Source organism: Sceloporus occidentalis, unplaced genomic scaffold (genome assembly GCF_023333645.1).
Source record: "Sceloporus occidentalis isolate IW3139 unplaced genomic scaffold, rSceOcc1.0.p SCAF_1, whole genome shotgun sequence".
Taxonomy (NCBI): Eukaryota; Metazoa; Chordata; class Lepidosauria; order Squamata; family Phrynosomatidae; genus Sceloporus; species Sceloporus occidentalis.
The window spans coordinates 103085587-103662302 of record NW_028316981.1 but is presented as its reverse complement, the minus strand read 5'-3'; the positions used below and the strand labels follow the sequence as shown (position 1 = coordinate 103662302).

At 40.7% G+C, this 576716-nt stretch overlaps 2 protein-coding genes and 1 non-coding gene across 6 annotated transcripts; 1 reads left to right on the top strand and 2 right to left on the bottom strand.

Annotated features, from left to right (window-relative positions):
• Positions 1 to 238144: 238144 nt before the first annotated feature.
• Positions 238145 to 496831, bottom strand: KCTD16 (potassium channel tetramerization domain containing 16). Its single transcript, XM_089531208.1, has 3 exons — positions 496243 to 496831; positions 494872 to 496027; positions 238145 to 241992 (listed from the first exon to the last, which is right to left on the bottom strand). Exons 2-3 carry the CDS (start codon positions 495701 to 495703, stop codon positions 241541 to 241543), a joined length of 1284 nt encoding a protein of 427 aa, XP_089387334.1. The 5' UTR covers positions 495704 to 496027; positions 496243 to 496831; the 3' UTR covers positions 238145 to 241540.
• Positions 496832 to 498332: 1501 nt separating this feature from the next.
• LOC149321908 (U1 spliceosomal RNA) lies at positions 498333 to 498492 on the bottom strand. Its single transcript, XR_016279617.1, has one exon. It is a non-coding gene; the product is annotated as a U1 spliceosomal RNA (small nuclear RNA).
• Positions 498493 to 521581: 23089 nt separating this feature from the next.
• On the top strand, positions 521582 to 536055 carry YIPF5 (Yip1 domain family member 5). 4 transcript variants are annotated; one of them, XM_089531181.1, is made up of 6 exons: positions 521582 to 521638; positions 525865 to 525981; positions 527991 to 528163; positions 528494 to 528639; positions 531622 to 531803; positions 532442 to 536055. In XM_089531181.1, the coding sequence occupies exons 2-6, from the start codon at positions 525875 to 525877 to the stop codon at positions 532602 to 532604; spliced, it is 771 nt and encodes a 256-aa protein (XP_089387307.1). In that variant the 5' UTR covers positions 521582 to 521638; positions 525865 to 525874; the 3' UTR covers positions 532605 to 536055. The 4 variants fall into 4 exon arrangements, with proteins under 4 accessions (XP_089387307.1, XP_089387300.1, XP_089387316.1 ...); XM_089531174.1 differs by having other exon boundaries at positions 521617 to 521700; XM_089531190.1 differs by lacking the exon at positions 521582 to 521638 and adding an exon at positions 524159 to 524429.
• The last annotated feature ends 40661 nt before the right edge of the window (positions 536056 to 576716 follow it).

The following is a 576716-nucleotide window of genomic DNA, read 5'->3' as shown; positions in this document are numbered from 1 at the left end:
TAGTAGTAGACTTAATCTGGAAGAAAAAAGATCGGTTTGAATAAAAAAATTAACAAGACAATGTCGGCATTGTCTCTGTATACAAGGAGGTGTTTAGTGTACTGTAATGGGTAGGGATCTTCTCTTACATTGCGACGTAGTCCTATACTAGACTGATATTATTGGACAATAATCCCTGGAATGTATAACACTGTGGGTTCAATTAAAATGTTGTTAGTAATTCTCATTTTAAAGTCATTTCAAATGGCAGTTTTTCTGCTTTGTATATTTGCATATGTGATCATGATTCATTTATTCATTTATCTACAGTTGCTTTTATTGTGTGGGTAATGAGCTTTTTTTAAAAAAAAGGCTGTACAGTTTATATTCCTACACAACCTTTGACAATTTTTGTTTGCTGAGGTGCTAAAGAATTTGCAGGTGTAATTAAATGACTGAATGCAACAAAAAGAGAAAAAGATGATTAAAAATATAATAAGAGTAAAATAAGCAAGTCAAGCAGAGGGTGCAGAAGTTTGATGTCTATTATTCAGCAGAAGAAAAAAACAAAACAAAAGTTTATTGTGCTTTTTGCAAAATATATTTTTTCCTGCTGCATAAGCAAAGGGAGTGAAAGAGACAGTAGAGGACTTCAGCAAAGCAAAAGAAAAACACCTGACAAACTGCATTAAGGCACCAAACTACTGAATTGTGTAACTTCAGTGAGCTAGCAATGGCAGCATTTGATGTAAATAATAGAAACTGGAGCCAGGGAAAGGCTTTTAGGCCTGTCAGAGCACAAGCTCACTGATGCAATAAAGATTCAGAGAGATACAGCAGCACAGTTGGCATGTTAAAATTTTTAGCACTATGCTGGTGTTCTGGAACATTTGATAAAAATAGCATCACTGATGCAGCTTGTAAAGACTACTCAGCAAGGCTGGGTATTAAAATAACACAACTCTTCCTTTTGGTAGAATATTCTCTAGAATAAAAATGGGAGGGAATGGAGATAGAAAATACATTCCCCCAAACACTGTTTTTATGCAAATTCAACCAGTATATATGGAGTATGCATGCATCAGGTGAAAGAATTCAACAAAGTGCACTCCCCCCCCCTCAAAAAAAAAAGGATGACTGCATACCAGTACGTTTCTCTGGAAGGGACATACTTCTTTCAGTTGCCAACGAAAATCTGAAGCACACTGTTAAAAAAAATCACTGAATTCCACCCTTTTATTATTGTCTTTCTGTTTTGCTTTGTAGAGGCCCAAATCCTATTATCAATTCAAACCAGAGTAGCTCCATTGAGTCAATGAGACTTGCCACCAAGTTGACTCATCATTCAACAATTGATTCAATTGCTGATTGGGACTAACTAATAAGATTCAGGGCACAGTTGTTAAGACTTAATTTGTGAAGAAATTTTAAAATTTCCTTCCAGATGCAATTGTTATGCCTGATTAATGGATCTTTATGGGGTGGATGAAAAGACAGGGGATAATTTCTTTCCCTTGTACCCCTCCTTTGTTTCCCCACTCTTTTTTTTAATCCCTGGTCAAAGGCAGCTGCACCAAGTGAAGTTAACTATCCTAAGCATCCTTTCAAGGAAGTAAGCTCCATTTAACTGGATAGCATATGATGCGAAATAAATGTCCATGGGACATTATTATAAGGCTGCAAACATTTGCCAGCAATGCCCAGTTTCCCTTTGGTGACAGGGAAGACAGGCTGAGATATAGCATCATGCTGCTAAAGTGGAGTTTTCCACCTCTATATTTATGGGCAGTAGTGGAAAATGTTTTCTCTGCTCAACTGCTTCCTACATTTCAGTACAATCATCGAGAGAAGGATCAGCAGCTGGGTATAGATCCATCTCTCTGGCCACTGAGCAGCCATAGGAGTTTGTTGTTGTTAAATGCCCTCGAGCTGATCCCGACTCATGGCGACCCTGTGGATGAAATATTTCCAAGAGTCTCTATTTTCTATTGTTCTGCTTAGGTCCTGTAAATTCATGCCTGTGAGCTCCTTAATATATCTAGCATGTTCTCTAGGCTTATTCTGTCTGCTTAGGCATGGAAAGAAGGAGCTGCCTCTACCTTCAGTGTAAATTTTTCCTTCCTTCCTCCCTCCACACCCAAGAAGCCAGTTTGAGTCCAGGTGCACTCCTATGGTTGATCTATGAATTGGTGAACAGAGCTGTACCTATTAATCCCAAACTGGAAGGAAGTACTGGATTAGTCCTTCAGTAAGGTCTAAAAAAGTACATATACAAGTGTAACCCTAATCTGCTCCCCTCCATTATGCCATATCACTAACCGGATGCCAGCTACTGTGTGGTTTTAGCTACTATATGGAACCATAGCAGTGTAGTTGGTTTCATGCCAGTAAAATTACACAAAGGAGAGCAGAAGTGAGCCAGCAAACTTCACCTATACTAGCACGATTTCTGTCACTATGTGTATAACTCCAACTGCTCCAAAAGCTCTTCTGAAGTGATGAAGCTGCTCTCGTTAGGGAGGCTCTTCATGTTACCTGGAAGCATTTGGAGAACCATGACGTGAAATCAGTTAAGAAACCTCCACAAGCTTCCCTATTCCTTCTCACTGATGGAAGGAAATTTTCACATCCACAAGTGGTAAAATATGAGGGACCTGGCATGCCAGTCAGGAATTGGTTTTCTTATGCAGCCTTGCCTCTCCCAGTCAAATAAAAGCAGCCAAATAGAAGTAATATATTCAACATGTAACTGAATAGAAAAAGTGAGGCCTTAGAATGCAAAAACAATAGTGTGGAAATGCCCTTGCAGTGCTGTCATTATGCATTATAGTGGGAGATATGTGTTCTCATATGTGTTTGCTGAAAAAAAATTAATGCAGACAAAAAATTAATGCAACAGAAAGTGGGCAGGTCATACATAAAGCAGCACAGTCCTTCCCCTTTTGCCCCTGCCTTACCACATTCTTCTTATTCAGCAAACATATACTGGATACATTAATCAAAAAAGTTGATGTATCATTTCCCCCAAACTTGACCCTTGGGAAGTGCTCTTTGGATAGGCAAGCTATCTATCCTTGGTAATTCACACTTGAAGTATAACCAGCTTTCTGCTCTGGCTATGATCCGCTATGTGAAGTGCTTCCAAAAGATCCCTCATTCTCACTACAAAAAGGGATCCTTTGTGGAATTGCTTTTTTGGTTTGGCATGCTTGTTGTTCCCATGAGTGGTCGCTCCCTGGGAACCCCTTCGGAAGTCTGTGGCCCTGACCTGACCCTTTACCTCCACCAACCCCAGGTGCCTTGTGTCCTCCAAAGTCCCAGTCCTTTTGCCTGCCTTTGGAGGGAGGCAAAAAACACCCCCATGAGCTGCCAAAGCCTGGCTGGGGACTTGGGAGCTCCTGATCTGCAGCGCCCGGTGTCTGCAGCTGGGCGTTCTCAGGACTGCAGCCGCTACGAGATGCTCCACCGGTACCTATAGGCTCACGGTGCTTTCTCCCTTGCACAGAGTAGGAACTCTGGGGAATTCCCTCCCTGCCTGCCTCAAGCCCTCCTCCCTCCCTTCCTGCCTCTCACCTGTGGGTGCCCTGGTCTACCCAGGAGTTCGTGGGAAGTGATGGCAGTTAGTGCCTTTATGAGTGTGAGTGGCCCAGTATACCAGGGCCTCAGAGGTGGGGGTGGTGGCAGAGCAAGCGGGAAGGAGGAAGGAGCGCGGAGGCTAGTGAAGGGAGCGGAAAGATGGAGGAGGAGGTGGACGAGACAGAGGACAAGACGAAGGAGGAGATGGTGGCAAAGTCAAGGGATCCAGAAGGAGGAGAAGGTGAATGGAAGCCCCCCTTTTTATTTTAAAAAAATAAACATAATCAAAAAACACTATACTGCTAAAGCAACTACTTGTCTTTGTAAATGGCTGCTTTAGCAATATAGCAATCTTTCAATAAAGTTTTAAAAAAACACAAAAAACCAGCACTGGGGGTGTATGTGGAGAGGGATGTGACAGCCCTTTGCCATTTGTCCCTCCCTCAGAAAAAGAATTGGTTCTTATCTGGCATTCCCACTTATTGGAATCTCATTAGAACCGATTCTTCTCAAAAGAACCACAAACAAACTCCTCTCAAGAAAACCTGGGTTTTTAGTGTTTGCTCTGCTTTATTTCCCCTGGAATCGATCCAGTGAGGATCAGAATTGATTTCCAGTGGGAACGAGGGACATATACCCCAAATCACAATTCGGAGCTAATGGTAGTGGAAATGAAAACAGAGTTTTTCTTTTTTTTCCCCCTCTGACCAAATGTTCCATCCCTGAACTTGAAAGGAGACATTGAAGAGAGATTTGAGTTGTAGAGATAGTTCTTAGGTCAGTGTTTTATTGACTGCAGCAGATGATTTGTGGGCAGACACTATTTAATCATGGCTTTTGAAAGCCATCAGCTCATTGATTATTAAATAGCACTGAGAATTTGAAGTATAATCCAAAATCAGACAGAACAGCTCTCTTTCAATGAACTTCTATTTTTTTTATTTTTTTCATTTCAGGATAAGAAAAAACACTAGATCCATGCATGTGTTGCACAGCAAAGGCAAACACTAATTGGTAGTGGCCTCATGACATTGCCAAGGTAACAAGTGGCACATCTGATGGTAGTCTCCTTTTCTCCAGTGCTTATCAGTGAAGACTCAACTCCTCTTGAATTAGTTTCTGACAGTTTGCAGCATAGTAATTTCAAAGCTCTGCCTACTCATGCCATAGATAAAGGATTCAGAGCAGTCTACTAATGGAGCTCAGATACGGGGTTCACTGTGCAACTCTTCATGCCATCCTAGTTTCCTGACATGCTTTGGAACTTACACCATTTTTGGAACTTACACTAGGGATGCGCATAGGTATGAAGTCTGCATCAGTGTAAGTCCATGTTCCACGGCCAGATCCATCTTTTGTTTTTTGTTTTTGTTTTTTTTGACAGAATAAGATTTGCCTATTTCATTCCTTCCCCTCCCAAAATGTATTTACACATGATTATAGTTTTATACATTGTGTGATGGCACCAATCCATTGACTAAAGGGTGTTTAAGCATTTTTTGTAAATGTTCAAAATGTATGGTTTTTAAATCATGTAAGTACTTAGGAGCTCACCAGACCACCCAAAGGGACATGCTGGAGTTGTCCAGTTTCCCTCTGGAGGTATGCCACAGCAGCCAAACTGTATGGCGCCCCTCTGGACCAGAACCCGGAAAAAACATATTCTTTTTGGCATGCAGGGATGTCATCAGTGCACCATTGCCACACTGTGATGAATGCACAATGCAAGCGCAGCACCCAAAGGTGTGGACACAGCACTGCGCTTGCATCATGCACGTGTGTCATGTAAGGACAGTGCCATGTAAAGATGGCACTGTCCATACGTGTTAGGGTTCTGGAGCGTGCAGATGCTGCGCGCTCCAGAACCCTAAAATTGGCCTAAGGATGGTGTTTCCTGCCCATGTGTCTCGGGCCGTACTTAGCCATCTTTCAGACAGTCAAAAGTTAAGCTACTGATTTACTTCTACTGATGACCACTGTTGGTGTGTTTGTGTGTTTTTAGTAGGTTATAAAAATTAGCTTACATCAGCAGCAACTATGGAGTTTTCCTACATAAAGTATAGAAACCTGGCGTTTTAATTACACCCTAGAGAGTACACATCATTTTATGTCTGTGTTAAGAGCTAGAACAGATTTTGATATGATTGTGAGTTCAAAGATTAATAGTAATAATACTTTTAAAAAGAGAATAGTTATTAGCATTATCTTTATTGGGCCAACCAAAATGCACAAAATTAATGGTGCAAGCTTTCAAAACTCCACTGGCTTCATCAGGCAAAAGTGACATATATTTTATGCAATTTGGTTGGTCCAATAAAGGTATCACTGTCTTGTGGGTATTGGATGTTGTTGTACTTTGCTATATGACCAACATGACTACCCCAGATATGTTTTCTAGTCATGAGTATTGTCTGTTTTCCAACTATCATTTGTGGTAGAAGGCAGATTCTGACTCTTTTTCTCCAATGCCAATTTCCCCACTGAAATTAACCCCTTAGTTGCAATATGTCCCAAATATAACATTTACTGTAATAGCATCATCAGCAAGATGAAAAACTTGGGGGTACCCCTAGTCACAGTGGAAAGGAAGAGTCAAATCCCGTTCTTAATGTAATATAGGCAGGGTACAGGCTGCCAGAAAGAGGTGCCTCTCTTTGCTCCGCAGGAGCGCCGCAGCAACCAAATTGTGAGGTGCTGCTGCGGAGCAAAAAAGGAGCACCCGGCAGCGGCTCCTTTTTGCGGTGCCGCTGTGATGTTGCAAAGCACCAGAGCCGGCGTGGTGATGTCACAACTGCGCTTCCCCGTCTGCGACATCACCATTACACGCCCCGTTCGGTGGGCATGCTGCAGCTGCAGCACCCTCATCACATGTGAGGGTTGCTGGGTGTGTGGGCGCTTTGTCCACCAGGCAACCCTCACATGTGACGAGGGTGCCGCAAAGGCCCGTCTATTCTGGGCCACAGTCCTGATTTAGATTCCTCACCCCCTCAATATATTGGACTTGTTACAAACACTATGAGTATGATGCTTAAATACTTCTTCTGTATATGTATATGTGTGTGTGCATACACACACACACACACACACACACACACATACAACCATCGTATTTGTGACTTGCACAGGCCTAAATCCAACTTGCATTTCCATATTTCTGTGGGTCACGCAGAGGATGGAACTCTTTATTGACTTTGCATATTTCCTTATTTATCTGAACTTCTTTCTCCTCACATTCCCACTCGTACCCTTCATTCTGGTAGTCAAGGTCTGCTGTACCAGTCTAGGATTTCCACTGCCCTGTCCGGATTCGTCCCTTTTCACTTTCTGCCCCTCACTCCTGGAACCTCCTTCCCCCGCAAGCAAGGGTCATCACTTCTTTAACCAGTTTCAAAACTGAGTTGAAGACTATATTGTTCAGGAAAGCATTCACAGGCATTGTGTGAATGTTTATCCGATTGTTATCTGAGATCTGATATTTGATTTGATATTTGATCTTTTTAATTTGTTGTCTGCTTTTTTATCTAATTCTATTTTGTATTATTATCTATTGTTTTATATGTATGTTGTAGAATGTACGCCATTGGCAGGTTTCATTTTTATCGATTTTATTGTTTGTATGTACAGCGCTGTGTAAACCTCTTTCTGGCAGTCTGTACCCTGCCTATATTACATTAAGTAGATGTGACGGTCAGAAGTGCTTGCTATCAACTTCGGTTGGTACGCCAACTGCGACCCTACCTGGGCCAAAGGGACCTTGAAACAGTGGTACATGCTCTGGTAACCTCTCACTTAGATTTCTGTAATGCGCTCTACATGGGGCTATCCTTGTACCAAGCCCGGAAGCTTCAGTTATTACAAAACATGGCAGCCAGACTGGTCACTGGTGCATCCAGGTTTGACCACATAACACCTATTCTGAAAAATCTTCACTGGCTGCCCATTCGCTTCCGAGCGCAATACAAGGTGTTGGTTATTACCTATAAATCCCTACATGGCTTGGGCCCGAGTTACTTGAGGGACCGCATCTCCCCACACAATCCGTCCCGCACACTCAGAACATCCGGGAAGAATCTGTTGGAGGTTCCATCTTCCAAATATAATAATAATAATAATTAATAATAATTTAATTTATTTCTATACCACTATTCCAGGGATCACAGCGGTGTACAACAGCAAGTAAAACATACATCATATCATAAAAATACAACAATTAACAATTAAAAACAATTAAAACCCTACAAAACAACCCTATACAAATGGCTGGATAGATGGAATCTGCCAATTACATATGTCTCCACATTCCAGATGGCTTTTTCAGTGGCGGCCCCGCGGATTTGGAACAGTCTCCCCGAGGAGCTCCGTCTCATGACCCCCCTAGAAACATTTAAAAAGAGGCTTAAAACCTTTATTTTTTGCCAAGCCTTCCCCTCCGAGGAATGAAGTTGAGCGCCCTTGATGCCATCGATTCTCTGCCTTACCCTATGAATGATTGTATTTGTATAATTGTTTTACTTGTTTTTATCTATTTTTATGAGATGTTTTTAATAGTCTATAGTCTGTAAACCGTTTTGATCTAGGGAAAAACGGTATACAGATAAAATTTATTATTATTATTATTATTATTATATAAATAATGTATAGTAATAATAGCCAAACTCCATCCCTTAAAATTCAATTTTTATTTTTTTATTTTATTATTTTATTATTAAAACAGTACATGAAAACACTATATACAAAATAACCATACATCTACTAGAACTAAAGAAAAACACAAAAAACAAAAATAAAACATCACCCATATATATATATATATATATATATATATATATATGACAAATGAAAAATACATTCATCCTAATCATACAGCACGTGTTAGTCGCATTATTTACAACAAGAGGAAGAGTAGTCTCATACTTACCCTATATCAAACCTTTAACCTAAATAAAATAAAATAAAATAAAATAAAAATTCAATTTTTAGATGCTACAGCCTTCCAAATGTAAATTTACTGGCTGGTAAAAAGCAGGGAAACAGTATAGAACCATCCAGGTATGTTGCTATAGCTGATGCAAAGCACTAAGTTCATCCTCCAGGACCTATGGAGGATTTTTGGAAGGTCCAAGAGGAGGATTTTTTTGCTTTATGGGTTTGGAAGGGGGAATGAAAAGGGAAGGATTTTTTATTTTATTTTTTGTAGTTCCATTTCTGCAAAAACTTTAGGATACATCTTCTGATCCAGGATGTTGGCCTATATCTATATCAGTGTTTCTTAAGCTTTGAGGTAGAGTTGGATTACCACTAGGCCCTTGCTCTGTTGGTGTAATGAACACAGGAGGATTGGGTGTATTATATTACACATGTATGGTTCAGTTTTCTAAGATAAGCAGAAATATACACCCTGTAACTCTGAGTGGAATTGTGCCCATGGTATAGTAACAGATGAGTGGCTGCTGAGAGAAAGAGGTATACTGTTTCCATTATACTGACTGAAAAAGCAGAAACTCTTCATTGTCTGTAAGCCAAATTTCTGGTTGTAATTATTCAAGTCAGTTGCTCAGAAAATATCTTTATATTGATGCAAAATAAAGACATTTAACAAAGCTGTATAACTTTTTATTTAACTTCTAGGTTGACAAATGTGGAAATTGCAGTGTATGAACAGCAACCTAGTCATGTTTCCTCTCCAACACACAGCACATGATTCTATGTGATTTTATGACTTCTAGATGAGATTGGGCTACCTGCATCAACCTTCACTACTCATCATACTAGCTAGGCCATTTGAGCATTCAGACCAACAGCATCTTGAGGAACAGACATTGCCTTGCTATAGTCCTACTCCTAGGTTATTGTCTCATTCCAGCTAGAGGGCCATTGGCATTGTTAGTGTGTGCCTTGAGTTAATTTCTGAATTACTGTGACACTAAGGTGAAGCTATTGTGGGATTTTCTTGGCAAAATTTGTTTTCAGGGAGCTTGTCATTGCCTTACTCTGAGAAAGTATGACTTGTCCAAGGTCATCCAGTGAGATTCCTTGTCTGAGTGGTGATCTGAATCTTGGTTTCCCAAAGTCCAAGTCCAGCATTCAAACCATTATACCTAGCTAGATGACAAAAAATCTGCATGTGTATGGATGTAGTTCCCAATGGCACCACATAACATACAGAGCTAAAGTATTCAACCCAGACCTCTTTATTACCATTTTGAAGGGGAATAAAACATCCCTCATAGACTGGACTGATCTTTGTGTGGGAAAATTCCATTGAATGAAGCAACTGAGGACCTCTCTTTCTTTTCTATTTTTTTTTCTCAACAAACAGCAAAAATACTTTATTGCCACTTGAGGCATCGGTCTGCCAGATCTTACAGAGTTCCTTTAAAGAAAGCACCTGTGCTATGCCATGATTACTGATTACTGATTCCTAATTTTTAATTTTATTTTAGCTATTTAAGGATCTTCATGAACCATAGATTCAAACCAATCTATACCAACCAATGAAAGAATATCTGGACTGTAAGAGATATTCAAGAGTGGAATGGACTGTCCTAGAGGGTGATGGCCTCTCCTCCTTTGGAGGTCTTTAAATAGATTACCAGAGTGGTGTAATCATTTGGACATTGGACTAGGATACTGGGAGACCTGGTGAGCGCAGACATGAAAACCCACTGGGTAACCATTGCCAAGTCACACTCTCTCAGCCTCAGAGGTTGGCAATGGCAGTCACCCTCTGAAGAAACTTGCCAAGAAAACCTTATGATAGGTTCACCTTAGGGTCACCATAAGTCAAAAATGGCTTGAAGATACACAACAAACAGCAACAAAATAGGTCATCATCTTTCAGGAGGGCTTCAGATTTATATTCTTGGGTGGCAGGGGGTTGGACTGGATGGCCCTTGTGATCCTTTCCAGCTCTATAATTAGAGTAGACATGTGCACCCTTACCTGGAGTGGTACAGTCTAGACAGAGGTTTACCATCCCAGTACAAGTCAAGTTTATACCTTATTTATTTATATGAATCCCATTTGGGGGGAAAGCCGGGGTATAAATGAAGAGGCTGATGATTGATGATGATGATGATCTACAATCTATTAAAACACTTCAGAATACCCATTCAAAATACTATGTTAATAAAATAGATTAAAACACATATAGTCATGATTTTCAGTTGAGTACTATGTCCTTAAATTTCACTGGATTCCATAGTCCCTTCTGCTACTAGAAATTGTGTTTTTCATTCCACCATCTGCTGAAACTGCTTGCAGTTTTGGCTTCAGATATCCAACGCAGATACAGCAATGTTTTAAAATCTAAGTGATACTTACTGTTAACTATCCTTTAGTCTCGCATTTACATGGCTATAGTGTCTTTTCTGATGTCAATCAATGGAGAATAAATCTAATCAAATATGTCATATTTATTTTAAATGTGTTGTAAAACATAGCAAACCAAGAGCTCTCTAAAGTTTTTCTTTAGATGGGGTTCTTATATGAACATAGAAATAATGATGTACTGAGAAAATAACACTGATATATATTAATTTAGCACATATTGGTTGACATCCTGTTCAGTTGGGGGTGGGGGTGAGGGCTTTTGGGCAGCCTCGTGGCTAGAATACTCCAGGTTGTTCTCAGAGTATTCCAGCCTATCCAGACCCAGCCTGTGTTTCCCAAGTGCCAGGAAACCCCTTTTGCAGCCAGTACTTTTCCTAATATATATATAGTTTTATGTCACCCCCATGATATTTCCATTTTTCAACAGCATTGTCCCCATTGACTAATGTATACTGTGTACATTTTGGGCATATCTCTTTGCATAATGTCCTTATGGACCAGTCATTATGGATTTGTTTTTGTGCCCCCCCCCCCCGTTTTTCTTTTCTTTTCTTTTCTCTTGTTTCCTGCCCCTCCCTTTTTCTTTTCTTTCTTTTCTTTCTTTCTTTTTTTAATCTCAAAACAAAAATAAACAAAAAACACCACAAAAATAAAGGGGAAAACAGCCATTGGCTGCTTACATACCTAAAATCTTGGGTATGAATATAATACCAAACTAGTGTAAATATGAATGAATAATTACAAAAACAAACTTAATTTCTATCAATTATGTTATGGTGACCCTTTGGATATATGCTCAAAATCTGATCTTGGCTTTTATGAAGTGGGTTCTGTATATTTCCTTAATAATTTGCATTTTTCTTTTCTTTTCTTTTCTGTGATCTGTGAAACTAGTAGAGGAATATGTGATGCATTTAGGATCAAATGTATTCATTCCTCAGTTGTCTTGGTCTTTTGAAGCAGACTAAGGGGCTGTACAGATGAGGAGAAAGGGGTGGACAAAGGCCGCCCCTTTCTCCCATGGATTGTGCCTGCGGCAACCAAATGTGGCTCCTTTCTCTGCTGCTGCCAAGGTGCCATAAGTGTCCTGGAGCAGCGCTGTGATGTCCTTTGTGCATCGCACCATTTGGATACAGCACATGAAGCGTGCATGTTGTAAATGGGGGCCTGCCAAGATGGTACCCACAGCACATGGTAGGGCTCAGGAGCATGTGGATGCTTTGCACTCCCAAGCTCTACTTTCGGCCCCAGTTCTGTGCATAACACCAGTCTGTACCTGGCCTAATTCATAACACCAAGCCATACAGATATATATATATATATATATATATATATATATATATATATATATGGTTAAGAGAGAGGAAGCAGTGGTACTGTTATCAGTTGACTAGTGTATTCTGAACTCTGCATATTCTGTGATGGTTCTAGAAAGCACAGAGAAAGAAGATAGTTTCTCAAAGTGAAAATGTTTTAAAATACTGAAGTTGCTGATTGTTTTTTTTAAATGGATCTCAGTGGGAATGCAAGAGGACAAACTATGCTTCTTTAAAAATTTCAGTTGAGGTGAAAGATAAAAAAGACGGAATAGCTCTGTAAGCTAATCAATACAGTTTTATTATTCATCTGAACTGATATTCCACTAGAAGACAGTAAATGTTGAAGAAGTGTAGTACTAACATAGAAAAGCCAAACTATTTCAGAAATGTTGTTAACATATGTCTTAATATCCTGGGGCTAATTGTAAGCCTGAGGGCAGGGAATTGTCTCATTAAAAAAAAAAAATGTAAGCCAGTCTGAGAGCCTTTGTGGCTGAAGAGTGGGACATAAAAACACCAAATAAATAAATAAAATAATAGAAGTAACAGTTCTAGTCATGTAGCTGGAATATAGCCATGCAAGTACAATCTGGAGAGATCTTGCACCACCTTTGAGACTAACTGAAATAAAGAACTTGGCAGCATGCACTTCCATAGACATCAGGCACAAGAAGCATTGGACATGATGGAAACAGGAAAGATCTAATTCAACAATAGGAAGGTGGGAAACCTCTGCAAAGACTGTCAGTCTCTTCTGCAACTGGTAGACTTTAACAGATTATGGACAGCCTTGTCATCACCCATATCCATATCAAAATATAAGAAGACATTTTTATTTCTTACCCTTTCGGAGAAAAGAGATCACTTAGAATCGAAAAGGTATAAAAAAAAAAACCTGCAATGAAAGGATAGGGTTAATTTTGTCTCCTAGAGACCCACTGTGGGATACAACTCCCCTTCCTTCAGGAAATGGATCACATTTTTATTTTCAGAACTGGCAGTGACCATACATTCATTTCCAGGTTTTTAAAGCAAACAGGCAAACAATCAATCAGTGTTTATTTATGGTCAATGGACCCAAGATGTCACTCAAAAACTTAAAACAGTATAAGGAATATAAAATTTGCCAAGAAGGTATAATAATAATAATAATAATAATAATAACAACAACAACAATAATTTATTTATATCCCGCCTCTTCTGCTTTGAGGATTGAGGTGGGTAACAGCAAAGTTAATACAAAATACAACAATAAAAACAAGCCCCACAAGACCCCGACCCAACCATCCCTCCCAACTATAAAATTAAACAGTAAAAGATGGTTTAAAAAGTACATAACAGTACATCAAAATTAAAAAACAAACCACAAATAAGGAAAATAATAAAAGAAGGGGGATTCAATTGGTTCTGGACATTATCAATCAGGGAAGGCCTGCCGGAAGTGAAAGTTTTTTGTCGCCTTTTTAAAAGCCTCGAGTGAGGATAATTGGCGAATCTCTTCCAGCAGGTCATTCCAAGTTTTTGGAGCGGTGACAGAAAAGGACCTCTAGGAAGTCACCGCCAGTCTGGTCTTTCTAGATTGTAAAAGATTTTTCCCGAAGGATCGGAGTGTATGGGAAGGATTATATGGGAGGAGGCGTTCTTTGAAGTAGCCTGGACCCAGGCCATGTAGGGCTTTAAATAGCTTACATAAAATTAGATTAAAAGAATGTATTAAAACAAATTATTTTGGTCAGGCGAATGTTATTCCAGTCTGCCCTGGAGCATGCCCAAATAGAATAGTAGCACTCTATTCTGCTTTGGTTAGGCCTTATCTGGAATACTGTGTCCAGTTCTGGGTGTCATAATTCAATAAGAATATAGACAAACTGGACAGAGAAAGGTGACCAAGATGATCAAAGGTTTGGAAACGAAGCCTTTTGACAAGTCACATAGGCAGTTGGGTATGTTTAGTATGGCGCAGAGAAGAGTGAGAGATAATATATCTGTCTTTAAATATCTGAAGGGACTGCACACCATGGCCCCAATCTGGCATTTCCGTGATGCAAAAAGAAAAGAAAAGAAAAGAAAAGAAAAGAAAAGAAAAGAAAAGAAAAAAAGAGCTTCAAAAAGCAGCTCATTTTTGTGTCCTGAACAGGGCACCATAGCTGCCAGCACCATGGCTTTACAGCACTCCTTTGGTGCTGCGTCATCCAGATGCAATGCGCCATGCCAGCCTGGGGGCAGAGTGAGGACATGTGTCATGTAGATGTCATGCCATAACTTCGCCCCAGGCTGGCCAAAGATGCTAGTCTGCACTGCCTCTTAGTTGTGTATTCCTTCATGGTAGAATGGGGTTGGGCTGGATGACCGTGTGGTCTTTTCAGTTCTTAGGATTGTATGATTCAGCCCCAGCTTATACTTTAACATTAGCATTCAGGTCTCTGGATAAGCTCATTTCATCCTGAGCTTGCAGATGATGAATAGGGAAAATAATAAATCTTTCTGTATGTACCTCCAAGTCACTTGTCCACTTATGGCCACCCCATGAATTTCATAAGATTTTCACAGACAAGGGATAGTCAAAAGTTGTTTGCAATTGTCTTCCTCTGATATTTAGCCTACAGTGCTGGTATTCTGTGGTGGTCCCCCATTCAAGTACTAACAAAACCTGACCCTGATTAGCTCTGAAAAAAAGAATGAAAACCTGCTTAGAAAAGGAGATGCAATTATTAAAAGCAAGACATGCCATATGGGACTAGCTGTTGTTAATAAAACAGCAGAGAATCAATGTATACTTTCATCACACTTCTCTTTTTAACAGCAACTCTGTCAGGACAGGATAAAAAGGATACTAGTAATTTTCCTTCCCCCCCCCCCCACCTCATTTTTGTTTTGTTAGTTTCTATACCACCTCCCTTTTCATTACTGCTTTTCTACTAAGCAGAGCAACTAAAATGCATTTTAGCCCCCACCCCACCCGCTTCAACCTCATGTTTTCACATAGATAAATCTTGTATAATTAGCTTTAGCTTTGGGGAAATTGTTGTTGCTAGAGGCAATGAAATGGTGCATTACCTTTGAGTGAGAGGAACTTAAATAGCGACATCCAATCACAAACTCCTTGCATAGTAACCCATAGAAAAGAATAAATTCCTCAGTTTCTACAGCCACTACCTTCATAACAGTTGGGAAAAGGTAGATAAAACATGGAGTAGGCCAGAGAGATGAAAACACAAGGCTAATCTGGTGACACAGTGGTTCATAGAATCATAGAGTTGGAAGAGACCACAAGGGCCATACAGTCCAACCCCCTGCCATGCAAGAACCCTCAGTCAAAGCATCCCCGACAGATGGCCATCCAGCCTCTGCTTAAAGACCTCCAAGGAGGGAGACTCCGAGGGAGTGTGTTCCACTGTCGAATGCTAGTACTGCAGCTTGAACCCACAGGGCTGCAAATTAACTCAGCCTTCCATATTTCCATAGGTTGGTAAATGAGTACCTAGCTTGTTGGGGGAAAATTGGCTTACAGATTATAAACTGCTTAGAGAGTGCTGAGTTCACTATTAAGTGGTATTAGAAATGTAAATGCTATAAATGCTATCTAGGCAGAAGATAACCTACACCATAGTTCCAGTGAATCTTTACTGGATTCTTCTCTATGGATAACATGGTAATGTAATGACATCAGCATTGTTCCATAGTGGTTAGTTACTACATACGCTGCCGCTCGCCCCCCTCCCGACGCTGCCGCTCGCCCCCCTCCCACCTGGGCAGCGGCCCAAAGAGGACTTCTCTCCGCCGCCGGAGCGGCGTTTTTGGAGGGGCGGGGCCGGTGAGAGCGGCCCCATAAAGCCGGCTCCCGGCCTCCTTCCTGAGACGCTGCCGCTTGCCCCTTTCCCACCTGGGCAGCGGCCCAAAGAGGACTTCTCTCCGCCGCCGGAGCGGCGTTCTTGGAGGGGCGGGGCCGGTGAGAGCGGCCCCATAAAGCCGGCTCCCGGCCTCCTTCCTGAGACGCTGCCGCTTGCCCCTTTCCCACCTGGGCAGCGGCCCAAAGAGGACTTCTCTCCACCACCGGAGCGGCGTTCTTGGAGGGGCGGGGCCGGTGAGAGCGGCCCCATAAAGCCGGCTCCCGGCCTCCTTCCTGAGACGCTGCCGCTTGCCCCTTTCCCACCTGGGCAGCGGCCCAAAGAGGACTTCTCTCCACCGCCGGAGCGGCGTTCTTGGAGGGGCGGGGCCGGTGAGAGCGGCCCCATAAAGCCGGCTCCCGGCCTCCTTCCTGAGACGCTGCCGCTCGCCCCCCTCCCACCTGGGCAGCGGCCCAAAGAGGACTTCTCTCCGCCGCCGGAGCGGCGTTTTTTGGAGGGGCGGGGCCGGTGAGAGCTGCCCCTAAAGCCGGCTCCCGGCCTCCTTCCTGAGACGCTGCCGCTCGCCCCCCTCCCACCTGGGCAGCGGCCCAAAGAGGACTTCTCTCCGCCGCCGGAGCGGCGTTTTTGGAGGGGCGGGGCTGGTGAGAGCGGCCCCATAAAGCCGGCTCCCGGCCTCCTTCCTGAGACGCTGCCGCTTGCCCCTTTCCCACCTGGGCAGCGGCCCAAAGAGGACTTCTCTCCGCCGCCGGAGCGGCGTTCTTGGAGGGGCGGGGCCGGTGAGAGCGGCTCCATAAAGCCGGCTCCCGGCCTCCTTCCTGAGACGCTGCCGCTCGCCCCCCTCCCACCTGGGCAGCGGCCCAAAGAGGACTTCTCTCCGCCGCCGGAGCGGCGTTTTTGGAGGGGCGGGGCCGGTGAGAGCGGCCCCATAAAGCCGGCTCCCGGCCTCCTTCCTGAGACGCTGCCGCTCGCCGCCCTCCCACCTGGGCAGCGGCCCAAAGAGGACTTCTCTCCGCCACCGGAGCGGCGTTTTTGGAGGGGCGGGGCCGGTGAGAGCGGCCCCATAAAGCCGGCTCCCGGCCTCCTTCCTGAGACGCTGCCGCTTGCCCCTTTCCCACCTGGGCAGCGGCCCAAAGAGGACTTCTCTTCGCCGCCGGAGCGGCTCCTGGCCTTCCCGCCAGAGACGCTGCCGCTCGCCCCCCCTTCCATCTGGGCAGCGGCCCAGGAGGACCTCTCTTCTTCTGCCTCCTCGCGCAAGGGTCCATCGACGCCGTCGACGTTACTGTCGCTGGGACTGTGCCTTTTGCCGGGCGGCCTCCTTCTGGGGGTTTTCCGAGCTGCGCAGCTACGGGTGTAGGAGGCTAGAATAGCCTTAGGAGCTGGGAATGCCTATAGCGGCTAGTCCCTGCTCCATTAACAGCCATAGGTGGGTGGGGGAGGGATGGAGATGCGGGGGATGCCTGGGCCGGGGACAACATCTTGGTGGGCGGAGCCCCAATTGAGGTTGTGTGGGGCAGGGGGAGGTATGGCGGTGGGAGAAAGGACTTTCGTTCCAGGGGAAGACGGGATAGATGCGTCATATCTATCTCGCCTTCCTGTCCCTCTCCCAACCTGAAGGACCTGAGGGTCATTCCAACCGTGCCACAAACCCTGTCGCTGCTCCTGTGCAATGCCAGGTCTATTAATAACAAGACCCACATCCTCCAGGATCTCCTGGAGGACTCAAAGTGTGACCTGGCTTGCATTACCGAGACCTGGCTGGGGCCTGAAGGGGATGCTGTGTGGGCTCAGGCCCTCCCTGCCGGGTACTCGGTGAAGGATCAGCGCAGGTTAGGTGGGCGGGGGGGTGTGTGGCCTTGGTACATAGGAACACCGTGTCCCTCACCAGGAACCTCCTCCGACAGACCACCTATATCGAGTGTATTTACCTGACCCTAAAGGCTAGGGACAGTCTAGGGATTCTGTTAGTGTATCGGCCACCCCGTGCATTAGCGGACTCCCTTAACGAGCTGACACAGCTGGTTGCTGAGCTGATGTTGGAGACGCCCAGGCTCCTTGTCCTGGGTGACTTCAACATCTCCCTCACGGCAAGCTCTGTTCCATCTGGTGCGGCTCGGGAATTCATGGAGACCATGGCGGCCATGGGCCTGTCCCAGCTGATACAGGGTCCCACGCATTGCGCGGGTAACACTCTCGATTTGGTCTTCTGCTCGGAGGCGGAAAATCCGTGGGTGGAAATAGCTGATATTTCCCCCTTGTCATGGACGGATCATTTCCTGGTAGAGGTGATAATCAAGGCTTCTACCCAGATCCCCCCCGGGGGTGGTGGACCGATTAGGATGGTCCACCCTCGAAGGCTGATGGAACCTGAGAGGTTCCAAGAAGCCTTAGAGGGGCTCACGGTTGGAATTGACGGCGACTCTGTTGATGCCCTTACCGGTATCTGGAATACCGGTCTCTCTGGGGCTATACACAGAATCGCTCCCAAGCGCCCTCTCAGGCCCGCTTCCAAGCGCAAGCCCTGGTACACGGAAGATCTCCGGGCGAGGAAGCGGGCTCTGCGACGGCTAGAGTACCGTTGGCGGAAACACCTTCGCTTAAGCGACAAGACTCTCCTAGACCGACTGTTAGAGGACTACGGAGAGGCAATACGAGCAACAAAGAATTCGTTCTATGGTGCTCGTATTGCGTCCGCGGAGTCGCGTCCAGCAGAGTTGTTCAGGGTGGTCAGGGAGCTAACTCAGCTCCCTCCCGCCCTGAACCAGATCCTTGAACCCTCTAAGGCCTGCTGCGACTTGTTTAACGACTTTTTCGTGGATAAAACTTCTCGTATAAGCGAAGGTCTGAACGCCGACATTATGGCAGAACCTAGGGTAGAAGCGTCCAGAGCCTCCGTGGACTATATTATACTGGATCAGTTTGAGTCGGTGAGTACCGAGGATGTGGACAAGATCCTCGGAAGTGTTCGGAAAACAACCTGCTCTCTTGATCCCTGTCCCTCATGGTTAGCGGCCCAGGGGGGACCGGCGGTGACACTCTTGTTACGCCGGATAATTAATACATCCTTCAGGGATGGGCGATTTCCATCGGATCTTAAATTGGCCATAGTGAGACCGATCCTAAAAAAGCCCTCCCTTGACCCCCTGGTTCATAATAATTATCGGCCGGTGTCGCTGCTACCATTTTTGGGGAAGGTGATTGAGAGGGCGGTTGCGATCCAGCTTCAGGCGGTCTTGGATGAAACGGATTATCTGGACCCATTTCAAACTGGCTTCCGGGCGGGTCACGGGGTTGAGACGGCCATGGTCGCCTTGGTCGATGATCTTCGTCTGGGCATTGACAGGGGGAGCGTGTCCCTGTTGGTGCTCTTGGACATCTCAGCGGCTTTCGATACCATAGACCATGGTATCCTTCTGGGGCGCCTGGCAGAGGTGGGAATCGGGGGCACTGTGCTCCAGTGGTTCCGCTCCTACCTCTCTGGGAGGTCCCAGATGGTGCAGCTGGGGGACGTGTGCTCCAGCGAGCGGGCCCTTAAAACTGGGGTCCCTCAAGGAGCCATTTTGTCCCCCATGCTATTTAACATTTACATGAAACCGCTGGGAGAGATCATCCGGAGATATGGGGCGCGGGGTTATCAGTACGCTGATGACACCCAAATCATTTTCTCTATGTCTCCGACTGATGCAGTGACCAGGGATGGCGTCTCTCCTCTCGTGGCCTGTCTGGAGTCAGTAATGGGCTGGATGAGGGAAAACCGACTCAAGCTTAATCCAGAAAAAACGGAGGTACTAGTGATAGGTTCCCCTGGACCAGGAATGACGGTGGTTCCACCTGTCCTGAATGGGGTCACGCTCCCCGTGAAGGACTCCGTGCGCAGTCTGGGGGTGCTTCTTGACTCTTCCCTTCACCTGACTGCTCAGGTGAATGCGACGGTCAAGAGTACCTGTTATCAGCTTCGGCTGATTCGCCAGCTGCGCCCATACCTGGCTCAGAGGGACCTTGAAACTGTTGTACATGCTCTGGTAACTTCGAGACTGGATTTCTGTAACGTACTCTACATGGGGCAACCCTTATACCAAACTCGGAAGCTGCAACTGGTGCAGAACATGGCAGCACGACTGGTCACTGGTGCTCCCAGGACCAGCCATATAACACCCGTGCTTAAAGATCTCCATTGGCTGCCCATTCGCTTCCGAGCGCAATATAAGGCGTTGGTTATTACCTATAAAGCCCTAAATGGCTTGGGCCCAGGATTCCTGGAGGACCGCCTCTCCCCGTACATTCCGCCTCGCACCCTCAGAACATCTGGGCAGCAACTCCTGAAGGTGCCTGGGGCTAGGTTGGCTGCTACTGCCAGAAGATCCTTTTCCACAGCTGTCCCAGCCCTCTGGAATATGTTGCCCATGGAGCTCCGCTCATCTACCACCCTGGCCCAATTTAGGAAGGGCTTAAAAACCTTCCTATTTAATCAGGCATTCCCCGACTAAACATCCTGTGGGCCTCCCTCCTCTCTCGTGGCCGTGAGGTTGGGCTTAGGGGTTTTTAATTGTTTTTAAGGATTGTTGTTGTTAATGTATGTTTTTAACTTTGTATCTTGTTTGCACTTTGGTGCATTTTGTTAGCCGCCCTGATCACCCGGAAGGGCGGGGTACAAATAAAAATTTTATTATTATTATTATACAGGGACATCATAATGAATCTGAACTTCCCACATTGGCTCAGCCCACCTCCTTTCCTCTCTCCAGTATCATCTATCAGTGTGTACTTCAGCATACTGCCTCTTTTGCTTTGCTATGCAGAGAACCTAGAGTTTTTCCTAGAGGGAAAAATCTAATAATTTTAACATTATTATTTTTTGTTCTCATTTTACAGTACTTGCATGTGTGCATTCTAGAGCTACACAGAGATATCCTCTCAAAATTCTACAGTATTTGTGTGTGTAGAGAAATGGGGTGGGCAAGACATTTCAACAGATTTCTCCTGGAGGAGGGGAACATCGATAGCTTCTTAATATTTTATATTAATGTTGCATTATTTTCTTCCTTTTTCATTTGCTGTGCCATTTTACATTTTCTTGCAGTGTCCTAGTGTTATAGGCTGGGCTGATTTGGTTGCCAGCTGTGAAGTGTGGAAATACAGTGGGTCCTTGGTTTCTGCTGGAGTTTGGTTCCAAAACTCCACATGGATATCCAAATCCATAGATGCTTAAGTCACATTAAATACAATGACATAGTAAAGTGGTATGCAGAGAGATCTTATGTCACCTTTGAGACTGAAAGAAAGAAGTGTGCAGTAGGACTTTTCGTAGACTTAAGTCTCAAATGCATTTGGACTAAAAGGGCTATCTGTATACTATATATATAGTAAAATGGTATCCCTTATACAAAATAGCAAAATCAAGTTTTTCTTTTCCTTTCCTTTCCTTTCCTTTTTTTAAATATTTTCAAGCCATGGACAGTTGAGTCCACAGATCAAGAACCTGTGGATATGGACAGTTGATTATATATAAAGTGCAGAGTATAAACTATAGATTACAACATACAGAGTATAAGATACAATGCAGAAAGCTGTCCTGATGCCAGTGAGATCATCTACATGGTAGAAACAATACAGTTTGAGACTATTTTAATTTCTATGGCTCCATCCTACAGCACCCTGGGATTTGTAGCTTTGTGAGGCACCAGCACTCTTTGGCAGAGAAGGTTGACTACCTATTAAAGCTACAAATCCCAGGATTCCATAGGATGGAATTACAGCATTTAAAGTAGTGTCAAAGTTCATAATTTCCACAACATAGGGGCTATACAGATGGGCAGCATGCAACCACCCCTTTTTGCCCCAGACAGGTGCCACAGCAACCACACGCAGTAGCACCAATTCATTCCCTGGATGGAGCAAAAAGAAGCCGCCCCAAGCAGTTCCCTGGAAAGGGTGTCATAAGCACTGTGCCATGCCATTATGATGCCCCTTCCACACTGCGCCATTTGTACACTGTGGTGGAGGTACGTCATCATGGCATGGACCATCTAGAAGGGTGTACACCAAAATGGCACTCAGGAGATGGCGTGAGTGCTTGGATCATGCGGATGCTCAGCCCTCACCCCACGCACAGGCCAGCACTAAGAGCCAGTCTGTATAGCTCCACAGACGCACCCTGTAACTAGTTGTCATGGTAATATATACATTTTTTATATTTTTTATATTTTTTTTCTTCACACAAATAGTAAGAGCAGCATGGTGCATTTTGTTGTTCAGTAAAAATCTGATGAAACAGAATATTATCATTTTAATGTGTATCCAGAAGCAGTTGATATTGTTAAATTATGTAGTTATTCTTAGGTGTGGCATATGCATTTGGTTGTAAGCCTCCTTGAATGCTTTCCTGAGAAAAAGAATGGATGGATGGATGGATGGATGGATGGATGGATGGATGGATGGATGGATGGATAGCACATTTCCACTCTGTCCTGAAGTGGCTCTAGGTATGTGATGGTTTTAACACCTGGACAGGACTTATCCTGATCTCAGAACCAGATGCTCTGAAGGTACATGCACAAAAAACAATTCTTGACTAGCAGCTCCATGTGATTCAAAATGGAAAAGGAATGCTTTGGCTAATGGTCATGTTGGCTGGAGATTTGTGGGATCATAGTGTAAAAACAATAACAGCCTGGTTTCCCAAGCTCTGCTGTTTTCAAGATATAACTCCTTTTTTCCTTCCCAGATGCAATTTGATAGAGGAAGTTGAATTTAAAATGGGTTGCTGCCATGGTTGGGCTAGGCCAATGGCAGATAAAATAAAGTTGCAGTTATAAGTGTGCACTATAACAATGTGTCTGGTACCATCTGAGTTTATTTGTTATTTATTTGCCATTTATTTATTATGAGCTGGGAAAGAATTCTTGGGGGGAAACAGGTGATCACAAAAGCTCACATATAGTATATATTTCCAAAGCTGAACTAATGTAAGTCACCCATCACTAGCAGCTATGATTTTATACAACAAAAATTCAAAGAAAGCTTTGAGAGAGCAATCTTACAGAACTCCATGGGAAATGTAGTCTTTCCCTTATTTATTGAGATATGTGGAGTTGTACTCTAAGGGAGAATATCCAACATTTGCCTTAGCACCTTGATAGTTCTGCTACCATTTTTTAAAACAGATATCACTTTGCTTTGGAAGAGTAATGGGGAAAAAAACTACAGAAAGCTTTAAAATGTAGCTTCTGCACAAATAAAATAAAATAAAATAAAAGCATCCCTGTAATAATTGGTTTCTGTATACTGAAATAAGCTGTCAGGAAAACACAACTATGATTCAGAAAGCTGGGTAACTTCCTGCTAGAGACTGAGGCGCTGTACAGCTGGGCCCTATGGGGCACTGTCGTCATGTGCGAGGGGTGGAGCTTTCAGATGCCCGTTGCCCCTCGCATGTGACGAGGGTGTTAAAATGGTGATGCCCTGTACACCGCCATTTTGACGTGATGGACGGCGAGCGTCCGCACATCTTGGCGCCTTTATGATGCCGCAAGTGCGGGTTCTTTTTGCTGTGCAAGGGAGCCATGGGGTTTGTCTGCTGTGGCTCCCTTGCGCAGCTAACTAGGGTGGTGGCAGACTGCCCTTTTGGGCGGTCTGTATCCTGCCTGAGAGACAGATCTTGAGATCTGGTGTTCAGACATCTTTATGTTCCTCTCATTCACTTACTGGTAGCTAGGTTAGTTAACATCTGTTAAGGGTTTGGCCTTGTCTTTAAATAAAGTGACATTAGGGAAATTTACTACTGACATTTATGAAGGAGGGTAAGAGGCGTGGAGGGCAACACAATCTGCTGGGTGTTGGTGTGGAATTTTCTAAAAACTCTGTGGCAAACAGCTGGTCTTTTTGACTTGAACTAAGGCTTCTTTGTGCTGAGACCAGACCAGGACCGGTGGATCAGCATCCAATATGCCCAATCCCACCCTGGGGTATTGGCCTGCATCATAAGCAAATTAGATACTGAAATATGAGAAACTGGGATATGGCAATCCTAAATACAGGAAACATACTTGCCCTTTATTTTCTGATTAAGGTTAAACACAATATACTGAAACCTACTCATTTCTCACCTGCATGATCTTCTACTGCTACAGATCCCAGCATGGTCTTCAAGAGCTCCCATGTTACCCTAATCCAATAGGTCACATGTTGGGCTTGAAAGGTCTTGGGAGCTCCATTCATGAGACATGAAGACACTGTTTTCAGTTGATCTGAATATTAAAAGGACCAGATGGTAAATCATTTGCAAACCACTATCTCAATTTATTCTTCTTCATCATTTTTTACAATATGAATTGGTAGACAAATAACAGAATTAAATTCACATTGGATTAAATTAATGATGTTGGAATCTGTTTTATGACAGTGAATAATGGAAAGTGCTGAGATTTATCAAAGGGTGATGAGTTGAGTTAGGAAGCCTATGATTGGTTCCATATTGGGCACTGCTGAGGCATTTGTTTGCTACAACTAGCTGGAAGCAGAATTAAAATGGAAATTCTTTATAATAGAACCCTGTTTTCTAGCAATACCCTTTGTCATATCCTAGTTACTTCTCTTATGTTCATTTACAAGTGAGCCCTGTTCAGCAGTGATTTTGTGAAATGTTAATTAATAGCTTCTTCCTTTCAGGTTCTGTTCTGTTTGTCTCTTCCTGTTCAACACAGTAGGAAGTGATTATGCATTTCTCCTTGATTATCATCAAAGTCCTACTCATTCTTTCTCTTCTCTACAAGAGAAAAAGTCACATCCTCCAGCCCTGCCTTTTTTCACTGTGTCACCATCTAAGGTCTAAAAAGAGATGTAGACATGGTAGGAAGCCCCATGTGATTCTGCCTTATCAGGGCTTCTGATCATTTGGAAATCTGTAATTATGTTCAGACAAATGAAGTTGCATACCCATTTCAGATTCAGATAGCCTGTCATCATCCAGGTATCAGTAGCAGGTGATACAGAGCTCTAGTGTGCATCCCTTGCTTCCTGTACTAGGTATGGCTGACTCAACCCACACTGTAGAGTAAAAAAGGACTGAATACTGCTATAGTTAGCATGTTTTCCCATAGAGGATGAGACCTTTAATTACTGTTTTCCCCCCTGTTATTAACTTGTAAGATAAAATAGTATTATCTCAGGAATGAAACCATCTACAGCACCAGGAGACAGAAAGGATTCACCTGGTTGTTCATGATCTTTCCTATCTTCCACCACCGTGTTCTATGCCTGGTAAAGTATCCTCATGTTGTCTTGGCAACTTAGAGACTATTCCTAGTGTTCCAGTACTACAGATAAAAATGGCTGCTATCTTTGGGCTAATCTTTGCAGGGCAATGAAATAAGCTTATAGCATAGGACTGAACCACATATGGCAGATGGGTAGAAACCCTTAATAGGTGTTTCAACAGAATATGGGGCTGTATTGGGGTACAAAAAGCAACAAGATAATTCAAATAGAAGGAGATGGTTTCTACTGAGCATCCATAAAGCATACAGTTCCACTATATGTGCTTATTGTCCTGCACAGGTTCCATGCTTTCAGGCCCAATTAAGACTTTTAGAGGCCCTAAGCACTTAACATATTTTGGTGTCCCCATGTATATCTTGTGATCGTGTGAGCCTTGGTGGACCACATGGTCGTTTATCAGTTACCAGATTCTAATGTTGTATTCCCAGGCTTAATGTATGGCTGCATCCATACTGAAGAAATAATCCAGTTTGACATCACTTTAACTGCCATGGCTGAGTGTTACAGAATTCTGTTAACTGTAGTTTGTTCTGGCACTGGAGCTCTCTGACAGACAAGACTAAATATCTCACAAAACTACAGTTTGATATTTGCTGCAAGTTAAACCCTGCCAAAAGTAAAGGTTAAAATGTAACGGTTTTCCCCTGACAAGATTAGCTAGTCATGTTCAACTGTAAGAGGCAGTGCTCATCTCCATTACTAAGTCAAAAAACCAGCATTGTCAAAGGTGACAATGGACTTTATTGCGCAGGCCCTGGAATGGGCCTGTCGTGTTCTAAAAGGGGACGTGATGAGAACGGGAGGTGGCATAGAACGCTGTTTACCTTACAGGGAGAATGCTGCCGCCGCCAGACATTCCTATCATGTTCTGGATGTGTCCCAGAGGGGGCGATGGGAACACATCCAGAACATGATGGGAATGTCCGGCGGTAGCAGCAGCGTTCTCCCTGTGTGGTAAACAGTGTTCCATCACATCCCCTTTTAGAACATTACAGGCCCATTCCAGGGCCTGTGCGATAAAGTTCTATGTGATCATGTGGCCAGCATGACTGCACAAAACCTGTTACTTTCCCACTGAAGTGGTGCCTATTTATCTGTCTGCATTTTTAGATGCTTTTGAATTGCTGGTTGCAGAAGCTGGGAGTAGTGATGGGAGCTGACTCTGTCCTATGACACTTGCAGCACAGAATAGGTAAATAATTGGTACATCTCTCGGACCAGACGAATTACACCCAAGGTATTAAAAGAATTGGCAGATGTAATCTCAGAACCACTAGCAATGATCTTGGAGAATTCCTGGAGAACAGGAGAAATCCCAGAAGACTGGAGGAGGGCAAATGCATCTCCATATTCCATAGAATCATAGAGTTGGAAGAGACCGCAAGGGCCATCCAGTCCAACCCCCTGCCATGCAGGAAATCCAGATCAAAGCATCGCCGACAGATGGCCATCCAGCCTCCGTTTGAAGACCTCCAAGGAGGGAGACTCCACTACACTCCGAGGAAGTGTGTTCCACTGTCAAACAGCCCTTACTGTCAGGAAATTCCTCCTAATGTTGAGGTGGAGTCTCTTTTCCTGCAGCTTGCCTCCATTGCTCCGGGTCCTAGTCTCTGGAGCAGCAGAAAACAAGCCCGCTCCCTCATCAATATGACATCCCTTCAAATATTTAAATAGGGCTATCATATCACCTCTTAACCTTCTTTTCTCCAGGCTAAACATCCCCAGCTCCCTAAGGCGTTCCTCATAGGGCATGGTTTCCAGACCTTTCACCATTTTAGTTGCCCTCCTTTGGACACGCTCCAGTTTCTCAATGTCCTTTTTGAATTGTGGCGCTCAGAACTGGACACAATATTCCAGGTGGGGCCTGGCCAGGGCAGAATATAGTGGCACTATTACTTCCCTTGATCTAGACACTATACTTCTATTGATGCAGCCTAAAATCACATTGGCCTTGTTAGCTGCCGCATCACACTGTTCACTCATCTTCAACTTGTGGTCTACTTGGACTCCTAGATCCCTTTCACATGTTGTCTCCTTAAGCCAGGTGTCCCCCATCCTATATCTGTGCATTTCATTTTTTCGTCCTAAGTGCAGTACCTTACATTTCTCCCTGTTGACGTTCATTCTGTTAGCTGTGGCCCAGCTTTCTAGTCTATTCAGGTCATTTTGAATTTTGATCCTGTCCTCTGGAGTATTAGCTATTCCTCCTAATTTGGTGTCATCTGCAAATTTGATAAGTATTCCCCCAATTTTTTCCTCCAAGTCATTGATAAAGATGTTGAACAGTACTGGGCCCAGGACAGAGCCCTGTGGGACCCCACTGGTCACTTCTCTCCAGGATGAAAAGGTGCCATTGTTGAGCACCCTTTGGGTTCGTCCAGTCAACCAGTTACAAATCCACGTAACAGTTGCCTTGTCTAGCCCACATTTTACAAGCTTGTTTGCAAGAATGTCATGGGGAACTTTGTCAAAGGCCTTACTGAAATCAAGATATACTATATCCACAGCATTCCCTTCATCTACCAAGCTGGTAATTTTATCAAAGAAAGAGATTAGATTTGTCTGGCATGATTTGTTTCTCTGAAACCCATGTTGACTTTTTGTAATTATGGAATTGCTTTCTAGATGTTCACAGATTCTCTGTTTAATGATCTGCTCTAGAATCTTTCCTGGTATTGATGTCAGACTAACTGGACAATAATTGTTGGGATCCTCTTTCTTCCTCTTTTTGAAGATGGGGACGTTTGCCCTCCTCCAGTCTGCTGGGATTTCTCCTGTTTTCCAGGAGTTTTCAAAGATTATTGCCAATGGCTCCGATATTACATTTGCCAGTTCTTTTAATACCCTTGGATGTAGTTCATCTGGTCCTGGAGACTTAAATTCATTTAGATTGACAAGAAATTTCTGTACTATCTCTTTACTTATTTTGTGCTGAAATTCCCCTATTCTGTCCTCTGCTCCATTATCCTCAGGTTGAGCACCCTTTGCCTTTTCTGAGAAGACTGAGGCAAAGAAAGTGTTGAGTAATTCTGCCTTTTCTCTGTCCCCTGTTAACATTTTGCCATCTTCTCCATGCAGTGGCCCTACCATTTCCTTCTTCTTCCTTTTGCTGCGGACATATCCAAAAAAGCCCTTTTTGTTGTTCTTAACCTCTCTAGCAAGCCTGAGTTCATTCTGCGCTTTAGCTTTTCTGACCTTATCTCTACACATGCTAGCTATTTCTTTGAATTCCTCTTTGGTGATTTCCCCATTTTTCCATTTCTTATACATGTTCCTTTTAAAATTTAGCTGAGCTGAAAGTTCTTTTGTCATCCATCCTGGGTTCTTGCGACACCTCCCATTTTTCTTTCTCACTGGAACTATTTTAATTTGTGCCTTCAGTATCTCCCTTTTGAGAAACTCCCATCCATCGTGAACTCCCTTCTCTTTTAGTATTCCTGACCATGGGATCGCCCCCAGTATTTCTCTAAGTTTACTGAAATCCGCTCTCCTGAAGTCTAGAATGCGTGTCTGACTATGCCTGGCTTCTCCTTTCCACTGTATAACAAACTCCAGAACATGGTCACTTCCACCTAAGGATCCCACCACTTGCACTTCATTAACCAAGTCATCCTTGTTGGTTAGGATCAGATCTAAAATAGCTGATCCCCTTGTTGCCTCTTCCACCTTTTGGACCATGAAATTGTCTCCAAGGCAAGTGAGGAATTTACTAGACCTTGAGGATCTGGCTGAGTTTGACTTCCAACAAATATCAGGGTAGTTGAAGTCACCCATCACTACTACATCTCTCCTTTCTGAGTGTGTGGTCATCTGTTCTAGAAAGGCATCATCCAATTCCTCCGTCTGACTTGGGGGTCTGTAGTAGACTCCCACAATAACATCCTTGTTGTTTCCCTGCCCTTTAATTTTTATCCAGATGCTCTCCACCTGGCTTCCAGGATTGATGTCCTGGATCTCTTCACTGGTGTAAATATCTCTGACATATAGGGCTATTCCTCCTCCTTTCCTGTTTGGCCTGTTTCTCTTGAAAAGGTTATACCCCTCTATTTCCACGTTCCAATCATGAGACTCATCCCACCAGGTTTCAGTGATGCCTATTATATCATAATTGCTTTGTTGTACTAGGAGTTGAAGTTCATCTTACTTATTTCCCATGCTCTGTGCATTAGTGTAGAGGCATCTAAGACCATGTGTTCCCTTTACTTGCTGCCTGTGCAAGTTCTTTTGCCTCCCACTATTGGGTCCTTGCACTGTTTGTCTTGTTCCCTCTCTGTCAGTTTGACTATCTTCTCCAGCCTTTTTGCCTTCCAGAATACTGTCTCCCTCCCCCACATAACTAAGTTTAAAGCCCACCTGATCAAATTCTTGAGGCTATTGGCAAAAATGTTTTTGCCAACTGGCGTGAGATGCAACCCATCCCTTGCCAGAAGTCCCTCCTCAGGGAACCGCAGCTCATGGTCCAAGAATCCAAATCGTTCTTGGCGGCACCGTCTACGGAGCCAGTTATTTACATCCGCTATTTTCTTTTCCCTTCCTGGACCATGCCCTTCGACTGGGAGAAGAGAGGAGATGACAACCTGTGTATCCACCTCTTTCAACTTCCTACCCAAAGCCTCATAATCCCTTATGATATTCTGAAGGCTATGCCTTGCAGTATCATTGGTTCCCACATGAACCAAAAGAAAGGGGTAATGGTCAGTAGGCTTGACCAGTCTTGTCAGCCTCTCTGTCACATCACAGATCTTTGCCCCAGGGAGACAGTACACCTCCCGAGACATCTTGTCAAGCCCACAAACCACTGGTTCAGTGCCTCTCAGCAAAGAGTCCCCGATGACCACCACACGCCTCCTCTGAGGCTTAGCAGCGGCCGTTCCCTTTGGTGGAGCTCTCTGGGTCCCCTGCTCTGTCCCTGAGGTCTGTCCTTGCTGTTGTTCCAAAAGAGCGAGAGAGAGAGAGAGAGAGAAAGAAAAGAAAAGAAAAAGAAAAGAAAAAGGTGGTGGGGTGGGGAAAGGACCCAAACAATTACTGCCTAATCAGCCTCATATCAATACCAGGAAAGAGTCTAAAGCAGAACATGAAACACGGTCTATAAGCACTTAGAAAGGCATGGAATGATCATTAAAAGTCACTATGGGTTTCTCAAAAACATGTCATGCCACAATAAGCTTATCTCTCTCTTTTTTAAAATAGATTAGTACACTGTCTTTTATTCCTGCACTAGGAGTGGGATGTAAATGCACAGGGACGGAGTCTATCACATAGCTCCGTCCCCACGCAGTACTCATTCCATACCTGACCTAGTCGTCTTCCGGACCTTTTAAAGAACAGGATTTTCCCATTCTTTAGAAATTGTGGGAGAAGATTGGGTCAGGTACGGGATGAATACTGCCTGGGGACAGAGCTGTGTGATAGATTCCAGCCCTGTGTGTTTACATCCTGCACAGGAATAAAGGCCAGTGAGCTAATCTCCATTGAGTTACAAGCTTGGTAGATGAAGGGAATAATGTCGATGTAGTATATCTTGATTTCAGTAAGGCCTCTGACAAGGTCCCTCATGATATCCTTACAAAAAAAAAAAAAAAACTCGTAAAATATAAGCTAGACAATAGTACAGTTAGGTGGATTTGTAATCGGTTGACCAGCTAAGCCCAAAGGGTGCTCACCAATGTCTTTCTTCATTCTAGCTCATACAATATACTTTTGATGTGAGCTAATCTTCCCCATCTGAAGAAGCTAACTTGCCCACCTTGTTGAAGAACAGTACATACTTGGCCTTATGTGCCTCATACCACTGAGAGAAAAAAGATACATGTTTGTTGTAATATGTGTCCACATGTGAGATCATGGGCTCATGTAAATGAGTGTATGTTGTAGCAAAGCCCTTGAATTCATGCATTACTTTATTCACCACTAATTTTAATATAAGCATGTTTAAAGGATACTAAAAACAAAACCCCACCTATTGAAATAATGCTATTAATTCTGTGGCAGCACCTTTTTAGCAATCTGATTTACATGTCATTTCTCTACCAGAGAGAGCTGAGTGCACTTTCAGCCTTATGCCCTCCTCGCTAGCAGTTACACTTTTATGCAAAGCAGACATGACTAATAAATGACTGGAGAAATTAAATAGCTCTTTGATTATTTTTCAAAGTGGATACTTACTTTATGGAAACTGTCATGTCAATCAAATATGCTATTATTTCATCAACAGTGAACTAAAGCTGTTTTCTGACTTTTAATAATAATTTATCCAAATATAAAGGGCAAATATTGAATGCTAGTTTAGATACACATCAGTGGATTTAACCTGCCAAAATCCTTCCTGGGAGTGGTGTGTATTTACAGAAAATTTATTTCTACAGATTTAGCACAAGATATTTTCATTTTGGCTAAAAGATAGAAACTAGGGGAGAACATAATGTTTACAAATTCCTGGCTTCTTCTTCCATCTGATCAGCTTGCTATAGTAAGGAAATTATTAAGGATTATGGAGTCTTTCTTACAATAACACCACATGGCCCACTCCTTCCTGATCACCCAAGACAAGAGCTTCCAAGCCCTCCCTAACAAATTGGCTCTTGCATCACAGAAAACCGGGAGATGGGTAGAAAGTAATTCAGCTTGCATTTTGATGTGAACTCATCTAATTCTGTACCAACACAATGCAATTATCCTTCAAAACTGACATTTCTCTTAATGTTTGTGATGAACATCTCCAGTCCACAAATGTATACAAAACGCATATTTTATGGGAAAATGCACATGGCAAGAAAATATATGTGCTAAAGGAATGTTTAAAGAGGCATGATAGTAGGAAAAACAGCTTGTGGAAAGTGTATATATTAAGCAAAATGTCATTGAAATGTGTAGATTAGATGAAGGCTATGTGAAAGTGTGCACACGTTTGGTGCCTAAACTTTTAAACTCTCAAACTGATGCAGAAGTGGGATGAGCTGAAGGTAAGATGGGTGGTGGTTGAAATACCAAAATTAAGTGACCCAAGCATTCCTGTAGAGCCAGTGGTGACTACACCAGAGGAAGCAAACAGGGAATCAGTAAAAATCAGAACAGGGGGAAGGGCATCTCTCTATGAAGATCAACTCTTTCAGATGATTTTTGGTGCATTTGTGTTCATCTTCATTCATTTCATCTGACATCATCTGCTTTTGACATCTCTGGTTAATTTGATTTGATTTGATAAGGATTCTATTTTTATCATTTCTGCGTATTGGATTCTGAAATGAAATAGAGACATTAGAGATGTAATAATGAATGTACACCTATTTTCCCATCCTTGCCATTAAAATAAAAAGTTCAACCACCATAAAAGTCCCCACCACTACCACATTTTGGGATTTTTAAAGAAAAAATATTATATTATATAAATATATAATTATTATTATATTATATTTATAGTCTACCTTCTCCTGATAGGGGCCCAAGGCAGCTTATGCCAAAGTTAAACACTAGATAAAGTTAAAACTCTGATGATACAAAAGTTTTTAAAAAATCCAATTATATTAGCCAGCATGTTAAAATGTCCATAATTTAAAACAGCAAAAAAGCATTTAAAAGACAATGCAATAAAGATAAAAATAGAGTATGTGCACCCCATTAAAAAAAATCTGCACATTTAGTGTTTGCACAATAAACATTGGTTTTGTGTGCTTTGCTCAAAAAACGGAAAGGGGTTGCACAAAATACTTCCATTTTGCACTGTTTTTTCCAGTGGAAAAATGTTTTGGGTGAGGGAAATGTAATAAAAAATGTCCCGAAATGCAAAAAGAAGGAGGAGGAGGAGGAGGAGGAGGAGGAGGAGGAGGAGGAGGAGGAGGAGGAGGTATTCTAATCTGCACAGTGAGGTGGGAAGGTCTGAATTTCTGTGTTCTTGCATGTGAGAATAAAATAAGTCAAGACTTCCATCTGTAAGAGACATGCAAGAGTAGAGTTTATTTTCTTGAAGCATTCATGAGTTCACTGTAATAGGTTTTAATCCAAGCCTGTGATAATTTCAGACAGGCTGATCTGTTATGTAACAAGATCTGTCACATACAAGTCATCCCTTTGTAAATGAGATATGAATAGACAAGTCACATTATTTGCAATGTGGCAGGTGGGTACTGCTATTTATCTAGAAAAGTCATGAGGTGAAAGGGATGCCCCATTTCATGTGGCTTTCACACTTCACATTAATGTCATTAAGTACAATTTGTCAATGCAGTCAGTATGACCTCTCCCACACTGACATACTTCACTGGACAAGACAGTAGAGGTTGATTTTTATTCCCATGTGTTCAAATAAGCAGGAACCGAGTTTCTTGTTTGCAGAGGCTATTTGCAAATTGTCGCTTTTTTCCTCTATAGAAGTGGGAGGGATGTTAAGTCCTGGGATTCATCCCAAGTTTGCTTAACATTGTTCAATATTAATTTATCTGCTTTTGGGTGCATCTGTACTATAGAAATAATATAGTTTGACAGCACTTTAACTGCTATGGCTCCATACGACAGAATCCAAAGAAATGTAGTTATGTGAGGTACCAGCACTCTTTGGCAGAGAAGGCTAAATACCTTGTAAAACTACAAATCTCAAGATTTCATAGGGTAGAGTTAACAGCATTTAAAGTGGTGTCAAACTGTATTCTTTCTACAGTGTAGATGCACTGTTTGAAGGTAGAATCACATGTAATGGGAAATATGAAAACAGCAGCTTGGCATCAAACCTGACCTCACCATTGGTCATGGCACAACCCATTCTGTGTTCTGTGATCATAACTCTTCAAAGATAGAGGATTCAAGACTTGTGCATCCATTTCTTTGCCCTGAAACTAGTCTATCCTTGAAACAGATGTTCCCAGTATTCCTCACCTCAGCTAGAGCACATGGGAGCTACAGTCAAATCTTATCTGGGTAGCTGTAGGGTGCACATCCTTGTATTAGATACACAACCAATCAGATTTTTTAAAAACAAAAGGTTTTCTTCACAACAGAGAGAAGAAGGTAATCAAAATGGCAACTGAGATATAAAATGAACAAAGGTAAACTAATACACATGGAGAGTGCAGCCCTATAGACTGAGAGGTTGGCAATGGCTAACTAAGAAAGCCATCTTGGGGCTGATGTGAATAGCTCTATGAAAATGTTAATCCAGTGTGCAGCAACTGATTTTTTGTTTAAGGCAACTTAATTCTAAACAAATAAGTATGAGTTGATCACTGGAACCTAAGCAGTTGACACTTTAGGGGGAAGTGACCATGTAATGCTAGAATTCATGATTGTAGGACAGATAGACTAAAGAAAGGTGTGGTCAAATGACCCTGGATTTCAGAAAAGCTGATTTTATCAATCTCAGGGAAACTCTGAGTAGAATCTTATGGCTAGAGATGTTAAAGGAAGAAGACACCAAGCAATGATGGGAATTCATGAAGAAGGAGTTGTTAAAAGCACAATCACAAACAATTACACGGAAAAAGAAAAATGACAAACATCTGAAAAAGCCAATGTGGCAACACAGGAAACTAAAGGAAAGAGTAAAAAAGAAGAAGAAACAGCAAGTAGAAAACTGGAAGGAAGGACAAGTCACCAAGGAAGAGTGCAGATGTGTACCTCAGGTTTGCAGAACTAGTATAAGGAAAGCTAAAGCTCTGAGACTGACTAAGCAAGAAAGGAGCAACACCCCCCCCCCCCCCACACACACACCCTAAAACAAAATGCTTAAAGCATCACCAAGGAAAGAAGTGGGTCTGCTGCTCAGCAAGGATGGTAAAATGATGAAATTGTAATAGATCACCACAAAAAGTCATAACTAGTAGGATCCAGCATGGGTTTTGCAATAATAATAATAATAATAATAATAATAATAATAATAATACCAACAACCTTTTTGGGGACCCTGATCGAGACTAGGACATGGAGCATTAGAATGAATTGGGCCCATGCATGTGGCAGTGCATGTGGCGGTCCATGTGGCAGTGTGGCGTGCTCGTGCAATACGTGTGCGCCATAGAGAATATTACAGTGTGGCTTCTGCATAAACCGGAAGCCACGTACGGTGTACCCTTGTTTGGAGCAGGCACGCTGTAGGGCTTTACCCCCCCCCCCAAAAAAAAAAAAACATAGAAGTTTTTTTTTAATGGTTCTTAAACTGATATATTTCAGGACATCATCAAAGATAGAATAGAAAACCAATCCCTAGGTTTGCTTACAGGGTGTCACCTTTGGTGAAAGTTGGAACTGGACAGGTTGGGTGTGTACCTTTTGTTCTTCTAGATCTGTCAGCAGATTTAAATACCATTGACCTTGGTATCCTCTGGGCTACCTCAATGACTGGAACTTGGATGCACTTCTTTATAATGGTTCATTTTTTTTCTTGAGGAAATTAGCCCAGAAAATGATGTTGGAAAATTCTTGTTTGATGCTTTGTCTGTTGGCCTGTAGAGACCTTTCAGGGTACTTTTATGTCTCTTATTCTATTTAAACTCTACATGAAACCACTGGAAGAGATTGCCTTGATGTCTAGAATCTGGTGCCCAAAATATGTTGATGATACTCAACTGTACTACATCCAGGGATATTGTTTAAGTTCTAAAATAGTGTCTGGCATCAGTATTGTAATGGATGAGCACAAACAATTAATCAGTCTAAAAGCATTATGGGACAGGGAGTACAGTTTTGGAGGGGTTATACTCCCCCTAGAGATTTTGTTTCAAAATTGGGTATACCCCCTGATTTCAGCCCTGAGCCTGAATGCCCAGGCTTCAACAGTGACCAGGAGACCTTTTGCACAATTACATTTCATAAACCAACTGTACCCATTTCTGGAGACATCTATCTGGCCAAGGTGACACATGCCTTCGTTATATCCCATTTGGATTATTGTAACATGTGTCATATGAGTTGGCTTTTGAAAACATCTTCAGAAACTTCAATAGGCCCATAGAGTTATAGGCAGATTGTTGACTGAGTACCTATGACCATCTCACAGATGAAAAATGAAACACCTGTGTGTCCAGGCTATAAATTCTCACATGTCTTACTCCTCAGACTCTGAATTTTTTTAGGAGAGGTCCTTTACTCCATCCTTCCACCCTGACAGGGCCATATAAATTTGCAAAAACTGAGAGTTGAAAAGGACCAGAACGACCACCTAATCCAAGCTCCTGCCATGCAGGAAAACACAAATAAAATATTTCTGAAAGATACTGTGAGGTGGTGAGAGCTGCCATTACCAGAGATTGCTCTGGAACTCCTTTCTTAGGTAGGCTAGACTGATTCCCACCTCATTATCTTTTCAGAGGCAAGTGAAGACTTTTTTGGCAGGCTTTCAGGAACTGAGCATTTTGAAAGCAAAGATTCCTGAGTTATAGAGTACTATCTTTTAAATGTTTATCTTTCTTTATTTTTTGAAATAGATGTTCTAAAGTGTGTTAAAATATAGGTAGGTTTCTGGAGGTCAGGGTTCGATTCCCTCCTTGGTGATGAAACCCACTGGGTGACCTGGCCTCAGAGGAAGACAATGGCAAATCTCTGAACAAATTTTGCCAAGAAACCCCCATGATATGTTTGCCTTAAGGTTGCCATAAGTCAGAAATGACTTGAAGGCAGACAGCAACAACAAGTCTTTGTTTATATTTAATTTATAATGTTTTGTATGTTTTAGCATAATTTGTTTTAATGTTATATACTACCTTGCATCCTGGTTCTGAAAAGAAAGGGCAATGAAAAATTGAAAAGAAAGGAAGGATGGATGGAAGGAGGGAAGGAAGGAAGGAAGAGAAAAGGAAGAAGAAAGAGAAGAACTCCCATGATGATTTCAGACTGCAGGGCATGGTTCATTCCCTTTTCACCACAAGGTTTTAGGGCTTGAAAAGTGATTATCCTTACAGTCTTATCAAGTAGTTGCACACCACATACTATCAAAAGGTAGGCAAGCACTTCAGAGACTTGCCAAACATATCTATGCTTTTTAAAATATAAGTCTATCTTTCAAAAGCATTGAAGGACCTCCAAACCCCTCCAGTGGTCTCTTTCAGGTGGCTCTGTGGTCAGGATTCAGTTGGCTCTGTGGTCAGGATATCATCCAGAAATATAGCACTATGACTTAGTCTGACCAAAAGGAAATAACATAGGCCAATAAACTGTGAAGAGCTGTTCCCACCTCATACCCCGCCCCCTCATGTGAAGATGAATATAGTTGAGGTAGAAAGTTGGAACAGCCAGGTATTTTCAAATGTCTGAGGTACACACACACACACACACACACACACACACACACACACGAGAACAATACATCATTCACACTTTCATAAAGCTCTGTGTTAATTTGCAAGTGTTCTCACATTCTGTAAATAGTTGTTTTGGACTGAAAATAAAACTGAATAGTTTTTTTGGACTGAAATAAAATAAAAACCCAGCTGCATTGATTCAAAAGGCTGAACTTTGAAACTAAACAATGCACAATGTACATCAACATTTGAGCATCTATGGAAAAGAAAAGAAAAAGAAACTTTGTAAATAATTATATATTCTTTCTCAAAACTGAAAAGGCCTTTCTGGTTTGAAATAGAACCTTCGCAGGCACTCATTAAAGGGAGGGAGAGACGAGAAATGTGGGGAATTATTACCTTTTTTTCTCTTTTTAAGTGTTCATCTAATTTCTTCTGAAGAAGGGCTTGAAGCAGTAGCCAGCCTACTTGAAGTAGTGTCGTCGATTACATTCACAATTGTGTCCAATCCATAAAAGCTGGTGCTTAAAGCTGAGTATTTATTGGAGGATGGAGAACGCCAAATGACTTTTTGCAAGCAGGCAATAAACACAGAAATTATACTTCGACTGGAAACATCTCAAAAGAATAAAGATCCCACACAATACAGCAAGAAAAAAGCTGCTACAGGGAGAAATGCAGCAAGGTCATCTCCCCTACTGAGTTATTCATGCCTGGCCCTATTTTCCCATCCTTCTTCCTGCCTTCCTTTAAATTTTTTGGCCTATGGCTTTCAATATCTCTACTTTGGGAGAAAAGAATAAAAACAGAAGAAAATTATCTTGTTTGTATGCAATAAGGGACATAAAGCCAGAGGGATAAAGTCAAAGTATATTGTTTTGATGACATGGAAATTAGATTAGTTGGGCATTCTGATGTAATTTCACTATGAAATAAAGTGTCCTCTCTCTCTGATGGCCCCCTTTCAAATGCCATTTGCTTTCCTACTTGTGCTATTTATGAGTGCTAGTAGCTAATGGTGCCTCCATGAAAAAGTCTCTGAGGAGTCTTTCATGTCAAGCCATCCTTGAGATTATGGGTCATGTACATATTCTTTCCAAGTGGTTAGTGCCTCTTTCAATCAGACACAAAGCTCAAACCAACCCAGGTCTTTAGCTATCAGGTAGACAGGCAGATTGTTCATTCAAGATGACATTTTCTTCCTTTTATCCCAGAGGTTTCTGGTGGCTATAGCAAAAAGCCTTAAGAGGGGTGAGGGGAGAGAAGGGGAAATGGCATTTCTTAATGTTTCACTGTACTGAAATCTAACCAAGTTAGATACTTTGTTGTTTTACTTCGACATTATTGTAGTATCATGAGATCTGAGATTTCTTAAACTTAAGACAAAGAGGACTCTAGGGGTGCCAGATCTCAGGGCCTAGCACTGAGGTTACATCTGCACTGCAGAAATAAAGCAATTTGACACTGCTTTAAGTGACATGGCTCAATGCAATGGAATTTTGAAATTTGTAGTTTGATGGGGCACCAGAGCACTCAGATAAAGAAGGGTAAATATCTCACAAAACTACAAAAAGTCCCCAAATTCCATAGCACTGACCCATGGCAATTGAAGTGATGTCAAACCACTTTATTTCTGCAATGCACACAAGGCCTAAATCTCCATTTTTCAAAAGTCATCTCCATGCAAGAGACAAGAGCACAAATTTTCCATGTTTAGTGGACTCAGCTCCAGGGAAGAGAGAATGGCTGTATGCAAAACTCCAATTCAACTAGCAAAGCTGCAGCTTGCTGTACAATTTGCAAGGCTGATTTGTTGCTGCAACTTGCAAAGATTCTCCAGGAGGGGTCTACTTATCATCAGTTAGCTTCCTCCTTTTCCAGTTGGTGTAGTGCCAGAGGTGACCCTCAGCTCTGCTAATTGAACTGTATTGTGCTTTAATAATATGGACACAAGTTGGTAGGACTCGACTACCTGTGAAAATTGGTCCAAATCAAAACTGACTAGGGCCTGAATCCTATTAGAGGTTATTCTGAAGGTGGAAATAATCCCAGGAGAATGTGGAATGCATCTCTGTTGTTCACATGAATTTCATGTGAGTTCACATGAGCCGCTTTGAGTCCCTATGATGGGAGAAAGGTGAGATATAAGAAAATCATCATCATCATCATCATCCAACTAAATTGGAGGGGGCTGACAAAAATCCACAAAACCCAGGACAATTGATATCGTTTTTCTTTTTTCCCCTGAGTTTTCTTGAAACATTTGCATTGTCAGTCTGTGAATAACCAATGCAAATAGATCCAGGAGAAACTGGGGAAAACCTCTGCATGTCTTGAACATGTTTCGAATACATCGGCATCATCAACTCCATTTTTATTCACAGTGCTGACACATGCAGAGAACAGAACTCAGAGGGATGTGCATAGATGTGGTTCCAGTAAAAAAAAATATGTGTGAACAACAAATTGGGAATGTATGAGTGAGATTATTCACATATTTGTATTGCAAAGCAAAATGTATACATAATCCCCTAGTAAGCCCTTACTAGAGTAAATATGTCCCAGTAGATAAGTCAACATATAAGGAAATTATATTGATTTAACTATTACAACTAAACAATAGGGTTAATGCTTGTCTTATTCTCATGTGTGAGAACGAGAAACCGCAACATTTTTCTCCTTACCTGCAAGGTGGCAATACATTTGCTACTAGTGTTTTTGAGAGTTTTCACTTCTGTGAGAGTGAATGTTCTACAAATTATGCAAAACTTTAGAATTGCTGCAGCCACATTCCCTGGATTTGTAAAAGTTAAAAGCTCTTGGATGATTTCTTGCATCCTCTTCATCAACCAGGCCTTCTGTGTTTGTGTGTGTTTTGTTTCACAAACTGAAGGGACACTAGATGTCCACAGAGATGTCTACACCAGTTCATGGAACCTCAAGGATAAGAAAGATATTCTTTGTACTTTTATTGCTCTGGAGGTGAACTATTTTCTTGGGATCAGTGATCTCTCCACAGGCTATCTCAGTATATTAAAACACTCTCTCTAGTTGAGAACAAGCCATTTTACAAGAATTGTTCATATTCCTAGTGTGTGAAGGAGGTGCTTTGTCCTGTCAATTATTTCTCAGCTGGGATTTCTTGCAGATGCCAGACAGCACCTTCAAAACTCCACTGTCTCAAATGGGGAGGTTGGCCAGGGGAGGAAAGTCAACTCCTTTGCTGAGAAATGGCTTCATTAAGGATATGGATAGGAACAGAAGGAAGGACAAGTCTTTGTCCAGGAAAAAGGAGGAATAATTTCTGTTTCCATGGGTCTGTATAAAGACTAAAGAGGGGGTTAATTGTACAAATCAGGGATGAGAAACTTGACAGTCCAACTCTCATCAGCTCCAGGCACCAGATCAATGGTCAGCGATTGTGAAAGTTTACTCCAATCACATTTGGAGGCCCAAACACATCTGGAGGCCCAGATGTCCCTCCAAATCTAGATATATATATATTGTTTCCTTGTGGTTGTTGCGTTCATGTTCCTGGCAAAGGCATGAGAGTTGATCACTGGAAAATTTGAGATGTGCAAACCCTTCCCACCACTCGAGCAGCAACACACTTTGTAATAAAGCAGACATTAGTTCTTATTACATTTCCAAAGAGAAGAATTAAAGGCTCACCCATACATATGCACAAATATACCTGCATACCTGCATTTACAGGCAGATGTGTGTCATATATTGTAACATAACATGCACTAGAACATTGTGGCATAAATGTACATTAGCTTGAGATAACAGAGTAGAATCTATCCATGAGCCCTGCTAGTTCTTCCAGGCTACCCTACTGGCATAGTTGTGGAAAGAAATGATAACTATCTTAAGCAAATGATTGAAAAATGTGATTGTTTCCCACATGGCATGGAGGTTGGCTAAGCATTGTTTCTATAATCTTCCCTTGTTGTCACAACATTTCGGTTACAAAGAGCAACGTAATTATGTTAATATGAAGTTAATGAGCAGGGAGGAGATAAGAAGCATAATTACTAAAATGTAGGTGATATCAAAAACAAGAATCAGAATCCCCCACTGAGTTAAAACAACTGTGGTTTTGCCCTGTCTCACTTAAAATGGAGCCTAAAAGTGCCATTATTTAAACAAGTTGCCATTGTTAATGTCATTATGTCCTTTCCAGCAAAGCTGTTGTCCTAATTTGAAACAAGTGCTTCCTTTAGGGCTAATTAAGCTGACGAATAACACTTTCAAAGAAGGAGCCATTTAAATGCAGGAGACATGGTGAAGCTGGAAGCTCTGGGGAGAACTGCTTCATAACTTCCCACAGCTAGGATTACTTGTGCCTTGTTTGCATGTACTCATTGAATGAGAGAGAGGGAGAGAGAGGAAGGGAGAGCATCTCATTAATTTTCCCAATGAATCCTTTCTAAACAAGGTAATATATAATTTTATGGTACATGTGTACACATGGTTATGTCACAGAGATTTGCTAAGCTTTCACAAATCTTGGTACACTGGAAACTTTGTTGTGAGACATGATACTCAAATTTCCATTCATTTGCACCTTGATGTTACGTTCGAATATATGATGGAATGGGGAAACTGAAATAGTTCACAGATATGGATGCTTTAGTCCCAAGTAAAGGAGGCCATTGAATCAATGGGAGCTTGGGAAATCAACACTTAGGGGAATTAATTGGATTCAGATCTGTGACTAGCAATGTATCTAATAGTCCCATGTCTCTTTCATGTTTAGTCACCAGATCCAGTTCATCCAGTTCCTGCATCATTCTGCACAAGACATTCATATTTCCTTTTGAGTGCAGCTTTACCTTTTTGTTTGTATTTTCTTCACTGTTAGCTTATTTGCTTATTCACTGAATTATTTATATCCCACCTTATATCGTGGGATGTTATGGTGGCATACGATAAAATCAGTTTTACCAGTTAAAACAGAAAAAAATAAAGCCGACTTAAAATATTATTTAACACTTTGACTAGATAACCACACACACATAAATGTTTGTATGAAATCAATCAAGCCCCAAAACTTTTTTAAAAAAGCATGTTTGTACAAGTATACTTCGGTAAACAAATTAGAGCATTATGTCTTTAACAGAAACTTTGGTATGAGAGGCAGAAATAACATGGAAGCAATAGGACTACGTTACTACCTCACAAAAACAAAACAAAACAAAAAACCAAGAGTGAGTTGAATGTTTTTAGCAGACTTTTATTCATAACAAAGATATAGACATATGAAATGAAACAACCAAGTCAGCAAAGCACTGTATGAGTAAACAAATATCTTTGGTGACCTGCTGAGGCCACTTCAGAGCGTTTTCCAGAACACAACCAGAGATGATTTTTTTTCTTTCATAGGCCTCCACTTTTCAAATAATTTCTATTTTGGTGGCCAAACATTACAGGTCGATCTATAGAGCTAGCGGGGCTTGTCTGTACTCTCCTTGTTTTTGTTTGCTCTTCACATATGCTCAGTAAAGAATTCCAAAGGCTGTTGCTGTTAACCTTGTCTGTTGTAAGGAGACACACATGGCTACAATTGGATCAATTAGAGCAGAGTCCTTTTCTTTCCCCGTGCATTTTTGCATTGTTTAATACAGATGTACCTCTGCAACCGAACCCCAAAAGACTGTGCTTCTCCAGCCCTCCTTCACCATCCTCCCAGTGCCGACGCTGCTAAAAAACTACTAGAGGACAAAGAGGAAAGCGGGGCTGGGCAAGCATAAAAAGATTTTGTAAAAAAGTAGAAGAGTGCATTCCCATGCACATTCACAGCTCATTGCACCTACTGGACTTCTATCTTCAGGCAGCTGTATATGGACATGTGTTACTATGTGCATTTTTGTACAGAGCTTTTCTAAAAATATGCACTTTTTATACAGCTTTTGAATACAATCAAGTGCAGAATCTGAAAGATAATGTTGTCCCAATGAGTAAAGTAGGTATATTCATTTAATTATGCAGAATAAAGACAATGTTGCCATATCAGTATCGAGGGCAGGGATGCTCTATGGAGAAAAGAAGAACATTTTACAGGAGCAAGAATAAATGAAAAGACACTGGAGGGAATACACAAAAGAGGTATACAAAAGGGATGAGAGAATGAATGATATTTGGAATGAGGCACCATATAGAGATGAACCCCAAATTCTAAGAAGTAAAGTGGAATCTGCAATGAAACAAATGGGAAAAATTAAATCATCGGGAACAGATGATATCCCAATTGAACTGCTACAGTACCTACAGACAGATGCAGCTTTAGTGCTAAGTGAAATATGCCAGCAAATATGGGAAACAAAGCAGTGGCCAACAGACTGGAAACACTTGATATACATACCAATCCACAAGAAAGGAGATACAAAAGACTGCAGCAACTACAGGACAATAGCACTAATTTCACATTCAAGCAAAATAATGCACAAAATTCTGCAGGATAGAATCCAACCTCACATGGAGAAAGAAATCTCATAGGTGCAAGCAGGAGTCAGAAAAGGAAGGGGCACTAGGGACCACATTGCAAACATACGATGGCTAAGAATTCCAAAAAAGAAAAAGTATGTTTTTATAGACTACAGCACTGCCTTGAGTCCCTATATTGTGAGAAAGATGGGATATAAGAAAATAATAATAATAATAATAATAATAATAATAATAATAATAATACATCAAAGCATTTGATTGTATAGATCATGAAAAACTCAAAGACATCAGGGTGCCACTACATCTGATAGTCCTGATGAGGAACCTGTACCCAGGATAAGAGGCCACCATCAGAACAGACTGCATCCTGTTACCCTACTTGTTTAATTTATATGCTGAAAACATCACAAGAAAAGCAGAATTAGAATCAAAAAAAGGAGGAGTGATGATAGGAGGAAGCAACGTTAACAACCTATGACATGCAGATGACACCATTATATTAGCAGAAGATATTCATGAATTGGAACAGTTAATAAGGAAGGTCAAAGATGAAAGTGCAAAGACAGGTCTGATGCTGAACATAAAGAAAACAAATATAACAACCATAGAAGGAATACACAAATGCAATCTATACAATGAAGAAATTGAAATAGTTAAAGAAATTCTCATATCTAGGATCAAACATTGACCAGACTGGAGACTGCAGTCAGGAAATAAGTAGAAGACTACGAATGGAAAAGGCAGCTATGAAAGAACTGGAAAAGACACTGAAGAACAAAGACATACAACTGAGCACTGAAGTCAGAATTGTTCAGGCCATTGTATTACTTATTATAATGTATAAATAGGAGAGCTGGATAGTGAAGGAAGCAGACAGAAAGAAAATCAACTCATTTGAAATGTGGTGCTGGAGAAGAGTACTTAGGATACCATGGACAGCCAAGAAGACAAACAAATGGGTTCTTGAACAGATCACACCAGGGCTCTCCTAGGAAGCAAAGATGATCAAGTGGAGACTATAATACTTTGGCCACATATGACAAGGCATGGATAACTAGAAAAAACAATAATGCTAAGAAAGGGAGAGGGTAGAAGAAAGAGAGGAAGACCACAAATCAGATGGATAGAATCAATCGGGGGGTTGTGGACAAGAGTTTGCAGGATCTGGGCAAGGCAATGGAAGATGGGGATTCTTGGAAATGTCACATCTATAGCAAGAAAGATGAATTTGTCAACAGGTGTGGTGATACTTTTCAGTGGCAGAGTGGAGGGATATTGTGTGACCACAGCTATGGAGTAGTGATTGTGTCAAGCCCCCCCCCCCCCACCTTGCTTAGGCATTGCGTGGTGGTAGCAAACACAGAAAGAGAGCTTTCTCTTTAGACCACACCATTAGGCTACACCATTCCTGGAGAGCAGACAATGGTGTCCATCTATTAATGATGTCATTGCCTCCATTACCCCTGATGTGTGCTAATAATCAGATCCAGGGACTGTATGTCTACTAGATAGATGTCTGCAAAACTTTTTACTTGTACATTTCTCAGTTTTAGAAGAGCTATCCAAGATCCCAAAGCTATCTTTGGGGACAGAGTTCACAACCTTGGATTGCCTCCTTTAAAGTCCTTAAACTATCAATTCATGCTTTTGGCCTGCAGAAGTTAAATCTCTTCAGGGTGGGATTAGATATAACTTGACCTTCGGTGTTCACAGTGAAGACATGGAAGCTTTTGGCTTCCATGGATGGTGAGGTCACTTCTACCTCTGGCTTGGTTCCATCTCAGTGAAATGCCCAAGTATTGTTTTTAGCTTCTGCCCACAATTGTTGCCTTTGGGTGCATCTTCTTAGGCAAAATGTAATGATCTCACTTTGTTTCCACAGTGAGCTGTCCAAATGATGTACAGGATTATTGGGTCTGAATCGGGGTCTTTTTTATCACCTCAGGACTTTAATCTGAAGAAAACAAGTGGGGATTTATCATGGTATTCAGTGGAAAATCAGGATATTTACGTGTGCATATGGACTGATGCTCCATACATCAGTGTGCTCAGTCAGGAAGGAAGACTTCAAAAATACATACTTTCACAGGCATGGGGGGGCATACTTTATTGGACTGGATGAGTTCAAAATGGAGAACTGTGTATCAACAGTTCTCCCGAACATGCTTTGGTGTGTGTAGACAACTCCATAATTGCTGTGGATTGGTGTAATCCAAAAGTAAACTAGATTTTCCTGTCAGTGCAGATGTGCCCTTCATCACCTTTAGAGCAAAACATTTCTATCTATCCTGAATAAATGCCTGGCCACAGAATGACTGCCCCCCGCATCATGTATCAGCCCACCGCTCTGTCCTCGCTGTATTTTATTGTGTTTTTAATAGATGTTTTAGTTGTAATTTGTTTAATCCTGTTTTAAGGGGGGGAATTTGGGACATAAATTTGTAAATGTGGATTTTAACATGTTGTAGCCTCTTTGATTGTTCTGTCACAGAAAAGTGGGATAAAAATAAAAAAAAGGTTTTATTTTATTGTCTTTTTGTTCAAAAACTTATCTTTAAGAGAATATGCACACTAAATCTAACAGTTGAACTTTGCAACAACGGAGATTATTGCATTAGCTTCGTTGCCAGGATATACCTCGATTGTAACTCTCTTAAGGTGTATCTTATCACATTCACCCATCGCTGGGCAGTATGCAGCTCATATGCAACCTGGGCTTCTCCGGGCTTGTCCTGCATTTTTTCAAGAATGAAAAATCCCACTGAGCAAATTTTAACAAGAAAATACCATGATAGGTTTACTTTAGGGTCTCCATAAATCAGATTTAAAGACATATATTAACAAGTATTAACTCAGGATGCATTACACTCCAGCCTTAGAGATCTAACTGCTACAAACCCAGAGGACTGGACCCATGTGCATTCACAATGTCTCCCCAGAACATGGAACAGAAACAAAACAAGATGATTATTTTAAAAGAACTCTCCAAATAGCAACCATTCCTACCAAATACAGGTGATTGGAACATGGGTGCGTTACAGACCGCCCTCAAGCGGGCAGTCTGCCGCCGCCGCCATTCGCGGCGGAGGGAAGCCCCAGTGGCCAGACCGCGAGGCTTCCTGGTGCAGCGAAAAAGGAGCACCGAAATGGCGCTCCTTTTCAAAACACGGAAGTGGCACCGTGAGGGGCGAAGCACGCCCTCGCGGCATCACTTCCGCTGCGACATGTCTGGATGCTATGCGTCCAAGCCGTCAAAATGGCAGTGCTCATGTGGATGGGTGCCACCATTTACGACGCGCTCCGCACGTGTTGGGGCCAGGGCCAGTTAGGAAGGGGCAACTCTTCCTAACCCTACCACGCCCCTTCCTAACCCTAGCATGCACGAAACGCGTTGTAAGTGGCGGTCTGTAACCCGCCATGGATTTTCTATTTTTAGTTTTGTATGCAAGTTTTGGTCAGTATTCTGTGTCTTAAATTTGTGTTGGAGTCATAATCTTTTCAGTTCTATTCTGCTCGTATAGGCAGAAGCTCTGAGCAGTCACAGCTGGAGCACTAGCATGTTCATAAGACCCCTGAGGATTTCTCATGCTCCATTACACCTTTTAATCACTACATTTAAATCTGCATATCAATGTCTTTGACAGCTTCCATGGCCTCATAGGAACAGGCAATGCATAAAGTGTCATATCCCATTTTTTACATCTCTTTCAAGCTGGAAATGGAGACTTATTAGATCAACTAGGCAACAAGTGTTACTATTTCAGATGAAGGACAACCTGTGCATCTGATACACCAAATCCCTACTTAAATCTCCCAGTCTGATCCCTCTGTTTCCTTGAAATTCAGTGGCTGTGCTTTTTAAAATCTAAATCCTAATGTCTCAACTGGACTAAACTTACCAGATGTTTTTCAAGTAACTTCAGAACAAATATTGCCCACCTCTTTGATTTACTGTAGCCTGTTAACCATTTTGATTAATTTATGTGCATATTGAATAGGTTCATCATAGCACAGGGAAAACTCCATCTGGTGAACAGCTCTTTTGTAAGAAAGTGCATCAAGGTCAAGCGGATAAAACCTGCTGTCACTCCTTCAAATTTACCACTTTTGGTTTTGCATCAACACTGTAGTACACCAAGCTATTGCTGTCTGAATGAAACAGAATCATCCTTAACTTTAATGCTCAGCAATCTCATCTCAAGGGCTTTGATACTGAACTTGAGGCTTGGTGGAATTAAACTGAGCCTCATGCCAAACACCCTGGCCTGCTCACATGGTGGAACATTAGTTCTTTGAGTTTGACTCTAGCAAATATAGAAAGCTGTCTGGACAGTCTGACTTAGCTATTTGGTCTGAGTAGCCAGTTACTTCTATATATCTAAATAGTAGCAAATCTTAAATCGGAGGTTGTGGAAGTGTGACCCATGTGCTGCATGCATCCCCATGGCTCCTCAGCACAAACACTCAGTGTTTTGGCAGAGGAGTTTATTTTTCCTACTAAAACTACCACCTGTGTCCCCTTAAGTATAGGGGGTGCAATGTTGCCATATCTAACCCTCCCAAACAATTTAAGCTTAGAGGGGCTTTTTAAAAATCTGGAACTGAACTGGAAGACAGGTTTAAGGAGTATAGGAAACAATTTCTCAAAACTAAAAAAAAAGTTTTAAAAATTCTATTTTTTTTAAAAAAAAAATTGGAGCAATTGTGTGGTGAGGTCCATCAGTGTGCCACCTTGAGTTCCTATATTGGGAGAACAGCGGGGTATAATAAAATAAATAAATAAATAAATAAATAAATAAATAACCCAAATGTTAATTCCCCATCCCTGCTTTATACAATTGGCATATGGTTCTCTTCTTTATGGCCAAGATCCAGTTACCAGGCTAGTGGCATGTAAATTTCTGCTAGTGTATTTACAGGTATATCTAGTGGCAACATGGGTGGGGGCCTTCTCAGTGGCTGCCCCCAGGCTCTGGAACTCCTTTCCCAATCAGATGTGACTGGCATCCTCTCTACTGTCTTTCCACACAAAGCATTAAATGACAGGCTAGCTCCACCAGGCCTGCCTGGAAGAAGACAAGCCTTCCCTTCATCCTCCATCTTGAGGGAGAGAGAGGCAGGCTAGCTCCAACAGGCCTGCCTGGAAGAAGAAGATCCCTCCCTCCGATCCATCTGCCATGGTCCAGGCCTCAGAGGGAGAGAAGAATGCTGGATCTGATCCCCTCCCCCCACCATTCCCTTCTCCTTTTGCGTCGTGCCTTTTTAGATTGTTAGCCTGCGGTCAGGGAACCGTCTATTATCCCCTCTGTTGTAAACTGCTCGGATTCCCAGTGATTGGGCGGTATATAAATAAATACTATTATTATTATTATTATTATTATTATTAAAAAAATCTGTTGTTAAGCTGCCTTGAGTCCTGAACTGGGTAAAAGATGAGATATAAATACATAAATATAAATATAATATTTCAGTCATCTGGCAGCTGGGGGCAAAGCTACTCATTCTTTCCCACTTGAAATATTGATCTGCTTCAAGGATGCACCTAGCTGTGGTCTGTTCCCCTTGGGAAGAAAGAGCAGCCTCCACTCCCATTGGTAAGCCCAGTCTAGGTTCCTGTTGTGCTAGGATAGTTGCTAGTTCTCTTAGAAAAAACTTTCCAACACAGGATTTTCTCCCTCCTATTCTTCTATATTATTTATGTAGCTATCCTGCTATATTGTTTAAAAAGTTCTACTTAACATATCTTGTTTTTTTTAAAAAAATATTTCATTATTTTATTTTGTTTGCTGATTACTCATCCCCACAATTATTTTAGATCCATACTATAGTACATTGTTTGTAAAGGTAAAGGAAACCCTTTGACAAGGTTGTCAAGTCGTGTCTGACTGTAGGGGGCAGTGCTCATCTCCATTACTAAGCTGAAGAGCTAGTATTGTCAGAGACTACTTTGTGATCATGTGCCCAGCATAACTGTACATAACACTGTTTACCTTCCCACCGAAGTGGTATCTATTTATCTACTTGCATTTGCATGCTTTCAAACTGCTAGGTTGGCAGAAACTGGGACTAGTGACGGGAGCTCACCCCATCATGGGCCTCGAACTGCCAACCTGCTGATCTTGTAATTAACAGAGTCAGCATCTTAACCACTTGAGGCACCTTTACATTGTTTGTAGATAGACTTAATTACTGTGTTTAAAAGATATAACCTGAAAGACTAATGGATAAATTAAGCCTTTCATTTCCAATATCAGTTCTCCTTCTCTGTACTTCCTCCTGTCTTTAACAATCTCCAGCCTGCACAAAAGAACAGAAGGTAAAATTTATCCCCCTCCAACTAATTATACAGTGGCCACATCTATTGAAACAGAGGCAGAAAGAAAGTCTCCCACAGTCTGGTTACAATGGGGCTTAATTAACTCACAGCTGCTCTCTTGCTCGAGTAACCATGAGTTTAGACTTCATGGGAAACAGAGTTGCTCTCACGGATGAACCTAGACTTGTAAAGACAGTAAAATCAGTATTGTTATAAACTAGAACTCTTTTGTGCACAAAGCAGCACAATGGGGCATGAGCAATGCAATTTCCTCCTTTGTCAGTTCACATCACTGCCTCTCAGTCTTGATACAGTCTATGACTGCAATAACTGAGGTTGATAAATGCATGTGCAGACATTGGTTCCCCCTTGCAGGCTTCTTATGGAAAAGAAACAGAAATCTCTCTCCTGTAGAAACTCTGGAGTAGATTTTAATATGGAGGAGTTGAAAAAATTAATTTGAGAGGTGTTTGGGAAAGCAACCTGTGGGATACACAGGTCCCTAGATTTACCCAGGGATCCCTGTTGATGCCCTGCAAAAAGGGGAAAAAAGATGCAATATGCTTCTTGGCAGTGCCCCCCCCCCCACTTCCCAGCAGTCTGTGTAGCTTCATGTGTGATTGGTTGTAGAAACTTGGTGGTTCCATAACCCCTGGGGGCAGTGGGAAGATTCATGGGATGGCAAGGGAAAAGGAGGCAGCAGAAAAGCCTTCAGTCAAAATATTGGCATGCAAGAAAGACAAGGGAACCAGCAGCTTTTAGGACCATGACTGGAATGAGAAATAAGAGTACATGGTGGCAAGGGATGAGCAGCAGCAAAAATGAGCTTTCACATTTGTGACCTTGCTTAAGCTCTGTGAGCTTTGCTGTGACTTGTCTGACAAGTAGGATCTGCATGGCTACTTTTTCTCTTTTTCATTGGACAGGCCAAAAGAGGAGGTAGAAGAAATAACAGTGTGTGTGTGTGTGTGTAGGTGACAACTTGAAGTTGTGTGAGGGAGACACACCCCCAGAGAAGAAGGGGGAAGAGTATCCAGAGTCGATTCTTTGAAAAGAGTCTTTCACCTCTCGTACATTGAGAGCCCTTCCTCACCAAGGAGAAAAGTAGGAAGACGGTTGCACCTTTTTCCACTCTGGTGAATTCCTTGCCAGGGAGAAACTTCTGCTTTTGTACTCAGTCACTTTGGGAGCAACAACTGAACAGTCAGGTGAGCAGCAACAGGGAAACATCTCCTCTGCACCAGTCTTTGCTGCAAGGTCAGCACATGCAAGAGGTCTCTCAATCACTGTTCAGCCATCTGTTCAGATACTGCTCCCAGGGTGACTAGGTGCAAAGGGAGAAGTTATTGAGAAGCTGGTTGAGCAGTGCCCAAGAAACCTGTTGCCCATGCTGGTCTTTGCCACAAGGACAGATTCTCCGTTGCTGCTCCCAGGGTGACCAGGTCATCTTTACTTTAATTGCTTAACTCTGTGTTGTGTGATGAGGTTGTTCCTTCTAGCCATCGTGAATCTCCCACCATTCATCTTTAGTGGATGATCCTGGGCTTTAGTATTATGAGAGAGGCAGAAGAAGCTTCTCACTATCCCCCAGAGCGCTACTGTTACATCACTACATAGCAAAGCCAGCAAAATGGCCAATTTGAATTGGTGTGATGTTCAACAGGACCTATACACAATGGGACCAATGTGCATTACATCTGTCTTGATACCCATCACATTGGTCCGGATGCACATTGGGCACCAACACACATTGGGCACTCTTGCTGATGTTCCATTTTTGCTATGCAGTAAAAGGATTGCCTCTGCTGTGTAGACAGGAATGGATAAAGTTACCTAACACAACAGGTCATATAGGATTCCAGCAATTGGTATTATAGTTTTTGAGAAAGCCTATCAAGTATATATCAAGCCTATCAAGCACTATATAGATTTCTGCATTTAGCATGAGGAAGGGGCTGGGGAGGAGAGACTGTACATATACAAGTACACTGATGTCAGGAGCAGTTATAGATGTTGTGGGTTTATGTATATGTTTCTATTTAGTGAAAAGGATAAGGAATATGTTCTTGTTCAGGTGAGAACAATAGGAATATAAAGCTTTTGTGCTTTCTGTTGTGATCCTGTTGAGATACATACACATTCAGAGAGGAAGGAAAGCAAGTTCTTGATAAGCTTAGTTGTTTTTCTCTTTACCAAGAGTCAGAAGAAATTCATGTTCTTTAAAAAAAACAGTTGTTTCTTCTTTCTTCATACTCAAGGGATCTGTTTCAGTGACTAATGGGACAGAAGGGATGTTGTTATGGACTTGCCTTGATGTAGCTTGAGGGCTGACAGAACATTACTGTCACTGAAGGCTGGGATTGCAAAGGTATGGACAATTTCCCAGGATGGCGCTTGTACATTTATTCCATCTCTGCTGCCTTCAGTTATCTGAAACTTTGTAAGTGTCTATAATTTCCTCATGCAGCAGTCTTAAATTTAACATTAATGGGCCTACATTTTAGCATTAGCAGTTAATGATCTTACTACAGGAAGCAAATAACCAAGACAAATAGGAAATAACAAACTAACCACTACTTTTTACATTTAACTGACCATGTTGATAACCATATGAGCCTGTCAAAATTACTTTGGGATGTGAGTTTTTGTAGATTACTGCTCTTGGCTGGTAGCGCACCTAACTATTCTAAACTAGTAACCACTTCACTGGATTAGTTTACTGGTCTAGTGACATTTGAAGACACAAGTCCATCACAAATTTAATTTGCATAACAGTTTTTTCTGTTTCTCTTAACCACTCCCCAACTCTGCTGCCCAGAGAGGGTAGACTAGAGTTCCCTTTTCTGTCTTTTTATCATACTCACATACCTATTTTTCTTTGATTAAGTACAGATAAAGGGTAGAAAAATCTAACTGCCTCTCACCCGGGTAGGGCTGAGGTTCCATAGCATAAACCTGCCTCCTGACGTCACATACATGACCACATTCTCTTCCTAGTATCCACACAAACAATGCGAACATACAGAGGGAAGAAGTCTACATAGATACTCCTGTAAGGGCAAACAAGTCAGAATCCCAATAGTACTGCAGGTGCTGCATGAACTCAAGTGGAGGTTTATGGAGTTATACGTATACAATCTTTCTCCCAGTTGTTCCTGTCTTATGGTAGGAAGTGGTTGTGCTTTATGTATACAGTGACAGACATGGGGCTATGTAGCATGGCCTTGCTTTCTGCTAAATGTATAGGTAAGTAGATTTTTGTGTTCTCAAATGGGTCCAGCATTACTGCTCTGGGTCAGTGAGTAATACTATTGTTTTGTTATCATTAGCAGTTAAATGGTCTGGTGGTTGAGCTCTGCTTCTCTCTCTCTCATTATGCTTTGTCATTACTGCTTAAATTTAATTGTTTACAGTTGATAGGCTGTGTATGTTCTCTCTATTTTGATTTTAACATCAGGGTGCCACATCACTCATTGCATCATTAGACCTCTTTCTCTTCATTCTCCAGCAACTATCCAGTCCAGATAGTGTGGGAGTCAGCTGCCCACAACTTCCTGGAGTGCCAAAAGCTTCCCATCAAGAGAGCATAGGATAGAGTATGAAGTGTAGGAAGCAATATTGATGGTGTAATGACTTATATAACATAATACAATGAGATACTTCTGGAAACAAGATAATAGTACTGGTAATAAATTCAATTTACTAATGCAAAAGTTGCTTTTGAAAAGTAACATTACAAGCTGTAGGTGTAAGCTCCTGAGCTGAATTTGCATACATTCGTGATGATCCTGCGCATATCTATTCAGAAATGAGTACCATTGGGTTGAATGGAATTGATTCCTAGACATCTGGCCTCAGTGGTACATGCCTTGGTTACATCTCATTTGGACTACTGTAAGGGGTTATATGTGGGGCTGCCTTTAAAGAGTGTTCATAAATTTCAGCTGGTCCAAAAAGCTGCAACCAGGCTGTTAACTGGGGCAGGTTACAGAGATCACACAGCACCCCTGTTGAAACAGCTCCATTGGCTGCCAGTTTGTTTCCAGGCACAATCCAAAGTGCTGGTTATGATCTATAAAGCCCTATATGGATCAGGTCAATGCTATTTGGCAGACTGTATCTCCCAGCATGGCCCGACCCAGGCTCTGAGATCCCCTGGAAAGGTCCTTCTCTTCATCCCACCACAATCACAAGTACGGTTGGTGAGGAGGCAAGAGAGGGGCTTCTCGGTGGCTGCCCCTAGATTCTGGAACTCCCTTCCAAGGAAGACCAGAATGACTCTCCTCCTTGTTGGCCTTCTGCCAGCAGGCTAAGACCTACCTGTTCATACAGACTTTTAAAATGGAATGTTTGTAAAGGACTGGCTTGGGGCGTTGTTTCATTTTAAAATGTATTATACAGTTTTATCTTTTTAAAATATATTGTATTCATTTAATAGCTATCTATTTTAACATTGTAATAATTTACAATCATCCCTCCTAATTTGCAAACTTGGAGTTTGTGAATTTGGTTATTTGCAGGCTCTTTCCTGGCCCCTCCCATACCTGGAACAATTGATCCAAGAGAGTTGTTGTGGCCCCTTCTACCTCTCCTAAGATGCCCGGATTGGGTGATCCAGGCATGGCAGGGGTGGAGAAAGACTCCCTTTCTCCACCCCTGCCATGCCTGGATCACCCAATCCAAGCATGACGGGGTCCGGAAGGGATGAGCATGGACCCTCTCATAGAGGGAGGGGTTGTTCGTGATTCTTCCATATTTGTGGGGCTCCACGATTCCAATATCAAGTATCCACAGCTTGCAAGTATTTTTAAAATATATACATTCCAAAAAGCAAACCTTGATTTTGCCATTTTATATAAGGGACACCACATTACTATGTCATTGTATTTAATGGGATTTGAGCATCCATGAATTTTGGTATCCATGGGGGGTCCTGGAACCAAACCCCAGCAGATACCAAGGGCTCACTGTAATATGCATCTACTTCATAGGCATTATGGTACAAACATGTGGAAAAAACCTATTTTTTTTCCTAAAATGTAATCTTGATAAATTTGATTAGCAGCATCGTTTTGCTTAAATAAAGCCTTCTTGAACTTGCCTATGATTTTTTTTTACTTAACTTTGTACATGTCTTTTTCACCTTCTAGTTATTGAATCAATCTCTCTCTCTCTCTCTCACACACACACACACACACACTCACACACACCACCACCACCACCTTATTATTATTATTATTATTATTATTATTATTATTATTATTATTTACTGTTCAACTTGGCTCCCGGACTTGAGACTCAACATGAAAATATCTTGCAACGACTTTAGATTCAGCTTGAGACTTGACTTGAAGTCAAGGACTTGAGACTTGAAGGTAAAAATGTGAGCCTTGACTTTAAACTTGGAATAAAAGACTTGAATATGTCAATGCATATTATAATAAGGCTTCCTTTCACTCTGGAGCAAGATGTCTGTGTCAGAGCCATTGAAGAGAGAGAGATGAAAATAATGACCATGAAGGAGGTCCCAGACCAAAAGAAATACAGATGAATGATACTTGTTTTTGGTATCTCCAGTGTTCTATTATATATCTCATGTTCTATTATGGTAACATGATCAAAGATCACTCAGGGGGGAAAAAAACAGAAAAAGGCAAGCATTAAATTTCCAGCCAACAATGTCCTGTATCCATGGTGGTGAACCTATGGCATGCGTGTCAGAGACGGCATGCAAAGCCAGTTTTTGTGGCATGTAGAGGGTGGGGAAGAAGAGGAACAGGCACGTGCCTGTTCCTCCTCCTCCTCCCTGGCCATCTCCAGAGAGGCAGCTGAAGGCCCAGGAGGATGGGGAAAGAGGAGGAACAGGTGTGCCTCTGTTCCTCTTCTCCCCACTTGCCCTTCCAGGCCTTCAGCTATCTCTGGAGAGGAAGCTGACAACCCGGGAGGGCAGGGGAAGAGGTCCCATCCCTGAAGTCCTGTTCCCCCCTGGAAGTCCTGCCCCCAGCATCAAGTAACACCCAGTACCAGAAGACATTTTAGTTTGGGCACTCAGTCCCTAAAAGATTCACCATCACTGTCTTATTTTCTCTACTTGTGAATATTACAGATGCAGAAAGCATTTTGAGTTTTAATATTCTACAGTGGGTCCTTGTTATCCACTGGGGTTTGGGTTCAAGATCCCCCATGGATAACAAAATCTGTGGATGCTCAAGTCGCATTAAATATAATGGCATAGCAAAATGATGCCACTGCTATAAAGTGGCAAAATCTAGATTTGGTATTTGGAGTTTATACTTTAAAAAAATATATTTTCAAGCTGTGGGTGCTTGAATCCATGGATAAAAAATCCACGGATAAGTAGGGCCAACTGTATTATGTTATATTATGAATAGTAATCTTACATAGAGAAAATCAATGCATATTATGTGTTTTCAAGTATTGCCCAAAAATTCCCATTTCCCAAATGTCCAATGTTACAGATTTCTGTTTGGAAAAAATGTATCCTTGGGAGAAATAGGAAAAATACCCCAACCAAATCATCCCCCTCCCTAGGATCTTCACATCCCTGCAACTATCAGATAACTCTGTGTTTGTATATGTGTTTATACAGTTATGCAGGACTGGAACCTAAATTTCTTGTATTGAAACACATTTGTTTTTCTATTGTATGTATGTGTGTGTTTCAAAGTCATCTGTTTCTTCCTATGCTTCCATCATGGTAATTATTACATTTTCTTTGGTGGTGTTTTAAATGATGTATAAATCTCACTGCATATGTTCATTAGCTTACTGGAAAAGGCAATAACTCACTATTTCTGTTGGCAAATATGTCTCTCATGTATCACCCTGGAAAAGATATAGTCCCCCAGGTATTTTGACAATCTATCACCTTTCGTGAATGCAAAAAGTGTTAATGAAATTAGTATATCCACTCTAAGCTGCCTTGTGTCCCATGCTGGGAACAAAGTGGGATATAATCTCTAGATCAGTGGTTCTCAACCTTTAGGCCTCCAGATGAAATCCAAAACATTCCAAAACCGAAGTCCCAGTCAGTATGCTCATTGTTCAGGAATTCTGGGAGTTGAAGTCTCAAAAATCTAAAGGATCAAAGGTTGAGAATCACTGCTCTAGATAGTAACTAGTAGCTCATTTTAGGTGGTAGATATTAGATGGCAACTTCAGGACAGTAGATTAGTCTAGATGGTACATTGAGAAACCTATAAAATACCAAACATCTAGAAGTCTCATTCATGGTACAAATGCATAACCTACAGTTACACATTCGTTACTGATTAATATTCACAATCCCTACATATTCAGTACAGTGGGGAATACATAAAGATTGAGAGAGTCCTCCAATCCAGACAAACCAGGTAGCAGCTGCTGTAAATAACAGGGGCCTTTTCTCCTGTCAGTCAGGACACAGCTGACTGATGTTTTTATCCCAATCCAATGAGCGATCTCTGGTGTGAAAATCAGAAGGAGCATCCCTGTCATAATTACCCCTTCTCAAAGAGGAGTGGAAACATCAGTCAGCTGTGTCCCAATTGACAGCTGCTCACAGGGGCTGCTGCCTGGTAAGCCTGAATGGTGGGAGGTGCTGAGCTAGGAGACACTACATAATTAGGGCCCATTCTAGACGGGCCTTTAGTACACCCCTGTCATGTACTAGGGGTTGGCCGAGGACCTAGCGTCCATACTAGCCTCACCCCTAGCACGTGATGGGGGCGTAAAAATGGCGGTGCCCTATACACACGGGCGCTGCCATTTTTACATGCCAGATGCTTAGCGTCCGCATGTCCCCCTGTGCTTGTGACGTCATGAGAACACCATTTGTGCTCTTGTGCATTGCAAGCACGACGCAAAAAGAAGCCACTTTTTGTGGCTTCTTTTTCCGCTGCCGGGAAGCCTCCCCGTTTGGAGTTTGAGGCTTCCCAGCGGCAGAAATGGAGGTGGCGGCAGACCGCCCTTTTTCGGTGGTCTGTAAACTGCCTAAGATATCTTGTAGTTAAGTAGTTGATTTGGATCACAGACAAGCCTTTGCACATCTCTCTCTGTCTCCTTTCCATCTGTCCATCTGAAATTATTTTTCTGCTGAATAATATTTCTGTTTCTATTAATTATTTGGTCAGCCAGTTTTGAATTGTCTCAGCAAAATACGAGGATTTCAGAGTACATCTTAATGCTTCAATAATAAAGTCCTTTTTAATGTTCTAGTGGTGCAGAATAAAATAGTTATGATACTTATAGAGAAAGTTAGCAAAGGCAATGCTTTCACACTGGAACAGTTTTGTGAGGTACTTATAAAATATCTTGAGAAAAGAATGACTGACCATTAAATCAGTGTACCTCTAAGTATAGACAGACATGTAGGGTATCTTGAGAATTGCACTTCATGGAAACGACAGTGGCAGCTGTTCTATCCAATGTCTGCACTACACAGGTGTATAGAAGAGAATGTGCCTAGACTGAAAATGTCTGTGTTGATATGATGATTCTCCCCAAGGAGCATTTAACTGCATAAAGTATTTTACTTAATAAATATTGAAAAGATTATAGTAATGCATCATTGTACTCCTGTCATATAAATTACTTGAAATTCTAAAACGTAAGATTTCTTACAGGGAATGTTGATGCTGACCTGATTTTATATAATATTGTTATTTGCAATCTTGGAAGCTGGTGACCAAAATGGTAAATTGTAAGAAACTCTAACTAGAAATAGATTGACAAGTATGAGAAAAAGAACCTTCAGTCCCTCAAGAAAGAGACAGGAGTATTTCGCATCCTATCCCCACAAAAAAGCTTTAGAAATAACTGTACTGCCTGGACATATGACTTACAGATTACACAGATTGTGATCAATGGAGAATTAACAAAACTATGCCAAACTCAAAAGCCACATGACAAGGATGTCCTCTCTCATCACTGTTTTGATTTGTTTGGCCTTTTAAACCTAGAGGTTTTAAACAGGGCAATGAAGCAAGAAGACCAAATTAAAGAGTTGGAGATTTAAAAAACAAAAACCTTATAAAGCAATATTTTTGGCCTGTTTTTTTTTAAAAGATGTGGCCTCAGTGTGGTTTCTGGCCATGCTCAGGGCATGCATCATTTAAATGCTATGTCCCAAACACCACAGGAAACCAGTTTATTTGGCCCATCTGTTTTGGGCCACAGTGATTGTGCTGGAAAAATCTTTAGAAAGTATGGATGTGCTGTTAGAAAAGTTAAAATTACTGTATTATTATTATTATTATTATTATTATTATTATTATTATGGTTTATTTATAAAGTGCTGTTAGTTTGCATAGTGATGTACATGTTGAATATACAAAACACTATTAATAAAAACCTGCCTAAGGCATACAATGTAAGTAAAACAAAATAATATTAAAACATAGTTTAAAATACATCAAAACACAGACACATAATAACCTTCTGATCAAGTTGTGAGGTGGAATGCTTCTCTAAACAAAAACATCTTTAGTTCACCCTTGAAGTTGGCTAAAGAAGTGTTAGTCCACAGTTGTAAGGGGAGGAGGTTTCAGGAGTGGGGAGAAGCATGGGAAAGGGGGTGAATCTGGGCAGAGGAAGAGGAGATCATAGGTTGCGTAACTCCTGTCCTTTGTGAAGGATGGGATTAAAGGATGAATCTGGCTGAGATCGGGATGCAATTCCTTCAGTCTGAGGATGAAGGTGTGCGATAACACCTGATTTGAAAAAAAAATCCCAATTTTTCAGTCCGCTCTGGGGCCAGGCGGAAGCCTGTGAGAGAAGCTCCTAAGACTGCTGAATTTGAATTTGTATTTTTCAACAACTTGTTTGATTTTGCTGTTTTGGTTTTGTTGAAAAACAAGAGACTGTTGGAAATTTAAAGACATGACCTGAGGTTTGGATGGCATGGTTTCAATGGAGAAGGCAAACTGCAATTTTAAGCATTATTTGTGCTAAGGATTTGTGCTAAGGATTTGTGCATAGATACAAACCAAGGTTATGTGCTGACATACCTTTAAGGGTTTCAACACAATAAACTTTTTTATCAAAAAGAAACAATTGCAAAAGACCTTTTATGTCCAAAACACACTGCAGCAATAATTCAGATTGAGACCACTTTAATTGCCTTGGCTCAGTGCTAGGGAATCATGGGAATTGTAATCTATTGTGGCACCAGAGCTCTTTGACAGAGAAGGCTAAATATCTCACAAAACTACAGTTCCCAGGATTCCCTAACACTGAGCCAGCGCAGTTAAAGCAGTCTGAAACTGGATTATTGCTGCAGTGTGGATTGGACCTTAATCATTATAAGCATGATAGAATTTAGACAGTTAAAGAATTAGTGTCAGAAGGTTATAGCTTTCAATGGTAACCTCGTAGACAAATATTTCAGGAGTTTAAAATGGGGCAAAAACTTATTTCATTTTGAACAGAAAAAAAATTAAGTCATTGTTGTGCATGGAGGATGAGCATCTGATTGATCAGATGTATAAATTATTGTTGAAGCTGGAAATGAAGAAAAAAAAGTCAAAGATAGTATGATAAAAGGGGCTCAAAATATACAGATGGAATAATGGGAATATATGTTATGATCTTAAAGAGAACTTTTATGAAATGATGTATTTCGGGTATTTGACTCATGAAAAGTTGGTTAAAATACATAAAGAAGTATCAAATGTATGTTGCAAATGTGAGCACCAAATGGGGACTTTTTATCATGTGATGGGGCAAGAAAATATTTGCAAACATATAGCTTGATTCAATTTTGAAAATGAAATGACATTTAAAAACAGAACTGCTTTTGTTGGGACTGTTTGACAGTCAGATGAAGCAGTTTGTTGCACAGCCAGAAATGGATGAACATAACAATCCCATCACAGGAAAAGTGACTAGTAAAAAAAAAATCTTGGACTTAGATTAAATGGGTAAGCTATCTACTTTAATAAGGGAAAGCTATCTATTTTAATAAGGGAAAAATATTTGGCAATTTTCATGAAAGACAGGGAGCCTTTTGTTTTGTTTTGTTTTATTCAGAAAGATAAAATACTAAGAGTAGATTTTGGAAATTCATAGGTATAAATAAGTGGTAGAAGTATGAGATATGGTTATGTAGAAGGAGTAAGACTTATATACAACCATCAATACGGAGATTGGAAGTAAATATTTCATTATTTGTTCTTATGTTGTACTCTGCCATTTTTTATTTCTGTTATTCTTTATCCTATCTTTTCTTTTCATATATATATATATATATATATATATATATATAGTTTTAATGTAGTTAAAAATTCTTAATAAAAATGAATTAAACACACACACACATGAATAGGCAAAGGTGGGTGAACCATGCCTGTTGAAAGATATGTTCAAAGAGAACTGAAATCATAGTTTTTTGTGGGTTTTTTGGGCTATGAGGCCATGTTCTAGAAGAATTTATTCCTGACATTTTGCCAGCAGCTGTGGCTGGTATCTTTCTCTGAAAAACCCACAAAAAACTATGAAGGTTGGTCGTGAAAACCTTGAACTTCACATTAGACTTAAATAAATTGGGACCAGCATTGGTTGGATCAACAGCTACATACTGTAGCATTAGGATAACATGATGACTGTTTAGCAATGTCCTTAGCCACTAAGCATAAGATAAACCTGAGCAAAATCTGAAATACTGCTACTCTCTTATAAGACCAGGTTATCCTTTGAAAAATGCACCCAATTTACTCTGCACAGTGCTTAACAGTTTAGAATATCAATGTTTAAGGTGAAATACTAACCTTAAAAGTTGATGACCCATTTCTACTCATATTTCAGATAGAAAATGCCCTCATCACTGGCCTTGAAATATATCTGAATATCTGGCAGTGTATGATGAATGTTAAATAAATTCATCCCAATTCTGTCTGGAGCTTATTATGGGTGACACATAGAGCAGACAGGGGAGGACATCACATAGGCAGCAAAAGTCTACATAAATTCCATGAACCACAAATTAAGAACTAGCACAATGTTTTAATATATCTGCTGTAACATTCTTCATTTCCCTATTTAGAACCTAGATCTGATTGTTACATTTGTTACATAATACAAATGTGAACTAGAAATAGGGACTGTTTGCTTAGCTGGAGTGCCCTTCTCCCCAATAGAACTATAGAATTAATACAAGTTTATAGGGGCTTAATTTCTTTTTAATTAAATAGTTGTGTATCATTTACAGACGGAAACCTGGTCGTTTTCCTAGTGTGTCTTTGACATTTGCTAAATCTGAAATGTTCATTATGGCATTTTCCTTTAGGCTTTTTTAAAAAAATGTATCATCTGTAAACTAGGCTGTTTCCATGGAGAATTAGGGCTTAAATTTACAATAACATATTTGACTCTTCGGCAGGCATAATTGTAAAGAAATGATTTTTGTTTCTATGGTAAATGAGTTGATGGCCTAAAACCAGAGCAAGGTATTTATATCTTAAAAATAAACATTTATGGCCAAAGCTGGATGGTAGTGTGAACTGAACGTTCTGCTGTGGTATGAAAACAAATTGTCTAAAATCAGCTTTCCAAGGGTTTAACTTGAAGCATTCCAGCCAAATATTGGAAATGTAAATGCAACAGCATGGTGCTAAATTGCCTGAGAATGCAGTCTAAAATGGCATAGGAAACAAGTGGAAGACTAAATCAGCTCTGTGCTGTTTCAGTGTCCAATCTGTTTTGAGGTCAAAAAGTGAAGAAAAAGCATTAACCATGAAAGGCAAATAAGATTATTTTATTGTATCTATGTGTGGTTGTTTCCCCAGTGCTGTAAACATCACTGTAAAATAAGTATGAATACTAACACAAATGGAGATTCCTCCCATTGCTAAATTTGTTTAACCTTGATTATCGAGAACTTCAGTTAACCTGTTTTCCTTGTGCATGCCACTTATATAGTAATCACCCAATACTATATGGTGAGGCAAGTATACTCTTTTGCCAAACTTTTGTAGAACAATTAAATGTTTCCAATTAAAGTTTTTGATACTCAGCATACCACAGAAAACAATTAACTTGTATGCAAAGTAAATTTTATGGGCCTAGTTGTAACCTGAGATATCTAACTTTGACAGGAAAAGCTAAAGAATTGGAAAATTGGTGGATCAAATACATTCTGCCACTGCAGCCCTGTCTATGTCCCCCTTGAAGAGCTGAAGTCAGCAAACTTGGAAGGACTGTTCTCAAAGTTGGAGATTACGCTGGGAAAGGGAGCCACATTTTTGTGGGTTTTTCGGGCAGTGAGGCTGTGTTCTAGAAGAGTTTATTTCTGACATTGGCCAGAGCTGTGTCTGGCATCTTCAGATAATGCTGGAATGGAAGAAAGTGGAGTTTATATACTGTTGGTTGAGAGGAGGTGATTTTCATGTTAATCTGTGTATTGTTCTGCTGTTGAATGACAAGGCATACAGGGTGTCCATTGCCATTCAACAACAGAACAACACATAGATTAATATGTAAATCACCTCCTCTCCACCAACTATATATATATATATATATATATATATATATATATATATATCCCCACTCTCTTCCATGCCTGCATTCTCTGAAGATGCCAACTATAACTGTTGGTGAAATGTCAGGAATAAACACTTCTAGAACACAGTCCCATAGCCTGAAAAGACTCACAAAAAACTATGGATGCCAGCTGTGAAAACCTTCAGTTTCACAGTAGCCACATTTGCTGTTGACATTAAATTATTCAGAGCAGGTAGAACAAAAATGGATTGCACTGACCTCCTGAAGGATGTCTCTGAGCTGTGAAATAGGCATTAAAATTCCAAAAGAGACTGAATGTAAGCAAGATGATATACACTTGTGTAAAATGATATACACTTGTGTAAAAAAAAAAGAAAAAAGAAGACAATAACAATAAAAAATGACTTCACATATATATTGGTGTGACCTGAATGGGATCTTCAGGCTTTTATAAGTATAGTTTGATTACATTTTTGTCTTTGTGTGTGAATCTGGTTACTTAATTAGGCCAGCAAAGCAATTAAAAATTAGAAATAAATCTATCAATATAATACTGCTGAAGTAGCCTCAAAGAGCAAACTCAGGGTGGGATTGCAGGGGAAGGAGTGAAGTGAAAACATATGTTACATAAACAGATATGTGCTCACACAACATTGGTTTTATGCCATAGAAAAGATAAATGGAAATATTTCAGAATAAAGCAAAAAAAAAAAAAAAGTACTGTTGACATATAACATGTCCAAAATGCATGGCAGGGCACATGTAGGATCAAACATTTTTTTAAAAAAAAATAGTAAGAACAGTTTGAAGGTTTTTTTTTTTAATTAATTTTATTATTTCAGTTAATTGTGAATCCCAAAATACTAGAAAACCTCTGGGCAGTCTTCAGTATGGCATACTTGGGCAAGGTTCTAGAGGAAGTATCTGCATAAGGTAGATTGTCTAGATCACTTTCAGTCTGACTTCAGGTCTCAATATGGAATAGAGGCTACTTTGGCTATCTCACTGTGCATGCCAATTGGGAACTGGATATGAAAAGTGTGTCCATAATGATACTGCTACATATTGGAGGTGTTTTTGAGATCTACCATGTGTTATAAAGGAATTCTACAACTCTGGAAGGTAGGATGAAATTATTCAAGTTGTACAACAAGTGGAGACCAGGTATCTCTTTAAAACACAGCACAGCATGCTTTTTTTTTCTTCCCACGCTACCTCTAGAAGTCAGATGTTTCTTCTATATTTTAACTGTTTACTTCCTCAAAGTCACTTTGCCACACATAATATCCTCTAGTTTTAAGGATTTAGTGCCATTACTATACTGATGATACCCAACTTTTTCTTTCCTTTTAGTCTTATTCCAAGAAAGGTGTTCTAGTTCTAAAATCTTTGTCTGATACCACTAATGGACTGGATGAAGTACAGCAGACATGATCCTGATTATTTGAAAGCGAGGTCAGAGAAGAAGGATTCAGCTAGTGTTGGATGGTGTTTATATTCTCCTTGATGATTCAGTTGTGCAGTTTGGATGTACTCCTGGATACATTCTGCAATTTATTTCTAATTCAGCCCAGGTTTTGTAGTTATGACTATATCAACATAATTGATTCTTAGAGATATTGGCCCTGTACACATGCCTTAATTACATCCTGTTTGGACTAATATAATCCACCAGTGGAAGCTTCCTTGTTAGAGTGGTAATCAGCCCATTCTGGGCTTTAGTCCAGACTTTAAAGGAGTGCCCACCCCCCAAACAAATACAACCCCAACTCCCAAACAGATACAACACTTTAGATAGCACCTTTTAAGTTAAGACTAAAACTCAGAGCAGATTCACCATTTTGCTAACATGGGACCCACCAGCTGGCCCTGCAATGTGCTGTACATAGCTCTGTCTCTGGAAAGCTTCTGTAATATTCCATTGGCTGAGAATGCTGTGGACAGACTGTTAATGTTTGTTTGGTTGGTTGGTTTAGAACATTTATACCCCACTCTTTAGCCACAAAGGATATCCAAGCTCCTTAAAAGGTAAAGGTTTTCCCTTGACATAACCTAGTCTAGTCATACCTGACTGTAGGGGGCGGTGCTCATCTCCATTACTAAGCCGAAGAGCCAGCATTGTTTGAAGATGACTCCATGGTCATGTGGCCAGCATGACTGCACAGAACGCTGTTATTTTCCCACCAAAGTGGTACCTATGTATTTACTTGCATTTGCATGCTTTTGAACTGCTGGGTTGGTAGAAATTGGGACAAATGATGGGAACTCATCTCGTCATGTGGCACCCGGGCCTTGAGCTACCAAACTTCTGACCTTACAATAATCAGAATTGTCATCTTAACCACAAAACTACCTCATCAGAGCTCCTTACAGATACTAATTTGAACGTTCCCTGTCCACAGGCTTACAGTCTAAAAAGACATGACACTAAAGGAGAAGGAAATGGCAGAGGGGAAGGCGATCAAGTCCAGAAGATACTGCCAGTTCTTTTCTCTCTCCAAGGCTAGGATGGCAGCAGTTGGAATGAAGGGAGGATCTTCATCTGCCTCTGAGAATAGGCACGGTGGAGCTGTGCCTGGCTCTTCTTCTCTCCCTCCAAGGCCATGATGGTAGCAGTTAAGATGGAGGGAGGGTTCTTCATCTGTCTCTGGGCCTAAGCATGGGGAGCTGTGCCTGCCTGATAACCTGATATGATCCCTCTTGTTACAAAGTTTCAATAATTATTCATCTTTATGGATACAATTCAAATTCCTGGTTACAATCTATAAAGTCTTAGTTTGGGATTGTGCTATTCTGTATTCTCTCATGCAAACATATTGTACTGTATTCTGTCATATAAACCAGGGGTGGGGATGTTTCCTGAGGAGGCACTTTTCTTAGTCCAACCACCATGAGAGAAATATTTGATGAAGACACAAGATAAGGTCTTCTTGATGGATACTCCCATGCTTTGGAACTCCCTACCAAAACTCCCTCTCTGTTGTCCTGCTGCCAATAGGAAAATATACTTTAGATCAGATAGGTCATTGGCACTTATTCTGGATTGCTATTGAAGATGCTCTTAATTGGTTGGTGGGGTTATTTCTTACAGAAATATTTAAATATGTTTTAAAAAATATTTTGCTCCTATTTCTGCTTTTATTTTGATTTTAATATTGCTATCTACTCTGAATGCCAGGGTATTTGGTAGAAAGGTAGAATGGATGAATGAATGAATGAAGACAAAGCAGCAGCTTCTCGGGAAAAGTGTGCAATTTGGTATGTTTACCTTGGCATATGTTAATCAGGATATATTTGGCAAGCTGATGGTCCTGTTAAATGTTGGCTAGGTTCTCTCATAATTCATCCTGCACTTTTATTTCATAATATAGCCTTTCTTCAGACAATATATCTTTATCTTCCCACAACCAAAAATGCAAGTGAAAATGATCCTGAGCCAACCCCCTCTGCTTTTCCTTCCATAACTCAAGCACCCCATTGGTCCAAGAGTTTTACCTTGACAGCCCTTCATTATATTCACACAGAGTGATGTGAAATTGTCCTCGGCAACATGCATTATTGAACATACTCTGCAATTATCATTTAGAGTGTGAGGAAAAGGTCAGTTCAAGTGTGAAGGTTGCTGGAGAAAAAGAGTTCAAGGCACTGTATTTCACTCTAATTTCTGAGGGTGTCAACATTTTCAAAGAGTCCCCAAAACCTGGATGATTTCCCTTGATTCCCTCTAGTAGGTTTTGTCATCTAGGAAAGATATGCACTTGATGTATGTCATACAGAATCTGGGGGGAAAGTAGCAAAGCCAAGAGACCTGAAATCCAGTAGCAAAGGAATGGGCCAATTTTATTGTAATTCATCATTAAAAATCAGCTGGTTCTCACCAAGGGTGAGAAAGCTATAGAGTTCTTGATTCCGAATGAAACCAGGACCTCAGTAAAATATATTTTCTTTCTGACATGAGAATCTCTGCTATTTTTATGCCAAATCTGTTTTTGTTTTGTTCTTTTTCTTTGCTAGCATTTCTAGCAGGGGCTACCAGCACCCCCCCCCCCCAAACAACAACAGCAACTGAGGACTGGCACACCAATTCCCCCAGTTTAAAATTACTTTACTTCCTTTAGCACTAGAGCCAATTGCTAGCATTTTAAATAATGATTGATTGGTTGATTGATTTTTAAATTTTATGTTTTGTCTTTCCAATAATAACAGAGGTCAAGGAAGCTCAAAACAGATAAGCAAAACATTAAAACAGATCAATAAAAAGCACAATTAAAACCACATTGTTTTGGAAAGAAATGGAAAAGAATGACAGAACCCCTTTATGCAAAGGGATTTTGACACACCATTGAGGTTAACTATGGGCCTAAACAGCAGCCCTAAAGGAGCGGTGCTCCTTTGAGTGCTGGATCTGGGCTGTGGGAACCACACACCACAGCCCCAATCCAGCATTTTTCCAGGCCAAAAAGAAGCGGCAAAATGCCACTTCTTTTTGGCCCAGAAAAAAGGCACCCTTGCCACTGTGGTGGCATTTTCCAGTGCTGCTTTTGGCGTATGATGTGTAGCTCCAGCACCACTAGAGCACTGCAACTCTGCCCACTATCTGGGTGGGCAGGAGGAATGCCAGCAGCTTTGGGGCAGAGTTGAGGCATGTGGCATGTGGCGTGTGGCCGCCACTACCCCAACGCCCACCCTTTTGGCCGATCTGTTTAGCCTCTTTATGAAAGAAGTTGTAGCATGAGCTTTTGTACACTTGGTCTCCATCCTTGAATGCAGGGAGTGGATGGTGCCCAGGAGGGACCTTTATGATAAGTCTATATGAATAGCCATAGAAATGCAAAAATTGTGGGTATGGTATTGAAGTGACAAGTTCCATTTTAACTATGGTCATTGAGGAACAAAGGCAGGAAAAAAGATGTTGCCTAAGGCCAGGGTGGGTGAATGGCCATATGAATGGTGGAGGGAGTTTTGGAATATGATGTGTGTGGGTTGTAAACTAGAAAGAAGATATGCTAACTGGCTAGAGCGTCTAGTGGTATAATATGTATAGTGTGCCGGGAAGCTATTGTTTTTGTTCAACCCTCTGTTAATGGACTTGTGAATATATCCTAATCTAGTTGTTTTTCTTTCCAATCTTCCTTTATAGTTTTTTCCCCCAAGAACCACTACTGGTGGAGAAGCTATGCACTAGAGACTCCAGGATACAGAATTATGCATGCCACTTCCACCATTTTATTCGGTTTAGTGTTCACCTTTTCTACCACAGAAAAGACTTTTCTTTTGGTCCAGTTTAAAAGGCTAGCTTTAGCAGTTGTGACAATGTTTTCAACCTTCTACTAATTCAGAACCACTTGGAATGCCCGGGGGGGGGGGCAGTGGTGGCAGAGAAGGAGGAGGCAGGAAGAGGACAACTAGGAGGAAGAAGAACAAGAAGGATGAGCAGTGGTGATGGAGAGGGGTAAAAGGAGGATGAGAAAGGAGGAGGAGACAGGGAAGAGGAGGAGGAGACAGGGACGAGGAGGAGGAGGAGGAGGAAGGAAGGAAAAGGAGGAGGAAAAGGAGGAACAGCTGTGGCAGTGGCAATGGGAGAAGAGGAGGAGAAGGAAAATAAATCAAGCTGATTTGCAGAAAACTCTCCTCCTCCTCCTCCTCCTCCTCATGTTTGTTTTCAGAACAAATAAAGGAGGACATTGTGATTTAATACCTGGTTTGGGCGGCTGTGTTTTAGATATTGGTGGGTGGTAATTTCCATATCTGTGGTGTGGTAAATCAACATTGGCATTCAATCTAAATTTAAGGGATCTGTCCAAGGCTTTGAACACATCTTGGAAATAGGATTCAGCAACCTAGATAGCTCCATTAAAATTCAAATTAAAGACAGAGTAGATTCACTGATCCACTGACATGATCTTATATCATTGTTCCTTCTTTTTTGTAATGCTTGATCTGTTATAGAATTCAACAGTAGCAAGAAATTAGTCCCTACTACTCAATCCTCTCAAAACCAGCAATTCAGTATATCAAATACAGTCATACACATACACCATTGAATTACCTGTAGATATTCCATTTGCCCATCTGTTTTCCTAAAATGTTTTCATATCTCATCTGCAAATAATCCAATAGTTTAGTTGAAGTTCCATACTCAACATCATTGCATCTTCTCTTGACCAGATAAGGATTCTAGAGGAAGACAGCCGATGACTGAACCCATTCGCAAGGTTACAGATTCTGACACAGCGGTAACACTGGAGAGAAGCCAGAGGCAAGTGGTTCATGTACTATCATGGGTCTCTTAAACACCCAGTGGTATGGAATCTTTATACAGATTACCTCTTTATGTAGCTGGCATGCTCTTCTGTGTCTAGACTAATCTCTGTCTTCGTCTAATAGTCTTCTTTGCTGGAGGGATTTCATCTTGCTACTTCTGGTTGCCAAGATGCCACTCGTTGCTTACTTTTCCTTGCACACAGACACTAAAAATGAGCTTCAACATGTCTGCCTGTTTAATGGGCTAAAACTAAGTGATGAAAGTTGGGTAATGTAATGCAGCAACTAATTTTTCCAGGTCATTACTCTGTTGCTATAAAGTTTAGTGCTGAGTTGTTTGACAAGTGACAGTACCTCAAGTCTGCTTTCCTGCCTCCTTGTTCTCAGGATGTTGTACTTTGTCTGTGTGAATAAGGTGGTGGTAGTTGGGGGAGGAGGAAGGAACATGCTGACATTGTTTGACTCAGAGATGATTTTCCTGGATTTTTAATTAGCAGAATAATGGCCCAGTGCAATAGGTTTACAAGAACACACTCTAATTAACATATTGATGTATCATGAGATAGGCATTTAAAGATTTCATGCCCTGAACTGAAAGCAATGAATGACTGTGCTTATAACTTAGAAAACCTTGACACATATTAAGTCCTACCCTCTATCTGGAAGGTTATTTAATGTTTGAAGGACCTGGATAGTTCTTACATCAAAATTAAAGGAAGTATTGGGCATGGACCTTAAAACCAAGGAATGAATTTATTTATTCAAATAGACCAAAGAGCTAAAATATATCAAAATTAAATTTGGATCCATGAGATTTTCTTTACCCAAAGTTATGAACAGATCCAAAATTTCTTGGAGGCAAAAACAAATGCCAATATTCATTGTCTGTTTAGTTATATTTGCATAACTAAGTAATGTCTCCTGTTCAGACCCCCAAACCCACCCCACTATCCATTTTAAGAGCTATCTGCCAGACTGGGCAAAAAGCTTCCAGCCAGGGTTCAAGGAGAAAGATGTTTCCACACTCCTTCTGCCCTCTCATCTTCTGTCACAGCTCCTCTCATTAGCAAGAGGGAGCTGGCTATCATAAGTTAATGTTAATAAAATAGATATATGGTACATAACATTCAGCAAAAAAGTAGAAATGTAGTTACCACCAGTTATAGACTCAGATGCATTGATAAGTCAGTGAAATGTTTTGTTGAATGACTCACTTCTGGATTAGCTAGAACTATACCAAATTAATTATCGATCTTTAATAAGTTTTTTGTGGGTTTTTTCTGGCTATGTGGTTATGTTCTAGCAGAGTTTCTTCCTGACGTTTTGCCAGCATCTGTGGCTGGCATCTTCTAGACATTTTTGTCTTGTATGGGATGCTTTCTGTGGAATGGGCAAAATTTCTGTTATTAAAATGAATATTATTCTAAAAATCCTCTATGTTATGATCTCTCTACAATGAATAAATGTAATACATAGTGGTCAGGCACATCCACACAGTGCTCTGTGTACTTTGAGGTACACAGCTCTGTATACTTAAGGTGTTACTTCATGTACAACAGTTCCACATGTGGAACTCTACTAATGTTGTTGTTAGCTGGATATGACTATGAAACATTGTCCCAAAATCCCACCCCACATGTTCAGCCCAACCTATACCTGTTTCTGTCACAAACAAGATGCTATTCCAAGAAGTGCTGTGAAAAAAAATTAGAAAATCCCTGTGAGAAAGGTGGACATAATTTGATAGCATATTACTGTGTAACACATTTTAATGTAATTGAGCAATGGCTTGACAGAGGTCCAAGTACAACATTATGTGTAATTGGGCAAAAATGTGTTAAGACCCCACTTACATTAGTGTCTTAGTATAGTAGGAAAAAAATGTCAAGGATCTACAAATGTTACTAAAATATAATTGATATGTTGTAATATCAGTTTGTGATAGTTTTAAGAATTTTTATTTTTCCTATATTTTTTTTTTGTTTCTTCAGTCATCTGTAATGATAACTCCACATTAAATGATGGCCATAATATCTTGAGGTATACACAAATAGCACCTAATATGGCATTTCCCTTTTCAAGTATTTCCCTATGCAAGTACAGTATTTCTCTATTCATGCATTTCTCTGTTACATACAAATTAGAACTGCCCCCTAATTTAGCTAGAGAATAATCATTTAAACTCTTTCATAATATCTAAAAACAGTTATAATAGTGTAATAGCTGCTTTTGAACAATTAATTTATGAATAACAAATGGAATGTTTTGCTAACACAGACTAAATGATTATGTCATGTATGAAAAGAGATGTAAATGAAGGCAGTATTTTCAAATTAGAAATTGTTGCTCTTAACTGCCATAGGAGTGAGAGACCTCCACATTTCTTGGCAACATTTATTCAAAGGATGTTTGGCATTACCTTCTTCTGAGACTGAGGGAGTGTGATTTGTGAAAGGCCATCAGTGGGTTTCCCTGACTGGTTGGTGATTCAGACTCTGGTATCCTGAAATCCTTGTCCAACACTCAAAGCTGCTACACCAGTGGCTCTCAAACTGAGAGGTGGGGCTACTGGAAGGGGAGTGAGAGTTGCTCAAGAGGGGGGCAGATGTGGAGGCCTTGATCCTCCTCCTCCACTTCAGTCACACTCTTCATCTTTTTTTTACATAATCTCCCAAGACAAGAGAATGAATAGTTTTTTAATGGGTTTTTCGGGCTATGTGGCCATGTTTTTTAGAAGAGCTTTTTTAAGGATGTGAATACGGAAACTGGTAAGAAAACAAAACCTCCAAAAAATCTATAAACTATTCAAGAAAATTCAGCAAATGCTGTGCTCAGTGAAGGACAGGAGAGACCCTCTCATGGCCGCAGGAGTTTACTGCACACCATGCAGCTGCGGACAGGTCTACATAGGGGCCACCAAACACAGTGTTCAAACATGAATCAAGGAACATGAGAGACATTGCAGACTGGGTAAGCCATAAAAATTAGCAGTAGCAGAGCATGTTGTAATCCATCCTGGGCATAAAATGCTATTTGAAAATTCTAGACCATGTCAAACATTATCGAGTCAGGATGTGCAGGAAAGCCATTGAAATCTACAAACACCTAGACCAGTTCAACACGAAAGAAGAAACCCTTAAAGTAAACAGCCTTTGACTACCAATCCTCAAAAACACCAAAGTCAAAACTCAAAACATGCAAATGAAAACCACTGAGGGTCAGAGGACTTCCCAGGAGACAATGGATCACTAATTAAATAGAAACCCTGAGATCTTGCCATTCAACACAGACCAACACACAGATTGACATGTAAAGTACTTCCTTCCAACCCAAGGTCACACAGTGTATATGTACCCCACTGACTTCCATGCCAGCATTCTCTGAAGATGCCAGCCACAGATGCTGGCAAAATGTCAGGAAAAAAACTCTTCTAGAACACAGCCACATAGCCAGAAAAACCCACAAAAATATGGATGCCAGCCATGAAAGCCTTTGACTTCACACAAGAAAATGAATGTTTCTGTGTGACTGTTTGTGAGAGAGTCAATGAGTATATGTTTGAGTGAAAGAATGGAAGAGCCTGACTAAATGTGTATACATCTGTGACCATTGGTGTATGTGAGTGTTGTTGTGTTAGAGACAGTACATGCAAAATTTACACATTTTGAGTTAGGTATTTGAATTTATTAAAATAATTTTTTATAATTTGAATGATGTTATTTCCTTATAAAATGTTAAAATATGAAAATACATGAATGTGCAGACAAAAATACACACACTAAATAAACAAAATATTTTTGTTCATATGCTATATTGAGCCAGGTGGGGGGCAGCAAAGTCTGCATGTAGATGTAAAGGGGGTCTCAAGGATAAAAAGTTGGAGAACCATTGTGCTCACCACACTGGCTCTCACTATCATGTATGACACCCCTTGAGTTCAAAGAATTTTCCTTTACTTCAGACATCATCAGAGTCAGCAGAGAGAGCAGAGCATTTTCTAATACCTCATCCTCAACCACCTTTAAAAAACAGACCTTTCACATCTGCAGTTTGTGTCCTTTATTTAGCAATGTTGATTTCTTAGTGAGTAGCCCTCATCTATGCTACAAATAACTGAGTTCATCTGCTTGCCATGATTTCATGTATAGATTTTGTTTTCAATTAAAGGAGACTGAGGCATCCAAAGAAAAGCTGGATAGAAAACTCCTCTCTGACAGCTTATCAATAATTCACATGTTTAGTAGCTGCTGTTCCTTGAGAAGCTGAATCAGAAAGGGAAGACCGAACTAGATAAACAATCTCTGTGTTTCAAGTTTTATTTAGCTTCTTTATGACTGGGGGGCGGGGGTGGAGATGCTTCAGCAGCGGCTAAAATAATAAAAGAAGAAAATAGCCCACTCTTGTTTCCTCTCTTTCAGGAGTCACACATTTCACTGTCAAAAGACTTAACCCAATGCCCTGCCTGAAATGCTCTTGCATGATAATCAACATTGCTCTCACAATCTACATTCCTATGATAATAAGCTGTTACATGTGGCCCTCAATTATTCCTGACTTTTTAAGTATAATTTAAAAGTTTTACATTCTTGCCACTGCTAACTGGGAGAAGAAAGTATCCAGAGGGGATAACAAAGACCAACGGACATAAAGGGTTATTGGAAATGTAAGCTAAAATAGCCTTTTATGAACTCAGGTACATCAATTAAACCCTTTTGACTGTCCTCAGTGCCATAGCTCTTGCCTCTGGAATACATTGCATATTCTGCAAGAAAAAAATGAATGTGATGGCAGCACATTTGAACATTTAGAGAAATGGCTTTGCAAAGTGGTCTCTCTTTCATGTTTTGAAAGACCTGAGCAGTTATGATGAATGCTTTTCCTACAAACTCTGACATTTTATCATCTAAATGGATGAATCTGCCATCACTTTCTGATAGGAAATGAACTGTTCTCTCCCTCTAACCTCTGAAATTTGAAATGAAGGGGGAGATTTGTTAAAAAGTGCCAAATTGTCATGAGTTTACATTTTGGAGAGGTTAAAATGTATATGTACTGTGAGAGGGATTTTTTTAAAAAAACGAAATGTCTGTGCACTGAAAGTGTTCATCTTCTTTTCCTCCATATCCTGGATGGTAACTGAAATTTAGAAAAAGTTTGTAAAATTGCTTTTAAAGACTCGGAGGAACTTAATAATCCTTGTGCAAGCCTACCAGGCTCTGGTTGGTGAAAATCCTCAACTTTGCAGGAAACCAAGTTGTGCTATATCTGAACTGGTTTGACTAAGCTCAATATAACATGTCCAATCAGTAAAATTTAAGAAGAGACCCATTCTATATTCTCTATAATTCCTAGTCTCAGATTATGTAACTGTGAGCAGGTTAAGGACGGGAGGGGGGGGAAAGCTTGGGCAAAGATACTGTATTATCAGAGTAGATCAAAACCTTCTTAGAATACATTCTTCTGAGAATTTCTGATACTCTAGCTTTGGGGTGTTGCTGATGAAGAGTGTAAAATGAGACGAAGGCAGAAGTATTGGGGGGAGGGGGAGGGAGAAGAAAGATAAAAATAAAAGAATGAAAAAAAAAAAACAGTGCTATTTTTTCTGCTTACAGTGCACCCCTCCATTAAGAAACTGTTGGAAAATTGGGATAACCTTGGAGACGTACTGTGAAATAGCCCCCACTACCTCTATCTGCCTTACAAATACAATGGAAAATTTAGAGATTCCCTTTCTGAACAGCTCTGGTTTTTTACAATCATTTTTTAATAGGCGGAACATTTCTAGGAGGTATGTAGAGAGGCTGTGAATTGTTTTGATGGTTACTTTTCATGCATGATAATCATGCTATGGAAGAACATATGCATAAGAATTAGTAGTTACAATAGGGTACATGGCCTTCTCTATCTCCTTGAAGACTGTGCTATTGAGCTCTCTGTTTCACAGAAATAGACTGAGATGTTTCACATATGCTGTCAAGTCACCTTCAACTCATGGCAAACCTTTGAAAGACACTTTCAATAGCCTGGCTCAGCTTTTGCAGATTCAGGGCTGTGGCTTCCTTAATTGGATCTGTCCATTTGGAATGTGGTCTTCCTCTTTTCCTACTGCTTTCATCCTTTCCAAGCATGATTGCTTTTTCTAGTGAGTCATGTCTTCTCATTACGTGTCCAAAGGACAACAGTCTCAGTTCAGTTACCTTGGCTTCTAAGGAGCGATTAAAGGAGAGTTCAGGCTTGATTTGCACTAGGATTCATCCATTGGTCTTTTTAGCACTCTGCAGTATCTGCAGAACTCTTTTCCAGCACAATATCTCAAATGAGTTGATTTTCTTCCTATTAGCTTTCTTCACTGTCCAGCTTTCACAATTATACATAACTGGTAATATGATAGCTAGGACAATCCTAACTTTAGTATTCAATGATATATCTTGACACTTCATGATCTTGTTTGGTTCCTTCATAGCTTCAAAGCCCTACCATTCTTCTGATTTCTTGACTGCAGCCTCCATTCTGATTAATGACTGAGCCAAGGTATGGAAACTCTTGAACTATTTCACTGTCTTCATCATCTATGTTAACATTATGTGAAATGTTTATTTCCTTTGTTGTTAAGTGCCTTCATATCATTTCTGATTTATGATGACTCTGAGGTAAATCTACCACAGGGTTTTCTTGTCAAGTTTCTTCAGAGAGAGTTTGCCATTGCTATCCACTGAGGCTGCAAGAGTGTGACTTGCATAAGTGGGCTTACATAGCCAAACTGGGATTCAAACCCTGGTCTCCAGAGTCCTAGTCCAACGCTCAAACCATTACACTATGCTGGCTCTTATTTATTCCCTAGGGTTAACCATTTCCTCTTGTCCAAAGGTAGCTTGAATGTAGAGTATCTACCTAAGGCCTGTTACAGACTGCCAAAATAAAGCTGCTTCGGGTCTCTTTGGAGGTATGCTATTTAAATGATGCATGGGTCCTAAGAGTCCGGAGGTCGCGCCAAAGCCACACTCCATTCCTAAGCACTGGAGTGCAGCTTTGGTGCAGCTTCCGGATTCTTATGGTGCATGCATAATTTAAACAGCATACCTCCAAAGAGACCCGAAGCAGCTTTATTTTGGCAGTCTGTAACAGGCCCTTGTTTCCCTCTGCCCTCACTTATAGGACAAACAAAAGTACAAACCCCAGGATTCCATACAAAGAACATATGTGCAGACATAAATGAATAATTTTTCACTGGTATTGTTTTCCTGGAAAAATAGGAAAATTGCCTGCATGAATGAAAATGTCTTTGCCTGCTGGCGAAATGAAAGCCTAGCTCCTGTGGAAGGGTGTTCCAGGGGTTGAGAGCAGCCACTGAGAAGGCTTTCTCTTGTTTCATCACCAAGCAAGCCTGTGATGGTGGTAGGACTGGGAAGAAAGCCTTTCCCTGAAGACCTTTGCAAGTTTGTATGGGGAGATATGGTCTTCAAAGAAAAACATGTTAGTTTACAAATGGCAAAGGATCCTCAAGCCCTCAGTCTAAAGAGACAGAGGTGGGGAACCATGCCTGTTTTACTGCCATAGTGCCTTTGACCAGACAAGAAACCCCAGGATTCCATAGGAAGCAGCCATGGCAGTTAAAGTAGGATCATAATGCTATAACCATGTGGTGTGAAAAGGCCCCTAAAGCCAGTTTTGCTTAGGCGACATAGCCTCCATTCCTGCCATCTCTCCCATTCCATTGCCATATCCATACTGCTTTCTATATCATTCTAAAGAGTCCTTGTACCCTTCAAGAATGAGAATGGGTATAGTGGATGAAAGCAGGAAAGAAAAGGAAGGGAAACCCTGTTGCATGAGCAGCATTCTATTTGTTGTTCTAGAACCCGTGTCTGGAAGAAATGCAGCTGATGTTCTCTCATTTTTAAATATTAAGTGACACTAATTGCAAAATTAGATGAATGGTATCAAGTGCACTGTGCTGTAACCAGAAATCTATTATGTTGGAAATTCATCATTAATTAAACTGACATGATCATTTGTTGTGAGTCCACAGTGAATTTATAAAGCTAATGGATGTTCTTTTACTTTTTGGTTAGCTTTGTAGCATTTTTCAATATTAAGAAACATAAATCATGCAAAATATACCAAGAATTGCAAACTGCAATGGATACTCCTCCTAGCCACTCCTCCTGCGAAAGAAATGGCATAGTTTCCCAACATACTTTTAAAAGCATTGAGCACAAGGCCAGTACTGGAGGAAGCCATGGAGATGTTAATGATTAATCTGATTCCATTGGTTTAGCAGTGAAACTAAGTATTCTCCAGGGAGGAGCAATGATGCATGATCATCCAGAATCAATAATGTGGACATGCATTGTTACCTTAATTGATTTGTTGGTGAAATCCAGAGTCCTATTAAACAAGACAGTGGATTTTACAGACAGGTCACCATACAGAGACAGATTATGTCCTGAGGGTTGAAAACATGATCATGTCAAATGGCTAGGTTTACACCCATGCCAAGAACAAATGTTTTTTACAAGATTCCTCTAAAAATATGAAATAACATTCTATGCACAGTCCAAAATTAGCATTGAAATTATTATTTTCAAAATGCAAAAAAAAGTCTAATAGTCTCCCTGAATAGCATTTTTCAAGGAGAGGGGATGATAGTATAGAGTCTTCTCAAGAACAGTTTTAAGCAGTTTTATTAGATGACTAAAATAAATCACAAAGGTTTATTTTCCACCTGCATCATCTTTGCTCTTACAAATCTAAAAACATGTTACTCTACCCTATCATTCTGCCAGACCCAGGAGCATTGTCTTGCTTTACAGCCTGCACTATTTTTAGCTGTGGCAGATTGAGGGTTGATGGCTCTCTTTTATTTGCATATATAATATTTTCCTCTCTAATATGCATCCTCCATCACAAGACCTGACCTGATTTTTTACAATTGTTCTACCAGCTGGCATTCATGTTTGGAATAATAATTGATAGTCTTTCAAAAAGAAAATGATCAATAGGGCTTTATGCAAATTGATTTAATAGTTTACACAAAGCATCCTTATTTGGAATTTGGTCCAATTGGCTGGAATTTTGCTGGGTAGTTCCAACTAGAGTAGACCCATTAAATCAATTTGTGTAGGGTAAGTCCTTGTATAGGTAAATCCCATTGATTCAAGCCTCTGTCTACTGTATTTGGGACTAACAGTAGTATTTCTGTCCAGAGTCTGGTAAACTTCCTTTTTGGATTAAAGTTTCCAGAATTGCACAACCAGCATGACATAAGGCATCTGAGTTACTGTCCAAAAAAGGAACTTTCCCAAGCTTGGATAGTGTTTAATGGATCATATTTCCTGGTAAGCAATGGGTAGGGTTATTGATAAAATACACATACACAAATGCATAGCGTGTGTGTGTGTGTGTGGGGGGGGTGTAATAAATTTGTGGTGTTTTTTTTTAAAAAAAGTAGAAATTATCAAAAGAGAATTTCTCCAGCTTTCTTGCGCCAAGATTCCAAAACTGACTTCTAAGATGGTTTTCAATAACTCCAATATTTTGCAATGAGAGTGAAAAGTTGCTCTGTCCATGAATTAATTAATTAGCTAATTAATTAATCAATGATCAATATTACTCAGGATTTAATCCTCCAATGAGGCACCACTAGTCTTCAGGCTGAATATGGAATAGATGTGTTCTCCTTCTATCCTGTGAGCTTTTTCAGCAAGCCCTGCTCCTCTCCTTGAGTATTTTTAATTGTTGATCAGAACTAAGAGCTAAGATTTCCTTGCTCAGAGCTGAAAAAAGGCAAGCTTCATTCACCACTCTTTAGCGAAACCCTGCTGTTCTCTCCAATCAGTGATCAGGCATAGGAAGATAAAGCCATTTAAACTCGTTTCTCAAATGCCTTTACATTTTAATGAGCCAGACATGAATAAAACCGAGTCTAATATATTTTTCATCTGCTGCTTACAAGTTCTTGCTTACATGTTCTCTATAGAAGCTAATATTATAGTACTCTATTCTCTCTCCTAGAAATTCTGTGTATAATCAAATCTCATGTATCCCAACATAAATGATATAGAATACATTAACACATACATGGGTACCAGAAACTGAGGCCAAGAGTATTAGTGAGCTTACATATTTCCGTGCTTTGTTTTGTAGTTTCCCAATGGAATCTGATTTTCCATTGCAGAATACAGAATGCTGGAACCAGGGTGGCATAGTGGTTTGAGTGTTGGACTATGACTCTGGAGACCAGGGTTCAATTCCCTACTTGGTCATGAAATCTAGTGGGTGACCATGGGCAAGTCACACACTCTCAGCCTCAGTGGAAGGCAACTGCCTATGAACCAATTTTGCCAAAAACAAAACAAAACAAAAAACAGAATAGGTTTGCTTTAGAGTCGCCATAAGTCAGAAATGACTTGAAGGCACACACCAACTGCAAGGGTGCCCTTGGGCCACAGAATGGCTGTCCACCCTCTCTAGCTTGCTGAATGTTGCACATGAAATCTGAGTTTCTGGAAAATGAATAGGGATAAGCAACCTGTTATCTTTCAAATATTTTGTGCTAAAATTATCATAACCTTTTGGCATGGTTGTCTAGTCATGTCTGACTATGGGCCCGAACAGACAAGCCAAAATAAAGCTGCTTTGGGTCACTTTGGAGGTATGCTATTTAAATGACACACACATCTTAAGAGGCCAAAAGCTGCGCCAAAGCTGCTTAGGACTGGAGCGGGGCTTTGGCGTGGCATCCAGCCTCTTAGGATACATGCATAATTTAAACGGCATACCTCCAAAGTGAGCCGAAGCAGCTTTATTTTGGTCTCTCTGTTCGGGACCCCAGTCTGCAGTGTCTCTCATGTTCCTTGATTTGTGTTTGAACACTGTGTTTGGTGGTCCCTATGTGGACTTGTCTGCAGCTGCATGGTATGAATTAAACTCTTGAGGCTGTGAGAGGGTCTCTCCTGTCCTTCACTGAACACAGCATTTGCTGGATATTCTTGATCAGTTTGTAGGCCATTTAGAGGTTGTGTTTCCTCATCGGTTTTCCTATTCTGTCTGTGACTCCTCTGATGTATGGTAAACATGTCTTTCCTTTGGGTGGTTGTTTATTTTCACTCCTATGGGTTTTTCTGGGTCTGGCATCTCTTCTGATGTCTGAGCTGGAGTAACTATTAGCCTGTAGAGCCCAGTCTAGGTGCTTCAATACATCTTTCAGGAAGTGGGGTTCACAGATCCTTTTTGCCCGGTCTACCAGTGTTTTTATTGTGCGTCTTTTTTGCCCTAGGTGGTAGCTGAAGTTCTGGTTTAAGTATCTGTCCATGTGTAGGTTTTCTGTATACTGTGTGGCCCAACTGTTAGTTCAGTTTGCGGATCACCAGGATATCCAAGAATGGTAATGTTCCTTCCTTTTCTTTTTCCATTGTGAATTGGATGTTTGGGTAGTAGTAAGATGTATTCAGCCGTTGACCAATATACAAAATAACTTGATAAAATAATAATTACAAAATACAATTATTAATAATTATTAAAAACAATTTCAGATACAAATTCAAGGTCATGTTATACATATATCAGTTTTTACCAACCAATTGTGAGTGTATTTTACATACGATGTAACAAAATTTTGCTACATTGTGAGCATCACTTGCTTTCTGATTGTCCAGAAGATAACATAAATAGAAAGTATCAGTATGTCTAGGGTGTTTGTTTCTCTGTGGCTTCAAATGGTGAAAGTGTCATCCACATATCAGAACCATGTTGTGGGCTTTTTTTGGTGCTGTTTCCAGGGCTTGCTTTTCAAAGTGCTCCATGTAAAAGTTTGCTATCACGATATACGTCTGTCTTCCAGAAAAAATTGTCAGACGAGTGCCATGGTGTTGATTATGGGGACTTGGTGAATGAGGAGATCACATCAAAGCTAATTAGTATGTCTCCAGGTTTGAATTTGAGGTTCTTTATTTTTTCTTTGAAGTGAGCTGAGTCCTTGATGTAGTGGGGGGTTTGCCCTATATGTGTTTGTAATTGGATATCCAGAAACTTGGCCAAGTCATATGTGGGGGATCCCATGGCACTCACTAGGGGCGGAGTGGAATCTTGTGGATCTTGGGAGAGACTCAGATTTGCATAAACTTTGGTGTGTGGATGGCTGAATTGAGGAATTTTTGGTGTTTTTTCTGGTGATTTTGTTGGTTGGGTCTTGCTTCAGTTTTCTTGTATATTGCAAGATCTAGGAGTTCCTTGATTTTTTGTTTGTATTGTTCTGTTTCCATGATTATTGTGGCATTGCCTTTGTCTGCTGGGAGAATGATGATTTCTGGGTCCAAACTGAGGTCCTTGATGGCTTTTCTTTCTCTTTTGGGTTATGTTGCTGGGTAGTGGTCTTACCTTGCACAGGATCTTTGCTATTTCTCCTCTTATCATTTCTGCTTCCTCCTCTGGGGGATGGTGGAGGGCAGATTCAACCTAGACAATCATGTCTTCAACTGGGATTTTAGTGGTTGGACCACAAAGTTGCCTTCTTTGGCCAGGATGGATGTTTCTTCTTTTGAAAGTTGCCGGTCTGACAGATTGATGATGGTACTTGATGTGTCCAGTGAGGGTTTCAGTTGGTGCTTGTGGCATTTGTTGAATTTTTGTTTCTGTATTTTTGTGTGGTCTGCCATATCTTTTTCTATTTTTCTGTAGGTGAGAACGTCAGTTTTGTCCCAGACTTGGGTGTTCATCTGTTCACTGATGCTGAGGTGGAGTGAAAGCAGCTCCTTGTCTGTGTTAGCTAGTTCTTTGCACGTGGTGTGTAATCTTTCCCATAACAGTGCATGTTCCATTAGGTTGTAGATATGGTTGGCCTGTGGGGATTTTAAAGTCATTTTTGTTGTGAGAAAGTGTGATATGGTATCTGTGTCTCTACAGAGTAGCAGGAAGGTTAGTGAGCAGTGTAGATGTGCTCTCCTGGTCTGGAGTTTTTTCAGTCTTTAGGTGTCTTGGAACGGTTTCTCCCCGTAGACATGTCCATCTATGAATCCATAGAAACTAAGAATTCATAGATTTTTTACTGTGCATTTTAGGATCAGTAGCTAGGCTGAAACTGTGGCATAATGACTGATGTTGTGTGCTTCTGGGAAACCAACAAAACTATACAGTGTTTGTATTCTGTGCTTTCTTTCTTTCATTTCCCCTTGAGATCTCGCTGTAGGCTGTTTTATTATTTTTGTGAGAAGGCAGCATGGTTTATAGGACTTTGTATGGTTCACATAGAAACAAGTATATTTATTTATATTGTGGTATGTGTTTGTTTATATTGTTTGTTTATATTGTAATGTATTGCCTGTAACAGGTCTATGGTACTCTGTAGTAAACTGAACAGTAGCTCATTCCAGAGCCTGACTTATCCTTACACATGAAGGCACTTTAGAGGTGAACCTCACACTAGGCAGATGCCAACCCTTAACAGCTCAGTGAATTGAACAGCCGTAGGGTGCTCCCACACTGGGCATTTTGTGTACAACTAGCATGCTGTATTCGCTTACTTTTTATGGGGCATCTGCACATGAGTGGCCCAAGACATTTTATTGCCTGCGGGGAACAAAAGATGGAGCTCCCTCCCACTTCTCATACAGAACCTTTCTGAATTTGTAGAGGAAATCTATTTCACCTGAGATAGAAGGCTGGTTTAGTGGGCTTAGCAGAGCCTACACACCTCTGTCCTTCAACACCAGAAAATAGGAATAAAGAAGGGACAGCTGAGAATTACTGCTGCTGTTTTTAGCCCGAGCATCTGCTACTGGACACTTGTTGATATTTGTTGATGAATCTTGCCGATGATTCTGGTCTGATGTTGAATGGATGAAGACGGACGTCGGTTATCTCTCCACCACAGGATCAGAGCGAAGCTTCAAACACAAGCCTCAGCTTTCTTGGAAGAATGCCTGGAGAAACAGCTGCTAGATCAAAGAAACACTCTCCAGCTTTCACTCCTCAAAGGGCTTTATTTGTTCTTAGTTTCAAACAACACGAGCTAAACACCACTGTACAAAATCTCTCAGCAATCGACACACCACACTATCCCACACAGAAAAAAAAGCAGTGTTTGGGCTTATATACACAATTGCCATGAGGCAACCACTTAGCCCAGCCTCTTCCCATACAAGTTGCTATGCACCATAGACACCAATCCCTCTTCAGACTGAAGACGTAGCATATTTACATTTAGTCCAGCACATTTGACCTTGAGCATCCAGCTGCTGCTCTGAATTCCAGCTGTAGCCAATCTAGGCTTCTGCAGCCACTGCCACATCTGAACATTTTCACCTTTAATACCTTAACAACACTGTCATTCCACTGATAGGACCAGTCCTGCACATAGACAATGCTATCATTAAAATTTGGTCTTTTTGTTTGCATCTATTTTTTTTCTCTGACTATAGGGAAAAAAGACTTTTGTGTGTGTGGAAAAATACTACCACAACCTCAAAGAATCATAGAATCATAGAGTTGGAAGAGAGGCCAAAGGCCATCCAATCCAACTCCCTACCATGCAGAAACTCAAAGCACCCCTGACAGATGGCCATCCAGTCTCGGTTTAAAGACATCCAAGGAAAGCGACTCCACCACTCTCTGACGGAGTGTGTTCCACTGCCGAAGAGCTCTCACTGTCAGAAAGTTCTTCCTAATGTTGAGGTGGAATCTCTTCCTGTAGCTTTTATCCATTGTTCTGGGTCCTATTCTCTGGAAGAGCAAAAAACAAGCTTGCTCCCTCCTCAATGACGTCCCTTCAAATATTTAAACAAGGCTATCATATTACCCCGTAACTTTCTGTTCTCCAGGTTAAACATACCCAACTCCTTAAGTCTCTCCTCATAGTGCATGCTTTCCAGACCCTTAACCATTTTGGTGGCCCTCCTCTGGACACGTTCCAGCTTCTCAATATTCTTTTTGAATTGTGGTGCCCAGAACTGGACACAGTAGTCTAGGCAAGGCCTGACCAGAGCAGAATAGAGTGGCACTATTACTTCTCTTGATCTAGACACTATACTTCTATTGATGCAGCCTAGAATCGCATTGGCCTTTTTAGCTGCCGCATCACACTGTTGACTCATGTTCAATTTGTGGTCTACCAGGACTGCTAGATCCTTTTCACATGTAGTCTCATTCAGCCAAGATTTTCCAAAAGTAAAAAAGAGTGGCTTTTGTCTACTTTCCATCTACTTTCTGTTCAGGTTAACACGACTTTAACAATGACGTTGTGTGAAAATCAACCCACTTTTGCGGGGTTTTCTGATTTAAACCCCTATTTCTCCATGGGATTTCCTCTGTGTGATAATGTCAACAGACATAGACAAAGAAAAATACACTGTTCGTCTGCTTACATTTCTCATATACATCCAACTACCTCAATTAAAAAGACATCAAAACCAAACATTTACAGTAAGCACTGAGAATTCAATCTGTTGGCAGATTAATGAAGTTAAATATTTAAGATTTTATTTCCTTTTCTTTTTTTTGTAAGGAGAATAATTGCAATAAATCTTGGGGGGGGGGTTACCAAAATTACAACCCACAAATCTATTTTTGGTTAGTGTTTCTGATGTTTTTTGCCCAATTCTAAGCTTGTATGGATATTTTAGAGACAGGGACTCATTTGAAGCATAACTCCATTCCAGGTATATCTAAGTCAGACTTTACTTGATTTAATTTTGTGATAATGGGGAATTTGGGTGTGTGACAGATTCAAGAGATTTTGTGGGATGTTACAAAAACACAAGGAACAACATACATTCAAGGTGCATTACTATCTTTATGAATACAAGTAAGTAGTACATGGATTCTTTTTTTAAAATAATAAAGTATTTCAGAATATCATTGAAAGAGATAGTTTCTAGATAATAGAAAAAGCAATGTGCATCTATGACAATCCTTTATGATTATTTCAGTGGACCTGAGATGTTATTCCTCAACCACATCTGTTCTTATTGCAGCATCAGGAACTTTCTGGTCAACTAGAGACCAACTATTTATCAGGGAAGATATTTTGAAATTAGTAAAAAGATTCTACCAAACTGATGATGTGGAATAGTCATTATCTTAAAAGGCAGGGTTGTGAAGAGACAACTAGGGAACCACTTATTCAGGAAGAGTAATTGATGCTAAGGGTAAAGTTAGTGCTGAACAGCTGGATCCAGGAAGGATGCAACTCCTGCTCAGATGTTATTCATTTCATTTTCCTAAATAGTTACCCACTCTTCCTGGAGACAAAGTCCTGGCAAATCACTTCTGTAGCCCTATTCAGTGTTACTTGACATGTCCTCCTGAACATGAGAGCAGTGGCGTGCTCCCCCCTGCCTATTTATAGACAAATAAGAGAAAGATATAAGATCAATTTGAAACTAGAAGGCTTTAATTTAAAGAAATCAGATTGGGACAGAATAATCGAAGCAGGTAACAAAAACATGATTTTGAAATGTTATAAATTATTATTAAAATAGAATACTGAGGATGAGACAATTAAAGACTGCATGAGCAAATGGGCACAAAATATAGGCCACAATATAGCAATAGAAGGGAGACAGACACATTAACTGGAACTGTGGTGTGGAGGAAGGAATTAAAAGAACTCACACACATGCCTTTCCATTGTCCCAATTCTAACTGGAAACACCATTTGGCTTCTATTTAAAATTTAAAAAGAAACTCATCATTCCAAATGAAACACTGAATATCACATAGCTTAATGTGTAGCTTAGTCCTAAACATCATTCCTTACTATTTCTTTTATGTTATCTTTCCATCCGACACCTACCTTTTTGTATAAAGGGACATTCTCAGATCCTTACAAGTCATTTTAAATTTGTACTCTGTCAATAATTTCTGTCATAACGTCACTCAGTGAATAGCTCTTTGGCAGCCGCTTCCAAAACAGAATAGATTATTATTTAATTCTTCAGTTCAATCCTCATTAAAATATTGCTCTTAACATGGATGTTTTTAATTGTGAAAATGGTCATTACATAAGTTGTAATCAGGTCCTAATGCCCAGCAGCAAGCAGAGTGAGGCTGGCATGGGTCTAAAGAGGGATACACTGGGAAATATACTTCAAGCTAGGACTTGGACTTCAGCCTAATACATCTTAGTGACAACAACTGGTTTCCCTAAATAGTTTTGGTTGCTGTATATTAGAAGAGGAAAAAGAACTGGGCACTTTCTGCACTTATTTTGTAAATGGCTGTGCAATGTTTCTGATGGTGCTTTGAGGAAAGATGGATGGATAGCATGTTAATAATAAATTGATTCCAGGGGATATTAATTCTGTACACAAATTGGGCCTGTTTTTAAAGCACCGGATGCTCAGGGTTGGTGTTGAGTACCCAGCTGTTCTTATCCACAAACTTTAAAGCAGGGGTAGGTGAGAACCATCCAGTCCCACAGATGTTGTTGACTGTAAGTCCCAGCAGCCTAGCCAGCATAACCAATGGTAAGGAATGTGAGAGATTTTGCACAGCATCATGTAGAGGGCTGTGTAATTCTCACCCCTGCATCACTAGAGGTCCACATAAACAGTAGACTTCTCACTTCCCACTGAAAATATTGAGAGATTAGACATCAGTGCTAAAAATCAAAGAAAGGATGCCACAATATTACTGATCTGATTTCCAGGTCATAAGTGAACTCAGTACACAGGAGGGCATGTGGCCGTGCCATCTCATAGACAGGCCTTTGTCCTGATGAGATGGCAGAATTGAAGGCGTATGCTCTGAGCAAAGCTGATCAACTGTAACATGATGCGATCTGGCACACAGAGTCTAATGAAAGAGCCTGTCCAATCTCTCAGCCTAGGCAAAATGCCACCAAGCCAGATGGGTGAGGGTGTAGCAATGTCAATGTGACGAGCATCAGCTGGCGGTTGTGAGGGGACCAGGTTGGGGAATGAATAATCAGTTCAGGATATCCAAATAGCTTTCCAAACATGAGCTGATATCTCTGGGAGTGTAAAGGAGGATAGCTCCCTAATGTAAAATCCATCTTTTCAGTAAAACTTAACATGGAATGCAAAATTCCTTTATCACTGGGCTTTATCATTAGCCACCCTAAACAATATAGGTTGGTACTAGGGAATGTAGCCTCTTCAGAGGCTTTCTGTAAAAAAGGCCCTATATAGTTACTTGGCCCTTCTGCCCTAACAAAAATGTAACCCTTCAACAGGGGTGAGGTTATTTCCCCTCCCTTAAGAATGGGGACATTTTGTGTAATATCTCCAGCCATGAGACTCTGGCACAATTTGAGAGGTTTTATATGGAACCTTGTATGGTCTGGCCTTCCTTCAGGTTAGCCACAGTGGAACCAGGTTGCTACCTGCTACCAGGTAGGTCTTTAGATTGATCCAGGAGGAATCTTCTTACGCCCATGTAAACTATTTTGAGGTTTCTATAGGGTACATGGGAGAGTAGTACTACTGCCATTGCTGCTCTTACCACTAATGTCACTACTATAACAACATTTACAATGTGATGGTTATACCTGTGCAAACGAGAAGCATCCCAGCTACATCTTCAGTATTTGTTGTTCTGAAGGCTGGTATGCATGCCATTATACAATGGCATCTTCATCCTCACATTCAGCAGTTTCCTGTTTGTTGTTGTTATCCACCCTTGAGTCGATCTTGACCCATGGCAACCCTGTAGATGAGACATCTCCAAGACTCCCTATGCTCCACTGCTCTGCTCATACCCTTGGCCTCCTTAATAGAGTCCATCCATCTAGCACGTGGCCTTCCTCTCTTTCTGCTTCCCTCCACCTTTTCTAGCATTATTGTTTTTTTCCAGTGAGTTGTGCCTCCTCATGATGTGGCCAAAGTACAACAGCCTCAGTCTAGTCATCTTGACTTCCATTTATTTGACTTCTTGGCTGTCCATGGTAACTTCAGCACTCTTTTTCAGCACCACATCTCAAATGAATTAATTCTCTTCCTATCTGCTTTCTTAACTGCCCAGCTCTCACATCCATACATGGTAATAGGGAATACAATGGCTTGTATGATTCTAACTTTCATGCTCAGTTGTATGTCGTTACATTTTAGGATATTTTCTAGTTCTCTCATAGCTGCCCTCCCTATTCTTAGTCTTCTTATGATTTCTTGACTGTAGTCCCCACTCTGATCAATATTTGATCCCAGGTATAAAAATTCTTCTACCATTTCTGTTTCCTCATTGTCTAGTTTGAATCTGTGTAAATTCTCTGTGGTCATTGTTTTTGTTTTCTTTATGTTCAACAATAAGCCTGCCTTTGCACTTTCCCCCTTGGTCTTCCTTAGTAGTTGTTCCAAGCCTGTGATGTTTTCAGCTAATAGTATGGTGTCATCTGTGTATCTTAGATTGTTAATATTCCTTCCTCCTATTTTCACTCCTTCTGTGTACAATCCTACTTTTCGTATAATATGTTCTGCATACAAGTTGTATTGATGGGGTGAGAGAATGCAGCCTTGTCTGAGCTCTTTGCCAATTGAGAACCATTCTGTTTCTCCATGTTCTGTCCTGACAGTGACCTCCTATCCTGCATAAAAATTCCCCACTGGAACTATCAGATGTGTAGGTGCTCCCAGGTCTTTAAGGGTGTTCCATAGTGTTTCATGCTCTATGCAGTCAAAGGCCTTGCTATAGTATATAAAGCACGTGCTGATCTTCTTTTGGAAGAAGATCAGGATGTGTTTTTTTTCCATTCTGTCATTTACATCTCACCTACAGTGCTCTGTGGCTTATTTGCTTATACAAATACAATATTTGATACTGTAGTAAGGGAATAAACACCAAGATCAGAAAAGCCCTAATTCAGCAGAAGAATACCTGCAGAAGGTCCTAGAACCAATTCTTGGTATCTCCAAATAGTGCCAGGAAAGACACTGCTGTCAGACAGTGTCAGCTAAAGGGATCTAAGTGGAAAAATGATGACCTGAATATAAGACAGGTTCCTATGTATTCATGAACCCTTCCAGGAACCAGAGGAAAAAGAGCATGGAATATTACTTTGAAGAAGAATGGATATAGTGATATTTTGAAGCTGTCCATAACTAAGCAATAGTAGAATGATGAAACTGTTATCCTACCACTATGGATGGCTTTAGCATGTCATTATATCTGTTATTCTTCAAAGTCACTCTTGAAGTTCTTTTAAAAACTATACCCAACATCCTATTTGCTGGCTTATTGTTCTATAAACACATTTTGTTTCACTATACCATGTGTCACTCAGATTTGACATTTCTACTTATTGTATCTTTTGTTGATTCCTTTTGGCTTTCTCAGCAGTTACTGGTGAACAGCATTTTTTTTTAGTGGTCCATGCAGTTTGCAAGAGGTTTGTATCATTTGTGAAGCTAAGCTGTGTTGCTCTTCAAATATAAAAATTGTGCTTAAATGGAAACAAAGCTATTTTGATGAATAACTGAAATGGACAGAACACTTCCACCCATGTATGCATCCAGAAACTGAAAAAGCTTTTAACATCACACCTCAGTAATAGACCGCACGGCTTATAGCAACATTTTTGTTTTAAAAATGGTACCAGCAGTACTAGAAGAAAGGAAAACAAATTGCTTGCACAAAGGAAAAGAAATATCAAAGAAAGTTGCTCCAAAATGTTTCACTACTAGAATCTTTACCACCCCCAGCAGAGGCAATCAAGGCAAATGGTCACATTAACAGACCAAGAGATTACATAGCAAAAGAACCCCTAGAGCGAATCACACCCAGATACTGCAGAACCAAAAGAGAGTAGCACTCCACAAAACCCATCTACCTTTTTGCAGCAGAAATAAGCAGAAAAGGTCATAAACAGTGCAGGCAAAATTTTCACCAGGCGACTGCAAATGAGCACCCAACAGAGCTGTTAAAAGTTACTTTCTGAACAAGAAATATGGCTGTTCAGCTTTTATGGGCCTTGTTCGAATGCTCTTACTCTATCCCTATAAATCCAGTTTTCACATAGATTAAAAGAAAAGCCATCTTGGCCCCTGCTGAATAATACACTCCATGATGTGATTTCGCTGCAGGGTGTACACTAAATCAGTCTTCTCTCACTCTAATGTATAGTTAAAAACTCACTTATCTGGACTTCTCCAATCAGGATCATTTAAGTTAGATATGCCTTATAGCCTGAGATGGCAGATAGTTGAACTTTATTCCACTCTAGTTAGACCTCATCTGGAGTACTGTATCCAGTCCTGGATTCCACACTTTAAGACAGTAGAGAAACGGAAATGACTTAAAAGGAAAGGAATGGGCCAGGATGGTCAAGGATATGGGAAACTGGTCCTATGTGGAAAGATGGGAGAAATTGGAAAAGAGAAGACTTTGATACTACAGTATCAAATATTGTATTTGTATAAGCAAATACAGTAAGCCACAGTTCTAGCACTTTAGGTGAAATGTAAATGAGCGTATGTTCGGGGGTGGGGGAGCACATGCTTATCTTCTTCCAAAAGAAGATCAGCACATGCTTTATAGACTATAGCAAGGCCTTTGACTGCATAGATCATGAAACACTATGGAACAGATTTTATGTTTGCAGGACCTACTTTGCTGGAGTACTTAGAGTCATCTTCTGGAACTAGGTTCAAAATGATGGCTCAGAAAATAGAATTAATTATCTTGTTTTCTGATGCTCCAGAGCCTAGGACAAGGGACAATGGATTAAAACTATAGGAAAAAAGATTCTGTCTAATCATTAGGAAGAATTTCCTAACTGTTAGAGCTGCTTAACAGTGGAATAAACTGGCTCAGAGTATGATAGAGTCTATAATTTTTTGTGGGTATGGGGGGCTATGTCAGTGTGTTCTGGAAGAATTTATTCCTGATGTTTTGCCTGTATCTGTGGCTGGCATCTTCAGAGAGATTAGATTCCCCTTCTTTCCCCTTCTTTGGAGGTTTTTAAACAGAGGATGGATGACCATCTGTCTGGAGTGCATTAATGGTTTATCCCTGCATGGTAGGGGGTTGGACTGGATGGCACTGGTGGTCTCTTCCATCTCTATGATTCTATGACCTGCTGAACCCCATGAGGTGTATTTTGGAAGAGACTGCACAACACAAAACAAAATCTTCCTCTAAGTTACCATAGATCTGGAATGCTGCCTAATTTAAACGTAAATATTTCCATTGCTTAAGAGTTGAGAGCTGAAGATCTGTGGTGATTTACTGCAAATCACGCAGAGTTCCAAAAAATGGATCCCAATCTACCTTCTGCCTACCTTTGATAACAAATGCATATTCTCTTCCACTCCCGATGGCAGGACTAGCCTTAATTGAGAGGGATGGTGGCTTTTTATTGAACACATACAAAAATCTCTTAATGTTAAGAGACAGAGCAATTTGACAACATAACCAATTACCTAGAGGTACGACTGGCTTTCACTGGAGGTCTTCAAACAATAACTATCAGTTGAGAATACTGTGGCTTTTATTTTCCTGCATGGATCAGAGGAAATGATTACAAATTAGACTGCAAAGCTTTCTCCATCTTGCTGATTCTGTATCTACTATGTCTCATAAGCACGTTACAGATATCTGCCTTTTCCATTTGCTCTAGGTTTTTGAAAATCTATAAAATATGAATTCTGCATATTTTAAAAATTATTATACTTTAATGGCCAGAATGGGTAGAACCAACATAGTCAGAACCACATCAGCCATCAAGAAGTCAGCCAGAAAGTAGATTTCCCATCCAGATTTATCTGTAAGATAAAACAAAAAAGCAGTAATAATGACTAAGTCAGAGGTCCCAAAACTTTGCTCCTCCAGGTGTTTTGGACTTCAGCTCCCAGAAACCCTGGGCATTTTGTCCAGCAGTCAGGAATTCTGGGAGGTGAAGTCCAAAACCCTGGAGGGCCAAAATTTGGAAACCACTGGAGTAAGCACTGAGTCATGGTAATTAAAACAGTGTCAAGCTGGATTATTTCTGCATTGCAGAAATAATCCAGTTTGACACTGTTTTAATTGCCATTTCTCATTGCTATGGAATCCTGGGAATTGTAGTTTATTGTGGCACGAGAGCTCTCTGATAGAGAAGGATAAATATCTCACAAAACTACTGATCCAAAATTCTATAGCATTGAGTCATGATAGTTAAAGTGGTATCAAACTGGGCAATTTCTGCACTGTAGATGCAGTAATGGACTCTGGACGACCACATTTTGAATTCTCTCAGACATGGAAAACTACTGGGTGGCCCTTGGGAAGTCACACTCTCAAAGTCAGATAAGGAAATGGCAAACTCCTTGTGAATAAATTTGCCAAGATAGGTTAGCTCTCAGATTGTCAAATATACAACTTGTAGGCACACAACAACAAACCATAGCCACTGAATCAACAGGATATGTTGATTCACCATTCAACAATTTAGTCAAGTCGTTTTGCTCCAGTTTGGACAGCCAAGTGGATTCAGTGCAAGTGAAATAAACTTCTCTCCAGAAGCTAATATTATAGTACTCCATCATCTCTCCTAGAATCTCTTTGTGTGTAATCAAATTTCATTTATCCCAAGATAAGTGGATATGGAACACCTTACCACATACATGGGTACCAGAAGCTGGGACCAAGAGTATTGGAAAACTCATTCCCATGCTTTATTTTGTAGGTTTCTCAAAGGAATCTGATTTTCCATTGGAGAATACAGAATGCTGGAAACACAGTGCTGTAGTAGACCTGGTGGCGCAGTGGTTAAATGCCTGTACTGCAGCCATTCACTCAAAACCACAAGGTTGCGAGTTCAAGACCAGCAAAAGGGCCCAAGCTCGACTCAGGCTTGCATCCTTCTGAGGTCGCTAAAATGAGTACCCAGACTGTTGGGGGCAAATTAGCTTACTTGCTAATTAGCTTACTTGCTGTTCACCGCTATGATCTTTGGAATAGCAGTATATCCTTTCCTAACCAAAAAGGCCTGAGGGTCAGCCCAGTCGTACCACAAACCCTGTCTCTGCTCCTGTGCAACGCCAGGTCCATAAAACACAAGACCCACATCATATACGATCTTATTCAGGATAACAACTGTGACCTGGCGTGCATTACTGAGACCTGGCTTGGGCCTGAGAGTGATGCAGTGTGGGCCCAGGCCCTCCCAGCCGGGTTCTCAGTTAAGGACCAGATCAGGTTAGGTGGGTGGGGGGGCGGTGTTGCCTTGGTCCATAAAAACACCCTTTCCTTAACCAGGATCCCTGTCCGGAAAACAGATTACATAGAGTGTATTTACCTGTCCCTGAGGGCCAAAGACAGTCTGGGGATTCTGTTGGTCTACCGGCCACCCCGTGCGCTAACAGACTCCCTGGCCGAGCTCACACAGCTGGTCTCAGAACTGGTGTTGGAGTCCCCTAGGCTTCTTGTCCTGGGGGACCTCAACATCCCTTTCGAGGCCAGTGATGTTCTAACAGGTGCAGCTCGGGAGTTCATAACTACCATGACAGCCATGGGCCTGTCTCAATTGGTCTCAGGGCCTTCACATTGTGCAGGTAATACCCTTGATGTGATGATCTTCAGTACGGACATGGAGGCTCCGTGGGTAGAGATTTCTAATGTCTCTCCCTTGTCATGGACGGATCATTTCTTGGTTGAGGCTTGAATCAAGGCTTCTACCTTAAGCCCCCCCGGGGGTGGCGGACCAATTAGGATGGTCCACCCTCGAAGGCTGATTGAACCCAAAAGGTTCCAAGAAGCCCTAGAGTGGTATACGACTGGCACTGACGGCGATTCTGTTGATGCCCTGACCGACATCTGGGATACTAACCTTTCCAGGGCTATACACAGTATCGCTCCCAAGCGTCCTTTCCGGCCTGCTTCCAATAAACAACCCTGGTATACGGAAGATCTCAGGGGAAGGAAGCGGGCTGTGCAACGACTAGAGCGTAACTGGCGAAGACATCAGCGCTTATCCGACAGGACACTCCTTCGCTCTCATTTGAAAGCTTACGGAGTGGCAATAGATGCAGCGAAGAATTCGTTCTATGCTGCACATATTGCGTCCGCAGAGTCGCGTCCAGCAGAGCTGTTCAGGGTTGTGAGGGAGCTAACTCAGCTCCCTCCCTCCCTGAGCCCTATCTTGGAACCATCTAAAGCCTGCTGCGACGATTTTAACAACTTCTTTGCGGATAAAATCTCTCGGATAAGGGCTGATCTTGACGCCAGTATTTGTGCAGATCCTGCAGGAGAGGTGTCCGAAGCGTCCGTGGCCCCTGTTATACTGGATCACGTTGAGTTTGTTAGTACTGAGGAAGTGGACAAGATCCTTCGAAGTGTTAGGAGGATGACTTGCTCCCTTGATCCCTGTCCCTCATGGCTGACAGCTCAGGGGGGAGATGTGGTGCGACTTATGTTGCATCGCATAATTAACACATCTCTAAGTGAGGGTCAGTTTCCATCTAAATTAAAATTAGCCGTGGTCAAACCCCTGCTAAAGAAGCCCTCCTTAGACCCCCTGATTCATAATAACTATCGGCCCATCTCGCTGCTGCCTTTTTTGGGGAAGGTGATCGAGAGAGCAGTCACTTTCCAGCTTCAATCGATCTTGGATGACACCGATTTTCTGGACCCATTTCAAACCGGCTTCTGGGCGGGCTATGGAGTTGAGACTGCCATGGTGGCCTTAGTTGATGACCTCCGTCTGGGCATGGACAGGGGGAGCATGTCCCTGTTAGTGCTCTTGGACATCTCAGCGGCCTTCGATACCATCGATCATGGTATCCTTCTGGGACGCCTGAGGGAGTTGGGAATTGGGGGCACTGCTTTACAGTGGTTCCGTTCCTACCTCTCGGGCAGATCCCAGATGGTGGAGCTGGGGGACTGTCGCTCCGATAGCAGGGCCCTGACATCTGGTGTCCCTCAGGGAGCGATTTTGTCCCCTATGCTATTTAACATTTACATGAAGCCGCTGGGAGAGATCATCCGGAGACACGGGGCGCAGTGTTATCAGTACGCTGATGACACCCAGATAATTTTCTCTATGTCTCTGACTGATGCAGTAACTAAGGATGGCATCTCTCCTCTAGATGCCTGCTTGGCGTCGGTAATGGGCTGGATGAGGGAGAACAAACTCAGTGTGAATCCAGGGAAAACAGAAGTACTGGTGATAGGTTCCCCGGCTTCGGGTGGTGAGATCTGTCACCCGGTCCTGAATGGGGTCACGCTCCCCCTGAAGGACTCGGTGCGCAGCTTGGGAGTGCTCCTTGATTCGTCGCTCCAGCTGACTTCTCAGGTGGATGCGACGGTCAGGAGTGCTTGTTATCAGCTTCGGCTGATACGCCAGCTGCGTCCCTACCTGGACCGTAAGGACCTTGAATCTGTCGTACATGCTTTGGTAACCTCTCGATTGGATTTCTGCAATGCGCTCTACATGGGGCAACCCTTGTACCAAACCCGGAAGCTGCAATTGGTGCAGAACATGGCAGCTAGATTGGTCGCTGGTAGCTCCAGGTCGGACCATATAACACCTATTTTAAAAGACCTTCACTGGCTGCCTATCCGCTTCCGAGCTCAATACAAGGTGTTGGTTTTGACCTATAAAGCCCTAAATGGCTTGGGCCCAGGGTACTTGGAGGACCGCCTCTCCGCATATAATCCGCCCCGCACACTCAGAACTTCTGGGACTAAATTGTTGGAGGTCCCTAGGTCTAACCTTGTACGGACTTCACAGAGGGCTTTCGCCATCGCTGCCCCTTCATTCTGGAACAAGCTCCCTGTAGAGCTTCGCTCCGCCGCCTCACTAGTTACTTTCAAGAAAAACTTGAAAACGTATCTATTTCGGCTGGCCTTCCCACCTTAGTTAGATTGTTTGTTTATTTCCCTGCCCTCTTTTTTCCCTTTCGACCTCGGATCGATGTCAAGTATTCTCTCCTTCTCTTTGCCCTTGACATGTGTATTTTATTGATTTACTGTTCCTGTTTTTGTTTTTTGCAGTAGTGTTCTTAACTTTTTATATTGAATTTTTATCCTGTTTGTAATGTTTTTAAATTTTGTAAGCCGCCTTGATCATACTTTGGAAAGGCAGGGTAAAAATAAAATTTATTATTATTATTATTATTATTATTATTATTATTATTATATAAATAAAACAAATTATTATTATTATTACTAGTAGTAGTTTGAGTATTGGATTATGACTCTGGAGACCAGGGTTCAATTCTCTGCTTGGTCATGAAAGCCACTGGGTGGCCTTGGGAAGTCACGTGCTCTCAGCCTCAGGAGGGGCAATGGAAAACCTCCTCTGAACAAATCATGCCAAGAAAACACCGTGATGGGTTTATGTTAGGATTGCCATAAATCTGAAATAACTTGAAGGCACACAACACACATACACATCAGGGTGCACTTGTAGAATAAGTCATCTTATGCTCTCATATATGGGACACTTGAAATATTGTTAGATAAACCTCTTTACTCTTAAAATATATTAAATATCATCCTGGCTGGTATATGTTTATGCATTTATATTTCAGTGGGAGGGAATAGATTTTGTCTGAAGAAAAAAAACTTTTACTGTGCATTATTGGTATCAGATCCAAAACATCCTAAACCCAGTCCTTCTCCCTGAAATACATACATACATACGCTTCCAGCAGGCCTACCCAGTCAATTTTAAACTAAGAATTTTAAATCAATATATTTTAATCTGGATGATTTTAATGTGTAATGGTCATTTTAATCCTAGTTTATGTGTTTAATGATCAGTTATATTATTTATTTTAATTTATCTTGTACCTCACTTAAAGCATTGGGGAGAGGTGGATAAGAAATGAATACACACACACACATTATTATTCTCCCTGAAATAACAGTCACCCTCAATAGTACATCAACCAAAACTATAGCTGAGGAATGGAAATCACATGACCATTCAGATGCTATTGGACTGCAGCTCCCATCGTACTACACCATTGACATTGCTGGCTAAGGTTACTAGCAGCTACAGTCCAACAACACCTGGACCACACAATTCTTCTGTTGATTAATCTACTAGTTGGGCTTATTAAAGCTTTCAGTCCCATTAAAACAATTTAGCATTCACTTCATTTTGAATTTATTTGTTGCATATTAAGTAGAAGCCAAATTGATCCTGTTTTTCAGCTGTACTCAACATACTGCTAAGTTCTCAGGAGCAGCTTGAGTTAGCTTATGATCTCTGTGGGATCTCAATCTATTTTCGCACCAGCTAAGCAAAGTTTCCATTTGTGCAGAGAAATGTATCATTGTTTTAATGCTCTTGCTTATCTTGCAAACATTTATATTTAAGCTGAGATTCCATATGGTGTGTAATTGTGTGTTGATTGTCAACAGCAACAGATATTTTTTCTTTCAAAAACTGCTAGATTCTGATGTCATTCAGGGAAATAGGTTTCCAAGATTTTAAACGTCAATAATATTGGGACTAATAAAGATACCATCTCAATTATTTGTTCTTTCTTGCTCTGTAGAGCTTCAAAAGCATGTCTATTCAGAAACAAGTCCCATTGAATTCAGTGGCATACGTTCCCATGTAAGTGTTAGAAGACATGTAAACTTATAAAGTACCAAGGTAGCCTGGAAAAAGAAAGACTGAAGAATATAGTTTACACCTGTTGTGTTCATAGGCACTGAGAGCAGCCTAGAAGTGTAAAAGGACCAGCAGTCCATAGAACACAATTCCAACAACCTCATCAAAGAACAAATCCCGGATTCCTTGAGATGGAGCCATTACCGTTAAAGTGCTATGAAGCTAATACAACTGTGTACCATGATAGTCTGATCTGCTTCTAATAATATTCTACAATAGCCATCCAAAATGAAAATTGCAGAAAGACAAGATCAGAAATGTTGGTCATTTTATCCACACAACTTTAAGAGATTACAATTTGTTCTAAGGGGAGACACCAGGTTGCAGGGTGGGAAAGAATCATAGCTTAGTGGCAGAAGAGCACATTCATTAGATGTACATGGACTCTGACATCTCAGTTGAAAGGCACATGGCGCTGCCCTGGTAAATATCACTCTGCCCATCATAGGCCCGTTACACATGGGCTCTTGAGGTGCCCCCATCACGTGATAGGGGTTGGCCGGGGACCTAGCGTCCACACCGGCCTCACCCCTATCATGTGACGAGGGCGTAATAATGGCGGCACCCTATACACACAGGCGCCGCCATTATTACGTGTCGGACGCATAGCGTCCGCACGTCACGCGACGCTTATGACATTGCGAGTGCGCCATTGCGCCTCGCAGCATCATAACCGCGCCGTGGGAAGAAGCGCCATTTTGGGGCTTCTTATTTGCTCCGCGCGGCAGCCGCGCGGTTTGGCTGCTGCGGCTCCCTTGCGGAGCAACCAGCAGCGCTGGCAGACCGCCGCTTTTAGGCGGTCTGTAACGGGCCATAGAAAACAATACTGAGAGTCATGGAGCCATTACAGTTAAATGGCCCCATGACTCTCAGAATTGCTACGTGTGCTGAGCAATATTGCTCAGTAGTGCTATGAAGGTAATACAGTTGTGCATCTTAATGGTCTGATCTGCTATCAGTCTGATTGGCATGACCTCAGGTGGCTTCTATATGTTCCTGAGTGCAGTACAACCAACAATCCTCATTAAAAGTGTGGAGAGCTGGCAGAGATGGGCCAGTCTAACAACAATCAATGGCAGCCAATCACAGTGAAGGCTGGAGAAGATAAATAGGGCTGTTGCTGAGATGTAGAGTTAGGGTTTCAGTTAAGTACAGAAAGGGACAGTGACAGTGAGGATTCCAATGTGAGACAGGGATGGTAAGGGTTAGAGTCCAAAAGTGAGGGACTCCCTCGGTACACATTCAGAACTCTGAGAGAGAGAGAGTTGCTGGAGTGGGATATCCTGTGAAATTTGCTCAGCCTGGTTGGCCAGTGTAGAGATATGTTTCAGAAGAACATATAATGTAAAGACTGTGAGTTTTAAGTGAAAGTAAACAGTAAAGTGACAGTCACAAAGAGGTGGCAAGATCACAAATTAATAAGAAAAATAGTGTTAAAAGTACAGATGCTGATGACAATTTGGTAGCAGTGGTGGGATGACAAAACCCATGGGGCTGCCACAATAGGAAAATAGTTGGGTGAGGGGACTCTTCCTGACAAAAAGTATTTTCTGAACTGATATGATCTGAAACCTCTGTCTGTGAGATGTGATCTGGGAGGTCTCTTTCCCATATACAAGTCACCACTTAGTATCAGGCAATGTAGATGGATGTTTTAGTTTCTGATTCATGCTACAGAAAAACAGTATTCATACTTTGCATGCTTGCACTGCCATCCAGAGGGATAAAGAAGCAGGCTTGGATGCCCAGGTACATCAGAACCTCCCCTCCTCCCCCGAGACCAAAAAGGTGACAAACAAAGGGAAGCTTCAACACCACAGCCCAAGAATATCAGGGCTCTCCCCAACAAAAAGACCAGAAGGCCACTGATGCCACTAGTAGGGACAAAGCAGGAGGCACGGATGAGGAGGGGAGAGTGGGAAAAACATCTAGGAGTGAAAAAAAGGAAAGGGAAAAGAGAATTGAGGGAGGGAAGAAGGGAATAGCAGGCATAAAATATAGGAACAGCTACTGGGCTGCAGCAGTAGTTGAGGGTGACACTGAAGTCAGTTCTCACAGAGAGAACAGTAGTGTCACCATAGCTGACACTTGTCAGCACTGTGCGAAAGGAGGCAAAAGGTGTCCGTCCTTGCGAGACCATTTCACCAAGAAAACCCTTTAGATGAGACAGCTCAAAAACTGCCACCGGTGTTAAGATACTAATATTATCAGTGTAGAGATTCAGTGTGCCCTAATCATGCAATGTTATTTTTCACACTGAGAGTTTATTTGCTAGAAAACACCAAATGCTGACTAAGCACTTCTGTTCATCCAGGCAGTTTATGATCAGCATTCCGTTAGCAAAACTGACTTTCAATAAACAAAGCGAAAGGATAATTTGCACCCTGGCAAAAAATAGAATAAAGCTAAAGAAGAACACTAAACCTACCATCATGACAAAAATGCAACCTGAAGAACATCCCCATAGAATTTAATGATAATTTGAAAGACAGGAGAGGAAAAAGTGACATATTCCTTCTGGGAAGAATTATATGAAGATGAACCTTGAATTTTAGAAAGTAAAATGGAAGCCACACCAGAAATCACCAGGAATAGATGAGACAGCCATAGAGCTGGTTCAGTGTGCAAGGACAGGTTTTATTTTAATTCTAACTAAAATCTGTCAACAAGTATAGAGAACAAAACAATTGCCCACGGATTGGAAACACTCAATATACTATATATATTTTTCTATAAGTCTAAAAAACTATGCCCCAAAATTGACCCCAAAATCCCATGTTAACTTATTTACGAGTCACTATGGAAATGTGATAGCAGCTCTTTCAGATTTTCCCATGCTGTGTGGAGAGGAGTTTAGCAAGAAAGAGCCAAGCAGAAAGAGTCCTGGATGTGATTGATTGATTGATATTGCTGTTTGTTTAAAAGTCCCCCTCCCACCGGCGTGTCTGGCTGAAATGAAAGCTGAAATGATGAAGAAAAGTCTCAATGTGAGTCGCTCTTTTCATATGCACACGTACACATGCTGAAGGAGCCTCCAAGTTTTACCCTTGACCTATCCAAGGTTCATGGCAAAATCCATAATTCTGGTCCCAAAACCTGACCTTGACTTATACATGAGGTCATTTATAGTTGAGTATATACAGTACATTCCAATCTACAAGAAAGGGGACACCGGGGATTGCAATAACCACAGGTCTATTGCATTCATTTTCCATACAAGTAAAGTGATGCTCAAAATTCTACAACAAAGACTTTAACCATACATGGAGTGAGAAATGCCAGCTATCCAAGTTGCGTTCAGGAAAGGAAGAGGCACTGGAGATCCCCTGCGTAAAGAAAGGGCACAGTGTAATATATTTGTCAACCTACATATTCATTTTCCAGCCTGTACCAAAAAAGTAGGTTTGCCTGTTACATACAGATTCTAGGAAGGAAAGATTGTCCTTTTCACAATGTGATAGCTAAACACCCTCTGGATATCCAGTGAAGTGGGATATAAAATAATATTAATCCAGAAAACTGCCTTTTAACCAAACGTTTAAGCCACCTCTCCACCCAAAGACATTCATTCTGTTACAGTGAAATTCATTTTGTTGTCAGTTGCTCTGTTGTTACCTGGACAAAAATCTCACCTTGATAAATACAAAAAAATCTTCCTTTTTGTTGTAAGTCATGTTTATTATCATTTTGTCAATTTTAGAGCCTACTAAGACTGTACATGTAGTGATCTGGGGATGATCCCTGGAGCAACCAGCCCTGTGCGTGGCTCTTACTCCCAGGGCGTCCCCTTCACACTTTCCCCTCTAGGATCTCCTAGGTCTCCATTCCCACTCCCTGCTAAGCTGAATGAGACCCCTTGAGATCCTGTTCTTCTTCGCTGCCACCACCCAGTGAATCTCAATGAACTACGTTTCCCTAAGCACATACTGGGACTTGCTAGGGAGAGATCTAGTTTCCTTTCCTTGCTAACTTGAGCAATTCGCAACCGAGCTAAGACGCGTGTACAGGAGCAGAGAGAGAGACAGCAGATACTTTTAAAGAAAGATATTTATTTTAAAGAAGTAGAACAGAATAGGAGGATATCATTCATGCAAAGCCTCCTTGCCTTGCAGGTCAGAAAACACAGTTACAAAGATGTTCATTTCAGGCAAGCCATTAGATAAACATAACAAAACCTAGACGCACTAGCTAACACAGTTCCTAGCTACTCACACAGTGATGGGATTTGCAGTTCGTGTTGAGTTTCTGGATGCTGGGAGCTGGCTCCTTGCCAACTCCACCTGCATTCCTCACAGCCAGCTGCCCAGAGAACAAAGAAAACATCTGGTTTCCCCCAAGAGGAGGGAGGGAGAGACAAAACACCACATGGCCGCAAAGGGTTTTTAAAGGCTACTCAAGGAATGATCTTGAATCTCCCAGTCCTACTCTCTGATTGGTCAGTTAGACCTTACATCAGCTATGATGTAGCTGCTCATTAGCATGTGATGTCAGCTCTCATTAGCATGTACCACCCCCCAGATTAACCCTTTGTGGTTCAGGAGAAGTCCCCAAATGACTGGAGGGCCCAGTCATTACACGTGTAATTGTCACTTGCTTTTTGTTGTTTTTTGTTGTCTGTTTTATTGAATCATTTCCTGTATTGCTATGTATTTTATATGTATTATGTGACTAGAGAGGTCCCTTCCTCACCACCTTTCCCTTCTCCTTTTGTGTCGTGTCTTTTTAGATTGTAAGCCTGAGGGCAGGGAACCGTCCAATTAAAAAGATAGTATGTACAGTGCTGTGTAAATTTACAGCGCTTTATAAATAAAGGATAATAATAATAATAATAATAATAATAATAATAATAATAATAATAATAATTACACATAGCTTCAGAGAAGATGTGAATCATCCAAATTACTCCACTTTGGGCCTCAGAATGGAAGCCCTGAAACAGCTACAGGCACATACCAACCAGAAACACTGCTGAAGGAAGATGCCTTGTTTCTTCTTTGTGGCTGTTGTGCAATCCCATAAATCAACTCCAAATGGATGAATTAAATCTGCAGACTCTTATAAACCCACATAGATAGTCTTTCCTCTTTATCTGTTCTTGTGAGGTGTAGAAATGTTCTTTGCCCCCTTGTATGGTCGCTGTTGTAAGCTCAGTCTTAGATTCTTCTTTGTTCTTGATACTGTACATGGCTACTTTACCCTTCACACACTGAAAAAATTATTAGTTCTGCCAACAGTGACCACCTGGGATTTGGTCATCACCATGCCTCAAAGTAGGAAAGTATATTGTAACATCTGCTGTAGGCAACAGCTTGGTTGTAGGTCTGATGCAGGATCAGCATGTGCATGCCCTGACGTGTTACCCACATTGATATAGACAATCCTCAGTCTAAAAGAACAATGATGCACATAACTAAATGCTTGAATAAATTTGCTTCAGTCTTGTTGGATTGGATAGCAATCCAATGTGAGAGACATTCCATGGCTCACTTTTGGTCAATGAAGTGAAGGAAAGGAAAGGTTGAGACCAGATTCTTTAATCTCCCCCACCCCATCTTTTGATTTCTCCTTCTGTTCACACAAGTCCACTTGTCTTAGTAGATGTAAAAAGAAAGGTAAAGAAAGAAGTGGAACTTCATTACATTTCCTTGTCTGGTCATTTTGACATCTAGCTCATTTTGTTCCTAATAACCAAGGAAGAAAGGTTGTTTTCTCATCACTAGGAATACAAAAATATGTCAGTCTTTTTGCTGTTGAGCCCATATGATACAAAACATCCATTATAAGGCCGGCCTTATCGTTAGGCATTTTGAAACAAAATAGCTGATTTTGAAGTGTATGAAATGGTTGAGAGATACTCCTTGTCAATTACTTCCACCCTATTTCCAACTGGAAAACAGCTTTCAAGAGCATACTGTAATATGGATGTACTTAGATGGAGATTGTGGTTGTGATTCTGAAAACATTTATTAGGGAATAAACCCCAATGAGGGCAGTAAATATATATCAAATTGTACTGTCTGCAAGAGGGCAAGAAAAAATATCAGCAACAATACTAAGCTATTTATTGAGTAAGGGAAAAGAAATGATCACAGACAACACTGAGTAGAGCCAGAAAGGAAAGGCTAAATCTACATGTGGTGAAGCCTCAGTGCTACTTTGCATAGCATACATTATACTTCGAATGACAATGTGATTCTCTGATCAAATTAATTCACAGCCTGTATGTGTAACTGCATGATAACTGCTTCATTTTGCAAGTACTTAAAAAGGTATGAAAAATCAAAACTAAAATGGGTGTAGGGAATCAATATGCCTTAGATTCTGCCTTTCATTTTGGATATTGGGGTGCAGTTTAGTTGGATTGAACCCTGTCTTTTCCTGTTTTCCTGTTTTCTTGTGTTTCTGAGTGAATTCATTCCAGTCACATTTATGTTCCATTTAATCCTAAATAAGCATAAATTGTCTTAAGTGACAGACCTTCAGCCCTCTGGTGTGTTCTGTCCAGTCAGTAGAATACTTTAATATAATACAAGTCATTATTTATTTAGGATTCTTAGGGATAGAATTTATACATATCTATATCTACACTTCATTCACATATGGGCTTCTGAGAATTGGCTGGATATTATACTGATCATTTAACAGGAAATTACAAGTGATATGAAGTTGCTGCTGTCCATTTATGTTTATCTGTTACTCACATTATTTGGGCAAACATAACATACAATGTTCCATCCTTGTAATGAAAGAGCGATGATATCAGGAAACTCAAAATTAATCATTCACATTCACACTGAGTACATTCAAATAAACTATGAAAACATCCTAATAGCATAGTCCTTATTAAGATATTAGTCTAAAGTCCAAAACATGCTATAGAAATAATTCAGTCTGAGATGACTTTCACTGCCATGGCTCAGTGTTAGGGAATTCTGGGAATTGTAGTTTGTTGTGGCGTCAGAGGTCTCTGACAAAGAAGGCTAAATGTCTCACAAAACTACCGTTCCCAGAATTCCCTAGCATTGAGCCAGGGCAGTTAAAATGGTCTCAAACAGGAATAATCCTGTTTCTATAGTGCTTTATGGACCTATGATATGTAGATTAGAGAGGAGGTCTATGCTCCATATACTAGATGCAAATCCATGATATGTCTGTTGTTAATTGCTGTTAAGTTGACTTCAACTTTTACTTATGGCAATCCTATGAATGAGAGACCTCCAAGTCATTGTTCCCTATGGGACGCGCCACCCCTTCTCCCCGTGTGGTTTTCAGCGTATGCTGAAAGCTACGTAAAGCACGCGTATGACGCGGGAGCACTGTATCTCTATCCCCTTATGTAAATCCAGGGAATTAGGGATTAAAATATTATTTAAAAATACTTTTTAAATGGCTGAAAAATGTGTTTTCTCAAGTATTAGAAAATCCTAATGAGGAGAGTCCTGGACTGATTAGAATCTTTGCAGTTTAGGGCTTATTCTGTGCAAATATCACATGGGTTTTGGTTTGCACAGAAAAGAGCATTTTCTGTGCACATGTATACAGAACATACAATAATAAATCCTGAACAGCAAATAGTCTTCAAAAACTCTACAGATTTGGGTGACTTTCTAACAGCAAGAAGAAATGGCTAAAACTACTTGTTACTTCCTTCAAGAAAGAAATTAGTGAAGAATTACAGCCATAGAATTTAAGGCTTCCTTTCCTGGATTTACGGTTCACAGTTAGTACTTGCCAAATATTTTCCAACAGGACCCACCTGTAAATTATTTATTATTGTGGGATTGAATTGTGAACTAATGCCATCTTCAAAGCTTTATGTACAACATAAGATGAGAAGGTAAATAATATTTTGTGTGTGTATATTGTGTGCACGCTGTATATGTGTGTGTGCGCATGCACTCACTTGCCCATGCAAACATGAAGCACACACACACATGGCCTGGGACAGCTGTTTGAAGGCTCATCTTCTCCAATATAATATTGTCCATTTTTAAAAGATAAGCAGCTATACACCTTTTGCCTATGTGCAACAGAATCACTGGGATGGAGACATGAACAAAGGTGAGTCTCTCTTTAAACTGGTGTGAGTGTGTATATGTGTGTGTAGCCAAGGGTCCGTAGGGGAATTTTATTATGTTGTTATTAGTCCAAATATTGCAAGAGGGGGCTGGCTACGAGAGCCCACCAAGATCGTCTCCTGATATGTATACGGAGTAGACCAGGGCCTCCCAATAACTGAAGCTGAGACAGATTGCAATAACTAAATGTCTACTTTATTGAAAACAGGGGGAACACACACAATGCACACACTCACACACACATTCAAGGCTCAGGAAGGTAGGTTGGAAATGTGGAAAAGATGTTTAGGCTTTGCTAATGGTATACTCACCAAGATGTAGTCTTCCTCCGGGAAGCGAATAGGATGTGGGACAGTGAGACAAGTCTGCTCCACAACCTGGGTTTGAGCAGAACTGCCGGCTACCAGAACAGAGGTCTGACTGACGTGGAGTAAGTAGACCTTGTAAATGGCGCGCTGAGCAGCCAAAGTTGGGACCTTTTAAGGGCGAAATCTCGCATGAGGGCAAAGAGTTTTGGTGATTGGAACAAAGGCATTTAATTGCTTTCTTTCACCTGGATGTCTGGATCTGATAATATCTAGGACTTAAGTTGTTCGCACAACAGACTTGAGGAGGGGGTGATAGCTTCAGGGAAGGCAAATATTTTACTCTTCCTGACTTAAGATAATCCCTTCATGCGACTTCCCAGACCTTCTAAGATGCTAATGTGGCTGCTCCCCTAGGGGAGGTGTACATGTCCTCTCGCTTTGCCAGTAATGGCGGACAGCCTAGGAGTCTGGCCAGGGGTCATCCAAGGGTTATCATTGATTCCAAAATTTATATAAACCAGCATGGGTAACATGTGTGGTCCCTATTTCTCCAGATAATACTAGAAGAAACTCTCAGACCTGAAAGGTTTCATACCCTGCAACAGGTGATAGCAAGATCTGGAGGGCCTTCTGAGTGGTAGCACTCCCAAGCATCGTCACTGTGGTTTGTTCCACAATGTTGCTGTATAAACATATCATAAGTCAGAATGCATAGAAGAACATTAGATTTATTTTTTAGATTATTTACATCTTGCTCTTTCAGCCACAAAGGCTCTCAAGAGCATCTTACAAACCACCACTCACTTCCTCCAAAGTTTAGCAGTGGCTATTCCCTGTGGTGGTACTCCCAGGGTCCCCTGCACTTTCCCTGAGGACTGTCCCTGCTGCTCTGCCTTGTCATCCCTGATAAAGGAGAGAGCTTCAAATTGATTCTGTAGTTTTAAGATCACAGAACAATCCCTTAGTTCCCTACTTCAACTTGTCACATTCCTCCAACTGCTCCTCCCCAGACACTTACTCTGTGAGTTCCCCATCCAGGAACATCCATTCCATTATATTCAGGAAAACCCCTTGCTCCCTAACATGCCATCTTCTTTCCTCTCAACCCCACCTGACCACTTTCTTCATTCCTCCCTCCCAGAGCCTTCTAAACCTCCTGAAAACCTCCAGAAGTTTTCCCAACTCTGTTGAAACGGTTTTGGGATTTCACCAGAGGGATGGGAAGTTATATAGGTGGGAAACTATCTGTCTCCAAGTTTCAACGAAACCTATTATGCCACCAATGGAGATCCACCATGGGATTCTTCACTGTATTTTTTTAAAGAGGATCTGTACCTTTGCCCCTCTACATTCTAACACAGATCCCTATCATCCTGTGCTGTTTACGTCACTTTGTTAATTTATGCATTTGTTCTTACCTTAGTTCAGTTAGTAGTACTCAATTCTGATTCCATTTCCTATGATCTAAGAACTTACTATTTTATTTGTTTACTTATTTCAAGGATTTATATGCCACCTTTCTCCCACAATAGGATTCAAGGCATGCTACAATAATTTTAAAAAGATAGAGCTAAAACATGGATTACAAAGGTTAAAAATAATTAAATTTTACTAATATTAAAATACTAGCACACTAACATATCTGCAGAGTGATGATGTCAGGAAACTATGGGACAATTATAAATTGTTGTTGTTTCTTACCTTTCTCTCCCTATGGATCAAGTCGGGGAACAACAACATAACAACAAATACACAATATCAATTAAAAACACAAATCAATTAGAAAAATAGACATAATACATCTGTATTGAAACAATCCACATTTAAAATTCATCATTTAAAATTTACAATTTAAAATCATCTGGATAGGCCTGCAGGAAGAGACTGGTCTTTAATGTTGTCTTAAATTTGGAAAATCTACATCAAAAGTGCTTGGGAACTAAGCAAAATACTTAGAACTGTACTGTCTGGAATGCAACTTCCAGGTATACCTAATGTATTCCTGACTTCCTTCTTTACAGATGGCAGAAGAATGGGATAAGCACGTGGGGGTGTGATAATCTTCGTCCCCCACTTAGACAGTTTTAGGGAAGAAGCAAGTCGCTTTGCTCTCTTCTGATAATCTCCATTGCTTCTCCCAAAAAAACTTCCAGACATCAGCACTTCCAGCCTTTTCCAGACTTTCTGTGTACAAAGCAAGCACACCTCACTGTTCTGAGTTGCATACTTTCTCATATGCTGTTTTGCAAACTAATCTAGAAATTTCAGGAATTTGAATATGATGACTTCAGGACAACATTATTATTCTGAGGTATGATTGATTGATTGATTGATTGATTGGGATTTGAGGTTTGTTTGTTTGTTTTTTAAAAAACAAACCTTGCTGTCCAATTTGAAATAAGAGACCAGACACATATATGGGTTGTAAAATGGGCCACTTTATTGAATTAACCTATTTAACTGTCTTCTTGAAAACCTGTAAAAATTTAAGGGAGCAACCTGGTGCGGGAGCAGCTGTGGTAGGTAGTCTATTCTTCAGACTGCCTGCTCAGCTTCCCCTGGGTGAAACACCTGAGTTTCGTGGAAAAACCCATGACTGGGTTGCTCCCTGGCCAGCTCGCATCTGGAATGCCAACCTGAGATTTCCTCATTCAACTCACAGGACTTGATTGAGGGTTATATCCCAGGTCAGCCCTAAGGAAGGTCTCTTTCCCTCTCTCCTTAGTCACAAGACCTAAAGAGAAAGTTTAAGAGGCCTAACCTTCACCCCAAGCAGGTGCCATAGGTGTTCACCTGACAACTAATTCTCCCCCCATCAACAGCCAGTGACTGCCTGTTTAAGTCCCTACCTAAGCCATTTTTCCAAGCTCCCGAACAACAGTGTGAGGTAGGCGAAAAACTGTTGGAAAAGGGAGAAAATTCCTACCCAGCCCTTAACGCGAGCAACACAGCCACATAGAAGTTGAGGCGGGAGGGTGGGACAATAGTTGCAAAGAGGGATAAGGAAGGGTGGTGCTAGTTTAAATAGCCGCAGCTCTACTCCCAACCCTTCCCTGATGTGCTGTAGAAACACCCCATCTAATTGGCTCCTGGCCTCATTCAAGAGGGCAGCTAACGCACGTCTCCAGCCATGGTGGCCCAGGGGATGTGGATTATCTCAAACAATAATGGAAATGTACTTTTTAAAGACCAGAGTTTTCCCAGACAGTATGTCTATGTGGTGGTGGTAGTGGTGGTGAGGGGTTGCTGTTTGTTTGTTCAATTTATACCTTTCTTTTCTCCCAGCATGGGGGAATTGTAATCCCCAAAATAACTTTTCCAAACTTAAATGTTCCGTTCCATGAAGAAAAAAAGGCAGGAAATAAATAGCATCCTAAAAGAGAGGTGCTAAGCAATGCCTCTTTTAAAAAAACTGATTGGTATTATCAAAGCACCTATAACCATTGCTGCAATTTTAATTTAAAGCATGCCTTGGGTGTTTTTTCAGCAGTTTCCACTTTGGATTTTCCCCCCAAAGTTCATTCTTTTAATAATTTTTTTTCCCACACAGATGAAGGAAAGTTGATATTTCCCCTTTCATATTAATAAAATATTATAGTTACTCTTTCTGCCAAATTTAACTTGTTGCAATGTTCCTGATCCCACCTGTACAATTACTCTGAGTTTGAACAGATGGAGAAACTAGATGTTTGCAAATTAAATATCACTTAAGACAGATGTAAGTTACTGTTAACAATTGCAAATCAAGGCTGATTTCACTACATTCACAGCATTGCAGAATAATTGTCTTAGTGTGATCAGAGAATTCAAAGTTTAGATTCCAGTCGTTGTCATTTCACATATATGAAAAGGAGTGGAAAGACTTGTTATAAGAATGATTATTTAAATAATTTATCATCATTATTTATTTATTTACAGTATTTCTACCCTGCCCTTCAGCCCTAAAGGCTCTCAGAGCGGCTTACAATTATTATTATTATTAATTAGACGGTTCCCTGCCCTCAGGCTTGCAATCTAAAAAGACACGACACAAAAGGAGAAGGTGGTGGGGAAGGGGATCAAGTACAGCAGTTCTTCTCTCCCTCTGAGGCCTGTACCAGGGCAGATGGACTGGAGGGAGGGCTCTTCTTCGTAGGCCAGGCCAGGCCCGATGGACCTGGACCTGTATCTTTCCCTCCATGGCCGGATGGCACCAGATGAACTGGAGGGAGGGCTCTGCTTCTTAGAAGGCACTTGGAAGGCAGAGGTCCACGTAGCAGTAGAACCAGCAGCTTTTTCATTCCTCTGGCCCCAGATAGTCATTGTGGTACTCCCATTCTTTCTGCTGGGGTGTTTTACGCTCTTCTCTCCCTCAGAGTCCAAACCAGTGGCAGTTGGAATGGAGGGAGGGTTCCTCACCAGCTGCTGGGATGAGGCAACAATGGCTTTTCTCTCCCTCAGAGAAATATAAAGAAAGAAAACTTGGTTTTATTCTTTTACTATGTCATTGGGACTTGAGCATCCACAGATTTTGGTATCCACATGGTGGAGGCCTGAACTAAACACCTGCAGATAACAAGGGCTCACTGTATTTTTTAAATCAAAGATATAGCTGTGTTAGTCTGTAGAATTAGTATGTAGAAAGATCTTGTAGCACCTTTGAGACTAAGGCCCAAAATAGACAGGTAGGCGGGAGAGGCATCCAGCCACTCTGGGGGTATGACATTTAGATGACTCATGCCCTTGGAGTGTCTGGAAGCCACACTAATCCCATATCTGTCTAACAGCTCAGAGTACCTATGTCTTGTTTGAATTAAGCTTCAATTTGTTCACCCTTACCCCCATGCATTACAGATGTCAGGCACTGGTTCAGCATAGAAACGTCTTCCTTGGAATTAGGTGTAAAGAAATAGTAGAATGGAGTGTACTGGTGATTCCTGCATACTGATGTTTCTTGACCCCAAAACTCCAGGCAGCCTCTCTCATCTTTCATATGGATTTCAGATATGTTATAAATAGCATAGGGAAAAGACAGAACTCTGAGGAATACCTCAGGCAAATAGCTAAGAAGTTGAAGAGAATTCCCCAGCACCACCCTCTGAGATCACCTCACCAGGAAGTAACAGAACCTTTGTAAAACTGTGTCTAAAAGCTTCATCCCATAGAGTTGACTCAGAAAGATACCATGATCAATGGTACTGAAGGTCACTGAGGGGTCTGTCAGAACCAACTGGGATAACTCCTCCTGTACAGTGCCTGACATGGATCACCCGCCAACGTGACCAAAGCTGCCTCCATCTCATAACCAGACTGAAACAGACTGAAATGGATTTAGATAATTTGCCTCATTCAGGAACTCCTGGAGCTGAGAAGCCACTGTGAACTCTAGTACTTTGCCCCAAGATAGCATGTTAGGAGATTGTCTTATATTTATCCAATATATTAAGATCCAAGGAAGTTGTTTTTTCCAGCAAAGGTCTTACAACAGCCTTCTTCACATATGTTGGGATCCCACCTTGTTGTAAAGAGGCATTTATCATTTCCCTTACCCATTCAGGCAACCCTACTCTGGCCTGTTTAATAAGCCAGGAGTCACCCTATTTGGCATCCTGCCCCCAAAATACAAAGTGTTGGTTATTACCTTTAAAGCCATACATGGTTGGGGTTCAGGTTACCTATGGGATAACCTCCTCCCATATAATCCAACCCATACATTCCAGCCCTCTCGGGAACATTTACTTCACCCAGCCTAGAACTAGACTGGCTATGGTCCCCCAGAGGACTTTTTCTTCAGCCACCCCTAGATTGTGGAATTACCTGTCAGGAGAGATTTGGCAGCTAAATATGCTGCCTGAATTTAAAAGAGTATTAAAAACCAGTCTTTTCTGGCAGTTAATTTTCTCCAGTCAATTTTAAATTATGAATTTAAAATTAAGATATTTTAATTTATGTTAGATTATTTCAGTGTGACTTATGTTCATGTGTTTTAACAGCATTTTAACAGTTTTAAATGATTTTATGTGTTTTAAATCTATGTTGTACCCTGCCTTGAGCCTTGGGGAGATGGGTAAGAAATAAAATTGTTGTTGTTGTTACTGGTGACTACCTTTGATGTCACTGGAGGACCTGACCACACAGTAGTCCCACATAATAATCCAATCTATCTAGGGAACCTGCTGGATACTGCTGGCTGGACCTTAATCCTGCAAAGAGGCACTCTGTTGTGGTAAAGGAATCCTAGAATAAAGACATAGCAGATGATGTAAGCAGCATCTGGAGAGCTCTATCTTCTTCACTTACAGATGGTCTTCAGGTCTTTCTCTATGGCTGCAGGGATGCTATACAAAGAGAATCTTGCAGTAGTTGACCTTATATCTCCAGCCCAGTTGCTAACCCCATCCATCTGTGTCAGTTTATGATTGGTGAAAGCAGTAAGGTACCATCCTGTGACCCTAGAGGGCCATATCTTGACCTTGAAAACATAATGATCTTAATGACTACAGCATCCATGCTTCCTGAATTAAGATTTATGAACTACATACTTCTAATAGCATTTGGTACAGGAATTTGGTGTTCCCAATTAGGAAAATTAGGAAAATTATTAATTGCCAGTGTAAGAAGGAACAATTACATAGTCAACTGATTTTACATAGTCAACTGATTTTACTAAGACAATGATTAGACACCCACTTCTGCATGAGCATTCATATTCCTTCATTGGTTGGGAATTATTCCACTATGACAATGGCGCAGTACACACCGCCAGAAAACAACATCCTGGCAGTGATAGTAGGGCTTGGAAGCATGCACCAACCACACGCTCCCAAGCCCTATGACGTGTGGGCTTGTAGATGACATGTGGGCATCTGAGTGCCCACACGCCTCTTAGAGGAAGCGACATCATAGGGTTGCTTTGCAGCACTTACGTCGCCACAAATAAGAAGCTGATCTAGGCGCCTTCTTCTTTGCGGTGCCTCATTGCCCAGTGCTTTACTTGCTGCAACAACACTGCACAGCAAAGAGGGGCATGTACCAGTGTGTGAGGGAGAGAGGAAGGAAGGGGGGAGGGAGAAAAAGAGGAAAAACAAGAGTCATTTGGAGAAAGACATATTTAGGTACTTTACCATGAGGCATCTTTTGGGGCACTGGGTGATCCCCTAGAAAGCATCATGAATTTTAGGTGTTGGTTGGACCTATTCCAAACCCTATCTTACATAATTGATGTGTGAGGCTAAAATGGAGGTAAGTAAGTAGAGAACCATATACAGCAAGCTCTTTGGGGGGAAAGATGGGATATGAAGGGAAACCAAACAAACACAGCTATTTTTAAAATGCCAGCAAGCCTCCAGTGGCTTCATTCCAAAGGGAATCAAAACTAGAATAAATATTGTATCCCTGGAAATTTTCCATGCTTGGGAAATTCGCAGGATCATGGAACAGTATATATACTGAGGAAATTTATATAAGAAGAAGAGTGTCTGTACTTATGATTCTTATTAGGAATTGGGTAGATTCAGAAAGTGTTTGTGCTGAATCTGAATAAATACCCTTGTGTTGTCTTCTGTATATATGATATTATCTGTATTCTAATTTCACTTGGCTTGGGCCTCATTAAATGTGCATGAATTTGTATCTTCTTCAGTGGCTTGTAGATAGGATGCCAGGAACTAATCCTATGTAGACTGGATTATAAAGGTTTGTTGTTGTTTTTACTGGTGTTTTGAATACTCATCTGATGGCAAGGAAACACAAAGAGTCAACTTGGACAGGGTGAATGAAATGGTGTATAAATACAACTTAAATAATGTTTATATATCTACCAAGTTTATCACATGTATTATTAAACTGGCTTACCTCTATCCGGTTTAAGGGTTAATTTGGGCAGCACCCTGATCTTATCACACACTTTTTACTGCTGAAATTGCCACCCGAATACATCCCAGGGCCATCCCCGCTTGCAGAGCTGCTCCTCCCGGCTCTTTTTGAATCCTGGAGTTTTCCAATTTTAGAAAATGGCTGCTGGAGCAGCTCTGCAAGCGGGATGGATCTGGGCTGTATTCAGGCAGCAATTTTGGTGTTAAGATCAGGTTGCTACCCAAATTAACCCTTAAACCAGATAGAGGTAAGCCAGTTTAATAATACATGTGATAAACACCTAGGTAAAGTGATATTAGATCTTCCTCCTGCTTTTTCTTGACCAAAGTGAACAGACAAAAGGTTTAGGGGGGATAAAAATGGGAAACACAGCAAATTTATTAAAACAATATGTAGCAATGGAATGCTGAGAAGAGATTAAAAGAAATTACAAAGCATAGAGTATATGCTATCCTAAACACAAAAAGAGGCTTACTCTGGCCTGTGAGCCACGCCCTAAAATGCACAAGGCTAGTTTTACCAGTCAGTACTGGGCTAGGGAACTGCAAATCCGATACGGAGGTATCAAGAACACAAAATACCAAATCCTCTGTGTGTCTCAACATGGAATTAAAAAAGATAGCACAATATGTCCATACAGTTGGGGAGTACACAACAGAGGCAAAATTAAAAGGGATAACACAGTATGCCCATTACAGTTAGGAAGTACAAAACAGAGACCAAACGCGTTTTGACTAGAACGTCTTCGTCAGTGGTCATAGAAAATTGTGAAAATAAAATAGGTATGAGTTACATACATCAGCATATGAGTAATGAAGAAAGACCATATAGATAAACAACATAATACATAAATACCTAATAGAGCAGCCTTGTAAGGTATATCATATGGTATGTGGGAACATCCCGTCACTGTAGGTAAGTTGTTGGTCCTCATAGACCTTATATCATGCCTGAAAAAGTATGTATGCAGGCAACTTATGAGATATATATTGTAATAATCAAAAAATTTTTTATATAAATGCACTCCAAATTGTATCCATACATGGCCACTCGAAAAATAAAAATGAGGATATCAGAACATAGAAATAGAAGAATTCCTGCACCTATGGTCCAACATTTTATTCAACGCAAGCACTCGGATATGGATATCAGATTTTGGACGATAGAAAGAATTTCTGGAACTGGAACATATTTGGAGAGAAAATTCCGGCAAAGAGAACTGTTTTGGATTTTCACTCTACAAACACAGAAACCACATGGATTGAATGAGAACTGCAATTGGTCTGAAATTCTGTAATTATCTGGTTATTCCTTTTCACTTATGTTAGTGTTTGTCATCATAAACATTATTTATTTGGCTGATTGTACTGGTACATTTAGATCAACATAATGGAAGGGGTTATTATTACCTACAGGATCTTACTTGTTACAGAATGGTCTCATGTGGGGTTCAACAGGTGTATCAGTTTTTGTGATTGGGAAGGGATACAGAGTTCCCACTTGCTAATCTCCATTAGGGCTTTCAATTACATGTGGGGCATCCTAGTCCTAGGTAAGTATGGATACAATTTGGAGTGCATTTATATAAAAATTTTTTATTATTATTATTACAATATATATCTCATAAGTTGCCTGCATACATACTTTTTCAGGCATGATATAAGGTCTATGAGGACCAACAACTTACCTATATACCTTACAAGGCTGCTCTATTAGGTATTTATGTATTATGTTTTTTATCTATATGGTCTTTCTTCATTACTCATATACTGATTTTTTGTCTATAACATATGTGGCTGTTATTCATTACTTACAGAACTACAATATTAAAACAGATCGTTTGTTTAAAAACAGAATACAATTTAAAAAGATAAAAACACATCAAAACCACACACTTTAAAATAATACAACACACCTAGAACATTCTTTAAAAACTTTCTGTTTTGAATGTCTGTCTGAACAGAAAGATCTCAGCCTGCTGGCAGAAGGACAACATTTTGGGGACAGCCAGCAAGAATGCCCTCTCTTGCATCCCCACAGTCCTGAAGGTGCCCTCTGCTGTGGCCCAAATAGGAGTGGAAGAGATCCGCTCCTTTCTGGGCCTGTTTTGAGCTGTCTGATCAGCTATTTCACCCTAGGGTGGCTTCCAGATATCTTGGGGTGTGTATCCTCAAAATGTTATGCCACCAAACCACCCAGAAGCCAACTTTTCTGGCCAATCTGTTAGGGCCCACAGTCTGCCAAATAGTCTAGGCCTGAGCTATATAGGGCTTTATAGGTCATGACCAGCACTTTGAATTGTTACTCCCTACAGTGGACCTTTGTTATCCACTGAGGTTTGGTTCCAGGACCCCCATAGGTAGCAAAATGTGTGGATACTCAAGTCACATTAAATACAATGACATAGTAAAATGGTGTTCCTTATATAAAATGGCAACATCAAGGTTTGCTATATGAAATTTATACTTATTTTGGATCTTTCCAAGTAATAAGTGGATAAATTGATTTTAATACTCTTAATTGTAATATATTTAATTCTTTTATGGGGGGATATTGTAATTTTATGTATAATATTGTATGTGGATGTTTTAGTGTGAGCCACTCTGATTGTCTTGCTACAGAAGAGCGGGATATCAATAAAAGTTTTATTATTTTATTACAGTGAACCAACTGTACTAGGTGTGTGTGATGGCCCAGTCTGAGCAATGAGAAGGAGGAAGGGTCACATGAGTGGTTGCCTCATGCTGCAGCCAGTAATTAAAGATGAGAGAGAGAGAATAGTAGGTGGGAGAGTGGAGGAAGAGAGACAACAAGGGCTGCAGTAGAGACTATAGTTAATTGGAAATATTTTAAAAGTGGCCAGATTCATGTATGTGTGACACTTATGCATAAACACCACAGTTAAGAGAGCCACTAGAGTGTAGGGCTTTGAATGTCGAACTGCAACTCCAGAGATCAAGATTAAATTTCCCACTCAGTCATGAAACTCATGAGGTGACCTTGGGCAAGTAACATACTCTCAGCCTCATGGGAAGGCAATGGCAAAGCTCCTCTGAACAAATCTTGCAAAGAAATCCCCACAATAGGTTTTGCCTTAGCATCACCATAAGTAGGAAACGACTTGAAGGCATGCAGCATCAAACAACAAAAAAGTACCAATGTTACAGTGGTGCACAGTGAATCCCAGCCTGACCCCACCCATCCCCACTTACTGAGAAGTACCCATTGTGCTTGACAGGGGTCTGTTATCCTTCACTTGGGAAGCAACTGACTGACATTCCCACCCCCTATCATAAGCAATCTCCTGTATGACAGGCAGAAGCTGGACCTCTGTTACAATTGCCACTTATGCTGGAAACTGTTTGCCTGGCTGAGGACTGGGAACATCAGCCAGCTGCTTCCTGAGTGACAGGGAAGAGATCCTGATGAATCACAATGATTGCTGCCCAGTAAGTAAGGACTGAAGGGCTTTCATGGTCCCCATGAAATCACTAAACTAGGGGTTATGTAGAGATCATAGATATGTAACAGTCATGAGTGTGTGAGAACCAGTGTGATGTATTTTGAGTGTTGGACTATGATCCTGGAGAGCAAGGCTTGAATCCCTACTCAGCCATAAAAACAAATTGGGTGACCTTTGCAAGTCAGACTATCTCAGTCTCAAAGGGTGGCAATAGCAACCCCTTCTGAAAAAAGATTCCAAGAAAAACCTGTAATATGTTTGCCTTAGGCTTGTCATAAGTTGGAAATGTGAGTGTGTAACTTTAGGTTATGTATTTGTAACTGCAATAAAGGATTTTAGCCTATATCTATATCTATATCTATATCTATATCTATCTCTCTCTCTCTCTCTCTCTCTCTCTATCTATCTATGTTGTCCTGCCTTTTCTGTCTGCCTCCATCCTACCTAGCCCAAATCAAAAGAGAGAAACTTTGAAAGAGAGGACAAAGGAAGGCTGCTGTTGACCCTACCAGAAGGAGAGAAGATGGGGAGATTGAAAGAGAGAGTATGTCAGTTCATAGTGGTGGTTTTCCAATATTTGCCAATGGCTTTCCTGTATTTTCAGTTGTCTTAACAGTAACAGCAGAGTGAGTAACAAGTAACTGAGTTGCCTTGCACATAGCAGTAACAGTATGTAGCAGTCAGTATCTGAGTAATTATGCCATTAAAACAACCAGTTTCTTTCCAAAAGCAAGTGCTCTTTCTACACTCTAAAAAAATACATTTATAGCATGTTTCCTAGCTTAAAAAGCATTTTACTTTCAGGACACCCCAAATGAATTCCCTGATAGTACCGGTCCCACCTGGTATCAGTGTTCACCCTATTTTGTGCACCCAGTCCCTGAGATGGAACTCTGATCATTCTCATGGTTATTTCCTTCCCAGTTGACACATTCACTTTGACAAATTTGATCTTCCCTGTTGTCTTGAATAATCAGATGATTAGTACAATGATGGAATACCATAGCAGAAGCATGGCAGATGGTTAATGATAATGGGAGTGCAAGTCAAATCAAACTCACCATGTTCAATCAAATTTACTTCCTGCACCCTTAAAATCAAGCGATGGCATAAGTTGCCTAGGGCATATGGCTCAGCATTACAACACCATGTTTATGATATAAATGCACAGCAGGTACAGAGGGAATACAGTCATTTTACTAGGCCTTGAGCAGAACGTAATTGTATTCTGCTGCAGGCAGAGGCAAATAACAGTAAGATGTAATGAGCTATGATGCAGGTAAGAGAAAAATGTTATATGTACTTCATTCTGTATACTTAGTTGTTTATTGCCTTTATAGTCATACACAGCTCTACTTCCATCAAGAGCAGGAGTAGGAAAGTGCAGAGGGGGAAGAACCCATTTTTGACTTATTTTGCCCCAACATGATCTGCAAAATAAATTATGTCACATCACTGTTTTGGGGTGGTGGTGAAGGTGAATGATGCTGGTGGGTACAAAGCTGTCATGTTCCATGAGGGTTTCAGAGATGCAAAATTGCAGTTATTTAAAACTGCTGTTTTTAAAAAATGGAGGAGAGGTCTAGGCTTTTAGAGGTTTTAGTGTGGCTTTAGGAGCTGGAAAATTAGCATTGTTGGTCATATGTATCCTGGAGGCTACACTTCCTGATCTAAAGAATGCATGTCTCAGATTGTTCTGGTGAAAATGCTGCTCCATTTATGGGCCTAATCGGCACTGCAGAAACTGAAGAAATAATGCAGTTAAACATCACTCTAACTGCCATGATTCAATGCTATGGAATCCTGGGTTTTACAGTCTGTTGTGGTACCAGGGCTCTCCCAACAGAGAAGGTTAAATATCTCATAAAACTACAATTGCCAGAATTCCACAGCATGAGCGATGGCAGTTAAAGTGGTGTCAAACTGTATTATTTCTGCAGGGCAGATTAGACCGGGGTAGGATGCCTTTTGGAAATAGATTGTGACTTTATTAAACTTCTTTTAATAGAAGTCATCAATACTTCTTGATAGATACCATTTGAATTCAAATGATATTAGATACTGAAATGCTCTTCTAATGGGACCATTTTACTCATGATGGAGGACAACACATCCACTTCACCAGAGCTGAGATTCAAGCTCACGGATCCATCCTTTTTTGCATTTAACAGAATGAAAGTAGTACTTGGTCACCAAACAGCAGTAACATCTTCAGAAAAGTAATGTCAGACTCATAATGAGATGTGTATTATTTCTATGTAAATTTGTTTGTTGGTTGGTTTGATGGCTTTTTTTTAACCAATGTATCCCATTTCCTAATTCTACAGAGTAAAAAAATTCTGCCTTCAATCTGATACTGATAAAGTTGAGTTCTACAGTTAGTTGTATAATTCAAGGAGGAAAACACATAGTGGAAGAAAAAAGACCAGAAACCTAAAAACTACATCAGGGTGAGAAAAACATGGGCTGTTTCTTCTCACAATGCCATTTTTGGGACCCTCATGTGTCCTACTCACCCCATTCATAGATTCTCTTCCTTGTCCAACTCTGATGGGTCCATAGGAAAATGAGGGCTAAACATTCACTCTCTCTTACTTCCTTTCCTGCAAAGCATGGAGAAAGGATAGATGTGATTTATTCCATAAACCTTTGTTTACAAATCTGTCTGTTATGCCAATATCCTCTTTCTTCAAAAAAGACCATGCTGGGATGTTTGGTTCTCCTTTATTTTCTCCTCACAACAACCCTGTGAAGTAGATTAGTCTGAGTGACTGGTCTAATACAACTCACAAACATCAATATGTTTGTTTCTCACCCTTCCTCAAAGGAGCATATAACTATTTTTTTGTTCATGCTTATTGATACTCTGTTATGATCATGCATCTCTTGAATGAACAGGCAATTTTGTTCATTTCAGCAGAGGGAGCGGATTTGCATTAGGGCAAATGTCCCATGTTGTAATTTGAAAAATGGCTATACATCCTGCCTTCCAGGATGTTAACTGCAATCCTATATTCATAAAGTACCCTTGGAATCAGTGGTATTTACTTCTTAATCAGAGTTTGGAAAGCTCTGTTCCCAATAGATGGGGGAATAATTGGGCACATCATATATTTACATACGCACTTATACTCTTTTAGGAGTAAGGGGAAGGAACTAGCGAACTGAAAATAGCAACAGACTATACATAATCTGTCTGAACAAAGTCTGGAAATTGGCAGAGAGGAGAAATATACTATGCAATTTGGAGATACAATAAACTATGAATGGGCTTGAACCATGTCAATCTCCAGAAGTTGTTAACTTGGGGTGGTAAGAATATTCAAAAATATTTGGAAAAAATGGTAGAAAAAACATTTGTTTTTGAGTATTGATAAGAATTGAAGCCACAAAGAAGTGAAGCCAGGAGGACCGAGCTCACTCCTCTTGACCTCTGCATAGCTCCCTCCTCATGAGGAAGTTGCACCCAAGAGAGCAGGGTTCACTCCTCCTTCACCTCTGCAAGGCTTCCTTGTGAGGAGGGAGCCACATGTAGGTGAAGCCAGGAATGCTGGGCTGAACCATGGGCATCCCCCTGGACTTGGCTTTGGAACTGACCTCTCATCTCCACCACTGCTGCGGGACTAAGTTTTTCTCCCTGTCAGGAGACCCAGGTATAAGCACCCCCCCCCCCAAAGCTTTAGTCAGTGGCCGAATGGTGAGCTGGGTTCTGGTGCCCCCCTCAGATTGTCCTCTACCCAGAGCCACGTGGCTTGGGGCTACCTATATAGTGGCCCCCATTTTGACTGTTGGGCTGGAGGCAAGACTGAGGAGGGGGTGCCAAGTGAAGCTGCAGCCTGTGGGAAGCCCTGGTGAGGGGATCACTCTACATCCTTCCCCATGGGGATATTCCCAATGTGTACACAAAAGTGAAAGCATGCGCACCCCTGGCATGGCCCCTGAGAAAGTCCCATCCATGCAGGAAGAGGCTGGAAAAGGCGAAGGCAGTTGGAAGCCCCACGACAGAGCCACATATTTTTCTGAGGCAAGCCGGGCTCACCCCTCCTTTACCTCTGTGTGGCTCACTCCTCATGAGGAAACCACATGTAGGCAAAGCCAGATGGGGTGCTTTCACCCCTCCTTCTCTTTCACTGCCTTGTCTTCTTCCTCTGGGAAGGAGCCACAGCAGACAAGGAGATCCTGTGAGTGTTGGCAGCAGCACTGCACCACTAACAGTGGGAGGAGAGTCCCACTAGGTGTTCCCCCTCTTCTGAGATGTCACCCAGTGCAATCCACACACCCCGCACCTCCTAGTGACAGCACTGTTTTCTATGCAAATCAACCATGTGAACATTTTACCACAATAAATTCCTAATTACAGTAATTTCTGCACAAGAAAAGGCACTTTCTGCATGAGAATTAATGTTTCTGCACTGAAGTATTATTTTCCATACAGAAAAGTCTGTTTCCCACACAGAAAATGATGATTTCTGCACAAAACAACAATATGGGAATTTTTTTGGCAGAATAAGTCCCGAATTGCAATTAGCCTTCAAAAACTGTGTGGTTTTCAAGGAACTTGTCACAGCAGGTAGATAATCACTGAAATTACTCGTTACTTCCTTAAAGAAGAAACTTAAAAGAATGCCATCTCTAGTTGAACTGCAGCTCTCAGCATTCCTTACCAATATTTCAACTAGCTGAGGCTGCTGGGAGTTGCAGTTCAACAATATCTGGAGGGGCATATAACTCCCAACTCTCTATTAAGAGCAGAAACTGACAAAAACTCCCAGGAACTTTTCGTTTGCCTAGTGATAGTGTCCTCCTACACTTCTATCAAACTAGTTAAATGACACATACTTGAGCAGCATTTGACAATTGCCACATCTTGAAACAGCATCAGAAAAGAATCATGAAAAGAATCATGAATTGAAACCTTTAAGATTTTAAATAACAATAAAATAAAAAATAGGCCACTGAGAACAAACAATTTCTCCTTTTATCTTTGGTTCATTTAACAGTCCACCCACACTTTAAAAAAAGCTAACAATGCACAACTATTCTCAATGCTAGCTGTACAAAGATAGGATTGAAACAAATCTGGGGGGGGGGGGGGGACCCAGTTTCTGCCAGTGCAGTCACTGCAATTGTAAGTTACTGTTAAGTGTTACACCATGAAGAGAACGAAATGTCAGTGACTCCAAATTTCTGCCCCTGAGTCCCTCCAGGGGATACTCAGAATGCAAAACTGGCTGGAAATGCATTTTTTTGTTTGCTTGCTTGTTTTTAAACAATTGGAATTTTTGATATTAAATTGTGCAGAGGGTTGCAATTTCAAGGAATGGCAGTTCACTTGTTTTGTCAGGAATAAAATGTTCTATGAATGCACACATTACACAGTTACATCACTTTGATTCTACTTTAACCACTATCATCCTGTCCAACTGAATCATGGGAGTTGTAGTATTAGATTACATCCACACTGCATAAATAAACTAATTTGATGCCACTTTAATTGCTATTGCTCAGAACTATGGAATTTTGAGGACTATAGTTCTGTGAGACATTTAGCCTTGTTTGTCAGAGAGCTCAGATGCCACAGCAAAATGCGGTTCCCAGAATTCAATAGTATTGAGCCATGGCAATTAAAGCAGTGTCAAATTGGATTATTTCTATAGTGCAGATGCCGTCTTGGAAATGTATTTAGAGTTCTCTACCCAAGAGCTCTGATGCAGTGGTTCACAAACTTTGGTTCTCTAGGTTTTTAGCTTTTTTTAGCTCCCAAAAACCCTACTCAAAGAAGCTGTGTCCTGTTGGTAATGAACTGGATTGAGCAAGAAAATTGAAGGTCAGTCCAAATAAGACAGAGGTGATCCTGGCTATTCAGAAGAAAGATCAGGGAATAGGGATCCAGTCTATGTTGGACTATGCTATTCACTGCAAATACCTGCTCTGTGCAGCTGGAAAGGAGACCATACATACGGACATCACCAGTTGTCAGTACAAAATTTCAGATAGACTATACAATTGGAAGCAGAAGATGGAGCAACTCTATTCTTGCAGCCAAAACTACAACAGTACGTGTGGACTGTGGTACAGATCATGAACTACTTATATCAAAAATTAGAGTAAAGCTGAAGAAAAAAACCAAAAACATTCATCATACCAAAATGTGATCTGAACAATATCTGAACAAAATTTACAGACAACATAAGAAACAGATTTGTGCTATAAAGCATAAATGACTGGGAATCAGAAGAACTATGGAGAAGCCAGGGACATAATCAAGTTAGAATGCAAGAGGACACTTTTCATGACCAAAAAGAAAGAGAAGACACAATGGAAAACAGAGGAAATGCTTCAAGCAGTAAAAGAAATCATAGAAACAAAACAAATGGAAGATAGGGCCAGAATAGATTGGGTCCACAGCAGCCACACACCATGGCCCCAATCAGCCTTGAAGCTGGGCAAAAAAGGAGTGGAAATTATCTGCTCATGTTTGGGTAAGAAAATAGCTGGCTTTTGCAGTTCCACTGAGGCCCAAAGCCAGCTTCAAGACATTCTGGCAGCATGCAACATGTAAACACCGCATCGCTGGAGCATCTTGAAACCACCCACATCTAGGCTGCTGCCTGATGCTTCTGAGCATGCAGCATATTATTATTATTATTATTATTATTATTATTATTATTATTATTTATATAGTGCTGTAGATTTGCACAGCGCTGTACATAAAACAATAAATATATAAGAGTAAACCTGCCTATGGCGTACAATCTAAGAAATAATAGGATAATACATATAAAATACATAGCAATACAGGAAATGGTTCAATAAAACAGGCAACAAAAAGAGCATCAAATAGAAAATAATAATCACGCAATGCCTGGGAATGCTTCTCTGAACAGGATGGTCTTCAACTCCATTTTGAAGCTGGTTAATGAAGTGATGACACTTGCTTATGGGGGAAGAAGGTTCCAGGAGTGAGGGGCAGCAAGTGAAAGGGGGCGAATCCTGGATGGGGCAGAGAGAATTCTGGGCTGAGACAGCCAAACTTGACTACCAGAACGGAGGGCCCGAGTGAGAAGGTGAGGAGAAAGAAGGTCTGATAAATAAGCAGGGGCCAACCCATGGAGGGCTTTAAACGTCAACAGCAGAAGCTTATACTGAATACGGAAAGGGAGGGGGAGCCAGTGAAGGGATGCCAACAAAGGAGAGATATGGTCAGATGTGATAATGCGTGCAGGTACATGCTGGACAGAAATTAAAGGATGGAGGTGAGAAAGAGGAAGCCCAGCCAGGAGGATGTAACAGACATCAAGTCATGAGACCACTAGGGCATGGACCAGAATCTTGGCAGTGGAGGTGGAGAGTTATGGTTGGATTTTGGCAATATTGTATAAAAAGAATCTACAAGCCTTGGCTGTGGTCTGGATCTGAGGGATACATGACAGAGAAGAATCAAAGATAAAACCAAGACTACGGGCTTGCTGGACTGGTTGAATAGAAATGTTGTCCACAGAGACAGAAAAGGAGTGTTGAAGGGTGGACTTGAGAGGAAAGACAAGAAGCTCCGTCTTGGACATGTTGGGCTTCAAACGCCAATGGCGCATCCACTGCAAGACAGCTGTGAGACAAGACGAAACTTGCTGTTCAAGCCTTGGAGAAAGGTCAGGGGTGGAAAGACACACCTGGGTGTCTTCAGCATACATATGGTAGGAAAAACCCAAAGAGCTAATGAGTTTACCTAAGGACAGTGTGTAGAGAGAAAACAGAAGGGGACCCAGAACAGAGCCCTGGGGAACTCCAACAGATAAGGGAACAGAGGATGAAGTCTGACCGCCTGTGACCACTGCAAAAGATCTGCCTGACAAATAAGATCTAAACCAGTCAAGAACAGAGTCAGAGAACCCAAGGTCAGAAAGTATATCAACTAGAAGACAGTTATCAACGGTGTCAAAGGCTGCAGACAAATCAAGAAGGATGAGAAAGGAGTAAAGGCCATATGCCTTGGTCTGTGAAAGGTCATTCAAGATCTTAGTGAGAGCTGTCTCTGTAGAATGCCATGGGCAGAAACCAGACTGAAAGGGATCGAGAATGGAGTTCGCTTCAAGAGACTCAAGACACCAAGAATAAACGGCCCGTTCCAAAACCTTAGAAAGAAAGGGAAGAAGAGAAATCGGACAATAGCTAGACAAAGAGGAGGGGTCAAGAGAAGGTTTTTTCAGAATTGGGGAAATGCGAGCATGTTTGAAATCCGAAGGGAAGGAGCTTGTAGAGAGAGAGAGATTGAAAATATGGGGAAACGAGGGCAAAAAAGAGGGAGCTATAGAAATTAGAAGACGAGTAAGAATTGGATCAAGAGAATAAGTTGCAGGTTTGGAAGAGTTCAGAAGTGTAGTGAGTTCATCCAAAGATGCAAGAGGAAACACAGAAAAGAAATTTTGGCGAGGACGATAGAAGATTATGAGCAGAAGAAGAATCGGGGGGACTATCTCAGAGTGAATAGTGGTAATCTTTGAAATGAAATAATTAGCAAAGTCATTAGGAGAGAATGATGAAGAGACAGGAGGAGAGGGAGGTTTAAGCAAAGTGTTGAAGGTGGAGAACAAACACTGTGGGTGCCTCTCATTGACGGAGATCAATGATTTGTAATAATTTTGTTTTGTCATAGACAGGGCGTGTGAGAAGGAAGAAAGAACAAATTTGTAATAGATAAAATCAGGCCACTGTTTGGAATGCCATGCTTCCAGGCTGACCTAATGACAGTTTTAAAAAGCCATCTGTTATAGTTCTTAGCAACAGAGTCAGAACCATGAATGCAAATATTCATAGAATCGTAGAGTTGGAAGAGACCGCATGGGCCATCCAGTCCAACCCCCTGCCATGCAGGAAATTACAATCAAAGCATCCCCAACAGATGGCCATCCAACCTCTGTTTGAAGACCTCTAAGGAAGGAGACTCCACTACACTCCGAGGGAGTTTGTTCCACTGTCAAACAGCCCTTACTGTCAGGAAGTTCCTCCTAATGTTGAGGTGGAATCTCTTTTCCTGTAGTTTGTATCCATTGTTCTGCGTTCTAGTCTCTGGAGCAGCAGAAAACAAGCTTGCTCCCTCCTCAACATGACATCCCTTCAAATATTTAAACAGGGCTATCATATCACCTCTTAACCTTCTCTTCTCCAGGCTGAACATCCCCAGCTCCCTGAGTCGTTTCTCATAGGGCATGGATTCCAGACCCCTCACCATTTTAGTCATCCTCCTTTGGACACGCTCCAGTTTCTCAATGTCCTTTTTGAATTGTGGTGCCCAGAACTGGACACAGTATTAGTACTCAAGGATAAAGGACTACTATAATAATGAATGCAGAATAATAGAAGACAATAACTAAAAATGATGAATGAGAGATCTCTTCCACAAGATAAGAGTACTCAAAGGGATGTTCAAACCAAAGGCCAGGATGCCCTATGAGAGGAAGAGAAACATACTACAAGACCAAGATGAAATAAAAAGACATTGCTGCAATACGCAGAAGAGCTATAAAAAAAGATTTTTTAAAAAAGAATGACAAAATGAATAAAGAAGCATACAAAAATGAACCACAAATTATAGAAAGTTAAGTGGAAGTTGCAATAAGAGAAATTGGGAAGAATAAGTCACCAGGAACAGACAATATTCTAACTGAACTGATACAATCCACATAAGACAGTATCAACTCCAGTGTTAACTAAAATATGCCAACAAATATGGAAAACAAAGCTGTGTCCAACAGACTAGAAATGTTCAATATTCATGCCCATGCATAAAAAGAGACACAAAAGGCAGCAGCAACTGTAGGATCATAGCATTAATTTCCCAGGCAAGCAAAATTTGCTTATAATTCTGCAACATAGACTCCAATCAAACATGGAGAGAAAAATCCCAGAAGAGCAAGCAGAGGTCAGGAAAGGCAGTGGCCATGTAGCAAAGATACAATGGCTAATGGAGTGCACCAAGGAATTAAAAAAAAAATCAGCATGTGCTTTATAGACTATAGCAAAGCTTTTGACAGCATAGATCATGAAAATGGAATGCTCTTAAAGACATAAGAGTGTCCCTATATTTGATATTTCTGATGAGTAATCTGTACTTAGGACAAGAGGCAACTGTTGAAAAATAGGTTTCCAGTTGGCAAGGGAGTCAGGCAAAGTAGCATATTATCAACCTACTTCTTCCACTTGTATGCAGAAAACATTATTACAAAAAGCACATTTAGACTCAGCAGAACAAGGAGAAAAGATAGGAGGAAGGAACATCAACAATCTAAGATTATTATGGATGTTCCACTAGTAGTATGACAACATGCTATTAATGGAAAACATAATGGAATTGGAACAATTACTAAGGAAGGTCAAGGAAGAAAGTGGAAAGTCAGGCTTGTGGCTGATCATAAAACAAAGAAAAACAATGACTATAGAGGCTCTACATAAATATAATCTAGACAATGGGGAAATCAGAATAGTTAAAGGTTTCCCATACCTTGGACCAAATATTGATCAGAAAGCAGATTGCAGTCAAGAAATATGAAGAAGACTAAGAATGGGAAGGGGAGTGATAAAAGAACTAGACAAGAACCTAAAGAGTAAAGATATACTGAACACTGAAGTTAGAATTGTCCAACTCATTGTATTCCCCATCACCATGTACAGATGTGAGAGCCGGACAGTGAAGAGAGCGGATAAAAAGAAAATCAACCTGTTTGAGATGTGTTACTAGCATTGAAATCTTCTGAATTTGTGTGTGTGTGTATATTCTCCCTATGGCCCCAAATGGATTCTGCACTGTGGGCAGCCATGATCTCTGAGGCAAGTGGTCACATCCACACTACCCCATAAGCACATCAAACAGGATAGTTTGGGAATTGCAAATAAGAAACTTTAACACCTCCAGAATAGGGAAGATAAGTGATTACAAGCAGGATATTCTGCCAGACAAGCCAGATAAGGCTAATTTATAACTCCATAATCACCCCTGACACTGCCAGTTACTGCCAGACAGAATGACCCTCTACAATGAAAATTTGGCTATTTTGATGTAGAACAAACACCTTTGCCTGCAGGCCAGTTTTGGCTTATAAAAGATCCTAATTTTTTCTTTGTTAGAATGAATGAGCTAGCATGGAGTTTCAGGGGGACCTCATGTCTCCCTGGTTCATGGCTCATGTTGTCTTCCAAGAGCTCTCAGCAGCTGCATATTATCTTCATCATGAGACTGCATCCCAAGGAGCAACCAAGTTTTGGGAATTATCCCTTAATGAAGGTTGTTCTATCATTTCCATAGTTCTTGTATGTGTGAGTGAATGAGTGTTTGTTTGCTGTATGATTTCCCCTTTTAATAAAATGCAGTTCATTGGAAAACTTTTGTCTTTGCGTCACTCTATCCCAGCAACCTCTTTATAAATTTGAGAAAGATCTCAATGGACTATTGTGGGTGGCCCATTAATTAACTGAGCTAATTAAAATTCCCCTAGCGAGACACTTAGCTACAGTGTTGAAGAAGAGGGCTGAGAATACCATGAATGGCCAAAAAGACAAACAAATGGATCCTTGAATACATCAAGTTTGAACTTTCCCTAGAAGCCAAGGGGCTCTCCAGACCACCCCAAAGAGTGGAGGTGCCCAGTTTCCCTCTGGAGGGACGCCACAGTAGCCAAACTCCAGACCAAAAAGAACCTAGAAAACCAGGTTCTTTTTGGTGTGCAGGGAAGATGTCATCAGTGCACCATTGGAGCACTGTGATGCATCCATGATGCAAGCACGGCACCGGAGGTGCGGACACAGTGGCATGCTTGCGTCATGCATGCGGTGCCACATATGGATGGCACCATCCATACATGTTAGGGTATTGGCCCCTGGCCGCTGCAAACCAGCGGTCTGTTCTAGACCCAAGATGATTAAATTGAGGCTGTTGTACTTTGGGCACATAATGAAAAGGCATGAAACACTTGAAAAAAGAATAATGCTAGGAAAGGTATAAGGCAGCAGAAAGAGAGGAAGACTGCATGCCAAATAGACAGACTCCATCAAGGAGATCACGACCCTGAATCTTCAAGACCTAAGCAGAGCAGTAGAGGATAGGGGGGCTTGGATATAGCTGATACACAGGGTCACCATGAATCAGGGTCAACTTAAGGGCAGCTAACAACAACAATTATGCTGGACAGGGTTACACTCCCCCTGAAATCTTGGGTTCACAGCTTGGTGTCCTCTTATAATTATTATTATTATTAACCTTTATTTATAAAGCGCTGTAAATTTGCACAGCGCTGTACATACAATCTTTTAATTAGGCGGTTCCCTGCCCTCAGGCTTACAATTTAAAAAGACACGACACAAAAGGAGAAGGGAGTGGTGGAGGGGAAGGGGATGAGGGCCAGCAGTTCTTCTCTACCTCCAAGGTCTGGACCAAGGCAGATGGACTGGAGGGAGGGCTTGGCTTCTTAATAATAATAATAATAATAATAATAATAATAATAATAATAAGTTTTACTTATATTGTCCTGCCTCTCCCGATGGATCGAGGCAGGATTACAACAGAATTATACAAACACAATGATACTAACAACAGTTATTTAAAATCACAATATAAAACATATCTCATCTAAAAACAATTGGTACAGTATAAAAATTTATCACAGCCTGAGGTAGACTCCTGATCGGGAGGTAGCGAACTTGTTGAATCTATAATAATAATAATAATAATAATAATAATAAATCTTTATTTCTATACCGCTTTTCCTGGGATCAAAGCAGTTTACAAATTCAAAGCAACTATACTGCATAGGATTTACAATATAAAATACAATCAGAAGTACATTAGGTTAAAACATCATATAAAAGCAGTTAAAATCATATAAAAGCAGTTAAAATATAAAAGATCAGGAGGGTAGGCTTGCCGGAAGAGGTATGTTTTCAGCGAATTTTTGAAGGCGTCTAAGGTGGGAATGAGTTTAATCTCTTCCGGAAGGTTGTTCCAAATCATTGGGGCCCTAGCCAAGAATGCTCTCTGGTGAGTAGATGTTAATCTCACCTTGGGTGTTCAAGTAGGTTCTTCACAGATTTTCTGAGAGGGCGGGGCGGATTATGTCGGGAGAGGCGTTCCCTTAAGTAACTCAGGCCCAAGCCATATAGGGCTTTAAAGATGATCACCAACACTTTGTATTGCGCCTGGAAGCTAATTGGCAGCCAGTGTAAGGATTTTAGTACAGATATTATGTGGTCTGACCTTGAGGTACCAGTGACCAATCTGGCTGCGGCATTTTGGACTAGCTGAAGCTTCCGAACTTGGTACAAAGGTAGCCCCATGTAGAGCACTTTACAGTAATCTAAACGAGAGGTTACCAGTGCATGTACTACAGTTTCAAGGTCCTTTCGGTCCAGACAGGGGCGCAATTGGCGTATCAGCTGAAGCTGGTACCAAGCACTCCTGGCCATCGCATCTACTTGAGATGATAACTGTAGGGATGACTCCAGGAGTACTCCCAAACTGCGAACTTTGTCCTTTAGGGGAAGTGTGACCCCGTCCAGGACTAGGTGGCAAATTTCCCTGTCTGGACTTGGGGTGCCTATCATGAGTACCTCTGTTTTCTCTGGATGGATAGGTAAACTTCTTCCAAGGAGGCCTGTTGGAGTTAGCCTGTCTCTCTAGTAGGATAATACATATAAAATACATAGCAATACAGGAAATGATTAAATAAAACAGGCAACAAAAGAATATCAAATAGCAAGTGACAGTTATGCAATGCCTGGGAACGCTTCTCTGAAGAAGATGATCTTCAACTCCATTTTGAAGCTGGTTAAAGAAGTGATGGCTCTTGCTTGCTGGGGAAGAAGGTTCCAGGAGTGAGGGGCAGCGAGTGAGAAGGACTCTTGGACTCAGACTTGAGCCTGGAAGACCAGCTTTCGCCATGACCAGGAGTAAATTTTCACAGCTAAAACTAGTATGTCAGCTTTACCCATTTCTTGAGATCTGACCACACATGCCTTCATTACATCCCAGTTAGATAATTATAGGCCCGGTACAGATGGGCACTTTGCGGCACGCCCATGATGTGCTAGGGTTGCTTAGGGGTGGGGCGTGCACATGCCCTGCAACCCTAGCACGTCATGGGCGCGCTGCAACTGCACGGCATCATCCAGATAGTGTGTGCAGTGATGACTTGCCAGCAGTGCAGCGTCCAAATGATGCTGCGCAGCTGGCACATCATTGCACCGTCTCTACTTTCTTGCTGCAAGGCAGCGCTGCACAATTTGGTTGCTACGGCACTGCTGTGGAGCAATGAGAGCTGCCTCCTTGGTGCCTCTTCTTGGTGCTCTGTACCATGCCATATATGAGGCTGTGTTTAGAAAGCAGGTGTAAAATGCTGCAGGTTGCTGTTCAGTAGTGATTAATGGGAACACATAACTCCCTTGTTAAAACAGCTTCACTGGCTTTTTCCAGAACAATTCAAAGTGCTGGTTATGCTCTTTAAGGCACTTCCCCACCATATGACTTGAGGCCATGCTATCTTGAAGACCATGGCGCGTTACAGACCGCCCAAAATGGGTGGTCTGCCGCCGCCGCCGGTTGCTGCATCCGGGAACCGCAGCGGCCAAACTGCGCGGTTCCCGGGCACAGCCAGAAGGAAGTGCCAAAATGGGGCTTCTTCCTGGGCCCTGGAAGTGGTGCCGCAAGGCGTGAGGTGCGCACTCACGGCGCCACTTCCGGTGTGTGCGACGTCAAAATGGTGGCACCACAATTTTGACGTAGTTGTTACACGCGAGGGGCAAGGCACGTCAGGAAGTGCCGCCCCTCACGCGTAACGACGGCGTCCCATAGGGCCCGTCCGGAACTCGCCCCTGTCTCCCTAAATGGGCCTTCCTAACTTTTAAGATCTTTAGGATAAGGCTTTATTCCAACACCTTCACAGGCAACTTTTCTGATGTCTGTAGGCTGGTGGATATTGATATTGGTGTCTACTCCGAGGGTGCGGAGTTTGACTGGTCCCTTCTTTCTTGTCTTATTGTAAGCAGATCTTTTTCTTTAGGCAGTCTTTCGGCTCATAATTCAGATGACAGAAAGGAATTTTAATGGAGTTGCCCTTTTAATTTTTAATTAAGTTTTAAATATGTTTTTAATTGATAGAACTCTGTGTTTTTAACAAATGTGCTAATAGTTTTTTTTAACTTTTGTACTTGTAGGATTTGTTTAGCTGTACCTTGTTTTCATTGAATGTAAGATGGCTTAGGTCTTGTACAAGGAGAAAAATGATATGAATAAAATAATAAAAATAAAATAAAATAATTCCTGAAGGAAGCATGTAGTAATTTCCTTCCCACTGTAAGAAATTTTATTTGCAGTCTGAATATTGTTCTGCACAAAATTTTCATGTGCTTGCAATGCACACTCCCCTTATAACTACTGCTATACTCTTCTGGATGACAGCACCCTGAGTCTTCTTTTCCCCACTGCTATCCCCAGTCTAAAACAGACCCTTGTTAAAAAAAAATCTGTTAAAAAGGGCTTTGTAATGGTAACATTCTTTTCCCCAAAATAAGATCAAAACTTTATTGTACAGATGTTTCTAACAAAAATTACTTGAATGAATATAAATAAATAATTGCTGTTACAGGCATTTGTGTTTCTTATTTCACATGGTAAAATTTCCTTTTTAGTTATGACTGTTATAATAATGGTTTCCTTATACAAATCTCCACAGAATCTCAATGTTACAGTCTCTAAGGACACTCACACCGTCCTTAGAAAGAATAGTTTCATAAACCAAATTAATATTTCTGCCACTCTGGCTAACTATGGCCTGGTACAGACAGGTGGAAAGCACCGTCCTTGGGCCAAAATTAGGGTTCAGGAGCACGCTCCTGAAACCTAATACAGAACAGCAGGGCGGCCTCCTGTCCACACAGAAGCCACCATGATGACGTAAGCACCGTGCAGCATCCAGACATTGCTGGCAGGAAGTGGCGTTATGGTGGTGCCTTTTCCCGTTTGTGGTGCCGCAAAAAAGAAGTTGCTCTAGGCAGCTTCTTATTGGCAGTGTGTTGGTGCTGCAGCATACGGCTGCTGCAGCATCAACTCGGGGCAAAGACGAGGGACACGGAGCTGCCCATATGTCGAGCCCCTGTATCCCTCATGATATCATCTTTTCTAAAACTCCTTCACTTAGAGTTGTACACAGGAACAAAGTTCTTCTTCTATGGATGTTAGACCTAACAGTCCCTCCCTGGAATCCTCAATATCTCTCCCAATCTGGACATAGCAAGACTCTAACACTCTGAAAACCAGACCCTATCTAACCGTCCAACTGTCACTGATGGGTTTTTTATCTCCTCCTAGCCAGTATTCCATTGGCTAATGTCAGCTGGCTCGTGATTGGCTGTTGCTAGCCTAACCCACATCAATATTTCTATGCAGAAATATTATGTTCTGTGAAGAAAATGCTGCTTTCCACACAGAAACTGTTGTAGCTGGGGTATTACTGTAAGCAAAAATTATGCAAGAAACAACATCATTGTCTACAGAGAACAATGTTTTTTTCCTTTGCAGAAAATGCTGTTCTCCATGCAAAAATCCCACATGTGAGTGTTGTGCAGAATATGTCTCAAACTGTGAAGATGCTCCAGAATTCCCCTCCTTCTTTCCACTCCAGGATTCTCCTCCTCCTTTCCCAAAATTCAAGAAACATGTTTTGAACATTTTTAAAAATATTATTTTCATCCATTTTAAAAAAAAAACTTTGACTTGCTGTAAGAATGCCATAAAGCTTTAAAACGTTTCAGTTAAATTTCTCAAAGAATCCTTTTAAATATAACTTTAAAAACAAATACCATTACTTGTTTTATCAGCAAGGCAGTTCCATTCCCCCTTCTTACATTACCTTTGAAATGTGATCTTATACATTCTTTAAAAAAAAAACAACCAGTGCAGATAACTTGTAATACATTATTTACAACCTCTGGTTTTTATACATAAGTTTCTCTTGCATAGTGAAAGACTGGAACCAATTTTCTCAGAATATCCCTGAAGTCCTAACATCATAGGGAATGGGAAAACAATAGAGAAGGAAGCATTTCTATGAAAAGCTCAGCATTTCAACAGTCAGGGATGGAGGAAGTGAAAGGAATTTTTTTTTATATTCCCTCTTAATGCAGGGACCTACTAGCACATATGCACAACAGACCTACAAATCATATTCCCAATATTAAGCTTCCTAGAGTAATGGGGAAACACATTAATTCATTTCAGAACTCATTCACTGCTGTATTTTCATAATATTGCCATAATGTATTGTAACCACAAAATTCACCCTGAAACACTAGTATTTCCATGGGGAACAGAAGCATATGGCAATGTATAAATGCAAACAGATGGTAAGAAATGGGAAGTTCATTTGGGAATTCTACAATATTGGCTTGGGTAGACCAGTGTATCTTTTAAGGCAGTTGTTGGGAACAGGTTGAAGTTCTCAGGAGTTAATAAAATATTCCCTGTTAGCTCTTTTCTTGACACCCAGGATATTGATGAAACTAATTTAGCCATTCCTTTATCCCACCTTGGGAGAGCTTAGTCATTTCAATACCAAACTCCATCCATTCTGAAAATTTCAGATTGGTTTTGAAAGAGCTGAGGACGATAATATTAACCAAGTTAACATATATATTTTAAAAAGCAAATTCAGAATGGCTTAAGATGAAATCACCCCAAAGCCTACCTTCTCCCATATATATCAATAAATACTTGAAGATGTTTACTCAGAAGGTCTTCTTTGAGTACCTTTGCTGAACAAAGAGTCCTGCTGATTGTCAAAACATGAGATGTTCACCAGGCACTTATTCCTGTATTCTTTTCAGCACTGGGCAAAAACCTTTGTGTACACCCAGACCTTTTAAATAACTAATATTATCTCACTTTCCAGTACTGGAAAATCTACAGCTGCGATTTTAAAGATGCTGTTTTAGGAATTTTGACAGAATTGATAATTCTAGTGGGTTGGGAGTGTTGTATGTTTAGATTAATTGTCATATTCTATATTGCTCTTGATTTCACTGTTTTATGTTATGTCACCCCAAAATCTCATGCCTCTTTATGTAGCAAGCATTAAAACGTTTTGACGCCTTCTTCTCCTTCTCCTTCTTTTCTTTCTTTATTTTTCCTTGAGAATTTTCCACACAATTAGTTTTTATGCTGTCACTGGCTGTGTATACATATAATGTTTATCAGAAATGAAAAAGAGCAACCATATTTGTAAAAGTAACTATCAGGGAGTTCGCGGATATGAATCTACAATACTGAAACAGATCTATGGAGGATACGGGTGGCTTGGAGATGTCTCATTCACAGGGTTGCCGCAGGTCGCAGATGCCTAGGCACAAGGAGGCAGCAGAGGTAGAAATTACTTCCATGGATATCCTGGAGTATTCTCTTTTTTTGTTTGTTTTTTCTGTTGTTTGTTTATGGGTGCATCTATGTGAGCCAAATAAAATGGTCTCACAGTGAGCTGTCCAAACAATGTATAGACAATCAGAGCTGAATCCAGGCCTTTGCATCACTTCATGCTTTAATCCAGAGGAGGGAAAGTGGGGATCTATCCCAGCTGAGAGTGGAAGATTCAAATATTTGTGTGTGTGTATGTAGACTGCACTTCATAGTGGCATTGGTGTGATGCTGGGGAAGGAGTTCAGGGATATGAACGTTGGCATGCATGGGTGGGGGCGTGCGTGGGGGAAGCCTGGAGTAGCCACGACTGTGTGGCTGCAAATACTGATTTATCAGACTTGGCTGCTTTCAAAAGGGAAAGCTATGTGGACAGTTTGCCTTGGTGTGTCTAGACAAGCTTATGGTTATTGTGGACTGTGATAACCCCAAAATTAGCTGGATTTTCTTGTCACTGTAGATGCACCCTTAGTGATAGACTGAGAGTGAACTGATAACTACTATCAGTTTGTTACCATTTTGTTATGGTTCCAGTCCATGGAATTCTGATATTTGTATTTTAGTGAAATACTTAGACTTCTCTGTTGGAGAGGCTCAGTGGTGTTCATGAGAGTGAGGCAGAGTTCTCTAGCAAAGGAGAATTCCAAGTACCTGACCAAACTACAAATTCAATGACTCCATTATATTGAGCCATGACAGTTTTAGTGATAGTAATCTGCTATAACTATGCTTACAACCATTTCTGGTTAGAATGACCAACTGGGATCCAATTGTTAAATTATCCTATTTTCATTCTGGGGAGAATTTACACATAGTACGTTGTACTACAAAAATTTATTACAAAAGCTGCTCACCTGAGAGATCTATTTATCACACAAAACAGGGTCCACTGTCGTGGTGATGAGATTATTTAAATATTCCAATTGAATTTTTGTTATACTTGTTACCTCATTCGCCCTGTTTTGTCCTGTAATTTATTTTTATCAGATTGATTATTTATTTAACTTTAATGTGTTTTAATTTATCTGGGCGCGTTACAGACTGCCCGTTTGGGGCGGCCTGTAACTGGCCCTTTCCCCGCCGGATCGGGGCCTCAGCTGCCACAACGGCAGCCTCCGAGGCCCCGATCTGCTGCTTTCCAGTCCGCAGGGAAGCTGCAAAAGGCCGCTTCCCCACGGCCTGGAAAGGGGTGTCCTTGGGGCTTCAAGCCCCAAGGACACCCGATGGCGGTAGGGAGGAGGAGAAAGGGGCCACTTACATGGCTGACGCAGCCATGTAAAGGCTGCGCCCAGCGATGCAAACCCCAGAAGGAGCTCTGTTTCGGAGCTCCTTCTCACGCCGCGGAAAAGGCGCCCTCGTGCGGCGCGATGACGTCACAACCGCACCGCCTCATTTGGAGGCGGCGTGGTGGTGACATTGTAATGGCAGCCCCCGTGTGGAACGGGCACCACCATTTTGTATGGACTGGGTCCGTACTAGGGTTAGGGGCGTCAAGAAGTGACGCCCCTTTCTAACCCTAGTACAGACCCAGTTCGTACTTTTATGCCCGTTTGTAACGGGCCTTAGTTACTTTTACATGAGTTTTAGGATAGTGATTATGTTTACCTGTGTATGTATCTTGGTATTTTGTATTTTATTGTTGATATGGTCAGCTGATTAATAATTAACCTTGTTGTTGTTGCTGCTGCTGCTGCTCTAACTATGCCATATTGCATACAGTACATTGACAATTGCACTTGACTTCACTTTTCCAGCCTTTCTTCTTTCATGTAACCACAGGTAGGAGACCCCAGGTTTTCTCTTCCCTAAGTATGTGCTTCAGTTTAATATAATGCCCCCTCCACTGTGGACAGATTGCAGTTGATGACTTGGAGCATCAGTTTCAGATATATAAAAAACTGAAAGCAATGTTGTAGTCTTATGGGATGACCCACAGGAAGCCTCAGGATGATATGCTAGCCTTCACATCTCCTCTTGTGAGCAGCCAAGAGGACCCTGGATGCTTGTGCTTCTGAACTGCTCTCCTGTGGGTTGCTGTGGCTTCTAATTGAACATTATGCCACAATGTAGCATTACATGTGAATGCAGTCACTGACTCAAGTACTCTAGCTGTAGCAGAGTCCCACTGTTGTCAGTAAGCTTTGTGTGAATTCCAGCATCAGCACCATATCCATACATTCTAACCTCCCTATGTATCTCCCATTATGAATCTAGAAATGCTGAGGCACTATTATCAAATGCAATATGCAATTACATTGTGTACATAAACATGAGCTAGTTTTGTGAATGGAAACCAGACACCTGTTTTCTCTCCATAAATCTCCTGCCTGCATGATCATGATGGGGAAATGGCCATTTAAATTGAGGTGTTCAGATTTATAACATGCGATATCTATTACATAATTTCCACAGTTGTGATCATGGCCACAGCAGCTCTCTGTTTACATAAAGAGCAATCCATATGTTGGTTTCATTCCTCTTTTCTTTATGAATGATGAGGAAAATGGGTAAAAAAAAGGTACCATCAAGAAACAACAGAATGGTATCAACATATGTAGTGGAACCCCATACCCTCTATGTGTCTTAGGCACAGTACATACCACCAACAAGTGGCGTACCAGCACCGATTCTAGGGTTAGGGATCGTGCAGCAACCGTACGGTCCCTAACCCTAGAATATGCAGGCAGTGTAACAATGGCAGCACCCTGTGTACACGGTGCCACAATTGTTACATGAGTGCCATGCGGCATCCACATGTTGCTGCGCGGCGCTTAAATAACTAGTGCACCAGTGGCACACTTGTTATGCCACCCCTGTGGCTTAAAAAGAACCCGCTTTTCCAAGGTTCTTTTTCCTCCGGAGGAAAGCTGTGCGGTTTGGTGGCTGCGGCTTCCCTCTGGAGGAAACTAGGGCACTGGCAGGCAGCCCTTTTCAGGTGCTCTGTCCCAGGCTGGACACCCTCGGTTAATTCTCTGCCAACTCTGTTCTCCTTCCATTTTTCTTTTTCTCCTTCCACTTTTGCCCTTCATCCTTAGCTTACTTCAGCTGCTGTAAACTGAGTTAAAAGTGCAGAACTGCATTGCATGAACTCATCAGCAAGAACAGGAGGTGACGGGGTGGAGTCCTAAAAATTCCATACCTGCATTCTGAGGTTGGTCTGCTTAAAATTACTCTTTTACGTGTTCTTCATTGTCTTTTTGCCTTTTAACCACACTCTGAGGAGGCTCAGCCATACATATCCTGATTTGAGTCTGTCAGATATGGGAAATTATGGAATGCTGTATCCTGATTGTATGATTTCAATACAATGTTCCACTTAACATTGTAACTCCCCCCCCCCCCAAAAAAAAAACCCTCAGGAATGCTTTTGTTTTGTTTTGTGTTCTATTTTTTTATATTGCTTGCCCCCAGAAGATCCCATGATGGAAAATCAACCCTAGGCCCAACCAAGTTGCCCACGTCTGTTACAAAAGGAGGGCATGGCAGGTTGGTGGAACCATAAAGAGAAGCATCACTACTAGAGGTGATAATACAGATCCTTCTTTTTAGCTAATAGAAAAAAAAGTATTAAATGATAAAGTAGTGTGATTTAGGTGATGTAAGAAAAATATTCCCACATATCCTGATTGTTGTGTAACCCAATGGCTGACAGGCATGAAAAGCTAGGAGGCTTATCCTACTCATCATTATTAAAAGTACATGGCTGATTTATTCTCCATGATTGTAAAAGAAGCCCAATTCTGCCTAGGGTGGCCAGGGCAGACCTCTGTTTGAAGGGCTTTCCAGTGTAGGACCATTTAAGACAGGGTGTGAGACTCATGCAATCCTTCAAATTGTTCTTGGACTGCAACTTCCAACATTCCTCACCATTGGCTGTGTTGGTTTGGGGGGGAGGGACTGGAAGCTGAGCAATTCCCATATTAAGAACCATAGAAAGAGGGAATCAAACCCAGGAAGTCCACCACTACTTTGCAACCAGACAGCAGGCTGAAGAAACAAGTACTTAGATCAAGGGTTCATAGTCTTCTTGTGTATGGTAAGATTTATTGAATTCCAATTGAAGTTTTAATGCTTATTGCTAGATATGAATCCCCTTCCATAAATCTGCATTTGTAAATTTTATGCAAATTTGTGTTTTCTCTCACCCCCCCCCCCCCATCCCTTTTATTGATTCCTTCTTGTTGGTGATATGTAAGTGACCATCATAGCTACTGGGAAGCTAGAGATGTGAATAATGTAGTTTGAGGGATTATGGGGTTGCCGGGATGACACTCATTGACAAACTGAAATGATTTTAATAGCAAAGTGGAACATTTGAGGTATTAAAGTTATAGGTGTTAAATTCAGCAAGAGAAAAACAATCTCTCGGATATTATTTGGGAACTGCTTATGGTCAGGTAGCTACTTATATGTGTTTCTTGTTGGTTTTATGGCCTGGCTGATAAATTTCCTGGGCTCTCTCCTACTACATTTGAATTTCTACAATTCCTGGATGTTTCCATGCAATCTCCCTTTGCATAGGCAAAAAAACCCACCAATAACTTTTTTAATCACCCAAGACTGGAACCACTATTTATTCCCAAGACACTTCTAAGAATTTCCAAGCATTTAATAACTCTCTTTATAAATAAATTCTTAATCCTTTCAACTCTGTTTTAGAGATATTCCTCATGCTTTTTGCATCTGAGGAGATGCTTCTAATAGCCAAAGGGTTATTTTATTTTATTTTATTTTATTTTGTGCATGGCTTAAGTCTGGGAATTTTCATTCCAGTAAATACTGTGCCTAATGTAGGCAAAGAGTCAGTAACTTCATGTGTGAAGAGTACAGATGTGAGAGAATGGTTGAACACCCCTCCAATTCATAGTTCTTCGTCTCTAATGCTCTGACCCAAGGGAAGAGGGGGCAGGAATTTGCTACATCAAGAGAGTATTAAGTCATCTGTTTCTTGCCAGCAACATTTCTGATCATTCTGATTTGCATCCATCTGAAACTCTTTTTCTATCACTTTTAATGGCATTAACATTTAATAATTCAACTCAAACATCAAACCATTTTGAATCTAGATCCTCAGCCCCAGGGCCCATTCTTTTGGTAGTACAGATGCTACATGAAACGCTGGTCTTTAAGATGTCTCAAAGCCGCAGTAGCATAATCTCTTTGATTTAGCAGCATGAAGGGGTCTGTGCCACCCACTCAAACTTTTACATATAATCCCAGAGACCATAATAAGATATTGCAATTCATTTTAAGTGCAGGTATACTTGCCAGCCATTTTACATTGTATTCTACCATGTTGGAGTATGATATTTTTAAAACCATATTTATATATTTATTAGATTATTTTTATTAATTTTTAACACAAACAATTTAATTTACAACCAAATGATATACAATTCAAGATAAAGAAACTATCACAGATGGAAGAAGAAGAAGAAGAAGAAGAAGAAGAAGGGGAAAAGTGCAAAATTAATACTCATAGGGCTCTGGCACCCCAATCCTGACTCTAATGAAAAGAAAAAAAAACTATTCCACTATTATATAGCCAACTAAATACTCCTACTAAAATGGCTAATAACCGTAGCCACAAATTATTACATTATTAGATTTCTTTTTGCTCAAAAAATCCATAAATGGTTTCCAAATTTTCAGAAGCCTTCAGTTGCTTTATCCTTGAGAATCCACATCAGTTTGATCATTTCGGCAAACTCAGCAACATTAATAATCCATTATTCCATAGCTGATTATTCAATCCATTTCGAGTTTTGAGCCAACAATATTCTTGTCATGGTTGTTATATATCAAAAACATAATCCGTAGTTCCCCTGCAGTTCTTTATCCATAATGCCCAATAAAAAAAATTCTGGTAACATGACATAATCTATCTTTACATTTTTTTGGATTAACATATAAATCTTAGACCTATAACTTTTTGCCTTCTTACAAGTCCATCACAAATGGGAAAAAAAGTTGTCCTTATCGTGACATCCCCAACATTGATCTGAAACATTCTGCACCGTTTTTGATAGTTTATTTGGGATTAGTTACCATCTATACATTCTCTTACACAGGATTTCTTTTAAATGACTGCACAAAATAAATTGTATATATTTGGAACACATTTTTCCCATCACAGCCATATGGGCATTATGCTCAAATACTGGGCCAACCCTATCATGTACTCTTTTACAGACTCATCTTCCGCCTCTAGCTTCAAAAGACATTTATAAACTTTTAAAATTATATGGTCATCGTCTTTTTGTCATCAACTGTCATCATGTTGACTTCAACTTATGGTGACCCTATGAATGAGATACCTCCAAGTCACTCTATCATCAACAGCCCTGCACAGGTCTTGCAGATGCACGGCTGTGGCTTCCTTTATTGAGTCTATCCAACTGGCATGTCGTATTTTTCTTTTCCTACTGCCATCTACCTTGCCAAGCATTTTTGTCTTTACTAGTGTTATGTCTTCTCATGATATCATCAACGTACAACAGTCTCAATTCAGTCATCTTGGCTTCTAAGGCAAGTTCAGGCTTGATCTGCTCCAGGGCCTATTTGGTTGTCTTTTCAGAGTTCACAATAGCTGCAAAACTCTTCTCCAGTACCACTTCTCAAATGAGTTGATTCTCTTTCTATCTGCTTTCTTCACTGTCCAGCTTTCACAACCATTCACAGAAATTGGAAATACGATGACATAGATAATCCTAACTTGAGTATTCAATAATTTGCAACAAACAGGCAGGCAGCTTGGAGTGGCCTCTGGCCATCCCTGATTGAGCCCTGAGAAGCACAGGACAGCAACATCCTGAGGCTGGCTGCTGCTGAGGTCCAGAATGGACCAGCAGCAAGGAGTGGTTTGTTTCCACTCCTTTTGCAGCTGGGTTTGGGCTGTCTAAGGTGGCCCCAGCACAGCTTCCAGCTGATATGCACACCATGTCCCTGGGTCAGCATGAAGCCGGCACTTTTTGCCCATGTATTTCAGGCCCTGGTCCTTCTAAAGAGTTTATTGTATATTTTTTGACCTGCATAAGTGATTATCAAACTCTCTACTACAATCCAACAAAAAGTGCTATCTTTTTTTCCTCAGTACCACCTAGAATTTATACTCTCTATGCTTTTTAGCATTGTTTGGGGAATTTCTTTGAATATAATTATTTAACCTCTCCTAACGTGTGTTTCCCCATTAATATCCTTTGTCAACTTGACTAGGCTTTCATGTTACTTTGCCATATGTGTTCTAGTTTCCATCTGTGAAATCCTGAAGGGTATGGACTGAGCTCAGTGGACATTGATCTGAATCTGCATTAGGCTGTATCCTTTATTCCCCCTGAAGGCATTGGCTCCCTGCCAGGAATAAAACATAAAAAGAATGGCAACAGAAATGTTGATATGTGGTAAGTATAAGGGATCCACTAGAATATTAATTCCTTTAAGTATTATACGATTTCTGCAAAACAGAGATCTTTCATGGGAACGAGAGAGAGAGAGAGAGAGAGAAGCAGATCAATTGCTTTAGTTTTAAGGGGAAAGCATCTTTCTTGGTGTGGTCTTTATTTTTTTGAACTGAACTCATATGTCAGGTAGTATACAAAAGACAAGATCTGTCTTGTGACAAGAAAGGTAGACCTTAAGAGATAAATATGGAATGTCTGGCTTTTCCGAGAGGCCCAGAAGATGGTGTAATCATAGGTGGATTTATACCCAGAGCTAAAATTCAATCTTAGCACTTATGAGGGCTTTCATTCTGTAAGAATGTTTCACAAGCAAGTGACACAGGGCAATGGTCTTTCAGAAACTGTAAATTTCTGGCATTGGCAGAAATGAGGTTGTGAATAAATTGCCCTTTACCCTGGAATATATTTTCCCTCTTACAGGAGGGTAACATTAATAATGGCCTTTCATCTGTTTAATGTTCAAGCCTTACAGTGGCCCAATACTTACTTTTTACAGACAAAGGTCTAAAAGGAGCTGTTTGCTATCTTGTGCAAAAGGGATGATGGATAATAAGCTACACTTAAGTGCATTTGGTTACTGTGCAAAAGATGCAGTTTCTATTACCGCATTCTGTCAGTGCAGAAGGATTTAGTAGCAATCCTTTTATCCCACTGAGCATAACTCAGGGGTGGAATCACTCTATTACTTTCTCATCAGTATTTTTTCACTGCACATGTTTTGGTCGTTTGTATCCTCCCCTTCCTCACAAAGAGCCCAAGGTGGCCAATATCTTACATAAAACACAACACAACATAAAAGCCCCATTAAAATAATACTGTAATTCTAACTTCATGTATATATAACAAAGGACAACAAAACTATCAGCACAGACCAGCAAGTAATGCAATAGTTGCCTACTTTCTGAGACCTTGCATAAATAAATGCTCAAATGCCAACAGCAAGGGAGACAACTGGATCTCCCACCAAAAGTAATCCCACAAAATCTCACAGCCATGAATGGCCTGCCATCTCAGTGGCAAGAGTGTTCAGCATGCATCTATACTGTATTCTGTACTTCACAGTTGTATTTACCTTATGCTAATTTGTACAGTGGGCCTTGGTATCCACTGGGGGTTGGTTCCAGGACTCCCCCATGGATACCAAAATCTGTGGGTGCTCAAGTCTCATATATACAGCAGAGTAGAGAAATTGTGTCTCTTATATAAAATGGCAAAAACAAGGTTTCCTTTTTAGAATAGTATGTGTGTGTGAATATTTTTAAACCATGGTTGGATGAATCTGTAGATTGAATCCATGGATACGAAAGACTGGCTATATAATGAATTACAATTTATATAATTGTACAGTTTTATAATTCTGTATCATTATATAATCACCCAGTACAATAAAATCCTTTCTTAATTAACAAGGAAGGATAAACATTATGCCCTTGCTTTGCTCCTTCCTTCACAGAAATGATGAAACAAGTCAGAAATCCACCATTAACCATAGTTTCCCATTAGGCCCAAATCAGTCAGAAGCCAAATCCAAGGTTCTTTGGAAGCTCTTCATCTAGACAAAACATGAACTATTTCTTTTTAATGTGGTTTGCTATCCATGTGACAAGAGAAGTGACACAGCCTGAAAGGGCCACAGAAGGTAGCACACCAAGCTCATACAAATCTCAGTTTATTAATTCAAGACTCAATGAGTCATATTGATATAGTGTGTGAGAGCCATTCTGACATAGTGGTTTGAGTGTTCATAGAATCATAGAATCATAGAGTTGAAAGAGACTGCAAGGGCCATCCAGTCCAACCCTCTGCCATGCAGGAACTCTCAGTCAAAGCATCCCCGACAGATGGCCATCCAGCCTCTGCTTAAAGACCTCCAAGGAGGAAGACTCCACTACACTCTGAGGGAGTGTGTTCCACTGTCGAACAGCCCTTACTGTCAGGAAGTTCTTCCTAATGTTGAGGTGGAATCTCTTTTCCTGTAGCTTGCATCCATTGCTCCAGGTCCTAGTCTCTGGTGCAGCAGAAAACAAGTGAGTTCCCTCCTCAATGTGACATCCCTTCAAGTATTTAAATAGGGCTGTCATATCACCACTTGACCTTCTCTTCTCCAAGCTAAATATCCCCAGCTCCTTAAGTCGTTCCTCATAGGACATGATTTCCAGACCCTTCACCATTTTAGTCGCCCTCCTTTGGACATGTTCCAGTTTTTCAACATCCTTTTTAAATTGTGGTGCCCAGAACTTGGACACAATATTCCAGGTGGGGCCTGACCAGAGCAGAATAGAGTGGCACTATTACTTCCCTTGATCTACACACTGTACTTCTATTGATGCTGCCTATAATCACATTGGCCTTGTTAGCTGCCGCATTGCACTGTTGACTCATGTTCAACTTGTGGTCTACTTAGACTCCCAGATCCCTTTCACACATAGTCTCAGTGCAGTATCTTACATTTCTCCCTGTTGAAGTTCATTTTGTTAGCTGTGGCACAATTTTCTAGTTTATTCAGGTCATTTTGAATTTTGATCCTGTCCTCTGGGGTGTTACCTACTCCTCCTAATTTGGTGTCATCTGCAAATTTGATAAGTATGCTCCCAATTCTGTCATCCAAGTCATTGATAAAGATGTTGAATATCACTGGGCCCAGGATGGACCCCTGTGAGACTCCACTGGTCACTTCTCTCCAGGATGAAAAAGAGCCATTGTTGAACACCCTTTGGGTTCGGCCAGTCAACCAATTACAAATCCATGTAACAGTTACATTGTCTAGCCCACATTTCACTAGCTTGTTTGCAAGAATGTCATGGGGAACCCTGTCAAAAGCCTTTACTGGACAAAAGCCTCTGGAGACCAGCTGAGCCAATTCCCAGCTCAGCCATGTAACCCAATGGGTGATCTGGGTCACGTCACATTCTCTCAGCATCACAGGATGGCAAACCCCCTCTGAACAAATCATGCCAAGAAAACCCTATGATATGTTCACTTTAGAGTCGCCATAAGTCAGAAACAACTTGAAGGTGCACAAGACACACACAAACAGTTGCAAATATTAGCCAAAAAAAAAAAAAAAAGCCTTTCATTATCAAAATATATTCAGGACCAGGTGAGCTGAAGTGTTCTCTCACATTAGAAGGTGGGAAAAGAAGTGAATTTATATGGGGTGTAATTCCAGCATTCAAGAAAGATACATTTTTTACTATAGCCAGAGGCTGTGCAGTTGTGGTCCAAAAAGCTACCTTTTCAAGCTCTGGTTGATCCAGGCTATTTGAGAAAGAGATATGAGATAGTGTGCCTCTGAAGTTATACTCTCTTTAGTCCAGGGTATACTCTCCTGAGTCCAGCCATTTTTAATTTAATATCACCCCTAACTGAGAGTGCCAATTAAAAGAGAGAGCACCTCCTGCAAAAGCATGAAAGTAAACTTTGAAGACACACTGAGAGCTGCTTCATCTGTGTGACTCAGTATGCACCGGACACTGCCTGCTTCTCTTAGCTAAAAGTAATTTGAAACAGGTGCTAGATTAATATTTATAATTTCTCTTTCCAGCTTTGATCCATTTCTATCAAATACCACAGCAGAAAAAGGGACCTTACTGTGAGCTGCTTCTCAAGTGTTTACCTCATTGCTTCCAGATTCATGCATGATTTCTCTTTTATATGGAATATCATGACTTTTTTTGATCTGTGGGTTTATTATTTTCAAAAATATACTGACAAAGAAAGAAAAGGTTAAATACTGCAAGTAAATTAAGGGAAGTCACAGTATATGCAATTTTTCCTCATAGATTTTACATAAATCCAAAGGAGGAGCCAGCTTTAACATCACTAGAAAACCAAATTCTCCAGGCTTAGTCAGAGTACAACATGTATTCTGTAAACCAGGGGTACTTAAATTAGGCATGGGTAATGCTGCAGAAATAATGCAGTTTGACACCACCTTAACTGTCATGGCTCAGTACTTTGGAATTCTGGGATTTGTAGTTTTGTGAAATATTTAATCTTCTCTGCTAGAGTGAGCTGGTGCCACAACAAACTAGAAATCCCATGATTCCATAGGATGGAGCCATGACAACTAAAGTGGTGTCAAACTGCATTATTTCTGCAGTGCAGATGTAGCCTAGATTGTCCCATTGATTGGGTCTAGCATAAACTTGAAAGATGCCATTTTACATCTCGTTGACATCCTAGCCATACTCAATTTAATCTAATTTTGTTTCTTTTTCATTAATAACAGTAATATCCCATATTTTATTCAATACATTTTAAACACTGGACACTTAAGGAGTCTTCCAGATCCATGTAATTTCCCCCCTCCTGCTGTGACTATTAAATGTTTGATCATGCTGATTTCCTGTAATACACTTCTTCATTTTTCAACAGGAAAGCTTAAAGTGATCAGTGACAAATAAAACATCATAATTTAAAGAGCTTATACAGTCTGTCCCTCATTCCCTTCACTGATACAATATCATCAATAGCAGCAATAACATCAAAGGCCACAAACTTTCATGTATTTTCTGTCACTGCCATGTCAAAAATCCTGAGTAGAAAACTGGCCCCTTTCTTGTCTGTTTACCCCAAAAATCTTGTTGATAGGGGGTGGTGGAGAGCCTATGCTGAAAATGTCTAACTATGAAATATCTTAGAAAGTTAATTTTAAGAAGAATAAATTTAATAACATACTAAAGCTATCAGTATTTGAGTAATGGTAAGATGCTGATATAGCACTTACATAATCATCTTGCTATTCTTCAGCTATGGATGGCTGCAACACATCATTATATTCACTCTTCTTAGGAATAGAAACCCCAACTTTGTTCATCCTCATGCAGTAAATGAGACAACACATGCATGCACATGCACACACACTCACTCACACAGACATTCTCCTTGCTGCAAGATGGCAAAGGTGTTTGTATTTTGTGCTGAAGAGATTTACACATGGAGGGTGAGTGATTATTGGATATTTTTGTAAAATGATAAAAAAAATTAAAAGGTGTGATACTTGTTTCCTTGTTGCATGAATTAGGAAAAGTAGTAGCACTGGATGTATTGTTGATTTTTCTGTGATCAATACCCTGGCCTTTTCTGCTTGGTGTGTGTGTGTGTGTGTGTGTGTGCGTGTGCGTGTGCACATCTACACTTGTCTGCTAAGCTTCACAAATTGAAAAGAGACTGATTTTGCCCAGATGTTTTACACAAAATGTAGAAAACTTTAGCTGTCTTGACACAGTTGCATACTACATATTTATAGTGTGGAATACACTAAAGTATAGTATCGTGTGGAATACACTATAGTATAGATAGACATTCCACTTTAACTGCCATGGCTTCATCTTTTGGAATCCTGGGATTTGTAGTTTCAGAAGAAGAGCATTTAGAGCCAATCTGAGCCAGGGAACTCCTCTGCTGCCTCTGATCAAACTACAAACCCCAGTATCTCACTGGATGCAGGCATGACATTAAAGTGGAATCATAGAATTGTGATTATGTAGTGTGATAGGGCATTTACAAAATAATGCATTTTGACACAACTTTAACTGTCATGGTTCCAGCCTACAGAATCCTTAGATTTGTAGTTTTGTGAGGCACCAGCATTCTTGTAAAAGTATAAATCCCAGGATTCCAGAGGACAGAACTACAGCACTTAAAATAACGTCAAACTGGATCTCTACTCTGACTTTTATTCTGACTCAGGAATGGGCAGATCCTCAACAGACTGCCTCATTATGCTGAGATGGTCAGTCTAAGCCAAAATCTTGGCAAATGCAATATTGTTTTCTCATTCCCAATTCTTCCTCATAGTAGCTCTACTTAAAATATAAAAATTTACAGAGCCATAGATAATGTTCGCAACCACTTTAAGGCTGAGGAGTGTTCAGCGAGAGGAGGGAGTTGTTTGAGGACAAAGCCATTACTTATGCTACATGTTCTGTGCATTTATTAAGGGTCCCCTGAGATATCACTGTTTTTCTGAAGCACCTTACTTGCAAAGTGACAAAAAAAATCACCACTCATTCCACATTTTTCTTAAATTTTATCCAGTATGACAGCCACAGGATTATATTCTGATAGGCTAGATGCTGAGACAGCAAGACCTGGTGTAAGGACCATATTTTTTTTTTAAAAAAAGTGCAGATTTTTTAAATTATTTTTAAAAATTTGATAGCCAGAAGAGCTATTTTGACAGTTTCATCCTGACCTACTAAAGATGAATTAATTAGATGTGGACATTTGCATGTATGCTCACCGAGTGTCATGCTATTCAGATATTCATGACTAAATTCTGATTTAATGCCTGCTATCCCTTTGCTGGTTTTAAAGCTGCTATTCATTCAGACAATTTTTTTCTCTTCCCATAAATCTCATGCAATGGAAGGTCTTAGAGGCATTTCTGGATGCCCTGTGTTCATTTTCCTTGTAACAATGGCATCCGTTTGAAGGTAAATGAAGGCCAACATAAATCTAGAGTTATATTGAAGAAATAATTATCCGCATAAGCTGCCTGTAATCTTCTGGATTCCACCATCACCACCACCATCACCACCTTCACCGCTACCACATGTTAAATAATAAATATACAAATGACAGCATGATACCATATAATTTAATATGATAATTTGAATATTTACAATTTTCACAATCTGCTGGAATGCTTTCAGAGCAGTCTTCAACAAAACAATAAAATCCAATTTAAAAGCAATAAATGACAAAAATCTTAATAAAGTGAGGCACACTGGAGCAGCAATAAAATAAAAGAGAATTCCAGTCATAAAACCTTATAGTATGAAGGTACATCTACATTGTAGAAATAATGCTGTTTGACATTAAGTGTTGTAGCTCCATCCTATGGAATCTTGAGATTTGTAGTTTTATAAGTTTCTTAGCCTTCTCTGTCAAAGAGTGCCGGTGCCTCACAAAACTACAAACCGAGGATTCCATAGGATGGAGCCATGACAGCCAAAGTGATGTCAAATTACATTATTTCTAGAGTAAATGCACTCTAAAATTCCAGCACCCAAAAGACATGAGCAAAGGAAATTTTCACTTGCTGCATATATGAAAACAAGGATGATACCAGGCTCACCTTTCAGTAGAGGAAATTCTAAATACAGGGTGCCACAACAGAAAAGACCCCTTCTTTTTTCATACCTCATAAGACAAGATCTACAGTAAGTATTCAGAGACTGATCTTAATTTCTGGGAAATATCAAAGGGGAACATAGGCAATATGTCATGTTCAGAGACCTGGAATCTACAGCTGAGATGATCTAATGATACTGAAGAATTCTATAACACATAGAATGTAAAAAAAAATTTTAACATGAGGTAGACTAAAAAAATTATTCCAACATATTTGTATCATGCCCATTCTGCAGGAAATTCCTGCATTTCTTTTCTTTGATTTTTATTGTATCTGTGCAATATTATATTCTCACATACATATAAAAACAATACACTACCTACTATCAACACAAAACATAACATAAGAAAATACATCCATCTGGTTAACTTAGGGCCGAAACAGACTGCCCAAAAAGGGCAGATTGGGGCTTCCCTGGAGCTGGTCGCTCTGGAGCCACAACAACCACACACCATGGCCCCAATCCACCCCAGAGCCAATCCAAATAGAAGCAGAAAAGATTCACTATTATTTGGGCAGGTAAAAAGCTGCCATAAGAGGCCCAGCTGTAACCCCAAGGCAGCTTCTGGGCACTCTGGTGGTATGTGGCATGTAAATTCCACACCCCTGGAGTGTCCTGAACCACCACCACCCCACTGCATCTGATTAGCTGGGTGACTTCCCCATGTAAATGTCATGCTCCCAAGCTGCCCAGAATGTGGCTTAACTTGCTGGTCTAAAATTACTGTAGAACACAAACTGCCTTCCTGAACTTGGTCCTTGCATGATTTTTCACAGCCTATCCCAATTTTCCCAATTAAGAAAATCTAGATAAAATTTCCCTCCACAATATCTACCTTGAAAAGCAGAATTTTAATTCTCTGAAGATGCTAGCCACAGACGCTGGCGAAACATCAGGAAGAAACTCTTCTAGAACATGGCCACATAGCTCGAAAAACCCACAAAAAACAAAGAATTTTAATAGTTAGAATAATTTTAAATACTCATCCTTATAATAGTTGTAATACATGTATAATAGTGTACATTTACAGTGCTATAAAATAAACAACAACAACAACAATAATAATAATACTGTCTGGACATTGATTTTTCTTCCTTCTGCTAGCATACAAAATGTATGCTGCAGTAGTCATATAAAGCAGAAGCTTACCATATTTATTTTCTTTTTTTAAACATAATTTTTATTAGATATTTTAAAAACATATATAAAAGACATATATTTATACCAGTCGTACAAAACATACAAGCTTGGAATGTGATCCATGAAACAAAAGAAATATATTTGGAAAATGTGCATTGAAAAATGTGTGAGTTCAAAGAATTCACACAGAAAATGCATGCATTTTGATAAATGGATGAGGTCTATCTCACTGTCTAATGTAGTCTCAAACTGGCATTAGCTTAGAAAATTGAGAACTTCAGTAAGATGAAAGTTGACAGATTCACACATCCCTAAGGTTAGCCTTATGCTAATATATTGACTCATGTAAATAAATTAAATAAAGGAAGCTGACTTAAACAAGTAAAGTCAATGGAAGTACAAATAAAATGGGGGGGAGGTTATGAGGCATTACAAAACTAACTTGAAATAAGTATTTACGTTGTTAAGATTACCATTTAAAAATAATGAGTTTGTTTCATCTCTTACAGTTTTAATAGTATCTCACAATCTACAGAGTTTCTGTGATCTCACGGATGTTTGTTTCCAGCACAGAAACAAAGGGTAAGATAGTTCATCTCATCATTATTTTTTGGTGATAATTACATTTTATCACATGAATAAAACTGTATGAAATGTAACTGTCATGGGAAGAGCTTGCTGCCACCAACCAATGATTAACCTGTTACACTTCAGCAATGCATTGGGGCATTGCTGGCCTTTTACTAGTAACCAACAATCAGAACAAACAGTAGCCAAGCTAAGGCTGTTAAAATGAATGAAGAAAGAAGCAGAGTACTAAAGAAAAAGGTTTATTATTAAGTAAAGAACATTACAGGAAAGAAGCATGGAAGACTTGTGGTCCTCCAGGCACAAAACTTAAAGTATCAGTTTCAAAACACAATCATGTCAGCCAAACCTTAACATACCGCACACCTGACTTCCCTGACTAGTAGTGAGGCAGGACCACAGGCCGAGCCCTTGCTCTTCTTCAGACCTTCTCCCCTTCAACCACCTTAACTGTCTTTTTTCCAACAACCATCCAGAAGGTTCTTTTCTTGCTGTCCTCTGATTGCTGGTTGCCCTCACACCACCAGCAATGTCATCACTCCTCATATTACAGTACCCCCTCCCCAGGGAAGAAGGTCCTGATAAATATCACAAATGGCATCTGTCAAAGTCTTGGCGCCTGATAGTGATCTCCTCAGTCCACCAAGCCAATTGATTTTAAGTGGCTTTGGACTAAAGCCAATGGTTCTGCTCAACTAAAAGAGACTCACTGAATCAACAGGAACTTGTCCAGGCAGCACTTATTTTAATTCAATTATTCTTCTGTAGTTGGAAAATAACAGCTGGATTTAGGCCTTGGTTTCTTCATATTTGCATCCTGACCCTCTCTTCTGGCATAGATGGGGTTTCCTTGGCGGGTTATAAACCGCCGCTTTGAGGCGGTCTGCCGCCGCCGCCATTTGCTCCGTGCGGGAGCCGCAGCAGCCACATCGCGCGGCTCCCGCACAGACCAAAAAAGAAGCTCCAAAATGGAGCTTCTTTAAGCGGCACCTCTATGACATCGCGAGGCGCCAGGGGTGGACGCCACGACATAGACGCCACGACATGTGCGGACGCACAGCGTCCGATACGTAAACATGGCGGCCCCCATGTGGAAGGGGCGCCGCCATGTTGTACGTATGGAATACGTACTAGGGTTAGGGGGGTGCGGAAGCACCGCCCCTTCCTAACCCTAATACATATTCCATACGTATTTTTTGGCGGTTTGTAACCCGCCCTTGACTTCCTCAAGGACATGAACCCTACTCTTAATCATAATGAAACACTTAAGATTATCACACATGCCCCTGGGACGGGCCTGGCGTGGAATAAAAGGGAGTGGGATGGTAACAGAATGGAGCAAAAGACACATTTTACCGCACGCCAGAATGCCAATGCCGGAAGTTCCCATTCCATTCCTGATCCGTCCCACAGGAGACGATAATCAGGAACACTTCTAAAAAGTTCCTGAAAATTGCCTCCTGTGGGATGGTTCAGGAACAGAATGGGAACTTCCAGTGGTGGCGTTCTGGTGTGCGGTAAAATGCGTCCTTTGCCCCATTCTGTTCCCATCCCACTCCCTTTTGTTCTGTGCCAGGCCCGTTTCAGGGGCTTGTGTGATAAGCTCAACTGTTCACTGTCAATATTTTTATCTGACCTGTAAGTCTTAGCCGCACAGTACAAGAAACCAGATGATAACCTACCAACTATTCCTTAGCCTGGTCAACCTTTAGTGATTGTCAAACGTAGTCATAGTTGGAAAAACCTAAGGACTTGCTCTAACTCTGACTTCCTGATGAGAACTGAGGCTGAGTTGATTGACTTTACTGTTGAAAAAAAAACAGCATTCTCTTTTACCCACCTCTTTGCTATTTACAGCAAGTGGAATGCTTAGATTGGCATTCCATTCTAAATGTTCACAGATTCTCTGCTTAATTATCTACTTTAGTATCTTTCTGGGTATTGATATCAGATTAACTGGGTGATAATTGTTGGGATCCTCTTTTTCACTTTTTTGAAGACAGGGACAACATTTGCCCCCCTCCAGTCTGCCGGGACTTCTCCTGTTCTCCAGGTGTTCTCAAAGATTATTTCCAGTTTCTCTGAGATTACTTCTGTAAGTTATTTTAATATTCTTGTATGTAGTTTTTCTGGTCATGGAGCCTATGGCCAGAAACAGATGTGGCCTCTGGCCACTTTGGTGGCATGGCCTGCAGATGACACCTAAGGCGACCCAAAGTTGTCAGCCAAAGAAGTAGTGGCTCATTTGGGATTGTGGCAGCAGCCCGTTTTGAGAGCGCTCTGATCGGCACAGTACCCAGCCAATCACGGGCCAATCACATCTGGGGTGGCCAGACTCCTTTCCTAGTCACCGGTCTGCTTCGGTCCTGAAATTCGTTTAGAATAACCAGGTATTCCTGTACTACCTCTGTACTTATTCTGTCCTGCATTTCCCCTATTGTGTTCTCTGATCCATTTTCCTCAGGTTGAGCACCCTTTTTGTGCCGCAAAGAAGGTGTTGAGTAGTTCTGCTTTTTCTCTGTCCTCTGTTAGCATTTCAGCATCTTCTACATAACCAAAAAGCCCTTTTATTGTTCTTAACCTCTCGAGTAAACCTGAGCTCATTCTGCACTTTAGCTTGCCTGACTTTACCCCTACATTATATCTACATTATATCTGACTGGGACTGATGCCATCCCTCAGTGTGAAGATTTCAGAGCACAAATTGTGTCTTGTCTGCATACAGTCCAGACAGTGTGGACTAGGCCAAGTCCACAGAAAAAGTCAGGCAAATGGGGGTTCCATGCACATCTGTAGAATCTGGAGCCTTGCCTTAAAATTCCCTTGCTTTGGAGTCACTGAAACCAGAGTGCAAGCCTGAAATGTACCCTCTTGTTTATGATTGTTATTCTTTCTGGCATCAGATTCATGTCCATTCATTCTTTTTCAAAGAACCTTGACCTTTTTTGTCCTCTGAAGAGCAGTATTTCTTGCAGATGACAGGACACACTACAGTCGAAAATGAGCAAGTGAATGAACCTTTTATGCTGGGGAAGATTTTTCTTGGTTCTGTAAATAGTTTTTCCTGAATGGGCATGGAAGCAGATTTAGCACCTGGCTTTGTTGCAGGGTCTGTCTTTATATTTTTGACTCTGTTATGAGTTTTGTTATTGCTGTTGTGCACCTGTTTTCTATTAGGGCCTGCCCTATTATCTTCATTAGCCTTAAAGATGGAAAGAAACTATTTGTTGTTTGGGGACATTAAAGTAACATGCCCACATCTCTCAATAATTTTAAAAAATAGACAGCCCAAAAGTAGGAACCCATCTTGTCTCTAACATGTTCAAAAAATCCTTGTACAAAGTAAGAGGTTATCAGCAGCATAAAAAGGGAAATATCAGAATAGTGATTGTAGGCTTTATTTTCTTTAAATTTATTTAAGGGGAAAGAAGCTGCTGCTCTACACAGGGCAATGGCTGTTGGCATGAGATCTCAGAGGAGAACAAAGCAAATGAATCAATAGCTAAACTCCATTTTCAAGTCTGGGAAGGTCTTATTCTGATAATGCCTGAAGGTCTCTCTACTGCCTTCATTATTGTAATGGCTCATCTTTTTGTAACATCCAACCAGGGACAACTCACAAACATTTCAGAATCATTATTGCATGACATCTATTCTATAAATCAGCTGCCATTTTAGAATAATAAAAGCTAAAAGGGAAATATCTCCCTGCCCTATCAATCCTGTTTCTTCGCCTCCATCTACTGGCACTGCTGCCCTGAAAAATCAGATATTGACAGAACAAGAAACAAAATTGGGGGAATGTTGATGATTCACAGTTGATTCATAAATTACTACCAGAAACCTATGATCTGCTGCATCATGAGAGCTACTGTGGAATAGCCATTTCCATGTTGGATATATAATAGTTGAAGAAAACAGTGTGATAGAGGGTGTGACAGAGGGTGGAGTTATACCCAGATCTTGGATGTAACTAAAGCACCGTCGTGATGTGCGAGGGGCGGCACTTTCAGACACCCCTTGTCCCTCGCATGTGACAAGGGCATCAAAATGGCGGCTCCCTGTATATACTGGTGCCGCCATTTTGATGTGATGGATGCCTAGCGTCCGCACATCTCAGCGTCCTTGTGATGCCGCAAGTGCAGAATTGGCGCCTTGCAGCATCACAACCGCACCACAGAAAGAACCCACTTTTTGCGGGTTCTTTTTGCTGCGCGAGGGAGCCGCACAGTTTGTCCACTGCGGCTCCCTCGCGCAGCAAACCAGGGCAGCGGGAGACCGCCCTTTTGGGTGGTCTGTATCCCACCTAAGTCACTTGTAGATAATTTCTTTCACCAATATCTAAGGTATAACTCATACTACATTATGATTTTAACTTAATGTAGGATAACTTCACTTCCTTTGTGGCATAACTGTACTTTTTAAAGTTACTTTTATAATTAATGTGGAGATTACTAGGGTGTGGAGGATGTCAATCACATGGTTCAAGTGTTGTCATGTGGTGTGACTTATACTCTGTTAAGGTTATTGTGGCAATGAGGAGTTCAAAAAAGGAAAGTGCATTCTATTCTACAGGCCAGCAACTTGTACCATTCAGTTCTTTTAAGGCCTCAGAAAGGAACCAGCAGGTCTAACTAATCTGGTTCAGGTGCCTAGTAATGATATTAAACTGCTCCTTGGACCCAAAATGTTGGTCCTTACTGTCAGCTCCCTAGGCCCTTCTTTGTTTGAACTTCCAAAAAGGAGGACCACTAGACTGGAGCACTCGTACTCCAATTTGAATGTATGTTTCCACAGTGAACCACAACACTGACCAACTGGATAATACAAAAGTTCTGTTATAATTCATGTGAGCTTCTTGGTCTGCCCTCCCAGTCTGCCCTCCCACTGTCCTACATTTTGGGCTAAATTTTATCCTACAATTGTCCTGCATTTTGGTCTAAATTTTGTCCTACATTTTGTCCCTGTTTGTGGTAGAGAATTATGGCAACCCTAGTCAGGACACATAATTGGGCTTGCAGCATATTCTGGCATGAGGGTAGGGGGTGGGGGTTAATTACAGACTTATACAAGATAAGGCATGGTAAGGTCCATAACACTACCCCATTTAATCAAAACATGACACTATCAAGGAGAAAATCTATACTAGAAAATGGGCAGGTTGGGAGTGGCAGCTATAGAGCCAAATTATAGCCTACCATGCCTGCATTTTGAAAGGCCTGAAGCAAGCTACTTTCACAACTAGAATATGGTATTTGCAAACTGTTTCCATTCTGTTACCAAGCAAGCTATATACTGTGTCATCTCTGCTGGCTATGGAGCTGTAGCTGACTCAACATGGGGAAACCATTACTGGTTTCTTTCTCTCAAACAGTATCCACCTATCAAGAACCTATAAGCATGACAAAAATATTTTATTAAAAGAATCCTTGTCCCCTTTCTCACTTGACTGACCACTGTCTTACTGTGCCTCTGTACTGATGCCTCTCAGATTCAGATTTAGCCTTTTGTTGTCAGAATAACTCAGAGATACCAGTTGTGGGTGCTTGGGGGGGGGGGGGCTTCCCCTTGGAATTCCCTGAATCCTTGCTAGAAACACCACACCACACTAATACAGTTGGCCCTCCATATCCATAGATTTCTTATTCATGGATTCAAGCATCCACGGCTTTAATAATATAAAAATTCCAATCAGCAAATATTGATTTGGGCATTTTATATAAGGGACACCATTTGACTATGCCATTGTATTTAATGGGACTTGAGCATCCATGGATTTTGGTATCCACAGAGGGTCCTGGAACCAAACCCCAGCAGATACCAAGGGGCCATTGTACTACACTTTGCGTGAAACTCAAACTGCAACTCAAAAAACAAGTTGATGCCACTAGCGCCACTAGAATGACATGGATGGAACATGGACACTGACCTGACATGCAAATAATATTATGAAAGTATGCATATTCATAACAGCCTAATTCCTATAATTATGCATACTTTTAATAACTCAATTATTATTGTGTATCACATTCTTGATATTACCCTTAATATTATTAGTCTGCTATCTACTATAGTGTTAGCCCTTCTCAATGAAGAAATGCCAATGCATTAGTATGAAACATTCTAGTATCATCAATTATTACATATAATCCTTAGTATCCCTAACCTCTTCCTCTTCTACCTCCTCCCTGGTATTACCATAGTATAGTATTAACAACAAAGAGACTTAAGAAAGAGAGGATGGAGAGGTTAATAAAACCCCATAGGCCCATGAGATTTGTATATCTATATAAGTAATATCTTGTCAATATTCACTATAAACCATCTCATCAACTAAAAACTGACAGGAAAAACAAAGTGACACTTGATAGCAAACTGCCCATATATTCACCACTCAAATGGTGCCACCACATGCACTTAGAGGCTTGAACAGATAATTCCAAGAAAGGTCTTGCAACACAACATGAATTGGTGTCAAATGCCTCAACTATCCAGGCTCCCACCTGAGTAAAGGCATCAGTTAGATCACCCTTGCCCAAGAACAAACAAGAAGAATGCTTGAGGGGGATGCCAGCTCTTAAATGTACTCATGATAATACTTGATCTCATGGGCCAAGCACAAAGATCCTGGTCTCAAATCATGGAGTCCAACAAAAAGCTCCCCTGCCCACAGCAGCCACTGCCAGGCAGCTTGAGGATGACTTTCGTTTGTAAAGCACCATTTCTAGTGGAATGGTGATTTGCTTGTTCGTTTATATCCTGCTGTTCCCCTTGAAAGGTGCTTGGAGCATCTCACACACTAAATAAATAAATAACTAGTGTCGTTTTGGTAGTAGTGATTAGGGCTGGGTTAATGTTAACAGCTGCATACACAGAATTCCTGACCTTATTCAATAGCAATATTAAAAATGTTCTATGTTTATGTTTGTGTTCTTGCCTTATATATGTTCAGTTTCTAAGCCTCTGTAGTGAAAGGGTAGCCCTGACACATGCAGAGATCTGTGTACTTAGTCTTGCTCTGTGATTTCCACTGCAGAAAGTAATAGGTTCATGTGGTGCCAAAGTGCTAGGATCTATGCAGAAAACAAACAGGCAATAGAAAAATGAGACCAATTTGGAAGACGGATGTTTGTTTTTTTGTATTCGCTTTCTTTATACATCTGCTACGTGAATGGTGTACCTTTAGATGGTTTGGAGAATGACTTCCAACTGTCCCTCATGGATATGAAGATAATCCTTCATTCCTTTTCATCTTAATTTCATGCAAACTACCACCATCTGAATAATTATGATTGTGCAGCACCAAGGAACTGTGTGTAGGATCCAAGGTTATTGTCTGAACTAACAATGACTATGGCATCACTTTAAGCCTTCTGTGCTAATGTTTTGTCTTGGATTTTAGCAACCTGTAGTATGTTTCAGGCCATAGAGACTAAGATACAATAGAGAATGTGAAATGTACAGGTGCCAAATGCAACAGTTAATTACTGGAAGAGTGGGGTGGGAAGCCTCCCTAAGCTTCTGTATCAGGCCAAATGTACATAGAAGATAGGACTCTAAGGACAATCCAGCCCCTAAATTTGAGATGTGATTGGTTGTCACATGAATGGATTCAGATAAGTAAAAGGATGGTAGCAAACAGCATCTTAGGTGGAAAATAAAGTTCCAAAAGGGAAATCTATAGACTGAGGAAAGTGGCATGGGGGTAAGGCTGAACTTATCTCTCCATCAAACACATTTCTAATGTCCTATATATGTACATTGTCATTATTTAATTTTGTTTTTTAAACAGGCAAGGCCAGGAAAGATTATAGTCAACATATTGTCTGTTTTGGTTCAAATAATATATTTGAAATGTCTGCATAGTCTTCCCAGAAAGGAGCCAAAGGGTTTACTTTTTTGCTATCCATCAAGCAAAGTTCTTCTGGGTTGCTTTGTTCACCATCAAGCAAATCTTTAGTTGTTTTCCTGTAAGGAATTCAGGCAGAGAAGCAGCACAGATAGATAGTTATTTGAAATATACTGTATATACTTGTCTGTAAGTTGACCTCATGTATAAGTCAAGGGTGGGTTTTGGGGCAAAAATTATGGATTTTGATATGACCCATGTATAAATTGAGGGTCTAAAGGATGAAGCAAGAAAAACAATGCCAAAAAACTTACAAAATTCCAGCAGGCATAACTGTTTGTGCTCATCCTAAGGCTGAATGGATGAGACAATAGAGAGGGTGGGGTCAGATTAGGCTCTTGCTTTTCACTAGGGCATGGTTCCATTTTTTAATTAGGAGTTAAAGTATAGTACTTACAGTACATTGACCTATGCATAAGTCGACTTAGTTGACTTAGCTGAAAATTGTGGTCAAATTTTTGCTTAAATTTCTAGACTTATGCAAGAGTATGTACAGGTATTAATTTTGCAAAATGATTTTATGGTAAGTTTCTTACCCTACCACGTACGTAAACACAACTTGTTACAGGCAATGTCATTGCTTTGACCTTAGGTTGGAAACCTTGCACCTTATAGCCCACATGTAACCTAGGAAGCTTTTGTGTTGCTGCTGTCTGTATATCCTAAAAGCCTTGTCACTACCCCATTTAAAATGAGAGGGATGGGAAATTGTGCCTCCAGAGGCTTCCTGGAAGTATGATTTTTCATTTGAAATACAGTTTTCAAGGGCCTATGCCCAAAAAGATCCTGAACAGCTAAAAATATAAACCACAAGTGACCACACACTTTTTTCCAGTTTAACAAGATAGTTTTAGTGGAGTTCATACATGTCTGGAGAGTGCAAAAATGGGATGGCCTCCTCCTTACCTATAACAACACAGAGATTAGTCCAGTATAAAGAAAGAATCACCCCCTGATTGAATACTATGAGAGGTAACTGGTAAAATCTGGAGCAAGTAAAGATTAGCACTTTGCCATTAAATGGGTGACATATGTTTAGCCTTATTTCAATTGCTGGCTGATATGAGCAACTTAGAAGAGACTGAATATGAATAAACCATTTGGTGCCTGGTATTAGGAGATATGTATCAAAATTATATACCAACTAAAGCTTCTAACTCATCTTCAGGAGCAACCACACACAGAGCATATACACTGCTGCAATTGATTGGCATAGCAAAGTCTCACCTGTCTATTATTATTATTATTATTATTATTATTATTATTATTATTAGCCATTCCTCAAAGGGCATAGTTTCCAGACCCTTCACCTTTTGGTCACCCTCCTTTGAAACACTCCAGTTTCTCCACATCCTTTTGGAATTGTGGTGCCCAGAAGTGGAAACACTATTCCAGGTGAGGCCTGACAAAAGCAGAATAGAATGGCACTATTACTTCCCTTCTAGACACTATACTTTTATTGATGCAGCCTAAATTCACATTGGCCTTTTTAGGTGCCACAATTGCACTGCTGACTTATGTTCAACTTGTGGCATACCTGGATTCCTAGATCTCTTTCGCACATAGTCTCATTCAGCCAGGTATTCCCCCATCCTATATCTGTGTATTTCATTTTTCTGCCCTAAGTGCAGTACCTTACATTTCTCCATGTTGAATTTCATTTTGTTAGCTTTGGCCCAGCTTTCTAGACTATTCAGGTCATTATTTTGAATTTTGATCCTTTCCTCTGGGGTATTAGCTACTAATCCAAATTTGGTGTCATCTGTAAATTTGATAAGTATGCTCCCAATTCTGTCATCCAAATCATTGATAAAGATGTTGAATAGCCCTGGGCCCAGGACAGAACCCTGTGGGACCCCATTGGTCATTTCTCTCCATTATGAAATGGAGCCATTGTTGATCACCCTTTGGGTTCAGCCAGTCAACCAATTACAAATCCATATGGATTCAGATAAGTAAAAGAGAAAAAGGATGGTAGCAAACAGCATCTTAGGTGGAAAATAAAGTTCCAAAAGTGAAATCTTTAGACTGAGGGAAAGTGGCATGGGAGTAAGGCTGAACTTATCTCTCCATCTAAAACATTTCTAATGTCCTATATAAGTACGTTGTCATTATTTAATTTTGTTTTTTACGGTATATAACATATAAAAGTTACCTTGTCTAGTCCACATTTTACCAGCTTGTTTGAAAGAATGTCATGGGGAACCTTGTCACTGAAATCAAGATATACTATATCCACAGCATTCCCTTAATCTACCAAGCTGATAATTTTATCCACAGGCCCTGGAACAGCGCTGGAGCATTATGAAAGGGAGCAGGATGGGAATGGGAGGTGGCATAGAACACCACCGCCGCCACTGGAAGCTCCCATTCCATTCCGGATGTGTTCCCCAGGGACCGATTTTCTAGAACTGTTCTCCTGTGTGGTAAACTGTGTTCTATGCAGCCTCCCGCTCCCATCCCACTTCCTATCGTAATGCACCAGGACCATTTCAGGGGCCTGTGCGATAAACTTAAGAGAGAGAGAGAGAGAGAGAGATCAAATTTGTCTGATATGACTTGTTTCTCTGAAACCCATGTTGACTTTTTGTGATTATGGAATTGCCTTCTAGATGTTCACAGACTCTCTGGCGCATTACAGACGGCCCCTTTGGGGCGGCCTGTAGGCGCTCCTCTCCCCGCCGGATCGGGGCCTCAGCTGCCAGAATGGCAGCCTCTGGGGCCCTGATCCGCCACTTTCCAGGCTGCGGGGAAGCGGCAAAAGGCCGCTTCCCTGCAGCCTGGAAAGGGGTGTCCCAAGGACACCCAGTGGCAGCGAGGAGGAGGAGAAAGGGGCTTTTCGGCCCCTTTCTCCCTTGCATCACTGGCGCAGCTGTCTAAAGGCTGCGCCAGCGACGCAAATCACAGAAGGAGCTCTGTTTCAGAGCTCCTTCGTGTGCTGCAAAAAGGGCGCTCTAGGCACCCTCGCGCGGTGCAAAGATGTCACGTCCACGCCACCTCGTTTGGATGCGGCACGTTCGTGACGTCGTAATAGCGGCCCCTGTGTGGAACGGGCGCCACCATTTTGTACAGACTTGATCCGTACTAGGGTTAGGGCTTTCTAACCGTAGTACGGACCCAGTCCGTACTATTATGCCCGTGCGGAACGGGCCTCTGTTTAATTATCTGCTTTAGAATCTTTCCTGGTATTGATGTCAGACTAACTGGACGCTAATTGTTGAGATCTTCTTTTTTTTCTCTTTTTGGAGACAACACTGGCCCTCTTCCAGTCTGCTGGGACTTCACTTGCTCACCATGAATTCTCAAAGATTATTGCCAATGGCTCCAATATTACATTTGCCAGTTCTTTCAGTATCCTTGGATGTGGTTCATCTGGTCCTGGAGACTTATATTCATTTAGATTAGATTTATGACCCTTGGACTGTTTAATTAACTTTCTATAAGACTACTTGGACTCTATTCTGATTTATGGCTTTTCTGGACCTTGAACTGTCTGAAATCTGATTCAGTCAGCCCTCTGTGGACCTTATCACACATATTATTTTCCCCATTAGGGTTACGGGAAGCGGACTCTCGGGGCCACATGCGACCAGGGAAAAAACTGATTTTACTGCACAGAAAATCATTGGCAAAATGGCCCCATTCCGTTCCGTGGCGCCAAGCTGTCCCCATTCAGTGCTGAGGGGCACCATTTTGCTTGGTCAGAAAACTTCTGACCCAAACATTTAATGCTCCTCAGCACTGAATGGGGACGGCTTGGTGCCACCGAATGGAATGGGGCCATTTTGTCTATGATTTGCTGTGCGGTAAAATCTGATTTTTCCCAGTTGTGTGCAGCCCTGAGAGTCCCCTTCCCATTCCCATAATGAGGAAAATAATTTGTGCGATAAGGTTTCTCATCAGCGGGGGTTCAGTTCTGGAAAAACGTGGAACCTTAAGTTCGTTTACTATCAGTAGACACTAATGAGAATGTTATTACATTGGCATGGCTGCATCCACACTCCACCATTGGGGTGGGGCCATCAATGGATACAACTATCCATGGAGGACTAGCCTGTCAATATGGAAGGTAGACTTTACTTCCTGTTGTCTCACCTTCTAAGCTTTGGCATCTTGAATTCTTGTTAGTATTGAGAGTGGGACACAGCTACTCTTTAGAACAGAAGAAGGAAGAGATCCCTCTTCCTCCATTGGTGCTCAAGGGCAGCTAGAATTAGCAGAGGCTAAATCTAATAGCCCACTCATGGACAGGGATGCAGGCTTTTGTGTAGCAGTCTCCCTCACTATTGTTGCTTGGTGGGATGGGTCTGAAAAATACATATGCAGACCATACTCTCCAACATTTTATACATGGTAGCTAGAACATGTATAGTCAAGCAACATCGGAGCATTGTCAAGATGCAAAAAAAAGTTAGTAAAAGGGAGCACTGGTGGTGCAGTGGTTAAATGCCTGTACTGCAAGCCACAAGGTTGTGAGTTTGATCTCAGGGGCTCCAAGATCCATTTAGCCTTGCATCCTTCCATAGGTTACTAAGCAAGTTATTGAGAGCAATTAGCTTACATCATAAACCACTTTGGGACCGATTAGCTCATTGATAAGTGGTATAGAAATCTACTTGTTATTACTATTGCTATTAAGGAGGACCAAACTAGCATGGAGAGGCTGCAGCAGTTTCTTTTGTCTGAGCCTACTTGGAAAGGAAAGATTCTGCCCTCTCTCTACCCCTCTCCTCTACACTAAATTAGTGGAGTGCAACTATTTTTGCATTTTGAACTCAGCTTGCAGCAACTGAAATATGCTGAGAACTAATTTTAGGTGGGCAATTCCAGATTTTCATATTCATGGGAAATGCAGAGAAAAACTGGGGAAAAAATCTTGCAGTGTTCAGATGCTGAGAAACTTTTTTTTCTTGCAATGATTGGAAATTATCCAGTGTCATTTTTCCTCCCACAGATGTTCCTGAGAGGTTGGGAACCCCAAATTTTGACCCCGATTGGTAAATTGCTGAATATCTATTCCATCCTACTGAGGACAAACAGAGAAAGGCTGAAAGAAAAACTAGGACACTTTAAAAGCAGCTGAAAAAGTGGGATACTAGAAGATTTATCAAGATTGTCCCCACCAAATCAGGACAGCTGGAGGATATAACAGACATAAACCCAAGTTATGCTTGAGTATATCACCAACAGGATTCTATGCATTGTTGTATATTACTTTTCTGTTATATTATAGACTTAGCATTTCATAAGCTAAGGCTTCTTTGAAGAATTTTTGATGTATGTCATTTTATCTGTGGTTTATTTTAGACCATTTGTGCTCTCTGCAGGAATTTATGTCACCCTATGAAATCAGAAAGATTGGAGCTTGTGTAGCCACTGTGAAAGATAAATGCATGCATGCTGGCAGTAATGAGAGTGGCAGACATGATAAGCTGGCATCAACAGCTCTACTTTATGTGCCACACCTGACTTTCCAGCTCTCGTGAAAATCCTTCACACTGGGAAAGAAAAGTAGCAAGGAAACATACTAGCACAGCTAGTTTGTTTCCATTCTTAGACAGTTTTCCTCAGTATTGACAAGCATGCTAACTGGCACACAAATGTAAACAGTATGACTTGCAGTCATTTATGTTTTTAAGAGTTTTAAAGCATTTTAATATCAAATAATATAAAACTAGCAACTATCAAGCAGACATTGAATGTGGCACATTCATCAGTCCGGTTTGTTATATATGTGGAGACTAGGTAGTTCTCTATTTAGTGAGTAAATGTCTCACAAGAACCAAACAGATTTATTGAGACTTTTATCAAAATATCATTCACCAACAACATTGAACTGGAGTTCACATCTCTAGGGCCATAGATGGCCTTTGACCTGTTTTTATAAACCCCTCAGCCTAATTGCAAAATGTGAACTGTAAATGTACTATTCAGAATTATATTATTATCATTATTATTATCATTATTATTATCCTTTATTTAGTAAGAGCAGTCCTACTATGGCATTGCAGTTGATAGGGGGAGAAGGCTATGGCCACCACCCCACTCCATGACGGAGGAGTTGGAGTGGGGATGGGCTTTTTGCTGCCCTCCGCTGGGAAGAGACAAGCTATTGGCTTATTAATATCATGCCATGCAGTCATGCTATGGTATGAGACTCTAGGGGCGGAGCCTGAGACAACTTATCACCTGCCGCCCCCAAGTGCTTCATCAGCACTTCAAATCGAGGAGAAAGGATGCCTTTTTGATATTGTGATACATTCAGAGTCACATCTTGCAGGCTCTTTGGCCTTTTTTTTCTGTCCTGATCAGGTTTTTGGTTAGGCCTGGCCCAGGTCCAATCATTCTTCTCTCCCCTTCCTTGTTCCTTGCAGGTTGTTGGGAGTGTGGGGCCTGCCCAGGGCGTGAAGGGTGCCCTCTGGCATCCTGTGGACCCCACTCGGTTTCCTATGTGGCACCTTATTGTGGGAATAAGCCTAGGCTGCCCCTCCTGTTGGGCTGCAGCTCCTTCCTGGACCTTTCCTGCTCTGCCTCCCTTTGGTCTCTGCCCTTGTTCTGGTTCCAGAGGGTGATCAGGAGCATGAGGCCTGCCCAGGGGCTTGAAGGGAACCATCTGGCTTTCCGTGGTGATACGCAGTGCTTTACTTGCCCACTTGGCCTCCTGTGTGGCACCTTATCCTGGGGATTGGCCTCAGCTGACCCTCAGCTGCTGCTCCTCCCTGGCCCTTGCCTGCTTGCCTGATATTTGTGGCATGCACAGGGATATTGACATGGGGAGGTGTATGGCGCTTTTTCCTGAGGACCAGCATTGGGGACCAGCCTTGGGGACCTGGGGATCTGCTATGATCCTTCTGGGCCTTGCCTCCCCATTTATTGGGCCTGCTTTTGCTGCAGGCTGAGTGGGAAGATTTCATTTGGTGCTCTTGGAGCGATGGCTTTGCCTTGATCCTCCAACCCCACCTTTTCAGCCTAAGCTGAGAAGAACCTGCTACAACCTAAGAAGACCATACTTTCAGTGGTGACCCAGCGGATCTTCTCATCAGCTGCTCCTAGGCCAGGGGTAGGCAACCTTTTTCAGCCGGGGGCCGGGTTGGTGTCCCTCAGGCGACTGGGGGGCCGAAGCCGGGGCTGGAGCTTCAACCCTCCGGGGCGGGGCCACGTGCGAGGGGTGGAGCTTCCACCCTCCGGGGCGGGGCCGTGTGCCGGGGGTGGAGCTTCCACCCTCCAGGGCGGGGCTGCGTGCCGGGGGCGGAGCTCCCACCCTCCAGGGGCCACACTTCCCCATCTTTGCTGGCCCCTGACGGGGCCCCAGGCCCCATCAGAGACCGGCAAAAAAGCTGGTGGGGGCCACCAGCACTGGAGGGCCCCCTGGAGGGCCCCAGCGACGGCACCGGGCCTCCCAGAGGCCCCCTGCCGCCGTCGGAGCCCTCCTGGAGGGCCCCAGGGACTGCAAAGGGTCCCCCAGAGACCCCCTGCCGCCCTCGGAGCCCTCCTGGAGGGCCCCAGGGACTGCAAAGGGTCCCCCAGAGACCCCCTGCCGCCCTCAGAGCCCTCCTGGAGGGCCCCAGGGACTCCAAAGGGTCCCCCAGAGACCCCCTGCCGCCCTCGGAGCCCTCCTGGAGGGCCCCAGGGACTGCAAAGGGTCCCCCAGAGACCCCCTGCCGCCCTCGGAGCCCTCCTGGAGGGCCCCAGGGACGGTAGCAGGCCCCCCAGAGACCCACTGCTGCCCTCGGAGCCCTCCTGGAGGGCCCCAGGGACGGCAGCAGGCCCCCCAGAGACCCCCTGCCGCCCTCGGAGCCCTCCTGGAGGGCCCCAGGGACGGCAAAGGGCCCCCCAGAGGCCCCCTGCCGCTGTTGGAGCCCTCCTGGAGGGCCCCAGGGGCGGAAAAGGGCCCCCCAGAGGCCCCCTGCCGTCGTCGGAGCCCTCCTGGAGGGCCCCAGGGACTGCAAAGGGTCCCCCAGAGACCCCCTGCCGCCCTCGGAGCCCTCCTGGAGGGCCCCAGGGACTGCAAAGGGTCCCCCAGAGACCCCCTGCCGCCCTCGGAGCCCTCCTGGAGGGCCACAGGGACGGCAGCAGGCCCCCCAGAGACCCCCTGCTACCCTCGGAGCCCTCCTGGAGGGCCCCAGGGATGGCAAAGGGCCCCCCAGAGGCCCCCTGCCGCCGTCGGAGCCCTCCTGGAGGGCCCCAGGGACAGCAAAGGGCCCCCCAGAGGCCCCCTGCCGTCGTCGGAGCCCTCCTGGAGGGCCCCAGGGACTGCAAAGGGTCCCCCAGAGACCCCCTGCCAACCTCGGATCCCTCCTGGAGGGCCCCAGGGACTGCAAAGGGTCCCCCAGAGGCCCCCTGCCGCCCTCGGAGCCCTCCTGGAGGGCCCCAGGGACGGCAGTGGGCCCCCCAGAGGCCCCTTGCCACCCCGGAGCCCTCCTGGAGGGCCCCAGGGACGGCATAGGGTCCCCCAGAGGCCCCCTGCCGCCCTCGGAGCCCTCCTGGAGGGCCCCAGGGACAGCATAGGGTCCCCCAGAGGCCCCCTGCTGCCCCCGGAGCCCTGCTGGAGGGCCCCAGGGATGGCAGCGGGCCTCCCAGAGGCCCCCTGCCGCCCCCAGAGCCCTGCTGGAGGGCCCCAGAGACGGCAGCGGGCCTCTTAAAGGCCCGCCGCCGCTCCCGCTGCGGCCGCCCATCGCGGCTTTTTGCCGCTCTGGGCGCCGCCATTTTGGGCGGCAAAATGGCGGCGAAGTCTCGCGCAACCTCCCCCAAGGTCGCGCGAGATTTCACCGCCATTTTAGGCGAAAAAATGGCGGCGCCCATAGCCCCAGAGGCCGCTCTGGGCGCTGCCATTTTTTCACCCAAAATGGCGGCGCCCAGAGCGGCGAAAAGCCGCGACGGGCGGCTGCAGCGGCGGCTGCAACAGGAGGCAGGGGCCGGCCGCCAGGCCTCCGCGGGCCGCATGCAGCCCGCAGGCCGGAGGTTGCCGACCCCTGTCCTAGGCTCTGGAATGACCTGCCGGATGAAATCCGCCATATCACCATCTTGGAAGTCTTTAAAAAGGCTATTAAGATGGATCTCTTCTGGCAGGCCTTACCAGACTAGGCCAGACTTATTAGACTCCCCCCTCCACCAATACTAACATCAAAACCAAGCAATACCACTCCCTCCACCACCACCCCCCTACCAGAGGAAGACACATCTCTAGTCCCGAACTGCCCACTATTTCATTGTATTCACATTGGAATGTTTTAAATTTCTTGTTGTTTAATTTCTTTTTAAGGGTTGATTAAGTTTTATGATTAGGGGGAGGATTGGGGACAGGGTTGGGGGAAGGATTAGAATTTAGGGTTGTTGTTTTTTGTTTTTTGTTTTTTAAAAAACTGTAATTTTTAATTGTATGATGTTCTAATTTTATACTGTTGTAATCCACTTTGATTTTTTTGCAAAAAAGCGGAATATAAATAAATACTACTACTACTACTATTATTATCAATATCATTATCATTATCATTATTAAGTGTCTAGATCAAGAGAAGTAATAGTGCCACTGTATTCTGCTTTGGTCAGGCCCCACCTAGAATATTGTGTCCAGTTCTGGGCGCCACAATTCAAAAAGGACATTGAGAAACTGGAGCGTGTCCAAAGGAGGGCGACAAAAATCGTGAAGGGTCTGGAGACCATGCCCTATGAGGAACGACTTAGGGAGCTGGGGATGTTTAGCCTGGAGAAAAGAAGGTTAAGAGGTGATATGATAGCCCTGTTTAAATATTTGAAAGGATGTCATATTGAGGAGGGAGCAAGCTTGTTTTCTGCTGCTCCAGAGAACAGGACCCGGAACAATGGATGCAAGCTACAGGAAAAGAGATTCCACCTCAACATTAGGAGGAACTTCCTGACAGTAAGGGCTGTTCGGCAGTGGAATGCACTTCCTCGGAAGGTGATAGAGTCTCCTTCCTTGGAGGTCTTTAAACAGAGGCTGGATGGCCATCTGTCAGGGATGCTTTGATTTGGATTTCCTGCATGGCAGGGGGTTGGACTGGATGGCCCTAGTGGTCTCTTCCAACTCTACGATTCTATGATTCTATGATTCTATGATTCTAAGTATCTGCCTTCTACCTGATCTTGATTCTCAGCCTCCCCTCCTTGGGTAGGTGTATCTCAACCAGGTTTCCCCCTCTTTTTTTGTTGAAAAAACCTAGAGTGATTTGTTTAAAGCACTTACCAGGCTGGGTGGTTGAGGGAGGGGCTTAGTTGGTTTTGATTCATCCTTTTGGGGATACTGTACTTTATATCACAGCTATAGGCTATATTTCAGAGGATTAACATTGGTGTCAATTGATTATTATTGCTATTTCTATTGTTGTTGTTACTATTGTTCTCATTGTTACCATTCTACTTTGTCTGGGTCTCCTCTGTATACCAAATAATGGAAAAGGGGGATCAAAAGGAAAGGGTCCTGCAAAGCCCATCAAGTGTCCAGTATTTTAGCTTTCCTCATCTAGTGATGATAATGATGAGTTTATGATATGAGAGATGTTTGCTAGAATTAGGGTTTTAGAAGAGGCTCATGGCAGGTCAGCACACCCCCTTTCTTCACTTTCTCAGGCTGACAGGCCTGCTGGTAAGGTTTCTAAACACACAAGACATGCTAGAATTTATGAAGAGATGAACACCCGTATTCTTGCTTTGGAACAGGATCAATTGAGTCAGGGGGTGCTGTCTGCTCAGGAGATTCATCACCCTGCCAACCAGGAAGTCCCTACCCATGCTGATCCTGAGAAGGCTGTCCAGTCATCGATGGGGTGAGTCATTGCATCAATATAGTGACCCTTCTCTGAGTTATTCTTGGTCTTGGGGGTTCCTAGGCTATTCTCAGCCTTCTACCTCTTGGGGGGGGGGGTGCTGATCAAGGGGGTTCTGCTAAGTCAGGGCCTATGATACAGTTCAGTTGGTCCATGACTCAATCTGCTTGGAGTCAGTGGCCTGGACTTTAGTTTTCTTCCACCATGTTTAAGCATACCTTAGTGTTAATCTGGTTACAGTATGTAGGTGTGCCCCCTTCAGCCATTTCGTATGGTGAAATTTTTCTCCCTCTGGGTGATCATTTGTTACAATCAAGATATTGAGGGGAGAATACATAGATGTGTTCATTTTGTTTTATCATGAACTGGAAAGGAAGGGAAAGGATAACCTGGATGACAAGGAAAAGGAAAACTGCATCGGAGGAAGGTAGAATATAATTTTTCTAATTGGCTCAATGGTTTCCACGTCTATGCTGATGTTATAGTGGAAGCCCAGCCTACTTGTGCGGCTGCTCTGATCCAGCATATGGACATTTTTCACAGGGCATATTTTGATTATCCCAGCCCTGCTTGGTTCCTATACAATGAGGCTTTTTGCATGCAGGCTGCCTTATATTCCACTATGTGTTGGGATATGTTGCCTTCTCAATTGTGGATGCAACTTATGACACCTGACTGCCTGATTCAAGGGGAATGCAACCACAGTGGTTAGCTGGTGCAGAAAGCTAGTGGCTCTTCTCTTTCTCAGCTTCAAAATTCTTCAGGTCAATCACAGAAGCTCCTCTATTGGGAATTTAGTTTTGGGGGTGTTTGTAACCATAAGGCATGCAAATATAATCATGAGTGCTCAGTATGTAAAAGGCTCTCATTCCTTTCAGAATTGCACCAAGGGCTGAGCTCAGCCAGGGTCCAACAAGGACAGACAAATTAATAGGAATTCAGGTGGAACTCCTATGCTTCCAAAAGGGCTCCGGCCCAATCAAGCTTGATGTTCTTCAGTGGCTGCTGTCCTCCTACCCAGATTCACGGGTGGCATTTTATTTGCTTAGCAGTTTCCATAAAAGTTTTCATATTCCTTTCCAGGACACCCAAGGTCCAATGTTGTCTAACAACTTGAAGTCCATAAGGGGGATGGAGTATATTGAAAAAGGAAGAGATAAAGAAAACGAAGTCCCATGTGCTGCTGATGGTCCACAAACTTTATTATCTTTAAAAGCTCAATGCGTTTTGGCCTTGACATAAATTGGCCTCCTCCAGGGCCTGTTGTAAAATGAATAAAAGTACATTTATTATAGTTGTGGTTTTGGGACAACACATAAATCATTTCTAAAAACATAATTTCTTAAAAACCAAATATCATCTATTATCCATATTATCATATACATACTAATTACCAGAGATTTCAGCAGTTGCAGTCTACATTCTCAACAAAGTGAACACTCTGAATAGTAGAAGGATGAGACTAGGACAGTGATGGTGAACCTTTTGGGGTCCATGTGCTGGGGTAGGGCATCTCTCCCCTGGAGGGGGGCTGTGTGCTGCACAGCCATCCAGGGGCGGGACTTCTAGGGTAGGACTTCTCCCCTGCCCTTTCTTCTAGCTATCTCTGAGTGACAGCTAGAAACTGGGGAAGGTCCAGGAGGGGGGCAACAGGTGTGCACCCATTGTTCCTCCTCCTTCTGCCCTTCCCTCACCCTCCAGTGGGCACGTGCCCCGTTCTCCTGCCCCTGGACATGTCCTGACTCCCATCTGTCCCTGGGGAGGCAGCTGGGGGGTCAGGCAGGTCCCATGGGGAGGAAAAGGAGTGGGCATACACCCCTCCTCCTCCCCCCAGATCTGTCCTGACCCCCACTTGTCCTTGGGGAGGCATCTGGGGGTCAGACAGGGCCCATGAGGGGGGAGGAGGAGTGGGCATGCACCCCATCCTTTTCCCCCTGGACCTTTCCCTGCCCCCAACTATTCCTCCAGAGACAGTTGGAGGCCATGAAAGGTCTCTGGTGCGTGCTGGTCACTTCTCCTCCTCCTTCCCCCCCCCCCACCACTATCTTTGTAGCCTCCAGCTGTCTCAGAGAGGCATTTGAAGGCCAGGAGGAGGAGCTAGAGGCACACGCCTGTGGCTCCTTCTCCCCAGAGAGACAGCTGGAGGCCGGGAAAAGGCAGGGAAAAGGAAGAACGGGCACACACATGCCTGTTCCTCCTTCTCCCTGGCCCGTGCCTGGTGAAATGACATTGCATGCCACTTGTGGCACATGTGCCATAGGTTCATCATCATGGGACTAGGAGTACCAATGAGTTCATATTTATGGATTATTTTTAAAGTAACATCACCAAAGAGAACCAATGAGAAGATACATGATGCAAACTGTCCATACAATTACTCAGCTCTGTTCTATCTAGCTGATGCAATACTGAAATTTTTTCTAGCCATTTATTCCAAATTTTTATATAAGACTTTATATTTTCAAATCTTCATTCAAACCCTCTGGTGCTAAAGTATTAAGCTTCAAAATCCATTCTACCTCTTTCTTTTTTTAAACAATTCTCATTTTTATTATTTATCACCTCCAGTACCCAAGAGCTCATGTCAGTTGCTGCATGTTTCATTTGTTCAAAGTGATTAACCAGAGGTACCCCTATTCTTTTATTTCTCAAGTTGGACAGATGTTCTGTTATTCTGTCCAACTTGAGATTGACAGATCCAACTTGAGATTGAGAGATCTCAATGTTCTTCCCACATATATTTTCTTGCATTTACATTGGATTGCATAGATTACAAAAGTGCCTTTATAAGTACTGAAATGGAACAACTTTTGGTCTACAACATTGTTTTTGGTCTACAACATTGTTAATTCCTTTCATTTTGTTGTGTATTTACAATATACACAGTGGCCGCATGGGTAATGTCCTGTGGGCATATTTCCCCCAAACATATTGCTATTGGATTTTCTGTTGGGAATCCTAAAGTCTGCTGTAATCACCATGTCTTTAATATAAGACCACAACTATAATAAATGTACTTTTATTCACTTTACAATTGCTCCTGAAGAAGGCCAATTTTAACAAGGCCGAAAAGCATTAGACTTTTTAATATAATAAAGTTTGTGGATCATCAACAGCACGTGGGACTTCCCTTTATCTTTTCCACACAAATTCAGTGGGCAAAAGAGACACCAGTAGGTTAGAAAATAAAACAAACCTTAATACATCTAAAATTCAGCACAATCCCTTACCCCATCTCCCTCCCTGCCCTAAAAAACAAGTCAGAATAAGACAACATAATATAAGATACAAATTAAAATTAATTAAAAATTAAGTACTAGATTCCGTGGGGTTGACAGGAGCTATCAGTAATCAGTGGAAAGGAGGGTAATGTGGAAAGGCCTGCTGGAAGAGATCTGTCTTAACAGCCTTTTTGAAGATGTCAAGAGTAGAAATCTGATGGATCTCTTGTGGCAGATGATAAGGCCCTCTGAAAGACTGCAGCCAGCCTGGTCTTCCTAGGCTGCAGTAAATTCTTACCAAGCCATGTAGGGCTTTAAAGGTTATAACCAGCACCTTGTACCGTACCCAGAAACTAACTGGCAGCCAATGGAGAAATTTTAAGACAGTGTTATACAGCCAGCTCTGGATGTACCAGCAACCAATCTGGCAGCCATATTTTGTACCAATTGGAGTTTCCAAACTTGGCACAATGGTAGCCCCATGTAGAGCGTGTGTTCCACTGTTTCAAGGTCACCCAGCTCCAGGAAGTGTTGCAGCTGGCGTATCAGCTGGAGCTGATAACACACACTCCTGACCATCACATCTATCTGTGCTGTCAACTGGAGAGATGGGTCTAGGAGCACCCCCAGTAGTGAACACAGTCCTTCAGGGGAAGTGTGACCCCATCCAAAACTGGTTGGCATAACTCCATTCCTGGGTTAGGGGTCCCCATAGCAAGTACCTCTGTCTTATCCGGATTCAGTTTGAGTCTGTTTTCCCTCATCCAGTCCATTACTGCCTTAGGACATTTATTCAGAGGAGATATGCCATCTTTAGTCACTGCAGCAGTCCGAGACATGGAGAAACATATTTGGGTGTCATCAGCATACTGATAACACCCTGCCCCATGTCTGGGAATGAGGAAAACAGTAATCTGAAAAGTAACCCATGTTGTTTCACCATCAGCTCAGATGGCAGCTCCCATGTCAGCAGAGCAGTGAATCTACTCTGGGTTATTTTAATTAAAGTTTAACGTGTGAACTTATTTTAAGGGACCATCACCTTGGATAGTTTTCATTAAAGTAGAAATTAAAAACCCATAGGAGATTTACCATACCTATTAACACTGGAGCTACAAGCCTCCACTCTACCAGCTGAATCCAGTGTAACAACCAGTCACTTGGAAATGAGTAATTTTGAGCCAAGTTCTTTGTTATTTCAGTGCCAAAACTGAACAGAACTCTTTCATTTAAAAAATCTGCCGCCAGTCACATTAAGCTTTCTTCATTTCAGTACCATAATCAGGAAGTAAGGGAGCCATTTGATTGCTACTATTGTTAAACAATTAGATGTCACAAATCGTTGCTGATATTTTATTCCACCTTTCCAGTAAACAAATAAACAGCACCCAAGATGGCTGGCAAACATCATTACAAACCAATTACATACAGATTGAAAACAAATTTCACAATAAAACTGTTAAAACTATCACAATAAACAGAGCCATTAAAGCAATCACAACAGTTAGTGACAAAACAATTTTAAAAACCAGTTTAAAGAAATCACTCAAAAATTCACCAGCAGATTCTAATTGATCATCTGTCCACAGCTCCTATACATAATTATGTGTCACCCCTTATATGTATTATATTTTTCATGAATATAATACAGTTTATATTACTCATATTGACCCAGCAACAATTGTCTTCATTTTTTCCACCTTTCTGTCTCGATCTTGCATTCAAAAATTCATGAAAGCTGTTGTGTGGGTGTGTCTGTCTGCTACTGTAAATTTTGAAAAACGTAAAATCAGAAGACTCCTCTCAGGACTGCAAGAATGTCACAATTATCCAACATGTCTTTCTAATACTTGTACTTCAAATATAGCTTTCATGATGGGAAGAAATTGTTTAATAATGCTTCAGTCTTCCACTCAAGTTGAATGGTGAGACATGGGGGAAACAAACAGAAATACTTCTTACACAACACATAGTTGAATTGGAGAATTTGCTATCACACACTATACTGATAGTAACAAAACTGGATGACTTTGGAAGGAATTAAATAAATTAATTGAACACAAGATTCTTGCTAGCTACCAGTCACAATGGCTATATAATTATCAGAATCAGTACACTTTTTAAATATTAGTTGGTGGGGAACATAGGCAAGAGATTGCTATTGCAATTATGTCCTGCTTGTGGACTTCTTGTGGGCATTTAGCTGGGCATTGTGGATTACCATGCCATAGTTATGCTATATTGGAGTAGGCAGTGCCTCTGGGCTGCAGTCAAGGTGGGCTGCCTGTCACTGGGCACTCCACCTCCAGTAGGATTAAGTTGATTTCTTAGAAGAGCTTATATCCCACTCTATCCTCCCTAGATTGTCAAGCATGAAAGGAATCTGATGTGCAGGTATTCTCGTTTTATTTATTTGTTGAAAGGTATTTAATTCATTATTTCGCTTCCAAATCTATTGTGAACATTTCTGCTTTTTCACTCTTAGAGGCCTAGATAAAGGAGGAAAGAGAATAAATGGCTTAAGAACTTAAGAGGGAAAAAGGCATATCAAGCAGTTGGTTGGTCTCTGGGAATACTGGCACTTCTCTGGATTGGGAATTGCTGCTGTTGCCTCCACATCTGTTGTTGCTCTTTTTTTTCCTCCTCTTTCCTCTTGCTTCCTTTCTCCTCCAACTCCAGTATGGGGATCTCAGCTAAAGGAAAGGGTGCTATCACCTCTGCATGCCTGCTGGTCCCAGAGTTACATCCTGATGTGCAAAGTCATGGACTCTCTTGAGGCTAGGCATCTAAGGGCTAAAGTGGATCATAGCACATCAAAATCTTACAAAGACATGAACTGCAGGCTTCTTGATCTAAAGATTGCTTGAATTGGGGGGTGGGAGGGGGGCATCCTTTGAACAATGATGCTGATCACTGTTAGCATCTTTGAAGAGAGTCCTGCAGTAGAACTCCATCACACCATCAGCTGAAAATAAAGGAATTATTTGTAGTTCAAATAACGCCAGCTAAGATCCTGACTGTGTGGTTCTGAGTGGAGCAAGAGATGTGCATGATGTTGAAGCTTTTCATTGACTTCCCAGAGTGGTTGTGGTCCTCCATCCTTTATGGCATTTGGTCCCTGAGTATAAATAATCACTACTGGTATGAAAATAAATCGTTAATAAGAAAAGCCCTCCAGGAGGCTCCCCTAGTTATGAGTGCATGATGGGAACAGAGCGGGAGCTGCGATCCCACTTTCGTAGCGCCATGGAGGATCACACCCATGGCACTTGTGTGACGTTTGGGCGGCACTTGCGTGATGTTTACCACACGGAAGAGCCTCCATGTGATAAACTCCTTAGTGATATGTGCAAAAGAAAGTTTAGAACTGAGTTTGAGCAATAGTTTCAGGAAAGTGAAATGGTGAAGTGGTGAAGTACATTTTAAATTGTATGAAGTATGACAACCTGCATGCAAGAAAAAAGAAAATAAGGAAGGTATAGTGTCATAAAAAAGAGAAATTCTGTAACATGGTTCAAAAAGCACCTATTCTTCCATCATTTTAGGAATACCAAAAGGGGAAAGGGAGGTCATATATGCACTCATGTTTAGATCCCTGGAACTATTCAGCAGGCCTATCTCCATCTGAATTAGATCCTTGCAAAAGTTATACAGTGAAATGCACTTTGGTGGGTATACATGTGGAAAGGAAATGTGGTCTGTATACTTGCTATAGTTATTTTAAACAATCACAACCAATGTTGTCAAAATACGCAAGGTTTATTTTAGGTATCATCCTCCTGTCTAAGACTGAAGATATCAAAGAAAATGCTTTTCAGCCTTGCTGAGCTTATTTAGTACTCCCCTCTTCTACCCCCACACATCAATCTAAAAAAAGTACCACCTGTCATTTTCCTGTGAAGAAGAGCATGTCCACCCAAAATAAAGGCAGGTTGTGTACTATTCACCTTTTAGCGAGCAAAACTTCATGTGCTGATCCAACACAATTCTCTGTACCAAAAATAACTGGAAAACTGATCTCTTGCCAAGACTGGCTTGAAGGGGAGCAAAAGAAAGGGCAATACAGTTTTCTTGGACATATGAGCTTGGGTAATTGTTCCCTCGGAAAATCTGGGGCTAACATCCCTTTGTAAGTGATATAAACTGCTGGCCTGATCCATTTTGATAATATTTATGTACCAGGAGACAGCTTTCCTAAAGAATAAACCAGCAAAAGATTACAGTAAATTAATTTAAATGTCAATCATGGGTTGTTGTTTTGAATATTCCTGTTTCCCAGAGTGGATTCTGAAGGACTTGAAGGCATGGAATAAGGAGATGTAAATCATTTAGTGACCTCACATTCTTCAGCAATATTTGATATTACCATGGACACTAAGCAGAACTGCAGTGTTGTAATGCTGAAAATGTCTCCTCAAAATAGAGTTGCATTCTTTTCCCCCCAATATTCTTTATTGCTTTTAGATTCTCATGATACATAAACATTAATTCTATTAAGCATTCAAAAATATTGAGTACATTAATCACATATTTCCCCCATATCCCCTCTATACCTGAATCCTCTTCAATTTCATTTCATTAGTAGATACAAATTACTTCCTGTTCCCCCCAAAGAAACCGGAACAATCTCGACATGCTTACTAACACGAGTACTTGTGACACTGACATAAGTAGCAGAAATCTCTCTTGCTTATCTCCCATGCTATAACCTTGAAAACAAACCATCTTAATATTTTATAGTTTAATTTAAATAAAACAATGCCAACTAAAACCAAACAATACATGTCACACAGTTCGTGAGCTACCAGTTTTAGTTAGATGATGTAGTTTTCTCAGCATAATCCTAAGAAGGGGTCACCCCTTTACACAACATACTTATGTTTCTGTGTTTTAATTTCCAACCTATCCTGGATTGTTAGTACCTGTTATCTAGAATTTATATCTAGAAACTCTCCATACCGACTGTCTTTTATTTTGTTGTTTGCTTACCAATTCTAATTGCTCAGAGAGTTTCAAATGATTCCGTCCATATTTGCAACCCAATTAGCTATTTCCCCATTTTTTCCCCATATATCGTATGACTGTTTCCCAAATTCTCCTCCATTTGGAGCTATCCTGACATTCCACTTTATGTGATAGTAAATCTAATTCCATCATATGAAATATTTTGTGAGGGCACTTATTTTCAGTTGGTTCTGTTTGAAGGCTTCTAGTGGCACCAAAAGGTGAAGGAATTTTCCTATCATTGCCTATTATTGTCTTGAGAGGAGATATGAGGTAGGTTCTTGTACCAAAATGACATTCTCAGGAAAGAGTGCTAACCAGTACCACCTGAGAGAATCCCTTGGGTATCCTCCAATCCATTCATGGATTCAGACTAGGATGAACTACAGGTCTATACTCTGAGTTTTAAGCCCCAAAATCGCTGGTTTGCAGAACTAACTTAAGTAAATTCCCATGTACAACTTCATGCCACATGTCCCATTGGCTTCCATGTTGCAGATTCCCAAAATTAATAAAGTTATGGATTTATTCTACCAATTCTTGTATTTGCCATCGTCATCTAGATGGGAGCTCAACTTAATAATTATTTCTTAAATTGTACACCATGGGCAGGTTTACTTTATTTTATTGTTTGTATGTACAGCACTATGTAAATCTGCAGCACTATATAAATAAAGCGTAATAATAATAATAATAATAATAATAATAATAAACACAACATGAGGTTTGCCTTGATGTGCATTTTGCTGCTGTTTATCATTTCACTGTGTCTGTCTCTGTGTCTGTGGGACTATTTGGGAGTAACTGTCTTTTGTCAGAACAGAATATAGCTTCATGGTTTGTACATGCAGAAATAATAACTTATCTATTTGTTTTTCTCCGACCCCCTTTTTTCTGCAGTGAATCCATTGGTCAAATAAAACTAAGTACTGAATTTTTAATAATTTTTAGAAAGAAATCGCAACAAGAAACATGCAACCTATTCCAAAGATTCTAAGTAAAACATCAACTTTAAAATAGTCAACTTGTATTACTTGCTATAAAAACAGAAGATGTCATGATATCTTATTTTATCTCATATCTATATTTTAGTGTTTGGTCTTTTCAGGTTTTCCATGTAGCTTGCACTCATGGGGTGTTTTGACAACTCAAAGACTAATATCCTAACTAGATGAAGCTAGAAATAAGTCCTATTAAAATCAGTATAGTACTTTTCATCATATTTTTCTTTTCTTATATTCAGCATCCAAGACCACAGTCTGCTTTGTATGATATTTTTAAGAAAATGAAGCATGTCATTTTTTGCAGTTTATATAAGACATTTGTACTCACTGCTGGATGCCACCCTCTGATAAAAAAAAGACATTGCATAAGCACAGAGATGTGATGAATAGATGTATGCTGCCACTTGTGAGAGTGATAGATATGATAAGACAGGAACAGCTTTGGTTTGCTTGCCACATTTAGACCTACTGATTTCAAAGCAGCTTGTGTTGCACCAAAGGCTGGAATGATTATTTCTTAGGAAAGAGGAACAACAACAATATGGACATCAGTTTAGAAAATATAATTCCAAAAGGGGAGACACCAGTTTTGACCCATTCAGGAAATTGGTGAATTCCCATTCATCCCTAGTTTAGGATGTATCAAAATACATTTACATCAGGTCTTTTTAAGCCTCAAATTTACTCTCTAAAAATACAACCACTGTTTGTGAACTATTTGATACAATATATGTTCTGTCCATTTCACAGAGAATATTAAAAGAACCATGACTAGAAAAACAGTAGGAGACATAGGGGAAATACAAACCAGCGGAGTCACAGCGTAGCATCTGCTGTGACTCCACCCCATCAGGCCATGATGCCACGCACCCATTTATAAGGCACGCTTCATCATGGCACGACTTATGCACAGCGTCCAATTGGCACAGCACAAAAGGGGTGTCATCATGCCGGCCCATCATAACTATGACGCCCCTTCCAGGGAGCAAAAAAGAATCCCCTTGTTGGGGCTTCTTTTTGCTCCCTGTGGAGGCTGCAGCATGTGGTTGCTGCATGCTGTGGCCTCTGCAAGGCATCCGGTTGTCTCAGGCTCAATCCGCGGCAAGCGATTCAGACTGTGCATGCGGTTGCCATGGCCTCAATCAGGGGCAAAAAGGGCCGGCATCTTACTGCCCATCTGTACAGCCCCTCTAGCTACTATTTTAACATACCATCCTGTCAGCATCAAGCAGTGGACATTCAACAACAAAATTGCAGATATACCTTTTATGCCACAGAACAAATATGTCCTCATATTAAGTCCCTGGGCTCATCTCATCTCTGATAACAGCAGGTGCAGCTCTTCATGATTTGTGTTAAGCTCCACTCACTTACACCTGTTTATCTAACCATTTCCTTAAGAAACAATATTGCTCTCTCTTGTCTTTTCTAGCCACAGTTTGCAGCTCCTGTGACAGATGCTTGGCAGCAGTTTTAGTGCCCGCTGCAGCATTTATTTGTTGACAAACTCTTAAAGAGAGATTTACTATTATTGGCTTCTGATTACCCTGCCAGTTCTTTTGCCATGGGGAATAATTTTGCTCCCTGACACAGCAGAGAACACATGGGAATAGATTTCAGGGGATATAAACAGAAGCTGTGCTTCTATGGGTGGGGTGGTGGAAGATGTCTTAGGGAAACTCAGCCAAGGCAAACATTTTTTGACCAAACATCATAATTTATCATCTATGACAGGAATCTTGCTGCTTGTTCAAATGACTAACAAATCTGGTAGTGTCCCCCCACACACACACACACCTGCAGCAGGATCCTATGTAAATCCATACCCACCAGCATTTCACAGATGACAACTGGGACATGTGTGGCCAAGAGACTGGTCAAGATGGGAAAGGTTAGCAACAGGGGAAACACAATAGCCAGGAAAGGCTGATTTTGTCTGAGTCTATGGACATTATCACATGGGAGGGAAGTGCCCATATCCCATGGAGAAACGCAATTTAAATCTGGAAATATCCTGCAAAAGCGGGATTCTTTTCAGATGACATGAGACTAGTTGAGCTTTAAGGTGACATTAACCTGTGCAGAAAGTTACAAAATCGTACTGCTTTCTACTTTTGGGAAAATCCCGAAAGTAAAAAAGCGACATGATTTTGCCCACTTTCTGCACAGGTTAATGTTGCGTTAATGCTCAATTAGCCTGATGTGTCTGAAAATAATCCTGCTTTTGCAAGATATTCCTAGGATTTAAACCGTGTTTATCCATGTGATTTGGACACTTTACCTCCCATGTGATAAGGTCTTGTGAGAAGGACAAGATTCTGCCTGTACTCTCTTCCCTGCCTAGTTAATTGAATAACAACTACTTTTGCACTTTGAACTCAATATGAAGACAGAAGGGGGAAGTGGGAAGAGGATAGATAATCTGGAACATTTTAAAAGCAGCTGAAAAGGTGGGATGACAGAAGATTAGCTAGGACTGTTTCTGACAGAAGGGGACAGTTGTAAGGTATGTAGGTAGAGTTGTCCTCCTATAGACTCTTTATCCCTGGATTCAACCACCCACATCATGAAAATATGTTTAAAAATATATAAATTTCAAAAAGCAAACCTTGATTTTGCCATTTTACATAAGAGATAACATTTTACTATGCCATTATATTTAATAGCACTTGAGCATCCACGGGGGTCCTGGAACCAAGTTCCAGCAGATGCCAAGGGCCCACTGTATAAAGGAAATTCTTCTCCCTACAGTATTGAAAAGATTTCATATGTAATTGTTGTTCACTGCAGTCCTACACAGAACTCCTCAGAAGTAAGCCCCACTGAATTCAATAGGATTTACTTCCAGGTAAGTGGGTATAGGAGTGAAGAGCAAGTCAGGACAAGTGGTGGGATGGAAAGCACAACATGCTATCTGTGATGCTCTACCAGCAGAAGCAGGCACCTCACTGTGTTTAAGAGGTGGAAAGACCCAAGAAAAAGTCTGATCCTGCTCTAACCTGTGAGTCCTCAGTATTACATCCATTCCCATAGAGTTTCAGTTCAGACCACTATCCCTACTGAGGGAATGTATCCAGGCTGCACTGTGAGAGATGACTGTTAGAAGTGAGATGGAATTCAAGCTTTGTTGGGGTTGCCTGAACAATGCACTGTGTTGGTACTGAATAAGAACTGAAACTGTTGTTTCAAAGAAGCCTGATATTTGGCAAATGTAACCCATGTTACAATCCTTTTACCCAGGATCTTCAAAACAAACCAGGGGCAGTACTTGGTTAGTATTTGAATGGGAAACTGTCAACAAATACTGGTCACTGTAGGTTACATTTCAAAGGAAGAAACTGGCAAGACCACCTCTGAGTATTCCTTGCCTAAGCAAACCCTATAAAATTCATGTGGTCACCATACATCAACAGGCCACTTGATGTACATGTGTACATACACAGTCTTGTTTCTCAGGACATCTGGTCACAAGAGTGGCATGAGGGCTAGAAGAAGTGAGACAAATAAATCACAAGAAATCCTGAATCACCACTTATGGGAGGAGGGTAAAGTTTGGAAATGTTTATTTTTCAGTTACGGTCTCCTGAAGATCCCATCCCCAGTGTGGCCAATGGTAAGCTGACTGTGTAATTTTGAGATCCATAGTCCTAAAAAGTAACCTTCCTTTCCAATGTCTTGAGGGGGTGTCCTTGTGCCTATAATATGAAATGAGGAGGACATAAGATGAAGAAACTCTTTAACAGTGTCTTGGACCCAACACTTTTCACAAGTAGTCCATTTCTATTGCCCTTTGCACACCAATGCTAGAGGCAGGGAGAACAAAACCTATTAGCAATTAGTAGAAAGGCATTATTCATTACTTGCTATCTGAACAAAAGCTTTCCAGTTAATTTCCAGTAAGTTGAAGGATAAGGCAGAAAACTCAGAAGGAATTGACGAAACAGACAGGCAGGAAGGAGCAGCCAGAAGCCGCTCCCAGCCAGATCACTCCAGACCCACAGTGACCACATGCCATGGCCCCAAGGGTGCCCACTGCGGTGGTCCCAAATGGACTATAGTAAGATGTGGGAAAGATCAACTTCTTTTGGGGTTGCCTTAGGCAACCCTGGCACAGCTTCGGCATGGCTGCTACATGGGTTAAGTGCATTTTTTTTCCATGTAATTGCCACAGCCCCAAGCCATGCGGAAGCCAGCTTTTTAAGCCTGTGTGTTTCAGGCCATAATTTTGCAACTAGAAATCCTTATATAACCTTTCTGTGTCCTAGGAAGTTAGGTAGGTGGTTTCTTTTCATGGGCAAAAAATCTTTCAAAGAGTGCTAGCATAATATAGTTGTGCTCACTCCCTCTAATTCTGCTTACACCCAATGCTTTAGGGTGCATCTACACAGCAGAAATAATGCCATTATGAGACTGCTTTAAGTGCTACAGCTCCATCCTGGGATTTTTTAGTGTTACCAAGTCTTTAACTTTCTCTGTCCAAAAGTGTTGGTGCTTCACAAAATTACTAGCCACAGGATTTTGTAGGTTGGAGCCATGGTAGTTAAAGTGGTGTCAAACTACATTATTTCTATAGTGTAGATGCATGTTTAGTTCTCTTATGAAATGTACATTTAAGTTTGTGTACTGTCTTGAAAATTAACCTCAAATACAAATCCATATGAAACTATCTAGAATAAAATATATAGCACTGCTGTCATCAGTCTCTTCTTGTACTATTCTTTCTCATAGCTTCTGTGGACAATCAGCATTTCAAAACCTATAAGTCAAAACATAGAATCAGTAAAGTCATAGAATATGCCAATTTCTGGTATGTGCAATTTCAAGATGGAAGTAGGTTATCACATGTGTATTTTCCCATTTTTTTTCAAAAAAACCTTCACAGAACATACATATGCTAGAATGTTGAGAACAAAAAAGAGTTTTGTCAAGCCTGAAATGTCCACCCTCACCCCCCTGTGCTTTGAAAGGAATGTCTGGCCTAGATGAATAGATGGCCAACATGCTTACTTTAGGGTGGCAGCTTCAGATTTTATTTTAAATAACAATCTTTTTCAACAATTGGTTCTCTAAAATACATCTTTTAGGAAGCAAATAATCAATTGAACCACTTATAGCAATTTATCAATCAGAATGACCTTGAAAGTAGTTATATTCCGACAACTCATCATGGCATCCTGGAGAGCAATTTCTCAGCAAGATAAACAGCAGAAATTGGATTTGCTGGTGATTAACAAATAATGGCTTTTTCTGTGGGCATGTTCCTTGACCCAGAATTTGCTGTAAAGACTTACCTGAAGTCCAATACCTGAAGAATTACAAACAATATTACTTCAGGTTTCAGAAAATAGAAAGCAACAGGGCTTTACCTTTTTTTTTAACAAAAAATCTTCACACAAATCTCTGGACATCATACTGTACATAAAGTACAGAATTTTCCCCATAGGATGTGGTGTTGGCCACCTACTTAGATAGCTGTAAAGGGATATTGGTTTACTCCATATACAAGGCTATGAATAATTACTGGCCCAGAAGTCTATGTGTTAGCTCCCAGATCCAATTTCAAGTTGGTTGACCTTAAAACTCTACCATAGTATTTCTGAAGATTCAGGAAGTTGTCAGTTGGCACCCAGGTGACAGTATGACAGACCTCTCCTTGTATACACATACATGACAAAGCAATGACTACTTTATGGTAAAGATGCCCTTAGCATCCTCTGACTGCCATTGCACAGTGTGGCCATGAAATACATCCTTGTGCAAGATCTGTAAAAGTATTTATATTGGCACAACCCAATTACACTTGCACAAGTAATCAAGGAGCTTTTGGCCTTCCTGTCTACTTCCCAAAGGCATTTGTTTAGCCACATTGGTAAACAGGGTGTTGGACTTTATAGGCCTTGAGTCTGTTCCAGCCAGCATTGTGTGTTCTTAGGATCGCTAATTTAGATATCAGTAGTGTAATTCTTGTAAACTGAATAATAAATTGATGCTGTTATTTGCTATCAATTTGACTTTGACCTACGGTGACCCTGGGAAAGTTTTGCAAATTCAGAACTGTGGCTTGCTTGATTGAATCAATCCACCTGTAATTTGATTGCCTTCTTTTCTTACTGCCTTCCATTTTGCTGAGCATTATTGTTTTTTCCAGTAAGTTGCATCATCTTGTGATATGACCTAAATACAAAAGCTTCAGTTTAGCCATCTTCACATCTACTAAGAGTTCAGACTTGGTTTGCAATCTGACTCTTTTATTTGTGTTTTGGTTGGCAGTCCATGTTTCCCATAAAACATTTCTCTAGCACCACAATTCAGATATGTGGATTTTCTTTCTATCAAATTTCTTGACTTTCACAATCAGAAATACTATGGCATGGATGCTCATGACTTTACACTAGTTTTCTAGATTGTAAGCCTGAGGGCAGGGAACCGTCCAATTAAAAAGATTGCATGTACAGCGCTGCGTAAATTTACAGCGCTTTATAAATAAAGTTTAATAATAATAATAATAGAGTATCTTATCTAATTCCTTCATGGCTGCTCTTACAACTCTAAGTCTTCTGGTGAGTTGACTATGGCCTCCATTGTGACTTATGACTGAGCCTATGTAATGGTATGTTAGGCAGGTTACAGACGGCCAAAAAGTGGCGGCCTGCACCAGCCCCTTTCCCAGCCGGGTCCTCAGTGGCCAGAGCGGCAGCCACTGAGGCCCCAATCTGCCACTTTCCAGGCTGCGGGGAAGCGGCAAAAGGCCCTTCCCCACAGCCTGGAAAGGGGTGTCCTTGGGGCTTCAAGCCCCAAGGACACCCCGCGGCAGTGGGGAGGAGGAGAAAGGGGCTGCTTGGCCCCTTTCTCCTCTGCGTCGCTGGGCACAGCCATCTGAAGGCTGCGCCCAGTGATGCAAACGGCAAAAGGAGCTCCATTTTGGAGCTCCTTTTGCGGCTGAGGAAGGGGCGCACTATGCGCCCTGGTGCGGCGTGACGATGTCATGTCCGCGCCACCCTGTATAGAGGCGTCATGGTCGTGACGTCGTAATGGCGGTGGCCATGTGGAACGGCCGCCACCATTTTGTGCGTGCTAGGGTTGGGGGCATCCGGAAAGGACACCCCTTTCTAACCCTAGCACGTGCAGAGCATGCACTTTTAGGCCCGTTTGTAACGGGCCTAAGTTAAATAGGAAGCAGCAGTAGTGATGACAGATTCTCTACAGTATAGTAAAGTGTTCATTGGCCTCCAAGGAGTGCATAGAGAGACTGCCCTGGAGACCACACCTCCCACTCCATCTTCCATACAAATATTCTCATTCCCAAATATTCTTCCTCTAGGGAATGGTGGCAATTTTTGGGCCATATTTTCCCCTCAGAGCCATTTTAGGCCTAGGAGTAGCCTTTTCCACAACAAGGAATGACTTAAAATTTCAATTTTACTTTCTTCTTTTTTTTTTAAAAAAAAAAAAGGTCTCTCCTGAGCTTAAAATGGCTTGTACCCCCCAAGAAGTGCCAAAATTGTGCTCTTGTCGCAGCTGCACTTTGCCCAACCATTTGTACAGAAAGAAAGCCCTCTCGTGAAAGATTATGGCTTTATTAACAGGATAACATTTCAGATTACTTTCACTTCATTCATTTTTGTTTCTATGAACAGCTTTATCTAGGAAGCATGGACAGCATCAATGATTTCAATGGGAGAAAGATTCCCAAGTAGGAAAGATGGGAAGCAGGGCTACGCTAAGGCATTTTCTGCCTGAGGCAGAGCTGCAAATGGTACCTGCCACCCAATTAAGTCACTGATGGGTAAGCCATCAGAGGAGACTTCCATGCTTAACTGAAGATAGTGAATTGCCCAAAACATTTTGAATGCACTGATGCTTCCTCAGGACCAACCAATTTAGTTCTTTCAGAAGATTATCCAAACTCTTTCCCTCAAAGTAAAAGCATAAAATAAATTAGTTTTGCTGTTTTATTTTTTGGTACAATGTTTTGACCTCATTAAGGAGAATCTAAGGGCACATGTTCCTTGGTTCACCCTCCATGTGCCTGCTTATCCTTCCTTAATATATTAAAAGAACTCTGCAATGTGAGATGTAGCTTCCAGCTGTAAGAGAATTTATCTTTCATGTCCCTTTAAAGTAAAGGCAATTTAGGACATTTAGAAACTGAAAAAACAGGAACCTCTTTCTGAGTCTAGTCCCAAAGAGGTGCTTGTTTTTATTCACTATTGGAAGATATCAAAGGTAGCATTGTAAAGTACATAATGATTGCCTTTTCATGTCAGTTTTTAGTTGCCAGTGTAGAGTATTTATTATTCATATCAATCTGTCTTTTAGATCATCTTACACAGACACTCCAGATTAAATTTTCTTCATTATCATTATAGAACTAGATGAATAAGTGGCACATCTGTTCATGAAGTGGTATATTATGTGTCCTGATGAGATTTTGGATGAATAGTGAGAAGGACTTCAGTATGAAGCAGACAAATACACACAGGTGTAAGCACAATCTCAAATTCACAACTCATCTGTGCTGACTTGTGACATCTAACATTACAGAATGATTGTAGTGTAGAATAATTATGAACTAAAATCCTGGGCCAGTTTACACAAAGAAAACTATGATCTACAACATTCAGGAAAGCAAAGAAGAGCATGCAAAACAAGTGAGAAAATTCACTAATTGCTTCTCTCTTATTAATACAAAATAATTTCAAGTTCGGTAAATGCTTTATAAGTATGTGAATCTTCCCCCATACCCTTACAGACTACATATATCTAAACTGGATCCATAAATCTATTTAAACAAGGAACTGCACACATTATCTGCTTTAGCTAACTCTTTTACACATGAGAATCCTGCCAATTCATTTATTAGGCTATCATTTATCAAGTTAACAATACAGAGGTGACTCTCCATTAAGGAGGCTGAAGAATTATCTGCAGCCGTTTTGTGGGCCTGGGGCAGGAGCCAAGCTCTGGTGGCTGACCCTGGCAGGCATCTTCTTCCCAGAAGTCTGTGTGGGTCCTAGGAGCATGATAGGAGCATGCAACCAATGGAGTTCAAATGGCCACTCAAGCCCCATTGGCTGCTCCACTGGCCATTTCCAGCCAATGGGGGATTGGGTTGTTGCTCAAACTCCATTGGCTGTTCTGCCCAACTGGAGTACACTGCCACAGTTTTCACTCTGGTTGGGCAGAGCTGTGTTTATTGTCGCCACCCACACTGGCCAGTTCAGTTCTTTTTAAGCTCTAGCCTGTGCACAAGATCACTTTTCCTCCCAACCAGTCAGCCAAAAACTACAAAGGAAAAAGAATTACAGATTTTTAAAAAAAGGTGGGGAATCTACACATAGATATGAAGAAATTGCCAGAGGATATTGTGACTTCAGTATGGCTAAATTTCAAAATGCATTGAATTGCAGTGATGTATTCAAGCACTTTGCTCCAAGTCTCAAATAAAGTCTCAAGTCGAGTCTCATGTCCTTGCAAGATACTTTCAAGTCAACACTTAAGTCAAGTCTCAAGTCTGGGAGGCAACTTTAACAGAAAAAAAAGGAGGACATGGTGAAATGTTGGGCATGTGGAGTTTCAATAACTAGAAGATCAAGAAGATGTACACAAAGTTGGGTAAAAAAAAAAAATTAAAGGTATAGCCAGAAAATTATAGCCAAGTTATATTCAACTTGTGATCCATTCTCTTGATCACACATCAAATCAATAGGTTCCACTTATAATTTAAAATGCTCAGAAGAGTGGATGAGTTTTATATCTGTACTGTATGAGGTGAGTTGGTTGCACAAGCACTCAAAGGGATGGGTTTATTTCCTGAGAGCTGTTGTCCCAGGAAGCTGCCAAAACTGCTGATAATGGCTCAAAACAGTCTACAGCAGAATACAGCAGAGCTTTATAACAAAAAAGTAAGGGTCTTTACAAATGCAAGAAATAAAGCACAGTATCCAAGTGCCAGTTCAATGTCCAATAGAGAAGGGTCAAACAATCCAAGGGTCCAGGGTTCCAGAAAGGCAGGTTTAGCAAGGCAATCCCAAAGTCCAGGTCAGTCAGTAGTCCAAGAGGCAAGATTTTAGGCCACAATGTACAAGGGAGTCAGAGAAACATGCTTTCATCAGTAAAATCAGATAATCTGACAGAAGAGCTCAGTGACCTGCACCTGTTTATATTACCCAGTTCCTAATCACATGTGCTTCCTGACTGCTGTTTCTCATAAAGCCTCCTGGACTGGCAGAAGCACACCCTTTCAGACCTTTGCTTACTAAAGGTAGGTACCTCATTGTCCTACTTGTCCATATCTTCTGCATCTGACATTTCTGCTGGTGGAAGGCTGAACTGCTGAGTTTCTTGACACAGAACAGGCTCTACTTGAGCTGGTAGAGCAGAGCTAGTACCTGGCTCAGCTTCAAGTTCCCCCTCCACCTGGGGCTCAAACTCAGCCTCCTCATCTTCAGAGTCCTCAGCCTGGCTGAGTATGACAACTGTGGCTTGGAGGAGCAACACATTAGTGCAGAAAGCTACAGCTGAAAACAAAATCCATTGTGTCATTAACTTCAAGCAGCAGGCAAGACTTGCTCTGAAAAGCACAGGGTGTGTTTGTCAGAGTGGACAGCAAATGCTTTAGGCATGAGCCCTGCATTCTGGGGGGTTTGTCTCATCTGCTGCTCCTAAGAAAAGCTTTAGAAGGATCCTTCTGCCTCAAGCCCATTGCCTAGACATTTGTTTATTGTTGCCCTCTGAGAAATATATCCTGTACTCTGAGGGAGATTCTTGCCTGCTGCTCCTAGGAAAAGCTTTAGAAGTATCCTCTAATGTGCATTGGGGTCAGATTGCTGAGTACACCTCAGCCCCACCTCAAGCTTGCTGCTTAACAAGTTTGCTGTTTCCATCTGAGAAATGTGTCCTGTACTCTGGGCTTGAGGCAGGGATTTAGGCCTACTCAATAACCCGTCCCATTGTACATTGGAGGATCTTTCTAAAGCTTTTCCAAGAGCAGTAGGCAAAAACTCATAACATGGGGCATGTTTCTCAGAAGGGAAAGCCCATGAGCCAGTAGTCTTCAAGAGGGGATTGAGGTTTGCTTGGCAGTTTGTCCACACAACACATTGAAAGAGTTTCCTAAAACTTTTGAAAAGTTTTATAAGGATCCTTTCACCTCCAGCCCATTGCCTAACATATTTGCTCTTCTCTTTTGAGAAATGTGCTCTGAGCACTGGACTTGAAGAAAGGGTTAATGGTGGGATACAAACGGGCAGGGGAAGACGTCTTGGAGGTGTATTCTGCTGAATACGGAGTCTCCAGACTGCCCGCCCCAGGGGCGTGCTTCAGGTGTCGGGGCTTCCACACGGGGGGCAGTGAAGACGCCTCACCTGGGTCCGTTTCGGACCCGTAGCTTCTATACCGCCACCTCGGAGGATGCCGCAAAGAAAGGGGCAGCTTCCACACGGGCGGCCCAAACCACGGCTTTTTTTTTTTCCTTTTGCCGCATGAGAAGTGCGCAGCTGCGGCAGTCTAGCACCAGCCGGCAATTTCCCTTTTGCCGGCTGCGGAATGCGCATGTGCACATTTAAAGCGCCCAGGCCCCTTTTAACTTTTTTCTCCGCCCTACCCAAGAACAAAGGTGGCCTCCTGCCAGCTGGTGATCAGCTGGTGTTGGCATCCTTGCCCGCTTGCGCATTGCGAGTGCCACCACTGGCATCATGGATGCCTCCTCTCCTTTGTTCCCTGTGGTCTTCCTGAAGCTGCAATCCACAGCCACAGCTGTCGCCGCTGCCACCGCCGTCTTCTCCGCCTCCTCCGCCCCCTCTGCCCCCTCCGGCCCCTCCGCCTCCATTGCCACTGCGGAGCAGCAATTTGCTTTTAAATGGGATGCAGTGTTTAACAGTTAAAATGATATACAATCATAAGTACTTTTCTCCAAATCATATTTTCAGTGAAAGGTCATTCAAGATGCTGCAAGTCTGAAGTCAGTTGTGAGCAAAGAGAATGTGATAAAACCGGAAGTAGATTTCTTGCAACTTCTAGGATGGTGGTGGTTGCTTTGATAATTTTGGTAGTCTGTGATGTCCCCAGAGGGCCCAAGAGGAGACCTTTGGTCCTCAGACCTGCCCCAATTGCCTATCCCTGGTTTAAACAAAAGACTGAGGCCTTGCCTGTATGAGCCAAAGGGCCTGTTCCCCTGCCCATCCACCTCCATTCTGGCAGCATCTTATTTGGAAGATGCATGGCCAAAATCCTGTTTTTCATGTAAACAGTCTGAGCAATGTCCAGCATGTTCAGCACCAGAACCTGGGTTTGTTGTGTTCCTTCAAGTCATTTCTGACTTACGGTAATCATAAGGTGAACCTTATGGGTTTGCCATGGCCATTCTCTGAAGCTAAGAGAGTGTGGCTGACCCAGGGTCACCCAGTGGATTTCCATGGCTGAGCCAGGATTCAAACCCTGGCCTCCAAGTTATAGTCCAACACTCACCCCACAACACCATGCTGGCTATGACAACCTTAATAACACAGGCATAACACTCTTAACCCAAATTTTAAAAACTTACTTCTTACCCCTGATCTCTCAGGAAGATCTGGAGTCTCCTGTTCCTACCGCATGGTGGCTGTGTAAATGCCCATCCCGCTAATCCTCCCTGTGTATCCACCATTAGCACCAGTCACTTACCCTGATCATCTCTGGGCACCCTGTTCTGGCCTCACTATGTTAACAGATATGGGAAAAAAAAAAAAAAAAAAACAATGGCCAGCAAATGGGAAACGATCAATATACACAAAAAAGGAGACATGAAAGACTGCAGCAACTATAGGATCATAGCACTAATCTGTCACACAAGTAAAATTATACTCAAAATTCTGCAACATGGGCTTGAACCAGACATGGAGAGAGAAATCCCAGAGGTCCAAGCAGGGTTCAGGAAAGGAAGAAGCACCAGGGACCACACTGCAAACATGTTGTTGTTGTTGTTTTCTTATATCCTGCCTTTCTCCCAATATAAGGACTCAAAGAGGCTAACAGCAAATTTAAAAAACAATACAATTTAAAAATAATACAAAATTTAAAAAATATAAATATAAAATTTGAACGTATAAATATAAAATTTGAAAAGCAATTAAACACTTTCAAAAGTTTAAAAAGTTATGAATATTACATGTTAAAAATACAAACCTTAAAATTTAAAATGCACAACATTTAAATCCCAGTCCTTAGCAGCTTCAAAAAGTCTGACTGCATAAGAATGTCTTTACCTGCCAGCGAAAGGATAGCAGGGATAGAGCCATCCTGGCCTCTCAAGGGAGGAAGTTCTAAAGACTGGGAGCAGCCATTGAGAAGGCCCTCTCTCTTGTTCCCACCAAATGAGCCTGAAGGGTTAGTGAGACACAGAGAAGGGACTCTCCAGATGAACTCAGCACCCTAATGGCCTCGTAAAAGGAGATACAAACCTTCAAATAACCTGTATCCAAATCCGCATAGGGTTTTATAGATCAAAACCAACACTTTGAATTGTGTTCGGAAATGGATTGGAAGCCAATGCAGCTGTTACAACAAGGGAGTTGTATGCTCCATGTAACCAGCTGCTGCTCTTTGGGCCAACTGAAGTTTCTGAGCATTTTTCAAAGACAACCCCACATAGAGCACATTACAATAATTTAAGTGGGATGTAACCAAGGCATGTACCACCATGGCCAGATCTGACTTCTCCAAGAATAGGCACAGTTGGCGTAATAGTTTTAACTCCTGGTTATCACCGTAACATGGACTTCCAGGCTCAGTGCTGAATCCAGAAGTACCTCAAACTATGGACCTTAGTTTTCAGGGAGGGTGTAATCTCATTTAAAACAGGCTGAATCCATATTCCTAGATCTGTTTTTCACCAGACCAGGAGCACCTTCTGTCTTGCCTGGATTAATCTTCAATTTGTTTGTCCTTATCCAGTCCGTTACTGAGGCCAGACACCAGTTTAGGACAGGAATAGCTTCCTTGGAATTGGGTGGAAAAGAGTGATAGAGCTGGGTATCATCAACATACAGGTGACACCTTCATCCAAAACTCTGGACAACCTCTCCCAGTGATTTCATGTAGATATTAAAAACATAGGGGACAAGATTGAACCCTGAGGGACCCCACAAGCCAATGAAGGATTCAAACAGGAATCTCCCAACACCACCTTCTGAAAAAGAAAACAGCCACTGGAAAACAGTATCTCCAAGCCCCATCCCAGAGAGGCAACTCAGGATACTAAGGTCTATGATATCAAAAGCCACTGAGAGGTCCAGTAGAACCATAGGGACACCCTCCCCCTGTCCAGCTCCCTGAGTAGGTCATCCACCAAGGTGACCACAGTGGTCTCTGTCCCATAACCAGGCCTGAAACCAGACTGACATGGATCTAGACAATCTGTCTCATCCAAGAATCCCTGGAATTGAGAAGCCAACATATGATAGCTAATGGAGCACACCAAGGAATTCCAAAAGAAAATTAGCATGTGATTTAGAGACTATAGGAAAGCCTTTTGATTGCATAGATCATAAAAGACTATGGAATGCCATTAAAGACATGGGAGTGCCGACACATCTGATAGTCCTGATGAGGAATCTGTACTCAGGGCAAGAGGCTACATTCAAAACAGAATACAGAGAAACAGAATGGTTTCCAACTGGCAAAAGGGTCAGATAAAGCTGCATCTTATCACCCCACGTATTCAATTTATATGCATAACATATTGTAAGAAATGTAGGCTTGGACATAGAAGAAGAAGGAGTGAAAATAGGAAGAAGGAATAGCAACACTCTAAGATACACAGACAACACCTTAACACTAGCAGAAAACCTCAAAGACCTGGAATAGCTGCTAAGGGAGATCAAGGAAGAAAGTGCAAAGCAAGCTTACAGTTGAGCATGAAGAAAACAAAAATAATGGCTATGGAGAATCTACATAAATTCAACCCAAACAATGAAGAAATAAAAATAGTAAAAGAGTTCTTGTACCTGGGATCAAACATTGATAGGAATGGGGACTGCAACCAGCAAATCAGAAGATTATAGCAATAGCAATAGCAAGTACATTTCAATACCACTTATCAGTGCACTTAAGCACTCCCTAATTATGGTTTACAGTGTATAAGCTAATTTCCCCCATCAAGCTGGGTACCCATTTAGGCGACCTTGGAAGGATGCCAGGCTGAGTTGAGATCTTGAGTCCCTGGCTGGTATTAAACTCACAACCTTATGGTTTATGAGTGGCTGCAGTACAGGCATTTAACCACTGCACCACCAGGGCTCTTAAGATTAAGAATGGGGAGAGCAGCTGTGAAAGAAGTAGAAAATATCTTAAATACAAAGATACACAACTAAGCACAAAAGTTAGAATCATACAAGCTATTGTACTCCCTATTACCATATATGGATGCAAGAGCTGAACAGTTAAGAAAGAAGATAGGAAGAAATCAATAACTGCAGACTAAATGAGATATCCCCCTCCCACCACAGACAAACAAAAACCAGAACAGAATTTCTTTCTTATAGTTTCATTCCAATACCAATGTACATTCCAATATTTCATTTTACTGACTGGACACAATATGCATTAGCCAGCCATGGGAAAAACAAGGAGGACATTTAAAGCAAATTATGCACCAATGATCATGCAAATATTCTTTCTGTGCCCCTAAAATATTCTCATCACGATTTAGTAGATGGCTGTTACAAACTGAAAAATATGTGGCTAATGAAAATGAAGTCCATTAGCTTTTAAGGAGCTTGGGGAATTTCCTACTATTATTTAAATATATGATCTGAGACACCTTTGAATACCTGAACTAGAAAAGATTATTATTAGTTATAACAGTCTTAAAGTGAAGTTTTAGAATTAACCTGAGTCATGTTAAAGGTATAGCTACTTTCCAAGAATAATATGTTGTATTCTTTCTTTCCTTTAATAGCCTTCTTAAAACTGAAGAAGAGAGATTGGGTATTTATAGGGATAACATTTATGGAACAACATTTGTAACTCCAGTATGTAGCTGTAAAAAGTTATAAGGTACATCAAACTTCATTTCCCAGGGAGCTAATCAATTGTGAGAAAAAGGAACTTTCTCTTGGTTTGTGAAATGAACATATGAACATTTATTATTAATCTTAACCTAGATATCAGGTAGAAGTCACAGTTGTAGTTATTAGCTTGGTATTAGTCAAACAACACCTGTTGAAATTCCTTCCTCTTGTTGTTGTTGTTGTTGTTGCTGCTGCTGCTGTTGTTGTTAAATGCCTTCATGTCCACCTCAACACATGGTGATCCTTGAATGAGACATCTCCAAGGCATTCTAGCCTCAACAGCTCTGCTCAGATCCTGCAGACCCAGAGCTGTATCCCCCTTCATTAAGTCCATTCATCTAATATGTGGTCTTCCTCTTTTCGTACTGCCTTCTACCTTACCAAGCATTATGATGTTTCCTAGTGAGTCATGCCTTCTCATGATGTGGCCAAAGTGCAACACTCTGTTTAGTCATCTTGATGGTGATTTTGTATTCCTGCATGGCAGGGAGTTGGACTGGATGGCCTTATGGTCTCTCCCAACTCTATGATTTTATGTTTTTATGACTTCTAGGGAGAGATCAGGCTTGATTTGTTCTATGACTCATTTGTTTGTCTTTTTCGCCTCCATGGTATCTGCAGAAAATTTCTCCAGCACCACATTTCAAATTGTTTTTCTTTCTATCAGCATTTCCCTCTGATTAGTTCTTTCACACATATAGTGATGGGAAATACAATGGTATGGACATTCCTAATTTTAATGTTCAGTTGTTCACTTTGCACTTCAGAATCTTGTCTTTTCTTTCATTGTTGGCCTTCCCAGTCTAGTCTTCTGATTTCTGGACTACAATCTGCTTTCTAATCAGTGATTGATCCAAGGTATGGGGAATTTTTATTTGTTTCCCTATCATTTACATTGAATTTATGAACTCCCCTTTGGTCATTATTTTTGTTTTCTCAGTATTCAACAGCAATCCCTCCCTTGCACTTTCTTTGATTTTCCTTAGTAATTGTTCCAGGTCTTTGTTATTTTCTGCTTTGAGGATGATGTTGTCTGCCTATCTTAGATTATTGCTATTACTTCCTCAGATCTTCACTCCACTTTCCTCCAAATAGAAATGTGCTCTGTGTATGTTTTCTCCACACAAGTTGAACAAATAGGGTGTTAGAACGCAGTCTTCCCTGATCTTCATTCCAATTGGGAAGCATTTTGTTTCTCTGTTCTAATAGAAACCTCTTGTCCTCAGTACAGGTTACACATCAAGGCAATGAAATGTAGTGGCACACCCAATTCTTGAAGAACAATCCATAGTTTTTGGTGATCGATGCAGTCAAAGGCTTTGCTTTAGTCTATAAAGCATGTGCTGTTTTTCTTCTGGAATTCTCTAGTGCAAACCATTATCCACATTATGCATTCACCACCTAATATCATAATTAAGGGTACAGGAGTTGTCTCTGTTTTTCACTTTGGCAACCCTACACCTGGAAACATACTTGATGTTACAGCTTTTTTGCAGACGTGCCATTTTGAAGAACTGACTAGCTATGGCCATAATGACATCATGTTAAACATACCAAAGACTTATCTATGTAAAGCCACTGATATATGCTCACCCTATTAGGATAAAGAACACCTTCCCCTTTCTGGTCACTTATTTTAGCAAAAGTTGCAATATGGTTCTTCCAGGCAATCTGCTATTTTTGTTTATTTTAACAACTCCTTGATCCTGTTGGTCCCCTATATCATGTTTCTGTACTGGTGCAACAGATCAGGCTACCAGCCATATTCTCCTTTAGTTTCTGGTCTTGTCTGCTTAGAACCAAAGACAGAAAATTGAAGAAGTTTTGAAAAACCAACCAGCAGATGTAACTTTTTTGCTTTGCATGCCCCGCAACCCTACTACATGGCGGCAGTGTAACAATGGCAGCGCCCCATGTACATGGGCGCCACCATTGTGATGTAAGCGCCACGTGGCGTCCACATGTTGCCGCACATTGCTTATGTCACGAATGCGCCAATGGCATACTCGCAATGTCACTGTGGCGTTGCACAAAGAATCCGGAAATTCCAGGTTCTTTTTGCTCCACAGTGGCGGCGCACCATTTGGCGGCTGCGCCGTCCCTGAGGAGCAAAAACAGGTGCTGGCAGACCAACAGACCAACATTTCAGAGGTGAAAATGGGGACACGTGTGGCATAGCAACATCAGATTGTGGTCATATTAGAAAAAATGAATGTGGAGAAAGAGTTCAAAAGATATTAACGAGGAAGAATAAACAAAAATACAATTTAAGCAGATAAACTCTAGAAATACAATACTCTGTGTGTGTGTACACAGGCAGACAGCATGATTAAACTTAAATATTACAGTCAGCCTGCCATATCCATGGATTCAGTATCCATAGATTCCAACATTAACAGCTTGAAAATATTAAAAATATATAAATTCCAAAAACCAAGTGTTGATTTTTAACATTTGATACAAGGGACACCATTTTATTATGCTATTGTATTTAATAGGACTTGAGCATCTACAAATTTTGGTATCCATGGGAGGTTCTGGAACCAAATTACACTGGATATGAAGGACCAACTATATGATATGATATGATATGCAGTCAAAATGGCTTTATCATACCTGCTCAAAATTACATACTCTCAGACTCATTGTGTGAAATCTGTGCTCATCATTACCCCATTCTTCCTAATGAACCCTAATGAACATTACAGATCAGGTCAAATCTCAGCTTCCCCATAACACTCATGTGTTCCTCTTGAACCAGTCATAGCTTCTCAGTCTAGGGATGAAACTCTTCACTATGCTTCTCCTTGAAGGTAGCAATGAGTAATTTCAGCAATTTTATCCCCAGTATAAGAAAGATGCAGCTCAGGACTTATTCTGTGCCAAATTTACAGCAGCTTTCCAACTTTCAAAAATGGCCACCAAAGCACATTTAGGGATGTGGGCTGCAGCTGGGCTGTACTCACATGGCGCATAGGGAGACAAAAGCAATGCGATAGGACCAGGATGCAGCCCAAATTAGGCTTCAATTCAGGAGTGGTAAGTCGTGTTATTAAGATGTGTGGTAAGCCCCTAAGAGAAACAGAAACTTCAGTGTTATAGCACTGTTATTCTGATTTAACTGCCATGGCAACATTGTGTGGAATTTTGTGGTTTGCAGTTTAGTGAAGCCCAAGAACTCACCAGCTGAGGCTGCATCTATCCTGCAGAATTAAACCAGTTTGACACAGCTTAAATTGTCATGTCTCAGTGCTATGGAATGCTGGGATATGTAGTTTTGTGAGATAATTAGTGTTCTCCATCAGAGCACTCTGGTACTACAAATCCCAGGATTCCATTGGATGGCACCATGACAGTTAAAGTGGTGTCAAACGACATTATTTTTCAGTGTGGCAGCAGCCTGACAGTTCTGAATGCCATCCCTAAACTGAAATCTCTGGATTCTATACAAGATTTCAGTGGTAGTTAAAATGGAATAACAGCACTATAACACTTCCGTCTGACAGAGCCCCAAGAGAACACCTACTGCACCATTCTGGACATAATGTAATTCAAAGGGAATTTCCTCAAGAAAAGTCACTCTTAACAGGCAGGGCTGTCTCTTTTCCCTAGTTTTTTCCAGGTGTGCTTATTCATTTTGCTTATCTCAAGAAGAAATTTGAAACCACACCCCACAGGACATGTGCGCCAAAGCTAAGAGAAGCTGCAACACTTTGCTTTTGTCCAAACCTACTGTGAAAGGCAAGATTCCACCCATTTCTTTCCTTCCTGGTTCCTTCCAAACTGCTTGTGCCCTTTGAATGTACTTTGCAGAAATGGAAGTAAGCCTAGGATGTGAGGAGAAAATCGGAAGAGGGAATTAAACTGAGACATTTTAAAAGTAGTGTAGAAAATAGGATGGCAGAGGATTAACTGGGATATCCCTGACAAACAGATCAGTTGGAAACTATGAGGCCAGAGCCTTTATGACTAATTTTGCCAATTTAGCATAAATTGATACAGACTGATAGTTAAGAAAGGGCACTAATTAAAAAGAAAAGGCAATCTTTAATCCTAAAGCTATAATACTTTAAAATTGGATTAACTATATAAATGACCTAGTGGAGGCTTTCAAGCCAATTAGGGGGTTGAAACCAATAGCTATAACTTTAAACTGAACCTGGAAACACGCTGGTAAGCCCCATTGCTTATGGTCGCTTTTGAATAAAGCTACATTTGTATTGTTTTTATTGTTTTAATGACTTGGAGGCTCTCATTCATAGGGTCGCTATAAGTCAAAGTTGACAGCAATTAAGAACAAACACATTTTACTTACCTAGTCTGTAATCATAAAATGGCATACTCCTGGCTAGCTTAGTACAATCATATTTGTAATTAATTAGAATATATTAATAGGAATAAAAAAGGAAATAGTCTAAAGGCAGCATTGCAAAATAACTAAGCACATTATTAAATTCCTTACAAGCATTGCATCCTTGGTCTTTTGTAAAATAAGAAGGGCATGGTTTAATAATGCTCCATCTAATTTTATGGCAGTGTAGATAAAAAGGGATAAGTGATTTCTGTTTTCATTGAAAAACAAAACGCAGCTCAGTTCAACAGCTGGTCACATATTCTTTTCATACCACTATGTATAACTTGTTAATGTCTGAAGTCTGTATCTGCAATAATCCATCTATTGTTCTAGCATATCTTCATTTGTTCTCCATGTAGAAGGAGAATAAAAATGGGGAGAGTAAATATTAATGTGAGGCTTTTCATTTGCCTTTCAAATCAAGTCATGTTTCTTCTAGGGCAGATATACTCTTCCTACCCTTGCCCACTCTGCTAAAAAGCTGGCTTCATCTGTCTTTCTCTTTGACTGTTCAGCTGATGGAGACAATTACCTTCTGTCATTTTCTCAGTGATTAAGCTGATTGACCACTAGAAAATAAAGTAGCTTCAGCAGCTGCATAAAATATCTCCTGCATGAAAAAGATCACCCATCTGACAGATTATAGGGAGGTTTCCTAGCTGTGCACATTCAGCCACAGTAAGAGCTTGGAATTAAAGAGTTACAAGTAATGCAGTTACCCATAATTAGTTACCCTGGAGATAAATTAAGGGGCAATCCAGCCACCTTTCAAAAGCAATGTAACATGTCAAGCGCAAGGGGTTTGAATTACTTTCATTAAGTGGCATTTTTACAAGCATTTTCACAGTTTTTACAACATTCTCCTATCATGGTTTTTTCCTCTTAAAAAGTGAAACAGATAGTAATGGAAAAGTAATACAGCAAACAAAATAATATTACAGTTGCCCCTCCAAGTCCGTGGACTTGAAATCCACGGACTTGAAAATATGCAGAGGGGTGATATCCATTAACCTTAAGGGGGGGTGTGCCCGTGGCATGACCCCTGCATGCATGCGCCCCATCCAAGCCTATGGGGCTTGAATATGCGTGAGATTTGGAACTCCAAGGGGTGACTGTACTTGGTAACAACTAAGTAACATGCAACATAAATAGCTTACTTATTTATATACTGTAATGAGTAAGGTTACCAGTTCAGGATTGTTCCAGATCCTGAAGTTTCCAAACTAAAATATGAGACCTAGAGTTGGTCTCATATGAGATCTCCCAGACCAGCATCAAAGGCTGGCATGGGGATGGAGTGGGGGCATGCATGCCCTGACTCCAACCCATGCCAGCATGATGCCGCACACCCCACCACACAGCAGGCAGTGTCATGGCACTCCTCTGATGCTGCGTCCAAATGACATAGCACCAAAGGAGAGCTGAAAAGCCATGGCACCAGCAGCTGTGGCACCCTTTTTGCTCCACAGAAAGGCTAGATCAGGGCTGCGGTATGTAGTTGCTGCAGCCCTGATCCAGCGAAAAAAGAGGCGGCTGCTGGCTGCCCCTTAGGGGCAGTCTGTTCAGCCCCTAAAACAAAACTAAAGGGGCTTTTCTGCTAGATGAACTGATAAATGTACATAGCCCTTCTTCTTACATTAAACTGAGACCAGCAAAACCAGAGAATTTGTACCCTCATCTGCTGTGTGAGATCACTCATGAAAACTGGAGTCTCATGGCAAGGTCCTCTGATGTGACAACCCTAGTAGAGCGATATAACAAATCGGTTTTTAAAAGTACAGGCTGAGTCTCCCTTATTTGAAATACTCAGGGCCAGAAATGTTTTGGATTTCAGAGTTTTTTGGATATTGGAATATTTACATATACATAATAAGGTATCTTGGATATATACATAATAAGATATCTTGGAGATATGTTCTCTAAACATGAAATTCATTTATGTTCTATATATACATTATACACATAGCTTGAAGGTAATTTTTAATAATTTTGTACATAAAACAAAGTTTGTGTACATTAAACTGAACCATCAGAAAGCAAAGGTATCACTTTCTTAGCCACCCATGTAGACAATTTTGGATTTTGGAATGTTTTGGATTTTGGAATTCTGGATAAGGGAGGCTCATCCTGTAATTTTCCATGCTCTACATGAAATATTGCAGGGTGGGGTGGATGTCAAGACCTCACACAAAAACTATCATTCCTGAAATATATGAGTAAAGCTGAGTTTTAATGTTTTATTTTATATATCTAGGCCCAGCTAGAGGGGAGGTACTGAATCCATGAGGTTCATGTAAGTGTTGGCTAAACCATTCAGTGATGAGTTCAATGGATGTGCTCTAACTGGGGCTAGCTACTGGATTTAGGTATCTGGTACTAAGCATCTGAGCTCAGCCATAGTACCATAAGATGTCTGTATCCATGGATTCCATGATCCATGGCTTGAAAATATTTTTTAAAAATCCAAAAAGCAAGCCTTGATTTTGCCATTTTATATAAGGTATTTCATTTTAGTGCCCCAATGTAGATAATGGGACTTAAGCATTCACAGATTTTGATATGGAGGGGAGGGGATTCTAGGAACTAAATTCCAGTGGATACCAAGGGCTTACTGTACTAACATTTCTATATGAACCCTAAAATGTTCTTTATAGGAAAGAGAAGGGAAATATCTTTTTTCACTCATACTGTCTATGAATGTATTTAGCTTATTTTGTTCTACTTAGTTTAAGGGGCTCTCTAGATTTTCAAATAGGAATCTTGTCCAGTTCTACCTGGATGCTCCTTGGACTTAACTGGCAAATTGCAATTATTTAGTAAACCAGTTAGTTAGTTAGCATCCTTCCTTTCCCCCATGGTTGGGACACAGTAGTTTACCACTGGACCATTCTTTCATACATTCCAAAAAGGTACCTTGCATAGCCATACTATGGAAAGAGACCTCAAGGAGCTTTTTATGTGGCTGCTGTAAATCTGTCCAGCCATGGAAATTTCTGAGCCCAGCTAGCTACATGCTAGCAGCAAGGATGATTGCTCATTCCTTCTGTCACAGATGTTTAAAGTGCACATAAATTTTAAATGACATCAGATATCCTCAAAGTATTTTAAAAATAGCTTCCCATGCTGGGGCCATAGGAGATAGCAGATTCATAGATGTACAAGTCAAGTATGGGGTCCATGGACAGAAGCGGTACCCCCCACAAGGCCTTCTTGTTAAGACAGTAAATACCTCCCTATGTGACTTTCCACCACCATGCATCAGCAGTAAAAGTAGAGTGGAGGTGTTGGGATGATCAAAGAAGAATGTGACATATCCACAGCTGCCCCAAAACGATGGCTCTTCCATTCTTATAGATGCCCAAGTACACCTAGAATCTACCCATGTATTTTCTCACCGTTTGGCCATGGGGTGCATCCCAGCCTTATGCTTTTCCACATTACTCATGGATTGTGACATTTTGAGCCTGACTTGCCTTTGACAAGGAAACTTTTCACCCTGCACTGTTAATCCACTTTAACTGACATGGCAAGATCTTATAGAATCCTGGTATTAGCTGATTTTGTCCCATTTTTTTTCTTCTGTAGGATTGCAACAGTTGTTGTTGCATACCTTCAACTCATTTTAGACTTATGATGTTCCTAATATCACTGGATTTTCTTGACAAGATTTGTTTAGAGAGAATTTGCCTTTGTCTTCACCTGAGGCCAAGGTCATTCAATTGGTTTTCATGGCTGAATGAAGATTCAAACCCTGGTCTCCAGAATCATAGTATAAGGGCCCTATTGCATGGGGTTAAAACAGTGACTTACCTTTCTCGACTCCAGTGCTAATTCAGGAGGCAGCCATATCCTATCACACAGAAATCACTGCTGAATCACCACCCAGGTCTGTCCCGGATGCAGCCTGGGTCATCTAGGCTGCTTTCATGTCCCCTTTTCAAAAACGGAAGCTTCCAACCAATAAAAATAGCTGCGGAAGTGGCTTAGATGACCCGGGCTGCATCCGGGACAGACCCGGATGGCAATTCAGTGGCAATTTCTGTGTGACAGAATGCAGCTGCCTCCCAAATTAGCACTGAATTCAGGAAAGGTAAGCCACTGTTTAAACCCCATGAGATAGGGGTTAAAACTGCATCACATTGGCTCTCATTGGCAGTTTAGGAAAGGGCATTTAGAATTCTCTGCCGAGGGCTTTTCTAATGCCTCTCACTAAACTACAAACCCTCGGATTCAATGGGATGCAACCATGGCAAGTAAAGTAGAATCATAGTGCTATAATTGTGGGATGTGAAAGTGCCCAAGAAATGAAAACAAATACCCCAGGAGCTGGCTCACCTTTTCCTTTTAGCCATTTCCCCTGTATCCATGCCTTACCTTAGAAGGGGCGTGTTTGGTTCGATGTTGTGAATTCTTTTTTCTCCATCTGCATATTTCTCTACCTGGCAAACTCCAATGAAATCAACAGGACTTTCCTATGAATAAATGCATTTACTGCTCTAGTTAATATACTTTGAGAAAGTCAGAGATGATCTTTAAAGTCCTCACTGCAAAATAAATACATGTAAGCACAGGAAGACTTACTTCTAAGTAAAGATGGTTATCACATATCACAATATATTGTCTTGCATTATTTTAAATTATATATTATGTTGCCAATCTAAAATTTATAACATTGGCAAAATTAACATTTCCAATTATTTAATTAGTCTTCCAAGTTAGCATTATTCATAGGCTTGCCTTGAGGTCTGGCTAGGATAACAGAAGCTAAATTAGCCTATATATTATATGATCCAATATATTATAAAGATATAACATGAGCACTGTGGTTGTCTGCAGGAAATTTATGTGAATGAAAAGTGATGGTTCTATAGCATTCCTAAAAATAAAATCAACTAATTATAATAACTTCAAGAAACAGATCCCCATCTGTAATATGAGTTAATATAACCCTTTGAATTGGCTAGCAATACATTTGGGACCTAGCTATCATAGGCCTGTTACAGACAGCCAAAATAAAGCTGCTTCGAGTCACAGTGGAGGTATGGTGTTTCAATGATGCATGCGTCCTAAGAGTCCAGAAGTCACACCCAAAGCCACGCTCCAGCCCTAAGGACTGGAGTGTGGCTTTGATGTGGCTTCTGGACTCTTAGGACGCATGCATCAGTGAAACACCATACCTCCACTGTGACTCAAAGCAGCTTTATTTTGGCTGTCTGTAACAGGCCATAATATACTAAATAAAACAAACATGTGCTTGGAAAGGGCAGTGAGCTAATTTTCCTGTCTCAACTAATTATGTCAACCATTTTTTAAAGAATTAGTATGTGTGGAATAAGGCTTGGAAAAGCTAGTTTTCTAGACTACAACTTTCAGAATCTTCCAGCCAGCATGGCCAATGTGGCTATGGAACTGATAGCTTCCATGTCAGTGGGATGGCTCTGGATTCTGGTCTGAATTTTAAAATAGTTATCCAAGATGCTGAACCTATTTTTGGAGAGAGTCCCCTACCTTCAAAATGTGAAGTACCTGTACAATAACATCCAAAATTTACAAAACAATGCATGACAAAATGCAAGCCTGTGACTAACATTATCATATTTCCTTCCTCTATGATTGTTAAAACTTTTGCCTGATGAAGAAACCAGTGGAACTTCAAAAGCTTGCAACTTGTATTTTGTGCATTTTCTGGCCCAATAATGATATCATTAGCGTGGTACAGAGCGTCAGGAAAAGGCGGCCAGGAGCCACCTCTATTTGCTGTGTAGCTGCACCACAGCAACCAAATTGCATGGCGTGGCTATGCAAAAAAAAAAAGGACCGCTAAAAAGCAGCTCCTTTTTGCGCCGCTGCAAACAGCTGGTGGCGGCGTGAGCACATCGCTACTGCGCTGCTCCATCTGGAAGCCGCGTAGCAGTGATGTCATCGTTATGCACGCCATCTATCCTGTACCGTGCAACAAGGACGCCCTCGTCACGTGCGAGGGGTGAGAGGAGTGTAGGCGGGGCACCTGTCGCACGTGACAAGGGTGTCCTTCGGGGCCCGTCTGTACTAGGCCACTGTTTCGTGGATTTTGGATGTTATTGTATTTTGCTGTATGGTCAACAAAGCTGCCTAGAGATGTTTTCAAAATGCAGAAAATTATATAAACTCCTATTACAGGTGAGAATCTGTTTCTTGATGCTATTGTGATTGGTGAATTTTATTTTCAGGAATGTCATAGAAATGCACAGATAAAGGATGGGGGACACCTGGCTGAATGAGACTACATGCAAAGGGGATCTAGGACTCCAAGTAGACTACAAGTTGAACATGACTCAATAGGGCAATGAGGCAGCTAAAAAGGCCAATGAGATTTTAGGTTTCATCAATAGAAGTATAGTCTAGTTCAAGGGTAGTAATAGTGCCACTCTATTCTGCTTTGGTCAGGCCCCGCCTGGAATACTGTGTCCAGTTCTGGGCACCACAATTCAAAAAGAATATTGAGAAACTGGACCAAAGGAGAGCGACCAAAATGGCAAAGGTTCTGGAAACTATGCCCTATGAGGAATGGCTTAGGGAGCTGGAGCGTGTCCAAAGGAGGGCAACCAAAATCTGATCTCTCTTTTTTTTAAAAAAATAAAAATAAATAAATAATAAAATTACCATCTTGGTAGATTAAGGGAATGCAGTGGATATAGTACATCCTGATTTAATTAAGGCCTTTGACAAGGTTCCCCATGACATTCTTGCTAGTAAGCTTATAAAATATGGGCTAGACCTGGTAACTGTTATATTGTTTTGTAATTGGTTGACTGGCCAAACCCCAAGGGTGCTCAACAATAGCTCTTTTTCATCCTGGAGAGAAGTGACCAGTGGGGTGCCATGGGGTTCTGTCCTGGGCCCAGTGCTATTCAACATCTTTATCAATGACTTGGATGACAGAATTGGGGGCATAGTTATCAAATTTAGGCTACATCAATAGATGTATAGTGTCTAGATCAAGAGAAGTAATAGTGCCACTCTATTCTGCTTTGGTCAGACTTCACCTGGAATACTGTGTCCAGTTCTGGGCACCACAATTCAAAAAGGTTGTTGCGAAACTGTAGCATGTCCAAAGGGGGGGCGACCAAAATTGTGAAGTGTCTGGAAACCATGCCCTTTGAGGAATGCCTTAGGGAGCTAGTGATGTTTAGCCTGGAGAAGAGAAGGTTAAGAGATGATATGATAGCCCTGTTTAAATATTTGAAGGAAGGTCATATTGAGGAGGGAGCAAGCTTGTTTTCTGCTGCCCCAGAAACTAGAACCTGGAACAATGGATACAAGCTACAGGAAAAGAGATTCCACTTCAACATTAAGGAGGAACTTTGCCAAAGTTATGTTTAGAATAAGATCTCCTGTAGTTTGGGAATATCCAATCCAATCCATTAGCAGATAACAATTTCACCTCTAAGTATTAGTTCATCTTCTAATGACTTAGTACCAGCCTCTATCAATATGATCTTTCCCTGCTGTCTGTTTTTCTTATCTCCCACACACACACACACACACATCACACATTTCTACATTTCCCCATATATACTAAGTGGGAAAGGAAGAGAAGGAAGAGAAGGGAAACCAGTATCAAACAAGACAGGAAAATCTGTATCCTTTAGGTTTCTGTCTGCAGTGAAGGATTCTGAACCTGGTCAAAACCTCTATTTCCACTGAGAACTGCAGGGGCAAAATTCATCTGATAAACTATCATTTATTTTTATTTATTTTTAAAGAAATACCACACCATATATTCTTGCTACATGAGTATAGATGGTAAGCTGTGTTTCTTTTACCTGGCTGAGATATTCTTATGCCTCCAAATGGATTTTTCATTTTGATTCTGCTAGCCTACTATATAAATCCAGATTACCTCCTTAACATGTAGTCCTGTGCACATTTCCTGAAAAGTTCAGGTCTTTTCAATCTAATGGGCTTGCTTCCTAAAAGGTGTGTTAAATATGGTAGCTTTAAGTGGCATTTGTTCCTCTGAATGGCTCTGTTTCAGAAAATGAGGCAAATCAATAGTGAGGAAGGGTCTTCCAGCCTGGCCCAATGTGGGAATTGCATCTTAATTCCAGAAAATGGCTGGATATTTGTTGGTTTTTAAGGAAAGACGCTTACATTAGAGGATACAATCTGAACTCAGCTAGCACCTTTTGGGACTGGAAGCATCTTTCATTTTCACAATAAAGTTTATCTGTTGCAAACTGTGCTAGATTCTGTCTTTGTTATGGAATAACAGAAGATAGAATTGGGATGGGAGAAGAACTAGAGCTGGTTCATTAAATCCAAACAACCACCAGTAGACTGATCTATCTAGAATGGGTATATGCCCTCCTGTCTATCTATCAAAAGTCCCATAAGAACCAAAAAGATGTATCTTAGTGGTTAAGCTCCTCTGAGCTTACTCCCTACCTTACAACTTGTTAGCAGTGTTTATTCATGGAAGCACATGATGCTGCATGTTGTGAACTGCTCAGCAGTAATCTGGATCAGAGGTCCCTGGATGCTCCATGTAGTATTAGGGCCATGTATTTCCTGCGATTAGGCTGGATATAAATAAATAAATTATTATTATTATTATTATTATTATTATTATTATTATTATTCCTGCTTGCTTGCTTACTTTCCTGCCTTTCTCCTGGCCTCTCATTGTGGCATACATTATTGGCTCCACTTTTAGTATAACATGTAAAAAATGTAGCAAGTCCACAAAACCTTTAAGATTATTGCTTTTATTTGCAATGAGCTTTCATGGATATCAATCCACTTGTTCAGATAAAAACATCTCTTTGACAGCAATCCATATTCACAACAATCCTTTTATGAAGGCTGAGAGAAAGTAACTGGCCCAAGGTCACCCAGTCAGTTTCAATGTGCAGTTGGGGATTTGAAACATGCCTTTTCAGTAAATGTCCAGCACTGAATATAGCCTCAAAAGGTCTGCTAGTTAGTCCTTCTACTTTAGCAGTTAAATACATCTTAATTAATGGCACAAACTACTTGTCTAATCTATTTTCTAGTAATGCTTACTGTATCTGTTTTCTCCACATCATCTTTGTGATCAGTTTTTCCTTTTGTGAGACAAGCTGGGAAGGCAGTATTGACTGTGAAATCTACAGTGGAAAATAGGACAAGTTTGCAAGATAGTCTTGTGACACTGTGCAGTTTGGATGACCCCCTGTGAAAGATAGTATTAAGAATCTCTGCAAATGCCACTGGAATATTTTTAATATATGGGCTATGAACCATGGCTGAAAAACATATTTTCAAGGACTGAGCCTCATTGTAGATATGTTATATACCCAAAAGGTTGGCATAAATCTCTGGAGAAAATTCAATTAGTTCTGGGAGCTCCATGGCAAAAAAATAAGCCTCATCCTAAATCATTCACTTCCAGGTTTTGGATCTGTATTAAGCCTGTCCAATGTTTTGTAACCCCTGAACTGTTAATAGCAGAATGATAACAATGATTGAGGTTATGTGCCCTTGCAGACACTTTTTTACATGTAAATAAGTTCCTCATGTGAGACAGCATTTGAGAATGCTTTCATTAATCCTTGTTCACTGTGTTAGTCAGTGATGCTTCACTTTACTGAACATTTCTGGGTTATTTTTATTTAATTTCTAAAAACTGAAATGTTTATATCCTGCCTTTCAGTGAAAAGATCTCAGAGTCACTTCCAAACAGGATGTAATAATTACAGCTTTGAAACTTACTTTTTGGGTCTATCGCTCCCAACTTCCACCAGCCAGTATGGCCTCTAAAATGCACACATGCACATCAGTACCGTCATGGAAAGGATGCCAATGTATGCTTCTCTTTGGTTCTGCAGCTGTAGTTCTTTGTGGCAAGGAAGGGAGGAGGAAATCTGCTATAGTGGCCTCTCCTCTATCCAGTGGACAAAGTTGGGCTTTTCTTATTTCCCCAAAGTTCTTCTTCAAAGGCACAATGTGGCACTTGCAAGAGGTCTGTGGTGTTCTAGCCAGTGGCAGAAGGAAGAGTGCTTCTCTTCTGCTCTTCAGCCCCAGGACAAACAGAGGTATATGTCATTACGAACAACAAATACAGGTTATAACATTTGCCTATTTCTAAACTTTTAAGGAATGTTAAGGTGTACCTGCCAACAAAAAGGTGTAAAATATGTTTATATGGGAATGAGCTGCAGTTTGGCCTCTGTTGTAGAAAAGATGATGATGATTATGATGATGATGACCACAATTATATTTATTTAAATCCAGCTTTTTCCCTACAATTGAGAGTCAAGGGAGATAATTGCACATGAAATCCCTGTCAGGATAGATGTGAGTCATAACTGACAGCAATGGATTTTACTGCACTGCACAGTGCCCAGGCAGCAGGCAGCCCATATCCAGCCTGGGCTTCTCCAGCAGCTTTTCAAGAACAGGATTTTTGAGAACTAAAGTAGTTCTTGAAAATCCTGTTCTTGAAAAGCTGCCGGAGAAGCCCTAGAAAGTTTAGTGCTGATTATACTTTGGGATAACCTTCCACATAGGATTTTTGTGAGTTTTTCGTGCTATATGGCCATGTTTTAGAAAATTTTATTCCTGACATTTCGCCAGCATCTGTGGCTGGCATCTTCATAGAATGCATCAGGAATAAATTCTTCTACAATATGGCCACATAGCCTGAAAAACCCACAAAAAATATGGATGCTAGCCTTTGACTTCACAACCTCACCCATGAAAAGCTAGAGGACTCCTCTATAAATGTGAGTTTATAGTCCCTTTCCATCACCCTCTATATGATATAATAATAATAATAATAATAATAATAATTTTTATTTATATATCCTGCCTCTTCCAAGGATCGAAGCAGGATTACATCATTAAAATAATACAATACAGTCCAATTAATCAATAAAATACTATCTCTTTTGACTATTCAGTTTCTACAATCTTCTTCCCTAGCTTGCTAGACCATTAGCAGACACCATCATGTTGTCTGCTGGGTGCACAGCAAGATATGAACATTTTCATGTACTGAAGAGTCATTTTCTAATTCAGGGGCATACTTTTGATAGAGGTGACTTTGTATGTGGCAGCTTGGGAAGAACATTTTAAGGGACTGATTTGAGGAAAGAATTTATTTTCATTAGGAGAACTGCAGGGGATGATATAGGTCACATCACTATGAACTTCAAGTGAAATGAATAAGTTGAATGTCTGATATGCTTCATGAAAACAATTCTCTGTGAAAGGCTCACAGTGCCTTAAAATTGCTACTGGACAAAAGATCCAAGGCATTCTTAGGAAAAATGAAAGAGTACTGCATTTTCTCCCAGAGGTTTTACATATCAGAGATTTCCACTGTATTTAAGGTGAAGGTCACAATATTTATGCAGAATTTGAAAGAAAGCTTCTAGACCTCTTCTAAGACTTCTAAAATCCCCCAGGGCAGTATCGCAAAGCCTTGCACTAAGGTTTAGTAATTAGTCTGTAGCTTGTTCAAGAATTAATTTGAAGCTGTAAGAGCCAGAACCACATTGCATCAGAAAGGGCACCATTTCTCACAGCCTACCAAAGTACTTCCCTCATATTACAAACATTGCTGATGAATTGTGGGAATGGAGCATTGAACAGCTGCCCACAGTAACTTACGAATCATGAGTAAGATTTTATTTCCTGTGAAACTAAGGATAAACATTTTTGATGGGTTTCTTTTGTAAGTCACTTTCAACTTTTGGCAACCCTATATGTGAGACATTTCTGTGACACCCTGTCATCAACAGCACTGTTCAGGACTTGTAGACTCAAAGTTATGGCTTCCTTTATTAAGTCTATCTATCACTAATAGAGTGTTCCAGGGACAGCCAAAAAGACAGACAAATGAATCCTAGAGCAGATCAAGCCGGAAACCTCCCTGGAAGGCAAGATGACCAAACAGAGCCTGACATACTTTGGACACATCAGGAGAAGGAAGGACTTATTGGAAAAGACAATAATGCTGGGAAAATTGGAGGGAAGTAGGAAGAGAGGAAGGCCACATGCTAGATGGATGGACTCTATTAAGGAGGTCACAGGTATAGGGTTGCAGGAATTAAGCAGAACAGTGGAGGACAGAGGGTCTCGGAGATTTCTCATCCATAGAGTCCCCACGAGTCGAGATCAACTCGAGGGCAGTTAACAACAAAATCACTAATATAGTGTTCCACTTTTCCTACTGCCTTCTACCTTACCAAGCATTATTGTCAACAGTAGGTCATGTGTTCTCATGATATGGCCAAATTACAACACTCTCAGTTTAGTCACCTTGGCTTCTAGGGAGTGTTCAGGCTTAATTTAGGAACCATTTATGGTCATTTTGCCAATTCATAGTATCTGTAGAGCTCTCCTCCAGCACTACATTTCAAATGTGTGGTTTCTCTTCCTGTCAACTTTCTTCTCTGCCCAGCTTTTACAACCATACATAAAAACTGGGGGAAAAAATGAAATACTGGCTTGGAAAAAATGATGAGAAGTATAAAGGAGTAGTTTCTTTCTAAGAGAGGGAACATCCACTTCAAGGACTGTCCATTAGCATATGATGGCCTCAATCTAAGAGGACATGCAGAAATATAGCAGCAGCACTACCGTGTTTTTGGGGGGGAGGAGGGGGGCAATATAGCATGGGCTACATATGCATATGTCCCAAACAGAATTCTAGTTGATGTGTATCTAAAGTCTTTTGATGAGGTTAGGAAATCAGGACATCTATTATATCTGATAATTAATTGTGCATGAAAAATTATTCATTAGCCTTCAGGATTACCTCTTACCCTTTCTATGCAATATTTACTAACAGCCTCACCTGTTCAACTCAGATTCATCTACTGGAGAGTATTACAACCCTAATAAAATATTGCAGTGGAATGGGATTAGAAATTAACCTTTTTATGCCTATTTTACTGTAGCCATCTTTTGGTTTGATCGATGCTATCTCCCAGATGGATTGTATGTACAAAAACTGCATTCTTCTTCAACACCACCAAAACTGGCCACATATATAGTTTTGATTTTTTTAAAAATTCCTTTCTCTGAGTTATAAGTAAAACAAAGTAGCAAAACTAATGGAAGCATCTATATTAAATTTAGATCTGACATATATGGTCAACTTTTCACCTGCTGTATTTATAGATTCCATTCGCTGCTTTTTCAAATGGTTAGCCAGGTGGAAAGACATGGATTTTAGCAGTGCCTGGAAAATCACTACAAATTCTCCCCTTCTACTTTGACTATTTCACTAGGGACCAGCAACAGAAAAGGAAACAACACACATAGCATCATTACATTACTGCTGAAGCTGAAAGAGGGAACTATTGTGCTTCACTGCTCTGCAATTGTTCTGTTTTACAAAATTGTCCCAGGTGTCCCCACTTCGATAAATGCCCCAATGGGTACAATGAAGATTGATCCAATACTGAGTTTGCAGTCCTAACAGCACTAAGTGGATAGTAAACTCTTAAAAACTTAATGAGACTTACCCCTGCATGAACATATACAGGGAGAAGCATTCCTGGACCTCCATATTTTGAGTTCAATAGTTAAATTGGCCATATTTGGGGCTCCATGCTCCCTTATGCTGGCTGGGCCATCTGGGAATGTAACTGCAAATGGGTGTTTCCACACCTTAAATACATGGGTGCATTGTTTGTTTCCTCTCCATACATGATGTGTGAAGAAAACACTTATTACTATGGGATGAGCTTCCCAGACTTTTGTGTTTTTAAACAAATATAGATCCCGTTATTTTTAGTTAATGGCCTCCATATGTTTTCATTGATTCATTTTTTAAAAAAGCATCCTACAATATTAAGACTAAGGGGCTTTCTACACGGACATTTGGGACGTCCTCCGGACGTCCCATTTTAAAAAAGGGGCGTCTCTTTTAGACGCCCCATGGTCTAGTACGGACTCCGTCCGTACAAGATGGCGGCGCCCCTTCTACATGGGCGCCGCCATCTTTACGCATCGGACGCACAGCGTCCAGACGCGTCGCGCCGCTGCTGACGTAGCGAGCGCGCCCCTGGCGCCTCGCTACGTCGCAAACGCGACGCAAAAAGAAGCTCCATTTTGGAGCTTCTTTTTTCGGTCCGCGCGGGAGTCGGGCCGTTTGAAGGCTCCGGCTCCCCCGCGGACCTTCTGGCGGCGGTGCCAGACCGCTGCAAAGCGGCGGTCTGTACCCCGCCTAAATTCATGTTTGGGATTCTTCAGAGATGATTTTCATTTACAGTACTACATCTTTTCTGGCCCTTTAGATAGCCCAGAGACATATATCCCTGCCTGCTGCAGCCAACCTCAATGCCTAATAACAGGGGGTACAAGAAACAAATGAAGTATTAACCTCCTTCAAGTCAGAGGCCTTCATTTCCATATAACAGATGTTCAGGAAGTCTTTCATTATCAAGGTCAGGGATACGCTACATCTCAAGAGGGACCTTTAGTGACAAAGAGTGGCTGGAGGAACTGATATTTCAGCCACATGACTCCTATTACAAGCACAGTTTTTAATGCTTCTATTTTATAGATTTATTCCAAGTATAAAAATACATTAAAATAATAGTACTGGATTTAAACTATAAATTTACCTTTTTTAAAAGTCATCCTAGAAAAATTGTGAATGCATCAGAAGACACTGATTACTGTGAACTATCTAAAAATTGTATAGAGCACTGGTTTCCAGCCTTTGGTCCTCAGATCCCAGAAGCCCAAATCATCTGGAACACTAAAGGCTGGGAATAACTGGTAGAGTAACTAGCTATGTGTGGACTTCTCATTCTCATAACTGAGATGTTTCTGCATGTGTAGTGAAATCTGCGGCAGAATGCAAAGCATATTCTAAAATGTGCTGTGATTCAGCACCAGCCTTTCTTTTTATCTGCAGAGGTGGACAGTGTATGAAGTGATTGATAAAAGTGACACAGTGGAACATCTGGGAATTATAAAAAAACTCTTTATGTTGCCAAAAAAATGTTCAGGATTGCTCATCAGAATCAAAGTGCAATGAAGAGAATAAGCATGCACCAGAGAGCCTTTCCATGCAAGTAGAAGAAACAGCCTATTTTTCCTTTGTGAAAGTTGCACTAGCCTGATCTGTGGATGAAAAGTTTTTCACTTTCTGCTGCATTCACATTTTTGAAAAACCTCATGCTACTTCCCATTTCAAGTATGAAGAGATCTGTGAGTTTGGGTAATTTCTTTAAAAATAAAATGAAATTAAATTCTCTCCTCTTTGCATTGGTAAAATTTAATATGTACAGCTATTTTTAGAGAGAAAGAGATAACCATGTTGTTGCAAGGATGAGGACTGTTTAAGAAAATAAAATGCGGTGTCAACCCTTGTTCTGCACTATTATATATAATTACACAGGATTTCAAACCTAGACTTTTAAGAATTAGCCATTCAAACCCCAAGACCAAACCAAATAAGCCTGTCAGTTTTGCTTTCTGCCATAGTTAATATTTTTAAAATCACTTTCTTTACAACTTGATTATGGAGAAATTTGTGAATATGGGTAAGTGTTTATTTAAAAAAAGAAAAGAATGGAAACCAATTCAAAGTAGCAGTACTAACCTGTGAAGACCTAAAAGACATCAGGGCCTCCCTAACTCTTGGGACATAAATATCTTTTAAAACAAATGTACCTGTCCTTTTATTAGCCTGTCTCTGTCTTAATGTCCTTGTAAATAGTCATTGAACATTATATGACAACAAGAAGCAGAGATTTTGTGGCAGATTAACTGTAGAACATCAATCCCAGGAAAAGGGGACTGATGCCTTGTACAGTGAATCCTTAGAATTTACAGAGGTTTGGTTCCGGACACATACATATAACCCTTGTGGATACCAAAATCCATAGATGCTCAAGTCCCATTAAATACAATGGCATAGTAAAATATATATAAAGTGGCAAAATCAAGGTTTACCTTTTTGGGATTTATATATTTTTACAATATTTTAAAGCTGGCCATGGATGAATCCATGGATAAAGAATTCATGGATAGTGAGGGCTGCTCTTTATATAGTCCTGCCTCCATTCACACAGTCTTCATGTGGGTACACGTCCATGCCTATATTCAAGCCAATGGGGCTTGAATATATGCAAAACTCCATTTTCACAAGGTGGTCTGGAATGGATCCCTGCGAAAAAGAAGGGGTGATTGTACTTTTTTACTTTTAGGTCAAAGTATATTTGTTTGCAAAGGATTTAAAAGGGAGTTGTGATTGCTGGTTTATGTATCTTCTACTCTTTGGGTTTTCAGTTGTAGTTAGTCAGGGCATTTTGTAAATTGCACCATTACCCAGAGAGGAAAGGCAGCATATAAATATTTGCAATAGCTAGCTAGCTAGATAGATAGATAGATTGCAAATTCTCTCCCAAATTCACTAGAATAGATGAATATATCTCTTTTGATTTCTTGCACATTACATATTTTAAAAACCAAGTTTTTCCCCATCCATTTATGAAAAAGATGTCTAATTCTTCTAAAAATGATCTGAATGCAATTGCCAAATATCTGTCACATGGTTGAGTAGGGGCCAAATTGAATAGCTATGGTTATTCCCATTAGAGGGAAATTCATGTACCTCCCAGGCATATAAGAGTTCAAGATGAGAAGCCTGTCGAAAACCTCAAATTCAGCACCACAAGCATTGTTTAATAGAGATAAAATCAAAGCCAGACCTTCGGTTCTTTACTGTCACATTCAGCCTCTTCTGCCACCATCTCCTCTTCCTCTGCTTTTACTATTTTCAAGATCTTTCTATAGAATTATGAACAAATGTGGAAGTTTCTTTTCAAAAACTCAACTAAAATAATTTTTTCACCCATCTGTATAGTACACTTACAGAAACCTTTACCAGAAGACGTGTCCCACTGGAGAATCCAAAATGGGAGGAATTGTAAGGAGGCAAAGATCTGTCACATTCAAAAACAGGGGCTGGTCTATTTGTTTGGCTCACATTGGAATCAATGGGAGGGAGAATAAAAACTTTTACCTTCTGCCACAAGTGTCTGCCCTGGTCTCAGGGAGTTAGAAGACCTATATGGGATGGGGGTGAAGTCTTCTGTGGCAGAACCTCCCCCGTCCCATAAGGATAGATTGTAACTTGCCTTTATAGTCACCTCTTAATTTACTATTTTATTAAAATTACATGCTCACCTCATTTATCAAATCTTCTGACAATGGAGTGCCATTTTACAAAGTCTTTTTGCAGGAGCCCAGCCTGCCCACCCACTCCAATCTTGTTTTCTACCTAGCTGAAAGGTTTTCAGCATTGGCATTGGAAGGATGGTGAAGGACAGCTAGAAAAAGACAGACTTTCAGTGCTGGGTTGCAGAAGCGTGTCTGCAGGAAACAATGCAATAAAGCTTGACCAGGGAAAGAATGGGATTCTACTCTAGGGGACCCTACTGTTGGTGTATGTGCATATGAACAACAGGCAAGGTAAACACCTACTCCAGAATCACTTACTGACCGTGTTTGAAAAGCACAAGAGAAAGGAAGGGGAAAGCAGATTAGCCTGTCTCAGCAGCTACTCTGGCATGTTCTAAAAACATAGATCTACACGTTTTGCCATAAAAATGGAAATTGTAAGAAAAGTGGAAGCATTTTGTAAGAAGCTTTCCAGCTGTCTCTAGAAATGTGAAAAGGATTTCTTTACATGTAAAGTTTAGCTGTCCTGGGCATTTCATTTCACACCTGCATAATGTTAGTTTTGAATAAAATGTTTTTTGAAACATGCTATCCTGCTCTTCTTTTTTTGTAGTGTAGGAATGTCTCCCCATTCTTTCTATGTTATTTCTGCCTCTAGAACCAAATATTTTGTTAAAGAAATAAAGCCCAGGAACACATCTACCACATTAACTGATGTATACCTGTATATGCTGTATTACTGAATGTTGTAGGACTCCCCACAAATTTGTACAGTCGGAACCTGCTTCTTGCCCCCGCTAGTTAGTTTGTGTGTATATACATGCATGTATGTAGGGAGAGAAAATATTTTCAAAGCATCAGACATTACTTCAGCCAATGGCCATTGGTGACTCCAGTATCAGTGAGGTGGTGAGTCCATTCCAGATTTTAGTTCAAATTTTTATGTAACTATTGAAAAGTAGTGGTCCCTTTGCCCAAATCAGTTTCAGCACCGCCAATAATTCCTTTGAAGTCTGGACAAAAAACATGGAGTACTTCAGATGAATCCATTGTTGACTTTCTTCTTCTTCTTTTAATCAGAGCAGATTAAAATGTCTTAGCTAAGACATCTTCCCATGATACTGAGGTATATCTGTTTTGTTGTCAGTCGGATATGTGAATAACAGAATAACTACTCTCTCTCTCTCTCTCTCTCTCTCTCTCTCACACACACACACACACACACACACACACACACAGAGTAGTCTGTATTTTAGTATAAGCAATAATTGAGAATGGGTAACCATAATTCAGAGTTACTAGAGATGAACATTTAAGGTTGAAAACTTGAGGTGAAAGGTAAATCCACTCACTTTAGAAGATCTGCAGTGTAGAAGATCTGAGAGTTTGTAATAAAAATATTTATTATCTTTAGTTGGCTTAAAGTTGCTATAAAGAAAAAAAAACTGTTGAGAGAATTCATAGAGCCTGGAAAGTATATGATAAATGCAAGTAATTCATAACAATATGATAAATAACTATGATAAATTGTAGCTGACTGTAAGAACAGCAGAACAGAGGAAGAATTTTCAAATGGATGTTATAGAATCTTTGTCTCTGGAGTTGTTTTAAAGCACAAATTTAATGTGAAGTTGGAATATATAATTCTGAAGCTGTCACACTGTTTACTCTTTTGCCTACATGGATGGAATGATTCAATGATGTGAGGAATCCTGATTTTATGGCATTGTCACTCCTCCTAACTGTGGGTGTGGACCGTAGTTATACCAGAGTATCTACATGCCATGAAAGCATTTTTGGCTGTTTGTCAATGATACAAGGCCATAAGTCAGGGGTTTCCCAACTATTCAGCAGCAACTTCTATGGACTCTGAAGAAAAAAGGCCTCATTCGCTTTCCTCTGAAATTAGCTGTGGTGCAGGAGTTCATTAGGTGTGAGGCAGAAAACCAGGTGAGGCAGAGTCACCTGGTTTCTGGAATTACTGTTTATCCACTGCTAGTAATGATGAGTAAAATGTAATCTTAATATAGACTGTTATGGAAAAGGTAAAGAAGATGCTGAAACATAAATTCAATTGCTGGTTGGCCCACTGAATTAATTGCTGAGTGGAAACATTTGTATAAATCCCACTGATTTCCACACTCCTGTTGAGTCTACTGTGATTGGGATTAGTAGTAGGATTTCAGTCTGGGGAAGAAGGGGAAAGGGTGCGTTGAGAGGCATGTGTGCCCATGTGCATGCTAAGAAGAGTGGGAGAAGAGTGGAGAGAGATGTATATGCAAGAAGAATGTGGGGCAAGAGTAGCCTTTGCCATGGCCAGCTGACACAAGAAGTAGGCCTTGGGTTGAAAAAATTACACCTCTACTACATTTAAATAATAATAATAATTGGCCAGAATCCTTTATCGTGAGATATGCTATCTACATATATTTAATTATGTAACAGAGCAACTAAGAGTTAGGAGCTGTGCAGACCGCCCCTAAGGGGAGAACTGCAGCTGCCTTCAGGTGATCCAGAACAGGGCTGCAGCAACCGCGTATTGTGGCCCCAATCAGGCATTTCCAGGGCACAAAAAGGAGTAACAAAAAGCAGCTCCTTTGCAGCACTGTGGTTTGAAGGTGTTCCTTTGGTGCTGTGCTGTGTGGATGCAGCACCAGAGGAGCACCCTTACACTGCATGCTATGTGGAGCAGCACGCAGCATCGTGGCATCCTGGAGGCAGAGGTGGGGTGTGCATCATGTGGACATGATGCCCCGACTCTGGCCCAGGCCAGCCTTAATGGACAGTCTGCATAGGGCCTTAGTGAATTACAAAGATGTATAACAGGACACTGACAAGAGCGTCTCACTGTGCATCTGCATTCTCTAGCCGGTGTCCCAATGCACAATGGGTCAGAGAAACATAAAGTCATAGAGTTGGAAGAGACCACAAGGGCCATCCAATCCAACCCCATGCCATGAAGGAACTCATAATCAAAACACCCCAGACAGATGGCCATCCAGCCTCTGTTTAAAGACTTCCAAAGAAGGAGACTCCACCATGCTCTGAGGAAGTGTGTTCCACTGTCGAACAGCTCTTACTGTCAGGAAGTACTGCCTTATATTGAGGTGGAATCTCTTTTCCTGTAGCTTTCATCCATTGTTCCGGGTCCTATTTCTGGAGCAGCAGAAAACAAGATTGCTCCATCTTCAATATGACATCCCTTCAAATATTTAAACAAAGCTATCATATCACCTCTTAACCTTTTGTTCTCCAGGTTTAACATACGTACATAGCTCTAAGTCTCTCCTCATAGGGCACAGTTTCCAGACCCTTTTGATTGCTTTCTCTGGCTCCATTGTGTATCAGTCAGTTTGCTAGCTGCCTTGTGTAGCAACATAGCAGCCCTTTATTGGATATGAATGTTATGAAACTGCTCAGTTCCAATTCCCACAGGTCTAAGTCCATTTTTGAAGAAGTACATTCCAGCCAACATTTCTTTGTGTGCAAATTGTCATTTGTATTTTCAGTTGAAATTTCAAAACATGTGGCCTATTGGGACATATTTACAGAACATACCACATCACATGTTGTTGATCCAGCGCAGTGTGCTGGAATTTGATTTAGACACATGTAACTTGGCTACTGGAAGTGAATTCCCCCACTGTTCTCTCCATGGTGGCCTCTTTAGTCCTATAAAAATGCTACACAGAATCACAGAGGACACTCTTGAATGAGGGGAAGTGTCATAACTTGTCCTCTGGAATCTGATGAATGTGACACAAAGGAATTGGAACTTGAGGGGTTATTTATTCTCACCAGTTCTGAGCAGCTAGTGGCTGAGGCAACTGAGTAGTTTCCTCTTCACCAGGACTCTACAGACACTGAAGAGACATACCCCCCCCCCCCCCAAAAAAAAGAAAAACCATACACACCCTTTGAGGTCCAGTGAAGAGAAGAGAAACTTTGTAGGAATTCTCTTTTAAATAGAAGATGCCAACTAATCCAACTTCTGTCATCTAGAGACAGCCACCTGAAAATTGTACAGCTGCAAGGAATCCTTATTCCTTATCCTCTTCATCTGGCCATGCTCTTGGAATTCCCCTGCTTCCTGGAATTCTTAACCCCTAGACTGGCTTTTAATAATAACCTTTTATCTCATCTCTTTAAAGCTAAAGATAACTGGACTATTAGCTCTGTGGATTCTGGATTGGCTGAGATTTTGCCCCTGCATCTCTCTTCATCTGTTTGGTTTACCTGTGCATGAGCTAGAATCATAGAGTCATACAGTTGGAAGAAAGCACAACCCAATCTGAACTCCTGTCAAGCAGGAACACACAAACATAGTACCCCTGACAGATGTCCATCTAGCCTCTGCTTAGAAACCTCCAAAGAAGGAGATTTCACCACATGCTGAAGCAGTGCATTCCACTGTTGAACAACTCTTACTCTTAAACTCTTACTAAAGTTTAGGTAGAATCTCTTTTCCTGTAATTTGAATCCATTGTTCTGTGGATCTTTGAAGCAGCGCAAAACAGGCTTGCCCCTTCTTCCATATGACACCTTTTTCAGATATTTAAACAGGGCTATCGTGTTATCTTTAAACCATCTCTTCTCCAGGCTCAACATAACCAGCTCTCTAAGATGCTCTTCATAGGGCATGGTTTCCAGACTTTTCACCATTTTGATTGCCTTTTTCTAAATACATTCCACCTTGTTAATATCCCTCTTGAATTGTGGTGCTCAGAACTGGACACAGTATTCCAGGTGAGGTCTGCCCAAAGCAGAATAGAATGGTATCACTGCATCCTTCAATCTAGTTACTATATTCCTATTGATGCAGCATATAATTGCATCAGCTCTTTTTATTGCCACATCAGACTATTGACTCATGTTCATCTTGTGATCTACTAAGAGTTCTAGATCCCTTTCTTAATTATTATTGTCGAGCCAAGTGTCCCTCATCTTATATCTGTGCATTTTATTTTGCTGTCCTAGTGTAGTATCGTACATTTCTCCTTGTTGGAATTCATTTTGTTAATTTTTGCCCAGCTGACCCTCCTAATTTTGTGTCACCTGCAAATCTGATAAGCATGCCCGCTATTCTGTCATCTAAGCATTTGATAAAGATGTTCAGTAGCACTAGGCCAGGACAGATTCCTATGGTACCCCACTAGTCACCTCTCCCCAGGACAAAGAAGAGCCATTGGTGAGCACCTTTTGGGTTTGGTTGGTCAATCAGTTATAAATCCACCAAACAGTCACATAGTCTAGACCACATTTTGCTACCTTTTATGTAGGAATACCATGGGGATCTTGGTATCAAGATATGATACATCTAATTCTACATCCACCCACCCTGCCTCTTTCTCTGGCTGCCCTCCTGCCCACCCTCCCTTTTTCTCCCACAGCTGAAGTGGTTGTAGAGGTGCCAGGTGCAGTGGAGCGAAGAAGACCAGGACCACGACTGGGACAAATGATCAGGGAGATCATGGGGGGCATATGGGGAGCATATGCCTCCCTCCTCTGCCCGATGTAGTCACCATCACCACCTCCATAGTCCCTAGGCTCACTGGCCCTCCCTGCCTCTTTTTCCACTGTCCACCACTCATCCTCACTGTCTTTTTATCCACCCATCCACTCCCAATGCCTCTTTCTGCCATGTCTGGAGTGCAGGTGGAGATGCCAAGCACAATGGACAGAAGTCGTCCACTCTTTCTTTCTCTTTCTCTCTTTTAATTTTGTCCCTTCTTCCCACATCCACTACTGACAAGCTTGCAGGTAGTCAAATCCATGGATGTTAAACCCATAAATGTGGAGGGCTGACAGTATAACAATTCCCCCCACCCGATGAGTGGTGACTTTTCTCTGCTGCCTCTTGTTTAAGAGAAAATATATCAATCCTTCATAGCTTCAAAATATAAATCTATCCTGAAGTTTTGATAAGATGCACATTCATTTAGACAATTAGTAATTAAAAGGCAGATGATTAGTCCACTAAAAAAGAACATCTTTAATCATCTGACAGCCCACATGAAATGTAACATACATTAAGGAAAATAATCAAGGGCAGGTAACAAACACTATATATTTCCATTTCAGGTTGCAGCTCTATTTCTCTTGTGGATCTCTCACTATATGTCATCTACTTTATAATCCATCCAGCATCTTGAACTCTGCATTAATATATATTCAGAACTGCAACCCTTGTTTCACATATTTTTGGTGATAACATCCTTTTCTAAAAGAAATAACACAGAGGAAGATAGTCTATCTCTTTCTTATGACTTTTGCTATGACTCTTCTTCTTTTTTCTTTTCTTTTCTTTTATTTCTTTTTCTTCTTCTTCTTCTTCTTCTTTTTTTGGTAATACGTAATGGTGATGCCATTCAAAATATAGCCTGCAGAAGGAAAGATGTTAAGGGAGGTGTCCTGCATTAAGCTCTACTGAGCTCCAGTTTTCAGCTCTTAAAACGTTCCCTTCTGGAAGAAGGACTACATTCTATCTAAGATTGAGAATCAATCTCAGTCTTAGAAAAAGCTAAGTGCTAGGATTTGAATGCCAATCTTCAGTAATAATGAAAGGAAATCCTGATACTAACCATACTTGCAGCTCATCCCTATGCAGCTTCTCCTGTCAAAAGTAAACCCCTCCCCCAGTCTTAATGTCATTGCATAGAAGAAATGGGCTGGATGAGTAAACCGAACACAGTGAAGTTCTTGCATGATCACTAAGCACCTATTTTTCACTATAGGTGAGGAAATGATTGCCAACAATCCACTGGACAAAACTCAAATACTTTCCCACTAGACTGATCAACAGGAGATGAGTTTGCATTGACCCAATTATTAGAACTCAGAAAAACTGTTATCAGAAGAATTAAGAGTTCAAGGAGATTGCTTTTTTTAAATTTAAACTCACAGAATCTCTCTGCCAGTGGCTGTGTTGGCTCATGAACCCTGGGAGAAGATGAACTCCACGGCCATGGTTGAGTAAAGTGGGACCTTGGTATCCTCTGGCATTTGGTTCCAGGACCCCTCATGGATACCAAATGCAGTTGTATACAATGGAACTCATTGGTCAGGTCCCATTATATACAATGGGATAGTAAAACGGTGTCCCTTATATAAAATGGCAAAATTAAGGATGGCTTTTGGGAATTTTTTAATATTTTCACACTGTGGATGGTTCATTCTGTGGGTGCAGAATCCATGTATACAGAAGGCCAAAAGCAAATAACTACAAAATCTCCATACCCCAGAAAGCAGAACATTACCTCCCACCTATGTCTGGGACTCTGGAGATGTTGATATTCCCTGTTTTCCATGCAGTTCCAAATGTTTTCATGTATCCTGAAGAATCTATTTAATAGCATAACTAGTGGAGCAAAAGCATGAAGCAGCATACACTGGCAAATCCACTGCCAGCACCCATCATGGCTAGGAGCTTCAAACAGGAGATTCAAACCACCTCTTGCACCTCATGTGCAAAGGGGAAAGGAAAACCCCACTTCTCCTTCCTTCTCCTCTGCTCCTTCACGAAAACCTTGCCATACAAAACAAGCCTATAGGCATAATCCTCTTGATTCACAGAAGACCCTTGAAGAAGAGTCCTCTTCTACTACCAATAATTAAAATACCACATATATTTGTGTATATGTCAAAAAATTTAGATAAAATGTTGATCCAAAAAACCTGGGTCGACTATTGATACACAAATCAATACAGTAGTTCCCCAAGCCTCTTCCCAGCTAGGCTGCCTTCGGAGGGGGCAACCTGGCTGGGAAAAGACAAGGAAGGCGATCAATTGCTGCTGCAGCTTCTTTCCTGCTGGGCTGCTTCCTTTAATCTGACCCTCAACTTATCCACGGGTCATATGAAAATCAACAATTTTGGTCCCCAAAGTTCACCTCAACTTATACATGAGGTTGACCTACAGTCAAGTATATACAATAATATCTTCACTCTAACATCCCATTCCTCTTAACTCTGTTTGCTTTCTTGTAGCTATTGTGTCCCTCTCTGGTGAAATGTCTCTGTTGAAATGATATTTACATTCTGTCTCCTCAGTCTATTCTAAACTGGCTCTTCATGTGTCTGTTTCTATCTATCTATCATCCTTCCACCCCCTCATTTCATCTGACTATGCTTCCTCCTTCATTCTCTCCATCTGAACATTTTGCTCCTTCTCCCCTGATTCCCTGCTTCTTTTTCATATTTTGTAATAAACCACATATTTGATTACTTCAAACTCTGGCTTATTGTACTTTTGCAAATTCTGCATCTAAGAAAATCCAGGACTTTTAATAATCTACCATCATTCCCAGTTAAAGATCCCAGCCTCTGTTCTTTGGGTATATCACATATTGCTTTATATACTTATGAAGGACATGTAGTAGTATTTTAAGGCCAGAATATTACTCTGGTCTTGAATCAAGGAAAGCAGTGGAGAAGTAGGCTGATCAGAGCGGTCAGAATTTGTCCAAGTTCCCTTGAAGTCTCTGTGTGCAGTCCTGGGAAATGTGAAACCACTAGCATAGTGTACCAAAAGAATTCAACCCTAAGGTAGAATACTGTTAGTGACATACTTTGGCAACTCCACAATGAATCACCATATATTTTGAAGATGTTGCACAAGGAGGTATCCAGTAATCATTCCCTACTTGTCCAATGTCCCTTTCTTTGGCTGGGCAGAACAAGCTGCATCTCGTTCCCCTACTGACCAGCTGTGGGGATACACCTGGGGGAATTACAGCTGCCCTAAAGCAATCAAGAAAAAAGAGGCAGCCTTACAGTTGGGGTAGAAGCTGCTCCATCTTTCCTAGATGCACAAAGGCAGCTACTTCACTCACATGATCACTTATGTAGTTGGTCAGTCCCCGGGCAATAGAATTGCCTTAAGCATCCCCCAGCAGCTCTTCGGAAGCTGATGAAAAAATGGCGACAAAGAAGCAACCTGCACTACCAGTCCCATTGATGGTATAAACCCACTGACAGATGTATATGTATTAGATCTCAGCCTGTGTGTAGAATGCTATTCCTCTGGATGTTCCACTAAATCACTAGGCCTTATTGCTATGCAAGTACATACCCTTCAATTGTCCCAGTTTGGCAGATACAATCTGGCAGATCACTCCTCTGTCATCCCACATTTTCAGCTGCTTTTAAAATGTCCTATTATCTCTCCTCTCACTTTCTCCCTTTGCCCTCAGATTACTTCAGTTGCTGCAAACCAAATTCAAAGAATAAAAGTGGTTTGCAAACAATTAAGTCAGCAGAAAAAGGGTAAAGGTGGGGTGGACTCTTTCACCTGTGTAATGTTTTTAGGGTATGTAAGTATGATTAGAATCAGGATGTTGTGGTTATGAAACCTAGTACTGTAGTTCACCTATAAGAAATGCTTGATTATATTCAAACATTTTAAATTATAGTTGCATATATTGACATTTCTGTGAAATTCTGTTCTCAAAACCTAAATGATGGAATGGTTCATTATGATATGTCCTCTCACAAGAGGCACAAAATGATTTTTTTTTTCTTTTAATGGTGAGACACAATAGAAATTGCAGATTTGCAGCCATGTAGGTAATTTTATAATACTGATATCCATATGCTTTCATCAGACTACCACAGAAGGAGTAGAACACTACAGTGCAGCTTTTAATATCTAATTGGCTTCTTCATAGTGAGTGATTCTAAAAAGAAGAGAGCATTTCTTCTGCCCTGCCAGAAGTACATTTATGGCAGAATGATAATAGATCTACCATTATAAACTACTGTGTCATCGAAACAGGAAACCTATCCACATAACGGATTAGTATGTGCCACTCCATGAATGACTCATTTCACTCCAATCTGAGATAATGTTTGTTTGTTTCCTTTCCATTCAGGATTTTGTAATTAACAGAAAAATACAACAAACCAAAACCTACATTTCTTTTTACGTAGTACATTTTTTTCTTTAAAAAAACAATTAATGAGTTATATTTGTCAGAGTCACAGTAGGGTTTTTTTTAATGTATATTTGCTATTCACACATGGTAGAATATTGCCAAGTAACCTCACTGGTGGGAACTGACAACATGGAAAGACATGCATTCATGTGAGACCATATTCAATGATGTCTATACTGTATTAAGCACATTCATTTTTAAACACCTTCTGGTAAAAGGGAACCCTTTTCAATCTTCTTCTTTTAACCTCCCCTCCCACAGTTGTTGTTTAGAGTTAAATTGGCTTTTTTCTTTTCAAATCCACAAGTACGCACAAAAGAAACTGTAAACAATTTTGACATTACACTTATGTACAAAGTGAACCACATAAGAAAAAAGTCAGAGAGGTAATTCAGTGGGTACCACTTGATTTATACATCAAAGTGCAACAGACTGACTCAGCCTGGCAAATTCATGAATTGAAGTGCTCATATGAGGTCAGGATGAGAACGAAGATAACATGAGCAAGGCCCCGTATAGATCACAATATCACAGAAGTCACAAAAGAAACATCAAATCCTGTGTCCACTGTGAAAGTATTGCGTTGTATGCATTTAGTCATTTGTGTGTGGATATGTATATAGGAAATCTAAATACCCAAGTATACAATTGGATAGTCATCCTGCCTTTTTTATTTTATTTTTACTGATCTTTTTAAAAAGTGTCTAAGACCTCACAGTCTTTTCTCTGTGTGGAAAGGCCTCCCATAATTTATACCAAATAATATCCAAAATACTAAATCAGAGCCTCAGTTTTGGATAAGCAACTATGTATCATATCCTGACTCTGCAAACTTACCTTAATGGTGAGCAGTAACACCAAGTAAGAGAGGTATTTTCTTTTGGTAACTGAAGCATAGCAGGATGTTTCCAGCTTGCTCCCACCAGTGATCTGCAGTGCAACAATCAGAGGCAGCCCCTGTTGTAACTCCTTGTCTCACCACAGCTCAATGGCAGATGAAGGGTTGAGATATCATCCTACTTCATCCTGATCACCAGCCGGACAGATCTCTAATGCTCCATCTGGTTGCTGACTGTTAAGTTAGATTTGGGGACAGGCTTTTGTGATCATGACAGTAGTGCCATTATCCTAAACATGAATACTGAGGAGTTATGAATGCATACGTCTAACCTATGCATTCATAACTACTAAATAAGATTCTGGCCAATAACTCTATTGTGCACCATTTGACAGCAGTAGCAAAGAAGAGAACATTATTTTTAAAATAATGGATTATAACTGAATCCATTTGTAACCCTGACAGCATGGTAGCACTTCCCTTATTATGATCAGTTCTGGGCACCAACACAGGTCAGCCCCATATTTACAGAGAGCAGTTGACACTTCCATTCTAAGAATGGAAAAACTAGGGATGGAAAGAATATTCTCAAGTATTTGAATAACAGATGAAAAATGGGTCTCCTTGATAAGGAGAATCCTGGACAGATAAACATCTTTGCAGTTCAGGAATTATTCCGTACAAACACATACATACACATATAAACATACATGGGGTTTTTGGGTACAGAAAATGGCATCATCTGCACAGAAAACAGGTTTTCTGAATAGAAAACATTGTTTCCTACACAGAAAAGAAGATTTTCTACAAATACAATATATGTGTTTTCTCCCCATGGAATAAAACCCACTTTGTGAATAGTTCTTGCATCTGGGAGAAAGATGGTAAAATTATTCATTCTTGCTGACAAGGACAACATGTATGAAGACTGGCATCCTTAAGGAAAACTCTCATTCAATTCTGTAATAAAACACACCCTAATAAATTCAGAACTTAGAAAAGTTACTGCTTTGGACAACAGATCCCCAAATTTGCAGTCAGCATGGCCACTGGTCATACTGCCTGGGGATACTGGAAGTTATATTTTTTCCAAACTTTTAGTAAAACAGGCTAAATAACATGACTGTTTTGTTTTGTGATGTATTGTTGTTGTTGTTTTTAATTACAGTTCAATCTCAGCCAACCAGGCATTTTGTATTGTACTGTATATGAAACATATCTCAGTGACCTGGCTTCAAAGTGAATAAATGAAGTCTTTGCTTAGAGGAAGTTGGTTGGTGTATTGGAGATTCCAGAGATCTTTAGTAATTGAACTGTAAGTTATACGAAGACAGTTATCATTTGATGACTTTATCTTGATGAATTCTGCTATAGAATTTGGAACAAAAAGTATTAAAACAGTCATTCTTTTTGTCTTCTCTCATGATGTATAGAGATCCTTGTACATAATTTAACAACCCAGTTCAAACCCTAATTCACAGAAGTTTCCTATATTGATTTTAGGGTGGGGGCTTATTTTAAGATGATCTGGGATATAACAACCCAGCCATAATATGCTTCAGAAATCCTGCCAAAACAAATCCTGCCAAAACTGCATTTGGTTCACTTAAATTTGCTCTGATTGACATTTTTCTCTCCTTGGATTCTGGTGGGGACTTGGATCTCAGATGTTATCAATCTTTCACACTGCATGCAGAATGTCGTCATTGGAGCCAAACACCAAGAGACACAAAGGTGACCTATAGTGTATTTTCAATGAAAACCCTACTCAAATGTGCTCAATGGATTTTGGGTAAGAGAGAAAGGGACCCTTCTGAGACCTACTGGTTTGAGCAAAACCTTTCTAATATTTTTGGAATTCCCTGGATGAGTAGGAAGCTGCAAATTCACTGCAATACTTCATTGTAGTTGAAATTCAGAAGGAATCCTACAATAAGTAGGCTTACAGTTGCATCTGAAGTTCCAGGTACATATACATAGCTGAGAAATGCGTAATGACATAAAATACAACAAATTAATCTTTAGAAAAAGGTTCCACTTAGCTGTGGTCATTACCCAAAGGGATCTTTTTCCCCCTGCTTAAACTTTGTTAGCCAAGGAAACTTATCAAGTGGACCTTTTGAAAACGATTAACAGAATAAAAGTAATGAAGCTCTGAAATCTATCCTGTATTCTCCTACTTCCACAGGAACATTTAAATAAAACATTCAGCAAAACATTTAAGTAAACAAGAAATATATTGCACATCAATATCATGGTTTCTGATTGCATGAAGCAGATGCAGAATGGCTGGGATTCAAAGGAAAATCACAAGTGAATATGATACTCAGTGTCTGGTGCACAGCCCAAGAATTAGAGCTGCAAATGAGAAGTCCTTGGGAAAGTTGCTTTTTGGACTACAACTCCCAGAAATGCTAAACTGGCTGAGGGATTCTGGAAACTGGGGAAGAGGGAAATGACATCTCCAAACAGCAGATAATTCTGCTGGAAATTGATCCGCTGGTGTTCAGGGAAAGGGGAGAAAGGAGGACTGGATCCAGTTCCTCACCTCTCTGGATAAATATTGGAAGGTTTGGGGCATTTTCAGAAGATTTTTATTTGTATGCTCATTCCTGGCTTTTGGACTAGTTTGGGGATTTGTGCCCTAGCTTTCCCATGTGTATGCAGTCTTCATCTAGCTAGGAATGTGCAAGCCAGCGCTTACATCTTGTGAATCTAGCTGCTAGCAGCAGACTGGCAATTACACAAGAGGAAAAGGCCTCACTGGAGTTCCTCACAAGATACACCCCAGAGGTTCCCCCCATATCACCTGGGGTGATTAAAACAATCAATAAAAGTGATCAAAGATACATTTCTTAAGGCTATAAAAGGATCCCAAAGAGAATCCTATTTCTAGAGTAACAGGGCACTGCTTTGCCATGTGACTAGCAGAGCTGGAGTTTTGTTTTATTTTATTTGGTATTTACAGAAAATGTTATTTTGGATGGCTGTCTTTGTTCAACGTAATTGTCTATACATTCCATGATGTTCATGGAGAGAGCAAGGTGACAGTTCAATACTAGTTCCAAGGTGCACTTGTGCATCTTTTTTGTTTGTTTATTTAGCTATTTACAAAAAACATCTTTTTAAAAGAGATTTAAGAAGATTTAAGAAACTTGACATTTGTTCAAAAATGACTAGAAAATGAAGAATCATTTTATAATTCTGAGCAGCAATAAGTGACAATAATTTTCATATCGAATGTCCAGGATTCTACAGACTCTTAGCACAGCATATATTTACCCTAGGGTATTTATGCCGATTCCTATCTTTCAAAGTTATGGGCAATCTTAAGTGACATTTGTTATCTCCAGTGGCCAAAATCCTATACACTTTTAGTGTAATACATATACTGTAGATGCTAGCCTAGTCATGCTGGATCCCACAGCTGCACAATCAATTGCATAATAGTGCCATAGTCTTGAGGTCAGCTACTCTGAAGCAGTCAAAAGTGAGAGGGAGTACATGTGCAACTATTTTTTTCCCCTAGTAGGTTAGCATCCCAAAATAATTCTGGCCAATATGACCAATATAATAAGTTGTGCATATAAAAGGGGCTGGAATACATTTGCTGCATACACAAAAACCTGCTACATTTCATTCATTCCATTCACTCATGGCACACTTTCTAAATATCGTGTGGACATCTCTTTTACTGATATATAGTCCTCTTCCACTTCACCAATCAGGATATAGATGCTTAATGAAACAGAACTAGTTTTGTGCTTCAGGATAGGCAAACTATGGCCTGTTACAGACTGCCAAAATAAAGCTGCTTCGGGTCTCTTTGGAGGTATGCTGTTTAAATGATGCATGCATCCTAAGAATCCAGAAGCTGCACCAAAGCTTCACTCAAGTGCTTAGGAATGGAGTGTGGCTTTGGCGCAACCTCCGGACTCTTAGGACCCATGCATCATTTAAATAGCATACCTCCAAAGAGACCTGAAGCAGCTTTATTTTGGCAGTCTGTAACAGGCCTATGTAAATAAACTAGTCGTAGATGTTAATGAGCTTGGTGTAAGTAGATATTGTCAAAAATATGAAATGATATCCAGCCAGGATAACATCTCTCTCACACACACATTTTCTGCCTGACATGTCAAAGTCACATTCTTCATACTGTAAGGTAAAAGTTAATTCACTCAACTATTTAAAAACAAACCATAAGACTTTCCAAAACAAAGACAGTAAAATGAGATATTTCTTTGGATTTGGATATCCTTGCATTCAGTTCTGTTAAACTTTATATCTGAACTTCACTGCAACTGCATGAAAAATGTCCTACTGCTTTTTCTGTGGCATTCTTTAGGCTCATAAGATCTCTTAATTTTAGTACAGGGCCTATTTCAAAGAGGGCAGGATTTATATACCTTGTATAAAGATAAATGGCATTAAATAAAATGGAATGGGGGGTGAGGTACTGAGAGCTGGCTGAGAACAGGGACTGTCTGCAACAGAACTAATGGAAATCTAAATGCAAAAAAGAAAAAGAAATAATATTATCACCATCAAAAGTAACCAAACATTATGCTGTGTGGTTAAGTTTTATTATGCCTTTTCATATTAAACAACATCACTTTCTTGCCCCTTTCCTTCTTCAACAGTAGTAAAAGAAGCTGGAATAGAGACCAAATATCTAAAATGCTTTCTTTATAATGTGCATACATGCATGTGATCTCTTATCTTAAAATAAATGTGGTGGAGTATAAATTGCATCCTTCCTGCTTCTCCATCCTAATAAGGCTATAATATCAGAAGGAGGTCATTATTCAACTATGGCCAGTGGATTCATTTGATATATTTAAGAGCGGGGAACGTTTGGTTATCCAGATATTTTTGTCTACAATTCTCATCAGTCCCACCCATAATGGCCAATTTCTAAGGCATTTAGCCCTACCAAACATGTTATGGATAAAGATTCCCCATCCATGAGATAAATGTTTTCACCTCAGATTAGCTATTAATTAATAGGCGAACCTGCAAAGATTCACATATCCATTGCAATGGAGGAAGTAAATGCCATATTCACAATCTTCCACTGAACTGCTCCATGGGTACACCAAAGCTCTGTACTGGAGGATATACAAGTAATAATATGGAATGATTTGGTAATATGCATGCCTTTAGGACTGAATGTCAAATTTTTAAGACTCATTTGGTGAGGGCAATGGTGAGACCTTTTCATCTAAAGCTGGGATGGGGGTCCACATACATTAAATCTAGCTTGATATATTTTATGTGGTCCATTTCCCTACTCCTTACAGATATTAATCCCTTCACCAGCTTGTTTAAATGGAACCCAGTTCTATTCAACTTCAAAAGAAAATAGGAATATTCAGCTCCTTTCTTTCTGGATAATGCTTAGCACTACAATATCCCATTTTATATTAAAATTATAAAAAAGAAGCTTGCTGTAGTTGAGATTTCAGTGTTTCAGTCACATTGAGCTTCTGCAGAAGAGAAATACTCTGTGCCTCATTGACAATCCAACATGTAAAATATAAGATAAATCCCTCCTGAAGTGTTACTGTGTCAATGAGTCTCGCATTCATTTTTCTCTATAATTTGCTATTAAGATGAATTAATGCTAGAATGTCTTTGTGACTCACAGTGAGAAGAACTGTGAACACATGATGATCCTGGGAAATGACTGATTCTTATCAAGAGCTTATGATAAAAGACTAATTTCTTATTTTTGACAAAGACTGCTGCTTGGTTATTTGGGGAGAAAAGAATCACGGTCTCCTAAAAGTCAGGCTAGCCACAAGGAAAGCACCATGACTATTCTTGGGGCACAGCAGAAACCTCATCATTTAAGTCAGCTTGGGTATATTTCCAAACCCCAGTTTGGACCATGGAAGAAACACCATGGATATCTGGAGGGCCTGGAGGCTAGACAGGAAACAAAAAAGAAGAAGTACATTACAAAATAAATTTCAGTATCTCAAAGGACCAGAGAGTAGCTAGAATATCTATTGCTAAATTTAGGCCCATTGCCTGACCATGGGAGACCACTGAGTTTATGCAATGACTGAATTGTTTAAATAAATCCAATGGTCTATTTCTCAGACTGTCCTGAAGTTCAAATAGTAAGGAACCAAATATGGCATACTCATATGTAGATGCTGAATCTCAGTTTGACACTGGAATTGTTAGTCTGTTGTTTTGATTTTTCTGTGGTTTGGGGTTAACTGACCCCTTCAATTTTTGACCTGGACTTTATTAAATTCCTGCCACCTAAATATTGTTTAGGGTACCAGCACTAGGTGCCTAAGACTTTATGGTTGTTGTTGTTATACCCTAGAGCACAATATTGTTTTTAAACTGTTTGCTTTCCGTAGTATTTTGTGGTTTTTTCAGGCTATGTGGCTGTGTTCTGGAAGAGTTTATTCCTGACATTTCACCAGCATCTGTGGCTGGCATCTTCAGAGAATGCTGGCATGGAAGTGAGTGAAGTATATATACTGTGTGACCCTTGGCTGAGAGGAAGTGATGGGTCACACAGTATGTATGCCCCACTCACTTCCATGCCAACATTCTCTGAAGATGCCAGCAACAGATGCTGGCAAAACATCAGGAATAAACTCTTCTAGAACATGGCCACATACCCCCCCCCCCCAAAAAAAAAAAAAAAATTATGGATGCTGGCTGTGAAAGCCTTCAACTTCATATTTGCTTTCTGTTTATCTGAATTCACCTGATGGATAAAATATGTGCATTTTTTAAATTGTCAGTGAGTTATTTTGTATTGATTAAACAAAGTAGGTAAAAGTACACTAAAAAGATGAATAATAGTGTATACATTCATCTATTTATTAGTGATCACCTAAACCCATATTGAATTTGAATAAAGATTTCTTACATTAGTGCTACTTAAAGTCACGGTCCATAGACGGATGCCATGAACCACTGATGTGAAGGATGAGGTCAGCTCAGTAGACTGTTACTGCTGCAAATTGGAGGAGCCTTATAAAGCTTTGAAAAACTAGAAGGATCCTACCACCTCAAGCCCATTGCCTATTATGTTTGATGTTCTCCTCTGAGAATGTTTTTACTTAACATTGTGCAAGTCTTCTTAATTTTCTAATTACTGAAACTCCAATTCCACCCCACCCTGTCACTTGAATTGAAGGCAGAGACTTGGGGCTGAAACAGACGGCCTGCTTGGGACTGGCTTTGGGGTGTGGCATTTAGACACACCATGCCCTCAAGTGGGAGAGAAGCCAGACCAGTGATCACATGCCAGCCGGTTTCTCTCCCGCTTGGGGGTGTGGCGCTTTTTTCCGCTCCTTTTTGGGGCAGATGGCTGGATTGGGGCCGGGCATCTGTTTGTCCTGGCCCTGATCCAGCCTAAAAGGGGCAGCTCTAAGCCACCCCTTTTGGGCTGTCTGTACCCCCCCCCAGTAGTAAAATATTAAAATACATAATTGCCTCTTCTTATGTTGCCAATAACATAACCATATGGCTCTTTCCCATCCAGCCATTGCCCTTTCTTTGTGAGGAGATGTGATCAGCATTGGTCCCATGACATTTCCACTGTGGTGTAGTGATTATAGCATGAATGGTTCAAATACCAACTCAGCCATGATATTGATAAGGGGATCTTGGGCCAGCCTAGTCCCTATCCCTTCATGCACTGGGTTGCTGTGAAGATCAAACAAAGAAGAATTACAACTGCTGACCTGAGATCCTTGAAGAAAGGATGGATTAGAAATGTCATAACATATTATTATTATTATTATTATTATTATTATTATTATTATTATGGCCAGTCACAGTTACAGCCTAATGGTATGGATTATAACATTGGGGGGAGACAAGAAGGGGATCACAGAAACAGTGTTTGGGTTCATCTGATCTTAAATGTGCAGAGTGCAGAACTTCAGTGCCCAACTCTGCTCTGTCTATATTTTGTATGCAGACAGGCTAGTATATTTGACTGAAAGTAAACTTTAGCCCTTGTCTAATTACCTCTGCATATCCAGTTGCAACTCCATATCCCCATAAATAATTTAGTTACAAAATTGTGGGAGGAAAACTGCAGTCATAAAGCCAAGAGACTTGGCTTTAGCCCTGCTGAAAATAATTTATGAACTGTGCTTCATCTAACACAGCAGCTCACCACGTGTGTGCTATGAAATACCTTTCTCTTGAAGTATTGTCAAGAATACTGTCGTTGATAAAACATGAACTTTCCAGGCTGATTTGCAAAAGAGTTCCAGAAGGCCTGGATTCAAGTCAGTTTAATCCAATTAACCCCCCAATGAATTAAATCAGTTTTCTAGTATAAATGATCTCTTTAACAGGCTGTTTAAAATGTCACTAATGCTAAACCTTACTTAACACTACTGTTTGCATTCAGTTTACACCAAAAGAGAAGCCAGGCTTAATTTATGCCAGAGTTTAGCCCTGGAAATTATTTCTCATACCAGAGGTTACCTCTAGAACAGGAAGAAGTAAAAGAGATGAAAATATACAAACAGATCCACAGTGCTTTTCTCTTCCCTGTTAACTTGAGTGTTTCTCCTCAGACCCAGTAATTACAGGATGAATATGCAGATTGGAGGAGGATGTTTCCTAAGAGACTCCATAGCCCATCATCTTTTTTCCACTCTGTACCTGAAGCATTGGAAAGGTCAAATGTTGCCATTTACATATTTCCATCAGTAGTTTTGTAAACTCTGTCTTAATGATGAAAAAATAGCTGCTATTTTAAAAAGCACTCTTAGGGGTTATTCAGATGGTGAAAATAATCCAAGTAGAATCTGGGTTGAATCTTTATTGTTTGCATGCATTTGGAATAAATTCAATTAAGGTGTTTGTGGGGGGATTGTTCCCCCCAAAAACACTAATCCCAGGATAATCAATGTTGGATTTTTCCCCTCGAGTTTTTCTAAAAAATAATTCTAAAAGATTCAGATTCTCAGATGTGTGAATATTTGATGCAAATAGACCCAGGATAAAACTCTGCATGCCTCGAACATTCTTTGAATACATTCACATCATCAACTCCATCTTTATTTGAGTGCTGACATGTGTGAGCAAGGGAATTCACAGAGGTGCACAGAGATGCGGTTTCATAGTGTGAACAACAAACCCCGAATGCATGAATGCTAAAAACAACATGTGAATGACCCGTTAGTGAGCATTCTTTAGGAGTTCCCCTAAATTTGGTCTTACACTTTCTAATTGTTCACTTGTTACATCTTTAAAGACTGCCTCTCAATGCTAAGCATACTCAGAGCCAGCTATCTAATATAACATCTAGAGAGTCAGGTAGGGACACTGAAGCCCATATCCTCCCTGAAGCATGAGGTTCCTGGGTGAACTTGGAGAGCAGTTACTTTCTCCCAAACTAGCCTACCTCGTAGGGTTGTCATGAACATTGAAATATGTGGGTCAAGGAGAGAACCACACATCCCTTCTTGACCATCATGAAAGGTAATATATAAAATTAGAAATGATAAATAATAAGTTGGATCCCAATGTATGATGTTGTAGTCACAACTTGAATAATACAGGCATACTTTGATCAGATATACTGAGATCGATGGAGCTTAAGTTAGTCAAGACTAATGTAAGTACAAGAGACTGTAATGGCTTAGAATTAACTACATCTAGATCAAACCCAGCAACAAGCTGGAGACTTCCACATAAGGTGAGGACTCAAACACTTAACTGTGTATGGCCATGTGACAATATGAAATAGATTGTATAATGGTAATGTTACTGTGGAAGTTGCTTAGAGGAATGTCAAATGTTTGTGCTTTGAATCATTTTCTCAAGGGGAAGAAACCCAAGTGAGACCTGAAATATCATGGTGTATATATCTTTAGAACCTTTCATTCATCACAAAGCCCAGAGTAGAGACATTGCCAGGAAGTAAAGCTCTTCTCCTTAAAGGGAGTTTCTAGTGTGCTAAGAACGCTGTCTCCATTAGCTGAGTGCATCTGGATGCTTTTCAATTTTTAATTTCATTTTCAAATGCATGCAGCCAGAGTGACATGCTGCCTGTCACTTGAACAATCAATTTCCTGCAAGCTGGAGTGCAAAATGCATCTTGTTAGCCCTATAATTTCTTCTAATTGTGTCTGTGTGGAAAGGGGATGGGAGCCTGCTCTCTCTCCTCCATTTGTTTGGTCCAAAGACATCTTGGCAGCAGTGCCTGGAAAGCTCATATAAATCCACAACTTAGCTGCATGACCCACCAGGGCCCTTGCTTTAGAAGCCAGGCAGTGGGAGCCATTTACATCTCCCTTTTTACCCCCTTCACCCACATTTTCATCCTTTCTTTCCTGGAGACTTGGGACGTTATTAGACAAGGGAAATTGGAAGTATAATCCAATGGCAATCCAAATGCAATCATGGGGCTTCACGTTGTTGCGTGACAGACTACCACACACAATTTCGAACAATGGGAAGTCAGTTCGAACACAATCATGGGGTTTCACATTATTGTGTGAGAGGTGATCACATGCAATTTGGGCAATGGAAGGCTATTTTTGGGCAATGGGAAGTCAGTTTGAACGCAATTCGAATTAACATAAATTCGCTGAACTAGCGAATTCATGTGAATGCGTTCTGGTCCCACTTTCTTTTCATTTGAAATTAAGAGAAATTCCTCCCGTGTGATAAACCCCTTGGGAAATCTGAAAGCTTTGTGCAATGTGAGGAAGTTGGCAAAGGAGACAAAGTAGCCTAAATGATACAGAGATAACAAAAAATAATAATAAAAGGGTGATTTTTGCACATAGCTAGAACTGATCTCAACTTCTTTTGACCAATATCCACTAGAAAAAAAGGCAGTGGTAAACATTTTTCTCTTGGATTCAGTAAGGGCTGCCATTTTCTTTTTAAATTGACCCTACCTCATCCCTTCACCTGATATGCAAACATTTCAATGATAAATCTTTTACAGTATGGAGATAAAAGGCTAAATCCAATTTAAGTCCCAATTAGAGAGGACTCACTGGAATGAATAATGCCGATTTACACCCACTTACAGAGAATCCACTGAGGTTAAGGAGTCTATTCTACATGGGACAAACACTGGATTTAGCCCAAAGAAAATATACCTGTAATTAATTTCTGTGTACATACCAAGTAGACACAGCAGCAAGACCAGTTAAACAAGAAGTTGGCTACCTGGCAACAATTCAGAATATATGTGCACTACGAAAAATACTAAAACTCTAAAGTATTTATTTCCTCAGCTCCCTTTACTGAATCTTTAGATCTTCTTTTTAAACTCCCCAAAGGTAAAAGAGATGGTTGGCCAACTGTAATTTGGATGTGAATACAAAAAAGGTATTATTTTGTGCACACAGCCTTCTGGATTGCAATCATTTAATTTTCAGATGTTCTCTGCTAAACTGAGTGCAGTCTGTGGCCCATCAACATCTGTGGGGTGTAAACAGAGCCAACTGTGATTTCCTCCCTCACCTCACCAGAAATCAAGACTAGAAAAAGAATGGGATGAATGCATAATCTGTACATAATTCTACAGGGGTTCATAGATCACCCAATGATTCATGGTAATTTCATTTGAGGGAAGACACAGTTCAAAGGAGGGGAATGTGTGTGTTATGGAGATGTATATATACACTCTTTCCTGGTGTAAACTGACATGATATTGTTAATTTTTCTTTCAAAATTATGGGTACTTGCCCATTCTGGACCTCTCTGCAAAGGAATGATGTTAAAGGAGAACTCAAGAAGGCATGCAGCTTAGAAAATCACCACCCACCACAAGCTCTGCCAGATCACAGGACAAATTTCCCCCACTTTAGCACTGCCACATTCACATTGCACATGTCTTCCAGGGGTTCATTTTCATGTGCTTGTGGCACTGCAAGCTATGTTTGGAGATTAACAAATAGATGCACTGTTAATCCTCCTATTTTAAGAAGATAAAAATATATATATTCATACATAGAGCAATATATCGTATATAGTGTGACTCAAAATGTTTCAGTGAATCAGGCAAATTAGGCAGTACTCTAGCGATGGATTATTTTTCGTGACCTAACAAATTATCATCATCATTATTTTATTCCTTTTATCATGTAGACACTCATTTCATAAATTGTAATAAAGGTGATTTTCCTTGCCCTGATGCCATTCCTATAGATGATACTTCCGCAATAGTTCAGATTGCCAAGGATGTTTCCTTTCTGGAAACCTGTCTGGGATTTTAATTTTGAGGAAATCCTGGATGCATTTTTCTAACTCTTCCTCAATTGAAAGCTTCTCTTTCACTGATTTTTTTTTACTAGAGTTGGATTCCCTAGAGCCAGAAGTGAGAGTTCGGAGCAGGTCACTTTTCCTCCGAATTTCAGACTGCTGAAGTAGCTGCACTGGGCCCTTCTTGATTGGTCGATCCAGAGTCTGTATATTGGACTGGCGGGTGACTGGACCACAGATGACAGTCTCTTGAGGGGAGCTGGCTTCTGATTGGCTGTCACAGCTTGAGGTGGAGAGTTCATTGCAGGATGTGCCACTTTCGCCTTCTTTGTCTCCTTTGCCATTTTTGCAGCAGCAGTCACAGTGTGATGAAGACCACCTGGAAGGCTCACCTGCAAAGGCAAACAAAGAACATGTCAAGGTTCCCTTTTTATAGACCTACCAACAACCAAGGAGAACTATAATGCCGCTTGCATTCATAAGCTAAGAAAAAAGGATTTCATAACATTAAGTAAATATTACTGGCAAGAGAGACCAGAGTTCCTGAATTAGTGCTAGGCAATGCTAAAGTGGAAGAAGAAAACACAGCATCCATCCCCCATTATTATTATTATCAATAGTAGTAGTAGGAGGAGGAGTACAAATATTAGTTTTTGAAGAGTAGGAGCAGCAACGGCAGTTACCAGTACATCAGACTAGCTGACAGACTTTCCTTGTTCTGGCAAGAATGCCGGGATACAGACCGCCCCTTTGGGGCGGCCTGCACCCACCCCTTTCCCCGAAGGATCGGGGCCTCAGCTGCCACAGCGGCAGCCCCAGAGGCCCTGATCCGCTGCTTTTCTTGGCCTCGGGGAAGCGGCAAAAAGCCGACAGCAGTGGGGAAAGGGAGAAAGGGGCCGCTTGGCCCCTTTCTCTCTGTATCACTGGCACAGCTGTTTAAAGGCCATGCCAGCGATACACATGGCTGAAGGAGCTCCGAAAAGGAGCTCCTTCTAGTGCCACTGAAAGGGCACCACAAGTGCCCTGCAGCGGTGCCAGGACGTCACGTCCATGTCACGTTGTTTGGCTGCGGCGCAGCTGCGAAGTCGTAATGGCGGTGCCCATGTAGAAAGGCGCCGCCATTACAATGCTGCGGCCATGTACTAGGGTTGCAGGGCATCTGGAAAGGATGCCCCGAGGCAACCCTAGCATGTATACAGGCTGGCGCTTTGCACCGGTCAGGATACCGCCAATATAAGGTGATATTGAGGTTTTCAGTTTTTTCCTATGGCACATGAAAGCTCAGCACCAAGAAAGTTAGAGAATGTGTTAAGTGTTAAACAAGCAGAGGCAAGACACTTCCTTTTCTTTGATAGAGTTGCAACTTCACGCTCCCCCTTTAAATGGCTCCATGTCCCAGCAAGACTGGTTGCATTTCTTAGGAAAGCAAAAGAATGCCCTTGCAGAGAACAGAATGCCTTTTGCAAAGGGTGTTCTACAGGACAATGCTGTCAGAAGTAAGCCCTACTCAGTGAAATGGAGCTCACTGCCAAGTGATGCTGCAGAGGATTTCTTTCATGGGCCTGTGTTTTATGGTGAGTTTTCATCCAATTTTAAGGGTTGCACAGGAGAAATTCACCAATACACTGTTGGAATTGATGTTCTGCTGGGAAGAGGAAAAAAATACCAGTCTTTGTGGTTTGCAATCAACCAGCTGGCAACCCCTAGCATTAAAAAAAAAAATCTAAACAAAAACTAATGCTTATGACTGCAGTCCTCTGACCAGTTCCATGCATTTATATTCCACTATAATCAATAAAACTTAAGTGGGCATAAGTGGTTGCAGCACAACAGAATAAATATGCCTTAATTGGTTTCTTGATTCTCATTAAAGAAAAAAATAGCTGAATATATCTGCCCAGAGTAAAAAATCTATGACCAAAGGAAAAACTCAAGTAGATTTTAAAATAAAATGAAACCTTTTCTTTCTGAATTAAAGAAAGCGATTTACATGTCACCTCTCTTTAAGGAAAACATAATTATCACTTCCAACCAGAGGAAACCATAACTTTCATTCGGATCAAGCCAAATATAATTGTGTCTGCTGCACAGCTAACTCCATATGAGTGAAACACCACACACAAATGTGAAATTATGTTATGGTTTCCAGAGATGCAAGTCAACGAAGGTGATAATCTGTTTTGTCTTTTAATGTAAAAGCAAGTTGTCAACATTTTGTCACACTCCACTATGAATGAAAAAAAAAAAAACACAATCTAGCAATCAGGAATAGGTGCTGACCACAGGAGTAGTGTTAAGCAACCCCCCCCCCCAAGTGTTCCCACTACCCCATCAACCTCCAAAGTGCTGAACCTCACGAAAATGCAATTTTTCAGTCAAAACAAAACAAAACACACCATTTCCTAACTGGCTAAGACACCTCCCAGATGCCTGACAGAAAGGGCATGGGGGCAAAATTTGGTCCCCAGCACATGCCCCATTTTATGCCATCCTATAACATAAACACTTTTTGGCAGTTTTCACCCTGTCAACCAAATACTCCATACTCTCCAAATCAGGATATATGTAGCCAGGCTACATCAGAGTCAAGATGGCAAAATTATTAATAAAGAAGAACACACAACCTAGGAGAGGATGTAGCAGTTTCCTTTTGCCTGAGCCTACTGGAAAGGACAAGATTCTGTCCTCTCTTCACTGGTTGAGTTAATTGCCCTTTGAAAGCAGTTTAAAGGAAACGAGGAGGAAAGAGAAACTGGGACATATTAAAAGCAGCTGCAAAACTGGGGTAGAAGAATATTTATCAGGACTGCCCCTGCCAAATTAGGCAGATGGAGGGTATGACAGCCACCATTTACAAAACAACTGGAAAACAACTTCTCTTCCCCACCTTGCTTTTGCTTTTCCATGGAGCAGTCCAACAATCTATAAATTGTGTGGCTAATTTAATTTATAGACTTGCTTTGAGAGTTCTTCTGTATTTAGTATCTGGGGGGAAATTCAATAATGGCTAAATTGATTTTTTTTAAAAAAAGCCCAAAACTCCTCTTCCTGAATAAAATCATTGCACACAAAAAAAGCTTCGTTAGAACCAGAACATGTGAGGTTTTGGAACATGCACCAATGAGCCATATTGATTCACAAATGCTTAGTTTGCACTTGAAGTTTAAACCCATTGTAATATAGCAAGAGGTACCTGTTGTTTACTTGCAAAAAAGAGAGAACAATTCAGAATGATCCCCGATCACAGGATGATTTATACCAAAACACAACTGTCAACTTTCTACAATCTTTAAAAAAAGTACTAATAATTTCAGAGCAAAGTTACTGATACAAATGGATGTGACTGAGCTTTTGACAAATATAGACAGATATAAATCTTTCTTGTTTTTCTCTTAGGCACCTGTACAACACCAAAATCACAGCAGACATGAATAAACTTTCTGAAGTTCATTTTCTAATCCATCAGCTTCTTTTTGGGTCTGAACACAAAGCTACAGAGGCCCGTAAAAATCATCTTGCCCAAATTCTATTTTATACATTGTGCAGAATCAAATGACAAGTGTTTCCACAGACACTATACTTCCAAATCTCTACAGAATGTTGCCTGGCTAGGTCTTCTGCCACTTTTGAAGACCCTACATATAGGGTCAGGGTAAAGGTTAGATCAGTGTGTTTTCTGGAACATACAGCTTTCCTATGTATAGAAACATAATTTCAAATATGTCATACTCCCACTTGTCACCAGAAATGTTCAGGAAGGTCCTTACCAAGAGATTCTGCTGAATGTGTAAGCTGTTCTTGCTGTTCATCAGCATATCACAAGGTTTGGTTGGGAAAGAATGAGTTTCTGTGCAGTTTTGATAAACATCTACCACAATGCATAGGTTTCTTCTTATTTAGGATGGAACTTGAGATTTAAAATATTGACTGTGGGAGACACCAACGTGGAAAGATCTTAGTGATGAATTAAAATTGCTACCATTTTTTTCCTGAAAGGCCCCTTACCTTTAACATCTATATAGTAGGCACACTCTCTCAGCCTCAGGAGATGGCAATGGGCAACCTCTGAAGAAACATGCCAAACAAACCCATTGATAGGCTTGCCTTAGGGTTGCCACAAGTTGGAAACAACTTGAAGGCACACAACACAAAACACAACAGCAGGCAAGGATAACTTGATGTTCTGCGTGTTCACATCCACTAGCTCCCTTGACCTTGGCTGGAACACATGGGATAAAATTTCAGTTTTTGCAAAATGTCTAATTAATTCATATTCAGAATCAATGGAATCAAGAGAAAAAGAAACAGAAAGGAAAATCTCCACCACTTGATGCTTTTCTCTCTTACCAGCTGAATGTAAGAATGAATAATAAGAACAGATACAGTGGCTTACAAGATGGCTCCTGTACTGTATCCATGTACTATACCTATAAAAAAGTAAAATAGGTTTTCTCAATAGAGGTCCATATATGTGTGCATAGGACTGTGCTGCATATCACCTCTAGCTTGGCAGTTGCTTTTAAAATTAAATATAATGACATGCTTAAACCCTCAATTGCTAAGGAGGAGTAGGATGATGCTCTGGATCTTAGGGTATCATCTGGCCATTAGTCAGTTATAGTTGGGTTCATCATGTCCATCTATTTGTTTTTCGTATGTCACCTTCTACACTCTCTTGCAAGGTCATCCATTGCAAACCATGGCATGGGCATGTTCATAGAGGACATAGATATTTCCCATTCAGTAAAAACATCACTCAAACACAGTCATTATAGTCACAGAGTCAATATGGTGTAGTGGTTTGAATGTTGGACTAGAACGCTGGGAGACCAGGGTTCAAATGTCCACTAAGCCATGGAAATCCACTGGGTCAGCTTGTCACACACTGTCAGCCTTAGAGGAAGGCAATGGTAAATTTCCCTTGAATATATCTCACCAAGAAACCCCTACAGTAAGGATGCCGTAACTCATAATCAACATGAAGGCTCAAAACAACAAGAAAGTTATGTTCACATCACTAAAACCAAGAAATATGAGATATGTTGTCAGGGTGCACTAGGCATCTCCCATATGGACATGAGCATTTAATTTGGTCAGAAGACCTATAAGATAATATCTACATTAAATAATGTAATAAACAGTCTTTGTGCTTTTTGCAAACTGAAGCCATAAAATGATTGTCTAGGTGAAAAATGAAAATGATTAGGAATGAAAAATGATTGGAAATGATAAATCACACTCTCCAAATACAGCATAATTTTGGAACAGGAAGTTACACAAAATACACTTCAGAAAATGTGTCGAATTATGAATAAAGAGCAAGTGAATGCAAGGGGATACAGAGCTACACAAAGCAAGGTTGCATAACTTGTAAAACTAGTTCAAAGCTTTAATTTGAGTATGCCAGTTTCCATGATTCAGTTCTTTAGTCTGCATAACGAAGTTAAAATTACCTCAGTGTCAGTAAAATCTTGATTCACTGAATATAATTTCTATGTATTCATAAACCTTACATGGCACATAACAATTCATTTCCAATATGCCATTAGTTTGATCATTTAGTAGTCATAAAATATATAAAATGTTGTCACACAAAACAGGTTCCATTTATACTTTCAGTTCTCTTTACTGGTCATTAGAAGATTGACCACAAATGCAAGCATCCGATCCTTTAAAATAAAAGGCAAATATCCTAGTTTGGGTAAGGTGATGCAAGCCTTGTTCTGTTTTTGGCTGCTGTATCTGTAAATGCATGAAAGTTTCAGAATTCATAAATATTTCAAAGAGGGAGTTGCACACTTTAGTGCTCATGTAGGCCAAGTAAGTGATGTATACATAATCATAGCTAAAGCCAAAAATAAAAATAAATGGTTTTCTGTAGCACCAAGTTATACTCACGTACTTCCCAATATCAGTTTCTTTACTGAGGTTCTTCCTAAGCCCAAATATAGTCCCTCACATCATTGACTAGATTCCAGATCTTCACCTAAGTCTTGCCAACTGCAAGATGCTTTGTCTTGCAGTTGCCAGCTGCCATTTAACTTTTGATACATCACTCTTTGAGTCACAGAAAACCATCTTGATGTTGTTAGTAAGTAATCAAAGCATTATTATTTTTCTGAATCAGTGATGCCCTTAAGGCTTGATCAGTGGGCACAGGCCAGACTATTTGCCACAAACTGTCCTTCTCTCGCCCTGCCATCACTCACAGAGAGTGACCAGTATTGTACATCAGTTACTTAGTTAATCTTCCTGGCCCAATCTCCCCAAACCTGATGGAAACATTATTCACCCATGCTTCAATCACCTCTTTCCCTCCTTACAGATGATACCCAGTAAAATAGGTTGAGGATGAATTACAATAGTGAAAAGAGTGTCACGATCATAATAAGTAGTACATGTGAATATGGAACAGTTATGATCTGTTCTGTATTCCAAATCTCTACTTAGTCACAAGTCTGACTATTGGCACACTGTTTGGCAGGATACAGACCACCAGAAAGAGGTGCGTCCCTGGGGCCTCTCTTTGCTCCGCAGGAGCGCCACAGCAACCAAATTGTACGGTGCTGCTGTGGAGCAAAAAAAGAGCGCGCAGAAGCAGCTCCTTTTTGCAGTGCACTTCCATCGCCCCAAAGCGCCAGTGATGGCGCGGTGATGTTGCAGCTGCTGTGCCCCATTTGGAGGTGGCGCAGCTGTGACATCCCTGTTACGTACCCCATCTGGTGGGTGCGCTGCAGCTGCGCCGCCCTTGTCACGTGCAAGGGTTGTCGGCTGTGTGGGTGCTCCGCCTACCAGGCAGCCCTTGCACGTGATGATGGCTCCTCAAAGTCCCATCTGGATCAGGCCTTTGTCACACTATTCCTACACAGAGAGTCACACTGTTGCCACTTAAGTAGTTTCCAGAGAAGTAGCCATGTTATTCTCTTGTAACATAAAAGGGAGCATAAAAGGGAGGATAGGAAGAGGAGTCTCTTTTTTTTTTATTTTTGCATGAGCTTTAGTGGATATAAGCCTATTTCTTTGGGTGCAGTACAGATTGATAATAAATGCTCAGGTACAAAGCATATTTGCACAGTTGTAGGAGTGGGATGGAAAGTAATAGGATCCAGAAGGATTCAAATTATGACCCTTGCCTTAAAAAAATTCAAAGAACTGCATAAAGTGATATCAGTCTTTTAGATCTTTATAGCGGTCAATTAGTGTTGATGTGTGAAAGCAATAAATCACTTATCAAAAGTCATTTTCCTTGGGTTCAAAACCTTCTCTGAGAATATTCTTTTTGTTACAAGTAGCAAGAACTCTTATATTAATATATGTAGTGTGCCATGAAGCCATTGTCCTCATTCATAACCTCTGTTAATGGATTTGCATTTGTGAATATAATTCAGTTCAGCTGTTTCTCATTCTAGGCTTCATTTGCAATTTCCTTATTCAAGAACTGCAACCAATAAATCCATACCGTATGTGCAGGGAGATTGAAATGTTCTACAATTGATTTTTGGGTATTGCCATTTTAATGTCAGATCTCTGTCCAATTTATCCTCTTACACAGAGACTGTGTTTGTCCAGTTTTAGAGTGTAGCATTGCCACTTAAGTAAATTTAACTACGTATACTAAGTATATTTCACAACATTCAGCTAAACAGCTGGTATGAATACTAGCTAGTGTGGCTTTGTGTCTTACTTATAGAGGAGAGTCCTCTGTTTGATGGCATCATCTTTTTGATGGATTGTGCAGTTCAAAGTTAATAAAGAATCAGAGAATCAGAGAATCACAGAGTTGGAAGAGACCACAAGGGCCATCCAGTCCAACCCCCTGCCATGCAGGAAATCTAAATCAAAGCATTCCCGACAGATGGACATCCAGCCTCTGATTAAAGACCTCTAAGGAAGGAGACTCTACTACACTCCGAGGGAGTTTGTTCCACTGTCAAACAGCCCTTACTTTCAGGAAGTTCCTCCTAATGTTGAGGTGGGATCTCTTTTCCAGGAGCTTGCATCCATTGCTCCGGGTCCTAGTCTCTGGAGCAGCAGAAAAGAAGCTTGATCAATCCTCAAAATGACAGTCCTTCAAGTATTTAAACAGGGCAATCATATCACCTCTTAACCTTCTCTTCTCCAGGCTAAACATCCCCAGCTCCCTAAGTCGTTCCTTGTAGGGCATGGTTTCCAGACCCTTCACCATTTTAGTCGCTCTCCTTTGGACATGCTCCAGTTTTTCAACATCCTTTTTAAATTGTGGTGCCCAGAACTGGACACAATATTCCAGGTGGGGCCTGACCAGAACATAAGGGGGAGTAGAAGTCATCAAGTTGCCAATTCACAGTTAATATCTGGTTGCTATCATCACTCTCTGATCACAATTATCCAGGTATCATGAAATATACTACAATAAAAAGCAAAGAAGGAGCAGCACACCACAAAACACAGTTTGATAATTAAAGTACACATACAAAAAAGACTTTTAAAATTAAGAATGATTTCCAGGAGTGATTGGGAATAATCCCAGGCAATTGATTTTTAACTCCTCATTGAGCAGAGGTATTACTCAATTGATTGTTACTCAATTAGCTGGTTCAGTTGAATACCACTGACACCAGTCCCTTGGAAAGAAATGTAGCAATTCCCATCATTTCAGCTAAAGAGAAAATTATTATAGAAAATGAAGGGCTTCCACAGGCAGGACAGAGATTGCCAGTTTAAGAGCCTCTGCACAATAATAGCATGGTGACTCCACTTTAGCTACCATCCTACACAATTCTAGGATCTGTAGTTTAGTTAAGGATATTTAAACATTTCAGCCAGAGAGCTCTAGTGGCTCACCAAACTAGAAATCCCAGGATTCCATAGGATGCAGCTGTGGCTGTAAAATTAAGCTGATGGTGTTAAAACTGCATAGCATAAAAGGACCCATAGACTCTGGCAACCATCCAATTAGAAACAAAGTACACCTGTAATGATAGAACATATAGTGGACATACCGTTCTTTGTGAGGTTTTATTTACCATTATCATCAGCAGTAAAAATCTTTGCAATCTTTATATAAAGTTTGACAGCCATCATGGTATAATGCTTTGAGCACTAATAGTTTCTGTCCTTCTTTATCATTTATTCTGATATTAATAGTGTCAAAATGTTCACCCCAGGTTTCCAGATCACCTGAATTGCCAGTAAGTGTTATTTCCTTCACCCCACTCTTATTTCTAAAACTGCATGAGTCATGCCAAAACCCCATGGCTTTATCATTATAAGAGAATTGGTCAAGCTAACTAGGTGTTCACATTAGAGAGGCTTCTCAGGGGGGGGAAAAAGAAGCAAATGGAATTAAGCAATAACGTATGAAAAGTATTGAATTAATTACTATCTAGCATACCAACATATCTGATATTTCAAAAGGTAGAAATAAATGCTACTTTCCATGTTTCAGTTGGAAATTCTAACCATGAAATACTTCCATGATGATAACATGGAATAACTCTTGTATCCTCTTTTAAATCCCTAAAGGGATTTTTTCCTGTTTGTTTTTGCCAAAATGACAACATGAAAGCAAATATTTAGAAAATAAACAAACCAAAAAACAAAGAATTATTTGCTGAAGTGAGAGTCTTCATGAATGGCTGTGAATATGTGACTAGATCACGTTCATGAATTTTTCCTTTACAAAAAAAGTTACATGCATGCCATACTACATTTATGTACATGGAAGTATGACTTCTTTTATTCTCAAGTGAACTTTTATAGAAGCTTTTTATATTTTGTCCCTTGAAGTGGTCTGGTGAAAGTGGGATGGAGCTAAGGATTATTCTGAAATCATTTATTTTATTATTTATTTGCTACTTTTAGCTATTACATTTTACCCCAGATAACATTTCAAATCAAAATAGTTGAAATCAATCTGATGATGCTTATGATTAGAACCCAAAATAGTTACACTGGCCATAAGGAAAAAAGAATCCCCTCCCCCCAAAAAAATGTTTTACTAGCACAACCAGAAAGAACACAAATATGTGTGCAGGCTTTTGAGGTCTCTCTGGCACTGATGAAAAATGACATCTACATGAGGTGATTTGGAGATCCCAAAACCATGCATTATTTTATGTGCCAATTGTATTGATTATTTTAATATACATTTTGGAAAACAGCTTTAAATAGAGCCGCTACTACCTTCAGTTGTGGTGCTTCTGCATAAGGATATCCAAGGGAGAACTGAAGCATCATTCCATTTGGTCAGATGAACAAGCTGGAAGCTATGTATGTATCTGACTGTAAGAAGGAAACTGCATACGTTTCCATTTGAAATTATGCAGAAATGTTACCCAAAGGAGTCAATAGCCTGGAATGTTCCTGTATATTCATGATAGTTCTCCTTTGGTTTTAAGATTTTTTTTATTATATGACAATCTTAATGTAATGTATGTAGCAGGTGTAATAGCTGGTGATAAATCGTTTTAAATTTGTGTGGCTTTTGGCTCTGTGATGCTAGCTAGCATAGTAAACATAATTCTGTGCCTTAAGTATGACTGGCAAAGGTCACACAAAGAAAATTCTGTAGGAGAATGTTCTGACAACATGTAAACATCTGAATCAGCAGATGGCTGAGACAATTCCACCTTTGAAATTGTGATTTGGGTCTCTGTAACTCTGTGTGTGTGTGTGTGTGTGTGTGTGTGTGTGTGTGTGTGTGTGTGTAACAGATTATGGACTGGAAGCACACACAGAGAGGGAAGGGAGGGATGTTAGCTTTCTGACTAGGAAGAAGAAGATGATCACAGTAAAAGAACAAAAGGTGTTAACCCCATCCCAAAGGTATCTGGAGGAAAGGCGGTACACAAATAAAAGCATCATCATCATCATCATCATCATCATCATCATCATCATCATCATCATCATCATCATCATCTTTTCTATAATGCATCTGCCCCAAACACTCATTGGAGAAAAATACACCAAACCTCATGTGGACACCTGAACCTTATAACCATTACTTGATTGACATTGAACTAAAATACTCTCGCTGAAAGTGACCAAGATATGGATTTTGGACAGTCTGGGAACTGTATGAATGTCATTCCACTGGAGCCAAGCTTACTAGACGATGCTCAGTCATCTTCTCTTCCCATCAATGCACATTCTCCCTTAGGCCATGCATCCCAGTCTGAGTTTATGTGTGAGACTGTGTCACTGTGTGGATTTAAGAGCCTTGATATTCTACACTCTCTGGTCCAAAACACACTGCAGAAATAATCCAATTTGAGACTGCTTTAACTGCCTTGGCTCAGTGTTAGGGAATTCTGGGAACTGTAGTTTTGTGAGACATTTAGCCTTCTCTGTCAGAGAGCTGTGGTGCCACAATGAACTACAATTTCCAGATTCCCTAGTACTGAGCCAGGGCAATTAAAGTGGTCTCAAAATGGATTATTTATTCAATGTGTTTTGGACCCCCATCATCCTCAAAGAAACCTTTTTTTATTACTCACTCCTTCTCTCCCTTCATCCCCTTCCCCACAATTTCATAACTTCCTTCAGCTCAGACTCTCCACTAAACCAATTCTACTTTACACTTTTAGGCAAATAATGTGCCCATTTTTCCACCTCCCTTAGTCTGTCACCATACCCTTATCCATCTCAGACTTACCCTCTCTTCTTTCCCTATTTTTTTTTTAATGAAAAGGATGTTGGCTCCATCTCTTCGACAGACCCTTAGAAGACATAGATGTGTTCAGATTACTGCATATCTCTTTATAGTATTTTGCAGCATTACTATAAAAATGTATTTAATTCACCTGGTGGTCTGATATTAAGTGGACATGAGCAAAAGTTGTTCTATCTCTGGGCTGAGATAAAAGAGCAGCCGGGGGGGGGGGGGGGGATATACACCTTACTCTCTCGCGTGCGGTCTCTCTCAATCAAACACATGCACACACTTTTTATTCCAGGTTAACAGGAGAAGCATCAACCAAACATAGAAGTGATTGAGCATTCTGCTCTCCCATTTGTTGGAACTCACCCTTCCATAGAGTGGGCCCGAGAATTAGAACTGCAGCACAGTAATAATACTAATCTTGTTGTTCTACATCACTTGCTTCATGCTAGCATGCTGTTTGACAATGGCAGTTTTACAACTACATTTGCGAACATCACTTAATCAGGTTAGGGCTGTCTGTTGCTGAGCAGCTGCCAGGTCTTGCTAGACTGATTTGGTAGCCTAAGAGTCTGGAGTCTAAATCTACAATCCGGATCCATTACATTGCTTGTAAACAATGACACATTATGATAAATGTGCAGTTCAGTTAATTATCACAGGCTACATCCACTTCTTTGTTTTGAATGGGATCTTTCTTAGCATCTGATCTTGCCTTCCCTCTTCAGAAAGAGACTGAATAGATCTCACCAAGCAGCCTCTCATTCCTGAGATTGACCTATGGCAAACGGCATAACCCCATGCATTTCTCTGCTGTGATCTTCGCTTCTCCACACCTCTCTGAAATTGCTCCTGTTTGCAGTGGAAGAGCTCAAATTGTCCTTTCAGGCTAAAGTAGCTCAGGGAATTTCCTCATATGAATGGGGAAGGGTTTGGAAAGGAATTAGGCCCCTCCCACCCAAACCTTGAAATGTGTCCCTGGTACTGATTAATGGAGTGGTGAATCTGCTCTAGATGACCTATAATTGTAACCCATGGTGCTATCCATGGTGCTGAGAAATATGTGTGGATTTTTGAAATTTTAATCATTTAAAGGTCAGGCTGAAACCAAAGGGGATTCACTGTCCAAATGACATGGAAGACTCCAGCAGCCAGGAGGACATGGGCAAAGTTTGAGTCACTGCTCGAAGAATTTAATTCTTTGCATCCTGAGCAGTCAAGGAATCCCTTCTTTAAGGACAAAATTGGAGGGTAGGATGGTCCACACCACAGGATGTTGCTTTGAGATAGCCTTTTCCATCTTGTTTCAAAGGTTATCCCCTCCTCTCATCAAGACAAATGAAACATCCCAATCTTGCCACTAGTGGCCAGAATGAGCAAAGCAAAGCTTGGAAAAATTATAGTTTGGGACTAGAACTCTGAAAATAACAAAGACATGATGCAGTGGTAAATGATTAGGTTCAGGAGTTCCTTTTGAGTTCCTATAATTATGCCCCCAATCCTATTCCAAGAAAAGCAGAGGGCTGTGTTGATTCTAGGATTGCCAGATTAAAACAAAGGCACGTCCCCTAGACCTTTAATGGCAGGCCATGGAAGTTCCAATGGCAGGCCATGGAAGTAGACCATTCAGATGACTAGTACACCTGCCAGTTGGGGTTCATTATGAAACAATCCTATTATTTGTCACTCTGCTTTATTTTCCTCCTGAAAAGATCAGCATCAAAACACTGTGTACCAAGCAGGACTCCTGAGGCTGGATTTTTACAACAGTACAATGTGTTAAGAACCTGGAGTGGAAAGGAAGGTGCAGGAGCACAAATTAGTATTATTATGTTGAGTTAAATCAATGGTATTCAGACCTCCACCAGGCAAAGTGGGTTTTTGCACCTCTTTTCAAAGAGAATGACGCTGTGCTGTTTCAAAGGCCATGCCACTGGGGCAAATTTAAACAGCCAACATTCTAAAAACCCAGCCTATACATTTATCAGTCAGAAATGCATTCACCAGTTAAATGAATTCACCCAGTGAAGCACAAAAGGAAAATGGCTAACTGAGAGACCCCAGCAATTTAGCACATTTATGGTGAGGAAAAAGCACGTGGAAATACTGAAAGCTCTGCTTTCATTGTAAAGCCAATCTTGAGTATTTTTTTGCTAGCCTTGGAGTTTCATTTTGGTAATAAGTTGGACTATAATGTACCTGAAATGGTAAATATTACTTTTACACTGGTTCCTTCAAATTAGGATCAGAATGCAACACTCCATTCCTGCTAGGAATGATGATGATGATAATAATACTGATAATGATAGTAATATAGACACAGTAATACTTGCATTTAGTATCTGTTGGAGCATTTGCTGACCTCAGTGAGAATCACAGTGTATTTTAACTATGGTATAATGTTCATATCTTGCATTTTCTGCTCCCATCCCTTGAAAATTCCAATGTGCCCTCCTAATGGGGCTACAAAGTGGCAAACTAACATATCACTTCTAGTTTTTATATAACTACTGCCCCACTTCAGAATGAATGCCGTTTGACACCACTTTAACTGTCATAGCTTCATCTGTGGAGTCCACAAACTCAATTTATCACTGGAAAGAAAATGCTTTTTCTTGTGCTGAAAATGCTCTTTTCTGTGCAAAACCCTCCATTTTTCGAATTTTGTGCAGAATAAGTCCCAGAGCCCTTTCACATTCCAATTATATAACCATAATCCATTCTTAACTGCCACAGATGCATCTTATGGAATCCTGAGATTTGCAGTTTAGGAGAGAGGGGGCTTTGGTATCCTCAGCCAGGGAGCTCCTCTGGTGCCTGTTACAAAGTACAAACCCCCAAATTCCATAGGATGCAGCCATTGCAGATAAAATGAAACCATAGTGTTATAATTGTACAGTATGGAACTGCTTCCAAACTGCCCTAAAGATTCTCATTAGTCAAGAAACACATTCTTTGACCATGTTTTTTTTTTTAAAAAATCAAATATTCTTTCCTTTCTTAATAGGATTGCCAGACTGAAAACTGGAGAGATCTCTTGTACATTTAATGAATGTGTGAAACAGGGAGTTTTGGCAGATCTTGCACATCAGGCAACCAGGTAACAAGAAAGACTTGCTGAATATCACTCATCTACACAACCATTAAAGACACAAGAACCTTCTCCAGTTTTCAACCTGGCAACTTTTATCAATAAACAAAACTCAGGGACTAAACTGTCCTGTCCTTGTTAATATAGGGTTACATAGAGAGAAACAGAAGTACAGAAAAACATGCCATTCTGGTTGAAAACATGACACCAGTGAATGATGTGGTTATAGTCTTTCTGAAAGATCAAGGGTACAACTTGGAGATTTTCCTGGGTGATGTTCTCTGTAGATATTCTGGTGCAATTTTTATCAATTTTGGCTGATATGAAAGCAGGCCTTGCTACAATTATTCATGCCCTAATTACATCCAGGCTAAACTACTGTAAGACATTCTACCTCAGGCTCACTTCAACAGTGCTTCAGAAGCATTACCTAGTGTTGAACACAGCTGTACAGTTATTTATGGGGTAACCAGAGCATAAAACAGTGATTCTGTATCTGCTAAACCACTTGCTGGACCAAGTTTAAAATTCCCTCAGTGACTTGAGACCAGAGAAATAAATGTTTTTGAAGGATCATGTACAGCTGAATAAACTAGTCTTGGCCCTAAGAGTAGCCACCTAAGTCTGGTTCATAAGACCACTAGTAAAATGTTCTAGTGGGTGAAAGATACAGGGAGGTTCCACATGTGGTGGTTCCACATTTCTGATATGCACAATTCAGGATATTCATGTGGCTCCCCCTGTTAAATATCCAGTTGGTCCTGACTGCTTTTTATTGATTCTAGATCTCTCTTGAATGTGTGAATTATTATTGCTGAAGCCATTTTAAATGTTTTCTTTTGTTTTTATGTATTTTATGTATTTATTTAGATACTTATTTACTCAATTTATATTACACCTTTGTCCCAGAATGAGGAGATGTGCTCTGTTGAAATACTTGCATTTATGTTTATATTTTATTTTACCTTTATTTTGCATACCATCTTGGAGAAGCTTTGCCTCAAGGCAACATAGAAATGTTTTTAGTAAATAAATAGTAAATACAATAACAAGTGATACAGTAATATTCAACAGTGCCAGAGCATATCTCACACAGAGCTCTCTTTCAAATTTAAATGGCAAAGGTAAGGTCATAATGTAGGAGAATATGCAATGAAGATTTGGTGTGTGTATATTTTAAATGTCTGTATCCACACAGAATATCAATAAAATGAAAGAATCCATACATGAGTGACAAGAATATTGAAAGAAAATAGTTTGATAGCTAAAGGGAGCTTACTATCCTTATCTTACCATAAAAGGAAGGAACGAGAAGCAAATAGATTTAAACGGGGTCACATCTCTTAGGATCAAGGAGCAAGAAAATAAACCCAACTTACCAATCTAACCCAAGAGTTTGAGATGGACTCTATTCATATATCTATCTGTGGGCCTGTACAAACAGGCCAAAATAAAGCTGCTTCGGGTCACTTTGGACGTATGCTGTTTAAATGATGCGTGTGTCCTAAGAGTCTGAAAGCGTGGCTTCTGGACTCTTAGGATGCAAATATCATTTAAACAGCATACCTCCATGCAATGTTGCCAATCTGGTGACTTTCACACCAAAATAGGTACTTTTCAGAGCCTTTGGTGTGATTTTGGTGATTGGTTTTAATGGTAATTTTGAGAGTTGAAATAAGTATTTGGTGAGATATGGGGGGGATTTGGTGAGTTTTGGCCAAACGTTTGGGGAATTATCTTCGAGGCTTGTTGGCAACACTGCTCCAAAGTGACCCAAAGCAGCTTTATTTTGGCCTGTCTGTGTGGGGCCTGTAATATTTTTCCTGACACTTATCCAGTTTGAATTAGAAAAATGAAAAGAAATCTTAACAACACTAGCAGAAAAAGAACCATTCAAAGCAAAGGTTCAGTCTTTGACACATGTTCTTTGGCAGTAAGTCCCACTACTTCCTTACTTTGAGAAAACATGCATGGGATTTCACTATACAGCAGCCATTTTTAAACAAATACCACTGAACATGTAGTTGTAAGCACATGTGTAGGAGTATGATCTAAGGCAGCAATGACAGTATATCACATTAAAATATGTGTCTTAATTCTGTTTAGACATGCATAACACTGTGCTGTTAAAACAAAATATAGGTAAAACAATATATAGTACAATATAATAAAATGATAGAATAATAAACAGTTATAGACACATTCAAAATAAAGTAAAGATAAAACATATCACATATTCCATTCCATTCAAAGGTCCTTCTGCCACTACCAGTTAAAGGCTGAATGCCTGTTTAAATAAAAAGTATTTAAATAAAAAAAATTAAATAAAAATATCTGCTTGTCAAAAGGAATCAGAGTGGGGCCAACTGAGTTTCTAGTAGGAGGAAATGCCCTAACCTGGAAGTGGTCACCAAGAAGTCTCTGTCCTGTCTCCACACCAAATAGGCCCATATGGGTGGTGGGACCAAAGGAAAGCCCTCCCTTGAAGTTAATAAGCTTCAGGAAGGCCCATATAGAGAGCTACTGAAGGCCAAGAAGCAAGTGGATTTTCCAGTGTAAAATAGATATTTCATGGATATCATGTTCTACCTTATCCCCTCCTCCCCATTCTGTCCACCTGCCAGCCAGTGATATTGTCAGGTCTGAGGACATCTTGAGCAAAAGGCCCTCTGCTCCTTTTCCTTAAGAAAATAACACTTGCAAAATGATATTTGGCAAAAATGACTCCGTCATTAGGCAAAGTTGCTGCTTTGTGCGCACAAAAATTCAACAGGATTTCTTACATTTAAGAGCTAGCCTGGGCTCAGGCTTGGTCACAGAGCTAGGGAAACAGACAAGCTCAATGAGAAATCATCATCCCACAAACCAAAGTAAGTGCCTGACTCTGTTCTCTTTCCACCATTACAAAATTAAAGAGCAGGCATGACTTTAAATAACTGGTTTTTGCTCCAAGCAACTGAGGAGATATGATCCATTTTAATTCAGTGCCATTTTTATGAAAGGCCTGCAACTTACCGAGATGGAAAAGATACAAACTACTCAGAAAGGAATATTTCTAGTATGTTTGTTGTTGTTGTTAGTGGATCATTGTGTCATTGTGCTAATGGCTTGAATAAACTGACTAATTTGGAAACCCTTGACATAGTATTCTAAATCTAAATGGAATCTAAATGGCCCTGTGATTGTTGTAATTCACCTAAAGAGGGCAAATGAATATTCCAGAGCCTTGAACCCTGATGAGCCAATGTACAGTCAGTCTTCCATATCCACTGATTCTTTATCCATGGATTCAACTATCCGAAACATGAAAATATTATACATAGACATGCACACATGTGCATGCATGCACACATGCACACATGCACATATACATTACAAAAACCAAACCTTGATTACTATGCCACTGTATTTAATGGAACTTGAACATCTACAGTTATTGATATCTACAGGGAATCTTGGTACCAAACCCCAGCAGATTCTAAGAGTCCACTGTACCTGAACAAACATGGAGCCCCAAGTGGAAGAGGTAGCTATGATTCTAATGGCCAGTAAACCATTGCCCACAGTTTTCCAAATAATAATATGGGCAAAATTTTCTGCCACCTGTGAATAAGTATCTGTCACCTGTGTTACATTTGTTACACCTCACTGAAGATACTTTTGACAACTCCTCCTCCTGAGGTGGGAGAATATATCAGAGCTGGGTCAAACATCAATAAAAGCTCCATGTAGGGCAGCAATTGTGGGAGTGAGTTCCTGTATTTTAAAGCAGGGATAGACTCCAGATGTTGGAGGGGTTCCTAGTGAGCAATGGTGAGTGTTGGTGGGTGTTGCAGGCCAACATCTGGAGGGTCATGAATTGCAGAGTGTTCAATATTTCAATCACTTGAATTCTCACTAAGTCCTAATAAAGATTAGAGCAGGATGATTGTAATTATGAATATAAACACAAGCTGAGAGCTTGTGTTTCTGAAGTAGAGTTTGCCTGTATATTACATTATGTACACTATGAAAGATTGTGGCACTATTGTTATAATTGTAAAATCTCCCTATTGTACCTTAACAGCCCCTTGCCTCTGCAGGTGACACAGGTTTGTTCTCCAGTTGACTGAAGCAGAGCAGACTGACATTTCCACCCTCCCCACTAGCGGTCTCCTATGCAAAGAGAAATTGCCACAGCAAACTTGTTTCTGAATGTCACACCAGAGATAGCTGGCATTAGGGAGATGGAAACATCTCTTTGCCAAGCCCAGCAGGAGAACAGACCTCAGTGGCTCACAGAAGCTGGTGGCTTTTAAGGAAGGATTAGAGTCATCTGTCCAGGAAATGTATGCTTAACTAAGCAGCTGATCTAAGCCCAAGATTCCTGAAAATACAGAAAGTACAGATAGCTGTATATGCTGAGCATACACTGAGGATAATGGAGATAATAACTACACATATTTTATGCACTGCCCTTGGGGCATGCATGAGAAGCAACAGTATTGTTCTCTAAATTACCCATCATTTTTTTCAGCAATGAAATGCATCAACCAACTGCCAACAAAGCAACTGCCTTTATGAGTACCTAGCCTAAGCAGCACATGCAGATTATGTGCAATATTGGAACCTAAGCTCCTCACATTTTCCATTTAAGCAGTAAAAAGGCAACATGCAAAAGCATATTGTATGAGCTAGGCCATTTCTTTTTGTAAGCTCTACGTTATCAAACTTCAGCAGCCTCACTAATCATTTGTTAATATTGCTTTGATATTTTTTTAAAGAGCGTAATGGAAGAAAATTATTTCAGGGAGCTGTATGTGAATAAGCCTAAAGCTTTTACTGTTGCTAGAAGACTTATACTCCAAGGCTTGAAGGATAAATATTCAACATCTATTGTTCAGCCATCAGAAGATCTTACTGCTTTAGTTACGTATCAACATGTATTTATAGACATCACCTTCAAGAAAACTTAGTTTGGGGAATATGACCCAGTTATTTAATGTATATGCCAACTCCACATTTATATTCTCTGTATTGCCCACTTATTTCTTTCCTCACTTCTTCTTCTTCTTTTCTCTTTCTCTTTTCTTTGGCGGGTTATAAACCGCTGCTTTGCGGCAATCTGCCGCCGCCACTGTTTGCTCCGTAAGGGAGCCGCTGCAGCCAAACCGCGCGGCTCCGTTACGGAGCAAAAAAGAAGCTCCAAAATGGAGCTTCTTTAAGCGGTGCCTCTATGACGTTGCAAGGCGCCAGGAGCGGACTCGCAACGTCATAGACGCCACGACACGTGCGAACGCACAGCGTCCGATACGCAAATATGGCGGCGGCCGTGTGGAACGGCCGCCGCCATATTGTACGTACAGAATACATACTAGGGTTAGGGGGGTGCGGAAGCACTGCCCCTTTCTAACCCTAGTACGTATTCATTACGTACTAAATGGCGGTCTGTAACCCGCCTTTGTAATTATACTTTAAAAGTCCTTTAAAGGGTGGGGGAGGGGAGAATAAGCCTGGAAAATTCATCAAGAGATTAAAAACCCTGCATTTTATGAGATCAATGAACCACATTACATACAGTATAGAAGTGTCATTGGAGTCTTACCAGGTGCTATTACAAAGAGTTATTATGTTCCTATTCATTGTAGATATTTGTGAAGAGCGACACCATCAAGCAAACACTAGTATCATCCAAGCTAAAGTGATGTGGGCAAGTGGAAGACATGTGTTGTAAGCATATAAGTGGAAAGGAATCTTAGCCCCTCTAAATTTTCTAGGCTCCATCTCCCATAAGCCAAACCCACTATGCCAATGGTAAAGGACTGCAGCAGTTGCAGTCTAAAACATCTAATAGGACAAATATTCTCCAGACATGAATTTGGGAATTAGGGAACAGTTTCTCAGCCTCCTTCACTAGGTAAACTGGAATACTGAATAGTGGTCTAGCAGTGTGGATTTCCCTTCATTGGCAGAATAACACTCTCTGTTGAGCACCTTAGAAGCTTATCAGTTCATGTTGCTTGCCTTAGGATAAGTCATTAGATGACCAAATCAGCCACTGGTGGCCCAAGAGGCACTGATATTGACTTCATTTCAGTATCTTGTTCAAACATGTTTTTATTCAAGCCTTTGGGCCCTGAGTTGTTCCCAATGTACATGTATATAAACTTTTTAAATCCTCTAAACTGTTTTAACTTGTTAAAGTGTTTAATATATTTTACTCTGTTTAAATTATTATTATTATTATTCCCTTTTAAAAAAATTAATTGATTTTGACTGTTTAAACTGATTGTACTTGTATTAGTATTTTATTTATTATTTTACTTGTATTATGATCCCATAATACAGGGTACAGTACAAATATTTTAAAAAATAACTGCATAAATTCCAGGCCCTTGTCATTTTAGCATGTTTTCTTTCTGAGAAAACATTTCTCTCTTCTCTGCATTCATCAGTGAGAAGAAAGTAGCTACTCTTCAGGCAAAGATGTCCCATTTAAACACATACTTAAATGTGTATTTTGGATGGATTTTATCTCAAAACAGAGTTCTAAAAGTATTTTGGCTCAAGAATTGCATTTGATACATTTCTTTTTATTTGCCATTAACTATTTGGGACATTACAAACCAATTCACATATAGGGTCTATTGAATTTTAAAAAATCAAATTTCTCAAGCAGATCTCTCTCAGACTACTATCTAACACCAACCATGGTTGATCGTTATTAAGAGTTCAATGGCTGTGGGGGAAAAAGTAGCTGGAGCAAATAAACAATGTTCTGTGTTTGCTCTATCATTTCATGGGCTCCTTCTCTCTGAAGACATTGATGATCAGAGGCAGTTCCCTTGTTTCTAGTGTTATGCTTGTTTAACTAGACCACCACCATGCCCTTATCAAAGTGATATTGATGTCTGCATAGGAAGGGCAAGTTTAGTCCTCCATTATTTAAATTCAGATTCATTAGCATCAACAAAATAGAGTGATGTTCATAGTTGACAAATTGTGTATTCTTATAACCCCATCAGCCCTATTCTTTTCTGAGTATTCATTCCATCTTCTTTTCTTTCAAAACTTCATGTTTGTACGTGTCTGTATTTTGCATTGCTCTACCCCTTCTTCCATCTTACAATGTGGGCCTACTCAGAAATAATCTGTTTGTACTTTCATGGGAGTTTCTGTCAGGTAAATACATTTTAGGATCATAACGTTCATTTGGGTCTGTCATATGAACTCCTCTCCATTTTTGTTTCATCAGTGAACTGCCTTAGTCCTGTCATCATAAAATATTACCATTACTACTCTGCTTTAGCAAATGCTGAAGAACCATATTCAGGACTACGTTTATGGCTTGATGAATCTGTCTATTGATAATCTATGTCAGTTTCATAGTGATTCAGTCATAAATCCATTCCATCCAATTTCCACATCACGCTATAATTTTTTCTCCAAAAAAAAAAAAAAAGAGAGAGAGAGAAATTTACTTTTATTTGCACAGTTTCTTCCTGCTAACACAAGCATTTTCTATATCATTTTTGTAACAGATGCTGTGAAAGAGATTATGTGACACAGCAGATGCTGTTTGATGGCAATACCTAGCAGCCCCGACAAGCCCATTCCTATAACCCATTCAGCACTATTCTTTTCTGGGTATTCATTCCACGCACACTGGTGAGATGGAATTCAGAAAGATCTGGAGTTTTACACAGTTCTCACCACTGCCTTAAAAGATTCATTTTTCTACTTGAAATGCATGATTTTGTACACAGTTTTTTGTTTGTTTGTTTGTTTTTTGAGCTGAAAAATACATGGGAAAAACTGCAGAATCCGAAAGATGCAATTCCAATCTGCAGTTCATTCTGGAATATTGAATTACTTTGATTTGGTTAGGAATGCAAACGGAACAAAATTTTCCCCCATCTCTAATTAATGTTAAATGGCCCAACTTAATTTTTAGTTTGTATTTCATTCTGGACAGCTTAATGGTGGAGGGGACCTGCAAATGTTAAAGAAGAAAACTGACAGAGTGCAAGCAAAATGCCCTGTTTTGGTTGAAGTGAAAACCTTTATGATTTTAGCATGTCTCAGATACTTTACCTGCCCCCTCGCCCCCCCCCCCACACACACACACTACATTAATATTTGCACGTTGAAAAATGAGTCTTAGCTCACAGGGTAGTTTCAGTGTAACCCCATGCTTTCATTTAATCTTTGTCTTTAGTGCTGTTTTAAATGGATTGTTTTCACAGTCCTTCCACTTGGTATAAAGGAAACTGTGAACTTTTGAGTGACAATGTATTTCCTTTCCCCCTTTCAGTCCTCTTTTTTGCATTTCAGAATTGCTACATTGCTCTAGGACTATACACAAAAAAGTCACACTATAAAAGGAAGAAATGCAGATGTCCTCACATAAACTCCATTCTGCTGGCAAATGCAGTGTTCTATCTCATGTGGGGAAATCAGATCATTCTGTAGTTCAGTAGTTGCAGTGACAATAGCACTGTCATTTGTTATTGCAGCTTAGACTGAGTTTCAAATTTGTCTTGCTCAGGGCTTTGGGATTTGAAGCAAAGAGCACAGCCCAGGACAGACATGCTTATAACTTTAAGTCCAATGGCCCTTTGAAAGATAACTTGGACCAAGTTGATGAAAGTTGATCCCCAAGTCTAGACAAGCGCATGAATAGGGATTCCATTTTCTCCCCCAGGTCACCTAATACCTCTGGGCTGATCAGTTCCACTTCCTTGTCTTGGCACAGGTGGGAGAGGTGCAGCAGCAAAAGTCAAAGCAGACATTTCTTCTACTTGAAACTTTCCCCAAAGATACGAACAATAAAGCATTGTACTCATTTAACCAATTCCCTAGTTCAAGGCCTTACAGAGCCTTAAACTTATTCTTGCCTACTTTCTTAAACATACTAAAGAATATGGCCACCATCCTGACTAATATTCTTCTTGGGTAGGTGATAATGACTTGAAAGCACATAGAGCTGCCAGGCTTGTGCAGAGTTTGGAGTTTATTCATTGGTTAATTTGTTAAGTTACTAAATTTTCTCATTTTTTCCTAGTGGTTTCACCTCACATTCTAAATTCTTCCATTAATGCTGAATGAATTAATGAATGTCATTCAAACAGCATATCTCCAAAGTGACCTGAAGCAGCTTTATTTTGGCCTGTGTGTTCAGGCCCATTATTACCAGAATGAGGTGCAATGAACACTTTTGCAATTCTGTAGTGTATTGCCTTCACAGAGCTAGGCTCTTGAAGCAACAAGCTTCCCTCACTTTCACTCCTCAGTTGTTTCTTTGCAGCTACAGGACAAATGATTCAGATTTAAGTGATCTGTTTGGTTTTGCTTTCACTGGATTAAATAACTATTGTCACTGTAAATGACGCTGCTGTGTGTGCTCCTGTGGTTCTGATAATATTGTCTGAGTGACAGATTTTCTCACAATAGTCCTGATGTAGCAAGAATTGTTTTATTCCATATTTACTATTCTAATTTTTGAGGATTTATTTGTTCTTTGGAAAGTAATTTTTAAGCTATCAGAAGCGTCATCAAATACTCCCTGTAATGTACTCCCTGCAGCAATTCAAAAGGCAATATTGCAGTTCATTCTCTTCATGCAAATGAAAAATATGAGAAGCCTAGGACCTGCTCACATTCCTCTAAACATGTTTATACCCTATTGAGATGCAGGATCATTGCAGATAAATCTTGTTCACTTAGGGGGCTTGTGGGTCCAGGGCCTATGTGGCCATACAACAGATGCGATGTTGAATGTCCTTATTGACTAGTCAACAGCACCAGTTTCAACATAACTCATCCTACTATACATATACTTGGCTACTTTGCTACCCAGACTCATTTCCAGAGAAAATTTCCCTGCCTTCTCTCTCTATGAGCAAGTCTGTGGATTCTCATGTTTTAGTATAGTAACTTGCTTAATTGTAGCTTAACATTTTTATCATCAGTGTTTCAGCTCTATCTTGTTTTAACCTTGTTACAAGCCGCCTTGGGTCCCATGTTTAAAAAGGGAAAATAGGCTTCAGTTAGCCGTCAATTAATGGGGCTGTTAAGAAATTTTAGCCATCAACGCAATTGGCTCTTCACTCATGGGATTCACTGAGGATGTAAATTTTCACCTATGCCATCTTTCATGTAAGGATGAAAAATTACCATAGCTTTATCCCCTACTGTAGGAGACAATCCAGGTTTCTATGCAGTGATTCTGAATATTATACTCCTCAGAAATATGGGTCTATTTTGCACAGGAATTGATGTATTTCACACACATACACACTTTGTTACTTGTCCAAAAACAAAACAAAAACAAAAGCCCAACCCATGTGTACTTTCATGCCAAATAATTTCTCAGAATATTTTACAAAGTTTGAATTCCATAAAAAAATTGCTCAGAAATCTTTTTGCTGAGTTTTTCTTCCAGAAAGTGTCTACCGTTGAAAAACATATTTTCTTTAAAAAGAAAATATATTTTCCAAAGTGGTATTTGCACCAAACTCTGCTCCATCCCATTCTCAATCCCTCGACACTGTCCCATTCACCCCATTCTATCTCTGAACCATATTTACCCCACTCTTCCACTTACCTCCATTTTGCTTACCCAAGACAGTCTCTGAGACTGTCTGGCCCCTTGCTTTATTCTTTTCATTCATATTTTTTATCTCTCTTGTACTCCACCATCCTGAATTTGTACTTCTTCCACCCTTCTTTTCTTTCTGGTCCAAGTGTCAAGTATTTGTCAAGGCTTCAAACATTCAGAGAGCTCCAGCCAAAGATAACAGGGAAACCTGCTGAGGACAAATAAAGGTTTCTGGAACTACACACAGATGGCCCTTGTTAATCCTCCGCTGTTGGCTCTTCAAAGTTCTGAAATATTTGATTGAGTACCATGAGTCCCATCACTCTGAAACACCTCAGAAATGACCAGAAGGTAGGGGCTAGAAGGAAGCCAGAAAGAGGGGGCAAAACACAGACTACATTCTGGCAGCTTGTCAAGAAGGCAGCAAATGGTTTATTCTCTGCTAATTTGCCCGAAATTTTAATGCATTTCTATTGGATAGTATTAAACTTTTTGATGTTTAATCTCTTTTTATGGGTTGATCACTGTTTTTATGATTGGGGGGTGGGGTTTGGGGGCTTTTAAATTTAAATTTTTAATTGTTTGATATTTTATTTATACTGTTGGAATCCGCTTTGATTCCTTTGTGAAAAAGCAGAATACAAATTATTATTATTATTATTATTATTATTATTATTATTATTATTAAAATAATAATTAAAAAATAAAGACAGGGGTTCAGAGTTGAAGGGATAGGGACTGGAGGCAGAAAGGGGGAGCCTCATGAGTTCCCCATGTTTGCAGTGGAGAAAGAATGGGTCAAAGGGAGAGATAGGATGGAAAGAATATACTGAGAAGAAAAAGAGGAATGAGTGGGATAGTTGTGCATCTATGAAAGGGTAGGAAATATAAGCAGGGAGAGGAATACATGTTGGTATGTATGTGTGTATATAATTGCATACTGACTCTGTAATGGGCAGATTTTTTGATGTTAAAACACCTTGCAGACTCTCTCCATCATTGTGGCTTTCCAGCTGTAGGCAAAAATATTCCGTGTGCCTGCTTTAAAGTCTGCCATGGTATTAAAATCCCTGCACCTCCGAAATTTTGTAGAGAGCACAGGGACACCTTTAGCTTCAAGAGAATTGCCCAGAAAACCACCAAAAAGGCATAATGTCCCTTACTGAAAATCCTCCAGTTTGAAAAGTGCAGAACACACACACAAAAAAATCCTGCACCTTTCTTTCTAAAATGTGGCTGCTGTTGTCCTCTCAGAAAAGAGCCGAATGCATGCATCCCCCCCACCTTTAAAAAGTTAAAAGTGGTGACTGATGTTCTTATAATAATTAATGGAAAAGTATCTGAGAGTTTGGAAACTGAAACAAGGCAAAGCACCATCTCAGTTCTAAGGTAATAGATGCCATCATTTGGAGTCTCTGAGCTGACCAAGACAATCATGTGTGTGTGCATGAGCGCATGTATGCCCTTCTTTTAAAACATTTCAGCCCTGTTGTGTATTTTTACAAGTGCTTGGGAATTAGAAATTCCAAGGTCATAAGCTCTGTCATAGACACTGGATCTTGGCAAAATCGTATATTAAAGGCCACAAATATTCTCATCACCCAGGACAGCTTTTTTTTTTTTTTTTTTTGTCTCTGTTCTCTGCTTCCCCCCACCCCACACACAAGCCCATTACTATAATGCTGTTCTCTGAATCTACTGTACAGTAAAATATCACAGTAATGATTCTGGGACCCTTCAGATTGTCCATATTTCATTATTTATTTTTGAAAATTCTTCAACAATGGAAAACAATGCCTTGTTCAGGACTTGTGAATCTATGCATATCCATAGAGCACCAGAGGTTTTATTTTCTACAGCATACTATAACTGACCCATTCTGAAGCTCCATCAACCTAGCAGTTGAATCTTCATTCACACAGACAGGAAAAAGGGAATAACAGTAAATCTTGTCTTCTTACTGGGTGAGATTATGAGTGTTTCAGTCATTTTATCAATTATTTTTTTGAAAAACCTTTGTGAGAGATTCATTTGGAATTTGGGTGCAAAGATCACTATGTTTTGCATATAAATCATAAAACACACTGAACAAAATCCAAAACTGGAATATAAAGTACATAATACTCTGCACATATGGCTTGGTGAGCTCTCTCTTACACATATGCCCAGCTTTCATCAAGCCTCAGGGTCACCAGGACAGCCATTTTGTAGCCAAGGGGAATAAGAGGGGTAGGTGTCCCAGCAGCACTACTACAGCAGCCATAGAAGAGATCTCTGCTTACCAGGACAAATGCCACCTGGTCATCTCCCTTTTCTCTCTCCTCAACCTGTAAATAGTCATAGCAGTGCACCCTGGGCTTTGACAGCTGCTGGGGGAGAAGGTTGGAAGATACACAAGGAGCTAGAGAGTAACTCCTTGTGCCATGTTTAACACAAGGCATACATGCTCATAATCTTACGTTTATCAATCCTCTCACCAACAGAATTCCAGCCACTTGTTTATTTGCCAAAATATTACTTTGTGCAAGAATTTGCCCCCCAAAAAGTCTCCAAAATATGAAAAGTCTTGAAGGGGTTGATTGTTATATCAGTGTCAAGATTCATTTTCTCCTTGAAGACTATAAAATTTGGAAGTATTCTTTGCATCCTCATTTCAGCCTGCTCAATTAGGCCTAGATATTTCATGTACTGAAGTCTTTTCTTTGCCTTTCATGTTCTGTGGCGAGTGCTCTGGTTGCATGCAATTTGCACTGCACTCATAACTAGCTTGAACTTCCAGTCCCATTTTGTGGTTCTTTATCTTTAAACCAGCCTTGGACTTCAAACAGGAGACAGCTTCATGTACAGAATTACCCTATGATGTTCCTTCAGATAAGGCCAGACTCTGTAAAGGTCACCTTAGGTAAGAGCACATTCCAGGTTCTAACTATATATTGTGTAGGTGATATAAAACTGAGATTTACCACAGGGTTTTGTTGACATTAGCATCCCTACATGATTGTTTGAACACTGGGTGATCCAGGATAATGTGTTAAATCCTTTTGTCACTTGTCTTTTCCTAGCTGGGGATTCTGTTGATGACGTATGCAGGCTTCTGCCAAGCACGCAGAGTCAGAGAGGACAGATGGCCTCCACATCAGTGGGGCAGTAAAGTGCTCCCGGTGTAGTGTGAACTTTAAAGGAGTTATGCAAGGTGCTAAAATGGCACTTCAGAAAATCCTGTATATTTTTGACTAAAACTAGGAATACTGATATGGAATCCATCAGGCACTACTTATTGCTTCCAGTAAGTATTTTGCTGCCATTCGTGATCTGTTTTTCATTCTATACAGAGCATTCTAAGGGAAGCAGAGATACTTCCACAATCCTGCCATTAAATATGTAGCTTCTGTACTATGGCTGGATATACTCAATCAAAGATGCTACAGTGGGTGCGACAGTGGAACACACTCCCTCGGAGTGTGGTGGAGTCTCCTTCTTTGGAAGTCTTTAAGCAGAGGCTGGATGGCCATCTGTTGGGGATGCTTTGATTGAGATTTCCTGCATGGAAGGGGGTTGGACTGGATGGCCCTTGTGGTCTCTTCCAACACTACGATTCTACGATTCTATGATTCATTCAACTCACAGGACTTGATTGAGGGTTATATCCCAGGTCAGCCCTAAGGAATGTCTCTTTCCCTCTCTCCTTAGTTACAAGACCTAAAGAGAAAGTTTAAGAGGCCCAACCTTCACCCCAAGCGGGTGCTATAGGTGTTTACCTGACAACTAATTCTCCCCCCATCAACAGCCAGTGACCGCCTAGGTCATTTTTCCAAGTCCCCGAACAACAGTGTGAGATAGGTGAAAAACCCTTGGAAAGGGGAGAAAATTCCTACCTGGCCCTTAACGCGACCAACACAGCCACACTGATGTCGAGGCGTTAGGGTGGGACAACAATTGCAAAGAGGGATAAGGAAGGGTGGTGCTAACTTAAATAGCCACAGCTCCACTCCCAACCCTTCCCTGATGTGGGGTAGGAACTTCCCATCTAATTGGCTGCTGGCCTCATTCAAGAGAGCTGCAAATGCACGTCTCCAGCCATGGTGGCCCGGGGGACATGGATTTAATGTATTTTGTTCTCTTTTGTCCTACAGCACATTCCATAACAGCCTATACAAATCTTAATATCCTGTTAGAAGACATCAAATAAACATGAATTAAATAGCATTCAAAGAAGGATAGGAAGGGGGCACTTTTAATATATAAGAGGAACCAAACCTTATACTCTCTAACAAGAGAATACCCTAGAGAGACCAAAAAGAAGCCAGGAGTGCAGGAGAGGACACGGTCAATTTACCCTTTTTGCTTTACTGTATTGCCCAATTTCAGAAATAAAACTCATTGCCATAGGTGAATGATCTCATTGAGCAAAGGGCCAGATTGGAGATAGTTTTGTTTCATTATACAAAACAATTAACTTTTACTATGCTAGAATGCAGAAAACAATTTCACAGATTAGCAGAGCTTAGTGGTGCCCACTGAAGATGTTACTAAGCAAAACATAAATAAAATCATGCACATACTTTCTGCAGTGTTCTGGGTTATTATAATTCAAGGGCTGGCCTTAATGTAAAACAACAGGAAGAAGTTGATTCAGGAAGCTAGAGATGTAAAAGAAATGTGCATTAACCAAAGTTTTGGGAATGTATGCCGTTAGTGGACTGCAAGACTACTAACATATTTGTGTGCATATTTCTTAGTTGCCTATTATCATTATCATTTTAACTATGCCTTTTCAAAAGAACATGACTTAATATGCATACACACAAAGACATTTTAAAGGTGCACAAAAACATCTTATCCCAGGAAAAACATTCATAAAAAAGAACATATTAGAAAAAGGTCTATTCCTAAATAAACAAAATGTTCAATTTTGTTTATTTTCCATGGGGAGAATAAACAAATCTTGCAACTTAGGTGCCAATGGATTTCTAAGTAGTGCAATGAAAACAAAAGTGAATGATTTCCAAATCCCTGAGCAAGCCCATGCCATTGTCTTGCATCCTATATTGGTTTGCCATTTAAAATAGCATGGGATCCGTGATGGTGGTGAGGTCATTTTGAAGTTTCACAGAGTCAAAAAGCAAAAAGATAAAGGCAGTCCCTTGACATGAATGTCTAGTTGTAACTGACTGTAGGAGGCGGTGCTTATCTCACCAGCATTTGAAGCCAGCATTGTCCAAGGATTGCTCTGGTGGTCATGTGTCCAGCATGACTGCACCACATGCTGTTACCTTCCCACTGAGAAGTGGTACCTATCTATCTACTTGCATTTGTATGCTTTCCAACTGTTAGGTTGGCAGAAGCTGGGACTAGTAACAGGAGATCATCCCATAATGCAGCACCTGGGCCTCAAACTGCCAACTTTCTGATCTTCCAATCATCAGAATTGGAGTCTTAACAACTAAGCCACTACAGGCATGTTGTAATTCATGGAATCTAACATAATATGAGGATACAATTACAAAAATTTTCCCATTAATGTCTTTAAATGGCATTTAGGAAAATTTTGTCAGAGAAGATGTATTATCTCTGGCTTATTTCCATATGTTTCATCAATTTCACTCCAAAACCTATATAAGGTAGTGTGAGTATGTTGGTGAATATGCATTCATAGAGCTTGCATACAAAGGAAGAGGTCAGTTTTCAGATATCTTAGGATGCATACATAACACTGCAGAAATTATGCACCACTTTAAATGCTGTAATTCCACCCTATGGAATCCTAGAATCTGTAGTTTTACAAGGTCTTTAGCCTTCTCTGCCAAAGTGTGCTGGTGCCTCACAAAACATCAAATCTCAAGATGGGGACAGTTCTTGAAAATCACCTCCTGTGGGACAGATGGAGACCAGAACAGTGACTTCCAGCAGCATCAGCAGCATTTTTGGATGCAGTAAAATAGGTGATATCCCCATTCTGTTTCCTTCCCGCCACCTTCTGTTCCGTGCTGGGCCTACTCCCCAGGACCCATGCGATGAGGTCCTCTGTGACCGTGTTAGGGAATAATTTATTCCTGACATTTCGCCTGCATCTGTGGCTGGCATTGTCAGAGGTTCACCCTCTGAAGTTGCCAGCCATAGATTCAGGTAAAACATCAGGAATAAATTCTTCCAGAACATGGCCGCATAACCTGGAAAACACACAGAAAACTACTGCTAGCTGTGAAAGCCTTCAACTTCACATAAAACATAATTGTATTACGTTTAGGTTTTAAAGCTAACTAGGGATAAAGTCACTTCCTTTGCTGTGCCACTGTAGCTTTTTAGACTTATGGAGCTGTGGACTCAGTAAATGGTGAGGAAGGGATATCACATGGTTCCAGGCCTGACTGAGTTGGATGCTGAGATAACACTGAAGTATATAGGATAAAAATGTTATTTGGATGCATGCAGAATTCAAATTGCGTAGTACTTAGTTACTATTTTAACTACCTGGTGGGAGGATCTTTGGATGAAATTAATTACTTTTTAAAGCAGCTTTTCAAATGCCATATACAATGAGGTTAGATACTAACTTGAGTGGATTTTGCTTTCTCAGATTTGTGGGCAAGTTTTTGGCAGAAGTCATAATTCAAGTGAGGCACAGACTGGGTATTAACAAACTCACCATGCTTCATCAATAAAATGAAAACTTCACTCATTTAAACACAACATTATTGGTACTGCTTCTGCAGTTGTAGTTGTTATTTTAACACTGTTATTTCAGTTCTTTTCTATTCTTGAATCAGTTATTTTCTGTGTATACCATATCACATTTCCATAAGTATCAAGGATCCTATAAATATTTATGAAGCATTAAAGTTCTGTTCACATAAATAAAATATTCAGTGCACATTATTGCTCTTGCTCCCTCTGTTACATGCACCACACAGGCCAAGATAGTGACATGTACAGACATAAGAGAAAAATGTATATATTGAATCAAAACCTTGTCACTGAAAGAAAGAAGCTTAATGTACAACAAATATTTGACAAATCTTTCAAACTAATTTTTAAATAAGCTGTCCAGGCTAACCAACAGCATTTGGTTGGTATTGTAGTTTTTTGTACTATCCAGTCATGCTGTGGTGACTTCCAGATTATGCTTGTAGTGCTTACAAGGTTTCTGGAAATCCCACTTCATACAAAATGATGTTGTCCATCACTTGATGGCAATAGGCCAATGGCAGCAAATTTCACCTATTTTACAACTGCTGCCAATCTTTCTGGGACTAATTCAAGGTGCTGTATGTAATGCATCAAAAGGCCTAAATATCCCCTTTGGAGCCAAAATGCTTGTGATCATCCAGCTTCCAACAATCTTAAAGGACACAATTGAGTAGATCCATTCCATTCAGTTTTCAGGTTGACCTTGGGGAAACAAAAGAGCCTTGGTTGTCCCCAATAGTGCTACTTCAGGAGAGCAACAAGGAGACGGCAACCTTGTTAACCTACCTTGTCTTTAGCAGTTTTTGTGCATTAACTGTAGCATCATATTATATGCATTCTTCTAATCATGGTGAAGAACTTTTTCCCATAGCATATGACTGCTTTGGGAGAAAACCTCACAAGGCTAGAGAGCTCAGTTATTGAAAAAGTTTTTTTTTTCTTTTGATTGTATCTTGTTTTACTGCTGTAATCTGCTTGGTTTCCTTGAGATTAAGCAGAATATAAATAAATATTAGTAGTAGCAGCAGTAGTATAAGAGCTACTTGTTCAGAACACATGTTCCATGTTGGGTCGGGGACTTTAAGGGGTTGTTCCCACTATGGGTTAAACTGGATCATGACTTGAAATGATCTGGTTTAAACCACTATGGTTCCCACTTAATTTGAATCACTGAAGTGATTGGGAAAGGGGGGGACATGTTTTTACACATTTAACCCACATCAAAAAGACGCTGGGTTAAAGGGATGTTTTTTGGGATGAATAGATTTATTCTCAAATAAATTGATTCATCCCAGTGGGAATTACAGACAGATTCGGATCTGGCCCGGCCCAAGTGGGAACTAGGCGGGGCGGATTCGATTCCACTGCCAGTGATGAGGGGACAGCTGCAATGACCTCAGCCACCTCCCCATTCTCCGTACCTGGGTCACCAGCTTCTCTTTGGCCTTCCTGCAACCTCCTTCCCACCTTCCCCAGGCACAGGAAACGGAAGGAGGCCACAGAGAAGCTGGAGAAGCCGGTTAGAGGCCAAAGGAGGCCACAAGAAGCCGGTAAGGAGGCTGGGATGGGGACAGTCGGAGCTAGTAAAGGCCAAGGTGCCTGATCCAAATTTGTAGAATCAGCGCAAACATAGTGGAAACCAGGAACTATTTTTGGGCCAATTCATCAATTCAGATCAGGCACTGAATGCTCCATAAGTGGGAACAAGGCCTAGGATGTCTTTTTATTTTTAGCTCTATTTTTTCTAAATGTTCTGCCATTCCTAAAACTGTTCTGTTAACAGGAATAAAAGACTGATATTTTTATTTGATCCAAATTATGTTATGTTTTTTTCTTATTGGTGAGGGTTTTTTAATATTCCTTTTTGGAGTTGCTCTCCTCAAAGCAACAAGTGGCAAATTTGTACTATAGATATGAGAATGTTCCTCAATAAGTAATTCTGAGGTCTGAATGTGTTTCTCAGAGGAAAGTCAGAGTGACTTCATCAGAATCTTTGATATTCATGATATGAGAACATGTTCAGTACCAGAGATATATTTTAGAGATAAGATTGTAGAGTTGGGAGCTTATATGTTATGTGTGCACTGAGTGTTTTTTTTAAATTTGGTATGTATTTTGTGCTGCTTCTTACATTGAATTAAAATATTTATTTAAAACTATAAATATGTATAATATGTATAATCAACATTAAATTCGATTACATTGAGCTACTAATGTTAGACATAGAGTCTGCATATTGCTGAAATATTGCCAGGAATCTGTTGCTCTGCAGGTTTTATATGGAAACAGATCACTCAAAGATAGATGCTAATTGAGGAACTATTTCACCACAGAGTAGGCCTACTCACTGTCTTCCCTGCTATTATAATTTTGAGCTGTAAGGGGAAAAAATCATGAAATTATTTCCTCTTGGCAAGACAGGGTTTCTCAGCACATTGAAACAGTATGTTGAGAATTCATTAACTCTCAAGGAATTTCTCATGCCCTACATGAGAATGAGAAAATTAGCACTCTTTTTTCCTGAGATTTCTGCAATTTTACAAAATGTCTCTGCACAGAACTAATGCCTTTTTCTTTTTTAATGCAAAACATACACAGAGGAGGAGAGAGAGCAAGCACAAAAAGATGGGCAACTAATCAACAAGATACAAACAATTCATCTGTTGCTAATATAAAGTTTTGAAGTTCAGGCAGCAAGGTAAAAGCTATTGCAATTCAGCCATGTACTTTGTGCAATTTATTACACTTTGTGCCAAAAGAGAGAGAGAGAGAGAAGGAAGAAGAAAGAACAAAAGAAAGAAAGAAAGAAAGAAAGAAAGAAAGAAAGAAAATCTCACAAATGGACAAATCTCTCTCTCGACGAACAGATGTATTTCACTGTCTCTCGGACAAGAAGAACAAAATACACAAAGATTCATACGCTAATTGCGATGCTGTATGGATTATTGTGTGCTTGCATTGAAGCTGTGATCTTTCTCATTCATAATGATATCATTACCTTTGGGGATTAAAGCATATGCCTCCCTTCCCTCACACATTTCTCTCTCTCTCTCTCTCTCTTTCTCTCCATTTCTCTCTCTCTGGCCTGTTCCCTGTCTACTATAGTCACCTTTATTTTCAGCTTTGCAAACTAAGCTATCTTCTTTCCAACTTGGAAACTGAAACAGTGAGGTCTTTAAAAAAAAAAGATAAGACATTATTCATATAGTAAATAAAAAATTGATTGCCGCTAGGTCTGGAGGTAAGGCAATGCTGCTAAAGTGACAATTTGATTTAGATCACTCATTCATGCATGCACAGTGCTTCAAACAGTCTTTTGCATCCACACATGAATTAAACAGCTCGTGATTGATGAGAGAGCACGATCTAATTGGTGTTTTAATAAATACACTCTGACTTGATAATATAGCTAGATTTATCAGCAGAAAATGCCCCTGTCTAAGTAAAATTATTAAGGTATAGTGCAGGAACAATGACAAATGCCCAGGAAGTAATTGGCTGTAATATCAGTGCTGGCAGTAAATGGGCACACTGTGGATTTATTTGCTTTCTCAGTACAAGAATATTGAGCAGAAAATCTAGAAGACAACCAAGGTGCAAAACACCCTGCAGAAATAATCCAATCTGAGACCGCTTTAACTACCCTGGCTCAGTACTAAGGGGTCCTGGGAACTGTAGTTTGCTGTGGCATCACAGCTCTCTGACAGAGAAGGCTAAATGTCTCACAAAACTACAGTTACCAGAATTCCCTAGCATTGAGCCAAGTGGTCTCAAACTGGATTATTTCTGCAGTGTGTTTTGGACTCAAGTCTAAGAGATGGTCTTCTGATGGTAGTTGTTTATGTTGAGCCATATTCATAGCAGAGAAAAATGTCCAAACAAGGACTTTTAAAAAGACCATGAGCTTTATTGTTTTTCCTCAGATGCCATTCCAAAGCCTTTTCTTTCTCTTAATGTGAAACATCTCATGCCTAGACGAAAACCTGAGTAACCAGTTTTGAAAGCTAAACAATATTAGCTAGGACAACATACCAGGAGAAAGAGAAAATAATAAGATGTTATTATTTTCTCTTTCTCCTGGTATGTTGTCCTAGCTAATATTGTCAATGCACACCACAGTTTGTCCAGAGGAGGGCAACCAAAATGGGAAAAGGTTTGCAAACCAAGCCCTATGACAACCAGCTTAGAAAACTGGAGAGGTTTAGCTCAGAGAACAAAAAAGACTCATTGTATATTTCTCTTTACAAGCTGAGAAATTTGCCAGGTTTTCATTGAAGTGTGAGAATTTTAAGATATGGTCATTTTCAAATGAAGTAACAGTTAAGAATTCAATTTAAAATTTGATTTTTATTGCTTTTGTACGTTACTTAAACAGTGCCCCTCAGAAGGCAGCCGTCATTTAGACAGGCTATTAGTTCAAGAACTTAACACCTGGGGTGTTGCTGATAAGACTATCTTTGAAGTGAACTTGAAAGCCCCTTTCTTTCAAACACTTCACTAATTGAAGGGGGTAAAACAGTCAGCTGTCTCCCCCAACCCCCAAATGCAGGGGGCAAAAAGCTTAATTCCATTCCCTTTCTCTCTATATAATTCTCCATATGTAATTTTTACATCTCTTCTTGTAACTCAGCTTTTATTTAAAGCTAGACAGCTCCATTAATCCAATCCAACAGAGATGGGAGCTCTGTCACAACTTCTGTTCAAATATATCCAAAAAGGGAGAACCCACTGTCTTCAAGACATTCTGATCCATTGTTGAATGGCTCTTACAACCAAAAATTTCTTCTTAATGTTTGGTTGGAATCTCTTGGAATTTGAATCTATTGCTTTGTGTGCTGGCTTTTAGAGCAGCTTGCTTTATCTGCTACATGGCACCTTTTGAAATATTTAAAGATGGGTACAGTGCGCCCACGTTATATGCGGGTGAGACTTACACGGCTTTCAGCATACACTGAAAGCCACACCGGAAGAAGGCTTGGCATGCCCTGGAAAGGGTAATGGCTTGCATGGGGCTTGAGCATATGCAGAATTCCCCTTATGTGGGGGGGGGGGGGGAAGGAGAGGATCTGGAATGGATCCCCTGCATAAGGGAAAGGCTCACTGTATTTCAAAAGATGTCGTGTAGAAGATAAGGCAAACAATGGGAAGAAATTCTTGTGGTCCCTTCCAAGCCTTTGATATGAAATCAATTGATCATGAAGCCTGGTCAACATACAATAATTAAAAGCTGATCATAAGACAGTAAGAGGAAAACATGTTAGTTCCACTCAGGTTGGGACTAACAATAGGATTCAGGCCACTGTATTTCAAGGATTGTTGTCCATAGTCTAAGTTTATGTGAATGTGACCCCATCCCGCTAATTGGGGAAGGGTTGCAGCTTAGTGGCAGAGCACATGGTTTACATGCAGAAAGCCCCAAGTACAAACTCTGGCATATCACAGTAGAGCAGGAAAAGGCACTTGTCTGAAATCCTGGAGTGGGAATAAAAGAATATTTATAAATTTTTCATTCTCAACAAAATGAGATGGCTGACTGCAACGAGGCAGCCTGACAAGAAATTGCCAGCCTCCCTGAGGATTCTCACTCCAGCACAAGGAAAAAAAAAAGGAACATTGTGCTTTCTGGCAATGTTTGTGCTTTGTGATGTGCAAAATGACTGTCTTTTCCTCCTTTTGAAGCAAATTACACACAGAGAAATCACACAGATGGAGAGGTGTAGTTTTGTGCAACTCCTCACAGCTATTTCGCTCAACTGTGAAACTTCAAAGAAAATCATCCTCACAAAAATAGAGTACAGTGCACCCTCCCCTTATGCAGGGATCCATTCCGGATCCCTCCGCGTAAGGGGAAATCAGCGAATGCTGAAGCCCCATAGAAAGTAATGGGGCTCGCACTTGTGGCATACGATGGTGCAAGTCCCATTAGTTCTTCCGGGGCACGTGACGGGCTCTTCCGCTGAAAGCCACATATGGCGTGCCCGTGTAAAACGCAGACACGCTATACTCTCAACATATCCATGTCAGGTTGGAATCCTGCCTATATGTTACTAACAGATGGTTGTTGCCATCCAAACTGATCATACACAGGTTTTATGGGCAGACCTAGTCCCCTTTACCTCTTTCTGGTCTGCTCCTCCAAGAAGTGATCAGTACAAGACGTTATCTGTGGTCTCAGGCACTGGTGTTGTACAGAAAGGTATAAAATATAGCTGGGAAATATTTTAAACTTTCTGGAAATTAGATCTTTCAGTCTTAACATATTTCATCTATGTCATTAATGTCTGAACTTGTTATTCAGCTACAAGCTATGATGATGCTATGACTGAGAGACCTCCAAGAGCCCAAGGTCTCATTCATACTACTCAGTTACAGCACTATTGTTCCACTAATTCTCATTAGAATATCCTATGGAATCCTGGGATCTGTAGTTTAGGGAGAGACCTTTAGAATTCTCAACCAGAGGGTTCTAGTGCCTCACCAAACTACAAACCTCAGGATTCCATATAAAGTTGCCATGGCAATTAAAGTGGAATATTGTGCAATACCTGTGTAGTATGGATGGGCTCCCAGTCATGAACAGTCCTGCCTGGATTAGAGATGTATTTCAAAAATATCTGGGATATGGTAAGAAAACCAGGGTGTTGTTGTTCTTTATAGTTGAGAAATCCTGATGAGAAGAAACCTGGACTAATGAGAATCTTCACTAATTGGGTCACCATGAGTCAAGGTCCACCAGATGGCACTAACAACAAATTCTATATATCTGTAGTAAATAATTTTAATTTTGATATTGCTTGTCAAAATAAGTGTTAATTGAAAACTGATTTCAAATAATCATAATTTGGTATCCAGCATAGATTTGGTTGACACATGAGTGAAATCATATGTCTGATTTTTTAATCTGTAACCAAACACAGACCATTTCTGCCTGTGAAATAAATTCTGACATTCATGTTTCTTCTATCTTTATACACGCCCCTAGGTTTTTTTTTCCTAAGCTTGTTGCAGTTCATGTTCTCCTGTGTTACCTATTTAAGCATCTCTTGGATTCCTGAACAATTTCATCTGTTGTTTTCCAATCCATTCCACTCTCATTTTTATCCTTATTAATTTATCTACAGAGCCACATTTTCTATCAGTTCTTCCTCCCTAGCTCTCATATTTCTCTGCTGTCCTCAAATGTGGGACTTCTATTAATCTAACATCCATTTTGCAGGATATTTTATCCAGGACAGAAAACACTTTCTCTTTTTTCCAAAATATTCTCTTTTTATCTTTCAATTCCATTCTTAAATCCTTTTTCCCCTTGCCTCCCTCTCTGGCCAATTGACATGCTGATTCTCTTAGAGTACACTTATACCATCTCTTTTTCATGAGGGCTCCTGCTGTCTGATTCCAGCTTTTCTTTTACTGTCATTGATTGTCCCTGATTAACACTCCACCATCATAATTTCATTTCTTCCTTTTTTATCTTTTTCATTAAAGAAACATTCACCTTTCCTTGATTAGTTCAGAGGAGTGGCATACAATATCTGTCACCCCAACCCTTTCTTTCCATTATCAGAGTCTTGTCCCTTTTATATTATTAAATTAAGCTGAATTTCTGTGTAGCTATTCATTATATTTCACTGATTTCCTCTGCTAATTTCTTTTAGGTAGCACAAGCAGAGCAGATGTGGTGAGGAGGCATCTTTCTTAACTTTCCACAATCCAATCTATTTCACAGTCCCAGGAAGATGCCTCAGAGACATTGCTTTCAGTTTGGCTCATCACAACAAAGATACTTGTGTATGAAACACACTGATGAAAAAATGTATCAGGAATGTAATTCTTAATTAGGTGTCTTCCCAAAGGAAGCAACAAGTAATCTTAAATAATTTTCTGCCCACTGTAATAAAGTTTTCAAAAACCAGAGTTCTTGAAGCCTCTCAGGACTTGTTCCACAAAAAATTAACATGTGGTTGTTTTGTACAGGAAAAAAGTGATTTATGGCACAGGCCCAATCAAAATATGGAAGCTGGGAAATGCATGCACTGTGATAATAATAATAATAATAATAATAATAATAATAATAATAATTTGTTTTATTTATATACCGCTATTCCAAAGATCATAGCGGTGAACAGCAAGTAAGCTAATTAGCAAGTAAGCTAATTTGCCCCCAACAGTCTGGGTACTCATTTTAGCGACCTCGGAAGGATGCAAGCCTGAGTCGAGCTTGGGCCCTTTTGCTGGTCTTGAACTGGCAACCTTGTGGTTTTGAGTGAATGGCTGCAGGACAGGCATTTAACCACTGCGCTGTGGGAGATCCATTTATCTATTTTTGACTGTTGAAGAAAGTCATTGAAGAAAATGCAAAGGCATTTTCTGGACATCAAGAAAATAAAAATAATAACCACCAATGATTAACATAACTTTAATGCAGATGATGAAGACATTGAAATAAGGACTTTCCATACCTCAGCCCAGTCATTAATCATAGAATCCTAGAGGTGGAAGAGACCATAAGGGCCATCCAGTCCAACATCCTACCATGCAGGAAGACACAATCAAAGCACTCCTGTTGATGGCCACCCAGCCTTGTTTTCTACATCCAAAGAAGAGAAAAACACCACAGTCCAAGGCAGCATATTTCACTGTCAAACAGCTCTTATAATCAGGTAGTTCTAATGTTTAGATGGAATCTCTTTTCCTGAAGCTTGAATCCATTGCCCCATGTCCTAATCTCTGGAGCAACAGAAAGCAAACTTTCTCTATCCTCAATATGAAAAAAGCCATGGCCCTGAGTTTGCAAGACCTGAGCAAGGCTGTGGATAATTGGGTTACTTGGAGATCCCTCATTTATGGGGCTGACATAACTTCAAATCAATGTGATGGCAATTAACAACAAAATGAATAACTAAATGCACAATGAAATGCACAAGTACTGCCAATTTCACCAGAGCAGATGGATACCTGATGGAGCAAAGAGCATGTCGGCATGAGAAACTTTTTTCTCTTAAGCATGAATTGAATGTGTGCATTACACATTTGGCAAAAATGTCCAGTCACTGCCATACAGGGACTTAAGGGATGTGTAAGACATTAGAAGAATTCCAGCCACAGACTTCAAGAACTGAAAAGAACAAAAAAGTTATTTTATACTCAGATAAGGACTATCTCCAGTGTGTCCTGGGATCACAACCACATCAGGAAGGGCTCATGAGAACTACCTTTGTGCCAACTGTAGGCTACTGAATCTGGTGTGTATGTGTGTGTGTGGGGGGGGGGGGAGTAAGTCAGATGGAAGTGCTGAGCGAAGTCTTACATATAAAGTAAAAGCTTATTTCAAAGAGTTTTTGAGATCACAAAGAACATGTTCCCTACTACAAAGTGTCCAAATCTATAATTTTATCATTCATAATTTCAATTGTATATATAATTGAAATTGTAATTTTCAGTCACCCTGTATTTTATTCATATTACTGAGATGAAATGTCTTCATAGGGGGACAGCCAGCAGTCCCTTTGTAGGAGAGACTGTTCTCCTGCTAAACCAAACATAACTGTTCTTGGCAGCAATGCAGGAGACAGGTGTGTCCTTGATTATCAACAGCCCTGTGATGTATGTTACTGTTATTAAATGAGATGACCCATAACTTGTACATCTGGGCAGTGAGACTGTAAACTTTCAGTAAAGAATCCTCAAATACGACAGATCAGGTAGCAAAATGTCTTGTTAAAAATGATGGAGAAAGATTCATAAATGTTTTATAGAAGTGGCAATATAAAACCTTCCCCAAGGTTTGAATAAGCCAGAGGTTTAAAGCTATGCTTTAACTCCGCAATATCCAGTTTAACGTGTATGCATGCATGCGGATGAGTGTGGGAGTGAGAAGAATCCTAGCTTACCAGATATGGCCAGAGAGGCTTAGGTTGTCTTAATTTGCTTTAAAGACTTTGCATTTATACTCACTACATTAATCAGAAACCAATTTCTTCGAAGAAAAATAACAAGGTATCTTGACAATATCTTTGTCTGCTCATAAGTGCTTTTATTATTGGATTTCAGCATTCTTGGTTTTATTTTTTTTAATGTGATATGGCTTTCCATTGCCTGTATAAATAACATTGTTGCCCACTTCACTTATTTCACTCAGGTTTTGGATCAGCTGGTCCTTTCCATTCACCTAGCACTTTTCTAATCAGTTCTGTACAGCTGCCATGGCAAAAATGTTTACAATCAAAACAGTTCTAAATTTGTTTTAAGTCACTTGAAAATCTGCTTTTTACAAACTACACCAGCATCAGCACTTTGAACATCACTTTTAAAAGCAATTAATTCTTGTTATGTTTTACATATTTTGAAAAGTAACTCATTATCATAAGTAATGTCATTATGTCATTGTTCCACTGCTTGCTACTTTCCCCCCACTTTATGTTATAATTTTAAAAATAAAATGCTTAGAAATGATAAAAGAATTTCCTTTAAAAATCCTGTCAAAATGGCACTAAGGGTATATATACACTACAGAAATAAAGCAATTTGACACCACATTAATTGCTATGATTCTATGCTTCAAAATCCTGAGATCAGTAATTTGGTGAGGCATCAGAACTCTCTGATAGATCAGGCTGAATACCTCACCAAGCTACAAATCTCAGGACTGCACAGGACCATTGAAGTGGTGTCAAACTGCTTTATTTCTTAAGTGTGGAAGACCTGTAAAATGCCTTTAAAAAAACTTTAAAGATAACTTTTAAAACTAAGTAGGCAATCTTGCTAATTTCACCAATAAGGCAACTTTGTTCCTATTCATTGTATTACAGTGGGCCCTTGGTATCTGCAAAGGTTTAGTTCCAGGACTCTACATGGATACCAACATCTGTGAGTGCTCAAATCCCTTTAAATACAATGGGGTAGAGAAATGGTTTTCCTTTTATAAAATGGCAAAACCAAGGTGTTTTTTTTTTTTTGTGTGTGTGTGTGTATATATATTTCAAGCCATGGATATTTGAATCTGGGGATAAGGAATCCATGGTTAGGGAGGGCTGGCTGTACATTTATTACTTTATTACACCTTCATCTTCTCTAATTAGATTGCTTGTAGATTCGTACATCCAACATCTGACTAAGATACAGGTGATACATAAACACAGACCCATGTGCCATGACTAGAAGTAAACCATCAAATGAAAGACAGCAATCATGTGGCAGGAAGCATCAGTTCCACCAATTTCATCACATCCAACCTGAGCAGGGACCTTATGGCTGTGTATTCTCCAAGATCTGATCCCAGCGATCTGTCTAGCTCATTTCCCCAAGGCCTGATGGGATGAGACTTCTGCTATAGAGATTGCTCCTATTGTTGGAGGTACATAGAGTTCAAGAGTTCCTGCTAGTAGTAGTGACAGTGGGAATGGGAAAGTCAGTCTTGAATAAGATGTATTGCATCACCTGCAACTTTCCTCATTTGGCAGAGACAGTCCTGATGAATCTGCTTTTATACCATGATGCAATAATATGGAATCCAGGGACTTGTAGTTTTGTGAGATATTTAGCTTTCTCTGTCAGAGTGCTCTGGTAGCCCCAACAAACTAGAAATCCCAGATTTCCATAGGATGGGCCATGATAGTTAAAATGTTGGCAAACTGCATTAATTCTGCAATGTGGCAGCAGTCATAGGAAAAACAGAGTGATATGTTTGGTTGCAGCTGCCATATTTCAAAGTATGAAAGCAGTTTGCACTCAACTCAGAAAGGGGGAGAGGACAAGATGGGGCAGAATCTTGCCCTTTCCTGTAGGCTCAGGCAAAAGCAAAGTGTTGCATCCTCTCCTAGCTTTTGTGCTCTTCCTTATTAACACATTTTGCCACCTTGACCACATGTGCCCCCTTTTTCATCTGAGAATTGTTTGATGATGTGAAATTATTTTTCTGCCATTTGGATTAGGTTTTGTACTTTTTTGTATATTTCATTCACCCTATGATGAATTACTAGTGGATTTTTAAAAACTGTAGCGTAGATTCATTCATATTGGTGTGACTATTTACGTTTAATTGTCCTATTTTATTACAGCTCTTGAAATGTTACATTTTATCATGTGAGCTCCTCTAACATGAACCCCTTCAAGGATGGAAAAGTGGCATGTATAAATAATCAGCTGCTGGTGGTGATGGTGGTAAGTGAGCCACTTATTACCTCACACTCATCCTGCATTTATCTTCTTATCCCTTATTACTATCCTGACTCACAGGAATGTTGTAAGGTTTACTCACGGGTAATATTATGACATCAAAATAATGTTAAGCACTTAAAATATATATTAATTTAAAAGTAGCGAACCTGGCTTTAGCTAGGATCACTACATTATGTAATCACAGATGGCTCTGTTGATTTCTTCACTGAGCTATCATTTTAAAGATCTCTTTGGTGCATCCTTGAGTACTGACATGAATTATTTCTGCAGTTATCAAGAGTTATCACAGCCTCAGAAATGTAATTTACACTGCTACATAGCTAGCATTGTTTGTCACCTCATACTTGCTATTCAGGTCTGCACTGACTCCTTTGTGGTATTTCTTACTGACAAAATGTAGTAATAAATAACTCACACTTTGTTCAGCAGAAGCTGATTCCTATTTTAACAGAAATGAAACAACCTGCTCTTTCGTCTTCTTCAGCAGTGCTCTCCAGAAACAAAACAAAAGATTGTGTCTGGGTTTTTTGTTTTGTTTGGGTTATTTTTTTATTTTTTTTTTTGGGGGGGGGTAGCAAATCCCTAGCAGCATCAAGTGTTTGGGTTATGAGGGACATCTTAAGCATCACTGTCATCAATTCAGTCCATAAAGAGTATTATCATCATAATCACAACTGAAATACCCATCTTGGAGTTTACTCTTGGTCCTCCATGCATTTCAATGAAATTATATGTAGATAAATATTTCAGTTATAAACCAAATCCAAATATTAAAGGAGGTGTATACATGAGGATGCTCTAAAGGGGGGCGGGGGTGAGAAAGAAAATTATTTGTTTAACTGAGTAGTTGAAATGTGCCTGAAAATACAAATAAACCAGCTCTATGGTGAAAGGGAAACTCCCATCACCTCCTTGAAATGCAAGTATATGCTTCAAAGACAGAATTTTCAGTGGAAGCCCAGCAGAGGGAGAAAGAGTTAAACATGTCCTCTTTGGACTTCCTTGTGGTTGCTATCTGCATAGTGAAAAATATGCACAGTTTTTGCATGCAATTAATATTTGGCTTGATATGTGCATAGGATTGCACCCATGCATATCTTGGATTTATACCACCAACTGTCCTTGCTTCCAAATACTCTCTGGTTTTAAAACCTGTGTAAGCACTGTCAAGTAATGGGAACAAGCATGTTGATAGGTTGGTTCTGTGAGGTCTAGAGCCAAATTAGATGCAGCCTTACTTGCAAAAAAAGAAGTAACAAAAGCTAGCCATCAGGACCATGGGACATCAAGGGTTAAACTCATCTTCCTCACTGTGTTGTTGAAGTTCTCAAGGTTCTCCAATGGTTGTCATTTAGGTAACAAAAATATGCATATTAATAGTATTCAACTGCATCTCCTTTTGCCAAAAGCAAAAGAAGCTTACTGTATGTTTAATTAAAAAACAAGAACCCTGCATCTCCTTTTGCCCAAACGATCTCTGTCTATTCATGTGTTCACCACAAAGATATGAATAACAGCATAAAAAAGCAATCTGAGCAAAGATGGTAATGAAAACTGTGGTGCAATAGCTGGAATGGGAGGAATGAACAGGCCATCAGAAGGGTCTCAAGATGAACAAAGGAAACTTTGCCTCGAAGAGTATGTTAGTCAAAGAAAGGAACATTATCTGAAAATGACTAGATACATTCAATGGAACAAGAGGGAGATTTTAAGGATTATATAAACAATGACAGGCATCCTGTTAGTGCATAAGCCATGCTATGCTTGTGAGGTGAATTATTCAGCATGGTACAACAGACATATTCTGCTGACCTTGGAGGAAGTGGGGTTGCATATACAATGCTGTGCATTGCCACCATGCACTGCAGTTTCACACAGTACATTGCACAAATGCATTGCACTGGGGTTGTGTAGAGTATCTCCACATGCAGATATTTGTACATTGCTGTGGGGATGATGGGTTACAGCCAATATGTGATAAAGACTTTTCTTCATAAACATAAACAGAGATTAAGATACTGATATGAATGCTGAGAATAGGCCAGTTCACCAGTCCTAACCAGTCAGCATTGACTGTTAGAGGTCAGGAGGATCTAGCAGAAGATGCTACACTAGAGGCCCCACTATGTTTGTGCACTATTCCACAGTGGAAAGTTGCCACCACTGGCAGCAAATAAAGAGCCCTGCAAGAATGAAAGGAGATGATGATATGACAGAATTAGAATTTTATCCACTGGAACCAAAGTTGCTCCATACCTCCATTTCTCTTCCAAAGTAGACCAAGTTTGTGAAAACTCTCTTCTTCCACGGTAACCAAAACAAAGGAAGATTTTAAAAACATATATAACATACAGTATATAAACCACCAGGGACAAAAGGGCTAGCCTGAATGGAAGCTAGTGTTGTCAATGAGGAAGATATCACTTTCAATGAGGACAAAAATCTTTATTGGAGAATTGCATTCTAGGGACAGTAGAAGGTGATATTTACAATACATGACCAAGAGAGGAACAAATGGTAGGAGAGGCTGCTTGAGGAATTGAAATGAAACCTGAGAGTATCAATTGGTAGGGGAGGAAGAAACTGGAAAAAAGAAACACACCAGGGAATCCTAAACACATGTCTCTACTGACCCCTATAGGTAGATAGTTACTTGTAGATAGTTATTTTTCCACTTCCAGTGAAAAGGAGCAGTTGCAATAACAATGTAATTGCATACAGTCTGCCAAGATGAGTATATATGGGGCAGCAGATACAGAAAACCTCTTGATAAGTTTGCTTTAAGGTCATCACAAGTCAGAAATGACTTGAAGGCACACAACATCAGTAATAAAGAGAAGCAGCATTGCTCTGTCACTCTTCTAAGCTGCAATATACTTGCTTAGGAGTAAGCCCTTTTTGAACACAGCATCTGTACTGTGCTACCAGCATGTTTCTTTTTTATTTCCTAATGACTCTTTATATTTGCTTGCAAAGTGCTCTCAAGCTGAAGTAGCTGGAAGAGCTTAGTATGCCTTTTCTTTTGTACTTACTGTATCACATTTCTTAAGAGCCTTTTAGGCTCTTAACATGATATGTCCTGTTTTACAGATAGTTCCTTGATATTTTCATCTTCTGAATGCTTGTTTTAAGTATGTGTTTGGCAAACGCTTCATAACTTTATTTTTTCCCCTTTTCCTATATTTTATTCCTATGGTAAGCAGTAAGTATGTGGTCAAAAGAACTTTCAAGTCAAGCAGACATCAATAAACCACTTGACCTGCCCTTTCATACAAAGAGGCAGGTCAAACTATAATGGCAGTAGTTTTTTGATGCAGTTTCTTGTTGAAACGCATTTTCCCTACAGAGAACTATTGGAACAAAATAAAAACAAAAATAGGATTCACAGATTCTTGCAAACAGGAAAAGTGCATTTTTGGAACTTGTGTATCACTTTTCTGAAAGCTTTCCAAATTCTTTGTTTGGAGGTCATGTGAGGGTTGTGCCAACTAACATCAATATCGCAGGGAACGCAAATATGCCCTGCTGGAAAATATTCACTGAGTTTTGGGGGTGGGGAGGTTGATTGATCAGCTTTGACTTTATCAGCTTTAATTTTTACAACAGACCAAAGATGTTCCTCCACATGCCTCTGCCAAACAAAACAGCTGGGTGGCTATGAGAAAGAAAGGGCCTTTTCAGTAATGGCACCACATCTATAAAATGCCATTTCAGAAAGCTGTGACTGACTAATGCAATATATTATTTTATTATTATTCTCCCCAGGTTCTGTTTTTAGTTTGTTTAGATATTGGCATTCTATTTTGCTGTTGGGTTTTCATGATTTATATTACATTCTTTCTTGTTCATATTTGTATCTTTAATCTACTGTACACTAGCCAGAAAAAAATTGCTTATCAGGTAGTCTCAGCAGTGACTAGTGTTCCAGTGTCATTGGACTGGTGAATCAACCCCAGACTTTAGCCTGAATTTTAAAGGCAATAGAATTTAGCACCTTCAGTGGTTCCTTTCACATTCAGATTGGAGCAGATTTACTACCGCATTGGCAGTAATGCTTCCAGCCATCAGTGGGTGGTCTGGAAATGAAACAAACTTACATAACACTTAGGTAAGAAGAAACAGAGAAGAGTTCTTATGATAAAAATGTAGTGCTACTTCCCAGACCAATTACTGTCAGCCAGCCTTCATTGGCATGTACATGACTTTGTGGTTAATTGCCATCAATCTGACTTCTTAGTTTTCTGTGGATTTTTCGGGTTGTGTGACCATGTTCTGGAAGAATTTATTCCTGATGTTTTACCTGCATCTGTGGCTGACATCTTCAGAAGCTGGCGAAATAGTAACTCTATCCTTCACAGCCCTATTCAAGTCTTGCAGACTAAGGGGCTGTACATACAGGCCCTAAGGGATGCTGCAATGCTGCCCCTTTCCTAGCAAGATTTGGGCCAGAGAAACCTCATGCCATGGCCCCAATCTGGCCTTTTGAGGGCACCAAAGGAGCCACAAAAAGCTACTGCTTGTTGCACCCTCGAAAGGGCACCATAGCCGCGTTGCTGTGGCTATACAGCACTCTTTTGGTGCTGCATTGTATAGATGTAGCGCCGGGGGAGCACCATGATGCCACGTGCCATGTGGAGTGGTGTGCGGCATCAGGGTACCCTGTGGGGTGGAGTCAGGCATGTGTCATGAAAATGCTACACCCCAACTCCGCCCTCATGCCAGCCTTAATGGTCAGTATGTACAGGGCCTAAGTCTTGTGGTTTCTTGGTTGAGCCTATCCATCTGGAATGCAGTCTTCCTCTTTCCCTACTGCCTTCTACATTATCTGGCACATTTTTCTTTTCTAATGAGTCATATCTTTTCATGATCTGTCCAAAGTACAACATTCTTAGTTTAATCTCTTTCCTTCCAGGGAGAGTTAAGGCTTGATTTGCTCTTGGAGCCATTTATAGGTTGTTTTAGCAGTCCACAGTATCAGTAGAACTCTTCTCAAGCACCACATTTCAAATGAGTTGATTATCTTCCTATCAGCATTTTTCACTGTCCAGCTTTCACAACTATACATAGAAGTGGGAAATACGATGGCATGGATAAGCCTAACTTTACTATTCAGTGATATATTTTTATACTTCAGGACCTTATCTGGTTCCTTTATAGCTGCCCTTCCAAGTCCTAATCTTCTGCTGCTTCCTTGACTGCCATTTTCATTTTGATTAATGACTGAGCCGAGGTATGGAAAATGCTGAACAATTTCAGTGTCTTCACAGTCTACTTTAAAGTTATGTAAATCATCTGTGGTTATTATTTTTTATTTCTTAGTGTTTAACTGTAAACCTGCCTTTGCACTTTCTTCCTTGACTGTTTTCAGTATATCATTCCAGGTCTTTACTATTTTCTATGAGTAGTATGGTATCATCTGCATATTTTCATATGTTCCTTCCTCCAGTTTTCACATCTCCTTCCTCTATGTCCAGTCCTGCTTTATGTATGATATGTTCACTGTATAAGTTAAACAGATGGGGTGATAAAATGCAGCCTTCCCTGATCCTCTTGCCAATTGGACATCATTACGTTTCCCTGTATTCTGCCTTAACAGTAGCCTCTTGTCCTGAGTACAGGTTACACATCAGGACAATCAAATGTTGTGGCACACCCATTTCTTTAAGAGCAATTCATAGTTTTTCATGAGCTATACAATCAAAAGCTCTGCTATAATATATAAAGGACAGGCTAGACTACAAGTCCTACTTGCCAGACGGCATTGGCCAAGTTCAGAACTTTCAATCATACTTCCTTAAACACAGACACAAAAACACACAACTATTCTCATTGCTATGACCATCCAGTAATGGGCCATTACTTGTTACTGTTACTGTAGTCCCAAAAGTTACTTCTGATAGATTACTTGTTGTAAATATAGTTTTTTGTGGGTTTTTCAGGTTATGTGGCCATGTTCTAGAAGATTTTCTTCCTGACATTTTGCCAGCATCTGTGGCTGGCATCTTCAGAGAATGCTTGCCTGAAAAAAAGTGGGTATATATATACTGTGTGAGCCTGGGAATGCAGGAGTGATTTGCATGTGTATTGTTCTGTGCTGATGGCAGGCCTCAGGCTGGGAGGCTAATGCAAAAGAGGATTAGTGTCTGCTAATTGGTAATCATTATCTGCTGGGAAAGCCCCTGACTCTGAGTGGTTTCCCATTTGCATTTGCTGAGTCCTTATTTTGCTATTCCTCAGGACTGGTAGTTCACACAGTATATGTATATACCCACTTTTTTCCAGGCAAGCATTCTCTGAAGATGCCAGCCACAGATGCTGACGAAACGTCAGGAATAAAATCTTCTAGAACATGGCCACATAGCCCGAAAAAGCCTCAAAAAACTATGGATGCCAGCCATGAAAGCCTTCGACGTCATGTTGTAAACATGTTGCCACTATTGTTACCATTGTCTTATAGAAAAAAATAGGAAAATGCTTTCTGCTCCCTGTTCTCTTGTCTCTGCTTATTATAATTCTGAGAAGTCTTTTCTATCTTCACTCTCACCTCCACTCAGCTGCACTGGCAAAGTGTAGCAGACCACATACCTACCACCATGGGTGTGACTGGGGGGTGGGGGTGCAGGGAATGAGGACCACACCAGGTAACAGCCTAAGGGTGTGTGACATCACTGCTCTCCAAACATCTGCCTTTGGGCAGAAACAGGCTGTGGCATTCCCTACATCCCTTAAAATATTGGACAGATGGTGTCAGTGGGATAAGTCTCAGTGGGAAGAGAAAGGAGACTCCTCAGCTGTTTTTTTTTTTTTTAAATAACGGTTAAGATTTAAAATTATTATTTTTATTATTTTAAAATTTCCATTAAAAACAAAATAAAATTTAATTTTTACTACTTGTTTCATGTCACATCTGCTACAATCACATTCAGTGCTATATGGGAACTACAATTTATGAGTAACGGTAGTACAAAAAACATTATTAAGGATTCTATATGGTGTGGTATGAGAAGAGGTCAATGGGAATTGTGACACCATGAGTTACTGCACCAGGTCGGATCAACCCTATTGATGCCACCATCTACCACACGCAGCACACAGAGATGCTTTAAGCTGACACACAGTATAGTCAGACACTCAGTCTCTCTTAAGGTGCATCTACACTGTAGAAATAATGCAGTTTGATCCAGCATTAAGTTGTATCACCCCATTCTATGGAATACTAGGAATTACAGTTTTACCAAGTGTTTAGCAAGAAAGAGTGCTGGTTCCTGACAAAACTACAAATTCTGGGATTTTGCAGGATGAAGACATAGCAGTTAAAGTGGTATCAAAATGCATTATTTCTGCATTGCAGATGCACCCTCACTTCTTCTACTCTTTCACTCTCATGCCTAAGCCAGTCAAAGATGTGTAGAGGAACAGTCTCTTTTCTTGTACACTCTCTCAAGTAGCTCATACCAACCCCTGTTCAACGGTGTGCCCTGTGCTGCTGTTTGCAGCAGTCAGCTCTCTCACACCACCTCCATATCTCCATGCACACACACATTGACTCTCACTCTCTGTTTCTCTTGCTCCAGAAAAGGAAATATTCACTTTCATTTGGGGCAGAATGGAGGAAATCAGAAATGGCTAACATTTAAAAGTTTTTTTTTTAAAAAAAAAATCCATCTAACTTGAATCTCTAGTACATGTTTGATGCATGTCATCTCCTCCATCTCCCCTCACATGCACTTTGTTGCTAGCTCCTCTGTTCTTTGCTAGCAACATCACATTATCTAAAGAGCAGCACACAGTGATTGCTCATGTGACTCTTCCTCCTCCTCCTCCTTCTCCCCCATTATTGCTCATGCTGAGTCAGAATACGCCCATATAGTTATGTCACACTATAAATTAGTGGATTCATACCCTCCAACATTTCATAGACAAAAACTGGGACACGTGTGGTCAAGCAGCTTCATGTTATGGTCACAAAGGCAAAAGTTTTTAATGAGGAAGAACAGACAATATAGGAGAAGTGCAGCAGCTTGGTTTTGCCTGTGCCTATGAGGAATGGTGAGATTCATTCTTTCCTGTCCTCTCCCCCTTGCTAAGTTAATTGACTGAAAACCACATTTGTATTTTGAACGAAGGCCTGGTACAGACTGGCACAAAGCACCGGCCTGCAACCAATTTTAGGACTCAGGAGAGCAGAGCATCTGCATGCTCCTGAGCCCTACCGTGCCAGAATGGCTTGCCCCCTTCCACACGGAGGCTACCATGATGACATATGTGTGGCGCAGCATCCAAACGGTGTGGCACAGCATTGTGCAGATTCATTGTTGCACATGAGGATGCCAATGGTGTGTACCCTAAAAAGAATCTGCCGGGAGTGGGTTCTTTTTAGGGCTCTTGGAGGCCACACCGTTTGGTTGCTGTGGCCTCTGTGTGGGGCAGACAGGGACGGTGTCTTGGTGCTCCTTTCTCCATGTCTGCACCCCCCCTAAGTTTACAGCAACTGAAGTAAGTTGATTACAAAGAGAAAGTTGAAGGAGGAGAAAGAAACTGGGGTGTTTGAAAAGCTGCTGAGAAAGTAGGATGACAGGATTAATTGGGACTGTTCCTGCCAAATGGGGAAAATTGGAGGGTATCAACAAAGTATTGTTGTTTCACCTTGTCATTGCAAAAAATAACTATTAACTGGAAAAAAAATTACCTGAAAATGCCTGCCAGACTAACTAAAGATGGTGGGAGGTTGTGGCCTAACTTATTTAAATACCCCAAGCTGGGGAAGTCTCCTGTAAAATATGATGCCGGAGAAGTGTCCTGTTCCTTCATTGGCTTCACTTAGTATGAAGGAAGCTCATACTGTAAGAGAGGATCTGCAAAGAAAACGAAGCCGTTATTTCTGTAAGTCATCCCCAAGTTATTTGTTTTGAAGCAAATATTGTGATGTTGAAACTGAACTCAACAACATTCTTGCTAGCACTCATTATTTCTACTTCCTCCTCATACTGAAAAAATGTGTGCAGCCTTCCAAGACTTATCTGTCTTGCAGGCACACACTGTACACAGGGACATTGTACTGAAGAGATAAGAAAGGGCCTACCGTTGCCTTGGTAGAGCCAGGACCTTTTTGTAGGCCAATTCTACAGGACCAAGTGTTGTCTAAGGAAACAAAATCCAAATCAACTATTTATATTCTAACAGTAGGGGAAAATACTCATAAAACAACATGAATAAGTCAAATGGTTGACAGGAAAGTGAGGTAAAAGCAATTTTGCTTATGTGAATTGTATACACATTCTTTGCCTTGTCATGACCCAGATACTTACATTTTCCCAAGAAACTGGCATCAGTGGTTTCAATTTAAAAAGAGAGAGAGTATGTGTAGCACAGACACTACATATATGATACTCAGGAACATAACAATTCAGGGTATTTTAAAGTCCGAGGCAGAAAAATCTAAATGTCACCACCCATAAGGTTGTTGTTGCTGCTGCTGTAGCTTTTAAGACATTTCCAACTTACAGTGACCCTATTACTGGGTTTGCTTCACAAGATTTATTAAGAGGAGGTTTGCCTTTGCCTTCCTCTGAGGCTGGGAGAGTATGACTTGGCCAGGGTAGGGATGCCATAACCTGGTTGCGCCTGTGATTGTAACGGTTTTGGGGTACTGGCACGGTCACGGTCCGATTCACTCTAAATCCTGGGTTTGGGCCCTGGCCGGTAGCCATCGTGCCTAAAGGGAACACTCGTCCCCTTGAGGCTGGCTGGCCAATGGCAGAGCAGCTGGGGCAGAGCTGTTTCCAGCCCCACTTTGCCATTGGCCAGCCTCAAGGAGGAAGTGGACCCTTGGAGGAGGAGGAGGAGGAGGAGGAGGAGGAGGAGAAGTGAGACTCTGGGCCAGCCAGGGGGAGGGGAAAGTGCCCTTTCTTAGTGCATGGTGAGGAGGAGGAGGAGGAGGAGGAGGAGGAGGGTACCCATTTTCAAAGGTTCCCCCCCCAAAGTGCACTTTCTGTGTACAGTAGAGTCTCGGTGAAGAAGCATGGGACGTCGGATTGGGGACAAAAGTCCCTCGCCTTGCCTCCTCCCTCCCTCCTTCCCTCCCTCCCTCCCTAGTTCCCTACTTACCTTCCCTGCTTGGGCCAGGCTTCTCCTTGGCAGCTGCGTTTTCTGCAGGCTCCGTTTGGCATGAGGAAAATGAAGCTGCTGAGGAGAGGCCGGGAGCTGTCCTCTGCAGCCGCTGATTCCTCACCTTCCCTGCTCCCTTCACTTCCCTTCAAAGGGCTCCAAAAAGAGCCCTTTGGAGGAAAGGGGAGGTCCGGGAAGAGGACAGTGGCCTCGGAGGACAGGCCTGGGCCGAGCACACAAGCCCCTCAGAGGAGCCTGTGTCCTCGGTCTAGGCTTGTCCTCCTCCATTTTGATCATGCCTAAGAAACATGCATTTATATTAACATTTTTAAAAAAATCATCAAATTTTTTCGTGTGTCCTCCATTTAAAAAAATGTGTCCTACATTTGAAACTGTTGTCCTACATTTGTCCCGGTTTGGAGGTCCTGGCTTATGGCAACCCTAGGCCAGGGTGACCCACTGGGTTTCAGTGGCTGAGCAGAGATTTGAACCCTGGTTGCCAGGGTCCTAGTCCAATGAACAAACCACTATACTACACTGGCTCCCACTCATAGGGATAAATACACATTTACACATTTCATCATTATTTTCCCCTTCCTCTGTACTCTTTACTCTCTTTTTATTGTCACAATTCTGTAAGCTAGCACAGACTGAAAGAGTGAGAAAGACTTTAGTGCAGTGGTCAGAGTGTTGGACTAAAATTGGGGAAGATACAAGTTCAAATGTTCATATGGCCATGAAGCTCACTGAGCTACTTTAGCTAATGTCATAGCAATAACAATAGCACTTACACTCTCTTTGTTCTGAGCATGGACATAGAGACAAGGATACACTATCTGTATTGCTGCTTTAATTTGCTCAGTAGAGTGGATCCAGATTTTGCAGGAGAAACTACATTAGATTTAAGAGTCCTCTTAAATTCTGTATTTTCTAAATATAGCATCTTCCTCCAAATTTAGAAACATTAAAGAAAGCCATTGTGATATTGTGGTTTGAGCAGTGGATTACAACTCTGTAGACAAGGGTTCATTTCCTCATTTGGTTATAGAGACCCACCAGTTGATCTTGGATGAGTCACATACTCTCAGCCCAGAAAACCCTGTTGTAGGTTCACCTTAGGGTTACCATAAGTTGGAAATGACTTGAAAGCACATAACAACAACAACATATCCTCTCTAGTTGAAGTGTTTTCCATTTACAAGGGAGGTTCCATCAGATATTTATCCTTTAATGCTCAGTTTTGCAAATCAAGCTGATGGTTACCTTCCTGTGACTGATAACAAAATGAAGCATAATAAATGCAAAACATGGAGAGAAAGAAAAGAAAATGCTATCACAACCAATGTCTCTTACCACTTAAGGGAGCACCTCATCTAATGCATCCTAAACAGATCATCTTGCTTGCACATACTCTATCTTGTTCGATCCCTAACCCAAAACCAAATTCTGTTCCACCAACGTTGTTGAAAGCTGTGACCTTTCACATTGTTGCATGCATACAGCTTGTTATAAGCATATGTGGCTGAAGGAAACATGCATCTAAAACAGGCAATATTAGAACAGGAATATGTCTAAATGTCTCTGATCCATCTTAGACAACAAAGAAAAAACAAAACGCAAACAATCTTCTTAACCAAAATGATTAGTAAAAGGACTGCAGACATAGTCCACTTATGTGAATAGGTTGTTATTTTGTTGTCATTCGAAAGACTTTTACTCCTCCCTTCAGGAGTTCTGTGCCCTATATCCCTATAGAGAGAGATCATTTAGCTGTCTGAAAACCATTGGTTTAGGGAGAATTTTGCATCTCCATGCTAAATGACAGTTTAATGTTTATGTATGTAGAAGATAAATGCAATTGGAAAATTCTCTTGCTCATTAAATTCTCATGAAGATGCACCCTGCATAGTTCAGTTGCCCTCTCAAGTCTTTATCTTCAGTAAATTCGAAAGCTAAATTAGCTTGCTAGAACAATCAGATGATACAGCTTTACCCAAAAGCATCAATAAATACCCAAAGCACAAGTACCACCTGGGTATTTGGCATACACTGTGATTTTAAAAAAACAAAAACAAAACAAAAATACCACTCAGCTTATTTATTTTGAAAGCTTAGCACATAAAAGGACAAGAAGAGTCTTACTGGATCAGATAAAGAATCCATCTCATTCTGGGAGTTCACTATTAAAGGAAGTGTCATGACCTATCACAACATAACTGTTTATTCATGTAATGGGCAGCAAAATATTGGGCAAGGGGACAAGAGGATAGTTCCTTGGAACAAGACACTGTTGCAAAGAAAGCGAGAACATCTACAAAATGTTCAAGGAACCTCTCAGGGGGCTCATTCACACTATACAGTTATAGCACTATGAACCTACTTTAACTGCCATGGTGACATCCTATGGTATCATGGGGTTTCCATTTTGAATTTTTAGCCAGAGAGCTCCTCCAGTGCCTCTGACTACATTACAAAGCCAAGGATTCTATAGGATGCAGCCATGGCAATTAAAGTGGGATCATAGTGCTATAACTGTGTAGTGTGAAAGGGCTCAGGAACTAGTGTTTCAGGGGTATGGGTGACAATTTCATTTCAGTGTTTAAAAACCAGATTACAACAAAAGCTTTGCAATAGAAAAGAAACTAAAACCAACAGTTTTGCCCATCCTTGCAAAATGCAATTTCTTAGTGACACTTAGTTTTATCTCCAAATCCTGGCAGCCAGTGCCCACCAAACAAAGAGGATTGCTTCTGTGCCTGTTATTCTGGTTGCAGGAGTCATTGTCACTCAACTCAAGCAAATGATTTACTTATTCCAGCAATTCACATATCAACCCTTGGAGGTCTTATATTGTTCTTGTGGGTCATCAGTAATTTCTATCTGCTTTGGAGAGATCAACAGGGGTTGCAAAATGACTCATGCATATAGCCACCTGCCATTCATCTTACACTGAACTACATCAAGGGTGAAATGTCTCCCTTCAGCCACAGACTCTCTGATGTTCTCAAAAAGAGAAGCCTGAGCTGGTGGCAGATATTTTACATAATGCTATCAGCTCAGACAGCATCTGGAAAGACATCGGAGGGAATTTGAGGACATTGTGATCTACAGGTGACAGAAAACAGACACCCTGTACATAGGCAGCCATCCATCAGGCAAGAACGTGGCTTTAAGAACTGACACTATGAAAATGACAGATAGTAGCAGAAAGGAAAATGTCTGATTGGAAAATTAGTTTTCCTCCTCATACATCTGCACAACAGGGCAGCTGCCAGTCACTGTCTCTAGAGGAAGGTTTATCTGGGTTCTTAACCATGTGCAAACTCATGTTCTTCTGAGTTTAAAAAAAAGCATAAAAATGAATCAGTCTGTTATGGAGCTTTAAACAAATGTGAGGATGAGAAGCAAGCTGTTGAAATTGGAACAGTGGATGCAGAATATTAATATGACACAAAAAGCTCCATTTTCCATTAAAGACATGTGTTAACTCTTCCGTGCTCAAAGCACTTTACCTTCTTCCAAAAACAACATGGCAATGGTCACAAATTGTGTAGGACCATGAATGCCATCTGTAACTTCATCATTTATCACATTTCATATGTGCACAACATGGCATTCTTTTTTTGTCTGTTACCATAGATATAATATGTTATCATCCCTATTTGACAAGAGTGGGAATGAGGCCAAGAAAGAATGGTTGTTTTAAGTTAGTAGTTCTCTATCTTGGGTGCACAGGTATTCTGGACATAAACAGCCAGAAGCCCCAACCAGCTTGGTCAATGGTCAGAGATTCTGGGAGCTTGAAACTGGCTTAAGTCATGAAGATTGTAACTGAGTAAGGATCTGAACCTACTGTAAGTCTATCCATGTGAAGAGTTTCTGTATAAACTCCTAATTTCCAGCAATCTTGGGATCCTTCACAGACACCTCTGCAGTGCAATTTGAGCAAGATTGGCAATAAGACATAAAAACTTTAGTCTTCAACAATATAATCTTCTGAAGGCTTACTAAGAACAAAATCATATTGAGATCAATGGAACTTTCTCCCAAGTGAGTGTGTGTGGGATTCTATTTTTAACATTATTTTCATTATTTTCATAATCTTCTATTTTCTGAATTACCATCATCTATGGAGGTTTTTAAACAGAGGCTAGATGGCCATCTGTTGGGGATACTTTGAATGTGAGTTCCTGCATGGCAGGGGGTTGGATTGGATGGCCCTTGTGGTCTCTTCCAGCTCTGTGATTCTATGATTCTATTTATTATCACTTTCTATTTAGAAATACACTATATATATATCAGATTCTGCACTTCTCTTCTCCCTTCCCTTTCCTCTGTTGTCCACATGAGAAAGAGCTGCATTAGTTTATGGGTTTAAATGAAAATATCATAAGGGAAAGGTATTAAGTGTGAAGAAGGGGTGAATCTAGCAAGTTTCCACTAAGACGTGGTTTGAGATGGTGTCTGCCTAATAAAAGACAAGACAGTGTGACAAGAAAAATATGTGAACTGTCAGATATGAAAAGTCAAACACCTTATAACTGTGACCTTTTCCTCTGCCTGCACTGTGACTGGCTATCATTTTAATTTTCTCATCTATGATAACTGCAGGAGAAAGGAAGCAACCATGTAGTCCAATTACAAAGATACCAAAAAGGTCAGAGGGGCATAGAGATTACTGTTATCTTTTGCTGAACTGGTATGGCACAAATGTTTTTTTTCCAATTCGTAAAGCATGTCATAAAACAGAAATTATTAGGAATAGCTGCATTTACTAGAGCAGGACAGGGAACATAGCCATCCCTGGGCTTCAAATTTGTCGGTTGTAATTGTAGTTATTAATAGCCTTCGTTTATGCATTCAAGACCTAAATTCACTCTCAGTAGCAATAGCAATAGCAACTACATTTCTATACAACGTTTAGCACTCCCTAAGTGGTATACCATCTGTAAGCCAATTGCCCACAACAAACTGTGAACTCATTTTACCGACCTATGAAAGGATGGAAGGCTGAGTCACCTGGGATTGAACTCCCAACTTTGTGGCTGCAGTATGGCCTTTTAACCATTGTGCCACCCTGATTCCTTGTAATTCACTCATGGCAGGATCATCTTTCAGGATTCCACACACACACATACACCTTTTCTGACACGAAAATATGCTCCAGAGCTTGTAGGTTTTGGGGTGCTGGATGGGATGGGGAAGAGCTTAAGCAAGGAAAATAGATTGTGCATTCTGCTCTTATGTGAGAGACAGTCCAGTGAAAAATACAGCCCTAATTTTTTTTTGACCAAGATACTATGATATGACTCTCATTAAGAAGGACAAATATCATCTTGGATTATTCTATGACCCTCATACCTAGAGACAAACAACATCTTGTCCTAACCCTGAAGATCAGCAAATAGAATGACATGAAAACCTTGGGGCAAATGCTTTGTAATGTAGCAGACGGAAGTGCCGAGCTGTACTGTGGGGTTTTTATGAGTTCAGCCTGTATAAGAAAGGAGGAGGGTGGTCTTCAACAGAATTTACCCACATCTAGAGTGGCATAAAACTCTTAAAAGCTTTGGCTCAAGACCCAAGAATTATCTAGGCTCAAAGTCTGAGTTTTGTCAGCTGAATATGGACATAAAGAGGTGATAAAAGCAGGCACAATTTCTAAGGGATGAGGTCACCTTAGAAACCAGTATTTGGAACATTATGGATTGCCTCATAATTGCATTCAGTTTCACAAAATTAAGAGGCAATTATGTCTCATATTGGCAAGTGAATGTTATATGCAGGAGTTTATGGCAGGTACAAAGGGCCATTACGTAGGTAAGATCATAATGACTAATTTCTCATTTTCCATCTTTATCTCCTTCACTTTATTGCTCCAGAATGTCTTCACTCTAATGCCCAAGAAAATGGCTACACCATAACTTGTATGATGAAGAAGAAGCACATTAAACTGTTCATGTCCTACTAGAAATGTCCCATAGGAGGGAAAAAAAATCTCATATTCTATGGATAGTGTGACTGTCTAGAACCTAAAACAAATTCTGTGGTAAACTGAGGCATCTGTGGCACATAGTAAAGCGGCCATGAAATTGTTTCACCATCTTGTCTTACTTACACATTTACAGTGCAGAACTCTTGGAAATGAGCTGAGCAGTACTGAAGTATGGACTGAGTAGAAAGTATATATTAAAGTACTGGATTAACATAGGGTTGGAAAGGATGCCCTATGTTCATCTGGTTTAATCTCCATCTGGTTGTTAAAAACATCCTCCTGGAATTTGTTGAAAACAGCCTAGTCCAGGAATCAGCTGTTTGTTATACTCCAGATACAACCCCCTTAATTTCTGATCATTGACTGGAACTAAATCATATTTTTCCATTTAGTGCTAAAGTTATATGAAAAAGAACTGTGTACTGATACCACAGACTCTATCTGAGCTGCGGGATGTGTCCTATTTGGATTCTGCTTGTTCCATCACTTCTGAAGACACCAATTATATTCCTTCCATCCTTTCCCTGATGAAAATGCAGACATGTGTGACAAAACAATATCAGAGTGGTCAAAATGGGAAAACCTATTAATGAGGAATAAACCCCCAGCTAGGAGAAGCTACAGCAGTTTGCCTTCACCTGGCACTACAGGGAAAGGCAAGACTCTGCCTCCTGCTTTCCTTTCCTGACTGCTGACTTGACTGAGTGCAATTTACTTTTGCGCTCTGAACTCACTTTGCAGTAATTGATGTAAAACAAGGTCTAAGGGGGAAAGTGGTAGGAGAACAGAAAAACTGGGACATTTTAAAAGCAGCAGAAAAAGTGGGACAAGGGAGGTTTAATCAGCACTATCCCTGCGAAATCTGGAGAATTGAAAGGTATGCACCTATCTTACATAACATAACTTCTATTCACTTCTAGTCTAGTTGTGAGAATTGGCTTGCAGATGAGCTGAATTCCTATGACATCCATTCATTGACTGCCCATGAACAAATCAATATCCTTGAGTCTATATGTAAACAACAGACTGGGGGTAAACATGAACTGCCAATCTTGAATTCAGGATTGAAAAAATTGTTATTGGACTCAACAGTTTCAATGATAATAACATTTTTCACACTTTGAAATGTAAATAGCTAACATGCATAAAGATTTGGCAGAACTATGCTTTAGTCAATGGGGGAAAAGTGGAAATATTGTGAATTATGCAAAAAATGTGCAGATCAGAAAAATGCATTAAAGGTTCTATAAAAATTTCAGCACTGAAAGTAAGCACAACCCCCCCCCCCCAAAAAAAAAAAGTGAAATTGAACCATTCTCATTTCCTTGTTTAGAGTTATTCTTTTCCAAGGGCAACTAAGATGAACACTGTAAGCTTTGGAAATTAAAAATATATTATAAAGACTGAATGAGTCACGGAGTTGACTGACAAGGCCTTGTGAATTCTTGTTCACACATGCTTTTTCATCATTTGATCTGCATGTGTGAATGAGCCATCACAGATCAAAGATCACAGAGGTAACATTCTGATGACTTCAAATCTTAATTAAAATATTTCTCACAATATTCAGTTCACACCTTCATCTATATGTCATCAACTGTGAAATATTCAAGTAGGGAAAAATCAAGTGCCACACATGCATTAGGAGTGTGCTTCAGATTAATCTAAATCTTCAATCCCGAACCAAATTGGTCTGATTCAGTGAGTTTCGGGAGATGTCCAAATCAAATGGGATTTTTGCAAAGAGAACCAAATCTAAACCTCATTAATAAGTTTAAAGGATACACAGACCCAGACACTACTACTTACAAAACCAGGTAGGCTTATCCTCAAGCTCTCTGCATAAAGAAACAGCAGAGGAAACAGAAAGGAGACAAATAAGAAATGAGAAATGAGCACACACACCCTCTCTCTCTCTCTCTCTCGGAAATGTTCTGACTGGAAAAACTGCACAAAGGGCTCTGCATGAACTGCATGAGAAATTAATCTGAAACTCAGCAGACTTGATCTCTTTAGAAGGGTCAAATATCTCTGCAAAGTTCATCCCATTCTATCAAGATGTTTTAAAAATGATTATTGGCAGCTCAGTGCTATTTAAATGATCCATGTGGTGTAGTTGTTTGAATACTGGACTAGCAGTACTCTCAGAAGTCTGGAGCACTAGGGTTCAAATCCCTGTTAAGTCATGGAAACCTGTTGGCGGCTGTTCAGCTACTCTCTCAACCTTAGAAAATGGCAAAGACAAATTCCCTCTAATCAAAGAAAGAAAAATCCTGTAATAGATTCTTTGTAGGGTTATTGTAAATCAGAAATGACTTGATGGCATACAACAACAAAAACATTATTTAAACAAGGCAAAAAGTTACTAAATTTTACAATTCCCCTCCCTTGCTATTATTTTTTCTGAAACCCAGTTCAAGTAATCCACTCATAAGGGGCTAGCATTCCTGCAAATTTCATCCAATTCTGACAAAGAGAAAAGAAATAACAGCTCTTGGTCAACTGGATGCATTGAGATTTGGATTAAGTGATGAATTAGAAAGCATCCACATTCATACAAGCGGAATCAGGCTGTTTTCCAGATCTTCACATTAGCATCCTGATTCAGCTAGCCAGTGAAGAACTGTTTTGGTCAAAATACATCTTTTGCTCATGCACATGTCTATACAGCACTTCATATGTTATGCTTACTCCCCTATCCCCTTATCCATCATTTCCTACTGCTTCTCCCTGCTACAGGCTTAGCTTATTTTCAAATGAACATTGGCTCTTGAACCACTAGGTGCCACCAGTGCTCACCAATCCATTGCTCCCTAAAGAATTCCCATACCAACCTGGCTTAACATTGTGGATCAGTTTCTAATGCAGAGATTAAATCTGTGTTGTTTAAAAATTATGATTAATGAGAAGAGCCCTTCATTTAAATAATAACAATAACTGAAAATCGAATAATGATTTATGTTCATATTTCTAAGCATCACTCTGGTTTCACTCCCAATATATGTTGATTCAAATATTGCACATTATTAACAAGGCTTCAGTAAATTTGGTCAGATGCCTTTCAGGGAAATTGGTTTCTCTGCAGCTGTGCGAGACCTGTGCCTTGCTAACATTCTGCATATTCAGGTGACTGCATCTCTGTTTCTGGTTTTTAGCAGAAGATAGTAATTTAATCTGGTGTTAGTTTCTGAAAATGCACACCAGGTTTCTCATTAATCATGTCTGGTTCTATTTTTCTTCTCCAGCAGAGGCCTGATGCTACCATATTCTTTTGAGTAGCAAGAGAACAAGAAATGACAACTCATATTTCATGTGTTCCTTTTAGTAGTTTCCTGATGTTTTGCCAGCAGCTGTGGCTGGCATCTGCAGAGAATGCTGGCATGGAAGAGAGTGGGGGTATATATACTGTTGGTTGAGAGGAGGTGATTTGCATGTTAATCTATGTATTGTTCTGTTGTTGAATGGCGAGGCCTACAGGGTGTCCATTTACAACTGCTGGTGAAATGTCAGGAATAAACTCTTCTAGAGTTTATTCTTATCTCATAGTTTGAAAAACGCACAAAAAAAAATACACAGAAAACTTCTCTCCCAGTTGGATTGCTCTGTCTAACTCCCCAATGCAAAGTATAGCAATGAACCTTGGCTTTGCAACTACACTGAGGAAAGGAACCAGAGATGTCATCATGGCCCCCAGCTCTTTGAAATTCAGATGAGCCTGCCTCCTATTACTGTAGAACTAAAGAAAGGGATGGTAAGGATAACTCCTAGCTATTACAATTTTTATAGCATGTGTGTGCATGCCTGCTTCTGTGAGCACACACACATATACACACAGGAATTGTACAGCTTTAGATATATATCATAATAAACAGTGTTTATAGTCCCTTAAGAAAACAGATGACTTAACTCAGCTGCTGTTCCAGCACCTACTTAGAGTCCCCTGTCAGTTCATGGATGAACCTGCATCCAATCAAAATCATGACACTGCATCAACAAGTTCAAGGAGAGAAAGCATAACTCACAAATGCCAGACACTGCAAATGAAAAAAATGGGACAGGGTAGCAAAAATATCATTTTGATTGATCAGTTTTTAGTGTTGCTACTGCTAGTAGTTCTAGCAAATAACACATTGCAATCTGATGCATACTTATTCAGTAAACTCCACTTTCCATTGTTGTAGATTTTAGCCAATGCTGAGAACTCTCACCAACTCACAGCAAGTTCGGAAACAGTACAGAACAGGAGGGGATCTCAATCAGATGAAAATACAGTTGTTTATTTAGAAAGCCAGCAGCCCGAGAAGGAATTCACATTCCAAGAGATTCTGGGGTCCAGAAAAAAAGGTAAATGGTGTCTTTTATGGAGGTACAGACAAAGAAACCCCTCTGTTACATTTCATTGGGTATAGCAGAATTTAAACATATAGGATTTCTTAAAATCAGGACACAGATACATGAATACATTAAAACAGGGGTAGGCAACCTTTTTGAGCCGGGGGCCGGGTTGCTGTCCCTCAGACAACTGGGGGGCCGAAGCCAAAAAACAAATAATTAAATAATTTTTTAAAAATTTAAATAAATAAATAAATAAACCGGGACAAATGTAGGACAACATTTTCAAATGGTGGATACTTTTTTTAAAAAAGTGGAGGACACGCAAAAAAAAATTGCTGATTTTTTAAAAAATGTTAATATAAATGCATGTTTCTGAGGCATCTATAGACAATTGCCCCCCTTGCCCCTGCGCGCGAGAGGCCAAAGGCCCCGGCGGCAATCGGCGGCAGGACCAGGCTTCGGCCGGTCCCAAGGCATCGCCGGGCCGCATCCGGCCCGCAGGCCGCAGGTTGCCTACCCCTGCATTAAAATATACTTAAGGTACATTTAGTCACATTCCATTCTCTCCTTATCAGCTATGTGTTACCCTGGGCCCCCCTTTTGTACCAGGGATGCTGCTCTCTTATCATGATTAATTATGGTTTCAGAGCACCACCAGGTGCCTTAATGAGCAGGGGTCCTTCAGAATGTCAGCCTGTACCCTAAACACTTTGGTTTCAGATCCTCTCCAACATTCCTTTGCTGGAGCCTCAACTTTAAATTTCTTCTTATATGTCCAGTTAGGTTCTAATCACTACATCTATATGAGCTACATATTGATTATTGAATTCTACCCATCACACCATCAAGGAGCTTCATGTAGTATACATGAAGCCTCTCCTCATTTTCACTCTTTCAACAAACCTTGAGGGAGATTAGGCTGAAAAATAGTGATTGTGTGGTGAGCTTAATGACCAAGCTTGGATTTGAAATCAGGACTCCACTAGTTTTAGTCCAATATTCTCTCTCTTACACCACGCTGACCTATTCCATAACAAGGGGAACCCACCCACATTCCACAATTATAGTACAATGATCCCACTTTAACTGTCACAGTTGCATCCTACAGAATCCTGGGATTTGCAATTTAAGAAGGGGTACTTAGAATTTTCAACCAGAGAGATCTAGCACCTGACTAAAAATACAAATTCCAGATTTCCTTAGAATGGAGCTGTAGCAATTAATGTGGAACCATATTGCTATATTTGTGTAGTGTGAAAGGGCTCAGAGTTAGGGAACATATGTCTTATAACATGATTGGACATCAACTGCCATCTTCTTTGATAACCAATCACACTGGTTTGAGCTGATGAGGGCTTGAATCTCAACAGTAAATAGAAGTTCCTCATCTCTGCTCCAGTAAATGAGTTAGCATAGTAGCCTGGGTACCACTGAAGAATGGTCAGATTTTGCACAAGATATTCTCAACAGACTCCATTACGTTTACTGTCATGCACAATTTCATAAGTATGTTACCTCAGATATTTGTGTCTCACCCTCTCTTGTAACATTGGCAAACATAAAAAATAAAACCAGACTCTGTCTTCATGTGTATCCTGTCAGCAGGGAAAGGTGGCTGATTTCTCTACCATACTCTAGCCAGTGGTCCCTAAACTGTGCCCTTTAAGAGATTTTGGACTTCATCTCCCAGAAGCCTGAGCCATTTTGGCCAATAGTCTGGGGTTCTGGGAGCTGAAGTCAAAAATCCCTTAAAGGGCACAGTTTGGAGACCACTGTTCTAGATCTAGATAAATGTCTAGGCATAGACATTTTGATTTCATTAGACATTGTGCACATTTTTTGAGAAACCCCACAGAACTGGAGTGGGCAACTGTATAGGGGAACTTTGGGGCTCACACTACCCATGGGCTCCACCAGCATTTCCCAGAGCACCGTAAATGTCATCATGTCATTCAGGACACTATTTTCATTTGAAAAATGACCCCCTTGTGTTAAACAAAGCTATTCACCCAGATAAACTCAAAAAGACATCTAAGCTGAAACAGAATAGGAGTCCAGGCCCAAATGGCTTCTTGGGTGAATTTTACAAATTGTTATTTGAGCAAATTTCATCCCATCTTATTGCCTTTTAAAACTCCATTTTTAATAATGCTCCTGTGCCAACAAGTTGGCATAGAACCCAATAATTCCAATACAAAAAAACAACAAAAAAACAAAGAGAAATACCCAGAAACGATACCTTTCCATCCTATTGCACTCCTTAATCAAGATGCAAAAATATTTACCTCTATTATAGCCTTCAGAATAAATGAGTTTATTTTAGAATACACTGATCCTGACTAGGTGGGCTTCATGCCAGGCAGACGCCTAACAGACCTAGTCTGCAGGGTACTCAGTATCATCCACCATTCCAACCAGTCAAAGATTCCTCTAGCCTTACTTTCACTTAATACTTTGAAAGCCTTTGACAGGTTGGAATGGCCACTTGTTTTGGGGGTCCTTCAAGGAATGGATTTTGCAGATGGCTTCATAGGAGCACTTCACCTTTTCCAGTAGAAATCAGAGGCGACAGTGTTAGTCAATGGCCTCAACTCAACACCTTTTGCACTTTCCAGAGGCACCAGACAAGGATGCCCATTGTCACCCCTCCTATTTGAACTGACAATAGAGCCCTTGGCTAACATGATTTGGCATAATGCTATCACTGGCCTTTGCATCAACAACCAACACCATGTTGTGCTTTATGCTGATGATGTGTTGTTGTTTTTTATCATGCCCAGAGTTATTATTTCTGCCTCTAAAAAGGACAATTGGGTCCTTTGGTAGTTATTCATGCCTAAACATTAACTTTAACGAATCCACATTAATAACTTTAAACACTTTAGACCAACAGCAAAAATCCTGACAGCACCTGATGGAATTGCAACTTTGTCCCTCAGGATTTTCCTATTTGAGAATAATCACCATGAAAGACACCCAGCAGCTCATACACCGAAGGTATAAGCAAGTAGACACATGGATGCTACATAAATCTAAAGAATAGAAAGCTTTAAATCTTTCCATCCTTGGCAGGATTGCATTAGTCAAGATGTTCATCCCTCGACTCTTTTTCCTGTTTCAAACAATGCTATTGACTCCTCCCCAATCTAGATTTAAGAAATCGCAAAAATTAATTGATCAATTAATTTTCAATAAAAAGAGACCTAGATTTCCCAAATCCACTAGACACATCACTTCCTAGAACAGTGGTCTGCCAGTCCCAGATATTGCACTATATTTCCAGGATTTCCAACTCAGCCAAACTATTCATTTAATTAAGGAGAACAGTGCTACCAGATGGATACATCTAGAATTTTATAATATGAAGTCTACTGAATTTACTTGCCCTTACACCAAAACTTCAAAACAGAAACTTGGTAGGTTATCTAATCCATTTTTATCTAAACACATACTAGCTCCAGATCCTACTCCCATTAACCCTTCCCCTTTTTTGCATCCTCTTTCTCACTTAGATGATCAATACTCACTAATAAGGTTATTGAGAAGATGTGGACTCTACCACACCTTAGACCTGTTCTCTGGTGGATTGCCAAAGCCCACCACCACCATAAAAACTTCCCTACAACAAACTAACTTTACCTGGCTTCAAGCACACCAAATTGCTTCCTTGGCATCACACGTAGCCTCTGCTGGAGACTCTCCACATCCACACTCTTTTTAAAAAAAAAAAACACGTTTGTTTGAACTCCACATCTCATACAAAAGGGATGGTGGCAGTTAACTACAAACTTCTCCTGAAATTCACATATGGGAAAGGCCAATAAATGCACTCACTGTGGCAAGGAGAATTGAAAACCATGATTTCAGACATTGCATGGGCTCATATTTGGTCTTCATCCCCTTACAAATCCCATTCAACATCTGTGAGAGGGAATACTTTGAAAACTATCAATTGGTGGTATCTCACACCTATAACACTGTCTAAAATGGTTAAAAAACTCTCTCTGGATTGCTGGAGCGGCTTTAAATCTAGAGGCTCTTATGTGCATACATGGATTGAATGACCTAAACTGACAAAATTCTAGGATGCAGTTCTCTATCAAATTTCATGTATCACTGATCAAACCATAAATTTCTGTCTAATTTTGCTTTTGCTTTTTACATTTGTTAAAAAATACCATAAAATAAATAAATAATTCTAACTTGAAACATAGGAAACTGATATGTTTTTTCTTATTACTGCTGCCAGATTAGAAGTATCCAAATGTTGGAAGTCAAGTGACCTCTCCATTGAGAATTGGTGGTCTAGAATTTGGGGTATGTGGTTGATGGAGAAACTGTCTGCTACAATGAGATTTTTGCATTGGTCACAAAGGGACTGACACATTACAAGAAGACTGGATGATCTTTACTGGCTATGTTAATCATCACTCCCACCGCATCCAACCTCTTGCTTCACAGATGGACCTTTGGTTGGACACACTGATTACACCTTGACAAACAAGTCTCTCTGGCTCTTGCTGAGGACTATTTATTTTTTATTCTGCTGCAGAATAACTATTCATCAGATACATACCCTTGGCCCTTGTAGTTAGTTGTTGTTGTCATTGCTGTCGTTGTTCTACAGACTTTACGTATTTTATTATAAAAACTCAAAAAATTAATTAGAAAAAAATGACCCCCCAAAAAGATGTTTTTGGAGATGGGATAACAGGAGGAAAAAGTCATCAGGAAAATATCCACACACACGCACGCACACACACACACACTGTGAAAATCGTGCGCCTTAAAAAAACAAAAACAAATGGTGGATTCAGTGGCTCTAAAAGTAGGGTTTGAGGCCATATATTACCAGTTGGATACATTATCTGCACCCTGCCATATTACATAGAATGCAAAAAGGAAGTTGTTCTGTGTATTAATTTTTGCACCCATTTCATAGAAGCATAGAATCAAAGAATTGGAAGGAGCTCACTGCAGGATCTCCAGCAAAAGCATCCTGAGCAGATAGCTGTCCAATCTCTTTCTGGAGTCATCCAGAGAAGGAGACCTCAACCAACTCTTTAAGCAATTGATTCTATTGCCAAACTGCTCTTAGTGTCAAGAAGTTCTTTCTAAAGATCATTTGAAATCTATTCTCCTATAACTTAAAACCATTAGACCTGGTCCTAATCTCTGATGCAGCAGAAAACAGGTCTTCCTCCTCTTCACTGTGACAGATCTTGAGGTATTTAAAGAGCACCATCATGTCACCCCCTCAATCTTCTCTTCACCAAGTTGAATATGCCCAACTCCTTCAGCCTTTCTTCATATGTTCTGTTCCTCTTATCATCCCCATTGCCCTTCTCTGAACCAACTCTAACTATGTTATAACCTTCTCAAAATGAAGTGCCCAAAACTGAACACAGTACTCCAGTTGAGGCCTGAAATTGGCTGATTAAAAAAAGAAAGGTGCAAAAGTAAAGCTGTTCTTGTTTGGGTTTTGCACCATTCTTTTTAAATCACCCTGTAGGAGTAAAGTGGGACGTCTACTTCCCTTGACTTGGAAGCTATGCTTGTATTAATTCAAATACACATTTGTATTTGTAATCTTCATAGGGACAAAAAACTACACTTGGCTGTTCAAGAAGTATACTCTAAAAATACTACTTTAAGGATGTAATCTTTCTTACTTAGTAGCAACCCCACTGAACTTAATGGAACGTCCTTCTGATTAACATATATAAGGTTGCACTGTTAATTAACTTTTTTAAAATGTACCTTTATAACAAAGGTATGAAAACTTCTGCTCATAATCAGAGCATTTCTGTTCCATTTTTGAAAAGGGAAGCTAGAGTCTTTACCATTCCTTTAAATTCATTCTGAAATTCTTGCCAAGATAAACCAGGGCTGCATCTACACTGCAGAATTAATGCAGCTTGACACCACTTTACTGCCATGGCTCAATGCTATGGAATCCTGAGATTTGTAGTTTGCTAAGATGTTTAGCTTTCTCTGTCAGAGAGCTCCGGTGCCACAACAAACAATAAATTCCAGGATTCTATAGGGTGGAACCATGACAGTTAAAGTAGTGTCAACCTGCATTCATTCTGCAGTGTGGCAGCAGCCTTAAATCCACCATCAAAGCAAATTATTTTATTATGATAATAAGGTGATTGTTCTTGTTGCCATTTTTTGATCTTGTTGCATGAACGAACCTGTAGTAAACCTCTATAAATACATTGACTTAGGGATGCCCAATGTGAAGTTGTGTCATCACTCACTCTTCATGGTACCCTCTACTAAGTTTGGTTTCATAATTTTTTATAAAATCAAAATATCAAAACAAATCACATAATAAAAGCAAGCATAGTGAGGACAGAGCAAGCAGAAAGATCTTAAAATTCTTAATGCCCCAAAGAAAGCAATATTGGTACCAGATCAGATTCGCTTGATATGGTTGACATATCTTTAATTGACCTATTCCCTTGGTATGAGAATCTCCAGTCCAGTCTGAGTCATCCATAACCATAACCATGCTGATAAGCATCTTCAAGCTAAATCTAACGTTCTGCCAGTGCAACTTTGGAAATCATTATTATTATTATTATTATTATTATTATTATTATTTATATAGCGCTGTAGATTTGCACAGCACTGTACATAAAACAATAAATATATAAGAGTAAACCTGCCTATGGCATACAATCTAAGAAATAATAGGACAATACATATAAAATACATAGGAATACAGGAAATGGTACGATAAAACAGGCAACAAAAGAACATCAAATAGCAAATGATAATCAAGCAATGCCTGGGAACGCTTCTCTGAACAGGATGGTCTTCAACTCCGTTTTGAAGCTATTAGTGGTGCGAGTCAACTGCTAACCAGGGTATTATATAAAATGTTACAAAACACCTCTTACTGTTCAGAGCAGGAGAAATGTAGTACCTCTGCTAACCCGCAGCTGCAGCAACAAATTATCAAAAAATCAGACAGAAAATAAACACAGATGTGAACTGAGAACTCCCTTTGGTACAATGTGGAATTGTTTTATGCTGAGAGTTCTAAATTGGTTCATAATTTTGAGACATGTGCAGTTCCTATCTGAGACACATATGTGTTCTTACAAAGCCATTTGGGAATTGTAGTCCTGAGATAGGGAGAGACAGTGGTTGTAATGCATGGCAGCTGAAAAACAGATGGTAGCAGCTGTCAAACAGGAAGTGCTGTCAATATCTGATAGCTGTCATTGTGGTATAAGTTCCACCCTGAAAATGTGTCCTTCCCAGATATAAGTAGATCTAGATCCCAGTAAGAAGGGTTGTTTATCTCTCTCTGTTTAAATGTGCTTAACTAGAGTTGCAAATTGTTTCAAAGGGCACAGATACAGTACATCCCGCATATCCTTGGGCTATATCTGACTTTCCTTAACTTGGAAATCTCTGGGACAATGTACTTTCCAGGAGCCAAAAGACTGTTCTGTAAATTACATTTTCATTTTAAAATGTTCTAGTCAATTGATGCAATCAAAGGCAGCTTCATTGAGAGTAAGGGGTTAAAGTAATCAGCTTTGAGCACTGGGCAACAGCTGCTCCTGGGTTTGAGTGCCTAGTCTAATAAATGCAGTCTGTGGAGGCACAAAATGAGCACATCAACTCAGCATCGTTTTTCATTCTGAAAACAGTTAGAATGGTAGTGCAAGAAAGCTCTCCTTAGAATACATCCGGGTATGAGGAGCTAGGGAAATCATATTTCAAATCTAGTATTTCTGAATTTTGGCAGCTTCATGACACTTTATTTTCCATTTTATGAAATCATATTTTGTGCCAGTCAGAATGTAAAAAAGTCCTAGAAAGAATGGCTGTGGAGGACACATAAGCAAACCAGCTTGGCTAAAGCAGGGTGACCAAAAAACAGGTATGCCAGCCTATCTCCAGTTATCTATCTTATTAAATTTTATCAGCAACATACCATAAAACATAAAAATATAGCTTCCACTAGTCCCAGCACTTCCAAGATTTTCAGTGAGGAATCCCATTTTATTGGATGCTCCCATTTATCTAAATATTTTATTTTAGAGTTTTCAAATAGTTTTCAGCATAGATGCAGCATATCATGGTTTATTTTAGGATATTTTAGATTGTAAGCCTGAGGGCAGGGAACTGTCTGATTAAAAATAATAATTGTAAGCCACCCTGAGAGCCATTAGGGCTGAAGGGCGGGATATAAATACCTAAATAAATAAATAAATAAATAAATATCAGCATCTAGTTACATCAGTGTTAGCTAAGCAATAATCAGCAATAATGTCAGCACATGGTTTCCAAGGAGGGAGACTCCACTTCACTCTGAGGGAGTGTGTTCCACTGTCAAACAGCCCTTACTGTCAGGAAGTTCCTCCTAAAGTTGAGGTGGAATCTCTTTTCCTGTAGCTTGCATCCATTGTTCTGGGTTCTGTTCTCTGGAGCAGCAGAAAACAAGCTTGTTCCCTCCTCATTGTGACATCCCTTCAAGTATTTAAACAGGGCTATCATATCACCTCTTAACCTTCTCTTCTCCAGGCTAAACATCCCCAGCTCCCTAAGTCGTTCCTCATAGGACATGGTTTCCAGACCCAATTAGGACTATACCAATTAGGATAGTCCTCAGATGACTTTCCTCCTTCCCTGGAGATGATTGCCTGGTATGTTGCTAGGCACCACGAAACATGGAAGCACCTTAGGTATCTCTGCTATTAACATTTGAGACAGAAATTACAAGAATAACTTCCAAAGTCACAATTAAAACAAATTATTTTATTTTAAGTATTTATAAAGATTGTAATAGTTTTCATTAATTCCAGATAATTTTAGGCTATACTGTATATTAGAGCAAAAGGCCTCAGAAGTCTATGGCCCAGTACACACTACCAGGAAGCGGTGTCCTGGTGGCAATAGTAGGGCTCGGGAGCGTGCACCAACTGCACGCTCCTGAGCCCTATGACATGTGGGCGGCACCATTACTGAGCGGCACTGCCCACACGGGGGTGGGGTATAGATGATGTGTGGGACACGTCTTTTAGAGGAAACAGCATCATAGGGCTGCATCACCGCCCTTAGGACGCTGCAAAAAAGAAGCCGCTCTAGGTGGCTTCTTCTTTGCTGCGCAGCGTTACCCCATGGTTTGGTTGTTGTGGCAACGCTGCACAGCAAAGAGAGGCGGTGTGTACCGGCCCTTTGTTAGGTATGCAAGTAACAATGTTAGCAGTGGTTATGTGTGTGTGTGTGAGAGAGACAGAGAGAGAGAGAGAGAGAAAAGCTGTAGATCAAATTGTAGGTCAATAAAACTACAATTGAAACTGAATTCTGGTTATTAATTATAACAGGTTGAGTATCCCTTATCCAGAATGCTTGGGATGACAAGCATTTTGGAGTTGGGGATTTTTTTTCAGAGAGTAGAATACACAAGTAGCATGGTTGTTGTTGTTGTTGTTGTTAATGGCCCTCAAGTTGAGCCCGACTCATGGTGACCCTGTGGATGATAGATCTCCAAAAAAAACCCAAACCTGTTCTCCACTGCTCTGCTTAGGTCCTATAGATTTGTGCTCATGACTTCCCTGATCAAGGCTAGTCATTGGCATTTGGTCTTCTTCTGTTTCTACTACATTCTATTGTTCCTAGCATTATCATCTTTTCTAATGAGTTATGACTTCTCATGATGTGACCGAAGTATGACAGCCTCAGATTGATAGCATAGTACATACCTATATTTGCAAGGCTGGAGAGAGACACAAAACTGGAGAGAGAATGAGGATTTGTGAAATAGTGGGAGGCATGGATGCACACCAAGTACTACACTTGGATTCCCACCATTTCACAAATCTTCTGTCTCTCTCTCCAGCCTCCTATCTTTTGGTACCAGCCTCCTGCTTTTGAATTCAAGGTGGAGGCTGCAGTGCTCCTGCTTATTCATCTCTCTCCAGCCTCATGCCTCATTCATTCACTACTTGTGTTGTGCATGACACACGAGACGAGAGAAAGAGACTGAGGATCTGAGAGGCAAACAAGCAAGAGCTCCATAGCCAGTGCTTTGAATGTGGAAGCAGGTGGCTGGCAGTAAAAAGTTTCAGATTTTGGAGGGTTTTAGTTTTTGGATTTCCAGATTATGTATGCTCAACCTGTATGTTTAGAGGGGATAAACCCTCCCTGTAAGTCTCACTTGGGCAGGGATTTAAATGTTTCCTTCATTGTCCTTACATGTGACAATGAAACATTTCAACCATTGGCCTGTTACAGACAGCCAAAATAAAGCTGGTTCGAGTCACAGTGGAGGTATGGTGTTTCAATGATGCAATCCTTAGGGCTGGAGCGTGGCTTTGGTGCGACTTCTGGACTTTTAGGACGCATGCATCATTGAAACACCATACCTCCACTGTGACTCGAAGCAGCTTTATTTTGGCTGTCTGTAACAGGCCCTAGTTTCCCTATTGAGCAAGATCACAAGAATTTGGGGCCATTTTTAATGATCTTTCACATTTGTGGACATTTTTATGACACACATTTATGAGAGCTTTTTATGCACAACTCCTCCTCAATTGTTTTGTGCAAAATACAATATTTTTGTATAACTTTTTTCTAAGACCTCCTTTTTTGTTTTTCTGTTGGTGCTTTAGTGCTGCTGATCAAAGTAAAGCAAAACAAAACAAACAGCTTTTACTGTCATTCAGAGTGGAAAATCTTCCAGCAGTTGACATGTGCTGTCTCAACTCTTTCTTTCTAAGGATGAGAAGGTTTGAGAATATCCTTCCCATCCCAGCTGTTAGGTGGCAGAAAGTCTTCTAATGTTAGTTTCTGCCTTTAATTCTTAAACATGGAATTTTACTAAGTAGGTAAGCACACACAGAGAGAGAATAGTCCATAAAAATACAGTTAGAAATATCTTTAATGAAGTCAACCCAAACACAACAGAGGTATCTTAGCCTTTTGATGTCTCCCTTGTTTTTCTCATTTCTAGCATATGCTGACTTATGAACCAATGTGTTTCATCCAAGGCAAAAGAGATGGCTTTTTCAACTGAATGTGGGCTTTCTTTTTTTCTGAAACGAAGTTTCTTTGACCCAGTGTTAACTCCTAGCAGAGCAAAGGTCCATTTCAGTCTCTATCTTGAGAATGAGAGCATGTCTGCACAGGCCAATTAAACAGGTTTTACCCCAGCCTCATCACCAGTGACATCACTAGGCATGTGTGGGGCGTGCACGGACGTCAGATTGCACCAGGTGACACCATACGGTGGGGTGATCCCACTGCTCCCCAAACATCTGCTTATGGGCAGACAGTGAAGAAATAGGATGAATGGGATGAGGTTCAGTAGGAGGAGAAAGGAGAGGTCCCAGATTAAAAATAAAAAATAAAATTTCAACTTTCAAAAATTATTTTTTCAAAATAAATAAATAAATAAATAAATAAATAAATAAATAGTTTTATTTTTTTAATAAATGCTCATATTTTACCACATTTTCATTTCATCCACATAGAACTATGTACATGTAAATACATTTAGGATTTGTATATGATATTGTAATTTAAAGGTATAATTTTAATTTTGCTCATTGTTTTATGTCATAGCTATTACCATTATATTCAGTGATTTATGGGAATCATGATTTATGAGTAACATTAGTAAAAAAATGACTAAGGATTCTTTATGGTTTGGTATGGGAAGATATCAGTTTCGGGTAGGGCTGCCATAATTGTCCACTTTTACCAGGGACAAAATGTAGGACAAATTCAAGACCAAACTGTAGGGCAACTGCAGGACAAAACTCAGCTCAAAATGTAGGACATTTAAGGTCCACCATTTTTCTTCAATGTCCTACATTTTGGGCTGAGTTTTGTCCTGCAGTTGTCCTACAGTTTGGTCTTGAATTTGTTCCACATTTTGTCCCTGGTAAAAGTGGACAATTATGGCAACCCTAGTTTCGGGGGTGACATGATGGGTTTCCATACCAGGTGATGCCAACCCTAGTGATGCCACAACTCACTGCAACTTGTCTACACAACGCAGGGCCAAATACTTGATTTGAGTGCAGACTATCTTTATAACGTGAGTCCGCATTATGAGTCACACCTTCTGATGCCACAACAAGGCACCCAGCCATGTGATTGACATTGGATGTCTCATTTAAGACAGTGACTTGTGCTGGGACAGCACCAGGCAACACAGCAGGATGTGTGTGTAGACAACCATCCGGCATCATAAGGGAGTGTGGAAGAAATTGGGGGGGGGGGGGATCCAGGGCAGATCTGGTGCCAGAATACACCAGGAGCAGCCTGGAGTATTATTGTCAGTGAAGCCCTGAGACTAACTACTGTTTTCATGGCCACAACAGCTGACTGAATTTTGGAATGGAAATACAAAAGCCTGCATGCTTCTCAGGAATTTTGATTGGTCCTGACAAAGTTGTTTCCCAGATGAAGATTTTATTTTCATGACACGCCTGTCTTTGACAGGATCACTTAGCTCATGGTCCTTATGAAACTCATGACAGAATATAAATTAGGTTTATTCCAGCATTCCAAATCTCTGTTCCTGGAGGAAATTCAGGAGGGTGTGCACCAGATTCCCTTCCACTCCCTCCACTGTCCCACATTGATCTGCAGCAGCTTTGCAGATGCCAACATGTTTTATAATGCTACTATTGACAAATGCAATATGGTCTTGAATCTAGAGTTTCCATTAGCCCAATTTTTCTCATGGGAAATCCCACCATCCCAAAGGGAAGGCAATTTTGACTAATCCCTGCCTTCCACTATAGCCCCCTTAAAAGTTGTTTTGAACAAACAAGAAACTCTTCAGAATAGTATGAGTAAAATTGCTGGAGCTATGGGGAGGATAACTGAAAACTGTTTTCTCACTTGGTTCACCAGAGAAAGCTTTCCCTGGATTCCAGATACCAGACTATCTATACCATTCATTCATTATTTTTTCATTTTCAATCCAGATTCTAAATTCTAGTGGGGTTACATCTAAAGGAATTCCCCTTGTAACATCCCAAGATGATCTCTCTGATCACAGGCAATCTTCTAGAATGTTAACTTCAGAAGTGACAACAGTTAAACAGGCCATTATCATGTGATAACACAATGTCACAATGATAACATTTCTGTCGGAAAATGTGATCACAGCCAATATTCCTAGAGGAAATAATGGCTGGCTGTCATTAGGAGCATAACAGCTGTCACAGGCTCTAGTGGGAAATTGGAGGAAAGCACAGGACAGGATTTCAAATTAATCTGTGGCCATTCATAGATGGATCCCCAGTAATATTTCAAAACAGCACAAAAGCAAATATCCTTGGTTGAGATGGATGAAGGTCAATTACAGCTCAGAATGTAAGACTCTTTCCATGTTCAAAGCACTTCTATGGACAGAGAAGCTAATGAACTATAACAACAGTCAAGTGAAATTCCGTTATTCTCAACCTTAAACTGATGAGGGAACTTTGTTGAAATCACACTATGAGAAACATCAGTTATTCAGTGGTAGAGGCCAGATTAGAGAATCAAGTGGCACCTACTGTGTTTGATGGTAAATTGGGTAGATTCATTTCTGCTCCTGTAAGAAACTGAATTTGGAAGTAGCAGTGTGGAGGTCAGCACTTTGCTGAAGTATAATTGTCAGGATTTATGTTGCTGAGCTATAATTTTAAGGTGGTATAGAGACAAAGTGTTTAAGGTATATATCGGGACTAAGATCAGAAACTGTGTAAGTGTACCTCTAATCACAGAGGCAGTGTGGTTTAGTGGGCTTGAGCACTGGACTATGACTCTGAAGAACAGGCTCTGCTCAGCCATGAAACCCAAGTGACCTTGGGTGAGTCACACTCTCTCAGCCTCAGGACAGCAATGCAAACCCCCTCTGATGAAACTTGCCATGAAACCCTATGACAGGTTTGCCTTAGGGTCACCATATGTTGGAAACAACTTTGAAGGTACATAGCAACAACCTCTAATCACACAGAGGTAAGGCAAGTCCTGCCTTGGGAGGACTACTCAGGAGTAACCCTATAATTTTTCCCCTGATCAATCCACCACATTTAGTTTTTTATTCAGCTGATTCACAGATGGGGATTTTTAAATCTACATGGCAACTGAGTACAGACAACACCTAGGAAGATGCCATCTCTAGTATTACCTGATTATACAGCCACTCACCATGTCTTGCAATGCAATTCTATGCATTTTTACTTGCAATTAACTCTCACTGGCCTAAACCCAAGTGCATAGACCCATTGAATCCACAGAACTTGCATAAATGTTGGCCTACCAAGTTCCCATTAATCCAGGGGATCTACTCTGGTGGACCAAAAACTGGATTTTGGCCACTGTCTTTGGAGGAGTTTACTTCTGTAAGAATTTAAGGTTTCATCCTGAACAGTCAGACCTCCATATCCATGGATTCTGCACCCACAGAGTCAACCATCCATAGCGTGAAAATATTCCAAAAATAAAATTCCAAAAAAAGCAAACTATTTCGTCATTTTACATGCCCATTCTAGTAGTCAAGTCCCAATGGGACAAGAATCCACAGATTATGGTATCCATGAGAGAGTCCTGGAAACAAATTCCAGCAGACCTCAAAGGTCAACTGTATAGAAAGTGAAACTTTGCTTATATTGAGATGGTGGTGATATTTAGTTAGTTTTATGTTGTCCTTTACCTTATGATACCAGGGAGATTTTCAAAGTAGAGTAAAAAGTCCAAATATAGCAAACAATAAAAACAATCCAACAGCATTTGCTAAAAGATAAAGATAGAGCAGACGTAAAACAGATGGCACATTTAACCAGCTTTACAAATCATCGTAAAATGCCTGTGTGTGCATGTTTTGACTTAAGAGTTGAAAAGAATATAATGCTGGCACTATCTCCATGAGGAGGGTGTTCCATAGCTATTGTGCCACAACAAAGAAGTCTCTCCACATTGTTGTCACATAATACACTTGAGAAGAGCATTTTCTGGTGATAACACATCTGTTGTAACAAAACATGCCGTCTTCATATATCCATTTTGTTCCTCCTTCATCCACTGTATTTTGGGAAAGGAACCACCAAACCCACAAGATGAAAGAGGTTAAATGTATCTCTGGCATGTTCAGAGACAGATACGTAGATAAGATATTTCTCTCCTATAAAGTCTAAAAGACAATTCTAGTCCTAGTTTATGGAGTGGGGAGCTGACAAAGTTGCATCCCCCATCCTCATATGAGCCTTCTTCTCCATTCAGATGGGCCCTCTTCTTCCCATTGTCTCTAGGTTGACCCTATGGGACATATTGGCACCTGCTCCCAAAAAGAGACAGGAAGGTATAGATAAGATAGACAAAGGTAGCCTACTTTCTCTTTATTCTTTGCACTGCTCATTCTGGGAAGGCAAGAAGAAGGTAGGGATATAACAAAGACCCGGTACAGACCGCCCAAAAAGGATGGACTGCTGGCCCCCTGGTTTGCTCCGCAAGGAAGCCACAGTGGCGCAAGCCCCCTGGTTTGCTCCTCATGAAGCAAAAAGAACCCACAAAAAGTGGGTTCTTTTTGTGACGCCATAATGATGCCACAATTCACCAATGGTGCACTCGCAACATCATTATGGTGCTGCGACGTGCTGATGCTAGGCGTCCATCACATCAAAATGGTGGCACCCATCTGTACAAGGCACCACCATTTTGACATACGGAAGATGTGCTAGGGTTGCAGGGCATCTGTAAGCGACGCCCCGAGGCAACCCTAGCATGTCATCAAGACGTGCCACGAGGCCAATCTGTACTGGGCCAAATACTCCTCAGTTTCCTGCCAGCAGCTGAAATCACTGTTTCCAACAATCTCCTCATATTTCTTGCTAAAACTATGAGAATGAACAGATTCTTATTTTTTTTAAAAAAACTAGATGGAAAATTGCAAAAAAATAGAGGTCAGAAAAGCTGTGCAGATTAATGACAGCTGTGGAAATTAAGTAGTTAGGGCTCAGAGAGAGAGAGTATATCAGTTTCTGTGGTCTTTTCCTTCCATTGTATATTAGGAACATCATAAAAATTAAAGGCAAAGTAGTTCACCATGATATATTTTACTTCTGAAGCCAAGTTTATTGGTTTAATGAGTTCAATAAATTCCCCAGATCCCTCTATGTATGTTCAGGAGAGAGTCCTATAGAGCCTGATGGCACTTAGGACATTGAAATGCTGGGAATGAATCAAACAATTCTTTACCCCCACTACTAGTCCTAGCTTCTCCTAGGACAACCATGCAGGAGGTGTGTTACCTTTATTCTTAGCATTTTAACATTGTAAGTCACATTGATTTCAATAAATCCCACAAATACCTATGTTCTATATCCCCTGTGTCTGTTCAGAACAAAGCCCTATTGAGCTTGATCGGACTTTAGATTTCAGCTGATTTCTCCCACCAGGAATTCAAGCTGTTCAAGTAATAAGAGGTAAAAAGAAAAAAGAAAAACCAATTTTCTTGACAGACAAAGGGAGAATAATAGAATTGTTTGACTTCAGCTTACTCAGGAACAAGAATAACAAGGTTTTACTTCCCTATGGGAAATAACAGTCAGGGGTAAGGGCAGGAGGAGGATGACAAAAGGCAGAAGGGCACCAGGAAGTCCTCTTACTGCCATGTGGTCCTCTGCCAATGCCTAATGATGCCCATTCTGATGCCAGCCTTGAATAATTCTCTTCATTTTAAGAGGATTAAAGAAGGTTACTATACTACAATAGGTGTATTGTGGGCATATCAACAGGAAGGTCAAATTCTAGGCACTGGACTTGTTTGAAAATATATGTATTATCAAAGGATTAATATTGCATGTCAGGTCCTCACACTTCAGGAGGAAAATATAGTAGCTTTGCAAGGGGAGATAAATCTCATCATACCAAATATTTAATTAATACAGTGAAATTTCATTTCATGGATGCTTGCATTTCTGCCATGATAAGTGTTAGCTGATGACCAGTACATTATCTAAGGCTACCTAACACAAAGCAATCATTTGTCTATGTGGCAGTCAAGCATACCAAATAGCCAAGAACTATTTCTGCACAGCTCTGTAACGCTTGATGCATTAGCCCCTTGTGTGAATAATTTACAACTACAGGGTCCATCTTGTTGCCTTTATCCATCCACCTTGCAGTCTTTATCCAAGGAAGGAATGGTTTATGTTTCTTACTTTCTCACTGAGATACTGTGAACGTCTCTGAACTCTTCCATTTCCAAATAACAAATGGTGAAACGCCATGGAAAACATTTCAGGATGCATCCCATCTAAGAGTGCATCTATGCTGCTCAGATGTAGCAGCTTCATACCACTTTCATACCACACCATCCTCAAGAATCCTGGGATGTTGTTTGGTGAGGTATTTAGAAATCTCCCCAAAGCACTAAACCATTTTTCCTGAACTACAACATCAGAGTTTACTAGAAGGAATTCTGAGTATCTAATCAAAATACACATTCCAGCATTCTATAGGCTAAAGACATAGTAATTACTAAAAGCAGTGCAATCTTTGACTCTTGCATTGACTTCACACTGAAATCAATGGAATTTAAGATGACTGTTTTTTAACCACTAATTTAAACAGGAAGTAGGTTCAACCCAATTAGTCTAGATCCATGTATTTTCCCCTCTCCTATATTATGCACAGTTGGAATGGAATTATCACAATTGTGGAGAGTCAATGAAGTTCATCTGAACACTATTATTTAGTGAATGAGATTTAACAGAATTACTTAAGTTGTCCTGACTTCTGCTAAGGAAGAATCCATGGAATTTCCGTTTGCAGTGGTGATGTTTGACACATCCATAGTCAGTTACTTTCCAGAATTATAGCTTCCAAGGTTCCTTGGCAAGAATGCTTCAACAGTTATCCAGAGAAAGACATTTTATTACATTTGGACATCCCCTTGGGTCCCTAGAGGTCAAACCCTTTTTTGTGAAAATTTTCAATGTTTTGTACCCAAACCCCCTCTAGGATTTGTGGAGACATTTTTACCATATACTTCCCCCCAGGCCTATTTAGGCCCAAAAACATAGCAAAAATGTCTTCCATATCCCTTAGAGGGCATGTGGGGTCATTTGGAGCAAAAAAAAACAACAACCCTTTTTTGGTGGACATGGGTGCATTCTTCCAAAGTCCCCTCAAGGGATTAATTCCCTAGCCTTCCATAGTTTCTTAGCCCTAGTCTATCCCCATGATGAAAGTGAAATTTTCATCCTGAATCTCTCTCTCTCTCTCTCTCCATATATATATATATATATATATATATATATATATATATACACACACACACTTAAAAAATTAACAGGAAGGAAAAAAACTGATAGATTTCTTTACAATCTTACTTTTTGAACTAGCCTCGGTTTAAGTCTTTCCCTACCTGCACTATATATACCAGCTACATCAAAGTACTATTGCAAATCAGCCAAGTACCCATATTCTTCCCCCTGAAATACAAAAACACAAAGTAAAAGAAAAGGCATGCTCTCAATTTGCCTAAAGTGTTGGCAACCCTCAGCATTTCTGCAAGGTTTACACACAGGGCCCACTCATAAGTCCCATGTCAATGCTCTGGATTTTAGCCCAAATTTAAAAATGCTGCCCAAGGTGGTGAACCTATCTTGGGAACAGCATTCAGCACTTGGGACAAATCCTTTAAAATCTGTACTGAAATCCATAGAAAATTCACTGCCAGAGTGATATAAGAACCACCAGCCTCCATTGTTCACAACCCGATGCTGCAAATTATAAGGACCAGTGGGATGGGAGACCTTGTTTTCAGAGAATGCCCTAAGGAAAGGTAAAGGAAAGAGAGCCCTTTAAGGCTGCCTGCTTAATCCTCTTGATTTAGTGGCTACAGAGAGGATGCTGTTTGAGAACTGCGATCTGTTGGAAGGGCCCTCCTCCGTGTCCCATCAGTAGGGGAAATACATTGTGGGAGGACATGGGAGAGGCTTTCTCTGCAGTAGCTCTCCAGTTGTGGAATTCTCTCCCCCTGGAAGCCCTACTGGCACCAGCAATGGAATTATTGTGTTGCCACGTTAAAACCTGGCTTTTCATTAAAGCCTTTGGGCTAAACTCATTTTTCCCAGGCTGCATATTTTATGATTCAAGATTGTTTTAACTGGTTTTAAACTATCTTTTTTTTACACTGAAAACCCATTTAATATATTTTTACTCTTTTAACATTTCTGTAATTATGTTTTGTTTGAAGTTATTTTATTGTAAGCTGCCCTGAAATCTCTAGATAAAGGATGGGATAGAAATATTTAACTACATAAATACACTTGGTTCCTGTCTGTAGGCTTTTCCTAGGGCATTCCTAGATACATTACACTGTTCTCTGTGGAAAGCAAATGCTAGACAACCTAAGCCTTAAAAACGATCTATCCAGGAGGGTTCTTCTTACACTCTTATGACTAGCTGATCTGTCCTTCCCATTTTGATCCTTTTCCTCCAGAGGGAAGTAAAGATAAACTTGGCAGAAAAATAACATTCTCATCCCTCTGTTTCATGCACACTATGAAGGCTGGCTCTTAACTTTGGAAGACCTTGAACAGAGGGTATCTTCCCTCTGTGTTCCTTGGACTAGAGTCATTCTTCAGCACACCGTGCTCCTTTTTTATCCTGCTTGAATGTTAGCAGGCAAAGACAACCTATGCAGATGGATCTGTGATTGCCCGAACACCACTTTTCTTCTTCTTCTTCTTCTTCTTCTTCTTCTTATTATTATTATTATTATTATTATTATTATTATTATTATTATTATTATCCAAGAGCAACTCTATAAAAAGGTCTAATGTAAATATTTAGGTTTTTTTTTAAAAAAAATCAATGTCTCGTACTATTGTTTTTAAGTCTTATTGATCAGATATACAATGTCCACATATTTTCTCAGACCTGCCTCAAACAATATCTTTATAAATCAGCCAGCCTTTTGGGAGGTGGGTGGGTCTTCACAATCACTAAAGGGAAATGTTGTATTCTTTTGTCAAATCAGGTGCCAGCTTGGGGGGAAAAACCTTTAGTAACGGACACATCCAAAGTTGTCAGGCAACAAAACCCAAATACAGTCAGCCCTCCTTATTCATGGACATTTTATACACATATTCATGACTTGAAAATATTTTAAAAAGTACAAATTCCAAATAGCAAAGCTTGATTTTCTATTTTATATAAGGGACACCATTTTGCTATGCCATTATATTTAATGGGACTCGAGCATCCATGGATTTTGTTATCCACAGAAGGTTCTGGAGCCAAGTCCCAGTGGATTACAAGGGCGCACTGTAGTATAGTATATAGTATAATTTCTTTCTTCCTCTTGTTTCTCCAGAACACAAATTATAAGTAAACAGGTTGGAGTAAAATCGGTGGTCCACTTATAAGAGGAGGATTCTCAGTTATAGATTTGTTTGGTAGAAGGCTGTCTCCTGGTGGCCAGGAAAGAACATTATGGGAGTGAAACCATGGCAATAAAAGAGTAGGAGGGGTAGATTTACAGGTAATTGTACCCTGCAATCCTGTGCATACTTTCCTAGGTATTATGCTACTGTAGTGGAATTTAATTCTGAGTAAATATACATAGGATTTCACCATTCTCCTATGAATTGCCTCCCCTCAGTTTTCTGGTAGAAATAACTCGGACCTACATCATTAACCCTCAGTAGTTGAACATTTCTGGCATGTGTAAATGTACAGCGCTATATAAATAAAGGTTAATAATAATAATAATAATAATAATAATAATAATAATAATGTCCTTTAGAAGATACTTTTTAAAAGTTCATGTAGTGCTTTTGTTTATAATATTTCTCATCCTGTAATTTCATGAGAGTAGTTTTGAAAAGCAGATCTGTTCTATAGAAGTTGGGTTAGTGTGCCACCAAGGGTGAGTTAATGTGGCAGGGTTGTTGTTCATGTCTTTAGAAAGTTCAATAAAGAATGTTTACCAACTCTTCATATGTTCCATGTATAGGAACAGAGCCTGTACACAGGCAGTTTGTAAGGAGCTTTCACCTTCCTCATGCTTATCTGTCCCTATGCAGAGAAGTTAGATAGTAAGCCCTAAAATGTAGTCTTTCATCCTTCAAATGCACAATCAACACATTATTAGCCATAAATTGCAGTCGCCCCAATAGCGGGGCAGACTGCTTTGCCGCTGCAGCGCGGCAAAACTACAAGCCCCAGAGTGCTCTGGGGCTTGCCTCGGCTCCTGATTGGCTGGTGGGGCCGGAAGGGGCGGCCCTTCCGGCCCAGGGACGCTCTAGGAGCCGGGCTTGCTGGTGCGGGGCTTCCGGTCCTCCAAGGCTGCCCATTGGTGGGCTCGGCCTTGGGGACGGGGCCCCGCAAAGGACGCAGAGGGGAGGGGCCGAGCAGTATATATTGCTGCTCGGAGGCCTCTCCGCCTCAGTCGGCGCTTGGCTCCGAGCAGAGCGGAGCCAAGCTTGGAAGGGAGCTAGCCTCGAGCTTCTCCCACCCGCCCACCGCTGTTTTAGGTGGTTTTTTGTCACAACTTTGCGGCAGCATAGGCCAGGATCTGAACGCTGGTGGTACCAGGGCTATGGAGTTCTGGTTTGGGAGTCACAAGGTACCCGGGGGCGATGAGCGAAAGCGTCTGGCCATTGCGGGGGCCAGAACGCAGGTGCGCCTCCCGGTGACTAGGGGCTTTGTGAATTGGAGAACGCAAGGCATGGTTTGCGCTCAAGCGGTGTTCCTTAGCCCCTAGGTCATCCCAAGCACCGGGTAGGGACCCGGCTTTGGATAATCAATCAACAGGGTGGTTGTTTGATTGCACAGATCCTGACCTTATGCTTTGTGCCAACCCTACCAATGGTTTAATAAAGTTGTGGCCTTTCTCCCATATCGGTGTTCTGTGGTTATTTTGACAAGCACATGCAAGGCAATTTATTATTATATATTTTTCAGATCATAAACATAACATTTTAAAAATCTGAAATATGTTTCTGTGTTTACATAATTTAAAGGTCCAGCTTTCTGTTTAATCTTTTTATTCACAATGGAAACTGGTTAACCATTGCAATGGGTCTTGTGTTCATAAATTTTGTTCTCTCGATCTCACCTGCATTTCCTTCCTGTCCTTGGTTAGTACCAGGTTGCAAGTCTTTTCTTCTGATACTATAATCTGCACATATTTCTTGACCATTTTCCAAAATGTACACATATGAGTAATTTATTCAATTTATTCAGCTTTCCCTACTGACAAAAGTTTTCTTCTGTGTTAGTTAGTTATTCTGTGCAGTTTCATTTCTTGAAAACATCTCATAAACCTTTCCAGTGTGAGAATATTTTAAGGTGAGATGCACATTTTTCTTGCAGGAACTATAAAAATGCTGCCCAGAATTCATTAGAGCATTTTCAGATGTGCAACTAAGGCCCGGTACAGACCTACGGAAAGCACCATCCTGGTGCTGATTCTAAGGTTCGGGAGTGTGCAGTGTCTGCACACTCCCGAACCCTAGTGTGCGGCATTGGCAGCACCATAATGGGGCCTCCTGTCCACACAGGGGCCACCATCATGATGCAAGCATGGTGGTGTGTCCGCACGTCGCCGTCTCATGCTTGTGTCATCAACGTGTGCCAGTGCACCAATGGCACAGTCATGGCACCCAGCATGTGCAATAAAAAGAAACTGCTAAAAGCAGGTTCTTTTTGGTGTGGTGGAATGCCTGCAGTTTGGCTGTTGTGGCATCCCTGTCAAGGAAAATAGGGCAGCCTGTCGAGCCCCTATCTTAGTAATGTAGCTATGAAATGTCTCCTGGTCCAGTACCTTCCCCAGTCCTCACTTACTGGGCAGCAGCTGCTGCAGGGGACAAAGTTTTGTTCCCCTGTCAATCAGGACAAAGCTGACTGATGTTTCTATACCCTCTCATGAGTAATCTCCAGCGTGACAGCCATAAACAAGGTCCCCATCACAATTCCCCCTCACAATAGAGATTGCTTGCAAGAAGGAAGGTGGGAATGTTAGTCAGTTGCTTCCCAGTCAACAGGGAAACAGATCCCCATTGTTCACACTAGCTGCTGCCTGGTAAGTAGGGACCGAAGGACTTTCACAATGCTTATGTACACCCTAAACTGAGGGTTGTGAAAGTCCCTTGATCCCTATTTAATAGGTGGTTCCAGATCAAACCCAGTGGCTGCTGCCTGCTAAGTGGGAATTGAGGGTCCTACGTAGTCATAGTCCCTTCATAATTCTAGCTTACATATTCATAACTGTGAATTCTGGCCACTACATTTATTAAGTTCTTTCTCTGCCTACTCCTAAGTCAACTTTTGTCCTTTTTAGAAGGCCCACATAGGCATTCAGCAGAGCAGATACAACTCCATGCAAATTGGTTTCAGAAAATAATGCAAAGAAACAAGTTTACATTTTCTAGCGGGCTCAGAAAGCTCCCTTAGCTACCTCACATCATTTCTGTTAAGGCTATGAAACTGACAAATTTTTTTAAAGGAAAAATAGAAAGTGAGTTTTAAAACATTTGGGAAAACCCATTAAGTGATTTATCATGCATCTGATGAAAATGTAATTTAACACTGCAGCTCTAAACAGAATTAAAGCAAGCCCCATGTGTTCATATTAACAGTAAAATATTTGACACTGAAAGTTATTGAAACAGCAAACAGTGTTGTTCTCTGATTATGGTAATGCAATAGATCACCATTTGGGCAATCATCCCAGAAGGAATCCCTTTGCATGCATATATTGCAGATATTTTATATCACTGCTAAATGCTTGTTGCTGAGTGCTGTGTGTGCAAATGAGAACACTCCCAGGAGATAAATCAGCCCTGTCTGAACCCAGAACAAATTCTTAATCCTTTGCAAGTTTCCCTTTTGATTACACATCCTGTGAGTATCATGTGAATACAGAAAAACTTTGCATCTAATTACAGACCACTTGCTATCCAGGAAGAGCAAAGGGAATGAATATGGTTAAAAATAAATCCCTAGCAAATTTTCTGTGCAAACAGCAACACCCTCAACATTCTGCATATGGTACAAATTTTCAATCAATTCAATGCATACCACACTACACTCTTACAGTTCCACTTTAACTGCTCTGGATGCCTCTTGTTGCATTCTGGGGTTTGTAGTTTAAGGAAGGGCATTTATAATTCTCAGCCAGAGAGCTCTTATGCCTCATTGAACTACAAAAACCAGAACGCAAAAGGAGGCAGCTAGAGCAGTAAAAGTGGAATAACAGCACTATAACAGTGTAGTGTGCTAATGTGTATCTCAGAACTTAAATCTTTCAAAATTGAGTTCTATTCACTGCTCATGCTAACTGGGGTATGGTGCAAACAGTAGTCCAAAAAGTAGCATTTCATGCCTGATACCACTAATTGTGTCTCTAAGTGTCATCATATCCAAATTACATCATTATATTTTTCTCTAGATCCACCAGTGGCAGTCACCAATATGAAGTAGGATAGAAGTGGGGAAATATTGCAGTAAATGATGCCAAAATATGAGGTTATACCAATGTAGAGAGATAGTTCAGCACCAATTGGTGGACCAATGTTTCTTGCAATGTGTAGTTCCTTTCTGGTTGAAATTCTCTACCACTGGCTATGGTAATTAGGGCTCATGGGAGTTACAGGCAAAAAACATCCTGAGAGCCAAAGCTGCTCACATCTGTTTTTGAATAAGCAAGCACAGGATTATATATCTCATGGTTTTCACCAGACTTGGCCATGCATAGTTTTTTCAGGTTTGCTCAGGTCAGTGCCTGCAAGTACATCTGTAGCACCCATGAAACTTGGTAGTAATGGGGTTTCATTCAGCTCTTCACTGTTAAGAAACAATGCAAGTCCAGTACATGTCAGTGTTCGTGAACAGAGTCCCAAATATTTGGTATTTTAGGCAGTTAACAGTGCCCCATTCCCACCACCTACCAAAATCAAAGTGTAAAAAAAACAAGAAGCAAAATTAATAATAGATGGGGATAAAACATCAGCGATAAAAATAGAAAGGGGAACCAGACAAGGCTGTTCTCTATCTCCACTTCTGTTTATTATTGTTTGAGGGATCCTGATTAAGACACTAAATCATAATTACAATAAATCATAATTACAAATATTTTAGAGGATAATTAAACCAGTGTTTATTTTAGATCAATCTTTAAAATAAAATGTGGTAAGATAGAATAAGAATAGCTGTTCGTATATTTATAGGTAGATTTATGTATGATGAGATGTCTTTTATTTTGTATGTTCTATGTTTGTAGTGTTTAACAACAACAATAATAATAAAAACAAAAAATAATAATCAAAGTGTAAAGTACACATAGCCAGTCAAGTTATTTTTGTACATAAGGCAGAAAAATTCACATGTACCTCTCCCCTTTCTTGGAAATAAAAATACAATAATAACACATTAAATAACAGAAAATGTCCTACTCATTCATGACACCCCAAACCTGCTGACTGAATCAAACATTTCACTTGATTCCTACAGAGTTGGTTTACTTGTGTTCTGTGCAAAAACCAAGGGGATGTCACTAAAAGGGTGATGGAGAGAGGGTAGGAACAAGATTGTAGTGGCATGCTGGACTCTTGACCTCTGTGAGTTCAACATAAGGCCCTAAAAGAACCTCTACAAATTCAAACACGGTCATCTTACCATATAACTTGGTTCTGTTTTCTTTGGGCCTTCTAATAAACACTTGGAGGACAAAATAGCCAGGTCCTGCCACTATAATTCAGCTTTTAAGAGACAGGCTTATGTTAAGGAATTTAGGCATGGGACAGACGGTCCCAAAGTGCCATGCCACTGGTGATTCTAGTGTTAGGGACTGTGCACCAACCGCACAGTCCCTAACCTTAGTACGTGCAGGCAGGGTCCTGATGGTGCCCTCCCGTCCACACGGGGGTGCCATCTTTATGTAATGGATGCATAGTGTTTGCACATTGTGGCGTGTCCATTATGTCATAAGTGCGCATTGCCGCACTTGTGACATAACCATGGTGTCAGGAAAAGAACCCAGAAAAAACGGGTTCTTTTAACTCCGGAGTGATGTCGCGCAGTCTAGCAGCTGCGACATCCCTCTCGAGTTGAAATGGGCACCTGCAGACCACTGTTTTTGGGAGGTTTGTACTGCACCTTAGTTGATGTGCCTGTTGCAAAGCCCTGTCCAGTATAACTGTGTGGGAAATAAATAGGAGAAGAGATGGAACATAAATTGTAACACTTAAATAGTACTGCTCCATAGTTTAAAACTGGGTGATAAGCTCCACAAACAGAAGTGTATTTCATTTTTTCAAAGTCTCCTTCCATGTATAGAGGGCAATGGAAACACACAAGGAAGGAACAGGTCTCATGGGTTCCTGTTCCTCACAAATGAATTTTGTTTCCTCACAGATGTAACACAAGATGTGCAAGTTTTCCATGTCCAGATGACATCCACCTCTGAGAAGAAACAACTGGCTTACAATTCATTTTATGAACCATTTAATAATGTGCAGTACTAACTGGACATAAAGGAGAGCATGGAAAAGTTACTTTTTGGACTACAGGTCTTGGAATTAACCAAGCTACAGGCTGTGCTGACTCCTACAGAGAGCTGGTTGGAGAATTACAGTGCAAAAAGTAACCTTTTCAGGTGCTAAAATAAAGAATGGTTCAATTTCATTGTTTTCACTATTACTTCATCATTATGCAGCATTTATAGTGTTTTCCTCCTGGAAATACTCAGGTTTAGAACTTGAAATGCTTTGAAGCTGTCAGTGTTTCAGAGACCCTCACATCACTCACAGTAGCCCACTGAGATGGTGGTAGCCCATTCTTTCAGTGTAAGATATGAGGACTTCATGCATTTGTTTCAGTGATACATAGCACACCACCCATTATCCATTTCACACTTTTGATAAATGAGTCTCCTGTGTACAAGATCACACCATGATATGCAAGAAGGTCTTAATTGCTCTTAAATATTTTCCTCTTCTTTCTTTCTTTCTTTCTTTCTTTCTTTCTTTCTTTCTCTTCTTCTTTTCTTCACCTTTATTTTTCATATAAAACTTACATTTGTTGGAAAATAGCTTTAGTTTTTGAAAAGTACCCAACCACATTCTGTCTCCCATGAACAATATCTACAGATTATGCATATGCCAATGAACTCCATCTTAAATTACTGTGCCAGGTAACCAAATGAATATGAAGATTTCTAGCCATGAGTTTGCTGATGGATTAAAGTAGCATCAGTAAATGCTGATGAAGGATTTCAGGTACTGGCTAGTACCAAAGATTCATCTGCCCATATCTGGCTTCCTTTCCTGAAAGAACTCCTTTCTCCATATAATTACAAAGCAATTTCTTGTTAGTTTTCATTTTATTGGTTCATACTTTTACTCAAAGCATGCCAATTACTATCTAATTACAGGGCATGGTTTTGTGAGCACTCAAAACTGTTCGAACAAGCAATAAATTATAGAGCTGCTGTTACCCCAATTATGTAATCAGCCATGCAGAAATATGCACTGCAAATGTAATTACATATTAATAAATGCCATGCTAGTTGCTTAAATCTAGAAAAAGAAAAAGGAGGAGGAGGAGGAGGAGGAGGAGGACAGGGAAAGAAACAGACTTCCTGGCATGGTGATAACATGTTTTCTCTGAAGTTGTGCATTGTATCATACACACATAACTTTAAGGAACAAAGGTGCATTAAATGATCACTTTGTACCACTAAAGACGGATGCCCGACTGAGCGGGCAGGCCGTGTTGCCGCTGGAGTGGCGACGCAGGCTCCTCGGCGCCCCCAGAATGCTTTGCTGGGGCGCGCGTGCCGGCGATTGGTTGCTGGGGAGGGAAAGGGAGGGACTTCCGCCACCAGAGGGCTGCTCTAGGAGGTGGGTAGCCCCTCTCATTGGTTGTCCCGGTCCTCCAGGGCAGCTGATTGGTTCGGCTGCTCTGGGGGCAGGGCGACTCCCTTCCCAGCAACCCCCTGGGCATGGACTACTTAAGGCCTTGTTGCCGGTGCTCGGCGCCATTTGCTGCTCGGCTCTGTTACTTTGCAGAGCCAAGTTTTTTCAGGGAGGCCGGTGATAGGGGCTTCTCCCCCCTCCCTTTGGGGTTGGGACCCCTCTGCGGCGCCATCGGTGGTGCGCTCGTGGGGGAGCGATGCTGTGCAGGGGTGCGTGGTAAGCAGTACACTGCCTCCCCTCCACACTGTGTTTTCGTGCCAAATTTTGTGGCGCCCGCCATTTTGTTTAGGCCTGGGCCTAGATAGGCTGCTCCTTCCTTCTCTGCAGCCTTGCCTGTGCCGGGGCCGCCATAATGCTAGGTCCTGCAGCCCTCCCCCACCTTCCTGGGCTGAGTGAGTGACCGTTCGCCCAGCATTGGAGCCAACTGCGGGGACTCTTTCCTGGAAGCACCAGGCAGTGCTCGTATGGGAAGCTTGGAGGGGTAGCATTGCACAGTTTTGATGAATCCCCAGTTGGCTTCAAGTTGGGGTTAGCATTCTAACATTCTGGACACATTTTTCCTGGACTGCAGTTATCAGTATTTTCTTTTGTCTCCCTTACCAGCCTTTTGCAATTCAATTTTGTGTATTTTGGACGTTTCTCCACTGATTGGCATATTGTGGCAATTTGGTCACACTCTCTCAGCCTTTTTTGTTTTGGAAGTTCCTGGTTGCTCTATTCAACATGTCCAACAAAGCCTCACGCCCCAAGGTGACTTCTGCCTCAGCTAGTGATGGCCAAGTTGTACAAGTTGGTAAGACTATGCCTGCGACGTCACAAGAGTCTTCCTCCACTCCCTCCTTGGGATCCACATGGGACATGGGTTCCTTGAATGCTGCGGCATCCAGATCTTCGCGAGACGGGCCATCTCCCGCTGTCACACCATTTCCTCAATCTGCGATTGATGAGTTGTCACAATCCATCGCTGAGATCATTTCTAGAATCATGTCGCCTTGCCAACTGTGTGCTCCAGAGTTTCCCTCCCATCGAGAGACCGCCAGTGCATCTGGAGCCTCAGCCCCCAGCCGAACACCTTCAGTGGTACAGCCTGTGCTGGTTTCGTCATCAAACAGCTCCAGCAACTTGTCTTCACCATTGTCTTTCAGTTCGGATGTCGATGAAACCTGCAATGTAGATGCCACTAGTAGGCGTAAGAGGTGCAAGAAAAAACGCAAGGCCAAGAAGAGGCGTCGGCAAGCTCGTCTTGCTCATGCAGATCAGCAAAACCAAGAGACAGTCTTCACCTCTCTTCCCACTGGCAGGGACAGCTATTGGGTCGATCATGCTCTGGCTCCAGGCTTGCCGCGTTGGACTAGTAAGCGGCATGCCTGGCGACCTGGTCTTCAAGGGGTTTGGTTAGACCAGCAAGCTGTGGGTTTTCTGGTGTGCGCACCTGGTGAGCGCCGTCCTGGCTCTCATCTACCATGCAAAACTAGGAAGCTCATCCTAAAGGGCTGCTTAGTAGATGTTTTTTGTTTGGTTCCGCCTACTGATCAAGAAGCTCTTGCAGTCACATCCTCCAAGGGCAATCGTAAGAAAGCCCTTGCCCTTACAATTGATCGCAATTTTGACAACTGTCTAGAAGGCTTTACTGTCTTCAGGGCAGTCATTGTTATGGCCTTCCCTGAAAGGGCCTAGCAGCTTGATAGCCATATACTAAATGTCCTCAGGGCCAAGGAATTTGCTGGTGATGCGGCAGCTATTGCCTATGATACGGCTTTTCATCAGCATGCTTCACAAAATTCCAGGGAGCTTTGGGATCTCCTGCACCCTGAAATTTGGCTTTTGGAAGTAGGCACTCAGGCTGCGCCGCGATCCTTGTCCCATGTTCCATCCCATTATGCTGACAAGGGCCTTTTGTGCTGGGATTTTAATGTTGGCAAATGCATACGTATCCAGTGCAAATTTGACCACCTCTGTGCCTTCTGCAGAGGCTCCCATGCCAGGCTGTCTTGTCCTGTTGCTCCTTCTTCCCCGCAGTCTTCATGGGCCAGGTGTCCTGCCCCTCCTCTTAATTCAGGAGTAGGGCCTGCTTACAATTAACCGTTAATGGGAGCTTTCTGAGTGGCTCTGCCCTGGGCTCACAATGTCAGTTCTTGCATTTCACCTTCCTGCCTGGGGAAGGATTTCAGTGTTCCTTTTTGGCTTTGTGGTGTTAAGGTTGCAGCCTATTATTGTTTGCTAATTTTAAATGTCAATTGTGTCATGCTACAGGTTGGACAATCGGCACCAGTGCTATGTTGTGATTCGCTGCCTTGGCCGGGAGTTGGAGCATGCTGGTTCCTTTCCCTTGTCAGACTGCTTATGTCTAATTACTTCGTTGGGACCTCTTTGCGAGAAGGATGGTCCTGCTGAACAGGTCTCACGGGCGTGTATATATCCTGGACAGGATTGCAGGCCGGCCTGGCAGCTTCCTCTTGGACTCTTGTTTTTTGCATTTTTTGCGTGGGTAGGGTTGCCGGCAGGCGTTACTGCGTAACTGCCTTTTGTGGCGGTTGCAGAGGGTCTGGATCTGGTGGGCATGGTCTATAAGGTTGCGTAGCACTGTACCGGGAGTCCCTATGGGACACGAGAGCGATGAAGGCATGCGTTGTGGCCATTGCGGGCGCCATAACATGACACCGCTTCCCAGTGACTAGGGGCTTTAATTTAAATGCAATCAGTGGGTTGCATGGATACGAGAGCGAGTTCCATTAGCCCCTAGCTCATCCCGATATCTTGCTGATATATGACTGGCCAGTATCTTACAACAGCAGATTGTATGATGATCCAGACCTCATGCTTTTGGCCAACCCTACCTTTGGTTGCTGGTTTTGTGTGAATAAAGTTGTGGCCTTTCATCCACATGTGGCTCATGTCTTATTGTGGCACCGCCCTCCCAGGCAATGGGTAATGCAAGTTTTCAGACCTCTCAAATAACTTTTGATTGGCCAGGGAGAAAATAAATGTTCTACATTTGTTCAGGTTAAATTGCTTTGCAGCCATCCTGCCTAGCAGGCATTTTTCATTTTAACAAAACCAGCAGCCATGATTTTCATTCAAGTCTTACAGGTGAGGACAGAGCAGGTCAGATCACTCTATTATCCAAACTCCATGCTAGTTCCCTATAAAAAGTAATAAGCTGGGCCACAAAGAAATAGCTCAGAATGGATTCTTAATTTCTCACGCACATTTAAGAGGTTTCCCATCCACTCCAGGTAACAGAGTAAGGTGTTTGAAAATTTCTGGTGTATCTTATTTTCCTTGCCCATCCCCTTCTTTGCAGGATGGGGGAATCCCTCTTCCAATCAGAACTACAATTCTTTCTTTACTTTTCTCTCTTTCTCTCTCTCACTGGAATGTTTAAAGATGTTTCAAGACCTTTAAAGATGCAGATCAGATATTCTTGGCTGTATCAATATGTTTGGTTATGGTAAGCTTTGGGCCATGATCTTATATCCTATTAATAAAATGCAGTGAACCTAGTAGGTCTCTAAACAAGTAATTCTGCCTCACTGTTGTTTTAAGTACACTCCTAAGGCCTCAGACAAGATCATGCTTCATAGATATGTAGCATAATACTTCCACATGCAGAAGTATACTACTTCTCACTTCTCACCCTCCCCAACCCATCTTTTATCTTTGAAGCCCCCTTCCATAGCCATTTTGTGACTGGTGGAGAGCAGGAGGCACTGGAGAAGCAATCAGTTACGTACCAATAGACATATGCAAAACAACAACAGCATCTGCTGAGACCTCCAGATAGGCTTGAGGAAGGGGGATTTTGGTCATAGTGCAAGATTGGTACAGAATTCTGACCTCCAAAAAAATTTGCAAAAGTGGTTTAGGATAATGTAAATTAGACTTAAACTATCATAAGTGACTAATAAGATACCGGTCCTTGACTAGAAAAAAATCTATCTGTCAGACAAAAATCTGGATGTATAAACAGAGCTTGAACTTCATGGGCAATCTTCCCTTGGTATCCACAACAGAAGGAGCACCATCAGTAAGCATGAAATCTCTAGAGATGTGCAAATCCCTTTAGTAAACGCATTTATTTAGAAAAAGGATTTATTTATCATTTCTCAGCCTGCCAGGGTTTCCAAGCAAAAGCATGACAGAGGGAAAAATTATTTATAAACAGATTTTAAAAACTTTTAAACTCATTTTTAATAATAATAATAATAATAATAATAATTTTTATTTTATTTTCCACCTCTCCCTACAGATTGAGGCAGGATTACAACAGAGATAAAATACAATAAAATACCATAAAATATTACTAACTAATACAAAAACCCCTAACCCTCCCACTCTTAAATAGAAAAATCACAAGTAAACATTCTGGTCAAGCCATAATTGAAATGAATGGACCATTAAGTGAAGAAGTTATCCTTCAGGGTCAAGAAGGGAAGGCCCACGAAAAGAAATCCATCTTAACTGTCTTCTTAAAGGCGTCTAATGTGATAATAAGATGGATCTCTTCTGGTAGGCCATCCCACAATTTTGGGGCAGTAGAAAAGAAAGTCCTCTGAGAGATTATCACCAATCTAGTCTTCTGTGTTTGTAATAGATTCCTTCCTGAGGTTCTGAGAGTGTGGGGCAAATTATAAAGGGAGAGGCATTCCTGTAAGTAACTTTTAAAGGCCACACAGTTGAAAATGGTTCCCCAAACTCACCATACAGCTGGTTTTAAGGAGCAGTGGTCATATCTTTTGCCATCTGCTCCTTAAAAGTAAGATGAAGCCAGTATGATTTCCCTTGCTCTGTATTAGGTCTGTTTGCAAAATGTCATGCTGAACAGCCCTGACTAAACTGGTCAATCAAAAATCTGGAGAGTTAATCCTTTGTGTCAGAAATCACTGTCCCTACTAGTAAAGCAAACAAGAGTCTTTAAAACTAGTGAAAGTTAGAAGTGTCCACTCTGACTTCCACATAGTAAAAGAGCTCAGGTTGAACCCAAAGGACTAGAACTAGCTCAGTATAGATTGAGGTGGGCAATATCAAGAGGTTGAGGGCCCTTGCAGAAGCCTCCCTGAATCTCAGAGGTATATCCTAGTGCAACTCTAGAAGGTATGATATAATTTCTCCCGCTATTCACCCATCCAGGACCTGTTTTAGGTGCAGAGGATCTTTTTAAATAATGTAGAGGGATTGTACAAAATTGATGGATTTATGTCAAAAAGAGCGATTTAGCTACCTCCCTAAAATCCTTGCATGTTTCTAGAAACTGTCTTTTTCATTCAAAATGTTTGTGGCACATAAACAACTTTTTTATACCAAAAAAGCCCACAGTTTCCAGAACCACATAAGTTTTCTGTGCAAAATTGCTGTTATAAGGGGAAAACTCATCAATTTTTCACTAAAATGCATTTTGCACAAGACTGAATGCAAAAATTCCACTTGTATTCAAAGGCAGAACAACTTTTGAGGTCCTTCAGAATGTGCACATGCTAGGCAAAAATTGCACTAAAGTATTCCCCATGCATGGATAAAAACTGAGGAAATAATTTGCCTTGTATGAAATAGTCAGGTATTTATATCCCTACATGCCATTCCCCATAAAACATCAAGCCCAGTCAGATTCTACAAAGAAGGCAACAACCAGGGCACAGAAAGCTGGACTAAATCCAGCTTTCCTTTGATCCAGAAGAGGCTTTTCTTAAAAAGCGAATGAATCCAGCCCTGGAGAGATAGATGACCAGTTTTTAACTTCTAGAGATTAGAGAAGCATGAAAATGAGTTTGTATTCCTCACTTTAGCTAAAGCACTTTAATATGCTAGTATTCTGTTGGGAGTTACACCATCCTAAAATAATTTAAAATTATTCAAAGTTGAATTGTGCCATTGAACAATATTCATATTCTCAGGAGGAGAAAGGAGACATAGCTAAACCATCAGGACCATTACATAAGGGGAATCAGATGTGTGCTTGTGGCACAACATCCCTCATACATAATGGTCCTCATGTTCAATGTGTCCTGATTTGCAACATGTCTCGATTTGCGATAGGTATTCATGTTCAATGTGTTCCATTGACAAAGTCAGCCCCCATTTCACACTAGGACATCTTCATGGTTCCCTGTGGTGTGTGTGCACCTGTGTATTGTGGGCCTTCAAGTCATTTCCAACTTATGGCAATCCTAAGGTGAACCTATCCTCAGGTTTTATTGGCAAGATTTGTGCTGAGCTTCCATTTGTTCTTCTTCTGAGGCTGAGAGTATTTGACTTGCCCATAGTCACCCAGTGGGTTTCATGGCCAATATGGAGAACTGAACCTTGGTTTTCAGAGTCTTGGGACAATACTGAAACCACTATGCCACCCTGCCCTGTGGGACACTGTCACAATTCAACAGCATGTTTGTGTTTATATCAGTTACCTAGCTCTGATGCAAGTTCATGACCATAATCATCAATCCCATAAAATGCCTCTGTTATGTAACATGACAGATTCTAATTGTGCTGTGGAATGAAGTATTGGACACTGTGAACCACAGATTTACCTATTATATTTGTTCAGACAAACATTTGGGCTGCTGCATTTGTTGATTATGGGTGAAGCTACCTCCCTGTCACTGGAAAAAGCAAAGCAGCCATCTAAAGTGGGAGGGAAAAACCTTGCATTTTTAAAATAAACATATCGGCACAAGAGCAGAGGACATGCCCTTATATTGCTATAGAAGGATCTACAGTAATGGTTCTCTATGCTGATTGGTAGTGACACTCCAGGATTTCAGACACAGCTGTTTTTGAGACCTATATGGAGTTTCCAGGGATTGGGAATGGACCTGGGGCCTTATGGATGTAATATACATAGAGTATTATACGGCAGCCATTCCCAAACTGGTATATTTTAAACGTGCTGAGCTTCCAGTTCTACCATTTTGAAGGTAAAAAGTTGGTATTTCTCTGTAGCTGCCTAGGCCTTCCCAGACTAGGTTAGATTCATTAGATTCATCAGACTTGCCTCCCCCCTCTATTGATCCAGACACCAAATTGACTGATAACATCACTCCCATCCCCCCTCATCTAGAGGAAGAGTCATTTCTTGTGCTAATCTGTCTGGAATTTTAATGTATTCCTATTGGATAGTTTTAATTTTTATTTTATGTTTAATCTTATGTTAATAGGTTGGTCACTGTTTTTATCACTGGGGGGAGGGTTGGGGTTTTGGGTTTTTTAAATTGTAGTTTTTAATTGTTTGATGTTTTATTTATACTGTTGGAATCTGCTTTGATTCCTTTGTGAAAAAGCAGATTATTATTATTATTATTATTATTATTATTATTACATGGCTATGAAAACTGAGGTCTTGCCACTAACATTTTTTTCTTAAAATGAAAAATAAATATGGATGGGGGAGATTGTTCTTGTCCCTCCCTTTGGGAACCCATGCAATAAACTCTATTTCTGTTCTCTAATGTTAGATGAGATGTCCTACATCTGCTGGTGCATTGCCAGCAAACTAGGTTTGCTCAGAATACTTCCAGGAAGTAGGAGAGATGGCATCTACTTCACAATGATATCACTATAAACACTACATGCCATTTAAAGAACACAGCCCCTCAAAATCCTCAGTCAAAAGTGCCAAGGATAATTACTTAATCTCTTTGATCTTGCTTTAAACAGAACCAAGGTGGAAATGACTTTATTTTGATATTGTATTTGCTTCTTAGCAATATTGTGCTTAAAGCAAACTGCATTAATACAGCTTCCTTATATGTGCCTGTTATTTAAAAATGGGCATGTGAGCATGTAAGTAGAACTGTTGCAGTACATTTGCATCTCAGCTGAACTCAAACAAGACGACAAGAATCTGGAGAGGGTTGAAACAATCACCACTGTTGGCAAAGGAAACAGCTGAAGTCCATATAAAACCCTAGGAAGGCTGAAATATTTGTCATGATTGACACCACTACTTAGTGGCAGTTTTTAAACTTGTGGCCACTCAGTACTGGCGACAGTCTGACCCAAAGCACACTAGAGTACATGGAGCTCACGTGAAAGTCCTAATACACATCTTCCTCTTTACTGCATAATTGCTAAAAATATATAAAGCTGTGCACAATGACTAACATTTGTGTATTTCATGCTAGATGAAGTCTGCTGCTGCACTGATGTGTTTATACAAGGAGTTCTCACCAATGAATGGTAGGAGCTGGTGGTTTCCATGTCTTTGGGTGGGTGAATCCACTTCAGGTTTTAGTCGCTTTAATGAGACTAAGGAGATTATCACATTAGCTTTGCTGCCGGGATAGACCCAGGATGTAACTTTCTTAAGGCAGATCTTATTGCATTTGCCCATCGCCTGACAGTACATAGCCCATATGCAATCCAGGCTTCTCTCAAAGCTTTTCAAGAATAGGATTTTCTCATTCTTGAAAACATGTGGGACTCGCCCAGAGAAGACCGGGTTGCATATGGGCTGCATACTGCTCAGTGATGGGTGAATGCAGCAAGATCCGCCTTAAGAAAGTTCCATCTCAGGTCTATCCCAGCAGCAAAGCTAATGTAATAATCTCCTAAAACTATCCTAGATTCTCAACCTATCTGGGACACAAGGTAGAGCACCTTGGACAGCTAATTTAAAATCTGGACCCAGAACCAATTCAGTCACTGCCTATTGATACTGAAATCAGCAGCCACTACTGCACATGATAATTAAAACAGCAACTGCTGTGAAGACTTAATCAAAATTAATATCATATGACAATGAGGACAAGGTGGTGACCTCCATTCTATGAAGAGATTTACGTCAATACTGGTGAGGGGACGGTGTTTACCTTTCCATCTGAGGAAACCATTCCAATTTAGGGGATGCTGGGAGGTCATCTGGCACAAGCAGCTCTGTTTTCCAACACTTCATTGCCCTGCCCTGTCTCCCAGCATCTGCAGACCTCAAGAACTAGCTGTCTCAGTCTTCTTTATTATGGCCCTGACCCTGATACAATGCATCATCAACTGGTTGGTTTTAGACTGCACCTTCACATTGACATGATAGTCAACTAAACATAGACTTGGAAAGACAAAATGATCATAAATAATTCCAGTTCATTTATTTTCTCCTCTCCAAATGTCATTTACATCAATTCAAATGACACTTGGTAGAAAGCAAAAACATGGATATGGCTAAAAGCTGACCTGAGTGAATATGTTGCATGGGTCAACTTCACATTGTAAAGGAGCATCTGGCATCTGTGCATAGCAGTAGTGTTTGTCTGAAGCTGTTTATTATATTCAATGTAGAGCTTAATAAGGGAGAATAAATCCAAAGGTGATGAGATCAAATTTTCAAACTGAAATGCTGGGATGATCACAGCACACTAAAATTCTCAAAAACAAATGGAAAATGGTTTGCGTGTAACAGAAGAGCCAAAGCACCTTGGTTATAACCAAGACAGCTGTCCAATGATAAAAGGGCATCTTGGAAAGAATCAAGGCAAAAAGCTGTTAAAGAAAAGCCAAGTGTCATTCTATATTTTGTTACCAGGATTTTTTTAAACTCTAGAGTGCTTCAAACATGCACAATAATTACTCACAGGTTGAAGTATTAGGCAAATAATACTAATACAAGAGAAAGGCACTGGACGCAACAAAGTTTAGAGGAAAGCAATACCTATCTACTCAGGCATATATTTGGAAAAAATAAGCTTTCCTTTCTCAAGGATATTTGGCAACCTGATTCTTTATTAGGCTACAAATTGCATTGGTGAATGCTCCACCACTTTCTTTTTTAAGAGGATCATCAATATGGGCAGACCCTGAAGGATCTCTACCCCTACTCACCAGAGGATGCTGAATCAGCATTGCCCCCACAACAGCAAAGCCATAACGCTCCCAGTGCCCCTAGTTCCCCTATGGACTCCCAATCCAGTGCTACGCAGCTCTGGAAACCAAGCCCAGCAGATCTAAGACCTATGCTACCATACAAAGAATGTTGTGACAGCACAGCCCCCTTGAATCCAATAAGAGGGAGAGAGGGTGGGGAGAGCCAAGCTAGAATGGTGCCGTCCTCAAGTAGCATGTGGCCTTAAAAAGCCTGGGAGCCAATGAGGAGCTGGGAAGGCCAAAGTTTCACCCCTTCCAGTCCCCTCTCCCAATCACAGGTGCCACCACCTGTGACACCACCCAATAGGGTGGCACTCCTCCTGCAGCACCCTCTGGGAACTGTAGCCCTGGTGCTGGGCTGGAAGTGCCTCCCTTTCCAACTCCCACCAGCCAATGGCAGCCTGGCCATGCCGGAGAGAGACATGCTGTGCTGCTGGGCCTGGAGGCTCCCTCAACCAGTGGCTTCCCCCCTCCAGTGGCAACATGGTTGGCCCAGTGAGTTGGGCAGCTGCCTTTGCCATGGGGGGGGAGGCCGCAAAAAAGACCACACTACACTCAATTGGAAGGAAAAGGCCACAACTTTATTGACAACAGATGAAATATAGGTTTGGCCCATGAAACATGAGGTCTTGATCTGTCATTGACCAATCCGATATTGATTGATGAACCATTTTGCTTGGCCACTGCCAAGCTTCAGAATGACAAAGGGGTAACTGGTTAATTGCCCATTCACATCTCTGCTAACCAGCTGATCGCATGTGTGGCTCTCTACCCCTTCTCACCAGGAGATGCTGAATCACCATTGCCCCCACAATGGCAAAGCCATAACACTCCCAGTACTCCTGGGTGCCCTTTGGACTCCCGATCCAGTGCCACCCAGATTCCCAGTGATTGGGCGGCATATAAATAAATCCTATTATTGTTATTATTACACAGCTCTGGAAACCATTCCCACCAGATCCAAAACCTTGAAGGCTATCTCCCCCTCAGGGGACGCCTTCCACCAAACCAGGAAGCTGCTCCCTAAGAAGGCCCCAAGCAAGAGTCCATTCCCTGGCATATGTAGAGTCCACTGGTAAGTCACATTCTGCAGCAGTGATAGCAGCTCCAATGTGGAAGGAATGTCCGCCAAAGTCCCATGGAGGCAGTCCCACATACTGCAAGGCCAGGTAAAGCAATGACACCACCTGAAAGCATGTCAGTGGAGAGCCATTGGTGTGAGTGAACAAAGGACCTTCGCTACTAGGATGGGATGCTATATATCTGTGCAATCCCGGCAGCATCGTAATATACTTGAAGGCCTTGACCCAAATCCCACATTTGCTGCCACATGGAAACCCAATTGAATTTCTTGGGAAACCCATCCCAGACTCTGAGGTCTTGTTTGATTCCCTTGGTGAGGCAGATTGATGGTGAGCTGCCTTAACCCCTGCCATGATCCTAGCCAGACGAGCACAGAAGGCTCTGCCTGGGCAGAGCACTTAGCATGTGAAGTTTAGGTGGCCTAGCAAGGACTAAATATCCTTGAGGGTAGTCTTGTGGGCCATGAGGGTGGGAACTGTGTTCCTTTGCCAGGCCTGCACAAAAGCAAGCTGTGTGTTTTTGGTTTGGAGTTTTGTGTGTGTGTGTGTGTGTGTGTGTGTGTGTGTGTGTGTGTGTGTGTGTATGTGCACGTGTGTGTATGTTTTGCAACCAAACAACTGAACAAAGAAAAGGAATTAAGATAACCTTTACAAAAATAAAATGAACTACAGTATGTTTATCTGAAAAAGAAGAATTATCAACTTGTCTTTTTGAAAGTCATAATGGCTGCAATTCAGTATCATGGTCTGCACTGTGTAACATTACTCCTATTTAGCTATGTAGTACAGGTGCTGCAGAAACCTCCTAGTGAATTGTAAAGATGCATATCAGGGCACCAGCAAGAGTATCCTAATGTGCATTAGACTCTACCAATGTGTATCAGCACTCTTTAACTGATGTCTCAGTGCACACCAGCCTCTACGTGCATTAGTCTCAATGCACAACAGTCACTTCACTGGCTCTTCTATGTAGCAACATCACAGCAGCACTTTGCTGGATACAGACATTGTGAAATTGTTCAGATCTGTTTGCTGCAGATACTGAATTCCAGTCTGTACTTTTTAGATGCTAACCACAACACCTTGACAACCCACTCAAATTAGAAATGATTAAGCTGTATAATACATGCTGGGTATAGAAATAGCAGGTATTATTAGTTTCCAGATAGCAACATGGATTTTCCAAAAGCCAGAAAACTCCTTCAAGAAAAACAATAATCCAAGAATGTGTGTAGTTTTCTCTTAGATTTTGAGTGTCCCAAAGTGATGAGGCAAAATTATTCTGGGGGGAAAAAAACAGGTTTCTGAGCAATCCCTCCCTCCTGTTTCTGCACAGGAAATGGCTTTCCTGTATAAAAAGATTCCACTTTTTTGTTCATTAAAAAATCATGTGTTTTTCTCTGCAGAATAATTCCTTGCAACACTTTGGGATGTTCATTTATGTGGCAGAATGTTTTAAAGTGCCCCAGTTCACTTGCAATAGCTTCACTAAGTTAAACACTCAGCCTAACTGCATTTTAATAACATGGGCTTTGAACAATTAAGTTGTGAACAACAAATCAAGAAATATCCAAGTGTGAATATCTGATTAAATTAATCTGTATCAATTAAATAATGAAACATTTGTCATGTAATATTAAAAGGAATATTACAATTATCTTTATAAATTGCTAGCTTTGCTGGTTTATCATGTTGAAATGGAGAATGAAAAGGAAATTCTCAACATGCATATTATATGCTCTGAAGATGCCACAATGTGATTTGAATACTCCTTGCTGGGCTAATAGTTCACAGTAGGAGAAGAATAAATATCTTTTCAGAGGTTAAACATATGGGACTGATTGAGACAGATGAAATTTAAATTGATTCCCCTCTCAGCTACTGATTTAGCTAAATATGTATAAATGAGTGACAATGAAACATTTTTGAGGGGGGGAGCATTGGCTTTCCCTGCCCCCTGTCCTACTTTTTATCCAGATCCATTTTGGCTCATTGAACTGGGTCACTTCTAATGGGTCACTTATTTTATTTGGGAAAGTATGCTGCATGGTAATGTAATGTGAAATATGATGTGACTGGTGCAAGGCAGCTGGCTGATATACTCCAGCCCTTAAACCCTAGATTTTATTTATTTTTATATGAATATCATCAAAGACATTAATAACCTAAATGTGAAGGTGTTTTTCATCTGAAACAGTGGTTATGAACCTTTTTTGAGGGATCTCAGACCACTTTCAGAATCTTAGGAAAGCTGTGGGTCCCTTTGCCAAACAAGCTCACAGAAACACCTTCTCTCAAAATTTAATATTTTTATTTTATATATATTACATTATTATATTATGAGGCAGTTGGAGTAGTGGTTTTATCATTGGATTATGACACTGGAGACCAGGGTTGAAATCCCTGCTTGGCCATGGAAACCTATTGAGTGACCTTGAGCGAGTCACACACTCTTAGCCTCAGAAAAACACATGATAGGTTCTTAGGGAAACTATAAATGACTTGAAAGTACACAATTATTATATACATACTGTTTTTATATTTTGTTGTATGGGAAATTGATTTTCTCCACACGGAAAAAAAATGAGCAGGAAAACTTGAAAAGAAACGTGTCAAGAAACATTCAAACAGGGCAAAATTGAGAGGATTTTTTTTGCCGGGTTTACAATCCCCCCTCCCCAAACACATCCATTGACCCCTTAGAGAAATTCTTGATCAAGAATATGTTCACCTTAGTTCTTTGTTATGCCTAATTGGCTTTCCCCTGACCTCCCAATTTGACAGTCTGGGAAAACATATAATTCTACAAGAATTATGCCATTCAGTTAATTGCTGATTTAGGGGCTCTACAGACCTCCCCTTTCCTAGCCGGACTGGGGCTGTGGCAACCTCATCCTGCGGCCCCAATCTGGCCTTTTGAGTGCCATAGCCATGGTGGTGCAGCTATATGGTGCTCCTTCGGTGCTACATTATATAGACACAGTGCCGGAGGCATGCCATGACACCACACACCATGTGAAACAATGTGTGGCATCAGGGTGCTCTGGGGGCTGGAGTCTGGCATGCGACATGAGGATGCTATGGCCCAACTCTGCCCTCATGCTGGCCTTTCAGGACAGTCTGTAAAGGGGTTTAGCAAACACAAACTAGCAGAGGGTAGCACATCCTCTAACTGCCCCAACTTGGCAGAAACAGTATTGATTCATCCTCCACCATTCCACCTTTTCTGGTTCTTCTAAAATGTTCCAGTTTCTCTTACTTCCTCCCAATCTCCCTCTTTGTCCTCAGCTTACTTGCTACAAACTGAATTTAAAGTGCAAAATTAGTTTGCAGTCAAATTACTCATGGAGGGAGGGAGAGGAGAGGACAGGCAAAATCCTGCCCTTTCCTTTAGACTCAGTGGAGTATACTGCAACCTCTCCTAAGAACTTTTGTCATCCTGACTGCTGACTGATGATGCTTGGCTACAAGTGCCATGGTTTTCATCTGTGAAATGGTGGAGGTATGGGGTAGACCCAAGAACAAGTTATTGATGTTACTGGTGAACTATGAGCAGCTACCTCTGTCTGAGGAAAATGGGGCTGCCCGCCTTGGCGGGACGGCCTGGTTGCCGCTGGGGAGGCCCCACGGCGGGCCGCGAGCCTCTTCCGGCTCGGGTGGCCCCATAAGCCCCTGCCGGGCCGCTTGAGCCATGATTGGCTCGTTCCGCGGGAGGGAGGCGGGACTTCCACCCACGCCGCTGGGACTACATGTCTCAGTGGGCCCCACAGGCGGAGGTACCCGCTGATTGGGCAGCGTCATCTCTTGGCACCGCCCCAGGATTGGCTGGGAGGCCAAGAGGCGGGCCCTCTGCCCTTTCACGGCCTCCCATTGGTCAAAGGGGCCTATTTAAGTCCACAAGGAGCCAGGGCCGGTGCCATGTGCTGCTCAGATCACCCACCCACCCTCCCTCAGTAGGTGCTGGGTTGTTGTCACAACTTTTATGGAGGTTGCACAGGTCTTGGATCTGGTGGGCGTGGTTTCCACGGCTGCGTAGCGCTGGATTGGGGGTCCTTTTGGACACGGGGGTGCTGCAAGCGATGCAGTGTTGCCATTGCGGAGGCGTCCCCCGTTGGCAAGGGATAGAGATGCGATGATGCGCTTATGCGGATATGCGATCAATCGCTAGAGCGATCGATAGAGCGTGGGGCGTTAACCGATTATCCCTTGCCATCCTGAAGCTTGGCAGAGACCAAGCAATTTGGTTCATCCATTCAGTGCTGGGCTGGTGGATGACAGATCCAGATCTCATGCATTGGAGCCAACCCTATGTTCTGGTTGCTGTTCTGTTTTTATATGTTAATAAGGTTGTGGCCTTTTACCTCCAATCGCTGTTTAGCACTTCTGTCCGCGGCAGCTTCCCTCTTAGTCAATTAGCTGCTAGTACTATCTAAATATGACACCCCAGATGTCAGCAGCAAAATCCCATAAACATAGGGAGAGTGAGGTTCAATCATACCAAATGTCTATTTAGAAAAGGATTCTGTTCCCAATGACCAAACAGTTGCCAATGGGAAGCTTACAAGTAAGACATGAGTGCTGTAGTACCCCTCTCTTTATGCTCCTTAGCAAATGAATTAAAGTTCAGTTCGAATGGATTCTGGCTTAGTTGCAGAACACATGTTTTCAGCAGAGATGGTACCTTGTATCTCCAGTTAAAATAGTAAATAGGGATGGGGAAATCTGCCAGTTTTGCTTTCTCCTTCATTCATTTTAAAATTATCAACCTGAATGTAAAGAAATTTGAGTATTTTGGTACAGTGGGCCCTCAGTATTCAATGGGGCTTGATTCCAGGACCCTTTACTGATACCAAAATCCATGGATGTTCAAGTCCCAGTATATGCAACCGAGTAGTAAAATTGTGTCCCTTATATCAAATGGCAAAATCAAGGTTTGTTTTTTTGGATTTTTTTTTAAAAAAAATATTTTCAAACTATGGTTGGTTGAATCCAAGGATGCAGAACCCATGGATAGGCAGTATTTTTTTAAACAAAAAATACTGAAATTAATCTTCTATTTTTCACAAGCCAAATTCACTGAGTACGTCAGAAAGAAACTCTGCTAGAACATGGCCACATAGCCCGAAAAACCCACAAAAAACTATGGATGCCGGCCATGAAAGCCTTTGACTTTACATTCACTGAGTGCTGTTATTTGCAGCAGAGGGAACCATGTAGTACCTGTCTGTCACATAAGGTCTTAAAAGTGAGGAGCTTTTCAGAAAGAAATGCAGTTGAATATACACAAGGATATGAACTCAGCCTTTACCAAATTAAATATGGAAAGTTCCTGGGTCTGAATAGACAGTCTGTCCATTTCAGTTTCTCACACATTTGAATTTCTTTATCCTTAAATTCTTTCAATCCCAAATATGATGAAAGGTGCAAACACTGATATATTGTTTCCAAAAATGAACTGAACCAAATTTTTAAGCATATAGAGCCTGGTAACAGGAAAACTTCATTTATCACCCAAGCTGAATTTAGACAATCTGACATCTTTATGCTGTTTTGCTTTTGTTAACCATCTTTAGCATACTAATAGAAAAATGAGCTATAGACATTTCATAAGTAAATCAGTAATCAAGTGTTGTATTAAGAAATGAGAATGAAATGTCTTTAAATCTACTGCACGGGCATTGGGTAAGCTTGCTGTGGAAAATGCATCTATTTCATCTACCAACAGATTGTTTGTTAATTCACAGAATGCAAGTGCAGATGCTCCTCTTGGCTTCCCACCAAATTCTTGTACTCCATGTTCTGTTGGAAAAGGCTGAGATTTAACACAAATGACATTGAAAGAAAAACAGTGCTCCAAATCTCCCCCTCTGCTTTTCTCTTGCAAAACTGACCAACTCCTCCCCTCACTTTAGTTTTTTGTGGGGGGGGGGGGGCAGGTTGGACCAACTCTTTCTGTCCCCTTGAAGATTCAGAAAATGTATCACAGGAATTAAGTATCTGCATTTAAAAAAAAAAGTGTGAGAGAGATGTTTTTGCTATGACAGGCTAACATAGATAACCTTCCAAAAGTTGTTTACAAAATGTGTAATTGTGCTTGTTGGTGATGAATACTTCCTTTAAAAAGGGGTGGGGGGAGTGGAAATTGTCCAGCTACTCATAACATCTTATAGAAATGCTAAAAATTCATGGCAAATTAGTAAAGAGAAAACTTAAATCAAAGTCACCCCAAGCCTTATTGACAATATTTTCTTCTCAATTTTCACTTAATAAAAAGTACTATGAACCCATTCTCCAATACCAGGTGTCCACAAGTTTAAGCAGGCCAAAACATGATCTTCAGTATACTTTCCAATATTTCACAGATGAAAACCAAAGGCCCTTTCAAACTACACAATGATAGCAATGTGACTCCACTTCAAGTGCCATGGCTGCACCCCGTGGAATCCTGGTCTTTGAAGTTTGGTCAGAGGCACCTTGAGTTCTCTGGCTGAGAATTCCAAATATCCCTTCCTAAACATAAAGCTCCAGAACCCACAGGATGGAACCAGGATAATTAAAGTGGATTCATAGCTTTATTTATTATTATTATAGTGCTATAACTGTGTAGTGTGAATGAGCCCCTAAACACGTGTGTAGAAACAACATTATAGTCAAAATGGTGTAACAAAGCAGGCAAAAGGCAAAATACATATGGTTTTGTCTATGTATACGGAACAGCTACATCAGGGTGGGTAGATCACATTGTGTCTGGCTATGCTGGCTGGAAGAGCCTGAGATTTGTAGTATACAAGAGTAATTTATTGACATTCTAAAAAACAAATGATAGAAAGATGTTATTGCATCACGGTCCCTGCCAGGATAAGCAAATAAATAAAATAATTAAATGTATTTTTAAGTGCTCTGGTCTAACTCAACAATGTATTAGTTCTGGCCCACTGGATTCTCTCTAATCAGCTGGAAAACATTGCCTCTGCACTTCTGTCAGTTTTGATGCTTAGGCATCCCAGAGAGCCAGATTTTAAATTTTCTAGCCCACAGGTACAAGAACCACAGGAGAAGTAATGGTGCTGGACTACAGAAGAATTTGGAATTGAACTCCTCATACTGGCAACTAAAAACACACACCCCAGTGACACTCAGACTTTACATCATTAAAAAAAATATATCCAGCTGTACCAGGCTTTTGCTTTAGGAGTTTCTGTAGTCATAATTACACTGAAAAGGGATATATTTCCATGGTATGTCTGCCTGTCATCTATCTATCATATTTAGATAGATGTATATAGTTTATAAGCATGGAGTAGATTCTACACACACACACACACACATACACACACACACGAGGAAGGGAGGGAGTTTCATCCCCATGCATTCACTCAGTGGTTTCTATCTCTAACTGAGCTTTCTTTGAAAAACAATATGAAACACCAGGGACTTCTCCCTTGCTTTCACTGCATGTAAATTAAATCCTATCAAAAGAATGCTAAGAGAACTATTCAGACATCAATGTACTGATGATAGATGCCAGGGGATTTTACAAGGTTAAAGATTAGGTTGCTTCTGTGTTGGTTCCAGGGAAGTTCTGGTAGTACTGAATTTTTGAAAGGTTTCTATGCTGCATAGGTCCATGCTGCATAATTGAAAATTTTCTCATTCACAACTTTACAGATACTTTATGGTAGGCTACATATTCAAATATTTTGGGGCCGCTATAGGAAGGAAGGATGGCCATACTTTCCCAAGATATATAAATTATCACAGAATCGCAGAGTGGGATGGGAAATTAGAGGTCAACTAGTTCGATCATCATGCTCAGTGCAGAATCTGCAATGCAGATCCACCTGCTATGATGTCTATTGTAGAGCAACTCTTATCTATAGGACATTTCTTTTAATGTACAACCAAAGCATTTTTTTTTTACAGTTTCCATCTCTTGGTTTCATCTGGTCCTGCCCTCTGGACCACAAGAGAATATGACTACTTCATCTTCTGCACAACAGTATTTCATATATTTGAAGGTGGCTGTTGTGTCCTACTTTAGCACCCATTCACACTACAAATTTATAGCTAAATTATTCCATTTTAAATGTTATAATTCCATCCTAGGGGATCTCAGAAGTTGCAGTTTAGTCAGGAATTAGAGCTGATAATTCTAAATGCCCCACAGTGAATTGCTCAAACCAGGATCCCATAGGATTGTTAACATGTGCCTTTCAGAACACATGTTCTGAATTCCAAATGTTTCTTGCCAGAGCAGAACAGAGCAGAAGATGCCTTTCCATGTCCTTGGCATTATGTTCCTATTAAGGCAAACCAAGATTATGATCTGAACTCTGTTGATGAAACCTACTAGAATAGGCTACCTGAAGCAATGACATATAAATTCTTTTGATTCAATGTAAAGTCGAAGGCTTTCATGGCTGGCATCCATAGTTTCTTGTGGGTTTTTCGGGCTATGTGGCCATGTTCTAGCAGAGTTTCTTTCTGACTTTTCGCCAGCATCTGTGGCTGGCATCTTCAGAGATTCAATTTTGATTCAATGGGTCTACTCTAGTTGGGATTGACAATAGGATTCATACTTATGCTTTTTTACCATCTGAATCACACTGTTGGCTCATGTTCGCTTTATGTTTAAAATGAGCAATCCTACAGTATGATATTTGTAGGGATTTTATTTTATTATATAGAGGAAGATTCAGCCATGTATCATACCACTAAGAATACAGGGGCAGATCACTTCTGGGAGAATTATGCCACAGACAGACCATTAGTTGAAGAAAGGGAATTATCTCAGTCCTTCTTTTCATTGACCAGCACAGCCACTTTTTTACATTAATCTCTTAAGAGAGATGGACAATGTCCTGTTAAATTCATAGACATGGCCATTGTTTTCCACAAGACCATTCACCTTCAGCTCCATCCTTGAGGATTTTATTCCTCCTCCAAGCAACAAATTTAGATTTAAGATGGGTGGGTGGGAGGCAAGGGAGAATTCAGTCTTCTCATCTCTCACTCTAAGTCTCTTCAATCTAATGGATGCCCAGTATTACAGGTCACAGGTTTTTTCTCCCCAATGACATTTATTTTTTGCTCCCTATTGACTTGACCCCCTCACCAAGCTCAACTTTGGCATGGCAATTTAAAACCTGCTTCCCTTGTGTGGGCACTCAGAATTGATTGTGATGACAGAACAGAGAGGCAAGATGCAAATCAAAATGTAGTCCTTCAGAATTTCACCTCTCTCGCTTAGCTTTTATGTACTGGCCTTATGTACACGTGGTACCAAAGGAATATAAATAAGTAAAAAAATGGCATAGAGCACAAAATGTTTAGTACTTTTGTAAGCTTTGTAAACCACAAACTAAGGCAGGCAGTGTTTAAATCAACTGGACATTTTATTGGCACTCATGAGATTGGCTCAGAAATGAAGCAGCAAATAACTCTATGATCTGCCATCCAGCCTCAAACAAAGGCATCAACAAAGAACAAAGTACAAACTGTATCTTAGGATGTCAGAAATGTTTCACATTTAATCACTAGCACAATTTTCGAAAACATCTATTTGGGTTCACTGGGCTTCTATAAATTTAGTTCCAATAAATATTGGGTTCCAATACATATGAATGAAGTGCCAGTGAGCAGAGAATAGCTATTAGGGAGGGATGCAGTTCAAATTTAGATGTGTCTTGAAGCAAATTAAAATTACACTGACAGTTTCAAGAGATTCACATTCCAAGTGAAGATGCTGTGTGTGTGCGTGCATGTGTGTGTGTGTTTCTGTGTGTGTGTGTGTGTGTGTGTATACTAAATAGACTTCTATATTGATTGGAATTTAATCAGAAGTTTGAAAGGCTTCCAGACAGGAAATAAACAGAAACTGTAGTTCCATATTATCTTTAAGATATCATATTTTCTTATCCTGGTCTGCCTCTAGTACCATATTGTCCAGTTTTTGCAAAAAACAACACAGCTTCAAGCTTTTGCACTTGGATAACAGCAGAAGTGTATAAATTGACATAAGGCACACAATCTTTTCCGCCCCAAAGAGTGTCAGCATGTAGTGCTGAATTGGTGGTTGACTTCACAGAGACGCATACATGCAGACATGTGTGTGCATTGTATATACACATGCACACATCTAACCAATCCTCTTTCATTGTAAGAAGCTAGGAGACTCCCTTCAAGCCCCTCTGCCAATCATATTGATACAGCTCACTCTTTCTTGCTACTGAATGAAGAGAATGAGAAAGAAATCAGGGTGCAGTGGCCTCCAGCAGAGTTTGCAAAGTTCCTTTTAATCATAGCAATAGCAACAGCAAGTATATATTCATACAGCTAAGAACTCCCTAAGCAGTTTACAATGTGTAACCCAATTGCCCCAACAAGCTGGGTACTCATCCAGCAACCTACAGAAGGATGCAAGGCTGAGTGGACCTTGGAGGCCCTGAGATCAAACTCACAACCTTGTGGCTTGCAGTACAGCATTTAACCACTGTGTCACCAGGATTCCGGGAATGAAACATTTATTCATTCCAATTACTTTTCAGACTAATTTCAAAAGGATTTTGTAGGCATTATTTCTTAAGGTGTCTCTCATGTTGCTCCTTACATTATTCATTCTTATTACTTTTCTTTTTTTAAAAAAAAGGCATTAGGATTGATAAAAGAATAAGAGAACTTGAAAAACTTCTCACTTCAAAATGTCTCTCAAATGCCTAAAATATGTTTTAAAGCATGATTTTTAACCATAAATACTATGCTACATGAAAAAATAAACATGAATCCCATCTTTTACATTACTGTGCAAAGTTGCCTTCATTGATTCTTGTTTTATACGTGTGTACACACAGACCTTCTGACAAGTAACTCTGTTGCTTTTATTTTTTTTTTTATTTATGGACTTGGGGGATCAGAGTGCCTCTGGGGGCTGTACCTTAAGACCGTGAGGGACTGAAGGTTCACCATCAGACATCTTGAAAACAATTGCACCAAACACACTGGTTTTTGTTGTTGTGACTACCCTCAGTTTCTTGTAGGAAGCCAAAACCCTGCTCATTACTTTGAATTCGTTGGTGAAACTGCTGATGTTTTTACTAAAGATCAGGTATCACATATTGAAATATATAATCCAAATATAATCTAAATGTCATTTTTAGAAGACTGTGCATCGGAGAATAACTTTGGTGAGACTTCAGAAATGTATCTGGCTCTCTTATAAATTTTCAGCAATCAACACTCAACAGTGATATAAGGAAAGCACAATATGAAATAGGCACCTTATATCTGAACGCTAATCAGTATTATTTCAAAGGGCAGGATGGATAAAAATCTGTGCCTTCATTACATTCATAATGAATGTTTAATAAAAAAAATTAAAAAAATCTGTGCCTTCATTACATTCATAATGAATGTTTAATAAAAAAAAATTAAAAAATCTGTGCCTTAAATGTGGATTTTTAAAACAATAATTTAAAAACAAACCCAGTAACTTTCACTCTCATTCAGTTTAGCCTTATTACTAACATGCTATGCTACACTAGTGCTTAGAGTCTCAAAATTAATGAACAGTTTAATTTGTTGCCTATTCATCAGTCATGGACATTCATTACATTTTCTCATGTCATGAAAATAGTTGTGTCCAAATGAACTACAACCTCTTGCTTCTTGGAAGTTTGAACTTTCTCTGACCAAAGTTACTTCTGCAATGACACAGGCTACTTGGGAATGGGACTGCTGTTGCGCTGAGTTTATGTGGTGCTTTAGCTTGGCAAAAGATGTAAGCCCAAGATACAGTCAGCCCTTCATATACAAGGATTTTTTATATACGGATTCAAGAATCCACGGTTTGAAAATGTTCCAAAAAAGTATAAATTTCAAATATCAAACCTTGATTTTCCATTTTTTATAAGGGACACCATTTTGCTATGTCATTATATTTAACGGGACTTGAGCAAAAACGGATTTTGTTATACACGGGGGATCTTGGAACCAAACCCTAGCGTATAACAACGGTCCAGTGTAATATAGAAAGGGACAGTTGGAGGCACATTAGACATGAACAGTGGAGAGGACAAGACAGAGAAAAAGAAAGACATCATAGTATAGATACAGCTTCCAGTTATTATATTTCCCCATACATATTTTTATTTATTTTTATTTATTTTATTTATTTATTTATTGCCATAGAAGAAATTTCATGGTTTCTGGGAATATTTTGAAGAAATTCCTTCCCAGGCAAAAAAGGGAAACACAAAAGTGCAAACAATACAAAGAGAAGATGCACAGCCTATTTGCAAAAATGAAGAAACATCACAACGAAATCTGTTTGTTCAGAGAAAATGAGGTGGATGAAGATGTAGATACCTTTGAAGAACAATGTAGATGAGCTAGATAATATGTTGAACAATTGATTTTACAAGGCATTATCCAGATCCATCATATTTCAGGAGTCACTACGGCTCTTGGTATTAGTGTTATTCAGTATGTAAATTTATAGTATGTTTACTGTCCTGGATGTTAATAGGATGAAATAAGGCTTAGTTCCTTATGGCTTGTTTAATTAGATGACTAGGTAAAGAATCTGTAACACATGTTTACAGACCATAAAGATGCAATTAAGAGTTTCCACTAGGTATAATTTTCTTATTTTATATTTCAAAAATTGTCCTTTATTTTGGAATATCAAGGCAGCCATTAATGATGATACCATATCTATCATCATTAAGCATCAAATATAGAAGTAGAGACCTAACTTTTTAAGAAGATGCTGCTCCCATGGTATGGACATCCAAATGTCACTCCTCAGTTATGCCAGTCATAATAAATTTCAAAGCTGAAGGGAAACCATTTACACAGGACATGTTTACAGATGATGTTTTAAACAAGGTCACTCCCTTGAACTGGTGGAAATCATTAGCCAGGTACTTTGAACCAGAGTCCAGTTGGTAAGCCAAATTTTTCACAATGGTAGCTTCTTCTGCAGGTACAGATAAAATATTTTCACTGCTGCTATTATTAGTTCAAAGCTTAGAGTTGAATAATCAGGAAAGCCTGTATTTATGTTTCAAAATGATAATGGGCATGAGGAAGATGCAATTTAGTTGCAGGCATTTTAAGGAAAAAGTATGCTCAGTATCATGATGACTTGTCAGTCAAGAGTTAAAAAATTTGAAACTTAGAAGAAGATATTAAGGACAGCCATCAAGCAGTTGCAACTGCAGTGTTAAAACATTTATATAATTTTTATGTAACATTTTAAATTTAGCTGGATAATATAATTACTAATGCATTTGTCATTTAGTTCTTATCCTTCTTAATGTACAGCTGTTGCATCTGTACACTGAGACAGGACTATTTCCTAAAATAATGGAAATCGAATTACATAATCAACTATACTAAGTAATTGTAAAATGTGAAGTCAAAGGCTTTCATGGCCAGCATCCATAGTTTTTTGTGGGTTTTTCGGGCTAAGTGGCCATGTTCTGGAAGAGTTTATTCCTGATGTTTCACCAGCATCTGTGGCTGGCATCTTCAGAGAATGCTTGCCTGGAAAGGAGTTGGGTGTGTATGTGTGTGTGTGTACACACACACACACACACACACACACACACACACTGCAGGGAGGAATTTCCATGTTAATTTGTGTATTGTTCTGTTGTCGATGGCAGGGCCTCAGGATGAGAGGATATGCAAAGGAGGATTAGTGTCTGCTAATTGGTGATCACTGTCTGCTGGGAAAGCCCCTGACCCTGGGTGATTTGCCATTTGCTGAGTCCTCATTTTGTTATTCTTCAGGACTGGTAGTGAACAAAGGCTCTATACATACCTCCCGATTGGGCACGCCCGTCACGTGCCAGGGGTTGGCCAAGGGCATACCGTCCATATTGGCCTCACCCCTAGCACGTGACAGAGGCATCAAAATGTTGGTGCCTTGTACACACGGGTGCTGCTTAGCATCTGCACGTCCTGGTGCATTTGTGATGCCCAAGTGCGCCATCACAAACACACCACATTAAGAACCCACTTTTTAAGGCTTCTTATTGCTCCGCAGGGAAGCCCTGCAGTCTGAAGGCTACGGCTTCCCAGTGGAGCAAACCAGGGTGATGGGAGACTGCCCTTTTGGGCGGTCTGTATCCTGCCAAAGTTTGGCTACCAATCCTGAAGAATAGCAAAATGAGGACACAGCAAATGCAAATGGGAAACCATTCAAAGTCAGGGCTTTCCCAGCAGATAATGATCACCAATTAGCAGACACTAATCCTCTTTTGCATTAGCCTCCCAGCCTGAGGCCTGCCATCAGCACAGAACAATACACATGCAAATCACTCCTGCATTCCCAGGCTCACACAGTGTGTGTGTGTGTGTGTGTGTGTGTGTGTGTGTGTGTATCCAACTTTTTCCAGGCACATATTCTCTGAAGATGCCAGCCACAGATACTGGCAAAACATCAGGAAGAAACTCTTTTAGAACATGGCCACATAGCCCGAAAAACCCACAAAAAACTATAATTATAAAATGCTGTGCCAAGGTTTAAATTAACATGGGTTGGCAACCAGCTTTGCATCTTTTTTTAAAGAAGTTGCAGTATAAACGACAAAGTTGACATAAACCATGGGACTTAAATCAATAAGTCCACCCTGGTAAGTGGTATGGTCATAGTGGTTCCCACTTTCATCTGTGTCTCTGTCAAGAGTGTTCACAAATGTGGGACCTTTGCAAGATCCTTACCAATTACTCTGAGGAATTTCTCTACATTAGATTTTCTGCTCTTAAGTCTATAAGACTTCATCATTTTCAATACTACATAAAGCCTGTCTTAAGCAATAGTATAAATTAGCAGAAAGGGAGGGGGGAGAGAGAGAGAGAGAGAGATAACGGGAAGTCTCCAAAGCAACCAGCTAAACAGCAGTGGGTTGGTAACAGTTTAGAAGACTGCTTATCTACAAATGTACAAGTACAGCAAACAGAATTCTGGGTTTTTATAAGGGGGGGTGAGAAAGATAAATTGAATTTCTTTAAAAGAGAGGAGGGAATAACAGGAGAAAAAAGATGACCCCCCCACCCCATCCCCCACGTCAATTTGGTCCCTAAGAAAGAAATTCCAAATGGCAATCCAATTACAAATCAGGCAGGGTGTCTATTTATTATTGTTTATTTTATTCATTTTTATCCTGTCTTTCTCCCAATAATGGGATTCGGCAACTAAATCTGCACTAAAACAACCCAAAAGCACCAATATATATATATATATATATATATACACACACACACACACACACACACACACACACACACACACTTTATGAAGTTAAAACACTAAACATTAAAATGCATTAAAAGACATATGTTGTTATTGTTGTTGTGTACCTTGAAGTCATTTCTGATTTATGGTGACCTGAAGGCTTCTTCAGAGGCGGTTTGCCAATGCCATCATCTGAGGCTGAGAGAGTGTGACTTGCCCAAGATCACCCAATGGGATTACATGGCTGAGCCTTGTAAACCAATTGGATTCAAATCCTAGTCTCCACAGTTATAGTCCAATGCACAACAACTACACCAAGCTGGGATACCTTCTTCACGAGCGAGAAGAACATTAGAGCAGCTTATGCCAGCAGGTGTTTTGCAAGTGTGCTACAACAGGAGCTAAAACTAGTACAGAGAACCAGGTTGTCTATCCCTATCAAGCGGCACTCCAGTCCCAAATACACATCTATTCAGAACCCCAATCCAAACTAAATCCTGTCTTCCATCGGCATCTCTAAGAAACATAGGAAGCCCGAGTTAGATTCCACCTCATACCCAAACCCCAATTCTTGCTGCATTTTCCTTCTTCAATGGGTATCTTACAGAGCATACAAGAATATGCCTGCTTTTGTGACTGGCTGCCCACAACACCGTTCTGCTCCTGACAGCTCCTCCTTCCTTTTCTGTATTGATTTGCAAAGAAAAGGCTCCCACTATAGTTCAGTGATTGTCTGTCTTAGTATAGCTACATCAAGTTGATGGGAATGGGATGCCACTACATCTGGAATGAATAAATAACAAAACAACTTTCCATTATGAGTAAAATTTATTCAGTTTCCTTGTACTAAAACAACTTAAAATATGTCAGGTGTAGGGAAACATTTTGCTTAAATTAAACTGACTTTTTCACTGATCTGAAGTTAATTTTTCATTCTTAAATGATCCCAGTGGAAACAGAAACAAATATTCTGGTTCAAGGAAACATAATGACTTGTGGACTGATGGGACCCAGACTTCAGATCATAGGTGAGGTGCTTCATAGTGTCTGTGAAGGCCACTAGAACTCAGGAGCAGCTGTACTTGCTCTATGATACAGTAAGGTAGCAGACTGTCCTCTCGTATCATAGAGCATTGGAGGACTGGCAACAGTACATGTGAAAGGTATCCAGGGGCCTTTGTAGACCACAGGCTAAGCATGAGTCAACAGTGTGATGCAGCAGTTAAAAAAGCTCATGTGATTCTAGGTAGCATCATGAGGGTAGTGTGTAAATCAAGAGAAGTAATAGTATTATTCTATTGTGATTTGGTCAGATGTCACCTGAAATATTGTGTCCAGTTCTGGACACCACAATTCAAAAAGGTTATTAAAAGGTGGAATGTGTCCAGAGGAAGGCAACCAAAATGAAAGGTTTGGAAACCATGCTTTATGGAGAGCAGCTTAGGGAGCTGGATATGTTTAGCCTGAGGAAGAGACGGTTAGGAAGTGACACGATAGCCATTTTTAAGTATTTGACAGGATGTCTTATTAAAGATAGAGCAAGCTTGTTTTCTGCCATTCCAGAGACTGGGATGCAGAGCAATAGATTCAAAGTACAGGAAAAGAGATTCCACCTAAATATTAGAAGGAACTTCCTGACAGTAAGAGTTGTTCAACAGTGGGAAATGCTACCTCAGAGTGGTGTGGAGTCTCCTTCTTTGGAGGTTTTTAACCAGAGGCTGGATGACCATCTGTTAGGAGTGCCTTGATTGTATATTTCTGCATGGCAGGGGTTAGACTGGATGACCCTTGTGGTCTCTTCCAACTCTATGATTCTATCAAACATAATGTTAACATTTATCCTAAAAGAATGGATACAGAAGCTGCAAAAGAAGATATTAAATAAACAAACACAAAAACTCTTCCATAACTCAGATTATTAAGGGAAGGTGCATGCAGTCTTCATCTGGAGTTGGGAAATATTTGATAGCAGAAGTTTTATGTGGTAGAGCTTTTTAATGCCAGGAATACTATTCTAAGCAAACTGGGATTTATGGTTACAAATAAGAAGGCTGCTTACACCAATACACATTTATGAGCATGTATGGGGGAGAAGTGTACATACAGTCAGAGGTAACTTTGAAGTGTCTACTGCTGTAGCTGATAACTGAATGAGCTATCTGATTTAAAATGAAAACCTCAAAGATTTCACATATTGAGCATAGTTCTCCTCCAAAATTACCAATAGCATCTTCTTCCTTTAGGCAGAAGTGAAACAGTTATTGCAGGCAGACTATTCTGCAATGTAGGGTCAATGTGTTAGAGGAAAAAGCTGGATACTATGTGGTCTACCATGTTGTGTTCCCAAAAATAGCTTGCTGCTTTTAGATGCTGTAGGGAGATTGTCCTATTATTAGTGCTGAAGACAGATTTATTCATCATTCATTATGAATAGCAATGGAGTGCCACCTTCCTCTTGCCTCAGGCAGCAAAATATCCAGGCCCAGACGTGCCTTTTTGTCTGTTGAGTTTTTACCTTCAACACAATGATGACGTTTGGCTTCCTTATCAGTCGGGCAGTAAATCTTCTCAGAGTTTTAGTGTGAACTGCAAAGATCCTATACTCAAGATAGGTTCAGTATCTTGGATTCTTCCTTTAGCATAGTGAGCTAAAACCCAGAATGGATATGAGCCACCAGCTACCACTGCCTTCAACCTGTTTAATGCTGAAAAATATTGCAACTGAATAAGAATCCCTGCAGCATATTCACCATTTCAATTTTGCATAACGAAACTGTGAATTATTCACACACTGATGAGAGACTTGTGGCAATGAGAATTACCTCACCAGGGACAATGCTGTCTTAGGAAGTGAACAAAAATGAATATTAACGCCTCCACTTGTAAGGAACAGCTAGAGTCCATTTCGTGCTGCTTCTCAGATCTGATTAAAATGACTATGTTTTACGGCTGGATGCTGTCTATGACACAGGGTTTCCAGTTTATTTGACTACCTTAAATTGCAAAGAATGGCAACAGCAGCTAACAGGGCACCCACAAATGGTTAGCATTTTGTACACGTAGAAATAGTTAGCATTTTGTACAAGCTAATATACATGTAAAAAACAGACATGAATCAAGGTTTGCTAGAGCTCCCCTGACAATTACACCATGGTATTTATGTATCAGAACCAGAGTGATGTAGTGGTTTCAGTGCTGGACTGTGATTATGGAGATTAGGGTCCAGTTCTCCACTTGGAAACCCACTGAGTGACCTTATGAGAGTCACACACTTTCAGTCCCAGAAAAACTTGTGATAAGTTTGCCTTAGGATCACCATGAGTCAGAAGGCACAAAACAGATCAGGGCATTGGAAGATGACATTTGCAATACTTTCCCAGTCAGGGTGTGTGCTGAGAACAAGCAGAAAGTGCCTTGGGATTTTGCACAGCTCCTTGTCTCAGTGCTTCCCATGAACAGGAGAGCACTGTAGATGTCATATCCCAGCACCCTGATCTAGAGTGTCTTGGAAGTGCTTCAGAAGGGTTATTGCCTGGCTAAAATAGTTGGCTTTGGTCTGGCAACAGTAAACATGAACCCACAGCAGTTACAAGATGTTTAGTTTAGTTGACAATCCCCAAAACTACTGAACAGCATGCCAGTCATCAATTAACATTAATAACACACAGTTTTACTATCCATATTATTCTTGTGGCAATTCTTAGATATTTATCTTAATATTGCTCTAAAAAGATATTACAACACGTATTTTTAAGCATGACTACAATAAAATGGATGAGAATACAGTTTGAATCACATCACACACACACACACACACACACATATGCAATGAAGCACCAGAATCTATGTTCAGTTGCACATTCACGCACACATTTGGATGTGTACCAGATTTTATGCTCATAATTCTGAATCCAGAATTCAACACAGAGAAATGTAAGGTACTGCACTTAGGGCGGAAAAACGAAAAGCACAGATATAGGATGGAGGACACCTGGCTGAATGAAACTACGTGTGAAAGGGATCTAGGAGTCCAAGTAGACCACAAGTTGAACATGAGTCAACAGTGCAATGCGGCAGCTAACAAGGCCAATGCGATTTTAGGCTGCATCAATAGAAGTATAGTGTCTAGATCAAGGGAAGTCATAGTGCCACTATATTCTGCTCTGGTCAGGCCCCACCTGGAATATTGTGTCCAGTTCTGGGCACCACAATTCAAAAAGGACATTGAGAAACTGGAGCATGTCCAAAGGAGGGCAACTAAAATGGTGAAAGGTCTGGAAACCATGCCCTACGAGGAACGACTTAGGGAGCTGGGGATGTTTAGCCTGGAGAAGAGAAGATTAAGAGGTGATATGATAGCCCTGTTCAAATATTTGAAGGGATGTCATATTGAGGAGGGAGCAAGCTTGTTTTCTGCTGCTCCAGAGACTAGGACCGAAAGCAATGGATGCAAACTGCAGGAAAAGAGATTCCACCTCAACATTAGGAGGAACTTCCTGACAGTAAGGGCTGTTCAACAGTGGAACAAACTCCCTCAGAGTGTAGTGGAGTCTCCTTCCTTGGAGGTCTTCAAGCAGAGGCTGGATGGCCATCTGTCAGGGATGCTTTGATTGTGATTTCCTGCATGGCAGGGGGTTGGACTGGATGGCCCCTGTGGTCTCTTCCAACTCTATGATTCTATGATTCTATGATTCTAGAAAGAGATATCCATGTGAAATCTTGATTTCATGCTTTCATCTCCTTAACTGGGGTTACACAATGATGTTTGAACCATGATCAGCATTCTGAATTAGATCATCAGACACTTTGCATTTCACACACCTATTATATCAATCGTTGCTAATTGCTAGAGGAGTACTGTCCAGTTGGGTGATGATGGTTGTAAATCCTTCTTTGAAACACATTTTCAAAACACATTTAAAAACTCTTTAAAAACTTGTAAAAGCATACCAACTTCATACACTGAATGCATATTTTCTTTCAGATACTGCTAGTATGAAACAGTTTTGAATACTCTCATGTTCTTACATAGATATCTTCATATCCATTCCTAATAATCAGTGCCTGAACTTCTCACCTTGTGTCCAGCTCTTCTCTTCAGAAAACCATATTTGCTTTTTACCAATACTACTATATCCCAGGATGTCATTGAATCACTACATACCTGGAACTCCTACTTGCATGAGCCTCTGGACCTTACAAACCTTGCACAAGGGGGCATTTGATACCTCCTTGTTCAAATGTAGGCCAATCAGATGTGGTGCTGCTACTCCATGAGCTAAGACAGCCACCAATTATCCCATGGCACTGAAAGACTCTGTGGGTGTGGCCAGCCCACTGGTGTTCTGCACATCACAGGATGTTTCTGATCCCCTTGGACCCAGCACAAGTACCTTTTGATCTCTTGCAGGCCAAGGCAAATAGCCTTTATTCTGTTCTTGTCCTCCTAGATCTATCTGCAGTTTTTGGCACCATTGACCACTGTTTTTTAGTTGATATACTCTCTGACCTTGGGTTCTCTGATTCTGTTCTTATGTGATTTAAATCTGTCTGACAAATCTTTTGCAGTGGTTACTGATGGTCAGGTTTCATCTTCCATCCCGCTCACTGTTGGAGTTCCACAAGTCTCTGTTTTGGGTCCCTATTGTTTTCTCTCTACACACTGTCTTTAGGTAAGCTCATAAGTTCTTTGGCTTTTCTTATCATCTGTATGCTGATGACACCCAGCTGTATCTTTCCACCTCTGATCTTTTCTCAGGTCTTGAAGAACAAGTATCTTCTTGTCTTAATGCTGTTTCTCAGTGGATGTGGCGCTGGAGCTTAAAACTCAGTATGTCCAAGACTGAGCTTCTTGTTTTTCCTCCAAAGCCTACTGTTCAATACTGTTTTTCAGGTCTTGTCAATGACATCTCTATTCGCCCTGTGCAGGAAGCCTGTAGTCTTGGTTTCATTTTTGATTCCTCCCTGTCATGTATCCCCCAGATTCAAGCTATAGCTAAGACATGTATATTTTTTCTTTATAACTTTGCTAAAATGCAACCGTTTCTTTCAGTCTTCATCACCACAATTCCAGTCCATATCTGAGTGGTCTCACGACTGGATTTCTGCAACCTTCTTCTGGTGGGGCTTCCTCATTCTCATCTCCGTCCTTTGATTTCTTTCCAACATTCAGCTGCACTTATCATTATGTTGGCTCACCATTACGATCATATTGCTCTTTTTTTGTCATCCCTCTACTGGCTCCCTCTCCCCCTCCATATTCGTTATAAACTCCTGTTGATGACTTTTAAAGCCCTGCATGGGCTGGCCCCTCCTTACGTATCGCATCTTCTTTCCCTGTACCTTCCCACTGGCAACCAAGGACTGTTGTCCAAGCTGAGGTTTTCTACTTCTACAGCTTGGATCTGCCACTTTACTTTGGCCACTCCTCACTCCTGGAACCTCCTTCCCTCTCAAGCACAGTTCATCTCCTCTTTACCCAGCTTTAAAACTGAGTTAAAGACCATTCTGTTCAAGGAAGCATTCCCAGACATTACTTGATTATTATTTGATGTTTATTTTAATCTGTTGAATGATGTTGTGTATCAATTTTGTATTATATTTCATTTTCTAGAATGTATGCCACTGGCAGGTCCACTTTATTTTATTCTATTCTATTTTATGAACAGCACTGTGCAAACCTACAGTTCTTTATAAAGTTTAATAATAATAATAATAATAGTGATAAGCATTAGTGAATTTTACCCAAAAAATTAGGACATATCTAGGCTTCTCATTTGCTTGTACCTTAGCATAGCTGGTAGTGCTTCCTGTACATGGCAAGGATGATACCAAGAATTCCCTTTTACAGATTTCTTGTGCCTTAGCATAGCCAGTAGTGCTTCCTGTACATGGCAAGGATGGTACCAAGAATTCCCTTTTACAGATTTCTACCCATTCATATAAAAATACCATTTCCAGAGATCCTATGATAAAGAGCATGACTATTCAAGTAATTGTAAACCTATGGTGCAAAAGCTAGGTACAGCACCAAAGTGGATATATTGAATGCCAAAAATTATCATAGGGCAACTTACACCTACTTTGGTATTACACAGGAACAGAGATGACTCCTTTCCCTAGCTTTTTAGAGTGGGAAAATATTCATTTACACAGGGTCCCAAACTGTTAGTAGAGCCAAAATATCAATAGCCCCATGGATAAAATGGCTCTATTTCTCTTCAGCATACAATATGGCCAGTTTTTCCCCATGAGAAAACATGGCAGCATACATATCACACCCTACTGAACACCAGATGACACATTAACCCACTTTCTGGTGTCATAAAAGTTCAATAATTTCCATTTTTCATGAATTATAGAGGCACCATATACCCAGTATTGCATAAAGATTTAATTATAATCTGCTAATGAAACCCTTTCGAGTTAATAAAAATCCAGAATGAGTACATGCAGATGCAACAAGGAACAATTTTGCATATAAATGAAATGCAAAGACAATGCATATACTCCAGGTAAAATGCTGAATGCCTTTTCAACTAAATCCTTGATGTTAATTAACTCCTACTCAAACAATTATTAAAACATCTCTCTCATTTCTTCTTGAGCTCAGAGGTTGCAGAACAAATGCGCTGTCTGTTATACTCTCTGCAGGTTATTATTTTATTCTAAATTTTCTCTCTCTCTTTTAGTTTAGTGTTACAGAATACCTCCAAGGAAAATTTGAAAAGTCTTTTAAAGAGTGTATCAACACTGCAGAAAGGCAGTTTGACACAACTTTAACTGCCATGGCTCTTTCCTATAGAATCTTGGGATTTGCAGTTTTATGAGGCACTAGCACTCTTTGGCAGAGAAGGCTAAAGACCTTGTAGAACTACAAATCCCAGGACTTCATAGGATGGAGTTACAGCATGTAACCTGGTGTCTGAGTGCATTATTTCTACAGTGTAGATGCACCCTTAATTTGCAGACACTTTTAAGGAAGATGCTGATACTTTTTAAAAGAGCTATAAAAACAGCTAAAGTATTATTAGATATGATACAAAATTCCCATCACTCAAATTGGGCTGGGTAACTTTTTCAGACATTCAGGCAATGTTTTGATGCTGGAATGGTTTATCAATAAATTGCCAGTTCTTTGATAATGATTGTGAGAGCACTAAAATGACACTGTTTGATTGTTTTTCATCCAAATGAATTCTCTTTTAATTCCAGGATTCTCCAGTATTTTCAGAATTATGCTTCAAATTCAGGAGCTTTCAGTTGTCCCATCAAGTTTACTGGAAGCCTCTGAAACTGAGGACCATAATCTGTTACATTTCTCATATAATATTGCAGCCAGTCCTGCAAATCTGCAACCTTATTCTGCCAGTTAGCATTGCTGAAAATTACAATGGGGCCCTAAGTCCTAAAGGATGGTCATTTTGATTCTGGCATGTCTGTAAGCATGAGAATGACAGGATAGACATTATTCTGTAAATCAGAATAATCTTTAAACTTTGTTTAAGTCAATCTGACATTTTCAAACCTTTATTTCTAAATCAGCATTATTGAAATGATGGTACAAATCTGATTCTAAGGTAGAAAACTGTGTTTGTACTTTAGTTTGGGGATGCTCATCTTGCATATAATTTAAATTCGATGTGTAACATTATCAGTGAATGCCTATATCCCTTGGAACATAGCTATGCCTTAAGAGCAGTGTTGGAGACCCTAGTTTTTTACCTTTCAAGATCAATAAGACTGGGGTTGATATTTTTTTCACCTGTGACACTCCCTCAAAAGGGATGGGCCATTGGCTTCTTCAGTTGCAATCTTTTAAAAGATATTGAAAACCTACCTGTTGGGGAGCCTGGAAAAGGTTGCCTTTTCTTTGGACTACAACTCTTTGAATCTGCAAGCTATGCCAGTTGGAAGATTCTAGGAGACGTAGCCCAAACAATTAACTTTTCAAAGTCTGCACCTGTTTGAGTAGTTTTAATGTCTTGCTGTTGTTTTAATAATAATTTATTTCTCTAGCTCTGGTTTTTTTTTGTTTGTTTTTTTACTCATTTATCAATATTTAATTATATTCTCTATCTATTGCTATCATATTATATTGTTATCATTCTACTTGTATTGTTTTAATTTTTTTTTGTCACCTTGGATGAATTTGTTCCAGGGAAGCAGTTTATATTTTTACAAGTGGACCCTTCCCATCCACCGCGGTTCAATTCTGGGGGGGTCTATGCAGATGGCAAAGAACATAGATGGTCACTCCACATATTGTTCAATGGGGCAATGTGAATGTGAGTGCATCAACATATATGCATGCACATATCATCATTGAATAATATGGGGTGTCATGATACACAGGTAGTCAAGTCTGTGGATTGCCAGCCCACAAATACAAAGGGTCCAACTGTAGTCAAATAATTTTGTTAATCAATAAATATGTCATTACAAAATACCATATTCCCTCAACATTTCCAAATAGATTTGGGATGCACTATTTGTATTTGTAATAGATTTGAGATGCAGCATTTAAGCCATAACTAACAAAATGAATTTCAGTAAGGATAAATGTAAAGTACTACATCTAGGCAAGAAGAATGAATTTCACAAATATAGGATGGATGACACCTGGCTTGAAACCAGGACATGTGAAAATGATCAGGGGCAGGGTCATAAATCACAAGTGAAACATAAGTCAAAAATGTGATGCAGCAGCCAAAAAGGCCATCATAATTCTAGGCTGCACCAATAAGAGTACAGTGTATAGATTGAGGGAAGTAATAGAACCACTCCATTCTGCTTTAGTTAGACTTCACCTAGAATACTGTATCCAATTCTGGACAGCACAGTTCAAACAGGATATTGACAAGCTGAAACATGTCTACAAGATGGCAACCAAGATGGCCAAATGTCTGGAAACCAAGTGCTATAAGGAACTGCTGTGGGTGCATCTATAGTGTAGAAATAATGCATTTTGACACAAGTGTTGTATCCTATGGAACAATTGCGGTCCCTTCCATCTTTATGATTCTGTCATTCTATGGTCCTCTGTCCATAAGTGGAGGAGAAGCAGATTCTTCCACTCCCTCTTCCTTGCCTAACCACATATTGTCCAAGCTGCTGCTATCTCTGTAACAATGTGAGCAACAGAGTCTGCACCACTGAAAAGCATACCACTAGCAAAAGATGCACAAAGGCCCTGACCTAGCAGGGGCTATTTTTGAATAAATCACCTGTCAAATGCTTTATAACCTATGGACTTTGAGAAGGGAAAGCACATCCAGTAATTATTGCTAAGTCTTTCTTCAAATACACAGTCAGATAATTGGCGTAGTCTGCTAATTTTCTACTAGCAGTGACGTTTACCCATGGAGGGAGCTGTAAGGAAACACAACTGGAAAGAATAATGAAAGAATGAAAATTGTGTCCACTTTTCTCCTGGCATTCAACATTCCAAAAATGTTGTGGAGAAATTATCCAGTGAAGAAACGCATGTGGGTTTCTGTGCAAAAAAAATCTACACAGTAAAAAAGGAAAAGAACTGAAAACCTTAAAGGAAAAAACAAACAAACACACAAACAAGGAGGAAATTACTTTTCTATCACAATGGAAAGAAAACTACAGTAATTATTTGTTCTATGCAAAAATGAAATAGTCAAAATTTACATCTCTAGTGAAAGCATCATTGGAACAGGATGCTTAGGAGTAAGGTTATATGGCAACAATAATGTGGTGAAAATAATCAAAGAAGACAGTGTGCTATATCCATCTTACTATCAACAGACTGCACAGGTAAGAAAGTTTTTAATTTTATGTTTAATGGCATCTGAAGGTGGTAGTAAAGGGTATAAATTACAGTTTAAATTGTTACAGGAGGACAGAATCTAACTTCATAGTATGAAACATACTTATTGAACAGGGAATTATGTGTAATCTGAGAAACTAAGATCTTTAGACTACATAATTATATAACTGGTGCTGCAAAAAGAAAAAGGATGCAAAAATGATCTAAGAAAACAATTGGATGAGTTGGAACTATACCAAACAAACAAAGTCAATTGACTTTTTCCCCATTGCTGATAGAAGCAAATATCATAGCCTTTGAGATCCATTATCTACTCCCAAGGCCAATTTCTTCCCAGAAGTCATCAATGAGCATATCAACAGTGATGAGCTTTTAAGAAAGTTCCCTGGACACACAGCTATTTCATCCCATAACATGTCTGAGCAACTGCAGATTAAGTAGAAGAAGAAGCAGCTGGCGGAATTTATCTGATGATCAATTAAGTGTTTGCAGTGTAATCAGGATTTGAACTACCCATGTGCTGAATTAAACAGAGAAGGAGTAATTCATATGCCAATACTAACAGCGGGATCCTATTTTCATGTAAATTCCCTGCAGTGATGGGACTAGGACCAGTCACCAATACAATACCACAATGTGGCATTGCACCAATACTAGTATAACAGCCTCCATCAGTGCTATTGCATCAGCAGTTGCCTCTTGGTCTCCACACTAGCACTAGCACTAGCACCAGTAAAGGCATTTAAATTGGGTCAGAAAGATACTGAACCATTGCAAAATCCTCTATAGGACATCCTTGCTTGAGAAAGAAAGATGGCAAACCGAGTCTAATATTTCTGCCTTCTTTGTCAGAAAATAAATACTTCTATGATTGTACCAACAAAGCCAATGTTGTGTGACTATAGCTATTTGGTGAACTGGATCTAGGTTGAACGGTCCCTAGACACATGCAGGGTTAAAACCAACATTGGCTTTGTTGGTACAATCAATGAAGCTTAATTAACAGCTACATCTTTTTCCCCCTTATTCAAAGGCGGGCATGGGGCCCTGATCCAGATGGGGACTCTGGATTCATGTGGGCATGAATAAGGATTTAGCCCTTTCCTCCACTCTGACCCTGACTCATTTCAGAACCTATGCTTGAAATTTACAGCGCCCAAAAGGGCCCGTTCATGTTAAGAAAAAGCCATATATTAACCTTTTGGAACTGGACTATTTAAATAATTAACAATATCAGTTATTCTAATACCACCTGTTTTATTTCCATCCTAATTACTGGAGGATTAGATTTGCCATTTCAAAGAGTAATAAAGTCAAAACATCAATGAACATTAATAGAAATGATCAAGCAGAGGAACTACTGACATATCTTTGAAAGCGAAAGTGCAGCACTCAAGGTATGTACGATTTAGACAACTCATCTGGATAAAATATGAACCAGTGGGAATCACTTTAATGGAGGTCAGGCAAGCAGAGACAACTGAAAGAACAGACTTAATGAGTCTGGGAATAGAAGGAAAATAAGGTGATTACCACGCTGTAACAAAGGAGGCTCTAAAGAATCTCAGTGCACACTTTCATAGAATCATAAAATAAATAAGAACTAGGACTAAAAATGCATGTCTCTTCCATATTTTTCAGCACCTCTGTCTCCCAAATGCCAGTCCCCAAAGTAGTCTAGCTTACTTTTTTTTTAATGACCCAAATGCTTCATGCATCCCAGTGAGATTTTATGGATTAAGTAGGAAAGGAAACTCCCCATGATGCATTTTTCAAACTTCCCAACTGATACCAATACATGCTAAACACTGTGTTGGGTGCAAATATAGCTTATTGCTCCTGCATTTAGATCTAATGTTGTCACTAGACTGTTCATTACAGGTATGTATTTATCTTCCATAATTCTATATAGGTGTGGTCAAAGGTAACATTTTCTATGCTGGAAATTCACTTTGTGAATTCAAACATGGAAATTAAAGATATTTGAGGATTTTTTTCACACTTTGTTCATTATGCTAGGAAGGAACATTGTACTAGCAACAATTTATAGACAAACAGAACTAGTACTGAATACAGATCGAGAAAACATACACAAAGCAAATAGGGATTCCAGCCCAATATAGCAGCAGAACCATCTATTCCTTTTTTAATTTGTTTGTTTGTTCAAACCCCCCCCCCCCCCCCCAATTTCACTGCTATGTACTCAGGTAACCTAGACTTTGGAATTTAGAAATGATTGGATGGCCCTTGTGGTCTCTTCCAACTCTATGATTCTATGAACTACTTTGCCTCACATTCCCTAATACATTTCTAGGCTGGGATCCACTTCACCATCTGAATAGCCTGAAAGTATACCATCATGGCTATTATGGTGTTTTGCTAGATTATATCATAGTACAAAAATCTGCTATATGCGGTCTCAGGGTAATTACAGTCTCAGGGCTTTGTCTAAAATCTCAAAGAATTGCAGTGACTGTTTTTTGCACATGGGGAAACAAAATCAGTGCAAGTGATACTGGAGGAAGAAGAGTCTTGACTTTTGTATCTGACATAGCTTTGAAGTACCCATGTCCACTCATTGCGGAATTCACATATGGGAGGGAGATGAATACCATCACTTCATTTGATTGTAACCTTGATGCATTTTACTGTTGTAACCCAGCCGGATTCTCAGTGATAGGGCGGGCTAAAATTAATTAATTAATCAATCAATCAATCAATCACTCAGGAAGGGCTTTCTCTCATTCCTGCCACTTTCACAGGCTCCTGTGGTGAAAGCATGGGAGAGAGCTTTTTCAGTTGTTGCTCCCACGCTCTGGAATTCCCTTCCACAGGAGGCTAGGCTGACCCCTTCCCTGCTCTTCTCTCACTGGCAGGCAAAGACCTATATGTTTAAGCAGTCTTTCAATATGTAAGCAGTCACAGGGAAGCTTTTTATTGGGGTGTGTTCTTTCTTTCTTTCTTTCTTTCTTTCTTTCTTTCTTTCTTTCTTTCTTTCTTTCTTATTGCCAGTATAATCAGCCCTTTGTATTCATGGGGGATCCATTCCAAACCCCATGGATGCTCAAGTCTGCATTGTCCTCAGTGGTGGTGCTGTCATGCAGCTGCACCACTATTGAGGAGAATGGGACTAGTTCTGCTTTCCTTCCTCCTTCCTGGCTTTCACCAGTGGCAGGCAGGTGGGTGGGTGAACAGACAGCCACCTCTTCCACTGCTATCACTTCCTCTTCCTCCTCCCACCTCCTCCTCCTCTCATTTCTTCCTACCTCTTTCTCCCGCCTCTTCCTCCTCCAGCCTCCTCTTCTTCCTCCTCCTCCTCTGATTCCTCTTCCTCTTTCTCCTCCTCCACTACCATCTCACCACAGGCTTGTTGTCCACAGATGTTTGACTCTGCAGATAACAAGTCTATGGATATGGAGGGCAGACTGTATTATTATAATTATTATTTATTGTATTTATGTCCAGTCTTTCTCACAAATGAGATTCAATGTGGCTTACAATATTTTTAAAAGATACATTTCAAACACTAATGTACAAAAGTTAAAAAAGGAATTAAATATTACAGTTGGCCCTCTGTACCCATGGATTCTTTATCTATAGATTCAACCATCTGTGGCTTGAAAATAACAATATATTAATAATACTTATTATTAATAATAATCTTTTTATTAGTGGATACCATGGGCTCACTGTATTATTATTAAAAATATGCTAGAAAATAGTCTAAACAAATATTTAAAATGTGGTTTCTTAAAAAATAAAATAAAATTTAAAGATTAGCAAACAGCACACCATTTACACTCACTATAGTTCCATAAAATTCACAATTCAAAAGCCAGGCTAAATAGAAACATCTTCAAGAGAAGAAGTTGGGAGTCAACTGAACTCTCATGGAAGGGAGTTCCACAGTCTGGGAGCAGCCATGGAGAAGACTCTCTCATGAGTCCTCACCAACCAAGCACCAGAAGACATGGCCCTGGAATGGCCAGAAGCCACTCGGTCTGCCTATCTGTTTGGGGCCTATGACTTTTTACTTAGGCAGGACAGTGTTGAAAGTGGTGTGCTGTGTTTTTATCTTGCATGTTTTCAATCACATTGTAATGTATTGTGAACTGTTTTTAACTATCTGGTTTTAGTAATACAGTGTGCCCTCACCTGATGTGGGGGAATAGTTCCAGAACCCATCATGTAAGGCAAATCCTGTGTGTTCTCAAGCCCCATTCATTTGAATGGGGCATGCCCCAAAGTGCGTGCCCCATTCACCTTATCAGGGCTCACTGACCACATGACCTCAAGTCCGTGTATGGTGAGGCCACATACAGCATTGGCGCTGTATGGTTATTTTCTAATATAACATTTTAGTGAACATCCATTTTAAATTATGGCAAACCACCTTGGGCCCATGGTGGGAGAATGGTTCAGTACAAATTGAATAAATAAATAAGTAAGCAAGCAAGTAAGTAAAATCTCTCCCACAAGAATAAAGATTATTGTCAAAATCTTGAAGTTAATCATTGAAGAAATTAAAATCCCAAAATGCAGGATTCAGTCAACTGGATGCTTTTCATCTTGGGGAGAGAGAGGTAAGCCAGCTCCATCAGGCCTTGCCTGCCAAGAAGAAGGCCCTCCCTTCAGCCACCATCTTGGGGAGAGAGAGGCAAGCTAGCTCCAACAGGCCTCAGAGGGTAGATCTGCTGGACTTTCCCCCTTCCCCACTGCCATTCCCTTCTCCTTTTGTGACTGTCTTTTTTAGATTGTAAGCCTGTGCAGGAAAATGTTTGGTTAACAAATTGTAAGCCGCTCTGATAGCCTTGGCTGAAGAGCAGGGTATAAATTATTATTATTATTATTATTATTATTATTATTATTATTTTCAGTGCTGACTACGGCAAGATCTATTTCTACAATCAGATTTGTTAACATTAGGGCTTCTGAAACAGGCAATGTACAGACTGGAACAAACCTTAAGAACAAATGGGCTCCACACAAATAATTAGTGAGACACAATAATTAGCAACATGCACAAGATCTCAAAACTCTCTCTGTAGGAAGTAAATTGTTAGGAAAGTTGTTTTCTTGTTTAATATTCCCATGCAATTCTACATCATGGATTTTAGTAACATATGGTAGTATGGCTCCTGTCAGCTGTTACTTCATGTTAAAAGACCCCATACCTGGGGAGGATTATCATTTCATATATCAAAACACACTAGTTGGGTGCAGAAATGTCAGCAGCAATGGTTCTGTCTGAATTACCAAGTGCATCCTGGTACAATCTGTCCCTCTGAAGATATTCTACAGATTTCAAATGGGAAGAAGCCAAAGGAATGAACTCTGTAAGAATGTTATGGTACTGTTGACAAGGTTCAGCTTGAGGGAAACATGATGTAAATGCCAACTTATTCCTGTTCATTCTATTCCTGTTATTTTGAGAATGAATGTTAGCTTGCAGATCTTGAGTGACAAACATGTAAAAAGGGGCTTGAAAAGAAAACACAAAAGAAAGTTAAGCAAGCATGCATTGTTATTATCTAACAGTTTCTGGAAAATAAAGTTGTACAAAGATCTGTATGCCATATCTGAAAATAGGTTCCAAATAAAAAAAACATGGCACTGAGGATGACAGTAAGTATAAATATGTGAATGATAACTATGCCATCATTTAACCTGAAAAAGTCTGTGACAGTAAGTAACAGGGCGTTCTATATTGAGAGACCCATATTGTGGCATTCTCTCCCAAGGAAGGCCCACTTGGCCTCCTCTAACATCAGTTTTCACCAGCTGATGAAGACCTTCATTTCATAGAAGGTCATGTATGAACACAGACATATACAAGTGGCTCTATGGCCCGTTACAAACGGGCCTTTGTGGCACCCCCGTCACGTGCTAGGGGTTGGCCGAGGACCTAGCGTCCATACCAGCCTCACCCCAGCATGTGATGAGGGCATAAAGATGGTAGCGCCCTATACACACGGGTGTCACCATCTTTATGTGCTGGATGCATAGCATCCGCACGTCGTGTCCCGGATGTGACGCCGTGAGTGCGCGAGTAGCGCCTCACGGTGTCCCATCCAGGGCGGAAGAAAAAGCACCATTTTGGGGCTTCTTTTTGCTCCGCGAGGGAGCCACGCAGTTTGGCTGCTGCGGCTCCCTCGCGGAGCAACCGGCAGCGGTGCGAGACTGCCCCTTCTGGGTGGTCTGTAATGCGCCTATGTCTTTATTTTAAGGCTTTGTTTAAAAACCCTTTTAAAATAACATTGGGATTGTCCCAGTTGGGCTGGGTAAGGAGTTATGAGGCCTCACATACATTGTACTATCACATCATGTTTATACTTTATTATTCTAATTATTGCTGTATACACCACTTCAGGTGTTAAAGTAAAAGACAATCAGTCATATTTCAGCATAGAAAAAAAAAGTGTTTGTAGCACATGGAGGGAGCTACGTTATGACGATGATGTGAGGAAAGACTTGTTAATACTTTCCCTCAATGTCATTGCTTGACTGTAAGAGATGACCATAAAAATGTTTTGACAGCGGGATATGTTCCCTCAGAATGTGGTGGAGTCTCCTTCTTTCGAGCTTTTTAAACAGAGGCTGGATGGTCATCTGTCAGGAGCGCTTTGATGGTGTATTCCTGCATGGCAGGGGGTGGGCTGTATGGCCCTTGAGATCTGTTCTAGCTCTAGGAGTCTATGATTAGGGCTTGCCAGCTTCATCAGGCCTTGCCTAAAGTAAGTAAACAAGCCCTCCTCTTTGGCATCTGACATCACTCAGCCTTAGAGGGAGAGAAAGGCCAGCCAGCTCCATCAGGCCTAGCCTAAAATAAGAAGAACCCTCCCTCCAGTCCATCTGCCATGATCCAGGCCTTGGAGGGAGAGAAGAACCGCTGGACTTAGTTCCCGTTCCACTGCCATTCCCTTCTCCTTTTGTGTGATGTCTTTTTAGATTGTAAGCCTGAGGGCAGGGAAATAATTATCTGTAAGCCGCTCTGAGAGCCCTTCTGGCTGAAAAGCTGGGTATAAATACAGTAAATAAATAAATGATTGCCAACAATAAAAATCATTCTGACTCATCCACCATACTATCTGACAGTTCCCAACTGAAAACCAGGACATGTGTAGCCAAGCAACATTAGAGTGTGCCTAAGATGGAAAAGGTTATTAATGAGGAAGATCACACAAGCTGCAGCAGTCTGCTTTTGCATTAGCATCCCAGGAAGGGCAAAATTCTACGCCCTGCTTTTCTCTCTACCTATGCCGAGTTAATTTAGTGCAAACTTCTTTTGCACTTGGAACTCAGACTGCAGCAATTGCAGTAAGCTGGGGACAAAGGAGGAAAGTGAGACCAGGAAAGAGAAAATGGGGCATTTTTAAAGCTTCTGAAAAAAATGAGAAAACAACCAGGAGTATCCCTGCCCAATCCAGATAGTTGGAGGGTATGTTCCTAAGTCACCCCACCACATCTGTTGTTGCTGATAGGAATGTAGTATATAAAAATAGCAGATGCACTTCTAAGGTACTGGTACCTTGTGATCAAAACTTGGAGAAATTACTTTTTAAAAAGAATACAACATCCAGAATCCCCCAGCCAGCATAGCCAGTGGCTCTCTTCAGGACTATTTTTTATCATGAACAAAGCATCAAGGAAATGTTTTTGTGTTTAAAAAACAAAACAAACAAAACAACCTTCTTTTTGCTTCAGGACCCTGATAAGTTGTTCTTTAAAAATAAAACGTCATGTGTCCTTTCTGTATCCATGTACTACAGGACTACCTAAGTTAATGAAGTCTTTTGTACTGACTTCCCCCCAACCTGTTTCTTTTGATCAAGGCTTTTGGGTACACGTGGCTAAGCATGGGCTCTTTCCCATTCAGTGGGAGAAAAGCCTCTTGTGGTGCCAGCCCAAGGGATCTCACCGCCCAGGGTAGCAGCTGTAGCTGCTAATCAGTGCCTTTTGTAGAGACATGGATAAGACCTGAGACCAAATTTTTTATGTTGCTAACAAGGGTTGCCTGGAATTAAAACATATTTACAGCATAAAGCAGAAAAACTCTGCCTGTGGAGAGAAAGATAGACATACAGAGGGTGGGTCTGCAGCCAGTAGAATATTCTAGGCTGCTTCCAGTGTATTCATACTCCACAGCTGCCCTGAATCACTCTCATTACTTCTGCATTTTAGAGTGACATTAGATGGCTTTCTAAACAAAGGTTCCACTGTGCTGCCTGGTACTATGGCCACTGGCACAGGTCACGCCTTCTGTGGTTGAAAACGAGGTGCCCAACATTGATCACAGGGCTGGGCTCTTCATTCTGACCTCAGAGGGAGCAACATGTATGACTGGCAGCTGCTGTGGGCAGCATAACAGGATGCCATGTAAACAGTTGCTCCCTGTCTTTCTGGAGTGCTCCAGATTTTTCTGGAAAGTCCAGTGCAAAAGGTAAGCCTTTTAAATGTGGTTTAAGGCAGAGATGGTCTGGATTCAATGTAGAACTGGTCTCATATCATGAAGGTAGCCCACAATTGATTTGGGGCTTTGGCCCTGCATTGTGAAGACAAGTTACAGAGGCAGAGGTAAACCATTCATTTGGCTCATGTAGACATGCTCAGAGACAAGAAGTGGATGTAGGAGTTTCTTCAAGCTCCCTCTGCTCAGTAAGTTTTGGTTAACCCTTTGTGTTCAGGTTTTCAGTGACACCCTGAGTTCTTCAATAGAAGCTTCAGAGAACTGAGTCATCCCACAAGGTCTCCATTATACCTATAAAGTCATTTTTACCTTCCTGCATTAATACTTAAAGCTCATCTTGTTTATTTTTCAAACTCTGTGCGTTGATGTATAGATACTGTCAGTTTTTCTATGGATCCCATTTTCTCCCTCATTTTCCCCACTAGAATTCACATCCTTGGGTTCAGAGCTTTCCTTTGGACTGATGTTTGAGTTATTATGTCCAACCTTCCAAGGATTTAGACTAAAGACTACAAAAGACATTCTTCCCAGTCTTTGTGAATTGTAGCCAGCTGTAGCCTGTAGTCTAAAAATTGTCACTTTTGTAAGTTTTTAATTGTACAGTCAGCTCTTGGTATCTATGCGGAATCTGTTCTGGATCCCCACCCCCTGCAGATAACAACATCTGCAGATGATCAAGTTTCATTGTCCCCAACGGTGGTGTGTGCATGCAGCCATGCTGCCATTATGGACAATGAGACTTCAGTGGCAGCATGTGCATGTGGCCACACCATCATTAGGGACAGGCCTTATTGTCCCCAGTGGTGGCATATGCACATGACCACATCAGCATTAGGGACAACAGGACTTCCATTGTCTGTAATGGTGGTATGGCCATTATGACATGGTGGTGTATACACCACCACTGGGGACAATGGGGCTGTCCCTAATGGCAGCACAGCCACATGCATACGCCGCCATTGGGGACAACATGGGCTTGCCATCCACAGATACTCAAATCTGTCTATGGCAAGTCCACAGATACTGAGGGCCAACTGTACTGTGTTTTTAGATTATAAGCTGCTGTGAGTCCCAATTTTGGGGAGAAAGCAGGGTATATATAAATATGAGGAGAAGGAGAATGTAGTCCCAGAAGCCAAACCTCTCCTATCTACACCATCTACATAACCAGTCCTTCATTTTTAATATCTTGCCCCTGCATAGTCCTCTATCCTTCACTTGTAGAATTGATTAGAATATCACGTGTGCTCAAACCCCTTCAGCTTTCTGCACAAATCTTCACAGTTAAAGGGAATCTACTCAAAGGTCATGTAGTTGGTGCCCACATGAATAACAATAAGGGGGTACTGATCTGTGTTCTTGATGAGTTTTGGCAAATTGTCAGTGACATCTCAGATGCATGTACCAGGAAGGCAGCACAATTCTCAATTCATCTTGTGAGGCTAGCACCAAGACACCTCTGTATCTCTGAGCAGTAAGTCCCCAACCATCAACACTTTTCTTTCTAGTTAGAGAGGTTTCTGAACTCCTTCTGTATTGTCTGCTCCTGCCAGTGACTTCCACCAGGATGTTCCCGCTATGTTTAACAGGCCTCTTCATTTCCTTGGCAGTTTCTTCCTGTTAGTTTTGTATGATCATTTCTCCCTCTGTTTATTGTAGAGACACAATACAACATGTAGCTGGAGTACAGTGACCATCTCTTCCAAGAGAAGCTATCAATTTGAATTTGCTGCAGGTGTACTTGGTGATGTTTCCTTGGGTCCCTTCTGGGAAAAAGGCAGCATACAAATGAAATGAATGAATGAATGAATGAATGAATGAACGAACGAACGACCGTACATTGCAGTGGACATTTATGGGTCTTTCTGCCTCCACCTCCAGTTTTTCCTCTGCCTATGAATAGTCAAGAGTTTATAGTTTGAGAACCTATCTCTATTATTTCTGTTACTTCTGGTTCTAGCACCAAATTTTCTTTCAAAAAGTAATATCCAACAACACATCAACTTCAGTAACAGAAATATACCTGTACTTTATTATTTTTATTTTTCTTATCCAAAGTACTACAACCATAGAACATATCCTGAGGACTGCTGAAGTACTGTTTAATTATGTATGTACAGAAACAGGAAATCCAAGTTTCAGTTCCAGTTCAGACTCGAAGTTCTGTTCTATATGCTTTTACACATAATCCCATTATGTTCAATGAAAATTGTTCAAACTTAAGTGTGTACCAGATTGTAAATTTACAGTGAACATAAGCAAGTCATCATAATCTCCCAGGTTCCTCACTTCACATGGCCTTTATCAAATTATAAGAAAAGACACATCTTATACCGTAAAAAATATTATCAAGTTAAATATTGAACTTTGGGTCTAGAAAACTTACATGGAAATCAGAAAGTAAAATTTAGAAATGTATGAAATTTAAAGGAATACAGGTTGAGTCTCCCTTATTCGTAATGCTTGGGACTGACATGTTTTGGATTTTGGATGTTTTCAGATTTTGAAATATTTGCATATACATAATGAGATATCTTGGACATGAGGTCCAAGTCTAAACATGAAATTCATTTACACCTTATACACAAAGCCTGGGGTAATTTTATATGTAATATTTTTTAAAAAATTGTGCAAGAAACAAAATCCATGTATGCTGAACCATCAGAAAGCAAAAGTGTCACTATCTCGGCCTCTCATGTGGACAAATTTGGATTTTTGAGTATTTTAGATTGTGGAATTCCAGATAAGGGATATTCAACCTGTACACTTAAGAAATAATGGAGAAGCCCCATTACCTACTGTACAATTCCCAAGTAAGCTTTCTATATCTGACGTTCAATGCTTAACTGTTTTGATAGCATTTTTCAGAGTATAAGGTGTGCAGTGTACAGTTATTTTAATTAACATAAAACTTATGGTCTCTTGGCATATTTACTGGTATGAGTAGAGGAGAGAAAAAGAGATGAAAAAATGAGGGAAGGGAGGAAGGGCGGAGAAAATAGATTATTTTAAAAAGTTGTTTCTGGTTTATTACTTTCACTTTAATATCAAACTAAGCCAAAGAAAATATGTATATTCATTTACAAAACAAATGAAAAATAACATTTTGTTTGAATGTAAAATCATATATAATTAATTATGAACTGAACTTTTGTTTCAGCCATGCTTCACAGTAACAATTATCATTGGAATATATGAGGATCGTGATATTAATCTAAAATGTCACTAATAAGCAGACATTTTCAATTTTTTTCAATGTGGATGAAATATATATGTCTAAAACAGCAGTAATATGCAGGCATCATCATTTTTATCATTGTGGATGACATATATACACAATGATAAAAATGAAGATGTCTGCATATTACTGCCATTTTAAATTAATATCATAATCCTCATATATTCCAATGATAATTATTACTGTGAAGCATGACTGAAACAAAGTTGAGTTCATAATTAACTATACATAATTTTACATTCAAACGAAATGTTATTTTTCTTTTGCTTTGTTAATTTCCATTGATGTTATCTCTGTATTTAATGAGCTATAGAAATTGAGTAGTTTATTCTTTCAGATCTATTATTTCAACAAATAATTTAGATGTTATGTGTCCTGGAATAGCATTATTGAAATCATAGAATCATAGGGCAAAATCCATAATTATTAGCCCTGTTTAAATACTTGAAGGGATGTCATATTGAGCAAGCTTGTTTTCTGCTGCTCCAGAGACTAGGGAGTTAATCACATACTTTCAGTTCTGCTCTGCTCCCGTTGTCCCAGCGTCATCGATCTGCGACGGGAGCCTCCTGGTGGGATCTCAGATGGCGCTGTTAAAGGGGAACGCTTCTGTTTTTGTCATGGAAGCGTTCTCGCAATTGTTTTAAAAAGAGCCCTTTTTTAATAATGGATCAAATCGTTATTAAAAAAGGGCTCTTTTTAAAACAATTATGAAAATGCTTCCATGATGGAAACAGAAACGTTCCCATTTAATAGTGCCATCGGCGATCCCACCAGGAGGCTCCCATCGCAGATCAATGATGCTGGGAGCAGAGCAGAACTGAAGGTGTGTGATAAACTCCTAGGTCCCGGAGCAATGGATGCAAGCTACAGGAGAAGAGATTCCACCTCAAGTGGAACAAACTCCCTCAGAGTGTAGTGGAGTCTCCTTCCTTGGAGGTATTTAAACAGAGGCTGGATGGCTCTCTGTTGGGGATGCTTTGATTTAGATTTCCTGCATGGCAAGGGGTTGGACTGGATGACCCCTGTGGTCTCTTCCAACTCTATGATTCTATAATTATTACTGTGAAGCATGATTGAAACAAAATTGAGTTCATAATTAACAATACATAATTTTACATTCAAATGAGATGTTATTTTTCTTTTACTTTGTTAATTTCCATTGGTGTTATCCCTGCATTTAATGAGCTTATAGAAATTGAGTAGTTTATTCTTTCAAATCCAATTTCAACAAATAATTTAGATGCTATGTGTCCTAGAACAGCATTATTGAAATTATTAGCTTCAGTGGATAATGTGGAAAATAGGACTGCCCGACTTACTGGGCCAGCCTGGTTGCCGTGCTGGGGGAGGAGCAGTCTCTCGGCTGGCTCTCGGCCCAGCTGGGTCCCGGCTTGCTTTGTGCTAAGGCCAGCCAGGCTCCTATTGTTTGGGCAGAGGAAGAGGAGGCACCTCCACTCATTGGCACTGGGAGAGGAAGTGCCTTGGGATTGGCTCTGCCACATCATGTGGTGTAGCAGATTGATTTAGGGACTGGAGGAGGTGGTAGCTTCTCTCCTCCTAGCCCCTGATTGGTGGAATGGCCTATTTTAGGGCCTCATGGTGTGCTGATCGACACCATTCCAGCTTGGCTCTTCCTGCCCTCCCTCCCTCTGTGGGATTTATGGGCTGTGCTGTCACAACTTTTCAAGGGCGGTAGCATAGGTCTTGGATCTGGTGGGCGTGGTTTCCAGGGCTGTATAGCACTGGATTGGGAGTCCTTCGGGGACCCGGGAGCACTGGGGGCATGCAGTATTGCCCCTGTGGGGGCAACACTGAGTCAGCATATCCTGGTGACTAGGGGCAGGGAGGCAAACATGCAATCAGCCGGTTACCTGAGTTGCCAGAGGGTGTTTCATCAGTTTCCCCTATGTCATCCCGTGGTTGGCCATGACCAAGCAGTTGGGTTCATCGACCAACCAGGGGTTGATTGATGACGGATCCAGACCTCATGCTTTGAGGCCAATCCTACTTTTCAGCTGTTATATGTTAATAAAGTTGTGGCCTTTTCCTTCCAACATGATGTGTTATTTGTTTCCTTTGTGACTCCCCTCCATGGTAACTTTCATTTTTCACTAAATGAGTTTTGTTTTTTTCAAAGAAAGAAAGGCCCTCTTCAGACTGGCCATTAAGGCTGGCCTGGGGGTGGAGTCGGGGCATCGTGTCCAGATGATGTAAACCCTGACTGCACCCCCAGGGTGCCATAATGCCGTGCACCACTTCAAATTGTGCATGGTGTCATGGCATTCCTCTGGCACTGTGTCCAAATGACGCAGCACCGAAGGAGCACCGCCAAGCCACAGCAGTGCAGCTATGGCACCCTTTCCAGGGCACAAAAAGAAGTCACTTTTTGTGCCTCCTTTTTGCACCCTGAAAAGGGCAGATTGGGGCCATGGTGTGCAGTCTAAATTTGCAACTAAATTTGAGCATAATCCTGGCATTCCCTGAAGGTGGCACTTTCAAATTGAAATCGTTAATACAGCATGCCAGCCCAGAAGGTTTCTATGCTTGTCAGACATCACTTAAAACCGGTGTGTTTTTTTTCAAGTGTGGTGTCTTGAACAAGCATTCCCATTGTCCTCAGTGTCCATATTCCCAGGATTACTGAAGTATTATTCCAGCACATCTTCAGGGCACCAAGTTGGGAAAGATTACCTTCAAATATCAGGGACACTTTCTGGATTTACAGCAGAACTCAGTAGTATCATCTAAAGAGATTATCACAAGCAACAATCCCTGACAGGATAAGGCATGCATTTAAACATCATTCCCCTGTGGCCGGGCCATAGGCAGCGCATATGTAACCCACAGCTTTTCAAGTTTTAAAATAACATTTTTAAAAGCCTCCCCAGAAATTGGTTGATGAATTTTGTGGCCCCTAAGAAGAAAAAAATCAGCCAGCGGCTCTCCACTCAGGATTCACTTTTTGTAGGTTCCTAAAGAAAATATAAATCTGTGGCTCTCATGGGGAATTTGTAGGTATAAGGAGTCTTAGTGCTATGGATCTTTTCCCTTCTCTCCATACACTGCAGAACTATCATGAGGTTTCCATATCGGAGGGAGTATCCAAAGCCTGGCTAGTGACATGTCTGTGCACCAGAGATCCAGAGGCATCTTTGCCCTCCATGTTCCCAAAACCTGCAGACTGAAAGAGCTCCAGAAGTGCTGAAAAGGGAAATGCCCACTTTTCTTGGGGTCTGGCTGCTTATCCTGTAGCTTTTCAAGAATGGGAAAATCCTGTTCTTGAAAAGCTACGGGACAAGCTTAAAAAGTTGTGGTTTGTATATGGGCTACCTATGGCCCAGAACCATATTGATGGTTAAATGTGCATCTATCCTGACAGGTATAGTTGTGTGCTATAATCTCCTAAATCATCATACTAGTCCAGCTCAGTTTCACTTTTGAATTGTGCTTTGAGCAATATTTTTTCCTAAGTATGGCTCCAATATTTCCTTTCACGTTAACATAAAAGAGAGCATCCACCTATCAAACATGAAGAGCAAAGTCCAATAAAAGTGGCATTATGCTATATATGGTGCCCTCACCAAGACATCAAGCAAACTGGTATTTGGCTTGTCATCTAACATCTCAAATCATCTCCAGTGAACATGCTGTATAAGTGAAGAGTCTTTGAATGACTGTAAATATTAACAGGAGCTGTGAGGGTTATTTTTGCATCATGTTTCCAGCTTCCTCCTGTGGCAGAGGCTCTTATCACTCCCACCATAGCTGCACCATTACAAGTTGCTTTTCCCGACACATTTCCTCAAGCCAGCTTTATTATCATTCTCCCCAGAGTATAGAGAGTGGAATTAGAAAATGTTGCTAAGCGCTGAACAGTGTTCTTGGAAGATGCTACAAAATTCATTTGTCCACTATTATCTAGGCCATGGTGAGTGGGCAGGATGATTTTTTGTTACAAGAGGTACCTTCACCACATGAATATGGATGGGCTTGAAATGGGTGGAGGAATAATATCCAGAAGTTTCTTTTCATGAAATATTCTACTTTGCAGAGATACGTTTCTTCCCCCTCCAATATTAACTTGAACACAGGATGGAAAATAAATGATGTCTGCTTCTCCAATATTCTCTAAGGCAAAGCAAAAGCAAAAGCAACCAAGAGAGCCTGAACTATTTGCAATTGTCACTTTGGGACCTGAAAATACATGTGTTCCTGGCAGACAGGTGATTACCACTCAGAGGAAGAAAGAGTGATAACTAGAGGATAATAAACAGCCTTGAAATAAAAGTGTATATTTAGGCATCAGGAAATTCTGAAGACTCTGTAATCTCAGCTCCTTGAACTGCTGTTTTACTAAAATTGTTCCATCAAAGTATAAGAGCTTGGGGCTCAGTGGCTAGCTCTTCTTTCTTACTATCCGGACATTCGTGTATTCCACATAATATGAACATTCATTAATATATTTCCCCTGCATATGGGAATCCCCTTTTGGAAGAAAGGTGGTATATAAGTGCAATAAACAAACAAATAGTCCTTTATTCTAAAAGGTACTTAATCATTTTCATAACAATTTTATAAAATAAATTGTTTATTTATGTATTTATTTGAAGGGTTTAAATCTCATCTTCTTAGGCCAGCTCATACTAATAGTGCTGCAACTGTTTTAAGTGCAGGGAGAGAGGGGAAACAGGCATTTTAAAAAATATATTAAATGAACACTTTCAAAACACTTTTTCAAGTTAACTCTGAGGACATTTGGCAATTGTTATTATTCCCACTTTACAGATGGGGCATCCTTCATAATTTTCCTAAGGCAATTGTCTAAATTCTGCTTCATGTGCTCTCTTTCTCAGTCAGGAACTGGCTCCTGAGAATAAACTGCAAGCGCAGAATCATTTATAAAGGTTATCCATGTGTATAAATCATGGCTTTTGCCTGCAGAACACACATAAAGGGTTCTGATCTTTTCCATGTCATTGAATGACTATAATTTATGTTTTAAAGCAGTAATTTGTATGTGTGCCTGCCACTTATAAATAATGCTATGTGCATATATTTTGTGCTTGGATGCCATTCTTCATTGACAAGAAACAAAGAGGAAAAATGTCACAATGAATGGAACCCAAAGTCTGTGGTGTGGCTGGAACCAGTAAGGCTCCTGCCAGCAGTAATGGAAGAGTGCAGCACTCTGCACACCCTCAGAAATCTATTCCAGAGGACTAAGGAAGTCTTCATATCAGATTTTTTGACAGTGTGGAGGGCTGTTGCGGAGGTGTGTGTGTGTGGGGGGGGGGGGGAACTGCTAGGACACTATTTGATTTTACCCTGTGGAATGGCAAATTACCTCACTCTACAAAAGGAATAGAAGGTAACTAGCATTAGTATCCCCCAAAGGTTCTCAGATGTTTCATCTAAGGAACCTCCAAAATTAGCTAGCATTTCACTGGAGACAAAATTTGGTGGTGATTATATAGTGTAATAACTCCAATGTTCAGAGAGGAAGTGAAAGAAGGCAATTGCATTAAAGGCAATGAAACACAAATAAGAAGATGCACTGCAGGCTTCCCTTTTGCTGAAGAAATTTAATGAAGACAGCAATAACCTAAGAAATGTCAATGCCTAGAGGGCTGACAGGTCACCACTCCCCTAGGCCCTAAGGTTTTAGCCGAAACCTTAGACCTAGCGATGACCCCTTCTGATGCCATAGAGGATGGGCCCTAGTGAATGTACAAGGGACAGCCCCCAATCATGTCATTAAGCAGGATTAAGCATCAACCACAGCTGCACACTGAGAGCACCATTCAAGGTATCAAAAGGAGAATATTCCTCAATCTCACACTGGAGAAAAAGGGCCAAATCCTGGAACTTGGAATCCTAGGTGCCATTGGCAAACAATCCAAATCCTGAGGAGGAGGAGGAGGATATAGTATAACTAAACATATATTCTATGATGTGATATAGTTGCTGAGCTCTTAAGGTGACGGCATGATTTCTCTTAATTTGCAACCAAGGGGTGAAACAGACCAGCAAAATAAAACAGCTTCCAGCTACTTTGAAGGCAGGGTATTTATGTGATGCTTGTCTCCGAAGTGTGTGGAAAGTGAAATGAACCTCCTGGTATAAAACTGGAGCAAAAAGAAGCCAGGATACTCCAGGTTAGCTCAGAAAATGCAAGTCTTCATTCACACCTGCATTTAAACAGCCTGACAACAACTCCAATGGATGTAATTACACAATGCACAAACCAAATAGTCCAAAAGGGGTGCATGGGGTTAAGGGAAGTGAAAGAGACAAGTATGGTGGGTCTCCGTGATTGTGTTTTGCCTCTGTATCACTCACACACTGTTGCACCAATGCCCTGTATAGGTGGAGCATTGCACATGCGACTGTGTGGCCAATCAAAGGGGCAGCCATACAATCAGATAGCGTCTATGATAGTTGTGGGAAGTACTTGAAAGTTGCAGGTGGTGTATTTGTGTGACAGTGCATGCATGGTGGGGAGGCTACAAAAAATTACCCAGTGATGCCACACCATGCTGTATGCCTGTAGATGTTCAGCCGACCTTTTTTAAAAAATCAAGAGAGTGTATAAAAATGTGTGCTTTTCCCATTTTAAAACTTTAGAATTTGTTGCACATTAAAAGCTTGAGTATAACCAATGTTTCAAATAATGCATTTTCATCCACAATGGGATTTATCAGAATTTCTAACTTCAAAGGAACAGATTTTATACATGCATCTTTAAAGAAATTCACATAACTAAGGCTTTTAACAGTAACTTTATGTGTCTCTGAAATAGCTTTCTTGGACAGTCCTACTGAAACTAAGGGTCATGGCCATGGGGAATTGGGTTTGAAGGTGTGCATGGGACATATTGGAGTAAGTAGAAGGAAATTCCATTGAAGGATCATGATTAAAAACATCTCTGCTGATCAGAATTAAGTAAGATTTAAGCTATCCAAGGTACAGGACAGACCGCCTGAAAAGGGCAGCATGCCGGCGGCCTAATTTCCTCTGGAGGGAAGTTGCTTCCCTACAGAGGAAAAAGAACCCAGAAAAAAACAGGTTCTGTTTGAGCTGCAGGGGCAGTGTAACAGTGCAGCACCAGCACACTTGTTATGTAAGCGCTGCACAGTAATGTGCGGATGCCACACGGTGCTTACATAACAATGGCGGCACCTGTGTACACAGCGCACCACCATTGTTACCCCACACGTACTAGGATTGCTGCTCGGTTGCTGTGTGTGCAGTTGCTGCATGGTTCCTAACCCTAGAATCAGCGCCGGTACACCGCTTGTTGGCGGTATGTACCGCGCCCAAGTTCCTGTTGTTTTGTGACTTATCATTTTGGGTCTGTGCTAACTTTTATAACAGAATAATGAAAATGATGTAATGTCTCTTTTTATGTAACCAAATAATATGTTTTATTGGTACACAGTAGGCTGTGGGGACAGCAGGGTTTTGACCTACTTTCAGAAAAAGCAGGATCAAACCCAGCCCCAAGACAATTAGAGATCTGGAAATCAAGCCTTATGAGGACCAACATAGGGACCTGGTTATATATATTTTGGAGAACAGAAATGTGAACGGTGATATAATAGCCATCTTTAAATACCTGAAGGGATGTCATGTAGAAAATGGAGCAAGTTTATTTTCTGCTGTGCCAAAGACTAGAGCACAAGCTCATGAATTCAAATTAGAAGAAAAAAGAATCCACCTAAACATTAGGAAGAATTTCTTTACTGTAACAGCTATACATATAGAATGCTTGAAAGGCTGCAGAACACTTCCTCCTTCAGATTTTTGTAAACAGATGATCGATGGCCAACTATCAAGAGTGCTTTAGTTACCCTTTCCTCAAGGGACGGGTTGGACTAGAAGGTCCTTGTGGTGCCTTCCAACTCTTTGATTCTATGATTAAAACCTACCATTAAGAATGAACTCACTAAGGGGTCTTCAACAAGGAAGTCTACCTCTCCCTGTCACCATCTGCAAAATGTTGAAAATGATACTGACTTACTTCACAGAGGTATCATATCAAGATCTTTGAACACACAAAAACAGTGCTACATATACTGTATATACATTTTGATGATAATTACAGTACTTACTTAATGGCTGTCAGTACTGCAGCCACAAGGTTGTGAGTTCGATCACAGGGACTTCAAGATTGACACAGCTTTCCATCCTTTTGTAGATTGGTAAACTGAGTACCCATTTTGCTGGGGGCATTTGGCTTCCAGACTGTAAACTGCTTAGAGAGTGCCAAGTTCACTTTTAAGTGGTATAGAAATGTACATGCTATTGCTATTGCTGTTTGCTTCTTTTCTTGTTACAAACAAATCTGCCACCTTATATATGTGAGATCTGTCTTTCCTGCTTAATGGGAGCACTGGGCTTTGTGGAAAAGAAGGGGAGGTGCCACCAACTCAATAGAAGGGTAGCAGTGTGTATATCTAATCATTAAGTCTCATTTCTTTTTCTCAATACATTTGCAAAAACTCTAAAATAAGAAATAAGTAATGAGTATATTAGAAAGCCATCCTTACCTGTTGAGAAGCACAGTATTGTATAGTGGACCCTTGGTATCTCCTGATGCTGGGTTTTGGTTTCAGGAGCCCTAGTGGATACCAAAATCCATGGATGCTGAAGTCCAATTATCTATGATGACATAGTAAAATTGTATCCTTTATATAAATATAGGAGCCCTGGTGGTGCAGTGGTTAAGTGCCAGTACAGCAGCCATTCACAGCCACATGGTTGTGAGTTTGATCCCAGGTAGAACTTCAGGGTTGACTCAGCCTGGCATCCTTCCATAGATCACTAAAATGAATACCCAACTAGTTGGGAGCAATTAGTTTACAGTTGTAAAGTGCTTAGGTAGTGCTTAGTTCACTGATAAACAGTATAGAAATGTATTTGCTATTGTTATCACTAAATGAAAAAACAAGGTGTGTGCGTTTGTTTGTTTTGTTTTGTTTTGTTTTAATATTTCCAGGACCCGAATGGCTGAATCTGTGGTTATGTAAGACTGTAGTTACCTCCACTTTACAATTCAGTCTGGGAGGAAAAGGAAAGTTCAGATCCTACACTCCCTAGCAGGAAATTATCAGGAATATTGTTTCCACACAAGAACTGACTGGCAAGGTTTCTTTTGTGCCAATGGAGCCAGAAAAACAACAACGAAGACATTGAACTCTTCTGTGTTGGTTTTTAAAAAAAATAATTTAAATTTTTAATGTTTTAAATTTTCTTTAAAAACCAAATTTCCACTTTAACCACATGTAACTATGTATCTGTGAGTACATTTATTCAGTGTGTATGATATTATAGTTTAAAGGTATAGTTTTCATTTTGCTACTTGTTTACATCACAACTACTGCCATTACATTAAGTCACAAATGTGAATGATGATTTATAAGCAACATTAGTACAAAAACATGACTAAGGAGTCTATATGGTGTGGTAATAGGAGGAGGTCAGTGGGGAGGGGGGGTGACACCCTGAGTTCCTGAACTGAGTAACACCAACCCTAGTGATGCTACTGTATATATAGATATTAGAGTTATAGTGTGCAAAAATATGATTTCAATGGTGCATTACAGCACCTTAACTATTTTTTTACAAAAAGAGACAGAGAGGGAAATTATTTTTTCCCCTGATAAGTCTCAGAGTTAAAAAGAAGTCCACTTTAAGATGGGAATACAATGTGGATGGTGTCAGGAATTGCCAAAAAAAAAAAAAAAAAAAAGTTGAGGACAATAGAAATGTCTTATGGATACACACACACACACACACACACACACACCCTGAAAACTACTGCAACAAGTACTACAAGTTCCAGCAGACATTTTGCCCTGTTGTGAGGAGACCCAAGAAATAAATAAGAAAGTAATATTGTTTTCCCCTTATTGCTGTCAAGGAAAGCTTAGAATAGATGAGCAAACCCCAAGGCAAAACAGCCAACTTCCTCAGCATTAATGACAAACTATTCTGCCTGAAAACATTAGCATCAAAATTACAATTATCACTTGCTCTGATGGGTCAAAAAGGGTGGCTGTATTTTATTGTGTTTTATTATTTAAAAAAAAATAAACATTGTCAATGCTCTATTGAACATCCTTCTGCCTGCCAACCTCTACTACAACAGGTTCACTTTATTCCAAAGAGCCTACAGACATTAAGACAGGTTTTAAAATGTACATCCTGAACCTAGGCACATTTACTTAGAAGTACATCACATGAGTTCAGCCTGGCTTACTCCTATGTAACCTGTATACTCAAGAACAAACCCTATGGAGTTGATAATATGCCAACATAGCAGCCTGGATTTGGGGGATTTATATCTGGCAACCCCAAGAAAAAGAAGAGAGAAAAGTGCCTGGTAAGACTGGAATGGAACTGGAAGAGGGGAGGTCTGAACTCACAAAGAGATGAAGGCAGAAAATATAAATATGAAAGAAGAAAAGTAAGGAGGAGAGAAGAAAAACAACATTGGGCTGGAGGTTTGAACCTAGGCAAAGCTGAAGTACTTTTGCTAGTGAGAAATAAAGGAGAAAAAACATATGAAAAAAATAAGAATACAATATGTACATGAAAGAGATATGCAGATCGTTTTGTGTTTTAAATAGAATCTCAGGGAAAAGAAAGGTCTTACCATAAATATCCCATTGTCCCTGGTTTTCGCTGACACTAGGAAAATCAGTTGTATCAAAAGAAAAAGTAGTTGGGTCATGTTTTTAAATCCAGCATCTCACGTACACGTTGGGCATGTTTATAAGAGGCTGAGACAGGGGAGGGGAGATCTGTATTCGTTTCCAGTTTCCAGGCTTTTATCTCTTTAAGTTACACTTCCTATATTAGAGGTTATAATCAAGGGCATATGAGAGAACATTTCTGCTCAGAACTCAATGTCCTCTTAAGGTTATGTTGCCAGCCTTGGAATATCAACAGATGAACAAGAAGAATTAATATAAGCTCATACTTCTAAATATCCACACCAACATCCTATACTCTTTAAGCATGACATAAATATTCCCCCTTTTCTATAACTATTTTGAAAATTTGGCCTTGCAAAACATTTAAGATAGCATCCTATAGCTGTCATAAGTTTCCATACAAACTAAGTTGTGGAATAGTGGCATTCCCTTCAAGACAGAAGTAACAGAATTGTGCATGGATGTGCACTGAGCATGGAAGACTTTGGGTGTGCATTTGGTTGAACAACTGCTGTTTGGGGTCAATTGTACAATGTCACCACTCAACACAAGGTTTGTATAGCACAATTAATGTCAGTGCCACATGTGAAGATTTACACTGAAAAATCTCAGAGTGGGATCTTAGTGCTATTATTTGTTTATTGCCTCTCAGCCCAGAACACATTTCAAACAGTTAATATAAGGTGATATTTTTAAAATCATATTCCGAAGATTTGAACTCACCAAGCAGCATGTTATATGGGTAGGAGTCACAATTTCAACCTACTGTATTTTCTGGCATATAAGACTACTTTTTAACCCAGGAAAATCTTCTCAAAAGTCAGGGATCATCTTATACACCAGATGTCATATTATAGGGCAGGTGCTGAAATTTCCGAGCTGGACTGGCAAATCTGTGGTTGCCACATATGGTGAGGGGAGCTGAAAAACGGCCGCGGCTGCATCCCTGCCATATGCGGCAATTGTATGAAAGCAGCTACCGCTCTGACAGTCTTGGAGACAGGGAGCACTGGGCAGGCAGGGAGAGCTGACCAATCCAAGCAGGTTTTGTATACAACAAGGTTTCCTGCTAAGGACCTGCATCTCATAAGCATTTGCATTTAAATTATCATATTGAAATCAAATCTGATGTTTTTTTTAATTTTTATTTGGTGTGTGTTTCAAGAGGGGTAGTCTTACACTGTGAGTACATCCCAAACTCTGTATTTTAACTGGAAAAGTTGGGGGGGTCGTCTTATATGCCCAGTCATCCTATACGCCGGAAAATACGGTATATAGGGTATCAAAGTAAACCAGTAGAATTTAATTACAAATGAGTTGTATGGAATATGATTCTATGTGTTGCCCTGAATGCACAAAATGATATTGTGCTTTGCCCTGAATCCTCACATACAATAATGTTGTGTGTGTGTGTATTCTCTAGGGTGTCTTGGCCAATTCCTCACCACTTAAGCATGTGCTAGACATGTTTCTAACCTTACTGAGAAAACAGGCACTAGATTATGAGGGGAGACAGAGGGCTGGCTGTACACTTGCAGGGGCCTCACAACAAAAGCCTAAGTTCCCTTCAATTGTTCCAGTGTGTTATAAAAAAGAGAGGGTGTAGTATAAAACCTGCTTTCTAACTTTATACAAAACCTGGGGGAGGTTGGGAAACACAAACCAGAATCTGGTGGCAGTTTGGAAAAGGACATGAGCAAATAAATAGAAGGTAATATAGCCAAAATCTATGTAGGGGAATTTTAATTAGCTCAAATTGAGAGGGGGCCAGCTACAAAGACCCTACAAAATTGTCTCTCACCTGTACACTAAGACACCAGTGGATCTAAGAAATGATGCAGAGGCAGACTGCTCCAATTAAAGTATATTTTGTTTAAAGGGGGAAAATCAAACAGCAATTCACTATCACACACTCATTTATTCAAGGCTTAGGAAATCAGGAGCTTGGAAAAGATATGAGGCAGCACTACGGGTGATACTTAGTATAGACAAGGCTTACTTCTGGAGTCCAATTGGGTGAAATAGGGTGAGACACAGCCGTTCAAAGAGCGTTGGTTGAATAGAAGTGCCAGAGCTAAACTAGAGATCACAATGACAGAGTTCCCATGAAATCTAAACTAGCACACTGAGGGGAGTTTTCCAGGGTTTTTTAAGGGCTAAAACTTGTCGCTGGGCAAAGGTATTGAATTGTCTGGGGTGAGGTAATCTGGTCTGGCAATAATCAAGGGAAATGGGAAGGGAGTTATGTTGATAGGCAACTCATCAGGTGAGACATCTAGACAATCATTGCCCATTCTTCTGATTATTGGAGGTGATAATAATTCCATTAGTAACTCCCAAACTACCTGTGATTCTATGATTCTATGTTGGACTAGTCTGAGGGGTATTGTTCTCTACAGGTCCCATGAGGTTGACCTCATCTGAGTGTAGTGCATACATGTCCCACTGCTTTGGAGATTATGGTGGGCTGCAAAGCAGGGGCCATCTGGGGTCATGTGGAATACCACACACAACAAAATTCAGAAAAATGCACTATGGCTAACAGTACAGATGCAGATAAGTCTGGGCCTTCCATCATGGATGGTAAGTGTGGAGATATAGAATGCAAAGGCATAATCAGGTGCATACTTAGAATGTGGATCTTGAGAGATGTTAATATGTACAAACTGACTGACTAAGTACCTTGCTGAATTCACTAGTGGGTTTACCAGCATTTCAGGCATTGTATTTTCCTTCTCAGGTAAGGAATAAAATAAGCCAGTTAAAGGGTATCTAGATTACTTGAGTGTGTTAAGAATGTGACAAAGCACACATATTAATAAAGGTTGTACACTGTGATATTGCTTTGTCATCTAGGTAGCCCGGCCATAATTTTCAACCAAAATAAAGTGTTTTTCATTTGAGGTGAGAAAGACAGATTCAAAACACTGGTGAGACTGAACTTCATGTGATGAAGAGGGGAGGAAGAAACCTAAGGCTCAAAGAACACTGACTTTCCTGAGACCCCCAATACAATATGTAGCTGAGGTGCAATTAAACAGGCTCACCTCACAAGCAGAAGCACCCAGGTTCAGCTTAGGATTAGGATCCACTCTTACATCACAATAAAGACCCCAAACCCCACATCCCTCATGATATTTGCACTAAAATCCCAAAAAAAATGAATAGGGATAAAATCAGGTGCATGAAACTTTTATAGCTAACTGGTTACAATTAATTTTCTTATTTTTTTTAAACTATATTTGGGTTTATATCTTGACTTTCTCCCAAAAAATGACCCAAAGCATCTCACAGTAAATGAATATAAAAAACACAAAACCAATCAAAACAGAATTAAATTCAAAGCACAATTCAAAGTAATTCAAATGCAACTTTACAAAAACATGATACTAAAAGAAATACAGTGCCCATCAGTCAGTTACTAAAACACAGGATTTGTTTTAAATTCTTTATTTTCCAATGGAAAGAAAATGAGTGAACACTAGTCTCCCTTGGCAAGGAGTTCATTCAGAAAAGGCCCCTGGGATTATGGGGAATAAATTTGTCAGACAGTACGTAATTGATATATTGTCTTGATTACTGGCATCTCTCATTTCAGAAATTCAGTGTCAGTAACCATCCATGAATTTACCACTAAGCATAGTGAAGCAACTCCATATTTGTAAAAGTCTTGTGCAGAGTTCAGGACTCCTCTGTATGTTGATGACATTTTGCTTTTCTTGAGGGAACAGAATTTGAAGTATTTGAAATGCATCAGCCATTAATAAAAAGTGATACAGCAAATGACAAAGGAATGGAGTGGAACAGTAAGTCATTTGATCCATGTAAAAGCTAGCTAGATAATGAAAATCTAGATTTGCAGATATATGTTCAAGAAAATGACTCAGAATTGATTCAGAGTTATTCGTGAGATTGTGCCAATCATTATTTGTAACTATGTAGCCTGCTTTTGATGCACAAGACACATTTTTCTAACTTTTGCCACAGACTGCATACTAAAAAGCTGCTTCTCTTCATTTGCTTTGTGACAGCCATGATTTTTTATTCTCCTATCCAATAATCAGTCATTTATGGTACAGAAACAACAGATAGTGTCCAGACCCCAGAATAAAGAGATGAGATACATGCACTTTATGTTAAACAGTGGGCAGTCAATTGTATGTATTTATTATTAACAAGAAAATGCAGAGGATGAGTTTGTTAACCTCTTTTTACCCCATCACACGTGCTAGAGCTGAGAACTTCTACCACCTCTAAATCCTAAGGATGCCAAAGCAATTACAGTCAAGTAGTCCTAAACTTTCCATCTAAACCCAAAGTGGGCAACCTCTTGGGGGGTCAGAGGTCAATTGCCTATCCCACTCATTCCCACAGGCCTCATCTGCACAGCACACCAAAATTCTTCCCTTTTTCTTCAGAGTCTTTCACAAAATGGAGATCAGATGTACAGTCACCCCTCCTAAGGTGTGGATCTGAGACCTGCACCCTTGAATATACATGGAGGGGCGACCTCCCCTATTTGCAAAGGTATGTGCATGCCCAAGCATGCACATGGGCTGCACACATGGGGGCATACCCATTTAAGCCTCTGGGGCTTGAATAAGCATGAGCTTCTGTTTTTGCTGGGGGGGGGGGGAGAGATCCGGAACAGATCCCCCACAAAAATGGAGGGCCAACTGTACTGTCATACTTCCTATCACCATTTTCAACAAGCCTTCAAGGAAAACTAGGTGTTTCAGTATACAGGTTTGTGCAACGTCATAGATTTGGGGGAGCTATTGTGTGGTTTTAGGATAAAATCACCCTAGATCACATCAAAAATGTATGTACATCTTCTATGTTTGTTTTTACATAATAAAATTAAAAAATTAAAAAAATGTATAATAGGGCACAGGGAGCTTTAAGAGACTAGCAGGGAGCTTCAGGAGCTCTCAAAGTGATGTCCAGGAGCATAAGTAAGCCATGGGCCACAGTTTTTCCACACTTGATCTAACTGCTGTGGAGAGGACAACCTCCTGTCCCTGGGTCCATTATCTGTAGGTGGGTGAGCTGAGCAAGGATGAAGAAAAATCCATATCTTTCTTCCTCCAAGCCTAACAGACTTGTGGGACAGGTTTGTGAAAACTGTCTTTTGATCTTCTCTCATAAGCTCTATTTCATATCTTTAGGTAAAATAAATATGTGAGGAGTAAGAGTGACCTAAACCTTCTCCCCAGTCCTTTTTTCTGTAAGACATGAAAAGTAACTTTCTAAAGGGGATGGCATTCTCTCCAGATGTATGATCTCCATGCATTTCAAAATAGTGATTTTCAAGGGTTCCAAAATTGCATGGACAGTATTCTCAAAAAAAGAGGTTGCCCTTTTCAGAAATTAACCCACAATGCATAGGTGGTGATAGAAATGATGTAGAGGAAGTAGGGCTACCTTGGCCTCCATCTGCACATGTTTATTTCAGATAACAGTGACCCTTTCTTACTGTTTCTTTCTCCCAAAACTTGCTTCTGTATATTTCTTCTTATCCATACCGAGGCTGCCTAAATCTGTCTATAGGATCACCTCCTGTTTTAAAAAAATGCCACTAGGGAGGAAGACTCCTTAGTACAGCAATGGAAAGAAATGTCCAAAAGCCTAAATATGAATGCAAGGTTGGGGAGAACAAACTACTCAGTTCCACACCCCTGGCAGCCAGCTAAGCCTGTACTGTGACTAGAGAATGATCAGGAACTAGAAAACTACCATTTCTGATATTAAATTTTTACCCAACTCACACCATGACTGGTGTTTTGGGTACCAAGGTGTCCCACCCACAAGAAGGAAGAGCAGGGGCAACTTCTTGCAAATCTGAATAAGAGTTATACATCTGGGAGAGGCATGAGAATGCTGGGTTCTTTTGTAATATACAGTGCGCCCGTGCCATACGCGGGCGCGCCATACGTGGCCTTGAGCATACACGTTCAAGCCGCGGTGCGCATGCGGGGTGGAAGGGGCGGTGCGTCCCATTCAATTGAATGGGCGCGCGCGCCCATTGTGCCCCGCGCGCGCCCGCACCACCGCGTTGCCACGCACGAGCCCCATTGTTTCCAATGGGGCTCGAGCATAGGCAGAATTCGCCTTACGCGGAGGGATCCGCGTAAGGCGAGGACAGGCTGTATCTAGAAATCTTATGCCACCCTTGTAGATAAATATGTGGACTTCCTCAAGTCACACAGACTGTCAGCCCAGCCTGCTTCATAGGCTGCTTAGAAATATCTGCATAAATTCACTGAAGGAAGATGGGAAACATATACAGTGGGCCCTTGGTATCCAGTGGGATTTGGTTCCAGAACTCCCTGTAGATACCAAAATCTATGGATGCTCAAGTCCCATTAAATCCAGCATGTGTCCTGCTCACCTCTACTGAGGGCAGCACAGCAGGGGAATATACAAAGGAATAGTCCAGAGTTCAGTCCGAAGGTCACACAATACCAGTCGGTCAGTCAGAACAAAGGGCAGAGGCAAGAGCATAATCACAAGGCAAGTTCAGGGGTCCAGTAACCAGATCATGAATCCTAGACCAAGGAACAACCAAACTAGTTATCAGCTGCAACAAATCTCTGCAGCTGGAGGTCTTTTAAAAGGCCTCTGCTTCTCTCAGCTGAAACCCATTAGCTCTCCTCTTGGCTTTTAGCCTGGAAGAATGCCTCAAAGATTTCTTGACCTGTCTTTGCTCCACAGGTCCTAGCACCTGCAGCCTAGAGTCCATAGAGTCTGTTTCTCCCTCTGCAGCTTCCTGAGCCTGCTCTGGGACTGCTAATCCAGGCAGTCCCAGATCTGCCCCTGCCTCAGTATCCTCCATGTCTTCAGTCTGAGTCCTCTGACTGTGCCTCTAAGTCAGGCCCAGGGCAGTCCATGATAGTAGTATACTAAAATGCCACCCCTTATATAAAATGGCGGCGTTTAAGGACCTTATCACACTCACAATTTTAAACGTTTTGGGGACTGAAGGAGGACGCTTGTGTGTGCACGCGTCCAGTAGAAAACAGAGTTTACCGCACACAAAGAGGTCCTCCAAGAGGCCCCGTTCTGTCCCCCGGCGCACACCCGTTCACGTCCAGTCCTGACGGGTGCCATTTTTTGCTGATGGAAGGTAATCTGTCAGGCAAAAATCATGACCATCAGGACTGGACACGAACAGGTGTGCGCCGGGGGACGGAACGGGGCCTCTTAGAGGATGTCTTTGTGTGCGGTAAACTCTGTTTTCTACTGGACGCGCGCACACACAAGCGTCCTCCTTCAGTCCCCAAAATGTTTAAAATTCTGAGTGCGATAAGGTTCTTAGTATCCTTGTTTTTTGGAATTTATATTTTTAAAAAACATTTTCAAACCATGAACGGCTGAACCCATGGATAAAAAAATTCTGTGGCTATGGAGGGCCAACTGCATGACAAATACAGAACCTATTCACATGGGAGCCCCTGAATTGCTACACTGGTGATTTGGTGTAGCAGATATTCTTTCTGATATTTGCTTAAAGAGGATCTTTCACCAATCCTAGAAGCAACTTGCTAGTTATTCCACTCTGGTGGAGCTTGGTGGATCCATTGCCATGGGGATGGTAAATCCATTTTTGGTTAAATGCCACTTTTCCTCAAAGTTGCTCTGAGTTGTAAGGGAGCTCTGATAACACTGGGCCTATCCCTTCAGAGGTTCAGCACTGGGACAACTTTCATATAACCAAGGAGGAGAAGCCATAAACTCAAGAATCGATTCATTATTTCTGCAGCAATATTTGCGGGTTTTTCAGGCTATGTGGCCATGTTCTAGAAGATAGGTAGATGATAGACAGACAGACAGATGTACTGTGTGACCCTGGGTTGGGAGAAGTGATTTCTATGTTAATCTGTGTATTGTTCTGTTGTTGAATGGCAAGGCCTCAGGGTGGGAGGAGATGCAAACGAGGATTTATGTCTGTTTCATTAGAGATCTATTGTTTGCTGGGAAAACCGCTGACCCTGGGTGGTCTTCATTTGCATTTGCTGGGTCTTGATTTTAGTGTTTTTCAAGACTGGTAGCCAAACATTGGTGGGGTACAGACTGCCCAAAAAGGGCAGCCTGCCAGTGCCTGCTTTTCCGCTGGAGGGAAGCCTCAGCCGCCAAACAGCGAGGCTTCCCGCCGGCAGAAAAAGAACCCGCAAAAAGTGGGTTCTTTCTATGCTGTGGTGGCAGCATAATGAGTGTGCCAGAGTGTCTCACTGGCGCCCTAGCTACGCAAGTGCTGCACGGCGCCGTGCAGATGCTGCGTGGCACTTGTGTAACAATGGCAGTGCCCATCTGTACAGGGCGCTGCCATTTTGATGCCCTTGTCACGGGTGAGGGGCATCTAGAAGCGCTGTCCCTCGCACGTGATGTGGGTGTCCTTTTCAGCCCATCTGGACTGAGCCTTTGCTAACTTAAGGGTTTCTTCTTTCCTGTTGAAGTTGTCCAGGTGCTTGTGGATTTCAATGGCTTCCCTGCACATTCTGACCTGATAGTTGTTGGCATGGTCCAGAATGTCAGTGTTTTCAAACAGCAGTTTATGCCCAGAATGGTTTATAACATGTTCTCCTACTGGTGATCTTTCTGGATGATCCAATCTGCAGTATCTCTCATGTTCCTTGATTCATATTTGAACATTACATTTGATGATTCCTATGTCCACAGCTACATGGTATGTGGTAAACTCCTGCGGTTGTTCTTTGCTAAGAGCAACATTTGCTGGATTTTCTTGGTCAGTTTGCAAATCATTTGGAGGTTGTATTTCCTCGCCAGTTTCCCTATTTTGTCTGTGACTCCTTTGATATATGGTAAAAATACTTTCCCTTTGGATGGTTGTTTGTCTTCACTCCTCTGGGTTTTTCTGGGTCTGGAAGCCCTTCTGATGTCTGAGCTGGAATAACCATTATCCTATAGAGCCTGTTCTAGGTGCTTCAATTAATCTTCCAGGAAGTGGGGTTCCCAGATCCTTTTTGCCCAGTCCACCAATGTTTTTATTGTGCTTCTTTTTTGTCCTGGGTGATGGTTGGAGTTCTTGTGCATGTATCTGTCTGTGTATGTATGTTTTCTGTATACTATGTGACCCAAATGTTGGTTCAGTTTGCAGATGGCCAGAACATCCAAGAATGGCAATGTTCTTTCCCAACCCAGGGTCACACAGTATATATCTACATACCCCACTCACTTCCATGCCAGCATTCTCTGAAGATGTCTGCCACAGATGCTGACAAAATGTCAGCAACAAACTCTTCTATAACATGGCCACATAACCTGAAAAAAACACAAAAAACAATAGACTTCCTTGTTCTTCTCCTGAGATTAACAGTGAGGTTAAACCATACAGAGGGGGATAAATACACAGTATTTGTGACATCAGTAGTAATACTGATGAGAATATTCCAACCACATAGAAGAACTATCTAAACTGGAGCCAGTTTCAAATTCTGAAAAAAGTTTAAGTTTGTGCACATGATCCTGTATGAATAAACTCAAATCAGCCCTCAAATCAGTTTGAAGTTTATAAATGTCTAAGTTTAGGGGGGTTTCTGAAAAATGAGCCCACCATCTCAGTGTTATTCAGGCCGATTAATCAGTGACTATGAATAATGACTGAAATCATAGAAACCAGGAATAGCCTGCAAATGACTACATTCATCATATTTAGGGTGTTCTGTCAGATATTACTAACCATTCCTAATGTGAGTTCTATATTTGTCCTTCTGCCACACCAATGTTTTCTTTTTTTTTTTTTCCCAGTACCCATTTAAAAATGCCAATGTTTAGCTCCAAACAATCAGATGAAAGCTGCATTTCTGAGAGGCACTGATGTCTGAGTCATCTTTCCAAATATTTTAAGGATGTGTAGGTTTTTGTCAAAATGTTCCCTGGCACTGTAATACAATGATGATGGCCTTGGGCATGAGCATAAACTTTAAAAAAAAAGTCTTGTTCAAATTGCCCTTCCAAATTTTATACCAAAATGTAATCCTTTGCATTTGCTTTTCTGCTTTATGTGTTCTAATATAGCTCATGCATGGAAATTCACTGGGTGACTTCAGGCAAGTCACATTCTCTCAGCCTCATAGAAAAGCAAAGGGAAACTTCCTCTGAACAAATCTTGCCAGGAAAACCCTGTAATATGTTCACCTTAGGGTTGCCATAAGTAGGAAATGACTTTAAGGTATAAAACAATAACAAATCAGCTTTGCTGCTACTACTAAAACCAGAACTGTTGCTAATCCTTTCAATGACAAAGATGGCCACACAGCCTCTGCACAGTAACCAGTGGGAAGATGCATGCTGCTATTTAACTCCCCAAAGACTGAATTTGTTCTGGGCATTTGTATCCCCAGAATACAGATTAGACAGCAGTATATCGAGTATGAACTGTGAGAAGCATCAGCAAAGAGACAAGTAGCAAAGAATTCACTACATGTTTTCATCATACTGCAAGTAACTGTTTCATCATGTCTGTTCAAAAGAAATATTCTATTCCCCCTCCTACCATTTGATGTGGCAGAGGGGAGAGCACTAATAAAAGACATCATTCATTTATGTTAGATTCTTCCAGTAATAAGCCAAATTGCATCACTGTCTGAAATCTAGAGTACATACACACACACATGTATGCAAAATCAACAAACTCAACCATTGCTGCATAACTATATACAAAATCTTGTAATCTGAACTTTTTTCTAGAATTTTCTTTTTCTAATGAACAAGACATATACCCTTTAGGCTTCCTATCAGGTAGAAAAGACAGTATATCAAAAACAAGGAAAGACTCCATCACAATTCTCAGATTCCAAGGCCACATCCATCCCTATAGTCCTCAAATGTAAAGGTTTCCAAGGCGGGATACAGACCGCCCCTTTGAATATATCTTTATTACAGCCATTTGGCCAGCACAATTACAAAATTCCAATTTAAAACACGACCTAGGTTCATGTACAGGCAAATTGGAGAGTATAAACAAATGACAGTCTATAAAAAGTAAGGATAAAAAGCAAGGATAGGACTGCACGATCAGGCAAACACATAACAATGTAATGGCCTGCACCCACCCCTTTCCCCGACGAATAGGGGCCTGAGCTGCCACAGCGGCAGCCCCGGAGGCCCCGATCTGCCACTTTTCCAGGCCTCGGGGAAGCGGCAAAATGCCGCTTCCCCACGGCCTGGAAAAGGGTGTCCTTGGGGCTTCATGCCCCAAGGACACCCTGACAGCAGCGGGGAGACAGCCCCTTTCTCTTCAGTATTGCTGGCGTGGCCGTGTAAAGGCCACGGCAGCAATATGCGGTGCGAAAGGAGCTCTGTTTTGGAGCTCCTTTCAGCGCTGCTGAAAGGGCGCCACATGTGCCCTTCAGCAGTGCCAGGACATAACGGCCGCACCACATCACACCGTGCTGTTTGGACGCCATACAGACATTACGTCAAAATGGCAGCGCCCATGTAGACAGGGTGCCGCCATTTTGATGTACTCAGTACGTACTAGGGTTAGGGAGCATCTGAAAAGGACGCTCCTGGGCAACCCTAGCACGTACTCAGTACGTGCTTAATGGATTAGCAAAGAGGACAAAAAAATATTTTCTGAGTAAACAAAATGTTATAATAAAGTTGAAAGTGTTATAATAAAGTTCTAAGAAAAAGCAAGTGGATATTAGCCATATCCAATCAACTTTATTATGTTCACAGTTCAGTCATAAAAAGTACTAAAACAGAATATAAAAAACAAAACAAAACAAAACCCCAAGGGAAAAAATCAACTCTCATATAAAAGTATTGCTGTATATATGCATAAGTGGCAGTTCAACAACCTGGCCTTAAATCAATACCAAACAGCATTCACTAGGATTAGACTGAGCTGTGAAGGAAAGCTGTTGAAATTCTGGTGGAATGTGTTTAATGTCTTGTGGCCAAGACCTTGCCACTAACTGAGATGCCAACTCTGCCCACACATCTGTTCAGGAAATGTCATCACAGAACCTAATCACATCATCCACAATATTAAAGACACTTTCACTTGCTCATCTTCTAATGTGATATATGACATCTGCTATCAACCATGCCCTTCAGCACACTACATTGGGCAAACAAGCCAGTCTCTATTTTTCTGGGCATTCCATCTCTGACCTTAGGACAGCGGTCCTTGAACAACCGCAACAAACAAACAAACTATAAAGGGAGATTGAGAAAAGAAACAGCTGAATTACAATATACCCACAAACTCCAATTCATCAAAAGTGGGTTGAACAAAAACAATGCCTTCCTGGCACACTACACATAGTATAACTCTAGAAGCTCTTAGCCAGTTTAACATGTCTTCCTTATGGTTCCCAGCCTGCCCACACCACATTCCAAAACTCTTTCCCACCACTTCACATGGAGATGTACCCACACTGGCCTTAGGCAACATCTTTCCTCTCGTCTTTGTCTCTCAATGACCATAGTTAAAACGGAACTTGTCACCTCATTTCCATACCCACACACTTTGCATTTCCATGGGTCTGATTATAAAACTCTTTTTGGGGCATCAATTCACTCTGTTCATCTGAGGAAGTAGAACAAGGCTACAAAAGTTTATGCTACAACCTTTTTCGTACATTTAGTCTCAAAGATGTTACAATATTCCTTTGAATATTAATATTCCAAACTAACATGGCTATGTCCCTGTTTCAACAATGACTTACTGACATGAGCAAATACATTGTGCGTAACGAATGTGTACGTATCTACCTTCCAGTGGGGCTGATGACAAAATATCAAAAGGTAAAATGTAAAAAGTCTAGGCAAAAGCACTGAGCTATTTGGAAATTCCCCAAGAATGTAGCAAAGCTTATATGGTTGCCTGATGTGGGATAGCATTGTATATTAGTCATGTTTGCTGTGGCTGGTTTTTTCACAGCACAAGACAGAGCTGTTCTTGAGGAGCAATAGCACGAGGTGTGAAGCAAGGAAGAAAGACTGCAGCCACCTCACCTGAATAATGAAATGTGAAATATCTATTCTCACCACTAAAGGAAAAACAAACTCAGAGAAAGATGTGAAACAATATCTGTCAGTGACACAGAAAGAGAAATCCATATAAGAAAGTTCCCATCTGTATAGCAGTGCAGGTTCTGCAGAAAGCCAATCATTTAGTAGCACAAACTTCTGGATATTCTGACCTCATTGTCATACAGGAGTCTATTTCCATTAACAGTTCAACCCCCCCCCTCCCAAAAAAAAATTCAACTTAGCACATCAGTGCCAGGAAAGTCCAAACATGACACAAGCTTATTCTTCCCCCAAACACCCTTAAATTCTATGCCGGTTTCACTGAATTGCTCCTATATTAGTTTTCAGCTTGTGGATCATATCACTTCTTTGTTTTTTAATATCAAGTAGTCTGCATTTTGGTGATTTGCATTTAAATGTGTAGCCAGAGAACTTAAAGAAATCTTTAATAAAATCACCGATTTGCATTTTAATGCACACTTTAAAAAATTCTCAAGAACTCTTTTGATGTGAATACTGTGTTATCAGAGCAATGTTCACATTTGGAGGGAAAATGAGAACTGTCGATCTAGTGAGAAGAACAATTCAAACAAAATTAGCTTTCTTAGATACTACAGTATTATTGGATTGGTTTTTTAAAAAACACACACACACAAGGATTGTACTGAAGCTGCATATCTTGAGGGGAAAGAAAATGCATCACAAATTTATTAATGTTTTTATGCCACTCATCCCAAGGATTGGGAGTGGATAATAATGTTTTTCTTAAAAGCTGGTTAAAATACAAGACATATATTTAAAACTTCCCCTGTTCAAATTGGATCAGCTTCTGGCTCAAAAGATAAATCTGACAGGGAGCTGGAGAAGATGTGCTCCCTCTCCCGATGTTGCTGGACAGCAATGTCAATTTCATGTAGCCGGTATAATCAATGGGTGGTGCTGCAGTGTAACAAATTCTGGATGGCCATACATTGGCTACTTCTACTTTAGCTCTTTCTTTGGTCTTCTCTGACCAAGAAAGCAGAAAGCTTTCATCAGTTCTTCCAGATTTATCCAGCTGACCAACAGATGTAGGTCTACATCTAAGCACCCTGTAGTTGTCTGAAATTCTTTGTTTACATTGCTTCTCTTTCAAAACAGCAGAATACTTCAAGGTTTCACTATGACTGTTCTAATCACAATTGCATACTCTGTCTTTAAATAATAATAAAAAACAATAATCTGATCTTCTGATGATCAGCTTGACTTCCCTATCAGAACCTACACAGAGTTGGCTTTGTAAGAAATCCCACTATGAAGCTGTAGTGAATGTCACAGCTGATAGAAGTGGAAGGGGTTACTTTCAGATCTCATTCAGAATTTTGTTCTATGAAACTCAAAGGGAATAAGATGAAATGGTAATTCTGGAGGGTGCTTCATTTCTCTAAGACCTAGTTGCCGGGGGAATTAGGGAGAAAACATATCACCTAAAAAGTAGTCCTCTGCCTAGATTACATCTATCACAATTGGGTATGTGTATTATGTATAGCTTGAGTATCCCTTATCCAAAATTCTTGGGACAAAAAGTATTTTGCAGTTGAGGTTTTTTTAAAAAAAAAAATTGGCATACAAGTAGCATAATACTACTCCACCATCTGTGTCTCGCCAGCCTTACAAATACAGTACACATATGTACTAAAGCTTGGTTTAGGCATTGGACTAGAACTGGAAACCAGGGTTTCATTCCTTGCTTGGCCTTGGAAACTCACTGGGTGACTTTGGGCAAGTCACACACTCTTAGCCCCAGAAAACCCCATGATAGTTTTGCCTTAGAGTCATCATAAATTGAAAACGACTTGAAGGTACACAACAAAAATGAACTACACTACTTGAACAGTGTATTACAAAATCTAAAATATTCCAAAATTAAAGGCTCAAAGTGCCATTCAAAAAGTTTAGGATTTTGGAGCATTATGGATTTTTGATGTCCAGATAAGGGATATTATTTTCTTTTTTAGTTATGCCACTGTTTGTATGCCACAAAATCATTTTCAAGAGGGAAATTTGGATTTTCTCAACATTCCTTCCACCTCTTCTTCTGCCAATAGGAAGTTTTATTGAGGAAATATTTGTGAAACATATTAATATAACAATATTTTAACAAATGTGTTTGATCCAAATAATCATAGAATCATAGAATCGTAGAGTTGGAAGAGACCACAAGGGCCATCCAGTCCAACCCCCTGCCATGCAGGAAATCACAATCAAAGCATCCCCAACAGATGGCCATCCAGACTCTGTTTGAAGACCTCCAAGGAAGGAGACTGCACTACACTCCGAGGGAGTTTGTTGATATCTGCTATACTACTATAACATCTGTGGCAAGTTCTAAGATAATGAAAAAAATTAACTTCTTCCCAATAATCTCCATGTGTCCAATCCAGATTATTTTCTTGACTGCAGAATCTAGAAGAAGCCCATAGATAGAATTAATTGTTAAGTTTTTGTTGTTGTTCACACAGAGTTTACCTTTGAGCATCATCATCATCACCATCCCACCCTTTTCCCAGAACTAGGACCCACAGCGACTCACAATTTTAAAAAAACAATATAATTAAAAACAAAAAAGTGATACATTAACACAGACTTAAACTGTTAAAATATTAAAATAGATTGCTTATTAAAAGAATAAAAATACAGTTAAATGTGGGAGCCACATGGAATTATGCCAGGGATGTATATTAGGTTTGGATGAATGCATTTCTCACAAATATTGCAACAGGACCAAGACCTGAACCCTGTTCCTAGATTCAACTATTATTGAGTAATTGACTCATCTGCTGAATGATAAAATGGCATTTATGCAAATTTTATTAATTCAGTGGGTGTACTCTAGTTGGCAATTAGTTTTAGACCCAAATCTTACCAATCTGTCATCCCCCTTGCTAACAAATAAAATGAAAATAAATATTGCATATGTTAGGGATATACCTTATCAAATTCCAAACACGTACAAATATTTGCATAATACTTTAAGTTCAACTTTTTGAACTTTGAAGGTATTCATATGATATCCACAAAACACACTGGCAAGAGGCTCTAGTATAACTGCTCTTTCTTGGCTGCAAAAGTGGTGCCCAATGAAAACAAGTGAGGTCCCTCAAAACAGGAAAAATATTCCTGTTGCTCCCCTCATTTTTAGAATCCTATCCATGCTTGAAGAAAAGATACCACTCACATACACAAGTAAATATTACCAGCACAGAGAAAGTGGATCCACAGAGCCCACTCTTTAACTCTCCAAGTCTTCTGTTAGTACCCAAAGTTCCCAATTCCTCTCCCTCCCCCCCCCCCCCCCCATTTATTTCCAGGACATTGAAGGATGATTTTCCAGTCCAAAACAGTTGAGTCTCTAGTGTGCTGTCTGGGAGCAGGATCACCCAGGGCTCTTTGGAAATATTAACTGTATCAGAAATAAACTGAGAGAAGAGTCATCTAGCATTAGGGATCGTGTTTTTGTGAAATAAATTATTTTAAAGAGGAAAATGTTTTAGATATATTAGCTATTGATTTAGTGTCCTTTGTTACAAATAAAAAAAAGTTAGCCCATGTAATGTTGCACAGTCTTCAGAAGAAAGAATAATTCAATGATTGCTGCAAAATTTACCGTCAAAAAATACTCATGAAGACATATCAGCCCAGTGTGTTACAAACTCTATTCCTAGTGGGCAGAAGTGTAAGAGAAGATACTATGTTTTCCTTGGCTTTTCATCGGAATGGAATACACTAGAGAAAATGCATTTAACTCATATGGTAAAGGGTACAATGACTAGGAAAAGCCTAGCGGCTTTTCCAGGGGGACTTGAGATGCATAACAACAATGAAGGCTGGGGGTGGGGGGAGTGATGTGAAATTGGAGTGTCATAAAGAAAGCAACATTGAAAGGCAACTTAGTTTTAGCACAATTAAGTGATGCCGATAAATAATTTATCAAAGAAACTAAGACAAGTGATAACAGAGGAAATGTTCTTGAATTCTAGCACCCAGGTGCAAAACAAAGTCCCAGAAACCAGTTTCAAATAAATATTCTTCCTTCCATGGCATAGTACACACATCATTCAATTGAAAATGAGCATTATCAAGCATCAGGAACAGAACAGTTCCAAAGTCAGTTTTTCAGGAACTCAAGTTCCTTCTTTGCATTCACTGCTGATTAAACAAAGGGCATACATAAGCAGGAACAGATGTCACTAGTTCTCAGTTATTGCTACAAAGATCATATGCAGTATATGTGGATCTTTTGTTGATTTCCAGCCATGTCATGCTTTCTATAATGAGTTACATAAAGATTTTTTTTGTTTTTATAGAGTATTTAAATCCCTTTTATCCGCCACAAAGGTTCTCAGAGTAATTTACAGATTGCTAGTTTAACAGTTCCCTGCCCTCAGATTTACACTTTAAAAAGACATGACACAAAAGAAGAAGCAAATGGTGGTGGAGAAGGGGACCAAGTCCAGCAGAAACTATTGGTTCTTCTCTCCCCACAAGGCCAGGGCAGCAGTAATTATGATCAAGGGAGGGCCCTTAATGCTCCTTTGGACCTAGACATGTTTGCACTTTGCCTGTCTCTCCTTCTCTTCAAGGCCATGGTCATAATTGGTGGACAATTATGTTGTAGCGTAATGTCCAGCACTGGATAGGGCAATCTTTTGATGGTCCCAGTGTCCTAAATGGAAAAGTAAATAGAGTCTATGTAATTGCTGCTGAAAGTAGTCCCACAAGCCATTTATTTAATTGTTCAAGTCATAGGCTAAACTTTACTATTGATGTGCACGGAAATATAGATATTGCTGCAAATTTCTTCAATCTTGTTCAGCTATATTTATGGGCACTCACTTGCAATCATAAACAGGGATGGGGAATCTTTGAATTTAGAAGATTGTCAGATACTTGCTGGGATGTGTCACCTCCTATCAACACTTCCTATAATTTTATTTTTTTCTGAATATAATCAGTAATGAATTAAATTCTGAAACAAGTTATGGGGAAAAGGCAGATTGAAAAGTTAGCAACATCCAATCACAGTGAGCCTGGTTACAGCCAATGGGACCTTAGCCAAGAAAAGGTGGGAGCTGCTCCCAGGAGCCGGTATAAATAGTAAGAGGAGCATGTGTGAGATAGATAGAGACAAAGCTCTGAGTTAAAGTTCAAGGTTTATTAAACCCTGAGGGGCTTTAATAGCCAAGATGGCTGAGGTATACTGCTGAGAGGGGAAGTTGGATAGGGGTTTTGAGTGCCCAGGTTAAAGACTAGGAGAGTCCTTGGTAAAAGGTGTCCAGAAATATCCCGAGGGATTAAAACCAGGAAAAGATTGGGAAAACCTATCATAAACCGTTTGAGTGGTGTATGGCCTTAAAAGAGGTCAAGTGTGGAAACTGAATTGGTGTGGCTAGGAAAATCATAAAGTATCAACAAAGTTTTAAAGTGCAGAGTCTAGTTAAAAGTGTTATGTGAAACTGTAATCTAGAGACCTCTTATAGAATATAATAACAGATACTATAAAACTTTGTAACTGTTTAAGCAAATAAACACCATATCAGTTATGAATCCCAACCATAAGAATGATATTGTAACCAACCACCTTGCAAATAAAGTTTTCTCTTTTTTGGTTCAATGTGTGGTCGGTTGAGGTATTTTAAGAAAATATAAATAAAACACTACCAGAAATTAATCATACTTTTATTGCTGAGAGCACTCAAAATAGTGAGTGCTCTGGCTTCCTAAAGAGTGGCACCTGAGCAAGAAAAAATATGGAAGGAACTCGAGTGAGAGATCCGGGTTCAAGGGTCTCACACACAAATTGGTGCTAAGCCATGGTGTAAAATAAGAAAAAAAAGCTATGAAAGGGGTTCGGAGTGAAAATCTCACATAGCACCCCATTAGTTATTGGTGGCAGTTAGGGGGGTAGCCATCATATATTGATGGCAGCAACTGCCACCTTGACAAAAGTGCAGAAGCTTACGGTATTATAAACCAAACAGATTTTAGCTTTGTGTTTTGACTGAAAGTTTTTAGTGACTTATGTCTTGAACTTAAACTGGTATCAGACTACTCACGAAAATAAGATTGTGATATGTTTCAAATTGGATTCCTTGTTAATTCTTTTTAATTGGCAAGCTTTCTGGGAACATAAGTAAAATTTAAGTAAAATTATGTAAAGATGTTTGCAAAAAAAAAAAAAAAAATCAAAGTGTGAACCAAAGAAAGGAGAACACCAAAAACAACTTCAAAGTTATACGACTGAATAAATTATAGGAGAAAGTGTTATAATTCAAAGAGAACATAGGCCTGATTTAAACGGGCCTTTGTGCCACCCCCGTCACGTGCTGGGGGTTGGCCGAGGATGCAGCGTACATACTGGCCTCACCCCTAGCACGTAAAGGGGTCTTTCAAAATGGCAGTGCCCTGTACACACAGGCGCCACCATTTTGATGTAACGGCCATGTCATGTCCAAACGGTGTGACCGTTATGTCTTGGTGCCACTGAAGGGCGCTTGTGGCGCCGTTTCAACAGCACTGAAAGGAGCTCCGTCTCAGAGCTCCTTCCGCCACACGTATTGCTGGCGCGGCCTTTAAATGGCCACGCCAGCAATACAGAGAGAAAGGGGACGAGCGGCCCCTTTCTCCCTTTTCCCGCCACTGTCGGGGTGTCCTTGGGCATGAAGCCCCAAGGACACCCCTTTTCAGGCTGCAGAGAAGCGGCATTTTGCCGCTTTCCTGATGCCTGGAAAAGCGGCAGATCAGGGCATCTGGGGTTGCGCTGTGGCTGCTGAGGCCCCAATCCAACGGGGAAAGGGGTGGGTGCAGGCTGCCCCAAAGGGGCGGACTGTATCCTGTCATAGTTAGGATAGTAGGTTTAGTGTGAAATACATGTGTTGTTTTTCTTTTGAGATCTTATTATGTAGATCTCAGGTCACTCACCCAGAACTTTTTGAGCTTCCCCTCTGAATTAGTTCTGATGCTGTCCCTGCTTAGTTGCAACATCTTTAGCCAGAGGCCAAGTCTGCATTGGCGACATGTCCTATTCTGCAAAGGATAATCCTCTCTTTAAAGAAAAGAAGTTCTTCCACATTAATGCATCCTGTTCTAGAAGGATCATTCAGACCCAGGTTTGAAGTTCATGCCCTTAAATCCATTTGTCAGTCCCAACAATAGTAGGTCACATGATTCCTACCCCTGTCCTACACAGGGCTTGCCTACATTTATCCCAAATCCCCCCTGGGCTCCTGTTTACATTATGCAGGGCCAAAACCCCAAATCAGTGTGAAGATATACAGATAAATATTAAAGTTAGAATCGTCCAAGCCATTGTATTTCCCATTATCATGTATGGATGTGAAAGTTGGACAGAAGAAGTCCGATAGTAAGAAAATTAATTCATTTGAGATGTGGTGCTGGAGAAGAGTGCTAAGGACACCATGGATGGTCAAAAAGACAAACAATTGGGTCCTAAAACAAATCAAGCCTGATCTCTCTTTGGAGACCAAGATGACTAAATTGAGGCTGACTTCGGCTACATCATCAGAAGGCACAACTCATTAGAAAAGACAATGATACTGGGGAAGGTAGAGGGCAGTAGAAGGAAAGGAAGACAGCATGCCAGGTGGATAGACTGAATAAAGGCGATCATGGCCATGAGCCTACAGGACTTGTACAGAGAGGTAGATGATTGGTGGGGTTGAAGATGCCTCATGCACAGGGTCACATGAGTTGAGCTTGACTTGAAAGCACCTAACAACAACAAAGAGCAAGTCAAGCCTGAACTCTCCCTAGAAGCCAAGATGGATAAACTGAAACTGTAATACTTTGAACATATAATGAGAAGACATGGATCACTAGAAAAGACAAAAATCCCTGCTAAGGTAGAAGATGGCAGGAAAAGAGGAAGACCACACTACAAGTGGATAGACACAACAAAGGAAGCTACAAATCTGAGTCTGCAAGAAACTGAGCAGGGATGTTGATAATAATAATAATAATAATAATAATAATAACAACAACAATAATAAAAGTTTATTTATATCCCGCCCCTTGAGGTCAATTGGGGCGGCTAACAGCAATAAAATACAATACATTGTAGATCAAAATTCCCTCCCCCCTTAAAAAATTATTAAATCAATTATAATTAAAACCAACTAATTAAACAACATTAACACATACACATTATTACAAGACAAAAACAATACAGAACAAAACAAATAAAACAGTAAACTACGGTAGCATTTCCAAGGAGAACCTTGGGGACTCTCATAAGAACAGGGTTCCTGAGGCCAGGGTTATCTATTCCGGAAAGGCCTGCTGGAAGAGATCCGTCTTGACAGCCTTTTTAAAGCTGTCTAAAGATGTCAATTGACGGATCTCGTCCGGCAGGTCGTTCCACAATCTGGGGCCGACAACAGAAAAAGCCCTCTGGGAGGTAGCCAAAGGCCTAGCTCTTTGAGGCTGCAGCAAATTCCTCCCAGAGGACCGGAGTGTGCGGGGAGGATTATATGGGACGAGGCGGTCCCTGAGATAGTTTGGACCCAAGCCATTTAGGGCTTTAAAGGTGATAACCAACACCTTGTACTGGGCCCGGAAACTAATAGGCAGCCAGTGGAGGGACTTCAATACCGGAGTAATATGGTCTCTCCTCGATGTTCCTGACACTACTCTGGCCGTCATGTTCTGCACTAATTGCAGTTTCTGAATCAAGTACAAGTGTAGCCCCATGTAGAGCGCATTACAGAAATCTAGATGTGAGGTTACCAGCGCGTGTACAACTGTCTCGAGATCCCTTACTTCCAGAAAAGGGCGCAGTTGGCGTATCAGCCGAAGCTGATAAGGTGACTTAGAGGTCTCTCATTCACTGGAGAATATCACACTGGAGGCTTACTGTGACTAAATTGCCATGAAATTGTCAGAAATCAAATCATGAAAAAAGTGTGATTGGGATTCACACTCCTGCACACTTCTCCTGTCAATAAATCATCATGGAGGCATCGACACTCATTTGTCCCATGAGTAAAATCTCCTTGGAGCCACCATTTGGCAATAATGGAAGATACTGTTATTGCCAAATGGCAGCTCCAAGGACGCTTTACTCACAGGACAAGCAAGTGCCAATGCCTCCATGACTATTTACTGATGGGAGAAGTGTGCAGGATGTGAACCTCGATCACACTTTTTTCATGATTTCAGACAATTTCATGGCAATTTACTTACTGTAAGCCCCTTGTGTGATATCCTCCATAGAGTTGCCAAAAGTCAAAATCAGCATGACAGCAATGATGCATTTGTTCTTTCCTTGTAATGCTTAAGTTATTGACTACCATAAAAGTGCAAATGACCATAACATTTACAAATCTGCCCTTTTACAAGATTTACTTATTATTCTTATATTGTAGAAGTTCCCTGTACTGCCAAAAAGTTTGAAATGCCCCAAGTACATGTTTTGCCTATTGTGATAGATTTTTAAAGAGAGAATTCCACAAAGTGGAAGAGGTTTGGAAGGCTATCAAAGACACTGCTGTCATCTGAGTGAGATCAATTCCTGTAGACTTCAAGAAGTTACTTGAAAGACAATGCCAGTGGGACACAGAGCACAGGATGGATGTCTCTTGCTACTAGACTAATGTGAGACAAAGCTGAAGCATTTATCAAAAATAAATGATGAGAGGAAACCAAGGTGCTTATTTTTAGAAAACAAGTCCCTCCCTAACAATGTTCCCTTCACATTGCTTCATTTATACAGACTGATTCATGTCTTTTGACTTTTAACTACCCCTTTTGACTGATGTTCTACAATAGCCTGAGAATGACAGCCTGAGAATAACAGTCTGAAAGCTGAATGGGGACCAATAAACTGAGGGTGAGTTCAGATAGGATGAAAGCTCCTTGTCTGTAGGTTTAATTTATATCCTGCCTCTTTCCCAAAGGAACTGAGTCACATTACACAGTTATCACACTATCGTTCCATTTCAACTGCCATGGTTCCATCATATGGAGTTCTGATATTTGCAGTTTTGTGAAGGAAACTCTCTGGCTGAGAATTCTAAATGCCCTTCCCTCAACTGCAAATCCTAGCATTCCACAGGACAGAACTTTGGCAGTCAAAGTAGAATGATAGCAGTATAGGTAGTTGCATAGTATGAATGGGACCTGCAGTCATGGGTAGGATTTCCAGATCTCAGGCCTGTCCCCTTCTCCTAGCCTCAGAGCAAGAGAAGGACTCTCAGGGTGAGAGCACTGTTATGAACAGTAAAGGTGTTTGTTTCTTTAAAGTTCTGGTTCCCATTGGTTCAGCTCTGTAAGCTCTCCAGAGCCTTCCTTTCCTTTCCTCTCCTCTCCTTCCCTTTCCTCCCCACTCCTACCCCCTGCCCTGCCCTGCCCCTTTTTTCATTTGATTAGACTTGTATTTTTATTTGAATTACATGCTCTAAGCAACTGTAGTTAATGCTTAACATATCAAGGTTAATTATACCACCAGGCCTTGCACCCTGTGACATTACCAGGCACTGCGCCTAGGTCTTTGGTTTGGACATGAAATCTCAAGGGCTGGGATGGTCCTAATATGGGAACCCTAAATAGAAATGAATTTTCTGAATTCTCCCTTCTCCTTATCCACTCTCCTCTGGGTCGGAAAGAAGGGTCTGAAGAGCAACTGTATCCACATTCAGTTATACAGACAGCCCTCCTTATCCACGGATTTTTTATCCACGGATTCAAGCATCCACAGCTTGAATTTAAAAAAAAAAAAAAAGTATAAATTCCAAACAGCAAACCTTCATTTTCTATTTAATTTAAGGGACACCATTTTGCTTTGCCAATATTTAATGGGACTTGAGCATCCACAGATTTTGTTATCCATGGGGAATCCTGGAACCAAACCCCAGCAGATAACAAGGTCCCACTGTATGTGATTACTGTCATCCAAGTGAACAGAGCAGGGATGAAAAAGAACTGATTTTTTTAAAAAGAAAAAATTTATCCAGTTTCTGGCCTGTGAGATTATTAAGGAAATTGGATCCATTTCTTCCAGTTTCCCATTATTAGGAGGAATCTATGATTGTTTCAGTGTCCCTCTCTTCTTTTTTCCCTTCTGAATTAACACAGAGAACTTACATGTGCATGCTTTATATTGCAGGGGAAAGGAACTTAAGTGTTTGCATCAATTTACACACAGAACTAAAAACCCAAGGTCTTGCAACTCGACATGAAATAAGGACAAGAAGAAGGAAGTTTCGTTGGCTCCATCTCTTTAAGCTTCTTGCAAGGAGCCAAAGGAGTGCTATTCTGCATGACATTTAATGTCTAAAATTGCTGTTTTATCTGTTTTAAAATTGAACTTTAGGACTGTTTTTATATTGTGTTAAGAAGTTTTTAAAGAGAATTTTGATGCATTTCAAAACATGTTTATTTTTGTATTGTTTCAGTTTTTATTTGTTCATCATCTCAGAAGCCATTATGGACTGGGAGCTGATACAGAAATCTCTCTCTCTCTCTCTCTGGCTTTTCTTCGCAAACGAAGATTCAGCAAGGACTCATCCCGCGCTTTCTACAAGCATGTTGATGACTAAAAAGGCCAATCCGAGATAAACAAGTCCTGTTGCAGAAAGCACAGCAGAAAGTCTCCTTGGGTGATGTTTCCAGGTTGTGGTTCTTTCTGCATTGTCGTTTCTCTTCGAGACTCGTTCAGCGTGAGTTTTCAAAAAAAGCTGCAGCATCATGGATAGTCTCCATGCCTCCCGATGCGAGGCCAGGGCAGACCATTGTTGGTGATCAATTTGGCCAAGCCTGGGATGTTGTTTCTGAGAGTCCTTGTATCTCTTTGGAGCGCCCCTCTTATGGCGAGTTCACCATAGAATACTATTTTTGGGAGGCCATGGTCCTCCATCCTAGAAATTTGTCCTGGTCAGCGCAGCTGCATCCTCAGTAGCATGGCCTCAATGCTAGTGATCCCTGCTTGCTCAAGGACAACAACATTCGTCACATAGTCAGTCCAGTGTATATTTAGAATTGTGTGTAAACAGCGCTGATGAAAGCATTCAAGGAGTCATAGGTGTTGGCAATAGGTGACCCATGTTTCAGACCCATAAAGGAGAATAGACAGTACAGTGGCTCTATACACACTGATTTTTGTGCTTCGCCTCAGGTGTTTGTTACTCCAGACTCTTTTGTGAAGCCTTCCGAATGCACTATATGCCTTTGCTAATCTGTGATCAATCTCTTTATCAATCTTCGTGTCTGAAGAGATGATGCTTCCCAGGTAGGTGAACTGCTGGAGAGACTTAAGCACAGATTTGCCTACAGTGATGTGGGGATGGTAGTGTTCTTCCTGTGGTGCAGGCTGGTAGAGAACTTCTGTTTTCTTCAGACTGCCAGCCCAAAGAGCTCTGCAGCTGTAGCAAAACAAGATGTTAGGTGCTGCAGAGCTGCTTCCGTATGGGCAACAAGGGCAGCATCATCAGCAAAAAGCAGCTCGCGGACTAGATAGTTTAGAGTCTTAGTGTGACTCTTGGGCAGCTTATGTTAAACAGGCTATTATCAGTACGGTAGCATATATAAATGCCATCTTCTTCTTCGAGATCTGCTGTAGCTTTTTGGAGCATCATGCTGAAGCAGATTGTAAATAGAGTTGGAACGAGAACACAGCCTTGTTTCACACCATTAGTTATTAGAAAGGGCTCCGAGAGAGCGTCACCATATCTGATACAGAAATACCTTAAATAAAATAAATAAAATGTGGGTGGCATTCAGTGAAAGACAATGAAATAAAGGAAGGTGGTTTCACAGCAATCCTGGTGGCAATTCTGTCTGCACATGGTCTTTGATCCTGAGAAGTACTATAAGGGCATTCGGTCAAACACATTTAGAGACTTTTTTCAGACCTTTCCTACCAACACAGGGAAGTCAAGGACAGAGGTTAAGGGTCCAAAGTCCATTTCCCTGTCTGGCCTTTAGGTTGGATGCCTGAAGAGCACTACACAATGCAGTACTTTTAGAACTGTCTCTAAGTATTTTCCACAAGAGAAGATCTGAAATGTTTAGGTGTCCTTTAGGAGAAGCAGCTTGTGGCCTATCCTTATTTCAGATGCCCAGCATTATATATGATTTATAAAGTTTTCCGCAAGATACTGTATATTGGAAGCATTTTGTATTCAGGTGGACATGGACTGAGCAGCTCAGTGAAAACACAGATACCAAACAGATACTTGAACAGCTTTTGGCAAACCATGTCTTTCTGAATTTCTCAAGCTTGATGCAACTTTGAGATGATGTGTGTCACTAGAGGTTACTGATAATACATTAGTTACAAAGACTGTTATGACAGCCTACAATACAAAGGATTGTCTCAAATGTTGCCTAAGTTTCTGCTTGTTTATTTGTTAAAGTAGATAAGGGAACATATCTGGAGCAATTTATTTAGTAATTTAACTAAATCATTATCTGCAGTGTAGATCTAAATACACCAGGTATAAAGAAACAATAGTTATTTCTTATCATTACTTCCAAAGTTCAGGAACTATCACACGGGATTTTGCATTTCCTTAGATCCAAACTGAGGTACCACACTCCCAAGACATCATGGTAATTCATGCTAAAGCTGACTATGGCACGTTACAGACCACCCGTTTGGGGCAGCCTGTAACTGGCCCTTTCCCTGCCGGATCGGGGCCTCAGCTGCCACAGTGGCAGCCTCTGAGGCCCCGATCTGCCGCTTTCCAGGCCGCGGGGAAGCGGCAAAAGGCCGCTTCCCCAAGGCCTGGAAAGGGGTGTCCTTGGGGCTTCATGCCCCAAGGACACCCGACGGCAGCAGGGAGGAGGAGAAAGGGGCCGCTTGGCCCCTTTCTCATTTGCGTCACTGGCGCAGCTGTGTAGAGGCTGCGCCAGCAATGCAAATCATGGAAAGAGCTCCGAAATGGAGCTCCTTCCAGGGCTGCGGAAAGGGCACCCCAGGTGCCCTTGTGCAGCCCCACTACGTCACTTCCGTGCCTCCCCAATTGCTGGTAGTGTGGTCATGACGTAGTCATGGTGGCACCCATGTGTATAGGGCGCCACCATTTTCTACGCACTCCATGCGTATTAGGGTTAGGGGCATCAGGAAGTGATGCCCCTTTCTAATCCTAGTACACACGGAGCGTGTATTTTATGCCGATATGTAACGGGCCAAAGACAACCATTTGTTCAGTATGTATCATCACTGATGACTTCGCTGGTTCATATTGTCTCATATTTGTCAGGATCCATGGACTCAGTTCCCAATAACTGGGCAAACATCTTAGTGTGGTTGAAAACAAAATACTTTTATTCTGGACATCAAGATAGAAGTTCACAGTCCAAGGTTTTTGTTGGAACTGGGGATATGTTCCCCTTACTGTGGTATTAGAATTCAAATAATCCAACTCCCCTTCCTTAGATTCCTTTTATCCCGATCAAAGCAAAAGTTCATGTCTCCTTTTCCCCCTCCCATGTTTACCATTCAATTGCAGTTAAGGGAGGAAATCCCCTTGCAGGAAACGATAAGATTTCAACCTGTTACCATTTGCCCCTCGATTTGTTCCCATATTCAGAGCACTCACTTGATTAATATATAATATCAATATTCCCCATGTCCATCCTCCCAATAATTCATCAGGTTATCACAGTATTACATCGTTATATCAGCACGCCATCACATCATCATGACAGAACCATACATATTGGTCTGACACCATGTTTAAAACTGGGGTATAATAAAAGAGGGTGACATTTCAGGGGATGAACATTTGGAATAAGTTTTCCATCACTTCCAAAAGAAAGTTTCCGTTTAGTTTACCTTTATAAAATGGAAGACATCATTCTCTATATAAAGGAGAATCTTCAGTCTGTTTGAATCCATACTATATGTTTATCACCCTGAATAAATTTTCATTTTTTTAATGGAATGCCAAATTAAATTCAATTAAATTGGAAACATGTTGTGTCATCATAGGGAGTGGTGTCATCAAGTTGACGTCAACATATGGCTACCCTATGAATGAGAGACTCTCCAAGAGCCCTGGTCATCAACAACTCTGCTAAGGTCTAGCAAATTTAGTGGTGCACCTTCCTGGACTGAATCAATCCACCTGTAGTGCAGTCTCTCTCTTTTCCTACTGCCTTCCACTATACTGAGCATTATCACCTTTTCAAATAATTCCTGGTATCTCATAAAATGTCCAAAGTATGACAGACTCAGTTTAGTTATCTTCACTTCTGGAGAGAGTTGAAGCTTGATTTATTCTTAAGACGCACCCATTTGTTTGTTTGTTGTTGTTGTTTTTGCAGTCCATTGTATCCACAGAACGATCCTCCAGCACCACATTTCAAATTTATTGAGTTTCTTCCTGACAGCTTTCTTTAATGTCCATTTATCACAGATATAGAGAGAAATCACAAACATTATGGTTGGGATGATTCTTTGGTATTTAATGCTATGCCTTTACACTTGAGGTTCTTGAGAGAAGCTCTGTTCCCCCTGCCCCTGGGCTCAAGTGTCTAATGTCTTCTTGTGTGCACAATATTTGCTCTTCTGAATCCAGGCAATTGCATTTTGAATTAGAATGTCAATCAAACACCTAGATAATCTTTTTGGAAAGTAAATCAGAGACTTTTGCAGAAATATTGTCATGAAGAACTGTAGCAGAAAAGAAGCTTTGCAGTTTATTAACAGTATCCATAATATACCCATTTCATCTCTTGGGAAGGAACATATTCAAACAATTAGAATCTTTCCAAGGAAGAACATGTTCTGTATAATCTCATTGTGAGTTAGTTTTAAAATGCTTTCAATCAGTAGACAAGATCTGCAGTACAGTTGCAAACATAATCTTAGCTCACTTTTGAGAAACAAGGTATAGCTGTTGACACTGTTGCTGCTGTTAGAATCATAGAATCATAGAGTTGGAAGAGACCGCACGGGCCATCCAGTCCAACCCCCTGCCATGCAGGAAATCCAAATCAAAGCATTCCCGACAGATGGCCATCTAGCCTCTGCTTAAAGACCTCCAAGGAAGGAGACTCCACTACACTCCGAGGGAGTGTGTTGCACTGTCGAGCAGCCCTTACTGTCAGGAAGTTCTTCCTAATGTTGAGGTGGAATCTCTTTTCCTGTAGCTTGCATACATTGTTCCAGGTCCTGTTCTCTGGAGCAGCAGAAAACAAGCTTGCTCCCTCCTCAATATGACATCCTTTCAAATATTTAAACAGGGCTATCATATCACTGATATCACATATCATATTGCTATGCACTGCCACATTACTAACTTCAGATTTCCAGGGCCTCCTTAATGGTGACACACAGGGCATATTCATCACCAAGGACCTCAGGTGGAAAATACTAGGGATGGATAAAAGGTATTGAGTTCAGAAATATTTATTAATGGTGTTTAAAAGGCAAAGGGGCTGCTCCTATTACTGACCCAAGCTCTTAAGCTGACTATAATGCCTCTTGTTGTGCGCTAAGCTGCAAAATGTATTATGTTACCGATATTGATGTGGGTAAGGCCAAAATGCTCATGGCCAGAGTCAGGCAGTTTGCAAAGGCAATCAAGAACAAATGTATAATCCACTGGGAAATTTGCCAGTAAAGACTTGTTAAAATAAATTGGAATTGCGCATGAGCAGAAATGAGCTCTCTCCTTCAATTAATCAGGGGCTCGTGCAGAGGGCATTCTGTGCAGATTGTAGAGCCATTACACTGATCTATGCTTAATTCATGGCTGTGCCAACAGTGAATAATGCTACTATAAACTGCTTTTATAGCACATTTCTTGAAAATAAAGTTGTGAACATAAGAGCAAACCAGACAACTTTTATTATATTTTGGTCTTACGTTACACATTACAGTGATATTCTCTTACCCAGCTGCCATCTTTTAGCTGTTGTTCCACCTGGTCATTGTGGGGAACAAGAGGGAGAGGAAGGAAAAGAGCAAGGCTCGCTTTACCAGCCTCACTGAGGAACTGGGCCAGATGTATTTGGCTCCTTCTTTCCCTGCAATGTGTCCACTTAAATGGGTCATCATAAGAAGTTTAAGAACTGCTGCTTGTCTGCTCACTGCTCCCTTCTCCCCCTTCCCCACTCTCAAAAAGTTACGTTTACAGACATATTTGTTACTGAACTGATAAATCAGAGCTTAGAAAGGTTGCATAAGTCAGTATCATAGATTCAGTAGTACTATTCTCATTGGTACTAACAACAGGATCCAAGCCAAAGAGTATGGTAGTGGTAATGGCAGAGATGTGACCCACTGGAGATTGGCACATAAGCCACTTACATGTAATGAACTATCAGTTGAACACCACTGCTGTAGGACACGTCCACAGAGGATCATTCATCACAGCAGCCTGTCACTTTTGCATTGCTGAAGGCCAAGGAACAAGGTAAGCAGATATTGCTCAGCTGAAGGTAAATAACAAGTTTTTTTAGCAGCATGTAAAATCCATCTCAATCTACTTTGGGCATGTTTTATATGTTTATAAAACTGCATGTAGTCACTTCAGGAACCTTAGGATTAAGAAAGGTTAAAAATCAAATCGATACAAGACATATGAAAGTTTGAATGGTGGGTTGTTTTTGCACCAATGCATAAATGAGCCATTGCTTCCAATTGTAGATTGCTGACTGATTGCATCTCCTGTATATCTGAGAAATAAATCACTCTTCTGCCAGAAGCTCTTTACGTTAACATTTTACTGTTGGGCTGCTACTGGACATTCTTCAGCTTAGTACTTCCAGGAGGTTTTTCATCAGTACTTATTGATCTGCTACAGGACTTAGCAAAAACAGGTTTTCTCCACAAACAGGAGAAGGTTTAATATTCTGAGTGTTCCATCCTTAGAGGGAAAACATGTTCTTGTTCTATTATTATTATTATTATTATTATTATTATTATTATTATATTTATTTGTATCCCGCTCTTTACCCAGAACTGGGACTCCTTCAGTAAGCATGGTAATAGAACTTCTTTTCACAAATTGCAAAGCATTATCAGTGCATCACTGCATTCTTCCATTCAAAAACATGAACCTGAAAAGTCTCCTTCTGGTATGGATAGAAATGAATTTGCCTCTAAAAGCTTGGTGGAGAGCAATGCCCACAATCGTTCACCATTGGCTGTGGTAGCCAAACCTGACTGGAGTTGTACTCCTGAAATCTGTAAAGCCATATAGCCATAGCCTCAGAGGGAGTCATCAGGCAGACCCAGCAACATCAGGGACTGCCTGAAGGAAGGGGCCCCTCCCTCCTCAACTGTCATCTCGGCCTCAGAGGGAGCGATCAGGCAGACCCAGCAACATCAGGGACTGCCTGAAGGAAGAGGCCCCTCCCTCCTCAACTGTCATCTCGGCCTCAGAGGGAGCGATCAGGCAGACCCAGCAACATCAGGGACTGCCTGAAGGAAGAGGCCCCTCCCTCCTCAACTGTCATCTCGGCCTCAGAGGGAGCGATCAGGCAGACCCAGCAACATCAGGGACTGCCTGAAGGACGAGACTTCTCCCTCCTTTGTCACCTTGTATTTTGTATTGCATTATGATTTTTACTGTACACCGCTATGATCATTGCGGAATAGCAGTCTATAAATAAAACATATTATTATTATTATTATTATTATTATTATTATTATTATTATATGTTCTCCATTCTTGTCATAAGCTGATATTTGAATCCCAGTATCACATGGGTCTGTCTTACCAGTATTGTATCTTTTGGGGTATCAGCATTTGGCATTCCCAAGCAATCAGATAAATTCATATTGGAAAAGGTTTAAAATAATCCTGCCTTCTGTGTGGAGTCCCAACCAAATGACAGCAATATTCAGTGGCCACCACATTGCCAAGAAAAGAAAACTGGATTAGGCTCCTAAACTCATGGCTTTTTCTTTCTTTCTTTCTTTCTTTCTTTCTTTCTTTCTTTCTTTAACTGAATGGGAAAATGTTACTTTCAAAAAGTTGGGAAGCATATCTTAGGGGACAGAGGATGGCTCTACTATTATGCAGAGAGAGGCAGCCATCTGTGGCAAACGCTGAAGGCTGGGGAGCAAGAGGACAGAATTATGTGTGGCATATACCCTGTCCTGTGCTTCCTAAACCAGTCTGTCACCTTCAGATGTAGTGGAAGATACTGCAGACCTTCCAACTTATCAGAGGTGAAAATAGGGAGATATGTAGTCATGCAACATCAAAGTGTGGTCAAGATAGCCAAAGTTATTAATGAGGAAGAATACACGAACTAGGATAGGCTTCTGCAGTTTGCTTTTATCTGAGCCTACTAGAAAGGGCAAGACTATGCCCCACCTCTGTTCTCTCCACTGCTAACAATTGTGTGCATACTATTTTTGAACATTGAAGTAAGTTTGCAGCCACTGAAGTATGCTGAGAAAAAAGGGGGAGAGTGGCAGGAGGAAAGTGAAACTGGGACATCTTAAAAGGAGATATAAAAAAGTGGGATAACAGAGGATTAATTGAGTATTTTCCTGACAAATCAGGACAGTTGGAAGATCTCATACTCTTCCACTGCAAGAGCTTAAGTAATATTCAACTGTCCATGTGATTTGCATCTGTGAAGGGACCTGAGAGGGAGAAGCATTCCTGCCTCAGCCATAAAAACATATTTGACTTTCCCTGATACAATAGTGTTCTCCAGTCATTTAGTCATCGACTGCAGAACTACTGCCATAAATGCAAACAGTAAAATAATATTCATTCATTCATTTATTTTATTTGTAGCTCACCTTTCTCACAAGGTTGCGGTACAAAGTGGCTTACAACATATTAAAAAAATCTAACAAAACACAATATCTTTTCAATATAAATTTATTATTTATTTATTTGATATATCAGCTTTTTCCCAGCATGAGGCTTATAAAGGCTAAACACAATATAAGCCAAAACACTGGTTTTACATTATGTGTGTGTGTGTGTTAAAATATAAATAATCATCATTAAAACAATGTGCAACTTTAAGCCAGACTGGGAGTTTTCTTAACTAAAATGGGGGGAGGGTTATTTATTTCATTTATTATGCAACTGTAATTCTAAGATACACGTATGAGGTTAAGCAGAACCCTGTATACAGTATACAGTCATTTAAAAAGATAACTGTAAAGTTAAAAAGAGCATACACACATACACCATAAAATGCTCTTTGGAACCTATTAATAATTAAAAGCTTGTTTGAACAAAAAATCCTCCTGGCAAAAGAAGACCAATAAGAGTCTCCCATGGATAGGGATTTCACAGGCTGAGACCAGCCAGTGAGAAAGATCTTTCCTGTGTCCTCACTAGATGGGTCTGTGATCAGCCCTCCCATCAGGATTTTAAGCCTCTAACAGATTCCTACAGAAAGGCAAGATTTTTCAAATAGGCTGGGCTTATGTTGTATAGATTTTATATTAATTTAATGTATTTATACATTAACACAGTGTATTTTGACATTAGTTTAAAACAGTTGTTGAAAGCCTTGAACATACTATCTTAATAAATACTGCAGAATTTTAAAGGTCCAGCATGTTCATTTAGACCCATTTAGTTATTAAGGGTCTAAATACCCTGAAGGCACCAGATCCTGTCTGATCTTGGAAACTAAGCAGAGCCAGATGCAGTAACACTTGGATGAAGGGCCACCAAGAAATATCAGGTGCTGATCTGGCAATGACAAAACACGTCTGAATATTCCTCGCCTAAGAAACCCTTAAAAATTCATGGGGATGCTATAACTCAACAAGAAACTGGAAGGTACATACACAGTTTTGAAGGCCTTCTTGTATTTAACTATTGTCAGCAGAGGGACAGTGGGATAGGGAGTGGGGACGTTGGCTAATCTCCATGGCATTCCATAATCTAGTAATGGCCTTCAAAAAAGCTCTCTCTGTTGTCCTCACCAAATATACCTCTGAAAGTATGGGGAAAAGAACCTTTTCTGCCAGTCTTAAAACTCAGGAAGGTTCATATAAGGAGACAGACCTTAAGATGTACATGAGAAGCATACACTGAAACTATCACTGGGTATGTCAGAAAAATGCAAGGAAAAATTATGCTGTTCAATTGCCTGCTCCATTTCTCTTGTCACCATTTCCTGCAACTTTTAGCAGAGCAAGAATGAGGGGAAAAATAGCAATAACAAAAGCTATTGTTTATCACTAGGTGGGACAGAAGGGCCCTCTAGATAGCCACTGCATTGTCTACTCTCAATAAAACAGTACAGTCGGCCCTTCTCATACACGGATTTTTTATACATAGATTCAAGCATCCACGGTTTGAAAACATTCCAAAAAAGGATAAATTTCAAATATCAAACCTTGAGTTTCCATTTTTTATAAGGAACACCATTTTGCTATGTCATTATAGTTAATGGGACTTGAGCATACATGGATTTTGTGATACATGGGGGATCTTGGAACCAAACCCCAGCATATAACAAGGGTCCACTGTACTGCTACTTTGATTTAACAAACTCATTCAGTTACTCCCATGTGTGAAATATGCTGATTTTTCCCTGCTTCACACTGTTAAGAAAAGAAGAATCAGCTGAAGTGAAATTGACCTAGAGGGTAAAATTTATTATTATATTGTAATAAAAGTAACATGCTTTTTGACACGGCTAACAAGCTGGTTCCTGTGATTTTCTACAAGCACACAGTACCTTACAGCAACTTATCTTGTAACCTGTGGAGAAGGAAAAACACACAGCTGGGCAGCTTCAAATGTAAGGACTAGCAGAGCAATTAACCTGCAGAGATAGTCATGTCTGGAATGACTGCAATTAGTTCTTCTTATCTGCTCACAGAAATTCTCACAAACCTGGACCCCTCAAAAACTGAGCTTCAAAGAACATAAGAACTAGTGTATTTTTTTATTTTAAAAATTAAGAGAAATAAAGTACTGATTATATGAGGGCAGGAATCAACTGATCCTTGAGGTTTTGGATTGCACCATTTAAGGTTAGGGGTTTTTATTTTAATTTATGCTTTGGAGCCAATGAGAACTAAAGAACCCAAGTTCTATTTAATTAGGCTGCAGCAGAGAATGACACAGGAAGCAATGCCCACTCTGTCAGCTTGGCTGAGACATTGGCTCCATTTGATGCCTTCTCTCCCAAAATCATGTTAACTCCAGCTGGTCATTACAGTTTCTAACAGTACAATCTGAAATGGAGATGAAGAGGCACAAAGAAGCAGATCTACCCCTCTCATCCCAAGCTCTGTTAGATTGCAGCAACCAGGATGGACGTTATAGGGACAATCTAGTTTTGGTTTTTGTGTTGTTGCTTTCCTAACCCGGCTTTTTTTAAAAAAAATCCCCCATTGGAGGTTATGGGAGGGAACTATCTAGGTTGATTCCAGGCTGGTGTAAAATGGCTTGGTTCAGTCCTTTCTCCATGGAACAGCAGAATCAAAACTGGTTCTGATATGTTCCACTTCCAGAACAGAATGTTTTTGAATCTGTATGCTTCCTACCACCAGTGGAAGAATTCATGGAGTCACTGTTCTTTTCCTAGAGCTTTCTAGGTGCACAACGAGGGGGCAACTGCTATATTCTAAACCTGTCTCTCCCACCCCTCAATAACCAAGAGGATTTGGAGGGTTTAGGATTGCTGTGCCACTGACTACAAAAACAGGTGTTAGTTTCTTTCCTTTCCTTTCCTTTTCTACCATCTCCCCCCTCCCTTTTCTGCCACAACTATTATATTACAAACTTGTGGAGAGGGACTGGAATTTTTTTTTTAACATAAAGCCAGACTGGGAGTTTTCTTAACTAAAATGGGGGGAGGGTTATTTATTTCATTTATTATGCAACTGTAATTCTAAGATACACGTATGAGGTTAAGCAGAACCCTGTTCCACCAGCTGAATGCTTTTCTGCTAGTAGAAATGTTGCTCTGCCAGCCAAAACCTCTTCCAGCTTCTGGCTGATCTCAGAGATCTTCCAGCCAAGCAATCTGCCACTGGAACTCCTCTGACAGCTAAAAGCAGAAAAGATGGGAAAGTGGTGGGATGAAGAAGGAGCCAAGTTACACCAGATCCAAACGTCCTCCAGGCGAGAGACACAGACACAATGCCAGGACAAAGCTAGGCCAAGGTGATCGTAGTCCCTTGGCCAAGAGATGTTTGGGTTCAGTACAACTTCAACTGGACTATTTTGGGTCTGCTGGCTCCTAGCCATCTTGGCCAGTTAGGACTGTCCTGTCAATTAATACTTTTCAAAGCTGTAATCCTGTGCATGCTTACTTCAGATTAAGCCCTGCTGCAAGAGGGAGAAATTTCCAAGTAAATACAATGCATTACATCTTGTGCCTCTTGATCAAAGCAGACTCAAAGTAGTGTTGCCTTACACCTGCCTTAAATAGTTTGGCACTGTTCAGATAGGATATGGATTCAAAAATAAAAAAGTTCAAGTCGTTTTTGTAGTTTCAAAGCATATGCCTTGTAAACAGTACTGCATTATCTAATGCAGAGAAAGAAAGATGTTGTGAACAGACCACCTGGTCACTTCAGATGCAGTACTTAAAACCTATTTTGTTCTCAGGGGTGTCTGCCTTCTAAGCCTTTTCCCTCTCTCTGGATACTGTTGCACCTGCTTCTTCTCCATCTCCCTCCGGCTTTCATGTTACAATGCTTCATGTTGCTTCATCTTTGCTCACCTGGTCCCCAGGGCTGTTTCGCTTTGCTGCACACTGTCTTTCATTGTAGAGTGTGATTTTTATTTCCAGTTCATGCTCCCCTTCTTTCCCATATCCCATTAGTGGAAAGTGCTGATGGGGTCAAAGAGAAGGAAAAGATGAATAGAGCCTTCATTTGTTGCAGCCTGATGGAAATGATAGAAGGCCCCATACAAGAAAAGCATCGATGAGGTGATCTAGATACTTTGTTCAGCCAAGAAGGGACCCACTTTTGTGTAGATGGATGAGCCACAACACAGGGTGGTCAGCAAATCTCTTTCATGCTACAAAGTATTTTCAGCTGGAACATTCTCCAGAGGAAATAAAGAAGAATAGGTGAGCTTTGGGGATGGAATACAATTTCGCATTAAACCAACTTTGAAAGAATTTATTATATTTGTGGTCATGATAGTAACTGATGGGAGGGGGAGGGGGCCATGCATGTATCTTTCACTTTCCTATCCTCAAGAGAAAACCATGAGTATTGGATTCTTTCCATGCCTGCAACTACACAAGAAAATGTGTTAAAAGAATATACATTAGGAAAAGGATAAACCAAAGGGGAAAAATAATAATTTCTGTACAGAAAAAGAAAGAAATTTTAGGCAACCTAATATAGAACTTTGTTGGAACATGAATGCTGGTGGGATTCTGAGAAGTACAGTGAGAATGAAATATGACAAGGCTCCCCCACCCAATCCTTTGTGAATTTTAACACTGTAATCTAATCCAGAATGCCTACAGAATTTCTTTAGGCACTGCCCATACAAGCTTCATGCAAATTAAACGATCAGGAACAAATATGTTATCTATATTTTTCTACTTTCATCATGGGCAAATACTACAATGATGGGTAAACATTGATTGGTAAAACACAAGTTGGTTAAGTGATGAACCACATTATTAAACTACTGTCACCTGTCTAGTTTTTATCAATGTCTGCTCTTCATTAAAGAGTCATGATCCTGTTTAGAATAAAGGGGTAACATTAAAACACAGATAACCCTATGGTGCGATATACCAAGTGAGACACAGGCAGAGCACTAATAGAGAGAGAGGAAGAAATAAAGATGGTGAGACAAGTAGTAGACACACTCAGAAAGACCAATGCAATCCGAAGCAGCACCACACATAAAATAGCAACATGGAACATGAGAGGCATGAACCAAGGGAAGCTAGACATAGTAAAAATGGAAATGGGACGCATGAACATAGCAGTACTGGGGGTGAGTGAGTTCAAATGGGCAGGAATGGGTCACTTTGGATCAGACAACTACAAAGTATTCTACCCAGGGCAAGAAAAGGCACGAAGAAACAGGGTGGCTTTTATACTAAGAAGAGATGGGGCAAAAGCAGTCAAAAGATACAATGCAAAATCAAACCAAATTATCTCAATAAGGCTTCATGGAAAACCTATGAATATCATCATAATTCAAGCATATGCACCAACCACAGAAGCAGAACAGCAGGAAACTAAAAGATTCTATTAGGGTATACAGGAAGAAACTGACAACACAGCAGCACAGGACATCAATCTGATCACTGGAGATTGGAATGCAAAAGTTAGAAGCAAAGAAGAATCAAAAACAGTAGGTAGATTTGGTTTAGGTAAAAGAAATAAAGCAGGTGAGCGTCTGATAGATTTTTGTGATCCCAACAACCTATTCATTGCAAACACATTTTTCATAAAAGCAGAAAGAAGTCTATACACATGGACATCACCAGATGGCCAACACATAAACCAAACTGATTGTATAATCGGAAGCAAAAGATGGACAAGACTAGACCAGGTGCCAGCTGTGGCTCAGATCACAAACTACTCATATCAAAAATAAGAGCAAAACTCAAGAAGAAAACAAAACTAGTCATCATACTAAAATATGATCTAAACAATATTAGGAACAGATTTGCACTACTAAGCATAACAGACTGTGAACCAGAAGATCTATAGTCTGATGCCAGGAACATAATAAAATGGAGAATGCAGGCAGACACTCTCAGTATACAAAAAGAGAGAGAAGAAACCATGGATGACAGATAAAGTGCAACAAATAATAAAGAAAAGAAGAGAAGCAAAACAAAAGGGAAATAGGAACAAACTAAGAACCATGAATGCAATAGTACAACGGCTAATGCAAAAAGATAAAGAAAACTACTACAATGATTAATGCAAAGAAATAGAAGACAACAGCAAAAGGGGAAGAATGAGAGAGATATTCCACAAGAACTGGGAAATCAAAGGAAATTTCAAATCAAGGACTAAGATGCTCTATGACAATAAAAACAACATAATTCAAGACGAAGAAAGAATAAAAAGACATTGGATACGAAACACAGAAGAGTTATATAAAAGAGATGATAAAATGAATGATATGTGGGATGAAGAGCCATATGAAAATGAACTCCAAATTCTAAAAAGTGAGGTGGATGCTGCAATAAGGGAAATGGTGAAAAACAAATCATCAGGAATAGACGATAACCCAATCGAACTGCTGTAATCCACCCTAACAGAGTTAACTACAGTGCTAACTAACATATCTCAACAGATATGGAAAACAAAATAATGGCCAATAGATTGGAAATGATCAATATACATCTCCATCCACAAAAAAGTAGACACAAAAGACTACAACAACTATAGGATCATAGCACTAATCTTCCATGCAAGCAAAATTATGCTCACAATTCTGCAACCTAAACTCCAACTATACATGGAGAGAGAAATTCCAGAGGTTCAAGTGGGGTTCAGGAAAGGAAGAGGCACTAGGGACCACATTGCAAACATATGATGGCTAATGGAGTGCATGAGGGAATTTCAAAAGAAAATGAGCATGTGCTTTATAGACTATAGCAAAGCGTTTGACTGCACAGATCATGAAAGCCTGTGGAATGCCTTTAAAGACATGAGAGTGAAAACAAATCTTATAATCCTGATGAGAAACCTATATTCAGAACAAGAGGCTACTGTTAGAACAGAACATGGAGAAACAGAATGGTTCCCAACTGGCAAAGGGGTTGGACAAGGCTGCATCTTATCAGTTTAACTTATATGCACAACATATTGTAAGAAAAGCAGGCCTGGACAAAGAAGAAGGAGGAGTAAAAATAGGAGGAAGGAATATCAACTATCCAAGATATGCAGATAACACCATAATACTAGCAGAAAACCTCCAAAACCTAGAACAACTACTAAGGAAGATCAAGAAAGAAAGTGCAAAAGCAGGTTTACTGTTAAACACAAAGAAAACAAAAATAATAATTGTGGAAAATATGCACAAATTTGACCTAGAAAATGAAGAAATAGAAATAGTAAAAGAGTTCTCATACCTGGGATCAAACAATGATAGAAACAGGGACTGCAGCAAGGAAATCAAAAGAAGATTAACAATGGGGAGGGCAGCTATGAAAGAACTAGAAAAGATTCTAAAATTCAAAGATACACAATTGAACACAAAAGTTAGAACCTTGCAAACCACTGTATTCCCTTTACCAAGTACGGATGTGAGAGGTGGACAGTTAAAAAACAAGATAGGAAGAAAATCAATTAATTTGAGATGTGGTGTGTTGGAGAAGAGTGCTGAGGATCCCATGGACAGCCAAAAAGACAAACAGATGGGTCCTTAGAACAGATCAAGCCAGAAATCTCTATGGAAGTCAAGAGGACAAAACTCAGTCTGTTGTCACACACATCATGAGAAGGCACAAATCACTGGAAAAAACAATAATGCTAGGAAAGGTGGAGGAAAGTAGAAAGAGAGGAAGGCTGCATGTTAGATGGATGGACTCTATTTAGAAGTTTAGATTGACTTGAGGGCAGTTAACAACAATAAACAATAAATGCACTCATGAGTGTGTGTGTGTATGCATGCATGTATGCATGCACACAAACACACACTCAGAGAAGGAGAGAGAGAAGGAAAATCTCAGTTCTGCTTCTTAAAATTCAACAAATAATTCCCTTCTGTTTCATCTCTCACAGGAAATGAAAGGAGATTACCCTTTGGCTTTCTAACAAAGCTGGAAAATATAAGTGTATAGACACTTTTTCCATGTTGTTTAATTTAAATTAAGTCCATCTTTCACCAAAATAAACCCTACTCAGGCTGAAGTAAAAAACTGAGGAGATTATCATATGAGGGGTGGGATGTCCTTGTCCTGTCCTTCCCACGCAATGACAGGAAGGACTTTCAGACATCATAGCACTGATCTGGACATTGTTCCATCAGGGAAGGGCAAATGACAGTGATTGCGTGAAAGGCTATCAAATGACATCACACTGATCCTGTCATTGTCCTATCAGTGAAGTGGAATTGTCCTGGCCTTGCTCTGCTCTAAATTTTGCATTAACAGAAGAACCTGTTAATGCAATTCCACTTCATGGACAGGTTTATGACAGGTTCAGCATGTCAAGAGTGTAAGTCTTTCACACCATCGCTGTCATGGATGGGATAAGGATGGACCTCACTCCTGTCCCCGTCTGATAATCTCCTGAATTTCCACTGATCTGGATACTAGTAAAGTCTATTTCTTACATTGCATAATACTTGTGTGGATGATAAGCCTGGGTCATTCCTGTCTATTCCTTCCCTTTTTAAGAAATAAATAAAAATGAAAGAGTCATATTTGACCAGATTATACTGCAGTACTTTAGAAGAACCATCTCTTGTTAGGTTTATAGTAAATATAGTGAGGGCAGTTCAAGCAGTGTCAAACTGGATTGTTTCTGCATTGCAGATAGTCTTTGCAAGAATTTTCCTCACTTATGTAGTGGAAGGGATTCGTTTCCTGTTTGTGCTTGCTTCCTTTCCCACTGTCATGTGTGCATCCTCCATGGAACCTTTCCTGAGAGTCTCCAGGCGTATCATTCATCCTGTTAAATAGCTTGCAGAACACTCCTTCCATTCCTTGACATTAGAACACACATGCACACACATGCACACACTCACACACACACCCCATTTTTTCAAATCCAGAGGTAGAATTCTAGACACTTACATTTATGTATTATTATTATTATTATTATTATTATTATTTGGGAGCAGAGGGTTCAGAGTCTGAAACCTGGTCCCCAGACTCACCAAATTCTCCCATCACTTTTCTACAACCTTGATGTGGGAGATGGAACGTTGTGACTTTTTCAACTGTTGTTGGACTTCAACCTCCTACCAAGCTCAGACATCAGAGCCAATAGTCTAAGATCGTAGGAGTTGTAGCCCAGCAACTTTAAGAAGACAAAATGTAGCCCATCCCAGGTCTAGAGGTTGTGCATCATCCAAGATATCCTAGATCTGCCAGTAGGCTGTGAATGCCACTAGTAACACAAGCTCTTAAGAGCATGTTTATATTAATCATCAAATGAAATTACAGCACCATCTCTAACATATAACACATAAACCCAGGGAATTACAGTTCTCTTAATAGCTGCTAACCTCCAACAGAGAATTCTCAGCATTCTTATACATTCCCTAAGGATTCAGATGCTATGTCAGACTAGTTTTGCTTGAACGTGTAGCTGACTCTTCTGTGGATTTTTGTATCCTGCAGGGCTCAGAAAGACCCACACAATGGTCTTCCTGTTTACAGCAAGCTACCAAGTGTTAAACCAAATATCTCCTTAAATATACTTTCCTGTTTTGCAGAGGAATGAATTCAGCTTCTGAAGGCACTCCTTCTATCCTAGTATAGAGTATTGGAATTAATATTTCATAGCTACTTATTCCATTCATTCAGAAAGAGAAATGCAGACTTTCAAATATTTATGCTTCAGAGGCAAAACATGGCACATTGAATTAGTGCATTGGGCTTTATCCCATGCCACTGTCTTGTGATTCATTCCAGATCAGGTAACATTAGAACACACACACACACACACATACACAGCCTAAGAGAAAATGACAGCACAACTGGGATATATTTTATCTGCATACTGCTCTTTAATCAGGAATACAGTCTCTCATTACGGTCTCATGCCGTTAATAATACTTTTAAAACAGTATTTATCGACATAATTTGGAAAGATAAACCATGCATTTATTTATTTTAAAAAAGAAGAATAATAGGTGGAGAATAACAGTTGAACTGTTAATAATTCTAGCTGTTTTCCTATGGTCATTTGTCTGTGTCATTAAATGAAGGATGGGGAATCTTCAGCCAGTGTTAACTATTACTCTCACCATAGGATCGCCGCCAGAATCTCCCGGCGAGCGGCGTTGCCGCCGGGAGGCAGCAGCAACCGGTGGGCCCCTTATGGGGCAAGGTGCGCCCCAGCATACTTTGCTGGGGTGGGTGGAAGCCCCAGCATGCTTTGCTGGGGCTTCGGAGGCCTTTGATTGGTCAATTGTGGAGGACGGGGAGGGACTTCCCGGCCTGAGGCCGCTCTGGCCATCTGGAGGACCTATCTATGGCATATATTTCCGGTCCTCCAGGGCAGCCGATTGGTCGGCTGCCTTGGAGGGGCGGAGCTTCAGTTCCTGGCCCCTCCCTGCTCCCTGCCAGTTGAAGGGCATGGTCCAGGAAGGGAGAGGAAAATAGCAGATGTGAACAACTGGCTTCGCAGATGGTGCCGCCGAGAAGGATTTGGATTCTTCGATCATGGGCTGCGGTTCCATGAGGAGGGACTTCTTGCAACAGACGGGTTGCATCTCACGCCAGTTGGAAGAAATGTTTTTGCCAACAGTCTCAAGAACTTGATCAGGAGAGCTTTAAACTGAGTTCCGAGGGGAAGGGAGACAATATTAAGGAAGGCGAAAGGGATGGCGAAAATAGTCAAACTGACATAGAGGAAACAAGGCAAACAGTGCAAGGACCCAGCAGTGGGAGGCAAAAAAACTTGCACGGGCAGCAAGTAAAAGGGAACCATGGTCTGCGATGTCTCTACACTAATGCACAGAGCATGGGAAATAAGCAGGATGAACTCGAACTCCTAGTACAACAAAGCAAATATGATATAATAGGCATCACTGAAACCTGGTGGGATGAGTCTCATGATTGGAATGTGGAAATAGAGGGGTATAACCTTATTAAGAGAAATAGGCCAAACAGGAAAGGAGGAGGAATAGCACTATATGTCAGAGATATTTACACCAGTGAAGAGATCCTGGACATCAATCATGGAAGCCAGGTGGAGAGCATCTGGATAAGAATCAAAGGGGAGGGAAACAACAAGGGTGTTACGGTGGGAGTCTACTACAGACCCCCAAGTCAGACTGAGGAATTGGATGATATCTTTCTAGAACAGATGACCACACAGTCAGAAAAGAGAGATGTAGTAGTGATGGGCGACTTCAACTATCCTGATATTTGCTGGAAGTCAAACTCAGCAAAATCCTCAAGGTCTAGCAAATTCCTCACTTGCCTGGAAGACAATTTCATGGTCCAAAAGGTGGAAGAGGCAACAAGGGGGTCAGCTATTTTAGATCTGATCCTAACCAACAAGGATGACTTGGTTAATGGGGTGCAAGTGGTGGGATCATTAGGTGGAAGTGACCATGTTCTCCTGGAGTTTGTAATACAGTGGAAAGGAGAATCCAGGCAGAGTCAGACACGCATCCTAGACTTTAGGAGAGCGGATTTCAGTAAACTTAGAGAAGTAATGAGGGCGATTCCATGGTCAGAAATACTAAAAGATAAAGGAGTTCAGGACGGATGGGACTTTCTCAAAAGGGAGATACTGAAGGCACAATTTCAAACAGTTCCAGTGAGAAAGGAAAACGGGAGGTGTCTCAAGAAACCAGGATGGATGACTAAGGAACTTTCAACCGAGCTAAGTTTGAAACAGAACATGTATAAGAAATGGAAAAAGGGGGAAATCACGAAAAAGGAATTCAAAGAAATAGCAGGCATGTGTAGGGGTAAAGTCAGAAAAGCTAAAGCGCAGAATGAACTCAGGCTTGCTAGAGAGGTTAAGAACAATAAAAAGGGCTTTTTTGAATATGTCCGCAGCAAGAGGAAGAAGAAGGAAACGGTAGGGCCACTGCGTGGAGAAGATGGCAAAATGCTAACAGGAGATAGAGAAAAGGCAGAATTACTCAACACCTTCTTTGCCTCAGTCTTCTCAGAAAAGGAAAAGGGTGCTCAACCTGAGGATAATGGAGCAGAGGACAGAATAGGGGAATTTCAGCACAGAATAAGTAAAGAGATAGTAGAGGAACACCTTGTTAATCTAAATGAATTTAAGTCTCCGGGACCAGATGAACTCCATCCAAGGGTATTAAAAGAACTGGCAAAAGTAATATCGGAGCCATTGGCAATCATATTTGAAAACTCCTGGAGAACAGGAGAGATCCCAGCAGACTGGCGAAGGGCAAACGTTGTCCCCATCTTCAAAAAGGGGAAAAAAGAGGTTCCCAACAATTATCGTCCAGTTAGTCTGACATCAGTTCTAGGAAAGATTCTGGAGCAGATCATTAAACAGAGTCTGTGAACATCTAGAAGGCAATGCCATAATCACAAAAAGTCAACATGGGTTTCAGAGAAACAAGTCATGCCAGACAAATCTAATCTCTTTCTTTGATAAAATTACCAGCTTGGTAGATGAAGGGAATGCTGTGGATATAGTATATCTTGATTTCAGTAAGGCCTTTGACAAGGTTTCCCATGACATACTTGCAAACAAGCTTGTAAAATGTGGGCTAGACAAAGGAACTGTTAAATGGATCTGTAATTGGTTGACCGGCCGAACCCAAAGGGTGCTCAACAATGGCTCCTTTTCATCCTGGAGAGAAGTGACCAGTGGGGTCCCACAGGGCTCTGTCCTGGGCCCAGTGCTATTCAACATCTTTATCAATGACCTGAATGACAGAATTGGGAGCATACTTATAAAATTTGCAGATGACACCAAATTAGGGGAAATAGCTAATACCCCAGAGGACAGGATCAAGATTCAAAATGACCTGAATAGACTAGAAAGCTGGGCCAAAGCTAACAAAATGAAATTCAACACAGAGAAATGTAAGGTATTGCACTTAGGGCGGAAAAATAAAATGCACAGATATAGGATGGGTGACACCTGGCTGAATGAAACTACGTGTGAAAGGGATCTAGGAGTCCAAGTAGACCACAAGTTGAACATGAGTGAACAGTGTGATGCGGCAGCTAAAAAGGCCAATGCTATTTTAGGCTGCATCAATAGAAGTATAGTGTCTAGATCAAGAGAAGTAATAGTGCCACTGTATTCTGCTTTGGTCAGGCCCCACCTAGAATATTGTGTCCAGTTCTGGGCGCCACAATTCAGAAAGGACATTGAGAAACTGGAGCGTGTCCAAAGGAGGGCGACAAAAATGGTGAAGGGTCTGGAAACCATGCCCTATGAGGAACGACTTAGGGAGCTGGGGATGTTTAGCCTGGAGAAAAGAAGGTTAAGAGGTGATATGATAGCCCTGTTTAAATATTTGAAAGGGTGTCATATTGAGGAGGGAGCAAGCTTGTTCTCTGCTGCTCCAGAGAACAGGACCCGGAACAATGGATGCAAGCTACAGGAAAAGAGATTCCACCTGAACATTAGGAGGAACTTCCTGACAGTAAGGGCTGTTCGACAGTGGAATGCACTTCCTCGGAAGGTGATAGAGTCTCCTTCCTTGGAGGTCTTTAAACAGAGGCTGGATGGCCATCTGTCGGGAATGCTTTGATTTGGATTTCCTGCATGGCAGGGGGTTGGACTGGATGGCCCGTGCGGTCTCTTCCAACTCTACGATTCTATGATTCTATGATTCTATGATTCTATAAAGGCCACGTGGCCCGGCGTTCGGGGCCATTTTAGCTCAGCTCCCTACCCTCCCTTCCCTAAGGTTGGTGTTTTTTCGTCACAACTAAGGGGCGGCAGCATAGGCTATTGATCTGCTGGAGTGGTTTCCAGGGCTAAGGAGCACTGGAGAGGGAGTCCTTTGGACCCGGGTGCATCAAGGGCATACGTGGTGGCCATTGTGGGGGCCATTACGTTATGGCATTACTCGGTGACTAGGGGCTTAAGGGAAAACAGGCGATCTAAACTTAACATAGCTGCGAGATTGCGTTCCCTAGCCCCTAGGTCATCTCAAAATTTGTGGTCATTGATCAACCGTGTGTTGTTCGATATTGCAGATCATGACCTCATGCTTTGGGCCAACCGTACACCATTTAATGTTCGATTCAATAAAGTTGTGGCCTTACCTCCAACAATTGGTCTGTGATTATTGTGGCGTCGCTCCTCTTAGGCAAATGCCTCACTGGCAAGGCTGACTAGCTATAATGGGAATTGAGGTTCAACCGTCTATGTAGGACCACAGTTCCTCCAGCCCAATATTAACTAGTACTGCCATCCTGACTATCAGTACATTGCATTACTGAAACAAGAGGTCAAATAGGCTGCATATTCTCTGCATCATGGTTAGTCTTGTCTAGAGTGGGCCCATGTCCTCTTTTATGGAGACCAATTTTCTTCTTGGAGATGTCCCTATTTATTTCCAGTTCAAATAGAATTTAAAGTCAAAGGGCCATAAGGGCAGAGATCAGGGATATTGAATTTGCCCAGTTAGCACATGAGCAGCAGTTTCAGCAGGCATACAAGTCAGCTGGCCACAGGTCTTCTCCACTTAGGTAATATGCCTAGTAATTTTGTTTGGACTTTACAGTTAACAGTTTTTAACATTGCATCTCTGTAAAAACATATAAATTAGCATCTGCAATTGTTCCTCCGTTGTTCTCATTTGGGTGGCACACATCCTACCTTTTGATGATATGTATGTTATTGCCATAACCTTGCCATCTTTTAAAATCATGCACAACCACAGCCATTGTATGGCAAAGATGATACTACTTAGGACAAAAGTGGGATACCTGAGGCCTTCCAGATATTGTCGGATAACAGCTTCCATTGTTACTCAGGATTACTAGAATGATTAAAGCTGCAGTCCAACATCATCTAGAGGGCCAAAGTTTCTTCATTCCTATCTGATGACATACTTTTGGTTGCTAAAAGGGATGAAGGAAGAAGGGCAGATGTGATGGGAGAATATAAACAGCTCGTTTTAATTCAGTCCAGTCTCAAATATGAATTTGAATAGGCCTAAAAAGAAAATAAATGTTTACACACACACACACACACACACACACACACACCTCTGGATTTTCCTGATATCAGGCAGAGATTCAACACAGAATGTGAAGATCCACTGGAGAACAAAGGAGAGTGGTTGCTTAACCTATCTGGAGGGCACCAGCTTGTGGGAGGTCTGCATTGATATACGCATTTTCCCACTAAGGTCTTGGTGGTAAGCCAAAATATTGTTTGCAGGTTGGTGGAGTATGTAATCTAGAATGTTAATGAACAATAGAATAGAATAGAATGGAATGGAATGGAATGGAATAGAATAGAATAGAATAGAATAGAATAGAACAGAATAGAATAGAAATTTTACTTTTACCCCACCACTCCCGCAGGATCGAGGCAGCTTACAACACAGTAAAATATACAATAAACATTAAAATACAACAATGAAATAAAATACAATAAATGCAGCAATACAAAACCCATTATCCCTCCATCCAATCATAATCTATAATTTAGAAAAACAATACTAAAATAACATCTAAATTAATTAAAACAACAATCAAACAACAGAGAGATGGGCATCTTGGGAGAGATAGACCAAATCAGTGGGTGACCAGGTGAGTTACTCAGGGAAGGCCTGTCAAAAGTAATCCATCTTGACAGCCTTTTTAAAGCTGTCAAGGTTGGTAATATTCCAGAGCTCTTCTGACAGGCCATCCTATAGTTTGGGGGCAGCAGATGAAAAGATCCTCTCGGTAGCACATGCATGGAGAATTATTATACTTCTGAAATGTTTGTCCCCTTGACCATTCAAAGGCAGGAGTGCAAATGCTCAGGAACAACCTTTTGTGAATGACTATTCAGTACGCAAGCTTCCTCCTCAAAAGGCCTCTAGTATTCCATAACTCAACTGTTGTACTCTGCATACATAATCTACAACTGTGACTGCACTTAAAATCTATCCAAATATTTTTTTTAAAATAAATGGTTTATCTAATTGCCTATTTTGCCAAATGATTGTTTACAACCAGATTTTCATTTTAAAAATCCAAGGAAGTAAAAAAGTTTTCACTAGCATTTAAATAAATATTTGGGGACTTTAAAAATACTGTTTATTTACTTGGTTGGCTTTAACAGCCCATTAGCAGTGCAAATTCATTTCATAGGACTCTTAAGACATTGGTCTTTAACCTGATATAGACACTACTGATTCCATGCAAGTCCATAAAGCTGCATCATGTGCTTAAGAAGTCAGACATGAGGATTTTTCAAAGAGTAATTCAGTGGGTGGAATATCACACTAGACTGATGTGTGAAAAATCCAGTACAAGTCTTTTCTTTCCTTCCTCTATGCAGTGGAAGAATTATAAAGTTGCTAAATTGAATAGATCCAAGGCTTTATAATTATACACTCCCACAGAAAGCAAGAGAGCCAGGATTTCATTTTTATGTGGATGTCAGATTTTTTTTTCCTAACTGTAATTTGTAACTAAAGCAAATCCTAGCTTCACATAGCATCTTCAGACCAGATATTAAGGTATAGATTTCTTTTAATCTTTGGGTATTCATTTCAGATTGTCTCATATAAACAAGGCAGTAAAAATGTTAAAGCTGGACAGTGAAATATGTTCATAAAAATGAGACACATAAAAATGTGAAAGCTGAACAGGTACAGAATCCACTCTTTTGAAAGGTGGTGCTGGAGAAGAGTTCTACAGATGCTATGAACTGCCAAAATTACCAGTAAATAGGCCCTTAAGCAAATAAAGCCTGATCTGTCCCTAGAAGGCAAAACAATCAAACTGAGGCCATCATACTTGGGCCATATAATCAGATGACATGACACATTATAAAAGATGTGAGTGCTTGGTAATGTGAGAAGCAGCAGAAAAAGAGGAATACTGCTTAGGTAGAATGGATAGAGTTAAATAAGGAAGCCACAGCTCTGAACTTGCAAGATCATAAGAGGGCTCAATACCAGGAAATATTGGAGATCTCTCCTTCACAGTGTCACCCTAACTAAGTCAAAGCTGGCTTGACAGAATTTTTTCCAAATGCTGGCTATTATGAAATTAGACATTCTGCATTTCTCAAGACTTGTTGTAAGACAAGTCTCTAAAAATGTGCATCTCTGCAAGGTGTTTTGGAGAGAGAAAATGCATTTAATTAATTTATTTAATGTATTTAATTTATATCCTGCCTTTCTCCCAGTATAGGACACAAGGTGTCATGTACAAAATGATGTGCATTCTTTAAATTCTAAATAGCTAAATATGAGTACAATGGGAAGAAATAACACACAAATAAATGCACTTTAGCCAATTGTGTGTGTGTGTGTGTGTGTGCGCACACACACACACACACTGGATAGAAATGTTTACGTGAGCAAGTACATTACAAAAAGTGCTTTTAAAATATATATATTAATTCCCTCAGCTATGTAAAATATGCAATTGACACCATACTACCAGCAGAAAATAGCAAAGGTTTGGAACAATTACAGAAGAAAGTCAAGGAAAAATGTGCAAAGGCAGATTTACAGTTGAAAAAGAAGAAAACAAAATAATGGTCACATATGATTTAAATAACTTGAAAGTAGATGATTGAAATTGTTCAAACTTTTCCATATCTTTGCTCAGACATTGACCACACTTAAGATTCCAGTCAAGAAATCATAAGAACACTAGGATTGAAAGGGTAGCTATGAAGGAACTAGACAAAAACTTGAATATTAAAGTTCATCTTGTCTGTGCCACTGTATTTCCCATTTCTATATATGTTTGTGAAAGCTGGACAGGAAGAAAATCAACCCCGTGAAAATGTGGTGCTAGAGAAGAATACTATAGATACCATAGTACTAAAAAGACAAATATAGGGGTCCTAAAGAAAATCAAGAATAAACTCTCCCTAGAACCCAAGATGCCTAAACTAAGACTGTCATGCTTTAGCCATATCATGAGAAGACCTTACTCACTAGGAAAGACGATCATGATTGGTAAGGTAGAACGCAGTAGAAAAATATTCCTCAAGAGAACTTATTAATAAAATCTGTGAATAATAAAATCAGCAAAAGTCAAAGCCGTAAATGTTGAGGGATGAGTGTAACTGCATCAGGTAAGTTCTCTTCAGCAGTAAGCATGGCCAAAGAGACCAGCAACAAATTTTACATGAAAGTGAAAAAGCTTTGTGGAAGGAGATTATCACCAGAGGAAAAAATTCAGGGGAGGACAATATAACATTTAGATGTATGTGTGTGGGAGCCAGTCTTCTAACACTAAATTAGAGAGAAGGGGAAGAAATTATGAAAGTCACTGCCGTAGATTGACAAGGACAACAACAATAATTATAATCATAAAGTAATTTATGTCTAACCTGCTTGAAATAAAAATAACAAGTACACAAGTTCAGCGATTGGGCTAGCTGTATCTCATAAGTGTTTAGTTTAAATCCTGACACCATCTGTTCAACTGAAATTTTTGTACTGTACCCCATATGCCAAATCACAATTATGTTACTAAGGACAGCAGCCTCCTCATTTACAAAATAACTTGCTACCCTGTTTGAATGAAATGAGGAACCAAGGGTGGCCAGCTTGGAGCACAACAACTTGGCAAGTCTATTACTAATACTGAGATGGAATAAACAGGGCACATACTGCTGGTGGAGCTTAAGTAACTGGCATCTTCACAGAGAGCGTGTAAAATTGTCAACTCATACAGCAAGTCGTGAAGACAACCAAACAAAGCAGGAGACTCAGTGGTTGAAAACGCAGCTCATTATGCAGACTGACTGAACATGGGCATAACATAGGTGGGAGGAATGTAGGGAACATTGCTTTCCTCCAGAGCAGAGTGGGAAGGAAATGATCCTTTCCAGATGGATGGCTTGCCCTTGCCAAGTTCTTTCATCCATGGACACATGCAACACCACTCACCTACTTCACCTACTATCGCTGGAGCCATGGATGTGAGAATCTATCCATTTCATTTTTGTTGCATATCTTGCAATCCCACCAGGACTCTTGTCCTATCTATTTCCTATTGGGTTGTGAGACTCTGCCTCTACCCACTTCCACACATATAAACTGGTACATATTTTGGTTCCCACTTTTCCTAATGTATGTGTTTGTATGTCTTGTGCACACTTCTCAACACACATTTTAGATATGCCTGTATCATTTTTAAAAAGAGAAAAAGATTGTTTTATCCAGATGAAGGGAAACTGGAAGACCAGTGCAAAGTGTCATTAATAATGTTGCAGATTGAAAATTGGATATACAGTGTTCATTTTTAATGACTAATGTGAATTTATTCTCCATTCCTAACAGCACCAATAAGCAAAAGAAGGAGTTCACTAAAGAAGACCAGCATGGCACCTTTTCTCATGTTGCCCCTAAAGAGGAACTTTGAATCCATTCAGAGATCTAGGTCCCACTTTATTCCTATGGACCTTCCCAAGTTTCATATGACAATGTTGTCTTGCACTACTGGGCAGAGATGATACCACAAATGAGAGCAAAGTTTGAGCAAGGTCTGGTCCTGGGTTGCTTGTCAGCCCCCAAAGCTGTGTTTGTGGTCTCCAATAGCCCCTGACTTTTTTTGGCCTTCCTTTTTCTGGTAAAAAGGGTTTAAGAGCCTTTCCTAGAAACTGTCAGGAGTGATGATTATTTCTTTAAATCTCTCTCTCTCTCTCTCTCTCTCTCTCTCTCTCTCTCTCTCACACACACACACCATTTAACATAAAGAAAAAGCTCATTTTTCAAAACCAGAACTAGCCTAGGGGCCACTAGGGGCCACTTTGGCAGTATATGTACAGATGAACTGCACAGGTAGGAGCTAACCTGCCACAAGGTTTACAGTGCAAAAGATAATATGAAAAATCAATTTCTAGGGAGGGGAATGGGTTTCTTCTCTCTCCTGTATTTCTTTCCAATGTTTAGACAGACAGACAGACAGTTTTTGCTTTTCTGGTTTCTACTGTATATTTAGTTGAGACCTAGGGACCTAATATGGTGTGTATCCATGTGGTCTTGCACCTTGCTTTCTCTACTGATCTACCTGTCTCACATTGTGTTAATTTCTACCAGCCCACCTGCCTTCATGTACACCGAGAAACTCAGGACATCTTTTTTCCTAAATCAAAGGAGTTTATTGAAATGAAATCCCAGACCACCTCTATGACTACTTGGTAGTCAAGGTGACCATCGGTTTTGGCCTTCAGCCTTATCTGTAACTCTCTCCAATGAACCTATGTTCATTTGATGATGACATTGAACACACAAGAGACAAACTGCTGTCAGAAAAAGAGGTATGACATGTGTGTTGCAACCATGCCTAGAAAAAGAAGTTGATTTTACATGTATTGATTTTGAAGCCCAGACCTCAGTGGCAAGACTTGAGATAGCAAGTCTTATGGAATTTCAGAAGAACAAAGTGTGAAGTTTTAATTCTGTGCCATATTTTTTCTATAACATTTTTTTCTCCTGAAAGCAACCAGATTTCCTTATGTGTGAAAAGGTCATGGTTCCTATCAACTACTGTTATTTTCCCCCAAAACCATGATGTTTCTTCAACCCCAGAGGCAAAACACAAGGTCAGCGAGATCATGCATACTCATCTATATCTGCATGAGCTCACAGATGGGTCACTGGAAAATACAAATAACAGCTGTCCCATGTGACCAGGATAGATCGTTAGGTGCAGAAACCCTTAAAACCACCCTGCAAGCGCATTTATTCAGATTACTGGAAGTCTATAAACAAGCTCTAATTTAAATTCACTGCCTGAAGTTAACCGATGTATATATTTTTCCAGTAATTATTTATTTATTCCCTGTCAGCCACTTTTTCAACTTTCATCCTGAAATGATGAGCTGTTGCTAAATTGTCAAATTCATTAGTGCAGACAGCAGGAAAAAAAGCAAATCACTTCATGAAGTTGGATTCTTCCAGACCTTTTCCTCTTCCTCACCCCCATTCTACCCTGCTCTCTCTTTCACAATTCACATTTTGATGAATGGCATATAGTTTGGCCTATTAAAATATATTCACATTGATTTTGGACCTGATGACAAATAACAACAAAATTCTCTCATTGCCCCTGGCAGCATCATAATTAATTCTGAGTTATGGGTTACACACAGCCTCTGGATGTGAAGCTGCCTCTGGCAATATTGTAGGTAATATCCACAGGTTTCTTTGTTCTGTGAGACACATTCTCTGAATCAACAGTTCTGAACTTTGAAAATAAGGCTCTCTTCAAAAGTGCCAGTTTGGTGAAGTGGATTTAGTACTGGACTACAATTCTGGAGTCCAAGATTCAGATCCCACTTAGCCATAGAAACCTCCAGTACGTAGCCAAGGGGGGGTTCTTGGGGTCCGGACCCCCCCTTCCGTTAGATAAAATGAATGGTGTGCTGCCACGCCGCCGCACCCAAACCCCATTATAATGGTGGCACTTAGTCTGGACACCCCCCCTTTCCAAAATCCTGGCTACGTCCCTGGAAACCTACTGAGTGACCTTGGGCAAGTCATACACTCTCAGATTTAGAAGAAGGCAAAGGCCACTGAACAAATCTTACCAAGAAAACTCTGAAAGGTTCACTTTAGGGTCACCATAAGTTGGAAATGATTTGAAGGCACAGAACAACAACTATCAAAATGCTCACATGGCTGCCACTGCAACAAATAAACTGGCCTGAATTCTATTGCTAACCTCAACTAGAGCAGACCAACTGATTTAATGGGATTTACACATGTGTTGTATCATCAGTCAACAGTTGATTCAGGGGTTCTGTGATAACCAATAGGATTCAAGCCTCTGACTTTAAACTACATGTGAAACCAAGATTGAGATTCTGCAGAGTAGTTGCAATGTGATGTGAATAACTGGAAAGAACATGTCAAAGGATTAATAGCTATTGCTATTACTAAATTTACAGAATTAGATCTAACAGAAAGTTGGGGCAAGCTGCAATACGGATAGACATGGAATAATTTATTTATATGGTACACATCTTTGTTTCTTCAAGATCAGTGCAGGACAAACATCTCTTCCCCACTGCCTAAAATTAGTTTGCTGTTTTTCAGTGACATTACCCTTGCCAGTTACTCTTGCCCCTCATTATTTTACTATGTGCATTAAAGTTGCTCTGATATATGGTTGTCTCCTTCACTGTGCCAAAGAAGAACTGCAAAACACAAGCTGAAATAAAGTATTCCATTGTTATATTGTTTTTCTTTTTTAAAGCTACTCTCCATGAGTGCATGTGCATGCATATATATATATATATATATATATATAGTATGCTTTGAGCTCAAATAGCCTACATATACAGTCAAAAAAAATCTAAAGGATCACAGTTGCCCATCTCCATAATAAAAATTAAAATAAAACTATTTTTCAGAAAAACCTCATATTACAGAACAATCCTCAGGTGGGTTGGAGGACAGAGGAGAGATGGGGTAGATCTGCCTCAGAAACCACAAACTTATTAGCTCACATCAGTGCCAAGGCTGGAGATGGGGGAAGGCACAGATCTTCCTCCTCCTTGTCTCTATGAGTTTTGTTTTTAATGTTTTACCATTTCCCTATGGCAACTCAAGGCTAGTGTGCATGAGAAGTCCCGACAAGACCTGATCACTTGCAAATCCAACTCTGCATCAATCCCTCCATTTGGAGGCCAGAACTGGAAAAAGTAGCTTTTAGTTCTACTTCCTGTGCAGACCCAGGGAATATAAATCTATATCCTTCTACTGTAGTGTAAACATATAACAGTTTAATTAAGCTAGATCCCATGGTTGCATTACCATCTGCACAGAATTCAACAAGACCATGAGCTCACCTTTAGCACCACAGTCAAGAGAGAAAGGGAAGGGACTATGTGTGTGTTTCTAGAAAGATTGGATGCACTGGAATCCACCTATACAACCTCTGAGAAAGCAGAGATCCTTGCACATCCTTTGTGTCAATCCACAGTGGGCAGCTGTGGGAAAGAGCCTTCTTTGCTGTTGCATCCCTGTTATAAATTACTCTTCCCTTAGATGCCCAACTGGTGACACAACTTATATCATTCCCAAAAGTAAGAAAAAACATATTGCTGTTGCTGTTGTTGTGCCTTTAAGTTATTTTCAACTTATGGAGAGCCTAAGGTGAACCTATCACAGAGAGGGCAGCAGCTTTTGATTTGCCCATGCCCACCCAGTAAGTTTCATGGCCAAGCAAGGAATCAAAATATATTCTTCCATCGTAGTCCAATGCTCAAACCACGGTGCCATGCTGGCTGCCATAGTAACAACAGAGCTGTTTATGAATGCCTTTGGGCCTGGCTGACTGTTTCTTTTAAACTGTTTCAGTTGGCTTAAACAGTCTTGGTTTCGCCCGTTAAAATGTTTTTAGTCTGTTCAAAATTATTTTATACGGTTTGAAATTGGTCAAGTTAATTTTATTGTAAACCATAAGTCTCCCTGAGACCTTACGTATTGGGAGGCCAAATTTATTTATATTTTATTTAATAAATCATTTTGGGTTCTATATTAGGAGAAAGGAGGGATATATATTAAATAAATAAATTTAAATATTTAAATATTTAAATTTTATTTAAAATTTTAAATAAATTTTAAAATGTTAGTGTAGTGTCCCAACAGAATCTTGATCACAGTAGCCCTTTTGTAGTCAACAAAGAATCACCTCCATGAGATCCTACTTCACTTAGCAATCAGTATTAGGGATTAGTATTGCACTTGTAGTCCCCCATATCCACAGATTTTTTATCCATGGATTCAAGCATATACGGTTTGAAAATATCTTAAAATATTTAATTTTCCAAAAGGCAAACCTTGATTTTGCAATTCCATAGAAAGGACACCATCTTACTGTGCCATTGGATTTAATGGGACTTGAGCATCCATGGATGTTAATATCCACAGGGGATCCTGGAACCAAACCGCAGGGGATACCAAAGGACCACTGTACTAACAGCGTGAACCTATACAGATTTATCTAGAAGTAAGCCCTACTAAGCTCATGGGGCTTACTCACATATGTGGCCACAGAATTGCACCCCAAGTATGTTTGGGGCTGCAGTAATTAAAATCCAATACAGCTATTCTGTAAAGAGATGATTGCTCCCCACAGCTATTAAATTGCTTACAGATAAGAACTACACCATGGTAAATGGAGAACAGAATTAAATAACAAAAGTTGAGTTGTATGCATATATGCACAGCAATGATGGACACTAATTTAGATCTTAGAAGTATTTTTTTTTTAGTTTAGAACCCATCAGTTGCCATGACCTGTAGCAAAATAACTCTCTAAAGGGAAATGTAATAAGTTATAAAATAAAGAACTCCAGTAGAACTACATAAGAGCCCCATTCAATTATTTTTAACTCTTATCACTTAATGATGGGGGAATCTTTATCATTTATGACTGCATGAGAATCTCCCAAAGGAGGCTCTGAGCCTAAATTTTCTAATTTTGTTTGCCTTACAGATGGGGCTGCCAGATGCCCTGTTTCTTTTTAAAGTGACATTTCCTATTTCAAAATATCTCTGATCCATGGAATTCACTCACTGCACTACTACAGCATGGCATTCCATCAGATAGATAACCAATCTGGCACCCCTATTAAATTTGGCATTTCTAACTATAATAGCTGGGGTCTTACCATCCAACAATGTAAAGATTTGGTCTGGAGCCAAAATGGAGAGACCAAGATATATAGATTGAAACAAAGTTCTTAGTTTTCATTACTGTATTCCCTCCCCACCCACCAAAAAAACCCTACCCTTGACAAATTTGCAGAAGAATATATCTGTATCTGAGGTTTCAGGTCAAAATGATTCCTTCATATTAAAAAACAAAACAAAACAAAAGACTAATGCGTTCTAAGCTTTACCTCTGAAGGTGCTCTCCCCATGCTCCCATTTCATTTCAAATTCGCTGCTAGTTGAGCTTAAGTTAATTTTAAATGTCCATCTATGTAACGAATACTAGAAACATCTCTGAAAGTGGGAGGAGGAGAAAGGAACTAAGTCATTTTAATTACCTACTGAAAACACAGAATGACAGAGGATTAACTGACACAAAAGGACATCCACAAAAGCACAAGGAATTAAATATATGGGACCACGCAGGCCAAGTGGTCTAATAGTTACTTTCCATTCCAAAGGGATCCTGGGAAATGTGGTTTTGGGAAGGAACTAGGGCTCTCCAACAGAGAGGGCTCTCAGCAGTCTCAGCCAACCACAAACCCCAGATTTTTAGAGAGTAAAACTTAACAGTGAAACTAGAATAAACTATATATGCGGCTATACAATAGACATAAGGCTCATAGACAGAGAAGAAAAATTGCAGAATCGCTGCTTTCCAAGCAATTACACATCTTGATTATTAATTAATTATTCATCATAGTTTTTTGTGGGGTTTTCAGGCTATGTGGCCATGTTCTAGAAGAGTTTCTTCCTGACATTTTGCCAGCATCTGTGGCTGGCATCTTCAGAGAATGCTTGCCTGGAAAGTTGGGTATATAATTATTATTATTATTATTATTATTATTATTATTATTTATATATCCCACCTCTCCCTACAGATTGAGGCGGGAGAACAGCACATATATAAAGTTACACATAGTTAAAATACATTCTCATTATACAAAGCAAAATTTAAAAACACATTAAAATACCTGTACATGTGCAATATCAAAATCTGATTCCTCATCAAGTTCCGAGTGGAGTATCATCTTGTTAAAGCTGTTAAAGCAGGTCTGGGGGGTAGGCTCGCTGGAAGAGATCCGTCTTGATTGCCTTCTTAAAGGCATCTAAGGTGGTAAAGAGACAGATCTCCTCTGGCAAACCATTCCACAATTTGGGAGCCATCACAGTGAATGCCCTATGGGAAGTAGATCTTAATCTAGTCTTCGGGCAGTCCAATAGGTTCTTCCCTGTAGTTCTGAGAGTGCGGGGCAGATTATGTAGAGAGAAGCATTCCTTCAAGTAACTCGGGCCCAAGCCATATAGGGCTTTAAAGGTAATAACCAACACTTTGTACTGCGCCCAGAAACTAATCGGCAGCCAGTGTAGAGATCTTAAGATTGGTGTTATATGGTCAGTCCTAGGTGTACCAGTGACCACTCTGGCTGCTGCATTTTGTACTAACTGAAGTTTCCGAACTTGATACAAAGGTATCCCCATGTAGAGTGCATTACAGAAGTCTAAACAAGAGATTACCAGTGCATGCACCACTGCTTCAAGGTCCTTTCGGTCCAGGTAGGGACGCAGTTGGCATATCAACCGAAGTTGGTACCAGGCACTTCTGGCCATCGCATCTACCTGAGATGATAATTGTAGTGATGGATCCAGAATAACCCCCAGACTGCACACTTTGTCCTTTAGGGGAAGTGTGACCCCGTCCAGGACTGGTTGACAAATCTCCATGTCTGGACTTGGGGAACCTACCGCAAGTACCTCCGTTTTCTCTGGATTCAGCCTGAGTTTGTTTTCCCTCATCCAGCCCATTTCCGACTCCATGTCTTCGGATGATCTCTCCCAGCGGTTTCATGTAAATGTTAAAGAGCATGGGGGACAAGATGGCGCCCTGAGGGACGCCAGATGTCAGCTCTCTTTTGGAAGAGCATGAGTCCCCCAGCATCACCATCTGGAATCTGCTTATACACACACACACACACACACACACACACACACACACACACACACCGTGTGACCGGGGAAGGCAGGAGTGATTTGCATGTGTATTGTTCTGTTGCTAATGGCAGGCGTGACTCTCCCACCCTGAGGCCTGCCATTAGCACCAGAACAATACACATGCAAATCCCTCCTGCCTTCCCAGGTTCACACAGTATATATATACCCAACTCCTTTCCAGGCAAGAATTCTCTGAAGATGCCTGCTACAGATGCTGGCGAAACGTCAGGAAGAAACTCTTCAAGAACATGGCCACATAGCCCTAAAAACCCACAAAAAACTATGTATGCCGGCCATGAAAGCCTTCGACTTTACAATTATTCATCAGTTGTTTGAATTAACATGAGTAAAAATTCAGGACCTGGGACTGGAGGGGAAGAGAAAGATCCCCATGGTAAGAGTTTAGAATCCTTAGAATGGATCATCATCTATATAATCCATAGGATTTTTTTCCTTCAAAAATCAGTATTATTTTCTAGCTGTAGTATTTGAAATATTTTTTTACAAGTACATATCCCTCTCTGTTGAATCAGTTTGTTTCCAGTATATATGGAATAATCACAATCTTGTTGGTGGTTTTTATGGTCCAAAACACACTGCAGAAATAATCCAGTTTGAGACCACTTTAACTACCCTGGCTCAGCGTTAGGAAATCTTGGGAATTATAGTTTATTCTAGAAGTTTCCGAGCTAAGTGCGTAGGTGCAGTAAAAAAACATTCATGTGATTCACAGAGACCACGAAGAAGAAATATTATCCTTGCAGTGCGTTTTGGACCTATGTCAATTGTGTGGTTTTCATCTGAACTTTAAAATAGCTGTCCCAGGTTAATCCCGAAAATGGGTTTGGTACCATGGATAGCTCTTTTAGAGTTCAGACTAAAACCCAAAGCAGATTCCCATCTCCAGTGGCAACAGTCCCACCAATTAGACACAAAAACCAGTTGGCAGCACAGTTCCATGCCTGTATCATTTTGCCTTAGTTTGCAAAGAACTGAAAAACTCAGTTGTTTTCACAATTTATTACCTTCCGCTATTAGGAAAAGAATTAATGCCCCCCCCCCCAAAAAAAAAAAAAAACCCTCAATAAAACTAAGTGTTTTTCTGGTTGGTGGTTTTACTCCCTTGTAAGATGCTTTTGTATGTGCATCAAATGATGGTATTTTGTTGTTTGCAAAGGGTGGCTTTTATTCTCCATTAAATGAATCAAAAATCAGAGCCAGGTTTGTGTGCGGTGGCTGTACTATCAAAAGTACTTATGGAGGGTTTGAGAATGCACCACCACTTGTACAACTATTTGTGTTCTGGTGTAGTATGTCAGAGTCAGTGTGGTGATTTGAGTGTTAGGTCCCATTCCCACTTCCCCATTTCCCCTGGATAGAACTGGGCAAATCTGGGTCCCCCCTCCACATCAAATCTGCCCGGAAAGAAGTTTGTACTACCCTTTACCTTGATCGGGGCAATTTACCCCTCCAAAGTTCACATTTGCGGTACTGGTTTAAAATGGAGCCTCCTCTGTTGTCAATCAAATTCACTTCCGCTTTCGTCAAAGGTGACGTATCCTACAGCCATTGGCCAATGGAATTGGTGCTTTCCCCCCTCCTTTTTTAAAAAAAAAACTGGCGGCAGTGTGCACATATTCTGTCAACTTGTCAAATTTAAAAACCTCCAGATCTGTGTGTGTGTTGTGTGTATTTGGGTCATTACAGATGATGGCAACCCTAAAACGACCCCATCCTGGGGTTTTCTTGGCAAGATTGGTTCCGAGGAGATTTGCCATTGCCTTTCCCCTGAGACTGAGAAAGTGTGACTCCCGCAAAGTCATGGGTTTCCACATGCCAGCCTCTAGCCTCCCCTTCATTTCCAGCCCAATGCTAACTCTGAAGCCTCATGCCATCCTCTTCCCATAATAATAATAATAATAATAATAATAATAATAATAATAATAATTCCTCACCCCAGAATGCCATATCTGCATCCTCTTACTTTGCTTTCCCTCTGATTGCGACCCCAGAATGCCTTTACATATGTAGCAAAAGCATTCACATATTGTATCAATTTGCCAAATTGAAAGGGAAACATTTGTAACATTCGCATTGTAGCATTCTCATATTACACACAAAAAATATTTTTTTTAAAAAAAAAAAGCCTCTTGCAAAGTGAGGTGCCGTGCCAGCCGTGCCAGCAGCGAACAGAAAGGGAAATGTAGCACAAGCACACACTTCTATCAAAGTATGTATGTATCAACCTGTAACTATTCACATAGTGTGTCAAAAATAAAAATTCAAAAAAGAGAGAGAGAGAGAGAGAGAGCTGCCTGCAAGAGGGGAAGCATGTTCTGCCCTCTGCCCTCCTCTGACCTATTCCCTCCCCTGAACTTGACCCTTCCTCCTACTCCTTCCTCCTCCTTCTCCTTTGCCCCAATCCTGCCCTCCATGGCACCCTTCCTCCTCCTCCTCCACCCCGATCCTGTCCTCTATGGCACCCTTCCTCCTGCTCCTTCCTCCTCCTCCTTTGCCCCGATGAAGGGGAGGTATGTTCCGCCCTCTGCCCTCCCTCTGACCTAATCTCTCCCCTGAACTTGACCTGAACATGACTGGAACCAAGTTCATATTTGCCAGAACCCGATTTTTCTCAAAAGATACAGGTAAAACTCCACTTTCAAAAGACCCGCGCCAAGGGGTATTTGCCCCTCAACGGATGTGCAAACCTCAAATTCATGTGTTAAAGAATCGGGGCCAATGTGAACTTCCCACTTTTAATCTGGTTTCTAAACTGGGGTAAAAGGTAGTGTGAATGGCTATAGTTTTTTGTGGGTTTTTTGGGCTATGTGGCCATGCTCTAGAAGAGTTTCTTTCTGACGTTTCGCCAGCATCTGTGGCTGGCTGCCACAGATGCTGGCAAAACGTCAGGAAGAAACTCTTCTAGAACATGGCCACATAGCCCAAAAAACCCACAAAAAACTATGGATGCCAGCCATGAAAGCCTTAAACTTCACAAGTCTGAATGGCCCCTTAGATTAGGACCCCAAGGAGGCAAGGTTCAATCCTCACCAAGCCATGGAAACTCACTGGGTGGATTTGGGCAAGGCACAGCCCCTCAGCCTAAGATGAAGGTAATGGCAAAACTCCTCTGAATAAATGTTGCCAAGAAAACCTTACATTAGGATTAATACAAATAAACTTTTTGACTGTACCAAAAATCAAAAAGGTAAAAAACAAAAGCAGAGATTTCCAGGTAGAAATGGATTTGAGCCTGAAATGGGTGCTACTGTTGCCTTTTGCAATTATGAAGTTATGCAGTTTCATAAAGCAAGAAAGTTTCATGTTGTTAATAAACATCATGAAGTTGTTCCCTCTTTGCATTTAAACAAAGGAGAAAAGAAATGAGATAGTAAGCATTTTACAATGTGCTATAACTAGAGATGTTATGACTCATATGTATTTGAAAATAATAGAAAGATCACAACATGAGAAACTGCACATCTATGTATAGAATTGATATGGGATAGGAAATCATGGTTGTAGTCATGTTCTTACTACATGCATAAATTGAGATAGACCAGTTGATTTGTCATATATTATATACACCCAGCAATGTAGTAACACCATGTATTCTTCTCCGCTAGAGGGTTCATCCAAGTAAAGACATTCCACTCAAGATAAGATACAGTTTGAGACACAAGTTGGTCTGTTTTGTAACAAGAGCCATTTCTTCATCAGAAGAAAATGTTACAAAACCCGGCTTTTTTCATTCTTAGTTCAACTAGTTCTTTTAAAGCTGTTTCTGAGAAGCTCACACAGCAAGACAAAAGGCTGTTCAGCTTTGATAAGGAATGTGCTCTACGTGCATTCCGGATGTCAGCCTTTTCTCTCAAAGACCATGTCGATGATCATGAATTGCTTTTGAATGGATGAGGGCAATCTCAAAAGAGCACTGATCACCTCAAAAGCTCAGTTTGATCTTACACTGGCCTTTCAAAACCACAGCCCAAGCTGTTTGCTTCACAGAGGTGCAACAGTGAAGCTGTTCCCTTTGCTATGGTGTTTAGGGTTTTTGATTCATTCACTGCCCATCAAGTTTCTCATGTACCTCAAAGCACTATGACACTCCAGCTATGAAGAAATTCAAATTGTCATATCAAAATCCTTTTAGTTCCCATTTATTCTGTGCACAATGCTTTGGGTTAACAGAAATTGGTTGATTCTCATTCCACCAAATTGCTCCCATCAGTGGAAAAAGAAAGTAATTCTCCTTACCTACGGCCACATGGGTGCCAAAATCTTCATCAGAAGGTGGAGGAACCTCAAGATTAGTTCTCTGGGGACAGTAAAATGGGAGGAGAGAGGCAGAAAGAAATCAGAGGGATGGGCAAAGTACTCCTCTCCACATGTTTTTGGACTGCAACTCCTTTCAGCCCTATCCAACACAGCCAATGGTGAAGAATGCTTGGAGCTACAGTCCAGCATCTGGATACCTTCACTTTGTCCCTACCCATACAATGAGACTAGATGTGGCACTGGATCCAGGAGTCAATCCTCCAATAAAGATGCTCCCACATGTCCTCCAGTGTACATAGGGATAAAGAATATGGCAGTGCTGGCAGAGGTTTTATGTCAACTTACAAGGCAGTTAGGGACATGCTGAGCTACAGAAGAAGTGAGTTTACATAAAACCATAGATAGAAAGTTCATCTGTGTCCAATAAGCCAGACCACTAAGATTAGATCATAGTCAATTCATTAAAGCAAATTCTAATGCTAGCCTAGACTTAAATACCCCTTGAAACTGGAAGAGTGAGGGCTGTTCTAATTGGGCCATAATACTGTATTCACACTATCTCGCCATAACACAGAATCTCAGATTCTGGAATTCAGTTCTTTGGATGTGTCCATTCACAGATTTTAGCATGAAAGTTTACAGAATTCTGCATTTATAACCATCTTATGGCCAGTTATAAAAACTACATGATTATTGTAATTTAGCAATTCATCATTATATACAGTTAAAACTCAACAAATAATTGTTATAGTACTATACATTTTAAGATTTTCACCATGGACCATCACGTGTTGGGTAACTTTGCATAAGGTATTTAAGTTTTGCATTACGCAGCTACAAAAATATTTATCAATATTCAACAGCAAAAAAAACAACTAAATTTTGCAGAATATGAGCTTTCTTTCAGTGGTTTTAACAGTGACACCGTGTGTTTACTTCTAAGATCATTATAGCCAGAACACTCCAAAAGCACATGAGTAATATCTTCAATAGACAACAGAAAAGAGGACTCTCCCTTTAATGAGAATTAACAGAGTACCACATTTGCTATACTTGGTCATTGGTATCTGTTTTCTTGGACAGGGTAAATTGTTATAAAGAGGGTCTACATTCCTTTTTAAAAACTGCACAAAGTGTGAGGCCTTTTCTATCCTTGTCTTAGACCTTTGTAACATCCCCGTAGGAGGTTAATTTTGCTCTCTCCTGTTTCCCACCTATCTATCCCCTTTGAATTAGGATTTTTTTTCTCTTTTTGGTGTGTCTTTTAATATTTTTGTGCAGCACTTCATACAGAAAAGCTAAAGAAAAGAAATATCTAGTGCAGAGCTTGGGAGAAAACTATCTAGCATTCAAACTTCAAAACCAACCAATCAACCTCAATTCTTACATGACATGAAGTTCCCTGACACAACAAGCAGCTAGAAAATAAAAGTAGAAGCATGTTCTTGGGTTGGAAAACCAAATTAAAATACCTGCATGCTCATTTCTATACAATTGGTAGGGAGTGAAAATACTTTGTCATGATTTTTCTTGCCTTAAAGAAAATAAAATGGCAGACGATTTTCTGAACAATTACAGAGCAATACAAATATTTCAAGTTCTATTAAAATTAACTGTCTGGAAGCATTTTTAGAAAACAAGTTGTGATTTGGTCTAGTTCATTTTTTGTTTGTTTTTGAATCTAGGATATGGCAGCAACAAAAATAATGACTTGGCAGGTTTTGCATTTTATGTTGACTATATTAGACAGTGGGCAATTTTGAACTGAAATTACCTTTTCAATGAAAACTGGAATTGTACTTGTGAAGTGAGTTATGTACACCACTTCTGTCAGCTGGATCTCATCCAGATGCCCTTTGTTATGGCTTCAGTGCACTTCTTGCTTTTAAATCCAAATGTATCCTGTAGTGCTAAGTGCTTTTTCCTTAGGATCTACTCAGGAGTGATACAAAGTCATCCATACACTAAGCACCTTGAACAAAGCACTGAGTGAGCACACAGCTTCAGACTATTATAAAAGCATTTTAAGAGCTCAATGGCATGTTTGACATCTGTGGAGATGATGTGGTCTAGCTACATCTCTCCCAGCAAGTCTGGTTACCCCACCAGCAATACTGAGGAGGATCAGAGTATGTTGAATAATTCCATTTTGTTTTTGTTTTTGTTTTTGTTTTTAAAGCCTTATTACTCCTTTCCACCTACTGTAATTCCAAGGAAGTTGTTCCTGTACTAAACCAGTATCTGTCAGCCGTAATGGACTGGATGAGAGCAAACATAGCTGAAGCTTAATCCAGACAAGTCAGATGTTGACCTGGTTAGTTGAATGAGAGATATGAAATGGGGATTTGATTTGTGAGAGATGGGGTTATGCTCACCCTGAAAATGCAGGTTTGCAGTTTGGGGATACTCCTGGATATAGCTCTGAGCCTGGAGCTCCAGGTTTCAGCAGTGACAAGGAGTGCTTTTGCAAAATTAAAGCTACTGTGCCAATTGCACCTGTTCCTAGTTCCTTGGGAAGTCAGCTCTGGCCACAGTGGTACATGCCTTGATTACATCCCATTTGGATTATTGTAATGTGCTGTACATGGGGCTTCCTTTTAAAAGTGCTCAAAAGTTTCAGTTGGCCCAAACAGCTGCAGCCAGGTTGTTAACTGGGGCTGGTTACAGGGAGCATAGAATTCCTTTGTTGCAATAGCTCCATTGGCTGATGGTCCATTTCTGGGCACAATTCAAAGTGATGATTTTGACCTATATGGCTTAGGCCCAGGTGATTTGAAGGGCCGTGTCTCCCTTAATGAGTCCATTAGAGCTCTAACATCATCTGGAAAGGCCCTTCACTGTGTCCCACCACCTTCTCAGGCACTCTTGGTGGGAACAAGGGAGAGGGTCTTTGCTTTACTTCCATTGGAAGGTCAAAATATTTTTGTGCCAGCAAGCACAAACTGAATACAGTTGGGCTTTTAATGCTGTATGGTGCTGTTTTCAATGTTTGTATATAATCTTGTAATAAATGTTAATATTTTTAATGTTTAATGTTTTATATTCATAAATTGTTCAATTGTTTTAAATCTTAATTTATACTTGTATTAGTGATTTTGTATTGTATTGTATAAAATAAGTTGTTAGCCACCTTGAGTCCCATTATAGACAGAAAGGCAGGATATGAATTAATAAAATGAAGAGCAAGGGTAGGGGCAGCAGATTCAGCAGAAACCGTGAAGGGCAAAATTAAGGCTTATTGATTTATGAACTAACCTCCTCCAGCTGTTTGTCAGTTGCACTTGTACAGATTTCACATCAATGTCAGGTTTACAGTGTACACATGAAAATGCACTTTATATGACTAACACACAATGAGAAATTACAACGTGGATGGATAAAGCTCTCAGAAAGAATAATTTATATTCATGAGTACCTCAGCTGTTAGCAACAACCAACAATTGAAACAGAAACATCTTATCATGTTATACAATAATATTTTTAAATATTGCTTGAATGCTAATGGTGACTGTTCTGACTCAAGGAAAACAACACTTATTATAATCAGGTGTTCAAAGAACCTTTTTGAGCACAGTGTAGCCCCCCTATGGAAGGCAAAGCATCAAATGAAGGAGAGATAAGCACTCATGTAAGTTACACACCAGTGTGGGTTTAGCTACAGAGCAAGGAGGGCAGGGCACAAAGCCCTTCTCCACCTATTGCTAGCACTCACCAAAAATATTCTTTTTAAATTATCTTTTAAATCATCTCAGCTTACCAAATTCTCACTTTAATCACATGCAACTATGTACAGTACATGTTAACACATTTAGGCTGGGTTTATGATAGTGTACTTTAAAGGTGTAATTTTAATTTTGCTAATTTTTTAATGTCACAACTATTGCCATTACATTCAGTGATATACAGGAATTACAATTTATGAGTAACTTACTACAAAAACATTATTAAAGATTTTGTATGAATTATCACACCAGGTGATCCCAACCCTAGTGATATCACCCTAGATGTCACCCTAGTGGTGTCTTTTCATTAAATTCCACACCAAAAATTCCTCAGCAGACTTACAGCATAAGAGAAGTCCTCTTATCAAATTGAAACTGGCTAAATACTAAGGTGCAGAAAGTAGGACTAAATGGTCAATTCTCACAGTGAAGGGACATGAGCAGTGGGGTGCCTCAGGGACTTTGATATTCATAAATGATCTGAGATCAGGATTCTGAGTAGCAAAGTGGCCATATTTGCCAATATACTAGAACACAAGTAGTTTAGCCCCCGGTCTTTTACCTTTATCCTTACCTTTTGCCTTTATGCTGGAGCTTTGACATATTGCATCCCTTCATGGTAAGGAAGAACCCAGGAGTCATCAGCACCAGTGAGGATTTAATTATGCTGAGGGAATACAGCAAATGGCAGCTGGTAACACTAGACCTACTACTAGCCAGATATCTAGAATCTTAAAGAGATCTAGTATGGTGTAGTGGATTGAGTTTTGAACTATGACTTTGGAGACCAGGGTTTGATGCCCCTCTTGGTTCCTTTGGGTGACTTTGAGTAAGTGATATGCTTTCAGCCTCAAGGGAAAGCAATAACAAACCTCTGAACAAATCTTGCCAAGAAAACCCCATGAAGGGGGTCACCTTAGGGTTGCAATAAATCATAACTGACTTGAAGGTACACAACAAGCTGAAGCATGTCCAGAGGAGGGCATCCAAAATGGTGAAGGGTCTGAAAACCACGCCCTATGAAGAAGACTTAGGGGGCTGGATATGTTTAGCCTGGAGAAGAGATGATGATGATGATGATTTGTATCCCGTCTCTCCCTGTTTAAGTATTTGAAGACATGTCATATTGAGGATGGAGCAAGCTTGTTTTTTGCGGCTCCAGAGAATAGGACATAGAACAATGGATGCAAGTTACAGGAAAAGTGATTCCAACTGTCCTGATTCACCAAACAGCTACCCAGGCTGCCTGGGAGGAAACTATCAACTGATAATGCAGGCAGAGGCAGTGATTTACAACCAGCTAGTAAATGTCCTTGCCTGTGAGAGTCTGTTAAGAAAAAGGTGTTGGTGTCAAAGGTGCGCTACAGACCGTCCTTAAAGGATGGTCTGGCGGCGGTGCTATTTGTGCCACTGGCAAGCTGCAGCAGATATACCGTGCGGCCTGGCAGCGGCAAGAAAAAGAAGCCGCAAAAAGTGACTTCTTTTTCTGGCGCACCAGTGACGCCGCAGTGCGCCATTGGCGCACTCACAATATCACCTGGTTGCCACGATGTGCAGACGCTAGGCACCCGTCACGTCAAAATGGCAGCATCCATGTGTATAGGACGCCACCATTTTTACACCTCTGTCACGTGCAAGGGGCGAGGGGCGTTTGAAAGCGCCACCCCTCGCACGTGACGGGGGCGCCTCCTTTTGTCCCTCCTCCTTGGCTAAGGACTTAATACCCCATCTATTTCCTCTTCCACATTAGCAGGTGTATCTTGCCCTTGTCCTGCTGGCTGAGGCTGCACTTGCACAGAATGAGCTGGCTGAGGCTCTCCAGCAGGGAGAGCTAGCCAGGGCTGCTCTGCAACAAGAAGAGCTGCAGGCTATTCTCTCTCTGGAAGGCTTGCCTGGATCCCTTCCTCAGCCTCCTCATCAGAGTCTTCCTCAGGGTCCAAGTCCTGCAGCTTCTGGCCCACCTAAACATTAGGAGAAGTTTCCTGGCAGTAAGGGCTGTTCAACAGTGGAACACACTCCCTCGGAGAGTGGTGGAGTCTCCTTCTTTGGAGGTCTTTAAACAGAGGCTAGATAGCCATCTCTCGGGGGTGTTTTGATTGTGAGTTCCTGCATGGCAGGGAGTTGGACTTGATGGCCTTTGTGGTCTCTTCCAATTCTATGATCCTATGATTCTAACAACAACAACAAAGCAACCAATAAAGAATAGATCCAGATCCTGGAAGATGTTAAACAGAGATTCATAATGTGTGTCACCACTGAGCACTAAGCAAAGGAGAGGCTTACTAGAAGTATTTTGAATAGCAGTAGGTCAAAATTGGTCATTCCAGTTTCTGGAACATATTAAGTAGTTATTGATCCTGTGCTTCATCACTGACTACTAAACAAAGAAGAGGCTTACATGAAATGTTTTGGACATTCCTAGGCTAAAACTGGTCATATTCTCAGGTCTTTAATGTAAAGATATTACAGTGCAGTGGCCTGCTGCAATGTGATTTTTTTTTTGCTAAAAACAAGAGTATTTATTTGTTTGTTTGTTTCAAGGATTTATCTCCCCTAATGGGATTTAAGGCAGGTTACAATAATTTAAAAAGACAAAATAATTTTAAAAGACAGAAGTAAAAATGTTAATTTACAAAAGTTTAAAAAAATTGAACATTATTAATATTAAAACATAAGTTAAAACACAGTTAAAACCAGCACAAGTAAAATTCAGCCACCAAATGCCCGCCTAAATGAAAATGTATTCAGCTGCTGGTGGAAAGAGAGGAGGGAGGGGGCCAACCTGACCTCCTGTGGCAGGGAATTCCACAGTCTGGGAGCAGCCAGAAAGAAGGCTCTCTCCCAAGAACTCGCCAACCGCACCTGCACAAGTGGTGGGACTGAGAGAAACCCCTCTCCTGCCAATCTTAACACTCAGACTGGTTTGTATAGGGAGATACAGTCCTTCAGATAGTCTGGACTCAAGCCATTTAGGGCCTTAAAGGTCAAAATCAGCACCTTGAATTCCGCCTGGAAATGGACTGGTAGTCAGTGCAGCTATTTCAACAGGGGAGTGACATGGCCCTGTAGCCAGCCCCAGTCAGCAGCCTGGCCACAGCATTTTGCACTCACTACAGTTTCTATTGTAATGTATAGATTACATTACAATAGTCCAAACAGGTTGTAATCAAGGCACATGTCACCGTAGGCAGATCCAACTTCTCAAGGAATGGGCATAGCTGGCACACCAATTTTAGCTGTGCAGATGCACTCTTGGCCACAGCTGAAACTTGGGCATCCAGGCTCAGATCTGAATCCAAGAGCACACCCAAGCTACGAGCCTGAGATTTCAGGGGAAGTGTAACCCCATCCATCACAGGCTGAATCTCTTTTCCCTGATCTGACTTACAACTGTCTAGGAGTACCTTTGTCTTGCCTGCAGTAGCGTCACTGGGGGGCAGGCCACATCGAGTGACACCCCAGAAGGGTGTCACACCCCAAAAGAGAGGGGTGACACCCAATCAGTCCAGGCCCTTCCCGGGGCTTCACGGCTGCTCGCTGGCCCTTTCCAGGGCCACGCAGGTGCATCTCCAGCTGTGTGCACGCACACTCCCATGTGCCTCGCAAGTGCCACCCCAGACATCCCACCCCCAGAAGTCCTGCCTCTCATGAATGACCACACTGGGTGATACCAACCCTAGGGACGCCACTGCTTGTCTAGATTAAGTTTCAATTTGTTTGCCCTCATCCAGTCCATTACTGACATCAGACACTGGTACAGAGACAGCTTCCTTGGAATCAGATGAAAAGGAGAGATAGACTCGAGTGTCATCTGCATACTGGTATCATTAGTATGTATGCTAGTATTAAATTAATTAATGTAATTAGTCAGTATGCTAGTATTAAAATAAAAAAAACTTTAGCTAGGACAGAAGACAAAAAGGAAAGAAGAAGAGGAAAGATAATACAGGAGATAAAAGAAGAGGGAAAACTAGATTTGGTTGCAGAGGCCCTAAAACTGGTTTCCATATACAGTCGTCCCTTCCAATTTGCAGACTTGAGATTCGCGAATTTGATTATTCGCAATCTCAGCATGAGCCCCACCCACCTCCTCCTCCCGTGTTTGGGACAGCTGGCTGCAGCTGTTCCAGGCATAGGAGAAGGTGGGCAGGGCTTGCGCTATTCACAAATTTTCCATATTCGCAGGGGTTTTGTTCCCCTAACCCCTGGGAATATGGAGGGATGACTGTATGATGTTTGGCTGGCAGCTGTCACAAAGGACAAAATCCCAGAGATGACCCCTCCTCAGACAAAAGAAACAAATACAGTACACTGACTGTTTTTCTTGAGGATGAAGTGACCTCAAAAGTGAAGGAGGAAGCAAAAGACCTAATGTAGCAATCTGTACAAAAGCAGTCTCCACATAAGAAATAATAGCAAATACAGTCGTCCCTAGACATTTATGGCTTTGACACTCACAGTTTTGATTTTTCACAAAGTCAAGGCCACCTGTACACATGCTCCTCCTTCTCCTCCCTCCCAGGCTTTTCCTTTGGGGGGGGAAGCCTAGGAGGGAGAAGCCAGGAAGTGTGCACACACCAACCCTCCCCCTTTCCCAGTTGGTTTGCTGCCTTCTCCAGGCACTGATCCACCTGGGAAAGGGAAGGAGAATTGACCCCCCACACACACACACACACACAACCTTCCAAGGTGGATAGCTGCCTGGGGATAGCTGCCCCATGCTCTTATCCAGGACAGATAGCTGCCTGCCTCCCTTCCAACATTTAAACTGAGAGAGGAGATCAGCTTGCTGCCCACACCTAGAGTACATTCTTTAGTGGACAGAAGCTTAATACAATGGAAAATGATTCCCACTTTCACTAAAACTTTGCTTATATAGGGATTCTGCTAATCTATTATATTTGACTGCAAATTCCACCCTCCCACATCCTTTCCCAAATCTTCCTCCCTTTTCCTGCTATCTCCTAAATCCTAGTGCTTTAAAGTAATTATTGGAATTGAAGGAAGCGGAAAAATTATGTGGGACCATTGATTAGCAACAGCTCTCCTTGTTTCATTTCTAAGCAATCAAGGAGGAGTGGAAGATAGCTGATAGCTGATAGATGATACCATCCCCATAGTCCTTGCTAGTATCTTGGAGGTTTTATCTTCTTACTTTGGAATGGTACAGCTAGGACAAGGTGCCACGTAGAAGCAAGGCAGGGAAATGAACAAAGGACTTTTAATGAAAGTACGTTTAGGAGCTAAATGTTCAGTTAGCATTCAGCTTATCAATCCTTATCACTCTCTGTAATAAAGTCCTTCAATCACCCAGACCATAACAAGTCTGATTTGGCAGAAGTAACCCATAAACCACACTGCCTTCAGCCAGTTAAAGAAGACAAATACTTTGAGGAGATCCTGAATGGTTTTATAAGGAAGCCAAGAGAAAGTCCTATAATGGTCAGTTCTGTACAGTAAGAGGATACTTCTGGAGCTTTAAGACTACTGAAACTGAAACAACCATTTCAGACGAACAACCATACCGTTCTGTAGTGTGGCTTTTTCTGATTTTTTAAATATTAATTTTCATTCATATATACAACTTATCATTGACATGTTTAAATATATCCATATTTATCTTTTCCATTTTATCTTTATACATCCAATCACATCAAACATGTATTATTTATAACTTAACAATACAACACATCTCCATATGAATTACATCTCACCATCCTTCCCGCCCCCTTCCTTGGTCTTCTGCTTCTCATGATGGATTAAAACTTCTTCACCGCAACCTTAATAGTTCTTCTCTCTCTTTAAAATTGATTTACTCATTTCTACCACTTTGGATAAACAACCAACAAAACTATTTTCATCATGTAATTACTACACTGTGCATAATTCCTTTTTTACTTTACAATATTTTAATCATATCGCTGTTTTTAGCTGATACTTGCTTTTTGAATAATTATTATTTCCTACATTATCTATGACCATCAATCTTGACAATATCTCATTAGGGGCTCCCAGATATCAGTCCTCTCTATAATCGTCTTATCTTTTAGATACATTGTCAGTTTGTCCATATCCATTATATCAAGTGACATCACCAACCAATCATCTATAGAAGGTGTGTCTGCGTTTTTCCATTGTTTGGCAAATACCATTCTTGCCACTGTTATCATGTATGATATTATTTCCATTATTTTCAAATATTTTCGGCTTTCTTTTTCATCTATTATATTCAACAAAACTAATTTTGGTTCTAATTTTATTGTAAATATATCTTGAATTGCTTTATGTATTTATTTTCAATATTTTTTTTACCTTTTGACAAGTCCACCACATATGATAAAATGAACCTCCTTTTTCACCACATTTCCAACACTTGTCATCTCCATTTTTATGTATTTTGGCTAATTTTAGTGGTGTTATGTGCCATATATACAACATCTTAATTTTTTCCCTTTATATCCATACAGGCTGTAAATGTCAAATTATTGTTCCATGCTTCATTTCTCCAATTGTATAATATGTCCTGTATTTTGAGCCTATTTTATCACTGAAGATTTAATTGTTTCTGATTCCAGTTCCTATTTCAAACATGATTTGTATAATTTTGATATTGTTCCTTTTTTAATTTTCCAATAATATTTCATCTAATTCTGTTTTCTGTTTCGTAATTCGTAAATGTGCGATACGCATTCTGGCAGCTGTCTGTAGAATTTCTGTTTATATTTTTTCCATACTCTAATTAATGAATGCCTCAAAATATAGTCATTGAATTCCTTATTTATCTCCAATTTGTTATACCATAAGTAGGCATGCCAACTATATCGAATATTGAAAGCTTCCAAATTAAGTAATATTTCATCTTTCAATGTTATCCATTCTTTCAGACAGTCTAAACTGCAGGCATGATTATATAATTGAAAACTGGTAATCCCAGCCCACCTTTTTCTTTTGTCTCTGTTAAATTTTTCCATTTAATTCTGGGTTTCTTCCCTGCTAAAATGAATTTCATTTAGTCCTTTTTCCACTGTTCCAATGGTTTATCATTTAAGATAACAGGTAAATTTTGAAATAGGAACATCATTTTTGGTAATATATTCATCTTTACCGAAGCAGTTCTTCCCATTAATGACAAATTTAGTTCAGACCATATTTGGAGATCTTTTAAAATCTCTCGTCACATCATTTTAAAGTTATTATAAAAAGTTCTGCATTTTTGTTAGTCAAATTTATCCCTAAATATTTGATGTTTTTCTGTATTGGAATTTCTTGTAGATTATCTTGTAGATTATTTTGCTCTTTTCTTGTCATATTAAGGGCCAGTATAGCAGATGTCATTTTACTGATTTTTAATCCTGCACGTTTCCCAAATTTATTAATAATTTCTAACATTTGGGGGATATTTTCTTGTGGATTTTCATCTACAAAAGCTCGGATCTTATATTTAGAACCTTTTATATAGACACCTTTTATTTGCTCTTCTCTTATTTTATTATTTAAGATTTCCAGGCACATGATGAACAAAAGAAGGGACAAAGGATACCCCTGTCTCGTTCTTTTTTTAATTTCACATTTTTTGTTTGTGTTCCGTTTATGATTATAAAAGCATTTTGATCTGTATATAGCTCTTTTATCCGCTGTGTAATATCCTTTCCATCTTTTCTATTAGTCTTAACATAAATTTCCACTTTAAATTATCAAACACTTTTTCGGCATCTAAAAAAAAGCTTTGCCATCTTTTTCCACGGATTCTTATCATAGAATTCAATTATGTCCAATACCACTCTCAAATTTTGTTTCATCTGTCTCTTTGGCAAAAAACCATATTGATCTTCATTTATCCAGTCTTGTAATATATTTTTCAATATTTTTAATAATAATAAATAATAATAAAATATTTATTTCTATACCGCTTTTCCTGGCAGATCAAAGTGGTTTACAAGTTTAAGACAGATGTACATTATAACATATTACAATATAAATACAATCAGAAATACATTTCATTAGAGTATCATAAAAACAGTTTAAAATCTTACAGTCACAGATTGAACATCTTAAGTACACTTCACATTAAAGGATAGGAGGATCGCTATGATAGCTGCAAAAATCTTGTAATCTAAACTGAGTAGTGATATTGGTCTATAATTTTGTGGTAAGGATAGGTCTTTGTTTTCTTTTGGTATGTTATATTTGATATTTTCCAAGTGTCTGGGATGCCTTCTTGTATTATTCCATTTAACATTTTTTGCATTGGTTCCATCAATTCCTCTTCAAATGTCTTGTAATATATTGCTGTATAGCCATCAGGACCAGGAGCTTTCCCATTTCCCATTTCTTTTATAACTCCTTTTATTTCCTTTTTTGAAATATCTTGATTTAATATTTTCTTTTGTTCATCCATTAAGGCATTTTCTGATTTTAATTCCTTTAAGCAGTACTATACAAAACAAACAAGCCATTAAAAACTTACTTATTAGACCAGAAAAAGCACCAAGGAACAGAAGGTTGTGAACAGTTGTTCATCCTGAGGGGTATGTGTAAATAGACAAGTCATCTGCATCTCTGATTTTTCTCATTCTCTCTATCAATAGCAAGAATCACAGAGAATACCCAATGCTAAGCTTACCCAGGTTAATATAAAGGAATTATATAGTTAGTTATTTACTTGCAATTTAAAAAATGACTTACTTGATATTGTACCATTCCAGACCCCCCTCCCCCCATGTAAGGCAAAAAGCATGTATGCTCGAGCTTTTGGTACTGCTTTCCTAGCCATACCTAAAGATCCCTGTTATCATCTTTTTGTCTTCCATCTGAGTACAATGGGCCCTCCACATTTGCTGGGGTTAGGGGTGCAGGACCCTCATGAAAGTGGAAAAAAACACAAATTAAAAAAATGCCATTTTTTTAACCTGAGAGAACACTTCTCTAGGAATCTCCTTCAGTGCAGCTCTATGGTCAATACCTGCCATAAATTGACCACAGAATTGTACTGGAGGACCTACAAATGCCTGGAAAAGTGTTCTCTTTAGGAATCTCTAGATCCTCCAGTGCGACTTCTGGTGAATGTTGACAATACAGTGGCACTGGATGACCTAGAGATTCCTAGAGGGGACATATTAATCAAATCCATGAATAATCAAATCCATAAAAGTCAAAGCCACAAATGTCGAGGGCCAATTGTATTAGTCAGGCCCAACCCTGCTTAGCTTTTGAAATCAGAAAAAGTTGGAAGGATGATGGTATGAGTACCTATCTATCTATCTATCTATCTATCTATCTATCTATCTATCCATCTACCTACCTATCATCTATCTATCTTTGCTATGTTAAAAAAAAGATGTGTAAACTCATGTGGAACTAAGAGAAATAAATTTAAAATGGAGCAAATGAGCAAGTGAGAGAAGCTGATATCACCTGGGCACTTCTGAAAGTTCCAAACTTCAAAACAGAGTGAACCAGACTAAGGTACAGTGTACACTACTAACTCATGTATAAAGTAGTTTTGACTGAGGTTTGAATTCTTTTAAGGTCCAACTGAGCTAGAGCAGCTTTTCTTCTGAATCAATTCAGTTAGAATGTTTGGGTCATGAGAGGCTATTATGCATTATGCTCAATAAATATGAATATTAGACTTTGATGCGTAAGACAGGAAAGCTGTCTGTTGCTAGAGTCTGAAGACTTTATAATGGACAAGTTAGGGCTGATGATGGCTGGATACTTGTCCAAAGGTCAAGCCTTATACTAAAAGCTAAAGTCAAACTGCAAAATTGCCTCATTCCCCACCCCCCACCCCACTCACTTGCTGCTGACAAGGAAATGGTTGCATTGATTAAGGGCAATCAGAGCTTAAATGTCTTGCTTACCTCCATGGAATGGAGACCTACCGAGCTGGCTCCGACTGGTACATGCCCCCAACGTGAGATATTGGGTAGCATGCCGAGATCTCCAGCAAGTCCCTTAGATTGGTTTGGAGAAGGGTTTTAGCTTCCATACTGTTCCCCCTCCCCCTTTTTTTTACTTCGAGAAACAGATTCCATTGGGATAGACTGTTCTGTTGGTTTCTGTTTATATTTTTTTTTCTTTTGTCCTTCTACCTCATTTTTACTTGGAGACACTTTGGTTAATTATTCATTTTTAAAACCTTCAGCCTGCAAAGTCCTACAAAGAGAGTGCCTGGAAGAGCTTTCTCCTGCAACCAGTAAAACCAGTACACTATTCTTAAAAGGGCCTTGTGGTTGTGAGAAAGAGAAGCAATATTGAACAAGAGAGACTCTAATCACATTTTACTCTTTTTGCATCTTGCCCCTTCCTGAGTAAATGAATGTCTTAAGAATGTGTTCAAAGTGCCCATAACAGTGCTTCTGGTGTATCCAGGGTTTTGTTCATGGAATAAAAAGTACTGATTTCTTTTCAGATCTTTTCTCTGAGGGGTTCACTGAGTAAAAGATTGGGATTAAAATGCCAGATCTTAGTTTTGCCAGTTCTAAGGCCTATTTTCCACATTAAAGTAAGGGGAGAATGGTAAAAATATAAAATATCATTCTATGGTGGAATTTTTGATGTAATTTTTAAAACTCCAGTAAGCTGCCTTGAGTCTCAATTTGGGAAAGAGTAAGGATATTAATAAATATCACCACCACCATCATTACTCCAAGAAAACCAGTCATCAGTCATTGAAATTGGGCAGGTTTATTGCAGTGTTTCACATCATTTAAAACTGTTCAAGCAAAATGGTTCTAATAATATTGCCTGTTTTTGAAACTGTAATATATATATTTGGGGGGGGGGGGGGGGGTGTTTGACAGAAACAACCATTGTAGCAGGAAATAATATTTTGGCCCCAAAATCAATATTTTTTTTTAAAGGGATGGATAATGTTGTTTTTTTCAGGTGGTTTTATCAAGAAGAGACACATAATATTCTTCCTATTAATTGTATGCTACTTTTGTGTGGCAAAGGAAATTAAGAATAGTTTACTTGATTTTTACAGTGACAATGTTGAGACAACTGAGGCAATTGCGACATACCTCACCGGTATTATACAGAAGAATGCTATCAGCATTAACAGTGTGCATCATGTAGCTGACATAGGCCGGTTACAGACCGGCACTTTAGTGCGTGACGAGCACGCACTAGGGTTACAAAAGGGTGGTGCTTCCGCACCACCCTAACCCTAGTGCGTGCTCGTCACGCACTAAACGGTGGAGGCCCTTCCATACGGCCGCCGCCGTGAGGACGTCACGGCCGCGCCGCCTCTAGACGGGGTGGCGCGGACGTGACGTCCTTGCTCCACGCCAGGGCGCTTAGTGCGCCCTGAACACGGAGCAGGAAGGAGCTCCGTTTCGGAGCTCCTTCCTGGTTTAGTCCTCTGGGCGCAGCCTTCAGACGGCTGCGCCCAGCGGACTAAAAGAGAAAGGGGCCAAGCAGCCCCTTTCTCTTCTCCCCGCCGCCGCGGGGTGTCCTTGGGGCTTGAAGCCCCAGGGACACCCCTTTTCAGGCTGCAGGCAAGCAGCGTTTTGCTGCTTCCCCGCAACCTGAAAAGTGGCGGATCGGGGCCTCAGCAGCTGCCGTTCTGGCCGCTGAGGCCCCGATACTCCGGGGAAAGGGGCGGGTCCAGACCACCCCAAATGGGCGGTCTATAACCCGCCAAAGTTTCTGTAAATTCTGGAAAATACAAGCTACTGCATTAGAAATTAATGATCAGCAGATACAAGTGGGATGCAAATATCATATAACCTACATTTGCCTCAAACATGGGACGTTTTGCTCTCCATGTAGGATATTTTTTCCCCAAAGATGAAAAAGAATGTTTGAAAGTTGTGCTAAAATCAAAAATAACAAAGTGGGAAACATTTGCCCTCTATCATACAATCTTACTTTTTCAAGATGCTGTGAATAAATTGGCATGTGGCAATGTTAGCTCCACAGAACTCCTGGGTATCATGGAAGCCCTCCATTCAAAATGTTTAACCTAGGGAAGAGGAGTTAAGAGGTGACATGACAGACCTGTTCAAATATATGAGGATGGAGCAAGCTTGTTTTCTGCTGCTCCAGAGAACAGTATACAGAGCAATGAATTCAAAATACAGGAAAAGGAGATCCTACCTAAACATTAGGAAAATCTTCCTAATGGTAAGAGATGTTAATGGAAAACACTGTCTCTCAGTGTGGTAGCGTTTCCTTCTTTGGTGGTTTTTGAAAAGAGACTGGGTGGCCATCTGTCAAGGATGCTTTGATTGTGTATTCCTGCATGGCAGGCAGTTGGACTGGATAGCCCTTGTGGTCTCTTCCAACCCTATGATTCTAAAACTAAAGTGAAGAAAGACAAATTCTGTGGAAGATCAGCCCCAGTCATAGAATCATATTATAGAACCATATCATAGGATAATTGAGTTGAATGGGCCCTTTGGGCAGTTAGGTCCAATCCCCTACTCAATGAGGGATCTCCAGCTAGAGCATCCCCAGCAAGTAGCTGACCAGCCTTTTTTTTGAAGACATCTAGAGAAAGAGACCCCACAACCTCTCTAGGCAACTGATCCTATTGCCAAACCACTTTCATTGTCAAGAGGTTCATTTTAATGTTCAGTTAAAATCTACTTTCCTGCAACTTAAAACCATTTACGTCATTTAAGACAATGTGTCTCCAGTGATAATAGAAAATTCAGGAAGGAAGCCTCTAAGACACTGACATAGTACACTGGATACCTGAAGAAATGGTATGATGTTGAATCAACAAGCGTAATTGCTGTCACTTTAAAATGGTGTGAAATACGTGGATTGGGAGCACTCCACTTTGAGACTGACACTGAAGAGCTGTTATGATGACTACAGTGTCAATAAGAGAAGTTTACCTCCAAGAAACAGAACAAAGATCAGTGATAGGGGGAAGCTGTAAGATAAATGCCAGAGGGTAGTGACAGCCAAATGAAGAACTAGGTCTCTTTTGAATAGTCCATCTCTGTGTCTACTTCAAGGTAGTTTTCAGTATAATGACACAACTCTGGATCAAGGATAGAAACAGACTGAGTGATGGTACAGTGAAGGCCAAGTTGCACATGAAACTGAACATTAATATGACCCATGAGCAATTTCAAGACTATTTTTAGTCTTGAACCAGGATCTCCTAAAACCAGCAAGAGGCTAGCTCAAATGCGAATTTAAAAAGCAAGAAGCTGAGAACAAGTCAAACCAGATTCAAAATGAAAATGTAACATGATGTTTCCCATATTTAAGTACGAAAGTATAATGGTGGTCACCGAGGAAGCAACCTAGAGACAGGATGGAATAAGCTCTTGAGCATGACAGAAAGGGCTTCCAATAGCAGCTGTTTTGACCTAAATACCATAAAGGCACTAGATCCTCTCTTATCTTGGAAGCTAAGCAGGGACAGCACTGGTTAGTACTTGGATGGGAGACTGCCAATGAATACCAGGTGTTGTAAGCTATATTTCAGAGGAAGAAGCTGGCAAAACCACCGCTGAATATTCCTTGCCTAAGAAAACCCTATGAAATTCATGGAGTCTTCATAAGTGAACAGGTGCCATACACACACATAGTGGCTGTCTTTGGAAACCGCCATACAGGATTTATTATTAAATACACACACACACATGCACAGATTTTATTTTGAAAGCTTTTTGTGTATTTTTTACATAATAACTAGAAAATGCAATGCAGAAAGAAAGCACAACAAAAACATTTTAAAAAATAAAAGAAGGCATACTTTTAAAAATGGGTGTACCATTACATTTGATTATTCTGAGGCATAACCAGTACTCAGGACAGTAGACTAGAACAGAATATGAAGAAACAGACTAGTTCCCTATTGAAAATGGGGTCAGACAAGGCTGCATTCTATGGCCCTATTTGTTCAACTTGTATGCTGAAAATACCATACACAGAGTAGATTTAGACTGAGAAGAAAAATATCAACAATCTATGGCCTGATACAAACAGGCCAAAATAAAGCTGCTTCGAGTCACTTTGGAGGTATGGTGTTTCAATGATACATGCGTCCTAAGAGTCCAGAAGCCGCACCAAAGCCACGCTCCAGTCCTAAGGACTGGAGTGCAGCTGTGGTGCAGCTTCCAGACTCTTAGGACACATGCATCATTGAACCACCATACCTCCAAAGTGACCCGAAGCAGCTTTATTTTGGCCTGTCTGTATAGGGCCTAAGATATGCAGATGACACCTCGCTATTAGCAGAAAACAAAAAAAAAAAAAACTTTGACCAATTACTAAAGAAGTAAAACAAAAAAAAGTGCTAAGGCAGGATTAATGCTGAACATTAAGAAAACTAAATAATGACCACAGAAGACAGACATAAATTCAACCTAGACAATGAGGAAATCTAAATAACTAAAAAGTTTGTGTATCTTGGATCAGTCATTGATTAGAACAGAGGTTGCAGTCAATAAATCAGAAGAAGACTAAGACTGAGAAGGCCAACCATGAAAGAACTAGACAAGATCCCAATGTGCAAAGATATAAAACTGAAAACTAAAGTTAAGACTGTCCAAGCTATTGTATTTCCCATCACCATGTACTGTTGTGAAAGTTAGACAGTGAAGAAAGCTGATAGAAAGAAAATCAACTAATTTCAGATGTGGCACAGGAGAAGAGTGATGAGAATATCATGGAAGGCCAAAAAGAGAAACAAATGGGTTCCTGAACAGATCAAGCCTGAACTCTCCCTGGAAGCCAAGATGACTAAATTGAGGCTGCTGTACTTTGGGCATGTCATAAAAAGCCATGACTCATTAAAAAAGACGATAATGCTAGGAAAGATGGAGGGCAGAAGAAAGAGAGGAAGACTGTATACCATATGCTGAAACTCAATCAAGGAGGCCATGGCCATAAGCCTGCAGAACCTGGGCAGAATGAGTGAGGACAGTAGTGGTGTTTCACTCATGGGGTCACCATGTAGTGAAGTTGACTTGAAGGCAGTGAACAACTCTCTGGCCATTAAAGGTCTGATTTTCCAAGTTTAGGTTTCAACAGTAAAAGTGAATTAAAGAAATGAAATCGGGTCTGTGAAAATTCTGTATGTTTAACATACAGAAATTTATTCTCCATGTGGAGTAAAAAAATACCCCAGGAATTTCCTCAGCCAGAGAAGGCAAGTCTAGTGAGGTAACGAACCTGTAGATGCATGGCAGAAATACATGCGCACAGAGAGTAAAAGCTAGGCCCACAAATGCTAGACATGCAAAGGAAATCCATTTGAGGTCATAACTATTCAGATCTGATTAATGACAAAGTAGCTTGAGGATAAGAGAATGTTTGGAAGCACAGTCAGTGAAGGGGAATATGCACATCATCAGATCTCTTGTATCCTGCCATTCCTCCAGATAAAACAGGATTTTAAGCTCACCACAACATTGTGAGGTTACTTGAGAGAGCACAAGAGAGTGACCTAAGCACTCAAAAAGTTTGATGGCTGAACAGGGAATTGAAGAGTTTCTCCAGTCAAAATCTAACATCCTATGTACTATTATATCATAAAAGTGCCTACACAAATGCCTGCATATCTCAACATAGAACTAATTATATACACACTTTCTAGAGGAGATGATTGTTGCTGTTCTTAATTACCCTCAATGCACTTTGACTTCTGCTGACCCTATGAATAAAAGATCTCCAAGTCATTTTTTATCAAGTCCTACAAAGTCAGGGCCATTGCTTCTCTGATTGGGTCTAGCCACCTGTAATGCAGTCTTTCCTCTTTTCCTACTGCTCTCTACCTTACCATGTATTTTCTAGTGAGTTATGTCAAAATATGTCCAACGTGCAACAGCCTCAGTTTAGTTACCTAGGATTCCAGGAAAGTTCAGGCTTGGTTTACTCTTGGACTTTATTTATTTATTTATTGGCTGTTTTTCTCTCAGAGTGGGACCCAAGGCAGCACCCAAAGAAAGTATATTTTCTTAACCTTAATAAAAATATATTTTTAAAAAAGTTCACAAATTAAAATATAAAACCATTCTAAAAACATCTAAAAATTAATATATACATGAAATAAACATCACAATCTCATGCTCCCCTGCTTACACATTAAAGGCTTGCTTAAACAAAAAAATATTTATCTTCCAGCAAAGGGAAAGCAGGGAAGGGGCCAGCCTAGCTTCCTAATGAAGGGAGTTCAAGAGGGTGAGAGCTGCCATTCGGAAGGCCAAAACACACTATAGAAATAATCCAGTTTGAGACTGCCTTAACTGCCCTGACTCAATGCTAGAGAATTCTGGGATCTGTACTTTTGTGAGACATTTAGCCTTCTCTGTGAAAGAGACCTGGTGCCACAATGAACTACAATTCCCAGGATTCCCTAGCACTGAGCCAGGGTGGTTGAAGCGGTCTCAGACTGGATTATTTCTGCAGTGTTTTGGACCTTTGTCATATGTCTTCACCAGGTGAGCCTATGATGGTGGCAGAACCGAAAGAAAGCTCTCACCTGTATATCTTAAAACTCTAGCGGGTTCATATAGGGAGATACAGGCCCGCTACACACGGGCACCCTAGGACGGACTCAGTCCGTGCTAGGGTTAGAAAGGGGCGTCTCTTCCAGACGCCCCTAACCCTACCATGGACTGAGTCCGTAACAAATGGTGGCGGCCATTCCACACGGCCGCCACCATCTTGATGTAGCGGATGCTCTGCGTCCGCACGTTGTGCCCCGGAAGTGATGCCGCAAGTGTGCGACCAGCACCTTGCGGCGTCTCTTCTGGGGCCCAGGAAGGAGCACGATTTTTGCGCTCCTTCTCTGCAGCGTCCGGGAACCGCGCCGTTTGGCTGTTGCGGTTCCCGGACGCTGCAACCGGTGGCGGCAGCAGACCGCCGCTTCTCGGCAGTCTGTAACAGGCCATAGTCTTTCAAATAGTCTGGACCCAGCCATATGGAGTTTTATAGGTCATCAGCAGCACTTTGAATTGTGCCTGGAAACAAACCTGTAGCCAGTGAAGCTTTTCTAACAAGGGAGTTACATGCTCCTTGTAACTGGGTCTAGTCAACGTTTGGCTGCAGCATTTTGAACCCATTGAAGTTTCCGGTTTCCAAAGGCAGCCCCAAATATAGTGTATCATGAGATTTGATAATATATGCTCAGACTCTCTGGTTCTTGCTATCTAGAAATGGATTGCATACATTGCATTCCAAATGCACGTGAGTTGCATGGTTCTTTCATTTCAACAATTCACACTCAATGGAACAGTGCAATATAGCAGAGCACAAATGTTTGTACACCTTCACCATGTGTACAAACTAACGTGTGACTTGAGCTATAGGCAGCTTCATCTGTCCATGTTTTCATCTTTTTTTTATAATCCAAGGCATGTTTTATGTTGAACACATGGTAAAGGAGCATGACAATGAATGCCATGCCACATGCTTCTGCAGTACCAATTCCAATAAGTGTGAAAAGTGGCTCTTGATCTCACAAGGAGAAAATAATTCCATTGCTTTAAATTGTGAGCATGGGGCTGAGGAATACTGAGAAGGCAAAGTGCTTTCTCTGCCTGATGTTAATAAATATTATTTTCTTTTCTAGTACTGAGTATAGCCACAGTTGTAACCTGGTTTGGGGGGGGGGGCAAAATGAGGGTACTGTGTTCTCAAACAAGAATTCTACCCCCCCCCCATTAAATTTTCCTTCAGTCCCCAAATTTCTAACAATAACTTAAAACTTAAGTTGCGCATTGAGAAGTACACTTTAGGCTTCCGAAGAAACAGAGCATGCAAAGTTACCAAGGGAATGCGAACACAGCAAATATAAGAGTTCTAAATGTGAACAATTTTCAATGACTCACTCACTGTAAGGCTAGAAATTTGGGGACTGATGGAAATTTTCATGGGTGGGGAGACAGAATCCTTATTTGAAAACAATGTTATATTCTGAATCTAGCTAACCATAAGAACCTGAGTACAGGAAAGTTTCATTTCTTCCCCAGAGAACATCTGCCCTCTATTAGAGGAAAGTGTTTTGGTTCCATCAGTTCCCATCCTGTGCACAGCCTGTCTTCCACTCTGGCAACTGCATAAATCCAACAGCATTTGAACTTCCTCCCTCCCACTCTTCCTCTCACCCACTCTGCGTACTTTAGAACTCAGGCTCTCATGAGAGATCATTAAATTTCAGAACAATCAGCAGTTCGTTTTAGATATTCCATTGTGCAGTGCTGTGACTTTCAAAAATATGCTTTGCCATTAAATCATACTGTGACCTATTAAAGAAGGGGCAATTGAAGATCTTAAGATGGTAGAGTCTGGGTTCTAACAATGCAGCAGCAACTGCCACATGAGAAAGAGCTTGACATAAGAATGTGATGGGTGTCCTTGAGAAAAGACTTTACTATATAATAGATGAGAGCATGGAAAAGTTCCTTTTTTTAGATTACAACTCCATGAATCTCTCAGTCAGATGCTTATTGTCCATGAAGGTTAGGGGATTCTGGAAGTGGTAATCCCCCGAAAGTAAATTTGCCAAGCTCTGATACAGACTTATCATCCATTTACTAAAAGGCAATAGCTTTGCTTTAAATCTTGGAATATATATCTGTTATGCACCTAATGTTACATTTTCTATAATAACATTGAAATTTTAATTAAATTTTAAAGATTTTTTTAAAGGTTCAAACATGATTTGTGCAGAAAAATAAAAACTCTTCCAATGCTGTTCCAAACAATAGCATCTAGCAACTTCTGAGGGTTCCTTCTTTGAAACATTCTTCAACTGCACAGAGGGCCTTTTCTACCTCAGCCCCGCAGTTATGGAACTTGCTTCCCGAAAAGCTCCGCTCGACCCCCTCCCTCGACCAATTTAAGAAGAGACTCAAAACCTTTCTCTTCGAACAAGCTTTCCCCCAGATGTTGTAACACCTCTTTCCCCCTCCCCATGCACCTGCACTTTGGCTAGTCTTTGTATTGTTTTTACTCTGTGTTTTTAACTCTTGGTTTTAATGTTGATATTGTATGATTTATTTATCATTTGTTGCTGACATGATGTTGTAACCTGCCTTGATCGCAAGGAAAGGCGGGCTATAAATAAACGATTTATTTTATTTATTATTTATTATTATTTTAGATGCTCTTAGTCCTAGATGCAAATTTAATGATCTTTCTCAAGACAGCTTATCACAGTGATGACAATCCTTTTAGGGACCAAGTGCCCAAACTAAAAGGCCTTTCCGGCACCAGGTGTTACCCAGTGCCAGGGGCAGGACTTCCAGGAGGAATGGGACTTCCAGAACAGGACTCCTGCTCTCCAGGGGTGGGACTTCTGGGGCAGGACTTCTTCCCCCCACCCTCCCAGGCCTTCAGCTGCATCTCTGGAGGGCAGGGAAAAGGAAGAGCGGGTGCGCGTCTGTTTCTCCTCTTTCCCCCGCACCCTCCTGTAGGTAGCTGAAGGCCTGAGACAGGTGGGAAGGAGGGATGTACCTGTTCCTCCTCTTCCCTGCCCTCTGTGTGCAACAAAAAATGGCTGTATGTGTCAGAGGTTCGCCACTATGAGCTTATCATAAGTTTAAAATTTCATTAGAAAACTGAATTTTCTCTGAAAACATCTCACTGACAAAATAAGAGGTTCACATTGGACTCAACTTTAAATTTTTGAAACCTAAGTTCAAAGACAAATCTCAGATCCCATAGACATCAAAGTGATCCATCCCAGGCAATATCCATTTTTGCTAAAGAATACAAAGAAGTGTTTAGAAGCACTGATGTCAACAGGAGCTAGCCAGCCATCCCAACTTCATATTCAATTACCTGAGATTGGCACAGGTCTGAATATCATACATCTTGCAGATTTATGGCAAGCCCATCTAGACTGTATAGACCTAAAATAATTTTAGTTATCTTTCCTTGAGATAGATTGTGGTTGGGTTAAACCTCACAGTGCAGTAATGAATACTACACAAACATCCCCTAACTAGGTGTAATATAGATCATAATCACCCTAACCAATAACTGGACTGTGGCTGGCAAAAAATGAAAAACAGGTCTGGGTAGCACAATCAGAGAAACATTTTTGCTCACCCCAACACCTAACTGTGCAATAAATGTCAGTAATGGTGATATATTGGTTCTGTTCTAACTAGAATGGATGTATTTTTGGAAAAAATACATAAAGAAATGTTTTTCTCCAGTTATTGCTGTGTCCTTCTTGGCTTCATCAAAATTATAAAAGCTGCCCTCCGAACTACCATATCAGATATGCCTACCACAACATATCAGTGGGGAAAAGAGATGCCTAATGGATTATGTTCTATTGCTTACATTTTTATTGCCCTTTTGCCTCATTGTATCATCTGAGCATTATACCAAGTGTATATCTACCTACTTTCCAGGCCACTGCACACCTCTGATGAAGTAGACTTGAGCATGCAAAAGCACTTGCCACAATAAATTTAAGGTGGCACAGGAGTCTTTCTCATTTCTGTCAAAGAACATGACATGATGCTGATACTGCAACCATGGTGTTACAACAAACCATATCCACCTCAGAAAAGCATTCAAGCTAGGCAGCTCATGAGCTTTCTGCCTTACAATGCCAGTTACACTGTGCGAACGTGTGTATAAATATACTTACTAATTAAATTCTCTTTCAGGCTTTGTTCAAATACAAATGGTGACATGTTGTGGTTGGTTAAATTAATCTTAGGTAAAGTATGCCATCCAACTACCCTCCGGATTTCCTTTGTATTTGTTGTTAAAGGTCATAAATCTGAATTCTAAGTAGACACCAATTATTGCACACATTTCCTGAAATACCAGCTCCTACCCAACAACATACAGTCATTTAACCACATATAATTTGATGATTACTCCATAGCAATTTCTTAATATTCATAGCAAGCGCTAACAGCAGAATGAATAAACCAAACAGTGTTTTGTTGGAAAGATAACGTGAGGAATGGGGCCACAACCCACAGGGCTCAAATAATGAGTGAATGCAGCCAATGATTTTAAGGCTCACAAAGCCTGTCAATTAATTTTAAGCCTACAGTCATTTTGCTATAGATATCTCAGTGTTTCCTTTGAACATTACAGTTTCCCAAGATGTGTTATGTATGTGCTTATAAAACAAGGCAAGCCTAAGGAAATGTGCATAATACTTCCAAATCAAAAATTCTATATATACTTGTTCAGACTTTGGAAAATGTCTCAAATAACAGACATATTTATTTGCAGCTATATTTGAACCATTATGTGAATGGTTGTTGGATCTGCTCAAGAACAGAACAATGGATCCAATGAAAGGCCTCTCAAAGGCCATTATCCTGATTCCCACAGTGGCTAAATTGACTCCTTTGGAAACACCAGAAAAAGAGCATGGAAGTAACAGCCCCCCTTATGCTGTTGTCCCTGGCAGCTAGTTTTCATATATATGTTGTTTCTGGTGCTGGAGATAGCATATAGCCATCATGACTCTCAACAGCCATTGATAACGTATCACCCTATATATCTTTCTAAACCTCTGTCCAAGCAGCCGGGTTATTTATATTCTGTCTTTTCCCATTGGGAATCAAGGCGGATTACAGCAATTGTAAAAAAATCATAAAATAAAACTACAATTCAAAATAAACAATCCCATATCCCTTGATCACAAACCGATTAAAAGAGAATTAAACAGTAGAATAAATTAAAAAAATCCTGTAAGGTATTCGCTAAAATTGGGAGTAGATTTAGAGGGAGAGGAATGTCTTTTTCTGAGGGGGGGGGGGAACGGAGGCAATAATGTCAGTGAGGGAAGGCTAGGCTAAAAATGCTAATTTGGAAAGGCCTGCCAGAAGAGACCCATCTTATCAACCTTTTTAAAGGCTCCTAGGGTGGTAATATGACGGATCTCATCCAGCAGATCGTTCCAGAGCCTAGGAGTGACAGATAAGAAAGTTACAGGATTTCCCACCCGTCCTTTGCCTACCATGAAAGTAGCCACCTTGTCAAGTCCCCTCTTAATTCTGCTAATTTTTAGGGTCTCTCATTTGTATCAGTTTCTACTATTTCTTTTTATGCTTTCTTGAGCAGTGGAAAATGCAAAGTAGTCTAAAGTAGGATTACATGAATCACTTCATTTCTGATCTGCAGCACTTTCATGGGTATTTATTAAAGTGTCTGTTCCACTCAAAGCTTTTTCACACAGGACTTTAATTCTGAAATGGATACATTTGCTTATTGGGAGCTGATGGGTATTTTTGCACAATATTGCCTCCATGGTGCTGGAATTCTACACTCTCTCCTGCTTCAAAAACCTCTCTTCAGCTCTGAAATATCCCATCAATAATTAAAACTACTAGGGATTTGTCATATGTAATATAATCCTGTGAGCCACCAGAAGTTGGTGGGTGGGGTGCAAGAGGTGTATTGACTCACCTCCTGCCTCCTAAGTCCCACCCTTTTTCAGAGTGATTTTCTTTGGTTGAGCCATAAAGATCCACCCACCGCATTTTGGGGGGGGGGGGTATTTGGGTGGTACTGCTTTTCCTTTAGATGTCTATAAATATGTTTTTGTATATTTCATGTGTAAGGAATGCAAAATCTGCTGAAAAAAGAAAGCAAGGAGTGTTGGTAGTCTATCTAGGAAGGAGGGAGTAACCTGAGCTGTTTCATGGGGGAGGGGGGGTTGTATAGGGAACCTGGATTCTTGTTTGTTTGGTTTTGAGGTATCCCTTAATGCCCCTATACATCTGCGTCTGACGGTGAAGACCAAGTCTATAAAAGGTCATGCTACAACATCTTTTGCACAGCTAGTCTCAAAGATGCTACAAGATCCCTTTGCATACTGATATTTTAGACTAACATGGCTATGTCTCTCAAGTATGCCACTATACAGTAATTATCCAAGGGAAAGAGAGATGTGAAACTAGAAGCACATGCCCACCACCTGACACTGTCTCTCTTCTTTTTTTCCTGTGGTTCCCCCTCTCCTTTTGGGGCATCAGAATTATCCTATAACAGCACGGTGTGAGGCCACAAAACAAAGCAATACAGTACCACAAAGTCTCTCTTGTCTCCTTTTTCAAAGGAGATGCGAAAGAGAAATGGAAAATAAAACAAAGAAAGAGAAAACAAGGGGGTAAAAGGCAAAAGAACTGTAAGGCCACCCTGGCCAACCTGTAAGGGGAGTGGCATCTGTTCTGCAGGCAAGTAAATGAAATATTTTCACATGTGATGGTCCTGCCAAAGAGTCAAGAAATTTTGGTATAACATACATAAGAACATACAAGAAATGTTGGGGATAAAATACCCTATAACCCCAGAGTTGTACTTGTTAAATATGACAGCTTACATGGGATAAATATTAGAAAAAAGACATTGGACAATTATACTCTATCTAATTACAGCAGCTAGAATATTACTCACAAAAAATTGGAAATTGGATAACATACTCAAAGTAGAAGATTGGCTACAGAAAGTTATAGAATTTAAAGATATGGATATATTATCAGCATTAATCAACAATGAATCGAAAGCAAAAAGAGAAACAGAATGGGACCTGGTTAAAAGATATTGGATTAAAACATGTGATATAAAACAAGAATTATTGAATTAAGCTCTTAAGTAAAAATTAAGCATATGCTTCTTGAACTCATTTATTGAAGATATAAGGATGAATAATATATAATATAACAAGGAAATAACACTGGATATGGATAGGAAATGTTATACGTGAATATCTATATGTGGATGGTTGGATTGTTCGAAATGTCTCAAACAATGTGTAAATATTACAATGTATCGATCATGGATATGTAGTACACACTTTGTAAATATGGAAAATATGGAAATCAGATTAATTAGATATAGATATAGATATAGATTAGATAGATGGATGGATGGATGGATGGATGGATGGATAGATAGATAGATAGATAGATAGATAGATAGATAGATATGAGAGGCAGACAGAGGTAGAGAAGGGAGGGGTGAAAAAATTCCCATGGCACAAAGTGTGAAAGAAACGTGCTGGAAAACATGAGCAAAAAGAGAATGCCAGAGGTGTGTGTGAAAACAATAAATACTATTACATTTTACAGTTAGAGAGAAACACAAAAAAGAAAGGTACTCCTCTACAAGAATACGAAGTCCAGTGAAGAAGCCTGCAATATCATTATTAATATGCATTTTTGCCAAAAATCCTTGGGCAGTTTGTGGGACCTCAGAAGGCTTAACAACTGACATCTGGCCTTGGCCTATCTTCAGTTTTGCCTAGCCCAATGATCTGAAAAATGTTGGAATCTTGGGCTGTTCAACAGTGGAACGCACTCCCTCGGAGTGTAGTGGAGTCTCCTTCCTTGGAGGTCTTTAAACAGAGGCTGGATGGCCATCTGTCGGGGATGCTTTGATTTGGATTTCCTGCATGGCAGGGGGTTGGACTGGATGGCCCTTGTGGTCTCTTCCAACTCTACGATTCTATGATTCTATAATTCTATGATAACCAATGGTGGTTTGTGAGTTGGCTTCTGCTCCCTGGATAATTTCCATGAAAGAAAGAAACCGCTGTAGCCAATGGATACAAGATGGTACTGATCCCTGACATATTAGGGGCGGAAATGCTTGTCACACACAGCAGATACTTATCTAGTGCTGTGCTGTTCAAGGCTATCTGTAAGTCCCATTTTTACCTCTCATAACTCTCTGCGTAGCAACATTCCAGGGTGTTGTGAGAAATTAAAAATCATAGTTACACCCAATGCTGCTGAAAACACTATTTTGATACTATAGCTGCTAATATTTCCAGAGATGAAAACTGGGACATATGTGGCCAAGCAACATCAGCATGTGGTCAAGATGGCAACCATTGTTAGTGAAGAAGATCACACATGCTAGGAGAGGCTAGCCTATAGCAGTTTGCTTTTGCCTGAGTCTACCACGAAGGTCTCTCCTGAAGAGTTAAATGAGTGCCAACTACTTTTGCACTTAGAACTCAGCTTGAAAAAATTGAAATAAGCAATTGAAATAAGTGGAGGAGAAAGTGAGAGGAGGAAACATAAATTGAGCTATTTTAACAGCAGTTGACAAAGTGAGATGACTGAGGATTAATCAGGACTGTCCCTGCCAAACTGGACCAGTTAGAGAGTATGTGATACTAGTGCCACTGATGCAGAAATCCATCAGGGATCCATCAGAAGGCACTTTACCAGGGGCCTCTTGAATCTGGAGCTGTCTCTACTCTCAACCCCACAGCCTCACAATAATCCAGTTTTGTTAAATGAGAGCACAAGCAAACTGGCTACCTTGGCTGGGAGCCACCATGCACCTAGAAAAAGCTATTTTGTCATCTCGAAATGCCCAACTGACTAGCTGTGCCCTGAATACGTAGAGAAGGGTGGAAGTAAAGACAAGAGAAGAGAGAGGAGGGTAGCTTTAAGGTACATGTCTTCTCATCCATATTTCCAGCTAAACTTTGGGTAACAGGGAAGAAAGATACAAAGCCCCAGAAGAGAGCCAGAGCCTAGGATCTATTTTGAATGGCAACTCATCCCTTCTGCACAGTCTTTTCTTCCAGCAGAGCACCTCACAAAGAGCCTGTAATCCCTGGATCTGTTAAATAATGGACCCAGCATACACACAGACACAGCCTACCTCTCAATTCCCTCTTGTGCTGGCCTAGTTTAAGCTGGAGCACAGCCCAGCTGCATGGAACACACACGTTGCATTGTCATCTGGTCCTGTTTTTCCTCTGCAGCTCCAATCCCTACACACCCAGCAAACAGAAATAATTTTGCTGTGCTGGTTGCCTTCAGTGCCTCCTGCAACTGCAAGTGAATATAAATCTCCCATTAGAAACTGCCTACATATATTGTCCATAAAAGGGAGGCTGTATATGCTATCTATACCGCTCCTTTGAGTTGTTGGATGCTCTGACACTATCATGTTCAGTTTGTCAAGGGAACATCCATCTTTCCTCATTTTTCCTTTCTTTTAATCTATCTGGAAACTTTTAAATAGACTCAAACAAGATTTTTGGCTTAAAAATAAGAATAATCTCACTGATGGTTTAATAAATTTAGGATTTGAAACATTCATTACAGCAGTTTGCCTCACCACCTTTAAAAAAACCTTTCAGTAAGACTTCCATATTCCCCTTGCACTTGGACAGGAGATACATAAGCTGATCAGCAAAGAACATCTCTGCATGTAGCTAACTAGTTGTATTAGAAGACCTCCCACTGTTTCGGCCCATTAACCCAAGCACAACAGCTTGATGAATTAATGCTTATATAGGCACAGTTGGCAGCTCTAATTAAATAATTATGGCTATGCAGCTGCAAAGAAGCTGGAATGTCCCACTGGAAAACCAGCTGTCAGTTTTATAGCTCCTCAGAGTTGTTATTTTTAAAGGAAGTTTGGAATTTTGATGTCAAGGGGCTCTGACCACTCTTTACACTATCAATATGGATTGTCAATATTCTTACATTAGAACATCCAACAGGAGAATTATTATGCACATATAATGCTGTATTCCTATACTGTATCCTAGGAAAGTGGCAAATATTTTTAATAACTAGAGCATATGCTCAGTTCACCTGCTGTTTCGTAAAGTAAATTTGCATTTGGAGTTTTGATTAAGTTGTTTTTAACCGAGGAATGCATTGAAGGGGTAGAGAAAAAGTCCATAATAATAATTTTTTTAAAGGTACACTTTTTGAAATGACAGAAATCCATACCAGGCATTACTCAGACATTTATGAGCATTTCACTCATTTTAGATAACCACTAAATCACAGTTGGAAGGAACCACAAGTGTCATCTAATCCAACCCCTTATCATGCAGGAATATACAAGTAAAGTACTCCCAGGAGATGGCCTGTTAAAATACCCCCAAAGATGGCCTTTGTCCTTTGTCAAAAAACTTAAATCTCATTTAATGGACTTTAATCAACAATCCATCTTATCTATATGCAAAAAAATCTTGTAGACTGTGGGAAAGATGTAGCATTTGCTTTTGTAAACTTGATTTATTTCCTCAAACATATCTGGGAAAGTAGACCAAGTATACGGAAGCTTATGCTACAAGATCCTTTTGCATTCTGATATTCTAGACTAACATGGGTACGTCTCTGAATTCTACCATCTTGTATTCAATTTGAATTTAGGATTTGCACACTGGTGGTTACAGGAAGAAACTGTAGGATGATTAGCAAAACCTCAAACCTTCAGAATTACTCTTGGACACTGATAATCCAAGGTAGATAATGTGACAATTTTGTGAGACCTTTACAAAAACGTGCAGTTTCAGTCCAAGGACAGTCAGCATTCTTTTCCCTCTGCTGACTTAACTCTGTCTCAGAACATCTTTACTTCATCATAAGTATAATTGACATTGTAGATTGCATAGCCACAGCCAGCCACTTCTAGACTTGCTCCCTGGACCTCACCCACTGTCCATTCCTGATCACAGTTTAAGGAGGATGGCAGTCTGGTAGATTCAGGATGGAGTTGGAGAATGCTGAATAAGTTCAAGTAGACAAGTTGCCCCAACAAGAGCCCTATGTAAGTATGGAAGGCACTTTCCTGAAGAAGAAGGAACACATGACACAGCTAGGTGAACCCCAGCCCAGAGCCTTGAACCCGCTCTTTTCAGGGAACAGATACTCAGGTATAGGTACACAACAGCCCAGGCCCTGGGATATCAGTACATTTCCCTACACACAACTGCTTCATACATGAATAAAAAAAGCATAATAAGGTTAGTGACTGGAGTTCAACTGGAGCTTTTGATTCCCTTTTGGGTGAAAACTATGACTAGAAACCAAGAATCTGCCAACTTCTTCAAGAATGAAAAGGCTTTAAGGCAGTGTGGTCCAGAAGCTGCATGCAACCCTCACCACACAGACATCCTACATTGCACCTCCAGACTACCTCCAACCCCCATGCCAATTTTAAATTAAAAAACAACAAATCACATCCATAGAGGCCTTGGTAATAATTTGCCAGAAGATATTTCAGGGGTTCTGGCCTTGTTTCAGGCCCCAAATAGCATTTGAATACACTGCTTAAAGGTGTAGAGAGCTCCCATGGAGGCCAGGAATCTCTCAGTCAATGTCCCTTTGTGTTATGACCCATGCAGGTGAGCAGGCACCAGGGAAACACCATAGACTGAAGGAGGCTGGTTACCCTAAGGAATACAGTCATCCTTCCACATTTGTGGGGGTTAGAGGATCAAGATCCCTATGAATGTGAAAAAACCATGAATAACCCTCTCCTCCCTCCCTGTGGCAACCATTTCCAGGGTGGGAGGGAGAGGGGAACAGGAAAGGGACATGAGTTGGCTTCTGGGCTTTTTCTCCTAAGAGGAAAAGCCCAGGAGGGAGGAGGACAAGGAATGCCCACATTAGTAGCCTTGACCTCACAAATAATTGAAACTGCAAACCTCAAGGCCACGAATGTGGAAGGAGCACTGTATAGCTTAAAAAGAGCTTTCTCCAGGATCCCAATTTAGAGACAATTGATTCACAGATCTTCCTGAAAATCTCAAGCTCAGTGATGAGCCTAGTCTTGAGGCTAGCATCTGTCTCCCTATACCACTGCTCTCACAGTGCTAGCCTCGAGGATAACTAAGAAAAAGGTTTTCCTCAGAGTTTCCCCACCTCCCATTTTCTCCCCTTTTGGCATTTCCAGCAATCTCTTCTCTTTACTACAAAATTTGGAGGGCCACATTATTCCCATTTTTGCTTTAGTATTCTTCTTATTCAGTCTTCATAAACAAGCATCTGAACATCTTGGCATGAGTGTGTAGGAGTTATAAAAATGAGATGTTCAGTTCAATGGAGATTATCACACAGAGATAGGATAGAGATGGGATCGCTCCCCCGTCCTTATCCCGTCATTAACCCGTCCGTGATTGTGAGAGCATGAAAGGCTTTCAAATCATAGTGCTAATCCTGCCATTAAAGCAGAATTGCAATAACGTGAAGTTCCGTTCATGCAAAATGCTGGCCAATGTTGCTTTAATGATGGGTTAATGACAGGATCTACATGACATTATCTGAAAGTCTTTTGCACAATCGTGATCAATCGTGCTTTTTGAATGGGTTAATGACGGGATCGGCACGATGTTGTATGAAGGTATTTCCCACGATTGCGCAGGAAGGATGGGACAGGAACAGGATAAGGACAGGATAACCCCAGTGTGATAATCTCCAATGGGACAGGTTAACTGAATAGGTGGCAGGTAATTGATAGATTTTTTTTCCCCTGTTATTATAAAGAAGCATGTTTTAAATGGGAGAAGAGCAAAACAACATCATGGCTAATTTTAGCAATATTCTAAAGAGGCATATCACAGAAGATTTCAGACATGGGTCAGATAGAAGTAGAGTTGTAGCATGTAGAGGTGCCTATATTCTTATGAGTGTCTTCCAAAACTTATCAAACAAGATAATGGAACAAAGAATGAATAGTGGAGTAACAAGCCATTTGTTTGGAGGCCTGGAGGTTGAAGGTTCCATTAAAGTATTTTGGAAGTAGAGTGGCCAAATGGAGAGGAAATACATGGGTTAAAAGGAGGCCAGAAGCAGCTAGAGAATGTGCTAATAAGTACGTACAGAATACTTAGCAGTAATTAAGAAACACAATGCATCTCACCCTACTTGACTTATATATAAGAGGTTTGAGGTTCTAAAACATGTTTCTATAGAAGACAGACAGACAGACAGACAGACAGACAGAGATAGAGACAAAATGTGTCCTGAAGCCTGCATACAATCTCCCAGGGTCATTTTGTAGCTCCTGGGCCCTTTAAATATCCTCTAAGGCAGGGGTCCCCACTTTGGGTGCCCACACCCCCAGGAGGTACAAGATGGAATTTCAGGGGGTGTGACAAAGAGTAGATTGTCAGAGTCTTTCTTTTAAAATCGTTATATTGCAGCATCTGACATAATCATTGCATATTATTTCACTTATAAATTCATGATCATGAGAGTTTGTTAGGCATTTAAACCCTTGAGGACCCTCAGCTAACCTGTCGCCTCTGCTCACATGCATTGTGCTTCCCTTCATCACTTGAATTCACTTGGAAATGGCATATTACTTTTGTAGGGGGTGAGAATATTAATCAAACATTTCCTAGAGGTATAAGAAAGATTGGATTGGGGGACATTTTGCCACGTTTTTGTCCTGTTTTAGACCCAAGTGATTCCTTTTTTTCTCAAAACAGGAACTGAACAGAAGTGGCTTCCTGTTGCTAAAGACAATGTCTCCTGGGCCAAAAATGTCCTGAGAGGCAAACATAAGGAAAATACCCCTCACGATCCTTAGAGAGCATTTGGTAACATTTGCAAGCAATAAAGATGCTTCTGTTGGGGGTTGCAGGTGGTGAGGGGAATGCAGCCCTCCAAGTTTTCCTGGGGGACAAGTGCAGCTTGCTAGCTTCCCAGAGCTGCCCACTAGCTATATAGATGGGACCTTAGTTTTTAAAAACTAGATGAGCTCTATGGCCATTCAATCTACCAGTTAAGATTCCAGGCTGCTGCTCCTCTTTTCTTGTAGTTTTTTTTTTAAATATCTTTAAATCATACTTGGACATATTTGAACAGCCTGTTAAACAGAGAAGTGTCCTCTCTGAATTATAGTAGATCACTGAATATCTCTCTGCTAAGCTGAATACATGGCCTGCCAATTTGGGGGCTTTCCTAACAAACTGTACATTTTCCTTAAACCTGGAACAGTCCCATTTGTACATTTAGATGCATTATCCGATCCAACCCAGTACAGGAATCCACCCATCAGCATCCTGATAGATAGCAACCCAAATTCTGTTTAATGCTGCCAATACAAGAGAATCCACCATTTTCAGAGGTAGGCCATGCCACTGTTGAACAGCATTTACCATCAGGAAGATCTTTATAATTTGGAAGGAATCTCCTTTCTTGTTATTTTAAACCGTTGATTTGGGTCCTAATCTTTGAAGTAAGAGAAAACAACCTTATTCCATCTTATACATTTTAGCCCTTTGGATATTTAAAGAGACTTCCATATTATTAGAGAGCCAGTGTGGTGTAGTGGTTTGAGCGGACTATGACTCTGGATACTTTTGGCCATGAAAACCCACTGGGTAACCCTGGGCAAGTCACATTCTCTCTCAGCCTCAGAGGATAGCAATGGCAAATCTTCTCTGAAGAAACCTGCCAAGAAAATCCTGTGATAGGCTCACCATAAGTCACACCCACACTACCTATATGAATTTGCAATCCTTTTTCTCCATGTTAAACTCCCTCAACCCTTCCTCATATGACTTGTTTTCCAGACTTTTCACCATCTTGGTTATCATACTATGAACACACTCCAGCTTTTCTATGTCCTTCTTAACCTGTAGTGACTAAAACTGGACACAATATTCCAAGTGAGTTCTGACCAAACCAGACCAGAGTGGTACTATTACTTTCCTTACCTGGACATTATACTTCTGCCAAATCCCAATAAATACTAATAAAATAATTGGCAACTAAACCAAGACAGGTGGTATGCTGTTAGGTAAAAATAACATGCACTGTGATTATATAGTTTAACATAATATATATATACATAATTGGAAAAATATGCATAGGGTATTCCAAGACATGCAGGCTAGTAAAGGAATGATTTTTACATGTGTATGAAGTCTGACGTTCCAAAATACATTTAGATGTATGGACTCTGGGTTGAATATTTTTTAGCCCAACCCTAACACAGAAGTATTGGAATAGTACCATCACTAATATGTTCATAGTACTCAAAGGAATAAATGCTTGATTTACAAATTGGCCATGTCACACAACACTGTAAGACATAATGCTAGTACAGTGTTATACACTGGGGTGTGGTTCCAAGATCCCCCATGGATAACAAAATCCATGGAGGCTCAAGTCCCATTAAATCTAATGACATAGCAAAATGATGTCCTTTATTTAAAAAAATGCAAAATCAAGGTTTGATATTTGACATTTATACGTTTTTTTTACATTTTCAAACCATGGATGCTTGAATCCGTGTATAAGAAATCCGTGTATAAGAAGGGCCGACTTTATATCTCCTTCATCAATGGCTAATACAAGGTATGTTAGAAGACTGCATCACCCAATTCTTATGTTACAACTGAAGATCCCATTGTCTTTCTTACGAACAGCAAGCTCTCATCAGTGAAGAACACCTTTCTCTTAGGTTGGACATTGTCCTAACTGTTCCCATCAATCACATTAGCATTAATTAAAAAAAAAATCTTTAGCTGTTTTTAACAATGTTCACATCTAAACGGCAAAATACTGTTTTTTTCTCCAAAATCTAGATATTTTGGAGATAGAGGGAAACAACCATATTTATAACAATTTATAACTACAATGGAACCTTGTAGCATACCACCAGTATAGTTGTACATTACTAACTTGGATTTCTTGGGAATAATTTAAACACCCTGCCTTGTGAAAAAGAAATGAACAGAATCACTTTTTAAAAAGAGAACAGGTAGTTTAGACCATACCTTAACGTTTTCCTCTTTCTGCTCATTAAATAAATAAATAAATCCCCACCAACAGCAAACATAAAGATGAAAAAAGGTAGTCCATTAGTAAAGCAGAGATGACATGAACAGCAAAATATCAGCAATACATTCTTTTTTCATCCATTTATGGTTTCATTCTGAATATTCTGGGTAAACAACCCTCAAATCCCAACTTTCTGCATCTGTATTTCTCCAAAGCAAACAAATAATTAATAAATAACAACACACCTAGTTTGTACTACATTATTTCTCCCTTTACCTTTTTTTACAAAAGACAGGTCACTTTGGATTATTTTGGCAAGAATTGACAACTAACATAGAAGCATATTCATCAATTCATTCACATTAAAAGCACGTATACGTATACACTGCTAAAATATGCACTTTAAAAAACTGAATGTTCAACCTATTGCTTAAAATGAGTCTTCATATTTACTACTACAGTCAACATCTTTTTTTATTAAAAACATCTTTGAGTTTCTGTGCTGCTTTTAAAAACTATAAGCCTTCCACTTAAAAGCAGAAGGCAATTCTTTAAGGTGTTTCTATTTCACATTTGTTTTCATAGAACATTTTTAAAGAATTCCGGTTGTGATATGGGACAACTTAGTCCCCCTCCAAAATTAATCTAGGAGAAAATACAGCAGCCCTTTGCAATGAAGATCAGGTAGTATGCTCATAGTATAAGACCAAAAACTTATCCTGGTGTGACCTGATGAAAATCACACACACACACACACACACCAAAATTTAACATTTGATGCCAAAACTCTGATGAACTTCCAGCCAGTATGCAATTTGAAGGAACATTTATATCAGAGTAATCATAGCTAGATACAAAAGCTTGATTCTTAGACATTCACTATCTGTTTTAAGACCCCATCTTCCTGTCCTGTTTACATAAAAGAATCCTGCTGGAGAGGAGCTCTAGTGAGAAGATTTCACTTTCCTTCTGTGCATGTGAGCATGTCAGCTTTGTTGACAGATGGCTTGGCTGATGGCACATGATTATTACCAAACATCTATTACCTTTGCAAATTGAATCACATCTGAAGGTTTTCTGTAATTAAGTCAGCAGTGTTTTTTCAGAGCTTACGTTACACTCAATGAGTAATCAAAAGACACATAAGATCATCAAGCGGGTAGTTAGCAAAAGGTGGCAGAACAGCCTCTCTGTATATGTATGTCAGGATGGAATAAAGGAGAGAGAAACATTCCGGCAGACTGTGCTGCCACCTAGCCAAGATCACACCATGGAATGCACCCTCCATGTGTGTTAAAAAGACAGATGTTCTATATAAGCCCCTTTGTACCCTGTTCTTCCACCATGGAACTTCTCCAAGGTAATACTGAGGTCACTGAACCCCACACCCTCGACACATGGGAAGCCCCTTGTACTTACGATAAAAGACGTACTCCGTGTAGCTGGACCAAACTTTGTCATCAGTGTACTGATTGACAAAAGAAGCAGTCACTGAGGAATTGCAGGCAACCATGTGGAATCCGCATTCCGACAACATATCAAATGCCCTCTCCAGGTGCCTGAACTTCAAGTAGAACCTGGAGGTGTATCTATCAGGAGCTCGGTCTGGGTCCCTGCTCTCATTCAGACTTTCTCCAAAAACTTCTTTGACCAGAGCAATCCTGCCACAAACCAAAATCCTTGGGACTCTCCTGAACTTGGCATCTGCTTGGGTCTCCCTGCCCATGCTACAGGACCCCCTGTAGCCAATGGTAATGAAGCCCCATTTTCGATCTGAGGGAACAAGTGATGATGGGGCGCATATCCTAGTGTCACTGCTTTGGGAAACCTCCTCATAATCACTATGACAATAGTCATCGGGACTTTGCTTGATCTCATCAGGAGTCAGGAGTTTGACCAAGTCCGGTAGCTGAAAGTACTCAGCTTCTCTCTTGAGCCGTCCTCGTTCTGGAAAGTGATCAGGCAGGACCACCTGCTTATCCCTGAGATAGTCCAGGATGTAGCGGAACAAGAAGCCATCTCTGTCAATGAAAATCCTTCCCTTGGAATCCTTGGCTAGGTCATTGACTGTCTCTCTTTTTGAGGTGAACATTTTCCAAAGCAGGGTGTGGGGGATGCCTGTTAAAGTGGAGTGGCGAGTGAAGTAAACTTGGCCACCCACATTCAGTTCTATCACCTCCGGGAAGGATTGTGCAGCAGTCGTTTGCTCTCGAGGAGGGAGGTAAGTCCTGCAGTTTCCACTCAAGGCCATTGTACTTTTAAACCAACCAACCACGAGATATGGCAGAACTCTCACTCACATCCAAGATTTAAGTAAGGCTCCTCAATCTATTCTCCCAAGTCTTCTAACATTTAAGAAGACTGAGGTCTGCTGGGGAAGGGATGAAATGGAAAATGAAAAGGAAGTTGCAGGGTTTATTTTTCAAATGTCCAGATATGATGACCACGACAACTGATAAAGTGTTTTAAATGATAGATAAAGTGGGATCACTTCACCAAATGTAATCAGAGGATGAGATCTTTCATCGAAGTCTAAAACAGTACGATCAATCCATGATTCTCATCATTTACAAGCCTGTTGAAAAAGAAAATAAGAAATAATTATTCCCCCTGTGCATTATATTAAAAAAGAGTTTTTTTAAAAAAACACAGTTGGGTGTTGGACACATTCTGATAATTTAAGGGAATACTTATCTTCCTCCATACATTTTGTTTATATTTCTTTTCTTGTTACTACATACATCTAGTTTAAAATATGTGAAAGAAGGGCACAGAAGCATCAAGGCTTACCTTGGTTACATGGATGCAAGCAGCTCCTGTGAAGAAAAGCAACATTTTCTAAGCAGCCCCCAAATCAGCACTGAAGGGGATTGAATCTGAAAATGGGAGGGGAAAAAGCATATCCAGAGTAGGCAAGAGACGGAGAAAAGAAGCTGAGACCATCTGGCAATATCCAGGCAAAACTTAAACCCACACAGAGGAAAGTTAACCAGAATGGGCACCGAAGGAGAGAAATGAAGCTGTGTAGCAAAGAGCTGAGGCAGAAAAAGGCAAAACAATCACAACAACAAACAGAGCAGAGCATAAATCCCACCAAGTCAGGATCCTTTAATAGAAGAGCAAATGTCAGCAAGAGAACCTCACTTTAGATGACTTGCAGAAAGCCCAGATTCTGAGCCCAGCCCTGACATATTTCAGTAGCATCCCACAGTGGAAGCACCTTCTCCATCAGTAAGGACTGAGAGCCTCCCATGTTCCCAGCCAGGCTGAGAGAGCAGCAGCCTGCAGCAGTTTGAAAGGATGCCCAGCCAGGCAAGCTGCCTTGCTCTTGCTTTCCCTACCCAAGCTACTGCTCTGTGGCTGCTGCTAAGCTGGGTGGTTCCACAGTTCCCAGTGCAGTTTCAGATGCTGTTGTTTCAGCAGTGCAGGGAAGAAACCATCCAGGGAAATGACTATTACATCATCTTAAAGGAATATAGCTTTGAGAAAGCTAAGCAACCTGGAGGGGGTGGGACTCATTGCTAGTTCATTCTCTCCCCTCCCTTCATTTTTTCACGAGTTGTAGAAGGAGAAGCACGGCATGAGGCTGCCACAAGCAGCTCTCTCCCAAGCCAAGAGTGATGTTCCAGAAAAGCTTATGCCGCTTAATCCTCTGGATGGAAAGACCGGCTGCTCTTCCACATTTTGTTCCTTGCAGAACTCTGTATTTGAGCATGGATCTAAGTTCTTTCTTGTGTCCAAAATGCAGGATTCTCTCTCAGTCCTGTTGCACATTTTACTGCCTTGACAAACTGGATCTCCCTTGAGTAGTGTGCAAATGAAATAATACAGTTCAATATGTCCCCCAAACACACACAGAACTAACTGAACTATATGTCAGTTAAGGTTTGATTCACCCCCCTCCCCTCCCCTCCCCAAAGCATGTATAGTAAAATCACGGCCTTTTCACACTGAATTAACTCATCATGATCTGTCAGGCATCCCGATGGGGAAAGTGGGAGGTAGTTCCTCTTCAGAAGTTTGAACAGGAGCCAGACTTCTGTGAAATAAAAATATCATGCTTTGACATATTTGCACAGCTCTATTCCTAAATCCTATAGAGTTCTGTGGGGCTTATTCCCAGGAAAAGTGTACAAGATTATACTTTTAACATCTTCAACTTCCCCTTTGAAAACAATAGCAGTTGTACTAACTTCACAAAGGGACACAATCCAGTAATATCTGTAGTCAACAAAAAAGTATCCAAAATTTCATACTGTGCATTTGTTAAATATGACGTCAATGATTCTTATTAGTGCTGATGAAGTTGAAAGGATTATGGTAAGCTGCTACTTAATTTACATAACAACACATTCTCATTTTCACAGCATCACTCTAGCTCCATCCCTAGAGTAACTGCGATGGGCTAAGACTTGCTTAAAGGTTTCATCATTTTCTAGACAAGTTATATGAACAATTTTTAAAAATTTTGTTGAAAAGCAACTTTAACAAGCTAATTAAATATAAACTTAACTACACACCTTCCAGCCATCCTATTTTGGTGGGGAACATTTCTGCATAATCCTCTTGTCATCTCACATTTTCAGCTACTTTTAAAATGTCCTCATTTCTGTCTCCTCCTTCTCCCACTTTCCCCCTTGGTCCTTGGCTTACTTCAGTTGCTGCAAACTGAGTTGAAAGTGCAAAAGTAATGTTCACTCAGTTAACTCAGTGGGGGAAGAAGAGGTGGAAGATTATGCCCTTCCCAGAAGGCTCTGGCAAAAGCAAACTGCTGCAGTCTGTCCTAGTTTTGTGTTCTTCTTCATTAATTTTTGCCATCTTGACCACACTGCTATTGTTTGAACATACATTCATCTTTTTTTAATTCTTTTTTTTAAAACTAAAAGCGTGAATGCAGCCCCCCACTACCACAAATTATGCAGTCGAGTTTCCTGCATTTGGGGAAATCGCAAGGGTCAGCACACCCAGAGTGCAATGGATGAGCCTCACCCTGGGAAAACCACCTTTGTGATCGTGGTATCTTCCCTGCCAGGTAAGTATCATTCATCTATGAATATCGGAGGGTATGTTAACTGTTCAGCAGTGGGCATTGTAATTTTTAAAAATGCAGAAAGAAAAAAATTAGCCTTCCCTCCCCAACAGCAAATCTCCACACAAACCTCCTAAATGACAATTCAGCTTTTTAAAAGCCTCTATTTATACCCATATGTGCTTTAAAACATCCTAAAATATACTCAGTATGTCATGGAGAGGCAATGTGTGAACCTGTGTTTCACTTAAAATAAAATGCAGATCTCTTAAAAATTCACCTACCATGAATCTTCAGAGATGTGAAACCATCATTTCTTCTGCATCCCAGTATGCAAGATGTAAGCTCATACATGTGCATCTTCCAGTGATTCTGCAATCTCCATTTTGGGACTGAGTTTAAATGAAGATCACATAACCGTAGCCTCTGACCAAATTTTTGGTCTTCTCTATTTTTCTTGCACAGGCCCTTACTTTACTGTAGAGTCTAAACTGATGAAGAGTCTGGAGAAGTTAAAAGCTTACACATTCTTGGGAACTTCAGCTAGTCCAAATAAAGGTATTTCCCATTTGTAGATTTTTTTGTTTTGCTTTGTTCCTATGGGCCAACACAATTCTCTTGGTTTTGAGTAACAACAACAAAATCAGTCAAATAACATTCTAGCTCAAAATGTTTGCAAGACATTTTGCCCCAGAAAATATTCAACAAAGAGTTATCCCACTCCAAGCTGCTTGGATTCTCTTCAGCCTGATGAGACATGCAAGAATTTCAATCCACGCTTCAACCTTTTACAATCTTGACAGAGGCTTCAAAGACAAAGGTCTCTTGAAACCTGGCCTAATGAATTTAATTATCATATGGCTAAGAATATTATGTTAAGTCTGCCAAGTCAACATATTAATAAACTCTTAATTGCATGTAACTTGCTTGGTTTTACCTCCCTCCCACTGCAAAAAATTAAGACAGCAGCTGGTTTTATTTTACATGTTTAGGGCACCACCTAATGGCTTGATAAAATTATGGCAGGCCCTCAGAACATGTAAAAAGCAAGGTATGCCTTAAAAGAGGCAAATTCTGGGATATGATTTCCACATATTGAGAAAAATATGTTCATAAATATTAACATACAGCGCGTCCTCGCCTTACGCGGGGGATCCGTTCCGGATCCCTCCGCGTAAGGCGAATTCCGCCTATGCTCGAGCCCCATTGGAAACAATGGGGCTCATGCGCGGCAGCGCAGCGGCGCAGGGGCGCGTGGGGCACAACAGGCGTGCGCACCCATTCAATTGAATGGGACGCGCCGCCCCTTCCGCCCCGCGCGCACACTGCGGCTTATGCGCATACGCTCAAGTCCGCGTATGGCGCACCCGCGTATGGCGCGGGCGCACTGTACATATATTACATACATAACATACAGGCCTTAGCTACTGAGCCTGTTTCTATCTAAACATGCAAACTATCACCAGTTCCCTTCCTGAAAGGAGATGTAAGTTGTTGGGCTAGGTTGATGGATATATGACTGATATTAACATCATAGAAAGGGGCAACACCCTTCTTGAACCTGGCTGCATTAGATAACTGTTGGTCAGTCTCCAACATCCATTTTTGGGGGACAAGGTACTGAACTGCTTGGTGGTATCCCAAATCCAGGTGTTGCTGGATGAAATGGAATGTCTAGATCTTTTTCAATCTGGCTTCAGTTCTGATTATGGGATAGAAACAGCTTTGGTCACCTTGGAGTGACCAATATATATATATATAATATGGGGAAGTGGACAGGGGAGTGAGTCTCTGATTACTCTACTGGGAGGTCGTTCCCACTACAATTTGCACCAAATTGTGATGTGGGGTATATCACCCTCATTCCCACTTGAAATTGCTTCTGATTCTCATTGGATCAATTTCAGTTGGAATACAGCGGGGCAAACATTAAAAACCCAGGTTATCCTGATAGTAGTTTTTTTGTAGTTCTTTTCAGAGAACTGATGCTAACATGTGTCCAATAAGTGGGAATGCCAGATCAGAATCGATTCTTTCTGAGGGGAGGGACAAATAGCAGAGGGGTGATTACCATCCATCCCCAGAGACACCCCAGTGCTGCCTTTTTAGGGTTTTTTTTTAAATAAACTTTATTGCAAAATCAATAGATTTGTAAAGCAACTACTTGCCTTCCCAAAAGTTGCTTTAGCAATATGTTGGCCTGTTACAGACAGCCAAAATAAAGCTGCTTCAAGTCACAGTGGAAGTATGGTGTTTCAATGATGCATGCGTCCTAAGAGTCCAGGAGCCACACCAAAGCCACGCTCCAGTCCTTAGGGCTGGAGCGTGGCTTTGGTGTGACTTCTGGACTCTTAGGACGCATGCATCATTGAATCACCATACCTCCACTGTGACTCGAAGCAGCTTTATTTTGGCTGTCTGTAACAGGCCATTGATTTTGTGATAGTTTATTTTAAAAAAAATATATCTGTCATCTGTCCACCTCCTCCTCCTCCTCCTCCTGGGTCCCCCGAACTTGTTTCCATCCTCCTCCTCTTCACTCTTACCTTGCTCTCTTCCCCCGCCTCCACACTCCTTCCTCCTCCTCTGAGCCAGAGAGAGAGCTGAAAGTGGTCCAGACAATGAGGGCCCCTGAGGGGGGTGGAGACATGGGGGAGAGGGCTTCCTCAGGGGTCTTACTCCCTTCCTCCACACCGCATGGTTCCTGGTGGGGGTCTTGGGAGGGGGAAAGAAACAGGGGAGAGGGCTTTCTCGGGGGCTTTCCTCTCTTCCTCTATGCCCCACGGTGCCCGGCAGGGATCTCAGGAGGAGCCCCAGCCCTGCCAACCCACTTGTCAAGCCCCGCCGGTGCCTGCTCCTCCCCTTGGCAGCTCGCAGGGCTGTGGTCGCCAGAGGTAAAGGGTCTGGTCAGGGCTTCGGCCATCTGTCGAAGATGATTTGATTTGGATTCCTGCATGGCAGGGGGTTGGACTGGATGACCCTTGCGGTCTCTTCCAACTCTATGATTCTATGATTCTATGAAGTAGTTCCAGGGAGGCAGTGCCTGATCGGCTGAAGGGCTGCTCCACCTTCCCTGGCTCCAACTAATGGGGATAACAAATGTGCTAAACAAAAGCAATGCCACAAAAGGTCCCTTTTCGTAGTGAGAATGAGGGATCTTTTGGATTCGCTTCATATAGCAGAGCAAAACCGGATCAGAAAGTGGGTTATACCCCCAGTGAGAATGAGCCCTGTATGTCTCAGCAGCTTTCAATACCACAGTTCATGGCATCCTTCTTGGCAGCCCATCTGGGATGTGACTTGGAGCACTGCTTTACAGTGATTTCAATTCTTTTGGCAGGCGAGAACTTCCTAGAAGGTTTTTTAAAGTGTTTAAGTCTGCACTTTTAATTAAATTATTTGTTTTTGAATTTCTATAATACTTGTTTCATAGCTGTATGTTCTTGTTGTGTACCTTGAAGTTTTTTCTGAATTATAGTGACCCTATCAGAGGGGCTTCTTGGCAACATTTGTTCGGAGAATGTTTGCCTTTGTCTTCCTGAGGCTTTGAGAGTGTGCTTTGCCTGAGATCACCTAGTGGATTTGCATGTTTCAGCAGGGATTCAAACCCTGGTCTCCAGGGTCCTAGTCCAACACCCAAACCACTCTATTATACTGGATCTCCCTTTATAGCTGTATTTTTTTAAAAAAATTACCTTAAGCCACCTTGGATGCTGATATGAAAGAAAAGTAGGACATAAATTAATTCAATAATCATATATTTATTTAACCATACCGTATGTCGACACACACTTTGTTCTTTGCTGGGATATATGCTTTTATTGTTGTTAAGTCATGTTTGAAAAGGCCCTAAATCTTCATGACATTTTACCATCTCAGAAATCCCACTGTGCTGTAAATAAACTTTTTAGGATCCTTGTTTCTGGTTGTGGTCAAAGGTAAGAATGACAAAGTGATGATCCATATCTCAAGATCTTCAAGACAACTGGTAAATATTGCTAGGCACTGATCAGTCAGAACTCTATAAAAATGTCCCAGGTATTTGTAAAATTACCGTATATACTTGACTATAAGTTGACCTCATGTATAAGTGGAGGGTAGTTTTGGGGCCAAAATTATGGATTTTGATAAGACCCATGGATAAGTCAAGGGTAAAATTTTGCAGCATGTAACCAAAGATGTAAAGGATGAAGCAAAGGGAAATTATGCCAAAGAACATACAAAATTCCAGCAAGCATAACTGTGCTCACACTGGATGGATGAGATAGTAGAGTGAATTGGTGCTTCTTTTAGGTGCTCCAAGAAGGGATTAAGCTCTCACCTTTCACCAGGGGACGGTTCCATTTTTTTAAAAAAATAAGAGGTAAAACACATTACTTGACCCATGAGATAAGTTGATCCAGGTTTTTTGGGTCAATTTTTTGACTAAAATTTCTAGACTTATACATGAGTATTTATAGTACTTCTGAAATTAAGAAGTTTCTGTAATAGTTCTAAGCCCTCAAAAAGTAGCTACTATTTTTTTTACTTGAAAAACAAGCTCTACATGGTGCTACATATGTACCAAGTTTGGAAGCTTCAGCTGGTTCAAAATGCAGCAGCCAGATTGTTCACCAGTTTGTCCAGGTCTGAACATATAACACCTTTCCTAAAATCTCTTCACTGGCTGCTGAATTGCTTTCGGGCACAATATAAGGTGTTGGTTATTACCTTTAAAGCCCTACATGGCTTGGGCCCAAGTTACTTGCGGAAACACCTCTCCCTACACAATCCGCCCTGCACTCTCAGAACAACTGAGAAAAATGTATTAGAGCATCAATCAACTAGGCTCATATCGACTTCCCAGAGAGCCTGCATAGCAGCTGCTCCAAAATTGTGGAACGGTCTTCCAGAAGAGATCCGCCTTATTACCTCCTTGGAGGCGTTTATGAGGGCACTTAAGATGGATCTCTTCTGGTGAGCTTACCTGCCTGACCTTATGTAAGAGATACCTTCAGACCATTCTATGAATCTACTGCATTACCACTTGACAATGAATTAGCTTTTAAGATAATTGTATTTTACTGATGTATTTTATATGTATTTTATTACTGATGTATGTGTTTTAGCGGACTGTAATCCCGCCTTGATCCATCTGGGAGAGGTGGGAAAATATAAATATATTATTATTATTATTATTATTATTATTATTATTATTATTATTATTATTATATTAGCTGTAACTTGTAGAAGCCCACACACCCTGGCTTCGGTCTAAGGAAATGGGCAGTCAGCTTTCTGTTTCCTGCTACAAAGTCAGCAGTGCTTTTTATGGGAAGCATAGTTCCATAGTGTGAGGGCAAACATGATGTAATGGTTTGGGCATTGGACTAGGACACTGGGAGACCAGGGTTTGAATCCTGACTTGACCATGGAAACCCACTGGAAACCTTGATCAAATCACATTCTCTCAGCCTTGGAGGAAGGCAATGATAAACCCACTCTGAAGAAACCTGCCAAGAAAACCCCATGATAGGTTCACTTTAGGGTTGTCATAAATCAGAAACAACTTGAAGGCAATTTTAACAACATAGCCCCATACAATGTGGCTTAGTCCTAGAAGTTTATCACATGTGGGAAAAATTGGAGGTTTAAACAGTCATTTTTCCCGGAAAGTCTTGAGATCACAGTGAAGATTTTCATGCATATTGCGATTAGAGAGGACTTATCCTGGGAATAACCAGGGAATGACAAGCAACAAATCATTCATGGGATTACCGTGAACCTCCCTGGGAACAACCTTCCTGGGAAAATGACTGTTTAAACCCCTGATTTTCCCCACATGTGATAAAGTCCCTAAATAAACTTACATAGGATTATATCAGAAAAACAGTTTTTTACACACTGCTATTTTTTAAAAAACCATCAACAAGTGAGATCAAAAAGTCTTCCTTCAGAAAAAAAATAATTGTACAAAAACTTTCATGTGTGATGCTTGTAAATGTAAGCATAGCTATATTTTCTGTACAGTTGACTATGTAATTATCTGTTTTAGACATCTGAATATGATGTGTGTTCAAAAGGATGAAATCTAATTTATGCTAAGACATGGTTGTTTGGAGTTATTTATGCAGAGTGGTGCTTGCAGTTTACAGAAGCTTACATTTAATTTAAATGAAATATCATTATACGAGGTCACAAAGACTATAGAATTCCTTGATAAACAATGGAAACTGTTAAGTACATTCCCTATCTGTTACATTCAAGAAGCTTTAAAAGAATCAGAGCGGCAGCTGGACTGGAATAAGATCAGGGAGGTGGCATGGAAAGGGAATATTTCCCCCATGCTATTATCCTAATTAAAGTCTACTGTTCGCAGAGAAACAGCATCACCAGGAAGAGATCGTTTTAATAGGAACCAGAGTTTCTTGAGTTTGACTTGTAAAATGTTTAAAGCAAATGCTTTTCACAACTGTAAAAGAAAGTGATGGGGTGAATGCAAGAGCCCAATGTTTGCTACATGGTTTCCCTTTAAGGCTGAACCAGGCCATAGGATACTAGTTCCTTCATAGGAATGGATAACTTAATGCAATGCTCCCTGAAAATATGTTTAAATTAATTTCTTCCTTATTTTGGATGCATAGAAAACTACATTTCTTCCAGTGCTGACAGATCTTTGGAAGTCTGACAACAATGTCTAGAAGTAATTGGCAGAAATAAGAGGGTAGCCATTGATATAATTGTATGAATTGTAAGTGGTAAAAGTCTCCTTCAATGCAGCAGTCCATACAGATGATGGGAGATACTAATAAAAACCTTTCACCACATAATACAGGGCTTTAGCTTCTAAATGATTGTCACCAATGAAGCAAGCCTGAGTGACATAAAATACCCTTCATTTTAACAGTGTACACTGTGGTGTTGTAATTTTTATCCCTGATCCTTTACATACAATGCCTGTCACTTTGGAAAGGAAGGAAGGATCTCCACATTTTTTCATCCTGTAGTCAAAGAGCACAGGGTGGGGGACAGATAACAAGCACAATATTGTTCTGACAGGAAAAATATTTCTACATTTTTTTCACAGTGCAAAGCAGATAGTCTATATATGTTTGTTGCTGAGCAAATTGTACATTTACTTCTTCTTTCATCACCCAACATCCTACAGACAAATGTCCTGTGCAAGGACTGAGAGGTTTACAGAAATGAGGAGTGGTGTGTGTCTTTTATTGTATGTCGGGAAAATATGTCAGTTTGAGATGGGTGAATCTTTCATTGGCAAACTTGCTGGGTAATCTGAAAGTGGATTCAAAGAACAAATGCTCTCAGGAATGTTTGTGACATAAAAGATGCAACACAACATGCTGTGAGCAGGAGTAAAACACAACCCTATGTGCAGACACACACCACCAGCCGGGGACTAATTAAAGCCCATCAATGAGTTCCTTGATTATCCGACTGTTTTCTTCTTCATTTCTCTAATATCATAAGTGAATAAATCTATTCAGTCTTCATTCTCAACTGCAAAGTCATTTCCAGTTTAATGTAATGAAAACAATATTTTCTTTCTGAATGCAGCCCCTAATAAGTTCTAATCTGTCTTTTTTAAAGTGTGAGGTTATTTGGAGGTGACCTGAGCCAAAACTCTCTCAAAACCATCATGTACATCAGAGGCAAGGCCTATTCCCGTGAAAGATTGCTTTTTTTTTTTCTTTCAGTCCTTAAGCCTTCCAGCCTCCTTGTCTGTTTCTTTTTCAACCCCCAAAGTGGAAAGAGATAATTGCCTCTCCCAGAAGCCCTCAGGAGAAGCAGTTTATCTTTTTTAATAGGTTGTAACACACTCCCTGCACTGCATAACTGAAAAAAAAAGGAGCAAATCCACATGATAAAATTGTAGCACCGAGATTCCACTTTAACTACCATGGAATTCTGGAATCTGCAATTTAGCAAAGGTATTTGGAATTGTCAGCTGGAATGCTCTAGGGCAACTAGGGGGCCACAGGACTCCTTGGAGGGCCACCCTTTACTGCACCTTCTTCCACAGGATGTATTTAAAATTGCTCCCCAAACACCCTCAGGGGGACATTGGGGCATTTTCTCCATGTTCTGGAGCCTTTGCCCCAATAGAGGGCATTTTGGAGAATTGTACAGGGGGGAAATCTATTTTATTGGCATTTGGGATAGATAATGTGGCCCCCGGAGGGTTTCAGGACCCCTGGACCAACTGTAGTTGCCCATCCCTGTTATGTATGAACTCGACTCAATAACAGTTGTGGAATACTATGAGTGTTACAATGCATATTCACAGCAGACTGATGACTACATCTTCACAGTGAAAGATCTGAGGGATGTACTTAATAACACAGAAGCCTGTTACAGTCAGCCCTTCTTATACATGGATTTCTTATACACGGATTCAAGCATATACAATTTCAAAACATTCGAAAAAAGTATAAATTTCAAATATCAAACCTTGATTTTCCATTTTTTCATTATATTTAATGGGACTTGAGCATCCATGGATTTCGTTATACACAGGTGATCTTGGAACCAAACGCCAGCATGTAACAAGGGTCCACTGTATTTGCAAATGAGCCCTCAAGATGGTGGGTCTTAGTTTTGCAAAACATATTAATTATAAATAATATATTCACCATGGGAGGTGAAATGTGCATCACTCAAACAAGACCTGAATATTCTAGCTTTATAGAAATGAAAATGAGAAGGTAAAAATCAACTTTTGATCCATTGCCAGTGCATAAGGCTACTCCACATTCTTCAATATTTCATGCTTTCTGATCCTAAAAGATTCAGCTGTACAAACATAAAACAATTTGTTTTCTTGGCATACACATTTGGACCCCTTCTTGTGCCTACCCATTCACTGTGCTTCAACAGATGCAACAAATAGTGTTTTCTGATATTAGGGTATAGATATTTAGAAAATAAATGTGGCCTTTCTGTTGGGAGCAATTTAACATTTTTATTTTTATTTTTGCATAACTTTTAAATCTAGATAGTTATCTGTGGGTGACTCCAAGGCCTAAACTACTCAAGAGAACTCTTTTAGAAATTTAAACTTTTAGAATTGGCTTACATACATTGCACAACTGCATTTTAATCCTATTTACTGAGTCCAAATGATCTCAGTCCCAACAGGACAAAACAATGGCGGGATACAGACCGCTGCTTTGCGGCGGTCTCCCGCCGGCGCCGTTTGCTCCGCGAGGGAGCCGCAGCAGTCAAACCGCGCGGCTCCCGCGCGGAGCAAAAAAGAAGCTCCAAAATGGAGCTTCTTCTTGCGGCGCCTTTATGACGTCGCGAGGCGCCTGGCGCGGACTCGCGACGTCATAGGCGCCGCGACACGTCTGGACGCTATGCGTCCAGTACGTAAAGATGGCGGCGCCCATGTGGAAGGGGCGCCGCCATCTTGTACGTATTCTATACGTACTAGGGTTAGGGGGGTGCGGAAGCACCGCCCCTTCCTAACCCTAGTACGTATAGAAGACGTACTATATGGCGGTATGTATCCCGCCACAGTGAAAATTCAAAGACTGGTGAGAATATTAGTGGAGCAACAGATAATATAGAGAATCATGACATCAAATATTTAGCTTGGTGAAGAGTTCCAACAAAGAGTAACAGAATGGTGATGTCTGAAGCAAAGAGTTTTCTCTTTTCACATCACTATTTTTAATTGTAAGCTATGAAATGCCACAAAAAGGGTCTTGATTAATAGGCACATACATAAGACACTGAACTGTAAGCACTGTACTCAATAAATCACACCTGCTCTATGTCTGTCACTCTGGGTTCCAGCCCAGAGTGCATGATCGCTGTCTAGATTAATTGTAGAAAAGTCTGACCCAGGTGTGAATAACTCCCCTGCTTTTTCAGTCAGTCAGAGACACAAGGTGGTTAGCAGGGCTTTAGCTTACTGGATCACATAACAGGGGTTAGACACAATGGCCTGTTACAGACTGCCAAAATAAAGCTGCTTCGGGTCTCTTTGAAGGTATGCTGTTTAAATGATGCATGCATCCGAAGAATCCAGAAGCTGCACCAAAGTTGCACTCCAGTGCTTAGGAATGGAGTGTGGCTTTGGTGCGACCTCCGGACTCTTAGGACCCATGCATCATTTAAATAGCATACCTCCAAAGAGACCCGAAGCAGCTTTATTTTGGCAGTCTGTAACAGGCCAATGTTAGTCTACATAGAACAGACCCCTTGAAATCAATCAGAGTTAAGTTAGTTGGAGCCACAGATGGGAATTATATTGTTGACCTGCAATTCCTAGCCCCTGGTTGTGCCCAATAAGTCCCATTCATTTAAATAGATCTATTCTAGATAAGTTTAACCTAGAATTCATCTTATGATATCAAGTAGCCCCCCCCCAAAAAAAAAATGTCATTGCACTGTAATCCCCAGCTCCTTTAAACAGCATTGTCAGTGGAGAGGACTGCTGGGGATTGCAGTCCAACAATAACTGGAGGGTTACATGATTCCCCTCCCAGATTTAACCTTAGGTAGTCACATTTGTTTCCAACAAGACACAACTTTAATTTTGTTGATGTTTCATACTCCAGCTTGAGGCACTGAGTTCAAGAACAGTCCAAGAAACAGAGTTCTCAAACCGCTGCAACAACAAAAACAATGGAGAAATAGCTGAGACTGCTGGTTAATGCTGCTAGAACTCAAAATATGATGAACCTACACCAGGTTTGCCTGCTATCCGAAATAACCGGGGGGGGGGGGGGGATGCCAAACTGTATATGAATTCTGCATTTATAATATGCAAAATGTTAGAGTTCTGATAATTTAGTGTATTCATTTTTTCCAAAAACCTCATCTTTACATAGTTCATCTCCATTTTTTGAAATGAAATGTTTACACTTCCCTCACACTTCTGCAGATGCTGCTGTTTTCAATAACATTTTAACATATTGAGAGCATCAAAATGCACTACTGCAATTTTGAAACAAAATGACAAAGTTTGGAAATAAAAATATATGCAAAAACAATATTTCATCAATGGGCAAACTCTTTGGTTTAAGACAAAGTGCTATGCTACAGTTATTGACAGAGTGTAAAAAATAGAGGCTGTTCTGATTTCATATGGTACATAAATCCTAGAAACTCTGAATTCAGAACTCACACTCTGACAGACAAAGGATGATTTAAAGATGCAGAAAAACCAAGCAAAGCATATTGATCAAAGGATGCCCTGCAATATGCATCATATAAAGAAAAAGAAGTAACAGCCAAAAAAGTTTTAACCAACCCCTCCCAAAATGTTACCTGAACAAGTAGGGTTTTGTTCACAAAAAATTATGCTGAAATAGCTTGATTATCTGAAAAGCACAGAAGTCTCTTTTTTTATTTCCTACCATCTTTTTACACTGAAGGGACAGACAGTGGTGGTGGCAGCAACAGAGGGATTTGATTTGTTTCATTTATTTATTTCATTTCATGATTACTACTGAAAATAATTGGGGGGTGGGATGATAAAAAATGATCTGCACCAGGTGGCAAATATGCTAGGTATGCTACTGCTTCATCTAAAAACAGACAGCTTTTCATCCATCCTGGATTCTTGAGACATCTCCCTGTTTTCTTCCTCCTTGCAATTGTTTGAAATTGTGCCTTCAGTATCTCCCTTTTGAGAAACTCCCATCCACCCTGAACTCCCTTCTCTTTCAGTTTTCCCATGGTCAGGAATACTTAAAGAGAAGGGAGTTCAAGATGGATGGGAGTTTCTCAAAAGGGAGATACTGAAGGCACAATTCCAAACAGTTCCAGTGAGGAAGAAAAAAGGGAGATATTTCAAGAAACCAGGATGGATGACTAAGGAACTTTCAACTGAGCTAAGTTTTAAATGGAATGTGTATAAGAAATGGAAAAATGAGGAAATCACCAAAGAGGAATTCAAACAAATAGCGAGCCTGTGTAGGGGTAAAGTCACAAAAGCTAAAGCACAGAATGAACTCAGGCTTGCTAGAGAGGTTAAAAACAATAAAAAGGGCTTTTCTGGATATGTCCGCAGCAAAAGGAAGAAGAAGGAAATGGTAGGGCCACTGCGTGGAGAAGATGGCAAAATGCTAACAGGGGACAGAGAAAAGGCAGAAGTACTCAACACCTTCTTTGCCTCAATCTTCTCAGAAAAGGAAAAGGGTGCTCAACCTGAGCAAAATGGAGCAAAGGATAGAATAGGGGAAATTCAGCACAGAATAAGCAAAGAGATAGTACAGGAATACCTGGTTAATCTAAAGGAATATTAGGCCCCATTCTCACTAGCCCATTTGTTCTGGACAGAACTGGGCAGATCCGGTTGCCCCATACCGATTCCCCCCCCCCCCCGGGTACCCTTTACCTTCATTGATGCAATTTGTCCCTCTGATTTTCACATTTGCAGTACCGCTTTAAAATGGAGCCTCCTTTGTTGTCAATCAAATTTACTTCCGCTTTTGTGACATATCCTACAACCATTGGCCAACCGAATGGGTGCTTTCCCCCCTTCTTTTTTTAAAAAAACCTGGCAGCAGTGTGCACATATTCTGTCAGTTTGTCAAATTTAAAAACCTCCAGGTGTGTGTGTATGTTGTGTGTATTTGGGTCATTACACATTATGGCAACCCTAAAACGACCCCATCCTGGGGTTTTCTTGGCAAGAATGGTTCCGAGGAGATTTGCCATTGCCTTTACTCTGAGGCTGACAGAGTGTGACTCCCCCAAAGTCATAGGTTTCAGCCTTCCCTCTGAATGCCAGCCTCTAGCTTCCCCTTCACTTCCAGCCCAGCATTTCCTCCTCTTTGGAACCTCTTTCCTTCCATTCCCTTCAAGCCCTATGCCACTTTCAAAGCCCTTGCCTCCCCGCCATGCCACCCTCTTCCCATCGCAATAATAATAATAATAATAATAATAATAATAATAATAATACCTCACCCCAGAATGCCATCTCTGCATCCTCTTTCTTTGCTTTACCTCCGATTGCCACCCGAGAATGCCTTACATACACATATACATATGTAGCAAAAGCATTCACACATTGTATCAATTTGCTAAATTTAAAAGGAAACACAAGCATTCACATATTATGTCAAACACACAAAAATTTTTTTTTAAAAATGCCACTTGCAAAGTGACCTGCTGTGCCAGCAGCAAGCAAACGAAAGGGAAATGTAGCACAAGCAGACACATTCTATCAATATATATTAGCCTGTAGAACAAGCATTTGCATAATCTGTAAAAATAAAATTACAAAGAGAGAGAGAGAGAGAGAGAGAGAGAGAGAGAAAGAGAGAGAGAGAAAGCTGCCTGTGAGAGGGGAGGCATGTTCCACCCTCTGCCCTCCTTCTGCCCTAAATCTCTCCCCTGAACTTGACCCGATCATGAACGGGGCCAAGTTCACATTTGCCGGTAGCAGGAAAGAAATGAGTTTCCCAAAAAGACACGGGAAATAATGCACTTTTGGAAAAACCACTCCAAGGAGGATTTGCCCTGGATCGAGTGTGAATGACCCTAATTCTGATGTGTTTAAATCGGTGCCAATGGGAACTTCTGAATTTTAATCCGAGTTACAATTCGATACAAAAGGTAGTCTGAATGGCCCCTAAGTCTCCAGGACCAGATGAGCTACATCCAAGGGTCTTAAAAGAACTGGCAAAAGTAATATCGGAGCCACTGGCAATAATCTTTGAGAACTCCTAGAGAACAGGAGAAGTGCCAGCAGACTGGAGGAGGGCAAACGTTGTCCCCATCTTCAAAAAGGGGAAGAAAGAGGATCCCAACAATTATTGTCCAGTTAGTCTGACATCAATACCAGGAAAGATTCTGGAGCAGATCATTAAACAGAGAGTCTGTTAGCATTTAGAATCAATGCCATAATCACAAAAAGTCAACATGGGTTTCAGAGAAAGAAGTCATGCCAGACAAATCTAATCTCTCTCTCTCTCTCTCTCTTTTTTTTTTTTTTTTTTTTTTTTTTTTTTGCTAAAAGTACCAACTTGTTAGATGAAGGGAATGCTGTGGATATAATATATCTTGATTTCAGTAAGGTTTTTGACAGGGTTCCCCATGACATTCTTGCAAACAAGCTAGTGGAATGTGGGCTAGACAAAGTAACTGTTACATGGATTTGTAATTGATTGACTGGCCGAACCCAAAGGGTACTCTATGATGGCTCCTTTTCATACTGGAGAGAAGTGACCAGTGGGGTCCCACAGGGTTTTTTCCTGTGCCCAGTGCTATTCAACTTCTTTATCAATGACTTGGATGACAGAATTGGGGGCATACTTATCAAATTTGTAGATGACACCAAATTAGGAGGAGTGGCTGATACCCCTGAGGACAGGATCAAAATTCAAAATGACCTTAATAGATTAGAAAGCTGGGCCAAAGCTAACAAAATGAATTTCAACATGGAGAAATGTAAGGTACTGCACTTAGGGCGGAAGAATGAAATGCACAGATATAGGATGGGGGACACCTGGCTGAATGAGACTACATGTGAAAGGGATCTGGGGATCCAAGTAGACCACAAATTAAACATGAGTCAACAGTGCGATGCAGCAGCTAACAAGGTCAATGCAATTTTAGGCTGCATGAATAGAAGTATAGTGTCTAGATCAAGGGAAGTAACAGTGCCACTGTATTCTGCTTTGGTCAGGCCCCACCTGGAATATTGTGTCCAGTTCTGGGCACCACAATTCAAAAGGGATGTTGAGAAACTGGAGCGTGTCCAAAGGAGGGCAACTAAAATGGTGTCTGTAAACCATGCCCTATGAGGAATGACTCAGAGAGCTGAGGATGTTTAGCATGGAGAAGAGCAGGGGTAGGCAACCTGCGGCCCGCAGGCCGGATGCGGCCCGGCGAGGCCTTGGGACTGGCCCCAGCCCGGTCCTGCCGCCGATTGCCACCGGGTCCTTTGGCCTCTCGTGCGCAGAGGCAAGGGGGGCAATTGTCTATAGATGCCTCAGAAACATGCATTTATATTAACATTTTTTTAAAAATCAGCAAATTTTTTTGCGTGTCCTCCACTTTTTTTTAAAAAGTGTCCACCATTTGAAAATGTTGTCCTACACTTGTCCCGGTTTATTTATTTATTTAATTTTTTAAAAAATTATTTAATTATTTATTTTTTGGCTTCGGCCCCCCAGTTGTCTGAGGGACAGCAACCCGGCCCCCGGCTCAAAACGGTTGCCTACCCCTGGAGAAGAGAAGGTTAAAGGGTGATATCATAGCCCTGTTTAAATATTTGAAGGGATGTCATATTGAGGAGAGAGCTGACTTGTTTTCTGCTGCTCCAAAGACTAGGGTGCATTACAGACGCGCCTATAGTACGTCCCCAGGACATACTAAGGTTAGGAAGGGGCGTCACTTCCTGACACCCCTAACCCTAGTACGAATTGGGTACGTATAAAATGGCAGTGCCCTTCCACACGGGCACTGCCATCTTGACGTAGCAGATGCATAGTGTCCGCACGTCACGTCCCGGAAGTGACGCCGCGAGTGTGCGACTAGCACCTCACAGCGCCACTTCCGGGGTGCAAAAAGAAGCACCATTTTCAGGCTTCTTTTTGCCACGTCCGGGAACCGCACGGTTTGGCTGCTGCGGTTCCCGGTCGCGGCAACCGGCAGCGCAGGCAGACCACCGCTTTCAGGTGGTCTGTAACGCGCCTAGGACCTGGAGCAATGGATCGACAGTGGAACACACTCCCTCGGAGTGTAGTGGAGTCTCCTTCCTTAGAAGTCTTCAAACAGAGGCTGGATGGCCATCTGTCGGGGAAACTTTGATTTAGATTTCCTGCATGGTAAGGGGTTGGACTGGATGTCCCTTGCAGTCTCTTCCAACTCTGTGATTTAGCTAGAGGGGGACAGGATGAGTGGGTACGGAGAGTGACGAATGCCTCACTGCAGCAAGGCAGATTTCCACCCTGTTTAACAGAGGCTGTGGTTAGGCCGTTACTGAAAAAGACTTCCCTGGAGCCCATCATTTTGGATAACTATCGGCCAGTCTCTAATATTCCATTCTTGGGCAAGATTCTGGAGCAAGTGGTGACCTCCCAGCTTCAGTGGTTTCTGGATGAAACGGATTATCTAGATCCATTTCAATCTGGCTTCAGACTTGGCTATGGGAGAGAGACAGCTTTGGTCTCCTTGGTGGATGCCCTCCTTAGAGAATTGGACAGGGCTAGTGTCTTCCTGTTGGTTCTCCTGGATCTCTTGATGGCTTTCAATACCATCGACCATGGTATCTTTCTGAGCTGCTTCTCTGGGATGGTACTTCGGGGCATTATGTAGTGGTTCCAGTCTTTCTGAGGTGAACTCAGAAGGTGGTGTTGGGGAAACCTGTTCGACCCCCCTGGTCCTTGGCCTGTGGGGTCCCTCAGGGTTCTGTTCTGTCCCCCATATTATTTAACATCTACATGAAACTACACAGCTTAGGTCCAGACTATTTGTGAGATAGTATCTCCCCATATGAATCTGATAGCGTCCTAAGATCCTCAGGAGAAGACTTTCTCTTGGTCCCACCACCATCACAGGCTTGCCTGGTAAGGACACAAGAGAGAGCCTTCTTGGTGGTTGCTTCCACCCTCTGGGATGCCCTTTTTCGGGAGGCTAAGCTGGCTCCCTCTCTGCTTGCCTTTTGTTGGCAAGCAAAAACAGTTTTGTTCAGGCAAGCTTTTAATGTGTAACCATGGGATGGTTTTTACATGGGGTGTTGGTTATATAGGGTGGGTACTGTGGTTTTATTGTGGTTTTAATATTTGTAATTTTATATTGTTTTTAACTGATGTTTTTAATTGTTTTCTTGTAATACGTTTGTTAGAATTTTTATTTGTGAGCTGCCTTGGGTCCCTTTTTGGGAGAAAGGAGGCATAGAAATTAAATCAAATAAATAAATAAAATATTGTGAAATCTGCAATGCAATGACATCTCATCACATTTTGCTCTAGTAGATGCTACAAGGTGATAAGAAGACAAACAATACTAGTATGTATTCTCCATGTTATTGATGCATCTTTGAATGATTCTAACTTTACTTCAACTAAACAACAATCCAAACGAAGATAAATACTGCTCCCAGGTGGCCTGTCCCCTGGGAGATATGTAGAGGAATAAATGTCTCCTCTGTTCACTTGGTCCCTTTGCGCTCCCCATCATATTTTTCAGGGTTTCAGCTTTAAAAAATTTCTCCATTATGGGCCTTCAAGTCAATTTCAACATGGTGACCCTTTCATAGTTTTTTCTTGGCAAGAATGATCTTAGTGGAAGTTTGCCATTATTTTCCTCTAAGGCTGAAAAGTATGATTTGACCAAGGTCACCCAGAGGATTTCTATGGTGATTTGAATCCTGGTCTCCTGGAATCCTAGTTCCACACTCAGACCACTATACCATGTTAGATCTTGACAAAAAACAAGAATTAGAAACTAAATGGTAACATAACGTCTAGTTAGTTTAACAGTACAGTATTTTAATCTTCAAAAAGCCAGCATGGCACAGTGATTTGAGTGTTGGACTATGACTCTGGAGACCAGGATTTGATTCCCAGCTTGGCCATAAAACCTAGTGGGTGATCTTGCATTACTGTGGGATTGTTATTTTGTTAATATTCAGATTAAGATTACATTTTGTTGGTGTGTGCCTTCAAGTCATTTCCATCCTATGGTGATCCTAAGGCTAACCTATCATGTGATTTTCTTAGCAAGATTTGTCACATACTCTCAGTCTCAGAGGAAGGCAATGGCAAACCTCCTCTACACAAATCTTGCTGAGAAAATCACATGATTGGTTAGCCTTAGGGTCACCATAGGATGGAAACGAATTGAAGGCACACAGCAACAAAATGTAATCTTAATCTGAACATTAACAAAATAACAGTTCCACAATAATGTAATTCAGCAAAATGTTTCTATAAAGTTCTGTTAAGACAACCATTCTCTACCAATGGCTCCATACAGAGAATATTCCTGTATTCAATTATAAAGCAGAAACAAATGATGGGCAACTAATTTTGTTCACTTCATTTCCCACAGTCAAAATAATATTAAAAATAATTTTGCTGCAGGGTTCTTATTGTAGTCAAATTAATTCCTCTTCATCTTCTTTTTGGTAAAGGTTGAAAAATGTAACCAAGGCATTTACATCTATCAGGCTTCAAGAGAGAGAAAAAATGCTCCATTAACTTTAATGGGAAATTCTTCTTACAAAGCACCATTGATCTACCTGTCACAAGCCACCTTCAGAATTACTTTTTTAAAAACATCACTAATCTACCATTCTAGCACAGGAGTGGGCAGGTGTTTTCTCCCATATTCCCTTGGACATAATTTGTTGATCTTCATACCAGCAGTGGACAGAGCTGAAACTAGTAGTAGCGCACAGGGCCAGAATTAAAATAACTCACCTCACCCCCTCTTTTCTCTGTCTCTCTCTCCCTCCCCCTGGTTCATCCCTGTCTTCTCTCTCTCTGTCTCACTCTCTCTGCCTCATACACACACATGCAACTTCCTCCCTATTTAACAGGTTGCTGGTGAAAGGAAGGTGAGATGGCTTCTCAGAGGAGTCTGAACTGATTTCTTGGCAGGTCTTTAGCTGTTAGATGAGATCTAATCAGCATCAACCTCACCACGAAGAACATAAGATCAGACTGAAGGATGCAAGTTACCCACTTCTGCCTTACTGGCTTTCTGAAGACCACATGCATAACATAGGGGCTAAACAGACAGGCAAAAAAGGTGCTTTCAGGCTGACTTGAAGGTGTGGTGTTTAGATGATACATGCCTTGAAGCCAGCAGGAAAGTGCCCTTTAGGCATCTTATGCAGAGAAAAGCTGTTTCAAAAAGGAGCAGCTTTTTTCTTCTTCCTGGCTTGAGGCCATATCATGTGGTCATGACATGAGCACTCCACCTGCCTTGGGAGCTGGCGGTGTGTTTGGTGGGGTGGAGTTTCAATGTGGTTTCAGAAAAGGCAGTTTCAAGCCACTTTTTCTTGCCCATCTGTTTCGCTCCACTGATTTCAAAAGACTGTCAGAACAAGCACTATCAAGGATTATACACTGAATGCTTACATAAGCTGCAGTCTGGTTGCAAAATCTCTCCTCAGTCTCACAATGAGACCATCAGACTATGAGAGACCACTGGATCAATGCTAAGAGCTCCATGGTGCTCCCAGTGCTTATGTTCCCACTGGACATCTCTGCTACCAGGGATCCCCAGAGCTGACATTCATCTCCTACCATAGAGGCATGCATGCGTGGGCTATGCCTAAATCCAGTTGTTACTCCTGACTAGAGTAGACTTACTGAATCAATGTGGTCTACCAATATGTAGGGTTGCCATATCTCGGTTTTTGCCAGGACATTCCCAGATTTGAGGGTCTAAAAAATGTTCCATCCTGGCTAGGCATTTTAGACCTTTCAATCCCAAATTCTTGCCTTGTTCTAGGACTGGAGATTGACAAAATTTGCCTGAAACAAGGCAGGAATAGTTGGCTGAGCTAGACCTCATTTCTGCCTCCTTCCCTCCTGAGTCACTTCTCCTTCTCAGCGCATAGGCCGGTGGCCAAGATGGCGGCTGCTGCCAGCCATGCGTGCTCCACTGCGCTCCGCGCTCAGCCAGATCCATGCTGCAAGGAGGAGGAGGATTCAAATTGACAAGTTTGACAAGAAGATTGTGATACCTCTGTTGTGATCAGTTGTTGGATCACTCCATTTACAGTGCAGCTACTTCCTCTGCACTACCAACAATCACATCCATCTAAGATAAATGTAGGACACGACATGGCCTTCATCTTCCACATTTACATGCTACCACTTGTGATTCAAGTCTCTTTTGTGATATGTCTCAGTTCACCCACCCATTGGTTGGGGAGCTTTGGTAAGTACCATGTTTCCACCTCCATCACTGGAAAAAGGAACATTGGTTCATTTTCAGTGATGTAGGTGGGAATATTCTCCCCACCCAGAACTGAGGAGGCTGTTTCGCTTGGCTCTGCAAGGGTGGTTGTTAGTTAGTTATTTTTAGTTTGACTTTATGATAGTTTCTATTGATTATACTTATATTTTCATTGAATGCTCTCTGAGCTTGTTTTCTATCCTTGGCTATAATATTGACTGAGGGATGGTGGGGTTTTTTTTTCCTGCCTATTTCGGAGCAAGAGAGGGAATCAACCCATGTTATGGATATTCCCACCTACATCACTGAAAATGAACATATCACAGGTAAGAACCAATGTTCCTATCTAAACACTCTTGGGGAAGCAGAGAGAGCGAAAATCTAACCTTCTGAGCTTTTAAATAGCAGAATAAAGTAGGAGTGCTAAATCAATATTTGTTTGTTTATTTGTTTACTGTATTCATGCCCCGCTTTTTAGCCCTAAATGCTCTCGGAAGGGCTTACAGTTTTCATGCCCTCAGGCTTACAGTCTAAAAAATAAAGGAGAAGGGAATGGTGGTGGAGAAGGGGATCAAGTCCAGTGATTTTTCTCTCCCTTTGAGACCTGGACCATGGTGGATGGACTGGAGGGAGGGCTCTTCTTCTTGCTCTGGTTAGCCCTGATGGAGCTGGGCCTGCCTTATGTCTGCCTCCCAGGCTGGATGATGTCAGATCATGGCATGGAGGGAGGGCTCTTCTTCTTCAGGCTAGCCCTGATGGAGTTAGGCCTGCCTTTTCACTCCCTCCCAGGCCTAGAATGCGAATACACACCTAGACGATGGCAGATTTTCTTCCTTAAAATCTCCTTTTAGACATATTAGGGTTTCTTCTTCACTGGACAGACAAAGCAGGCACTCCCAGACACACAGCCAAAGGTAGCCTTCTCTCAGGTGAATACCTGACTGTGCAATACCAGGAGGGAGCAGAAGCAGGAGCAATGCTATACCTGTATCCTCAATGGCAAGGTACAGTATACAGCTTGTTGTTGTGTGCTGTTAAGTGATTTTTGACATATGGTGACCCTAAGGGGAACGTGTCATAGGGTTCTTGGCAAGTTTCTTCGCAGGGTGTTTGCTTTTGCCATCCTCTGAGGCTGAGAGTGTATGACTTGCCCAAGGTCCCCCCAGTGAGTTTGTATGCTTGAGTGGGTCTCCAAACCCTAATCTCCAGAGTCATATCCCAATGCTTGAACCATTACACCACGCTGGCTCTCACATACTGAAGGAAGCAAAATACAAACACAAGACCCCCCCCCCCCCCCCACACACACACACATCTATTTTAGAATCTTTATGGTGACAGAAAAACAAATTTAAAAACTAGAGCTCAGACTGCCTTTTTGTATTCTGCTTTAATATTTTAAATAAGCCCTTCCCCTTCATTTAGTAAGATAGCGCAGTGGTCAAATGCCAGGACTGCAGCCACTCACTCATAAACCACAAGGTTGTGTGAGTTCAATTCCAGCCAGGGGCTCTGGGTCCACAAAGCCTTGCATCCTTTTAGTTTACCACACTACAATCTTATAGTGCTGCTATTCCACTTTAACTGCTCTGGCTGCCTCCTGTTGTATTCTGGAATTTGCAGTTTAGAATTCTCAGCCAGAGAGCTCTTAGGCCTTACTGAACTACAAACTCCAGAATGCAACAGGAGGCAGCCAGAGCAGTAAAAATAGCAGCCGTATAAGTGCAGTGTGGTAATGTGGCTTCTGTAGGTCGCTATAATGAATACCCAGCTTGTTGGGGACAATTAGCTTACACATTGTAAACCACCTAGGGAGTGCTTAAGTGCACAGATAAGTGGTATAGAAATATACTTGCTATTGCTATTGCTATTGCTTACCTACAAGGAGTGCTATTTATGTTAACCAAAACCAACCTCTTTACAAGCCCCATAAACATTACTACTCAAAATGGTGGTTCCCTGGACCAGTGTTGGTCCCTGCCAAGTTACTGGGGCAGGGGGGCAGTACTATCCAATGGTCACAAATAAGACTGCATCCACACTGGAAAAAAATGCAGTTCCACCCCACTTTAATTGCCATGGATCAATGCTATGGGATCCTGGGATTTGTAGTTTTATGAGACATTTACCCTTCCCTCTGTGTCAGGAAGCTCTGGTGCCACAACAAACTACAATTCCCAGCATTCCATAGCTTTGAGCCCTGGCAGTTAAAATGGTGTCAAACTTCATTATCTCTGGAGTGCAGATACAGACTAAAGTCCAAAACACACAGCAGAAATAATCCAGTCTGAGACTGCTTTAAAGCTGCCCTGGCTCAATGTTAGGGAATGCTAGGAACTGTAGTGTTTGTGAGACACTTAGCCTTCTCTGTCAGACAGCTCTGGTGCCACAATAAACCACAGTCCCCAGGAGTCCCTGGCACTGAGCCCTGAGGGAAGTTAAAGCAGTCTCAAACTTGGATTATTTCTGCAGTATGTTTTGCACCTTAGTCTTCTGTGTCAGAGAGCTCTGGTTCTATAGCAAACTACAATCCCCAGGGCTCCCTAGCACTAAGCCAGGGCAATCTAAAGCGGTCTTGAACTGGGATTAGTTCTGCAGTGTATTTTGGACCTAAGGCTTCATCCACGCTGCAGAAACAATCCAGTTTGACACCACTTTAACTGCCATGACTCAGTGCTATGGAATCCTGGGGACTGTAGTTTGTTGTGCATCAGAGCTCTCTGACAGAAAAGGTGCAAAACACAAATGCAGAAATAATCCACGTCTGAGACTGCTTTAACTTCTCTAAGGGCTCAGTGCCAGGGAGCCCTGGGGACCGCAGTTTGTTCTGGCCTCAGAGCTCTCCGACAGGGAAGGCTAAATAATCTCACAAAACTACCGTTCCCAGAATTCCCTGACAGAGAAGGCGCGATGCTTCACAATACTACAAATCCCAATATCCGATAGCATTGGCCCATGGCAGTTAAAGAGGGGTGCAGCTGCACTATCCCCCGCAGCCTCGGCGCTTGTATCTGGCACATTCTGGGAAGAGGCGAAAAACGCCTACTTCCCCGGCCCTCCTCCTGATTCAGTTCAGGGAACTAGACAGTTCTGCGCATGCTCAGACTCCAGAAGGGAGAACGCCTCCATTTGCAAGGCACCGGGTCCCCACTGCGCATGCTCGGCCTCCGCGTTGGACCATAGAGGCGAAGGGGCCTTGGGAAGCGGTCTGCACTGCGCATGCTCGGCGCCTATAACCCGGAAGGGATTCTCCTGGGGGTGGCTGACACGTAGCGTCTCAAGGCAAGAGGAGGAGCGGGGAAAGTAGGGCTGGGGGCGACGGCGGAGGGAAGCGGGCCCTGAAGGTGAGCCCGGGAGGCAGGTTGTCGTGTGCCTTGGGGTGGCTTCCCACTTATGGCCACCCTCAGGCAAGGGGCTGCTTGGCAAGATTCCTCTCGTCGTCATGCCCTTCCCTTGAGGCTGAGAGAGTGTCACCCAGTGGGTTGCCATAGCCGACCGGGGAGCCCTAGTCCTGCGCTGAGACCACTAGGCCACGCTGCCTCCGCCCACGAGAGGGTGGCCCATAGGCCGGCCCTGAAAAGCCTTCAGGAGGGGAGGATGCTGGGGAAGGCTGGAATCATAGGCCTGCCTTCGCCTGCTCATTGTTCCCGCTTGTAAACAAAAGAAGGCTTTGGTGGAGTACGCCTTACGCTCTCACAGTGCGGCTATTCCACATTTATTGCCCCCTGTTGCATTCTGGGATTTGTAGTTCAGTGAGGCCCAAGAGCTCCCTGGCTGAGATTCCACCTCAACTTTAGGAGGAACTTCCTGACAGTAAGGGACAGTGAGACAGTGGAACACACTCCTTCCTCGGAGGTCTTTAAGCAGAGGCTGGATGGCCATCTGTCAATGGAGGTGTTTTGATGGAGAGTTCCTGCATGGCAGAAGGGGGCTGGACTGGCGGATGGCCCTGTGGTCTCTTCCAACTCTACGATTCTATGGGAATTCTAAACTGCAAATCACAGAATGCAACAAAAAGCGGGCAGAGCACTTAAAGTGGAATAGCAGCGCTATAAGAGTATAGTGCAGCAATCTACTATGTAGCTGATAATCCGCTCTGTAGAAATGAGTAAAATACAGTGGAACCTCGGGATACGAAATACCCGGGTTACGAATTTTTCGGGACCCGAAAAAATCCAATTGGAAATTATTGATCCGGGTTACGAACGTTTTTTCGGGTCCCGAAAAAACTTTTGGTGCTTTTCGCCGCGATTTTACACCAAATCGCGGCTTTTCCCCATTAGCGGCTATGGGGATTCGGCTTGCGAAAGCCGTTCGGGTTACGAAAGCGGCCGCGGAACGGATTATTTTCGTAACCCGAGGCTCCACTGTAGCTATATGACACAGAAAAGCAATGGGTCATCCGTGCAAATCCCCACTTGAAAATGTATTGTTCAATTGCTGCTGCTGCTGTTGTTGTTTTTGTGTGCCTTCAAATTTTTTTCCAACCTAAGGCAAAACTATTTGTAGCATTAAGCTTGCATAGACTTGCCACATTGCCGCAGTATGCTCTTATAGTGCTGCTTCTACTGCTCTGGCTGCCTCCTGTTGCATTTTGGGGTTTGTAGTTCAGCGAGGGATGTGATGGATCTGATGACTGGAAGATCAGAAGGTCGGCAGTTTGAATGCTGCATGACAGGGTGAGCATCTGTCACTAGTCCCAGCCTCTGCCAACCTAGCAGTTCAAAAGCATGCAAATGCAAGGAGATAGATAGGTACCACTTCTCAGTGGGAAGGTAACAGCATTTGGTGTGGTCATGCTGGCCGCACAATCACCGGAGTAGTCGTTGGACAACGCTGGCTCTTCGGCTTAGAAACAGAAATGAGCAGTCTACAGTTGGTCACAAATAGACATTCATGTCAAGGGGACTGCCTTTACCTTTCGCCTTGAGAACAGTGAGGCCTAAGAGCTCTCTGGCTGAGAATTCTAAATGCCCCTCCCTCAACTGCAAATCCCAGAATGCAGCTGGAGGCAGCCAGAGCAGCTAAAGCAGAAGAGCAGTGCTATAAGAGTTTTCTTACTTGCGTTCAGTTCACAGTACACAGGCAGAACTGACCTTTTCAAGGGACTGAGGATGGATTTACATACACTGTGGAAATAATGAAGTTTTGACAGCTCTTTAATTGCCTATGGAATCCTGGGATTTGTAGTTTCATGGTTCCTGCACGGCAGGCGGTTGAACTTGGTAGCCCTTGGGATATCCTCTAACTCTTATGATTGTACAATAATCCAAGACCCTCAGCTTTGGCCTGAAGGCTGAAGACCTTGTAAAACCGCCACTTCCATGCTTTCATAGGATGGAACCACAGCATTTAAAGTGGTGTCAAACTGCAGTGTTTCTACAGTGTTGATCCACTCATCAGCTGCTTCTGCTGCTACCAGCCAAAGGGAAAGACTTCAAGGACCCTCATTAAGTATCTGCTGAAGTAATTCCCCTTCACTGGCAGCAGTTCAAGGCATTCTGGGTGCATTTCACTTCATGGAACAGTTGAGGTATCAGCTACAAAAGTGTGTAGAATAAGAAGCAGGCATGTAACTATGAACAAATTCTGTGAAGATAACTCTGTAATAGAAGTCATGAAATGACTTGAAGGCACACAGCAACAACAGTGCAATGATGATATAGCCTTACAACATATTTGCCATCTTGCTTTTTAAAGTGTCAGCTCTTTAGAACTGAAACAGGCTTTTGTAGCTATCCCAGTTACAAATATTAAAATGTTTTTGAAAGATAATTCTCTCTGCATCTGCTACTCTTTAGTAAAACCATGATTTACTTTTTAAGATAATTCACAGTAAAGTTCTGTAAATGTTTCTTGAGAGATAAATCCTAGTGAGTTTAATAGGACTGACTTCTAGCTGAATAAAGGAAGGTTCTTGCATTCAGGAGCATCAGGGGCTAGAGATGGAGAAAACAGGACTAAGAAGGTCTGTCCCTGTGAAGTAGAAGGAAGAGCCCTTTCAACGGGGAACAGCTATACCTCATTTCTTAACTAAAGATGGGGAAAATCTTTCTCACAATCAGCTCACTTTGTAAGCGTTGAGTCAACAGAGAAAAGCTCAATAAAGTGGGGTGAGGTGGAATCAAATAGCTAGTTGTGTTGGAATGTAATACATCCCATGATATCTCAACATGTTCTTTGCAATTATGTTGATGCTTTCCTAATACATTATTTGTTTGCAGGCATCTGGTTTCTTCCCTCTTGTTGACTGCCGAACTGAAAGAGAGTGGATAAAACTGAACCATGTAGTGTCCTCTGGGTCACATAGATAGCTATGGCTATCTTATTTACTTAATGCAAATATTGCAGCATTGAGCGTTGTTATTACTATGTGCCTTCAGATTGTTTTTGTCTTATAGTGGTCCTATTACTGGTTTTTCATGGCAAGATTTGTTCAGAGAGGTTTGCCATTGTCTTCCTCTGGGGCTGAGAGTATGTGACTTGCTCAAGGTCACCCAGTGGGTTTCTGTGGCTGAGTGGGGATTTATACCCTTCTCTCAAGAGTCCCTAGTCCAATGCTCAAACTACTACACCATGCTGATTCTAGCATTGAGCCTACCTAAGCATAGTAATTTAGACTACCAAAAATTCTCTGTGATGTCACATTCATATTACATGGGTTTTGAGAAACAGCTGCAGCTTAGTTTTGGCATATGTGCAGTACATGCAGACAATACAATCTGCCCTCCTTATCCATGGACTTGCCACCCACGGATTTAAGCATCTGCAGATGGCAAGCCTCTGGGAGGAGGAGGACGAAGGAAAAAGAGATCAAGTGGAAGGGGGTAAGAGGAGAAGGAGAAAGGAGGGGGTGGAGGGGAAAAGATGAATAGGAGGAAGGAAAAGGAGGAGGAAGAGCAGTGGCAGTAGTGACAGGAGAGGGTAAGAGGAGGAGGAGGAAGGAAGAGCTGCAGCAGCGGCAGCAGGAGGGGAGAAGAGGAGGAAGAGGCAGGGAAGAGGAGGAAGAAAAGGTAGTCTCCTGCTACGTTGAGCGCGGTGAGGGTGGCTGGGGGGGGGGGGAGAAGTACCATTGTCCCCAGTGGTTTTGCAGCCGCATGACCGTACCACCCTTAAGTACTATAAGACTTGAGCATCTGCAGATTTTGGTATCCGGGGGGGATCCAGGATCTTTTTATCTGTACCATAAGTGTGCTCAACTAGCAGTGCTGTGGGAGATCTCAGTTTGACACATGAGAACAACCCACTACCAGTTGAAGTAGACTATGGGGCTACGTACTCTTATTCTCTCATTCAGTATAAGCCTAATATTTTTTTTAATCTATGTTGAAATACATAAAGTGCTTTCCTACATAAGAGCATTCTTCTTTGATTAGTTATATGAGCATATGACTGAGTATTATGCTTGAAGGGGCTGAAGGGCTGCCTCCTAGAGATAAAATAGTTGTGTCAAAAATATATCACAATGCTTAGAAATATAATTGAATTTTTATTTGTTAACCTAACAGATAGGTTGCAATGTCTGGGTTTGACAACTTCAATACAGATTTCTATCAGACAAGTTACAGCATCGATGACCAGACACAACCATATGGAGGAGACCATGGAGGAGGGACGTACAACAAGTAACTTGAGTTTCTATTACTTTTATAATGTAATTGGCTTTAAAAAGTTGGCTTTTTTTAAAAAAAGAAGAGGACAGTTTTATAGACAAGAGATTGGAGATTTTTAAAAGGATATTTATAAACATTAAATTAAACTACATTACATTAGACTCTGGCCTGAAGCAGACAGACATGAAGGAGCAGTCAGAGGCCACTCTGGCCGCGATGGGGTTGGGACCGCCATGATGGCCATGGTCAGGACCGCCAAAGTGGGCCTCTGCCACAGACCCAAGCGGACTGCTAGCAGGAGCCCTGGTGGCGCAGTGGTTAAATGCCTGTACTGCAGCCACTCACTCACAAACCATAAGGTTGTGAGTTCAGTCCCAGCCAGGGGGCTCAAGCTCGACTCAGGCTTGCATCCTTCTGGGATGGCTAAAATGAGTACCCAGCTTGTTGGGGGCAATTAGCTTACACTTTGTAAACCACTTAGGGAGTGCTTAAGTGCACTGATAAGCAGTATAGAAATGTACTTGCTATTGCTAATGCGTTCCTGAAAGGGCCGGCTTCCAGCTGTTTTGAAGACATGTGTCATGTAAATGCTACACCCCCAAAGTACCTGAAAGCTGCCTTATTTGGCCCGTGTGTTTCAGACCAACGTTGTAATTTTCTTTTAGTGTATGTTGAATGACAGTGTTTTGAATTGCCCATAAGTAGGAAGTTAGTAGTAAGCAGAAGTAATTACATATATAGTTTACTATAGTGTATTCTCAAGACACTATGGGGATGCAATGGCTTAGTGGTTAAGACGCCAGTTCTGATGATGATCAGAAGTTTGGCAGTTCAAGGCCCAAGTGCTGCATGATGGGCTGAGCTCCCGTCACTAGTCCTGGCTTCTGCCAACCTAGCAGTTCGAAAGCAAGTAGATAAATAGGTACCACTTAGGCATTTGGTGCAGTCATGCTGGCTGCATGACCACCAGAGCAGTCCTTGGATAATGCTGGCTCTTTGGCTTAGGAACAGAGATGAGCACTGCCCCCTACAGTCAGTTATGACTAGACATTCATGTCAAGGGGCTACCTTTACCTTTTACCTTTATTCTCAAGACACACTTGCCAAAAAGTGTAGGTATGGTTACTGTTTAAAACTCAGTGCAGAGATCTTAAACTGCATTGAAGCAGTCATAAATATCTTTTTAAATACATTGCTTAAAACGTGTTTAGAAGTCAATACTGGATAGATTGATCTTTGTTCTTGAGAATAGATTTTTTTTCTTGTGTCTATTCAATAAAAGTTGTATAAGAAAGTTTGCTTATAAATTGGGGGAGGGGTTACTATTGTGGCAGTTTCATTTCCCTGAAGGCCAGTTATACATCATAATTGATACCTGGTCATTGTATATGTCATAAGTGTTGAAAGACATGATAATAGCTGTTTATATGAGACAGGATGGGAGAGCAAAGTAACTTGGGCTATGTTCTTTTTAAGCATTTGAATACATGATAGCATGTATTAACCTTCTGGCATCTAAGCCTTGACAACAGCGTAGGTAATGAAATGTTTGGATTCTACCATAAGTTAATCTGAAAGTGATACTTTTTTTAAAAAAAGTGAGAAATCAATACATGTTTTGACTTTGGAAAATATTGTGTTTTCACAAAAGATGAAAGCACAGTTTTTATACGGCTGATATTATAATACGTTTTGTGATGCATTCCCAGCATTGCATTTCAAATAAACAGTAACAATGCTCTTTCTGCTTCTGTTTCCTTATTTGTAAGAATATATTCCTGTAGCTTTTTTGTAGGGGATAGTTGGTGTGGTAAGAATCCCATGAATATTGCTTTGTGTTTACATATAGTGAGCATACTCACTATGTATAATACCGTAGCACACTAGTGTAATTCTTCTATGTCTGAGATTACTTACAGAGTCTTGGAAGTGCTGTGGAAATGAATATGTTTGAGGAACAATGTACTGTAAGCAAAGGTACTGTAATCTCCTGTCAAATAACAAATCTTTGCTTTCTGCAGACAATATGCTGGCTATGACTATTCTCAGCAAGGTGGCTATGTTCCTCCAGAGATGATGCCCCAACAACAACCTTACACTGGTCAGATTTTTCAACCAACACCAGCCTATACTCCATCCTCACCACAGTCTTTCTATGGAAGCAATTTTGAAGATGAACCTCCTTTACTGGAAGGTAAATGTGTGTTGTGTCTTATTTTAAATATTGTTCTTTGAGTTTATTCATTTCTCTTTCTGTAGTTGTTTTGTAATCTAGTTTTATTAAATTTAGCAATCTAACTTTATTCAAAACATGCTTAAAAGAACTGAAATGGAAAGGAAAAATAAGCATAGTAGTATGGATAGAGTGCAACTTTGGAAAAATTAAAACCTGTCTAGAAATTGCAACCAGTCATATCATTAGATTTCTGTTTATATTGGTCAACTAACTGACCTTGCACAGCCACTTGTGCGACAGTATTTATGAGCTGACAACTAAATGAAATGTTCTTCATTGTATCTGCAGAACTAGGCATCAATTTTGATCACATTTGGCAGAAGACCCTGACAGTACTCCACCCACTAAAAGCAGCAGATGGCAGTATAATGAATGAAACAGACCTGGCAGGGCCCATGGTCTTTTGCTTAGCCTTTGGTGCCACCCTATTACTGGTAAGGAATCAGTAGTTCATGTGTGTTCTTGTCATTTTTTAAAAAATCATTAAGACAAAAATGTAAATTAAGAATTTTCTAAGATCTGGTTCTTAGTACATAAACGAGACTACTAAACATGCAACACATTGCAAAACTGTATTTTTTGTGCTTATACGTTAATAGTTTTGTCTGTTAGGCTGAAATCCTATACATGGCTCTCTAAAAGTAAGCCACTGAATATAGCAGGATTTATTTCTATAGGGGAAAGTGTTCCATTTCAGTTTAAGCACGGTAGTCAATGCTGATTATATTCTTATATGTCAAAGGGAATCACTTAATATTGAGCCACATTTGGAGTTTGTTCCTGAGCAAAAATCACTGACACAGCAACCTACAAATACAGCTCTTATTGTCAAAAAGTAATAGACTAAAAATATTTATAGAAGCAATGTTTTAAAAAATGTTAGGACCCCACTGTTGAATTCTAGAAGTAGTTACTAGTGCTGTGCCAAGGAACAAATGTGCTTCAGGACCTGCCGGCTTGGCTTGGATCGGTTTGGCTTAAAGCTAGTTCAGCATAGTGCCTTGGATTAACATAATACTTTAGCTCAGATCCAAGGTAAATCCTTACATTAGTTAATTCTGACTCCTCAATGTATCCTCAATCCTCACTTGGTAAAACCATCCAAATGCACATACTTTTGTAGTGATTTACTTTTGGTAGAATTCAGTTAAGTTTACCAGCATAATTTCATCCACTTAGTGAAACCTAAGAAATGAAACCTAAAGTTTAGGCAAATACACATGGGAATTGTTTGTTTTTAGGCTAGGTGATACTAAAGGTAGAGGTGATTTTAAAGAAAAATACCTGTGGCTGTACCAGAAAGGACAGTATCGCAAAACTCAACAGTTTTTAAAATAAGGTCACATAGATAGTGTGTTTTAGTTATCAAACAGTTTAGTTTAGGTGTTGTTGTTGTTAGAGTGTATGTTATGTTATATGCATTTTTTATTTTTGGTCTTTGTACATATGTGGAAAAGTAATGAAATAATAATAATTTAAAAAAATGACAAAGACTCAAACACTTTTTGACAGAAAGGTCCTGGAACTTTAGGGTGAAGTTCCTTTCCTCTTAGTAATACTTGATACACCCTAAAACAATGTATTTCACAATCACACACAGTACAAAAAGAACACAGCAGATTCCCTATAAAACTCCATATTGGGAGAGAAAGAAGGCTGGGCATTTCCCTCCCCTTCCACTGCCTTCATTGCTCTGCTTCTATCTACTTGGTGGACCCAGCTGAACTACCATGATTATTTTGCTGTGTGGTGGAGCAGATGGAAGAAGTTCCTTGCTGTGATGTTCCTTGGTCTGCTGGGCATTTTTCAGCTAGATGTGGCAGGATCTGATCAGAGTGGTGTATGAGCATGTATTTTGCCTTCTAATAATTCTTCCTTCTGAGGGAGGTTACTGTGGAGCAAACAGCTATGAGATTTTTAGATTACCATTCTCATTTATTTATATTTCTCACATCATTCTTGGAGCCACAAAGATCTTTGGCACTAGTGCTCCTCTGAGGCACAGTTACAAAAGACCAAGGAACAGCTTCTGATGTTATCCCTCCCAAAAGGATTATGATTTGAAGAATGAAAAGCTCTGGTAAAGTAATCCCTTGGTTGGAAGCTAGATGCATCAGTAACAAAACAGCATCTCCTCCTTGTTTCTGTCTTACATAGAGATTTTGGAGAAGATAAAGATGGGATACAGACTGCCCCTTTGGGGTGGCCTGCACCTGCCCCTTCCCCCGACGGATCGGGGCCTCAGCTGCCACAGCGACAGCCCTGGAGGCCCCGATCTGCCGCTTTTCCTGGCCTCGGGGCCTGGAAAGGGGGTGTCCTTGGGGCTTCATGCCCCAAGGACACCCCAACAGCAGCAGGGAAAGGGAGAAAGGGGCCACTTGGCCCCTTTCTCTCTGTATTGCTGGCGTGGCCATTTAAAGGTCGCGCCAGCGATAAGCGCGGCAGAAAGTGCTCCAAAATGGAGCTCCTTCTGACACCACTGAAAGGGCGCCACAAGCGCCCTTCAGCAGTGCCAGGATGTCAAGTCGACGCTGCGCCGTTTGGCTGCGGCGCGGCCGTGATGTAATGGTGGCGCCCATGTAGACAGGGTGCCGCCATTACAACGCTGCGCTTACATGCTAGGGTTGTGGGGCGTCTGGAAAGGACGCCCCGAGGCAACCCTAGCACATATCCAGGCCGGCTCTTTGCACCGGTCTGGATACCGCCAAAATTAGATTAAATTGGGTCAGGAAAGTTGCCTTCAAATTTGGTTCTGAAACTTCAGGTACAGTCTGTTTTGGTTCTGAAGTGACTTCATATTCCGAAATTATCCAAATATGACCAAAATAGATCCTTCCCTTGCTTTTCTCTGTTAATTGCACAGTTCTTTGCATGCAGACTATTAAGGCTTTAGTCCCTTTTGGAATCAAGAATTTATGTTAATTAACAGTTTTCAAACTGATTTAGGCATAGAGTTCATGGTTTAAAATATTAAAGGAGAAACTGACGAAATAAGGAAATATACTAAAAAACTAAAGATTTCAAACAATAGCAACCAAAAACACAGGGCATAGAATTAATTAACTGAAATGAAATGAAGCACATTGTTTGCTTTTGGAGATGGAATTGAACTTGGAAGCGATTTCCTTAATTTTTGCTTGCTATACAAAAGACCCTATTTCTATTCAAAAGCTGCTGTAAAAGTAGTATAGACTAAAATAATATAATATATATAATAATAGCAAAGTAAAAAGAATAAACTGAATTGTTCTAGTTTCAGATGTTACTAAAATAAGGTTTTTTTCCATTTTGATTTTACTTTGTGTTACTAGTTTGTCATCCTTTCTCCTGACAGTTGAGGAAAGTGTGATGATAAAATCTAGTATACAATACTCCTTATAATAATGCTGCCAACTTTTATTTCTGTTTTCTTTTAGGCTGGCAAAATTCAGTTTGGTTATGTATATGGTATTAGTGCAATTGGATGCTTAGGAATGTTCTGTCTCCTCAACTTAATGAGTATGACGGGTGTTTCATTTGGCTGTGTTGCCAGTGTCCTTGGTTACTGCCTCCTTCCTATGATCATACTTTCCAGCTTTGCAATTGTGTTATCTCTACAGTAAGTATGAATATCTCTTTTTAAAATGCGTTGTACTGCTTATATACATTTATGTGGGGGAAGTTGTATTTATTTGTATATTTGCCTATCATTAACATTTCAGAGAATGTAGGTATGAAATAGATTTTGTTTCACACTTCCTAAATATCTGATTTTACAGATTTTATTTTTAAAACTTTACATTCTGTGCACTTTCTCTTTTAATATGTAGGATGCTGATACTTCCTTGTGTTTCATGGGTTTAAACTGTTGATTTAGCTTTGATAATATATTATTTTAAATTATTGTATAGGCCACATTATTTTAAAAACTGAATTAATCTTTAAATTATATTAAAGAAAATGTTCAAATTGGCCAGGCACCCGGCTTGATTCATTAAAGGCTATGTATGGTCAATTATCCAACATTCACAGTATTCAGTATGAGACTTCATATAGGAACCATTTCCCTTGGGCTGGGCAAGTTAAACACTGTATGCCTAGACATATTGCTAGCTACGTTCCTGCTTCCCCATGATGTGCAAGCCATAATAACCAGTAAATTTATTAATACCATAGAAGAATATACAAGACTCTTTTGATGGCTACATAATTATGTGAAGCTGCTATTCAGAGTTCTTAAATCATTTTGTCTTTCAGGGGTATGATGGGCGTTATTCTTGCTGCTGCAATTATTGGATGGTGTAGCTTTTCGGCATCGAAAATCTTTATTTCAGCTTTAGCAATGGAAGGACAACAACTTCTAGTAGCATATCCGTGTGCTCTATTATATGGAGTCTTTGCTCTCATTTCTGTGTTTTGAGCAGACTGTCTTTATTATTGGACTTAAATGGGCCAAACTAAAAGCCTTCACTTGGAACTGTTAAATGGGGACCAGAGGGCAGCTGGGTAGCTATCATGCAAGGTTAATGCTTGAATTGTCATCTGGAGCAACAAAATGGTGTCTTGTGTTTGTTTTTTATTGGACTCTTGAATACGGTTTTGAATCCACCTGTAATGTCTATAGTTTTAATACAGGTTCATGATTATACATATTTAAAATGTAAATTTTCCCCATTACTATAGCCCCTGACAAAATATTATTTTGAAAACTTTTGTAGTCCAGAAGTTTTTATAGGTAAGTGGAAATGAAACCATGAACTCTACAATTACTTTTTCCATGCTTGCATGCAACTATGATCCTAAATATAAGATGCATTCCTCCTTTTTCTACCAGTTTAGCAAATCAGAAAAACTTGTCTCAATAAAACCTATCTGAAAACAATGCAAATTGGATCTTACACATAACTTGGATAGTTTACAGCTCCTACTTAGATACTGTTTACACTAAATAGTGCAAAAGGCGTTCCAGGCTCACATTTACAGTGTTCAAATACATCATTTTGTATGTATTTTGTAAATAGTTCTATCATCTTGTACAAACGTGTGAAGGTGCTTGTTTTGATGACAAAATATGAGTCTTTAACAATAGTCCTCCAAAAAAAGAAGAAGAACTTGATTCAGACAACATCTTTTACAAATGTTGTTGGTATTGCAGGCTACTATAAAATATAGAAATTAAGCTGTCCCAGACTGTGTTTTTGAAAATGTTTCATTTGATTCTTAGCAACATATCTTCTCTGCAGTATCATCAAACCTTGAATAGCCAGACTGACTATTCAAATAAAGAAAGAACTGTTCCCATTGAGCAAATACTCCATTTAAATTATGGACTACAAAAATTCAATGCCATTTGAAGGAATTTAATCCAGAATCCACAAAACAGCAATACCTTTATTGGCCAACTAAAATTTTCTAAATATATCATGCAATCTTTCAAAGTTTTACTAACTGACTTCTTCATTTTCATCAGGCAGGGATGTTAAAATTGTGTAGGAGAAGAAATGTGATAATGTTAGTCATAGGCCTATATTTATTCATATTTGAAGGAGTTTATAATTGCAATTGTTTTCCTGATAAAGACAAAAAATATGTTCTACTTGAAAAGCTTGCGTGTCTCTAAGAACCTCATCTTTTACCCATGTGCTAAGAAAGAAAAAGAATTAAGTGATTAAGTTTTCTTTGTCTTATGAGGGCCTTTTTTGAGTTTTTACAGAGGAGTATAGATGTACCAGTGTAACTTAACCAAATGTCTTAGCCTGAAAGTACATAATTAAATACTTGGCTTTCTCCCCACCCACCACCCACCCCCCATTCCACTGCACAATTCTCCATATAGTATGTTTTTTTATAGCCTGGGGTTGGCTGGATAAATTCTTTAATAAATAGCTTTCAAGAACTTCAGACAGTTCTACATATTAACAACTTTAGTATTTGCAGATTAAATTCTTTGTACTAGCAGTTTTCCTCCAGAATATTTCTTAGTCATCTAGAAATATTGTTCTAGTAGAATAAGGATACAACAGATTTTACAGAATGTTGTGACATCATTTGTATAATACACATGCACAGACACAGATGGTAGAGTATCTTATTTATATATTTAATGTATATCTTGCCTGCCTCCCTGCACAGGACAAAAAGCACCTTACTTCCCACACAGAATAATATATTTAGAATGTGTTAGGAGATTCCTATAGACAAATATTTCACTTTTCAGATCATTAAGAGTTTAGCTTTTAAGGCTATGATGCCCTAATCTTTCCTACTTTGAATTTCATATTTTAATGGGTGTCTTGCCATGAGTGTTACAGGTCAGTAATAAGTAGTTTTTTCCTTGCGGCTGCTTTCTGATTTAGAAGGGTATTTTGATGAGTATCTTATTTTGGTTTCATATAAAAATAAAAATAATCTTTAATTTTTTTAAAAAAGAAACTGGCAGTATAACCAGTATTTTTTTAAATTTTTTTTACCTAGGACCTAAAATTTGGATGTACTACAGTGGGGTCTTCAAATCAGTACCCATCATATGTTTTGAAATGTGGCAGACAATATTGCTTCAGTTTCATAGTACATTTTAAGAAAAGTTACAAACATTTTAAATTCAAATAGCAGCTGTTTTACCTCCTGTGTCTCTTGCTGCTATGTACATTTTAAATTTCTGCAACATTCTGTCTTCAGTGCATGCCAGGGTATAGTAGGGGTGGGCAAAGGATGGCCCGTGGACCACTTGCAGCCATCCCAAACCCCCAGAGGCCCATTTCCCCCCCCTTGAATCCTTAAGGCAGCAACAGATCAGGGCGAGAGAAGCCCAATGCCTCATTCTGAAATACCAGAGTTTGGCAGAGACAGTTCAGAGTCACAGCAGTTGATCCAGGGTGCAGAATAAAGAAAAAACCTAACAATGAGGCTTGAAAATCCAAATTCATCTAGTAACATACAAGAGGAAATATACAAACAAACTGAATTATTAATTTCATTGCTAAATGTGATAAAAGAAAGGCCTAATGCAAATCAAAGAGCACATGCAAACATGGATCAACTTAATGTCAATAACTATGATATGAATAGTATAGAAAAAGAGATACAATGTATAGTTAAGGGCAGTATTACAGCTGAATTGACAAATTTATTTGAAGAGGACACAGCGAAAGATACTGAAAATAATGAGCAAGATATACAAATTACAAGACAAAAAATGGTAAGTCTAATAATAATAATAATAATAATAATAATAAATGATTTATTTATAGCCTGCCCAATCACAAAGAATCCAGGCAGGTTACAACAGTAAGAAAAATACATAGCAATAACAATAGAATAAAAATAACCACAATTTACAATAATAAATAGCAAGAAGAATACATAGCAAATAATAGCAATAAAAACTGCATAACAATTAACATATCAAATCAATACAACTAAAAATTAATCCCCAGAATACATAGCAAGAGTCCAGCTTATTAGATCTGACAGGTGCAGCTTGGGAGTTCATGGCTTCCATGACTGCCATGGGCCTGTCCCAAATAGTCTCAGGTCCAACACATTGTGCTGGTAATACACTCGATGTGGTCTTCAGTACGGATCAGGAACATCCGTGGGCAGAAGTAATTCATACTACTGCCCTGTCATGGACGGATCACTTTCTGGTCAAGGTGGGACTGAAGGCCACTGCCCAGATCCCCCTCGGGGGTGGAGGACCTATTAGAATGGTCTGCCAAGAAGGCTGATGGAACCCAAAAGATCCCAGGAAGCCTTAGAGGGTTCTATGGTTGGGAACAATGGCGATTCTGTAGATGCCCTGGTTGATACCTAGAATAACGATCTTACCAGGGCATAGACATTATTGCTCCCGAGCGTCCTTTCCAGCCTTCTTCAAATAAAAAACCATGGTACACAGAAGATCTTTGTAGAATGAAGCAGACAGTGCAACAACTAGAGCACCACTGGCGGAAACATCTACGCTTATCTGACAATACATGCCACAGAAACTATTTAGATTCCTGTGGAGTGGCAATAGATGCAGCAAAGAATTCTTTCTATATTGCAGGTATTGTGTCTGTAGAGTCTCGTCCAGTAGAGCTGTTTAGGGTGGTTAAAGAGTTAACCCGATCGGCTCCCACCCTAAACTTATTATTGGAACCAACTGAAGCCTGTTGTGATGCTTTTAATGACTTTTGCAGACAAAATCTCTCAGATAAGGACTGATCTGGATGTGGGCATTATAGCAGAAATGGAAAGAGGTTTCCAGTGACTGGACTATGTTAGACTGGATCACTTTGACGTTGTAAATACCGATGAAGTGGACAAGATTCTTGTGTTAGGAAGACATGTCCCCTCGATGCTTGCCCATCATGGTTGACCACCGAGGGGGGGATGCAACAAAATTTCTACTACAATCTATAATTAATGCAACCCTCAGGGAGGGGAGATTTCCATCAAAACTAAAGCAAGCGGTTAGACCGCTTTTTTAAAAACCCTCCCTGGATCCCCTGGTGAGAAATAATTAGAGGCCGGTCTCCCTCTTACCATTCTTGGACAAAGTGACTGAGAGGGCAGTTGCCTGCCAGCTCCAAGCTGCCTTGGATGAAGCCAGTTATCTAGACCCATTTCAAACCGGCTTCAGGGCAGGATATGGAGTGGAGACTGCCATGGTCACCTTAGTCAAAAATCTCCATCTGGGCATTGACGGGGGAAATGTGACCCTGTTGGTGCTCTTGGACATCTCAGTGGCATTCGATACCATAGACCAGTGATGGCAAACCTTTTTGATTTGGCATGCTGGGGGCAGAGCTTCTGCCCTCCAGAGGCGGAGCTGTGTGCCAGGGGCAGGGCTTCTGCCCTATGGAGGTAGGGCTGTGTGCTGGGGGTGGGGCTTCCACTCTGGGGGCAGAGCTTCTGGGGCAGGACTTTTCCCCCATGCCCTTTCCTGACCTCCAACTGTCTCAGAGACAGCTTGAAGTTGGGGAAAATTGGGGGTGGGGTAACGGGTGCGCACCTGCTCCTCCTGAGCTTCCCTTGGCCTCCAACTGTCTCTCTTTGGGGCTTTGCTAGACCTGAGTGCCTGGTATCAACATCTCAGGTCTGGCAAAGCCCCGCGAGGAGGAGGCCCGCAGGGCTTTGCCAGACCTGAGTGCCTAGTATTAACTTTGGTTGATAGGTAAACTGCATCCCTACCTTGACCAAAAGGACCTTGAAGCAGTGGTACATGCACTGGTCATCTCTTGTTTAGATTTCTGTAATGCGTTCTACTTGGGGCTGCCCTTATACCAACTTTGGAAGCCTCAATTGGTTCAAAATGCGGCAGCCAGATTGGTCACTGGTACATCTAGGTTTGACCATATAACACCAGTGTTGAAATGTCTTCAGTGGCTGCCAATTAGCTTTGGGGAGTAGTATATGTATTTAATTACTGATGTATGTGTTTTAGCAGACTGTAATCCCACCTCGATCCATCTGGGAGAGGCAGGAAAATATAAAATTTTTTTTATTATTATTATTATTATTATTACTATTATTATTTGAGCTGCAATCAAATAAATCCAGCAAAATGGGAACTGAATTTGGAGGAGTTTGAGGCTCTGAACAGGAATTCAGAAGGAAATTTGGCTGATTTGTGGTAGATTTGTTCCCAAGTTGCAGAAATTACAAAGTTCACCGTTATTGTTCAGTACAGAAGGATTTTTTAGTGGAAAAGACAGATGCCTTGAACAATGAATGGCCAAAAGGAACATTATATGCGTTTCCACCAATAAAAATCATTTGAAAAGTCTTAAACAAAATTTAAATGGAGAAAGCTCATGTAATATTGATAGCTCCAAATTGGCCATGGTATCCTCTAATTCAACAATTGCTAATCAGTTGTCCAATTCAGTTACCAGAGAGAGTAGACTTGTTAACTCAGAACTCAAAACAAAAGGAACAAAAGAAGGAAGCATTTAGTGGATACCTTAAAAATCTCCTCTCCCCTCCCTCCTGCTGTCCTATTCAAATTCTCACAGAAGACAAAGGGGAAGCAAAGGGACAACCCCATTCTGCTATGGCAAAATCCTAGCATTGAAAGGGAACCCAGAGGTCATCTAGTCCAATCCCTTTCTGTCATGTAAGAATACAGTCGGTCCTTCTTATACACGGATTTTTTATACGCGGATTCAAGTATACACGATTTGAAAATGTTCAAAAAAAGTATAAATTTCAAATATCAAATCTTGATTTTCCATTTTTTATAAGGGACACCATTTTTCTATGTCATTATATTTCATGGTACTTGAGCATACACGGATTTTGTTATACACGGGGGATCTTGGAACCAAACCCCAGCATACAACAAGGGTCCACTGTATACAGAATCGCCCACCTCTTACCAAATGGAGGAGAGAGTGTTTGTTTGGATGTTCCCTCAGGGTGTCTTCCAACTGTAGGGGGTCAGGCATGCCCCCTCCTCCCCCATTGCTTTGGTGAGCTTCCTCAAGCAGGTGAGCCAAGTAGCAGGGAAGGCGCACCTTCCCTTTCCTGTCCTGTTGCTTTGGTTAGCTTGCTCAAGCAGGAGCAACAAAAAACTGGAAAGCATGTATTCACAACAGAAGAGGAACCAACCAATTGACTTTCTTCAGGGGCTATTACCAGAAATTTCTAGAGTTGCAGTTTGGACTCTCAACAAAGTGGAAAGTGAGTATTAGAAGAAAGGAATGGCTATCTTGACTGAGCAAGCTAGCTAGAGCAATGGGGAAGGGGACAGGCACACATGCTCTCAGTCTGTCATGAAAGCCACTTTGTGACCTTGGGCAAGTGACATGTTCTCAACCTCAGGGGAAGACAGTGGTAAACCTCTGAAAAAAAAATCTTGCCAAGGAAACCTCACGATGGGGGTGAACTAGCACTCCCTAAGCGGTTTGCAATGTGTAAGCCAATTGCTCCCAATAAGTTGGGTATTCATTTTACCAATCTACAAAAGGATGGAAGGCTGAGTAGACCTTGAAGCCCTTCACCTTAGTTAAACTTAGTTAAACTTACAATGTTGTTGCTGCAGTACAGGCATTTAACCACTGTGCCACCAGGGGCTGGATGGCCCTTGTGGTCTCTTCCAACTCAATGATTCTATGATTAGAGTAGGCAAAATCACCTCTCCTTGGACTGCACCTCCCAGCATTCCTGTCCTGAGACACATTTCCAAGAGCTTCTTATATGTCCAAGAGTGTGATATTTCAGAGTGAACTAGAAATGAATTTTATTTAGCAATATGGTGGGAAAATTGGCAGATTTATTTTTATTTCTTAAACACACACTCCTGAAAATGCCACTTTGTTATATTATAAAATTAGAAAATGCTATTTATAAAAAGGGGGGTATGGAATGTAAAGAATTCTCATCACTGTTTGTTAATAGTTGGGGTCTCCTCCAACTTGAAGGGACAAAGCACAGCTTTAACTTTAAAATGCATTATTTAGATGCCTGAAACAAAACCAAGGCAGCATTTCATCACCATAACAAAGTAACAGGAAATAGGCAACATACCATAAGCCTCTGGTAAGATCCGCTGGTAAAACCCAGTCTGCATACTTGCTTTGCTTATGCAAAATGCATAATCTTGTCCATCAAATTTTCATTCCAAATGTCTTGCCCCTTCTCTTCATTTGTAAATGATTAAAAAAATTCTTACTCCTTGGTGAAGGAGGTGCAAGAGTTTCAGCTTTTTAAAGACCTTATGGATGCATTGAGTTACAAATATCTCATATGTTTAACAAACAGTGATGAGAATTCTTTACATCACTACTCCTTCTCAGTGGCTGCTCTCAGATTGTGAAATTCTCTCCCATGGGATGTTTTTATCTTTTTATCCTTTTAATCTGTTTTACTCTGTTTTAATTACATAGCATTTAATTACATACAGTTTTAACCTTGTATTTTTTTTAAAAAAAACAAAACCTAAACTGACATTTAACATTTTTTCAGGAGAAAGATGGGATATAAATTAAATTGAGAGAAAGCTAGATGGCATATAAAACTGAGGTAAACTGGCTCTAAACGAGAAGAGAACTAAGGCCTGCAAGCAAAGGCACCAGGAATAAAAATATATTTCACTGTTGCTGAAAAAATATAGCTGAGCCTCTCTTAGGAGAGCACTTGAGAGGTGTAGTGCCCCAATAAAAGAAAAAGGGATGATGTTCCTGGAATCAATTGCCTACCTGATAACCTCAGTTTTGAATACCAGTGGATTGTCTACTCTTTTTAGATGTTTTACTTGGGCATCTCCTCATACTACTGGTATTGATGTAACATCCCCTTCTGTGGTCTGTAAGTTCTTGTGAGTTCTATTGTTCTGGATTATATTGCAACTGGCTTGTGAAAACTGGCTGAACATAACCCAAATACAACTGAGAAAACCATCTGTGGAAGATTTGTCTGAATGTAGCAACATTATAAGCTTTGACAGTATAGATTCAATTCTATATTGTTGACTGAGTTGGATGGCCCTTATGGTCTCCTTATTCTATGATTCTAAGCAAACCTACTAAAATCTGCATGAGAATGGAACTGTCATCTTCCCTCCAAGCTACCTTGCCTCTCTTTCTACTCTGGTAACAGAGAAAGGGAAACTGGTCCCTCCATCTCCTGTAATGTCTGCTACCGGATGTGCAAGCACAGATACCCAAAGCCAAGGAAAGACTGACAACCAAGTAATAACTCTCCTGGATTGTGAGAGATGAAAGACTGCAAAAATGTGGAGAAAGCTGGGAATTCCAGAGGCCTGATGCCAAAAGGTTTAAACTGTTTTAGACTTTTCAAATTGATATTATTAAAGCCTCCTTGAGATCTTTGGTTATATGGTGGGACATAAATATTTTAATCAATCAAAGTGCTTGCCTGTGGAGTTGCTCTTGAAATGACACTGGTATATTGGAGCCTTCCTGAAATCTCAGTGTTTAGGGGTTTACGTTTAGTTATAATCCTATATCCAATGGGTTGTTGGAATGATCGTAGGGGCATAGAGTTAATAGGAACTTGCTAAATCAGCACCAATGAAAGTTCCATTGATTCAGTGGATCTAGTCTTGTTGAGATTTTGACCAACAAAAAATGTGGCTTCCAACTGTAACTGGACTGCAACTCCTTTCTGTCCCAGCCAGAATAGCTGATAGTGAAGAATGCTGGGAACTGGGCTGTATTTTCCCCAGCCATGATTTAAGCCTTAGAAAACAAATAGAAACTTACCTTGAGACAGACAATTGGGAGTTTCTTAACAAAATTGTTCAGGTGTTCTTACTTCCAGCTCAGTAAGAACTCAGTAATCATTACATCATTAGAAGCCTTTAAGAAGGCATTAAAGACGGATCTCTTCCAGTGGGCATATTTACCTGACCTGCCATAGTGAAGATTCCCACCCCGTTTAGATTATATGGAAAAACAGATGAATTAGATGCGTTGTTTCCTCTACTGTAATATTGCTAGCATTGACTAGTATTATATTGTACTGTATTTTATTGTGTATTGTGGTTATATGATGATGTTTTTAATCTGTTATGTATTTTGTAGACTGTATTGCTGATATTGATGGGATCCCGCCTCGATCTGCAGGGAGAGGCAGTAAATAGAAAAATAAAAAATTATTATATATTATATTATTATTTTAGAACACTAGCTGAAAGGTAACATGAGAATGGCATGGGTCTCAAAAGCACAGCCTCCAAATGTGTAAGACCTCAACGCCCAACAGTTTTACCTTGCAGGTGATCCCATCAGCCTGAGCTAAGATAGCCAGTGGTGAGGAACATTGGGAGCTGAGGTCAAAAACCTCTGAAAAGCTGCATTTTGCCCAGTGGGGAGAGTGACTGACCATGGAACCACTGCCTCTTGTCAACTTCATGGCCCCTTTTGCCAGTAAGCTTTACCGGAAGCAGCAAATGCCTTATATCCTAGGTTGTCTTTCCAGAGATAATTGACACGTTTGTTTCAAGTGCTCATATGCATATTCAAAATTATATAATGGTAGTTTTTTAACTGCAACCTTCTAAAAAAGCTTGATAGAGCAGTCCTCCCACCGTTTCGCCTCCTCCTTGACAGTAATGACCTTCATAACTCTCTGCAGAAGCATTTGAGCACCAGTTATGATGCTTATATTATGATAGTTGCACCAGGTGAGCAATGCCTATGCTAAATATTGCCTGTGTAGTCTTTTGAATTCTAACTGTAGCAAGACAGCACTCCTCTGTGTGTGTGTGTGTGTCTGTGTGTGTGTTTATTTATTTTCAACCTTTTGATTTATGGCAAACTTATTAATTTCATACAGTTTTCCTAGGCAAGGAGTATTCAAAGATAGTTTTGCCAATTTCTTCCTCTGAAATACAGATGACAGCACATGGTATTCATTGGTGTTCTCCCATCCAAGGGCTGAACCTGTTTAGCTTCCAATATCAGATGGGATCAACACTAGTTTCCATCAAAATTGTAAGGAATGTTATCAGTAAGTATGTATGAATGTACTAGATATATATACCCATCGATGTCTTTTGTAAATCTTATAAGCACCAACCCACAAGAAGGTCTTGTATTACACAGGAATATGTCACAAAGTTTTCCAAAAAAATATTTCAATGTTTGTATTACCATATGATTCTTCAATGTCATTCTCATCTCTACGGTTGCAATCCTATGTCTGCTTATCTGTGTACTAGCTCCATTGAACACAATGGGGTTAACTTTTGATGAGACATGTGGGATTGTGGTATTCCAGAAGACACATGGTATGACAACCTAAGGCCTAAATATTATTGGAGATACACAATCTTCTGATTGTCACGGTACATCTGCCCCAGTGCACTAAGTTCTTACAAGGTTTTAATGAAGAACATTATGGATGGATCACCATGTCCTGTGCTTGTACAACTGAATTAAAATGATTACTTTTTCAAATGAGAGCTAATGATATTCCAAACTGTTCTAATAAATATGAAAGCTTCCCCTCCCCATCCCAGAGCACATCTGGTTCTAAACCTAGGATATTGTACATTTATGAGCTGTATCAATCAGCTCTGCTTCACTTTAAATTTGGATTTTGTAAAATAATATAAATAATAATAATAATGAAGAAGAAGATGAAAAATAGGTAGCAGTGGCTGATGTTGCAGCTAGCTTGTTTCATTATGTATGTAATTTTAAATTAAAACCAAGGCCTCAGCAGTCGAACCTTGGGTTTAAAGGGTGAGGCCAGTTCTGTGCACGCTGCGCTCCACCAGAAAAATCCATTACACAGGCTGGAAGGATACATCCAACGTCATCAACGCACTTGTAGAAAGCACGGATGGGTCCATCCTGAACCTTCATTTGCGAAGTAAAGCCACAACAACAACAACAAAAACCTGTTCTTGTACAGTTAAAGTCTTTGTGCATGTAAGAGAAATGTGACAATAGTGCTATCCAAGTGTGGATTATATCTTAAGTTCAATATTTGGAATGCAGATGTATTTTTAAAAACAAGCTCAGTAAAACATGGGACCAGTGATTTTAGATAGATACCCTAACACTAATTATTTGAATTAAACTAAAGCACAAACTGGCTACCTTCATATGATTGGACTGTAGTCCCATCATCCCTCATTATTCTGTGTAGAGCTGATGGGAGCTGGAATCCACAGATATGAAGGGGAACCAGGTTGGTAAAGGCTGGACTAAAGTGAAATGCCTCACACTGGACAATGCTCACTTTGCTTCAGCAAAGGAGACCTATGGGTAGAAGGGGAACTTGGGCAAAGCTGACTCAAATTCTCATCTGGATGTACATGTACTACTAGCACAGTGTATGCAGAAAGAATGACTAATGGATTTGGCAACAGACAGGTTGACATACAGAAGCTACTCTCACTAGGCTGAAGAAAAGGGTGAAAGAGCAATGAAGGACCACCTAAGAATAGGTTCTCTTTCTTTCAGTTGTCACCCAGAAGCCATTCCATCAAGATGAGATAAGAAACAAACAGCAACAACAAAATTCTTTTTTTGCTATGAACTTGTAGATTTCAATTAAAAATGAAGAAAAAAAACCTTATTTAAAATGTGCCATATTTACATTTATATTCATGAGTTATTTGTTACTATCAATGTTGGGTTTTTATAAAAGAAAATTAATCTCAAAATCTCCCCCTCCCACCAAAATAACATTTTTGTGGCGTAACAACTAAATATTATACATTGTGTAAGGATGGGGATGTATCAGTAATTCTTGTTGGGATTGTAAAAAGTAATAAAACTGCTCTTGTTATTCTAATGTATCATGTGATGAGAAAGTGACATTACTATCATCATGTTACTAGGGCCTAAAAGGCGTCAGCGTGATGTAATGGATTGAGTGTTGGACTAGGACTTTTGGAGACTAGGTTTCGATTCCCAGCTTGGTCATGGCAAGTCACACTCTCTCAGCCTCAGAAAATGGCAATGGCAAACTCCCTCTGAAGAAACCTGTAAAGAAAACACCATAATAGGTTTGCCTTAGGGTTGCCATAAGTTGGAAACAACTTGAAGACACACAACAACAACAACAACAATAACAACAGGGCCTGTTAGAGGTGGCTTCAGCTGTTACACTGGTCTGGGACCCAAAGAGACAAGGTGAGGTCTGTGAATTTCTGACAGTCCCCTCCTTCTAAAAATAAATTTCATAGCCCTTTTCCATTGCATTATTTGACAAAGGTTAGAAACATCTAGCTCTTCAGGTATTTTCTTTACCAAAACATGTCTATTTTTCCTATGAAATGAACAGATCTTCACCCTGTGAAATGGGGTGTATTCACTTAGATTTCTGAATGTGACAGAGCTACATTCTGATGGTTCTGACAGGAGGAATGTTAAGTCAATTGTTAGCTTTGACATTGGCTGTATTACAAATGATTTTACTTCTAAATAGAAATAGAAAAAAATGTTAGCAATGGCCCCATCGCACTACCTAAAGACCAGTAGCATTTATGTTTATATACCACTTCATAGTGAACTAGGTACTCTCTAAGCAGTTTATAATATGTAAGCCAATTGCCCTCAACAAGGTGGGTACTTATTTTACCAACCTACAAAAGGTTGGAAGGCTGAGTCAACCTGGAGCCTTCTGAGATCAACCATTGTGGCTGTAGCACTGGCTTTTAACCACTGCACCACTAGGGATCCTAAACCAGTAAAGCAATTGTTATGGAGCTTTAAATGTTATTTCCACTACAGAAAACTCAACTGTAGCAGCCTCCACATAACTCCAAATTGGTTTATAAATTACACATTGCAGGTATAGCAGTCTTTGCAAGATGAGCAAGAATATCCTCTTTGCAAGAGTGGTGCTCTTTGCCTATTTTCTTTTTCTCTCTTTCTCCCTTCAGTCTTTTTCTTTCTGTTCCTCTGTACTCCTGTGTTTTTTCCTTCTTTCTTGGCCCACTCTCCTCCCTGAATTTTCAGGCAAGAGAACCTGCTCAGGGGTAGTTTCCATGTCAGATGACATAACCACTCAGGGTTTCATTTATGACTTTAAAGGATCTATCCAAGGATGCTATCCCTAGAAGAGGCTCATCATTTGGATAGCTGTTATCAAATCTAGGATAAAACCCAGAGCAGATTCACTACTCTTCTGACATGGAAATCACCACCATCTCCAAGCCTTGTTCTCTCTTTCTGAGCTGTTTGAACAGTCTTGCTGAACTCCTTAAGGTCATATGTATCCCAGGTTTGCTTCAGGCTTTATCTCTGTTTATTAGGAAATCTTAGTGAAATCTGCCTCCTTGTGACTTAGGTCCATTTGCCTTGTATGTGCTGTCAAAAAATAACCACAGAACACCAACATGGGAGAAAGGCCACAACTTTATTAAACCATTGGTAGGGTTGGCACAAAGCATAAGGTCAGGATCTGTGCAATCAAACAACCCACTGTTATTTGATTATCCAAAGCCGGGTCCCTACCCGGTGCTTGGGATGACCTAGGGGCTAAGGAACACCGCTTGAGCGCAAACCATGCCTTGCGTTCCCCAATTCACAAAGCCCCTAGTCACTGGGAGGCGCACCTGCATTCTGGCCCCCGCAATGGCCAAACGCCTTCGCTCATCGCCCCCGGGTACCTTGTGACTCCCAAACCAGAACTCCATAGCCCTGGTACCACCAACGTTCAGATCCTGGCCTATGCTGCCGCCACAAAGGCCTACGCAGAAGGCCTGCCGCCAACCCTGCCAAGAGCGATTTAATGTGCACCACATTGGTCCAAATGTGGGCGAACATAGCCAGCAAAGGCCTTGGATCTCCAGCGTCCCACATGTTTGTTATCTCTGGCAAGCATGCCAGCCCTAGAAGCAGCAGTGGCCGCACCAATACGGAAAGAATGGCCACCAAACTCCCTGGCAGGGAGACCCAGACTTGAAATGACCATTCTGAGCACAGAAACAAATTGGTATCTTGTAAGGGGAGAACCATCCACATGTGTGAAAAGAAATTCAGCCAACAAAGGCCTAACATCCCAAAAGAGTCGAAGAGCTTTAACTGGATGAACAGGGGAGCCACGAAAGCGACGTAGCACCACATTCTGACCAACCCCTAACTGGTCGCACTTGGAGCGACGCAAGGTTAAAGAGACACCATGCTTTATAAATGTTACGTCAGAAGCACACAGTGCCCTGCCAGATAAATCGCTCTTGGACCCAGCAACTATTTCGCCTAAACGAAAGGCGCCAAAAAAGGCCACTGAAAATGCAGCACAAAACAGCTGAACTTCGTATTTAGAAGAACAAATAACAGGAAGAGTAGCACAAATTTGACAGAGCAATTGCAAACATATAGGGCGTCTTGTGTCCTTATTACAAGCATAAGCAAGCTTCCAACCCTCAACAGCCCTTTTTACCAAAAAAGAGGCACATGGATCAGCAAATCCCCCAGCCTTAGAGAAAAAGGAAATACCAGTCAAATGGATGGACATCGTCTTAGGAGCTACATTATTGTGGCGTAGCCAAACTAAAAAATGCAAAACCACCTCGGTGGTCAAAGGCCAAACATGCTGAGTTCTAGAGTCATGAAAATAATCTGCCAGCTTTCTTATGGCATTTTTGTAAGTCTTTAAAGTGGAAGGAACAATGGATCCCAGAATCCCATCCATTATTTCAGACAGCCAACCTCCCACATGGAAGCAGGACATTGGGTAGGTTGAAGGTCTGCCTCTGGGGCTAATTGTCAAAATCGCTGAAACTGAAAACGAGAAATTGCGTCAGCAATACCATTATCTAAGCCAGGAACATGTTGAGCTAGGAAGGAAATATTGTTAATCAAACAACACAACACAAACTTCCTTAACAATCCCACAACCCTCGGGGATTTTGCTGACTGCTTATTTATAATTGACACCACAGCTTGGTTGTCACACCAAACTTGGACTCTTTTGTTTGCAAATTCAGTGCACCAAATATGAACGGCCACAACAATGGGAAAAAATTCCAAGAATGTCAAATCCCTGAGAATGTCTGACCCTTGCCAGGCCTCAGGCCAGCGTTCAGCACACCAATGTCCTTTGAAAAATAAACCAAAACCGATGCTCCCAGCTGCATCAGAATGAACCTGCAAAGAATCTTTAATGTGCTAGGTCCTCTGCCAAATGGCAATACCATTAAAGCTTTTAAGAAAATGGAGCCAAATGCGAAGGTCATCCTTAACACCTTTAGAAATCCTAATGTGATGGTGTAGCAGCCTAGGACCTGCTAAGGACCTGGCTAATCTAGCGCAAAAGGCTCTGCCAGGAGCCACCACCTTGCAGGCAAAATTAAGATGGCCCAACAGGCACTGAACCTGCTTCAGAGTAAGCTTGGAAGCCTGAAGGGCATGCTCCAAAAGCTCGCATAACGCCACAATTTTTGTCTGGGGTAAAGAAGAATAACCCTTGACCGAATTTAACTGAATGCCTAGGAAAGACATGGACAAAGAAGGATCCTCAGTCTTGTCAGCAGCAAGCGGAACCCCAATTTCTGAAGCTAGGGAAGAAAAAGTGTTCAATAAATCCAGACACACCGTAGAATTGGCAGGGCCAACAAACATAAAATCATCCAGATAATGTGTAACCAAAGAGGAAGAAGCCCTTCGCTTTAATTCCCACTCCAGAAAGGTGCTGAAGGTCTCAAAGGCTGAGCAACTGATAGAACAGCCCATAGGCATCGCCTTGTCAAAATAAAATTGACCTTCAAATTGGAAACCAAGAAAATGAAAATCGTCCAGATGAACCGGAAGGAGCCTGAAAGCTGACTGAATGTCGCACTTGCCCATGAGTGCACCGGTGCCACAGGCCCTGACCAAACGAACTGCATGATCAAAGGAAGCATATTTGACAGAGCAAAGCTCATCTGGGATGGCATCATTGACAGATGAACCAGGGGGGTGAGAAAGGTGATGGATGATCCTGAACTCACCAGGAGCTTTTTTGGGTACAACACCCAAAGGGGAAATATGCAAATTATCAAAAGGAGGGTGCGGAAATGGGCCAGCGATACGCCCAGCCTGGATCTCTTTTTCGATCTTTAAACGGAGTACCTCAGGCATGGATCTAGCAGATAGCAAATTCTTAGGGAACTGATGTGACAATTGACTAGAAACAGGAATCCTAAATCCAAATAAAAAAACATTGGCCAAATACAAAGCAGCTTGCTTATTAGTGTATGCTTCCAACAGCGGAATAAGGGCCTTGGGTTTGACAGGTGAAAAGGCTAAAGAAAAGACATGAGGAGTGACAACCAAATCATTTTTGGCTCCCTGCTTGACCGGCAACTGACCCCCCAGCCCCGTCGCCCTTTCCGGTGGTTGAAGAAGCAGGGCGCCCCCCTCGAAAGGGCTGGGATGCTTGTGCAGGACGAGGGCAGGAATTTTTAGGGTGAGACCCCTTACAATTGGAACAACAATGCTCATATTTACAATGAGCACGCGTACAACGACTAGAATTATAGTCCCAACAAGACAAAAACTTAGAGTCCTTTTTTATAGGCCCCTTTTGAGGGCCCTTGAGCCTTGCAGACGTGCCCACTTCCAAAAGCCAAATCTCGTGATGAAACAGGTCCCAACGTTCACAAGAGTTCTGAGAGGCATGTTGGCGAAATGCAGCATCATAGGCAATAGCAGCTGTGTCTCCAGCGAAAGCCCTGGTGCGCTGAACGTTCAAAAGATGGCTAATGAGGTGCCAAGCGCGCTCAGGGAATGCCATGGAGACCACGGCCGCAAAGATGGAATATCCCTCCAACCAATTAGAAAACGTAGGCTCAGCCGGAGCAACCTTGGGCTCATGCCTACTCTTTTTGGTTGAAATAACAGCAACCGCCTCCTTTCCTTTAGGTTGAAGTAGGGTGAAAACATCTATGTAACAACCTCTCAAAATGTTGTTACGTATCTTCTTAGACAAATGGGCTCCAAGAGGGCGCTCTCCAGGAGAGCAAACAGGGAACTCAGATGCAAGCGGATCAACCCAAACTCCTTGCAAGCCAGGTCGCCAAGCCCGCTTCTTAATGGCCCATCGTGGCAAACCAGGGACCATGGCACGCTCAACCCAAAAACCATCCCTCCCCACTGGCACATCAGGTAGTGAACCACCTGCAGAAGATGATTGAGCAGAACCAGCCTTCCGCGCTCTGCGCCGTTTCTTTTTAGCCTTGCGCTTTCTTTTCTTTTCTCTGCGCCGATGTGCCGCTGAAACACCAGAAGGGTCATCATCCTCCGATGAAGACGACGAAGAACTGGAACTGGAGGAGCTGGATGAACTGGAAAGCTGAACATCATGTTGACGGGACCCAGATCCGGACGACTGGGGGCCTTGAAAATCCGAAGAGGTAGATGGCTGATCAGACAGTCGAGCACCTCGATGTCTTGGCTGGAGCACAGGAACCGCAGGTGTCGACGTGCTGGGCATCCGACCAGCACCAACTGCTTGTTGGATGAATTATGTGATTGATCTTGATAAGTTCGCAATTGCATCAGGATTCATCCAGGCAGAAACTGCTGGATGAGCCAGGCCTGGCTCAGTAATATTGGACTCACTGTGCATGTCCAAAACTGTTGGTGTATGAAGGGGAAACCCACGGCTGGAAGCCTGGGCCCGACCCGGTGAAGCAACAGAGTCATTAACCAACCGTGCCTTACGACACTCAATTCTCATTGACCTCTTAGAGAGCATCTTGGTCGTAATTGAGAATTGGCAATCGTGAGGAAGAAAGGCAGGCCCAAACAAGACAGCACTTCTGGCAAAATACTGGCCAGCAGCCAATGGTCAGGCAAAATAAAAACCCCAACAAAGAGTAAAATAGCTGGCACCAGATGGAACAGTTAGCCAGGCATATCTATAACCCAGAGGGGTTTATGAGGGGAAACAATAAACTCAGACCCCTGTAGGCATACAAAATGGCATTCCCGCCAAAAACTAAAAACAAAATGGCGCTCCCGCCAAAATTGCAGCCAAAATGGCGGCTCCCACCAAAACCAGGGCCCTAGAATGTGGCCTGGAAGAGAAAAGGCCCCCAAAATGGCGCCTCGCGCCTGGGCAGGGCCACTGGGGATGGGAGCACTCACCTGGTTTGCCCCCTCCCCGAGCCGCGGGGCAAGTCGGCAAAGGGCCGCGGACCAAGGCAAATAGGCCCGACGGAATGGGGATCCGGAGAGGACGCCTCCCCGAACCGCACCACCCCGCCAACCCTGGCCCGGCAAGCCCAATTGGAAGGGAGAAGCTCAAGGCTACCTCCCTTCCAATGCTTTGCTCCGTCCCTGTTCGGAGCCAAGCGCCGACTGAGGTGGAGAGGCCTCCGAACAGCAATTTATATTGTTCGGCCCCTCCCCTCTGCGTGAAATTGCGGGGCCCCGCCCCCAAGGCCGAGCCCACCAATGGGCAGCCTTGGAGGACCGGAAGCCCCGCACCAGCGAGTCCGGCTCCTAGAGCGTCCTGGACCGGAAGGGCCGCCCCTTCCGGCCCCTTAACCAATCGGGAGCCGGACAAGCCCCAGAGCACTCTGGGGCTTGTAGTTTTTTGCCGCTTGACAGCGGCAAAGCAGTCTGCCCCTGCGTTGGGGCGACTGCTTTTAAACATGTCACAGGCTTGGAGCTACAGTAGGAGGCACACACAGAAACACATGTTCTGTGTTCTTATATCTTAATTCAGCTCTGCCAAAAAGCAAATAGTCATTTGATGATTTGCCCTTTATTATCAACTGACACAAGAAACATCAATTTTTCCAGATAGGATTTGGACTGGAGGTGAAGCAGATAGCTGCCAAAATGTCTATATTGAATCAGAGTCCTCTGAAGTGCTGAACAGAGATTCAAACTGAACCTTGTCATCCTTGTACACACACCTACTTTCAAGCAGCTAGAAATTAGTTTCTGGTTGTCAGAATCTGTTCTAATTGTAGCTAGCCTACCTCAAAGTCTATGACAGATAGCCATAGAGCTCATGTACAAGAGCCATGGTGGCACAGTAATTAAATGCCAGTACTGAAGCCGCTCACTCACAAACCACAAGGTTGGGAGTTCAGTACCAACCAGGGGCTTGGTGTTGACTCAGCCTTGCATTCTTTCAAGGTCGCTAAAATGAGTACCCAGCTTGTTGGGGGCAATTAGCCTACATGTTGTAAACTGCGTAAAGAGTGCTTAAGTTCACTGATAAGCAGTATAGAAATGTATAGCTATTGCTGCTATATTTTAAAGATATGCTCAAGATGGACAGGTATCTCAGTCTTAATCTTGCCAAGAATGTTGCATTTTTAACAGATATAAAGCTTTATTGAATACCTTAAAAAACTGTCAGTTACATACATTTGAAAGGCATGGTCACTGCTTGAGAACAGGTTGTCTTTACAAATGGAAAGCTATTTCTGGGCATTGTTTTTTTACATTTTTACAGTTTTGTAGAATTAGCATACTTATGGTTAGTATTTTGCCTTACAAACCAAAGTCCCCGTAACAAAAAACAAAACAACAAAAAAAACCCCAAAGATATAACTAAACACAACCACCAAAGGGTTCTGGTAAAAACTAAAAAAGAATAACAACACCCTGGAGCAGAAAAACAATGTAATGTCTAAAAGGGTAAAATTACCCCACTGGAAGATTTAAAATGCTAAGGGTGAATAAAATATCCAAAATACTTGGCAATATATGCAAAATAATTTATGAAATAAAAGGCCAGACGCGTTTCGACCTACGTCTTCCTCAGTGGCCTGTAAAAATATAAAAAGTATAATAGCACCTTAGCAACCATTGTGACCTTGCTGAATTCAAAAGCTGCACAGGTTTGTACATATATAAAAGCACGCTTAACACTGTTTAATAGTTCTTAACGTCTAGCCCTTTTTACACAATTATATTCTAAGGCTCAATCATACAGCTTTCATATATTATTACTCAGCAATTTCATGTGTGTCTGTAGCAGCATCTCAGTGGTACCAGGAAACCTGCATACACACACACATATATATATATAACGCAAACATTTCAGTATTTTATTAAGTATCAGATAGAAAAAAGGTAATGCAAACTGTTTAGGATATTCAAGCAATTAACCTAAAGTGGCAGCGTTTTACACAACTGGGCATGAATTCTATTCCTCTCAGAAGATATACCATACCAGTAAAGAGTTATAAATTACTATTCAATAAAGCAAGTACTAACATATATTTACACTCCAAGAGTGTTGTATTTTTAAATATGTTTCTTCTGTCCTATAGTTTAATGGTCAAGCTCATTTAATCTCTTTACAAGTTTGCCAGTTTAAAAATTCTTAATGGAAATTCACTGTGTTCTGTATACATTTTTTCAAATGTTCACATTTTAACACACATAATCCCCCCCAGTGCTTCATATTAATTTAAGACAGTTCACACAAAGTTCCATGCAATATGACACATATGCAAATCCCAGATTTTTTTAAGTGTAACCTTGCCAATTGGTCCTGAACATGCACAAATATGATTCGGATCTCTGCCTAAGTCTAAATATCAGTTTCATCGAATTTGGTTCATAACTGCATTCTATAGCTTAAAAAAAAAGATACAGAAATCTAAAGTGTGTTTTCCCCGTTGCTCTCTGTTTTGCTCTTCATGCACACTAAGTAAGACATTCTGGTGGCAGCTGCTATTTACTTGCCTGTTGTAGGCAAGCTGTCAGAACCAGTATATTAGGTTCAGTTATAATTGATTAACTATGTTATATCAGAACCAGTAATAGAGGCTATGTCTTAAAGATGTTAAAGGGGGGAATGGGAAGTAGAGTGGAAAGTTTTAGTTTAGCTGTAGCTTAGACTGGAGAGGTAGAATAGAGGGGGGTTAGTGAAATGTTAGTCATAAGGGGTTGAGAACTGTCTTGCATTCAAGGTTAACCAGCCTGCGAGAGAAATAGTAACCATGGGGACCTGTGTGTCTGCTACTTTGGATGAACGTTGGAGGGGTTGGATTAGGGACGGGCGATGGGCTTTAAGTGAGGGAAATTTCCTTTAGGTTTTAGATTTTTGCAAAAACATGTCAGTGGACTGTTTCTGCCTTAGTTCTTCAATAAACTTTTTTCTTTTGAATGAGGGTTTTTTTTTTTTTTTTTTTTTTTTTTGTGGAACCTACGTCTGACTTTCACAGATCTCACACAGGCACATACAGCGATATGAGGGAGTGTGCTAAAAAGTTCTCAGCCAACCCACTTCCCAAAATCTGAGTGTAAATTTGGCTTGGGACAGACCGCTCCAAAAGGGCAGTCTGCCAGTGGCCTATTTCCCTCCGGAGGGATGGCGCAGCCCCCAAACTGCGCACCATCCCTCCAGAGTAAAGAGAACCCATGTCAATTATGTCAAAATGGTGGTGCCTCTGTACAAGGGATGCCGCCATTAGTTTGTCGCCACTCTGTACTAGGGTTAGGGACCTTGAGGTTGGTTGCGGTCCCTAACCCTAGAATTGGCAGCAGCACAGCGCTTTGGGACCATCTGTCCCACGCCCATGTCACTGGTGTTCTTTTGTATTGTAAACTGCCAATTTGCAGGGTCATAGCTCTAATTTCTGAATGTTTTCAGATCATTAATAGAACCATGTCAAAGAAAAGTTTGGAATTTTCAAATGCTGAATTCCAGGCCATCATAAAGTTGCTGTTCCTGCAGAAGAAAACTCCAAAGGAAATCCATAAGTGTGTGATGCAAAAAACTGGGTAACAAAAATTGTCTTTCTCAACTGTGAAGAGGTGATGTGCCAACTTTCAGCATGGAGATTTTGAGACCGAAGATGCAGCAAGGTCTGGAAGGCCTATAACAGTGCCAGCTCCTGAAATTGTTCAGCATGTTAATGACTTGATTTTGGCACATTGCTGAATCTCAGTTAAAACAATTTAATCCATGACCACTATTCTATATCCACCACTTGTGACAAAGCAACAAGGCAATCTCAAAGCCATCATTATGGAAGCTGATAAACAAGATGCCACCAGAAGTGAAAGCCACCAATGCTAAACAAAGGAAAGGTAGCAATAAATTCTAATACAGAAAGCAGCAGCAAAACCATAATAAATTTATTTATTTTATTTATTTATGGTATTTACACCCTGCCCTTCAGCCCTAACGACTGTCAGAGTGGCTTGAACAATTACAAAGAGAAGTGTGTGGTTAACAACACCAGATAAGCCCAGGGAAGATGAAAAACCCATGTTCCAATAACATGGGAAAATAACATGTTTCAATAACATGAGACTTCCGCAATGGGACTTCAACCCTCAAGGGGCGGGACTTCTTCACCTCTTGGGCCTTCAGTTGACTTTCAGGAGGTAGCTGAAGGCTCAAAATGGCAGGGAAGAGGAGGAACAGACATGCACCTGTTCTTCCTTATTCCCCACACCCTCCTGGGCCTCCAGCAACCTCCCCGTCTATTCCTCCTCTTCGCGCACACCCTCTCTGGAGGCAACTGAAGCCCTAGAATGGCTGGGAAGGAGGAGGACCAGGTGTATGCCGGTTCCTCTCCTTCCCTGCCATCTATGTGACACAAAAAATGGCTTTGCGTGCCATCTCTGGTACGCGTGCCATAGGTTCGCTACCACAGCTCTAAATCATTCCCTTCTTGGTCAGGCCAGGACCTTATCAACACCCCCTCATAGTAGGATCAAACAAAGCAGATTACTTTTCTATCCCAGCTCAAGCTTTATTGTACTGTTTACTGAAGACAAGCTGCTGCTGCAACCCAACACTAAAAGTATGTGGTTCTCCAGCTGTCCTTCACCATCTTCCAAATGTCCACGCTTCTAATATTAACATCCAGAAAAGGAGCACTGGGAAGCATAAATGACTTGATAAAATGGAGCTCCTTTGTCAGAGGCTTTGTTAACTGAGCTCTTTTTCAATTCATCTGAAATTCCCTGCTGACTTTACATGAATAAGTGTTTTGATGTGGAGAGGAAAGGTCTTCACAGATTTCATGAATGAAAATCTCAATGGAAAATTGTGGTTAATTTGTCTGGCATTATGCAAAGCAAGTTAAATTTCTTTGCAACATTTCTCTCAAATACTCGCTCCCCCTCTGAAAAAAAACAAACTACTTTATTAAGCCAAACTGAACTGGAATCAAAATTAAAGAACTTTTATAATATACAAGAATCCAGCTATTCAACTGCAAAATACAAAAGAAGATAAACCGCTCTGGCCAGGATACAGTAGATTACTTTTACTTAAGACATCTCAGATCGCACTGTAGCTTTTAATATATCTATTGAAACAGAATTTTAGTTATAGTGCTTAATGTAATGGAATGATGCAACCACCTGCTTTTGAAGCACAGTACAGCTGGTGACGAAAAAGACAAAGAATGCTAGACCACCCACCTACTGACATAAATATCCTTGAGAAGAAAGGAATCTATTTCTTCAGGTCATTCATAATATTTGCCTTTTTCAGTACTACAGGGCAGAGGAAGCCATTTTCACACTTCCTGGTCATCCTGAGGAATTATCAAATGTTAGCTGAAACAATGTTTCTGATCAACAGCTCTAAACTACAGCTTGGAATTAAGACTTCCAAGGCCCAGAATAGTTACTTTCTGTTATTGTTTCAATTATTTAAAGTAATTACAGTGGGCCGTTGGTATCCACTGGGGTTCTGTCCCACAACCACCTGTGGATACCAAAATCTGTGGCTGCTCAATCCCATTAAATACAATGGCATAGTAGAATGGTGTCCCTTTGATTTCTCAGATTTTGAAATCCCTTTGATTTTTCAGATCTTGTGAAAAAGTTATTTTGCTCTAGCTTTTTGGTTGTCATTTCCTATTTCTTTGTATTGATTGTTCTAGTAGTTTCTTTGTCTGTAGATACAAGTCACTGAACAGTTGTGTTTAGGGTTCTGACCCTATTTTTGTCACCCTTTTTCTCCCCTGTCTTTAACTGTTTGAAGAATTTCATCTGTCATTAATTGAGACATCTCTTTCTTTTCAATACAGATAGTGTCTTTTTGCATTATTCCCACACAAGGTTCCTGGCTTCAGTCCATAGTTCTTCTGGCTATTGGTCAATTAGGCTTAATAATGCAAATCTATTTTTTCAACATTATTTTTAAATTCTAAAGGGATATTCTTCACGTTGTCTTTTGGTATGGTGGTTGTTTTAGTGTTTTTCTTTAGCTTACTCTGATTTTTGGTATCAGTAGTTCATGGTCTGTGCCATAATCTGCTCCTGGTCTTGTGTTTGCAGAATGAATGCAGCTTCTCCATCTTCTGCTTCCAATTATTTAGTCTATTTGATTTCTATATTGCCAATCGGATAATTCCATTTATCTATTTGCTTCTTGGTTTGCTTGAAGAGTGTGTTTGCGAAGAACAGTGTTGGCCTCACAAAATCCAATCACTTTATCTTTCTACTTCATTTCTTGATCTTAGGCCAAATTTTCCTATAATGTTTGGTTTTGCTCTGTTTCCTACTTTTGCATTCTAATTGTCTATGATGAACCCATCCTGCTTTAGTGAATGATCAATTTCCTTCTGGACTCTAGTATAGAATCTTTCAATTTCTTCCACTTCTGCCACTGTGGTTGGAGCGTACACTTAGCCATTTGGTTATACTGATCGGTTTTCCCTGACATTTTATTGATATTATTCAGTCATACATACATACTTTATTGCTTTTGGCCAATGGCCATTGCAAAATGAAGGTAATAAAACAATACACATAAACATTTCATAAAAACAATATACAACAAATTGTATCAGGTAACAAAAGTTTAACATTAACAATTGTGGACAGCTTAGATAACATGAATATGTTAAAATTCACAGTTGGACCCTTTTAGATCAAGTTATCCCCATTACAGGGAACAGCAATCTCTGCTATGTATTTTTTCCTAGTCTTTTTAGCAGCAAGAGCAAACAACACTATGTGTCAGGTCACATACTTATCTGTGTCCATAAGGAGGTAAAGTACTTTTTCTTGAGAGTTTGAAAATATTTTATTATTAATTAAGGGTAAAATAAAATGCTCCCTAGGGTCTTTATACAAAGGGCAACAGGTTAAACAACGTACCAGGTCCTCTGAATATGGGCAGCCAAAAATACATCTCCGTTCGTTTTTGGGGACTTTTTTAAGCCTTCCATCTCTTTCAGCTGAATCAAACATGTTAAGCCTCAGTTCTGTGAAGGCTCTATGCAACTGGGCAAAAGTAAGGCACATTCCAGATGCGCGCAAAGTACATACTAGGTATGTACTAGGGTTAGAAAAGGGCCTATTGTCAAAATAATCCAGACGATCACAAAATTGTCTGAGGCTATAATATAAAGGGGCACATGGAGATTCATGGACAGTATGTAAATCTGCAAGGATAGTAACACCTAATATTGTATTATTTATATTTACCTTCCTTGCAGGATAATCTAACCCTGCCAATTCACTCATTGAAAGCCCATACTTAGTAATTAATTGGGCTGCCCCATGAACCCAATTATTAACAGGTAATCCATTATTAAGTTCTAAAAGACATTTTTTTTTTTGGTAATCTAGAGGTTGGCATCTCTTGGATCGTAAACCAATAACACAAGATCCTTTTATCTATTTGGCTTTCTAAAATTGGAACAGAGGTATCGAGACAAATCATAGCAGTTAGAATGTCCCTAGGAAGTCCTAGTAATGCCCTTAAAAAATAAATCTGAGGCACTTCCAGACCTGGGGCCTTAGGTATGCCCCAGATCTCTGCCCCTTAAAGGATTTGTGCCAGAGCTTTAAAGATCAGGGTTTACTAATTTGCCTCCCTTATTAACAGCAAAGCTCAAGGTTGCTTTAGCTGATCTATGAGCTTGGATTTTAATGTTTGTCATGTGTTGTTTCCAGGACGCTGATTCAGGAAAGAAAATTCCCAGATATTTAAAAGGATTTAACTTGTTTTATTATATGTTCATCTAAATGCCAAGAGTGTGTTTTGGGGCACCTGCCAAATACCACAACCTGAGTTTTATTATAATTCACTGTCAGGACTTTTTTTTTAAACAGTATAATGAAAATCTGACAAGCAAACGTCTTAATCCTACCTGGGTTCTGGATAAGAGAATAATATCATCAGCATACATTAACAGAGAAAGCTTTTGATCCAGAATAGTAACTGGGGCATACTGTAAGCCCTCTAATTCCCTGACAATATCATTAATATGAAAATTAAATATAAAAGGGGCTAAAATACAGCCCTGTTTGACACCTGTATAGGTATTTATTTTGGGGGAAAGATGGCCCTCCAAGTCAACTTTGACCTGTATCAAGGTGTTAGTATATAAGACCCTAATTAGATGTAATAAGCAGGGGTCGATATCTGCCTTCTCTAGCTTTTGCCACAACAGGTCCCTAGGGACTGAGTCAAAAGCTGACTTTAGGTCAATGAAGCAAACATAAAGCTTTTGCTTCATGTTTTGGGTGTATTTACGAATCAAAAACTTTAATACAAAACACAGGTCAATAGTAGATTTCCCCTTTTGAAAGCCAGCTTGGACTTGGGATATTAAATTGTGTCTCTCAGACCAATCTTCTAAACGATCCAATAGGGTACACGCATACAGTTTGGAGGAGATATTCAAAAGAGTAATTGGCCTGTAATTGGCAGGATGTTTTTAGACTTTGCATTATATCCCTTGACTGCTTTTTCTAGATCTCTCCTCACTATTAATGCCATCCCATTTCTTCCTTAGATTTTCATTTCCTAAGTAAAAGATTGTAGACTTATCTGACTGAAAATGTCACATTCCTATGCACTTTGGCTCACTAACCCCAAGTATTGCAATGTTTACACATTCCATTTCTTGTTTTACTATATTTAGCTTTTCCTGATTAATGCTTCCTACATTCCATGCTCCTGTAGTAAGTATTGTGTTGCTTCAGATGTTCCTTTCACCTCTGAATCCATTGGTTTGAACTGAGTTGCATTGTTAGCCACAGCAGGGCCCTCTGCTCTACCTCACTGAGTGCCTTTGAGTGCCTTTCCACCTGCAAGTCTCATCTTCTGGCACAATCTTTTGTTTCATTTTGGATTGCCTCATCATTTGGTTTTCACAGTAACAGACATTCAAAACGTGTTTTTTGTGCCATCTCTGCAGTGCTAACAAGTGTTAGCTGTGGTGAAACTGCTGTTGTCTTTAAGCGATCCTCCACCAGTGTCACCCTCCACTACTTCTGTTGTTCAGTAGCGGTCAGGCTTTTGTTGAGGAGAAAATGTGCTAATCTGATATGGGAGATCCTACTAGTAAAACTGCTACTATCAGTAAAGCCTCTTGCCTCACAGATATCCCATAGCCATGGAAAGGTAGTTCCATGGTGTGCATGGCAGCTTCAAATTATTAAAATAATATATTGTTTGAAGCATACAAAACATATCTGTGTGTATAATTTTAAAACAAGCTATAGTATTAAAACCATTTGAAATTAATTAAAAGAAATAATATAAAATATCAACAAAACAGCATGCCATTAAAAGCCCCTCACAGTCAATTCATAATAATAATAATAATAATAATAATAATAATAATAATAATATATTTATTTATTTCTAGCCCGCCTTTCCAATGATCAAGGCGGATTACATACACATGCCAGTACAGCATACCAATACAATAAAAGCCTGATGAAATGGGAGAGTCTTCACCTGCCAGCAGAAGGAGAAGAAAGTCCTTTCTGTGTCCCTAGGGAGGGTGTTCCAAAGTCTGGGTTCAACCACTGAGAAGGTTTTCTCCCTTATTCCCACCCGGGAAGGTGGTGAGAAAGAGAAGATGGCCTCTTCTGAAAATCCTAGAACTCAAACAGGCTTTAAATATTGCCCTCAATGGTCCAAAATACACTACAGAAATAATCCAGTTAAAGACTGCTTTAACTTTCCTGGCTCAGTGCTAGGGAGCCCTGGAGACTGTAGTTTATTGTGGCACCAGAGCTCTCTGACAGAGGAGGCTAAATGTCTCACAAAACTACAGTTCCCAGAATTTCCTAGCACTGAGCCAGGACAGTTAAAGTGGTCTCAAACTGGATTATTTCTGCAGTGTGTTTTGGGCCATAGTTCTACAAACTGAATGACTGCTACTGTTGTTTTTAATGAAGCATGTTTAGATGCAAGCTAGGAATATTGAAGTCATCAATCTGTTTGCTAAAAAAACTCTGAACATTGCAGTAATCTCTTGTTAAATATTAAATAGTAACTACAAGAAATACTTTTAAAATAGACTGGGGTTGATCCGGACGTGCCCATCTATGACTCCTTTCATTCTTAGTGACTGAGCTCCACTGCTTCAGCTGAATGACAGCTGGGGGAAAGAAGCACTGTTTTAGCTTCCCCTTCACCTGGCAGCCCCATGGTTCTTGCTGTTCATGAGTGTCCTCCAACCTCACAGAGCATCTCTGGGAAGGGGATAAATTGTGCAGGGAGAACTGCAGAACATCCCTCTTGCTCCATCAGAGAGTTCTGCTGTGTTTTGTGTTTGCTTGCAATTGGCTATGAATATATATCTACAAGTGGACCATTTAACCTGAATGTGATCTTCCCTCTTTCCCTACCCTGCAAAATCGTATATGCTTGTAGCCCCAAGCCTTTGTTTCCAATAATTCACAGGTTCAATTTCATTTTATGGTTTCTCCATCTCCTGTTTCCAAAAAGCCAGAAAAAGTGAGGAAAATTTCAATATGCTCTTAAACCTGAGTAACTACTTTTTTGTAAAACATACTGAGCAATTTTAACAGAAGTGACATCTGTTAATATCACTTGCTGTGTTCACCTTCTCCACTGGGTGGTCCTCCAGGACATCTAATAAAACCATCTTTACTATTTATTCATTCACAAGCTGAGTTGAAATCTGCAACAGCTGATACTAGAAAAGATTTATATCCTTTTTTTCTTCTTTCTTCTTTTTTTGTCATCCTAAAACCTGTCAGCAACTGGGCTGCTAAATTTGCCACTTTAGCATCTCAGGGCTGTTTCCTGCAAAACACAAGGGAGTTGTTTTAATCTTGGTCTTTCAAATTAGCACAGATGCTGCTTTAAGCCCGAGTGAGCTGGGTAACCCTGGTGATGGGCGAGAAAGCATTGCTACTTCATGGTATGTGCTTAATGCTCCAGTTTTACAGTCTAAGCCACTCTTGTAAAATCAGCTCACTTTCAGTTCAAAAAGAGAAAAAAAAATGTCTTGCCTCGTCTCATTCAGTTTAGGAGATAGCTTTGTTCCACTTAGGCAGCATTATGTGTGGAGATTTTCCCCACACATCAAGGACACTCTTTTTATTTATATTGTGGTCCCTTTCCAAACTGACCCTTGTGACATAAATGTATTTTCTTTTTACAGAAAAGTCACCCTCCAAAGAAAAATAGCCACCAAAGAAACAGATTTTCTACTATCCAATGATTAAGGATCTAAATCCCAATCAGTGCGTGTAAAAGAAAGCATGAATAACAACAACAAAAATCCATATCTTTTAAAAATCCAAACTTTTTTTGAGGAAAAAACCATATAGTTAAAAAAACATATAGGAACATATTTTCCTACATATGTATTTTACATTAGTTTTAACTATCTGTTGAGTTTACACCAGCTTTCTTTTTCCTAAAACCACTTCCAACTAGAGTAAAAAAGATTTTTCTTCCTTGAATAAGCTGCAGCAGCAGCAGCTGCTGCTTCTTTGCCTTTAAATCATTTCCAATTTATAGCAACCCCAAAGTGACCCTATCACGGGGTTTTCTTGGCAAGATTTGTTGGGAGGGAGGAGTATGCTTTTGCCTTTCTCTGGGATCAAGACAGCATGACTTGCCCAAGGTCACCCAGTGGGACATACCCAGAAAAACAGTGAGCTTTGTATTGTCTAGCTGTTGCTGCACATATGTTTTAGAGTCACTGGCAGACAAAATCAACCAAATTAACAGGAAAAATATTATCTGTGAAGTGCATTTCTGAATGGGAAATGGGTCAGGAGGAAAAGCAAACAGTTTTACCAACATGGGACTGAAACCTTACATTTTGATTGAACTCCATTGTATTTCAATAGAAAATTATGTTAATCTGTCTTGAGTTTAAAGAATTCCTTGTTACAGAAACCTAAATAAATTTGCTTTTATTAAAAGTAGTGATGAACATAGGTTAAAATTCTAATTGAGAGAAAAGGAAAATGTTCAGTCAAATCAGTGACACCACTAGCTATGGTGTCACCCAGTGTGGAGGGTGTCAGCCAGGAAGGGCACAGATACACACCTGATGCTGTTCCATTGCTGGGCTTCCTCCTGTACTGAAGGGGGAGGAAGGCCCAAGGTGACACCCATCCTCTGCGATGTCACACAGTGTGGTCTACCACCACTACCCCATGATGCCACTGAATCAAATGTCATGGTTTTAACAATAAGATAAAGGTAAAGGTTTTCCCTTGGCGTGAATGTTTAGTCATATCCAGCTGCAGGGCGTAGTGCTCATCTCTGTTACTAAGTCGAAGAATCCAAAGACTGCTCCATGATCAGCATGACTGCATGGAATGATGTTATCTTCCCAGCAAAGTGCAAAGTGGTACCAGTTTATCCACTTGAATTCGCATTCTTTCGAACTGCTAGGTTGGCAGAAGCTGGGACTAGGGATGGGAGCTCACCCCATACTCAACATTTTATACCAAAAAGATATAATTAAAACTAAACCTCCTATAAGTGAGTTCCATTGCTTTAGTTCAAATAGATTGCCTCAACTTGAGCTTAAGGATGTAGAAACATATTGGGTTATATCCATATTTACCCATACTTGGAGGAATCCATTGAAATCAGTGGAACTTAAATTAAGTTAAGTCCCATTTATTCTAGTGGATCTCCTCTCATTATGAGTATGCTTTGATCCAACCCATTAACTGGCATCACCCCTGACAATGGGATCTGTCAGCCAGCATAATGGATACCACTGGTAGAATGTATTCTTCTACACTAGCCCAAAGACTTTTCTAATATGCTTTAGAGGACTGGGGGGACCCTCAGGAATAGTTTTAAGAGACCTCCAAGTCATTCTGCCATTAACAGCCCTGCCCAGGTCCTGCACACTCAAGTTTGTGTCTTCCTTACTATAGTCCATCCACCGACAATGTGGTCTTCCTCCCTTCCTACTCCCTTCTGCCTTACTAAGCATTATCATCTTTTCTACTGTCCAAAGTATGACAGTCTCAGCTTACTCACCTTGGCTTTTTGGGACAGTTCAGGCTTGATTTGTTCTTGACCCATTTATTTGTCTTTTGTGACCATCCAGGGTGTGTGTAGAGCTCTCCTCCAGCACCAAGTTTCAAATGAGTTGATTCTTTTCCTGGTGGTAGAATTCAAAGATGATGATGATGATGATGATGATGATGATGATGATGATGATGATGATTATTATTTATTTCTATAGCACTGTAATTATAGCCATGTTATTCTCTGGAATCAGTATGTGGAGAGATTTTGTAGCACCTTTGAGACTATCTGAAACAGAAAAGTGGGCAGCATGAGCTTTCGTAGACTTCAGTCTACTTCTTCAATTCCTATTGAAAAACAGTTGTTTCAGTTACCAAGTCAGGCTTCAATGTGATTAACAGTAAACCACGAAAAAATACAAAACATTTATGGAGGGTTTGTGAGGACTTTAATGTCTTTGTAGTGAGCTTACGATCTTTCACTTTGTTTACTTAATTTTCACTTTATCAAAATGGTTGGATTCCCCCCCCCCCCCCCAGTAACTGATTTAAATGTTAATCATGAACAAGTGAAGATAATCCAGCTTAGCTCTGTGGCTACTGTGAAAGTTTTATTGGATCACAGCTGGAAATAGTTAAATTTGGTATGATTTTCTTGTTCTGGGGCTATTTGTTCTAATTAGAAGTTCTTGGTTCAGACAAGGTTAGGCACTGCAAAGTATAGAGCATCCACACTTAACTACGGCTAGTGACAGATGTCACTCCCCCACCTGTCTTGTGGCTCTCTTCCCAGATTCATTTTACAACATTTAGGCAAGCAATTAATTTGGCTTCTGTTTATAAGAGACCCAGGTTGACTTGAAACACTGATCTATCCCTCATAGAGCAGTGGAACATATGCAGCCACACACATCCATCCCAGTCCTCTTATGCACAGAAATGTTATCATGGAAGCTTTTTGCTCTGTTTGCAAATAATATGTAAATATATTTGTTATTTTTTTGTATTTATTATAATTGAAGAAGATAAAGAAATGTTTTTAAAAAGTTGGTATGGCATCCACTTTTCAGTTCTCAGGTACAATAAATAAATAAATTGGTGTGACATCTTCCACTTTTCAGTTCCCAGTTACAAAGGTTGATCTGAGATAAAAGGTATTTATTTTTGTTAGATCAGCAATTTCAGCAATACTTTAAGAACTCTGAGGGTGATGGACATGGTGTTTTTCTGATTTGTAATTTTTCAATAATGTCTCCATTGTCATCTTTTGCCACCATTGTTTACCTCAATTCTTCTGAAAAAGTCACTTCCCGCATGGGCATACCTCAGATACAAGGAGTTTCTTCACCACATCTTTTAGTCCCTTATCATTCAGTGGTCTAACTACATTCCTAGCCACTTTCCTTCTCTTGATATACTTTAAGTTGTTGTTGTTGTTGTTGTTTGCCTTAAAAATGGATTTGCATCTTTTGCTGTCTGCTTACATATGTGTGAGTGTGTGCAAGACTATATACATTTTTACTCTTTTTATTTAGCCCTGACTTTATTTTCTGAAGGAAGGCTTTTTGCTTCTAATAGAGTGCTTAGTTCAGCTCATTAACTACACTGAGGGTGTTCTCACGAGGTGAAACCCCGCGTTCTGAATCGAATCCTAGGAGTGGCATTCTTACTAGGATCCGATTTAAATCTAGAACTGTTCTAGAGCAACCCGCAATCGTCCCCACTACAAATCGAATCGAAGAGCGGTTTAAAATTTTGATTCGTGTTTTCGTCATTTAATGCGTGTTAAAAAAATACTAGGTCAGACCTACATGTTTCCCTTGATTCGAGTTAGGAACCGGAGCATTTAAATAGGAACGACAGCCTTTGAAATCGGGTTAGCTGGATGGGAGGAGCGGAGTGTGATGGGGCTGGCCTTGGGGGAGTTGCCCTTTCTGTCCCCATCCGTCGTGGCTGTCGCCATTTTTGCTTCCCTCACCCCTTTGTCCGCTGTGGTGTGGCCTTTCAATAAGAGATAAGGATTTTTTTAAAAAAAAATTAATGGTTTACAGGCGCTTAAACTCTTCAGCGCTTTAAGCGCCTGAAGTCCCGGCTGCTCAAGCGCCTGCATCTGCCAAAGGACTACAAGGCTTCCCCCGGTGGATTGCAACCTCCCCTCTGTGTGGGGAGAGCCCATTTCTAACGGAAGAGAGGCAGGAAGGGAAGCGTCCTCTCGAAGAGGCATTCCCTGCCCGTTTGGGCTCTGATCTCGCCCAGGCAGGGAAGGGAAGGCTCCTCGCGAGGAGGCATCTGATCTTGCCCAGGCAGGGAAGGGAAGGCTCCTCGCGAGGAGGCATCTGATCTCGCCCAGGCAGGGAAGGGAAGCCTCCTCGCGAGGAGGCATCTGATCTCGCCCAGGCAGGGAAGGGAAGCCTCCTCGCGAGGAGGCATCTGATCTCGCCCAGGCAGGGAAGGGCTCTGATCAATGGGGGGGGGGGGGATAGAGCCTTTCTCCCTTCCTTTCTCAAATGGAATCTGCCTTCTCCTCCAACCCTGCAAAGAGAATCTTTGGGAAGAGTGCTCCCTCCCTGCTTTTCCAGCAGCCTCCTTCATTGATCTCTGGGCTCTCTGAAGGGATTCTCCCTGGCTGTCTTGGGAGACATCAAGAGAGGATGCTGTCCTGCAAAACCCATCCCATAGTTTCTCTGGAAACAGCTTGGGCTCCCCAAATTTGCTTTGCCAGAAGCCTCTCCCATTGATCTCTGGGCTCTCTGAAGGGATTCTCCCTGGCTGTCTTGGGACGTCTCTTGCTCTTGCTTTATTTGGCTTTCACTCTCTCCTCTCTCTTAGGTCTGCAGCCTCTTGCCGCTGGGATCGTTGTGTCTCTATCCCACTTAAACTGACTGCCTTCTCCTCCTTGATCCCATTTTCCAACCCTGGGCTTTGGATGCAGAGTCTCTACCCACTGAAACCCACTGCCTTCTCCTCCTTGATCCGATTTGGCAAACACACACACACACACACACTACAGACAGACAGACAGACAGACAGACAGACAGACAGACACACACACACACACGATTATATATGAATACTCTCACACACACACATGCATATATATATAAATGCATACACACACAAACATATAGGTATATATACACATATATATTTGTGTGTGTGTTTGCACACATGTATATATATATGCATATGAGTGTGTGTGTGTATATATATATAAGGTAATTATAAAGTAACAACTTTTTTAATTTATGAAAAAACCCTCATCTGTAGTTCCAAACCCACTGTAGAAATAATACAGTTTGAGACCCCTTAACCTGCCCTGGCTCAGTACTAAGGAATTATGGGAACTGTTGTGTTTGTGAGACATTTATCCTCCTCTGCCAGAGAGTGCTGGTGCCATAATAAACTACCATTCCCAGGATTCCCTAGCACTGAGTTATGGCAGTTAATATGGGGAGACGCAGAAGAGGACGTTTGAGCGATTAAGCACCTTCATTGGTCCATTTGAGAAAAAACCGCCAAAAATACATCGATTCACAAACGGTCAATGAAATGGAAACGATGCCAAAAGATAAATCGCTTCCAAATATTCCGGATTAACGTTACGTCATTCTGACGTACTATTGATTGACAGCTCCAAATAAGGTATGGAGGAGAAAAATCGATTTATTTAAACACCGATTTCATGCCAAGTAGGAACGCTTGTAGGTAAAAACTTCGATTTAAAAAACCAGATAGGAACGAAGAATAAAAGCGATTCAGAACGCGGGATAAGACCAGGGTTATTTTGAATCGGTTTTATTAAAAACGTTGTATTTTAAATCGTTTCAAATCTTAAGTGAGAACACCCCCACTGATATCCTCTTGGATTTGGTGTTACTTTTTTGACCTGTAATGGAAGCACAATGATTCTCAAATTCTGGTCCTCCAAATGTTGAGGGCCAAAATACCCACAGGAATAGAGTTTGAAGACCCCTGGAATACAGCAGGGATGGGCAACATGTGGTTTTCAAGATGTTGCCTGCACCACCCTTAGCTGGCATAGTTGATAATGATGGAGAATTGTAGCCCAACAACATCTGGAAGGCAAAAGGTTAGCCATGCCTAGTGTGTTGCAGAGGATCATTCAGCTGTACCAATGCCTATGTTTTAGAATGTTCTTCAACGTCCTCTATATTTGGGCTCCAGATAAAGCAAAATTGTTGTTGTTGTTGTTGTTAACATTAAGGTCTATCTTTAATGTAGTCTAATCTTCTCAGCAGAAAGACTGTGAGAAACATTTTTAAGATTAAGATTTTATACACAGTTAATGGATATAAGTTCCACTGAACTCAGTGGGACTCTTCTGAGTAAACACACTTAGGAATGTGCTGTGCATGTCTGGGATATTCATGCTGTTAGTGGTCTTGGCAATTAATGTTATTTACTAACCCATGGGATGAGAAATAATACCCTAAAAGTGACTTTACAAATGGCATCAGCAGCTATGTGGTTTATATTGTTGTAGGCTAATTTTTCTTGGGTAAATCTACTAAACCCCTCAGGATGTGTATTTCTGAAAATTAGAGGGAAGGGAAAGCAAGACTAGTTCAGTGCCCTGAATGTTAAGAACAACAACATACCACCAAAGAATTTCAGTGTTGTGTTTTATGACACACACCCCCCCCCCCAAAAAAAGAGGCAACGATAGAAAGATAACTAGTACACAAATGTACTGTAGGATCTTTATTCTGTACTATATAACCTCATAGTATAAATTACTGTACAACAAACTCAGCTTATTCAGGGGACAATTTACTGCCCCTATGAGCTTTATCACACTAGGGGAGATCCCTCAGTAAAACAAGAGTTAAACACGATTTAAAGTACATCTGAATTTAAACCAAACTTGCAAATCCAGTTAGTTTATCACACTAGGGACTGCCCAAGTGAAATAATACAAAGTTAATCCGAATGCAAAGCAGAGTAAAATGGCAGCTTTTTTACTTCCGGGTTGTTCCAAAAGTAAAAAGCTGCCGGTTTTCTCTGCTTTGTGTTTGGATTAAGTTTGTGTTATTTCACAATAACTGTGACATCGTGTGATAAACTTTGGGCATTTCCAGGTTTTTGAAAAATGAGGGCTTCTTAAAATGTTAATTCATCCCTCCCCTGATCTGTTTAAAAGGTGAATTGTCCCCCATGGAGGATTCTAAGAGAAGAAATTTGCCATCTTATTTATTTATTTATTGGCTAGAGGAAGAATGGTCAGAAGGAGTCTGAAATGGCCAAGGGCTGTGAAAATAGCCTTTGGGGAAGATTTATCTCAGGACTATATTTTGCCTACTGCTGTTGTGTATGTGTATGTGCATCTTCAAGAGAGTGTTTACAATTCCATTGAATTTTCTGGAAGGCCCCTGAAGAAGTCCTTTACTCATTGTGGCTGAAACATGTTGGCTTTTTTTAAACACTGAATAAACAACTGACCCTTCTAGAGCACATGGAGCTTGCCTCCTCACTGTTTTTACTTTTTTAAAAATTCCCATCACACATTTGCATATTCACTTAATCAAACAGCCTTTCTCTGTTTTCCCTTCATTCTGATTGTCTGCCTGAAGCTGGAAGAGCAGCAGGAGGTGAAATGCTGACCTGCAAAGGTGTGCAATGGTATGCATGCAGTAGTTCCCATACAAACACCAGATCCAAAAAGAAAAGGCAATACTATCTTTTCTACATGCCAATACAAACAAGGGAGCTACCCCTCTATGATGGGTACAGTCAGATGACCTAGGTGACTACCCATCAACTTCATCCCACTTTCCACCACTCCTTTCTTGATTCCACTACAATCCCAGTTCAAGGGTTAAATCATGGTTCTTCCCAAATACAACAGAGTAAAACAGTTTTAGAAAAACACCTTAAAGCCCTCAGGCATGGAATAGAAGTGTTTTCACATCAGAATGAGAGGCTTGTTGCATATTTCAACAGGACTGGGATCAAGATAAGGGTGCATTATTTAGCCTGTGTAGATTCATCATGTGTGTTTATAGTACTTTATATTGCAGTCTATGCTAAAGCCTTTTTGAGGTACCTGAAAAATTTTACTGTTTTTTATTGTTATTTCAGCTGGACATCCTATTGTTAATATCAACAGATGCATGTGAAGACATATCTGTGGATTTTGCTTCAAGGCTGAAGATTGGGAAACTTTACTACAAGGGTGACTTTACTACAAGGCCAGTCCTCTCATCACACAACTGAAGTTCACAAACATCTCCGATAAGCATGTAAAAATATATCCTTTTCTGGATACATACCTACCACAATGGTGATCAAAAGTAATGCCATGTCACTTCTAGTACTTTTTTTGAACAACATAAGTCCAGAAAAAGAGGTATTTGAGAAGTTTGGTGGGTGTGTGGAAAGGTGTTTTGAGACTTTTGACAAAAATAGGGGGGAGGACTACTGTTGTGGGGCAAAACTCATTCCAATTTTAAAAAAAATGAATGTTCAGGCATCTTCATCGACCTGCACTATCCTTATCCCTGTTCCATTATAAGTTTTTTTCATCTTATCTGTGATCAGAGACAAGAGGCTTTTTAAAACCTAGTAAGATGTATGGAACTGAGTTCTACTTTGCAGGTCGGGAGGCTTATTTATTGATTAAAATATTTGTTCATTTCTCTTTGCCAACTAGGGTCACCAAGGCAATGCACAATAGACAAAAACATGTAGCCAAACAAACGAACAAGCAAAAGTTCTAAAACTCCTCCCTCCTCCTTAGTTTATTTCTCTTTGATTGTATAATATTTTGATTGTAAATTAGGTTATGTTAAAATTAAAACAAAATATAATACCAAAAAGAAAAGCATATATCTATAAGCTTGACCACCAAAATTATAATCATAAGAAAAGTAAAGGCTAGTGAAATAAATCATCCATGGATGCACTCTGGCAGGAGCTTACAAGTGGTGTCTCAAAGGCCCAAAATGTTTTTGTTTACTTATGCCAAGCTTCCCCGAGCTGGTTGTTTCATTTCACATGTGCACGATGTTCAGATTTGAATAAAAAATTCACTGAAAAAACCACAAACCCTGCTGTTATACTTCACTGAAAAATGCTTAAACTCATGAAAACATATGGAAAAAAGAACAGCTTGCACATGTGCTTTTAAAATAAGTCTATTACATCTCTGCACTGGTTTTGTTATGGAATTTATTGTGGGAAGGAACCACAAAAGGTCTCCAAGTTTCATAATGAGGTAAACAGCATTTCATTGCGTTAGTCATTAAAAATTAAAAACAAAGGAAGGGAAAAATCCCTGTCCCTAATACACTGTCTAGATGAGATGTTCCACTGTTCATTCAGATAATGAATCAGGAGGGAATATATTTTATTGGCCTCCCTATATAAATAGAGAGGGATAAATCAATATCTTATACAGAAAGTACCAAAGATATGTCAGTAAGTTCATTCCCTGGATGCATTTTTCCTTGGCAACATTTTGTTCCACAACTGTATAGGGAAACAGGATTTATTATTCCTACACATTAAAGAGCAGTGGGATAGAAAAGCACTTTTCTCATTCTTATGGCATTGTTATGCTATACGACATCATAGCTTAATAAATTGATGGCTCCAGAGGAGGTGTCCAGTTCAGCCATCAACATGGAATTGAGATGACAAAAATGTTTTTGTAAGCAAATAAACACCCATTGATTCAATTGGGACCCTAAGAAAGCTGTCACATTCATGCCTTTCCATTCCACCCACAGGCACTGTATATGCACTATATATTTACATCATTTTCATAGAATCATAGAATTGTAGAGTTGGAAGAGGCCACAAGGACCATCCAGTCCAACCCCCTGCCATGCAGGAAATCCAAATCAAAGTATCCCCGACAGATGGCCATCCAGCCTCTGTTTAAAGACCTCAATTTTAATTGTCATAGATTCATCTTTAAGGAATCTTGGAGTTGATAGTTAATGAATTACTCAGAATCCTCTGCCTCTAGCCTACCTCTTGAAACACAACTTCCAAGATATCCCAAAGTGCTAGAATTAAACTGATTTAATTCCTTCTCTTGCTAGTATCTTCTAAGTCCCAGAACTCAGAAGGAGACACTGACCTTTCTTTCTTCTTTAGTTTCTACACAGGGGAGGGAACAAACTTAAGAAAACAAGCACAGCACTCATAATTAGAACCCTGTGCAGATAATTGTAATTAGAAAGGGAGGAGTGAGGAAAGATATCAGACACATCATATATTTTATTCTTATTATTTTTATTCTTATTTATTTTATTTTTATCCCACATTTCTTCCAAAGTGGGACCGAAGGCAACTAACAACACATATAAAACACATTAAAACAACAATTAAAATTGTAGAATTAAAATCGAAAATATATAAAAAATTAAAAACATACAAAGTTAAAAATAGTAATCTACAACTATCTCGCTCATCCCTCAATAAAACCAAGCCTGCAAGGTTTTTAAAAGGCTTGTTTAAATAAAAATGTCTTTGCCTGCGGTGAAAGGTCAGCAGTGAGGGGGCCAGCCTATTCTCCTGTGGAAGGGAGTTCCACAGGGTGGGAGCAGCCACTGAGAAGCCTCTCAGTTGTGTCCTCACCAGGCGAGCCTGCGATGGTGGTGGAACCGAGAGGAAGGCTGCTCCTGAAGATCTTAGAATTCTAGGTGATTCGTATGGGGAGATACGGTCTCACAAATAGTCTGGATCTAAGCTGTGTAGGGCTTTATAGCTCATGACCAGTACTTTGATCTGTGCTCAGAAACTAGCTGGTAGCCAGTGAAGTTGTTTCAAAATGGGAGTCATACATTCCCTCCAGTCAGCATTCTAGCTGTGGCATTTTGGACCCGGTGAAGTTTCCGAACAGTTTCCAAAGGCAGCCCCACGTAGAGCGTGTTACAGTAGTCTAATGGGATGTAACCAAAGCATGTGTCACTGTAGCCAGATCAAACATCTCAAGGAATGGACACATCTGGCACACAAGTTTTAATTGTGCAAATGCAATCCTGGCCACTGCTGAAACTTGGGCATCCAGGTTCAGAGTTGAGTCCAGGAGCACACCCAAGCTGTGAGCCTGAGATTTCAGGGGGAGTGTAATCTCAACCAGCTCAGGCACAGCCCCAATTCCCTGATCTGCCTTATGACTGACCAGGAGCACCTCTGTCTTGTCTCGTTTGAGATTCAATTTGTTAGCCCTCATCCAGTCCATTACTGACAGCAGACACTGTTTCAGCACAGAGACAGCTTCCTTGGAGTCAGGTGGAAATGAGAGATAGAGTTGGCTAGCATTCGCATACTGATGACACCACACCCCAAAACTCCGGATGACCTCTCCCAGTGGTTTCATGTAGATGTTAAACAACATAGGGGACAAAACAGAAACCTGTGGGACCCCACAGGCCAGCAGCCAAGAATAAGTAAAGGGGAGAATGTCAAGCCTCCTGCAGCCCATTACAACAGAAATGAGGAATATTTAGCCCACTAAATGCTTCTAGACTTCATCTCTCATAATGTCTTGTCACCGGTTGGCTTTGAAGGGAACTAAAGTCAAAAACATCTGGAGAGCCAAAGGTTCTCTGAATCTTTGTTAAAGGCTGTATATGAACATTCATGTACTTTACAGAGCTGTTCAACATCACAAGTGGAGACTATGGGGTTCATTGATGGGGAAAGGTATCAAAAAGTACAACTGGGTCTGAGGGATGAGCCAGACCTTTAGTACTAGACCGTTAGTACAGTTCCTGGTAACCCAAGAGAAGCTGGCCAGACAACTGCTAATCATAGTCAGAGATTCAGATGGTTGTTTCTGGAAGAGGATTTTTATCATAAAATTCCATTATCTAAAACAGGGTGGTGTGTGACTGTAGACTGTATTTTTTTTAACTATGAGTTTTAAAATATGAATGGATTGTTTCTAATGTTTCTTATATGCCCTTTAAACTGATGTTATGTGTTTTTTTTAAAATGGTGTTATATGTCCAATCTGTTGTATTTTAATCTGTTGTCATTCCCCACCTCAACCCATAGGCAGAGGCGTATTAGAAGTAGTAGTAGTAGTTGTTGTTGTTGTTGTTGTTGTTATATTTCATTTAAAATCATTCCATGTTCTTCCACAATTTCTTTATTTTTTTCTTGGTGGAGAGATGCTTTTAAGGAGGAAAAGACCGAACATTCACAGGACTGGTATTACTGGAAGCCTTTCTCTGGAATCATCCTAGGAAATTCAGTAGCTGTGGGATCACTTGCCATAAAATCAGCAGCTGCAGGAATCTTCCAGCAGTAAAGAATATTTCAATGCAGAAGACCAATGGAGGTGTCTTCAGGAAGCTAGCATTTACCATTTAAGATTGTGAGGCTCAATGTGTCTAGGGTATAGGTCCCAATTTGAGGACGTGCAAAGGTGTGACAAATGAGGATACCCCCCATCCCCAGTAAGAATCCCTGCACTGCAGTGAAATTTCCCTTCAATTGCTGAAATTTCTACCATTGCAGTAACTTGAAATTTTAGTTGAGCATTTAGAAATAATAATAATAATTTATTTATATCCCACCCCTCTATGTAACTCAATTGGGATGGCTTACAACATAAAAATTATACATCCTCCAGACCATCCATTCCCACCCACCCCCCTTAAAACACAATTAAACAATATTAGAGTTAAAACATACTTAAAAATTATTATCATGACAAAAGAAAACAGTGGCTGTAGCGAGGTCGTATTCAAGCTGGAGTCCCTATTTTAGTGGTCAGGGATTTACTCAGGAAAGGCCTGCTGGAAGAGATCCATTTTAACAGCTTTCTTAAAGCTGTTTAGAGTAGTAATATGATGGATCTCATCCAGCAGGCCGTTCCATAATCTGGGAGTGATAGCCGAAAAGGTCCTCTGGGCAGTTGTAGACAATCTAGTTTTTAAAGAAAAACAGTTTAGGCATCCAAAGATAAGGGGCAGGCAAAATTACCAAGGAAATTTGAACACAGCAAATAAAAGACTTCTTTTCTCCAATGATAGAAATATGAAGACTGAAGGAACATTTCATTTGGGAGGGCAGAATTCTCTCTCTTTTTTTTTGGGGGGGGGGAGGCAATATTTTATTTTATTTTATTGCACTTATATTCTGCTTTTCTCCCAAAATGGGAGCCAACCAAGCAATGCCCCAAACTTTGCCCTGAGGATGGAGCAAGCATGAAGGGGCACTGTGTCCACCTCAGACTAGGACACACTAATTCAACCAGTGTATGGCCCCATTTCCAGTACAAATCTACCTACTGCTCTATAGTGCCCTATTGCCCATCCATGTTATTGGATCAGGGTTACAGGCTAAGGCTTTATTAAGTTGTAAGTCCTGCCCTCACTCTAGTAATACCATTTCAGTAACTGCATATGAAGTTGTATTTCAGGATAGATTGCAGACTTTAGTTAGCTGAAAATTTGGCAGCCAGGTAGAAGAATGTACCGATAATACATACATTTCACTAGATTTAGGAGAGCTGCACTGGCTGCCAGTTTGATTCTGGGCTCAGTTCAAGGTATTTGTGTTAACCTGTAAAGCCTAAATAGCATGGAGCCAAGATATCTTAAAAGCTAATTTCTCCTATACAAATCTGGTTATTACAAAAGGTGTTTTGCAATATGGGAATGCTGTACTTTTAGTCTCATTACTAAGCTTTAAAAGCTTTTTAAACCATGAATTAGGTGCGGTACAGATGGACAATATTAGGGCTCGATAGGGCTGGGCATCAAGATGACGTCACAGGTGTGTGCGCCCATCCACTCAATGGGTGCCACAGCTGCGCAGCTGTGATGCTGCATATAGATGCCTATCAGCAGAAGCGTCACCATCAGGCTGCATTGCAGCCCTTTTGATGACGCAAAAAATGAACTGCCTAGAGCGGCTCCTTTTTGAATGCGCATCTATGTAGTCACATGTGGATGCTGCTGCACAGCTGTGCAGCAAAGAGGGGCAACGCTTTGCCGACCATGTGTACCAGGCCTTAGTTTTACTTTTTACTTTTAATAAGACTGCTTATTTAATTTATCCAGTCCACCACTGTTTCATTATAATTGCTTTTTAGTTGTATCTTATTTTAATTTGTGTTGTGAATGAATACCAGGTGCTGTAAGCTATATTTCAAAGAAAGGAACTGGTAAAACCACCTCTGAATATGCCTTGTCTCAGAAAACCCTATGAAATTCATGAGATCACCATAAGTTGACAGGCAACATGAAACATGATGTGACGATTCTCCTCAAAGGGCAGTCCTTGGGTCCCTTTGTCTTTTTAAGGTGAATGGATCTGTGAACCTTTTTGGTTGTGGTGTCCCAACTTTGAAATCCATTGTTAAGGAAGACATAGTTGACACAGAATCTGATGTCTTCTCAGCAGCAATTCATTTTGTTTTTGCCCATAACAAGTCAATTCTGAAGTTTTAAGATCCAGCTTACATATACTGCTTTAACCTGTGTTATAAATGTATGCAAAGGGATCTTGTAACACCTTTGAAACTAACTCAAAGGTGCTACAAGATCCCTTTGCATATGGATTTTCTAGACTAACACACCTATGTCTTTGAATTTTAAAAGCATGTTGTTGTTTTTAGTTCTGTTAATCATTCTTCAAGGATTTTACTTAACCATTGGAAAATAATGTTTTCAGAAGAAATTCAGTTTATTTTGTTGCTTGAGTCAATGAAACCGGGGCAACCAAGTCAGTCATTTGCTCACTGAGTAAAAAGAGAGGGCAGGAAGGAAAGAGAAAAGAATCCTGAATACAGTTGGCTTTTGGATAGAAAAGAAACTTGATCACTTCGAATAATCTGTCAGTTCTTTGTGGTTAATGTTACCCTGATGAAGCACAAAACATTTTTTAGAATACTTATTTTCTCCATGTAGTAAGAGAGTAGGAAGTAGGCTTTATGAGAA

Excerpts from the sequence above, each read along its gene's own strand:
- KCTD16 (XM_089531208.1), bottom strand. The coding sequence starts at position 495,703 with ATGGCCTTGAGTGGAAACTGCAGGACTTACCTCCCTCCTCGAGAGCAA. Across the intron at positions 241,993-494,871 it reads CACGGAGTACGTCTTTTATC|GTGAGCCTTCCAGGTGGTCT; the intron begins GTAAGTACAAGG and ends TTGCCTTTGCAG.
- YIPF5 (XM_089531181.1), top strand. The coding sequence starts at position 525,875 with ATGTCTGGGTTTGACAACTTCAATACAGATTTCTATCAGACAAGTTAC. Across the intron at positions 525,982-527,990 it reads GGAGGAGGGACGTACAACAA|ACAATATGCTGGCTATGACT; the intron begins GTAACTTGAGTT and ends TGCTTTCTGCAG. Across the intron at positions 528,640-531,621 it reads TTGGTGCCACCCTATTACTG|GCTGGCAAAATTCAGTTTGG; the intron begins GTAAGGAATCAG and ends GTTTTCTTTTAG.